This window comes from Musca autumnalis, unplaced genomic scaffold, assembly GCF_047663935.1.
Source record: "Musca autumnalis isolate F117 unplaced genomic scaffold, ASM4766393v1 scaffold_2, whole genome shotgun sequence".
NCBI lineage: Eukaryota > Metazoa > Arthropoda > Insecta > Diptera > Muscidae > Musca > Musca autumnalis.
In genome coordinates, this window is record NW_027411755.1 from 40,234,654 (window position 1) to 40,811,369 (window position 576,716).

A 576,716-nucleotide genomic window follows, 5' to 3' on the forward strand; every position below is an offset into this window, starting at 1 on the left:
CCCGATGAATGCAGAAAAGTTGGCAGCGGCAGCGTCCCGAAGAATACTGACTAGACTGGTTTTAACTCAAAGGGAAAAAATCGATGTCGGATTTTTTTTGCGGCACCCTCCTAAAATGTTTAGTTTTGTTAAAAATTAAGATTGACAAAGTTTGAGCTCAATCGGAATATGTTAACACGTACCACTGGGGCCTCAAAATTTCCATGGGCCCTTTATATGGCTAATATTAAAATCTGACCCGATTTTTAAAATTTTTTGTAGGGTTACTTTTTTAGCGGCACCCTCCTAAAATGTTTAGTTTTGTTAAAAATTAAGATTGCCAAAGTTTGAGCTCAAGCGGAATATGTTAACACGTACCACTGGGGCCTCAAAATTTCCATGGGCCCTTTATATGGCCAATATTAAAATCTGACCCGATTTTTAAAATTTTTTGTAGGGTTACTTTTTTAGCCACTACAAAGAACTGGTAAAATGTTTTCATCGATTGAACAATAAATGTGGTCTGTAGAGTGATTTTGTGAAAATTCGCCTTTGGTCCCATACAAATTCGCTTTTGGCCCCATGCAAATTTTAAAGAAATCGCTCTGCAGACCACATTTATTGTCCAATCGATGAAAACAGTTTACCAGTTCTTTGTAGTGGCTAAACAAGTAATATTAGCCATATAAAGAGCCCATGGACACTTTGAGTAAACAAGAAATAAATAAGACACTTCTTGTAGTCAAAAACGAGGCCACGACTTTTGATCGTTACACTATCTGAAGAGTGAAAGACAGAGTTACTCAAGGTGGGGTAATACCTCCCGAACTGTTTAACATCTATCACTCTGAAATCTCACACCCTCCGGACAGAATTGATATCGTAATGTATGCGGCTGATTTTACGATCCATAGCTTAGTGGTTTTCTGATAAATATGAATATTGTTATCGTAGAAAAAATGTGTAGATTCTTCTTGAAAAAAAAAAAAAAACACATTGCCAACAATTATCGGGTGAGAACCCTCATAAAGACAAAACTACTTGACGTATCAACAGCAAAATTCCAACAATTTTTAAAATTTTTATCGTCTCCCATCAATATATTTGTTCTGCGAGGTACTTGCTTTTGACCATTTGTCGCCGCTGTCGTGTCACTGTGCACCAGAACCGCAGCTGAACTATTCACATCATTTCAGCATGGGAGGAAAAAGACTGTATCCAACATGCAAGAAAAGCATCGTTATAAAGATACCAAAAAAAAAAAGACTTGACACAAATGGAGAGAAAAATCCCTGCTGAACTTCGTATTCAAGATACTAGCAGCTATAATACAATAAAGAATTCAAAGGCAGGTATAGAGCGTTCTGAAAGCTGGCTTTAGAACAAACAAGAACCTGTGTAGACCGGGCCCTACGCGTCATTATCTACTTTTCATTGTATTCAAGAAAATCAGACGAACCGATGTAGCCGAACCGATTGATCATCGATCATAACCTGCCTGAAATGAAGAGACGTATCTGTCCAAAATGTCAGTATCCTATCTCAATTTTGTGGTAGCTAAAGTTAACCACATACAGACCGGCGGAGGAATATGCATAAAAAACCAAAACATTAAAAAGTCTGAAAAACTCACATAATTTTCTTTTTGATAAACAGTCTTCTCTTGACTGTGAAAACAAGCGAACGTCAACGTTGTTCAGCGCTATTTTTCTGTGCATTTATCATGAATAACTCAAATAACTCAGCTATGTTCGAACTCGACAAAACAAAAATATTTAAAAACCTTACAATCGGTCCAAAATTTTTACTCATATCGAGAGTTAATAGCAATGAAACCTTAATAAACGTTTCCCCTTTCCTTATAAAGAAAGTAATTGACAATGTTTGTGGCGAAGTCGATACTTGCAAAAAATTACGCAACGGTGAAATACTAATAAAAACGAAAACCGCGACTCAAGCAACAATACTCATTCAGTTGATTGCTCTCTCTAAAGAAATAAAAGTGGAAATGAAAGAGCATGACATCCTCAACAACAGCAAAGGTGTTATTTATAGTAATGATCTGAGAGAATATCGGAAGAAGAAATTCTCAGTGAGTTAAAACCTCAAAATGTCACCCAAGTCCAGAAAATATTAAAAAAGGTTGACGACAATTTGGTAGAAACTGGCCTCATTATTCTCTCTTACAAACTTACCTGAGAAAATAAACATAGGGTACGAAAAAACAACCATACGTCCCTACATACCGCTACCCCTTAGATGTCGCCAATGTTTTCGCTATGGACACATCACAAAAGTGTGCAAAAACAACAAATTATGCATCAATTGTGGAGAAACAGAACACTTAAACGATAATGAGCTCTGTCAAAAAGACACTCAATGCATCAACTGCACTGAAGAGAACCAGAGTGACAACAAACACTCTGTTCTTAACAAAAAATGTCCAGTCTTTTTAAAATACAAAGAGATTCAAACTATCAAAACATTGGAAAAAGTAGATAAAAAAACGGCAATGGAGAAATACCAACAACGTCACCCAAATGATAAATCTCTCTCACAAACCATCCGTAGTGTTGTAAAATATGATGACCTAGCATCAACCAAAACAACCAACAAAAAGAAAGAAAAGAAAAAAGAAAAGAAAGAAAAAGAAAGAAGACCCCAAAACCAACAATTTACCAACAACAAGTGCTGGTTCGAAAAACCGACAACAGTAACAATTCTCCCGAAAAATACCTCAATCTCATAAAAATCCATAAACCTAGTGCAATTTGTTTACAAGAAACTCATTTTAAAACTACAAAAAATTTCCCAGTACCAATTAACTATTGTATATATTACTCCAAAAATTCTGCTATTCTAATTCACAATTCCATACAACATGATTATATTGGCAGTTTTGATAACAATTATTACAACATTATTTTCTGACAACAACCATATTAGTGAAGATCGTATGAAACCATTATTCAACACCAAAAAAGCTGACTGGGATCGCTACCGACTTTTATCAGAACAATTATGTGAAGAAAGACCATACAGTACTAATATTAACAAAGAAACTGCTAATATTCACAAAATCATTCTTAATTCTGCTAATAAATCAATACCCCAACATCAAAACCCACGTAATAAAAATGTTGTTCCTTGGTGGAATAATCAACTCAATGAACTCAAACGAAAAAGAAATCGACTTTTAAATAAATTTAGAAGAAATATTACAACAGAAAATCTCATAGAATACCGCAAAATCAATGCCCAATATAGAAGGGAATTAAAACTCTCAAAAAAATTATCCGTTGAAAGTTTTACTTCTAATATTAACAACCAAAGCTCAACAGAGAAAATCTGGAGTAATATACGCAGATTCTGCGGTATGAAAGTAAGAACTCATATTCACTGTATATCCGATGTTAACAGGGAACAGATTACCTCTCCAACAGAAATTGCGAATCGTTTTTGTGATTTCTGGTCTGATTTATCCCAAGACACTAATTTCCCAACAGAGTTTCAATCATCCAAAAACGTTTACATGAAAAACCCAACATCTTTAGCCCCGACTAAATATGCATGCTCTCTCGAGGATGATATAACTCTGTTTGAACTTAAACTCACTCTTAACCAACTTAGGGGTAAAACTCCAGGAATCGACCGAATCAACTATCAAATGATCCAGAATCTTGGGGATAGATCGAAGAAACGATTAGTCTCCCTTTACAATAATATTTTGAATACTTACATTCCCCAAGTTTTCAAAAATAGCCTTGTCATTCCCATTCCAAAGTCGAAATCCGATAAAACATCAGTAAATTCCTATCGGCCTATATCACTAAATCCATGTACTTCTAAAGTATTAGACAAAATCATTGCCAAAAGACTTTGGTGGTTTATCACAACAAACAAACTCTTGAGCCCGTATCAATTTGGTTTCAAAAAAGGCAAATCTATTACTGATCCACTTACCTTCTTGGATTACCATATCAACAGTTCTTTAAAATCTAACAAACACATTTCAATTGTATCTCTCGATTTTTCAAGGGCTTTCGATAAGATTGGCTTACATGTCATTCTTAACAACTCGAAGAATGGGGCATAGGACCCAAATTCACAATTTTGTTAGAAATTATATGATTAATAGAAAAATAAAAGTCAGAGTTAATTCATTTTTCTCGGAAACAAAAAACCTTTTTAATGGAATTCCACAAGGATCACCTCTCTCAGTTGTTCTGTTCTTAATTGCTTATAATAAACTAGCAAAAATACTTGAATCTCACAAAGAAATCAAATTCGTCTCATATGCTGACGACTTTGTACTAATAAAGAATTTATTCAACAAAAATCAACCAAGAACCAACATTGATAGCGTTTTAAACGATGTCGAAGATTGGTGTCTCTTTTCTGGCGCTCAGTTATCATTGGAAAAATGCAAACATCTTCAAATATGCAGTAAACGGAATTGTTCCCCTGACCTTATCGTTAATAGTAGCATTATTCCTCTAGTGGAAAAACTTAAAATTCTTGGCATAACAGTCAACAAAAAATACAAATGGAATTCTCACATCGATGAATTATGCATATCTCTTGATAACAAACTTAATATAATAAAGTGCTTATCTAACCGGAAGTTCCAGTGTAACACATATACACTAATTTCAATTATAAATTCCCTCATTGTTTCCAAAATAAACTATGGACTCTTCTTATATGGTTACGCACCGAAGTCTACCCTTAACAAGATTAAGACAACATTTAACTCTGCAGTGCGAATTGCTCTGGGAGCCCACCGCACCACAAGGGTTAATAACATGATATATGAAGCCAATCTAATGACTATTGAAGACTACCGAGACTTCTCCACTGGCAAACTATTTAAATCAATATTATTAAATGACTCTTCCCCTGTAATCGAATTACTTAAAAATGCATTAAACCGTATAATGAAATTTTAAAATCTCCTCTACATTTTCCAAGCCTTTCTGGAATTCAAACTCCCTTCCAATCGATACTTCTCTGCGGAAATACCGAAAGGAAAATACAATTCCTGAAATTTATGCTAATGAATTTTATAATCTGCAAGAGAAATACAGACATTACAAATTTATTTATACAGATGGATCGAAATCAGACAACTGTATTAGGTTACAGTATAGTAAATAATGATGAAATTATAATGTCATCACTTCTACCCGAATATTCATCAATCTTTTCTGCTAAAATTATAGCGATCTATATAGCTATTAAATATACCAACAACTTAAAGGGAAAAATTGCCATTGTATCTGATTCACTATCAGCTCTTGACTGCATTGCCAGTCATAATAATGACAACATATATGCCTCCCTAATTAGGGATATTATAAACCATAAAAAACATCTACTTGTATGGGTCCCAGGACATACTAATATAAAAGGAAACGAATTCGCTGATATGGTTGCAAAGGAAGCTTCCAGATGTCCTCTTATCACCACAGAAAATTTATCTTCAAATGATATCAAGAAATTAATCAGTAACGATTTTTCCAATAAAAAACTTTTAACATGGGAACAGTCATCTGACTGGTACAAATACATTAACAATAGCAAAACCAACATAAAAACTTATCTGCAAAACGAAAAATCTCTTTCCAGAACTGACCAAAAAAAAATTATTCGGTTGAGACTGGGACACTGTAGAGCTACTCATGATTGTATCATGAATAAAGCCCTAAAAAAAGAATGTAAATTTTGTAACTCAAATGTTTTTCACATGAATCATCTGTTAACAAGCTGCCAATACATTAAAAACTGTATTAATAAAAGTTTTCCTAACAACAACTTCATTGAAATTTTACAAAATCCACACAATATATCATTGAAACTTGAAATAATAAATTTTTTAAAACAATATAACCTATATAACTACATATAAAGAACCTTGTATCCAAAGTATATTTTCTTATTCAAAATATATTTATATTTATTTGTTAATATACCTATATTTGTATATCTAAAGTATCATTTTAGCTTAAGGCCTCAGTAGCCAGAGCTATTTCCTTATATTTGTAATTTACTTATAAATATAAATGTTAATAAATAAATAAATAAATAAACTGTTTAGCCTAGAACACTAGGAAAATCATTTTCCTGTTTCAATGTGTTTTTACACTTCAACCAATTTAATTTAGCCATTTGCTTACCGATTTAGAAATTATTAGCTTGTTCGAAAGATATTATTCGCCCCTTTGAAAAAAGAGTAATAGTAGTGTATTGTAAAAAAGTGATTTGAATTTGGATATCTAAAAAAAAAACGCTTTTCTCCGGGCCGACTATATGATACCTACCACACTGTGAATATGTAAAATATGTATGGAAGCTACATGTATTTAAATCTGAACCGATTTCTATATAATATAAATTTCTATATACATAATATAATTTGGCACATTCATTTCTGGACCAAATTTCGTCGCACATTCAAAATTTCATCGAAATTGGACAGATTAAAAGTGTTTGTTATATCACATACCGCAAATTGGCAGAATATATATGGGGGATATATCCAAATCTGAACCGATTTCTCCAAAATCCATAGGATTCTTCTAAGTTTAATAAAATGACATGCAGAAATCGACTTGGAAAGTGATTCTGTGTATATCCCTAAAAGGAATTATGGGTCTGTCTGGCTTCCTTATTCATGCTTCCTAATGTACTAATTCATAATACCGTTTACCACAGTGTGGTGTAGGGTATAAAAGCGGAATGACTCAAAGAAATCAAAGGTATTTTCGTTTTCCATGAACCCCAACAAGGCAGAAAACCCTTGAATAACTTTTTGGCCAACTTTTGTAACACAGCGCTATTCATGTATACATTTTCTCATTACATTAGGCGGTCGTTATTAACTCATTATTAAACTATAACTATGGAAGAAGACAAATATTAGTTTTAGACTTTACCATATTTACGCCAATTAAAACCGTTGCTAGGTACCTTGGCTAAACCTTTCAGTTACTTACCGATTCCTGCACCCATAGTTAAAATTTCAGTAATTTTCGTTTAATGTTGGTACTTGTTTTTATTGTATTCTTATTTGGTATGTTTGTCGATCACTTATGTTTTATACATTTTCAAATGCATGAATGCTATATTTTGTTTTTGTTGTTTTTTTTACATAACGTTTATTCAACATTTTTGAATTTTATTTAACATTTTCCTCTATATTCAAAATATTTTTTGTTTAATTTTTTTTTTGTCTTACAAATAAACAAGCGGTAGATTTCGTTTTATGATATAAGGGTATATGAGAATATATTTTTGCAGGAGTGGAGGGGATTTAAAATGAAATTAAAACGAAGATAAATATAAATAATTAAATTATTTGAAAATAAATATAGCAGAATTTTTATTTGAAATTAAATAAATTGATCGAGCTCGATTTTTTATTTTAATAAAAAATATTTGAAAAAGTTTTCTTTTTTTAAATTATACAAAAAAATATATTAAATTAATAAAAATAAATAGATAGCTAGAGGTCAGATTGACTATAGAGGAACAAAGTTGAATAACACTGTGCAACAAAATTCATATTTTTTTTTCAAAATGATTGGAAAAACAGTTTAGATTATGAAATAAGAGCTAAAAATTTGAGACACGTGTATCGGCGTTTTTATACCCTCCACCATAGGATGGGGGTATATTAAGTTTGTCACTACGTTTGTAACTACTCGAAATAACCATTGTAGACCCCACAAAGTATATATATTCTTGATCAGCGTGCAATTCTACATCGATATAGCCATGTCCGTCCGTCTGTCCGTCTGTCTGTCTGTCCGTCTGTCCGTCTGTGGAAATCACTCTAGCGTCCGAACGGATTGACGTAGGTTGATGAAATTTTGGGAAAATATCTTATATTTACGTAGGACTTTTGGTATTGAAAGCGGGCTATGTAGGTCCACGCTTTCGTATAGCCCCCATACAAAATGACGCGTGACGCGTCGTCGTTTTAAGGAATTTTTAAGATATTTGGCCCATTTTACCACCGAATTGGTTGTAATTTGGTACTTTGTGTCTTCAGAGGCCAGAAAATATTCCTACCAAAGTTGGGTTATATAGGTCCACGTTTTGGTATAGCCCCCACATAAGGCCCCTTATAAAGTACGCGTCATTTTAATATATTTTGAATGTATTAGACCAATTTGACCACAGAATTGTTTGTAATTTGGTACTTTGTGTCTCCAGAGGCCAACAAATATTCCTACCAAAGTTGGGTTATATAGGTCCACGTTTTGGTATAGCCCCCATATAAGGACCCATATAAAGTACGCGTCATTTTAATATATTTTGAATGTATTAGACCCATTTGACCACAGAACTGGTTGTAATTTGGTATTTTGTGTCTTCAGAGGCTAGAAAACATTCCTACCAAAGTTGGGTTATATAGGTTCACGTTTTGGTATAGCCCCCACATAAGGCCCCTTATAAAGTACGCGTCACTTTAATATATTTTGAATGTATTAGACCCAGTTGACCAAAGAATCGGTTGTAACTTTGTATTTTGTGTTTCCAGAGGCTAAGAAACAGTTCTACCATAAAATGTTTATATAGGCCCACGTGTTGATATAGCCCCCATAATACGATATCTCCCGATTTTCGATATTTTGAACGTTTTAGCCTCATTATCACACCGAGATGGCTGAAATTTGGTATTTAGTCTTCTTTAGGCGTATAAAACTTTCCGCCAGAAATTTGTAGGTATAGGTCCACGCCATCATATAGCCCCCATAGAACGGTACCTTCCGAATTTCGGTATTTTGAAGGTTGTGGCCACATTAATCCACCGAAATGGCTGAAATTTGTGGTGGAGGGTATAAAAAGTTCGGCCCGACCGAACTTAACGCTTTTCTTACTTGTTATAGTTTACATCGAAAAGTAACCAAAGTAGGCGGGGCAAGTTCCGCGCATTTCTAGTTTTTTTTTCAGAAAATTCGAGTGAAGATATCTTGGAATCCTTGCATTATAGGTATATAGTGTGTTTGGCAACTTTACAGAGGAGGATGTGGGGAATATTTTTGTTAAAAAATTCAACCATCATGCGGTCCACCAAAGGGGTCTTTTTGGTCCTTTTTTCGAAAATCGTTCAAAAACTGCTTTAAAAGGTGATCACATCAAATCTGAATATTCTACAAAATTGTTCGCCATAAAATTTTACTATAGGTCTCAGAATACACCAAAACTGTAAATCTTATCTAATAGCCAGGAATCTCTAAACATGAAAAAACACCTTTTAGGGTTAAAGTCGGATTTCATCTGAATTTATTCAAAATTCTCCCACAAAACATAAATTAATAGAGATGACAACATCAAAGACAAAAATATTCTTCGTCAGATTTCACTATGGATCGCCAAAGAAATGAAATGTCTATTTACATTATATATCATGAAAATATCAGTATCAATTAATATTTCCCAATTTTTTTATGAAATTTTTTTTCGTCTTTTTTCAATTTGGTTCATGAAAATAATATGAAACGTGTTTCTAGGTGAAAAGTGCCCAAAAAAGAATAATTCTACACAAAATTCCACTGTGAGTTTCAGAATAAGCCATATATCTAGGTATACTACTTCACTAAGAAAATTAGATTAGGATGAAATTATTTGTTTTTATTTTGTACTGTAAATTTTACATAATTCCATGCTGGATCAAAATCTCACAAAATCCTTAAATTTTTGGGTATATTGTTAAAAAAAGGAATGTTCCAAATCAAATTTCACTGTGAGTCTCTGAGTAAAAGAAACATTCTTATCAGCCCTTATTTTTGACATAGGGTGTAGGGCCATAATTTACTATAAATATCTTATTGATGGTTTTTCGTTCTGAATTCATACAGAAGATGTTGTGGACTCCATTAACAATGTTTTTAAAATATTCATTGTGAATATATATTTGAAAAATATAGAAAACTCCGATCGGACTTTGTAAAATTGCGTGCTTTTTAAGTTAAAAGTGCGCAATTTTACAAAGTCCGATCCGAGTTTCCGAGTCCTTCTGAACCGCATGAGGGTTAAAACTTTTAACAGAATTTTCCCCATATCCTCCTCAGTAATGTTCCCAAAAACACTATATACCTAAAATGCAAGGATTCCAAAATATCTTAATTCGAATATTTCAAAAAAAAAAAACTCGAAATGGACGGAACTTGCCACGGAAAGTTTTTAGGCTCAAAGAAGACTAAATACCAAATTTCCTATATTTGGGAACTTAAAAATACCGAAAATCAAGATGTAAGCTTCTATGGGGATATAGGAAGACGTGGACCTATACTGATAATACTCTTCTGGAATATTTTATAACTCTTGGAAGACGAAATAACGAATTTCAGCCATTTCGGTTGGATATTGACGTCACAATCTTCAGTATTACGAAAATCGGGAGGTACCGTTCTATCGGGGGCTATATCGAAACGTGGACCTATACCGACGAATTTTAGTCAGAAATGGGGCAATATGAAAGCGTGGACCTGTACAGACATATTTCTGGCGAACAGTTTTATATCACATTGAAGACTAAATACCAAATTTAAGCCACTTTGGTGGAATATTGAAGACACAACCTTCAAAATACGAAAAATCGGGAGGTACCTTTCCATGGAGGCTATATGAAGGCGTGGACCTATACCGATAAATTTAAAGGGGAAGTTTGAGTACCCCCAACGAAGTCTAAATACCAAATTTCAGCCATTTCGGTGGAATATTGAGGCCACAACGTTCAAAACACCGAAAATCGGGAGGTACCGTTCTATGGGGGCTATGCGAAGGTGTCGACCGATACCGACAAAGTTCTGGGGGAAAGGTTTATGCCACCAACGTAGACTAAGTACCAAATTTCAGCCATTTTGGTAGGATAATGAAGCTAAAACCTTCAAAATACCGAAAATCGGGAGGTACCGTTCTATGGGGGCTATATGAAGGTGTGGACCGATACCGACAAAATTCTGGGGGAAAGTTTTATACCCCTAAAGAAGACTACGTACCAAATTTCAGCCATTTTGGTAGGATAATGAAGCTAAAACCTTCAAAATACCGAAAATCGGGAGGTACCGTTATATGGGGGCTATATGAAGGTGTGGACCGATACCGACAAAATTCTTAGGGAACGTTTTATACCCCTAAAGAAGACTACGTACCAAATTTCAGCCATTTTGGTGGGATAATGAAACTAAAACCTTCAAAATACCGAAAATCGGGAGGTACCGTTCTATGGGGGCTATATGAAGGTGTTGACCGATACCGACAAAATTCTGGGGGAAAGTTTTATACCCCTAAAGAAGACTACGTACCAAATTTCAGCCATTTTGGTAGGATAATGAAGCTAAAACCTTAAAAATACCGAAAATCGGGAGGTACCGTTCTATGGGGGCTATGCGAAGGTGTGGACCGATACCGACAAAATTCTGGGGAACAGTTTTATACCCCTAAAGAAGACTACGTACCAAATGTCAGCCATTTTGGTAGGATAATGAAGCTAAAACCTTCAAAATACCGAAAATCGGGAGGTACCGTTCTATGGGGGCTATATGAAGGTGTGGACCGATACCGACAAAATTCTGGGGGAAAGTTTTATACCCCTAAAGAAGACTACGTACCAAATTTCAGCCATTTTTGTAGGATAATGAAGCTAAAACGTTAAAATACCGAAAATCGGGAGGTACCGTTCTATGGGGGCTATATCAAAACGTGGACCGATATATCCCATTTTCAATACCAACCATCCTGCAAGTAATAAAAACTTCTGTACCAAATTTTGACCCTCTATCTTTAAAATTGCGAGCTGTAGCTTGATTTCAACAGACAGACAGACGGACGGACAGACGGACATGGTCAAATCGACATAGAATTTTATGCTGATCAATTAAATATATACTTTATGGGGTCTCCGACGAATATTTCGATGTATTACAAACGGAATGACAAATTTATTTATACCCTCCATATCGTCGGTGTCATGCTTAAGTGTTCCATACGCCATTTTTGACTTTTTGAGATACAGGTGGTTTCTAGGGTTTTCCGCTATGCTCTTTCTGAATTTCTAGTCGGCTTTCTCCTATCTGCTCTAGTTTCCGAGATATCCACGCATCGATGCGAAAGCTTAAACTTTTTTCAGTTATGAAATTAATATTTTAAAAACTTACAAGTTTTTAAACACATTTCAAAAATCAGAATTTTAATTTTCCATTTAGAAGTTTTTAATTTATTGAGTCAAAAATTGAAAAATGTTTTGTCACTTTGTTCCATGTGATTTACAATATTTCACATTCGTGTCATAAGTATGGATATGGAACAAATCGACAAAAATTCTTTTTTTAAAAAAATCTCTATAACGTTTATATTCCAATACATACTCCTCTGTATTTTTGCCAATATGTTCTATATACTATTATCAATATTTCCAGTCAAAAATATAAATATTTTCTTTAGGCAGCTCCACGCAGTTGTGACGCAAAACATTAAAATGCGATTATCTCAAAACGGGAAAATGGCGTATGGAACACTTAAGCATGACACCGACGATATGGTGGAGGTTATAATCCACATGGTGGAGGGTATAAAAATGCCGATACACGTGCCTCATATTTTTAGCTCTACTTTTATAACACTGTGCAACATTTTTAAGGTGATCTTGTGCAAACAATTCGAACTGAGGATTTTTTGAAAGTACATGCCCAAAAGACAAGAAACCCTAGTTGTGTTTTGTTGTGTCAGATCCAGCTCGGATTTTATGGCCCCATCTAAACATAGCTAAATATTGAGTTTTTAAAGAAATTCGGGGCAATATCTATGAAACCAATGCGAATCTTCTTCTGACCTCTAAATCACATTTATAGATAAGGACAAGAATAACATATTTGGAGACATAATGATCTCGAAAAACTACATTTATTGCCTCAAATTTCAAAATATATGCAAAAATTCCAAAATTTTCATACATTTCGCACAGTATCTCCAAAACCGTTAATTTTTTCTGAATATTTGCTTTTGGAAAAATATTCCCTGGTATGTAATACACAACATGTCAATGTTGTAAAATGCCTCTACGCCTTTGTTTTCAGTACATTTTTCAACGACGATTTGATAAAAATGTCAATAATGTAGTGAATAAGCTGTTGCGAGAATAAACTGTTGGTGTGAACTGTATTTGAAATACGTGTTGTAAAAGATATGATGCAAAATACCGCTGAAACAACATGAAGTAAGCATTTTAGAGTTTCAGAATGTTCTAAAGAATTGTTGAGAACATTATTTGGAAGATTTTTGCAAAAGGTTACTTGGTTCAAATCCCAATAGTTAAGCCGATACTGACCAGAATTTCAGCAATTATGTAAAATGTTCTATATTTTATAGATTTTGATGCCCTAGATGGATTTTTTCTTATGTAGATTGCCTAAGACAGCAAGGCCTAAGACAGCAAGGCCAAATTCCTAATCGTTTCTGAGATAAAGGCCCGATAAATGCAAAAAAGTGCAGTTTTAGCCCGGTTTAGATGCGGCAATAAAATACGAACTGGATCTGACAGGACAAAACCCTACTAGGGATTTTGTAATCTAAATATGTACTATCCAAAAAAGCATACTAGAAGTTGTTTGCATTTTCAGTGTTGCATAGTGTTATGCTGAAAAAAACATGAAAATATTTCCCAATTTTTTTGATGAAAAATTTGTCCGTCTTTTTTCGGTTTGATGCATGAAAGTAACATGAAACTTGGTTCTAGGTGAAAAGTGTGAAAAGATGAAAATTTCTACACAAAATTCCACTGTGAGTTTCAAAATAAACTATATATCTAGGTATACCAATTCACCAAGAAAATTAGATTACAAATTTGTATATTTTAGTATGAAATTATTTGTTTTTATGTTGTACTGTGAATTTTACATAATTCCATGCTGGATCAAAATCTCACAAAATCCTTAAATTTTTAGGGATGTTGTTAAAAAAAGAAATGTTCCAAATCAAATTTCACTATGAGTCTCTGAGTAAAAGAAATCTGTAACCATAACATATAACATTCTTATCAGCCCTTATTTTTGACATAGGGTTTAAGGCCATAATTTACTATAAATATCTTATTGATGGTTTTTCGTTATGAATATTCATACAGAAGATGTTGTTGGCTCCATACAAACATTTTTTAAAATATTTATGTTGACTATATATTTGAAAAATATAGAAAACTCCGATCGGAATTTGTAAAATTGCGTATTTTTATAAGTTAAAATACGCAATTTTACAAAGTTCGATCCGATTTTGCCATATTATTCAAACACATATTCACCACAAAAAATTCAAAAAATGTTTATATGGAGCCCACATCATCTTCTGTATGAATTCATAACGAAAAACAATCAATAAGATATTTATAGTAAAATATGTCCCTAAACCCTATGTCAAAAATAAGGGCTGATAAGAATGTTATATGTTATGGTTACAGATTTCTTTTACTCAGAGACTCATAGTGAAATTTGATTTAGAACATTTCTTTTTTAAACAATTTCCCCAAAAAGTGAAGGATTTTGTGAGATTTTGATCCAGCATGAAATTATGAAAAATTAACAGTACAAAATTAAAACAAATAATTTCATCCTAAAATATACAAATTAGTAATCTAATTTTCTTACCTAGATACATATATGGCTTGTGCTGAAACTCATAGTGGAATTTTATGCAGAATTTTTTGTTTATTTGGACACTTTTCGTCTAGAAACAAGTTTCATATTACTTTCATGCATCAAATCGAAAAAAGACGGAAAATTTTTTCATCAAAAAATTGTGAAATATTTTCATGTTTTTTTTTTTAGCAAAATTGATACTGATGTTTTCATGATATATGTATAATGTAAATAGGCATTTCATTTCTTTGGTGACCCGCAGTGAAATCTGAATAGTTTTGCCTTTGATGTCATCTCTATAAATTTATGTTTTGTGGGACAATTTTGAATAAACTCAGGTGAAGCCCGACTTTAACCCTAAAGCGTGTTTTTCATTTTTAGAGATTCCTGGCGATTAAATAAGATTTACAAATTTGGTGTGTTCTGAGACCTATAATAAAATTGTATAAAGAATAATTTTGTAGAATATTGGATTTGATATGATCACAATTTAAAGGATTTTTTGAAAGATTTTCCAAAAAAGGACCAAAAAGACCCTTTTGATGAAACGCATCAGGGTTAAAACTTTTAACAGAATTTTCCCCATATCCTCCTCAGTAATATTGCCAAAAACACTATATACCTAAAATGCAAGGATTCCAAAATATCTTAACTCGAATATTTCAAAAAAAAAAAAAAAACTAGAAATGGGCGGAACTTGCCTCGCCTACTTTGGTTACTTTCCGATGTAAACTTTAACAAGTAAGAACGGAATTAAGTTCGGCCGGGCCGAACTTGTTTTACCCTCCACCACAAGTTGTATTGATGTAAAATGGATTAATTAGTTTACTTTCGTGTATGAAGAAGACTTAATACTAAATTTCGGTAAAACAATTTGAGGCACCATTCTATGGAGGCTATTTCAAAACGTCGATCTATACCGACAAATTTCTGACGGAAAGTTTTTAGGCTCAAAGAAGACTAAATACCAAATTTCCTATATTTGGGAACTTAAAAATACCGAAAATCAACAAGTACGCTTCTATGGGGATATAGGAAGACGTGGACCTATACTGGTAACACTCTTCTGAAATATTTTATAACTCTTGGAAGACGAAATAACGAATTTCAGCCATTTCGGTTGGATATTGACGTCACAATCTTCAGTATTAGAAAATCGGGAGGTACCGTTATATCGGGGGCTATATCGAAACGTGGACCTATACCGACGAATTTTAGTCAGAAATGGGGCAATATAAAAGCGTGGACCTCTACAGACATATTTCTGGTGAACAGTTTTATATCACATTGAAGACTAAATACCAAATTTAAGCCACTTTGGTGGAATATTGAAGACACAACCTTCAAAATACGAAAAATCGGGAGGTACCTTTCCATGGGGGCTATATGAAGGCGTGGACCTATACCGACAAATTTAAAGGGGATGTTTGAGTACCCCCAACAAAGTCTAAATACCAAATTTCAGCCATTTCGGTGGAATATTGAGGCCACAACGTTTAAAATACCGAAAATCGGGAGGTACCGTTCTATGGGGGCTATATGAAGGCATGGACCGATACCGACAAAGTTCTGGGGGAAAGTTGTATACTACCAACGTAGACTGAGTACCAAATTTCAGCCATGTGATAATGTATGATAATGTGTGATAATGAAGCTAAAACCTTCAAAATACCGAAAATCGGGAGGTACCGTTCTATGGGGGCTATGCGAAGGTGTGGACCGATACCGACAAAATTTTGGGGAACAGTTTTATACCCCTAAAGAAGCCATTTTGGTAGGATAATGAAGCTAAAACCTTCAAAATACCGAAAATTCGGAGGTACCGTTCTATGGGGGCTATATGAAGGTGTGGACCGATACCGACAAAATTCTTGGGAAACGTTTTATACCCCTAAAGAAGACTACGTACCAAATTTCAGCCATTTTGGTGGGATAATGAAGCTAAAACCTTCAAAATACCGAAAATCGGGAGGTACCGTTCTATGGGAGCTATATGAAGGCGTGGACTAATACCGACAAAATTCTGGGGGAAAGTTTTATACCCCTAAAGAAGACTACGTACCAAATTTCAGCCATTTTTGTAGGATAATGAAGCTAAAACCTTAGAAATACCGAAAATCGGGAGGTACCGTTCTATGGGGGCTATATCAAAACGTGGACCGATATATCCCATTTTCAATACCAACCACCCTGCAAGTAATAAAAACTTCTGTACCAAATTTTGACTCTCTATCTTTAAAATTGCGAGCTGTATCTTGATTTCAACAGACAGACAGACGGACGGACAGACGGACATGGTCAAATCGGCATAGAATTTTATGCTGATCAATAAAATATATACTTTATGGGGTCTCCGACGAATATTTCGATGTATTACAAACGGAATGACAAATTTAATTATACCCTCCATACCGTCGGTGTCATGCTTAAGTGTTCCATACGCCATTTTCGACTTTTTGAGATACAGGTGCTTTCTAGGGTTTTCCGGTATGCTCTTTCTGAATTTCTAGTCAGCTTTCTCCTATCTGCTCTAGTTTCCGAGATATCCACGCATCGATGCGAAAGCTTAATTTTTGTCAGTTTTGAAATTAATATTATAAAAACTTACAAGTTTTTAAACACATTTCAAAAATTAGAACTTTAATTTTCCATTTAGAAGTTTTTAATTTATTGAGTCAAAAATGGAAAAATGTTTTGTCACTTTGTTCCATGTGATTTACAATATTTCACATTCGTGTCATAAGTATGGATATGGAACAAATCGACAAAAATTATTTTTTTAAAAAAATCTTTATAACGTTTATATTCCAATACATACTCCTCTATATTTTTGCAAATATGTTCTATATACTATTATTAATATTTCAATATAAATATTTTCTTTAGTCAGCTCCACGCAGTTGTGACGCAAAACATTAAAATGCGATTTTCTCAAAACGGGAAAATGGCGTATGGAACACTTAAGCATGACACCGACGATATGGTGGAGGGTATAATCCACATGGTGGAGGGTATACAAATGCCGATACACGTGCCACATATTTTTAGCTCTACTTTTATAACACTGTGCAACATTTTTAAGGTGATCTTGTGCAAACAATTCGAACTGAGGATTTTTTGAAAGTACAGACCCAAACGACAAGAACCCCTAGTTGGGTTTTGTTGTGTCAGATCCAGCTCGGATTTTATGGCCCCATCTAAACATGGTTAAATATTGAGTTTTTAAAGAAATTCGGGGCTATATCTCTGAAACCAATGCGAATCTTCTTCTGACCTCTGAATCAAATTTGTAGATAAGGACATGAATAAAATATTTGGAGAAATACTGAACTCGAAAAACTACATTTATTGCCTCAAATTTCAAAATATATGCAAAAATTCCACAATTTTTATACATTTCGCACCGTATCTCCAATTTTTTCTGAATATATTCTTTTGGAAAAATATTCCCTGGAATGTAATACACAACTGTTCGGAACATGTCATTGTTGTAGAATGCCTCTATGCCGTTGTTTTCGGTACATTTTTCAACGACGATTTAATAAAAATGTCAATAATGTAGTGAAATCCGAAATGCGAGAATAAACTGTTGGTGTGAACTGTGTTTGAAATACGTGTTGTGAAAGATATGATGCAAAATACCGCTGAAACAACATGAAGTAAGCATTTTAGAGTTTCAGAATATTCTAAAGAATTGTTGAGAACTTTATTTGGAAGATTTTTGCAAAAGGTTACTTGGTTCAACTCCCAATAGTTTAGCCGATACTGACCAGAATTTCAGCTATTATGTGAAATTTTCAATATTTATAGATTTTGATGCCCTAGATGGAGTTTTTCTTATGTGGTTTTCTTAAAAGATAAGTTCTACTAGTTTAGGGCTACAATACTGCTAAGGACAGCAAGGCCAAATTCCTATTCGTTTCTGAGATAAAGGCCAGATAAATGCAAAAAAGTGTAGATTTAGCCCGGTTTAGATGAGGCCATAAAATCCGAACTGGATCTGACAGGACAAAACCCTACTAGGGTTTTTGTAGTCTAAATATGTACTTTCAAAAAATGCATACTAGAAGTTGTTTGCATTTTCAGTGTTGCATAGTGTAATCTACTCAGTTTTCCTTGTAATTTTTTTGTTGTTAAATTAATACATTTTTATTAATATTTAAATTAAAAGAAAAATTATTTTAATTTTGTTCATTTATTAAGCTTTGATTTTGATTTAAATAAATTAGTATTTTTATAAAATAAAATATTACCCAATATTCGAAAAAATATTAGCTAAATAAACATCTAGTACGTAGTAAACAACAAGATATAAAAACAAAATTAATATCTGAAATAAAATTTTATTTGAGCTTATATAACAGCATACATATATGTAATTAATAAATATTTAATCAAATATTAAATTCACTTTATTTTTATTTAAATAAAGAGTGACACAATAATAAACAAACTATTAGCAAATACATAAAATTAAAAATATTTTATAAAATATTTGAATATATTTTAAATGTAGACAAGTATTAAATTAATGAATATATATTTAACTTTGAATTAAAACAAAATAATTTTTAATTTTTTTTTTCATAAAGCTTTGATTTTTATTTTTCATTTTATGAAACTTATATACATACATTGCTTAAAACAAATAATAATATATTCCTTTTTATACCCTCCACCATAGGATGGGGGTATATTAAGTTTGTCACTACGTTTGTAACTACTCGAAATAATCATTGTAGACCCCACAAAGTATATATATTCTTGATCAGCGTGCAATTCTACATCGATATAGCCATGTCCGTCCGTCTGTCCGTCTGTCCGTCTGTCCGTCTGTGGAAATCACTCTAGCGTCCGAACGGATTGACGTAGGTTGATGAAATTTTGGGAAAATATGTTATATTTACGTAGGACTTTTGGTATTGAAAACGGGCTATGTAGGTCCACGCTTTCGTATAGCCCCCATACAAAATGACGCGTGACGCGTCGTCGTTTTAAGGAATTTTTAAGATATTTGGCCCATTTGACCAGCGAATTCATTGTAATTTAGTACTTTGTGTCTCCAGAGGCCAAAAAATATTCCTACCAAAGTTGGGTTATATAGGTCCACGTTTTGGTATAGCCCCCATATAAGGGCCCATATAAAGAACGCGTCATTTTAATATATTTTGAAGGTATTAGACCCATTTGACCACAGAATTGGTTGTAATTTGGTATTTTGTGTCTTCAGAGGTCAAAAAACATTCCTTCCAAAGATGGGTTATATAGGTCCACGTTTTGGTATAGCCCCCATATAAGGCCCCTTATAAAGTACGCGTCATTTTAATATATTTTGAATCTATTTGACCCATTTGACCAAATAATCGGTTGTAACTTTGTATTTTGTGTTTCCAGAGGCTAAGAAACATTTCTGCCATAAAATGTTTATATAGGCCCACGTGTTGATATAGCCCCCATAATACAGTATCTCCCGATTTTCGATATTTTGAACGTTTTAGCCTCATTATCACGCCGAGATGGCTGAAATTTGGTATTTAGTCTTTTTTAGGCGTATAAAACTTTCCCCCAGAAATTTGTAGGTATAGGTCCACGCCATCATATAGCCCCCATAGAACGGTACCTTCCGAATTTCGGTATTTTGAAGGTTGTGGCCACATTAATCCACCGAAATGGCTGAAATTTGTGGTGGAGGGTATAAAAAGTTCGGCCAGACCGAACTTAACGCTTTTCTTACTTGTTTTCTTTAAATAAATAACATTCAAAACGTCCAAAAAATATATGTATATTTTTTATTAATTTCTTTCTTGGGTTTTTTGTTGTTAAACATAATATGATATTTGTAAAGATATGCGCTTTTGTTTTATATTTCTATATATACCATTTGTTTTTGTTTTATTTTTAGCGTTAATACTACATATATAATATAATCAATATATGTACTATAATGGAGATATATGTATTTGATTTTCTGTAGTTGGTTTTTTAGCTTTATTTGTTTTTGTGTTTCTTCTATTTATTTTTTTTTTGGTAATGATTTAACAGCAATAAATGTATGTTTTTGTATATTTTTTTTGCATATCTATGCATTTGTTTTAATTTTCTAAATAGCAGGCCTTTTATAAATATTGGTTTTTATATTTAAAGTATGATTTTTGCATTTTGTTTGTTTTCGTTTCATCAATTTGTTTACTATATCAAGGTTTATTTACGAACTTAGATTGTATTTATTTTATTTATTTTTTTTTATTTTTTAATACAAAACTATTGATTTATTTACAAATCCCAAAAATAACATTTTACCAAGGATGACCAAATAGTTGTTTTAAAGTGATAAACCACACATTTATCTTATTTATTTACATTTATCTCAAGTTTATCAACAAAACTATAATCTAAAATAATAATAACATTGTACATTTATTTATCCTATTATTTGCTTAGTACTTTATTTACTAAGTTATTGGTTTTTGTTTTTTGAGTTTCTTCTCTATAATTTATGTTTACTTTTTGTTGTTAAATTTTGTCTTCGATGTCCAAATCCAATTTCCATCTTTTGCATAACTAAATGATGCTTCGTTAGAATTTCTAAGGAAATATATAAATTAAACATAATAAATATTTACACTTAAAATACGTAATGTATGAATGTGTGTGTGTGTTGTGCAAGTATTTTGCAAATTTATTTCAATTATAGCCTTACTTTGTTGAGCATATTTACACATTTGATAACATTTAATTAAAAAATCAACTTGAAATCCAGAGATTATTTAGTTTAGATTTCATATTCACCTTATATGTATTTGATTACTGTGTCAAGTGATAAAATAAATATTAAGGATATCTACTCGTATGAGTATCAATGTTAAAGGAAGGATATTTTATTTTTGCAAGATAAATGTTAAGGAAATATTAGCTTTTTTCTTAAATATTTGTTTAACATTTATATTCGAAAATTAAAAATGTTTAACATTTTATTATGGTGAGTGGAATGAAATGATATAACCAGCGTGATTTATTGTGGACTATTGACCCGGAAAATAATTTTAAGAACGACAATTTCTTACAGAATTCAGGTAGTGCTTATCGGACAATACTGTAAATTGGTACAGTAGATTAACACTAACAGTTCTCATGAACCGATGTTGGAACCAAGACTGCAAAAAGTTAAAAAAAATTGAAGATACAAATTTGATACGAAAAAATGTGCCTCATCGAAATATTGGTCCTGTATGTTTGTACGAAGTCTGAACAGCCTTTACACTGAACATATCGCTCATTTACTCAAAGAGTGGCATAACTCAAAAAATGCGTTTTCTGAGTTAGCAATTTCTATTTTTTCTACGACTTCTACTTTATATTGTGTCAAGTTTTCATGCTGATATCTCTAAAACTCGACGAGTTACAGCTCCTTTACTACGGGTTTCGGATAATTCAACACAAAAGTTTTTTGAATTTATGAAGCACTTAAACACTTCAAATCACACTTCATCTTGCACAGAAATTTAACACTGATATCTGGCTAGCTTTTTACAAAATATGGTCCAAGTACAGTTTGTCAAGTAATTGTTTTCGAACCAAGAAAACTAAAATTTTTCTGTATTAATTTATGAAAAATGACTGATAATTGTGATAAAAATTTCGGGTTTTTTGCAAAAAATAGTTGGTCGACTTATTCAAGACAAGATAGGATGAATAAATAAAAAAATAACCCACGTAGTCCAACAAAAAGTAACGAAAACCAATAACTACATGTAATGCAAGTTGTCAAATAAATGTTTTCGAAATGTAGTGAAGTTCCGAAATATCCCACATTTTTGGTAAATTCTTGAAAATCAGGACATTTTATGAATGTTATTCTTAAAAAGGGTTAACTACTAACAAGTATCAACAATATTAGACATAGAGTATCCCTACTAGGAGGGTTACCATATGGACCAAGGGAATACCAGGTCATATTACATGTAAACAGGGTCCTATAGGTCTTATACCGGGAATATCTGAAAACTAAGGCGTTTTATGAGTTTTTTAGTTCACGATGATGGACTGCCATCAATTACAATATATATTACCTACAGAATAATTAGATCAGGGGGGTTGTCAGATATAGTAAAAGGTGCCAGGTTATATAAACAGTAGACGAGGCCACCTGGATCCATAACCAGGGCTTAAAATTTGTTTATTTAACTCAAATTGAATTAAGGGATATGGGAATTCTCCAACGTAAACCAAAATATGACATAAAAGTACAAAAATCGCTTGGAAATGCATATATAAGATATTGTCAGTCCATGCTTATTTTTAATAGACCTCCGATTTCAACTGTTTATAGCCAGTTCAGAGAAATTCTCTAAGTTTTTTTGCTTCCATGCTAACACTGAAGCATTATTTACCCATCAACATAATTTTCCCCTTAAAAATGTACTACAATAGTACTGCAGAGTACGCGAAATGTGTCCAATAGGTCGGAGTATGCATTTCTGAAAATTTTCGAAACTTTTACCCTATACATTTCTAAGCAATATTGGTCTTCTACTGCGATATTTCCGATTGTTTATTGAAATACCATTATATCTTAATTAATTTTAAGTAAAAAAACAAACTTCGGTGCCCTGTTCTGGGGCCCAGGTGGCCTCGTTCACTGTTTATATAACCTGGTACCTTTTTAGTCGATCTGGCAACCCTTCTGATCTAATTATGCTGTAGGTAATATTTATTGTATTTGATGGCAGTCCATCATCGTGAACTAAAAAACTCATAAAACGCCTTAGTTTTCAGATATTCCCGGTATAAGACCTACAGGACCCTGTTTACATGTAATATGACCTGGTACTCCCTTGGTCCATATGGTAACCCTCCTAGTAGGGATATTCTATGCCTAATATTGTTGATACTTGTTAGTAGCTAACCCTTTTTAAGAATAACATTCATAAAATGTCATGATTTTCAAGAATTTACGAAAAATATGGGTTATTTTGGAACCTCCATTAAATTTCGAAAACATTAATTTGACAGTTTGAATTATATGTAGTTATGGGTTTTCGTTATTTTTTGTTGGAATACGTGGGTCAATTTTTTATTTCTATATCCCATATTGTCTTTAATAAGTCGACCAACTATTTTCTGCAAAAAACCCAACATTTTTATCCCAATTATCAGTCATTTTTCATAAATTAATATAGAAAAATTTTAGTTTTCTTGGTTCGAAAACATTTACTTGACAAACTGTAGTTATTTTAGTTTTTGTATAATAACCTTTTTAAGTTGTGAAGTCAAATTTCAATCACCAACTTAAAACGCGTTTTTCTCGAAAGTCGATTTTTTGAGATGTGTCACTCTTTGAGTAAATGAGTAAAATCAACGGCGTGACAGTAAAGGATCCAAAGCGACGCGCGTGTTATTTTAACCTGCAATTCATAGAGCACCCCCAGAGTGATAGGGAAGTGAAGTGTGCTATGCCGTATAAGAAGAGCCCTTCCAGTCGAGGAGGTACCACCACAATTTACGATGAGCGATGTTGCAGATGCCATCCCAAACGCGAAATCATCCAAAGCTTTGGGCCCACACCGAATATCAATGGTAATGCTGAAGCAACTGGATGAACTTGAAGCTGAGTATTTAACAAGTGTCCTCAACCTATTGTTAGCCACCCATATTATACCAGAAGCCGTGAAAGTTGGCAGGGTGGTCCCGCTACTGAAGCCTGGCAAGGATGCCAGCGGGGGTGAATCGTACAGGCCGATTTCACTCCTGTCGCCAGTAGCAAAGATCCTAGAGGCACTACTTCTCCCCACGATGAGAAGATGTTTTCCAGTTGCCCAACATCAACATGGATTTCGGAAAATACATAGTACTACAACAGCATTAGACGCCATATCCACACATATCAGTAGAGGACTGAACCAGGAAAGGCCGTGCGACCGAACAGTTGTGGTGGCGCTTGACCTATCGAAGGCTTTCGATACCGTCAACCATGCCAAGCTGTTCGATGATATAGAGAAGACTACTCTTCAGCCATATTTGAAACGTTGGGTAATCAACTATATGTGTGGACGCCAGTTGGTTGTGGAATTTAGAAAGTAGAAGTCCAAAACCCGTAGAGGGAAACAGGAGGGGGTGATATCTCCGGAACTTTTTAACCTCTACCTTTCTGAAATTCCACACCCTCCAGACGGCATTGAGCTCGTGATGTATGCGGATGATTGTACGATCTTGGCGTCGGGACCTGTCGTTGTTGTGATATATTACATGTCTACATAGCTGACCTAGTGCAGTTCTTCCATCTGAGGAATATGAAAATACCCGCCGCTAAATCCACTGCCATACTGTTCCCCACGGCTGAAATGAGGCTCCCACTGAACATATTGGTCGATGGTGCACTGATTCCGACTACTGATTGAACCGAAATACTGGGTGTAACGTTCGATACGATGTTTAAGTCATCCGCGCATGCCACAGCTATTTGCGATAAGATCGTAGATAGGAACAAGGTACTCAAATCGCTGGCCGGCAGCACTTGGGGAGCTGACAAAGAAACCTTGTTGACCACCTACAATGCAATAGGCCGGTCTGTGGTAAAATACGCGGCGCCAGCGTGGTCAGCAAAGTTTAGCGCTACGCAGTGGAAGAAGATTCAAAAACTGCCAGAATGCTGCCCTTAGGACTGCAACAGGGTGCCTAATCATGACACCAGTAGACCATCTTCATGAGGATGTTGTCGATGCAGTACCTGCTTGGGTGTTATCGCAGTGAGCATCCCTGTCACGATTTAATGGACAGGCTTCCTCCACCCAGGCACGTCAGGAGAGATCTTCGGTATAAAAGATAACCTCTAGACCAACGAGTCTATCAGGGAGGCTTGGAGAGCATTCACACAGATATGGTTGCGCAGGCAGTACAGAGATACAGTATGAATGCCGTACTTGGAGACCACCCCCATACATCGCAGCAGAAGAACGCCAGCTGTCAAGGCAAACACAAGTAGTTTTAGCCCAGTTAAGATCCGGACGATGCAACCGCCTCAATTCATATTGTGCCCGAATTGACGCCATGATACCGACCCAACGATACACTGCATTTGTTTAGCTGCCCAGCTAACCCCACTCACCTGTCGCCTGATTTCTTATGGACGCAACCAGTGCAGGTTGCAGAATTCTTGACTGGATACAGAGGAACCCGAACCTGATAACTGAAATAATACACGAACGAACATATTTGCGTTGCTACAACAACAACAACAACTACAAGCAGAAGAGTCGGGAATGGTTAGGTAACGGAGCGAACGAATCGCAAGTAGCGAATCCCCAACACCTTATTCCTCTGGGTTTACAACAGGAAATACTCTGAAGTCGTCAACATTCCTCTTAGTGATGGTAGTACAAATCAGGAATAGGTAACACTGTGCAACACGAAAATTATTAACCATATTCTGACACCGCAGTGTTATAGAACGCCAAAAATGAGAAGACACGTGTCTCGCCGTTTTTCCCTATCTCATCAACTTTCGCGGTTATATGCCTCCAAAGGTTTGAGGCTTTGATGTAGAAAGGGTCATTTAGTCAGGACTATATCTTCCAAACCGTTAGGAAATTTGAATTTATCTCGGAGGCAAAGTTGTAGCTCTTGTCTTAAAGAATAAAAAAAGTGAACACATATAATCCATCAAGCTTCATCTGCAAAGTCAAAATCGCCATGGTCAAATTTCTTTCAAAATTTTTTCTCAAGTTTTGTTATACAGCTTTCAAACCGATCAAATTTGAAGCAAACAACTGACTACAAAAATGTACTTCAGATCTCAATAAACATCTTTCTAGAATATACGAACCCTGAAGGAACAGTTCTTAATGGTCAAAATAGCAAAGCATTTGCGATTTTTATCCTCTTTTCTAGGATTCTGCTCCATAGATATTAAACCATTCAAAATTCAAGAAAACAATCAACCACAATAGCGTAGCAAAGGCATCAATAAACAACTTTCTGGAACATAAAAATTGGATTTTTCAAAAGATTTTTGCTATTTTTACTATTAAAAACCCTTCATTGACATTTCGCATGTTCCAGAAAGTTGTTTATTGATGCCTTTGCTACGTTATTGTGGTTGATTGTTTTCTTGAATTTTGAATGGTTTAATATCTATGGAGCAGAATCCTAGAAAATAGGATAAAAATCGCAAAAGTTTTGCTATTTTGACCATTAAGAACTGTTCCTTCAGGGTTCGTATATTCTAGAAAGATGTTTATTGAGATCTGAGGTACATTTTTGTAGTTAGTTGTTTGCTTCAAATTTGATCGGTTTGAAAGCTGTATAACAAAACTTGAGAAAAAATTTTTAAATAAATTTGACCATGGCGATTTTGACTTTGCAGATGAAACTTGATGGATTATATGTGTTCACAATTTTTATTCTTTAAGGCAAGAGCTACAACTTTGCCTCCGAGATAAATTCAAACTTCCTAACGGTTTGGGAGATATAGTCCTGACTAAATGACCCTTTTTACATCAAAGCATCAAACCTTTGGAGGCCTATAACCGCGACAGTTGATGAGATAGGGAAAAACGGCGAAACACGTGTCTTCTCATTTTTGGTGTTCTATCAGACTGTGGAGTCAGAATATGGTTAATAAAATATGACTCAAAAAATTACACACAGTGTAATACAAGTGATAGGTGTAATGTGTATGCTGTTGTTTTCTCTACTGCAGTAATGAAACTTTAGGGTGGGTAGGGTCATAATGTAGCTTTCACGTTACAACCTCCTGAAATTTCTCAACTCATCAGGGTGGATTTAAATGCCAGTATATTATAACGGAATACAATAATTACCCGAGTGCTGTGGTTTACAAAACGCGCTTTAAACATACTAATTGAGGGTATGAAGTTTATAGCCACCACGTTAACCAACAAACCAGAGTCAATCCCACGGCAGCGGGTACTTTCGTACCGGATTGACCCGGAACCACACAACATCCGTGTTGCTGCCATCGGCTGTCACTGTAGTGTATACATGTTTGTTTTTTTTTTTTATCTGTTTGTGTGTTGGGAGCACCACATCCCGGAATGCCCGATCCGAATTCTTTTGGCCCGTGCCCAAACGTAGAAAACCCAGAACCAATTTATATATGCTCGTTTTGTCACGTTTGCATTTGCCGCATTCCAGCTTCGGTGAGATGCAATTTATGTTGGGAGAGGGTGCATCTCAGAATTTCTTCTCGAATCGTCAATGCCAAGGACTACGACAGGAACTATGTTGCTGCATGCTTTGTAAACACAGCCTCTTTGAGTCGTCATCATCTGATTACGCAAATCCCACGCAGTCCCCCCAACAGCAACCACACACGCAGGACTTAACAACAGCCGTTATGTTCCAATCACTGAAAATGCATCCTTTTTGTAAATTAATTGCAATAGATTACGAGGTAAGATTGAGGAAATAGTGGATTTTATGAGTAGGAAGAATATCATGGTCGCGATGATGTAGAAAACCAGCTCAACAACACCTGCAGCTTACAGCGTTGTGATGGTTACAACGTACTAAGGAAGGATCGCACCAGAAGTGGAGGTGGGGGACTAAATTTCCTCTTGTTTATTACAGACCTATCTCGCTTGAGCCTGGCTCTAATGACATGTACATGGAATGTATATGGGTAGCAGTTAGGTGTGGAACTGTCGAGGTAGAGTTGTTGAACGTATACATCCCGCCGATAAATAGCTGTACTCTAGGTTATAGGCCTAGCCTTAGCCGTTTTTGGAAGGTCTTGGGGGGCTTTAATACTCATCATGAGTTGTGGCATTCGGTCCTCAAAAACGACCAGAGGTGTACAGCGCTGCCTGAGCAGAATGATAGCTCTACATTTTGCACGGTCAATGAGGACGCCTTAGAATTAACAAAGATCTGGCCCGGCAAATGACGTCTCCTGGCAACCCGTCATTTCTCTTGGATCATACCATCACCCCATAACTGTCTCCAATCATGGGAAGACTAATTGGTCGAATTTCAGAGAGTTCACTAATCACCGCTTCAGAGATCTGCCCAACCCATCTGATGTTCGGTTTGGACGTTCCGATATATCGTCACTGCTACAGGGGCTCAACAAAACTGCCAAAGTGAATCTAAAAATAGACACAAAGCACGGTGGACGATTGGTTGTTGTTATCTTTCGACAACTATCAAAATATGTATGTGCATTGTCTGCAATGTGGAGGCACATGACAGTGGGAGTTGTTAATTTGGTTTACAATGCGGCTACGAGAGTTTTTAGGTGTTTCGGTTGAATTAACTTAACTTAACTTAACTTACATACAAATAGTAAGTAAAACACACATCTCAACAAAACTGCCAAAGTGAATCTATAAAATATTTTCCTGTCGAGAATGCAACACCACAATTTACAACGGATGATGCTGCGAATGTCATCAGGAACGCTAAGTCATCCGTAGGGCGTTGGGACCTGATGTAATCTTCATGGTAATGCTAAAACTGCTGGATGTGCCGGGAGTCGAGTATTTCACTAAAGTTTTCAGTGTGTCGGTAGCCTCCCAAATCGTTCTCGAAGGGTGGTCCCACTACTGAAGCCAGGCAAGGATGGCAGCAAAGGTGAATCGTACTGGCCGATTTAACTTTTGTCGCCCTATAGCAAAAGCCGTTGAGGCTTTTGTTCTCTCTAGCTCAGTTAAAGAATTTTTACCCAAGGTTTTGGAAAATAATGAGCCTAAACCCTATGTCAAAAATAAGGGCTGATAAGAATGTTAAATATTATGGTTACAGATTTCTTTTACTCAGAGACTCATAGTGAAATTTGATTTGGAACATTTGTTTTTTTTTTAACAATATCCCCACAAATTAAAACACTTTGTGAGATTTTGATCCAGCATGGAATTATGTAAAATTAATTAATTACTTTCATGCATCAAATCGAAAAAATACGGAAAAAGTTTTTATCAAAAAATTGGGAAATATTTTCATGTTTTTTCAGCAAAATTGACACTGATAATTTCATGATATATAATGTAAATAGATATTCCATTTCTTTAGCAACCCATAGTGAAATCTGACGAATAATATTTTTGTCTTTGATGTCATCTCTCTAAATTTATGTTTTAAGGGACAGTTTTTAACAATCTCAGATAAAGTCCGACTTTAATCCTAGAACGTGTTTTTCATTTTTAGAGATTCCTGGCGATTAAATAAGATTTACATATTTGGTGCGTTCGGAGACCTATAGTAAAATTTTATGACGAATAATTTTGTAGAGTATTTGAATTTGATATGGTCACATTTTAAAGAAGTTTTTGAAAGATTTTCGAAAAAAGGGACAAAAAGACCCTTTTGATGAACCGAAGGGTTAAACTTTTAACAAAAATACTCCTTTTATCCTCTTCAGTAAAGGTGCCAAAGACACTACATAGCTAAAACGCAAGGATTCCAAGAAATCTTAACTCGAATATTTTGAAAAAAACTAGAAATGGGCGGAACTTGGCCCGCCTACTTTGGTTACTTTCCGACATAAACTTTAAAAACGCCGATATACATGTCTCATATTTTTAGCTCTACTTTCATCATCTACTCAGTTTTAATTGTCATTTTTTTGGATGTCGCACAGTGTTATGAAAGAGGCTTTGTTAGTCCTTAGGCATTCCAAGTCGTATTTGCATTTGGTATTCCCACAAAGCTCATACGGATTTTTTAAATGATATTAACTGACACCACGTCCTCAGTTTAAATATACCGGAAGGCAGAGGATCCGATGGAGTAAAGAATAGCAAGACGAGATTGAAGATAATGGGAAAGAAAAGTTATAAATAGAGAAGAGTTTGGTTTATAGGACAAATGTTCTGTAGTGAACCACGTAGGCAGGGAAGTGTAAATTTAAACGAACTATTGGAAATTGCATGGTATCTACGATATGGAAATATTCCACAACTTAAGGACAATCTGTTGCAATGTAGTGTCTAGCCAATATCTGAAGTATGATATGGTCATGTCGGATTATTATTATTATTATTATTTATTAATAGATTGATAATTTAACAATTATGTATAACAAACAATTGAATATCATTTCTTTAAAATCTATTTTTGGCATAGCATAATGCTGTTTGCCTATTATAAATATTTAGTTTTAAAAATTACATTAAAAGTTAAATTCATTCAATATTAATTTTCTATATTTAATACAGCATTCTAAATATAAATATAGAGCAGAAAAGTTCGTGCCATTTAATATACGTATGATTTCAATTTCATTGAGAGTAGTGCTTTTAAAATGGATTTTCCTGAATTCCTTATAAATTGGACATGTTCCAATAAAATGTAGAGTATTTTCAGGCTCATTCGTGTTGCAAATTGAGCAAATTCCATCAGTGAGATTTGAAAATGACCTGGAATTCAGATCAAGTAGACCGGCTCTAGCTTTGAAAATCAAACTTTTTGCACGTGCAGCAAGATTAGAAGTAAGTTCTGGGATCATATTATATTCTAGTTGTGGATATAAATCGTGGTACTGGGAACTTCTAGCAGACAGTTCTAAATCGGCTTTTTCTTTGATGTTTAGTGTATCAATAACATCGTTCCAATATAAACATAATGGAAGACTGTTGTCAACAGGATAAAAATTCAAATTTTGACACAATAATGACCATTCACCAGCCCATGACGTGTTCAACTCTAATATTTTCTCTGCTAAAATCCGAGGTAGTCGATTAGCATCGAGGTTTAAGACTTTATTGATGTAACATAAATGCATTTTTAGTGTATGGGAAAATAGGGACTTTAAACCAGTTTCTAGATACAACATATAATTTGGGGTATTGTTAGGGAGATACAGGATTTTCTTGATGAAAAAACGAAATAACTTCTCAACATCATCATATTTAGTATACCCCCAAACTTCCGAAGCATAACACATTACTGATTTCGCACAGGAATCAAATATCTTTAATTTGTTTGTTTGAGAGATTCTAGGATTTTTCATATAATTTGACCAATTAGAATTAATTGCCATTTTAGACATTGAAAGCTTGTTTTTTAAATGATTCTTAAAAGAAAGGTTAAATGAGATTTCAACACCAAGATATGTGTAGCTATTAACAATTTCAATGTCATGGTTATTGTATTTGAACTTTAGGTTAGAAGGTAATTTCGGACTTTTTCTAAAAACCATTACTTTAGATTTTGATAAATTTACTTTTAAGCTCCATAGAGAGCAGTAATCTTGTAGGACATTGATCATTCCTTGCAGTTCATTGGGCGATTCAGAAAGCAATACTATGTCATCGGCATATAGTAATAATTTAACATTGACGTCTGCAACATTTATACCACCCGGAAGGATGTTGGGCAAATCATTGACATATAAAGAAAATAGTATTGGGCTAAGGATACATCCTTGCTTTACACCGGAGCTTACGGTAAAATGTTCCGAGTAAGTATTGCCGTCCCATATTTTGCTTTTAGTATTGCTATACAGCAATTTTAGTATTGTGACGAATTTTGTTGATAGACCTAAGTCGCAGAGTTTATAAAATAAGCTATTTCTTGGTATCAAATCAAAAGCCGAAGAAAAATCAACAAAAAACGCATAAGTCGCTTTGGCTTTTAATTGGTTTAGGTTAACAATACTAACTAAATTGAAAATATTATCAATTGTTGAATAGTTCTTTCTAAAGCCCGCCTGGAATTCATTTAAAATATTATGAGTTGATAGCCAATTTGTTAATCTATTTAACAGTATTGAGTTGAATATTTTACATATGCAATCGATGAGAGACAAACCCCTATAGTTGCTTACGATATTTACATCACCTTTCTTATGTAATGGTATTAGTATAGATTCAGTGAAAGACGATGGGAATTCTTCCCTAAGAAATATTTTATTGAAAACGCTTATTAACTTTTGCAGGAAGGTACGGGGAGCATATTTATAAAATTCATAGGGAATACCATCCTGACCAGGAGATTTATTCAATTTTAGATTTTTTACAACATTGTGTAGTTCAATGAGCTCAAAAGGGGAGTCCAGAAAGGGGTCTGTAATAAGTGGTATACACCAATTTATGCTTTGAAATTCATCGGGGTTGTCTAAAAGCGAACTAAAATATTGCTTAAAGTCATCAGAATCTAGGTTTCCTTTACTGTTGTTTGTAGAGTTCTTCAAGGATTTACATAGATTCCACCAATCTTTGCTACTATTTACATGGTCTAATTTTTGTAGGTTACTGTTAAGATAATCATGTTTCTTTTTTATGCACAACTTACGAAAGCTGCTTTTCGCAGACTGATAAAGTGATCTGTTAATAGGGGAATTTTCTCTTTTACATAACTTTAGACGTTTAAGCATTGTTGATCTTTGACGATAGCAAGACCAGTCAAACCATTTTTGCCTTGGTTCAAAGAACTTTCTGTTCCTTTTTCGACTTTGGGCTGTTTTAATTGAATTAGTAATAAAATTCACCAACTCATCGATACTTGTATTATTGATAACACTTTGATCTAGAGAAATAGTGTTTAGGGCTTGAACATATTGTCCTTTATATTTGTTATTCCAATATAACCTTTCTAAACACTTTCCAGCTTTTTCGTTTATTGTAGGAGTGAATATTTTCAACTCAAGACATAGTGGCATGTGGTCTGAATATGATTTAAAAGGAATACTGAATTTATCTATATACTGTAAGAAAGAAGAGGAACAGATGCAATAATCTATTAAGGAATTACCCATTATACCAGAAAAACTATACTCTCCGTCAATGTCCCCATCTACTCTGCCATTAACAATAATGCCACCTATATTTTCGATCATGTTTAACAATTGTTTACCTCGCGAATTTTCGATTGAATCTTTAGAATGTCTATGAGTATAGATATGGGATATATTTTGCAGTATGTTGTTATCTAAGATCTGATTGTTTCCTACTCTCGCGTTCATGTCACCAAAAATGCAAAAGTTTGATGGAGCAAAACTCGACAAAAAGGCTTCAAACTGGTCAAAATCATTCATGGTCATGTCGGATTATCTGAACTAGTAAATGATAAATTTGAAAAAAAAAATATATCAATGGAGTAAATATAACAAGCTTATGATATGGTTGTGTAGGATAGGCAATGATGGGCATACATATATAAATATATTTACAATTGTTTAATCAGAAAAACATTTTCTTAAATTTAATTTTTTTTTGGTTTTTATTTTTAAACTTAATATTATATATTCTGATATAAATCTTAAATATGACTACGTGAGCGTGTATCAGCTTTTTGAGTTTTTTTGTTTTTGTTTTAGTTTTATAGTTTTCTTCATTTCTACGTTTGTTCTTTTTTATCTGTGGTATACATGTGGGCAGGTAATTATGGTCTAAGCAAAAGCATTTCATCTAAAATTCAAGAATATTTTGTGACACGGAGAGACTATTTGACCAAAGGCAGTTCGAAATTGGTAGTCTAATGTCCGTGAAATTAAAGTATTTGTGGTCGAGTGGTGGCTTGAGACTTTTAGTTCTGGGCAGTTTAAGAGAGAAAAAAAAATTTTAAATATTTGCACATTAATTTCCATTGCCATTCTTTTGATATTTGCGTCGCACCTGAATGGCAATTTCACTACATTCAATAAATAGAGAAAGCAACTGTCAAAGCGATTGTTGGTTTTTGAACTTATTTTATCTGTTGTCGTTGCATTGTTCTTCTCCTTCACTTGTCGCCTTACTTCATTGACTTCATCATCAATAAATTGTTGATTTCTTTTCTTCAACGCCTCATTGGCCATTGTCTTGCCAGTTAATGGCAATTTACCAACACTTCTCACGACATCCTTATCACACCTCACTACAACTGCAGCAACACCTTTGCGGGGGACGTTTAAGGTGCCACAACAATTGTTATCATCACAGCAGTACTCATCATTGGTGTCGTTGTTACCTTCCGTTTTCGCCTCATTGACACATGCTGCCTCGGGCGACATTTCCCTGTCATGCCACATTTTGAATTCATTTTTCATAACAAGATTTTTACGCATCGTCTCCTGATGCTGTTGTTGCGTATAATGGCCCACAAGCTGTTCATAATTTTCCTGTGGCTGTGTGGGGAAATTCTTCGACTGCTGTTTGAATGAAAATTCGAGCGAGCATAAGAGGGCGAAGCATTCATGAAGACAAAGAAATCTGACAATCTGACTTGAATATTGTTGCCAAAGATACTTTGGGTTTCCGTACACGTATTCCAGTGGACGTTTTATTGTTGTGTTTGCAGGTTTCCTTAATAATGCCAAGGCACCCCTTACACCACCCACAACTACTGCCACCACCATCACGATTGTCATTGAAAGTGAAAATATGGTGGTTTTTACAAGTGCTGTTGTAGTTGGCATTTCTCGTATTCCTTGTGCTGCTGCCTTATCGGATTTTGTTGGTTGGTTTGTTATTGTTACCACCATCTTGGTTCCTGTTATTGGACCACCGCCGTCGCCGCTCAGTGTTTGAATTAAATTCGTTAAACGCTTGTAAATCCCACATGATTGCATTTTAATCGCTTGAATTATTATGCCGACTGGATTATTTTGTGCCAGCCGGTTGGCCGAATTGTGAAAAGCATCGGGTGGATTACGCATGGGAGACTGATTGTTATCGCCGGAATTCCCTGCAAAGAGACAAAAGAAGAAATTGTAGAAAAAATATGAGAAAAGAAATTACAAAGAGGGTAACAGAAGAAACACACCAAAAATGGAAACAAAAATTAAAACGTTCGAGAGATTTTGGAAATTGATAGGAGTCTCGAAGTCTTCTGCAGACAGAAAATTTCTAGAGGTCTTCCACAGACACAGCAGACCTCTTAAGCGGTTTTACATACATAAACTAACATTTTAGGTCTTCTGTAAGCACAGGAGACGCCTTCAGGTCTTCTATAGACAAAGCCGACATCTTGATTTGTCCTAAGACCATAATATTTCTTGAGGCATTTTACAGACAGAAGCTGTCTATAGGTCTTTATAGGGCCCATACCTCTTGAGGTGTCCTAAGACACATAAGATTTCTTGCGGCATTCTACAGACAGAATACCTCCTTAGGTTTTTATAGGGTCCGTACCTCTGGAGCTCTACTATTACTTTCAACTTCTTCTCCTATTTGTTTTTATTTCATAGGACGTTTACTATTATTGTTAAAAAACTATTCTTTAGTGCAACCATTTGATTTATTTCCAGTAAAACACAAATATTTCCCTAGCAAAAAATTTCCAGCTAAACGTTTTATGTTTTGCTTAGGGGTTACAACCATATATCAAATCCAAACATTGTTGCCAACAAGACCACAATATTTTTTATAGCCCCAACACACATACATACATACGCTACTGTTGACCACTAAGTCAATCTGGCGAGTGTAGAAAAAAAAAACAACTGTATTTGAAACTAAAAACTACAATGGAAATGGTTTGTAAATTGTATTTGTAAACTTGTTAGGGTGCTGGTAAAAAATGGAGAGAGAGACCAACAACAACAGAAGTAACATTGCCAACAACACATTGCCTTAATTTATTATTTTTTTCTTTTTGCATTTAAAGCAATTTATCAAATTGCATTTCATCATTATTATCAACACGCTGACACAGAGGACGTTTTTGTTAGGGTTAGAGAAAAGACAAATGTGTTAATATGGGCTGTTTCACAAGAATTGTAAATCTTTAGGGAAGGCCTTCAAACAAGAGGGAAAACTTTTTGGCTTAAAATGCCAAATAATAAAAATCAAAAATATAAAATAGTTCAAATATAAAATATAGAATATAAAATATAAATTATAATATATAATATTTAAAATCTAAAATCTATATATATAAAATTGAAATTTGTTTGTCTGTTTGTTTGTTTGTGCCTTATAGACTCGAAAACCGCTGAACAGATCTTACTGAAATGTTTAGGGTACATTGCTACATGGCCTGGAATGAAAATAGGCTATATCATTTTTTGAAATTTCGTGTTGATCTGGAGATATAGCATCAAAACCGGATGTACCTCCAAAAATTTAGATTTTGTATGCAAATATCTTTAGAAGTATTACAGATACAATCTCCAAATTTTGTATGTGTGACGGAATTTGATGTAGAAATAAATTTACCAAATTATATTCAAATCGGTTCAGATTTGGATGCTATTATGTCCAATTTCGATGAAATTTGGAATGTATGACGGAACTTGGTCTGGAAATAAACGTGCTAATTTATATCAAAATCGGTTCAGATTTGGATATAGCTCCCATACACATATATTTTCGGCCGACTTCCTTATTTTATGCAACAAACACGCTATAAATGCCCAATTACGCTGAAATTTGGAGGGTCTGACGGAATTTGTTCTAGAAATAAACGTGCTAAATTATATAGATATCGGTTCAGATTTGAATATAGCTCCCATATATATTTTCGCCGATTTCCTGTATTTTATGCACCAAGCACGCTATATATGTCCCATTTCGCTGAAATTTGAAATGTGTAACGGAATTTGGTCTAGGCATAAATGTGCCGAATTATATCGAAAACGGTTCAGATTTGGATATAGCTCCAATATATATTTTCGGCCGATTTTCAACATTTTATGCAGCAAACACGCTACATACGTCCAATTTCGCTGAAATTTGGAATGTGTTACGGAATTTGATCCAGAAATAAATGTGCTAACTTATATAGAGATCGGTTCAGATTTGAGTATAGCTCCCATATATATTTTCGGCCGATTTTCTGTAGTTTATGCACCAAGCACGCTATATATGTCCAATTTCGCTGAAATTTGGAATGTGTTACAGAACTTGGTCTAGAAATAAATGTGCCAAATTATATCGAAATCGGTTCAGATTTGGGTATAGCTTCTGTATATATTTTCGGCCGATTTCCTGTATTTTATGAACCAAACTCGCTATTTATGTCCAATTTCTGTGAAATTTGGAATGCGTAACGGGATTTGGTCTAGACATAAATGTGCCAAACCATATCGAAATCGGTTCAGATTTGGATATTGCTCCTATCTATATTTTAGGCCGATTTTCTGTATTTGATGCTCTAAACACGCTATATGTGTCCAATGTCGCAGAAATTTGGGATGTCTGACGGAATTTGTTCTAAATATAAATGTGCCAAATTCTATCGAGACCGGTTCAGATTTAAACACACTACATATGTCCAATTTTACTGAAATTTGGAAAGCGTGACGCAATTCGTTCTAGAAATAAATGGGACAAATAATACCAAAATCGGTTCAGATTAGAATATAGCTCCCATATATATTTTCGGCTGATTTTCCGTATTTTATGCACAAAATGTGAATGTAAGACGGGAATTGGTCTAAAAATAAATATGACAAATTATATCGAGAGCGGTTCATATAGGAATATAGCTACCCATATATATTTTCGGTCGATTTAATGTTTTTGTTACGTATGTTCAATTTCAATGAAATTTTGAAGACTTAGCAGTCAGTAAAAGTCATCATTATTTACAGAAGTACTTATAGTTGGAATTGACCAACAGCCTTGGTATCATATCTTTGAAAGACTTCTTAAGATTTATGTTTTATTATGATATATCTAAATCATTAGGAATACTTATAGGCGGAAAGGCTTTCGAAGGAGTGTTACCTCCTGAAACTTAAAAAAATACCATAGTAGCTCCATAACAACCCTGAATAGCTATATAACTCCTTCATATCTCCTGTATTTATTCGTTAAAATATTAAAAACGTTAATATCATTATGGCATTCCATTATATTTTATCGTAGTCGGGGCAGCAAAGCGCGCCGGGTTCAGCTAGTTTTCAATATAAAATAGACAATATATAAAACATAAAATAGTTAAAATATAAAATAGTTAATATATAAAAAATACAATAGAAAATATAAAAATATATATCTATATAAATAAAAATCAAATGTCGTTCGTTGGTAATGGCATCAGATGAGAACGGCTGGGCCGATTTGGTTAATTCTTTCCGTAAATGTGCGCCATAACCGGACTTAGGTTTTTATGCAAAGAAAATTTAACCACGACCGCTTTTACGCCCACTACTTCTACTTCTCATCATCACCATCTACATTCACACTTCACCATATAGCCGCATCTATAATCACTTCATCAATAGCCCACTTAAACATCATCACATACAACACATATACTTCAATAGTCAGGATGATCACAATGGACCTCAAGGTCTCCGAGTGGAGTGGCTGCCAGCACGGCAGCTGCGCATCCTAAACCTAACCTAACCTAACCTACGCCCACTTCTCACAAATTTCAAATTTTATCTTTTCTACAAAAACTACTGAACCGATTTTCCTGAAATTGCCAGGGAATGTACATAGATGGCCCCCGGTTTAATAGGCTGCAAATTTAGTTGAATTTCGAAAGGGGTGGGGTACTTCCCCTATACCCTTTTTCTTTAAAAATGCTATATGTATATAAATAAAAGTCAAATGTCGTTCGTTGGTAGTGGTATCAGTTGCAATGAATGTAAACAAACAAAACGATTCCCGTAACAATCACACAACGCCAAAAACTTTTCAGCGTCTCTGAATCGTTTCATTCTCACAACCAAAACAAAACCAAAAACTTTTCAATGTAAAAAGATGAAAACCGTACGATTGCTCAAATGTACTTCGGCTATGCTTTGCCGAGTTGTTTCATTCACCACCGAAACAAATAGATTTTTTGGCAAACGTTTGCCGTGCGTTATGGTCAATGACACACACATACATGTGATTGCATAACAACCCTATAAACCAACACCAACATACCACAGTGAATATCTTATCATCCACCAAACGTTTTTGATTTATTCACATGTGTTTAGTACTATTTAGTTTTTTATCTGCTCTTGTGGAGTTGAGTACTTTTCGCAAATAGTTTTGTTCGCACTCGCGAATGTAAACAAAACGAAACTAAACAGCGAACTCCGCTAGCGTGGGTTATGTTTCGTTCTGTACTGTTCCTATGGAAAATACGAAACGATTAGAAATGTTATTTAAAGTATTTTTACGTACGCTGATCAGTTGAGAACGGCTCGACCGATTTGGACAATTCTTTTTTTTGAAATGTTCGTCATAACCTAACGGGTGACGTAGGGGATGGAAGATACCAAGGAACGGTCCTGACCGGTTTTAACATGGCAAAGCCCAGGATTTATCTTGGTCCCTCTTTCATCCCAAGTGGACACTGACCTCCCCGTGGTGTCACCTGGGGAACTGCCTTTAACACCCGTTAAAGGTAGTGAGCTAACATGTGCCGCGCGTTCACCCATAAGAACGTTAAAAACTTGGGTTTGGGCGTCGGGTTAGTAACCCTCCCCTAGAAAAAACAGCCTACTATGAAAAAACGAAAGAAAAGAAAAACAAACCCCTCTAAAGTTGACGAACCCCGCAAACGTTTTAAGGACCATGATCTGCGAATCTGCACCTGGAATGTTCGCACTCTTTATAGAGAAGGTGCAGTCTTCGCATTGGCAGACGTACTTGAAAAGTACAAGACCGATATTACTGCCATACAGGAAATACGATGGATTGGGAAAGGCGTCACAACAACACCTAAAGGTGACGCACTGTATTATAGCTGCCATGACGTAAAGCATGAGTTTGGTTGTGGATTCGTAGTTAGTCGGAGACTAAAACATCTTGTATCCAGCTTCACTCCAGTGAATGAAAGACTTGCTGCAATTCGAATAAAAGCTAAATTCTTCAACATCAGCTTTATTTGCGCTCATGCTCCCACTGAAGAAAAGGACGAACAGACCAAAGATATATTTTACGAGTGCTTAGAAGAAACATATGACCGTTGCCCTGCCCATGACATTAAAATCATTCTAGGCGATTTTAATGCCAAAATTGGAAAGGAGAATATCTTTGGCCCAACAGTCGGGAAATTCAGTCTCCACAGTGAAACATCTGACAATGGTATGAGACTGATAGACTTTGCAGCTGCAAAAAACATGGTAGTTAGCAGTACCAGATTTAATCATCTCGATATTCATAAGGGCACCTGGCTGTCTCCAGATCAGAAAACAAGAAACCAAATTGATCATGTTGTGATAGATGGAAGACATTCATCGAGCGTGTTGGATGTACGATCGTTCCGAGGCGCAAACATTGATTCGGACCACTACCTTGTTGCAGCAAAGGTACGCACCCGCTTAAACGTAGCAAACAAAGTACGAGCAGACACAACACGAAAGTTAGACATCGGTAAGCTGCAATCACAACAGATAGCCACAGCATATTCCACTCAACTAGCCCAATTGCTTAATCAAAGCCCTCCTCATCCCGATAACATATCAGCGCAATGGCAAAGCATTGCCCACTCCATGCAAACAGCCGCAAAATCCATACTTGGATACCAGAGACCTCCACCAAGGAATCCATGGTATGATGAGGAGTGTCGTGCTGCCACCGAAGAGAAAAATGCGGCATATAAGGCTACTTTACAATCCGTAGCAACGCGTAGCGCACGAGAGAGATACAGGGAGAAAAGGAGAGAGGAGAAACGTCTTTTCCGCAGGAAAAAGAGAGAGATGGAAAAGCGGGAGTGTGAAAAAATCGAGATGTACAGGAGCCAGAATGAAGTCCGAAAATTCTACCAAAGAGTCAAGCATCAAACTGATGGCTTTGGTACAGGCACATCCTCCTGTAGAGACCAGCAAGGTAATTTGGTAACTGATACAGATAGTATACTCAGGATATGGAAAGAACATTTTTCAAATCTGTTGGTATCCAATAGCAGCGAAGAAGACGAAGATACCACAGTCCCAATCCCAGAAGATGGTATTGAATGTATACTGCCCAGCCAAGATGAGGTAAAGACAGCAATAAATCGGCTGAAGAATAATAAGGCAGCAGGGGCCGATGGCTTACCAGCCGAGCTGTTCAAAACCGGAGGCGACACGCTGATAAGGTGTATTCATCAGCTAGTTAGCACCATCTGGCAGGAAGAACGAGTACCCGACGATTGGAACCTGAGTATCCTGTGCCCCGTCCACAAGAAGGGAGATAAGACTGTATGCTCTAACTATAGGGGCATAAGTCTACTCCCTATTGCCTACAAGATCGTGTCAGGGATATTGTGCGAACGACTAAAGCCAATGGTCAACGAGATTATTGGACCATACCAATGCGGCTTTAGACCTGGCAAGTCCACCATTGACCAGATATTTACCCTGCGGCAAATCCTGGAGAAGACCCAAGAGATGCAGATCGACACCTACCACCTTTTTGTCGATTATAAAGCAGCCTTCGACAGTCCGCTGCGCTCAAAGGTATTCCAAGCCATGTCTGAATTTGGTATTCCCGCAAAGCTCATCCGGCTTTGTAAAATGACTTTAACTGACACGAGGTCCTCAGTTAAAATAGGAAAGAACCTCTCCGAAGAGTTTGGTACCAAAAGAGGTTTCAGACAAGGAGACAGCCTTTCGTGTGACCTCTTCAACATCCTGCTAGAAAAGGTTATACGAGAGGCAAACGTCAAAAGAAGTGGCACAATCTACACCAATAGTCACATGTTACTTGCTTATGCTGATGATATAGACATCATGGGTCGATCAGTAAAAGAAGTAACTGATACCTTTATAAAGGTCGAAGGAGAATCTGCTAAAGTGGGTCTGGCGGTAAACGGTGAGAAGACCAAGTTGATGGTGTCGACGCGCAATGCGTCCATTGAGCTCGGACCGACTGTGGAAGTTGGTTCCTATAATATTGAGGTAGTAAAAGACTTCGTCTACCTCGGCACCTCCGTCAACACAACAAACGACATCAGTTGTGAAATAAAAAGAAGAATTGTATTGGCCAACAGATGCTACTTTGGATTAAGTAAGCAGTTTAAAAACAAAGCCACATCTCGTCAAACAAAAATAACGCTCTACAAAACACTGATACTACCCGTGCTGATGTATGGCTCCGAAGCATGGGTACTTGCGCAAGCAGACATGGCAGTGCTTGGTGTGTTTGAGAGGAAAATTCTTCGAAAGATCTACGGACCAATCTGCGTTGACGGTGAATATCGACGTCGCATGAACCACGAGCTGTATCTGCTATACAACGACATGAATATTGTTAAACGTATCGAGATGCAGCGATTGCGTTGGCTAGGCCATATCATAAGAATGAGCGATGATGAACCCGCTAAAAAGGCGTATGAATACATGCCACATGGCGGTGCACGCAGAATTGGCAGGCCAAGGAATAGATGGCGCAAACAAGTGGATGTTGAGATGAAAAGGCGCGGTATTCCAGAGAGCAAAGCAACAAATAGAGAGGAATGGAGATCTCTTCTTAGTTCGGCCTATAGAACAAATGTTCTGTAATGGGCCAGCTAAGTAAGTAAGTAAGTAAGTAAGTCATAACCTAACATAAGTTTTTATGCAAAGAAAATTTGACAACGCCACTTCGCGCACACTTTTTTAAATTTCCAATTTTAATCTTTTCTACAAAAGCTACTGAACTGATTTTCATGAAATTGTCAGGGAATGTATAGCGATGGCCCCCAGTGAAAATAGGGTAAATATTTTGTTGAATTTCGGAAGGGGCGGGGTATTACAATAATTACTATTTTTACAATAATTACGAAGGTATCGGTTTGGAAATTAATGTACGAGACAATTGGGGTTGTGTCTCCGCCTTTACCTAAGGGGGTGGAGTATCTCCCATATGCCACATTAAAAAAACATATATTTATCATATCGGGGCCTAAAGATCCGACCACGCCTACTTTTTTTAAATATGTTATGTCTCCAAAACTACTAAAATTTGCAAATGCTCAAGGTTTGCCGTGGTAATGTACATATATCTTATGAATTTCGGAGGAGGTGGGGTACGTTCCCCATATCTTTCTTTTGAACGCTATATGTATATTTGGGAGGCAATGGGTTGTGTCTCCGATCGAAGGGACATATTTGGAGCCAAAATCCCGGACGACTTTTTATATCCTCCACCATAGTATGGAGGGTATATTAAGTTTGTCATGCCGTTTGTAACACATCGAACTAATCATTTGCGACCCTATAAAGTATATATATTCTTGATCAGAATAAAATTCTAAGACGATCTAGCCACGTCCGTCTGTTGTAATCACTCTAGCGTCCGCAATAATTGAGATAGAGCGCTGAAATTGCACGCGAGGGTATTTTTTCCATAGGCAGGTCAAGTTCGAAGATGGGCTATATCGGTCCTCTCTTTGGTATAGCCCCCATATAACGGTACCTCCGGATTTTAGGTATTTTGACGTTCTTCGCCACATTTGCAGACCGAATTAGCTATAATTTGGCACTTAGGGTTCCTAGTGATCAACAAACTTATATCCGAAAGGATATGGGCATAGGTCCATGTTTTGGTATAGTCCTCCCGATTTTAGGTATTTTGAGAATTTTAGCCACAATTTGTAACCGAACTATCTGCAATTTAACATTTGAGATTCTCAGTTGTCATTAAATATCTCCACCAAACATCGTCAACATAGGTCCATGTTTTGGTATAGCCACCATATAACGGTACCTCCCGATTTTCGGTATTTTGAGAATTTTAGCCTCAATTTGTAACCGAACTATCTGCAATTTGACATTCGAGGTTCTCAGTTGTCATTAAATATCTCCACCAAACATCGTTAACATAGGTCCATGTTTTGGTATAGCCCCCATATATCGTTACCTCCCGATTTTCGGTTTTTTAGCCACAATTTGTAACCGAACTATCTGCAACTTCAAATTTTAGGTTCTCAGTTGTCACTAAACATCTCCACCAAACATCGTCAACATAGGTCCATGTTTTGGTATGGCCCCCTTATAACCGTACCTCCCGATTTTCGGTATTTTGAGAATTTTAGCTACAGTTTTTAACCGAAATAGCTGTAATTTGACATTTGAAGTTCTCAGTCCAACGAAACATCGTCAACATAGGTCCATGTTTTGGTATAGTCCCCATATAACGGTATCTCCCGATTTTCGGTATTTTGAGAATTTTAGCTGCAATTTTTAACCGTACTAGCTGTATTGATCGGTATTTTGAGAATTTTAGCTACAATTTTGTATATTCAAATATAATCGTCAATATAGGTCCATGTTTTGGTAAATCCCCCATATAACTGTACCTCCCGATTTTCGGGAATTTTCAGTGGTCACGAAATTTCTTCACTAAAATTCGTCAACATGGGTCCATTTTTGAGGGTCTACATTGTTTTGATGAAACTACCCTCAACTTGACTCTTGAAGTTCCCTGCAGCTATAAAACTTTTCCGCCAAAAAATTTAAAGATAGGTTGACTCTTTGTTATAGCCCCGTATCTTTCACCTAGCTGAACACATTTTTTTAGATAAGATTAGATAACACTGTGCAACAAAATGGAGGTGAAAGTCTGGGGCACGGAAAATTCCTCTTGGGGAAGAAAGGCCTTGGTGAGTATATTATGAACCCCGAAAGACAGATCCGCCGTGAGTCGAACTTCCGCGTTATGGCGTGATGAAATTTTTGTTAGAGACCCTGTGGGCCATCAGGAATTAGCGTTATATCTTTGTTCACTGTTGCTTAAGTGCTCTACAAAAACAACAAACAAAGGTATAATGCTAATTCATGATGGCTTACAGGGTCTCTTGCAAAAACTTCATCACGCCATAACACGGAAGTTCGACTCACGGTGCGTCTGTCCTTCGGGGTTTTTAATATACACACACCAATGCCTTTCATCTCCAAAAGGAATTATCTCTGCCCCAACATTTGTGTTCACAGTGTAATTTAAGCAATAGTGGGAGGCAGTAGGAGTCTATCCATTGTCGAAAAGTTTTTCCACCTAAAATTGTGAAAGGACCCTAATTATTCCATTTTAATTAAGACTATTTTACGGTGGAGGGTATAAAAAGTTCGGCCCGGCCGAACTTAACGACTTTTTACTTGTTTTAAATATGTTATATCTTGAAAAAACTGATGACCACGCCTACTCTTTTCAATATATTATTTCTCCAAAAATATCGAACCTAATTTCATGAAATTTTAAGAGAATGTTCAGGAATGTCCAGTGGTCAAAAATCCTATATATTTGTAGAATTTCGGGGGCATATCGTTTTATAATCGCTATATTTGCTAAACTCATGAGTGCATCGGCTTGCATATTAATTTTCGAGACAACGGTGGTTGTGCCTCCGTTCTTTCTTGATGCCTGAAGTCCCGACCACTTTTTAAGTACGTTATATCTCGAACTAACGAAACTGTTTTCATGAAATTCTGTGAAATGTGCCGTGGTACATGTAGTCATGAATTTCGGAGGCGGCGCGTCATCTCCCCTATTAAAAATTATATATATTTATAAATTTCCTTAATGTTGAGGTTCAACGGTCCATCAGCCATGAAAAACTAAAACAAGTAAAAAAGCATCAGTCGGCTTTGCCGACAGAATTGAAACTTTCTTCTATGGACAGATCGAATGTATTTAGGGTCTTTTCAGAATTGTGTGGACTTTTTTTGGACATTTGAACTTGCCGACGAAAATATGGATTAGGATTAAAGTTAAAAAGTGTTGCAGAGGAGGTGCTTAAAGGAATGGACCGTCATGGTACATTATGGAAGTGGATCTTATTTTGGGAGTCATATCTTTTCGGTAGATATCGCGCCCACTAGTCATTTCAGTAGATCATCGACTTATGGACCAGTATGCCAAGAAGCATGGACTTGTCCACGGAAAACATAATACCGTAAGCAGGACAACAACGAACAGCGTCGGCATATATTTCCGAAGGATCTTAGAACAGACCTTAAACTGCACTTAGAACCAAATCTTTAAATTTTGTGGAAGTTAAATTAATTTTGGGCAAAATATTAGGAGATCCAAATTTTGGACCAAATTTGTTCAAGAGATGTCGTGGCATTTTTTTAAATATTTGGGGGAACTACCGGAAGTTGTGATCCGGTATTGCCTATCTTCGAACTGAAAGTATGAAAAAATATCAGGAACGCCAAATTTTAGACCAAATCGGTTAGTTCGAGAGTTATCGTGATCTCCAGCCACTACATATGTTGCCATAGGGTTTTTTTTACAACTTTCGGGCTGTTTTCTCAAGAAGTATGGACTTGCCCTAAAAAAACTTTTCCGTCCTAATTGAGACAGCGAATGCAAGTTGCTTTAACAACAAAGTGATTGGAGAGCAGGTCTTAAAGTGAACTATTCCGTAATTTTGTGTGATATGTATCCAAAGGAGTGGACAAACATAGTCCATATTCGAACCTGATCTTTATCTGGTAGATATCTTAGTATGTGTAAAGTATGGACAAAATCGGTCACTCCCTTCAAGAATTATCGTGCACACAAATTGTCCGAATATGTTCGAACTTAAACTATGTGTGTACAAAATATTACGAAGGCCAATTTTTGGACCAAATCGGTTGATCCGTTCGAGAGTTATCTTGCGCTCCAACCACTACACACGGCGTCTCAGGGTTTTTTTGCATCTTTCAGGCTATTTTCTCAGGAAGTATGGACTTGCCCCTTATACGACATGCTCCGTCATAAGGTGTGGCAGAGAATACAAGTTGCTACAACAAAAACCAAAGAGACTCGAGAACAGGTCGTAAACTGAACTTTTCCCAAATTTTGTGTGGGAGGTACCCGAAGGAGTGGACCAATATAACCCGTCTTCGAACTTAAACTAAGTTTGGACAAAATATTACGAAAGCCAAATTTTGGACCAAATCGGTTCATCCGTTCGAGAGTTATCGTGCGCACCAGCCAGACAGACGGACGGACATTGCTAAATCGACTCCAAATTGTCTGAAACACATTTCGTCCAAACATACTTGGGGTCTAAAACCATTATTTCGATGAGGCACATTTTGTCCGTATGAAAGTGTATGTACCCTCGTTAGGATAAATGCTGAGGGTATAAAAATTTTCGATATTTCATAACACCGTTTTCATTATACCCTACACCACTATGTGGAAAGGGTATTATAAGTTTGTTTTGGTAAAAATTCATGTAACACCGCGAAATATTCGTCGGAGACCCCCAATGTGGTATACCAATCTTCATATCTCGGCGAGATAAAGCGATTTTGAGATGTGTGTCCGTCCGTCCGTCTGTCCACTATAAATTGTAATCAAACTCCAGGCCTCATTTATGGACCGATCGTCACGAAATTTGGAATGAAGGTCGGTTTCACATCAGAATAGATCGCTATTTTAATTGCTGATGATCGTGAAATATTTAGCGGGAGAAATGCTCTGTAGGTCGCAATAATAGTCCGATCGCCTCGAAATTTTAAATAAGGTAAGAGTATATGACAAAGAAGAAGCTTCCAATTTGAGATGGCGATCAGATAATATTTAGAGGGTTAAATGGACCACAACTTTTGTGTGAAAATTGTGAACATTTTTAATATACAGTTTATATATTAATTCCTGGAAGTGACATTCGGGAAAGTAAGCTATACTTGGAAGAGGAACGCTTGACCTTTCTATTGATTTCAATTGTGTTGGTGTACATGATAAGATAACAGTGTTGCAGCCTAATATACCTAGTTATTTGTTTGTAGTGTTATCATAAACACGCTAGAGTACGCAATTATAGCTCAATAGTCACGAAATTTTGCACGAGGTAAGACTTTAGGTCGAAGAAGATGCCTACAATTATGGATGGTGATCTGATATTATTTAGCGGGTGAAATGGACCAGTACTTTTGTATGAAAAATATAAACATTTTATAGTTGGTCCATATTTTAATTCCTGGAGGGCATATACCGCCAAAGTAGCCTACTTATGAAAAAAGAACGACTGACCTTTTCACTGATACAAATTGCAATAATGAGTTTGGTTGATAACGGGCTACTGCCTAATATAAAATGGGTTTTCTGTAGAGAACCACATTTTCCTCCCATGCTATAAATTGTCTCTATCATGACAGAAAAATTCCCAGTTTGTGCATTATTGCAAATTACGTAGAGCCCAAGCGTATTAATTGTCCAACTGGATTTTTTATATATATCGCATTTGTTCAACAAAAGGGTAGTTACTAACAATTTTAACTTTTTATTAAGAAGATTAGTTACCCTACTCACTGTAAAAATCCGGCATTACTTTGTCTATTCTTTCATCAAAAAATACCGGTATACCACTTTTCATGTCTTCATCACCACCTTTTTTAAATATGTACTCGGTGTCGCTACGTTAAAAGTTTTTTTTTTTAATATTAATTTTGGTGAATGTGAAGGCACCCACTAACCTCCTCCTGGCGTATAATTTTGGTATTTATACATACAAAAATTTGAAACTTCGAATTTGCTACCATAAAATACTTATTTTCATCGTAAACGTGTAATAACACTGACCTACGACAGTTCTGAATGCTCTATATTTACATTTTGATTCCAATTTGTTCTATTTTAGAGGATTTTCAAAATGTGTTTGTTTTTCCTGAGAACATTTTTAGAACGACCCCATTATTCAATATTTTCTTTGACATTAAATTTTCTATAACAAGAAGGTTGTTTTTGTAAATTTGTTAGTTGTTGTAATTCATGCATTTACCGTACATAAATACGCCTTGCTAATACCTATTTTAATTGATATTTAATTTCATTGAAGTTCGTATACCTTCAGTTCAAATTTCCAAAAAAATACTTTATCGCACCCCTACACATCAACAGTGACCCACATTTTAAATTTCAGTCCACGTTTAATAGGAGGATTTTGTCCACATTTTCCAACCGAAGTATCTGTAATTTCGGAATTTATGATATCAAAATGTAGATAACCTTTATTCAAAAAATGTTACTTAATTCGCTCGCTTTGACATGGCCCCTATATAACAGTTATTTTTTTACACATTTAAATGTAGGCCTTTTGAGATAAAAACCTTCTTGTAAAACAATAGTCGTATGGATCTAAGTTTTCAAATATACATACTTTCTAAAACGTTCAGAATAAAAAATACAATTTTTGATTTCAGTGCATTATTTAGAAACCGCCTTCGCGTTAACATGAAAGCAGTAGTACACTATTCAGTAAAATTTTAAAAATCCATGGTATTACCTATAGAAACATTCCATACATATTAAATGCGGATTTTCATAAGCATTCTCAATAATAGTGCTTCAACATTTAGTACTATTTAATACTTCTAGTATACTTATTGTAGTACCACCTCTAACTTTGAACCTGACAAATAAATAATAAATTAGAATTCCACTTTTATTCCTTAGCTCAATACCAAATTTATTGCACTTTCTTACTTTTCGCACAATAATTATATAATTCTAGCTTCACTCAACACCAAATTCAGTACTATCTTGTACTTTTTGTATTTCCAATACAAACTCAATAATTCAGTCCTTAGCGACCTCCATACCTAATTTCAGAATTTGTCCATCCAATTTATCCATATATGCAACATCAAAACGGTACCAAATTTCGTAGTGTATAAGTTTCAAAAATTACGTCGTTATAACCAAAACTATATCCCAACGGCTATACTTATTTACACCTTTATCTGAACAATTTGAACCAAATTTTGTGGCTTTTAGTAATTTTTGTTCAATTATGGTACGTATATAATACCAAATTTCAGAATTCCACCTTTATTCACATACCAAATTTGGTACCGTTTAACACTGTTCGTACGAAAGTACGAATTTCCATAACTATCTTAATCCACCACTCCAACAGATATCTTCAGTCTATATTTCCGGATTGTACCAAATTTAGTACCACTTAGTACTTTTTGTACCCATAAGTACGTATTTTAGAAAATCTGTCTTAATCCTCCACACAACGGTAATCATCATTCCAGATTTCACGATTCAGGCTCTATCCATTCACCACAATCCAAATTGTACCAAATTTAGTACCATTTAGTACTTTTCGTAGATATAAGTACGAATTTCCAAAACTACCTCAATCATATACTCCAACAGTAATCTTATTTCCAAATGTCAGAAAACAATTTCTATCCGTTCACTCAAATCCAAATAGTACCTTTTAAGTACGAATTTCCCAAAAAAAAACCTCATATCTCAATCCTACATTTCACAGTAATCCTTATTCCAAATTTTAGGTTTGCAGCTCTATTCGTTCACTTAATTCCAAATTGTTCCAAATTTCGTACCATTTAGTACTTTTCGTACACATAAGTACGAATTTCCCAAGCTACCTACATATCTCAATCCTACACGTCACAGTAATCCTAATTCCAAATTTCAGGTTTGCAGCTCTATCCGTTCACCCAAAACCAAATTGTACCAAATTTAGTACCGTTAATACATTTCGTATACAAAAGTACGAATTTCCAAAACTACCTCAATTCTATACTCCAGAGGTATTAATTATTCCAAATTTCATGATTCCGCTTCTATCTATTTATCCAAGTCCAAATTTAGTACCATTTAGTACTTTTCGTAGATCTAAGTAAGAATTTACAAAACTACCTCCATATATCAACCCTACCTTTCAGCTGTAATCCTATTTTCAAATTTCTGGTTTCCAGTTCTATCCGTTCACCCAAATCCAATCCATTGTACTCGTACTAAATATAGTACCATGTACAACTTTTCGTACACATGCGTACTAATTTCCAAAACCATTTCCTTTTATAAATAGCACTTTCCAATCTTGATTTCCATACCAAATTCCAAGATTCTAGCTATAACCTTTAAAAATATACAATTGATACTAAATTTGGTAACTTTTAGTACACGAATAGGTCGAATTTCCAAAAACCCTTTGGTACATCGTTCTAACACTCTATGAGGGACCCTCATTCTAATTTTCAGAACTCTTACTCTTCCCGTTTGCCAAATACGAAGGGTACCTTTAGTACCTTTTAGCACTCTTCGTACCCTTCCAGTTCGAATTTCCATTTTGATGAAATTTTGTGTGTAGAATCGTTAGGTGTGAGAATATGTTTTAGCTTTTTTTATATACCGAAAGTGGTGGGGCGGGGGACATTCCCCACATCAGGATTTAACAAACCGCGAAATCTCAGAGATTATTAGACGTATTAGTATACAATACAATATTAATTATATCATGTATCAATAATTGGTGTATTGGTAGCAGAATATCTTGCTCGCGTCCGATTTTTTAAGTTTCGTAATTAGAGATAACATTTCTAAATTTAGTAAGTGGGACTGCGAAAACGCCATGTATATTGATTCCAATGCTTGGACTAAATCGATGAAGGAAACATTTTTTAATACAGTAAAGTCCCGATAATTGCAATTTTCATTTAAAAGTCATTCTTTGTAAATTACTGAGGTTTTTATGTTAACGAGTTTAACATGCAATTTTGGTATTTTCTATCGTAAATCTGGAGATATGATTGCACGGTATTAGGTTAAAGGGCTTAGTTGTGCTAAATTCGGTGCGGAAATTTCGCTGAAAATTAAAAATAAATAAATTGCTAAAGTATCAATACTTGGACCCTTTTCAAAATAGAGGACATTTTTCAGGGAAATTTTGCATACCTACCTCTAGCAAAAGGCCAGTAATTTATGTGCAAGGACCGTACGCGGCTTTTTTCTTCAACGAGAACAATGCAAGAAGCAAGTAACTGCGTAATCATCCAGATAGAGTACCAAGGGAATGTATGATAAGAGTTGCATCTACATATAAAATAAATTCAACACCGGCATTGTCTGTGCTGGCCAGAATTTCACAGATTCGCCCTACCTTACGCGAAAGGTTTATAGACGATAAATGAAAGTAACCTCCAAACGTAGCCCGAATAAAGCTGTTCAAAGAATGGCAACACTCATGAAATAAGAGCATTCAAGGTAGATGGACATTTAAAATAATTCCACTTTGGTTCAGAAGGTCATAACACTCCTAAGATGTTTGATATTGAAAACGGGCTATAATGGACCACGTGTTGATATATCCTCCAAAAAAACTGTACTCACGATTTTCGATATTTTTAAGGTTTTAACCTCATTAAATGAAATTGAAATAATAATTAAATGAAATCGAAATTTGATATTAAGTCTTCATTTGGGATATTAAACTGTTCTCCAGAAAGTTATCAGTGGATATCCATGTTTCGATTTAAATGGTACCTCCAGATTTTTCGTATTTTAAAGGTTTTAGCAAAATAATTTAACCCAAATGGCTGAAGTTTTGTGTCTAGTCTCCGTTGGAGGTAGAAAACATTCTTGCCGAGAATTTCCATTAAAGGTCCATGCTTTCATATAGCCCTCATAAAAATATTCCCCCAGCCTTTGGGTATTTTCAAGGTTTTGGATACGTCTTCAACAGGAATGGCTGAAATTTTGTTTTTGTTCTTCGCTAAGGCCTCAAAATATTTCTTCAGAAAATTTTCGCTGAACCTCTTGATATAGGCCGCATCCAATCGATTTTAGGTATTTTGAAAGATTTAGCCACATATCGAACCGAAATAGCTTAAATTTGGTCTGAATAACAGTACCGTCCGATTCTAGGTATTTTTTGGTTTTCGATCAGATTTCGGACCGAATATGGGTATTACATATCAATTCGGAAAATTGTAAATATATGTATACATTAAATATAGTAGGGACACCGTATAACGACGCCGCCTTGTGTGAATTTATTTGATTTTGTGCTTCTTGCTATTTAGGGTTCTCAATGGGTAGAAAACTATCACATAGACAACGATCATTATAGGTTCATGTTTTGGTATATACTCATATTACTGTAATTACCGATTTAATGTATTTTAAATTTTGTTTCCCGTATACTCATTATGTAGAAAACATTGAGTTCTGTTATGAATTATGTAAAATTTGTATCTTAAATCTGCATGAGGTTATGCAAGAAATGTGGATTTTTGTCTATTCGGTTCGAAAATTCAACGGAAAAATCAAAATAAATAAAATCTGGAGGTATCGATACTTGGGCCTTCTTTAAATTGGGAACCATTTTTTAGGAAGGCCTTTGCAAACTAAAAGAGTTCCTTCTAGAGGTTTTCCACATGCTAAAAACCAGAAATGCTATGCTAAATAAGATTGAAAAATACCTTACTAAGGTTTACACGGACCCAAACCATGGGCCAGCAACGCAGACCAGGCCAGCTAGTATAAACTATAAAATATGTTTCTCACACAATACTTCTTCCACAAGAGTTGAAATTAAAGAGTACATATATTGATTTTTATTGTAAGCGTTTTCCTCCGATCTCCTTATTGAATGCATTGAAACTCTAAGTCATCTTTATTATCATTGCAGCATTTTACTGTAAACAGCTTCAAAACTTTTTAATTTATTGTGTATTTTTCATACAGAGAACGTAAAATCTTTTACTATTGAATTTCGCCATTAAATGTTAAGTTTCAATATAAAAATCGAACATCAATTGCAAATAGATCAAAAGGAAGCAGTACTTTTTTGTGCACAAACACTCTACACTGACACCAAGTTCATCGTTCATCGTTCATCTGCTACATTTACAATTCCCGCCTTCCTTCGTCTATTGACAACTGTCCAATGTAACGTACAATTCACATTTGATTGACACTGACATTGTTGCACAAACACAAACACAAAAACGAAAATAACACATAAACAGAAAAACTAAAACTGAAACTTTAACGTTCTATCCTGGCATTAAATAACGTCCAGATACCATCACGTAATGTCGTATTTTTTCAACTTCGAAAAACAGAAATGATTTTATGTTAACTGGTTTTTTTCATTGAATTACTTTTTGTCGTGTGATGTGGGCTGCGTGTGTTCGGTTAAAATGTAAATTTGATCAGATATCATTCACTAAGGATTGCGATGGATAGGCTGGAAGGGCGGCAGTTCGGTTGCCAAAAAACGGGGAGAAATGTTTCGTTATAATCAATGAATGTATGATTGGTTTATTTGAAAAAATAATAATAAATAAATTGAAATATGTCTCGGTGTGTGAATTTGTTTGGATTGCATTTTACACACATATGCATATTTATTTTTGAAAAAAAAAGAATATAAATTATATAAATATTACATTCATTTTAAAATTTGCACACTTTTATTTTGAAAATAAAGTACATTGAAATGTAACACGTCGTAGTAGGGAAAATATAAGGTAAAGGGTCGACAAAAATGAACACTTTTAACATAACATGTATGGTTGTGAATGACTTATAGAAATTGTTGGGAGAACAAATTATGCCAAAATATACCAAAAGCACTTTGAAAATATTACAATACTACTCGAAATATGGAATTATTATATTAAAGTTGGGTGATGTGTGCCCAAAATTAAAAGGTATTTGAAATCCTGTTTGATTGGATAGGAGCATTGTCCACGTACAGCACACTTTAATAAATGCTTTGGCTCAAGGACGAGATTTCTCGAGATCCAGACTTACAAGGTAAAAATGTTTTTACGCATACGGAATTAGCCAAGTAAAACGTGTGCCTATCTTTATAAATAACAAGTAAAAAAGTATCAGTCTGCATTGCCGACAGAGATATACCCTCAGCCTGTGCAAATTGAAACACTTTTTTTCACAAAAAACTTATGTATTTAGGGGGGTTTCAAAATTTTGGTCTCGTATGAACCGACACCGTGGTGCAATTGTATGCACACCCGCCTTGCACACATAAGGTCGTGGGTTCGATTCCCCGGCCAGACAACATCAAAACACTTTTCAACGGTGGCAAAATACCCCTCAGTAATGTTGGCGACATTTCCTGAGTATTTCAGCCATGTAAAACTTCTCTACAAAAGTGGTGTCTTAGACACGCCGTTCGGACTCGGCGATAAACTGTAGGTCCCATATCATTGAGCTAATATGAATCGGGGTGCACTCATTGATATGAGAGAAGTCTCCCTTGTCCCTATGGGATGTTGTGGAACAATTATATATGAACCGACAAAAATGTTGATTAGGATTAAAGTTCAAAAAATTTGCTGAAAAGGTACTTAAAGGAATGGACCGACATAGACCATGTGGGTGCCATAGGGGGTTTTTACACCCTTCGGGCTGTTTTCTCAAGATGTATGGACTTGCCCCTGAAACAACTTTTACCATCGTAATTGAGGCAGCGAATGTAAGTTGCTTCAACAAAAATCAAAGTGTTTCAATAGCAGGTCTTAAAGTGAACTTATCCAAAATGTTGTGTTGGAGGTACGGGATGGAGTGGACAAATATAGTCCATATTCGAACCTGATCTATATCTGGTAGATATTATGAGAATGTGTAAAGTATGGACCAAATCGGTCACTCCCATCAAGAGTTATCGTGCCCACAATTTTTCCGAATATTTTTGAACTTTTGTGGGGTAGGTACCTGAAGGAGTGGACCGATACGGCTTATCTACGAACTTAAACTTAAACTAAGTTTGGAAACAATATTATGAAGGCAAATTTTGGCCGGAACCGGCATTTGCGTTCGAGAATTATCTTGCGCTTCCACCCATAAACATGGTGTCGTAGGGTTTGTTTTTCAACTTTCAGGCTATTTTTTTCAGGAAGTATGGACTTGCCCCTGAGGAAACTTGTACCTCCGTATAGAGGACAGTGAATACAAGATGGTACAACAAAAACCAAGGCGATTCGAGAGCAGGTCCTAAACTGAACTTTTCCGAAATTTTGTGTGGGAGGTACTCGAAGGAGTTTACCGATTGAGTCCATATTGGAACCTCATCTAAGTCTGGTAGAAATTTCATAATGTGCAAAGTATGGAAAAATCGGTTATTCCCTACAAGAGTTATCGTGCGCACAAGTTTTGCGACAATTTTCGAACTTCTGTGGGGGAGGTACCGGAGGGAGTGGACCGATATAATCCATCTTTGAACTTGAACTAAGTTTGAACAAAATATTACGAAAGCCAAATTTTGGACCGAATCGGCAGATCCGTTCGAGAGTTATCTTACGCTCCAACCACTACACACGGTGTCATAGGGTTTTTTGTAACTTTCAGGCTATTTTCTCAGGAAGTATGGACTTGCCCCTAATGAAACTTACAGCGTCGTATAGAGGACAGCGAATACAACTTGCGTAAACAAAAATCAAAGCGATTCGAGACCAGGTCCTAAACTGAACTTTTCCGAAATTTTGTGTGGGAGGTACCCGAAGGAGTGGACCGATTGTGTCCATATTGGAATCTAACCTAAGTTTGGTAGAAATTACACTATGTGCAAAGTATGGACAAAATCGGTTATTCCCTACAAGAGTTAACGTGCGCACAAGTTTTGCGACAATTTTTGAACATTTGTGGGGGAGGTACCTGAAGGAGTGGACCTATATGGCCCATCTTCGAACTTAAATCGTATCTGGACAAAATATTTCGATACCCAAAATTTGAACCGAATCGATTGATCCGTTCAAGAGTTATCTTGCGCACCAGCCAGACAGACCGACAGACAGACAGACAGGCAGACGGACGGACATTGCTAGATCTACTCAAAATTATCTGAAACGGATATCATACAAACATACTTGGGGTATAAAACCATTATTTCGATGAGGCACATTTTTGGTCGTATCAAAGTGTAAATACCCTCTTTAGCCTAAATGCTGAGGGTATAAAAATCAAAGGTCGTACGTTAGTAATGGCATCAGTTGAGAACGGCCGGATCGATTTGGATAGTTTTGTTTTCAAATGTTCGTCATAGCCCAATTTAGGTTTATATGGAAACAAAATTTGACCACCCCAACATTTTATACCCTCCACCATAATACTGAGGGTATAATTAAATTTGTCATTCCGTTCGTAACACACCGAAATATTCATCGGAGACCCTATAAAGTATACATGTTCTTGATCAGGGTGAAATTCTACATCGATATAACCAAGTCCGTCTGCCCGTCCGTCCTTCCGTCTGTTGAAATCAAGATACAGCTCGCAATTTTTAAGATAGAGCTTTGTATTTTGTTATAGAAGTTTTCAATGCTCCAAGGATGTTTTTTTTACTGCAAATGGTCTATATCGGTCCCCGTTTTGATACAGCTCCCATAGAACGGTACCACCCGATTTTCGGTATTTTGAAGGGTTTATCCTCATTATCACACCGAAATGGTCGAAATTTGGCACTTAGTCTTCGCGGGAGGTATACAACTTTTCCCGAGAAATTTGTCGGCACAGGTTGACGCCTTGACTTAGCTCCCATAGAATGGTACGATTTTCGGTATTTTGAAGGTTGTGGCCTCAATATTCCACCGAAATGGCTGATATTTGGTATTTGGTCTTTCTTGGGGGTATTAAACCTTTCTCCAGAAATTCGTCGGTACAGGTCCTTCGTATAGCCCCCATAGAACAGTATCTCTCGATTAAAGGGAGGTAGCCTCAATATCCCACAGAAATGGCTCACATTTGGTATTTGGTCTTCGTTGATGGTATAAAATTTTCCACCTGCCATTTGTAGGTATGGGTCCACACCTTCATATAGCCCCCATAGAACGGTACCTTCCAATTTTCGTAGTTCTAAAGGTTTGACATCAATATGCCACCGAAATTACTAAAAATTGTTGTTTAGTCTTCCAGGCGTTTAGAAAATATTCCAGAAGAGAATTATTAGTATAGGTCCACTTCTTCCTATATCCCATAAAGAAGCGTACCTCTTGATTTTCAGTATTTTGAAGGCTTAAGCCGCATTATCTTACCGAAATATCGGAAATTTGGTATTTACTCTTCTTTGTGTCGGTACAGATCGACGTTTTGATATAGCCCCCATTAGAACGGTATCTCCCGAATTTCGGTATTTTGGAGTTTACCCACATTGATATGAGAAATCGCTGAAATGTGGTATTTAGTCTTCTTCATAAACGAAATGAAAGTAATTGTTCCATTTTACTTCAATACCACTCGTGGAGGAAGGCATAACAAGTTCGGCCCGCCGGAACTTAACGCCGTTCTTACTTGTTTAAATATGTTATACCTACAAAACTACTAAACCGATTTTCCTGAAATTTCAGGGAATGTATATGGTTGACTTCGATAAAATAGGCTACATATTTGTTTAATTCCGTTGGGGCGGGGTACCTCCCCTATGCAATATTTTATAAAATCTTTATATGTATTTGGGTGCCACCGCACATTGGTCGAAAGTCAATTTTTTGACATTCTTCTTTTGAATTTTTTTCTTCGCAATATTGAAGTAAATACAAAAACAATGATTGTTTATTCCAAATTTGCATTTACCGTTAGACGAGAAGGAGTCAATGTAGAGATTTGTTTACTGTGTTATTAATCGAGTTGAGTGCGCAGTATTTTGTGATAATTTGTGGGTTATAAAATCGAAATAAGTAAAAGGGTAAAGGTAAAACTCAAATATGGAGAAGAAAGAAGAATGTAAATAGAATCATTTTCCAAAAAGAACAGAAGAAAAATTCGGTCTAAGAACAAAGCTATCAACATATTTCTGGAACACTCTTAAATTCATACATTTTGTTTCAATGGTAAAATTGTTATGGACCGAAATAATTTTGATCGCTAGTGGTCGATGTTAGAAAAAAATCAAAAATACTTTGATGTGTATACTTTAATAAAAAAATCATTTCAAGGTGCGATTCGTTGCGATAAATGATGCACAATTTTTTCAGGCTACATCAAATTCCGAAATATTTCATATTCGGCTGGTACAAAATTAATTCTAAGAAACACAATTTTGAAGCGATTTTCCTGAAAATTTGGTATTTTTATTTTGAGAGTCCAGAGAATATTTCAACCAAAAATTGTCGACATAGGTCCATGCTGGGGGTACCCTTATATGGGGGCTATAAGGGTACCCCCAATTTTAGGTAATTTGACAATTTTAGCCATATTTTTAAGCCTTCGCACCAAAAATTATAAACATAGGTCAAAGTTTTAGTTTAGAGCCCATACAATGGGATCACCCTGTTTAATATATTTTAACGGTTTTTTGGAAATTCAGAGTGAAAATAATTCTGAATTCATATTTTGTGACAGTAATTATAAATAAAACTAAACATTAATAAAAAAGAGCGTACAAATAGTTTTGGCCAGAAAAATTGGATTTCGGACCAGTGTGCACCGTGTTGCTATGGTATGCACTCCCGCCTTGCACACTTAAGGTCGTGGGTTCGATTCCCCGGCCAGGCAACATCAAAACACTTTTCAACGGTGGCAAAATACCCCTCAGTAATGTTGGCGACATTTCCTGAGTAGACAAAAAAACAAAAACGGGTCTTAATTGAAAAATTGAAACACAAATTTTTTAAAATCTGTCTTGACAGGGTTAACGAGTACAAAATTCTACCTCACTAGCCAAAATAGCAACGTCGTATGTTGTTTACTTTTCGTGTAGCACAGTGTTAAAGTTGAACATATTTTTAAAATTTAAGAAACAGGTGAAAAGTATTACATTTTGCTGTTTTTTAAATCGCCATAACGTAGTTTTTGCTACATAAACTTGGCATTTTCAAAATGGATATTTCAAGCAGAGGTAATTCTTAATATTTTAGGAAAAAAAATGTACTGAAAAAGTCTTGTAGAAATGTGTTTAAAAAATTCCTCAAAATATGTCCAGATTTTGCATAATTTTGAAATGTATTGGAGTATAACAAAAAAGAGTGTCGAGAAGGTCGTGAGAATTTTTTTTGGAATTTTCTCTGGATTGTTGTCTTTGATATTGCGCAAACAAAACGTGCGTCTTGTTTGCGCATTTTGAGTTATGTCAAAAATGGTGGAAATAGCCTTGGGTCAAATTTTTGCATTTTGGGGTTTTTGTCTTCATTTTCCCTGTTATTGTTGTACATTATGTCGTGTTTTGGTTTAATGTCTGTGTTCACCCTACATAAGACAATGTGTGCAGGTCCACCATTATGTTATAGTTACTATATATAATGATATATATGAAATGATGGCGATGCACAAGTGCTGAAATCGCAAGAAAATGGAGATTAATTAAAGCAAATAAATTCGGTTTTTGGTATAACTGTCGTTACATGGTAATATGGTACAAACTTCTAAGTCTTTAACCAAAATGTCAAGATCATATATTGTTTACTTCTACAGTTACACTGTGATAAAAGTAAAGAATTTTTAATAATTTGAAGATCACCATAAAAAATTAATTTTTTGGTGTATAAAGAGTAATATTTTTTTACGCATCAAAAGTGGCAATTTTAGAATAGAACCGTGAACTTCAGGTATATATCTGAATCTTAGAAACATATATTTATGGCAAAAGAAGTTTAGGAACATATTAAAAATTAATTTAAAATGTATCCATTTTTCCCTATTTTTGAAAGTATTTAGAGTTAAAAAAGTAGCGGAATATTTTATATAGAGTTTATTCCAAAACGAGAATATATAGAGATGATGTTTGATAGAAATATTTTCAATCCCTTCAAAGTGCACAATTCACAATTTGAGACAGTTTAGTTGCAATACTCGTACATCCATAAAATATTCGAAAACCTCCAAATCTGACTGTACCTCTATATGGGGGCTATACAAAAATATTGACAAATTTTCACACTATGAATTCTTAGGCATTCAGAACTATAAATCCTAATTGGCAGATAAATGTACTAAAAATATGGTCGAGACCCTCGAAACACATAAAATCGGGAGATACCCTTTTATGGGAGCTACACTAAAATATTGACCTAACTTAATAATTTTTTGCCAAATATTAGCTTAACCAATAATTTATCATATTAGAAGATTTTAGATTCATCAAAAAATAAATGTAGGCAAAACCGTAGAAACACTTAAAAACACCATTTATGAGGGCTTCGAATATACCTCATCAATACCTCAATTTGCACCAAAACTGTGTTCCATTATACTTATTGAAGTGTAAACATTCGAAAAATATTAACATTAGATCACTCAAATGCTTCCCTGAATTAATACCCGTTTTTTGGAATCTTGCCCCAATGTGCGCCGTTCGGACTCGGCGATATACGGTAGGTCCCATATCATTGAGCTAATATGAATCGGGGTGCACTCATTGATATGAGAGAAGTCTCCCTTGTCCCTTATGGGATGTTTGTGGAACAATTATTATTATATGTATTTGCAAAAATTACGAATGTGTGTCTTCTACCTCACGTACAAGAAAACGCCAACTTTTTATATATGTTTCATCTACAAAAATACTGAACCTATGTTACATATTTTGTTGAATTTTGATGAAGGCACGATACCTCTCCTATGCAATATTTTTAAAACGCTATATTTGCCAAAAATTGCGAATGTATCGGTTTGAAAATATATTTGTAAGATAATGGTGATTGTATCTCCAAATTAATTATCGGTTCAGATTTGGATATAGGCTCCCTATATATTTTCGACCGATTTCACTTATTTGCTGTGCGAAACACTCTATAAACGTCCGAGTTCGGTAAAATTTGGAATGTGTGACTGATTTCGGTCTAAAAATAAATGCGACAAATTATATCGAAACCCCTCAGTCTTTGGAATTTTGGAGGATTTTACAACATTATTTAACCAACAGGCCTTATAGGGGTATTAAAGTCTAGGTGCCCGGACATACCTTCCACGGACATAACTCCCAAATGATGATGATAGATCAGGTTCCAATATGGTACATATCGATCCAAAATCTCGGTTACCTCCCGCACAAAATTTCGGAAAGTTCACTTTAAGACCTTCTCTCCAATCACTTTGAGTTTGTTGAAGCAACTTGCATTCGCTGCCTCAATTACGACGGTTAAAGTGTTTTCATGGTCAAGTCCATACCTCTTGATAAACCAGCCCGAAATGTGTAAAAACCCACCATTTGTGTTTAAGTGCAGTTTAGGGTCTGCTCGAAGATCCTTTGGAAATGTATATCGATGCTCTTCGTTGTGGTCCTGTATACAGCGATATTATGTTTGTGTGAACAATTCCACGCTTCCTGGCATACTGGTCCAAAAGTTATACGATGACCCGCTGAAATGTCTAGTGGGTGTGATATCTATCGAAAAAATATGACTCTCAAAATAAGATCCACTTCCATAATGGACTATGTCGGTCCATTCCTTTAAATACCTCCTACGCAACACTTTTGAACATTAATCCTAATCCACATTTTGATCGGCAAGTTCAAATGTCCAAAAAGGGCCACAAAATTCTGAAAGGACCCTAAATACATTCAATGTGTCCGTAGATTAAAGTTTCAAATCACACAGGCTGAGGGTGTATCGCTGTCGACAAAGTCGATTGAAACTTTTTACTCGTTAAATTTAGCATTCTTTTTTCAATTTTAATATTTTTTAGCACTATTTTAACTCTGATTTAGCTGTAACACATTTTTTATATCGTCACACTGTTTTCAAGAGTTCCCCTATGGTGAAAGCTTTCAGCAGTTTGGGTCTGCCGAACTTATAGTTTTTTCCTTAGTAGGTCTGTAGTTGGTGTGGACGAGTTGAGCAGCAAATATTAGCTTTTACTACCTTTAGTTTTTGTTAAAGGCAAATTTTGCACTTCATATGAAATATGGACCAAGCTGAGCTCTGTACTTTAGAGTTGTGCCAAATGAACTATATGGAACTATCTAGTTCACTACGCATTTCCAATGGCATACATCATTTGTGTGAAAAAACTGCGTATACCTAATATCAAACGTTAGGTTTTATGACGTTACTCATTCGTTTTGGAACTAATACAATGAACTAGGAACTATAATTGTTCCACAAACATCCCATACGGGACAAGGGAGACTTCTGTCATATCAATGAGCGCACCCCGATTCATATTAGCTCAATGATATGGGACCTACAGTTTATCGCCGAGTCCGAACGGCGTGTCCTAAGACACCACTTGTAGAGAAGTTTTACATGGCTGAAATACTCAGGAAATGTCGCCAACATTGTTGAGGGGTATTTTGCCAACGTTGAAAATTTTGATGTTTGACTGGCCGGGGAATCGAACCCACGACCTTCAGCGTGCAAGGCGGGTGTGCATACCATTGCACCACGTTGACACCCACGAACTAGGAACTAGATTGCCCAATTCTATCAAACTTCATCATCACAAAGTCAACCAAATTCGTTGCTTAGTATCTATCATCCCCTAAATAAACCATTGCCATGTAACTATTGTAGCGTTACCTAAATTACAATATTTTACTACTGATTTTGTATTTTTTTTTTATACCCTCCACCATAGGATGGGGGTATATTAAGTTTGTCACTACGTTTGTAACTACTCGAAATAATCATTGTAGACCCCACAAAGTATATATATTCTTGATCAGCGTGCAATTCTACATCGATATAGCCATGTCCGTCCGTCTGTCCGTCTGTCCGTCTGTGGAAATCACTCTAGCGTCCGAACGGATTGACGTAGGTTGATGAAATTTTGGGAAAATATGTTATATTTACGTAGGACTTTTGGTATTGAAAACGGGCTATGTAGGTCCACCCTTTCGTATAGCCCCCATACAAAATGACGCGTGACGCGTCGTCGTTTTAAGGAATTTTTAAGATATTTGGCCCATTTTACCACCGAATTGATTGTAATTTGGTACTTTGTGTCTCCAGAGGCCAAAAAATATTCCTACCAAAGTTGGGTTATATAGGTCCACGTTTTGGTATAGCCCCCATATAAGGCCCCATATAAAGTACGCGTCATTTTAATATATTTTGAATGTATTAGACCCATTTGACAACAGAATTGGTTGTAATTTGGTATTTTGTGTCTTCAGAGGTCAGAAAACATTCCTACCAAAGTTGGGTTATATAGGTCCACGTTTTGGTATAGTCCCCATATAACGCCCCAAATAAAGTACGCGTCATTTGAAAATATATTTTGAATGTATTTGACACATTTGACCACAGAATCGGTTGTAACTTCGTATTTTGTGTTTCCAGAGGCTAAGAAACATTTCTACCATAAAATGTTTATATAGGTCCACGTGTTGATATAGCCCCCATAATACAATATCTCCCGATTTTCGATATTTTGAACGTTTTAGCCTCATTATCACTCCGAGATGGCTGAAATTTGGTATTTAGTCTTCTTTAGGCGTATAAAACTTTCCCCCAAAAATGTGTAGGTATAGGTCCACGCCATCATATAGCCCCCATAGAACGGTACCTTCCGAATTTCGGTATTTTGAAGGTTGTGGCCACATTAATCCACCGAAATGGCTGAAATTTGTGGTGGAGGGTATAAAAAGTTCGGCCCGACCGAACTTAACGCTTTTCTTACTTGTTTAATTTCAGATAATAACATCCATGCACACATCTGCTGGTCATAATCATTTGCTATGGTGTTAAATGCAAATATTGATTTTAGAGCTCTATGGACTCTGTTTTTGTGTGAATTTATAATAAAATAATTGCATGTTATAGATACTAAATAAAATATTTAGCAACAACATATATCAAATACTAGGGGAAAATATTTTATATTTAGAATAGTTTTTTTGACTATGCATACAAATGTGTATTGTAATTTACTTAATTGATTGATGTACACCAATGTGTGTTTTGCAGGTGGTTTAAATTTTAAATAAAAATTGATTAAAAACTTAAACTATGGTTGGAAATTTGTTATTAAAGAGTTTCAGATTGAGTAAAAAAATAAAATAAAAAAATTTGGTTTGGAAAATTTTTGGAAATTTGATGTTTCAAAATTGATAAAATTATATTTAACTGTCCCAAATAGGATTATATTTTTTATTAAAACGTTCATGATTAGGTTTAGAATCAGTTCAGGTCCTCAGAAAAATTTATGGGTCTATTGGACTGGGCCAATCCTGGGTCCATTGGGTTATAAAATTTTATATTAGCAGGACATTTTTTTGTTATGATGGGCAATTTCATTGAAATACCCCCAAACATTTAAGCTTTTGTTAAACTCTTCCAATTTAATGCCATCCAAAATATCTCTAATTCGCTTCCTAAAACTTTCAACAATTTTATAATTCCTTCTTCTCCTTTCTTTTTGTTTTAAGGCCAAACAATAATTTGACTTTGTTTTTTCCGTTTATTTTATTCCCAACAAAAGTCCAAGAAATAAAATAATAAAACCAACTCACAACAACAGCAACAAAACCAAAATACACAACATAAATAATACTTACCGGCACCATCACGCCATTCTTCGACACCATAGTCCGGCAAAGAATTTGAGTCTAATTTATTTTTATTGCGGCGTTTGCCATCTACTTTTGTTTTATTTTTCAGTTCAGGAAGGGGCGGTGAGAATTACATTTGCAGTGATTCCAACATTTTTTATTTTTATTCATTGCAATTGGGTACAGATGTTATTTGTTTAAGTGAGTGGTGTATGTGTGTGTCCGTTCGTTTGTTGGTGTTTATTTAACATTATTTTGTTTGAGGATTGTTTAAATGGGAAACATGGAGGCATGGATGGATACAGGCGAGGTTACAGGACAGGCGTACAATTACATGGCGTATTGTAGACGTTACACAGGACGGACGATGGCCAGCCGAAAGAAGAAAAAAACAGATTTGTTTTTTTTTTCACCAAATATATTTAACACAAACACACACACATTCGTACAGCGTATAATAGAAGGATAAAATCAACGTTTATGTTGTTGTTTTGTTGTTAAGTGTCGTCGTCCATTGTCGGCAGCGAGTTGTAAAAATGCAAAAAAATGGTATTCGTTGATAGATGTTATTAGATTTTATAGTTGTTGGTATTGTTATTGTTGTTCAAGACCATTTTTCCCAGCATTTTATTTTGTTGTCGTAGTTTGTTAGCAAGGAATGTGTTCACAGCCATGTTTTTATGTAGTTTGTAGTTTGAGACAGCGATTATTATATTTGGAATAAAAAGAAACGAAAAGATTGGAAAAAACGAAATGTTAGAAGAAAAATAAAAATAATTATTTAGTAAAATAAAATAAAAGATAATTCAAACCTAAAGATTACGTTTAAGTTGTGGAGTATTTTAAAGAATATCAAATTTAAAAGTATGTTGTGCAAGTCGTGCCAAATGTGCAAATTAAAATAACAAAGAACTAGAATATGACTTTTTGAAAACTGCAAAGATCCGTAATAAATTTAAATATGTTGCTGAAAGGCCCAGGCATCTTCCCTACATTTCAGTTTGATTAACCAAGAAAATAGTCCTACGCGAAAGCCTAAAGTCGTTAAAATTCTAAAAAAAAAATACTCGTAGAAATGTTGCTTATAGGCGAGTATGGTTTCAAAATTTTGTTTCTACCCTCAGCCTATGCATACGTTCAAAAACGTGCACCAAAGTAATCCCAGCGAAATGTTCGATGCAAAGGATGCTATTGAATCATGGGTGCAAGTGATGTGGCATGTCATCTTTTTAGCATTTTCACTCATGAATTTTATATGAGCGTGACCACCATAAGATGAAATTCATTTTCGGATCTTAAGATGACATTCATTGTCGGAACCTAAGCATGTCATTTTCACCAACCCTTTGGCATGACATTTTCATGTCTTGTTTGGAAAACGGAAAATTCTGTATTGAAATATTATTCTCATGACAAACCAAACTCTTTATTAATTCAAACTAATTCATGAAATAACTAAAACTAATTTATCAGCATAAAGTTTACATCCAAAATTTCAATTTAATCACCGTCGCTGCACCGCAACAGAGTTTACTTCGTCCACTCTCAGCCACTGATTGTGTTTCATCTTACAAAAGCTTTTCTATTATCTTCTCATCACCAGTTCAGATTTCGACATGGACTCCAACAGCACTCCTTTAAGAATTTCTAGTTCGTGAACCTATATATAATTTGTAATTTTGTAATTTTATAACAAACATTTTGGAAATGTATACTCTTTTGTTTTGATGTCGCTACTTGTAGGGATGTACAAATCGACTTGTTTGTTTATAGTGATCTGTAAAAATGATTCAACTGCTGATGAACAGATCGGATCTTTCACGACTTCATTTGCATGGGTTTAAATGCTAATGAAAAAATCGGATCTTTCACGACTTGCTTTGAACCAATGCAAAATATGCCATGAAATCATGTCATCGCATAGAACCCCTTCCTTCAAATTTTGCTGGGAATGGTTTTAGATCCCATATAACCGTTCCAGGCAATTTGGAGTTGATTTACCTGATTTGATGGATTAATCAATTTTAATCACACATTGCGTAATTTATTAACTTTGAATATTATCTCAATTTTCGATTTCATATATTGTGAAGGAATCAGCTGTAATTTATCGTTTCAGGTTCTGTATGGAGTTAAAATTTCTGCACCAATAATAATAAAATGTTTAACCACCAACAGACGTAGACCACCAATATAACAGTAACTATCGATTTCAAGTACTTTGAAATTTCCATCCACTTGTTTTAACGTAATTAGCTATTCTCAAGTCCTCTATGGATAGGATAGCTCACTCGCATCTAACTTCCACAAAATTAATAATTGGATACAAAAAAAAAAAAAAAAAAAAAATAATAATAATAATAAAATAAAAATCCATGCTATGATCTGGAGAAGAAGCTGGTATACAGGACAACACGAGAGAGAGAGAGAGACTTCGGCAAGAACGAACTTTTTATATCCTCCACCATGAAATGTTCTCAACTAAGATATAATAACTAGTTTTATTTCTGTTACGAAATTACATATCGCACCTTTTCAAAATGTTTAAAATTTCATTTTTATTAAAGAACAAGTAAAAAAGTATCAGTCGGCTTTGACGACAGATATATACCCTCAGCCAATGTGAATTGAAACTTTCATCTACAGACAGATCGAATGTATTTAGGGTCTTTTTAGAATCTCTTGGATCTTTTTGGACATTTGAACTTGCCGACAAAAATGTGGATTAGGATTAAAGTTTAAAAGTGTTGCGGAGGAGGTAGGTAAAGGAATGGACCGACTTGGTCCATTATGGAAGTGGTTCTAATTTTGGGAGTATTTTTTCGACAGATATCGCCCCCACTAGTCATTTCAATGGATCATCGTAAAACTTTTGGAGCAGTATGCCAGGAAGCATGGACTTGTACAAGGAAAACATAATGTCGAAAACAAGACCACAACGGACAGCATCGGAATACATTTCCAGAGGATCTTCGAACAGACCCTAAACTGTATTTAGACACAAATGTTGAACTTTTGTGGGGGAGGTACCCTGAGGAGTTAAACTAAATTTGGACAAAATTGGTGTGGACCAGTTCGATAGGTATCGTGCTCTCCAGCGACTACATATGGTGCCATAGGGGTTTTTACAACTTTCGGGCGGTTCCCTCAAGAAGTATGGACTTGCCCCTGAAAAAACTTTTACCGTCGTTATTGAGGCAGCGAGTGCAAGAAATCAGAGTGATTTGAGAGCAGGTGAACTTATCCGAAATTTTGTATGGGAGGTGGGGCAACTCCGTGTGAGAGTTATGTTGCGCTCCAAACACCACACACAGTGTCACAGGGGTTTGTTGCAGCTTTCAGACTCTTTACTTAGGAGTATGTACTAGCCCCAGATAAAACTTGTAACGTCGTGTGGGGGGCGGTGAATAGAAGTTTTTGTACAAAAATCAAATCGATTCGATAGCAGGTCCTAAACTGAACTTTACGGAAATTTTGTGTGGGAGGTACCCGAAGGAGTATACCGATTGAAACCATATTGGAACTTCATCTAAGTCTTGCAGAAATTTTACGATGTGCAAAGTATGGACCAAATCAGTTACCCGCTTCAAGAGTTATCGTGCGCATAAATTTTCCGAATCTTTTCGAAGTTTTGTTGGGGGAGGTATCGGAACGAGTGGACCGAACTTAAACTAAGTTTGGACAAAATATTACGAAGCCAAATTTTGGACTGAATCGGTTGATCCGTTAGAGAGTTATCGTGCTCTCCAGCCAGCTAGACAGACAGACGGACGGACATGGCTAAATCAACTGCAAATTGTCTGAAACGGATTTAGTCCAAACATATTTGGGGTCTAAAACCATTATTTCGGCAAGGCACATTTTGCCCTTATGAAAGTGTATATACCCTCGTTAGCATAAATGCTGAGGGTATAACTATACATAATGCTCAACGGCACCCACAGTAAAAATCTCCCAATAATTTGGTACTCTTTCATAAAAAAATACCGTTATGCCACTCTTCGTGTATTCAGAGCTAATAATAATGTATCAACAGTTTTTGAGTCTACTGCAAAATAAAAAAAAAATTGATTTACTACCATTTTGTTGAAAAGGTGCGATAGGTCCATAAGTTACGTTGGGAAATTTTCTGACCGTTGGGAACACTAAATACCAAACTACAGCCAATGCGCTGGCATTTATTGTGGGAGAAGTTTTGTGACCACTGGAAAATTTAGCTAAAATCCTCAAAATATCGAAAATCGGGAGGTACCATTATATTGGGGCTTTACCAAAATATAGGCAATATCGTCGGTATCAGCAAGAGCATACGAGAAAACCTTAGAAACCACATATACATCAAAAAGTAAAAAATGGCACATGGAACACTTAAGCATGACATATATGTTGACCAATTTTTGAGGGAATAAGTTTCGTGACCTAGGGTATTGGATCTATGGGTATGAGCCCGAAATAAAACAGCAGTCGACTGTGTGGGTCTTCGAAGTCGAGCCAAACCCAATGAAAGTTGTTCATCCACTTCGAAGCAAATGGTCGCCTGTTTTGCAAAACTGGTCATGTGGCGACCAGAGATGGTCTATCTGCAATTATGACGTATCTGATATACATTTCTGACGTATATTACATACGTCGGAAACGTCGTAAACCTAGCCAAACAAAAAAGGTTTTTTTGACATAATAAACAAACGAATTTTATAACCTAAAAATCGATGTTTTTATACCCTCAGGATTTATGCTAACGAGGGTATATACAATTTGGACAATTTGGAGTTGATTTAGACATGCCCGTCCGTCTGTATGTCTGTTTGGGTGGTGCGCACGACTCTCGAACGGATTAACCGATTCGAACCAAACTTTGGGTATCGTAATATTTTGACTAAACTTAGTTTAAGTTCGAAGACGGGCCATATCGGTCCACTCCTTCCGGTACCTCCCTCACAAAAGATCGGAAATGTTCGGAAAATTGGTGTGCACGATAACTCATGAAGGTAGTAACCGATTTGGTCCAGACTTTAAACATCCTTATATATCTACCAGATATAAATCAGGTTCGAATATGGACTATATTTGTCCACTCCTTCGGGTACCTCCCACACAAAATTTTGGATAAATTCAATTTAAGACCTGCTCTCGAATCACTTTGATTTTTGTTGAAGCAACTGCATTCGCTGCCTCAATTACTACAGTAAAATTTTTTTCAGGGGCAAGTCCATACTTCTATAGAAAACAGCCCTAAAGTTGTAAAAAAAACCTATAGCACCATATGTAGTGGTCGGAGAGCTCGTACCGAATACTGCGTTCGTCCACACTTTGGATATTGTAATATTTCTTCGAATATTATATGAAATTTGAAGGTGGTGCTTATAGGTCCACCCCTTCCGGTACCTCCCCCACAAAATTTCGAAAATATTCGCTTAAATGGTACGCGCGATATCTCATAGACGTAGCAACCGATTTGGTCAAACTTTGGATATCTAAATATTGCCGAAACTTAGTTTATGTTCAAATTTGGGCCCTCTATGTCCAATCCGTGGGGTATCACCCACAAAATTGTTCAAGATTTTTGTGTTGTTAAGGGTATGTTCGAGGATCCTGTGGACATTTTACCGAACGTTTTCCTAGTGGCCCTGTTTACAGCGATATTATGTTTTTTTTTGGGCTAGTATGGTAGAAAAACACTATCAATATCCCCACAAATGTTTGAGCTTTAATTCCTACCATATTTTTGTCGGTTCATACACCCAAAATTTTGAAAAATAAGTATTTCAATCAACACAGGCTGAGGGTATATCTATGTTGGCAAAGTCGACTATTACATGTTTACTTGTTTTATCTGAGTTTTATTGACGATGCACTTAAATGCGTTTCAACAAAATTGACCAGTATTAATGAAGACATTCAGAGCATAGGCGCTAAGCTATCCCAATTTTAATATTTTGAATTTTACCAGTCAAAAGCTTATGTACAGGGGTAGTGGTGTAGGGTATCACATAGTCGGCCCCGACCCGACTAGAGCCTTGGCTCACTTGTTTAAAAATAATAATTTTCTCCAAAATTAGTCATGTTTGTAAGCGTTTTTCTCCTTAAGATGTTATTTTCTTTTTTTGGGTATGTTATGATATAATTGACCTAAAACTGTAAACTACTCCCTCCGGTACTTCCTCTACAAAAGTTCATATATTTAAGCATGTGTTTGCAGGGAATCATTTTGACGAAATATAATCGCAAATAATTAAAAAAATCATAAAATTGGCAGAAAACCCGGAATTTAATATATTCTACAGACGTCAATATTAAAAGACTTGTGTTTGCCTCTTTTCTTTTTGTTACAGATCGTTGGTGTATCTTTATTGACAAAACCAACTGATATATTTTTAATTGTTGTTTTATTGGCAACAAGAAACAGGTTGTTTACAACAAATAGTAATGATCCAACCAATATTTCCTGTTTTTCTTCATCGAAATGTCTCAAATCAAATCATGTAATATACATTCAGGTTTGGTTTATTTAATCATTTATAATTTCACTGGGGTAAATTATTTTATTTTTAACCTAATTTTTAAAATTATAAGATTTTAAAATTGTGCATGCGGCATCAAACAAAAATAACAAAATGTGCAAGGCTTTTATTGTAAGATGAACTGAAAGAACAAACATACTACGATACATACCATAGCTTCGATTTAACATTGCCATCTCTGACAAGATTGCTGTTGTTGGTGCTGGCATTTCTGAAGGAAAGAAACAAAATTATACAATAAGAAACATTAATAGAATTTGAAGTGGCGTTATTCCGAGAAAATCAAACTTATGATGGAATTTTTCAATTATAGAATTCAAATAGGAATATGAAGTTTCTGATCAAATTTTATTACTTTGTCGCCAAGTTATTTTTATGGCTTTTAATTTAAATTATTTTCATCGCGTGGCAAAACCTGCATAGATACGTACCATCTAACTTTATATTGCCATCAGTTTCTCCTAATGAATTTTTTGCCACGCATCGATAGGTACCAAAATCATTTGGACCAACATTGCGGATTTTCAATTTCATATGCTTCATATAGCCATTGACAATGGATGCGGTTTCGTATTTATCACCGGCACGTGAGGTGTCTGGAAAGAGATTTAAAATAAAAAGAAATGCAAATTAAACAAGTTAAAGTAGAGTATGAAATTGAGAATAAATTAGTAAGGTTAGTTGAATAAAACCTTATATGTAATTCAACTGACTATATTCAAGGGTTAATTGAAGGGCAGCTTAAGGATATTTTGGTTAGTTGTTCCCCCTTGAAAAACTAAACAACGCTTTAGGAGTGAACATGATTTGAGTATTTTGTTTGAAAATTAAAGTTTACACAACTTAACTCCCCTTCTCTGCCATCTACAAATTACCAATAAACGCACACCTTGGTAATGACTCAAACTTCGATTTGCTTGAAGAAAAGAAAAACCAAACACAAACTTCGACAACAAAGTTTAACCATTAATCAGTGTGATATCGACATTCAACCCATCCCCCTACTTTAGAGTAAAACGAAACTTTTTGCCAAATAAAGGTATTTTGAAAAATGATACCAGGATATTTCTGGCAATTATATTTAATATTGCCTTTAATTTCCTAAAATGAAAAAAAAAATCCTCGTAATTATATTTGAAAAATTATATCATAAAATGTTGGTTTGTTGTTGTTGTGGTTTATAAAATTTAATGAATTTATTTGAAACCAACCACCACCAAATATTTTTCACAATTGAAGAGAGAGAAAGACAGGAAAAAAATTTACCAACCAAATTAAATGCAACCGAAATTCAAATTATCAAAATCCGCTTAAAAACATCGATTGCAATTTTCCAATTTGTTCCGCTCGATTGTGAAAAATTATTAATTTGCACAAAGTCTGTACTGTGATTGTTATTTGTTGCGTGCGTGTGTGAATGTATGTAGCCATGATTGCTCGTGTGTTTGTGTGGTCAAATAACAAATTCTCATGCTGAACATAGCTTTAATTTGCTGCCCACAGAAATACTCGGATATTCGGGTGGATATGATATGGAATATGCATTTTTAAAAAGAGATTGCGAAAAATATTCTTCAAAAAATCAACATTTCCTATGAGCTGAAAAATATTCGTTAAAAAATCAACGTTTATTGTGGAGCTGGCCCTTAAAAAATATTCGTTAAAAATTAACGTTTATTGTGGAGCTGGCCCTAGAAAAATATTCGTTAAAAAATCAACGTTTATTGTGGAGCTGGCCCTTGAAAAATATTCTTTAAAAAATCCACGTTTATTATGGAGCTGGCCCTTGAAAAATATTCTTTAAAAAATTCACGTTTATTGAGAAAAATATTCTTTAAAAAATCAACGTTTATTGCGGAGCTGGCCTTAAAAATATTCGTTAAAAAATCCACGTTTATTGTGGAGCTGGCCCTTGAAAAATATTCTTTAATAAATCCACGTTTATTGTGGAGCTGGCCCTTGAAAAATATTCTTTAAAAAATCCACGTTTATTGTGGAGCTGGCCCTTGAAAAATATTCTTTAAAAAATCCACGTTTATTGTGGAGCTGGCCCTTGAAAAATATTCTTTAAAAAATCCACGTTTATTGTGGAGCTGGCCCTTGAAAAATATTCTTTAAAAAATCCACGTTTATTGTGGAGCTGGCCCTTGAAAAATATTCTTTAAAAAATCCACGTTTATTGTGGAGCTGGCGCTTGAAAAATATTCTTTAAAAAATCCACGTTTATTGTGGAGCTGGCGCTTGAAAAATATTCTTTAAAAAATCCACGTTTATTGTGGAGCTGGCCCTTGAAAAATATTCTTTAAAAAATCCACGTTTATTGTGGAGCTGGCCCTTGAAAAATATTCTTTAAAAAATCCACGTTTATTGTGGAGCTGGCCCTTGAAAAATATTCTTTAAAAAATCCACGTTTATTGTGGAGCTGGCCCTTGAAAAATATTCTTTAAAAAATCCACGTTTATTATGGAGCTGGCCCTTGAAAAATATTCTTTAAAAAATCCACGTTTATTGTGGAGCTGGCCCTTGAAAAATATTCTTTAAAAAATCCACGTTTATTGTGGAGCTGGCCCTTGAAAAATATTCTTTAAAAAATCCACGTTTATTGTGGAGCTGGCCCTTGAAAAATATTCTTTAAAAAATCCACGTTTATTGTGGAGCTGGCCCTTGAAAAATATTCTTTAAAAAATCCACGTTTATTGTGGAGCTGGCCCTTCAAAAATATTCTTTAAAAAATCCACGTTTATTGTGGAGCTGGCCCTTGAAAAATATTCTTTAAAAAATCCACGTTTATTGTGGAGCTAGCCCTTGAAAAATATTCTTTAAAAAATCCACGTTTAGTGTGGAGCTGGCCCTTGAAAAATATTCTTTAAAAAATCCACGTTTAGTGTGGAGCTGGCCCTTGAAAAATATTCTTTAAAAAATCCACGTTTATTGTAGAGCTGGCCCTTGAAAAATATTCTTTAAAAAATCCACGTTTATTGTGGAGCTGTCCCTTGAAAAATATTCTTTAAAAAATCCACGTTTATTGTGGAGCTGGCCCTTGAAAAATATTCTTTAAAAAATCCACGTTTATTGTGGAGCTGGCCCTTGAAAAATATTCTTTAAAAAATCCACGTTTATTGTGGAGCTGGCCCTTGAAAAATATTCTTTAAAAAATCCACGTTTATTGTTGGGCTGACCCTTGAAAAATATTCTTTAAAAAATCTGCGTTTATTGTGGACCTGACCCTTGAAAAATATTCTTTAAAAAATCCACGTTTATTGTGGAGCTGGCCCTTGAAAAATATTCTTTAAAAAATCCACGTTTATTGTGGAGCTGGCCCTTGAAAAATATTCTTTAAAAAATCCACGTTTATTGTGGAGCTGGTCCTTGAAAAATATTCTTTAAAAATTCCACGATTATTGTGGAGCTGGCCCTTGAAAAATATTCTTTGAAAAATCCACGTTTATTGTGGAGCTGGCCCTTGAAAAATATTCTTTAAAAAATCCAAGTTTATTGTGAAGCTGCCCTTGAAAAATATTCTTTAAAAAATCCACGATTATTGTGGAGCTGGCCCTTGAAAAATATTCTTTAAAAAATCCACGTTTATTGTGTAGCTAAGCCTTGAAAAATATTCTTTAAAAAATCCACGATTATTGTGGAGCTGGCCCTTGAAAAATATTCTTTAAAAAAACCCACGTTTATTGTGTAGCTAAGCCTTGAAAAATATTCTTTAAAAATCCACGTTTATTGTGTAGCTAAGCCTTGAAAAATATTCTTTAAAAATCCACGTTTATTGTGTAGCTAAGCCTTGAAAAATATTTTTTAAAAAATTCACGTTTATTGTGGAGTTGGCCCTTGAAAAATATTCTTTAAAAAATCCACGTTTATTGTGTAACTGGCCCTTGAAAAATATTCTTTAAAAAATCCACGTTTATTGTGGAGCTGGCCCTTGAAAAATATTCTTTAAAAAATCCACGTTTATTGTGGAGCTGGCCCTTGAAAAATATTCTTTAAAAATCCACGTTTATTGTGGAGCTGGCCCTTGAAAAATATTCTTTAAAAAATCCACGTTTATTGTGGTGCTGGCCCTTGAAAAATATTCTTTAAAAAATCCACGTTTATTGTGTGGCTAAGCCTTGAAAAATATTCTTTAAAAAATCCACGTTTATTGTGTGGCTAAGCCTTGAAAAATATTCTTTAAAAAATCCACGTTTATTGTGTGGCTAAGCCTTGAAAAATATTCTTTAAAAAATCCACGTTTATTGTGTGGCTAAGCCTTGAAAAATATTCTTTAAAAAATCCACGTTTATTGTGTGGCTAAGCCTTGAAAAATATTCTTTAAAAAATCCACGTTTATTGTGGAGCTGGCCCTTGAAAAATATTCTTTAAAAAATGCACGTTTATTGTGGAGCTGGCCCTTGAAAAATATTCTTTAAAAAATGCACGTTTATTGTGGAGCTGGCCCTTGAAAAATATTCTTTAAAAAATCAACGTTTAATGTATAGCTGGCCCTTGAAAAATATTCCTTAAAAAATCCACGTTTATTGTGGAGCTGGCCCTTGAAAAATATTCTTTAAAAAATCCACGTTTAATGTATAGCTGGCCCTTGAAAAATATTCCTTAAAAAATCCACGTTTATTGTGGAGCTGGCCCTTGAAAAATATTCTTTAAAAAATCCACGTTTAATGTATAGCTGGCCCTTGAAAAATATTCCTTAAAAAATCCACGTTTATTGTGGAGCTGGCCCTTGAAAAATATTCTTTAAAAAATCCACGTTTATTGTGGAGCTGGCCCTTGAAAAATATTCTTTAAAAAATCCACGTTTATTGTGGAGCTGGCCCTTGAAAAATATTCTTTAAAAAATCCACGTTTATTGTGGAGCTGGCCCTTGAAAAATATTCTTTAAAAAATCCACGTTTAATGTATAGCTGGCCCTTGAAAAATATTCCTTAAAAAATCCACGTTTATTGTGGAGCTGGCCCTTGAAAAATATTCTTTAAAAAATCCACGTTTAATGTATAGCTGGCCCTTGAAAAATATTCCTTAAAAAATCCACGTTTATTGTGGAGCTGGCCCTTGAAAAATATTCTTTAAAAAATCCACGTTTATTGTGGAGCTGGCCCTTGAAAAATATTCTTTAAAAAATCCACGTTTATTGTGGAGCTGGCCCTTGAAAAATATTCTTTAAAAAATCCACGTTTATTGTGGAGCTGGCCCTTCAAAAATATTCTTTAAAAAATCCACGTTTATTGTGGAGCTGGCCCTTGAAAAATATTCTTTAAAAAATCCACGTTTATTGTGGAGCTAGCCCTTGAAAAATATTCTTTAAAAAATCCACGTTTAGTGTGGAGCTGGCCCTTGAAAAATATTCTTTAAAAAATCCACGTTTAGTGTGGAGCTGGCCCTTGAAAGATATTCTTTAAAAAATCCACGTTTATTGTAGAGCTGGCCCTTGAAAAATATTCTTTAAAAAATCCACGTTTATTGTGGAGCTGTCCCTTGAAAAATATTCTTTAAAAAATCCACGTTTATTGTGGAGCTGGCCCTTGAAAAATATTCTTTAAAAAATCCACGTTTATTGTGGAGCTGGCCCTTGAAAAATATTCTTTAAAAAATCCACGTTTATTGTGGAGCTGGCCCTTGAAAAATATTCTTTAAAAAATCCACGTTTATTGTTGGGCTGACCCTTGAAAAATATTCTTTAAAAAATCTGCGTTTATTGTGGACCTGACCCTTGAAAAATATTCTTTAAAAAATCCACGTTTATTGTGGAGCTGGCCCTTGAAAAATATTCTTTAAAAAATCCACGTTTATTGTGGAGCTGGCCCTTGAAAAATATTCTTTAAAAAATCCACGTTTATTGTGGAGCTGGTCCTTGAAAAATATTCTTTAAAAATTCCACGATTATTGTGGAGCTGGCCCTTGAAAAATATTCTTTGAAAAATCCACGTTTATTGTGGAGCTGGCCCTTGAAAAATATTCTTTAAAAAATCCAAGTTTATTGTGAAGCTGCCCTTGAAAAATATTCTTTAAAAAATCCACGATTATTGTGGAGCTGGCCCTTGAAAAATATTCTTTAAAAAATCCACGTTTATTGTGTAGCTAAGCCTTGAAAAATATTCTTTAAAAATCCACGTTTATTGTGTAGCTAAGCCTTGAAAAATATTCTTTAAAAATCCACGTTTATTGTGTAGCTAAGCCTTGAAAAATATTTTTTAAAAAATTCACGTTTATTGTGGAGTTGGCCCTTGAAAAATATTCTTTAAAAAATCCACGTTTATTGTGTAACTGGCCCTTGAAAAATATTCTTTAAAAAATCCACGTTTATTGTGTAACTGGCCCTTGAAAAATATTCTTTAAAAAATCCACGTTTATTGTGGAGCTGGCCCTTGAAAAATATTCTTTAAAAAATCCACGTTTATTGTGGAGCTGGCCCTTGAAAAATATTCTTTAAAAAATCCACGTTTATTGTGGAGCTGGCCCTTGAAAAATATTCTTTAAAAAATCCACGTTTATTGTGTGGCTAAGCCTTGAAAAATATTCTTTAAAAAATCCACGTTTATTGTGTGGCTAAGCCTTGAAAAATATTCTTTAAAAAATCCACGTTTATTGTGTGGCTAAGCCTTGAAAAATATTCTTTAAAAAATCCACGTTTATTGTGTGGCTAAGCCTTGAAAAATATTCTTTAAAAAATCCACGTTTATTGTGTGGCTAAGCCTTGAAAAATATTCTTTAAAAAATCCACGTTTATTGTGTGGCTAAGCCTTGAAAAATATTCTTTAAAAAATCCACGTTTATTGTGGAGCTGGCCCTTGAAAAATATTCTTTAAAAAATCCACGTTTATTGTGGAGCTGGCCCTTGAAAAATATTCTTTAAAAAATGCACGTTTATTGTGGAGCTGGCCCTTGAAAAATATTCTTTAAAAAATGCACGTTTATTGTGGAGCTGGATTCTTTAAAAAATCCACGTTTATTGTGGAGCTGGCCCTTGAAAAATATTCTTTAAAAAATCCACGTTTATTGTGGAGCTGGCCCTTGAAAAATATTCTTTAAAAAATCCACGTTTATTGTGGAGCTGGCCCTTGAAAAATATTCTTTAAAAAATCCACGTTTATTGTGGAGCTGGCCCTTGAAAAATATTCTTTAAAAAATCCACGTTTATTGTGGAGCTGGCCCTTGAAAAATATTCTTTAAAAAATCCACGTTTATTGTGGAGCTGGCCCTTGAAAAATATTCTTTAAAAAATCCACGTTTATTGTGTGGCTAAGCCTTGAAAAATATTCTTTAAAAAATCCACGTTTATTGTGTGGCTAAGCCTTGAAAAATATTCTTTAAAAAATCCACGTTTATTGTGTGGCTAAGCCTTGAAAAATATTCTTTAAAAAATCCACGTTTATTGTGTGGCTAAGCCTTGAAAAATATTCTTTAAAAAATCCACGTTTATTGTGTGGCTAAGCCTTGAAAAATATTCTTTAAAAAATCCACGTTTATTGTGGAGCTGGCCCTTGAAAAATATTCTTTAAAAAATCCACGTTTATTGTGGAGCTGGCCCTTGAAAAATATTCTTTAAAAAATCCACGTTTATTGTGGAGCTGGCCCTTGAAAAATATTCTTTAAAAAATCAACGTTTAATGTATAGCTGGCCCTTGAAAAATATTCCTTAAAAAATCCACGTTTATTGTGGAGCTGGCCCTTGAAAAATATTCTTTAAAAAATCCACGTTTAATGTATAGCTGGCCCTTGAAAAATATTCCTTAAAAAATCCACGTTTATTGTGGAGCTGGCCCTTGAAAAATATTCTTTAAAAAATCAACGTTTAATGTATAGCTGGCCCTTGAAAAATATTCCTTAAAAAATCCACGTTTATTGTGGAGCTGGCCCTTGAAAAATATTCCTTAAAAATCCACGTTAATTGTGGAGCTGGCCCTTGAAAAATATTCTTTAAAAAATCCACGTTTATTGTGGAGCTGGCCCTAGAAAAATATTCTTTAAAAAATCCACGTTTATTGTGGAGCTGGCCCTTGAAAAATATTCTTTAAAAAATCCACGTTTATTGTGGAGCTGGCCCTTGAAAAATATTCTTTAAAAAATCCCCGTTTATTGTGAAGCTGGCCCTTGAAAAATATTCTTTAAAAATTCCACGTTTATTGTGGAGCTGGTCCTTGAAAAATATTTTTTAAAAATTCCACGATTATTATGGAGCTGGTCCTTGAAAAATATTCTTTAAAAATTCCACGATTATTGTGGAGCTGGGCCTTGAAAAATATTCTTTAAAAAATCCACGTTTATTGTTGGGCTGGCTCATGAAAAATATTCTTTAAAAAATCCACGTTTATTGTTGGGCTGGCTCTTGAAAAATATTCTTTAAAAAATCCACGTTTATTGTGGAGCTGGCCCTTGAAAAATATTCTTTAAAAAATCCACGTTTATTGTGGAGCTGGCCCTTGAAAAATATTCTTTAAAAATCCACGTTTATTGTGTAGCTAAGCCTTGAAAAATATTCTTTAAAATCCACGTTTATTGTGGAGCTGGCCCTTGAAAAATATTCTTTAAAAAATCCACGTTTATTGCGGAGCTGGCCCTTGAAAAATATTCTTTAAAAAATCCACGTTTATTGTGGAGCTGGCCCTTGAAAAATATTCTTTAAAAAATCCACGTTTATTGTGGAGCTGGCCCCTGAAAAATATTCTTTAAAAAATCCACGTTTATTGTGGAGCTGGCCCTTGAAAAATATTCTTTAAAAAATCCACGTTTATTGTGGAGCTGGCCCTTGAAAAATATTCTTTAAAAAATCCACGTTTATTGTGGAGCTGGCCCTTGAAAAATATTCTTTAAAAAATCCCCGTTTATTGTGAAGCTGGCCCTTGAAAAATATTCTTTAAAAATTCCACGTTTATTGTGGAGCTGGTCCTTGAAAAATATTTTTTAAAAATTCCACGATTATTATGGAGCTGGTCCTTGAAAAATATTCTTTAAAAATTCCACGATTATTGTGGAGCTGGGCCTTGAAAAATATTCTTTAAAAAAATCCACGTTTATTGTTGGGCTGGCTCTTGAAAAATATTCTTTAAAAAATCCACGTTTATTGTTGGGCTGGCTCTTGAAAAATATTCTTTAAAAAATCCACGTTTATTGTGGAGCTGGCCCTTGAAAAATATTCTTTAAAAAATCCACGTTTATTGTGGAGCTGGCCCTTGAAAAATATTCTTTAAAAATCCACGTTTATTGTGTAGCTAAGCCTTGAAAAATATTCTTTAAAATCCACGTTTATTGTGGAGCTGGCCCTTGAAAAATATTCGTTAAAAAATATTCTTTAAAAAATCCAAGTTTATTGCGGAGCTGGCCCTTGAAAAATATTCTTTAAAAAATCCACGTTTATTGTGGAGCTGGCCCTTGAAAAATATTCTTTAAAAAATCCACGTTTATTGTGGAGCTGGCCCCTGAAAAATATTCTTTAAAAAATCCACGTTTATTGTGGAGCTGGCCCTTGAAAAATATTCTTTAAAAAATCCACGTTTATTGTGGAGCTGGCCCTTGAAAAATATTCTTTAAAAAATCCACGTTTATTGTGGAGCTGGCCCTTGAAAAATATTCTTTAAAAAATCAACGTTTAATGTATAGCTGGCCCTTGAAAAATATTCCTTAAAAAATCCACGTTTATTGTGGAGCTGGCCCTTGAAAAATATTCTTTAAAAAATCCACGTTTAATGTATAGCTGGCCCTTGAAAAATATTCCTTAAAAAATCCACGTTTATTGTGGAGCTGGCCCTTGAAAAATATTCTTTAAAAAATCCACGTTTAATGTATAGCTGGCCCTTGAAAAATATTCCTTAAAAATCCACGTTAATTGTGGAGCTGGCCCTTGAAAAATATTCTTTAAAAAATCCACGTTTATTGTGGAGCTGGCCCTAGAAAAATATTCTTTAAAAAATCCACGTTTATTGTGGAGCTGGCCCTTGAAAAATATTCTTTAAAAAATCCCAGTTTATTGTGAAGCTGGCCCTTGAAAAATATTCTTTAAAAATTCCACGTTTATTGTGGAGCTGGTCCTTGAAAAATATTTTTTAAAAATTCCACGATTATTATGGAGCTGGTCCTTGAAAAATATTCTTTAAAAATTCCACGATTATTGTGCAGCTGGGCCTTGAAAAATATTCTTTAAAAAAATCCACGTTTATTGTTGGGCTGGCTCTTGAAAAATATTCTTTAAAAAATCCACGTTTATTGTTGGGCTGGCTCTTGAAAAATATTCTTTAAAAAATCCACGTTTATTGTGGAGCTGGTCCTTGAAAAATATTCTTTAAAAAATCCACGTTTATTGTGGAGCTGGCCCTTGAAAAATATTCTTTAAAAAATCCACGTTTATTGTGGAGCTGGCCCTTGAAAAATATTCTTTAAAAAATCCACGTTTATTGTGGAGCTGGCCCTTGAAAAATATTCTTTAAAAAATCCACGTTTATTGTGGAGCTGGCCCTTGAAAAATATTCTTTAAAAAATCAACGTTTAATGTATAGCTGGCCCTTGAAAAATATTCCTTAAAAAATCCACGTTTATTGTGGAGCTGGCCCTTGAAAAATATTCTTTAAAAAATCCACGTTTAATGTATAGCTGGCCCTTGAAAAATATTCCTTAAAAATCCACGTTAATTGTGGAGCTGGCCCTTGAAAAATATTCTTTAAAAAATCCACGTTTATTGTGGAGCTGGCCCTTGAAAAATATTCTTTAAAAAATCCACGTTTATTGTGGAGCTGGCCCTTGAAAAATATTCTTTAAAAAATCCCCGTTTATTGTGAAGCTGGCCCTTGAAAAATATTCTTTAAAAATTCCACGTTTATTGTGGAGCTGGTCCTTGAAAAATATTTTTTAAAAATTCCACGATTATTATGGAGCTGGTCCTTGAAAAATATTCTTTAAAAATTCCACGATTATTGTGCAGCTGGGCCTTGAAAAATATTCTTTAAAAAAATCCACGTTTATTGTTGGGCTGGCTCTTGAAAAATATTCTTTAAAAAATCCACGTTTATTGTTGGGCTGGCTCTTGAAAAATATTCTTTAAAAAATCCACGTTTATTGTGGAGCTGGTCCTTGAAAAATATTCTTTAAAAAATCCACGTTTATTGTGGAGCTGGCCCTTGAAAAATATTCTTTAAAAAATCCACGTTTATTGTGGAGCTGGCCCTTGAAAAATATTCTTTAAAAAATCCACGTTTATTGTGGAGCTGGCCCTTGAAAAATATTCTTTAAAAAATCCACGTTTATTGTGGAGCTGGCCCTTGAAAAATATTCTTTAAAAAATCAACGTTTAATGTATAGCTGGCCCTTGAAAAATATTCCTTAAAAAATCCACGTTTATTGTGGAGCTGGCCCTTGAAAAATATTCTTTAAAAAATCCACGTTTAATGTATAGCTGGCCCTTGAAAAATATTCCTTAAAAAATCCACGTTTATTGTGGAGCTGGCCCTTGAAAAATATTCTTTAAAAAATCCACGTTTAATGTATAGCTGGCCCTTGAAAAATATTCCTTAAAAATCCACGTTAATTGTGGAGCTGGCCCTTGAAAAATATTCTTTAAAAAATCCACGTTTATTGTGGAGCTGGCCCTAGAAAAATATTCTTTAAAAAATCCACGTTTATTGTGGAGCTGGCCCTTGAAAAATATTCTTTAAAAAATCCCCGTTTATTGTGAAGCTGGCCCTTGAAAAATATTCTTTAAAAATTCCACGTTTATTGTGGAGCTGGTCCTTGAAAAATATTTTTTAAAAATTCCACGATTATTATGGAGCTGGTCCTTGAAAAATATTCTTTAAAAATTCCACGATTATTGTGCAGCTGGGCCTTGAAAAATATTCTTTAAAAAAATCCACGTTTATTGTTGGGCTGGCTCTTGAAAAATATTCTTTAAAAAATCCACGTTTATTGTTGGGCTGGCTCTTGAAAAATATTCTTTAAAAAATCCACGTTTATTGTGGAGCTGGTCCTTGAAAAATATTCTTTAAAAAATCCACGTTTATTGTGGAGCTGGCCCTTGAAAAATATTCTTTAAAAAATCCACGTTTATTGTGGAGCTGGCCCTTGAAAAATATTCTTTAAAAAATCCACGTTTATTGTGGAGCTGGCCCTTGAAAAATATTCTTTAAAAAATCCACGTTTATTGTGGAGCTGACCCTTGAAAAATATTCTTTCAAAAATCCACGTTTATTGTTGGGCTGACCCTTGAAAAATATTCTTTAAAAAATCTGCGTTTATTGTTGAGCTGACCCTTGTAAAAAATATTCTTTAAAAAATCCACGATTATTGTTGAGCTGACCCTTGTAAAAAATATTCTTTAAAAAATCTACGTTTATTGTGGAGCTGGCCCTTGAAAAATATTCTTTAAAAAATCCACGTTTATTGTGGAGCTGGCCCTTGAAAAATATTCTTTAAAAAATCCACGTTTATTGTGGAGCTGGCCCTTGAAAAATATTCTTTAAAAAATCCACGTTTATTGTGGAGCTGGCCCTTGAAAAATATTCTTTAAAAAATCCACGTTTATTGTGGAGCTGGCCCTTGAAAAATATTCTTTAAAAAATCCACGTTTATTGTGGAGCTGGCCCTTGAAAAATATTCTTTAAAAAATCCACGTTTATTGTGGAGCTGGCCCATGAAAAATATTCTTTAAAAAATCCACGTTTATTGTGGAGCTGGCCCTTGAAAAATATTCTTTAAAAAATCCACGTTTATTGTAGAGCTGGCCCTTGAAAAATATTCTTTAAAAAATCCACGTTTATTGTGGAGCTGGCCCTTGAAAAATATTCTTTAAAAAATCCACGTTTATTGTGGAGCTGGCCCTTGAAAAATATTCTTTAAAAAATCCACGTTTATTGTGGAGCTGGCCCTTGAAAAATATTCTTTAAAAAATCCACGTTTATTGTGGAGCTGGCCCTTGAAAAATATTCTTTAAAAAATCCACGTTTATTGTGGAGCTGGCCCTTGAAAAATATTCTTTAAAAAATCCACGTTTATTGTGGAGCTGGCCCTTGAAAAATATTCTTTAAAAAATCCACGTTTATTGTGGAGCTGGCCCTTGAAAAATATTCTTTAAAAAATCCACGTTTATTGTGGAGCTGGCCCTTGAAAAATATTCTTTAAAAAATCCACGTTTATTGTGGAGCTGGCCCTTGAAAAATATTCTTTAAAAAATCCACGTTTATTGTGGAGCTGGCCCTTGAAAAATATTCTTTAAAAAATCCACGTTTATTGTGGAGCTGGCCCTTGAAAAATATTCTTTAAAAAATCCACGTTTATTGTGGAGCTGGCCCTTGAAAAATATTCTTTAAAAAATCCACGTTTATTGTGGAGCTGGCCCTTGAAAAATATTCTTTAAAAAATCCACGTTTATTGTGGAGCTGGCCCTTGAAAAATAGTCTTTAAAAAATCCACGTTTATTGTGGAGCTGGCCCTTGAAAAATATTCTTTAAAAAATCCACGTTTATTGTGGAGCTGGCCCTTGAAAAATATTCTTTAAAAAATCCACGTTTATTGTGGAGCTGGCCCTTGAAAAATATTCTTTAAAAAATCCACGTTTATTGTGGAGCTGGCCCTTGAAAAATATTCTTTAAAAAATCCACGTTTATTGTGGAGCTGGCCCTTGAAAAATATTCTTTAAAAAATCCACGTTTATTGTGGAGCTGGCCCTTGAAAAATATTCTTTAAAAAATCCACGTTTATTGTGGAGCTGGCCCTTGAAAAATATTCTTTAAAAAATCCACGTTTATTGTGGAGCTGGCCCTTGAAAAATATTCTTTAAAAAATCCACGTTTATTGTGGAGCTGGCCCTTGAAAAATATTCTTTAAAAAATCCACGTTTATTGTGGAGCTGGCCCTTGAAAAATATTCTTTAAAAAATCCACGTTTATTGTGGAGCTGGCCCTTGAAAAATATTCTTTAAAAAATCCACGTTTATTGTGGAGCTGGCCCTTGAAAAATATTCTTTAAAAAATCCACGTTTATTGTGGAGCTGGCCCTTGAAAAATATTCTTTAAAAAATCCACGTTTATTGTGGAGCTGGCCCTTGAAAAATATTCTTTAAAAATCCACGTTTATTGTGGAGCTGGCCCTTGAAAAATATTCTTTAAAAAATCCACGTTTATTGTGGAGCTGGCCCTTGAAAAATATTCTTTAAAAAATCCACGTTTATTGTGGAGCTGGCCCTTGAAAAATATTCTTTAAAAAATCCACGTTTATTGTGGAGCTGGCCCTTGAAAAATATTCTTTAAAAAATCCACGTTTATTGTGGAGCTGGCCCTTGAAAAATATTCTTTAAAAAATCCACGTTTATTGTGGAGCTGGCCCTTGAAAAATATTCTTTAAAAAATCCACGTTTATTGTGGAGCTGGCCCTTGAAAAATATTCTTTAAAAATCCACGTTTATTGTGGAGCTGGCCCTTGAAAAATATTCTTTAAAAAATCCACGTTTATTGTGGAGCTGGCCCTTGAAAAATATTCTTTAAAAAATCCACGTTTATTGTGGAGCTGGCCCTTGAAAAATATTCTTTAAAAAATCCACGTTTATTGTGGAGCGGGCCCTTGAAAAATATTCTTTAAAAAATCCACGTTTATTGTGGAGCTGGCCCTTGAAAAATATTCTTTAAAAAATCCACGTTTATTGTGGAGCTGGCCCTTGAAAAATATTCTTTAAAAAATCCACGTTTATTGTGGAGCTGGCCCTTGAAAAATATTCTTTAAAAAATCCACGTTTATTGTGGAGCTGGCCCTTGAAAAATATTCTTTAAAAAATCCACGTTTATTGTGGAGCTGGCCCTTGAAAAATATTCTTTAAAAAATCCACGTTTATTGTGGAGCTGGCCCTTGAAAAATATTCTTTAAAAAATCCACGTTTATTGTGGAGCTGGCCCTTGAAAAATATTCTTTAAAAAATCCACGTTTATTGTGGAGCTGGCCCTTGAAAAATATTCTTTAAAAAATCCAAGTTTATTGTGGAGTCGGCCCTTGAAAAGTATTCTTTAAAAAATCCACGTTTATTGTGGAGCTGGCCCTTGAAAAATATTCTTTAAAAAATCCACGTTTATTGTGGAGCTGGCCCTTGAAAAATATTCTTTAAAAAATCCACGTTTATTGTGGAGCTGGCCCTTGAAAAATATTCTTTAAAAAATCCACGTTTATTGTGGAGCTGGCCCTTGAAAAATATTCTTTAAAAAATCCACGTTTATTGTGGAGCTGGCCCTTGAAAAATATTCTTTAAAAAATCCACGTTTATTGTGGAGCTGGCCCTTGAAAAATATTCTTTAAAAAATCCACGTTTATTGTGGAGCTGGCCCTTGAAAAATATTCTTTAAAAAATCCACGTTTATTGTGGAGCTGGCCCTTGAAAAATATTCTTTAAAAAATCCACGTTTATTGTGGAGCTGGCCCTTGAAAAATATTCTTTAAAAAATCCACGTTTATTGTGGAGCTGGCCCTTGAAAAATATTCTTTAAAAAATCCACGTTTATTGTGGAGCTGGCCCTTGAAAAATATTCTTTAAAAAATCCACGTTTATTGTGGAGCTGGCCCTTGAAAAATATTCTTTAAAAAATCCACGTTTGTTGTGGAGCTGGCCCTTGAAAAATATTCTTTAAAAAATCCACGTTTATTGTGGAGCTGGCCCTTGAAAAATATTCTTTAAAAAATCCACGTTTATTGTGGAGCTGGCCCTTGAAAAATATTCTTTAAAAAATCCACGTTTATTGTGGAGCTGGCCCTTGAAAAATATTCTTTAAAAAATCCACGTTTATTGTGGAGCTGGCCCTTGAAAAATATTCTTTAAAAAATCCACGTTTATTGTGGAGCTGGCCCTTGAAAAATATTCTTTAAAAATCCACGTTTATTGTGGAGCTGGCCCTTGAAAAATATTCTTTAAAAAATCCACGTTTATTGTGGAGCTGGCCCTTGAAAAATATTCTTTAAAAAATCCACGTTTATTGTGGAGCTGGCCCTTGAAAAATATTCTTTAAAAAATCCACGTTTATTGTGGAGCTGGCCCTTGAAAAATATTCTTTAAAAAATCCACGTTTATTGTGGAGCTGGCCCTTGAAAAATATTCTTTAAAAAATCCACGTTTATTGTGGAGCTGGCCCTTGAAAAATATTCTTTAAAAATCCACGTTTATTGTGGAGCTGGCCCTTGAAAAATATTCTTTAAAAAATCCACGTTTATTGTGGAGCTGGCCCTTGAAAAATATTCTTTAAAAAATCCACGTTTATTGTGGAGCTGGCCCTTGAAAAATATTCTTTAAAAAATCCACGTTTATTGTGGAGCGGGCCCTTGAAAAATATTCTTTAAAAAATCCACGTTTATTGTGGAGCGGGCCCTTGAAAAATATTCTTTAAAAAATCCACGTTTATTGTGGAGCTGGCCCTTGAAAAATATTCTTTAAAAAATCCACGTTTATTGTGGAGCTGGCCCTTGAAAAATATTCTTTAAAAAATCCACGTTTATTGTGGAGCTGGCCCTTGAAAAATATTCTTTAAAAAATCCACGTTTATTGTGGAGCTGGCCCTTGAAAAATATTCTTTAAAAAATCCACGTTTATTGTGGAGCTGGCCCTTGAAAAATATTCTTTAAAAAATCCACGTTTATTGTGGAGCTGGCCCTTGAAAAATATTCTTTAAAAAATCCACGTTTATTGTGGAGCTGGCCCTTGAAAAATATTCTTTAAAAAATCCACGTTTATTGTGGAGCTGGCCCTTGAAAAATATTCTTTAAAAAATCCACGTTTATTGTGGAGCTGGCCCTTGAAAAATATTCTTTAAAAAATCCAAGTTTATTGTGGAGTCGGCCCTTGAAAAGTATTCTTTAAAAAATCCACGTTTATTGTGGAACTGGCCCTTGAAAAATATTCTTTAAAAAATCCACGTTTATTGTGGAACTGGCCCTTGAAAAATATTCTTTAAAAAATCCACGTTTATTGTGGAGCTGGCCCTTGAAAAGTATTCTTTAAAAAATCCACGTTTATTGTGAAGCTGACCCTTAAAATATTCTTTAAAAATCCACTTTAATTGTGGAGCTGACACTTGAAAAATATTCATTAAAAAATCAAAAATCGACCCTTGAAAAACATTCTTATGGAATTCCTTCGACCCTACCCAATCTATTGATATTCATACATGTGTGCACGTTTGCTATATATGTAGCAAATTATATAACATGCATAACAAAATTTCATTTTTGAATATTTTGTTGTTGTTCTGCAGCAATGTATTATTATGAATATGCGTAATCTACATGTACTTTATTTAATAGGCTAGCGGCACTATGTTGTTAGTAAAGTTGGTACGCACAACTACGCTGTTTAGGTATTTATGGAACTATGTCCATGTTCCTAGCCCCCTTTGTTCGATAGTTGTAGCTGTGATTATTTGAAACAATGAATTGCATTACATTTAATTATGTAATAATAGCGTACGAAATTGTGGTTTAAATACCAACGAACAATGAGGAGGCATGAAGCCACAACGACAACGATCACATTTTTTGTTCAATTTTTGTAATTTTAAATATAAAAGAGGAATATATGGTTACCAAACAAAGGACAAAGAAATGCAAATTATTTAAACCATTTATTAAATATACAAACTTTTACAGGTTTTTGTTAGTTTACTTTCAGATCCTGTTGCATCTCCAAAATGGCCATATTCTGAGGCAACACTGGTGAAACTGTTCGTTTTAAGAATTACAGATTTTGTTTTCAAATCTTGTCATATGGTAAATCGGAAATACATACATATATTTTAGTGATGGAATCAATCTCTCGAAAACTGAACATCAAAACCACCCAACTAGTTTCGCTCTAATAATTATGACAAATATATAAGAGCCAGGTATCAGAAAATGTGGCTAAATCCTTCAAGATTCATGAAATCTATAAGTATCTTTATATAAACCTCGCGTAATACACAAAGCAAATAAAAATTAGCATAAAAGAAAAAAAACGCGGCTCTGAATGTCAGAAGTAAATACTAATAAACACGAAAAACTAAATAAGCTGACAAAATGGACAAAAGGAGTAGGATCATAGGTCCGAAGAAATAAACGGAGCCGAAAGGTCGATACTGTATACGTCCAAAAATATCGAACGACTTTCTGAACTAATTATTGCCACAGCAAAGAAGTGCATCCAAAGAAGCTTTCGCGAAGACTATAGCCCATGCTGGAAAGAGGTCGATGAAAGATTCCACATTAATCAGGTGCAGAAATGACAGATGAGCTCAAAAAATGTATAGAGATACAAAAAAATATGTTTGGGTAAATTCCATGTCCAATCCAAATATGATTGCTGTCAATATGGTCAACCTATCCATAGACGACGTTGATAAAATCAACTCAAAATCGAAGGACTTATGCAGTCATATTACGAGGGCTGAGCGATAACTTTCTGGCCTAGGCAACACTGCGTATTTCCAGGCACCAATTTTTTTTATTTGGAAAGTTTGAAAGTTTTTAGCCTAAACGTGTTCAGGACAGTTTGACATGTGTTGTGTTGTTTACAGTGACTTTGCAAAAAATGGAATTTACTTTCGACGCGGATAATCACGACAAGAGTGCATCGATCAAATTAAATATTTGTATGTCGATAAAGGTCTTTCATGTAGCACTATGAAAACAGGTTTAATAAATTCCATGGTGACCGACACTCCCATAAAAACGAGAGTCGTCCAATAGCGGGAGTTGTGCCAGAAAAAACTAAGACGTACTTTCTTACTTAGCTGGCCCATTACAGAATATTTGTTCCATAGACCAAACTAAGAATAGATCTCCAATTCTCTCTGTTTAGTGCTTCGCTTTCTGGAATACCGCGCCTTGTCATCTCTTCATCCACTTGTTTGCGCCATCTATTCTTTGGCCTGCCAATTCTGCGTGCACCGCCATATGGCTCGAATATATACGCCTTTTTAGCGGGTTCATAATCGCTCATTCTTATTATATAGCCTAGCCAACGCAATCGCTGCATCTCGATACGTTTATCTATACTGATGTCGTTGTATAGCAGATACAACTCGTGGTTCATACCTACGACGTCGATATTCACCGTCAACGCAGATTGGTCCGTAGATCTTTCGAAGAATATTTCTCTCAAACACCAAGCACTGCCTTATCTGCTTGCGCAGGTACCCAGGCTTTGGAACCACACATCAGCACGGGTAGTATCAGTGTTTTGTAAAGCGTTATTTTTGTTTGACGAGTTGTGGCTTTGTTTTTGAAGTGTTTACTTAAGCCAAAGTAGCATCTGTTGGCCAATACAATTCTTCTTTTTATTTCACAACTGATGTCGTTTGTTGTGTTTACGGTGGTGCCGAGGTATTCGAAGTATTTGACCAACTTCAACAGTTGGTCCGATCTCAATGGACGCACTGCGCGTCGACAAAATCAATTTTGTCTTCTCGCTTTAGCAGATTCTCCTTCGACCTTCATAAAGTTTTCGGTTACTTCTTTTACTGATCGTCCCATGATGTCTATATCATCAGCATAGGCAAATAACATGTGGCTATTGGTGTCGATTGCGCCACTTCTTTTGACGTTTGCCTCTCGTATAACCTTTTCTAGCAGGATGTTGAAAAGATGACACAAAAGGTTGTCTCCTTGCCTGAAACCTCTTTTGGTACAAAACTCTTCGGAATTTTACAAAGCCAGATGAGCTTTGCGGGGATACCAAATTCAGACATGGCTTGGAATACCTTTGAACGTAGCGGGCTATCGAAGGCTGCTTTATAATCGACCAAAAGGTGGTAGGTGTCGATCTGAATCTCTTATGTCTTCTCCAGGATTTGCGGCAGGGTAAATATCTGGTCAATGGTGGACTTGCCAGGTCTAAAGCCGCATTGGTATGGTCCAATTATTTCGTTGACCATGGGCTTTAGTCGTTCGCACAATATCCCTGACACTATCTTGTAGGCATACAGTCTTATCTCCCTTCTTGTGGACGGGGCACAGGATACTCAGGTTCCAATCGTTGGGTACTGGTTCTTCCTGCCAGATGGTGCTAACTAGCTGATGAATACACCTTATCAGCGTGTCGCCTCCGGTTTTGAACAGCTCGGCAGGTAAGTAATCGGCCCCTGCTGCCTTATTATTCTTCAGCCGATTTATTGCTGTCCTTACCTCATCTTGGCTGGACGGTATACATTCAATACCATCTTCTGGGATTGGGACTGTGGTATCTTCGTCGTCTTCGCTGCTATTGGATACCAACAGATTTGAAAAATGTTCTTTCCATATCCTGAGTACACTATCTGTATCAGTTACCAAATTACCTAGCTGGTCTCTATAGGAGGATGTGCCTGTACCAAAGCCATCAGTTTGATGTACATATCGATTTTTTCACACTCCTGCTTTTCCGTCTCTCTCTTTTTCCTGCGGAAAAGACGTTTCTCCTCTCTCCTTTTCTCCCTGTATCTCTCTCGTGCGCTACGCGTTGCTACGGATTGTAAAGTAGCCCTATATGCCGCATTTTTCTCTTCGGTGGCAGCACGACACTCCTGATAATAGTTGAGTGGAATATGCTGTGGCTATCTGTTGTGATTGCAGCTTACCGATGTCTAACTTTCGTGTGGTGTCAGTTCGCACTTTGTGTGCTACGTTTAAGCGGGTGCGTACCTTTGCTGCAACAAGGTAGTGGTCCGAGTCTATGTTTGCGCATCGGAACGATGGTACATCCAACACGCTTGATGTATGTCTTCCATCTATCACAACGTGATCAATTTGATTTCTTGTTGTTTGATCTGGCGAAAGCCAGGTGCCCTTATGAATATCGAGATGCTTAAATCTACCATCTTTCTTGCAGCTGCAAAGTCTATCAGCCTCATATTATTGTCAGATGTATCACTGTGGAGACTGAATTTCCCGATTGTTGGGCCAATTTTGGCATTAAAATCGCCTAGAATAAGTTTATAAAGGTCATAAGTTTCTTTTAAGCGCTCGTAAAATATATCTTTGGTCTTTCGTCCTTTTCTTCATTAGGAGCATGAGCGCAAATAAAGCTGATGTTGAAGAATTTAGCTTTTAATCGAATTGCAGCGAGTCTTTCATTCACTGGGGTGAAGATGGAGACCAGATGTTTTAACCTCCGACCAACTACAAATCCGCAACGAAACTCATGCTTTGTGTCATGGCAGTACCTTGTAAGTACATCTGCCAATGCGTAAACTGCACCTTCTCTCCTTTGCGGGGTTCGTCAACTTTAGAGGGGTTTGTTGTTCTTTTCTTTCGTTTTTTTCATAGTAGGCTGTTTTTTCTAGGGGAGGGTTACTAAGCCGACGCCCAAACCCAAGTTTTTAACGTTCTTATGGGTGAACGCGCGGCACATGTTAGCTCACTACCTTTAACGGGTGTTAAAGGCACTTCTCCAGGTGACACCACGGTAAGGTCAGTGTCCACTTGAGATGAAAGAGTGACCAACATAAATCCTGGGATTTGCCGTGTTAAAGCCGGTCAGGACCGTTCCTTGGTATCTTCCATCCCCTAAGGCGTACATGAACGGATAATGCAGGATCGACATGTTAAAGGCATCCTTGGGCATATCTTCCACCAACTAAAATTTGCTATTGCATGAAAACCTAGCGGCAAAAATAGGGTTTTCTTGTTATATCCAGCACAATTCGAAAAAATTGCTCAAAAAAAAAGGGTTCTTGTCGATTGGTGCAAAGAATTTTTGAATAAATGTCATCGCGGTGCTTCATTCTACGCTAATAAGATCATCACAGACGACGTAACTCTGATCTGTATGATCCCGAAACAACATAACAATCGATCGTGAGGGTCTCTGAAGGCCAGCCAAATCCCATGAAAGTTTTTCATGAAAGAAGTACTCTCACGGTTTCTTTAGATCCACTTACTATCGCCTTAAGTCTTATGGCTTCGTGCTATGGTCCAACGTGGTGCATTGGTCCACCTTTTATGACCGGATTCGATTCACAGGCCAGTCAACATCACACTTTTAGCAATGTCAAAAAAGAACCCGCAGCGAAATTTTTGGAACCATTTTCTGATTATTTCAGCCACAAGTGGTGCCATTGGAACATGGTGCCCTGGTCGATGTGGACTACGGTTATGACTTTTTTAACGTTTTTTCTCAAATGTGATTTCTTGTTGCGAGAATGCATAAACTTTTGACTATTTATGCCAGAAACGACGTTGATTCCATTTTATTATAAAAAAGATCACACAAAAACCACTTTGAAAAAAAATTTAAAAAATATGAAATGAAATTTTTTTTCTGAAAAAATTATTTCCAGCTGCACGAATAGATGACCTTTTGCCTATTAATAAGTAATATAACTTTTATACCATTTAAATATTGAAAAAGGTCACGCACAAACCACTTTCAATTGATATGATATATGAAATAAAGTTATATATAATATAAATTATATGATATATGCATATATATGATATATGGAATAAAGTTATATATTATATAAATTATATATGTAATATTACGGTGATAAAATTAGTGAGAAACAAATGCGTATGTCATTTTGGTTATGCCGTGGGGCTTTAAATATTGTTTTGAGTTATATATGTGCTTAACGTGGCTCCAAAAATTTATCAAAAAAGCTCATATATAAAAACTTTAAAAGCATTTTTTTGTGTGTGAGCTTTTATCAAATCACCTTATAATCAAGTTTTTATCTAATCTTAGGTGAAAGCTCATCAAAATTTTGTACAGGGATATGAGGTTGTAAACAAGTCATAACCCTAGTGTGGACCTCATTGCACTGTAGATCCTAAACCAACACATTCTTTGAATTTTTGGTGCTGTTTTTTAATACAACAAAAAACACTACGAAAAAATCGTGGCTGTCCACCTGATTATTGCTGCGTACGTTAGTATAGATATAATTTCAATTTGTTAGTTCCTTGGTCTTTGGGTAGGGTCTATCCATTTAAGTTTCTTGTCCAGAACTCTTCCCAGATATTCAACTTTATTTGAAATACTGGCGGTCTTGTTCAGAAAAATTAGAAATGATCCACATTCGTTTTCGCGGTGAATCGGCATATTAATTTATTTATTTTTTGTGTGGTTCCATTATCAACTTTGTTTTTTATGGTTACGTCATGTAGCCCACAGTTTATTCGCCACATGAATTATGAAGGTTCTGATGACCTGAAACTCGTCTAAGGATTCTATACGCGTTTTCATACTAATGTTGTATTTGTCCCTTGGCCATTCAATATTCCACTATTTTCAATGACGTCCACCGTCAAATCCCCGCCCTATTTTTTTTTCATTACCATTTGGTAACTCTTACACTTTCATTTATTTTCGCTTGAAAACATTTTGGCCATATATCGAACATATATACCTGATAAATATTTCAACGTCAGATTTAACAATTTAAATGTTGTTGTTAATAACTACCTATGCCGTTGTTGCTGCGTTTGTTTTATTCAATTCCATTTATAAAAACAATTTTTAAATAGCAATGCTATGTGGTGTAAATGGTAGGAATTACAACAATGTTGTAATGCAACATGCAAGAAGGATAAAGGCATTTTAAGGATTAGTTAGAGGGCCTTTCGGCCAATTATAGTCCCGATAAATTATATCATTCAGAAATGGAACTTTTAAATACATCAGATTACGGTGGGGATATATTTTATTGAGAATTAGTTTTGTAAAATTATAGTATCATAAACAAAATCAACTCTGATAGTTTCCTTTATATTTGAGGCCTTTCTTTTTTATACCCTTTACATCTAATAAAAACCTCCACAACTTTCACAAATTCGTGCGTGATTTTAAACATTATGCATTTATGTCATCCATTTGGTAAATGTAAAATTGTCGGTTGTCGGCATGTGCGGAATGTGGCCCAATGCCACCATGCATGTATTCATTAATTTTAATAGTAAATGTTGTTAAATAGTCCAATATGCTAAATACCGTAACAACATGCGAATATGCATAAATGTTGCGATTATGTCTGTGCATTTTTAAACACACAAATCACTAGCTATGAAAAAAAGGAGAACCTAAAAGTGTGGTGTAATAATTAAGGGAAAACTACCAATTAAGTGGTGGTTCATGAAAAAATATTGTTAGAAAATCCGCTCTTCTAGGTCAGTTGATCAAAATTGGTCGTGTAAAAGATATTTTATTAAAGCCCACTACTAAAGGTCTGCCGAAAACAGTTTTCTTAAAAAATCCACGCTTCAAGTACTGTTGAAAAAATATATTTTCTAAATTCAAGCTTATAAGTTTGTCAAAAAAATGTTTTTTTTAAATAGTCCACGCTTCTAAGTTTGTTAAAAAATATTTTTCAAAAGGTCGACGCTTCAAAAATTTGAAGAAAGAAAATATTTTTTTTTTAAATGCACGCTTCATGACATTTTTTAAAAAAAAATCTCGCTTCTAAGACTGTTGAGAATTGTTTTTTAAAAAATTCATGCTTCAAGGGTTTTGAAAAAAATATTTTGTAAAGAAATCACGCCTCTAAGTCTTTTGAGCAAATATTTTTTTTAAATCCATGTTTCAAAGTCTGTTGAAAAAAAAAATAAAAAATCCATTCTTCAAGGTCTGTTGAAAAAATATTTTTTTTAAACATCCACGCATCAAAGATTGTCGAAAAAAACTTTTTTTTTTTTAAATCCACGCTTCAAAGTCTGTTGAAAAATATTTCTTTAAAAAATTCCACGCATCAAAGACCTCACCTTAAAATTTGTAGAAAAAAATATTTGTTTGTTTTGTTTTAGTTGAAGATTCAATCATATGATTGTCTAAGTCTGGAGTTTCCCCCATTGGCTTAACTTCATCACTTTCCTCTTTGCAGAGAAAAATGTTTACAAAACGCACTGACAGCTTGCAAAGTTTACTGATCGCTACCAATATCATGATTTCATCCCGGCGAAGGGAATTATCAATTGGCTTTTCAGTTTTTGAAACTCCAGACTTAGACAATCATATGATTGAATCTTCAACTAAAACAAAACAAACAAAAAACAGCGAAGGCTCGCGCAAAACGGAATTTTGTAAATAAAATTCCAACGACATACTCACAGGTAACTGTGTTGATGTTATTTCAACTTAACAGAAATCGATGATTTCTTAGTTGAATCGTGCTGTCAGCTTGCAAGTATTTTGTTCTGGTGTTTTTTGGGAAAGCCGAAAAGTGAGCATCATTCTCATTAACATGAGAATACTCGATGCTTAAAGAGTTCAGGTTTTCACTAAAAAAAAAATCATCATTTCAAAAACTGAAAAGCCAATTGATAATTCCCTTCGCCGGGATGAAATCATGATATTGGTAGCGATCAGTAAACTTTGCAAGCTGTCAGTGCGTTTTGTAAACATTTTTCTCTGCAAAGGAGAAAGTGATGAAGTTAAGCCAATGGGGGAAACTCCAGACTTAGACAATCGAAAAAAATATTTTTAAAAATCCACGCTTCAAAGACTGTTGAAAAATATTTCTTTAAAAAATTCCACACATCAAAGACCACACCTTAAAATGTGTAGAAAAAAATATTTTTTTTAAAAAAATCCACGCTTTAGAGTGTGTAGAAAAAAAAATTTTAAAAAATCTACGCTTCAAAGTGTGTAGAAAAAAAATATATATTTTAAAAAATCTACGCTTCAAAGTGTGTAGAAAAAAATATTTTTTTAAAAATTCCACGCTTTAAAGTGTGTAGCAAAAAAATGTTTCTACAAAATCCAAGCTTCAAAGTGTATAGAAAAAATACTTTTTAAAAAAATCCAAGCTTCTAAGTCTGTAGGAAAAATATTTTTTTTTAGTTGAAAAAATATTTAAAAAAAATACAGGCTTCAAAGTTTAAAAAAATACAGGCTTCAAAGTTCAAAAAAAATACAAACTTCAAAGTCTGTAGGAAAAGTATTTTAAAAAAAATCCACGATTCAAGGTTTGATGAAAAAATATATTTTTAAAAAATTCCACGCTCAAAAGGTTTGACCAAAAAAAAATATTTTTTAAAAATTCCACGCTTAAAAGGTTTGATGAAAAAAAAATATTTTTTTAAAAATTCCACGCTGAAAAGGTTTGATGAAAAAAAAATATTTTTTAAAAATTCCACGCTTAAAAGGTTTAATGAAAAAAATATTTTTTTTTTTTTTAAATCCACGCTTAAAGGTTATATGAATTTTTTTTTTTTTAAAAATCCACGCTTAAAGTTTATATGAAATTTTTTTTTTTAAAAATCCACGCCTAAAGGTTATATGAAATTTTTTTTTTAAAAAATCCACGCTTATAATGTTTAATGAAAAAAAATATTTTTTTTTAAAAATCAACGCTTAGGTTAGATGAAATTTTTTTTTAAAAAATCCACGCTTAATCGTTAGATGATTTTTTTTTTTAAAAATCCACGCTTAAAGGTTAGATGAAATTTTTTTTTTAAAAAATCCACGCTTAAAGGTTAGATGAATTTGTTTTTTAAAAAAATCCACGCTTAAATGTTAGATGAAATTTTTTTTAAAAAATCCACGCTTAAAAGGTTTAATGAAAGAAAAAAATATTTTTTTTTTAAATCCACGCTTAAAAGGTTTAATGAAAAAAAATATTTTTTTTAAAAATCCACGCTTAAAGGTTAGATGATTTTTTTTTTAAAAATCCACGCTTAAAAGGTTTAATCAAAAAAAATATTTTTTTTTAAAATCCACGCTTAAAGGTTAGATGATTTTTTTTAAAAATCCACGCTTAAAGGTTAGATGATTTTTTTTAAAAAAAATCCACGCTTAAAGGTTTTTTTTCAAAGTCTGTTGAAAAATATTTCTTTAAAAAATTCCACGCATCAAAGACCTCACCTTAAAATTTGTAGAAAAAAATATTTTTAAAAATCCACGCTTCAAAGACTGTTGAAAAATATTTCTTTAAAAAATTCCACACATCAAAGACCACACCTTAAAATGTGTAGAAAAAAATATTTTTTTAAAAAAATCCACGCTTTAGAGTGTGTAGAAAAAAATTTTTAAAAATCTACGCTTCAAAGTGTGTAGAAAAAATATTTTTTTAAAAATTCCACGCTTTAAAGTGTGTAGCAAAAAAATGTTTCTACAAAATCCAAGCTTCAAAGTGTATAGAAAAAATACTTTTAAAAAAATCTACGCTTCTAAGTCTGTAGGAAAAATACTTTTTTGGGTTGAAAAAATATTTAAAAAAAAATACAGGCTTCAAAGTTTAAAAAAATACAGGCTTCAAAGTTCAAAAAAATACAAACTTCAAAGTTTGTAGGAAAAGTATTTTAAAAAAAATCCACGCTTCAAGGTTTGATGAAAAAATATATTTTTAAAAAATTCCACGCTTAAAAGGTTTGACGAAAAAAAATATTTTTTAAAAATTCCACGCTTAAAAGGTTTGATGAAAAAAAAATATTTTTTAAAAATTCCACGCTTAAAAGGTTTGATGAAAAAAAAAATAGTTTTTAAAAATTCCACGCTTAAAAGGTTTAATGAAAAAAATATTTTTTTTTAAATCCACGATTAAAGTTTATATGAAGTTTTTTTTTTAAAAATCCACGCTTAAAATGTTTAATGAAAAAAAATATTTTTTTTTTAAAAATCCACGCTTAGGTTAGACGAATTTTTTTTTAAAAATCCACGCTTAGGTTAGATGAATTTTTTTTTTTAAAAATCCACGCTTAGGTTAGATGAAATTTTTTTTTAAAAAAATCCACGCTTAAAAGTTAGATGAAATTTTTTTAAAAAAAATTCACGCTTAAAGGTTAGATGACATTTTTTGTTAAAAAATCCACGCTTAGAAGGTTTGATGAAAAAAAAATATTTTTTAAAAATTCCACGCTTAAAAGGTTTGATGAAAAAAAATATTTTTTAAAAATTCCACGCTTAAAAGGTTTGATGAAAAAAAAATTTTTTTTAAAATTCCACGCTTAAAAGGTTTGATGAAAAAAAAATGTTTTTTTTTAATCCACGCTTAAAGGTTAGATGACATTTTTTTTTAAATCCACGCTTAAAGGTTAGATGAAATTTTTTTTAAAATCCACGCTTAAAGGTTAGATGAATTTTTTTTTTAATCCACGCTTAAAGGTTAGATGACATTTTTTTTTTAAAATCCACGCTTAAAGGTTAGATGAAATTTTTTTTAAAATCCACGCTTAAAGGTTAGATGAAATTTTTTTTAAAATCCACGCTTAAAGGTTAGATGAATTTATTTTTTAAAAAATCCACGCTTAAAGGTTGGGTGAATTTTTTTTTTTTTTAAATTCCACGCTTAAAGGTTGGATGAACATTTTTTTTAAAAAATCCACGCTTAAAGGTTAGATGAAATTTTTTTAAAAATCCACGCTTAAGGGCTATATGATTTTTTTTAAACCACGTCTCCAGTTTAAATGAAAAACATATTTTAAAAAAAAACACGCCTCCAGTTTAAATGAAAAAAAAAAAAATATTTTGTAAAAAACCACGCCATCAGTTTAAATGAAAAAAATATTTTTTAAAAAATCCACGCTTAAAGGTAAGATGATTTTTTTTTTTAACCACGCTTCCAGTTTTGGTGAAACAAATGTTTTTTTTTTTAAAAATCAACGCTTAAAGGTAAGATGAATTTTTTTTAAACCACGCTTCCAGTTTTGATGAAAAAATATTTTTTAAAAAACCATGCTTCCAGTTTTGATGAAAAAATATTTTTTAAAAAATCAACGCTTAAAGGTAATATGAATTTTTTTAAACCACGCTTCCAGTTTTGATGAAAAAATATTTTTTAAAAAACCATGCTTCCAATTTTGATGAAAAAATATTTTTTAAAAAATCCACATTTAAAGGTTATATGATTTTTTTTTTTTTTTTAAATCCACGCTTAAGATTTAGATGACATTTTTTTTTAAATCCACGCTTAAGATTTAGATGACATTTTTTTTAAAAAATCCACGCTTAAAGTTAGATGATTTTTTTTGTTAATTTAAAAAAAAACACGCCTCCAGTTTAAATGAAAAAAAAAAAAAAATATTTTGTAAAAAACCACGCCATCAGTTTAAATGAAAAAAATATTTTTTAAAAAATCCACGCTTAAAGGTAAGATGATTTTTTTTTTTAACCACGCTTCCAGTTTTGGTGAAACAAATGTTTTTTTTTTAAAAAATCAACGCTTAAAGGTAAGATGAATTTTTTTTAAACCACGCTTCCAGTTTTGATGAAAAAATATTTTTTAAAAAACCATGCTTCCAGTTTTGATGAAAAAATATTTTTTAAAAAATCAACGCTTAAAGGTAATATGAATTTTTTTAAACCACGCTTCCAGTTTTGATGAAAAAATATTTTTTAAAAAACCATGCTTCCAATTTTGATGAAAAAATATTTTTTAAAAAATCCACATTTAAAGGTTATATGAATTTTTTTTTTTTAAATCCACGCTTAAGATTTAGATGACATTTTTTTTTTAAATCCACGCTTAAGATTTAGATGACATTTTTTTTAAAAAATCCACGCTTCCAGTTTTGATGAATTTTTTTTTTAAACTACGCTTCGAGTTTTGATGAAAAAATATTTTTTAAAGAACCCACGCTTTAAAGGTTTGATGGAGAAAATACTTTTTAAAAAACCCACGCTTTAAAGGTTTGATGGAGAAAATATTTATTAAAAAATCCTCGCTTTAAAGTTGTGATAGAGAAACTAATTAAAAAAAAATCCACACTTTAAGGTTTTTATATTATATTTATAATATTTTTTTTTAAATTCACGCTTCAAGGTTTGGTAGAAAAGATAATTTTAAAAAAATCAGCACTTCAAGGTGTAATGGGATGAAAACATATTTTTATAAAAATCCACGCTTCAAGGTGTGATGAAAAAAATATTTTTTTAAAGCCACGCTTCAACTTGTAATGGAAAAAATATTTTTTAAAAAATTCACACTTCAAGGTATTATGAAAAAATATTTTTTTTTAAATTCTGCGCTTCAAGGTGTGATGCAAAAAATATTTTTTAAAAAATCGACGCTTTAAGGTGTGATGAAAAAAATATTTTTAAAAAATCCAAGCTTCCAGGTGCGATGAGTAAATATTTTTTAGAAAATACACTCTTCAAGGTGTTATAAAAAAAAATATTTAAAAAAAAATCCACGCCGTAAATGTTTGATGAAAAAATATTTTTTAAAAAATCCACGCTTCAAGGTGCGATGAATAAATATTTTTTAAAAAATCCACTCTTCAAGGTGTTATGAAATAAAATATTTTTAAAAAAATCCACTCTTCAAGGTGTTATGAAAAAAAAATATTTTTAAAAAATCCACGCTTTAAAGGTTTGACGAAAAAGTATTTTTTAAAAATCAACGCTTCAAGGTGTGACGAAAAAAATATTTTTTTAAATCCACGCTTCAAGGTGTGATGAAAAAAATATTTTTAAAAAAATACACGCTTCAAAAGTGTGATGAAAAAATATTTTAAAAAAAATCCAGGCTTCAAGGTGTGATGAAAGAAGTATTTAAAAAAAATACACGCTTCAAAAGTGTGATGAAAAAATATTTTTAAACAAAAATCCAGGCTTCAAAGGTGTGATGAAAAAATATTAAAAAAAATACACGCTTAAAGGTATGACGATTTTTTTTTAAATCCACGCTTCAAGTTGTGATAAAAAATATTTTATGTTTAAAATCCACGCCTCAAGGTATGATGAAAACAATATTTATTAAAAAATCCACGCTTCAAGGCGTGATTAAAAAACTATTTTTTTAAAAAATCCAAGCTTCAAGGTGTGAAAAATATTTTTAAAAAATTCAAGCTTTAAAGGGTTGAAGAAAAAAATATTTTTTAAAAATTCACACTTCTACGTGTGACGAAATAATTATTTTTAAAAAAATCCACGCAACATGGTGTGATAAAAATATTTTTTATAAAATCCACGCTTCAAGGTGTAATAAAAATATTTTTCAAAAACTTCACGCTTCAAGGTGTAATAAAAATATTTTTCAAAAACTTCACGCTTCAAGGTGTGACGACAAATATATTATTTTAAAAAAACCACGCTTCAGGTTGTGATGAAAAATATATTTTTTTTAAAAATCAACGCTTCAATGTGTGGTGAAAAAAATATTTTTTAAATCCACGCTTCTAGGTGTGATGAAAAAACAGTTTTTAAAAAATTCACGCTTCAAAGTGTGATGAAAAAAATATTTTTTTTAAAAAATCCACGCTTCAAGGTGTGATATAACAAAATATTCAACTATTCTAGATATGTTGGCTGTTGAACATTTTTAGATAGATTTATTTAGGTTTTTTCATATACCCCTAATTCATCGCATTACCTATCCCGTAAAAATTTAGCTTCATTTAAATGAAAATGGAAAATTATTTGCCAGTTGTTCTGATAACGATGCCACTGCTGCTGTTGATTTCCAACATTACGCATTTCCTAAACTAAAAGCATGTATTTGAATAAATAGTCAGATTCTGCAACCATTTAAATATATGTTGATGTTTAGTTTTGTCTGAATGTGGCACAAACAAATGCTGCAACATCATATCTATCATTTACATGCACAAACACACACACACGCTGCCAGCCTTCCACGCCTACACGCAAACATGGTTGATTATAATCAAAATAATTTCCGGTATATTTTGAATGTAGGTTTACATTTGCCAAACATTGGATTTTGGAGGTTGTCAAACCCACAATCAGTTCGTGTGTGTGTGTGTGTGCGTGTCTGTGTAACTGAAAAGAGAGTTGCTAGCTAACAAAGGTTAGCTCAGACTACAAGCAAATACCATGGCTTACATTTCTAATGTGGTTGGTAATGATGACGCTTATTTGCCAAAAGTTTGTGGAGGCGGAGTGGAAATGTGGGTGTGGAACACAGCAGCAGGCTTTTCATTTTTAAAACCTGTTTCAACAACTGTTTCGAAATGGATTTGTGATGTTTACCAGGCTATTATTATTTTTTTTTGTGGGAACAACGCATATAAGCTTTTCTGGGTTGGAGATGCTTTTGTTGTTTTTGTTTGGCTGGTAGGCTGTGTGCATCCAACCATCAGGATAATGCCTATACCACACACACACCTATGGAGAATGGCGTCTTTGATTAAATGAAAGTAATTTCATTTTGGCATGGCTTATTAGACGTAACGAATGGTTTTTAATTTTCAAACAAAAATGAGTGCATCACTGATAGTAATGGATTTGTTACCATTTCCATTGTTGTTGTTGCCTTTGTTGGAGTTGGAAATGATTTTTATGATGGCTGTGATTCTAGACTAGTTAATGGGAGTACTAAATGTACATTGTTGTGACATGTCCGTGATTGACATCAATTATAGGATTTATTTTTGAAACATAGTGGTGTAGGGTATAAAAGGGATATTCAAATGTAAATGTTATGGACGACATTGGTGGAAGCAAATGGGTATGATTAAAATGTGAACTAGGTAGTAATCATACGCACCAATGCCACCAAAAATGAAAAAAAAATTACATCAAAGTCTTGGGACAGGGGTTTATTAAATGATAAGCTTCCAATTGATAGTGTCAACCTGTAACGCCTTCCCCCATAAGAACAATAGATACCTTGACTGACCCGAAGTTAGTAACTTTTACAAAAATTTTACTACGAAAATAAAAAAAGAAATCTAATGCTTACCCTACGGATGAAGATTCCCGCAAGTGTTTTATCTACAGCATTTAATTGCACGATGTAGTGTTAAAGGTTAAGTTACAGGAAATATTTTGAAATCCAATCTATGGTCAGCGGAACAGTAGGATCGACCCTGTGGTAGCTATGAAAATAGTAGGGAACGATTTTAAGCCATCCCAGAAAAACTATAGCAATGAATTTCAGTTATAAAATCAGTCTAGCCTTATGAAATCAGAACCATCGCGATTTTGCGCGCACTGTCAGTCGGCAAACCTGATAAAACTAGTCTTACGATAAATGATACAGTTGCAGAAGGAATTTCGTCCACTAAATACGCCGAAAGAGTTTTCACTTGGAAATCGGAAGACAAAAAAACAGGAATATGGTCGGTACGAAACCCTCTTTCATTACGGTGCCATTGAGTAACTTAATATGTGTTAACCTCAAACTCTTTAGAAAGTTCGATATGAACCAATTTCCTTTAACCACATGGAATCCGGAGCTCAAAAGACTTTGGCTCCATTTAATGTTTACCCAAGGGAAGTTGCGTTCAGATGTAACAAAAATATAAGAATATGGTGCTAATTTTTAGCTCCATAGAGAGTTGGGAAGACTGAGTGTGCGATGAACTCAACTCTAACAGGTGTGGAATTTCTGCCAGTCTGAAAGGTTGTCACCACTAAGGGAGGCGAAAATGCCACAAAAGGCCAATGGTCCCAGTGGACCTTCGAGTGGTAGTCATTGACGTAACTGGTTCCGAGAGGAAAATCATCGATATTCGTTAGTCGAAAACCGAAGTAGGTGTCATTGAACCATGTAGCAGAGATTCCCTGTAGAAGAACTTTTTTACCCCTACAGACACCGCCTGACAGTACTATTCTGATAGTACCAGCAACTGGAAACATTTGTGTGCGTGGTACCACAATGATTGGACAGATAGGGCCCAAATTTGAACATAAACTAAGTTTCGACAATATTTAGAGATCCAAAGTTTGGACCAAATCGGTTTCTACGTTCATGAGAAATCGCGCGTACCATTTTAGGTAATATTTTCGGACTTTTGTGGGAGAGGTGCCGGAAGGAGTGGACCTATAAGCACCACCTTCGAATTTCATTTTATATTCGAAGAAATATTATAATATCCAAAGTGTGGACGAACGCAGTATTCGGTTCGAGCTCTCCAGCCACTACATATGTTGCCATAGGGGTTTTTTACAACATTGGGGCTGTTTTCTCAAGAAGTATGGACTTGCCCCTGAAAAAACTTTTACTGTCTTAATTAAGGCAGTGAATGCAAGTTGCTTCAATAAAAATCAAAGCGAATATAGAGCAGGCCCTAAATTGAACTTTTCCGAAATTTTCTGTGGGAGGTAACCGAAATAGTGGACAAATATAGTTCATGTTCGAACTTGATCTATATCTGGTAGATATATTAGGATGTGTAAAGTATGGACCAAATCGGTCACTCCCATCAACAACATCCCATCCAACCACTACACACGGTGTCATAGGGGATTTTTCTACATTTCAGGCTATTTTCTCAGAAAGTATGGACTTGCCCCTGATATAACTTATACCGTCGTATAGGGGGCAGTGAATACAAGTTGCTGCAACAAAAATCAAAGCGATTCGAGAGCAGGCCCTAAACTGAACTTTCCGAAATTTTGTGTGGGAGGTACCCGAAGGAGTTTACCGATTGAGTACATATTAGAACCTCATCTAAGTCTGGTAGAAGTGTCACGATGTGCAAAGTATGGACCAAATCGGTTACTCCCTTCAAGAGTTATCGTGCGCACAAATTTTCCGAACATTTTCAAACTTTTGTGGGGGATGTACCGGAAGGAGTGGACCGATATAATCCATCTTCGAACTTGAACTAAGTCTGGACAAAATATTTCGAAAGCCAACATTTGCGCTCCAGACAGGCAGACGGACGGACATGGCTACATCAACTCCAAATTGTCTGAAACGGATTTCGTCCAAACATACTTGGGGTCTAAAATCATTGTTTGGATGAGACACATTTTGCCCGTATGAATGTGTATATGAGAAAAAAAAAACATTTTTTTTAGTTTTCCATCGATAAAAAATAAAAAAAAAATTTAAGCTACATTAACGATTTTTGGTACATGGATTGAGAAAAATTTTCCGTTCTCAAATTTGTTCGAGATACTAATTTCTGTCATTGTGCGCAAAAGTTATGGCGGTTTCAATTCTAATAATAAGAAAAATTCTTAAAAAAACGCTACTCATGATATTGAGAAGTACTGTTATTTAATGACTTTCATCGTACTACATGATTACTGAGATCCCATAACTTTAGTAAAAAATTTGTAAACTTTCGCAATTTTCAACTTATTTTAATAAAATTCAAGCTGTACATAATCTAAACATTCCGAATATTCAAATACTCTATCAGCCTGTTCATGTATGTCGACCGAAAGGTTTTTTGAGCTTCGGAAGTGGAAAAAAATCATTTTCTGTTCATGTAAACGCCTTCGAAACGAAAATCTATGCGACCGACAAGCCATACGAAATAACACGTAAACCGTACACTTTTCCATTAAATTTGGGTTTATGTATTTCGAAAGGACTGTCTCTTATAGAAAGAGAATGTCAAAATCAGTCACTTGCTTTGTAGCTGCCGAGTAGAACGTAAACTCGCGAATAACACCGAAAATCTTAAAACTAATTTATGCAACACATTCTTGAAACAAAATAACAATTTTATAGACTCGTTTTAATGGCGGTTTCCTTCATTATTTTAAAGAAATCAATAAAATAATTCAAAATACCGACACATTTTATTTTTCAAACAAAACAAATCACACATATTCCAATGCTTGTATGTATATGTGGATTTTGTTTTCATTTCTCATTTGGCTCTCATTTATGGAACATAGTTGTACAAATGTACATTCAAATTAGTAGTATTTCGCATAGGATACGTAACGGCAGTCGCACGATAGTTTGCGAAATACATGAACGCATTTTTAGACGGAAGTGAGTGACTGCTTTCCTTTCGTACAGGTTTCCGTGCGACATACATGAACAGGCGGTATATAATAGCGGTTCGCATATTATAGCAAAAACCAAAAATATATTGAGCAAATTTAAAAAATGTTTGTAAGAAAAAATATTTCTTCAAATTTATTTCGTGAGTTAGTTGAAGATAATGTAGGAAAAATACGTCGGAGTTATTCATCTATTTTAGATAAATTTCACGAAAAAACGCACATTTATTATTGTAATCACTTCCCGAATACACGCTTACATCTTTTGGAAGATATGAAAGACTTTCAAATAAATTTTGAGTTGCTTTAAATGGGGAATAATTTTGAAGAAAAACTGTATCGGGTAATATACATTTTGAAATGCATGAAAATCACGAAATCATCAAAATCACTTGAAGCACATGCGGTTTCCCGATACAACGAATTGTGTTCTTTTCATTTGTATATATTTACAAAGATTTTCTTCGGCATATGATAGTTTACAGTTTAGTGTGCAAAAAACTGTATAACGCTTATAATTTTACAAATTGCATACCCTTTTTATGCGCATCCTTTTTCACTATCAATCATGAAAAAATACATCGATCTAAACCTATTTCGATAAAATCCATCAAGAACCGTGGATGTAGCATCACTCACTATTTTTGGCATAAATCGGATACAGGTCCCATGCCACTAAATAACTTAAACCGCTGTTTTCGTAAGAAGGCGAGGATTGTGTCCGTTTCTTCATTGAAAATTAAACTATCCGCAGAAAAAGCGAATAAATCCGCGATATTTTCAAAAAAAAAATTAGCACATTTTTTGATATTAGCAGTAGCCTTTGCCACCGTTCTATCCCACGGCAGCGGGTGCTTTGTACCGGATTGACCCGGAGCTACACAACATCATTGTTCCGGTCAGCATATGTTTGTATTTGTTTCGTTTTTCTGTGTTGGGAATAGCATATTCCGGAATGCCTGCTCCAAACCCTTTTGGTCCGTGCCGGGACGGAGGAAAACCCAGGACCAATATATTTGTGCTCGGTTTCTCACATCCGCATCTTCACCCACATCCAGCCTTCGGTGAGATGCAACAGATGTCAGGAGTGGGTGAATCTAAGGGGTTGCTCTGGACTTGTCCACGTGAGGACTACGACAGGGACTATGTTGCTGCATGCTGTGTGAATACAGTCCCCAGTGAGTCGTCATCGGATTACGAAACTCCCTCGTCGTCTGATTATGAGACTCCACCGCAGTCCCCTCGACAACAACCGCACATGCAGCCTTTAACACCAATCCAGGAAAATGCATCATTTTTGCAATTTAATTGCAATGGACTCCGAGGTAAGATCGAGGAAATAGTAGATTTCGTGAGTCGGAGAAATATTAAGGTCGCTGCGGAGCAAGAAACCAAGCTCAACAACAACTGTAGCTTACAACGTGCAAAGGAAGGATCGCACCAGAAGTGGAGGTGGGGGATAAGCTTTCCTTTTGCACCAGTCTTTCAAATACACCCCTATCTCGCTTGAGCCTGTCTCTAATGAGCTGTACGTGGAATGTATGGGGGTAGCAGTCAGGTGTGGAACTGCCGAGATAGAGTTGCTGAACGTATACATCCCGCCAAGATATAGTTGTATCTCAGATTACGTGTCTGACATTAGCCCTGGAAGGTCATAATCTGGTCCTGGGGGCCTTTAATGCGCATCATGAGATGTGGAATTCGGCCCTCGGAAACGATTAGAGAGGTACAGCGCTGACTGAGCAGATTGACAGCTCTACGTTTTGCACGGTCAATGAGGATGCCCCTACCAGAATTAGAGGAGAGTGTCACAGCTCGCCAGACATAACCATCGTGTCACCTGGTCTGAAGCAACTGGATGAGCCGGGAGTGGAGTATCTCACTAAAGTTCTCAATTTGTAGCTATCCACCCGCTTTGTTCCCTAGTCTGGAAAATGGGCAGGGTGGTCCCAATGCGGAAGCCCGGCACGGATGCCAGCAAAAGTGAATCGTACAGGCCGATTTCGCTTTTGTCGCTCGTAGCAAAGACCCTTGAGGCCTTAGTCCTCCCCAGTACAGAAATAGCTATCAAGTTGCCGATCATCAGAATGGATTCCGTAAGCGGCAAAGCACGACAACTGCGCTGCACGCCATTACACGCCACAAGGACTCAACCAGAGACGGCCGTGCGATAGAACAGTGATGGTGGCGCTTGACTTATCAAAAGCCTTTGACACAGTCAGGCACTCCACGCTGTTTGAGGACATTGAGCAGACAACCCTCCGGCCAAGCTTGTAACGTTGGATACTCAATTATATATGTGGACGCCAGTCGTACGTGGAATTCAGGAACAAGAAGTTCAAACCCCGTAGAGTGCAACAGGGAGTTCCCCACGGTGCGGTGATATCTCCGGAACTGTTTAACCTCTACTTCTCCTGTATTCCGGTCCCTCCAGACGGCATCGAGATCGTAACGTATGCGGATGATTGCACGATCCTGGTGTCGTGTACCTATTCTGATGACATCTGTGAGAGAATGAACAACTATTTAACCAATCTTACCACCTTTTTCCATTCGAGGAATAATCAGATTTCCGCCACAAAATCAACAGCCACACTGTTCACCAAATGGACAGCACAGTTTGGAAGAGAATTGAATGTCGTGGTCGACGTTAGCAGAATTCCGACCACAAACTGCCCCAAAATTTTAGGGGTCACATTCGACACTACTTTCACGCCATGCGCGCACGCAACAACTATCTGCGACAAACTGAAAAGTAGGAACAAGGTCCTCAAGTCCCTAGCCGGCAGCACTTGGGGTGCAGATAAAGAAACCTTGTTGACCACATATAATGCGATAGGTCGGCCTGTGGTAAGCTATGCGGAGCCAGTCTGGTCCCCGAGATTATGTGATACGAATTGGAAAAAGATTCAAACTTGCCAGAATGTCGTTAACAGGGTGCCTCCTCAAATCTTCAGTGGACCATCTACATGAAGAGGCAAAGATTCTTCCAGTAAAGCAACACAATGAGATGCTTTCGTTGCAGTACCTGCTTGGACCTCACAATCACCATTTTGTGGGTAGGCCTGACACATTCAGGCAGATCAGGAAGGATATTCATGCTCTAGAGAGGGAGGTCCAACAATATTGAATATAACCCCTAGATCAACAGGCATATCAAGCAGGTTTAAATAGTATTCACACGGATGCAGTTGCTAAGGCCATAAGCAAATATAGTGTGAATAAAGTCCTCGAAATACATCCCCCATCTATTGCAGCTGAGGAGCGTCAGCTGCCACCACAAACTAGAGTAGTTTTGGCTCAATTACGCTCTGGATATTGCAGTCGCCTAAATTCTTATAGGGCGGAAATCGACCGCGCCGTGCAAGACATCTGCCCAGTATGTGGCATGGGCCCGCATGACACAAAACACCTTTTCAACTGCCCAGCCAAACCTACTCATCTAACTCCAGTGGATCTGTGGTTACATCCCATCGAAGCAGCCACTTTCCTGGAACTGGAGATAGACCCATAGCCAGATTGAACAGAAGAACGAACATACAAACATAATAACAAACACTGTTACAACAAGAACAACCGTTCTAGTGGATGGATTTTCACGATCTATGATTTATATGATCTGGACCGTCAAAACACTAAACAATCTTGGGGTCCCAGTACAATCGAAAGAATATTGTGAAAAAATAGGTTTAACAAAATATCGCACAAATTTTTGGCGTTTGGCAGTAGATTTCTGTGATGCTGTATATACTACATAGTCAATATTCACATCAAATCGTGCATAATCGCTCGTTCTTTAATCCTACCATTGACTTTTTGAAATACCCGAATGCGCGAGTTACGTCCCAACCCTTCCCTCTTGTCTAAAATTAAATTAAATTCATTTATGTCTGCCTAATGTAGCGTTCCCACATTCACAGGCAGCCATTCACTGCAGCGTAAGCAAAAACCCTTCGCTACATTGAATGACATACTATTAAAAATATAATGTTTTAAGTTAATCTTAAGACCACCGCAAATAAATGAACACTTAAAATATTTAAAACGGAGTTTATTATTTTTGCATTTAACTCGCGCTGCCTTTAGATCAAAAATACAAAAAACACCTAAAATCTGGCTTCAAAATGCCAGCATCCATAAAAGGTGGATGTAGTAGAGATTTAGAAGTATTATCCCCATTTTGTATATCCGTAATTTAAACGGTTTGACCGACAATCGAATAACAACACAGAAAAACTAGCTTGCTTCAACTTGTTTTTACCTATTTTTATTCATTTACGCGGTCATAGCTTCAACACAAATTAATTCTTTTCACCAAATTTTTGAACTTTGTTCAAGAATACTTCACGTGGTCCAGCTTTAATCATATTTTTTGGTATGCTGCAATAGTAATAGTGCAAACCTTGGCTTCAACAATATTATTTTTTTCTTTTTTGACTTTCACTCATACATATTTTTAAAATTTAGGATCTGATCATTGTACTTTTAGTTGCGTTATTACTATAATTGTATTTTTTATACAGTCTCATGTGGAGGTTATTTTACTGTCGTTAAAGCGGTCTGATTCATTTTACAGATTGAAGAGAAGCTTAACATTTAAACTGTATTACAATTTCAGGCGATTCTGAATTATTGTACATCCAAGCGTATGATTTACGTATACAAAATTATTATTATTACGTATACTCCCCGCAGTATCTCTACATTGACTACACAAATTCTTCTTCTAAATTTAGCAACGCTTTAGTTTACATTTTCTATTAAATTCTTATTAAATTTGTTAAAATCATGTAATATTTCCATTTAATATTTCATTATTTATTTCAATAAAGAATTTTGTTTTGTTTTTTTTTTCTACCCCTCTGTCATATTTCTAAGGCCACGAAAGCAATATATCATTTGATTTTGCTGCTGCTACTGTTTGGTTGGTTGGGAGTTTCATGTCTCACGTGCCGATAGTTGAAATTTAAGCCATATGCCATTGCATGTTTATGCAACATATGCGAACATGCGACATGTTTGGTTAAATTTATTGACATTAAAAGAAGTTTCTGTTGCTGTTCTTTTTTTTTTTTGTTATTCTAGTCATGTGTGTATGTATGTATGTCATAAACGTTTTTGTTTTTTTTTTTTATTTTTATAAGATTTTTTTTGAGGGGAAAGATAAAACGTCAATATATTATTTTAAAACCTAATTTGTTAGGGAATATTTTCGATTTATAATGTTTGTTTCCGAGTTTCACTAGTTTTGTTGTAGGCTAAAAATTGTTTTATTTTTCTGTGGTTAAATATCTCATAGAACGATCCGATAGTGCAATAATTTACAGGTAGAATTAAGTGCCGGCTATTTCGATTCTCCTGTAATACTAGTGTCTAATTCCAAAAGCCATTTTCTATACATATTGCTTATTATGACGCCACATATGGGGGCGTTTCTTCAAAACAATTTCGTGAGGGATTTTTGCCACCGCCAATTTAACGCCCAAGATGGACTACACAGAAATATCCCCAATATCGATCATACACTTCGATCACGCATATTATGAACATATTTGTGTAATTTTTTTTTGTATGCTCAACTTAAGAGAATATTTTTTTTGCAGAACAGGGATTCTCTCTGTCATTTGTCTGACCATATATCAATCCAAAGGTAGCATATATTGCCCGACTTCGCTCTGGGCTAGTTAATCAATCTGGGCCCTATTCCACGAAACAACTTATCAACTTTTCATTTTGCACTTATCAATATTTTTGACAATGCTCAAAGTTAAGTGTTCCACAGAACCATTATTTTTTGATAAGTGATAAGTTGCTAATTATAAAGTGAGTTTGCTTACTTTTCAAAATAATGTAGTTCTTTTTTTTGATTTCTGTTCCACAAACGTTACTTCTGCTAAGTGAAAAGTTGTAACGGCAAAGCGTATTTTGCTAAGATTTTGCAAAAAAATTTGCTCTTTCCTTCCACAGAAAACTCTGCATTTTGATTTTGTAGATCAAATTTTGATAAGTTTGCCTTAAATTTACGAGGTAAACGTTCTCTTTGCCAATGTACATTGTTAAAGCGAGATTTTGTTCGGAAACACTGAAAACACGGTTATGACAAGAAATTGTAAAGATTTTTCCGAACTTCTACCCTCTGAATCAACCATCCTACTTCGAACTTTCACTATCCGAAATTCCACCCTACGAACAACCCCATTCCGAACATCCACCCTGCGAACAACCTCACAATCGATGTTTCTCGATTTTACATTTAGACTAAACTCTATTTGAGAGACTATTTTTATTTATTACTATACCCTCCACCATAATAATTCATTTGTAACTCATCGAAATAATCATTTGCGACCCTATAAGGTATATACATATATGTATTTTTGATCAGCGTAAAATTCTAAGTTGATTTAAACACATCCGTCCGTCTGTTGTAATCACGCTATCTTCCGAACGAGTTGAGATAGGGGGATGAAATGCTGTTCACACGTGTTTTAAATCGAGTTGGAAGTTGAGCTTTGTTATAGCCCCCATATAGCAGTGCCGTCGATTTCAGCTATTTTAAGGTTTTTAGCTACATTTTCAGAACGAATTAGTTTTTATATGCTTTCAAAACTTACCGACATAGGCCCATCTTTTATTATAGCCCCCATATACCGCCCTATTTCAGCTAATTTGTGGTTATTAACTACATTTCCAGGCCGAATTAGGTATAATTCAGTCAATAACCAAGAAACGTCTCCACAAAAAATTATGGATATAGGTCTACGTTTTTTTATAGCCTCCATATAGTAGTACCGTCCGATTTCGGCTATTAGTTATAATTTGACAAGTAACTTCTCCACCACTTTGTGGAGAAAGAAACATAATTACTCTATGATTTCGCTTGATTTTATTGTATTTTATTTTATTTGTATTTCCGTTCATTTTATTTTAGATTATTTTATTTCACTTAATTTTATTATTTTTTAACTTTATTTTATTTCAATTTACTTTACTTTATTTCACTTAATTTTATTTTATTTCACTTAATTTTATATTGTTTTATTTTTTATTTTATTTCATTTTATTTTTTATTTTATTTTACTTCATTTGGTTTATTTTGATCTTATTTTAATTTATTTCGTTTAATTATTTTTTAATCTGTATTAAAATTATTTTATTTTATTTTTATTTCATATTAATTTATTTTGTTTTATTTTATTTTATTTTATTTTATTTTATTTTATTTTATTTTATTTTATTTTATTTTATTTTATTTTATTTTATTTTATTTTATTTTATTTTATTTTATTTTATTTTATTTTATTTTATTTAAGTTTATTTAATTTAATTTTATTTTATTTCATTTCATTTCATTTCATTTTATTTTATTTTATTTTATTTTATTTTATTTTATTTTATTTTATTTTATTTTATTTTATTTTATTTTATTTTATTTTATTTTATTTTATTTTATTTTATTTTATTTTATTTTATTTTATTTTATTTTATTTTATTTTATTTTATTTTATTTTATTTTATTTTATTTTATTTTATTTTATTTTATTTTATTTTATTTTATTTTATTTTATTTTATTTTATTTTATTTTATTTTATTTTATTTTATTTTATTTTATTTTATTTTATTTTATTTTATTTTATTTACTTTTAATAATATCAGTTTCATTTCATTTTTTCGCTCGTCTCAATTTTACATGTCTTATTTATTATTGCCAAGTAAAAAATAATGCATGCTGTGGAACAAATATCATTCACACTTTGCAAGAGAACTGAGAGACTTATCAATATGGCGGAAAAATTGAGCAAGAGAGCACAACAACTGTGCTAAAAGAACAGTGATAGACAAATTTGCTAAGTCCCAATTTACATTGGGCGAGTTTACTTGCGGCATTTGTCATTTTGTAGGAGAGAGAGGTGAGGCATATGGTAACCCTTTGCCTCTCAGCACCCTCTCTCACCTACACACTGACAATTGCCGCAAGTAAACTCGCCCAATGTAAATTGGGACCAAGTGCAAGGGAAATTGAAAAGTAATTTTGTTGAACAAAAAAAGGTTATCACTTTTCAAAATAACTACTTTTTGATAAGTGCAAAATGAAAAGCGATAAGTTGTTTCGAGGAATAGGGCCCTGGTGTCAATTTAAGATATTGTTTGCAATATGTGATTCCGTTCAGAACAGATAATGTTTTTATTGTTTCGATGCGAAAAACTTTTTTTCGCGATGGAGAGAAGGTGGTACAAAATGTGTGTTATTTCAAATCTGGTAACTCATATGTCACACAGTTGCAGTTGACCAATAGAACTAAAACTTTGCAAATTTTCAGATTTGGGTGACAATACATGAATATGAAACCAAAACTAATATGGGCCAATTTCTTTCCTATAGCCCCCATATAACGGTACCACCCGATATCAAGCATTTTTATGTTTTATCTACATTTTCTGCTCAAATGTAATTTGGCATTTGGGGTTCTCAGTGGTCAAAAAAATCTATTTACTAAAAAGTTAAAAATAAAAAATGATTAAAACAAATAAGAAAAGCGTTAAGTTCGCCGGGCCGAACTTTTTATACCCTCCACCACGAACTGTATTGAAGTGAATAGGAACAATTAGTTTTATTTCGTTTATGAAATTATTAAACTCTTCCTTTTATTGCAAGAGCTGATAATACTCCCTTCAAAACACTTAATATGGGCGACATTTTTGTTCTTTCCAAAACATGGACCAATATTTACAATTTTCGGAATTGAGCGAAATACATAAAATTGGGCAAAACCGTTAACAACATCGGGAGTGCCGTTCTATGGAGGCTGTATAAAACGTTAACCTGTACCGATGAAATTCTGGAGGAAAGTTTCGTATCCCTAGCGAAGACTAAATACCAAATTTCAGTTATTCCCATTGAATATTGTGGCTAAAACGTTCAAAATACCGAAAATTGGGAGGGATCTTTCTATGGGGGGTATATAAAAACATGGAACAATACCTGAAATTTTCAGGTGGGAAGTTTTATACCACCAACGGGGATTAAATATTAAATTTCATCCGTTTCGATTGGATATTGATGACATAACCTTAAAATACCGAAAATCGGAAAGTACACTTCTATGAGGTTATTTGAAGAAAATGGCTTATACTGATAATTCTCTTCTGCAATATTTTATACGCTCATGTCAATTTAAATACTAAATTTAAGTAATTTCGGTGGTATATTGAGGCCACAACTTTCAAAATACCGCCAATCGGAAGGTACGGTCCTATGGGGGTATTTGAGGACGTGGACCTATACCGGCACATTTCGGCTGGAATGTTTCATACCTCTATCAAAAACTTAATACTAAATATCAGCTATTTTGGTGGAGAACGAGCTATATGTAGAAAATCGGGAGGTTCCGTTCTATGGGGGCTATATGAAGACATGGACCTATACCGACAAACTTCAGGTGGCAAGTTTTATACCCTCAACGAAGACTAAGTACCATCTTGCAGCCATTTCCGTGTTCTAATGAGGCTAAATCCTTCAATATACCGAAAATTGGGATATACCGTTCTATGGGGGTACCCTCAAAACATGCACATATACCGACAAATTTCTGTGGGAGATTTTTGTAGCCCAGAAAAAGACTAAATATCAAATTTCAGCCACTTCGGTGGAATAATGAGGCCACAACCTTCAAAATACCGAAAATCGGGAGGTGAAGGCGTGGACCTATACCTACAAATTTCCGGGGGAAAGTTTTATACACCCAACGAAGACTAAATACCATATTTCAGCCATTTCGCTGCGATAATGATGATAAAACGTTCAAAATACCGAAAATCGGGAGATATCGTCCTATGGGGTCTATATCAAAACCTTGACCTATATAAACATTTGATGTTAGAAAAATTTCTTAGCCTGTGTAAACACAAAATACAAACTTACAACCGATTCTGTGGTCAATTGGGACTAATACATTCAAAATATCTTAAAGTGACGCGTACTATATATGGGGCGTTATATAGGGGCTCTACCAAAACGTGGACCTATATAAACAAACTTTGGTAGAAATGTTTTTTAGCCCCTGGAGACACAAAATACCAAATTACCACCAATTCGGTGCTCAAATGGGACTAATACATTCAAAATATCTTAAAATGACGCGTACTATATATGGGGCGTTATATGGGTGCTATACCAAAACGTGGACCTATGTAAACATTTTATGGTAGATATGTTTCTTAGCCTCTTGAAACGCAAAATGGAAAGTTTTAACCGATTCTGTGGTCAAATGACGCGTACTATATATGGGGCCTTATATAGGGGCTATACCAAAACGTGGACCTATATAAACAAAATTTGGTAGAAATATTTTTTATCCCCTGGAGACACAAAATATCAAATTACAACCATTTCGGTAGTCAAATAAGACAAATATCCTTAAATTTCCTTAAAACGACGACGCGTCACGCGTCACTTTGTATGGGGGCTATACGAAAACGTGGACCTACATAGCCCGCTTTCAATACCAAAAGTCCTACATATATAATAGATTTAACCAAAATTTCATCCACCTACTTCAATCCGTTTGGAAGCTAGAGTGATTTCCACAGACGGACGGACATGGCTATATGGATGTAGAATCGCACGCTGATCAAGAATATATATAGTTTGTGGGGTCTACAATAATTATTTCGAGTAGTAACAAACGGAATGACAAACTTAATATACCCCTCATCCTATGGTGGATTAAGTTACAGTGTTTTATTTATAATTGCACTAAAATCTAGGAAATAATTATTCTTCATGATGGAATCTCTCAAATAAAACGCTTTCCGTTTAATATGGTCGCCATTTGTAATGTAAATGCAAGCGTTTTAGATTTCATTGAGAGATTCCATTATGAAGAAGAATTATTTCCTAGATTTTAGTGCAGTTATAAATAAAACACTGTAACTTAATTTTTTTAATTATTTGCTATTGATTTAAAAACAAGTAAGAAAAGTCTATAGTCGGACGAAGCCGACCATGGGATACCCTATACCACTATCCCTGGACAATCGCTCTCCCCGGAACTTCTTTTCAATGATTGTGAAAATTTAATTATCAAATATCAGAGATGTAATGTATAATACTTATGACCAAAACCAAAAAGTTATCTAGCATGATAAAGACATTTTTGTAGCAGGAAAGGAAAATTTATTTCACACAAACTAAAATGTAATGAAACCCACTTAGGTAGTACTACTACTTCCGTTGTTTAACCGCTACGTTATTGAAATTTTTACCAATTTCACACAAAAGTTTCAGTCCATTTAACCCGCTAAATATTACCTGATCTTCACGTTGGTTTGTACGCTTTTTCTTCATCATAAACTCAAACTTTGTTTAAAATTTTGCGGGTTATTATTTTGACCTACAGATCCGCTACAAAATTGGTTAAAATTTTGTTTTTGGTCCATTTCATTCCCTGAACATTTCACGATCATCAGCAAAAACTAATCATTTCTATTCTGTCCCGAACCCAACCTCCTTAAATAATTGCGACTTCTAGCGAGTATATTATTACACTACTAACGGAATATATTAGGCTGTAACTATGTTATCTGATCATGCACACCAACATAATTGCCATCAGTTGAAAGGTCAATCGTTCCACTTTCAAGTATATCTCAGTTGTCCGGAATGTCACTTCCAGGAATTAAGATATAAGCTGTATATTAAAAACTTTCACAATTTTCACACAAAAGTTTTGGTCCATTTAACCCTCTAAATATTATCCGATCGCCATCTCAAATTGCAAGCTTCTCCTTTGTGATATACTCTTACCTTATTTAAAATTTGGTCCATTTCACCCGCTAAATATTTCACGATCATCACCAATAAGAATAGGGATCTATATTCTGATCTAAACCCGACCTCCATACAAAATTTCGTGACGATCGGTCCATAATTGCGGCCTTGAGCGTGTTTACAATTTATAATGGACAGACGGACGGACGGACACACATCTCAAAATCGCTTTATCTCGTCGAGATATGAAGATTGGTATACCACATTGGGGGTCTCCGACGAATATTTCGCGGTGTCACATGAATTTTTACCAAAACAAACTTATAATACCCTTTTCCACATTGTGGTATAGGGTATAAATACTAATTCAGTATCGCAGTGAGAGTATCTCTATTGTATCTACCCAACAGTCCGCGTCCAATGAACACATTCAAAGTAGATGTTCGACCGGGTTCCATTAGCCATCTCCGAGTAGAACTCAGGGAGTTTGCCGATGTAGTAGCACATTGGGGATTAACTGACTCACCAGTTGGTAGATCGAGTGATTTAGAGCTACCTTGAGCTGGTTTATATGTATCATTAATATTATTAGAAGTGCTTGAACTTACATGTCTATTGGAGATATTGGATATTGTACCCTCAGCCTTAAGCTAACGATAAAAATGTACCTAATCGAAATAATGGTCTTAGACTTCTCATCTCTTTTGAGAAACCCACTTCAAACTATGTTGAGTCGATTTAGTCCAGTTTGTCCGTCTGTCTGGCTCGAGCGCATGGTGACTCCCGACCGGATTTGGTCCAAATTTTAGATCTCGCAATATTTTGTCCAAACTTTATGTCATACCAATCCACCCCTTCGGGCACTCCCCCAACAAGACTTCAAAATGTTTGGCTGAAATGGTGTTCACAAAATCTCTCGAAGGTCCAAATCGGTTCACTCCTTCAGGTACCTGCCACACAAAATTTCACATATCCGATTTCACTGAAACAACCTAAAATTACTTCCACACGTACATATATTAAGAGGGTCTATATTGGACAACATCTTCGGATGCCTGCCTCACAAAAGTTCAACATAAGTGCAGTTTAAGGACTGTTCGAGGATCCATTGAACATTTTGACCAGTGATACTGTTTTCAGTTTTGTTTACAGCGATGTTCTATTTTTCGTGGATAAGTCCATGATTTCTGACCCAAAAGCTCTAAATCTTAGGACTCGACATGATAACTATCAAAAGGAATGAATTTTAACATTAGGTCCGCTTTCCAAATGGACTATATCGGACCCTTCTTACAGGTATCTTCACCACAAAAGTGCAAAACTTTTGCACTTTTATCGAAGTTAAATGTTTGAGCACAACATAAGCACATTTATTCACAAGACCCACAATTGTGAAGTTATATACCCCAAATGTTTCGATATTTTTGTCGGTTCAAAAAAGGCCACTGAAACTCCCAGACTAAACATTTTTTAGGAAAAAGATGTGGTTATGTGTATATCTTTGTCGGCAAACTCGACTGATATATTTTTAATTGTTTTCCCGAAAACAAAAGTTATGATTTTTTATTTTGATAATCAAGCTCAACTTGAAATAGAAAATTAATAAGAATTATTATTATCTTCGCCTTAACAGGCAAAATTCCAAAATAAAAAACCAGATGAGCCATGACTTGGACTTGAACCCACATGATCGAAAAAAATTAATAATAAAGAAATAAAGAAAATTAATAAAAATTATGAATTTTTATAAGTTTGCCTTCGCTGTACCGACAAAAGTGATTAATCATTGAGCATAGTCCTTGCAATCGGTTTTAATGTCATCGAGTCCATAAACATCTACTCGTACAATTAAAATAGAAATAAGCCGGAACAACAACCATTGCGGTATTTGATGGAGTTTTTCGACTTAACCTATTTTGTCAGGACTTAGCTAAAATTTTGCCGAGCTTTTTACAGAGAGATTTTTTCGACCATGTTTTAGCAAAGCCCCAATATGGGTTTCGTAGTCTCAAACAGTACTGTGAGTAGGATTCGGAGTCTATGAGTCGTAGTTTGTATCGCCCGACTCCTGATAAAAATGTTTTCTTTTTTTCTTAATGTAATTTTCTGAATTTTTTAGTTGGCTTGCACGAACTCTATCTTTTAAAATATAATGTTTTGGTGTTTTTCTGACATAAAAGATTATTTGAATTAATTCTCATTATTAAGGCAAAAATAATAAAAGAATATTATTTTCTTACAATATCCAGCTTTGAAAAAGAAGCCGTAGATTATTTTTGATTGGAAATATTCGATGCAAGTCTAATCTCGTATTCTAGTTATTTTTCTTTTTGGAGGTATTTATTTCAATTAATTAATTGATGGTATACAATTAACATTAAACATTTTTTGAAATATATATTTTTTTGTCAGAATCAGTCCTCGTGGTCAAAAATAATCTCCATTGAAAATTTAATAATACAAAACTTTTTAAATGGGACTGAACTTAGTGTGTGATATCTGGATATGTACGTTAAAGAAGAAGCAGATGCATTATGTTCGGGTCGAACTGTTTATATCCTCCGCAACATTAAAACACTGTATATATCTGCTCGACATATTCGCGAATGCAATCCCTACATTCAAACGTGGAGCTATTTTGACCACTTTCTGCATGGAGGTTCTCCCACCAAAAGGATTACCTAAATCTATATTACAGACGATATTTTTAAAAATTCGAAATACTGAAAAACTTAAGATACCGATATATATTAACAATTCTCTGCTAAATAAAAGCTGATGTGATTGAAAATTCCGGGATACAACAAAACGTAAACCTATATGGGAAATATTCATTTGAAAGACTCCTACTGCCTCCCACTATTGCTTAAGTTACACTGTGAACACAAATGTTGGGACAGAGATAATTCCTTTTGGAGATGAAAGCCCTTGGTGTGTGTATATTAAAAACCCCGAAGGACAGATGGGCCGTGATTCGAACTTCCGCGTTATGCAAGAGACCCTGTAAGCCATCATGAATTAGCATTATATCTTTGTTTGTTGTTTTTGTAGAGCACTTAAGCAACAGTAAACAAAGATATAACTCTAATTCCTGATGGCCCACAGGGTCTCTAACAAAAATTGCATCATGCCATAAGGCGGAAGTTCGACTCACGGCGGATCTGTCCTTCGGGGTTCATAATATACTCACCAAGGCCTTTCTTCCCCAAGAGGAATTTTCCGTGCCCCAGGCTTTCACCTCCATTTTGTTGCACAGTGTTATCTGATCTAATCTAGAAAGGTACCACCTACGGGGCTATATCAAAGAGTCAACCTATCATTAAATTTTTTGGCGGAAAAGTTTTATAGCTGCAGGGAACTTCAAGAGTCAAATTGAGGGTAGTTTCATCAAAACAATGTAGACCCTCAAAAATGGACCCATGTTGACGAATTTTACTCCCAATTTACATTAGGCGAGTTTACTTGCGGCAATTGTCAGTTTGTTGGTGAGAGAGGGTGTTGAGAGGCAAAGGGTTACCATATGCCTCACCTCTCTCTCCATCAAACTGACAATTGCCGCAAGTAAACTCGCCTAATGTAAATTGGGACTTAGTGAAGAAATTTCGTGACCACTGAAAATTCCCGAAAATCGGGAGGTACAGTTATATGGGGGGATCTACCAAAACATGGACCTATATTGACGATTATTTTTGAATAGACAAAATTGTAGCTAAAATTCTCAAAATACCGATCATTACAGCTAGTTCGGTTAAAAATTGCAGCTAAAATTCTCAAAATACCGAAAATCGGGAGATACCGTTATATGGGGGCTATACCAAAACATGGACCTATGTTGACGATGTTTGGTGGAGATGTTTCATGACCACTGAGAACCTCAAATGTCAAATTGCAGATATTTCGGTTACAAATTGTTGCTAAAATTCTCAAAATACCGAAAATCGGGAGGTACCGTTATATGGGAGCTATACCAAAACATGAACCTATGTTGACGATGCTTGGTGGAGATATTTCATGATCACTGAGAACCTCAAATGGCAAATTACAGCTAGTTCGGTTAAAAATTTTAGCAAAAATTCTTAAAATACCGAAAATCGGGAGGTACCGTTGTATGGGGCCTATACCAAAACATGGACCTTTGTTGACTATGTTTGGTGGAGATGTTTCATGACCACTGAGAACCTCAAATGTCAAATTGCAGATATTTCGGTTACAAATTGTGGCTAAAATTCTCAAAATACCGAAAATCGGGAGGTACCGTTATATGGGAGCTATACCAAAACATGGACCTATGTTGACGATGCTTGGTGGAGATATTTCATGACCACTGAGAACCTCAAATGGCAAATTACAGCTAGTTCGGTTAAAAATTTTAGCTAAAATTCTCAAAAAACCGAAAATCGGGAGGTAACGTTATATGGGGGCTATACCAAAACATGGACCTATGTTGACGATGTTTCGTGAAGATATTTCATGACCACTGAGAACCTCAAATGTCAAATTGCAGATAGTTCGGTTAAAAATTGTGGCTAAAATTCTCAAAATACCGAAAATCGGGAGGTACCGTTATTTGGGGACTATACCAAAACATGGACCTATGCCCATATCCTGTGGTATATAAGTTTGTTGATCACTAGGAACCCTAAGTGCCAAATTATAGCTAATTCGGTCGGCAAATGTGGCGAAGAACGTCAAAATACCTCAATCCCGAGGTACCGTTATATGGGGGCTATACCAAAAAGTGGACCGATATAGCCCATCTTCGAACTTGACCTGCCTATGGAAAAAAGACCCTCGGGTGCAAAATTTCAGAACTCTATCTCAATTATTGCGGACGCTAGAGTGATTACAACAGACGGACAGACAGACGGACATGGCTAGATCGTCTTAGAATTTTATCCTGATCAAGAATATATATACTTTATAGGGTCGCAAATGATTAGTTCGATGTGTTACAAACAGAATGACAAACTTAATATACCCTCCATACTATGGTGGAGGGTATAAAAATCCATAGAGGGCATCAACATCGATAATATATAGAAGATTTTACATAATTGCTGAAATTCTGGTCAGTATCAGCCAAACTATTGGGAGTTGAACCAAGTAACCCTTACAAAAATCATCCAAATAAAGTTCTCAGCAATTCTTCAGAACATTCGGAAACTCTAAAATGTTTACTTCATGTTGTTTCAGCGGTATTTTGCATCATATCTTTTACAACACGTATTTCAAACACAGTTCACACCAACAGTTTATTCTCGCATTTCGGATTTCACTACATTATTGACATGTTTATTAAATCGTCGTTGAAAAATGTACTGAAAAACGTGATAGAGGAATACAACCTTGGCATGTTCTGAAGAGTTGTGTATTACATTCCAGCGAATATTTTCGCAAAAGAAAACATTGAGAAAAATATTAACAGTTTTGGAGATATGGAGCGAAATGTAAACAAATTATGGACATTTTCGATATATTTTAAAATTTGAGGCAATAAATGTAATTTTTCGAGTACATTATTTCTACAAATATTTTATCCTTGTCCTTATATAGAAATTTGCTTCAGAGGTGAGATGAACAAATGGGGCCCTAAATCCAAGCTGGATCTGACACAACAAAACTAGAGTTGGGCACTCTCGTTCAATTGAGCGATCCGGATCACTATCTCGTTCAATGGACACCGGTAATTTCTTTGACAAAACTGCGTATGCATAATTTTACACGATGGTTTTTATGACGTTACTCATTCATCTTTGAACGAGGACAGCGATCCGGATCGTTCACTTGAACGAGATTGCCCAACTCTAAACAAAACCCAACTAGGGTTTTTGTCGCTTGGGTCTGTACTTTCAAAAAATCCTCAGCTCAAATTGTTTGCACAAGATTCCCTTAAAACTTTTGCACAGTGCAATTAATACTATAGAAAAAGTTTCCTATGTCGGAGTGGTTTCGAACGGTTTAATATTCTTGAATCTCTTCCTTCCAGGAAAACAACAGTGGTTGAGGGAACATGTGGAATAATTTTGTATATCTAGACCTTCATATTGGGAGCCACTGTGGTACAGTGTTAAGCACGTTCGCCATGCGCTCAGAAGGTCTGCGGTTCAATCCCAGACCAGAACATCAAGATTTTCGTCGATGACAAATTCCCTCAGAAATGTTGGCTTACATTTCCTGAGTATTTCAGCCATGAACTATTTATCTACAAGTGCTGTCGTAAATCACGCCGTTCTGACTCGGCTATAAAAAGTCTATATGAATCGGCGTGCACTTACTGATATGAGATAAATTCCCTTGTCCCTTCGGTAATGTTGTGGAAGCATGTATATGTATATAGACATTCATATGATAGAATATTTTCTTCGATCTGTACTCGTTTCTTTCATGTTACACGCAAAACGATATGAACGACATTGTTCTAATATTCTTTGTATGAAATCTTTTTCTTCTTTTGGCCAAAGCCATCGAAAAACATGCAGGTAAACAGCCATAAAATAGGGGAGAAATTATTTCTTTTTAATGACTTATTGTCGTTACATGCATGTAACTTAAAACGTCAAAAGGAAAAGACGTATGCCATTCATTAAGGAGAAGAAGAAACAAAAAAGCAACAACGGCAAACAGTCATCAAAGAAATCAGGTTGGAACAGATATCGTTTATACACATATAGGAACACTAACTACATGGATATATGCCATAAAAAGACATAATTTGTGTTGGTCGTTATTTGTTTGAAAAAAAACTTGCGCTAGAGGAGGGTAGTGTGGGTAGTATCTAAAGAGACAGGGGAGTTGTTAGCAGCAATAATATTTTTTCAGTTACTTTGATTTCCATTTACTGCGTTTGTTGTTCTTTCTTTTTATTCCACTGTTTGCCTATTGGTTGACTAATGCTTCTTGAAAGTTAGTGTTTTTCTTGAACACGATGGAGGAGGACAACGATATATTTGTTTGTGTTTTTTCTTTATTTCGTAAATAGAAATGAGTTTTTAATTCATTTATATGTGCATGAGATATTTGCCTATACATTTCTACTCCTCCGCCGCTTGTGAGTAGAAGTAGCAACTACCATTATTGAACAAACAAACAATGGCTTGTGTTCCACGGGTCCTTTTTCTATTTCCAACTTTGTGTCTTCGACATATGCCACATATGAATGTTGTTTCTTTTTTTTTTTTTGTTATTAATGATGGCTTAAATATAACAACAAACAAAGACATAAATAAACACAAGTTAATGACGCATACTATATATTGAAGGCACAAAAAAAAAAACAGAAAAACATTTAACATAAATCACGCCAAGGCTTTACTGCAATAAAATATCAAAACAAAGTTTTTTGATTGTTTTCTATTTTAATGGCTGCTTCTGCTTCGCATCAGGTTTGGTGTACAGAAGTAGGGAGACAATTTTTCAATTAATGTGAAATTCATTAATTTTTTGTTGAGTTTCAGAAAATGTCTTTCAAAATGAAATAAACTTTAGAAATGAACTATATCGGCCTTCTGCCCCACAAAAAGTTATCAACTTTTGATAAAATGCGTTTTAGGCACTCTTCAAGGAATGTTTTGGAATTATTATCGGATGTAATCCTTGTGATCCCGGGGAAGTACATAATTCTTTAGGTAATGGACCAAATACACGAGAAACCCCTGTGGCAACCTTCTGCACCACAAAAGATCAAAATTTCACTTAAGTGCAGTTTCTGAGCAGATTAAAAATCGTGTTCAACCAAAAGTTGGTCATAATAATGTACATCGTAATATTTCTTCTAAACCTAAATCAAATTCAAAGAAGTACTACATCGCACAGTGGATCCACCCATTGCACTATAGGTAATTTGCCCCGTTTTTGAGACAAAAATTAACTACAGCGGAATTAAAGGATTTTTTAACTTTTTAAATTATTTATGTGTAAAAGTGAGATAAAACAAAGATTTTTACAGATAAATTCGGATATAAGGAACAACGGTTATAAGCAACTACGTATATAACGAACAAAGCTATTTTTTCTAATGTAATTTTCATTGGTTTTCTTATACACAAGAACCTGATGAAAACGATGACGGTAGTAAGTAACACAAATTTTGCCCCCGCGAGTAGATTTTCCAACGAATTGTTACTACAGTTTTATATATTTTTTGAATATACGTTAATAAAGACGAGTAAACCGTTATCAATGATTAATATGTAATAAAGAGATAAAATAAAGCTTACTACTGCCTCACCGTTTATAGAAAACCACGGATATACCGAACAATTTGTCGCCATTACTTATTTTACTTGCAATGAAATTGTAAGCAACAATATTTTTTACATTTATTATTTACTAGCAGACCCCGGTCCGCGTTGCTGGCCCGTCGTAATGAGTTTTAATGAAAACTTTTTTTCGACTTTATGCTTCAAAATTCAAAAATAGGTAGTTTCTACCTCACTTCTTCGGTCTGTTGTCAAACCGAGAAGGATTTTTTGTCTGTAACCTTTCTTTTCTCTTACGGACTTTGTCGGATTTTTCGCCAATTTATGCTTTTTAGGATTTATAATCGTCCATGTCCCTGTCTTTATCATAAAGCGATCTAATTTTAAAGGTTAAAAAGTGGTTAAATCGAATTCTCCCGCTTAATGAGACTTATATGTTTTAGCTTTTCATGGCTGATGGACCGTTGAACCTCACCATCCAAGTAAATTTGTAAATATATAGTTTTTCTTGATCGGGGGCGCAGCCACCGTTGTCTCGAAAACTAATAGGCAACCCGATGCACTCATAAGTTTAGCAAATATAGCGATTATAAAATAATAGGCCCCGAAATTCGTCTACAAATATATAGCATTTTGGACCACGGGACATACCTAAACTTTTTCTGAATATTTGGTTCAGTAGTTTTGGAAAAAAAATGTTTTGAAAAGAGTGGGCTGATGACCACAGTTTTCAAGATATAACATATTAAAAAAAAGTAGGCCTGGTCCGGTATCTTGGCTTCAAATATGTACCTAGGGTGCACACAACTTCATTGTCTACCAAACTGTATGCTGAAACCGATATAATCATACATTTGGCTTATATATAGCGTTTAACAGAAAGGCATGGGGAAGGTACCCCACCTCTTTCGAAATTCATAATATATACATAACAACGGCAAACATTGAGCTTTTGTCGCGAATTTTATGGAAATCCCTTCAGTAGAATTGCAGTTATGACATATTAAATAAAAACAGGCGTGGTCGGGCCTATAGGCCCTAAAGAAGTACCTAGATTGTAGATTAATCCGTAAATTTTTAATCCGATACATGCATAATTTTTGCAAATATAACGTTTTTTTAAAATATCACATAGGGGAGGTACCCCGCTCCCTCTGGAATTCAATAAAATATGTAACCTGTTTTCGGGGGGGCGTGGTAAATTTTTCTTTCCAAAAAACCTAAGTTGGGTTATGACAGCATTTGATTTTTATTCATAAAGGTAAGGGTTTTTTCAAATATACCCCTTCAAAATTCAAGAAAATATGACCGTACATTCCCTGACATTTTCCGGAAAATCGGTTCAGTAGTTTTGTAGATGTAACATATTTTAAAAAGTGGGTGTGGTTAAGTCATTGGATCCTAAAAAAGTGGGTAAGGTTTTCCGAAATAGATACATACGTAATTATTGTAAATATAACATTTTTAAAAAAGTAGGGTATAGGGGAAGAAGTATCCCGCCCCTTCCGATTCAACTGAATTTGTATCCTATTTTAAGCGGTGGCCATCCTTGTACATTCCCTGGCAATTTCAGGAAAATCGGTTCAGTAGTTTTTGTAGAAATGATAAAAATTTAAAATTGAAAAAAGTAGGTGTACATTTTCATTGCATAAAAAAATATCGAAATCGGTCCAGCCGTTCCCAACTGATGCCATGACCAACGAACGACATTTGATTTTTATTTTTAAAGATTTAAAAGTTTAGACAAATCGCGATTTCATTGAAAATCCCTTCAGTACTTTTGTAGATATAACCTAATTAGAAAGTGAGCGTGGTCGGATCTTAAGTCCCAAAATAAGTACATACGTAAGGTTGGAGACACAATCGCCATTGACTCGCAAATAAATTCCGAAACCGATACATTCGTATTTGTTGCAAATATTGCATTTTTACAAAATTAGGGCATTGGGGAAGTACCCGCCCGATCCGAAAGTTAAAAAATATGTAGCCTATTTTTATCGGGGACCAACCCTGTACATTCGCTGAAAGTTTCAGGAAAATCGATTCAGTAGTTTCGTAGATATAACTTATTTAAAAAAGTGGGCGTTGTCCAGTCTTAATGCCCCAAATAAGCACGTAAGGTCGGAGACACAATCGGCATTGACTCGGAAATTAATTTTCAACGCGATACATTTGTAATTGTTGCAAATATTGCATTTTTACAAAATTAGGGCATAGGGGAGGTACCCCGCCCGATCCGAAATTCAACCAAATGTGTAGCCTATTTCAACAGAGGGCCATCACTGTACGTTCCCTGAAAATTTCAGGAAAATCTGTTGAGTAGTTTCGTAGATATAACATATTTATAAAAGTGGGCGGAAAAGTGGGCGTGGCCAATTTTTCTTTGCATAAAAACCTAAGCTGGACTATGACTAACATTTCCACAAAAAATTATCCAAATCGCTCCAGCCGTTTTCAACTGATTCAATTACCAACAAACGACAATTGAGTTTTATATATAAAGATTTCCTCAAACCAAACTTCCACAATTTTAAGACTTTTTATTGAGAAGTAACCTAATAAAATCTCATAAATATCAAAAAACGGGCAAAATCGGGTTTTGAAACCTAGTAATACCAATGCAGAAGACTTTCAGTAATGTGTTCTAGGTGGCAAAATCACGGCCAAACTCGGCCAATTTAGTATAAGTCTATATGAAGTGAATTTAAGAAAAATAAAATATTTATTTCTGAATTTTTGTGTTTTTTGGTCGCTACCCAAAATGTTTAACCTATATTATATATTAAATAAATTCCTCTCGTAATTGCCAATCTATTCCATTTTACATATATTTATATTTGGCTTATTTTTCCGCGATTTTAAATACATTGAAATATGCCTTACAATATATATTTTTTTATTTCTTCTTCGAAATTCTCACTTTGACTGCAATTCAAACCGCGATAATGACGCTATTTTGAAAAATATCATTCATATTAATAAATTTTGACATGTTCTTTTTTCAATGCCAACTAAAAAATTATTATTATTAAAAGTTGCAAAATCGACTTTTTGCCTCAAAAACTGGGCAAATTACCTATAGTGCATTGGCCAAAAATAAAACAAGTAAGAAAAGCGTTAAGTTCGGTCGTGCCGAACTTTTTATACCCTCCACCACAAATTTCAGCCATTTCGGTGGATTAATGTGGCCACAACCTTCAAAATACCGAAATGCGGAAGGTACCGTTCTATGGGGGCTATATGATGGCGTGGACCTATATCTAAAAATTTCTGGGGGAAAGTTTTATACGCCTAAAGAAGACTAAATAATTTTTACACTCTTCATATTTTTGGCCACTTTCTCCATACAAGTGTGCGTCGGACAAATTCTTCTACACCTTTTTTGGGTTCAGAATTATTTGAGTTGTGATTAGTGACTTTTCATTTGTAATTCCAGAATTATACAATTGAAATGTTGTCGAATTTCATTAAGCGCAGAATAAGAGCTATTCGGGGACAGTTTTGAAATTGTTATGGTACCGATTAGTTCTTAGTTCTTATGGTACGGATTACGATATACATATAATTTTTTGCTTAGGCAAGTCTTTTTGAGATTTGCGCTCCGAAATGTCTTAAAACCTTTGCTTGAACCATATGAAATTGAGATTTTTAAGAATATAGGGAAATTAAAATACCGATCTAGCGTGCAGAAAATAAAAAAAGGACTTGAAAGAAACTATGAAACATTAATAAAAACCAAATTTCCTTTACAATTCCATTTGAAAAAAATTTTAAAAAAATTTTGCGAGCACAGCTACGGTTTTTGGTATCAAGGTTAAGGAAAAAATTCTGGTTTCAAATCTGTTCGCGTTCACAAAATTGGCCGATGCGCGCAAATCTTATAGCGGTTTCTATTCTCTTATAAAGAAAAAATATTTTAACATTTCTTACTTCTTGTCTTAAGAAAATGTATGCATATATCGGTAACAGCATTTGATATCCGTCCGCAGATGCACCATAATTTCTAAAATTTGTTTTTATTGTCGCGTAAAATCAAAGAAATTAAAAAAAGTCTGGGAACAAATCCAAATTATACTACCTCAGAGCCCGTATAAACCTCTTTAAAATAAATTAAAAAACCTACAGAATCTAGACAACGCACAGAGGGAACATGTGTGTTAAAAGTTGATTAAAACTCCTAACAAGCTCATTTGTGGTCCGATTGACGTAAAATTTGGCACAAATCATATTTTCGGTCTAAAGACTAGCTCTACAGAAAATAGTGAGAGTTGGTCCAGATTTAGATACAGCTCCCATATACATATATTGGCATCCGAGTTTAGATAAATCATACGCAAAAAGCGGTATATATACATTTGATAGAACCGGAAAGTTAAATAATGCATCCAAACTTAGACGATGTAAAAGTATGCTTAATTTCGTCCAAATCAGTCCAGATTTATTTGTAGTTAAGTCAATATAGAGTTTTTATTTCACATTTTGTTAAAGTTGCACAAAAGCCACAATATACCTTCGATCACGATTATATTTGATAAAATCTATCTTAAATTTTATGTTGATAGGATTTAGATCAAATAGGTTCAGATGTACATGCAGCATGCAGCTTCCATATATATTTTTTAAACAACAGACAAAAATATTGATTTTAAATTATTGTTTTTTCGAGTGGCAAAATTTGTGTTAGCCATTTTAGTCAAGATATATTCAATTATATTCTCCAACCTAGCACCTCATAAGCTGATGAAACTTGGTACATATATGATAGTATTAAAAATAAAGCAAATTTATTATGACTATTATAAATACATAAATATTTAAAATATGTATATAATTATGAAAATTAAATATACCAGTTGATGAGAGTTATTAAAGATGATCCTGTAATAACGACATAGCAGTTGCTGTAAAATGTTGACTATTTCTCTTGGAAACAGTACGTGTTGATGCTAAGAAAGGATCCGAGGTAAGAAGTAGCCCATTCAAAACATCTATATTAAAGTCAATTCCAGAAAATTTTCGTGTGTATTTTTGTCTATATAAACGAAAATGCTTGTTTATAGCCTCCGCGGCTTCTTCGGACAATTGTCCTATAGGAACAATAACATTGGATATCACTGCAGGAGAATGAATTAATATCTTTTGTAGAGTTGTGGACATCGGATGCCAGGATTACAAATCAACATACAATTTTCGGTTTCCATTCTGAAAGAACCAATTGTATCAATTTTGATTGGAAAGCCAGATGAAATTATTTCTATAATAATACTGAATATTGGAATTAATTCTAAATTAATGCCAGTAATTGCACCGGATATTTCACAATTCGAAAAAAAAAATTGCGTGATGTGTTCCCATCATTAGTATTTCCAAATCCTGCTTTGAGGAAATCGACAATTAGGCCTAACTTGTCCTTGACATGTTTTTGTATCTTTTTTTTCTTCTTTCTTCTTTGTCTTCCGACACCGTTCTTTGTTGCCACTTCTTCGTGAGAAGTTTATATGATGTACGTAATAAATGCTCAAAAAGTCGAATTCTTTTATGAAGGACTAGCAAAGTGCCCGCTACTTCGTATGCGGAAAGGGTATAAAAACAAATAACAATATATAATATGAAAATGGCGAATTTTAATCAATATTTATTTTAGTACTGTTCGTCCCTTTTTAGTTCGATTTTCAAAAAGATCAGCCTTATCTCACCTTTACACATTAACAGCGAGACAAACGTTGCAATACTCACTCTAACTCCAAACATACAGATTCCAGCACAGTCCCTACACCCAAGAAATTGAGTACACTTATAGCACGTTTTTCGACGACATGTCTCAATCCTACACTAACTTGAATACAAAATAAAAACAGTAATCGTAATTCTAAATCTCAAGATTCCAGGTGTATCCGTTCATCCAACTCCAAACTGTATCATTTCGTACTCTTCGTATCCATAAGTAAGGTTTTCGAAAACTAACTCAATTCTTCACTTAAACAGTAATCTTAATTCCACATTTCAGGATTTCAGCTCTATCCGTTCATACAAATCCAAATTGTAACAAATTTGGTACCATTTAATACTATACGTATCCAAAGTACGAATTTCTAATCCTACCTCTATCAACACTCCAACATCAATTTTAATTCCCAATTTCACGATTCCAAATCTATCAATGAAATCCAAATTGTACCATATTTAGTACCATTAAGTACTTATCCTACCCATAACTAAAAATTTCCACAACTTTATCAATTCTACACTCCAACAGTACTCCTTATTTCAAATCTCGGGATTTCTGCTATGTATATCCGTTCACTCAAATCCAAATTGTACCAAATATTTTACCTTAGTATTATTCGTACCCATAAGTACGAATTTCCACAATTACCTCAATCCTACACGCCAACAGTAATCTTAATTCCAAATTTCAGGATTACAGCTGCATCCAATCACAGCAATCCAAATTGTACCAAATTTGGTACCATTTAGTAATTTTCGTATCCAACGTATGAATTTCCAAACCTACTTCTATCAACACTCTAACAGTAATCGTAATTCCGAATTTCAGGATTCCAAATGTATCCGATCACCCAAATCCAAATTGTACCAGATTTGGTACCATTTAGAACTTTTCGTACTCATAAGTACAAATTTTCAAAACTACCTCAGTGCTAAGTTCAAACAATAAGCTTAATTCCGAATTTCAGGAGTCCAGATACATCCGATAACTCAAATCCAAATTTGGTACCATTTAGTAATATTAGTATCCAAAGTAAGAATTTCCAAACCTACCTCTATCAACACTCCAACATTAATTTAAAATCCGAATCTCACGATTCCAAATGTATCCTATCACTGAAATCCAAATTGTACCAAATTTAGTACCATTTCGTACTTTTCCCACTGATAACTAAAAATTTCCAAAACTTTATCAATCCAACACTTCAACAGTACTCCTTATTCCAAATCTCGGGATTCCAGCTATATCCGTTCACTCAAATCCAAATTGTACCAAATTTTGTACTATTCGTACCCATGAGTACGAATTTCCACAACTACCTCAATCCTACACGCCAACAGTAATCTTAATTCCAAATTTCAGGATTACAGCTGCATCCAATCACCGTAATCCAAATTGTACCAAATTTAGTACTTTTTGTTCCCATATGTCCGAATTTCCAAACCTACCTCTATCCAACAGTAATCTTAATTTCCAATTTCAGGATTCCAAATGTATCCGATCACCCCAATCCAAATTTGGTACCACAAGTATCCCAATCCCACACTCCAATAGTAATCATAATTTAAAATTTCACTATTCCTGCTCTATCCGATCACTTAAATTCATATTGTACCAAATTTGGTACCATTTAGTACTTTTCGTACCCAAAAGTACGAATTTCCCAAATACCTCTATCCTACACTCCGACAGTAATCCGTTCCCCCAAATCCAAATTGTCCTTATTTGGTACTACCCATATGTACGAATTTCGAAAACTACCTCCATATCTCAAACCTACACTTTAACAGTAATAGTAATTCCAAATTTCAGAATTCCAACTTTATCGGATCGCCCAAATTCACATTTTACCAAATTTAGTACTATTTAGTACAATTCGTACACATGAGTACACATTTTCAAAACCACCTCCTAATATCAACTTATCTTCTAAACCTTGATTTTCTTTCCAAATTTCACGATTTTAGCTCTGTCCGTTCACGTTATACCAAATGGTACTAAATTTAGTAACTTTTAGTACTTTTCGTACACTTATAGTTCGAATTTCCAAAAACCCTTTGGTACACCTTTCTAACTCTTCATCAGTGAACCTCATTCCAAATTTCAGAATTCTAGCTCTCCGCGTTTGCCTAATACTGAGGGTACCATATTTAGTACCTTTTAGTACTTTGCGTACTGTTCTAGTTCGAATTTCCAAAAACCGAGCCTTATCTGACCTATTCGGACCATGAGTGACCCTCACCCAAAATTTCAAGATTCTAGCTCCAGCCGTTTAGCCTGGGCGTTGATTATGAGCTAGTCAGTCAGTCAGTGAGTCATCATTACTGAACTGTTTTATAAGTATAGATATTTAACTTCAAAAGAGCCTCCGTGTATTTCATTTTAGGAGTTCCCAACGCATTTTTTATTTGCATTTGTTTTAATAAAGACAATTTTTTTATATTCCAATAACTTACCTGATATAATCATATCTCCCCTTTCTGTTGTCCAATAATTAATTGAAGCAGGATATGCTTCAGTATGACATTCCAATGTAACATCTTGACCAATATAGGCTCCTTCCAATTGATTGGGTATTGAGAGCATGGGAGGAACTGTAAATGAATTGCAGAAAACAAAAACCATTTTCAATACACACATTTCGACACTACATACACAAAACAATAACAACAAAAACCAACAAAAAGCCAAGTTGCAAAAACAAACTACTTTTAATTGAAAATATCTGTTTTCGTCATTTCATTACTGTGGGATTTTTTTCCTGCTACGTTTCAATTTTACCATTCGATTGTGACTTCACATAACTCCCCCTCTCACATTTTTGTTTGGCTATTAGAAACAATTAATAGTTTTGTGTTCTGTTCACTTTTTTGCTTAGTTTCATCTTTTTTCTTGTTGTTATTTGTATTCAATTCCTTTCAATTTGTGTAAATAAATTTCATTTGAAAACAAAAATAACTAATTCCATTAGAGTCTTAGTAGAGAAATGAAACAGCAGAGACAAAAACATACAAACGCACATATGAATTGGAATATAAAACTGTATCAATTGCTGCTGTCATTGCCAGACATTCAGACAATAACTGCCACAAGGAAAATAAAATCCAAGTCATATAGGAAACAATTGATTTGCATTAAATTGTCAGGGAAGAGAAAAATATGTGTTACTCGGACGTTGTTTTTGTGACTGAAGAAGATATGTAATATGAACTATACATTTATTGTTAAAGGCCTACATTTTATTGGCATAATTTAAGGAAATACGACAAATGCATTTGTAGCTCCACAAAATGGGGTTAAGATTTTGTTATGTATGTGCAGTGCTGCTTAAAACATTTGCAACTGGAATGACTAGATCATATATTGTATAGTTCTGAGGAAGTTTGTGGATTTTAAATGCAAATATGTTTGTAGATTTATTTGACCACCTTTAAAGATTTAAAAAGTAATTTGCAGAAATTGTACTTATTTTACAAAAATATACAAAACAATGGTCGAACTCACTTTTGGTTCTGCTCAAAACATTTGCAACTGAAAAAATTTAATTCAAAATCTTAGGAGATTATTTATGTTTTGATAATACTGTGTGTTATTTTCTGAGTCATGGTTTATTAACCATATTCTGACACTGCAGCGTGATAGAAGACCAAAAATAAAAAGACCTGATGCTTTGATGTCAAAAGGGATCAGTTTGTCAGGCACATATCTTCTAAGCCGCTAGGAATTTGGGTTTAAACGTAGAAGCAAAGTTGTAGATCTTGTCCTAAAAAATAATAACACATAAAATCCATTACTCTTCATCTGCTATGTGAAAATCGTCAAGGTCAAATTTCCATTATAATTTTTTTCTCGGATTTTAGATTAGATATTTATTTTTTTCTCCTATTCTGGTCCACAGTACCGAACCGCCCAAAAAGTTAGGATACAGTCAACTACAAAAATGTATCTAAGATAAATAAACAACTTTCTAGAACATATCGACGCCTCCAAACAATAGTATGCTAAGTCGACTTAGCATGTTTTCAAGTTCTTTACATTTTTACATTTTACGTCCTTTAACTTAAATTCTGTCAAATTTTGGTAATGATCGGTCAATCCGAACAGAAGTTATAAACAAATGTTTACTCAGAATAGTAGTGAAGGTCAAAGAAAACTGTAAGCTTTGAGAGCTTCTCCTGCAAAACTCACTTTTCAGACTTAGCATACTATTATTTGGAGGTGTCGATATAAAGACTCTAGGAACGATTCTTTAAGCTGAAATTCGCAAACAATAACATTATTTTTAATGTTTCTCCCTGCTCAGACCTGGAAATAACGAACTGTTCAAAACCCAAGGAAATTTAAAAGGTTTGTGCGATTCTCTAAAGATGAAAACACATCCAACGTTTGAGTAAAGTTTTGTGTTTGACGTTGAGAAAAAACAACAACAACAGAGCGACGCCGACACCAAAGTCCAGAGTTGATCTGCTTGGCGACATATATTTCAAATGAATCTGAATTTTTCGGCATCATGCCCAACAGTGTAAAAACGGCCAAAACGACACAAAACTTTATCCAAACGTTTTATGTGTTTTCAGCTTAACACATTTTTTGAGTTACCGACAAAAATCGGTAACATAAAAATGCTTATAATTTCGGTAATTAACGAAACATTTCGTTAAGTTAGCGACGAATAAAAAGTAGTCGTAAAGTTCTACCGATAGCAAGAGTGTTGTCAACTTTTATTTGATCTTTTCATTCATAACTTTACGTTTTAAAGTTACCGATTTTTGTCGGTAATTCAAACAAGTAAAAAAGTATCGGTCGGCTTTGCCGACAGAGATATATCCTCAGCCTGTGTGGACTAAAATACTTTTTTCCAAAAAAAAAAAAAAAACAAGTAAAAAAGTGTCAGTCGGCTTTGTCTACAGGGGTATTCCCTCAGCCAATGTGAATTAAAACTCTCATCTACGGACAGATAGAATGTATTTCGCGTCTCTTCAGAATTTTGTGGCCCTTTTTCAACATTTGAACTTGCCGACAAAAATGTGGATTAGGAATTAACACAAATGTTGAAATTTTGTCGGGGAGGTACCCTTAGGGAGGACCGATATGGGTTCAAAGTTTGGACCAAATTGGTTGCACCATTCAAGTGATATCGTCCTAACATTTTAGTGACATTTTTTAAATATTGGGGAGAAGTACCGGAAGTTGGAACCGGTAATGCCCCATGAAACTAAGTTTGGATAAAATATGACGAAGACCAAATGTTGCACCAAATCGGTAGAACAGTTCGAGAGCCACATATAGTGACATAGGGATTTTTACACCTTTCGTGATGTTTTCCCAAGAAATATGGGCCTGCCCCTGAAAAAACTTTTACCGTCGTAATGGAGGTAGCAATTGCAAATCGCTTCAACAAAAATCAAAGTGATTCGAGAGCAGGTCTTCAAGTGAACTCATCCGAAATTTTGTATCTGAGGTATCCAAAGGAGTGGACAAATATAGTCCATATTCGAACCTGATCTATGTCTTGTAGATATATTAGGATGTGCAGAGTACGGATTACATCAGTCACTCCCTTCAAGAGTTATCGTGCGCATATTTTTTCCGAAGATTTTTGAATTTTTGTGAGGGAGGTACCTGAAGGAGTGGACCGACATGGTTTATCTTCGAACTTAAACTATGTGTGGACAAAATATTACGAAGGCCAAATGTTGGACCGAATTGGCAGATCCGTTTGAGATTTATCTTGTGCTCCATCCACTAAACACGGTGTCATAGGGGTTTTTTGCACCTTTCAGGCTATTTCTCAGGAAGTATGGATTTGTCCCTTATGAAACTTGTACCGTCGTATGGGGGGCAGCGAATACAAGTTGTTAAAACAAAAATCAAAGCGATTCGAGAGCAGGTCCTAAACTGAACTTTTCCGAAATTTTGTGTGGGAGGTACCAGAAGGAGTGGACCGATTGAGTCCAAATTTAAACTTCATCTAAGTCAGGTAGAACTTTCACGATGTACAAAGTGTGGGCCAAATCGGCTACTCCCTTCAAGAGTTATCGTGCGCACAAATTTTCCGAGCATTTTCGAACTTTTGTGGGGGAGGCACCGGAAGGGGTGGACCGATATAACCCATCTTCGAACTTAAACTAAGTTTGGGCAAAATATTACGAAAGCCAAATTTTGAACCGAATCGGTTGCTCCGTTCGAGAGTTATCGTGCGCACCAGCCAGACAGACAGACGGACAGACAGACAGACGGACGGACGGACATGGCTAAATCAACTCCAAATTGCCTGAAACACATTTCGTCCAAACATACTTGGGGTCTAAAACCATTATTTCGATTGATTTCGATATTGCCCGTATGAAAGTGTATATACCCTCGTTAGCATAAATGCTGAGGGTATAATTATGTATTCAGGGGATTTCCAAAATTTTGGGCGTATGAACTGACAAAAGTATAGATAGGATTAAAACTCAAAAATTTGCGGGGATAACGATAGATAGGGCTTTTTTATCACGCTAGCCTATGAAAAACATAATATCGCTGTAAACAGGGCCACTAGGAAAACCTTCGGTAAAAATGTCCAAAGGATCCTCGAACAGACCCTTAACCACACGAAAATGTTGAACATTTGTGTGGGTGGTACCACAAGGATTGGGCAGATATGGCCCAAATTTGAACCTAAACTAAGTTTCGACAATATTTAGAGATCTAAAGTTTGGACCAAATCGGTTGCTACGTCTATGAGAAATCGCGCGTACCAATTTAGGAAATATTTTCGAATTTTTGTGGGGGAGGTATCGGAAGGAGTGGACCTATAAGCACCACCTTCGAAATTCATCTAATATTCGAAGAAATATTATAATATCTAAAGTGTGGACGAACGCAATATTCCGTTCGAGCACTCCAGCTACTACCCAGCAAAATGTTCGATGCCAAAGATGACATTCAATCATGGGTGCAAGTGATCTAGCATGTCATCTTTTTAGCATCTTCATCGATGAATTTTATATGAGCGTGGACCCCAAAAGATGACGTTCTTTTCTGGATCCTAAGCATGTCATTTTAACCAATGCGTTGACATGTCATTTCCACCAATGTTTTGGCATGTCATTTCCACCAATGATTTGACATGTCATTTTCACCAATGCTTTGACACGTCATTTTCACCCATGCTTTGACATGTCATTTTAACCAATGCTTTGGCATGAAATTTTCATGTCTTGTTTGGAAAATGGAAATGCTGTATTGAAATATGGTTTTCATGAAAAACAAAACTCTTTATTAATTCAAACGAATTCATGAAATAGCTACAATTAATTTATCAGTTTAGTTTTTTAAAAGTTTACATCCAAAATTGCAATGTAATCACCACCGCTGCAACGCAAAAGATTACTTCCTCCGTTCTCCGCAACTGATATTCTTTCATCTTACAAAAGGTTTTTTCAATTATCTTCCCATCACCAGTTCAGATTTCAACATGGACTCCAAATGCATTCCTTTAAGTATTTTTATTTTGTAAATTACTTTTATTTTATAATTTTGTTATTTTGTAACATTTTGGTAATTTATACTCTTTTGTTTAGTGACGGAAATATGTAGGGATCTACAACCCGGCTTGCTTTAGGGATCTCTAAGAACAAAATGTAACGAACGGGGAGGAGAGACTTTTTATGGAAAATACCATTTATGCTTAATTAATTTATTTTTAATTGTTTCTTTCCAAAAGTAGTTTCTTCTTTATTTTCAGATTATTGTTCCATTTCGTTTCGGACTTTGTTTTCAAATTCCAAGAAGCGAGATTTGATTGATTTCATTCTATGTCAGATTTTCTGAACAGACAAGGGAACTTTTAAAATAGCAATGTGTGCAGTCCGATTCTATTTTTAGCTCGATGGTTGGGACTTCATATAATACCAATTGTTTAGAAGTTTTAGTTGTTTGATATGCAGGAAATGTAAGACAACATCACGATGACAGTTCTAACAACTTTGGTCTGTTCCAGAAACTGCAAGAATCTACTTATTTTTACTACGATAACAATTTTTCGTTTATGTTATCGGAAAAAATAGTAAAAATAAACAGGTGTGTAAATAAAAACACAAACATCATCTCTATTGGATCGATGGAATGGGTACAAATGCTGATGAAAAGATCGGATCTTTCACGACTTCCTTCGCATTGGTTCAAATCCTAATGAAAAGATCGGATCTTTCACGACTTCCTTAGAACCAATGCAAAAGATGACATGAAATCACGTCATCGCAAAGAACCCCTTCCGTCAAATTTTGCTGGGTACATATTGTCATAGGAGTTTTTTACAACTTTGGGCTGTTTTATCAAGGAGTATGGACTTACCCCTGAAAAAACATTTACTGCCGTAATTGAGGCAGCGAATGCAAGTTGCTTCAACAAAAAACAAAGTGATTCGAGAGCTGGTCTTAAAGTGAATTTATCCAAAATTTTGTGGGGGAGGTACCTGAAGGAGTGGACCGATATGGCTTATCTTCGAACTTAAACTAAGTTTGCACAAAATATTACGAAGGCCACATTTTGGACCGAATCGGCATATCCGTTCGAGAGTTATCTTGCGCTCCAACCACTACACACGGTGTAATAGGGGTTTTTTGTACCTTTCAGGCTATTTTCTCAGGAAGTATGGACTTGCCCCTCATGAAACTTATACCGTCGTACGGGGGACAGTGAATACAAGTTGTCGAAGGTCGAAGGAGTGGACCGATTGAGTCCATATTGGAACCTCATTCTAAGTCTGGTAGATTTCACGATGTGCAAAGTACGGACCATATCGGTTAATTCCTTCAAAAGTTATGGTGTGCACAAATTTTCCGAACATTTGTGGGGGAAGTACCTGAAGGAGGACCAATATAACCCATCTTCGAACTTAAACTAAGTTTGGACAAAATATTAGGAAAGCCAAATGTTGGACCGAATCGGTTGATCCGTTCGAGAGTTATCGTGCGCTCCAGCCAGACAGACGGACATGGCTAAATAAACTCCAAATTGTCTGAGACACATTTCGTCCAAACATACTTGGGGTCTAAAAACATTATTTCGATGAGACACATTTTGCCAGTATGAAAGTTTATATACATAAATGCTTGTTAGCATATTTATAATAAATGCTTGTTAGCATAAATGCTGAGTGTATAAACATCCCTTGTCAAAATTAGATAGAATATGTCCAAGTTTTGGTATATTTCCATATAAGGCTAGCCCCTTTAAAGATTTTGGAAAATTTTTTGTCACATTTTCTACCGAATTGGTTGTTAGTTGGAATTTTGTGTTCGAAGAAGACAGAAAACTTACCCTCAAAAAAAACGATCCATATATATCAGGTTTGAACTTTGTAGTTTCAGTATCCGCAAAAACTTCCCAGGTGTAAGCACCTTCCATTTAAATTTGGTTCATGAGCACCGTGTATATCAATTCTAGTTCTTGTGTACGATTGTTTTATAACTAACTAATACTTTTAAGTACCCTCCCTCATAGCATATGTATAACATTCAGTCCTTACGCTCTCCAAAGATGTCACTAACTTCTCCTTCTACTATATAAAAATCAAGAAATTTCGTTATTTCCATAAAAATTAACCTTTTGGTTCTGTCTTTTTCTTTTTGTCCAGTAAAAATATCCATTAAATAAAAATTAAAATCACAATGATTTTCTCATTTTTATTACTTGCTGTTGCTGTTTTTGTTGCTACTCTTATACTTACATTGAACCCTCAAGTTGACCCGTTTGCTAATGGATGGTGGTACTCCATTCGATGCAACACACAAATATGCGGCCATATGAAGGCGACTCACTTTGGTAATGTGCAAATGTTCACCATCAACCACATTTACTGAAATGAAAGGAATGCAAGGACATCAGAGGGTGAATGATAATGGCTAAGATCATTAAATGATTGCAATTTAAAATTTGATGAACATAATGTTGTCGTTGTCGTGATATGTACAGAAGTCCGAGGTTACATTTTTATTTTAATTGAGGTTATGCTTACAATCAATGGACATCATGAACTACATATATATTTAAGAACTCATCAGAATAAATGTTTATGGTTACAAGGATAAGGTAGGTAATGAGGACATAAAGTAAAATACTTTTAAATGGTGGGTCAAAGTGGTAAAAATTATAATTAAGGTCGTCAAGAGTACAGCAGTTGGTGTTATTGCACTGAGAGTTTTCCTCCAATTCTTTCAACTTACCATGCTCACCACCGATTAACATTTCTTCACCATCCTCTCGCCGCCACATAACATATGGCTCAGGATATCCACGTGCCTTACATGTCAGTGTTACATTCAGTCCTTCTCTTGCCACAACATCATGACTCGTCATACCCTCGACTATCATGGGAGGTACTACAGGGGATAAATGTTTTATATTTGTTGTTTTTTTTCATGAGAATGGAATTCGTCATTACTTACCCACAACCTGTAGATAACCTTTTCTCGAACGCATTGGATCTGTATTCACCTGACACATGTACCAACCACGATCACTTTCATCCACCTCCTTGATATGCAGATACCATGAACGATGATCATTGTAGGTTAAACTGATGCGATTATTTTGTATTATAACATTGTGATGTATGGAAAGAATAGTCTGAGTGTCCACTCGTACCCAGGCAACCTGAAAAGTAATAATGTTTATAATATAAGTTTTTGTGATTTCTTCGACCTTATTTTTTTATTTAAAATTGTTGTTTTATGATATATTTTTGGCAATATATTTAAATTAATCTGATGTTTTGACTCTGGGTCACTAAGTTCCTAACTGAGAATCATCACAATCTTCTGACAAGCTAAAATATGAGGCTTCGAACCACAAGATTCCATCCATATTAAATTAAGGTAATTGTGTCGAAAAGTTGTCCGAATTTATAGTAAGAACTCAGAAGGGTTATAGGCTCTACAAAACATTTTTCTTAAGAATCCGCGACGCAATTAGGAAAGACTATATTAACAAAGCCAATAGAAACAATTTGTCTTACACTCTGTAGAAATTCACTTAAGACTTGAAGCTGTCATAAGACTTAAGGTTATGGGCAAGTGAATCAAAAGAAACTTACGGAGTATTAAGTACAGATACTTTAAACTCATATAAAATTAATAGAAACAGTGATATATTACCTTCAAAAGTTTTACAAGTATGCTTTTTTACTTTTTTACTTAGGTCACCCGATCCAGAATATTTGTTCCAGACTAAACCAAACTAAAACAAGTGAGCCAACACCACTACCCCTGTGCATAAGCTTTTGACTGGTAAAATTCAAAATATTAAAATTGGGATAGCTTAGCGCCTTTGCTCTGAATGTATTCATAAATACAGGTCAATTTTGTTGAAACTCATTTAAGTGCATCGTCAGTACAACTCAAATAAAAAAATGGAAAAGTGGGATGTACGTCAACCATCAATAGGCTTCATTCTCTGTGAAACTTCCATCAATCCCCAAAATTTCGTGAGGATACGATTAAACTCCGACCTGTAGTGTGATTACACAAAAATGGAAAAAGGGTTGCATTACCGACTATTGCGATATCTCTGTTGTTTGACAACCTACTTCACATCGTTGTAAAGGTGATATTTTCTACTTTCATTAGCAGGTTTTGCTTTTGATATACCCCTATAGAAGCAGAGATATTTGCTTTGAAATAAAACGTTGACTTTTTCTCCAAATAAGTTGTTTGCCCATTTCGACCCCTGAATATTATCCGACCATTACCAAAATCAATAGGCTTCTTCCTCTGTAAGACCCCCATTAACACCCAAAATTTCGTAACTATCCAATCAAAATTGAGACGTGTAGCGTATATGGCCACCTATGGCAATCTGCTTTACATCATTGTAAAGATGGAATTTTCTTCTTTCATAGTCAGACTTTGCTTTTGGAAAGTCCCCAACCAAAGCTGTGATATTCGTCATTATTATTACAATTGCAAAAATGAAAGTTGGGTTCTATTAGCGGCTATTGCGATATCTTCGTTGTTTGACCACCTACGACAATTTCCTTTACATCGTTAGAAAGGTGATATTTTCTACTTTCATCATTTGCTTTTGGTATACCCCTTATGGAAGCTGAGATACTTGCTTTAAAAAAAAAAAACGTTGACTTATTCTCCAAATAAATTTTTTGCCCATTCCGATCCCTAAATATTATCCGACCATTACCAAAATCAACAGGCTTCTTCCCCTCCGGAACCCTCATCAACACCCAAAATTTGGTGACGATCCGATCAAAATTGCGATCTGTAGCGTGATTACAAGGTTTAGATGGACAGACGGACGAACGGACCGACACCCATAGTCAGATCGACTCAGCTCGTCGAGAAATCATTTTGGTATATATAAGTATGGGTCTACTACCATTATTTCGATGCGTTACAAACTTTTTGGGCAAAACAAAACATAGTGGTGTAGGGTATAAATAGATTCCCAATCACTCCTATTTTGGGATGTAGTTTTCTAATTGTGAATATTAAGTTTTTATATATATTTTCGTTTGCTCTTTCCATCCTCCACAGGACCTTATTAGTAAGGGCATCACTAGTCACTCTCACGAACTATGCTGGTGTCGATGCAATCGTACGAAGCCGTCATTCACCGTCAAAATAGACCGACGTTTAGATCTTTCGAAAATAAATTCTCACACACGCTCCAGGTGTTGTTTTGCTATGTGCGCTAGTAGCTTTGCCTCGGAGCCACACAGAAAATATTATTTTTTTTATTGTTTTTCAAAGTATTATCCATTATGATTTATAAACTTTTAAATTCGCTTATACCATTTGTCGAAGCAATCCCAATGAGACACCTTCAAAATATGGTTTCTGATCTTCTGGCGACGAAAATCGTTGACCACGAATTTTTTTGTGATAGTCGCGAGTAAAAGAAATCATTGGGTTCCAAGCCAGGGCTGTACGGCGGATGGCCCATCAATTCCACGTTTTGTTCGGTCAAAAAGGTCGTCTTCTCTTTTTCGTTTTCCGAATTTCTCCGGAGGCTTCCGGCAAACAAATTGTGGATATATTGTGTGCTGTCTTATGTTGCTTAAGCGGAACGTTGTCATATGAACAGTTTTGCCGGAGAAACACTCGACCAGTTCCTTCGATGTGTTGCTTAAATGAACAACTTCCATTTGATTTGGCTCGTCTTTAAAGACCCTCATAGTCGATTGCGGTGTTGTTTCTGGCTCATACGCATAGATCCATGATTCGTCACTTGTGCCGATCTTTTGAAGCACGGGTATTTCTTCAACACGTTTTTAAGCGATTTTTATGGCAAGCAGTGCAATTCTGTAACACATTAGGTTTGTCCTCGTACTCGATAAGTGTTACTGAGACACATTTTTCATCAATTTTTCCATTATACAACTGTCAGTTTTAGACACATAATAATTATTACACATTATCGAGTACATGGAAAGGCATATTTTTTGGGTTCCGACAAAAATCGGTAAAATAAAAAGGAAAAATTATGAATGAAAAGTGTAAATAAAGGTTGACATCACTCTTGCAATCGGTACAGCTTAGCAACTACTTTATTTTCATCGCTAGCTTACCGAATAAAATCGGTAATATTAAAAGTCATTGACATTTAAAAATTTCCACTTACGGACAATTGTAGATAATTCTGTCGTTAACTAGTTACTGAGTCGCATTATAGGTGTTCACGCAGTATCAAATGTATGCTGGTGAAATAAATGCCCAAGGATGACTCTTTCTCACGGTATGTCACATGATGAACTTGCATTATCAGTTCACTCACGATATCAATGTTTTCTGGCACAACGGCCAATTTTGGATGAACTTCGCCGACGTCCTCGATTGAATTCGTTAAACCAAATTTTCACACTGTTTCATTGATTTACAAACTTTAAGTTCACCGATGCACTCTTGTCTTGCTGGACGTCGGTACTTGGATAGCTAACAAAGAAACCTTGTTAAACTCTTATAAAACAATAAAATTCCACCCTGAGGACTGCATCAGAGTGCATCCTCATGACACCAGTGGACTATTTTCGTGAGAATTCGAAGATTTTACCGGTTTATAAGTACAACAAGATCTTGTTAATTCAGTACCAGCTTCGGTTCGCATAGGCTTCCACCCAGGCACATCAAAAAAATCTACTTTCTGTAGAGAAAGATGTCCAAAGATATAATCGCGAACCTCTAGATCAACGTGCCTATCAGGTCGGCTTGAATAGATTCACACTGATGCAGTTACGCTGTTTTAGCAAAACTGAGATTCGGAAGGTGCAGCTGCCTCAATCCGTATAGGGTCCGAATTGATAGCATGGTAGCAAAAATTGACCGGGACCAAACACCGCTCTGCATTAGTTTAAAGGACCAGCGTAACAAACTCACCTGCCTCACAAGGTTTTATGGACGGAGTCTGAATTTGTGTATAACTGGAAGCTGACAACTTAACGAACAAATTTGCGTTTTTACTACAATAATACAGTTTTTTACGGTCTAATAAGTAAACGTTGTGTTTGTTTTTAAGCGACACACAAGACTATCTTCTTGTTTGGTATTGACAATGGGTCATATCGTTCCATGTTTTGTTATATCCCCCCGATTTTCGGTACTTTGAAGGTTGTGGCCTCAATATCCAACCGAATTGACTGAAATGTGCATTTAGTCTTCTTTGGGGTTATAACATTTTCCACCAGAAATTTCTCGGTAAGGTCCATGTCTTTATATAGGCTCCCATAGAACAGGGCCTACCGATTTTCGTTATTTTGAAGGTGTTGGCCACAATATCGCACCGAAATAGCTGAAATTTGCTAATAAGTCTTCGTTGCTAATAAGTCTTCTTCTTTCCAAAAGAAGTTTGTCGGTATATGTCTACGTCTTCATTTAGTTACCATATAACAGTCCCTCCCGGTTTTCGGTAATTTGAAGGTTTTAAGGTCATTATCAAACCAAAATGGATGAAATTTGGTATTTAATCTTCAATGGGATAATGGAATATTCCAGGATAGAGATATGAGTACATATCCAGGTTTTGGCCTTAATATCCAATCGAAATAGCTGAAATTTGGTATTAAGTCGTCAATGGATTAAGTCTTTTCATCTGAAATTATTCTGTATAAATCAACGATTTAATATATCCCCATAGAACGGTAACTCCCGATTTTTGGTATTTTGAAAGTTGTGGTCTCCATATAACATCAAAATGTCTGAAATTTGCTAATTGTTCTTCCAGAAGAACGTTATGAGTATAGGTCGGGGACGCTCTTCTTTGCTTGTTTGCCGTATTTAAGCCGTATTCAAGCAAAATCTCGAAACCCTAACAAAAAAAACCTAAAAATGTAAACTGAGCTTCTTTATCTCAAAAATGGTACAGCCTGAGAACATATCATAAACGTCAATCTTGTAGAAAGTTTTCACAGCTACAACATTTTCTTTAGCACCATTTCGATCGGATTTGCGGTTTCCAAGCAAAATCGTGAAAACCTAAAAAAACACCTAAAAATGTGAATTTTGACCGCGATTTATTTAAAAATCCCTACAGCGATTTTTTCTTGTTTTTGGATTTTTCTCATCTACGAACATTGCTGTTTCAGAATTCACAAAAACTTCCCCTGTGTAAGTGGTTTTCATTAAAAGTTAGTTAAGGCGCGCCCTTCACGACATTGTTTTATAAGTGGGCGATACAGTCTGTGCATTGTCCCAATTAGAACTTCAATATCTCAAAAATGGTAAAACCCAATCTTGTAGAGAATTTTGATAGCTACAGCATTTTCGTTAGTTTCATTCGGATAGGACTTGCAGTTTCCACGCACAATCGTGTTGTTTTTTTGATTTTGCTCTTCTATGAGCATTGTAGTTTCAAAATCCGCAAAAACTTCCCAGATGCAAGCACCTTCCATTTAAATTTGCTTCAAGAGCACCGTGCTTTATAATCACTATATTTGCTAAACTTATGAATGAATCGGGTTGCAAATTAATTTTCGAGATAATGGTGGTTGCGCCGCCGATCAAAAAAAACTATATATTTACAAATTTTATTAAATGGTGAGGTTCAACGGTCCATCAGCCATGAAAAACTAAAACATATAAGTCTCAATAAGCGGTAGAATTCGACTTAACCATTATTTTTAACTTTTATAATTAGATCGCTTTAGGATAAAGACAGGGACATGGACGATAATAAATCCTAAAAAGCATCAATTGGCGAAAAAATCCGACAAAGTCCGTAAGAGAAAAGAAAAGTTACATACAAAATCCGTTGATAAATTTAAAATCGTCCTAGGTTTCAATTGTCAAGCATAAAGTGAATAAAAAGTTGTCATTAAAACTCATTACGACGGGCGAGCAAACGCGGACCGGAGTCTGCTAATTATTAATTTGTATAAAGTGATTTTCATTAGTTAATATATTCTACTCCTCCAAGGACTTAGCTCTAACGTGGAGGAAGAGATTAGAAAGTAAACTAATTGTTCCTATTTACATCAATACAGTTCGTGGAACTTAGCGCCCTTCTTACTTTCTGTGTTGTTTTCTTTGCTACTTTGCTTTAACTAAATATGTCAAACTCAACTAAAATACTTTGTTATGCTCTCAGTACTATCGATTACTAAATATTAATATTTTTAGTTTTCCACTTTGGTGTTCCATATAAGATTTGTTTCTTCACAAACATAAAGCAATTTGACTCAATGATTTATTAGCCCTATTTACCACCTGTCAATTTAATATGAGCCTATTAACCACAGCCATTTACACAATATGCCACAATGCATTATGACTTCGGGAGATTTACATCCAATTCATATTTAGGCAACATTTGTGGGATACAAATGTATGTCATTCTAAATAGATGTGGATTGATGCATTTCATATTTCATAATTTAGAGAAATGCTGCCATACATACATTTGCATTTCAGAAATGTCCGTGGGATCCCACATCCAATAGAACCAACACATTTCATCGATAATCTTCAATTATTAACGACAATGGAGATATGTTCTAAGATGGATTTCTGTGAATGGTAATCCTTGCATGTGAGTTGTGCATTATTAAAGATGGCAACGAAAAGTTGGGTCGTTTATTTTTCTGGTACAAATATTTGTGTGTCATGGTAATTTTGAAAGAGATGAAGATGTAGTACTTAATGGGGTAAGCTAGAGTCTTTCAGGCATATCTAGTAGTGAAACTAATTTAGGTCATCACAAATATCCCCTCCAACTTCATATAGAATTTATAACTACTCCAATGGTAGTGCATGAAAGAACAAATTTCTCTTAGAATGTGTTTAAGTTATTGCAGTCTTTGAATAATTAATCCTGTTCATTTGAAAGTTTTCCATGCCGTTTCTCAATCTACATATTAGAATTTTTCTTAAGAGTTCTGTGGTTGAAATGGTTAGGTGGATTTTATACATTTTCTTCTATATTTACCTTGTAATTTTTAAGATTTTCAACCACACATGCCAGTAAAGCATCACGACCCAAGGAGACAGTAACATTGGCAACAGGTTCAGCAAATCTTGGCATATCATCATCTATTTGAAAATTTTTTGGGAATAGAGTGTTGATTGATTTGAATTGGTAAAATTAATAATTTATAGGAAATTGTGATTCAAATGCGGAGTAACTTACCTTCGACTGATGCCCGTGATTTGTCATTCGAATGTGAATGTTTGCCTGAAAGTAAAGAGAAAGTTGGAATCAATTAAAAAATTTACTTATCATGTGAATGTATTAGAAATTTGCAGCAAGTCAAAGCTACGTTAATATATTGCGGGACGAACATTGGGAATACACTGCTGCAAAATGACAATATTTCATCTATGGGCTACACAAAATCCAAAATCCTTTCCTCAAAAATTATGTATTTAGGGGGGAGTTTGTGGCCCTTTCGATTGCATCTGAAATGTGTTGCGGAGGAGGTACCTGAAGGAATAGACGGTATTGCCTACTTTGGAAGCGGATCTTAATTTGGGAGCCATTTATTTTCGACATATAGCGCATCCTCTATCCATTTCAGTTGGTCACCATGTAGTGGTTAATGTCAGGAAGCATGGACTTCGGTCCACGAAAAACATAATATCGCTGTAAACATGACCACAAGTAATAGATTTGGTATAATTTTCCAAAGGATCTTCGAAGAGATTCTAAACTGGACTTAAACAAAAATGTTGAACTTTTGTGCGGGAGTTACCGCAAGGAGAAGACTGATATGGACAATTTTGGAAGTTAATCTACACATGGATAAAATATTGGGAGATCCAAAGTTTGGACCATATCGGTAGATCAGTTCAACAGCGTTTTACGATTACCGTTTTATTGAATTTTTTAACATTGGGGGAGGTAACGGAAGGTGGGAGCAGCATTTCCAGAATGTCTGCTACAGATTCTTTTGGTCCGTGTCGTGACGGAGGAAAACCCAGGACCAATGTGGATGTGCTCGGTCAGATCCGCATCCACCACACTCAAGCTTCGGTGAGATGCAACAGATGCCGGGAGTGGTGCATGTCAGGGTTGCTCTAGGTCAGCAATCACAACAACAAAAATTTGAGCAAACACAATTGTCATTGTGTGAATGCATGTTTTTAACTGAGTTAAATTGTGTGAGTGGAGAGAGCAGCTCTCTTTGCTTGCTCGCGAACAAAGGGATGCGGACTGCTGCTTTAGACTCGTCCATGTGAGGCACAACGACATGCATGAACACAGTCCTCACTGAGCCGTCGTCATCAGAATACAAGACTCTCCCGCTGTCACCCACCAACAGCAATCGCACACGCAGCACATAAAACCAGTCTTTGCTGTTTCAATCCTTGAAAACGCGTCTTTTCTGCAATTTAATTGCAATGGATTCCGAGGTATGATCGAAGTAACGGCGGTGCAGAAAACCAAGATCAACAAGAACTGCAGCTTACAGCGTAGTGATGGTTACAACGTACTGAGGAAGCACATCACATCTTTTTTTCAAAGCGTTGATTTGTATACCCTCAGCCTTTAGGCTAGAAAGGATATATACATACATTTTGATACGACCAAAAATGGGCCTGATCGAAATAACGGTTTTAGACCCCAAGTATGTTTGGACGAAATTCGTTTCAGACAATGTCCGTCCGTCTGTCCGCCAGTCTGTCTGGCTGGTGCGCACGATAACTCACGAAAGGATCAACCTATTCGAACCAAATTTTGGGTATCGAAATATTTTGTCTAAACATAGTTTAAGTTCGAAGATGGGCCATATCGGTCCACTCCTTCGGGTACCGCCCCCGCAAAAGTTCAAATTTTGTCTATAAAATGGTGTGAACGATAACTCTCGAAGGAAGCAATCGATTTGGTCCAAACTTTGCACATCGTATTATTCCTTCCAGATATAGATCGGGTTCCAATATGGACTATATTGGTGCACTCCTTCGGATACCTCCCACACAAAATTCTTATAAAGTGAAGTTTAAGAACTCCTCTCGGATCGTTATGAAATTGCTTTCAGTAAGCTGTCCTTGCGGCTCCCTTTACGGCGGTACAATTTTTTTCGCGCAAGCCCATACTTCCTGAGATATTGCCCTAAATGTTCCAAGAAACCCTGGCGGCACCAACCAAAATGGCAAATACATAAGATTGGTGATTTATCTGATTGGTGCAGACTTTGCACATCATATTATTTCAACCAGTCATGTATGAAGTTGGAATATGGGCTATATCGGTCCACTTCTTCGGGTACCTCCCACACAAAATTTATTTTGTTTCTTTTTTCAGTATGTTGTTCTAGCGGCCTCATTTACGACGGTACAATCTTTTTGCGGAGTAAGTCAATACTCCCTGAGATAATGGTCCAAGCTCCAAAACCCTCCCGGCACATACCAAAATGGCTATTGAGCAATTTTTCTCCAAAACTGTTTTCAAAAGTTTCTTTCGAACTTAGTTTAACGTAATTTAATATTTCGAGTCCTTTATGAAGACGTTTGGTTAGCCCCACATTACGGTTCATACAGATTTTAAAGCAAATTCGTGGTACAAAGTCAATATATTTTATATACGGCATAATTATTGCGTTTGGTTTGGTCAGTGGCTGAGGGTATATCTCCGTCAGCACAGCTGACTGATACTTTTCTTACTACTTTAAAAAATGTTTTATGGACTATCCAAGGAAGATTTTTAAAAAGATTTTTTTAGGACAATCCAAGGAGGATTTTTAAAAATAATTTTTTAGGACTATCCAAGTTTGTATTTGAAAATAATGTTTTTTAGGACGTTCCGTCGTGGATTTAAAAAATGTTTTTAAGGATTTTATTTTTTTTAAATATTATTTCAAGAATTATCAAAGCCAGGATTTTTTAATAATATTTTTTTCAAGGATTAATAAAGCGCTAATGCGTGTCTTTTTTAAATATTTTATTCAAGGACTATCCTAACGTGTTTTTTTAAAAACATATTTCTCAAGCACTATCCAAATGTAAATGTTTTAAAATATTTCATTCAAGGACTATCTAGACGTGGCTACTTTAAAAATCTATCCAAACATGTAATTTTTAAACAAAGACTATCCTAACGCGTATTTTATAAAAATATTTTCTTCAAGGAATAACTAAACGTTTTTTTTTTGAAAACTATTTTTTAAGACAATCCAAACGAGGGTTTTTTTCAAAAATATTTTTAAAGACTATCCAAACGTGGATTATTTTAAAAATATTTTTTTAAAAGTTATGGATTTAAAAAAAATAAATATTTGTTAAAGACATTCCAAACGTGGATTTTTTGCAATAATATTTTGTAAAAACTTTCCAATCGTTGATTTTTTTTAAATAATCTTTTAAAGATATTCCAAAACGTAAATATTTTAACAAATATTTTTTTAAAGACAACGAGTGTATTTTTTTAATATTTTTTTTTAAGTTATTCCAAACCTTGAGTTTTTTACAAATAGTTGTTAAAGATATTCCAAGCGTAGGTTTTTTTTATATATTTTTTTAAAGACATTCCAAACGTAGATTTTTTTTTATATTTTTTAAAGACATTCCATAGTTGGATTTTCTTAAAAATAATCTTTTAAAGATATTCCCAAAGTAAATGTTTTTTAAAGACATTCAAAGCGTTGATTTTTGACAGATATTTTTTAATGACTTTCAAAGCGAGGATTTTTTTAAATATTTATTTAAAGGTATTCCAAACGTGGAGTTTTTTCACAAATATTTGTTAACGACATTTTTAAAAATATTTTTAAGGGTATTCCAAATGCGAATATTATAACAAATATTTTTTAAAGACATTCAAAGTGTCGAATTTTTTTCAAATATTTTTTAAAGATATTAAAGGCATCGACTTTTTTAAAAAAATTTTTAAAGGCATTCAAAGCGTGTTTTTTTTAATAATTTTTAATGTTGTTCCAAACGTGGATTTTTTTACAAATATTTGTTAAATTCATTCCAAGCGTGGGTTTTTTAAAAAATACAAACGTGGATTTTCTTAAAAATATTTTTAAAAGACATTACAGACGTGGATTTTTTTTAAATAATCTTTTAAAGATATTCCAAACGTAAATATTTTTTAAAGACATTCAAAACGTCGATTTTTTAAAAATATTTGTTAAAGACATTCAAAACGTCGATTTTTTTAAAATATTTTTTTTTAATTATTCCAAACGTGGAGTTTTTTTTTACAAATATTTGTTAAAGTCATTCCAACCGTGGCTTTTTTAAAAAATAATTTTTAAAGCGTGGGTTTTTTAAAAAATACAAACGTGGATTTTCTTAAAAATATTTTTTAAAGACATTACAGACGTGGATTCTTTTTAAATAATCTTTTAAAGATATTCCAAACGTAAATATTTTTTAAAGACATTCAAAACGTCGATTTTTTAAAAATATTTGTTAAAGACATTCAAAGCGAGGATTTTTTTAAAATATTTTTTTTAATTATTCCAAACGTGGAGTTTTTTTTTACAAATATTTGTTAAAGACATTCCAACCGTGGCTTTTTTAAAAAATATTTTTTAAAGACATTAAATAATCTTTTAAAGATATTCCAAAACGTAAATAATTTAACAAATATTTTTTTAAAGACATTCAAAGCCTCCATTTTTACAAATATTTTTTTTAAAGACATTAATTTTTTTAATATTTTTTAAAGTTATTCCAAACGTGGAGTTTTTTACAAATTTTTGTTAAAGACATTTTTAAAATGTGGATTTAAAAACAATACTTTTTAAAAACATTCCAAATGTTGATTTTTTTTTTAAAATATTTTTTAAAGATATTCCGGACGTGAATATTTTAACAAATATTTTTTTAAGACATTCAAAGCGTGTTTTTTTAATATTTTTAATGCTATTCCAATTAAGGAGATTTTTTTAACAAATATTTGTTAAAGACATTCCAAGCGTGGGTTTTTTAAAAAAATATTTTTAAACACATTCCAAAGGTCGATGTTTTAATAATATTTTTTTAAAGACATTCCAGACGTGATTTTTTTTAAATAATCTTTTAAAGAAATTCGAAACGTAAATATTTTTTAAAGACATTCAAAGCGTCCATTTTTTAACAAATGTTTCTTAAAGACATTCAAAGCGATGATTTTTTTTAAATATTTTTTCAAAGTTATTCCAAACGTGGAGTTTTTTTACAAATATTTGTTAACGACATTTTAAGAGTGGATTTTTTTAAAAGATATTTTTTAAAGACATTCCAAACGTAGATTTTTTTTAATATTGTTTTAAGGGTATTCCACACGTGAATATTTTAACAAATATTTTTTTAAAGACATTCAAAGCGTCGATGTTTTTACAAATATTATTTAAAGACATTCTAAGTGTGGACTTTTAAAGGGTAATTTTTTTTAAATATTTGTTTAAAGATATTCCATACGTTGGTTTTTTTACAAATATTTTTTTAAAGATCTTCAAAGCGTCAATTTTTTTAAATATTTTTCAAGACATTCTAAACGTGGATTTCTTTTAAAATATGTTCTGAAGTCATTCTAAACGTGGATTTATTTTAAAATATGTTTTGAAGTCTTTCTAAACGTGGATTTCTTTTAAAATATGTTTTGAAGTCATTCTAAACGTGGATTTATTTTAAAATACGTTTTGAAGTCATTTCAAATGTCGGTTTATTTTAAAATATATTTTGAAGTCGTTCCAATCGTGGATTTATTTAAAAATATTTTTCAGGTGACTCCACGAAGTGGTTATGGTCCTTTCTAGTTTAAATTGTGACTGAGATAAGTCCTGGAGTTTGCCATGTTAAAGTTGGTCAGTAGCGTTGTTTGGTATCATACGTCCCCTACGGCTCGCAGCAACGATATCCTACGTAGCTATAACCCAATCCCAATTTTATAAGGTAAAAACCTGTTAATGACCGGCCCACTAAATTAGCTAAGAAACGCCAAGCCAATAAAGGCCAACCAGATATGAAATATAGTCCAAAGGTCGAGTTCCTCTTGTTTTGGTATTCAAACTCGTTCAATATCATTGTTTACTGTGTAGCTTAATTTTTAAGCCGATTAAGGTTTAAGGGGTATTTCTGGGTATTAGGAGATGAAAATCATTAAAAATTATAACTGCAGGAAAAGTAGAATATAGCATTGCTCCAAAAAACTGCCGGAATTTAATGTAGCCTGCAATAAAATTCAATTGTAATCAATTAGAACAACTTTTGAAATTGTAAATTTGGGTTCTACATTACCTTGCAAGAATTGTGGGTTATCTTAATAAATCCTTTAGATGGAATTTATTTAATCCTTTAATTTGGAGTAATTGTTCGACCCTCCCCTCATCATCCATTCTTTTAGCTATAAACCAAATATTCACACTACACACACTCTTCATAAGTAAATCTTGTGGATCACCCCCAACCCCAAGAAACATAAAATTGTAACAAGAAATCCCTTAATTTCCCACGATCTCAAACATGGCATTTATTTCAAAGAAATTTCTCTAACAGATATTTGTGTTGCAAAAATTTCTTGGCTTTTGTCACTTCCCCCTTTCCACAAAAATTGTTCACACACAATTCCAACAAACTGTGTTTCTTGCACTAGAGCAAGCTATTGGATGCCTTTGTGCATTATTGTCAACACGAAAAGGCGCTCCATACATATTTACTATATACTCGGGCAGAGAAAAGCCAGTCACCACAGCCACATGCCAGCATTCACTTTGCACTTTGTTGCAGTAAAAGAAAAAATCTGGTATGTAAGCAAGCAGCTCATACATGGATGGCCTGGTGTTGAGGATGTGTTTAAGGATACAATGCACCAGGCATCATGAAAAATTCAAACCTTTAGCAAACATACTTTGGTTTTTGTCGAAGAGTTTGAAGGGGTCAGAGTGTATTTTGGGAGGTGGGGATTTATATTGGGTTGCATATTTTATGTGTAGGACGTTATGGAAGGTATGGATTGGTATGGCTTGTGCATGTGAGAGTATCTCTTGTTGGTATTGCCCTGAGGGCCATACAAAAATGCTAACATGACGTTATGGGAAATATGTTTTAAGCATCATGTAAAGCCTGAAATATGTTAACTTAAGTTTGGTTTCTTCGTGGTTAGTTCGGTGGTGTTGAAGGGTTTTTTTGGAAAAGTTTTTTTTTAATAAATTACTGTTACTGAGAAGCTATCAGGGAGATTTTATCGTTACCTTAATTTTTATAATGGTAACATGTTTTCTCTTGTCATATTTGGTGGTGAATTGGGGCAAGGTAAAATGGGGTTTAACAGGGAGTTTAGTTAACTGGAATAACATTCCTATAGAGGTTTTAATGCTTGTAAGGTAGATTTTGAAAAACCTATTTGATTTGCAGATTTGATTAGGTTCAACAGTATGACTTCATTTGATCATCACTTTATGTTACCTATTGCCTCACTTGACCACAAAGGTGGACTGTCAGTCCATTTATCATATAAATGACAAAGTAAATATTTAACAAAATCCTTCGAAGCGAAAAGAACCATTTCAAGTCTTCTTAACTTTAATCGCATATAAGTGTCAATGGACTTAAAGGCATTAAGTTGGCATCCAACAAGAGGGCAATCGAAAATTTCCCAGAAACCAAAAAGGAAAGTAGAAAAAACAAACCTGCCTCCGAAAACAATGTCTTTCATTCGTTTAGGTTTAGTTAGTAGCATGTCTAGCTTTTTCATCAGTGTGTGTGTGTAGGTATTGACGCAAACAAGTGAAATGAATCTTCAAATGAAATTTCCAACAAATTTGCGAAAGAAGCAGATGAAAATATTTTTTCTTCGTTAGACACAGACAAAAATAAAAGCCCACAAGACATACAAACAATCTTCTCATACGCATAAATATATTTTCTTTTTCTTCTTCTTCTTGTGTTTCATGGTAAATGTTTCCCTAAGACAAACTGTCGTAGAGATGAGACGTGTAAAGCAGTGGAAATTCTTATGAAATTGGCTTGAAAAAAAATGTTTTATATCTCAAAGATTTAATCACATAATTGTGGGGTTTAGCTTTAGTGCTGTTAAGTCGAGAGGTTGTTGCATGGCACATCAAGTGTCATCTAATTTTGCCAGATGAGTGATATTATCTCGTTGTCTAATACGATGAAGACCAATGAACAATTTTGTGTAAAGGGAGCTTGTGAAAATACACAAATGTTTCACTACAATGACCAAAAACTGCAAATAGGTCCATAAAGGAGTGAACCTAAATATCGGGTCATTTCGGGACCCATATGGTTGTAGTCATAATCAAACATAATCACTTACCTGCTTAGCTGCCCCATTACAGAACATTTGTTCCATAGACCGAACTAAGAAAAGATCTCCAATTCTCTTTGTTTAGTGCTTCGATTTCTGGAATATCGCGCCTTGTCATCTCTTCATCCACTTGTTTGCGCCACCTACTCATTGGCCTGCCAATACTGTGTGCACCGCCATGCGGCCCGAATTTATACGCCTTTTTAGCGGGTTCATCATAGCTCATTTTTATGATATGGCCTAGCCAACGCAATCGCTGCATCTCGATACGTTTAACTATATTGATGTCGTTGTACTATAGCTGATACAGCTCGTGGTTCATGAGACGTCGATATTCACCGTTAACGCAGATTGGTCCGTAAATCTTTTAAAGAGTTTTTCTCTAAAACACCCCAAGCACTGCCTTATCTGCTTGCGCAAATACCCAGGCTTTGAAACCATACATCAGCACGGGTAGTATCAGTGTTTTGTAAAGCGTTATTTTTGTTGTTGTTTTAACAGTGTTTTATTAATATGTTTGTATGTTCGTTCTCCTGTACAATCTGGCTCTGTGTCTATCTCCAGTTACAGGAAATTGGCTACTTCGATGGGATGTAACCACAGATCCACTGGAGTTAGATGAGTAGGTTTGGCGGGGCAGCGGAATAGGTGCTTAGTATCGTGCGGGCCCATGCCGCATACTGGGCAGATATCTTGCACGGTGCGATCGATTCCCGCCCAATAAGAATTTAGGCGACTGCAATATCCCGAGCGAAATTGAGCCAAAACTACTCTGGTTTGTCGTGGTAGCTGACGCTCTTCAGCTGCGATAGATGGGGGATGTACTCCGATGACTGCATTCACACAATAATTGCTTATGGCCTTAGCAACTGCGTCCGTGTGAATGCTGTTCAAACCTGCCTGATATGCCTGTTGATCTAAAGGTTCTCTCCTATATTGTTGGACCGCCATACTGCAATGATAGCATCTCATTATGTTGTCGTACTGGAAGAATATTTGACTCCTCATGTTGATGGTCCACTGTAGATTTGAGCAGGAACCCTGTTGTTGTTCTCAGGGCGGCGTTTTGGCAAATTTAAATCTTATCCCACTGCGTGTCACATAAATTCGGGGACCAAACTGGCGCCGCATAGCTTACCACCGACCGACCTATCGCTTTATACGTGCTGAACAAGGTTTCTTTATCTGCACCCCAAGTGCTGCCGGCTAGGGACTTGAGGACCTTGTTCCTACATTTCAGTTTATCGCAGATAGCTGTGCCATGCGAGGACGTCGTGAAAGTGGTGTCGAATGTGACCCCTAGAATTTTGGGGCAGTTTATGGTCGGAATTCTGCTACCATCGACCCTGATATTCAATTCTCTTCTATACTGCACCGTCCATGTGGTGAACAGAGTGACGCCAGGATCGTACAATCATCCGCATACGTTACGATCTCAATGCCGTCTGGAGGAGGTGGAATACAGGAAAGGTAGAGGTCAAACAGTTCCAGAGATATCACCCCTCCTTGGGGAATTCCCTGTTTCACTCTACGGGGCTTGGTTTTCTTGTTCCTGAATTCCACATACGACTGGCGACCACACATATAGTTGATTATCCAACTTTTCAGTCATGGCCGGAGGGTTGTCTGCTCGATGTCCTCGAACAGCGTGGAGTGCTTGACAGTATCAATGGCTTTCGGCCTGTATGATTCACCTTTGCTGGCATCCGTGCCTGGCTTCAGTAGCGGGACCACGCTTCCCATTATCCAGACTTCGGGAACAATAAGGGTGGCTAGCGACAGGTTGAAAACTTTAGTGAGATACTTCACTCCCGGTTCATCCAGCTGTTTCTACATTACCATGGAAATTCCGTCAGGGCCCAACGATTTGGATGATTTAGCGTTCCTGATGGCATTCGCAACATCATCCATTGTTTGACGAGTTGTGGCTTTGTTTTTAAAGTGCTTACTTAAGCCAAAGTAGCATCTGTTGGCCAATACAATTCTTCTTTTTATTTCACAACTGAAGTCGTTTGTTGTGTTTACGGCGGAGCCGAGGTATACGAAGTCTTTTACTACCTCAAAATTATAGGAACCAACTTCCACAGTTGGTCCGAGCTAAATGGACGCATTGCGCGTCGACACCATCAGCTTGTTCTTCTCTCCGTTTACCGCCAGCCCCACTTTAGCAGATTCTCCTTCGACCTTCATAAAGGTGTCGCTTACTTCTTTTACTGATCGTCCTATGATGTCTATATCATCAGCATAAGCAAGTAACATGTGGCTATTGGAGTAGATTGTGCCACTTCTTTTTATGTTTGCCTCTCGTATAACCTTTTCCAGCAGGATGTTGAAGAGATCACACGAAAGGTTGTCTCTTTGGCTGAAACCTCTTTTGGTACAAAACTATTCGGAGCGGTTCTTTCCTATTTTAACTGAAGATCTCGTGCCAGTTAGAGTCATTTTACAAAGCCGAATAAGCTTTGCGGGGATACCACAAATTCAGACATGGCTTGGAATAACTTTGAACGTAGCGGGCTGTCGACAAAAAGGTGGTAGGTGTCGATCTGCATCTCTTGGGTCTTCTCCAGGATTTGCCGCAGGGTAAATATCTGGTCAATGGTGGACTTGCCAGGTCTAAAGCCGCATTGGTAAAGTTCAGTTATTTCGTTGATCATGGGCTTAAGTCGTTCGCACAATATCCCTGACACTATTTGGTAGGCGATAGGGAGAAGACTTATGCGCCTATAGTTGGAGCATAACGTCTTATCTCCTTTCTTATGGACGGGACACTGGATGCTCAGGTTCTAATCGTCGGGTACTTGTTCTTTCTGTCAGATGGAGCTAACTAGCTGATGCATAAACCTTATCAGCGTGTCGCCTCCGGTTTTAAACAGCTCGGCTGGTAGGCCATCAGCTCCTGTTGCCTTATTATTCTTCAGCTGGGTGGTATACATTCAATACCATCTTCTGGGATTGGATCTGTGGTATCTTCGACGACTTCGCCACTATTGGATACCAACAGTTTGGCAAAATGCTCTTCCCATATCCTGAGCACAATATCTGTATCAGTTATCAACTTACCTTCCTGGTCTCTACAGGTGGATGTGCCAATGCCATCAGTTTGAGGTTTCACTCTTTGGTAGAATTTTCGACTTCATTCTGTCTCCTGTACATCTCGATTTGCCCACACTCCTGCTTTTCCATCTCTCTCACTTTTTCCTGCGGAAAAGACGTTTCTCCTCTCTCCTTTTCTCCCGATACCTCAAACGTGCGCCACGCGTTGCTACTGATTGTAAAGTATCCCTATATGCAGCATTTTTCTCTTTGATAGCAGCACGACACTGCTGGTCATGCCATTGATTATTTGGTGGAGGTCTCTGGTATCCAAATACTGATTTTGAGGCTGTTTGCATGAAGTGGGCAATACTTTGTCATTGCGCTGATATGTTATAGGGATGAGGAGTGCTTTGATTAAGCAATTGGGCTAGTTGAGTGGAATATGCTGTGGCTATCTGTTGTGATTGCAGCTTACCGATGTCTGACTTTCGTGTTGTGTCTGTTCGTACTTTGTCTGATACGTTTAACAGGGTGCGTACCTTTGCTGCAACTAGGTAGTGGTCCGAGTCTATGTTTGCTCCTCGGAAAGAGCGCACATCCAACACGCTCGATGAATGTCTTCCATCTATCACAACGTAATCAATTTGATTTCTTGTTCTTTGATCTGGCGACAGATGCTTAAATCTGGTACTGCTAACTACCATGTTTATTGCATTTGCAAAGTATATAAGTCTCATACCATTGTCAGATGTTTCACTGTGGAGACTGAATTTCCCGACTGTTGGGCCAAAGATATTCTCCTTTCCAATGTTGGCATTAAAATCGCCTAGAATAGTTTTAATGTCATGGTCTGTTCGTCCTTTTCTTCAATGGGAGCATGAGCGCAAATAAACCTGATGTTGGAGAATTTAGCTTTTATTCGAATTGCAGCGAGTCTTTCATTCACTGGGTTGAAGCTGGAGACCAGGTGTTTTAATCTCCGACCAACTACAAATCCGCAACCAAACTCATGCTTTGTGTCATGTCAGCTATAATGCAGTGCGTCACATTTAGGTGTTGTTGTGACGCCTTTCCCAATCCATCGTATTTCTTCTATGGCAGTAATATCGGCCTTGTACTTTTTAAGTACATCTGCCAATGCGTAAACTGCACCTTCTCTAAAGAGTGCGAACATTCCAGGTGCAGATTAGCAGATCATGGTCCTTAAAACGTTTGCGGACTTCGTCAACTTTAGAGGGATTTGTTTTTCTTTTCTTTGGTTTTTTCACAATAGGCTGCTTGTTTTCTAGGGAGGGTTACTAACCCGGCACCTAAACCCAAGTTTTTAACGTTCTTATGGGTGAACGCGCGGCACATTTTAGCTCACTACCTTTAACGGGTGTTAAAGGCAGCTACCCCAGGTGACACCACGGGGAGGTCTGCGTACACTTGAGATGAGAGAGGAACCAGGATAAATCCTGGACTTTGCCACGTTAAAGTCGGTCTCAACAAGATCTTCGAACATCCTTTGTAAGGGAACTACCCGAAGTTGTGGTCCATCTTCTTACTTAATTTAAGTTTCAGAGAAATTTTAAAGATGTGCAAAGGTTATATCAATGTCATTCACTTCTTTCGACTCCATGGGTCTTCTTAAAACTTTTGGACCCTTATGTCAGCAAGATTGGATTTACCTCCGAAAAAATATACCATCGTGATAGGGGCGGTACACAGTGGTTACGCCCATGGACAAAAATCGAAAAATTTATAGCGGCAAATTTGACTGTGAATTATCAACGCAAATAGGAATTTAGTTTTTTGGCGCTAGAAAACTTTTCTTCATAAATTTGTCGGTGCAGGTCAACATTTTGATATAGCCACCATAAAAGAGTATTTCCGCATTTTTCTTTTTTTAGGAATTAACCGCATTATCATACCCAAATAGCAAAAATTTGTCATTTGCCCTTTTTTGTGGATAGAGAGTTGCTCCGGGTTTTGATATAGCCACTATAGAACTGTACCTCCGAACTATGGGATTTTTAATGTTTTAATCTGTTTTTTAAGTAAGATTTGGTATTTGGTTTTGGTTGGTCCTCTTCAATTTGTTCTGTTTAGGTAAACGTTTTGTTATAGCTCCCATTGAATGGTACCCTTCCGATATTGGAAATTTTAAGGTTCTTGCCACATGATTCAACTGAAATAGCTGACATTTTGTATGTAGTCGTCGTTGGCAGATAATGGTCGGTGCACATTCACTGTTTGATGTAGCCCCAAGAGAATGGTTCCGCACGATTTTCGTATTGCTAAAGCATTTTGAGTGTCACCGTGTTGCAATGAAAAGCACGTCCACTTTCCACCTGTGGTTCGATTCCTTTCCCGGGCAAAAATCATAGTTTTCCAAGGCGACTTCTCTATAAGTGAAAGCTATCAATATCAATATTGCACTTTTGATCTTATTGGAATGTGGTGGCCTTAGTTGACGAACAGATGGTACATATCTTCTCTAGGATCTACACTATATGAAGATTTGTTCCACAGAAGATGTATCAGATCTGAAACCACCTTGATATGACCCGATTATATATTAACTATAGGTTTGAGCCGTTCACACTATACTGTTCAAAGCACTTTTTATTTCGATAGGTAGGAGATTCATGCCCTTGTAGCTGACAAAAACGGTCTAGCCTCCTTTTTGGGGACATTGAAGATTGAGGTTTCAATTGTTAAAGTACTCCTTCCAGATCCTCAGTTTGCATGAGATACCCGATTTCTTTCATCATCTTTGCAAGAGAATGTGTCTGTGCGGTAACCTTCAGTCTGGTATTTTACACTCTGGTAAAATGTCGGACTTCATTCTGACAACGTACAACTCGACTCTCTCACGCTCACGTTTTTGTTATTTCTTTTTATTCCTTCAGCATTTATGCTAACGAGGGTCTATACACTTTCATACGGGCAAAATGTGCCTCATCGAAATAATGGTTTTAGACCCCAAGTATGTTAGGACGAAATGTGTTTCAGACAATTTGGAGTTGATTTAGCAATGTCCGTCCGTCTGTCTGGCTGGCTGGTGCGCACGATAACTCTTGAATGGATCAACTGATTCGGTCCAAAATTTGGCTTTCGTAATATTTTGCCCAAACTTGGTTTAAGTTTGAAGATTGGCTATATCGGTCCACTCCTTCCGGTACCTCCCCCACAAAAGTTCGAAAATGTTGGGAAAATTTGTGCGCACGATAACTCTTAAAGGAAGTAACCGATTTGACCCATACTTTGCCCATCGTGACTTAGATAAGCTTCCAGTGTGGACCCAATCGGGCCACTCCTTCCGGTACCTCTCACACCAAATTTCGGAAAAGTTCAGTTTAGGACCTACTATCGAATCGTTTTGCTTTTTGTTGTAACAACTTGTATTTACTGCCCCCCCATAGGATTGTGTAAATTTCATCAGGGTCAAGTCCATACTTCCTGAGAAAATAGACTGAAAGGTGCAAAAAACCCGTATGAAACCGCGTGTAGTGGTAGGAGGGCAAGATAACTCCCGAACGGATCAACCAATGTGGTCCAAAATTTGACCTTCGTAATATTTTGTCCAAACTTAGTTTATTTTCGATGATAAGTCATATCGGTCGACTCCTTCACTACTACCTCTCCCACAAAAGTTCAAAAATGGTCGGAAAAATTGTTCGCACCATAACTCCTGAAGGGAGAGACCGATTTGGTCCATACTTTCCACATCCTAATATACGTACCAGATATAAATCAGATTCGAATATGGACAATTTTTATCCACTCCTTAGTCCCGGTCCACACTAGCGTGAATTTCATTAAAAAATTTCATGAAATTAGGTATTCTTAAATCGAATTCCCCACTACAGCAATTTTATGATTTTACTCTACCATGGAGGTCAATCTAGAGACGCATAATTTCATGCAATTTTTTCAATGAAATCACTTTATTGTGGACCGGGACTTAGGGTACCTATCACTCAAAATTTCGGATAAGTTCACTTTAAGACCTGCTCTCGAATTACTTTTGTTTTTGTTGAAGCAACTTGCATTCGCTGCCTTAATTACGACTGAAAATATTTTTCAGGGGCAAGTCCATACTTCTTGAGACAACAGCTCGAAGATTGTTAAATAACCCTATGGCACCATATGTAGTGGATGGAGAGCACCATAACTCTCGACCTGATCAACCGATTTTTCTCAATTACCCATACTTCTTGAGAAAACATCCCGAAAGGTGTAAAAAAACGCTATGGCACCATATGTTGTGGCTGTTGACTGCTGCTGTTAGTTGTGGTCCTGTTTACAGCGATATTATGTTTTTAGTGGACAAATCCATGCTTCCTGGCATACTGATCCAAAAGTTATACGATGACTCACTGAAATGACTAGTTGGCGCGATATCTATCGAAAAGATATGACTCCCAACATAATATCCACTTCCATAATGGACTATGTCGGTCCATTCCTTTAAGAACCTTCTTTGCAACACTTTTAAACTTTAATTCCATTTTTGTCGGCAAGTTCAAATGTCCAATCTGTCCGTATATGACATTTTCAATTCACAAGTAAACAAGTAAAAATACGCTTTTACTTTCTTCTCCTGATTTTTGGTCTTTCTTTCTTCTTCTTTTTTTTGGCTACAAAAAAATACATCCAATCTGTCCGTATATGACAGTTTCAATTCACAAGTTAACAAGTAAAAATACGCTTTTACTTTCTTCTCCTGATTCTTTCTTCTTTTTTTGTTTGTTCTCGTACCATGATCTTTTAGGTAATGGTTTTTGATATAAAAAGTAAAAATTTTGAGGGATTTTAAAGATATTGCGGCTCCACAGTATCGGGACAAGAAATGCAGTTTTACAACCTGTTGGTATGTTGAGCGTTCAACACTTTTGCTATCTGTACTGCTTACAGCTTCTCGACGAGTTCGTGCCATTGTTGCTTAAAAGAAATGGTCTGAATCGATTTTCGTTTTTCGAATCGAATGGGCGTTTAATTCACATGATCTATCTCGTTACTGGGAACCTCGAAATTTTGGTATTGAAAACTACCATATTTTTGCCGCTACAAAATCGAACAGCTTCATTCCTTTGTCAGTGGTCGTCTGCTCTATATCTCTAACCGCTCGTTGAATATACCCTTGGTCTGTTGATCCTACTATACGGTCTTAGGCGTGGGCGCAGATGAGACTGACGTTAAAGAACAGCGCTTTTAAACTGATTTTGGTAACATTTTAAACGGGTGCTAAAGGTAGTTTCTCAAAGGAGACTATAGGGAGGTCAGAGTCCACGTGGGATTGAAGAGGAATAAAGATCCGGGACTTTACCAGGTTAAAGAACGTTGATTGTTATCGTCACTCCTACAGTATAAGTTGTTTTCCTTACACTGAATCCATTAAAGTTACTTCTTTCCTTTCTCACTACCTTCCTTTAAGATACTTAGAAAACAATTGCAGGCAATTTTTGATCAATCGAGGGTTCTTAAAGCCAATAAACACGAATTTTGAGTGATTCAAGGATACTTAAAGTCAATTCACAATCCCTTATGGACATCTGGGATGTCTTAAAAAATCTGCTACCCTTAAATATGCTTCTAAAAGCCGAAAAAATATACACCCGTTATAGATACTTTTAGAGTTTCTATATTTCATGTAGGTTCTTCCAATCCCTTTAAGCAACCCATTATTGATCCCAAAATTCATTCTGGGTTATTTTAATATCCGGCCGTTTATCTCTTCAACATAAACATATTACCTTAAAGAGGAGTGCATAAGTAATCATCTTTCATATTGTTTGTTTTGTTCTGTTAGGCTTTACATTTTTTTCTATCATCTCCTCATAGCAAATTATTCCCATAAGACTGCAGGCAAAATTATTTTTCTTGTTACACAAATACAGAGACACTTATACAGCAGGCTGTGAAATTGTTTGTTAGATTTGCTTCTTTGCGGCTGTTGGTTATATTAGTCATTGTCATTTTGGGCAATTTTGTTAAATAGCCCCTGTGTATATATAGCTGGTTTTTTGTTTTGAGAATGGTCTGGTTGAATGGTGTATAACATAATAACGATTAATTATGTATGAACTTTGTCCTGTGGAGAATATGTTTATTTTTTTAATAAAATTATAAAAGCCTAAGAGGAAATTGAATGTGATAATTTTTAGGGTATGAATTTTGAAAGGAGATGGAATTCTTTAATTTAATGAATATGTTCACGGAGGTGCTATATGGCGTATGAAGAATTTTTATATTACATTAAAAAACGCATACGCTAGGGTGGCAATTAATTTATTTGGGGTGGCCTTGCAATTTAAATCGAATCAAATCAAAGAAATCGTATTAGGTAAATGGATCTCTAATTAGAAAAATATATTTGTGAAGATATCTTCTTGAGAAACCTTTACCGCCCATAAAATGGCTTGCTTCCCCTACAAAAAATGTTACTATCTTTCTATTATCGCCTCCATTCAATAAGCACCATCCTTACGAACTAGTAGTAATCTTACCAAAGCTACCAAAAATTTCCTTCACAAAATTCAATAAAACATTTCGGATTAGCAAATATTCAATGTTGAAAACGTGACAATCCTTTTGTGTTCCGCTCACTGACATTACTGTCAGACAGCAAATATGTTGCCATTCAGCTTTCTTTTTTTTTTTTTTTTTGAACGTACATAGTATCCAACCCAAAATCATCAACACCTCTACTTCCTACACGAGTACCACCACCATTTCTTCATAAATAATTACTTAGCATTCTGACAAATAAAGGCGTGCGAAGCAAAAAACGCCAAGTACCAAAAAAGGCAAAATTAAAGAGCAACGACGAAAACCCTCGTCTTCGCCGAAAAAAAACAGAGAGTGAAACATTTAAACTGCAATTTATGCACGTACGACAGCACCGCGTGCGATCTTTGTGTATTTTGATGAAGAAGGAAAAAGAAGAAACATCGCTAAAAGGAAACAAATTGACACAGGCTACACAGTGAAGTAAAACATTGAAGCCCAGAGGAACACGAAATGGATTTTTACTCGTAACCTAACCAATTGGAATGTTCAAAAGATACTAACACAACCTCAGTGAAAGAGGTATAGGCTACAGAGTAAAACTTAAGCAAAGAATTCACCTTGTAAAAAATCGAATTCTAACTTAACTTAATTAAAAATCCGAAATCAAATGTTTTAAACATTTAAGAAATTTATAATACATATTTGAGTTATTAATGTCCATTGTGTATTAAAATTTATTATTGATGAAATTATATTGATGAAATTTGGAACGTTTGACGGATTATGATTTAAAAAAAAATCCGATATATAATTTCACTGAATTAGGAATAGAAATATGTTTGCCAAATTATAGTTCGCGCATAAATTTGGACTAGAAATAAGTTAACCAAAATATTCTGAAATCGGTTCAGATTTATATATATTATATAAAAATATTTGGTGCACTAATTTCGCTATGTATGTCCAATTTTAATGAAATTCGAAATATGTGACGAAATTTGCATTTGAAAAATATTTTTCTAAATTATATTGAAATCGGTTCAGATTTGGATATAGCTCCCAAATACATATATGACCGCTCGATTTGAGGTATTTGGTGCACCAAACAAGCATTTTTTGATGAAATTTGGTCGCCATACTATTTTGAAAACGGTTCAGATACATAGCTCCCATATATATTTTCGGACGATTTGAAATAATATTAAAATGGTGATGATGTCATATAGTCGGCCCGCGTCTACGCTAAAATAAAATGATTGAAACTACAAAAAAGTAATTATGGCCAAACATTTCATAATTGGAACCATAGTGCAATTGCTTAAACAAACTATTGCCAACGAACTTCCGTTAAATGGGCGGTGAACATATCTCTCATATAAATAACTTCAGCCCAATTCTACAGTTGGCTCAATTATATCAGACCTTCTTTTTATCGGTGAGTTTGAACAGCCTAAAAGCATTTTTTGCACTGCTGAAAATACGCAGAATATATTCATTGATCTTTTTACCACTTTTCGCTTATGCTAACAACACATAGTAATTTCTTGGTTATTTCATACATAAGTTTTATTTGAAATGCAAGATACCGTGAAAATCTTCTTTACATCACAGCTTGTGATCAAACCAATCCACTTAAATATGGGAATATGATAGGTGGATCTAAAAGTAAACATATCACAATTAATCTCGCAATTAAAAAAGCAATTAATAGATAAATACTTTCAGCCTATGGCTAAAGAACCCTAATTTCACATTAAATATTTTTCCGTAGGTGGGAAAAGTATTTTAGGAAGTTTTTAGCATTAATTTGTAGGTGTTCGAGGGGTTAGTGTCATATTGAGTGGACTTAATTACTTCCCTGACAGACCCATTCAGAGTAGTCCTCCCACCACCCTCGTGACATAACTCCCATGGGCACTACTCCCAAAACGATTTCGGGACTTATGCCCGCAATCCAAAATTTTTGGGAGCTATGTCCGAGCTTATTGTTGATGTGTCGGGAAGTGGAAAAGCGCTCCTGGTGAAAATATGAAAAAAAAAACAAGTAAAAAGACAAAAGTATGGATAGGATTAAAGCTCAAAAATTTGCGGGATATCGATAGATAGAGCTTTTTTTATCACACTAGCCTACGAAAAAACATAATATCGCTGTAAAAAGGGCCACTTGGATACCTTCGGTAAACATTTCCAAAGGATCCACACAAAAATGTTGAACATTTGTGTGGGTGGTACCTCAAGGAGTGGACAGATAGGGCACAAATTTGAACATAAACTAAGTTTCGACAATATTTAGATATCCAAAGTTTGGACCAAATCGGTTGCTACGTCTATGAGAGATCGCGCGTACCATGTTAGCGAATATTTTCGAACTTTTGTGAAGGAGGTACCGGAAGGAGTGGACCTATAAGCACCACCTTTGAATTTCATCTAATATTCGAAGAAATATTACAATACCCATAGTGTGGACGAACGCAGTATTCGGTTCGAGCTCTCCAGCCACTACATATGGTGCCATTGGGGTTTTTTACAACTTTCGGGCTGTTTTCTCAAGAAGTATGGACTTGGCCCTGAAAAAACTTTTACTGTCGGAATTGAGGCAGCGAATGCAAGTTGCTTCAACAAAAATCAAAGTTAATCGAGAGCAGGTCTTAAAGTGAATTTATACAAAATTTTGTGTGGTAGGTACCCGAAGGAGTGGCCAACTATAGTCCATATTCGAACCTGATCTATATCTCGTATATATATTAGGATGTGTAAAGTATGGACCAAATCGGTCACTCCCATCAAGAGTTATCGTGCGCAAAATTTTTCCGAACATGTTTGAACTTTTGTGGGTGAGGTTCCTGAAGGAGTGGACCGATATTACGAAGGCCACCTTTTGGACCGAAACGGCAAATTCGAGAGTTATCTTGCGCTCCAACCACCTCACACGGTGTCATGGGGGTTTTTTGCAACTTTCAGGCTACTTACTCAGGAAGTGTGGACTTGCCCTTAATGAAACTTGTCCCGTCGTATGTGGGGCAGTGAATACAAGTTGCTAAAACAAAAATCAAAGCGATTCAAGAGCAGGCCCTAAACTAAACTTATCCCAAATTTTGTGTGGGAGGTACCCGAAGGAGTTGACCCATTGAGTCCATATTGGAGCCTCATCTAAGTCACGATTTGCAAAGTATGGACCAAATCGGTTACTCCCTTCAAGAGTTATCGTACGTACAAATTTTCCGAACATTTCCGAACTTTTGTGGGGGAGGTACCGGAAGGTATAACCCATCTTCGAACTTAAACTAGGTTTGGATCAAATATTACGAGAGCCAAATTTTGGACCGAATTGGTTGATCCATTCGAGAGTTATCGTGCGCTCCAGCCAGCCAGACAGACAGACGGACGGACGGACGGACATTGCTCAATCGACTCCAAATTGTCTGAAACACATTTCGTCCAAACATGAGGCATATTTTGCCCGTATGAAAGTGTATATACCCTCGTTAGCGTAAATGCTGATGGTATAAAAAATCAAAGCGATCCGTGAGCTGGTCCTAAAATGAAGTTTTCCGAAATTTTTTGTGGGATGTACCCGAAGGAGAGGACAGATTGAGTCCATATTGGAACCTCATCTAAGTCTGATAGAAATTTTACGATGTGCAAAGTATGGACTAAATCGGTTAATCCCTTCAAGAGTTATCGTGCGCACAAATTTTCCGAACATTTTCGTACTTTTGTGGGGGAGATACAGGAAGGAGTTGACTGATATGGCCCATTTTCGAACTTAAACTAAGTTTAGGCAAAATATTACGATACCCAAATTTTGGTTCGAATCGGTTGATCCGTTTGAGAGTTATCGTGCGCGCCAGCCAGCCAGCCAGACAGACGGACATTGCTAAATCGACTCCAAATTATCTTAAACGGACTTCGTTCAAACATACTTGGGGTCTAAAACCATTATTTCGGTGAGGCCCATTTTGCCCGTATGAAAGTGTATATACCCTCGTTAGCATAAATGCTGAGGGTATAAAAAATCAAGCGATTTTATTCAATAATATTTTCTTATTTTAAGAAAAGGCAAAGTTATTTTAGAAATGTGTATGTAATTACTAAATATGTATGTAAGCATGGAAAGGAAAAAATTGCGTAATATTTTATAAAAATATTTTCACTACTTAATAAAATAAAAAGGTTTTCCAAAAATATGCCTAAATTTTCGGTGAAAAGAAAAGTCCACAGGCGAACATTGTTGTGAAAGAAATTGAGCTATTTTTTTACAAAAACACTTTCACTATTTAACAAAATAGTAAGTTTTTGTAAAAAAAAAATGCGCTGCAGGCGAAAATATTTTTCTAAGAAATCGCGTGATTTTTTCAAAAATATTTTCAATACTTATTTGTAAAGTAAGCCAGCTTAATCGCAGATTTGTTGTTCTCAAATTGTGATTAAGCTGGTTTACTTTACAAATAAGAAGTAAACACACTTCACAACAAATCTGCCAAAGTGAATCTAAAATATTTTTGACATCTAAAGAAACACAATATATAAGTACTTTAAAAATCGATCGTTCTAAAATTAAGAAAAAAAGTCATATTTACATGGATATATTGAGAAATTTAAATATTTAATATTGTTACGAACGTAACTGATAGGTCAATGTTAATTTAGCTGAATCTACGTTAATTTGAAAGATTAAATTGTAACGTAAATTTTTATTTTGCAGTTACTTTATTTAAATTAGTTGTACAACAAGTACTGTCTATAATTTTCTCAATCATTCAGGTTCTTACTTTACATGTTTATTTTGTTATTCCATCATGCAATTATCGCATAGTGTAAATTTCCCTATTGTTTTTTTGTTGTACTTTCATTTATGTTTGTTTTGATAGTTCAATGACGTCATTGCTGTTTTCTGTATTTGTCACTCTCGTTCGTGTACGTATGTGTTGTTGTTCGGCTAGTGCTAGTGTGCGTCTGTGTGTTTATTGCACAGTTTCTTTCCACAGGTTACATCGATAACAAGAAGCGATTGGATATAAAAATATGTGGTAATTTTGAGGCAGCAGTCAGTTGTAAATTTACTCGCGAACTAGACTAGATTGAGACGGCAAACTGAACAGTCGGTTAAAGAAAAAGTAAAGAGGAAGCTGTGTGCTTAATATTAGAGGGAAAACTGTAGTAATTAAAGTCGGTTGTGAATACGTGTAATAAAGTAAATAAAGCATTATAGAAACGTAATCTAAAACGAACCCTGTTTTATTTGGTACAAATCGTATCTGGAAATAAAACAACAACACGGGATTAAGTTAAATCTAATTTCGTAAAATATCTGCAGGAGTAAGGCAAGGATGCGTATTATATCCGCATGATGATATATGCCTTTTGTCGCATCAGAATTCGAACATGCAGCACCAAATAAACCAAGTGCAAGAGTATGTTCAGAGAGCTGGCCGTCACATAAACCTATCTAAGACTAAATACATGCGCATTAATGCTGGGAACGCAACACCATTAACCTTGGACAACATCCCCTTTGGGAGCAGTAGAGGAATTTAATTATCTCGGCAGTATTTTAACGTCAACTGGAGGCTCTGAATAAGATATAAATAGCCGCATGCGAAATGCAAAACAGGCATTCGGAGCGCTTGAACAATAAGACGTAGTACAACTACTATTTAACTCAAATGTCAAATCAGTCTTATTGTTCTTATTGTACGGATGTGAAACATGGAACACGACTGCAAGAAACGCTGATAAACTCCAGGCATTCGTCAATAGATGCTTAAGAAAAATTTTAAGAATACATTGGCCCAATGTGATCAAGGAAATTAAACTAAGGAAATGGCGATAGACTGGTCATACACTGCGGAAACAAGACGGAAATATTGCCAAAGAAGCGCTTGAGTGGAACCCGCAAGGAAGCCGCCGTAGAGGTAGACCTGTGCTAACTTGGAGACAGCAAGTTTTAGATGTTTTTGGAACATTAGAACCATTTTCGGCAGAAGTATGGAGGGTAAAATTATAGCTTTGCGACAAAGACCATAAAGACTAACTACTAAAAACTTTAGAGCCAGAGGTGTATGCAAGAGTGACCGAAGGGGAGGGACCACAATATCTCAAGAAGTATTGGTTTCCTCTAGAAAGAAAACAAAATCGCAATGTTTTTCATGATCAGAACGATTTAAATCGCTTTTGAGTAATCTTTTCAGGAAGTATGACCACGAAAAAATGGTCTAATTTTAGTCAAAATCAAAAGGCTGTTTCCGATGAAAATATCAAAACAGTTCTCGTTAAGCCTTTAAACTACATTTAGCGACACATTTTGAATTTTTGTGAGTTGAAAAGTAGTTGTCCAATACGAGCCCTAACCACTATTAATTCGTACACATAGCATTTTTCAACAATGTGATATTGAAATATGCATATCTTCAGAACTATAATGACTACACAAACAAATTTTTATTATTCTTAAAGGTAATTTTATTCTCTTTAGACATGTATTAATAAAAATACATATAAAGAAAAGGTGCTTTTAAAAAACAAACAAAAACGAAAGTTCATTATTTTAAACAAAAATATTGTGACCACTATTAATTCGTACAGTCACCAATTACCACTGCTAGAATTATGTTAGGCCATCTTTGTTTTTTTAAGACGGTCGACGGCGTGGTACTGACTAGCTTTTGATAGTCTTTTGGGGTTATCGAGTCCCAAATTTTCTGAATTTTGGACTTTAACCAGTTACAGTTCGTTGGGGTTCATTTCGAAGCTTTCTTTTCATACTTGCCCACAAATTTTCTATTGGATTAAGGTCAGGAGAAGAGGATGGCCAATCCAGGACCTCGATTCCATTTTCTTCAAGCTACTTTTTAGTATTTTTAGCAGTACCGTAAAAAACACCATTCTTTTAGAATATGTATACCCACAGTCTGCTAATTTCGATACAGATGGTATCAGATTTTCTTCCAGGATTATTATATATTTTCTGCATTTACGATTCCATCTATGACCAACACCTTTTGAAGAAATACATCCCTATACCATAACGCTAGCTGAAAACTTCACTGTACGTTTTATTGTATGCCTCGGCGCTTTACGTACTACCCTTTTTCTTACATCACCAAAACATAGATATATCAAACTTAGATTCGTCGCTAAAGATAATGCTGTCCCATTGCCGTTGTAGTCAAAATCTTCTCTTTTTAGTCCGTAATAGGCGTTTATTTCATTTTAAGCGCTGTAAGCAATGGCTTTTCCTTGGCCCTAAAAATTATATAAAATATCAAGTTGATTTAATTTACTTTATATAAATTATAACCTTACCAATTGCTTCAGACCACTTTATGGCTATATCTCGAACAGAGCTTTTACGATATAGTTTAATGACATTTGCTGAAGCTCTTTTATCGCGAGGACTTATTTTGGAAGTCCGGCCTCGGTTTGAAACATTATTGCTGAAATTTCTTAATATTTTCACATTTTTCATATTTTCTTTTCTCATATTTACTTTGTATTGCAGATCTTGGAGTTTTAAGATTAGTCGAAGTCTGTCCATATGTCGTTCCAGATTTTAATTTATCGACGATAAAAATTCAAATTTCCTCCGAAATAGGCTTGCCACGTGTCATTTTTAGAAACGATGAAAATTAAAATAAAATAAAGTGAAAAATTTATCTTTTTTGATTCCTTTACATTCCTATTCTCTCATTGTAACGATAAGTTTAAATTTTTTGATTAAATTTTGCTTTTTCGTTTAGCTTGAGCTCAATTTTTAAACTGAACGAATAAATAGTGGTCAAATAATTTGCAGCAATAATTAAAGGCCTTTTTCTATACTTAATATGTTTAGCATTTTAACACTGAGTTTAGTATTATTTCTATGTCAGTTTAGAGGAAATAAAATGACCTTTCAGAAAAGTATAAATATGTCTGTGTTATTATATTAATTAAACCTTTATTCTGGCGTTTGATGTTAAAAAGCGAAAAAATACCTGGTGTACGAATTAATAATGGTTAGGGCTCGTATAGTCCATTGTCTGATCGAAAATTAAGCCCACTTGGCCTCTTCCTATAAATGTCCGTATCATCGAAGATGTTAAAAAATAATCAATTAATCAGTCGGATCGTAGTTTCACATTTATTCACTGTGCAAATTGTTATTCTCCTTACCCATTTCATGTAAATATGTAAATACATACATATGCACATACATATATTCACAGTAAAAAAAGAAACTTTAATTACTGACTGACTGAATTAAGATAATCAATGAAATAAACAATTAAGAAATTATCCAGGGAATAAAATGGGAATTGAAAAGACGAAGTGCACATACATATGTACATATTGATATGAATATGCATGGCATATTAATTCATCACCACATCCAAGAATTGATAAAGTAGAGATGTAATTTAAGACAGCTGATTATTTCAACGCTTTTGCCATATTTTTCATATTTTTTTTTTGTTTTATTTAAAATATTTTACTTATTTTTGTCGTGATAGAGAGAGAGAGAGAGTTACTCTAAACAAAATCGCTACTACATCATATTTAAATATGAAAATTCTTTTGAAATAACATCCTGTGATTTAAACTTCCACCACAAGTTTCCTATTTACTGGATTACAGGAAGAAGATAATAAAAAAGTTTGTTGCTACCACAACAACAAAAAAAAAAAAAAAAACAATAACAACAAAAAACTTAACATGCACGAAAGGTGCATTCTTTTCAGATATATACATGTTAATATATGGAAATGGGGTCGTCACATAACTAAGGATATATAAATAAAAGTTTGTGGGGTGTTTTATTAAAAAAAAACACAGAAACTAGGTAAAAGGCAAATGAACGAGGAAGCGTTGAAACAAGCATCCTGTTTTTTAGTTATTACTATTAGATAAAATGTAGATATGGTGATGGATGTCATAAAAAGGATGAGCATATAAAAAATAAAACAACGGCGAGACATTGTTTTAAGAAATGAGCAGGGTAAGTATTTCTAAGAAACCTGCCTTGCATCGTAATTTCTCCACAACTATTTAAAAGTTAAAAAAGTCCTCCCCATATATGAAAGTTCAACTTTTTTGCTATAATGCAGTTCAAGCGGATCATGTTGTCATAATATCGGGTAGTTCTTATTGTTGTGATTATAACATTACAACTTGTTGTCTGCGTCGATTGGACCTGTCGGTGGAAATTAGGCACAATATATGTCAGAAATATGTTTGGATCCAAACAAATATTTTTTGGGACTGGTTGGATCCAAACATAATTTGTTTGTGTCCAAACAAATATATGTTTACAACATTTTGTACCAACATATTTTTTATGTTAGAATAAATCTTTTATGGGTGGAGAGAGGATGTTTTTCAAAGGGAGTAACAAGAGGGCGCTCGCGGCTGCGGAATGCTGTTTTGTAATAAAGAGGTGTGTGTGTGGTGTAATAGAAGACGCAGCAGCTTTGGTGGTGTGTATGCGACCAGACACGTGTGTTTCGTGCATTGTTGTTGTTAAACAACATAGCTTGCGAAGAAAAGAAATTGTATTAATTTAATTATGTCGTTCTTTTCTCTTCACTTTTCTAAATACAATCGTTGAGTAAAGACGGAAAATTGAGTGAATAAATCAGTGTTTTGTGGTTTCTTTAAGAAAAGGTGCTTTTTAGTAAATTAAATGCCCAATATATTTTATAATTAAATCAAAAAGTTGAATGGAAATATTTTATTGGACAAGGAAGAAATCGCATTTAATATTGGTAATTACATCAATACATTTTTCATATACATACATACATACATACATACATACATATGTATATGGATGTACCTATTTATTACATTATATAATCATTTGATTTCAGATGCCGATTTCCCGCTGATGATTTAAACTTTGAGAAAAATGTGTTTCACAACTAAGGAGAAGCGTTCAACGATGTTTCTATATATTTTTTTATACCCTCCACCATAGGATGGGGGGTATATTAAGTTTGTCATTCCGTTTGCAACTACTCGAAATAATCATTGTAGACCCCGCAGACTATATATATTCTTGATCAGTGTGTACATCTACATCGATATAGCCATGTCCGTACGTCTGTGGAAATCACTCTAGCGTTCGAACGGATTGAAGTAGGTGGATGAAATTTTGGCAAAATCTATTATATGAATGTAGGACTTTTGGTATTGAAAGCGGGCTATGTAGGTCCACGTTTTCGTATAGCCCCTATACAAAGTGACACGAGACACGTCGTCGTTTTAAGGAAATTTTAGGATATTTGTCCCATTTGACCACCTAATTGTTTGTAATTTGGTATTTTGTGTCTCCAGAGGCTAAAAAATATTTCTACCAAATTTTGTTTATATAGGTCCACGTTTTGGTACAGCCCCCATATAACGCCCCATATATAGTACGCGTCTCTTTAAGTTATTTTGAATGTATTGGTCCCATTTGACCATAGAATCTGTTGTAAGTTTGTATTTTGTGTTTCCAGAGGCTAAAAAATATTTCTACCATAAAATGTTTAAATAGGTCCAGGTTTTGATATAGACCCCATAGGACGATATATTGGTAATTTGGAGGTTGTGGCTTCAATATTCCACCAAAATGGCTGAAATTTGGTGGTTAGTCTTCATTTGGGGTATAAAACAGGTCACACGCCCTCACATAATCCCTATAAGACGATATCTCCCAATTTTCGGTATTTTGGAGGTTTTACCTATACTATACTACCAAAATACCTGAAATGTGATATTTCGGTCTGTTTTGGGATGCAAAACTTTCGCCCAGAAACTTATCTGTATCGGTCCACGCTTTAATATAGACCCCAATTTTCGGTGTTTTGAAGGATTTAACCTCATTATAACACCGAAATGGCTAAAATTTGGTACTTAGTCTTCGTTGAGGGTATAAAACTTTCCACCTGAAATTTGTCGGTATAGGTCCATGTCTTCATATAGCCCCCATAGAACGGTACATCCCGATTTTCTACATATAGCTCGTTCTCCATCAAAATAGCTGATATTTGGTGTTAAGTTTTTGATAGAGGTATGAAACATTCCAGCCGAAATGTGCCGGTATAGGTCGACATCTTCAAATACCCCCATAGGACCGTACCTTCCGATTTACGGTATTTTGAAAGTTGTGGCCTCAATATACCACCGATATGACTGAAATTTAGTATTTAAATTGCACTTCCCGATTTTCGGTATTTTAAGGTTGTGTCATCAATATCCCATCGAAACGGATGAAAATTAATATTTAATCTCCGTTGGTGGTATAAAACTTCCCACCTGAAAATTTCCGGTATTGTTCCATGTTTTTATTGAGTTAAGAGATTTCATCATGGGAAAGAATAAACTTATTGGCGATAAGCGACAAATTATTTTCTAGTTTTAAGATCATTTATAAATAAAACACTGAAACTTATTTTTTTTTAATTTTAATTATACCCTCAGCCTTTAGGCTAAAGAGGGTATTTACACTTTGATACGACCAAAAATGTGCCTCATCGAAATAATGGTTTTAGACCCCAAGTATGTTTGTACGATATCCGTTTCAGACAATTTTGAGTAGATCTAGCAATGTCCGTCCGTCTGTCTGTCTGTCTGGCAGGCTGGTGCGCACGATAACTCTCGAACGGATCAATCGACTCGGTTCAAATTTTGGGTATCGAAATATTTTGTCCAGATTCGATTTAAGTTCGAAGATGGGTTATATAGGTCCACTCCCTCAGGTACCTCCCCCACAAATGTTCAAAAATTGTCGCAAAACTTGTGCGCACGATAACTCTTGTAGGGAATAACCGATTTGGTCCATACTTTGCACATCGTGTAATTTCTACCAAACTTAGATTAGGTTCCAGTATGGACTCAATCGGTTCACTCCTTCGGGTACCTCCCAGTTCAGTTTAGGACCTGGTCTCGAATCGCTTCGATTTTTGTTTACGCAAGTTGTATTCGCTGTCCTCCATACGACGCTGTAAGTTTCATCAGGGGCAAGTCCATACTTCCTGAAAAAATAGCTTGAAAGTTACAAAAAACCTATGACACCGTGTGTAGTGGTTGGAGCGCAATAGTCCAAAATTTGGCTTTCGTAATATTTTGTCCAACTAAGTTCAATTTCAAAGATGGATTATATCGGTCCACTCCTTCCGGTACCTCCCCCAAAAAAGTTCGAAAATGTTCGGAAAAGTTGTGCGTACGATAACTCTTGAAGGGTGTAACCGATTTGGTCCATACTTTGCACATTATGAAATTTCTACCAGACTTAGATTTGGTTTCAATATGGACTCAATCGCTAAACTCCTTCGAGTACCTCCCACACAAAATTTCGGAAAAGTTCAGTTTAGGACCTGCTCTCGAATCGCCTTGGTTTTTGTTGTAACATCTTGTATTCACTGTCCCCTATACGAAGGTACAAGTTTCCTCAGGGGCAAGTCCATATTTCCTGAAAAATAGCCTGAAAGTCGAAAAACAAACCCTATGACACCATGTTTATGGGTGGAAGCGCAAGATAATTCTCGAACGGAAATGCCGATTCCGGACAAAATTTGGCCTTAGTAATATTGTTTCCAAACTTAGTTTAAGTTCGTAGATAAGCCATATCGGTCCACTCCTTCAGGTACCTACCCCACAAAAGTGCAAAAATATTCGGAAAAATTGTACGCACGATAACTCTTGATAGGAGTGACCGATTAGGTCCATACTTTACACATTCTCATAATATCTACCAGATATAGGTTCGAATATGGACTATATTTGTCCACTCCATCCCGTACCTCCCACACAAAATTTTGGATAAGTTCACTTTTAGACCTGCTATTGAATCACTTTGATTTTTGTTGAAGCAACTTACATTCGCTGTAAAAACCCCATATGGCACCCCCATGGTCTATGTCGGTCCATTCCTTTAAGTACCTTTTCCGCAAAATTTTTGAACTTTAATCCTAATCAAAATTTTTGTAGGTTCATACGACCAAAATTTTGAAACCCCCTAAATACATAAGTTTTTTTGTGAAAAAAGTGTTTCAATTTACACAGGCTGAGGGTATATCTCTGTCGGCAAAGCCGACTGATACTTTTTTACTTCTTTTTATTAATTTTATTTTTATACCCTCAGCCTTTAGGCTAGAAAGGGTATATACACTTTCATACGCGCAAAATGTGCCTCATCGAAATAATGGTTTTAGACCCCAAGTATGTTTGGACGAAATGTGTTTCAGACAATTTGGAGTTGATTTAGCAATGTCCGTCCGTCTGTCTGTCTGTCCGTCTGTCTGTCTGTCTGGCTGGCTGGTGCGCACGATTCGGTTCATATTTTGGCTTTCGTAATATTTTGTCCAAACTTAGTTTAAGTTCGAAGATGAGCTACATCGGTCCACTCCTTCCGGTACCTCCCCCACAAAAATTCGGAAATGTTCGGAAAATTTGTGGCCACGATAACTCTTAAAGGGAGTAACCGATTTGGTCCATACTTTGCACATCGTAAAATTTCTGCCAGACTTCGATGAGGTTCCAATACGGACTCAATCGGCCCACTCCTTCGGGTACCTCCCACATAAAATTTCGGATAAGTTCAGTTTAGGAACTGCTCTCGAATCGCTTTGATTTTGCAGCAACTTGTATTCACTTCCCCCCATACGACGGTACAAGTTTCATCAGGGGCAAGTCCATACTTCCTGAGAAAATTGTGAAGTGGTTGGAGCGCAAGATAACTTTCGAACGGATCTGTCGATTCGGTCCAAAATGTGGCCTTCGTAATATTTTATCAAAACATAGTTAAAATTCTAAGATGGGCTATATCGGTCCACTACTTCAGGTACTTCACTTCCCTCCGTACGACGGTACAAGTTTCATCAGGGGCAAGTCCATACTTCCTGAGAAAATTGCCGGAAAGTTGCAAAAAGCCCCTATGACACCTTGTGAAGTGGTTGGAGCGCAAGATAACTTTCGAACGGATCTGTCGATTCGGTCCAAAATGTGGCCTTCGTAATATTTTATCAAAACATAGTTAAAATTCTAAGATGGGCTATATCGGTCCACTACTTCAGGTACCTCCCCCACAAAACTTCAAAAATGTTCGGAAAAGTTTTGCGCACGATAACTCTTGAAGGGAGTGACCGATGTAAAAAAATGTCACTAAAATTATATCACATGAATGGGGCAACCAATTTGGTCCAAACTTTGGATCTCCTAATATTTTATCAAAATTTAATATAACTTCTAAAATGGCCCATATCGGTCCTCCCTATGGGTACCTGCCCTACAAAAGTTCAACATTTGTGTCTTAGTGCAGTTAATTCTTAATCCACATTTTTGTCGGCAAGTTCAAATGTCCAAAAAGGGCCACAAAATTCTGAAGAGGTCTTAAATACATTCGATCTGTCCGGAGGTGAAAGTTTCGCTTCACATTGGCTGAGGGTATATATCTGTCGGCAAAGCCGACTGACACTTTTTTACTTGTTTTTTTTTTAATTTTAATTATTTTTTATTAAAATTGTGACTTTTTATTTCATTCAGTTTTTCTTTTATTAAAGTCTGTTATGTATTTCTTTTGAACTTTATGTACCTATGTAAGTGTCTGTTGTTGCTTTTGCGTTTGGTATTTCCATGCCTTTTAATAAACCACCACAATTTATAAATGTGTGTATATGTTAGAGATATCCAATGTGTTTTACATTGAAATTTACGCTCCCTTGCTTTCAGTAAGCGCCCACTGGTGCATGTGTTTGTTTTTGTTGTGGCTTTTGGGGTTGTATTTCTTTGCACCCAAACAAATTTTTGTTTGCACTCTAACATATAATTTGTTTGCTTCCAAACATATAATTTGTTTGCACCCAAAAATATATTTGTTCGCAGGACCCAAACCTTAGTTATATTTGGGCCTTTTTTTCTCCGTGTACAAATATTGATCTACAAATAACTATTCCACTCACAAGTGTCTAACACTTTAAGCTGGTAACTTCCAAATTTTGGACCGTATCTCCCCGAAATCCAATCTTTAATATTCTTCGAGTAAGGTCCTTAGCAAATTGGCATTTAAACCTCTTATATTAATATAAATTGATAAATAAACTTCATTTAAAATAATTAAGTCTTTATAAAACTTTTTACATTAATTTTCAATTTTATCACTATCATCTGATGACAAACCTTAGACAATTGACAATAGTTTTTAAGTAGAAACGCATTAAAAACTTTTTCGACTCTTTAATTGCCACAAATTGTAATTAAGAGAGTAAATCAAATCTTCCAAACAGATACAATCCAAGACTTTTCAACATCATACAAATAACAACAGCAATAAGAAAGAAAAATAAACAACTGCACTAAAAACTTGACTCAAGTCGATAAAATTAATTGTTTTGTAACACTTTCGAGCTGAACAGTAACGGCAGCGGATGCTGGATGGCGGAAAAAATCAATTATGAAAACAGGAACAACAGCAAAATAAGACAACTTTTCAAATTTCCTTATCGATATAAATGAGGGATAATTAACATTTCCGTCGTTTGTATGATTACAAAACTTCGGAAAGCAGACTTAAGTTGGAAAAGTGAGAAGAAGAAGCAAACTTTGCTTCTCTTTCGCCAAACACTTTTGAAAAGGGTTTACTTTTCCAAAAAGGAAATAAACAAATTAACTGCGCCAAAAGTTAACATTGATTTTAATGGTGTTGGATTGTGTGGAAGTGGCGGAGAGGGCGGAGGATTCATTTAAAATTGGTGTGGGGGTGTTGGGTGTTAAAGATAACTTAGGGAAAGTACTACAATAACAAAAGGATAATCTTACAAATATTTGTTAATTCAAAAGGGGTATTTTTTATTTCAGTGACATAATAATCGTAATTATTTTCCTTTAACTGTTATTTTTTGGAAATCGCCCTTTAGTCGACTGAAAAAAAAAACAATGTTTAGAAGTACATAGGGAAACCATAATCCTTTTTTGATAAACTAATTACTGGTATTATCTATTCAGATTACCATTTTTATTTTTTTTTTTTTGTGAAGTCAATTTGTTTCACTTCAGTGTTTTCTTTAATTTGGTGAAATATTAATAAAAGCTGCAGCTAATTAAAAAACGTGAAATAATGGTCACAAAAGAAATTGATTTCAACTCAAGATACAATTGAAAAGGGATGTCGCAAAAGGTCAAACGTGTGAAATGTTTTCCATGCTCTTTGATAGAAAAACAAGAAGAAAGGAATCCGTCAGTATTGATGACATCTAAATGCCGTCAGTCAAAAATGAAAGAAAACCCAATAAAAACAAGTAAAAAAGCATTAAGTTTGTCCGGGACGAACATTTTACACCCTTAACCATGAAATATTCAGATTTTTAGGGAATAATTAGTTTTCACAATTTTATGTGGAAATTTTTTTGTGCACCTGGAAGCCCAAATTCCTAATTTTAGTTAATTCGTTCAGATGAAATCGAACGCTACCGTTATATGACAGCTATTCCAAAACATGGACTTATGTTATCAATTTTTGGTGGACAAGTTTCCCGACTGAAGCGAAACTCAAATATCAAACAACAGGTAGTTCGGCAAAACATGTAGCTAAAACCTTCAAAATACCGAAAATCGGAAAATGCCGTTACATTGGGGCTATACCAAACCTAGGTTGACAATTTTTAATAACGAAGTTTTGTGACCAGTGGAATCCTTAAATGTCAAACAGCATGTAGTTCGGGTAAAAATTGTTGTAAATCCTCAAAATACCGTTATATGAAGCTTATACCTAAACATGCTCATATGCTGACAATTTTTGGTGGAGAAGTTTCGTAACTGCAGGGAACCTCAAATACAATTGAGTTAGTTCAGTCAACATTAAAATATTTACCTATTTTTAAATTTTTTATGAAGAAGTGTTTTGAGTATTTTCTTGTGAGAGTTAAGAACCTTAAATGTAAAATGTCTGCTAGTTCGGTCAAAATTTGTAGCTAAACCTTCAAAATACTGAAAATCGGGTGGTACAAATCTCTTATCGCTACGGTCCTGCGGACACCAGAGGTGTCAACATGGGAGATCTTAGAGTTACGGACACAATTTAGACTTATCGCGATGGTCCTGCGGTCACCAAAGGGTTAAACATGAGAGATCTTCGAGTTTCGGACACAACGTAGACTTATGCGACGGTCCTGCGGTCGCCGGGGGGTTAAACAAAGGACACCTAAAAGTTACGGACACAACTTAGGCTTATCGCGATGGTCTTGCGATCGCCAGAGGGTTAGACATGGGAAACCTTAGAGTTACGGGCACATCTTTGGCTTTTCGCGAAGGTCCTGCGGATACCTAAGAGTTACGGACACAAAGGAAACTTGGGAGACCTATGAATTACGGACACAACTTAGGCTTGTCGCGAAGTTTCCTGCGGTCACCAGAGGGTTAAACGACCTACTATTTATGGACATAACTAAGGCTCGCTACGGTAGCCCTTCCGAGACCTAAGAGTTACGGACACAGCTTGGGCTTGACACAGCGGGCCTGCGGTCACCATATCGTTAAATAAGGAAGACATAAGGGTTACGGACACAACATAGGCCAAACGAGACGGCTCTGCGGTCACAATAGGGTTTACTTAGGGAAACCTTAGAGTTGCGGACTTAACTTAAGTGAACGGGATATGTAAGATTTACGGACACTACTTAGGTTAACGCGAGGTCTTACGGTCGCAAGAGTGTTAACCAGGGCTCGTAAGAGTTACGAACACTACATAGTCTAACGCTTGGGGAGCCTAAGAGTTAGATACACAACTTAGGTTAATGCGGGTCTACAAAGAACTAAACACCAATCAGACTCACGTGGATTTCCTATGCCTTCATCACAGTGTATATCGCCCTTCTACTGTCATGCAAGAAGTCACATTCGAATAGGAAATCTCTTTACCCTTGACCGTGGATCCTGAGAAGATGGTATTCTTCACACGCACGCCTAGTGTGACTTGATTGCAGCCAACTTCGAGCCACAAGCCTGTTTAGAAGGTTATGGTCCGTCAGTCGTCTAGCCAAATGGCTTCTCGCAGCACAGCCTTCTCTCCTCCTTTCAGTTCCCATTTTCCAAGAATGTCTTGACTTGATATGACCTGAGGTCTTGCAATCACATGTGTACAAGTCCTCTGCAAATTCGGAGTTTCTGAACCCGCCCTTATGTTCGTGAGGTCTTAACGGTCACAATACTTTTCCACCTAAAATTGTCAACAAAGGTCCATGTTTAGGTCTGACTCTAAGGTCTCCCATGTTTAGTCCTCTGGTGACAGCAGGCCCGTTGCGATAAGCCTAAATTGTGTCCGTAACTCCTAGGTCTCCCTTGTTAAACCCTCTGGTGACTTCAAGACCGTCGCGATAAGTCTACGTTGTGTCCGTAACTCTAAGATCTCCCATGTTTAACCCTTTAACCCTCTGGTGACCGCAGGACTCTTAGGTCTCCCTTATTTAACAATCTGGAGACCGCAGTGCCGCAGTGATAGGTCTTAGTTGAGTCTGTAAATTTTTGGTCTCCACAGGACCGCCGTGACAAGCTTAAATTGTGATCTGTTCAACGTCAGCATAGAATCAGCTGGGTTAGCTGTGTTTTGGTGATGGCCAGCCACCACCAACGGGTATAATTGGAAGTTGCGAACAGACAATCGGGACAGTCATTTGTTGATGGCTGGTGTGCTAAGTGGGGTTTATAACGTTTCCTTGGCAAATTTGGAAGCAGTGTAGTAGTAGTTCTGTTGAGTTGAGTGCAGTGTCTAACGTTGCGTCGCAACAAGCACAAGTTGTGTCCGTAACTCCTATGTCTCCCTTGTTTAACCCCCTGGAGACCGCAGGGCAGCAGTGATAAGCCTTAGTTGTGTCCGTAAATCTTTGGTCTCCGCAGGACCGCCGGGACAAGCCTAAATTGCGCGCGTATGTTTTAGGTATCTCTTATTTAAACCTCCACTGACCGGTGATCTGTTCAATAGAAGGGAATACCCGTCCAGGTCCACATCAAAACCAGGAGAAGCGAACATCTCAACAAGGAGTCCCTTTTCAGGTATCAGTTGGAAAGTCAAGCTATCGTAGTACTTTTACAGGCCTCCTACGAAGACCAGGACCAACGAGAGGGCAACTATTATCCAGGTCGCCGTGAGAGTGTGGACTTAGATACTTTTCCTATACCTAGTTATTATGCGTACGTATTTAGCAATGCAGACTCAAACGAAGTTAAACACGATTAATCCAATAAAGCCACAATTTCAATTTCTTTCTCTCGGTTTTAAAAACTTTCTGTGGCCGACTCTGGCCCCGTGAGCTATAACTTTGTAGGTACAGTGGGATAGCTGAAAGCTACTGCAATTCTCTGCAGGGTTGCAGCCATAACATGGGTGTCACCTCCTGATTCGAATATGATATTGAAATTGCTCCGCAAGCAGAATCGCGGTTTCGGGCCAGTAGTTTGATATTGGTGAACTACTCCATGATGACTCTGTAAAGGCGAGAACGAGCCTAAAGTCGGTGTCCTTATGTGTATTATAAGTAAAAGGGGCAGTCTTTTTGGTTTGCTGGACATTCAATCTCTGCCACTATATATATTTTTTTCGTTCCCGCCTTTGTTCTTAAAAACCCTTTCTTTAATACCCTTTTCAATCAGTTCAAAAAACACATAAAAAATCAATTTATATGGCATATCATTCTGTTTTCATTTTGTTTTTCTATTCACCAAATTTACTTCAACATGTTATAAATCCGAATTTTATTAAGTGGAAACAAAAGACTTACGGCAACGAAGGAAAAAAATGCATGAACGAAAATGTATTCAATAAAGACTAAAAGAAAAATATTCCTAACGTTTAAGTTATGTCTTCATGCAATTAGCTGAATTTGAGTATTCTGCAATCCATATCAGTTTAACAATGGACCTTTTTCCAAAACTATAGATTATGAATTTAAAGCATAAGTTGCTGTTCCGTAAGCCTCAAAAGGAAAACAAACTGTTACATTTACTCAGTTATGAGAAGATTTTTTCTTCAAATTGTGTAGCTGTATGGATGTATGTATATTCAGTACAGATTTTCCTCAAATGACATGTGATAAAGATAATTAGTGTTGCCAACTTGCAATTTATCAGCTCACTGAAAAAAATCCATTGACATTTATAGAGCTAGATTTGAATGATATCTTTGTATCCAGATTTTATACGCCATAACCGATCCCAAGTAACGTTGAGAAAGGATGATGGGCATTGTCGCGAACAATAGGGGTGAATGTAAACCCACAGGAGATCTCTAGGACAAGCCACATATATTCACACTTTTAAGGTATTGGTGGAGTTGTGCTGGGAATCTGAATGTCCAGTGATTGAAGCAGCTTGTCCCTATTAACTCTTCTTCGAAACTGGGGTATGTTTCGTGTGTACTTATTTAGTCGCCTTCCTTTTAAAAGCCCTTCTCGGAACAACATATTGAAAAAATTGTCAAATAAAACCCAAGAGCAGAACTAATCAACTGCAGCCTAGCAATTTTCCTGAGAGTGGCCTATAAGCCTCCAGTCAATAACTTGTAGTTAGTCAACATTGCGTTATCACCATCAAAAACAGGTCTGACACACCTCTTTGCCCATCCCTAATTCAGCAACAGAAAACGAAAATTCCGTCTGACGTTCGTAAGGCTCTATATCAAAAGGCAATAGGTTTTCTTTTGTACTAAGGTGATCAGACGGACAATAAAGACGAAACTTACGATGCCGGGAAGCCGGTTGATAACATGCAGCTCGAAAAGCCAACTATTAATAACAATGATAGTTAAGGTTGTGCAGATTAATATGAAGCAAGTTTCAGATAACATGCAACATATTCTAATGGTGGAGAATCTTAACATCATATAAGAACCCCACGTTTTTAATATTGAAGTAAAATGTTTGAAAAACAGTAGTTGCAAGACGATATACATACATGCTTAGTTTGTGCCTATATGTTAATAGAGCAGACGGCACGAGCACGTTAACCTCCGCTGTCAATGCTGTCAGGATTGCATTACTTCATACATGGATAAGCTTTAAGAGTATGTACAAAAAAAGCTATAACCAGAGAAAAAACAATCCTGGTTTCAGGTTTCGTACTATCGGATAGCAAAAAGAACCACTAAAAAATATGGTCGACACAAAATCATCAAATTTTCTTGCGATTCTGATTATTTTTTTATGAATAGGGTTATTCTGTAGACACTGTTACTTCAAAAATAACCGTACACCGTACGAAATTTTAATTTTTCACCATTAGCTAGCGTTGTAAAATAGTTGAAAATTTTTAAGAAAAAATTGCATTTTTGTAACAAAATATTGAATTTGGGTACGCTGTGCAAGTTTAACGGCCTGAGGTTATGACATGAATGCTGTAAAAATATGTTGTTTCAGACAATTTGGAGTCGATTTAAAGGCTTTTCCAATCCTTTCAAAATGTTTACCATGAGATTCAGTTTAAAGGTTGTGATTTTTTCCTGGTCAAATCCACACTTCTTAAAATAACGAAACGAAACTGCCACCAACAAATTGACTGGTGACATAATACGCAATAACTAACATTATACCACTTCCGTTGCGAATTTGCAGGAAGTGGACACTTCTTGTCCCGATAATGTGAAAACGCAACGACAAAGAGTAACCCAATCTCTCCAAACTGCCGCAAATACCACTCACGAATATCAACAAGTAAAGACGTATCAGTCAGCTGTGCTGACGGAGAAATACCCTCAGCCACCGACCAAGAAAAAAACAACAAAACCAAACCAAACACAATAATTATGCCGTATATAAAATATATTGATTTATATGACGAATTTGCTTTATAATCTGTAGGTACCGTAACGTGGGCTTATACCAAATCATTGACATATACCAAACATTTTTGGCAACCAAACTTCCTCATAAAGGACTTAAAATATTAAATTGTGTTTAAATAAGCTTGAATAAAATTTTTGAAAAGGTTTTAGAGTTATCTTGCACAATATCCGACAGGGTTTTGAAGCTTTTGGGTCATTATCTTAGGAAGTATTGACTTACTCCGGAACAAAATGTACCATTGTAAATGAGGCCGCTCCAACAATCCACTGAAAAAGAGTCAAAACGATGCGAGAGGAGCTCCTAAACTTCACTTTATCCGAATTTTGTGTGGGAGTTACCCGAAGGAGTGGACCGATATAGTCTATATTTCAATCCCATACTGGACTGGATGAAATAATACGATGTACGAAGCCTGCATCAATCAAAAACTCCCTGCGAGTATTATCTTGCGGATTTGCCATTTTGGTTGGTGCCGTCAGGGTTTCTTGGAGCTTTTAGGCCAATATCTCAGGAATTATTGACTTAATCCGGCAAAAAATTGTACCGTCGTAAAGCAAGCCACAAAAAAAACTTACTGAAAAAAATTTTAAAACGATCCGTGAGGAGCTCTTAAACTTCACTTTATCCGAATTTTGTGTGGGAGGTACTCGAAGGAGTGGACCGATACAATCCATATTCCAACCTGATACATGACTGGATGAAATAATACGATGTGCAAAGCCTGCACCAATCAGAAATTCCCTGCGAGGATTATCTTGCGGATTTGCCATTTTGGTTGGTGCCGTCAGGGTTTCTTGGAGCTTTTAGGCCAATATCTCAGGAAGTATGGACTTTCGCAAGAAAAAAATTGTACCGTCATAAAGGGAGCCGCAAGGAAAACATACTGAAAAAAAATTACAAAACCATCCGAGAGCAGCCCTTAAACTTCACTTTATCAGAAGGAATAATACGATCTGGAAGGAATAATACGATGTGCAAAATTTTGACCAAATCGATTGCTCCCTTCGAGAGTTATCGTTCAGACCATTTTACAGAAAAAAGTTGAACTTTAGTGGGGGAGGTACCAGAAGGAGTGGACCGATATGGCCCATCTTCGAACTTAAACTAAATTTGGACAACATATCGAGCCCTTCCCGCGAAAAAGATGTAAGCGACATTTTTTCGATTTTCGTTTTTTTACGGAAATCTATGCAGAATATTCCAACACACCATCTCCCAAATTTTTAGAACTCAGCCATGTACCGTTACGAAATTAGAGCAAAAACAATTTTGATGTAAGCGCCATTTTTGCTTTTTGTGTACATTTGTTTGTGACAGCGAATTGTCGCTTACATCAAATTGCACATTTACATACCATACTATATTACAAGAAATACGTTTTAATCTTATAATTCTTCGAATAAATACTTGCTATAAAATTAGTGTGCCTTGTTTTTAAATTGTAGATAAGAATTACTCTAAAAATGATTTGTTTCAAATAATTTTTTTTGATGTAACCGCCACTTCTCAAAGTAAAAGCCAGATTGCGTGATAGCGAAAAAGATGTAAGCGACACAAACTACCGTTATATTGAAGATATTCCACAATTTTTTTATTTTTTCAGTAAATAGGATTTAATAACAGAACTATACCAAATTTGAATAAACAATTTTGTTTATATCAAAAGTTATTCAATAAAAACCGTCTCCTGTAAAATTAGCTTTTTGTCGCTTACACCTTTTTCGCGGGAAGGGCTCGATATTACGATACCCAAAAATTTGGTTCAAATCGGTTTTTTCGTATCAAAGTGTATATGGGCAATATTTTTGAAAATTTAACATAGTTGAAGCCAAGGTTTAGCCTTTAATAACTCGCGAAATGTAATTGAATATTATACAAATTAAATGCTTCCGAATAAAATGAAATGTTTTTAGATTTGGCAAAAAATATTGGCCTTAGAAGTTAATTTGTATTTGATTGCAAATTTTAGATTTTTACGTTGCGGATCTAATAAATCTTTACTCGTGAAATTCCATCTAATAAAACGCGAGATACGAGAAATTCCAAGGTAGTAAAATCACCTAAAATTGTTTTCGAAAATATCGCGCATTTTATCGCGTATTCTGGGGGCCGTTTCTACTGCAATGAAAAAATTAGTGCACCATCTTCGTTTTTGTGGAAACAGAGATTTAAAAACGTCACTGATAAGGGAGCTACATTAATTTTATCCCAAAATTTTGATTTCCCGTGGAGTCTTTATTAAAAACTGTTATTTTTTATTTATTTATTATATTTTCAAAAAATTCGGATTACATTTAAGATTTTGTCAATTTTTTGTAAATTCCGCGAAAGCTGAGTAACATTTTACAAATATTATGCAATCTACTGACGTAACTTCGTGACAAATTTTTAGTGACAGTTGGGCTCAATAAAATAATTAGCGTTTTTAAAAAAATGTTTTCTTAAAAGCAGAAATAAAACCGCGATAACATTTGTCCGCAACAACCAAAAATTTGCTCGCGAGCGGATTTGTACTGGGGAATGTTTTCTTAACCTATGTACCAAAAATCGTTAATGTAGCGCGAAAAGAAAAAAATCAATTATTTGGAAATGGAATATGAAATAATTGGCAACATTTCCCATATACCCTTCTAGCCTAAAGGCTGAGGGTATAAAAGCCAACCAACCATTCAAATCAGGACTGTCGAAAAGCTACTAAAGAGAAGAACACGACATACAGAACAAAGGTATAGGTTACTTTTTTCACCGATCTACCGACCCATGATGTCAGTGTCGTTGACATAAGCAAGTAATATGTGATTGCTTCCAATTCTTTTTTACTTTCGCATCTCGTATAACCTTTTTCAACAGGATATTGAAGAGATCACACGACAGGCCGTCTCTTTATCTGAAACCTATTTTGGTAGTAAACCCTTCGGAGGGGTTCTTTCCTATTTTAAGTGAGGAGCTTTGCGTGAATATCAAAATCAGACAGGGCTTGGAATACCTTTGAACATTAAGGGGATGTCGAAGGCTGCTTTATAATCGACATACTCGTAAATATGGTAGGCCGCCCTTTATCTGAAACCTATTTTGGTAGTAAACCCTTCGGAGGGGTTCTTTCCTATTTTAACTGAGGAGCTTTGCGTGAATATCAAAATCAGACATGGCTTGGAATACCTTTGAACATTAAGGGGATGTCGAAGGCTGCTTTATAATCGACATACTCGTAAATATGGTAATTGTCGATCTGCATTTCTTGGGTCCTTTCCGGGATTTGTTTTAAGGTAAATCAATCTGGTCAATCGTGGATTTGACCGGTCTAAAGCCGCACTGATATGGTCCAATTATTTCACTGACCATAGGCTTTAGGCGTTCACACAATATCCCACATATGAGAGCAGACTTTTGCCCCTGTAATTGGAGCCCACAGACTTATTTGTCTTCTTGTGGACTGGGCATAGGATGCTTATGAATTAAGTGATTTTTAGTAGATTTTGCCTCGAAGTTAGGGTTTTGGGTTTTCCCGGTTTTTATCATTCCCGGGAAACGGGAATCTCAAAATCGTCATTCCCGGGAATTTGGGATTTCCCGGGAAATTTTTAAATACGAGGGCTGATCAATGTTTCCGTGATTTTTCCATCATTCCATTGTTATGCAATACACGGTTCCATTTGTTAGAGACCCATAGCAAATTTTTCAGAGTTCCGTTCCGAAAAATGCCTGAGACGTTTTCGCTCTATCGAGTAAAAACGAAAAAATTATGGAAAATGGATGTATTAGATTTTTTGCCTCAGACACCACGTTGTCCGGATTTAGCCCACACTGACCATTTCCATTATTCAAAGCTAAGGATATCACACAATGGAAAGAGATTGGGCTCAAACAATGAACTAATTGATCACAAATTCCTCGGAAGACCTGGGAAGACTATAGTTTCGGCTCTCACCACAGATACACATCAGTTCCCTTGTTTCTTGTTTTTCAACAAGAAACTTTTTATACCCAAGTGTCAATTGCTCGCTCAAATCAGAGATCCGAAAATATAGTCTTCCCTGCCTTACCCATTGGTAAACATTGCAATTTTTCCCACTAACAAATTAAAGTTGTTTTAATAAAATATTAAAACAACGGCTATGGGATTAAGCCTGACTATTTTGAAAAACAAAACAGAAGTCGTCATCCCAAATAAAAAACGCCAACCCTCGCAAATGTAAATATATATTTCCCGATTTCTGCCATAGGTCAAACTTCTGAGTTATAGCGAAATGAATTCTTTCTTGACAAACTATACATACCCACGTGACAAAACCTAACGAAATTTGATCACGCCATAACTCAGATGTTTGACCTATGGTAGAACTGTCCTTCCGGATTCATCATATTATCTTTATCGCCATTCATTGCCAAAAAGAACTTTTCACCCCCAGCCTTTGATCTCCATATTTAAGCGTACTGATATTTTTCCTTAAAAACGGTTTAAGAAAACGGTTTTTTTGTTCTAGAACTGCAACTAGCAAAGTTTTCATAAGCGAATTAATTAAATTTGATTGACAACTCTATAAGCTTTTTTATGCTATACATATAAGTTTAATCGGTTACTTAAAACCGGTTCAAAAATCGGTTTTAATGTCGAAATATTCGGTTCAAAAATAGAGATAACCGGATCTATCCTCCAAGAAAATTAGTTATTAACGTATTCATCATTACAAGAGCTATTTGTGGAAAATATTTCAGAAGCACCCCAGATGTCTACATAATCAATAACCAATTGTTATGTCTACATACCAATAAATAACCAATGACGAGTATACAGAAAAACAAAACATAGTTTATTTCTGAACCAAAACCGATTAAATGTCAAAAAGGACAATGAAAACGGGACAAAATCGATTAGTTGTCAAAGAGAACCGTACCTAAAATCTTCTGAGCAAAATTTTTGTAGAATATTTGGATGCTGAAAAAATCTCATCTTGTGGTACTTTCACTACGGTTCAAGAAATAAAGGACGAAAAGGACATGAAAGGCATTGAGTTAGAAGAATGAGAGGTTCTACAAAAGGATTCGCTAATCGATTTGACTGAAGACATGTCACAGACAGAGATATGGAGCTATTTTCCCAAGTATTATAGGGAAAAAATCATCGCGAGATATCTCAGAAACTTGACCTATGGCGAAAATTTCCGTTGGGCTTTCAACTCCAGAAGAAAATTTCCACCCCTCCCCCCCAAAAATGCTGCTGCACAGTGTAATCTAAAGCGATAATCATATAAAAATTGGAAAATGTCGTTGATAATGTTAAAAGTTTTGGACGGGAATTTGATGGATGGGCTATAAATATAAAATTGTAGTATAATAAGGTGGCGTGAACTGGACATGGGCATAGTACCGTTATCAAGAAGTAAAAATTTAAATTTGATAACAAAATATAAGTTCTTAATATATCGTAGAGTAGATCTTTCGATTGCCACCTTGGCTCTTGATTTCCGATAATTGGACATCTCTTCCGAAGCGAAATGTGTAAAAACATTTTGCCCATCCCAAGATAACTATACTATAACTCGTTCAATTTTAATTTAATAGCGCCGAAGCTGCCCACATCCGAGACGAACCAGTCGGGCCCGAATCTAATCGCAGTAAGATAAGTACACGCAGAAAAATATAAGTTAAAAACTGCAGAAAACATATAATATGTTTGGATGCAAACATAAAATATGTTTGGATGCAAACATATGTTATGTTAGGGACTGTTTGCATCCAAACATATTATATGTTTGCTGCAGTTTTTAACATATATTTTTCTGTGTGTAGATTAAGATAGTGTAGAATATTTCTTCCTTTCTTTTACTCTTAGTCACTTCAGAATAAATTTTCTGTAGAAATCGCTTGTTAGCAACATTTTTCGTAGATTGAACCATAGTTGCGGCCTTTAGAGAATTTTCGTGAAAATGCACCTTTGGCTCCATACAAATTACTATAAAAACAAAGATCGCTCGGTTGGCACGGGTTAACGTCAACCGATCGCCGTAAAAGAGATAGGAGCTCCAAAATTAAAAAAAAAATGTTTTTTTTTGGGTCGCCCTAATATACATACTTTAATAACACCTTGTTGAATTTTGCTCTGTGTACGAATTAATAGTGGTTAGGGCTCGTACTTGTTGTACAAGTACAAGACTTCTGAAATAGCATTCTCCATATGGAACCGTGGTGCAATGGTTACCTAACTTAACTTGCAAACTGAATGAGCGTGGTCGAGTAGCATACAAGACAACATCACATTATAAATCTGTGTTAAAAATACCACTCATCGTAATGTAGGCAACATTTTGTGAGTATTTCAGCCATGTAATACCAGTTGGATGGCGTTTCAAGAAACGTCATTCTGATCGGCGATAAAAAATGGGTTCCATAATATGAAATAATTTACTTCTGATTGCTCCCAAAACCTCTTTCGTTACCTACGAAAAAGTCGCTCCATTTAAAATTAGGTAACTTATAATTTTTTTCTTTAAGTTAATTTCCGAACCTATTTTTATTATTTTTTCGTTCGAGTAGAGTCGCAATATCGAAGATATTTTTGTGAACGGACTGACACACCTACCGAAATCGATTTATATCGTCGAGACATGAATACGTTTATACTAAAAATAATAAGAATTTAAAATATTTCTCGACCAATATTGCTAACTTGTGTCAAACCTGGACAACCCTATTAGTCTAGTCTTTCTTCGTCCATATGTTGAAATACTTTGATAGACCGGTAATAATTATTATTTCCCTCTTCATAAAGGATATGGGAACAAAATCCTTCCCAACAAACAAAAAAGAACTTAAAGATAATAATAAAGTGTTCCCCCTTCAACGGCATGTAAGAGAATTCACATTCAACATTCATATCCATCTAAAGGAGTTTGAAGTATCATGCAAAAGGATTCAGTTTTCCAATCACTTTGATTGTATGAAGAAGTAGTACGACGTCTTTTTTTTGGTATTATAAGCTCTTTATCGTTAGTTTTTTTCCTGTTTTTTTCTTCAGTTGTATTTTTTCTGTTCTTGTCATGCTCTTCATTTCGTATTTCAGTATTCGAAATTTGGCAAAAAGCCAACAAATAAAACCATTGCACAATATTACACAAACAAATGTGAATGAAGAGATACACGGCATATGTATGTAGACAGTACGAATCCCCATATCCTTCTATGGAAATTGTTTGTGGCAGCTGAAACTACTTCTGCTGTTGTTGTTGTTCGTCGGTCTTTACATGCCACAACTATCTCTTTGGCTCTGTAAAAGCGGGATAAATTGTTTATGATTGCAACATTATTATTGAGCCTGAATGCTGAATTGTTTTGTTGGCCCAACATGTTGTCTGTTTTGTGGCAATAATGGCGAGACAGTTATGATGCGTCATGTGGTTGATGGTGGTGGTAAACCAATTCGTACGAACAGCTAGTCTGACAGCTATGCCAGTACATAGAATCTCCCTTGCTTTACCAAATCAACTTTACATGCAACAAACAGTCACTGCAAATTGAATGAATTTGAAAATGAACGATGAGCAATTGTTTTTTTTTTTGCAAATTATTCCGCTTGAAAACATCCTGCATGATTTAAAGAGGATTATAAATTGCCACATATTGTTGTTGGTAGAGGAGTTTGGAAGAGAGAAATTGCGAGAGAGGGAAGCAGATGCAGTAAGCTAGCCTAAAAGAGAGTTGGTTGGAAATGTAATAATACTTGAATGCAATTAAAAATCAGCTTCATATAATTGACTTTGGGTATTTATGTAATAAAATCATTACCACAAGCATGTGGTAATTGAATTGATCGTTTTCACTAGGTGAACATATGTGGATTTTAAATTAATTTTCATAATCAAATGGGGTTTTTTAAACCATGAAAAAGATTACAAAATTTCTTATTATTTGGCCCGTTCGTGTGGTTTAGGGGACAAGAGATTATTAATTTGTTTTCATTGTTGTATGGCATCTATATAAAATAAAATCAAATGTAGTTCGGTGGTAATTGCATCAGTTGAAAACGGCTATACGGATTTGGATAATTATTGTTTTTTAATGTTCCACATAGTCCAACATAGGTTTCTACGGATGGAAATCTGACCAAACCCACTTTTTCCATTTATCTAAAATTGGAGAAGGGTTACAGCGATATTCCTGAAATTTTGCAAAGAATGTACAGGGATGCATTATAACACCCAATATTTGCAAAACTTACGAATTTATCGGTTTGAAGATTAATTTGCGGGACAATGGTGGTTGTTTCTGCATCCTCACATATTTATTTGAAGCCTAAAGACCCGACCACGCCCACTTTGTCAAATATATTTTATTTCCAAACTACTGAACCGTATTTCCTGAAATTTGTAGAAAATGTTCAAGGTTTGCCCGTGGTTATGTATGTAAATTTGTATGAATTTCTGAGCAGGTGGGGTACCTTCGCTACGTCATATTTTAACGCTATATATGTGCAAAACTGATGATATCGTTTGACAACAAGTAAAAAAGTATCAGTCGGCTTTGCCGACAGAGATATACCCTCAGCCTGTGCAAATTGAAACACTTTTTTCACAAAAAATTTATTTATTTAGGGGGTTTCAAAATTTTGGTCGTATGAACCGACAAAAATGTTGATTAGGATTAAAGTTCAAAAATTTTGCGGAAAAGGTACTTAAAGGAATGGACCGACATAGACCATGGGGGTGCCATAGGGGGTTTTTACACCCTTCGTGCTGTTTTCTCAAGAAGTATGTACTTGCCCCTTGAAACAACTTTTAACATCGTAATTGAGGCAGCGAATGTAAGTTGCTTCAACAAAAATCAAAGTGATTCAATAGCAGGTCTTAAAGTGAACTTATCTAAAATTTTGTGTGGGAGGTACGGGGTGGAGAGGACAAATATAGTTCATATTCGAGCCTGATCTATATCTGGTAGATATTATGAGAATGTGTAAAGTATGGACCAAATCGGTCACTCCCATCAAGAGTTATCGTGCGCACAATTTTTCCGAATATTTTTGGAGTGGACCGATATGGCTTATCTACGAACTTAAACTAAGTTTGGAAACAATATTACGAAGGTCAAATTTTGGCCGGAATCGGCATTTCCGTTCGAGAATTATATTGCGCTTCCACCCATAAACATGGTGTCATAGGGTTTGTTTTTCAACTTTCAGGCTATTTTTTCAGGAAGTATGGACTTGCCTCTGAGGAAACTTGTACTTTCGTATAGGGGACAGTGAATACAATATGTTACAACAAAAATCAAGGCGATTCGGCTACTTTCAGGCTATTTTTTCAGGAAGTATGGACTTGCCTCTGAGGAAACTTGTACTTTCGTATAGGGGACAGTGAATACAATATGTTACAACAAAAATCAAGCAGGTCCTAAACTGAACTTTTCCGAAGTTTTGTGTGGGAGGTACACGAAGGAGTTTACCGATTGAGTCCATATTGGAACCTCATCTAAGTCTGGTAGAAATTTCATAATGTGCAAAGTATGGACCAAATCGGTTACTCCCTTCAAGAGTTATCGTACGCACAAATTTTCCGAACATTTTCGAACTTTTGAGGGGGAGGTACCGGAAGGAGTGAACCGATATAATCCATCTTTGAACTTGAACTAAGTTTGGACCCCCAAATTTTGGACCGAATCCGCCGATCCGTTCGAGAGTTATCTTGCGCTCCAACCACTATACACGGTGTCATAGGGGTTTTTGTAACTTTCAGGCTATTTTCTCCGGAAGTATGGACTTGCCCCTAATGAAACTTACAGCGTCGTATAGAGGCCAGCGAATACAACTTGCGTAAACAAAAATCAAAGCGGTTCGAGACCAGGTCCTAAACTGAACTTTTCCGAAATTTTGTGTGGGAGGTACCCGAAGGAGTGGACCGATTGAGTCCATATTGGAACCTCATCTAAGTTTGGTAGAAATTACACGATGTGCAAAGTATGGACCAAATCGGTTATTCCCTACAAGAGTTATCGCGCGCACAAGTTTTGCGACAATTTTTGCACATTTGGCCCATCTTCGAACTTAAATCGAATCTGGACAAAATATTTCGATACCCAAAATTTGAACCGAATCGATTGGTCCGTTCGAGAGTTATCGTGCGCACCAGCCAGACAGACCGACAGACAGACAGACGGACGGACATTGCTAGATCTACTCAAAATTGTCTGAAACGGATATCGTACAAACATACTTGGGGTCTAAAACCATTATTTCGATGAGGCACATTTTTAGTCGTATCAAAGTGTAAATACCCTCTTTAGCCTAAAGGCTGAGGGTATAATGAATTTTGAGAGACAATAGGGTTGTATCTCCGACCCTAGTAAAAACCCGACCACGCCCGGCTCTTAAATATGCTATATCTTGAAAACTGATAACTGTTCTACAACACTGCAAGAAATTTTCCAAAAAGAATCAGGAATATAAGCGGTAAAAATAGGTTGATGAATTTCGGACGGCTCTATTCCCTATTTGCTAAACTTATGAACAAATCAACATGCAAATTAATTTGCGAGACAACGGTGGCTATGTCCCGATCACGTCCACTTTCTAGATATGTTATACCTCGAAAACAAACCTCCAAATTTCATGCCTACGTGTCAATCGGTTACACGTAGGCATGAATTTTGGATGTGGCACGCTGGGTGCGTACAAAGTCCAATACATACAAGTGAAAAATTGAAATTAATGTGGGTTGAGGTAATTAGGATGGGGCGATTTGAACACCTTAAGGGGCGCTTCGCGTTTCTGATTCTTGGGATTGTACTGAGCAAAAAGTCCTCTAGGCCATACGTCTACGGTGAATATCCAGTTTCCACATTTTGACTTGCAGTTTTTTGTTTTTTTTTTTTTTTTTTTGGAAAATATAAAAATTTTAGGGATCATATTTCGTAAATTATGTAAAATTTTGATTTATTTTCAATAGTTGTAGCTATTGCCCCAGCAAAAAAATCGTTTTCATGTTCAAAACGTTGAAAATTCACCATTTTTTTGTCAAATTTTTATACCATCCACCATAATATGGAGGGTATAATTAAATTTGTCATTCCGTTTGTAACACATCAAAATATTCGTCTGATACCCTAAAGGATATATATCTATTCTTGATCAGCATAACCATGTCCGTCAGTCCGCCCGCCCGTGTGTTGTAATCAAGATACAGCTCGAAATTTTTAAGATAGAGTTTTAGAGCTTCTATTACTCCTACGATGTTTGGTACTGAATATGTGCTATATCGGTCAACCCATAGAAGAGTACATCCCGATTTTCGGCGTTTTTAACATTTTTTTAACCTCCCTCAAACCGAAATGGTTGAAAATTGGTATTTAGTCTTCGTTGGAGGTATAAAACTTTCTACTAGAAATTTGTTTGTATACCCAGCAAACACAATGTCGGACGGCCGACGCGTCTGCTCAAAGTCGGAAGTTTTTTCCGTAGCGTCTGACCGAATTCGGTCCGAACTCTGCCCTACTAGTCTGACGAATTTTTTCCCGTCCTCTCTCTCCCTCTCTGAAGAGAATTTTTCTATTTTCTCTTGTGGTACTGCTTTGGCAAAATTAGGTGTAAATAAGCAGAGAGAAAGGAATTGTACATGTTTCGCTCGCACATTGTAAATGTGTAATTGTTGATGTGCCGACGTTGATGCAGTACGAACGAAAAATTGATTGCTCGGGTTTTAATTTCAAACAACAAATTTTGTTTATTTTTGTTATGCGTGTTGATGCATGATAGTGTTCAAATGTTATTTATAGTGATCGGTTGCATACATACATATTTCTTTTTTTAATGAAAGTAAAGATTTTCTTCGTCAAACTTCAACACTATTCCGTGGAAAGTCATATGTTTTTTATTTGTATATGGTCAAAGTTAAGTTTCTTAACACTTTTATGTGCATAAAAATGTTTTGCATGTGACGACATGTATTTTTTCATATATTAATAACAATTGTTTTACATATTTCACAGATCGTGTTGACGAATTTGTTGTTCTCCACAGTTTGTTTTTCCACCAAGTCGCGCATTTAACACAGCATAAGATGATATTAAAACTTTTAATATCTTTATAGTAGATAAACTTTTATAGGTTTTGGATATTTCATGAATTAACTATGTATTTTCAACATCTTTTAATAATAAATGTTCTGTTCCAGAACATGCAAGAGGCTACTATTTTTTACTACGATAACATTTTTTCCTTTATGTTATCGGAAGAAATAGTAAAAATTAGTAGATTCTTACAGTTCTGGAACAGGCCAAAAAACAAATTCTGGTCGAATGCTGGCAACACTTTCGAATTTCATCAACGATAGTTCATCAACGAACCGAATTCGGTCCGAAAGTCGGCTAAAACATCCGATTTTCATCCGAATTTCGGTCAGAGAACACGTCAACCACGCCATGTGACTTTCGGTCCGAACTCTGATGTGTCTTCCGATTTTGGTTTGCTGGTTAGGTACACGCCTTCATATAGACCCATAGAACGGTACCTCCCGATTTTCGATATTTTGAAGGTTGTGGCCTCATTATCACTCCGAAATGTCTGGAGCTACAAAACTATCCACCTGAAATTGGTCGGTATAGGTCCACGGTTCATATAGCCCACATAGAACGGTACCTACCGATTTTCGGTATTGGATAGCGTCTGCAAAAATTTACGTAGAGCGCTTGATTTTTGCACCCGAGTATCTTTTTTCCATAGGCAGGTCAAGTTCGAAGTTGGGCTATGGAGAAGAAGCCTATTGAATTTGGTCGGGATGGGCAAAAAACTTATTTGGAGAAAAAGTCAACGTTTTTTTCCAAAGGGAATATCTCAGCTTTTATAAGGGGTACACAAAAGCACAACCTGACATTGAAATTAAAAAATATCACCTTTCTAACGATGTAAAACGTCAAAAGAAGTGACACAATCTACACCAATAGCCACATGTTACTTGCTTATGTTGATGATATAGACATCATGGGAAGGAGATTCGGCTAAAGTAAGTCTGGGCGGTAAACGGCGGGAAGTCCAAGTTGATGGTGTCGTAAACAGAAGAATTGTATTGACCAACAGATGATACTTTGGCTTAAGTAAGCAGTTTAAAAACAAAGCCACATCGCGTCAAACAAAAATAACGCTTTACAAAACACTGATACTACCCGTGCTGGTGTATGGTTCCGAAGCCTGGGTACTTGCGCAAGCAGACATGGCAGTGCTTGGTGTGTTTGGGAGAAAAATTCGTCGCAAGATCTAAGGACCAAACTGCGTTGACGGTGAATATCGACGTCGCATGAACACAAGCTGTATCTACTCTTCAACGACATCTATAGAGTTAAACGTATCGAAATGAAACGATTGCGTTGGCTAGGCTATATCATAATAAGGAGCGACGATGAACTCGCTTAAAAGGCGTATAAATATGGCGGTGCACGCAGGATTGGCAGGCCAAGGAATAGATGGCGCAAACAAGTGGATGAAGAGACGACAAGCCGCGGTATTCCAGAAAGCAAAGCAATAACCAGAGAGAGAAATGGAGAACATTTGTTCCATAAGCCGATGTAAAGTAGGTTGTCTTAGGTGGTCAAACAACGAAGATATCACAATAGTCGCAAATAAAACCAACATTTCATTTTTGCGATTTAATTATAATGACGAATATCACAGCTTTGGTTGGGGACTTTCTAAATACAAAGCCTGACTATGAGAGTAGAAAATTCTATCTTTACAATGATGCAAAGTAGGTTGGCGTAGGTGGCCAAATAACGGAGATATCGCAATAGATGGTAATATATCCAATTTTTAAATTTGTTTTGAAATCATGATACCGGTCGTAATTTTGATCGGATTGTCACGAAATTTTGGTGGTTTATGGGGGTCCCGGAGGGGAAGAAGACTACTGATTTTGGTGATGGCCGGATAATATTCAGGGGACGTAATGGGCAAAAAACTTATGTGGAAAACACTCAACATTTTATTCATATGTGAAAATCTCCAGCTAAATTAATTGGAAGTAGTGCAATGTAGACTAGTTATTTTACGGCATGTTTTGATGCAGTTCTAACGGAGTCGTGAAAAAGGCACTCCATTCCCCACATTGTATGCTCATTCAGATGCGATCCAACGAATGTGATAAATTTCTCACATTTTTAAGAGCATCCGGATGCAGTCCAAATGAAGTCGCGAAAAAGGCACCTCGTTCGTTACATTTTTTAGCAGTTGTTAGAGGTCCCTACAAGTACAGTTTGTACATCCCATGTTTTACCAGTTTTTGCTCGAAAAGTGTTCCTTTACTTGATGTAAGCATACAATTGTTATGAAAGCAGTTCACAGCTTTTGATAATTTTCGCAATTTTGATAGGATCGTCACGAAATTTTGGTGGTTAATAGGGCTCCAGAGAGGAAGAAGCATATTGAGTTTGGTGATGGTCGGATAATATTCAAGAGTCAGAATAGCCAAAAAAACTTATGTGGACAAAATATCAATGTTTTATTCTTATGCAATTTTCTCCGCTGTTAGTAGTCGTATTCCAAAAGAAAAGCCCGTCAATGGCTGAGGAAATTATCATTTTTATGGTGATGCAAATGGGTTGGCGCATATCCCTTTTTTTCTTGGAATTGTGCTGACGAGTATCTCACCTTTGGTTAGATGCATTGAAGACATTCTGAGCTTTAAAATGTTCCCAATTGCGTTACCAAATTTGGTGAAATGCTTGTGATGTTGAAAAAGACGCTGGGATATCCCATTTCCAATTTATGGACTTTTAGTTCCATGCCAGATATTTCTGCTTCAGTTGGACATATTTCAAGGAGAGAGCTTGATAATGAAAATGAACCATCTGAGCTTTAAATTAATTTCGGTATTTTGAGGGTTTTAGCTAAAATTTTTAACCGAACCAGCTGCAATTTGACATTTGAGGTTCGTCAACATGGAAGCATGTTTTGGTATACCCCTTTGTATGGGTTCCTCCCAATTTTCGGTACTTTGAGGATTTAAGCTGCAATTTTTAATCGAAATTTGATTTAATATGAAATTTGTAATTTGACATTTGGGGTTCCCAGTGGTCACGAAACTTCTCTATCCAAAATCGTCAACATAGTGGTCACGAAAACTCTCTACCAAAAATCGGTAATACTGGTCTACGTTTCGGTATAGTCGCCATATAACGGTACCTCCCGATTTTCGGTATTTTGAGTGTTTTAGCTACATTGTTTAACGAACTACCCGTCATTTGACATATTAGTTTTCATGCAGTCACAAAACTTTTCCACAAAAAATAATCAATATAGATCCACATTTTGATATAGCCCCCATATAAAGGTACCACCTGATTGAACACATTTTTTGGATTAGATTAGATTTCAGAAGCACCACAGACCAATAACGAATATACATAAAACAAAACATAGTTTTCTGAACAAAAACCGGGTAAATGTCAAAAAGGGCCATGAAAACGGGGAAATATAGATTGGTCATCAATGAGAACCGTACCTAAAATCTTCTTAACAACAATTTTCCCGAATATTTGGATGCTGTAAAATCTCGTCTTGTGGGACTTTTACTACGGTTCAAAAAATAAAGGACGAAAAGGACATGGAAGGAATTGAGTTAGAGGGATGAAATATTCTACAAAAAGATTCACCATTCGATGTAATCTCAAAATGAAGCTACAATAACGCTTAACAGAGATATAAAGCTATTTTCTCACAAATTAAGGGGCCAAAATTAAACCATTAATCACGCGATATCTTGAAAACTTGAACTACGGTGAAAATTTCCTTTTGGGTTCTTAGTACACTCACTAAGGGCTTTCATCTCCACAAGGAATTTTCCACCCACTGATTTTGAGTCCCATTTTGTAGCACAGTGTCATTTATCGATATTTTCCGAAAAATCTGCACTTTCTCGAGGCCATAACTACCTTAAGGAGCGTTCCAATGCTTTTGCGATGTACTAGAGAGTTCTTAACTATTGTCTTGGCTAAAATTGTTGTCTTTGTGTTGGATCGAAAATCTCAGTGGATTGGTTTGTATATGCCAAAACATCCAAAAATCCTTGAAAAAAAACTTCAAGTCAGAATCCGGAGGCTCGATTTTCAAAGTAGACATAGTTGACTTTTTTGCTCAGTATAATCCCAAGAATCAGAAACTCCAGGCGTCCGCTAACACTTTTTTCCTTCCATACAAATCGCCCCGGCCTAGTGTATACCTATGTTCTGTTACTCTCCAGTTTAACATACATACATATTAAAATATTTTCATAAAACATTTCTTTTATAAATCACCCTCACCTTTTGTAGCAAAGAAACTCAACTCCACATTTTGTTCACAATTGAAAGAAAGAAAAAATACCTTAAATGGGAGTCTTAGGGGACCTCATAAAAAAGCCACAGAAAAAAATTGTTGGTTACTAATTTGCCACCATAAACATTAATGAAAACAAGGTTTGGACAAGTTTGTTTTTTTCCTTCCCGTTTACCATGTTCGCATCATCATCAGCATTGTCATCATCCAGGACAAGAAGGTCCTTAGACGAGCTATTTGTCTTTGTGTTACATTTCCTTATTGCGGATGTTGTCCAGTGTTCACAGAAATGTATATTTGGGGTGTAAATATTATTTTATTTGCTATCGTTGTTGTTGTTGGTGTTTTAAAGACGACTTGGTTGTTTTTGTGGGTGTTTATATTAAAATGCATAAATATAAATTGCTGCATAATTTGTTGTTGTTGATACTCTTGTTTCATTTATCTTCTTTTTTCTTGGCATACTTTTTCGTCCCTTTTTATGGAGGTTGATGATTTTGGGGGCAGCAGCAATTGTGTTAGTGTTGCTTCCAGGGAAACATTACTTGTCCTGTGCTTCTGCATCCACCCCCCTTCCCTTATTTTCTAAAAGGAGTTTGTTTTTAATAGCGCTTTGTTCAGGCCCAGCCAACAACAAAGGCAAACCTTTCAATTAAGTGGTTGGGAAGAACCTAAGAGAGAAAAAGTTTAACCTATTTAAAGGGGGTAATATGTTTTATTTAAACATTTTGGCCAATTTCAATGTAACTTTTTCTTCTTTACTCCAAAGTCTTCAACTACGCCCAGAATTAAAGTTCGCCTTTTGTTGTGTGGCAGCAAAACGTGCAGACAAACAATAGAAGATGCTTACATTTATTCCCTCCTTTGGTGGTTCCTGAAAACTTTTCCATTTTGCTAAAACATCTTTAAATATTGAGTTCACTCGCTATTTTGTAGAAGTTTAACAAAAAAATATGTTCACATTTCTTTACTACTTTTCGCTTATTTGCAGCATTGTTATATTTTTGTTTTTCGTAGTTTGCTTTCTTTTTGTTTCGTCTCCTTTGTGTATTTAAACCCTAAATTAAAAATAACATAATTGTAAATTATGTTTGGGGGAATTTACAATAACTTATGGCTGATAATTTATTCTTTATTATTATTTAACTGTAACAGTGAGGAAGGGTGTTAAAGAAGGATTCAACTTTCAAATATATTGTTTTCTTTTTGTATTGGAGATAAAAATGAGTCGAGTACTTGTGAATTAATGTTAGAGAAGTAAAATCTATGCATTTCAGAATTTGCTATATATGTATCAAGATATTGGCTAAGCTTTAAGAACTCCTTATGGTAATGTTGTGTGATAGATGAGAAGTATTCAATTCTCCTCAAACTAAATAATTATAACTGAAATAATTAGACTACACTAATGAAGGTATACCAATAAACTTTAAAATATGCCAAAAATGTGATTGATCGAAATAGTGGTTTTCGACCCTACATATTTTAAGACCAAATGCGTTACGATCTTGCTTTTCCCGTTTGTCTGACTGGTCTAAACTTTGTGCATCATAATATTTGTTCCCAACTTAGATCAAGTTGCAAGATGGAGTACATCGGTTCACTCTTTCAGATACCTCCCCCAACAAAAGTTCTAACATTTCATGGTACTCTTGAACCAACTTGAAATGCAATGTACTTACACCTGGGAAGTTTTTGTGGATTCTGAAACTGCAATGTTCATAGATGAAAAAAATCAAAAAACAAAAAATTCGCCGAAGGGATTTTCAAATGAATCGCAATCAACGTTCACATTTTTATGATTTTTCGTTAGAGTTTCACGATTTTGCTTGGAAACCGCAAGTACTATCGAAATGGGATGCGAGGAAATATGTTGCAGTGAAAATTCTCTACCGGATTGACCTTTGCGATATTTTCGTAGGCCTTACCATTTTTGAGATATAGAAGTTCAAATTGGGACAATGTACTGACTTTATCGTCTCCTTATATGACTGCAATTTCCCAACTTTAACTTATATACCTCAGAACTGGTGCAACCTAGGAAATACTACATAAGCCATTCTTTTAGAGAATTTTCACAGCTGTAAGATTTTTTCAGGTCCATATCGATAAGACTTTCCGTATTCGTAAAATATATAACCGCAGTTAAATATGAATTCCTTTTGGGGATGATATTCCATAAAGACAATTTTATGAATAAGAAGGACAGAGATGTCATAAGTCACACTTCTGAGTTAAAGCTTTCATATCTTTTTTATGCACTAAACACGGTGCGCCTTAACTAACTTTAAATGAAAAGTGAAAATACAATACGCCAGTAGAAATTTCAAAAAAATCGAGGTCAAAATTCAAATTTTTAGGCCTTTTTTATACCCTCCACCATATGGAGGGTATAATTGAATTTGTCATTCCGTTTGTAATACATCGAAAAAACAAAAGTATGAATTTTTTTACTAACTCCGTTCATAATTTTTGTTGTCCATAATTTGAACGTACCTCTTTTAAAGTGAATGGACAAATTTTTTTACTCATGCACACAATACTCTTTTTGCAAAAGTATGCTTTTCTAAAATACAAAAATAAATTGCATAGTTTCTCCTACGTTAACCACTATTTTCTGGCAAAACCGGTTTTTGTGCTTTGCCTACAAAGATGTGGTGGATTTGCTTCTATTGTTTTTGTCTTTCCTCCCCTCCATCGTATCTACTCGCACATTGACTCCGTGTCAACAAAGCACAACAACCTAAACAACCACCACTACTCACCAGTACCACACTAACTAACCCCCATAGATTTCGTTTGTTGTCGGAAGACACTCACCATATCAATAGCATTAATTCGCAAATACAATTTTTGAATTACTTTAATATAAATGCAACATCTAAAAATTCAAGCTACTGCTGATGGACTCAATATGTATGTACGTATAGTTCACATTGTCCTGATTTACAAGATACGTAATTAATTAGGAAAATCAATTAGAAGATAACCATTTAAAGAACAGGAATTACAAAATTAAATAAAAAACAACTAATTTGAAAATAAAATAAAAAATAGTTTCAAGATAAAAAAAACAAGTAAGCAAAGGCTATAGTCGGACGGGGCCGACCATGTGATACCCTACACCACTACCTGTAGAAATTAGCTATGTGCAACCGCCTTGCACACTGAATGTCCGGGTTCGATTCCCATCAAATTAATATGAAAAGCCTCCCTTGTCCTTACTTGGATGTTTGCGGAAAATATATAAATTATACATTTCTAAAAAATATTCGAAAATTGGAAAATTCACATTGATTACCCCCTCATGTTCAATTACACACCAAAGAAGATAGTATAAGTCAGCTGCGCTAACGGTGATATACCTTCAGCCTCTAAAAATATATTTATTTTGTAACACGAGTTTGCTTCAAAATACGTGGAATCTGTAAGTATCGTAATATGGGGCTATACCAAATGAATTTTTGTAAGCTAAATTCTAAGTTTTGGAAATATTTGAGAATTATTTTTTCAGATTTGTAATTTTAGTTGGAGCCGGCATGGGTTTTTGGAACTTCTGGACGATTATCTCAGGAAGTATGACTCACCCCGGGAAAGGGACCAGAATACGGACCGTTAAAAGAACCTTCTTCAAAAAAAAAGAAGAAAATAATAATCAAATAGATCCGATACGGGTCCTCAAACTGCATTTTTCCCAAATTGTGTGTGGGAGGTACTCGAAGGACGGACCGATATAGTCCATATTCCGACCTGACACTTGACTGGATGAAATAATACGATGTGTAAAGTTTCGATCAATCAGAAAATCCCCTTGAGAGTTATTTGTGGATTTGCAGCGCAAGTACAATCTGCTGAAAAAATTCAAAACGATTCTAGAGGACTCTTAAATTTCCCTTTTCCGAATTTTGTGTGGGAGGTATTCTAAGGACCGATATAGTATTATCCGATCTATATCTGGAAGGAATAATAATATATGGAAAGTTTGGAGCAAATCGATTGCTCACTTTGCCAGTTATCGTTCACACAATTTTTCGAAAACAATTTTGAACTTTTTTTGGGGGAGGTGTGGACCAACATAGCCTACATTCGAACTTAAACAAAGTTTAGGCAAAATGTTTCGTTTTATAAAATTTGTTTCTAATCGGTAGATCCATTCGAGAGTTATCGTGCGCACCAGCCAGCTAGACATTAAGAGAGACAGATGAACGGATTGCGCTAAATAGACTCCAAATTGTCTGAAACGAATTTCGTCCAAATATACTTGGGGTCTAAAACCAATATTGCGATGAGACACATCTTTGGTCGTATTTTGTTTGTATCCCTTTTACCCTAAATCCATAGGTATAAAATAGGTGGCGAGGCGACCCCATGTTGCAATATTTGTATAAAAATCCAATTTGACAACTGAACTGACAATTTCTCTGTCATGATAGAGACAATTTGTAGCATGGGAGGAAATTGTGGTTCTCTACACAAAACACATTATATATCAGGCAGTAGGTGCGTTATCTAGCAGACACATTATTGCAATTTGCATCAGGTGAATGATCAGTAGTTATTTTTCCATATGTAGGCTAATTTGCCGGTATATGCCCTCCAGGACTGAAAATATGGACCAAAAATAAAATTTGTATATTTTTCATACAAAAGTAATGGCCTAAGTCAACCGCTAAATAATATCAGATAATCATGCAAAATTATAGGCACTTTCTTCAACCTAAACTCTTACTTCGTGCAAAATTTCGTGACTATTGAGCTATAATTGCGACCTCTAGCGGGTTTATGATTACACTACAAACAAAAAACTGGATATATTAGGCTGTAACTCTGTTATCTGATCACGTACATCAACATAATTGACATCAATTGAAAGGTCAAGAGATCGTCTTCCAAATATAACTCACGAGTGGGGAAGGTGACTTTCAGGAACAAAGATATAAGCTGTTTATTAAAAATTTTCACAATTTTCACACAAAAGTTATGGTCCATTTAACCCTCTAAATATTATCTGATCGCCATCTCAAATTGCAACCTTCCTCTTTGTCATATATTCTTACCTTATTTAAAATTTCGAGCCGATCGGACTATTATTGCGACCTACAGAGCAGCTGCAAAATCGTATAAAAATTATGTTTCTGGTCCATTTCACCCGCTAAATATTTCACGATCATCACCAATTAAAATAGCGATCTATTCTGATGTGAAACCGATCTCCATACCAAATTTCGTGACGATCGGTCCATAGTTGCGGTCTGGAGTTTGATTACAATTTATAATGGACAGACGGACACACGGACGGACGGACGGACACACATCTCAAAATCGCTTTATCTCGCCGAGATATGAAGATTGGTATACCACATTGGGGGTCTCCGACGAATATTTCGCGGTGTTACATGAATTTTTCCAAAAACAAACTTATAATACCCTTTCCACATAGTGGTGTAGGGTATAAAAACAAAATTTTGTATAGAAAAATATAAAAAGAGTTTTGGATTATAAGCAACTTTTTTTGCTTTATGGAAGATTATTTTGAAATGAATGAATTTGTTCATATTTTGCAAAATAGAATACATATATTACATGTTTATGATTCATTCAAAAAAGAAACCAGTATTTATTGCTTTATGAACTAGGTTCATAAAATACAAAAATCTGAACATTGGAAAAATTTTTTGAATACTATTCATATATTGAATGAATTTTTTTTCTGTGTGACTGATCAGCATAAAATTCTATGTCCATTTGACCATGTCCGTCTCCCCGTCCGTCCGTCCGTCTGTCTGTTGAAATCAATATACAGCTCGCAATTTTAAAGACAGAGAGTCAAAATTTGGTACAGAAGTTTTTATTACTTGCAGGATGGTTGGTATTGAAAATGGGATATATCGGTCCACGTTTTGATATAGCCCCCATAGAACGGTACCTCCCGATTTTCGGTATTTTTAAGGTTTTAGCTTCATTATCCTACCAAAAAGGCTGAAATTTGGTAGGTAGTCTTCTTTAGGGTTATAAAACTTTTCCCTATAATTTTGTCGGTATCGGTCCACACCTTCATATAGCGCCCATAGAACGGTACCTCGCGATTTTTTGTATTTTTAAAGTTTTAGTTTCATTATCCTACCAAAATGGCTGAAATATGGTACGTAGTCTTCTTTAGGGGTATAAAACTTTCCCCCAGAATTTTGTCGGTATCGGTCCACACCTTCATATAGCCCCCACAGAACGGTACCTCCCGATTTTCGGTATTTTGAAGGTTTTCGCTTCATTATCACACCGAAATGGCTGAAATTTGGTACTTAGTCTACGTTGGTGGTATACAACTTTCTCCCAGAACTTTGTCGGTATCGGTCCATGCCTTCATATAGCCCCCATAGAACGGTACCTCCCGATTTTCGGTATTTTGAACGTTGTGGCCTCAATATTCCACCGACATGGCTGAAATTTAGTATTTAGACTTCGTTCAAACTTCCCCTTTAAATTTGTCGGTATAGGTCCACGCCTTCATATAGCCCCCATGGAAAGGTACCTCCCGATTTTTCGTATTTTGAAGGTTGTGTCTTCAATATTCCACCAAAATGGCTGAAATTTGGTATTTAGTCTTCAATGTGATATAAAACTGTTCGCCAGAAATATGCCTGTAGGTCCACGCTTTCATATTGCCCTATTTCTGACTAAAACTCGTCGGTATAGGTCCACGTTTCGATATAGCCCCCATAGAACGGTACCTCCCGATTTTCGTAATACTGAAGATTGTGACGTCAATATCCAACCGAAATAGCTGAAATTCGTTATTTCGTCTTCCAAGAGTTATAAAATATTATCAGTATAGGTCCACGTCTTGCTATATCCCCATAGAAGCGTACTTCTTGATTTTATAGGTATAGGAAATTTGGTATTTAGTCTTCTTTGAGCCTAAAAACTTTCCGTCAGAAATTTGTTGGTATAGATCGACGTTTTGAAATAGCCCCCATAGAATGGTGCCTCACATTGTTTTACCGAAATTGCTGAAATTTAGTATTGAGTCTTCTTCATACACGAAAGGAAACTAATTATTCCATTTTACTTCAATACAACTTGTGGTGGAGGGTATAACAAGTTCGGCCCGGCCGAAGTTAACACCGTTCTTACTTGTTAGGTTTTCGCGATGGAAACCGCAAATCCTATCGAAACGGAATTGGAAAAATGTTGTGAAAATTCTCTAGAGGGATCTTTATGAATTGTTCCTAGGTTCTACCATATTCTATAATACACAGACTGTATTACCTCCGTATAAAACAATGTCATGTACGGTGCGCTTTAACTAACTTTAAATAAAAACCACTTTCACCTGGGAAGTTTTTACGGATTCAAAAAAATCGCGGTCAAATTTCAAACGGGGCTAAAGAAAATGTTGTAGCTGTGAAAATTCTCTGGAGGATTGAACTTTATGATTTGCCCCTAGGTTTTACCATTTTTGAGATATAGAAGTTCAAATCACATTTTTAGGCTTTTTGTTAGGTTTTTGAGATACATAAGTTAACGTTGGCAAATTGCAGTCATGACATTGTTTTATAAGGAGACGATGTGGTTAGTAAATTTCTCAATTTGAACTTCTATATCTCAAAAATTGTAAAACCTACCCAAATCACGATGGATAATCTTTTAGAGAATTTTCACTGCTACAACATTTTCCTTAGTTCCATTTTGGTAGGGCTTGCTGTTTCCAGCGTTTTTTATTTTGCTCATCTATGAACGCCTTAGTTTCAGAATCCGCAAAAACGTGCCATGTGTAAGCGCCTTATTTTTAAAGTTGGTTTAAGAGCACCGTAATTTTTGATTAAGGGCAGTTTAAGGCATATTGGAAAATCATTTAGTATTTACACCTAATGTGGTGTTTGTGGTCTTCATTACAACGATATAATAATGTTCTATGGCCAGACCATGCGTCCTGAAATGTCTCATAAACTCTATGTAATCTGGGGTCACCAAACAATATGACTTTTAAGCTTGGAGGAATCTTCGAATTTCATGAGAGTGGCAATATATTCAGGAATGACTTCTCACTCCCAACACTTTTCCTCATGTCGGGTGGACTATAGATCTGTTTCGTCTGTCAGCTGCGCATCCACCACGTGTCATCATCCATGTTGACATGTAATGGAACTACTCCAATATGAGTTACATTGCTGTTTGATACGCCAGAAAATATGTCAGCGGGTCTCCAACTTCTTGGTCCAATTCATCGCCGTAGTCTCCTCAACAAACGCCGGACCAGTTGTTGTTATTCGGGTAGGTGTTTTATTGCCAGATGGTGCTCAGTTGCTGATGCATACGCCTTATCAGCTTATCAACTCCGATTTTGAACCGATCGGCTGGTAAGCCATGGGTTCCTGCTGCCTTATTATTCTTCAGAGGGTATCTTGCTGTCTTTATCTCATCTTGGCCGGGCGGTAAACATTCAATACCATTTCATGACATTGGATCTGTCTGTCACCGTCTTGGCTTGTATTAGATACCAACAGTTTTAAAAAATACTCTTTCCATATGCTAAGCACAATATCTGTATACGTATTACCAAAGCCGTCAGTTTGATGTTTGGTAGAATTTGCGGACTTCATTCTGGCTCCTGTACATCTCGATTTTTATACCCTACACCACTATGTGGAAAGAGTATCATAAGTTTGTTTTGCTAAAAATTCATGTAACACCGCGAAATACTCGTCAGAGACCCCCAATGTGGTATACCAATCTTCATATCTCGACGAGATAAAGCGATTTTGAGATGTGTGTCCGTCTGTCCATTATAAATTGTAATCAAACTCCAGGCCGCAATTATGGACCGATCGTCACGAAATTTATTATGGAGTTCGGTTTCACATCAGAGTAGATCGCTATTTTAATTGGTGATGATCGTGAAATATTTTGCGGGTGAAATGGACCAAAAACATAATTTTTATCCGATATTGTAGCTGCACTGTAGGTCGCAATAATAGTCCGATCGCCTCGAAATTTTAAATAAGGTAAGAGAATATGACAAAGAAGAAGCTTTTTTTGAGATGGCGATCAGATAATATTTAGATGGTTGAATGGACCACAACTTTAGTGTGGAAATTGTGAAAAATTTTAATATACAGCTTTTATCTTTATTCCTGGAAGAAACATTCCGGACAAGTAAGCTATACTTGGAAGAGTAACGCTTGACCTTTCTATTGATGCCAATTGTGTTGGTGTACATGATAAGTAGACATCGGATTTTAGCATGTTTTTTATTTCTTATCCGATTGGACTCAAATTTTGGATCTAGGCGTTTTGAGGGTCAATTTTTCGATATTTGGGGTCATATCAAAAACATGCAAAAAATATGCAAAATATATGCAAAAAATATGCAAAATATATGCAAAAAATATGCAAAATATGCAAAAAATATGCTAAATATGCAAGTGTTTTTTGACGAAAATCGTCAATTAAATTTGGAAAATCATCAAAAAAAGCGCTCTATATTAAGTTTTCTGCCGTTTTGCAGATTATTATGTTATTGAGACTCTCCAAATATTCCGCCGCAGCTATAAATGTGGGCTAATAAGACTTAAATCAGTTTTCACAAGGTGAGAAAATGCCAAATAACCCAGCATTCCTATTACAACATAATTTGCTTCCTATACAAATGTAGGTGATGGAAAAATTTCAAAAACTCAATCAGAAATGTCAAAATCAACGTGTCCAAATATGGTGATAGTTTCTAATCGGCCAAAATTGTCTAGCAGAAAAACAAAAGAACTAGAGTTAGTCATTACAATTTTTGAGCCTATATGAATCGAAACTTTCATCTACGTACAGAATTTGTTGGCTCTTTTTGGACATTTTAACTTGCCGACAAAAATGTGGTTTAGGATTAAAGTTCAAAAGGTTGCGGATGAGGTACGTGAAGGAATGGACCGACATAGTCCATTATGTAAGCTGATTTTATTTTGGAGGTCATATCTTTTCGATTGATAAAGCTCCCACTAGGCACTTTAGTGGGTCATAGTATAACTTTTGGATCATTGAGTAGTCCACGGAAAACATAATCTCGCTGTAAACGGGACTACAACGAACGGCATCGGTATATATTTCCCAAGGATCTTCGAATAGATCCTAAACTGCACTTAGACATAAATGTTGAACTTTTGTGGGGGAGGTACCCTAAGGAGAGGACCGATATGGACCATTTTAAAAGTTAAACTAAATGTGGACAAAATATTAGGAGATCAAAAGTTTGGACCAAATTGGTTGCTCCGTTCAAGATATATCGTGCATACCATTTTAGTGACATGTTTTAAATATTGGGGGAAGTACCGATATTGTCCATCTTCGAACTGAAACTAAGTTTGGACAAAATATGACGAAGACCAAATTTTGGACCAAACCGGTTGATCCGTTCGAGAGTTATCTTGCGCTCCGACCACTACACACGGTGTCATAGGGGGTTTTTGCACCTTGCAGGCTATTTTCTCAAGAAGTATGGACTTGCCACTGAAAACACTCTTGCCGACGTAAAGGAGGCAGCGTATGCAAGTTGCTTCAACAGAAATCAATGTGATTCGGGGCGGGCCTTAAAGTGAATTTATCCGAAATTTTGTGTTGGAGGTAGCCGAAAAAGTGGACAAATATAGATCATATTCAAACCTGATCTATATCTGGTAGATATATTAGGATGCTTAAAGTATTGACCAAATCGGTCACTCCATGCAAGAGCTATCGTGCGCAAAATGTTTCCGAACATTTTTGAACTTTTTTGGGGGAGGTACCTGAAGGAGTGTACCGATGTAGCTTATCATGGATCTTAAATTAAGTTTAGACAAAATATTACGAAGGCCACATTTTGGACCACTACACACGGTGTCATAGGGCTTTTCAGAAAGTATGGACTAATAATTCTGGTAGAAATTTAACGATGTGCAAAATATGAACTAAATCGGTTACTCCGAGAGTTATCGTGCGCATCAGCCAGCAAAGGAACAAATAGGGCAATGCCAATAAAAAATTCCGGATTATCGTGTAGAAAATATCACTATTTTTACTTCTTTATTTTATTTAAAAGTTCGGAATTAGCAATTACAATTTAAAAAATATTATTATATTACTACCACGAGTGATTTAATCATAGAAAAATAATTTATTTTCTTTACTATTCGTTAATCCGGACAATTTGATAATTCGGACACCGCCGAAACATGTGTGTAGGGATTATCGAGATTTTACTGTATATATGGGAGCAATATCCAAATCTGAATCGATTCTTACGAAAATAAATAGGGATCGCCTTAGGGCCAAAAAATCTCCAATTTTTATGCGAATTGGTCTATAAATGTGACCTGTACATTGTTTTCAAAAAGACATGGCCAGATGGGTAAGTGCGAATCTATGCAGATAATCAAAAGGAAATCTGGGTCTATTTCGTTTCCTTTTGATTGTTGCAAACTCATTCACTAAGACATAATGCCCTTAGGGTATTAAATTATAGTTATCAGTGCAATCATGAATAAAAATTCCGTGCGGAATTTGTTTCCTTTCCCCAATTTCACAATTTTTTATTTCCATATTTATGCCCAAAAAGGGAATACTTTTGTCGAGTCGACTAGAATACGCCAGCGAATGTAGTAGTTTTCAACTTTGAACAAATTTTGATTTTAAAAGAATTTCACTTTTTAAAATTATTTTCCGTTTTATATATGTTTTTGTTTATATATTTTTAGTAAAATATTAAAGATTTTATGTAATATTCAATATTTTCTTAGTCTTAATTTCTAGCTCATTTGTTTTTCTGTCAGACAATTTTGGGCGATCAGAAACTATCAACATATTTGGATACGTTCTTTTTGACATTTTTGATTGAGTTTTTGAACAAATTTGTATATGAAAGCAACTTATGTTATAATAAGAAGGCTGGGTTATAGGAAATTTTCTAAGCCTTTCAGTCCAGATTTATTGCTGTGGCGGAATAATAATTAATAACATAATAATCTGCTAAGAAATTGACGTTTAACAGCAATAAACTTAATTTAGAACACTTTTGGATGATTTTCCAAATTAAATTTGACGATTTTCGTCAAAAAAATTAATTGCATATTTTGCATATTTTTTGCATATTTTGCATATTTTGTGCATATGCAAAATATGCAAATATGCAAAAAAATAAAAAATATGAGCCTGTCATTGCATTCAGTTTTCGTCAAAACGAATTTTGGTCCAATCAGAATTTTCGTATCTTTATTAATAAAAAATATGCAAATATGCAAAATCCGATGTCTAATGATAAGATAAAATGTTATTTCTTTGTAGTGTAATCATAAACACGATAGAGGTCGCAATTATAGTTCAATAATAACGAAATTTTGCACGAGGTAAGACTTTAGGTCGTAGTAGATGCTTACAATTTTGGATGATGCTCTGATAATATTTAGCGGGTAAAATGGATCATTACTTTTGTATGAAAAATACAAAACAAGTTTTTGGTCTATATTTTATTTCGCTGCGGACATATACCGGCAAAGTAAACTACATATGGAAATAGATCTACTGATCTTCCCCCTGATGCAAATTGCAATAACGTGTCTGCTAGATAAAGGGCCTACTGCTTAATATGTAATGGGTTTTGTGTAGAGAACCACATTTGCCCATTCTCAGTTTTTGCATTACTGCGAATTACATGGTGCCCTAACGTTTTAACTGTCCAATTGGATTTGTATACATACATACATTGCAGCATGAGTCGCTTTGCCACATTTGTTCAAAACGATTCCCCAACCAGGTTTACGACATTTTCTGAGTATTTCAGCCATGTAAAACTTCTCTAGAAGTGGTGTCTTAGGACACGCCTTTCGGACTCGGAGATAAGCTGTGAGTTCCATATCATTGAGCGAATATGAATCGGGGTACACTCACTCATTGATATGAGAGAAGACTCCCTTGTCCCTTCTAGTATGTTTGTGAAATAATTATTATATTATTATTTAAGCTTGGTGTGATACGGTACCAGAATCCACAAAGTTACTTCTTACAATAAGTTTATTTGTTCCATAAAGAAATTTTGATATTTGGAAAGCTAATTCCCAGGAGTAAAGGTGTAGGGTATTACATGGTCGGCCCCGTCCGACTATAGCCTCTTCTTACTTGTTTCACACTCCCGCTTTGCCATTTCTTTGTTTTTCCTGTGGAAAATACGTTTCTCCTCTCTCCTTTTCTCCTCATATCTCTCTTGTGCGCAACCAGTTGCTACTGATTAGAGAATATCCCTATATGCCACATTGTTGTTGTAGCAGCTCAGAAACCTATGTAGTAGCATAGGTTTGATGATGGGTTGGCAGCCGCTGGCCGAAACACTATGGTTTGTGGTCAATCCGGTACGAAAGAACCCGCTGCCGTGGGACTGTGGATGCTGGGTTCCTTGGTGTAGAACTCTGGTATCCAAGTATGAATTTTGCGGCTGTTTGCAGATATTTCGGTGGTTTTGTATGTCCATGACTGCGCTATAATTTCATCCTTTGTCTACATCGACAACGTCACCATCACAAATTTCTTCCGGGTGCGGAATCTAAAGTTATCTTCGCAAAGCCTACAGTGTCCTTATTCACTTCCTGAACGAGAGAAGTCCACACCACAGACGCAGCCACTTCAGATTTTATCCTGAGGACGTCCAAGACGTCATTCCATCGGAAAACAACCGACAACCGACTGAACACCATGCATCAACAGGCGGTCTCCGAAGTCATAAATGGCTACGTATGCAACTAAGACATAAACCAACATTTTCCATCAATTTTGGATAGTGAACGACTTTTTCCAACGCAAACTGGTTCTGTTACGGTAACATTCTGTGCGGGAGGTACCTGAAGGAATAGACCAATAAGGCCTGTGCACAGTGGTCCAACTTGTATGGAAAAGAGTGCCAAAAATAGTTCTAATCGAGCTACCGCCTCCAAATTTTAAACGTAGGTTTATAACAAGCCGAAAAGATAGAAAACCATTTTTGTGGATGTGGGTCCATATTTGGGTATTGCTTCCATAGAAAGGTACCGCCCGATTTTTGGTATTTTGACGATTTTGGCGAAATTTACCAACCGATTTGGATGTTATTTTTCATTTTGAGTTCTGAATGAATAAACCACCTCCTTGCAAAAAATATTCAATATAGGTCCACGTTTAGGTATAGCCCCCATATAACTGTACCCTCAGATTTTCGGTATTTTGACAATTTTAGCGAAAATTTCCAACTGATTTGGCTGTAATTTCGCATTTCTGAGTGAACCAAATACCTCCATGCAAAAAATGGTCAATATCGGTCTAGGATTAGGTAGAGCCCCCATATAAACGTACCTCCCGGTTTTCGAAATTTTGACGATTTTACCCACATTGTCCAACCGATTTGGCTGTAATTTTACATTTTGAGTTCCGAGTGACCAAAATACCTCCTTGCAAAAAATGTTCAGTATAGGTCCATGTTTAGGTATAGCTCCCATATATACGTACCTCCTGATTTTCGGAATGTTGACGATTTTACAGGCGTGGTATAAGAGGAATAACTTAGCGGGTCGCAGATGGGGGCAGCTGGACTCTTTAATCGTAAACTAGACAAATGCTCACAACTTTAGTAAAACTCAACATAAATTAATAGTAATTATATTAAAAGTAGCAGAAAAAGTCATGTCTAAAGAAATTATTTTAATGAAGTTAGAAAACGAATTATGAATTTGTTTTTTCGTTCAAACATTGTCAATGCCATCACCTATAAGTTTCATTTTGAAAATTGCACATTTACCTCTCCAATTTTTTTTATAATTCTAGTCATAACCAACGAATGCTTTGCGGATGTATTTTTCGTTTTTAAGGCCTCACATACAAATTACACAATCATCGATTTAACTTGGCATATAACCGCTGTAAATTTAGAAAAATAATGCTGGATGTTAAAAATTGTATATGTTTAGAGAATATTTATTTCAATCGCAATCAAATTTGTTGCCATCAATTTTTCGATTTTTGTCCACGGGCGGAACCATTGTGCTGTGTTCGAGCATAATATAACTTTGTACAAAATATAACGAGAAGCAAAGTTTGATCCAAATCGGTTGATCCATTCGAGACTTATCGTGTGGACCTGCTAGACAGACAGATGGACAGACATCATTAAATCGACTGTCGGAAACCGATTTCGTCCAAACGGATACCAAATTCAGACATGGCTCGGAATACCTTTGAACGTAGCTGGCTGTCAAAGGCTGCTTTATAATCGACAAAAAGGTGGTAGGTGTCGATCTGTATCTCTTGGGTCTCCTCCAGGATTTGCCGCAGGGTAAATATCTGGTCAATGGTGGACTTGCCAGGTCTAAAGCCGCATTGGTATGGTCCAATAATTTCGTTAACCATGGGCTTTAGTCGTTCGCACAATATCCCTGACACTATCTTGTACGCGATAGGGAGAAGACTTTGCCCCTATAGTTGGAGCAAAAAGTCTTATCTCCTTTCTTATGGACGGGACACAGGATGCTCAGGTTACAATCGTCGGGTACGCGTTCTTCCTGCCAGATGGAGCTAACTAGCTGATGCATACTCCTTATCAGCGTGTCGCCTCCGGTTTTAAACAGCTCGGCTGGTAGGCCATCAGCTCCTGCTGCCTTATTATTTTATTCTTCAGCCGGTTTATTACTGTCTTTACCTCATCTTGGCCGGGTGGTATAAATTCAACACCATCTTCTGGGATTAGATCTGTGGTATCTTCGTCGACTTCGCTACTATTGGATACCAACAGTTTGGAAAAATGTTCTTTCCATATCCTTAGCACACTATCTGTATCAGTTCCCAGATTACCAGCTCTACAGGAGGATGTTCCAGTTCCAAAGCCATCAGTTTGATGTTTGAAGAAAACTAAGGTTTTTAATTAAAAAGAGACAACTCTCAAGAAAACTAGATTTTTTACAAGTGGAAGAGGTTTGAATTGTTTTCGCAGACACTTTCGTCGGAGTTGTATGAGGTTGCCAAGGAAAAACTTCTCATTGAACTTTTTTCTTTGCTTACCTTTGTACTTCGAGCTGACGATTGATGTTTGGGTATAAAAAGTGTCTTGTTGAAGAAGTTATTGAAAAAGTTAAGTTATTGTGGAGAAGTTATTGTGGAGAATATCCACAAACAAGAAACAAGGGAACTGATGAGATCCAGTGGCGTGGATCGAAACTATAGTATTCCCTGCCTTACCCCTTGGCGAACAATGCCAAATCTTTTCCACTAATAAAATAGTTGTTTTAAAATATTAAAACAACAACAATGGGATTAAGCCAGACTATTTTGAAAAAACAAAATTGCAAACGCTATCCCAATAAAAAAACGCCACAATGCTTCGAAACAACATATATTTAGTTTTTTATTTTATTGAGATTAAAAACACGTTGGTTACATCTTCCTAAACTTTTAAACAACCTAATATGAATACAGCTGCACTTCATATCTTTATACAGAACTTCTATATGAAGTGACGTGTATATTCAACCATATTGCTCTTGAAAGATATAAGACTTTTATAATAAAGTGCACATCATATACGGATTTAGCTGTTGGCGTCTTGATTGCTTCCCCTATACAGGATTTGCAGTAAAAAATTTAATCATATCCGCATAATAAGATATAAAGGGTGTGGTATGTGGAGAGATTATGTTTGAGAAATGGTCTAAAGAATGTTATCTATTGATGAGAAACATGTTGAAGGGATATGGATACAGAGGTTGGCTCGTCCGAATTGCTAGTAGGGGGACAGTGAATCGATTTCTAAAAATAACAGCAAATATATCTTCGATCATTCAGCTCAACTCTGACGGGAAATTAATAAAAAATTAATAAATAAAATAAGTAAAAATAAAAAAACTTAAACTAAAAATTATCATCGCCATAACATGCAAAATTGCAAAACAAAGTGTCGAATTGTGATTGACACGCCACTCATTGATGCGATAAAAATCTTCTCAACTCTTCGGGGTTTTTTGTATCCCTTGATAAGTCCTCTGTAATTAAAGTTTCCATCATGCCATTTCAATATAAGCTTCGCCCCTACCATGTGACTATATACATTTGATTTCCTCCTTGTAAGAGTGTGTGAATTAAGTGTTTGCCTCTGTACGTCTCTGCATGCATGTTTGTCTTTCAGAGAGCATATTCTGCTTCCTTATAAATGTGAAAACATTGTAGGACAGACAGCAAACGAGAGAAAGAGGTTAAGATAAAATAGTGCTAGTAGCATTTTTTGTAGCTATGTGTAACTAGTTTTATGTCTGCTCTTATTATTATTGGTTTTGTTGTAGAGTTCCTCCTGGTGTGGCAAGTTTTACCAACACTTTATGGTTTATTGTTGATTGTTATTGTTGTTCCTTTTACACTTGTGGAGAAGAGGGATTTTAGCAATTTTTTTTTTTTGTTTTTATTTTCTCTGCATAAAAGGAAAACGGAAATTTCTAGTTAAACACTTTAACCTGACCTTAGGCTAAATACAAATGATTTACATACATATTAAGAAGGAGGGAAGGAAGGAAGGAAGGGTAAGACGACTATGAAGAAGGGCATAATACAATGTTATTTATGTGCAAAGCAGAAAATACATGAATTGTAATGAATATGTGTGGTTATAATATGCAAAGCGGAATTGGTTTTCATCAACCATAAAATGTGTTATTTGGAGGAGGTAGAATAGAATGAAGGGGAATTCAAATACTCTTTTGATATGAAGTTTCTAAAGCTAAAAAAACTAGTTGATGACATTTTATGGACTCATCTCATGCATTAGATTCTGACTGTCAAAATCTGTGTACGACCGGAAAAACAAAGCGGATTTGGATAAAATAATACACCCATATTTTTAATTCAACAAAATATTTTGAATACCACTAAAAGCCAAATCAAGACTCATTGATACCCAAACTGATCTCAAAACTGTTTAACCTATTTTCAGGATCAAACAAATATGACTGTAGTCTTAAGATGGGTAGAAATAAGAGCGTCAATACAGGCATAAATCGACTTTGTTTTTCAAGATGTATTTCAAAATATTGAGACCAGTTTTGCTAAGGTCGGAGCTTCACTGACGACCTTAGCAAAACTTAAAATTTTAATAAAAAAATTTAAAATTGTAATATATCCATTAAAATAAGATATTCGTTTAATGAAAATACCATTCCATTCAATATTTGTTGGTTTCCAAGGGTTTCAATAGCAATGTATGATTCTACATAATTCGTATATATTCCATAATACATAGTTATGTGTCGAAATTTATTGGGTTGGGTATGAGTTTCATCGTTGGTGAAAATGATGCCATTTTCATTCACTCTGTGATGAGTATTTTAATGAAACACTATCACCCGAGAGTATTAAATGCAGATACAGTTTTGTATTCAAATATTCAGATTTTTTTTTATGTTTCTTTTCGGGTTGCATATTAAGACACACACATACATACATATGTATTCATATTTATTTGTACTCTACTTTATTTACCCTTCACATTTTTCGCTGATTATTATGATTTTTGGTGATGTTGCTTTATTTCATATTCCAAATGAAGAGATGCTATTTAGCGCTGGCACTGAGTATTAAAGAGGAAATATAAGGGGTAGGGTCCATTGACTTTTTAGTGGTGCATTTAGTAAGTTTGTGTATCATATCACGTCGTAATATAGGGAATTAGAAAATATACAATTTTGTTCATTTCAACTTGTATCTGTTTATGAAATGTTGGGTTTCCCATTTAATTATTCTAATATGCTGTTCCTGATAGACATTCATCTTAGTGGTTTTTCCATTTTTTCGTAAAGTTTTGTGTTTTAAATTCATATTTAAATGATAATACAGTCGTCTATATCAAATGGAAAATGGGGTTTTGAAATATTAGTATCAATATTATTTGAATTGATTCATGAAATATTTTGGTGCATAAAGTAGGAATTATAAAGAAGAAGGAAACAATTTGTATACTCTCAGCCTTATGACTGATGGCCACATGTACATACATACATCGATACGATCAATAAGTGCGTCATCGAAGTAATGGTTGTAGATCCCACATATGTTATGACTAAATCAGTTTCCGCATCTCTCTAGCTTGTGCGTATTATAATCACAGAAAAAAGTAACCATTTTGGTCCAAACTGTTCATTCTCGAAACAATCGTTGATTGAGTTCGAAGAACTATATTCGATCCATTCCTACCCCCTAAGTTAACAACTTAAAACTGCGAGTTGATTTCAATATATGCTGAATACCACGGTATATCTTTTTGGAAGTTCAAAATTGCCAAAATATGGGACCAACATTTTTCAAATATCGTACAGCCACCAATCAAAGTTATTTTTTATTCGTGGTTGTGGACCCTATTTTCAATGTATAATAAAATTCACGGGAAATCAATACCAAAATACAAAATACAAAATGTGCCATACAAAATGTTTGTGGTATTTTCGTTTTCCCCATCGAAAAGTCGACTAATCGATTAGTCGAAAGTCGTACTAATGAAAGTTGAATTAATGCTAGGTTGTTTAGTGTAACTGTCTCTTTGGGCACACCATAATTGGTACTAAAGAAAATGTTGTAGCAGTGAAAATTCTGTACAAAATTAACCTGCATAATATTTTCATAGGTTTTGCCGTTTTTGAGATATTGAAGTTCAGATCAATCATTTAGATTTTTTTCTCAGGTCTTCTGGATATTGGTTAAAACCCGCAAGTCCTATCGAAATGGGGCTAAAGAATGTTGTAGCTGTGAAAATTCTCTGCAAGACTGGCTTGAGTATATTTTTCCTAGATTGTATCAGGTTTGAGATATATAAGTTTAATTTGGGAAATTGTAGTCATGACACTGTTTTATAAGGAGACAATACAGTCAGTGCATTGTCCCAATTTGAACTTCTATATCTCAAAAATGGTAAAACCTACGAAAATACCATAAAGGTCAATCATGTAGAGAATTTTCATAGCTACGGAATTTTCCTTTGTTTATTTCAATAGAACTTGCGGTTTCCCAGCAAAATCCTGAAAACCTGAAAAAAACCTAAAAATGTCATCATAAATCGCTCCGGCGATTTTTTTTTTGTTTTTTTGATTTTTCGCACCTATGAACATTTTGGTTTCAGAATCCGTAAAAATTTCACAGGTGTAAGCACCTTCCATTTAAAGTTGCTTCAAGAGAACCGTGAAAGTCTTTGTTGTGAACCCCGTAAAATCAGAATTGTACTATTCACCAGGAAAATAAATATATTGACTTCGTGGTGCCGCCAACACTGGATGGCATGCAACTACTGTACTATGAGGGCTATATTTAAACATGGACGGATATAACCCACTTTCAATACCAAACATCCTAGAAAAAATAGCAACTTTTGTACTAAATTTTAATATTCTGTCTTAAATATTGCGAGTTTTATCTTGATTTCTACAGACGGACAGATGATCATGGTTATATTAACATTGAAGCCTCCGACGAATATTTTTAATTATAGTCCCATCTTATGGTGGAAGGTATAAAAACGCGTTAAGTTCAGCCGAACGTTTCATTGCATTCACCATAGGAAAACTAGTAAGGAAATGATCAAAGTCGGGCGGGGCCGACTACATGATAACCTAAACCACAACGATTTCAATATAATTTAGAGCAATTTTTTCTAGACAAGATTGCGTCACATTTTCCAAATTTCATCAAAATGTATGTCCAATTAATGTTTGGTGCGGCAAATATATGAAATCGGGCGAAAATATACATATATATGGGAGCTATATCCAAATCTGAACAGATTTCAATATAAGTTGACAAACTTATTGCGAGTCCAAAATTGGTGACATTTTCCAAATTTCATCAAAATTGGACATACTTTGCGTGTTTCGTGAACCAAATAACTGATATCGGGCGAAAATATATATGGGAGCTATATCCGCCTCTGAACCGATTTCCATATAATTTGGCGAACTTTCTTCTAGTCTGAATTCGATGACATTTTCCACATTTCATAGAATGCAGGTATGTCGACTTAAGCGTTTTAATACCCTCCATCATAGTATGGAGTATATTAAGTTTGATTTCTGTTTGTAACACATCGAACTAATCATTTGCGACCATATAATGTATATATATTCTTGAGTAGGATAAAATTCTAAAGCAATCCGTCTGTCCTCCCGTCTGTTGTAATCACTCTAGCATCAGCAATAATTGAGATAGAACTCTGAAATTTTCGACCCGAGTGTCTTTTTTGCATAGGTAGCTCATGTTCGAAGAGAGGCTAAATAGGTCCACGTTTTGATATTGATCGGCTATAACGCTACCACCCGATTCATGGTATTTAAAGGATTTTAGCTACATTTTTTGACCGAATTAGCTGAAATTTGAAGTTCTCAGTGGTCCAGCCAAAAATAGTCCACATAGCTCAATTTTTTTGTGTAGACCCTATAGAACGGTACTCGCAATTTTCGGTATTGAGAATCTTAGCTACAATGTATAACCGAACTTGCTGTAGTTTGGCTTTTGAAGTTCTCAGAGGTCCCGAAACTCCTCTACCATATAAAGGTACCAACAGATTGCGGAAATTTTTAGATACATTTTTTTATTTTTTGATTTATCCGTGGTCGAACAATTTTTGCAACTAACATGAAACTAATTATTCAATTTTAGTTCAGAAAAATTGTTACGGTCGAGGGTATAAAGAGTTCGGACCGGCTGAAGTTTATGTTTACTTATTTTTTTTATGGAAATGTTTCTTGGCCCTTGGGAACCGTAAATGTCATTTACCTTCTAATTTGGTGACAAAATTTAGCAAAAAAAAACATAAAACTCCTATATTCCTAAAATACGAATTTGTTGGGATGCTGGAGTGATTGAAACATTCGGGATATTATCGAGACAAGTATGTATATAGAATAAAATTATAGGGTTGTGACAAAGACAAGAAAGACTAGAATCGAACGGTGTATGAACGAGTGGCCAAAAATATTGGGCCCAATAACCAAGAATGCAATAACTTCCCGGTATTAAATTTTTAACACGATCCGGGTATTGATCTTAAAGCATAGACTAGTCCACTATTAATTGTATCGTTGTAATCAGAACCGAAAGGATTAATTTCAATGAAAATTTCAAAACAATCCTCGAACAGGCCCTGCACTTATGCGAAATTTTGGGGACTTTTATGCAAAATGGCCGTTATCGTCCCTACCAACCATATTAGGTGGTCACAGTATGACCAGTTAGAGCTTTTGGGTTGTTATATCATGCTTCCTCAAAAAAGATGATATCGCTTAAGATAGAATCACAAGAAGAACCTTCAGTAAAAATTTCAAAACGATCCTCGAACAGCCCATAAACTGCACCTAAAGTGTTGTCTGATACAGAACTTCTTGGAACTCGATGTATCTTTGGAGAAAACTTAGTTTGGTTTCGGCCAAATAGTATAATCAATTCATATTGCTAGTTTTTCACTTTTTAAAAGCGTAAGCATACATATGTGTCGGAGCACTCAGAAATATTTTGCAGCCTTTTTTTGGGGAATGTACACGAATGAATGTACCGATATACTCGTAGCTAGTTTAGACTACGATCTGATCTGATCTATGTCTGGAAGAAATATTAAGATGTCCAGTGTTTGGACCAAATCGTTTGATCCTTTCGAGAGTTTATTTTGTCCGCACCATTCTCCCGATTTGTTTTTCTTTGGTGGGTAAGGTACCCATAGCAGTGGACCAATATGGTCCATCATTGAACTTGATTTAAGTGTGGACAATATTTTTCAAAATGCAAAATCTTGACCAAAATCCGTTGATCCATTCAGGAGTTTTCTTGTGCACTAACCAACCAGTCAGGCGGATGTAGCCCTATATATAGATTCCAAATTGTTTGAAATGGAGTTCGTCTAAACATTCTTTGGGTAGACAACCAATATTTCGATGTGACACATTTTTATGATCTCCACCATAGTATGGAGGGTATATTAAATTTGTTTTTCTGTTTGTAACACATAGAACTAACCACTTGCGACCATATAAAGTATATATATTCTTGATTAGTATAAAATTCTAAAACAATATAGCCATGTCCGTCCGTCTGTTGTAATCACCCTAGCGTTCGCAATAATTGAGTTAGAGCGCTATATTTTTGCACCCGAGTGTCTCTTTTCCATAGGCAGGTCAAGTTCGAAGACCACTTTTTGATAAAACCCCCATATAGCGGTACCTCCCGATTTTCAGTATTTTGGGGATTTTAGCTAAATTTTTTGCCCGAATTACCTGTAATTTCACGTCACAAAATATCTCAACTAAAAACCGTCAACATAGGTCCATGTTTTGGTATAGCCCCCATATAACGGTACCTCCAGATTTTCGGTATTTTGAGGATTTTAGCTCCAATTTTGGACGGAACAACCTGTAATATCTCCACTAAAAATCGTCAACATAGGTCCATGTTTTGGTATAGCCCCCATATAACGGTACCTTCCGATTTTTGGTATTTGAGGATTTTAGCTAAAATTTTTCACCGAACTACCTGGAATTTGACAGTTGAGGTTCCTAGTGATCACAAAACATCTCCAATAAAAACTGTTAACATAGGTCCATGTTTTGGTATAGCCCCCATATTGCGGTACCTCCCGATTTTCGGTAGTTTGAGGATTTTAGCTACAATTTTTAACCGAACTACCTGTAATTTAACATTTGAGGTTCCCAATAGTCATAACATATATCCTCCAAAAACTTTAAACATAGGTCCACTTTGTGGAACAGCCGCATAGGTCCATGTTTTGGTAGAACCCCCATATAACGGTACCTTCCGATTTCCGGTTTTTTGGTTTCTAGCTAAAATTTTTGACCCAAGTATCTGTCATTCTATATTTGATGTTCCCTGTGGTCACAAAACTTCTCCACCAAAAACAAAGGTCCACACTTTTATATAGCCCCATATAAGGTTTCCGACCGATTGAATACACTTTTTATACCCTCAGCATTTATGCTAACGAGGGTATATACCCTTTCATACGGGCAAAATGTGCCTCATCGAAATTATGGTCTTAGACCCCAAGTATGTTTGGACGAAATGTGTTTCGGAAAAATTGTTCGTACCGTAACTCTTGAAGGGAGTGGCCGAATTGGTCTGTACTTTACACATCCTAATATATCTACCAGATATAGAACAGGTTCAAATATGGACTATATTTGTCCACTCCATCCAGTACCTCCCAAACAAAACTTCGGATAAGTTCACTTTAAGACCTGCTATCGAATAACTTTGATTTTTGTTGAAGCAACTTGTGTTCGCTGCCTAAAAGTTTTTTAGGGGCAAGTCTATACTTCTTGAGCAAACAGCCCGAAGAGTGTAAAAACCGCCTATGGCACCATATGTTGTGGCTGGAGATCCACTTCCATAACGGTCAATGTCGATCCATTCCTTTTAGTATCTCCTCCGCAAAACTTTTGATCTTTAAGCCCAATCAACATTTTTGTCGGTTCAAACGCCCAAAATTTTTAAAACCACCTAAATACATACGTATTTTGGGAAAAAATTGTTTCAATATACACAGGCTGAGGGTTTATTATATCTCTGTCGGCAAAGCCGACTGATACTTTTTTACTTGTCTATGTTTTGTTTACCTTATTTAGGTATCAGTGATTACAAAATATCTCCGCCTAAAATTGTGAACAGGAAAGAAAATAATTATTCAGTTTTAGTTCAGAATATTTTATGGCGGAGAGTATAAAAAGGTCGGCCCGTCCGAACTTAACGCTTTTTTACTTGTTATTGCATCAAAGTGTATGTACCTTCGTTAACCTATGGACTCAGGACGTAAATATCTTATAAAGATATTAAGTATAAGACTCTCCTGAAGGGTTGTTTGTCTGCCATAAATAACGATGTAAGGTTTTTTGGCAAATTGTGCGATTCTTATATTTGTTGTTGAAATTTCAAAGCCACATGGCAAGCAAAAGACTGCGATTCTTATTTGTCTTTTCATCGGTTTTACAAATCTGACATGGATGGTTGATTGAAACTTCAGAAAAGGATCGACATTGTCAAACGGTTGTATAGATCGAAAAAAACATCACCTCCCTTTATCTGTGTTTATAACAAAATTTGCCTGAATACGGTTTTCTTTTGTCCGTGGTATAAAAATATGGCGACGAATCGAACTAATTTTGTCAATAAGCGGTCATTGAAGTAGCTGTAGTATTCCAAATTTGAACTAATTTAATTAATTGACCAATCATGAACTAAGGAGTGGTATTGAAAAACTATTTCAAGCGAAGTCACATATTTAACATAAATATATGCTACGATGGCTTCGCTGGTGATTGGAAAAAGCTAATCAAGCATGTTAGATAGACAGTAGCTAGGCAAAGATCGATTTTGGAGTTTATATATTTACACTTATGATATATTTATTGAATATTTCTATGTCCAAATTAGTCTGAAGTCTTTTCCTTCCAATTTTGAATTTCTGAGGTATAAACTTAAAGTTTCTCAATTAATATCTTCTTACCGGCATGTCCACATTTCTGATTTCCCATTCTACTTTTTACTACAAACGAAGTTCAGTGACCTCAAAAAGCAAACATGTCTGCATAAGGTGTTCATTTTAATTATTGAATATTCTTTTGTTCTTCATTTCAGTTCCTTCATTCTCATCAGTTTACATTTCCCTTTCTCTTACCTTTTATTCTTATCCTTTTGTCTTAAATAAACAATATAATTCAAGTGCAACAAATCTTTTTATTTGTCTGATGTAAAAAAAATTTTTAGTGTCTGTGATACGTTACCATTTCGGTGCAGAGAACAATGAGAATGAGCAGGAAGGGCATGGAGAAATAGTTGCTAAAATAACTAAATGACTGACGTCAAAATGGCAGCACAGACTGAAAGGTTATAAACCTAAATATACCCAAAAAAAAGAAATTAAATGGTCTATGGAAAGGAATGAGCAATGGGGGAAGCAAGAAGAAGAAAATCCAACAGAATCAACACAAAAATTGTAGTAATTCTTTTCAAACTTGATAATCTTAAGTAAAACAACTGCAGTATTTATTTAAGTGAGTATGTATGTGTGTGTGTGTCTCAGTAACACTAATGTAATGTCAATGTTTGTGTACAGTTTTCTTTTGTTTTCATTCAAATCTACAGTAAGTCGTGCATACACGAGAAAATTTACACTCCCATTGGCCCAGAAAGCCATAGATTTTTATACAGGAAACACACACACATAAACACATCCAAACGACACATAAACATATCAATCTTAATTAAGATTTCACTTTTCCTAGGTTAAGTAAAATGAACAGACGAAAAACTCTCACAGTCACACAAACTCGTGTAATCGTACACACACAAACACACAATAGCAAAATAACATAAATAAGATATTTACACAGAAACGTTCGTTCGTGTCTAGAATACTTCTATAGTATAAATATGAATGTGTGTACCATGTTGTTTTTGTTGTCGATGTTGTTGTTGTTTCTTATTGTACATTTGGGTTGAATTTTATTGTAGCAATTTTCTTCTTGAGGCAGGAAATGGGTTATGGGTTTGGCCTTTGGAGGTTTGGTACTTTATCAGAGATTAACACCAGATTTTCTTGAAGTCTTTTGTTAGTGTGTGTGTAAGGACGTTGTTTTGTTCTTTTGTTTTGGCACTGGGTGTCAAGTGTTTGTGCCCTCATCCTTCCTTTATTTAATTGATGGTTTGAGACGTTGGTATTTGGCGAATCTGTGTCAATGATGTTGGGCAAAAGGCGTTAAGAAGGACATCGACGTGGTATGGTTTAATCGCTTGTTCAAGGAGATCTTCATTTATTGATTGTGAATTAATTTGCAAGAGTCATATGGTGGTGTCAAGGGTGACGGGGGTAAGTATTTGGAAATGACCAGTGAAAGTGTCTTTTGATACATCTTCACTACTTACGGTCAAATGTGGTAAAGGAAAATGTAAGCGTAAGCAATTTGCGAAAACAAATGATAGTCATAATTTAAAATGTGTGATGTTAGGCAACTCTCAAATAGTTCAACCATTTTGGCACAAACGTATTCAAAAATTCAAAACTTTTCTCTAAAATGGCGATCACGATACCTCTCGAAAAAAAGTAACTGCTTTGGTTCAAATATAACACATCATAATAATTTTTCCAGGCATAGATCAGGTTCGAATATTGATATTATTCATCGTAAAATGCCTTCAAAATGTACATCAAGGTTGAACAAGGTCCATTCGGTCAACACCTTCGGGTACCTCTATCACAAGATTTCGCTATAATGCAGTTTAAGGGATGTTTGAGGAATGCTTTATAACTATTACCGAATGTACAAAATGTAGTCCTGTTTACACCGATTTAATGTTTTTCTTGGGCAAGCCCATGGCTCCTGTCATAATGGTTAAAAAGCTTTAAAAGATCCTTCGTTGAAAAAGAAACCTTTGCACATCGTAATAGTTTTCTCAAGCTTGTCGGTCCATTTCTTCAGGTACATCCACAGCAAAAATTTAACAGTTTTGGCCTTAAAACAAATTTATTAGCAAAACGTCCACATTTATTCGGAACGTTTATATGTTCAAAGAAAAGCCACAACATTCCGAAGACCCCCTAAATACAACATTTTTGGGGAAACCGATTTTTGTTGTGTAACCGGTATTCGATTTAAAAAGGCTTTCGGCAAAACCGACTGATACTTCTATTCTTGTTGTATTAGATGACGTAGTACACTAGCTAACTGTACTGAATATACAACTTTTTGTAAGACAAGCTTATTGTCAATACTTAAAGTATGAAGAACGCCCACTGGAACTTATTACCGTTTTAAGTAAAATGATTTGTGGTGCATAACAACCACTATTCAGCATATGAATATCATATTGAGAAACAATTTATTCCTTAATTCTTCTTAACCATTTCCCATAATTAACTTTTTTCGGTTTCGAACCAATATCTTACATTCCACGAAACGCTCATCACGCTCAGTTGGTTGTTCCGCCGCCTCGTGTATTTGTGGTTCATCTGTTACCTTTCGGGACTTCCTTTCTGCTACTCGAACATCCGAAGGATTGTTGGTTGGTGAACACTCAGAAACTGCGCCTATTAGATGAAAGTGCAAGATTCAGAGGTGGTGAAGTCGACGGTCAGCTAATACCAACGATTATATGAATATGCTCTGACCCAAAAGAAACAAACTGTAACCCTCTTCTCTAGTTCTGATAGGAGTGACATCATTTACAGTGCAAAAAGGTAGAGCTATCAATCTGCTCAGACGGTATACCTAGGACAGAGTGTCACAAGTCATGATCTATCTTAAATTCCCCTAAATCTTGATTTTGAAATCTTGTATTTTGACGTAGAATATGACGACTTAAGATGGGCCGAATTAACGTAGCATTCAACAACATTGTCCTTGTAATAGTCGCTCACATGGACGATTCCAGAGGAACCCTTGAGTTATACTCACTCCCGACATCCATTGCATTTCACCGAAATTTCAGTGTGGTGGATTCGGATGTGATAAACTGAGCACATCCATATTGGTCTAAAGTTTCATAGTTAGTATGAGACTTTAAAAGTTTTTACGAGCATTTTTGTAATTCCGTTTGTAACACATCGAAATATTCGTCGGAGACCCTATAAATTATATATATTCTTGATCAGCATAAAATTATAAGTCGATTTAACCATGCCCGTCTGTCCGTCCGTCTGTTGAAATCAAGATATAGATCGCAATGTTTAAGATAGAGCTTTGGTATAGTTGCTTCTATTACTCCTAGGATGTTTGGTGTTGAAAATGGGCCATATCGGTCCACGCCTTCATATAGCCCCAAAGAACGGTATTTCCCGATTTTCGGTACTTTGAAAATTTTAGACTCAATATCACACCGAAATGCCTGAAATTTTGTATTTAGTCTTTAAACTTTCCGCCTCAAATTTGTCGGTGTACATCCACTCCTTCATATAGCCCCAAAGAAGGGTATCTCCCGATTTTCGGTACTTTGAAAATTTTAGCCTCAATATCTCACCGAAATGCCTGAAATATTGTATTTAGTCTTCGCCTCAAATTTGTCGGTGTATATCCACGCCTTCATATAGCCCCCATAGGGCGCAATCTCCCGATTTTCGGTATTTTGAAGTTTGTGACCTCAATATAACACCAAAATGGCTTAAATTTGGTCATTAGTATTAGAACGATATCTCCCAATTTTAGGTATTTTTTAGGTTGTGACCTCCACTTGGTATTAAGTTTTCCATGGGGTATAAAATATTCCAGAAGAGAATTATCAGTATAGGTCCACATCTTCGTATAGCCCCCAAAGAAACGTACTTAGTCCACTTTGGGAAAAAACTTTCCGCTAGAAATTTGTCAGTATTGATCCACATTTTTATAGAGCCCTAATAGAACGGCACCTTCGGATTTTCGGTATTTTGAAGGGTGCAACCACATTTTCTTACCGAAATGTGTGAAATTTGATATTTAGTCTTTTTTGGGGCTAAAATAACTTTCCCACGGATGTTTGTCTGTAAAGGTCCACGTTTTGATATAGGCCACATATAACGGTACCTTCCTATTTTTGGTATTTTGAATGCTTTAGCCATATAACCTCATCGAAATGACTGACATTTGCTATTTAGTCTTTTTTGGGGATAAAAACTTCGGGGGCAGTGAACTTTTAGGTTTTGATATAGCCCCACAGCACGGTAACTTCCGATTTTCGGTATTATGAAGTTTTAGTCACCTTATCCTACAGGAATATGTAAAATTCGGAATGTTGTCTTCGTTGGGGATAAAGAGCATTTCTGCAAAAAAAATATTGGTAAAGACCAATGTTTTAATATGGCCCTTATAATATGTACATCCCGATTTACGGAATTTTTCAAGGTTTATGGCCACATTATTCCACAGAAATGGTTAAAATTCGGTATTTAGTCTTCGTTGGAGATATACAGCAATCATACCAAGCATGGTCGGTATAAGTCTACATTGTGATGCAACCCCATATATGCTACCTACCGATTTTCCGGATTTTGACATTTTAGGCACATTATCTAACCGAAGTGGCTGATTTGGTGGTAAAAAAATTTCTGTCTGAGAATGGCCGGTGAAGATTCCTGTTTGAATACAGCCTCCTAGAACGTACCACCCAATTTTTGTTATTTTCCTATCGAATTTGTTGAAATTTGGCATATAGTAATCTTCATGGGTATAATGCGTGCCTGCAGAGGATTGTGGGTAAAGAAATATGTTTTAATATAGCTGTAATTGAAGAAATATTACGGGTTCAAAAACATTGATAGAAAACCTTCACATAGAAAATTATGACTATAGGTCAATATTTTGGTATGTACCTCCTGATTTTACATATTTTCAATTTGTGTACGGATCTTCGAAATGTAATAACTGTAACATGGTATTTCCGAATCTGAATTGTTGTTTTAAGAAAAGAAAGATATACTCCGGTTAGTATATCTCACTTCTCCTAGGAATATGCCTTGACGTGGTGCAAAATTTAGTACTTTCATAAACGAAAGGAAACTTATTGTTCCATTTTACTTCCAAACAACTCATGGAGGAAGGTGAAAAAGGTCGGCCCGGCCGAAATTAACGCCGTTCTTACTTGTTTTTTTTTTAAACAATTTCAAAAAGCTTCACCTAAATCCTAGAAAACTCTTAAAATTTGCTGCTCGCGTTTAGTGGCACTATAGACAAAACATGTACTTCCTATAGGAATTCTTTTCTTTGAGAAGGCAAACGAAACAGAGATAGATATGAAAAACGTCATCAATGGCCTTATAAATCTCATGAAATGTACAATGAGAACATTTGGGTTCAATGGGCCCAGACATTTTTTGGATTATAGCCGTGACTTCCAAGATGGACTATGTCATTTCCTTCAGGTACCTCCTCAAAAAATGTTTGATTATGTTTATTGGCTTTTCGAGGGAGTTTGCGCCTAAATCCACTTCTTGGATAGAGCATTTTTGCAAATCACTTGTCAGATCGTGTTGAAAATTTTTTATAGTGAGTTGTCTTATTGAATTTGCTCCAACAGAATTTTTTTCTAGGGGAAATCAGTACTTCCCATGAGGTAGGGCCGAAACATCTCGGTATTTAGGTCTGTTTCGTTATACACTTATGGCACAGGGTTTCAGTGCAGTCTATAATGCCCTGAGAAATCCAAACATCCATTTCAGCTGGTGTTCTTGTAATATATAAAGGATTTTAGACTTCATTGGTATAGTCTGTGTTGATTGGATTTGTTTGTGGAATGATTTATACCAATGATTTAGACAGATTCTTTTTTATTCTTTAAATAACTTATATCGTCTGCTCCGTCGGAAAAGGTCGTAAGTCCACTTTTTTTTGGAAATCGCGTTTTTGTTACAAGATGATAGTACAAGTCAAAACACGTCGTATGATACAAAGAAAATGGTAGTATGTCGCGTTTTTCTATATGTTTTGTCCTTGTCGGAAAAGGTTGTAAGTCCACAAAACGTACAAATTTGAGTACAAAAAGGTCGTAAGTCCACAGGAAAATGTATATTTTAAAAGAATACTACAGCTAATGTAGTTCAGTTATATTGCTTAACGTCATCCATGGTTGGGGTACAATGTAAAGAACTAGCCTACACTTTTGGATGATAATCGGATGATATTTGGCGGAGCCTGTGGACCAAACTTTTGAACAAAAATGTGATAATTTCTATATTGCAACGAAAATTTACATTTGAAATCTATTTTCCCCTATAAGCGAACTGATTATGAAAGATGGACTTCTGGCCTTTTCATTGATACAAATTGGGATGCTGTATGTGTTCAAATACCTCATATATTCAAAAATTTAAAAAAAAAAAAAAATCCAAAAAATTTACTGTTTTTACTGTCGTATATTTTACTTAACTTTATCAACTGGTCATTTGTGGTTTCTCGAGGGACATTCATAGGACATAGGACATTCACATAACGAGATTAGTGTGTATTCTGAATTCAAGTAATACCTTCTAACGGACGGGTAAGTGCAATGTTTATATTATTCAATGATTCTATAATAATAATTGATTGAAATGTTATTAAACTAAGAAGTCATCATTGTTTTTACTAACAAAGAGCAGTATGAATTTGGAATGGAATTAGACGATGGTGTCATGGGTCTAGTTCCCTATGGTTTTCACGGTAATTCTGAAAGCTCTGATGATGTCAATACCAAACATCCAAGAAGTAATAGAAACTCTTAATTTCAAAAGACGGACAGACGGTCATGGTTACACCGACTTAGAATTTTACTCTGGTCGGATCTTATTGCTAAAATATGTACCCAGGATGGGAGAAACGGAATCGTTCGTAAATTTTATATATATATAGCGCATTTAAAAAATAGGGCACCGTTTTAACCCGCTCCTCCGAAATTCAACAAAATATATAGCCTACTTCCACCAAGGGATATTCCTGTGCATAATCTGAAAATTACATGGAACTTAGGGTCGGAGATTCAGCAACCGTTGCCTCGCAAATTAATTTTCTGGCCGATACTTCCATAACTTTTGCAAAAAAACGTTTTTTAAAAAATATGGCCTGCCCCCGCCCCCTCCGAAATTCAAAAACTATAAAGCCTATTTTCACCTCGGTTGTTCCTTGCATATTCTCTGAAATTTTCAAAAAAAAAAATGGTTCAGCCGTTTTTGAGTCTATGCGGAACATACAAACATACACACATTGTCTTTTATATATAAGATTTCACACAAAAGTTTTGGTCCATTAAACCCGCTAATAATTATCTCATCGCCATGTTAAATTGCAAGCTTATTCTTCGTCTTAAACTGAAATCATTCTTAAAATTTCGCTCCGATCGGAATATTACTGCGATCTACAGGACAGCTACAAAGTCGGGTAAAAATTGTGGGTTTGGTCCATTTCACACATTTCGATCATAACCAACATCTAATGGGGTCACTTCTGGTCGGAACCCGACCTCTCCACAAAATTTCGTGACGATCGGTCCAAATTTGAGGCCTGGAGCTTTATTACAATTGTTAATGGATAGACGGACACACATAGCTAGATCGCTTTATGTCATCAAGATATGAAAAAATGGCAAGGGGAGGGGGTCTACGACGAATACTTCGCGATGTTACACGAATATTGGACAAAACAAACTTATAATACCCTTTCCACATTGTTTTGTAAAGTATAAATATTTTATTTTAAAAACGTCCGTAAATTGTAGGAAAAGGTCGTAAGTCCCTACAAAAATACAAAACTGTACAAGGAAAAGGTCGTAAGTCCAAGACTTCCAATTATCTCCCAAACGCGATGGAATTTTATCAAACAAAGTACAGCTATTGAAGCGGAATAAATAAACGAAAAATACTGCCTTTACCACCATAATAAAATCTTTAATACAGAAAGCGCTGGAATGTTTTTTCTTCCTCCTGAAAAATTTATTGAGAGGGACTTACGACCTTTTCCGACGGAGCAGACGATATTCGTTTTAAACTAATTGTAAACTTTTACATTTCCAAAAATATTAAAGTCAGCATTTTATTATTTCAATCGATACTATACATTAATAGCCTTCCAATGGTACTCATGTATTCCGGCATGATTATCCTTGTCCCCGTTGTAGTCTAGAAATTTGTCCTAGCACGATAATTTCCCCAAAAATTGTCAAATACCTCAAAATCTTTCTAGACCTAACGACATTTAGACGTTAGCCTATGGTAGATTTCATAAGCGTGTAGCCATGTTTTCTCGAGAGAAGTATCCTTGTGGACGATGTAGTATGTCTTGAGTTCATATTAACTGTAGCCAAAAATAAACAGAGGTGGATCAGTTTTGATACAAGTATTTATTAGATTGCAGTGACGAGGACAAAAAACAGGTAAGGTCGGTCCACGTTTTGATGTAACCCCCAAAAACTGTACCGGCAGCTATTCGATATTATAAATGGAATATTTTAGGCACATTATCCAACCGAACTTAGTGAAATGTTGTATTTAGTCTTGTTGGTATTAGTTAACGTTTTAATATATCCTCCCTGGAACGGTAACTCCCGATTTTCGGCATTTTTAATGTATTTCTTACCGTAATGGTTAACTTTCGGTACTAGTATTAAGTATCCGACATGGGTGTAAAACATGTTTTAGTGTAGCCCACATATAAGAGGTACACCCGATTTTTGTAATCTTGAAGCTTTTAGCCACATTATCCATAAGATGTGAGGTACATTAAATTTGTCATGACGTTTGCAATACTGACAATCCATAAAATAAACGATACTATCGGTATTTTAAGGTGTTAACCCCATTTTCTAATTGAATTAGCTATAATTTCACATTTAAAGTTCCTTGAGATCAAAAAACTCTCACCTAATGGTACATCGCGATTTTTACTATTTTGAGGATCTTAGCTTATTTTTCAGACAACAGTGGGTGTAATCTGACATTTAAGGTTCCAATAGGGCACGCTTCGTTATAACTCTCATATCACGGTACCTCACGATTTTATCTACTTTGTTTACTTAGCTATGGTTTTCGACCGAAGTACACTTATTTACTTAAATTACAGACATAAGCCCACATTTTGTTATACGAGGACTGCAAGATAAGTTTCTGTCCTAATAATGAAAATGCGAAAAATATTTTTTTATGTTTTTTTTTTTTTTTGTATTTTGAAGGTTGTGGCGACAATAATATAAAAATAATATAAAACATTACATATGAAATTTGTCGGTATAGGTTCATGCCTTCAAGTAGCCCCCATAGAACGGTATCTTATGATTTTCGTAATTCTGAAGGTTGTGGCGTCAATATCCCACCGAAATGACTGAAATTTGTGAATTATCAGTATAGGCCTAAGTCTTCCTATATCCGCCATAGAAGCCTACCTCTTGATTTTCGGAATTATGAACGATTTAGTCACATTATCTTACCGAATTATCGGAAATTTGGTATTTAGCCTTCTTCGAGTCTACAAACTTTCCGTCAGGAAATTATCGATATAGATCGATGTTTAGATATAGCCCCCATAGAACGGTACCTCCCAAATTTCGGTATTTTCAGGGTTAGCCACATTGTTTTACAGAAATTGCTAAAATTTGTCCAAGGATGCCTCTATCTTATGGTATGTCATACAACGATCGATATCAGTTCACGCACAACACCAATGTTCTCTGTCACAATCGCCGTTTTTGGATGTCTTCGCCGCGACTGAATTCATTAAGTCACAATGCTTTAGGGTGGTGCTTCATAACAATACAAAGATATAAGTTGATTTAAGGTGTACTCTTGTCGTTAAAATCCACGTCGAAAGTTGTGAACAACGATCCCAAAAATATGTTCAAGAGTTCCATTCCATTTTTTTTTTTGAAAATTAATTTTAAATCACTTTAAACAACTCAACACGAGGTCATAGGTCAAACCGTGCTAAGTACAATTATACTAAAAAATGTCAAGCTATCCAATGGATATATCAGATGACGCCCAGCAATATTTATTGTTGCTTAGGCCAGAAATTTATATACAAACGCATTTTAATTATCACCTTTTGCTTACCAAACATATTAACTACATTTTTCCATATACCATTCTTACCTAAAAAGAAAGAAAATGAGAACAAAATTAAATTCTAAATTTAGTATTACAGAGGAAAAGAAATGATAATATATTAAATAAAATTTAGTCTTAATAACTACGACCACTGTGCCATTTGTTGCTAGAGTTAAAACAGCAATGACATCAAATCTAATTTTGCCATTAGACATTAGGACATATGAAGCTGAACACTAAAAGCAGCAACAAAAAAGTAAAAATAGAACAAGAAATCGTTGGTAAAAGGAAATTTTATCACCCAATATGTTACAAAGTGTGAGGGTATGTGTGTGTGCTTTCTGTTCGAAGTAATGTTATTATATCTCCGTTATGTGTCCGGTTATCCAGGGTCCTTAGTTATTCCATAAAACAGAAGGTTGTTCGTGCGTTTGTGTGTTACTGTTGCTATTGTTGTTGTTCTTGTTGCTATTCAACATTGACTATTTTATAGTATTTGCAACACTATTTGTGTCATGCAACAATGTAATTGCCACTGTCGTTGTAATTTCCGTTTGGTCACGACATAACACGAAAGAAACTACTTCCCCTCCCTTCCTTCCTTCTCTTCCCTTGCAATGCCTATAGTTAAGGGTTTAGGTAGGAATTGGATAAGGAAACAAAAACCATACTCCATACATACATAGATTGCCATAAAAACCATAGCTGCTTGTTTTTGTTGTTAACATAACAAGACCCAGTTGGATAGCTGGATGGTAGTTGTAGCTATGGTTAAAAATTGTGTGGTAAAAACGTTTTAGCGTAACATTCACCAAGGCAAACATACGCACACACATCCACACAAGTCAGCTAGCCTTTTTGCCTTTGCCGAGTTTGTGCTGTGCCATACCACATAACACGCGACCATTGCAAATATAGACCATTTTGCAAAAAGGAAGTCGTTAGACAAAATGTCGGTTAAATAACCCCCGCACCTGTCTAACCCCCTGCTATTGTTCACCTAATAGTTTGCCATTCAAATCTAACAAAAACCAAACCACAGCTTTTTGTGAACATTTCTAAACATAACAAAGAATAATTGTGGCTACATGGCCGCCGATGGCTAAACAAAATATAACAACAACAGCTAAATTAATCTAAACTTTGATCTGTTTGAGGGAGCAGCGGTGGGGAGGGGGTGGTTGTCAAAGGGGAAATATTTTATGTTATACATTGATTGTTAATTTGATAATGGCACAGACCAAAATAATAAAAAATAAATAAAATGAGAAAAAAACAAGTAAAATAAAATATTCTGAACTAAAATGGAATAATTAGTTTTCATTTCTGTCCCCAACTTTAAGTGGGTACGTTAAAATGTCAGATAATGTACATAAAATGCTTCATTCGGGAGGCCCTTTTTTATGGAGCCTATATCAACTATGTACCGTATGTACTATATTGGGAGGTACCGTTATATAGGGGTTATAATAAAACATGGACCTATGTTGACAGTTTTTGATGGGAGCCTTTAATGTCAAATACCTCCTAATTCGGTTAAAAATTGCAGCTAGAATCCTCAAAATACCGAAAATCGGTATATAACGTGGGAACTTCAAATGTCATTAACAGCTAGTTCGGAGGTATGTGGGCTATACGAAAATATGAACTTAAATGAACAATTTTTGTTGCAGAATTTTTGTTGACTTTTAAATTTCAAATTACAGAAAGTTCGTCCAAAAAATAAAGCTTAGGTACGGAAAATCGGGAGGTTTGTTTTGGGGCTATACCAACACATGGACCTACGTTCGGTTAAACATTTTGAGTAAAATCCTCAAAGTACCGAAAATCGGGAAGTATCGTTATATTGGGGCTATGTTGAAAATTGTTGATGCAGATGTGTGGTGACCACTACAACCTTCAAATGTCAAATTACAGTTAGTTCGGTAAAAATTGTAGCTAAAATTGCCAAATTACTGAAAATTGGGAGGTACCGTTATATGGGTGCTATATCCGAACATGGACCTATGTTGACAATTTTTGATGGAGAGGTGTTGTGACCACTAAGAACTTCAAATGTCAAATTACTGCTAGTTCGGTTTAGTATTGTAGCTAAAATCATCAAATTAATGAAAATCGGGAGGTATCGTTATATGGGGGTTTATCAATACATCGACCTTTCTCGACAATTTTTAGTGGAGAGGTGACCACTAAGAATTTCAAATGTCAAATGTTCAAATTACAGTTAATTCGGTTAAAACTTGTAGGTAAAATTCTCAAAATACCGAAAATCGGGAGGTACCGTTATATGGGGCTATACCAAAACATGGACCTATATTCATAATTTTTTCGAATACAAGTTTTTTGGTCACTAAGAACCTTAAAAATCAAATTATAGCTAATTCGGTCTAGAAATGTGACTTAAAACGTCAAAATACCCGAAAAATGGGGGGTACCGTTATATGGGGGCTATAGCAAAACGTGGACCTATGTCCACAACTTTTGTTATATGAGTTTATTGACACTTAAGAACCCTTAATGTCAAATTATTGCTACATCGGTCTGAAAATGTAGCTAAAAACGTCAAAATACCGTAAATCGGGGGGTAGCGTTATATGGGGGCTATACCAAAACGTGGACCTATGTCCACAACTTTTGTTATATAAGTTTTTTGACACCTAAGAATCCTAAATGTCAAATTATAGCTAAATCGGTCTGAAAATGTAGCTAAAAACGGCAAAATACCGTAAATCGGGGGGTACCGTTATATGGGGGCTATACCAAAACGTGGAACTTGACCTGCCTGCAAACAAATGACGCATTTTCCCAAAATTTCAGCGTTCTATCTCCATTTTTGTGGATGCTAGAGTGATTACCACAGACGGACGGACGGACGGACGGACGTGGACAGATCGACTCAGAATTTTACCCTGATCAAGAATATATACTTTATAGGGTCGCAAATGAGTATTTCAATGCGTTACAAACGGAAAAACAAACTTAATATACCCTCCATACTATGGTGGAGGGTATAATTTAAGGAGTTAAAATAGATTAGTTGGATAATTTTACTTATTATATTAATAATCCATGTTTATTGCTGTGCTGACCCTTGAAAAATATTTTTGAAAAAATCCAAATTTATTGTGGCACTGACCCTCCAAATCCACGTTTATTATTGTGCTAACCCTTGAAAAATACTATTAAAAATCCAGGTTTATTGTGGCACTGACCCTTGAAAAATATTCTTTAAAACATGTACGTTTATTGTTGTGCAGACCCTTAAAAAATATTCTTTAAAAAATCCATGTTTATTGTTGTGTTATATTATTTAAAAATTGTTTTGCTGACCCTATAAAAATATTATTTTAAAAATCAACGTTTATTGTTGTGCTGACCCTTTAAAAATATTATTTAAAAATCCACGTTTATTGTTGTGCTGAAAAATATTCACACAAATGATTGGAAAATTTTATCCTTGTGTAGAGTACATCGAATTTTCACTTTCTATACCCCCTCAGTTGGCAAAATGGAAATAAATTTTCAAATTATGAACGCTCGCTTATCTCGCAAAACCACATTTGCTGAAAATGTCCCGTTGATGTAATTAATTTGAAATTCATTTCATACATGGGCAAATCTGCACTGCGTATGAGCAATTTTAAAATTGGCCATACATATCGCTTATACGCCAGCCAGCCACCCCAATAACTGTCAACAGTTTTCAGTACACACATGAAAATGTGTGAACAGTTGATATATTTTTATCTACAATCTCTATGTCGTTTTAATGTGGTTATAAATTTTCCATGTTTCATTCTTTAAAATATTTCCCTCTAACGCCCATTGACCGACAACAACAACAATTTACCATTCCCCTTTCAGTTTGTTGGTTAATGATCATCGTGGTGGTTATATGCATGATGTGATAGTATTTGTGTGCAGACAAAAGAACCCGACAACACACAAAAGGAATGCGACACAACTAATGAAGCCTTTACCACAATGTGATAGTGTCGGTCATTAATTGTGGCAATTAAAAGCTCACTTCGATGCTTGTACAATTTGATTGCCCTGCCACAATAGAATAACCAAACGGCAAAACAGCAAACACCAGCAACAACAATAATATCAATAGCAACAATCAGCAGGACACTACACTCATGCAGCGGGGTCTAGTTAAACACATTCAAACATGGATACAAATAAAGGCAATGAATGACTTTTACATAAAAGACAATAAACGGAAGACATAAAGACATGCCAATGTAATCAGCTGGACAAATACAAAATAAACGACAACAGAAACTCACACAGTTACAACAACCTTGGTTGCAATAAAATGACAACACGCAGTTTGATGATGGTCAAACAAACTAGACAATAAATGTAAATAAGAACAATGTTTGAATAGCAAATGAGTGGAAGCGAATAGAGAAGATCAAACAAAAATTAAGTTTCCTTTAATTAGCTTCAATAGTTTAAAGGCAACACAAACAAATGTGTCCTCTTAAAATTTAAAAACGAAAAAAATTATTTCTTGAAGGGGGCTAGAAGTCTTTAAAATCCTGGCCTAGTGGCATTCCCATAGATGTCCTCCTAAAAATGCAAAAAAAAATATTCTAAGGGTGCTGCTAAAAGTCTTTAAAAACTTCTCGCCTAGTGGGGACCTCCTAAAAATACTAAAATAAATATTCCAAGCATGCTGCTAAAAGCCTTTAAAAAATCCAGGCCTATTGGCATCTATGGGACCTCCTAAAAATACTAAAAAATATTGCATGGGTGGTGCTATAAATCTTTAAAAAATCCACGTCTAGTGGCATCTATGGTGACCTCCTAAAAAATTATTCCAATGGTGCTGCTAAAAGTCTTTAAAAAGCCCACGCCTAGTGGCATTTATGGGGACCTCCTAAGATTACCAAAAAATTATTCCAAGGTGGCTGCTAAAGACTTAAAAAATCCATGCCTTGTGGCATCAATATGAACCTCCTAAAAATACTAAAAAATTATTCCAAGCATGCTGCTAAATGTCTGTAGAAAATCCAGGCCTAGCGAGATCTATGGGGACTTCCTAAAAATATTAAAAATTATTCCAAACATGCTGCTTAAAGTCTTTAAAAAATACAAGCCTAGTGGCATCGAATTTTTACCTGCTAAAAATATTAAAAAAATATTCCAAGCATGCTGCAAAAAGTCTTTAAAAAACCACGCCTAGTGGCATTTATGGGGACTTCCGAAAAATACAAAAAATTTATTACAAGGGGGCTGCTAAATGTCTTTAAAAAAACCACGCCCAGTGGCATTTATGGGGAGCTCATAAAAATATTAAAAAATTAATCCAAAGGTGCTTTTAAAAGTCTTTAAAAATCCACGCTTGGTGGCATCTATGGGGACCTCCTAAAAGTACTAGAAAATTATTCCAAACATGCTGCTAAAAATCTTTGAATAATCCACACCTAGTCGCATCAATGGGGACTTCCTAAACATACAAAATAAAAATTTTTCCAAGGGGGCTACTAAAGGTCTTTAAAAAATACACACCTAGTGACATCTATGTGGACCTCCAAAAAATACAGAAAAATTATTCCAAGCATGCTGCTAAATGTCTTTAAAAAATCCAGGGCTAGCGAGATCTATGGGAACTTCCTAAAAATATTAAAAATTATTCCAAGCATGCTGCTAAATGTCCTTAAAAATCCAGGCCTAGTGAGATATATGGGGACCTCCTAGAAATACTAACAAATTATTCCAAGACTGCTGCTAAAAGTCTTTAAAAAATCCACGCCTAGCGGCATCTATAGGGACCTCCTAAAAATACTAAAAAAGTATTCCAAGATTGCTGCTAAAAGTCTTTAAAAAATCCACGCCTTGTGGCATTTATGGGGACCTACTAAAAATACTAAAAAATTATTCCAAGGGTGCTGCTTAAAGTCTTTAAAAAATCCACGCCTTGTGGCATTTATGGGGACCTCCTAAAAATACTAAAAAATTATTCCAAGGGTGCTGCTAAAAGTCTTTAAAAAATCCACGCCTTGTGGCATTTATGGGGACCTCCTAAAAATACTAAAAAATTATTCCAAGGGTGCTGCTAAAAGTCTTTAAAAAATCCACGCCTTGTGGCATTTATGAGGACCTCCTAAAAATAATAAAAAATATTGCAAGGATGGTGCTATAAATCTTTAAAAAAATCCACGCATATTGGCATCTACGGGGACCTCCTAAAAATACTAAAAATTTATTCCAAGCATGCTGCTAAAAGTCTTTAAAAAATCCACGCCTAGTGGCATCTAGGGGAACCTCCTAAAAATACTAAAAAATTGTTCCAAGGGGGCTGCTAAAAGTCTTTAAAAAATCCACGCCTAGTGGCATCTAGGGGAACCTCCTAAAAATAATAAAAAAAATGTTCCAAGGGGGCTGCTGAAAGTCTTTAAAAAATCCACTCCTAGTGGCATCTAGGGGAACCTCCTAAAAATAATAAAAAAATGTTCCAAGGGGGCTGCTGAAAGTCTTTAAAAAATCCACACCTGCTAAAAATATTAAAAAAATATTCCAAGCATGCTGCAAAAAGTCTTTAAAAAACCACGCCTAGTGGCATTTATGGGGACTTCCGAAAAATACAAAAAATTTATTACAAGGGGGCTGCTAAATGTCTTTAAAAAAACCACGCCCAGTGGCATTTATGGGGAGCTCATAAAAATATTAAAAAATTAATCCAAAGGTGCTTTTAAAAGTCTTTAAAAATCCACGCTTGGTGGCATCTATGGGGACCTCCTAAAAGTACTAGAAAATTATTCCAAACATGCTGCTAAAAATCTTTGAATAATCCACACCTAGTCGCATCAATGGGGACTTCCTAAACATACAAAATAAAAATTTTTCCAAGGGGGCTACTAAAGGTCTTTAAAAAATACACACCTAGTGACATCTATGTGGACCTCCAAAAAATACAGAAAAATTATTCCAAGCATGCTGCTAAATGTCTTTAAAAAATCCAGGGCTAGCGAGATCTATGGGAACTTCCTAAAAATATTAAAAATTATTCCAAGCATGCTGCTAAATGTCCTTAAAAATCCAGGCCTAGTGAGATATATGGGGACCTCCTAGAAATACTAACAAATTATTCCAAGACTGCTGCTAAAAGTCTTTAAAAAATCCACGCCTAGCGGCATCTATAGGGACCTCCTAAAAATACTAAAAAAGTATTCCAAGATTGCTGCTAAAAGTCTTTAAAAAATCCACGCCTTGTGGCATTTATGGGGACCTACTAAAAATACTAAAAAATTATTCCAAGGGTGCTGCTTAAAGTCTTTAAAAAATCCACGCCTTGTGGCATTTATGGGGACCTCCTAAAAATACTAAAAAATTATTCCAAGGGTGCTGCTAAAAGTCTTTAAAAAATCCACGCCTTGTGGCATTTATGGGGACCTCCTAAAAATACTAAAAAATTATTCCAAGGGTGCTGCTAAAAGTCTTTAAAAAATCCACGCCTTGTGGCATTTATGAGGACCTCCTAAAAATAATAAAAAATATTGCAAGGATGGTGCTATAAATCTTTAAAAAAATCCACGCATATTGGCATCTACGGGGACCTCCTAAAAATACTAAAAATTTATTCCAAGCATGCTGCTAAAAGTCTTTAAAAAATCCACGCCTAGTGGCATCTAGGGGAACCTCCTAAAAATACTAAAAAATTGTTCCAAGGGGGCTGCTAAAAGTCTTTAAAAAATCCACGCCTAGTGGCATCTAGGGGAACCTCCTAAAAATAATAAAAAAAATGTTCCAAGGGGGCTGCTGAAAGTCTTTAAAAAATCCACTCCTAGTGGCATCTAGGGGAACCTCCTAAAAATAATAAAAAAATGTTCCAAGGGGGCTGCTGAAAGTCTTTAAAAAATCCACACTTTATGAAATCTAAGGGGACTTCTTAAAAATACTAAAAAAATGTTCCAATGGTGCTGCTAACAGTCCTTAAAAAGTCCACGCCTAGTGGCATTTATGGGGACCCCCTAAAAATACTAAAAAAGTATTCCAAGGGTGCATCTATGTGGACCTCCTTAAAATACAAAAAATTTATTCCAAGGGTGCTGCTAAAAGTGTTTTTAAAATACAAGCCTTGTGGCTTCTATGGGGACCTCCTAAAAATACAAAAAAAATATTCAAAAATGCTGCCGCCTAGTGGCATATATGGGGACCTCCTAAACATACTAAAAAAATTATTCCAAGCATGCTGCTAAAAGTCTTTAAAAATCCACTCCTAGTGGCATCTATGGGGACCTCCTAAAAATAATAAAAACTATTCCAAGCATGCTGCTCAAAGTCTTTAAAAATCCACGCCTTGTGGCATTTATGGGAACCTCCTAAAAATACTAAAAGAATATTCCAAGGGGGCTGCTAAAAGTCTTTATAAAATCCACGCCTAGTGGCATCTAGGGGAACCTCCTAAAAATACTAAAAAATTGTTCCAAGGGGGCTGCTAAAAGTCTTTAAAAAATCCACGCCTAGTGGCATCTAGGGGAACCTCCTAAAAATACTAAAAAATTGTTCCAAGGGGGTTGCTAAAAGTCTTTAAAAAATCCACGCCTAGTGACATCTAGGGGAACCTCCTAAAAATACTAAAAAATTGTTCCAAGGGGGCTGCTAAAAGTCTTTATAAAATCCACGCCTAGTGGCATCTAGGGGAACCTCCTAAAAATACTAAAAAATTGTTCCAAGGGGGCTGCTAAAAGTCTTTAAAAAATCCACGCATCTAGGGGAACCTCCTAAAAATACTAAAAAATTGTTCCAAGGGGGTTGCTAAAAGTCTTTAAAAAATCCACGCCTAGTGGCATCTAGGGGAACCTCCTAAAAATACTAAAAAATTGTTCCAAGGGGGCTGCTAAAAGTCTTTAAAAAATCCACGCCTAGTTGCATCTTTGGGAACCTCCTAAAAGTACTAAAAAATTGTTCCAAGGGGGCTGCTAAAAGTCTTTAAAAAATCCACGTCTAGTGGCATTTATGGGGACCTCCTAAAAATACTAAAAAATTATTACAAGGGTGCTGCTAAAAGTCTTTGAAAAATCCACGCCTAGTCGCATTTATGGGGACCTCCTAAAAATACTGAAAAATTATTCCAAGAGTGCTGCTAAAAGTCTTTAAAAAATCCACGCCTATTGGCATATATCGGGACCTCCTAAAAATTCTAACAAATTATTCCAAGGATGCTGCTAAAAGTCGTTAAAAAAGACACGTCTAGTGGCATCTACGGGGACCTCCTAAAAATACTAAAAAAATATTCCAAGGGTGTTGCTAAAAGTCTTTAAGAAATCCACGCCTAGTGGCATCTATGGGGACCTCCTAAAAATACTAAAAAGTATTCCAAGGGTGTTGCTAATGGCATCTATGGGGACCTCCTAAAATACTAGAAAATGATTCCAACCATGCTGCTAAAAGTCTTTAAAAAATCCACGCCTAGTTGCAACTATGGGGACCTCCTAAAAATAATAAAAAAAATATTCCAAGCATGCTGCTAAATGTCTTTAAAAAATCCAGGCCTCGTGAGATCTATGTGGGCCTCCTACAAATACTAAAAATTATTCCAACCATGCTGCTAAAAGTCTTTAAAAAATCCACAGCTTGTGGCATCTATGGGGACCTCCTAAAAATACTAAACAATTATTCCAAGCATGCTGTTGAAAGTCTTTAAAAAGTCCACGCATAGTGGCATCTATGGGGACCTCCTAAAAATACCAAAAAAAAAAAAAATATTCCAAGGGTGCTGCTAGTGGCATCCCCCGTAAAAATACTAGAAAATCTTTAAAAATCCACGCTTAGTGGAATCTTTGGGTCTTACGAAAAATATTTAAAATTTATTTTAAGGGTGCTGCTAAAAGTCTTAAAAAATCCACGCCTAGTGTCATCAATGGGTCCATCCTAGAAATACTAGAAAATATATCCAAGCATGCTGCTAAAAGTCTCTCCTAAATATACTAAAAAAATTATTCCAAGCCTGCTGCTAAAAGCCTTTAAAATAACATTAAATTAAAATACTAATGAACATTCCAAGCTTGTTGCCTTGGTCCTCCTAAAATATTGAAAAATGGACGTCTACTATTTTAATGGGTTTTACTGGTAGTCCTGGTCTATAAAAAAATTCACATCTACCGTGATTTTAAGGTACACCTAACAAATCTTTAAAAAATCAGCTTTTATCGTCGTCCTTAGGTCTTCTAGTCACCTCTCTTCTACCTTGTTGTCCATTATTAAGTTATAACACAATTTAACAAATGAAACTTCCCCAAAAAATGGCAGTTGCTTAGAAAACCGTGTAAAACAAGCAATAAATATTCCACAAGTTAGTGTAAACAGTATTGTTGTGTAAACACTTGGGCAAAAAAGAAAACAAAAGGAAAGCACATAAATGAACATTAAAAGCAACCACAAAATAAATTACAACAAAGTCATAATTAAGAAATAAATTTAAGGACGTTTTTCCTGGATTTCCTTTTTCTTCTCAAGAAAAACTCATTAAATGTAGCCAATAAAATTGTTTGTTTTAGACTTCATTAGCAGAGGGATGGTATGGTCGTTAGTTAAATAGTCTGCGTAGTGATGAGGGTGATAAAAGGTATTTTAAATAAAGACAATTGGGTCTATTTAAAAAATAATTGATGTTGGGAAAATAAATGATTGCAACATTATAGAAATTTTAGATGCCACTCCTCAAGGTCGATATGATTTCTGTTTGAAAATATATAAGACTAAAAGAAGTTAGAATAGTTAGGTTCATTTATCAATATTTTTATATATTGACAGTTGTGAATTTCTTATGATTTCCTTAATTAAATTAGCATGATACTTTCAAAGCTTATTATCATTATTGTTGTCATTGCTGTTTTTTATCCTTATAATTATCCATTCTAAAAACAATTCAGCATCGCATACTTAGACTACACCCAACCCGCTAACCTACCTATTTGCCTTTCTAACCCCCAATAAACTTCATTTATTTTTAAATTGTACCCTACCCCTATATTAAATGCAAAACGCTTCCCCTTTTTATTTCCTCAAACCATTTAGAATGTAAAAAATTGTTCATTTCCGTTTTTTGCACAAATGATATTAATAATATTTTCCTATAATTAAACACGAATAGAAATCACCGACACCAAACAACCGGCCACCGACATTACCACCTTAATGACTTCAATTAGGTTAACGTCATAGCAGACGGAAGCACAACGCCAAACCGCACATCAATTTATTATGACTGCACACAGACACACACTCAACTCATTGGTAAGACAATAAAAAAGTGCTTACATGTCGACGCCTCCAAACAATAGTATGCTAAGTCGACTTAGCATGTTTTCAAGTTCTTTACATTTTTACATTTTACGTCCTTTAACTTAAATTCTGTCAAATTTTGGTAATGATCGGTCAATCCGAACAGAAGTTATAAACAAATGTTTACTCAGAATTGTAGTGAAGGTCAAAGAAAACTGTAAACTTTGAGAGCTTCTCCTGCAAAACTCACTTTTCAGACTTAGCATACTATTATTTGGAGGTGTCGATGTAATAAAATTGTTTGGTGGTCCCACACCACACAATTGCAGTGAAAGGTGAAAAATATGGCATTTTAAATTAAAATAAAAAAAACATAAAATATTACATATAAAATATACAACATATAATATAAAATTTAAAATATTAAATATAAAATGTAAAATATAAAATTATAAAATATAAAATAAAAAATACAAAATAAAAAAATTAAAAAAAAAAAAACAAAAAAGTAAAATATAAAATTTAAAATATAAAATGTAAACTATAAAATATGGAATATAAAATATGAAAATATTAAATAAATAATATATATAATGTAAAATTTAGAATATAAAATATCTATATATAAAATAGAAAAATGTTTGTACGTTTTTTTTTTTTGCTTTAATAACTCAAAAACCGCTGAACGGATTTTCCCCAAATTTTGAGAGCATATTACAACCAGGGTTTCGGAGTCGAGGTATTTTTGGCTCGACTCCGACTCCAGACGATTTTTTTTCACGACTCCGGCTCCGACTCCGACTCCGGGTCGACTCCGAGAGTGACTCCCTATACCACTAAAAATGAATAAAATGTGCACAAATTTTCAAATTTTTCCTATATTTGGGCCTATATAGGCTAATGTGTTAGTTTTTCCTTACATATTCGTTAGAAAGGGCATTCGTTCGAATACATTCGAAGTTATCAATATTGTTTCTGCCGAATCTTACATTGAAAAATAGCAAAGTTAGAAAGTTTTTGTCGGTTTTCTTTTTTTTTTTTTTGCACGAGTATATTCTGGACGGAATTCTTCCGTGTTAGAAAATCTTTATCAGCCTGTTTCTGTATGTCGAAACGAAAATGTGTGCGAATGAAACACACCCAAACTTTAGTTTTCGAAATATTATTACCTTTGCTTCAAAACAAAATAAAATTTTAAAACACACACCCAAGTTTGGTAGTATTTCATTCGCACACACGGTGCTCTTGAAACAATTTTAAATGGAAGGTGCTTACACCTTGGAATTTTTTGCGTATTCTGAAACTACAATGTTCATAGATGACAAAAATCAAAAAACAAAAAAATCGCCGGAGCGCTTTTTAAATAAATCGCGATTTAAGTTGACATTTTTAGGGGTTGCCTAGGTTTTCACGATTTTGCTTAGAAACCGCAAGTGTCATCAAAATGGAACTGAAGAAAATGTTGTAGCTATGAAAATTCTCTACAAGATCGGCCTTTACTGTATTTTCGTAGGTTTTACAATTTTTGAGATATAGAAGTTCAAATTGGGACAATGCACTGACTGTATCGCCCCCTATAGAACAATGCCATGAAGGGTGCGCCTTAACTAACTTTTGATGAAAACCCCTTACACAAGGGAAGTTTTTGTGAATTCTGAAACAGCAATTTTCATAGATGAGAAAAATCCAAAAACAAGAAAAAATCGCTGTAGGGATTTTTAAATAAATCGCGCTCAAAATTCACAGTTTTAGGTGTATTTTAGGTTTTCACGATTTTGCTTGGAAACCGCAAGTCCAATCGAAATGGAGCTAAAGAAAATGTTGTAGCTGTAAAAATTCTCAACAGGATTGACGTTTATCATTTTTTCCCAGCCTGTACCATTTTTGAGATAAAGAAGCTCAATTTACATATTTAGGTTTTTTGTTAGGGTTTCGCGATTTTGCTTGAATTCGGTAAGTTTTATCGATATGGGACCTGAGAAAATCTTAAAGCTATGAAAATTCTCTAAAAGACTGGCTTAAGTAACTTAGCCTAATTTGTACCATTTTTTTAGATATATAAGTTTAAGTTGGGAATTTTCAGTCATGACATTGTTTTATAAGAGGGCGATACAGAATTGAATTGAATTTGAATTGTCCCAATTTGAACTTCTATATCTCAAAGACGGTAAAACCAACGAGAATACCATCTTGTAGAGAATTTTCATAGCTACAATATTTTGTTAAGTCCCATTTTGATAGGACTTGCGGTTTCTAAGCAAATTCGTAAAAACCTAAACAAACCCTAAAAATGTCAACTTAAATCGCGATTAATTTAAAAAGCGCTCCGACGATTTTTTTTTGTTTTTCGATTTTTCTCATCTATGAACATTGTAGTTTCAGAATCCGCAAAAATTTCCCAGGTGTAAGCACCTTCCATTTAAAATAGTTTCAAGAGCACCGTGCACACATTTTCGTTTCGACATACAGAAACAGGCTGTATGTTTTTAAAATATGAGAAAATGAAGGGGAAATACAAATCATAAGGACTACATGCAATAAAAATTATAAGCAATTCATGACCAAGTTTCAAATTGGATGTAAGCCAATATTTTAGTGCACTTAGTTTTAAAAGAAGACCCCCAGTTGCAAAGCTCAGTAATGATTTCTTTTCGAGAAAACTACTTAACTTTTTGGCAGATTTTTCTTCATATGAAAGAGAAAAAAATACGAAGTTTTGTGGCCGTCTACGAAACATTGTTTTTATTAAAGCATTTTACGCTGCCAACTCTAGCTCGAAAACTGATAAACCAATTGCCATATTTTTTGTGGCCGATTTCGAGAAAAACACAGTTTATATGCTGCATACAAAATAAAATAAATTGTTCCCATCCAACGCTCATACTAAGGCAATATCGTTCCGATCGACTTAAAAATTTGACCACATATTCTATGCTATTCATACTTTCTACTTTTTTCTGAAATTTATAAGTAGGGATCACACGATGAGATTTCGTGCATGAAAATATTCTACAAAAATGTTGCTATAAAAAATTATGTAGGGTCGGTCCACTAGGATAAGAAATCGATATTGTCATGTTTTCATTGTCCTTTATCACTTTCACCCGATCCTTTAGTATGATGATTATATATTTGATTGTGTATTTCATTGAATTTCGTATATGATATTGATTGTGTAGAAAACTCTGATACACATGAACTATATCTGTTCCTGGCGGACAGATCCGGTTATTTGAATGTCTACATCTAAAGTCATCATTGCGTATATAATGAATCCTAGAAGAAAGATTCGCCGTTTGGCAGACTTCTGAGTTATTGCGAAATGAATCTATCGTTGAGCAACAACGAATTCAGAAGCGTAATCATTCGAATTTCACATATAATTAATAGATTATGCGAAATTTAGAATATATTGTATTTGTATTAACATATAATTAATTTAACATTATGTATAATTTTGCTTTATATAGCGTCAATTTAGGTAACAATTCTATGTAATCATTTTGGCCTTAACCGGCTTTTGGATTATAATTGGTAAATAAATGAAATGAAATGAAATGAAATTTACCGAAATACATAAACATACGGTTTATTTGAGAAAGTAACGAGTAAAACTGATAAAGGACAATGAAAACGTGACAATATCGATTTCTTGGATATAGGAAACCTACATATAATTTTCGGTGGAACATTTTTGTAGAAAATTTAATTTTGTTTTAGTTTTCGAGTTCAATAACAAAAAGGACATGGAAGGGACTGAGCTAGAAGGACAGCATATCCGATAGGAAGGTTCCTCATTCTATTTAACTGGAAACATGTCATCTAAAAATGATGAAACAATATCTCCAAAGAGAAATATAAAGCTATTTTTTGAATGGCTGATGTGTGCCACAGTGTATTCAGTAATATTTCACATAGAGACCACAATGTCTTTAATAGAACACAAGGATGTCTTCTCATAAGAAACAAGATGAGAATACCAATAGACCAATTGGATCAACAAAATAGGGATAAATAGACTACACTTCAGAGGACAGTAAATATCCTGTGAATTGTCCTTTAACGTACCATTTGCATACATGTTTTCTTATACCTTTATTTTAAAATAATGATTTTTTTAAAAAATGTTTTTGTTCCAATTTCTATAACGTGGAAAATATTTCTATAACGTGGAAAAAATTTCGCCCGGAGTCGGAGTCGAGTTATTTTTTTCGACTCAGACTCCGACTCCGACTCCACCAAATTGCTCGACTCCGACTCGTAGACTCCGACTCCGAAACCCTGATTACAACATCGCCTAAAACTAACATAGGCTATAACAATTTTTGAAATACCTTCACCAATTTTTTTCAAAATAATCGGGAAGTAAGTACACGTCATCTCTTACGAAATAAGCGTGGTGAGGTCAGGGGAGAGATTTTGATATAGCTCCCATATATACTTTCGGCCGATTTCATATATGTATGTATTTTATGCACCAAACACGCTATGTATTTACCTGTATTTTACTTATGGCATATCTTAATCATTTTTGGAGTTAAAATTATCAAAACAAGTGGGAGTTTTCCCATAGGTAATTTAAGGTGTCCAAATTGGTTAGAAGAAATAAGTGTCATGAATTAAATAAATTACAAGTTTCATCAAAACGTATGGTACTAAAACTTAGTGTTGTTCCTAATTTAATTCTCTCTTTTAAAGGGGAATATAAACTCAGGAGTGTAAGAGTATATTACTTACTTACTTAGCTGTCTCATTACAGAACATTTGTTCCGTAGACCGAACTAAGAAAAGATCTCCAATTCTCACTATTTTTCGTTTCGCTTTCTGGTTCATTCGACGTCGATATTCACCGTCAACGCAAATCGGGCCGTAGATCTTTCGAAGATTTTTCCTCTCAAACACACAAAGCACTCACTGCCTTATCTGCTTGCGCAAGTACCCATGCTTCGGAGCCATACATTAGCACGGGTAGTATCAGCGTTTTTTATAGTGTTATTTTTGTTTAACGAGATGTGGCTTTGTTTTTTAAATTGCTTACTTTCCATACTTTACTTAAACCATAGTAGCATCTGTTGGCCAATACAATTCTTCTTCTTATTTTACAACTGATGTTGTTTGTTGTGTTTATGGCAGTGCCGAGGTAGAAGAAGTCTTTAACTACCTCAAAATTATAGGTACCAACTTCCACAGTTGGTCCGAGTTCGATGGACGCTTTGCGCGTCGAAATTATCAATTTGGTCTTTTCGCCGTTTACCGCCAGACCCACTTTCGCAGATTCTGCTTCGACCTTCCTAAAGGTATCAGTTACTTCCTTTACTGATCGTCCCATGATGTCTATGTCATCAGCATAAGCAAGTAACATGTGGCTATTGGCGTAAATTGTGCCATTTCTTTTGACATTTGCATCTCGTATTACCTTTCCAGCAAAATGTTGAATAGGTCACACGAAAGGCTGTCTCCTTGTCTGAAACCTCTATTGGTACAAAACTCTTCGGAGAGGTTCTTTCCAATTTTAACTGAGGACCTAATATCAGTTAAAGTCATCTTACAAAGCCGGATGAGCTTTGCGGGGAGACCAACTTCAGACATTGCACGAAATACCTTTGATTGGAGGGGACTGTCGAATGCTGCTTTATAATCGACAAAAAGGTGATATGTGTCGATCTGCATCTCTTGGGTCTTCTCCAGGATTTGCCGGAGGGTAAATATCTGGTCAATGGTGGACTTGCCAGGTCTAAAGCCACATTGGTATGGTCAAATTATTTCTTTGACCATTGGCTTTTGTCGTTCGCACAATATCCCTGACACTATATTATAGGCAAAAGGGAGAAGACTTATGCCCCTATAGTTTGAGCATACAGTCTTATCGCCTTTCTTGTGGACGGGACACAGGATGCTCAGGTTCCAATCGTCGGGTACTCGTTCTTCCTGCCAGATGGTGCTAACTTCCTGATACATACACCTTATCAGTGCGTCGCCTCCGGTTTTAAACAGCTCGGCTGGTAAGCCATCGGCTCCTGCTGCTTTATTAGTCTTCAGCCGGTTGATTGTTGTTTTTACCTCATCTTGGCCGGGCGGTATACATTCTATACCATCTTTTGGGATTGAATCTGTGGTATCATGGTCTTCGCTACTATCTGATACCAGCAGATTGGAGAAATGTTCCTTCCATATCCTGAGCACGCTATCTGTATCTGTTACCATATTACCTTGCTGGTCTCTACAAGAGGATGTTCCTGTACCAAAGGCACCTGTTTGATGTTTGACTCTTTGGTAGAATTTTCGCACTTCATTCTGGCTCCTGTACATTTGATTTTTTCACACTCCCGCTGTTCCATTTCTCTCTTTTTCTTGCGGAAAAGACGTTTCTCTTCTCTCCTTTTCTCCCGATATCTCTCTCGTGCGCTACGCGTTGCTACTGTTTGTAAAGTAGCTCTATATGCCGCATTTTTCTCTTCGGTAGCAGCATGACACACCTGGTCATACCACGAATTCCTTTGTGGAGGTCTCTGGTATCCAAGTATGGATTTTGCGGCTGTTTGCATGGAGTGGGCAATATTTTACCATTGGGTTGTTATGTTATCGGGACAAGGAATGCTCTCATTAAGCAATTGGGCTAGTTGAGTGGAATATGCTAAGGGTATCTGTTGTGTTTGCAGCCTGTCGATGTCCAACTTCCTCGTTGTTCGTGCTTTATTTGCAATGTTTAGACGGGTACGTACCTTTGCTGCACCAAGGTAGTGGTCCGAATCAATGTTTGCGCCTCGGAACGATCGTACATCCAACACGCTGTCTTCCATCTATCACAACATGATCAATTTGATTACTTGTTCTTTGATCTGGAGACAGCCAGGTGCCCTTATAAATATCGAGATGATTAAATCTGGTACTGCTAACTACCATGTTTTTTGCAGTTTCAAAGTCTATCAGCCTCATACCATTGTCAGATGTTTCACTGTGGAGACTGAAATTCCCGACTGTTGGGCCAAAGATATTCTCCTTTCCAATTTTGGCATTAAAATCGCCTAGAATAATTTTAATGTCATGGGCAGGGCAACGGTCATATATTTCTTCTAAGCGCTCGTAAAATATATCTTTGGTCTGTTCGTCCTTTTCTTCAGTGGGAGCATGAGCGCAAATAAATGTTGAAGAATTTTGCTTTTATTCGAATTGCAGCAAGTCTTTCATTCACTGGGGTGAAGCTGGATACCAGATGTTTAAGTCTCCGACTAACTACAAATCCGCAACCAAACTAATGCTTTACGTCATGGCAGCTATAATACATTACGTTTCCTTTAGGGGTTGTTGTGACGCCTTTCCCAATCCATCGTATTTCCTGTATGGCAGTAATATCGGTCTTGTACTTTTCAAGTACCAATGCGAAGACTGCACCTTATCCATAAAGAGTGCGAAGATTCCAGATGCAGATTCGCAGATCATGGTCCTTAAAACGTTTGCGGGGTTCGTCATCTTTAGAGGGGTTTGTTTTTCTTTTTTTTTCGTTTTTTCATAGTAGGCCGTTTTTTCTAGGGGAGGGTTACTAACCCGACGCCCAAACCCAAGTTTTTAACGTTATTATGGGTGAACGCGCGGCACATGTTAGCTCACTACCTTTAACGGGTGTTAAAGCAGTTCCCCAGATGACACCACGGGGAGGTCAGTGTCCACTTAAGATGAAAGAGGGACCAAGATAAATCCTGGGCTTTGCCATGTTAAAACCGGTCAGGACCGTTCCTTGGTTTCTTCCATCCCCTACGCCACCCCGTCTTCAAGAACTGGCTTTCTAATATAGCACGTTATTAGGTTAGAGTGTTTCCACTTTTTGCTAATAACCCTTTAAAAGTTCCAGTTCCTATATCACCCTATTTTTTGGCCACAACTATTATTGGCCTGTTGTTGTTGCATTTTACAGATAATGGAGCAATTCTATGATTTATTAACAAGACATAACAAATGTCAACGCTTTGATAATTTTGCGGTCTTACCTCATGCCATGCCTATTGTGAATACCACTGAACTGACATTGAAACACACAAATAGAAAGACTTTGATACATACAAATGCTATTGACTTTCAACTAGACTCATTTATTCTTTGCTATCATTAGTAGTCTATGCCGGTATGGTCATGTGTGTTTGGGGTTCCTTTTCAGGCCTGCCTTTACCGTATATTCAAAGTGTCAAAGTTGTTGTTGAACTTGTTTGAAAATTAATAATTAATTAACAGTAATTACGAAGTGATAGCTGCTTGGACAATGTTCTGATTTTATGTATTCATTAATAATTGATTTTTATGTATGTAAGACAAAGGGAATAAAAGAACAACAATTGCCTTGAGATATAAAAATTAGGTTTTGTTGATAATTAAATTTACTTTTAATGAAATTTAATGGTTAATAGAAGGAACAATAAATATAAACATTTTGGCGGTAGAATGGGGTTATTGACATTGCAGCTTTAATGTGTAAAGATTAATTTTAATTGTTGTCAATTGACTCAAATTATTAATAATAAAATAATAGCTCATTTAATAGTGTTAATATACATTAGGAACATTATCTGGCTTATGAGAATATTTTAAATATTTTATAGCTATAAAATATGTGTTTCCTTAAATCTTTTAAAATTCCCATACCCTCCTTACCCATTATCATTTATATTTCAATAGTTTCTGTGTGTGCTGTTGTTCTATTCGTTTATTTTGCACTTGTGCAAAAAGTCACCACAAAACTATTCCAACAATTATCAAAGGTATTTTAAATTATTCAGTTGCTTCTTCTTCCCTCCCATCCCATTCAATTCTTTCTACTGCTTTGGAAACCTAACAAGGTAGGGTTGTATGGCCGCCAACCAACCAAAGTTACAAATATTTGTGGACGAAAACTTTTGTGAGTTTTTGTTCAGTTCCTTACTTAGGTTTTTGTTTTACATTTCTTGTCACACCCAGAGGTTAGGTGCAAACAACGACTATTGTTATTGCCTGGAATTCATGTGTGGGCATGTGAAAACTTTGCTAACTTTATCACATAACTATTTTGTTTAGAGGGAAAAGTTGTAGTTTTAGGAGGATTTTTTTCGTACTAAGAATATATCTCGTACATCGTTTGTATGTTTGCTTCGAGGCCAAGCAAAGGTGTTGAATAGCTAAATTGGAAAATGTTGAAAGAAAAGAAAGAAAAAAACTAACAACTAAACACAACGGAATTCCAAAATGTATTTCTTAATTTTTGAGAAACAAGATGGGTTTTAAATTATTTATGCAATTTTATATGTTTTTTATACTTTACATTTCATATTTAATATTTTATAAGTTATGTTTTATATTTTATATTATATATTTTATGTTTTCTATGAAGACCAGAGACACTAGGCTGACTTGATAGTAAAAAGGCTTCAAAAATACTTAAAAACTGCAATAAGTTTAGTATATATACAAGTTTTCAAACTCAACCTTTGTCTACCACCACATCAAAATATGCCTGATGAGCTGAAATAAACCACCAGCGGAATCGATCGTAGCATATAGGACATGATAGCTCAATTAATTCAATTAGATACAACTCTCACAAATAAATGATATTCGTCCTAATACATTAATTAATAAGACAACAATTAAATAAAAATATTTTATATTTTATATTTAAATTTTATACTATATATTTTATATTTTATACTTTATATTTTATTTTTTATACCCTACACCACTATGTGGAAAGGGTATTATAAGTTTGTTTTGGGGATTATTCATGTAACACCGCGAAATATTCGTCGGAGACGAAAGCGATTTTGAGATGTGTGTCCGTCCGTCCGTCCGTGTGTCCGTCTGTCCATTATAAATTGTAATCAAACTCCAGGCCGCAATTACGAACCGATCGTCACGAAATTTGGTATGGAGGTCGGTTTCACATCAGAATAGATCGCTATTTTAATTGGTGATGATCGTGAAATATTTAGCAGGTGAAATGGACCAAAAACATAATTTTTATCCGATTTTGTAGCTGCTCTGTAGGTCGCAGTAATAGTCCGATCGCCTCGAAATTTTAAATAAGGTAAGAGTATATGACGAAGAAGAAGCTTGCAATTTGAGATGGCGATCGGATAATATTTAGAGGGTTAAATGGACCAGAACTTTTGTGTGAAAATTGTGAAAATTTTTAATTAACAGCTTATATCTTTGTTCCTGAAAGACACATTCCCCACTCGTGAGCTATATTTGGAAAGCGATCTCTTAACCTTTCAATTGATGTCAATTATGTTGATGTACGTGATCAGATAACAGAGTTACAGCCTAATATATCCAGGTTTTTGTTTGTAGTGTAATCATAAACCCGCTAGAGGTCGCAATTATAGCTCAATTGTCACGAAATTTCGCACGAGGTAAGAGTTTAGGTTGAAGAAAATGCCTATAATTCTGCATGATGATCTGATGCTATTTAGCGGTTGACATAGACCATTACTTTCGTATGAAAAATATACAAATTTTATTTTTGGTCCATATTTTCATTCCTGGAGGGCATATACCGACAAAATAGCCTACATATGGAAAAATAACTACTGATCTTTCCCCTTATGCAAATTGCAATAATGTGTCTTCTAGATACTTCTTGCCTGTTATATAATGTGTTTTGTGTAGAGAACCATAACTTCCTCCCATGTCACAAATTATCTCTATCATGACAGAGAAATTTTCAGTTCAGTTGTTAAATTGGATTTTTATACAAATATTGCAACATGGGGTCGCCTCGCCACATATTTTATACCTCAGGATTTAGGGTAAAGGGGATACAAACAAAATAGGACCAAAGATGTGTCTCATCGAAATATTGGTTTAGACCCCAAGTATATTTGGATAAAATTCGTTTCAGACAATTTGGAGTCGATTTAGCCCTGTCCGTTCATCTGTCTCTCTTAATGTCTAGCTGGCTGGTGCGCACGATAACTCTCGAACGGATCTACCGATTAGAACCAAATTTCATAAAACGTAGTATTTTGCCCAAACTTTGTTTTAGTTCGAATGTAGGCTATGTCGATCCACACCTCCTCCAAAAAAGTTCAAAATTGTTTTCGAAAAATTGTGTGAACGATAACTGGCGATGTAAGCAATCGATATGCTCCAAACTTTCTATATATCATTATTCCTTCCAGATATAGATCGGATAAGACTAAATCGGTTCACACCTTAGGGTACCTCCCACACAAAATTAGGAAAGGGAAATTTAAGAGTCCTCTCGAATCGTTTTGAATTTTTTTTCAGCAGATTGTTCTTGTGCCACAAATCCGCAAGATAACTCTCAAGGGGTTTTACTATTTGTCGAAACTTTACACATCGTATAATTTTATCCAGTCATGTGTCCGGTCGGAATATGGACTATATCGGTCCATCCTTCGAGTACCTCCTACACAAAATTTGGGATTTTTTTTTTTTTTTTTTTTTTGAAGAAGGTTTTTTTACGGTCCCTTTCTGGTCCCTTTCCCGTGGTAAGTCATACTTCCTGCGATAATAGTCCAGAAGTTCCAAAAACCCCTGCCGGCTCCAACTAAAATTACAAATCTGAAAAAATAATTCTCAAATATTTCCAAAACTCAGAATTCGGCTTACTAAAATTGATTTGGTATAGCCCCATATTACGATACCTATAGATTTCACGTATTTTGAACCGAACCCGGACATTCCGCGTGCAAGGCGGTTGCACATAGCTAATTCCTACAGGTTGTGGTGTAGGGTATCACATGGTCGGCCCCGTCCGACTATAGCCTTTGCTTACTTGTTTTATATTTTAATTTTTATATTTTAACTTTTTGATTTTATATTTATATTTATATTTTTGATTTTATATTTATATTGTGGCGAGGGTATTATAAGTTGGTTTTGGCAAAAAAAGTTTGTAATGCATCGAAATAATGGTCGTAGACCCATACTTATATATACCAAAATGAATGTCTCGACGAGCTAAAGGTTCTCATAGGTGATCAAACAACGAAGATATCTCAATAGTCGCAAATAAAACACAAAATTTCATTTTTCCGATTTTAATTATAATGACGAATATCTCAGCTTTGGTTGGGGACTTTCCAAAAGCAAAGCCTGACTATGAAAGTAGAAGATTCCATCTTTACAATGATGTAAAACTAGGTCGCCGTAGGTGACCAAATAACGAAGATATCGCAATAGTCGGTAATACATCCCATTTATCCATTTTTTTGGAAATCACGCTATATGTCGCAATTTTGATCGGATCGTCACGAAATTTTGAGGAGACGTTTTTTGACCACTAAGAACTCCAAATAGCAAATCACAACCAATTCGAACCGAAAATGTAGATAAAAACCTCAAAATAACTGAAAAAGGGAGGTACAGTAATATGAGGGCTATACCGAAACCTGGACCTAAGACCACAATTTTTGGCGCAGAAGGTTTTTGATCATTTAGAACTCCAAATGGCAAATTCCAACCAATTCGGGCCGAAAATGTTGATAAAATCTTCAAAAATACCTGAAATCGGGAGGTACCGTAATATGGGAGCTATACAGAAATCTGGACCTAAGACCACAATTTTTTGTGCAGAGTGTTTTTGACCATACCAAAGTGCAGCCAATTAGGGCCGAAAATATAGATAAAAGCTTCAAAATACCTGAAATCGGTTGGTACCGATGGGGGCTATAGGAAAAACTGGGGGCTATAGGAAAAACTGGACCCATATTGATGATTTTTTGGCTAAAGTATTTTGTACTTATTTTTAACATATACTGAAAAATGAGATCGATCGTGATCGATGAAATCACGCTACAGGTCGTAATTTTGATCGGATGGTCACGAAACGTTGGTTGCTCATGGGGGTCCCAGAGAGGAAGAGGCATATTATGTTTGGTGGTAGTCGGATTATATTCCCTAAAAGAAATGTTTACCAGCTTATGCACAGGGGTATTGGTGTAGGGTATCACATGGTCGAACCCGTCCCGACTATAGCCTTTGCTCATTTGTTTTTTTTTCTAATTTTTCTAATCAAACAAAAAAATATATTTGGGATAATACTTTAACAATAAGTTTTTTTCTCTTTTGTTGTTGCTATAGTATGCAATTTATATACCCAATCTCTAGAAATTCGGTTTCATACGTTTCTATGCATTGTCTAGATTCTGTAGATATTTTTATACCCTCCACCATAGTATGGAGGGTATATTAAGTTTGTTTTTCCGTTTGTAACTCATTGAAATACTCATTTGCGACCCTATAAAGTATATATATTCTTGATCAGGGTAAAATTCTAAGTCGATCTGAGCACGTCCGTCCGTCTGTGGTAATCACTCTAGCATCCACAAAAATGGAGATAGGACGCTGAAATTTTGGGGAAATGCGTCTTTTGTTTGCAGGCAGGTCAAGTTCAATGATGGGCTATATCGGTCCACGTTTTGGTATAGCCCCCATATAACGGTACCCCCCGATTTACGGTATTTTGACGTTTTTAGCTACATTTTCAGACCGATTTGGCTATAATTTGACATTTAGGGTTCTTAAGTATAAATAAACATATATAACAAAACTTGTGGACATAGGTCCACGTTTTGGTATAGCCGCCATATAACGGTACCCCCCGATTTGCGGTATTTTGACGTTTTTAGCTACATTTTTAAACCGATCTAGCTATAATTTAACATTTAGGGTTCTTAAGTATCAATAAACTTATATAACAAAAGTTGTGGACATAGGTCCACGTTTTGGTATAGCCCCCATATAACGGTACCCCCAGATATACGGTATTTTGACGTTTTTAGCTACATTATCAGACCGATGTAGCTATAATTTGACATTTAGGGTTCTTAAGTGTTAATAAACATATATAACAAAACTTGTGGACATAGATCCACGTTTTGGTATAGCCCCCATATAACGGTACCCCCCGATTTGCGGTATTTTGACGTTTTTAGCTACATGTTCAGACCGATTTGGCTATAATTTGACATTTAGGGTTCTTAAGTATCAATAAACTTATATAACAAAAGTTGTGGACATAGGTCCACGTTTTGGTATAGCCCCCATATAACGGTACCCCCAGATATACGGTATTTTGACGTTTTTAGCTACATTATCAGACCGATGTAGCTATAATTTGACATTTAGGGTTCTTAAGTGTTAATAAACTTATATAACAAAAGTTGTGGACATAGGTCCACGTTTTGGTATAGCCCCCATATAACGGTACCCCCCGATTTGCGGTATTTTGACGTTTTTAGCTACATGTTCAGACCGATTTGGCTATAATTTGACATTTAGGGTTCTTAAGTGTCAATAAACATATATAACAAAACTTGTGGACATAGGTCCACGTTTTCTTATAGCCCCCATATAACGGTACCCCCCGATTTGCGGTATTTTGACGTTTTTAGCAACATTTTTAGACCGATTTAGCTATAATTTGACATTTAGGGTTCTTAAGTACCAATAAACATATATAACAAAAGTTGTAGACATAAGTCCACGTTTTGGTATAGCCCCCATATAACGGTACCCCCCGATATACGGTATTTTGACGTTTTTAGCTACATTATCAGACCGATGTAGCTATAATTTGACATTTAGGGTTCTTAGGTGTTAATAAACTTATATAACAAAAGTTGTGGACATAGGTCCACGTTTTGGTATAGCCCCCATATAACGGTACCCCCCGATTTGCGGTATTTTGACGTTTTTAGCTACATTTTCAGACCGATGTAGCTATAATTTGACATTTAGGGTTCTTAAATGACAATAAACTTATATAACAAAAGTTGTGGACATAGGTCCAAGTTTTGGTATAGCCCCCATATAACGGTACCCCCCGATTTGCGGTATTTTGACGTTTGTAGCTACATTTTCATACCGATTTAGTTATAATTTGACATTTAGGGTTCTTAAGTGTCAATAAAATTATATAACAAAATTTGTGGACATAGGTCCACGTTTTGGTATAGCCCCCATATAACGGTAGGCCCCGATTTACGGTATTTTGACGTTTTTAGCTACATTTTCAGACCGATTTAGCTATAATTTGACATTTAGGGTTCTTAAGTATCAATAAACTTATATAACAAAAGTTGTGGACATAGGTCCACGTTTTGGTATAGCCCCCATATAACGGTACCCCCCGATTTACGGTATTTTGACGGTTTTAGCTACATTTTCAGACCGATTTAGCTATAATTTGACATTTAGGGTTCTTAAGTATCAATAAACTTATATAACAAAAGTTGTGGACATAGGTCCACGTTTTGGTATAGCCCCCATATAACGGTACCCCCCGATTTACGGTATTTTGACGTTTTTAGCTACATTTTCAGACCGATGAAGCTATAATTTGACATTTGAAGTTCTTAAGTGTAACTAAACTTATATAACAAAAGTTGTGGACCTAGGTCCACGTGTTGGTATAACCCCCATATAACGGTACCCCCGATTTACGACATTTTGACGTTTTTATCTACATTTTCAGACCGATATAGCTATAATTTGACATTTAGGGTTCTTAAATGTCAATAAACTTATATAACTAGTGGACATAGGTCCATGTTTTGGAATAGCCCCCATATAACGTTACCGCCCGATTTCAGGTATTTTGAGAATTTTACCAACAAGTTTTAACCGAATTATCTGTAATTTGAACATTTGACACCACACCTCTCCACCAAAAATTGTCAAGAAAGCCCCCATATAACGGTACCTCCCGATTTTCAGTAATTTGATGATTTTAGCTACAATATTAAACCGAACTAGCAGTAATTTGACATTTGAAGTTCTTAGTGGTCACAACACCTCTCAATCAAAAATTGTCAACATAGGTCCATGTTCGGATATAGCTCCCATGTAACGGTACCTCCCAATTTTCAGTAATTTGGCCATTTTAGCTACAATTTTTAACAGAACTAACTGTAATTTGACATTTGAAGGTTGTAGTGGTCACCACGCATCTGCATCAACAATTTTCAACATAGCCCCAATATAACGATACTTCCCGAGGATTCTAGCTAAATTTTTTAACCGAATTAGGAGTTATTTGACATTAAAGGCTCCCATCAAAAACTCTAAACATAGACCCATGTTTTATTATAACCCCTATATAACAGTACCTCCCAATTTCTAGCCCACCAAAAATTTTCAACAGTTAGATATAGGCACCATAAAAAAGGGCCTCCCGAATGAAGCATTTTATGTACATTATCTGACATTTTAACGTACTCACTTAAAGTTGGGGACAGGAATGAATATTTTATGGTGGAGGGTATGAAAAGTTCGGCCCGGCCGAACTTAATGCTTTTTTACTTGTTAATTTATGTTTTAGAGGTTTATACGGACTCTGATGTAGAATAATTTAGATTTGTTTCAAGATTTTTTTTTGATTTTCCGCGAAAATAAAAACAAATCTTAGAAATTATGGTGAATCTACGGATGGATATCAAATGTTGTTACTCATATATGCTTACATTTTCTCAATACAACAAATAAAAAAATTTTAAATATTTTTTCTTTATAAGAAGATAAAAACCGCTAAGACTTTTGCGCGCATCGGCCAATTTCGAGCAGATTTGGAACCAGATTTTTTTGCTTAACCTCTATACCAAAAATCGGAGATGTGCTCGCAAAAAGCTTTTTTAATTTTTTTCAAATGAAATTGCAAAGAAATGTTGGTTTTTGCCATATATACATACACTTTGATATGACCAAAAATGTGTCTCATCGAAATAACGGTCTTAGACTCCAAGTATGTTTGGACGATATTTGTTTAAGACAATTTGGAGTCGATTTAGCCGTGTCCGTCCGTCTGTCTGGCTGGCTGGTGCGCACGATAACTCTCGAAGGTATCAACCAATCTTCATATCTCGGCGAGATAAAGCGAGTTTGAGATGTGTGTCCGTCCGTCCGTGTGTCCGTCTGTCTATTATAAATTGTAATCAAACTCCAGGCCGCAATTAAGGACCGATCATCACGAAATTTGGTATGGAGGTCGGTTTCACATCAGAATAGATCGCTATTTTAATTGGTGATGATAGTGAAATGTTTAGCGGGTGAAATGGACCAAAAACATAATTTTTATCCGATTTTGTAGCTGCTCTGTAGGTCGCAATAATAGTCCGATCGCCATGAAATTTTAAACAAGATAAGAGTATATAACCAAAAAGAAGCATGCAATTTGAGGTGGCGATCAGATAATATTTAGAGGGTTAAATGGACCACAGCTTTTGTGTGAAAATTTTTAATATACAGCTTATATCTTTTTTTCCTGGAAGAGATATTCCGGGCAAGTAAGCTATACTTGGAAGAGGGACGCTTGACCTTTCTATTGATTTCAATTGTGTTGGTGTACATGATAAAATAATAGAGTTGCAGCCTAATATACCCAGTTATTTGTTTGTAGTGTTATCATAAACACGCTAGAGTTCGCAATTATAGCTTAACAATCACGAAATTTTGTACAAGGTAAAAGTTTAGGTAGAAGAAAATGCTTACAATTTTGGATGATGATCTGATATTGTTTAGCGGATGAAATGGACCATTACTTTTGTATGAAAAATACAAAAACATATGTTTGGTCTATATTTTATTTCCTGGAGGGCATATGCCGGCAAAGTAGACTACATATGGAAATAAAACTACTGATCTTCCCCCTGATGCAAATTGCAATCACTTGTCTGCTAGATAACGGGCCTACTGCTTAATATATAATGTGTTTTGTGTAGAGAACCACATTTTCCTCCCATCTTACAAATTGTCCCTATCATGACCGAAGTCCAGTTTTTGCATTATTGCAAATTTTGTGAAGCCATAGCGTATTAATTGTCCAATTGGTTTTTTTATACATATATTGCAGCATGGGGTCGCTTCGACACCTTTTTGTCAAAATGTTCTCGATGTCGATACCGTTAAAGTTTTTTTGAAGTACTACTTTTGGTGAAGGCACCGTGGATGTACCGTGGATGTACACTCACAACCAATTTTTGGGATAAATCGGATACAGCTTCCATACCGCTAAACTTTTTACAACTCTAATCTGCGATATTTTCAAAAACATTTTTCGCAATTTTTTAATTTTTGCTGTAGCCGTTTCCGCTGTTCTAGTGGATGGATTTTCACTCTGTGATTGATTTATATGATCCGGAACTAAAATATCGCGGGGTACCAGCACACTCAAAAGAATATTGTAAATACTCTACCCAAAGATACTGCACTAAATGTTGGCTTTAGCAGTAAATTACTGTGATGCGGTGTGGACTACATAGTCAATATATATATATATCAAATTATGGGTAATCGAGAGTACTTTAATCCTATTACTCGTTTTTTGAAATACCCGACGTAATTTATGCATTTACGCGGTCATAACTTCCACGCAAATAAAATTTTGTTGTCAACTTTTTGAGCTTTGTTCAAAAACACTTAATTTGATCAAGCAATAGTCATAGTTACTGGTAAATTACAATAGTTTGCGTATTATAATAGTGCAAACCTTGGCTTCATGGAAACTAAATTTTTTGTCTTTCACTCATATATAAGTTTATATCACAATGATATCACCCTGAAAAGCATGGCACAAGTGCACAATTTTTGGATGACAGATCTTCAATAATTTCACAATTTTCCCTTTTACAATTTTTATATAACATTTGTAGTGTTCAACAAGTAAAAAGTCGTTAAGTTCGGCCGGGCCGAACTTTTTATACCCTCCACCATAAAATAGTCTTAATTAAAATGGAATAATTAGGGTCCTTTCACAATTTTGGAGATGAAATCCCTTGGTGTGTGTATATTAAAAACCCCGAAGGACAGATGCTCCGTGAGTCGAACTTCCGCGTTATGGCGTGATGAAGTTTTTGCAAGAGACCCTGTAAGCCATCATGAATTAGCATTATATCTTGTTTGTTGTTTTTGTAGAGCACTTAAGCAACAGTGAACAAATATATAACGCTAATTCCTGATGTCCCACAGGGTCTCTAACAAAAATTTCATCACGCCATAACGCGGAAGTTCGACTCACTGCGCATCTGTCCTTCGGGGTTCATAATATACTCACCAAGGCCTTTCTTCCCCAAGAGGAATTTTCCCAGACTTTCACCTCCATTTTATTGCACAGTGTTATCTAATGTAGCTACAGGGAACTTCAAGAGTCAAATTGAGGGTAGCTTCATCAAAACAATGTATACCCTCAAAAATGGACCTATGTTGACGAATTTTAGTGAAGAAATTTCGTGACCACTGAAAATTCCCGAAAATCGGGTGGTACAGTTATATGGGGGGATATACCAAAACATGGACCTATATTGACAATTATTTTTGAATAGACATAATTGTAGCTAAAATTCTCAAAATACCGATCCAGTTCGGTTAAAAATTGCAGCTAAAATTCTCAAAATACCGAACATCGGGAGATACCGTCATATGGGGGCTATACCAAAACATGGACCTATGTTGACGATGTTTCGTGGAGATGTTTCATGGCCACTGAGAACCTCAAATGTCAAATTACAGGTAGTTCGGTTAAAAATTGAAACTAAAATGCTCAAAATACCGAAAATCGGGAGGTACTCTTATAAGGGGGCCATACCAAAACATGGACATATGTTGACGATGTTTGGTGTAGATGTTTTATGACCACTGAGAGCCTCAAATGTCAAATTGCAGATAGTTCGGTTACAAATTGTGGCTAAAATTCTCAAAATACCGAAAATCGGGAGGTACCGTTATATGGGGGCTATACCAAAACATGGACCTATGTTGACGATGTTTGGTGGAGATGTTTCATGACCACTGGGAACCTCAAATGTCAAATTGCAGATAGTTCGGTTACAAATTGTGGCTAAAATTCTCAAAATACCGAAAATCGGGAGGTACCGTTATTTGGGGGCTATACCAAAACATGGACCTATGTTGACGATGTTTGGTAGAGATATTTCATGACCACTGAGAACCTGAAATGGCAAATTACAGCTAGTTCGGTTAAAAATTGTAGCTAAAATTCTCAAAATACCGAAAATCGGGAGGTACCTATATATGGGGGCTATACCAAAAAATGGACCTATGCTGACGATGTTTTGTGGAGATGTTTCATGACCACTGAGAACCTCAAATGTCAAATTGCAGATTGTTCGGTTAAAAATTGTGGCTAAAATTCTCAAAATACCGAATATTGGGAGGTACCGTTATATGGGGACTATACCAAAACATGGACCTATGCCCATTTCCTCTGGGATATAAGTTTGTTGATCACTAGGAACCTAAAGTGCCAAATTATAGCTAATTCGGTCTGCAAATGTGGCGAAGAACGTCAAAATACCTCAAATCCGGCGGTACCGTTATATGGGGGCTATACCAAAGAGTGGACCGATATAGCCCATCTTCGGACTTGACCTGCCTATGGAAAAAATACCCTCGGGTGCAAAATTTCAGCACTCTATCTCAATTATTGCGGACGCTAGAGTGATTACAACAGACGGACAGACGGACGGACAGACGGACATGGCTAGATCGTCTTAGAATTTTATCCTGATCAAGAATATATATACTTTATAGGGTCGCAAATGATTAGTTCGATGTGTTACAAACGGAATGACAAACTTAATATACCCTCCATACCATGGTGGAGGGTATAATAAATTGGAGGAGTGTCATTTTAACTGGGAATATTTGTACTCCAAAAAGGAACCTTATGTTCAAAGAAAATTGCACAAACATTTCCTGGCCAGGCAACATAAATTTTTCAACCCCTCAGTAATGTTGTCGACATTTTCGGAGTACTTCAGTCATTCCTCTGCAAGTGGTATCTTAGGACACGCCGTTAGTATTTGGCCATAAATTGTAGGTCCCATATCATTGAACCAATATAAATCGGGCTGCACTCATTGATACGAGAGAAGAGAATTTGTTCCATAAAGGAATTTTGATTTGTTGAAACCTAATTCCCAGGGGCTGTGGTGTAGGGTATCACATGGTCGGCCACGTCCGACTATAGCCTTTACTTACTTGTTTTTTTCTGTAAAATGGTTGTGAACGATAACTCTCGAAGGGAACAATCGATTTGGTCCAAACTTTGCACATTGCATTATTCCTTCCAGACATAGATAGGGTTCGAATATACCTTCCACACAAATTTCGAGAAAAGCTAAGTTTAATATCTTCTTGGATCGTTTTGATTCTTTTTTCAGTAGGCTGTCCTATTGACCCCATTTACAACGGTACAATATTTTCCGGAGTAAGTCCATCAGCACAGCAGACTTGTACTTTCTTACTTGTTGTTCATAGGTTTAACAATTTATAAAATAACAATTAATTGAAGCTGACAGTTCAATACAAAAAGTTTGTTTTCCCAAAATTGCAGAATTCCAATAACTTTTATTCTATGACACAATTTAATTGCCACAATTAATTTCACCTCTCGGTCCTTCATCGGCAATTGATTGCCTCTATTATTTATACAAAATTTTCTTATTCAAATGTTTTGCCACAGCAAAAAAACGAAAAGAAACACATTACAATTTATCATATTTATCCCAGCGTGTGTTTCTGTCATTTCCTATTTGCAACATTAACATTTTTTGTGTTATGTTTTGCTCATTTTATGCCGAAAAGTTTTGTACGACCATATGTGTTCCGACATGGAAATGTTATATTCAGGAGTGATTTAAAATTGCAACAACGACGTCGAGAGGAAGAGTTTTGAAAAACAAATTCATTTTCTAAGAATGATGCTTACAAATACCATAGGAAGCAGACGTATGTTATAAACACACACACACACATTACATTTACAAAATGTTATATGTGTGTGCCTTTTTAATGTGTTGTAAGTATATAGGAATTAATGTATAAGCAAATATGTAGTTCTTGCAAAAAATATGTTTATAGTCTATGAATATTGTTTTCAGAGAATATTTTGCATGAAAGCTTTCCTGGATGGACAGATGAGACTCAAAAAACACGAAAAGCAATACTTTGACATAATCTGAATAACTAAAGACAGATTTCATATCCTCTTATGTATATATTACAATTTTAATCATAACTGGACCTCGAACTTTAGCTCGGGTTGTGGAAATTTATTATAGTTAACTGCTGTGTTTCTAGAGGTCGATCTACTTCATGCAACAATGTTTTCAAATTCTTTATTTGGTTTCATACGTAGATTTTGGAAAATGTTAGTCTTCGTTTGTTGAATATGATAACTGTTGGTAATATCCCTTTCATTGTTTGCATTTTTATTACCGTTATGAATAATCTGAAGTTCAACATTTAACACCAATGTTATGTAAATTATTTCCCCAAAACAACAAATGTGAATAGACTGATGATATAAGGTACAGATAAGGTTAACAAGTTACAAGTTTTGTTATTATTATATCACCGTTAAAGAAAAAATAATCGTTGATTATTTTAAGAATATTTTTCTCTAAAGAAAAAGTAATCGTGATTTTTTAAAAAATATTTTTTTCGAAGAAACAAATATCTTAGATTTTTTAAAGAATATTTTTTCCAAAGAAAAAATTATTGTGGATTTTGAAAGAATACCTTTTACAAAGAAAAAATAATTGTGGATTTTTTAAAGAATATTTAAAAAAAAAAATAAATAAATAAATAAATAAATAAAAATAATAATCCTTAAATTTTTAAAGAATATTTTTCTCCAATGAAAAAATAATATTAAATAATCGTGGATTAAAAAAAAAATAAATTTTTTTAAAGAATATAAAGAATATCCTGGATTTCTTAAAGAATATTTTTTTCAAAGAAAAAATAATCCTGGATTTTTTAAAGAATATTTTTCTCAAAGAAAAAATAATCGTGGATTTTTTAAGAATATTTTTTTCCAAAGAAAAAGTAATCGAGGATTTTTTACAGAATATTTTTTCCAAAGAAAAAATAATCGAGGATCTTCTACAGAATATTTTTCCAAAGACAAAATTATCGTGGATTTTTGAAAAAAATATTTTTTCCAATGAAAAAATAATCGTTGATTTTTTAAAGAATATTTTCTCCAAAGAATAAATAATCGTGGATTTTTTAAAGAATATTTTTCTCCAAAGAAAAAATAATCGTGGATTTTTTAAAGAAAAATTTTCTCCAAAGAAAAATTAATCGTGGATTTTTTAAAGAATATTTTTTCCAAAGAAAAAATAATCGTGGATTTTTTAAAGAATATTTTTTCCAAAGAAAAAATAATCGTGGATTTTTTAAAGAATATTTTTTCCAAAGAAAAAATAATCGTGGATTTTTTAAAGAATATTTTTTCCAAAGAAAAGATAATCGTGGATTTTTTAAAGAATATTTTTGCCAAAGAAAAAATAATCGTGGATTTTTTAAAGAATATTTTTGCCAAAGAAAAAATAATCGTGGATTTTTTAAAGAATATTTTTTCCAAAGAAAAAATAATCGTATATTTTTGAAAGAATTTTTTTTCCAAAGAAAAAATAATCGTGGATTTTTTAAAGAATTTTTTTTCCAAAGAAAAAATAATCGTGGATTTTTTAAAGAATATTTTTTCCAAAGACAAAATAATCGTGGATTTTTTAAAGAATATTTTTTCCAAAGAAAAAATAATCGTGGATTTTTTAAAGAATAGTTTTTCCAAAGAAAAAATAATCGTGGATTTTTTAAAGAATATTTTTTCCAAAGAAAAAATAATCGTGGATTTTTTAAAGAATATTTTTTCCAAAGAAAAAATAATCGTGGATTTTTTAAAGAATATTTTTTCCAAAGAAAAAATAATCGTGGATTTTTTAAAGAATATTTTTTTCCAAAGAAAAAATAATCGTGGATTTTTTAAAGAATATTTTTTCCAAAGAAAAAATAATCGTGGATTTTTTAAAGAATATTTTTTCCAAAGAAAAAATAATCGTGGATTTTTTAAAGAATATTTTTTCCAAAGAAAAAATAATCGTGGATTTTTTAAAGAATATTTTTTCCAAAGAAAAAATAATCGTGGATTTTTTAAAGAATATTTTTTCCAAAGAAAATATAATCGTGGATTTTTTAAAGAATATTTTTTCCAAAGAAAATATAATCGTGGATTTTTTAAAGAATATTTTTTCCAAAGAAAATATAATCGTGGATTTTTTAAAGAATATTTTTTCCAAAGAAAATATAATCGTGGATTTTTTAAAGAATATTTTTTCCAAAGAAAATATAATCGTGGATTTTTTAAAGAATATTTTTTCCAAAGAAAATATAATCGTGGATTTTTTAAAGAATATTTTTTCCAAAGAAAATATAATCGTGGATTTTTTAAAGAATATTTTTTCCAAAGAAAATATAATCGTGGATTTTTTAAAGAATATTTTTTCCAAAGAAAATATAATCGTGGATTTTTTAAAGAATATTTTTTCCAAAAAAAATATAATCGTGGATTTTTTAAAGAATATTTTTTCCAAACAAAATATAATCGTGGATTTTTTAAAGAATATTTTTTCCAAACAAAATATAATCGTGGATTTTTTAAAGAATATTTTTTCCAAAAAAAATATAATCGTGGATTTTTTAAAGAATAATCTAATAATAATCTTATATTTCTCAAAGAATTTTTTTTTCCAAAGAAAAAATAATCCTGGATTTTTTTAAAGAATTTTTTTCCCAAGGAAAAATAAGGATATTTTTTTCATATTTTTTTCCAAAGAAAAAATAATTTTTGAGCTTTTAAAGAATATTTTTTCCAATGAAAAATAGTCGTGGATTTTTTAAAGAATATTTTTTCCAAAGAAAAAATAATCGTGGATTTTTTAAAGAATATTTTTTCCAAAGAAAAAATAATCGTGGATTTTTTAAAGAATATTTTTTCCAAAGAAAAAATAATCGTGGATTTTTTAAAGAATTTTTTTTCCAAAGAAAAAATAATCGTGGATTTTTTAAAGAATATTTTTTCCAAAGAAAAAATAATCGTGGATTTTTTAAAGAATATTTTTTCCAAAGAAAAAATAATCGTGGATTTTTTAAAGAATATTTTTTCCAAAGAAAAAATAATCGTGGATTTTTTAAAGAATATTTTTTCCAAAGAAAAAATAATCGTGGATTTTTTAAAGAATATTTTTTCCAAAGAAAAAATAATCGTGGATTTTTTAAAGAATATTTTTTCCAAAGAAAAAATAATCGTGGATTTTTTAAAGAATATTTTTTCCAAAGAAAAAATAATCGTGGATTTTTTAAAGAATATTTTTTCCAAAGAAAAAATAATCGTGGATTTTTTAAAGAATATTTTTTCCAAAGAAAAAATAATCGTGGATTTTTTAAAGAATATTTTTTCCAAAGAAAAAATAATCGTGGATTTTTTAAAGAATATTTTTTCCAAAGAAAAAATAATCGTGGATTTTTTAAAGAATATTTTTTCCAAAGAAAAAATAATCGTGGATTTTTTAAAGAATATTTTTTCCAAAGAAAAAATAATCGTGGATTTTTTAAAGAATATTTTTTCCAAAGAAAAAATAATCGTGGATTTTTTAAAGAATATTTTTCCAAAGAAAAAATAATCGTGGATTTTTTAAAGAATATTTTTTCCAAAGAAAAAATAATCGTGGATTTTTTAAAGAATATTTTTTCCAAAGAAAAAATAATCGTGGATTTTTTAAAGAATATTTTTTCCAAAGAAAAAATAATCGTGGATTTTTTAAAGAATATTTTTTCCAAAGAAAAAATAATCGTGGATTTTTTAAAGAATATTTTTTCCAAAGAAAAAATAATCGTGGATTTTTTAAAGAATATTTTTTCCAAAGAAGAAATAATCGTGGATTTTTTAAAGAATATTTTTTCCAAAGAAAAAATAATCGTGGATTTTTTAAAGAATATTTTTTCCAAAGAAAAAATAATCGTGGATTTTTTAAAGAATATTTTTTCCAAAGAAAAAATAATCGTGGATTTTTTAAAGAATATTTTTTCCAAAGAAAAAATAATCGTGGATTTTTTAAAGAATATTTTTTCCAAAGAAAAAATAATCGTGGATTTTTTAAAGAATATTTTTTCGAAAGAAAAAATAATCGTGGATTTTTTAAAGAATATTTTTTCCAAAGAAAAAATTATTGTGGATTTAGAAAAAAATTCAAACTATTTTTGTAAAATTTTGAGTAAAAATTTGAGTTTAAAAATTCAATTGGTACCCACCTATTGACACCTAATGCAAACTATCACCTTTAATGGCATTTTAATGTCATTATAACCAAGTTTTACTGTATATACCAATTTTTAAATATACCTTGTTGAGAAAACTAATGAATTTTTTAATAAGAGTGTAACAGCTACAACAACCTGTCGTAGTAAGAACAGGGTTGTTGTATGCATGACATTAGCAGCTAATGGTAAAGGTCAGTGTTTCTCTTTTGCTATTCTCAGGTACAGTAATATGTATGTATGTACTTGGTGGGTAGACACCCTAACAACAACAACATCAACAGAAAGCTATAACAATGCACATAAATAAAAAATTTTGCTCACATGAAAATTAAAACAGCAACAATCTAATTTAAAATGCAAATGAACTATATTTAATCGAAATAATCGATCAAACGATACAGGGTGTGATACTTTGTTGCAAACAAGCTTGCAGTTTTTATAGTTGAACATTATTAAAAATATATAATTATAAGGAAATTATTTGTAATATACGTGAGAAAAATACCTTAAATTCGTAATAGTTTTGCTTCACCCTGTATGAAACCGTATGACCATATTTAGTTAATTCATACATCATCCAGTCTCTATTGTATTTTATTTTAACTTAATTTCATATAAGGTAATAAACTTCTATATTACATGCAAGGGAACAAACACTTTGTACAAAATACTTCAGTGGAAAAATGAAAAGGGAACTTTTGGAAGCACTTATAGGTCGGCTAACTCGCGATAATTCTTGAATTGTCCAAATTCTTCATGTTTGTGCAAATGAGCGTATTACCGGTGCTTCTCCCACTCATATTGGGCGTTATGGCTGTTTTTCCAAAACATGGACCAATACTTAAAATTTTCCGAATTCAAATATTGTATCCTTTGACAACACGCAAAACCAAATTACAGCAATGTCGGTTGACCCGAAATACACAAAATTGTGTCATACCGGTGCATGGGGGCTAGACTCCAAACTGCATATATATGGATTGTTTTTTGCGAGAAAGTTTTCTTTCTTCTCAGAAAACAAAATTCCAATTAACAAACAATTCGATAGAGAAATTTGACTAAAATCCTCAAGCATCTTTAGTCTGGTGGTACCCTTATATGGGGGCTATACCAAACGTGGACCTTAATGTCTGATTTTTTTCGAAGTGCTGTTTTGTATCAGTTATAATTTTTTTGTACCTTTAGCGAAGACTAAATACCAAGTTCCAGTCATTTTGGTTAAAAATTTTCAAAATACCGAAAATGGGGAATACATTGGGGTTTGTGGACCTATGTATATGTACAAGTTTTTGGTGGAAAGTTGTATATCCTGAAAGAAGTCTAAATACCAAATTTCAGCAATTTCGGTGCGATATTGAGGCAAAACCTTCAAATTGCCGAAAATCGGGAAGTACTGTTCAATGGGGTTATATAAAACCGTAAACATATACCAACAATTCTTTTCTGGAATGTTTTATACCCCCATCGAAGAATAAATAAAAATTTCAGCCATTTCGGTTTAATAATGACGCTACAACCTTCAAACTACCCAAACTGAGGAGGGATCGTTGTGTGGGACTTTACGAAGACGTGGACTTATACCGTCTAAATTCAAGTGAAAAGTTTTATACCTCAAACGAATACTTAATTCCAAATCTCAAAAAAATATCAAATATCAAATTCTCTTTTGAGATATAGAAGTTCAAAGTGGGACAATGTACTGACTGTATCGCCTCCTTATAAAACAAAGTCATGAAGGGTGCACCTTCACTAACTTTTAATGGATTTAGTTTGGAAACGGCAAGTTCTATCGAAATGGGACTAAAGAAAGTGTTGTAGAGAATATTCACTGCTACAACATTTTCTTTAGTCCCATTTCGATACGACATGTCGCTTCCAAGAAAAATCAAGAAAACCTAAAATAAACCTAACTTTGACCGCGATTTATTTGAAAATTCCTCCAGTGATTTTTTTCTTGTTTTTTGGATTTTTCTCATCCATTAACATTTCTATTTAAGAATCCGCAAAAACTCAGCAGGCGAAAGCGGTTTTCATTGAAAGTTAGTTAAGGTGCAGCCTGCATGACATTGATTTAAAAGGAGGCGATACAGTCAGTACATTGTGCCAATTTGAACTTCTATATTTCAAAAGAGAATTTTCAATACTACAACAGATTCTCTGATCTTATTTCGATAGAGCTTGCGGTTTCCAAACAAAATCGTGAAAACGTAAAAAAGCCCTACAAATTTGAACTTTGACCGCGATTTATTTGAAAATACCTCGAAGGATTTTTTTTGTTTTTTGATTTTTCTAATCTATGAACATTGTAGTTTCAGAATCCGCAAAATTTTCGCAGGTGTAAGTACCTTTCATTTAAAATTAGTTAATGCGCACCGTGCCTGGAGATACCGTTCTATGGGGGCAATATGAAGACGTGGACTTATACCGAAAATTTTTTTGTGGAAAGTTTAATAACCTCAAGGAAAACTAATTGCTTCTGAAAATGCTTGATTCTCAAGCACAACCCGATGCAACGAATTCCATGCCGATCTGACCTAAACTGAACTTGTGCCAACAATTTTGAAAATGTATTTGGAAGGTACCATGTGGACCGATTTAGTCCATATTCAAACTTGATCTATGTATGGAGGAAAAATTACCACGGGCGAAGTTTAGAGATCAACCCAGAGTTCACAATAATTGGCGCCGTTCAGACTCAGACTGCCCTCTTCTCTTGTATGAGGCTCAATCGAACAGGTTTGAAAAAGCAATAGGCAAGCAACAAAACAACTTTGCAGGATGCTAACAAAAGGATTATTTACACAGATCTCCTGAGGAGCAGAACACGGCAAAGCAAAAGGTAAAGTGTATAAATATCAACTTCAGACCACCAAGAAAATGGTCAATAACAATATTTTGGAATATCTTCTGCAGTGGGGATCCAATTAAATGTATCAGCAGTTCAATTGTGGTGGTCTAATTTGCCCGACATGAAAACATTGCGTTGTAAAATATATTGTCGGCAGCATAGGAAAGCAGTAAATTCAACCTGGTGAGAAGATATCAAGTTCGAGATGGAAAACATGCTCAAAGACTGTGTAAGGAGGAGGAACAAGAAGAAGGTAATTTCCTTGTGGTAGAAATAGAAATTTCTGTAGAAAATCCACGCCTTTGGCCTTTTGAGGTCTCCAGAAATTTCTGTAGAAAATCCACGCCTTTGACCTTTTGAGGTCTCTAGAAATTTCTGTAGAAAATCCACGCCTTTGACCTTTTGAGGTCTCTAGAAATTTCTTTAAAATATCCTTTTCTCCTTTTGAGGTCTCTAGAAATTTCTTAAAAAATCCACGCCTTTGGCCTTTAGAGGTCTTTAGAAATTTCTTTAGAACATCCACGCCTTTGGCCTTTTGAGGTCTCTAGAAATTTCTTTAAAAAATCCACGCCTTTGGCCTTTTGAGGTCTTTAGAAATTTCTTTAGAACATCCACGCCTTTGGCCTTTTGAGATCTCTAGAAATTTCTTTAGAAAATCCACGCCCTTGGCCTTTTGAAATTTCCTTAGAAATCCACGTCTTTGGCCTTTTGAGGTCTCTGGCATTTTTTTTAGAAAATCCACGCCCTTGGCCTTTTGAAATTTCCTTAGAAATCCACGTCTTTGGCCTTTTGAGGTCTCTGGCATTTTTTTTAGAAAATCCACGCCTTTGGCTTTTTGAGGTCTCTGGCAATTTCTTCATGGCCAGTCTGACAAAGACTTTAAGTTGGTCCTACTTTGTAGAGTTGGGAAAATCGGAACCATAAAATGTCAATTTTTCCGTCCTTCTAAATGCTCCCCAGATCGATATAATTAAATGAATCTTTAAATTCACCACTCTTTTGTGGTTTTACGCGTTTTCCATATTCTGATCTTCGGAGTTAATACATAAAAAATATAGTTTTTTGGTGGAGGAACAAGGTAGTTTCGGTACTACCCAAGTCTATGTTTCAAGCACTGTTCGCTTCAAAACAGAAAAGGAGAGGACGAGGAAGTAAACCGGAAAATAGAGAAGCAATTAACTCCAAGTGGCAAAAAAGAGGGAGCGATTTTGACATTGGAGACTCTTAAGAAGCCAATTTACTGAATGACAAATAATCGAGGTGATCCAGATAAACATCCATCGTAACGAGACGCAACCGTGGTTCTGATAGAGCAAGTTAACATCGATATTATGCATATTTATTTTATTCAGTTATCTTGGACTATTCAGAATAAAGTGTCATTAGATGTACAGATAATATCGTATGTAGGATATGCGCAGAAGATGACGATATGTTAAAAACTAGATTTGCCAATGATTTGTCAGTTTTGCAAATAGAAGATACCAATTTTTTCGGTACGACATCATTCCATATCTTCATCAAAAATAAAACAAACATTGGGACAGAAGAGGTATTTTATTAAGGAAAAATAATTTCTAAATTTTGAAGAAAGGGACTGTATTCCTTTCTTCAAAATTTAGTCAAGAGAGCACAACAAGCTTACAGTAGGCCTAGGTGTATGTCTAACAGCACATATGGAAATTATCGCTTCCTTTTCTACCTAACCTAATCTAATTCTTGTTATCGTGAGAACTATATTATAAATGTCTTCTTAGGGAAGTCCATGCTTCACGAGATATGAGCTTAAGCTATTTCCAAAACCTCTTAGTTCAAGAAATTTGAGTCGCAAATCACCACTGCAGAAATTAATAAAAATTGTTACCTTTATCTGCAGTTGTTATTTACTTCTCCACACATCACTGTTTGTTAAATTCAGGCTAAAATAATAATAATTGTTCCACAAATATCCCAGAAAGCACAAGGGAGACTTCTCTCATATCAATGAGTGCACCCCGATTCATATTAACTCAATGATATGGCACTTACTGTTTATCGCCGAGTCCGCACGACGTGCCTTACGACACCACTTGTAGAGAAGTTTTACATGGTTGAAATACTCAGGAAATGTCGCCAATATTACTAAGGGGCAATTTGCCACCGTTAAAAATTGGATGTTGCCTGGCCTGAGAATGGAACTGCAGACCTTCTGAGTGCAAGGCGGGTGTGCATACCACTGTGGCACCCGGTGGCCAAAATATCTCGCATTTGCTTAGTATTGAAATATGAAATATGTATGTACATCTCTATGATGCTGTTATATTCGCGACTTCCTTTCAGATAAGGACATACAATGGAGTGCCTATTATTACTACTATTTTTACCTATTATTAGATAACGGGATTATTAGGTTAAGGGATATACCCTCAGTCTGTGGGAATAGAAAAACTTCCTTTCAAAAAAAAAAATACGTTTGTAACTAAGGGGTCTACAGAATTTTGGGCATATGAACTTGCCGACAAAGATATGGACTAGGATAAAAAGGCGAAAGTTTTGCGGGAGGGGTACCTAAAGGAACGGACCGACATAGCCTTTTTGGAAGTGGGTCTTATTTTCGGAGTCATTCCTCTCCATAGGACCATTATATCAGGAAACATGGACTTGTCCACATCATATCGCTGTAAACAGGGCTAGTAGGAGTACCTTCGGTAAAAATTGCCAAAGTATTCTCGCACAGACCCTTAACCGAACTTAAAGAAAAATATTGACCATTTGTGTGGGTGGTACCCTAAGAACTGGACCGATAGGGCCCACTTTTGAACACTAAGCTTGGACAAAATATTTCGAGATCTAAACTCTTTCTGGTGAAGGTACCGAAAGGAGTGGACCTATAAAAAAAATCTTCGAATTTCAACTAATATTCGAAGAAATATTACGATATGCAAAGTGTGGGCCCACCCAGTATTCGGATCGGGAGTTGTCGTGTACCCAGCCCCTACTTATGCTGGCCGTAGGTGTTTTTTTTACAGTTTTCGGGTCATTTTCTCATGAAGTATGGACTTGCCACTGACAAAACTTGTACCATCGTAATAGGGGCCTTCAGTGCAATTTGTTACAAGAAAAATCAAAACGATTCGAGAGGAGGTCCTAACCGAACCACTTTTCCGCAATTTGGAGATATCCGTAGAAGTGGTCATGTGTAGTCCATGTTCTGACCTGATCTATGTGTCGATGTGCAAAGTATGGACCAAATCGGTTACTGCCTTCAAAAGATATCGTGCGCGTCATTTTGCGAAAAGTTTTGAAAGGTGAGATACAAAGGAGTGGACCAATAATGCCCATATTAGAACTTGATTTAACTTTGGGCAAAATATTACGATTGCCAAATTTTGGATCGAATCGGTTTATCCGTTATTCGACCACAACACATATGCCATAGCGGGTTTTTACAACTTTCAGGTCATTTTCTCAGGAAGTATGGACTTGCCCCTGAAAAAGTTTACACCATCGTACGGAGGCGACGAATACAAGTTGTTACAAAAAAATCAAAAGGATTCGAGAGGAGGTCTTAAACTGCACTTTTCCGTAATTTTGTGTGTTAGGTATCCGAAGGAGTTAGCCGAAATGGTCGATATTCGAACTTTATCTAAATCTTGTAGAAATATTACCATGTGCAAGGTATGGAGCAAGACGTTTAGTCCCTTCGTGAGTTATCGTGCACATAACTTTTGCGAAAAAATTTGAACTTTTGTGGGGAGGTACCCGAAGAAGTGGACCGATATGGCCCATCTTCGAACTTAAACTAAGTTTGGACAAAATATTACGAAAGCTAAATTTTGGACCAAATCGGTTAATCCGTTCGAGAGTTATCGTGCGCTCCAGCCAGACAAACGGACGGATATTGTTTAATCAACTCCAAATTGTCTGAAACGGATTTCGTCCAAACATACTTGGGGTCTAAAGCCGTTATTTCGATGAGGAACAATTCGTCCGTATGAAAGTGTATATACCCTCCTTAGCATAAATGCCCAGGGTATAATGAAATAAAAATATCAGAATTTTTCTATTTGAGTTTTTGAAAAATTTAGAAATTCCGCTGTCTACTTATAACTCATGTATTTAGCATTTACTTTCGGATATACGGATTCTGATCATTCGAATCACGATTATACAAGCAAGCAAAAATTATACCGATATTCATCATATAGTACCGGTACTATCGGTACTTACTTCACTGTCACTATCAAAAAGCCTCATTTGCATCTAACAGGTTTTAAAACACATGCGTTGTTTATGTTATTACTTCCATAAAATATCTGTCAAATAAATGACGTATTTGCCTTAAATACTGGATTTAGGTGAAAGTGTATAATCAGTGTTCCGCAAACATCCCAGAAGGGACAAGGGAGACTGCTCTCAATTCGCATGTGTAAAGTAAGTTAAATATTCTATTTACGGTTTTTATTTATCAACAACCGGTTCTTAATTCTCCCGCTAAATGCACACAATTTGCACAGCTGTAACTTACCATAGAATCTCAAGTGGTTTGGATTGTCACAATGGGCAGTAAACATTAAAAAAACAATAATAGCAAAAAACCTGCTTGTGGAAGATTCGTGATCTGTTATCGAAGTAAATACAAGCTAGTAAGCAAAAAGTGACTACGACCACACCACAAATTGTTTTTGTTTTTTCATCATAACAAGCTGTCAAACATTGCAATGGCAAACCCAACAACAACAACAATAGGAACCCCAGCAAAAAAGCTGTCAGACAAGAATTTCCATAATATGCTCTCGTCCATTTAATATTGGTGCAGGTAAAATGTTGTTTTACGCTCAGTTAACAACGTTTAATTTTCAATTATAGACAACAAGAAACTGAAAATGCTTAAATATAAGTTAAATGTTTTGAATAGAAATGATTTTATAAACAAAACAACGTTGCTGGTGTCAATAACTAAAAAAGGAAAAATTTCGCGCCAAACAAAATCCCAACTGCAGCGGAATAATATACCCACCAGCAAACAACCACAATAATGCAGTTCTCCGATGGTAACAAACAAACACGACCATCAACATCATCATCTTCATCTGGTGATGCAGTTGATAATGCCATGATTAGTGGTCATCATCATCAGCGGCAAGGAGAAGGCATGTCCGGACAATCATCAGATAACAACTATGCAGCTGCAAGTTTTATTGCTCTTGAACCAAAAGGTTCTTCGCAACCAAGTGCATGGGATTATAATGAAATATTAAATATTTTGGGTATGGTAATAACTTCAGAAGATGGCAAAGACCCACTTTCATTATATTTTGCTTTTGTTTGTGTTCTCTTTTAAGGTTTTGGTAAATTCAATTGGCTGATGCTGCTCAACAGCGGTTTACTCACAGTCACCTCAATGGCAGCTCAATTAGCTGTGGGAATTATTGGTATTTCTTCACAATGTGAATTTAATATGACCCAGGGAGAAAAGGGTGTCATGATGGCGGCGTGTGTAACAGGTAAGTGGGTAATTAAAGACGTGAAGACGGTGAAATACCAGAAAAAATGTGAAAGAAAATTGTATGAAATACGTGCGCTATAAAGAAGTGATGAAACATATAACATATTATAGAGAAATAATTAAGAAAATTTAGGTAAAATTGGAGTTGAAAACTTGGCAAGGGAACACATGATTAGACCGGACTGTGCCATGTCTGGTTCACAAAAAAAGCATATGAGCCAGTATATTTATTTTCCATAAGTAACTTCTGCATCGCATACAAAATTGAATACACGGAGCTGTCTGAATGGTCAGAGAAATAATTGCAAGATATCAATGCAGCCTTAGATTTGGCAAATTCACCATCGAAATTATATTTCGATCTAGCCGTGTCTTCAGCCTGTCCGTTGAAATATATGTAGTTTAATTAGGCGTGCATTTATCTATTTGTGTAATGAAAATCCCGAAAAGAACAATTTTTTAAATTGAAAAATGAAAGTGAAGTACACAAGCGGATTATAACATATCATTAATTCAGGAGCACTTCTAACGTGGAGAAGTATAAGGAATTCTGGACAAAGAAACTTCTACAGTTTTAAGCGTAATCAAGAAGAGGCAACGTGCTAACTGTTGAAGCACCACTGAGTGATACGAGTCGTATGCGCCTGAAGATACATGTCATTCTACGCTTTGAATTTCTTCAGTCCACTGCCAAAGGACGGACAAAAAGAATCGCTCTAATTGATATACAGCTTAAAGCCCTGTGGAGTAAAGTAGTGAACTTCCCGCATATATCGGACCAATCCATTCAGGAACAAGTGAGCAAAGGCTATAGTCGGGACGGCGCCGACCATGTGATACCCTACACCACTACCCCTGTGCATAAGATTTTCACTGGTAAACATTTCTTTTAGGGAATATAATCCGACTACCACCAAAAATAATATGCCTCTTTCTCTCTGGGACCCCCATAAGCAACCAAACTTTCGTGACCATCCGATCAAAATTACGACCTGTAGCTTGATTGTAAAAAATGGAAGAATTGGATGCATTACCGACTATTGTGGTATCTCCCTTGGTTGACCACCTTCGCCAACCTGCTTTACACCAATGTAAAGGTAATATCTTCTTCTTCAATTGACAGATTTTGCCGTTGGAATACCCCTACTAGAAGCCAATATATTCACAAAGAATAAAACTTTGAATTAGTCTCCAAATGAGTTTTTCCCCATTCCGACCCCTAAATATTATCCGACTATCACCAAAATCAATAGGCTTCTTCCTCTGTGGGACCCGCATCAACTCCCAAAATATACGTGACGATCCGATCAAAATTGCGACCTGCAGCGTGATTACAAACAAATCGGAAAATGGGATGCATTATCGAATATTGCCATATCTCTACTATTTGACCACCTACGACAACCTAATGTCCATCGCTGGAAAGGTGATATTTTCTACTTTCCTTGCCAGGTTTTGCTTTTGATATACCTCTTAAAGAAACAGAGATATTGGCTTTGAAATAAAATGTTGACTTTTCTCCAAATAAGTGTTTGCCTATTCCGACCCCTAAATATTATCCGACCATCACCAAAATCAATAGGCTTCTTCACCTGTGAGACCCCCATTAACCCTCAAATTTACGTGACGATCCGATCAAAATTGCGACCTGTAGCGTGATTTCCAAAAAAATAGAAAAATGGGATGTATTACCGACTATTGCGATATCTCCGTCATTTGGTTACCCACGCCGACCTAGTTTGCATCATTGTACAGACGGGATCTTTTACTTTCATAGTCAGGCTTTGCTTTTGGAAAAATTTCAACCAAAGCTGTGATATTCGTCAATATAATTAAAATCGCAAAAATGAAAATTGGGGTTTTATTTGCTACTATTGTGATATCTTCGTTGTTTGATCACCTACGAGCACCTACTTTACATCATTGGAAAGGTGATATTTTTTGCTTTCATAGTCAGGTTTTGCTTTTGGTATACTCCATATAGAAGCTGAGATATTCGCTTTGGAAAAAAACGTTGTCTTTTTATCCACCTAAGTTTTTTGCCCTTTCCGACCCCAAAATATTATCCGACCATCACCAAAATCAATAGGCTTCTTCCCCTCCGGAACCCCCATCAACATCCAAAATTTCGTGACGATCCGATCAAAATTGCGACCTGTAGCGTGATTACAAGGTTTAGATGGACAGACGGACGGACTGACGGACGGACACACATAGCCAGATCGACTCAGCTCGTCGAGACATTCATTTTGGTATATACAAGTATGGGTCTACGACCATTATTTCGATGCGTTACAAATTTTTTGGCCAAAACCAACTTATAATACCCTCCCCACATAGTGGTGTAGGGTATAAAAACTAACAACACTTCTACTACGAGCGCTGTAGAAAAAACGTTGATATTCCAACGGTAAAACTGCTGGTGCCAATACCATTCACCCACCCGTGCGAAAGAGGGTGTCCACACTTACCAGCTCAGCAATACCAGACTGTTTCGTACGTAGATCGTCGACAGCAGAGAATTTCAATGTCGTCAGTGGAAAGCTGCTTGGGCATCGTTGCTGTTTTATTGTGCAACAGCTCTGAGCTTGTAGCAAGGGGTCATGCAATACCTGTTGGGTATAGCAGCATTTTGATCTTTGATGATGTATTTCCATACTTCAAAGCATTGAGTGAACTATCAAGGACTCATCAAAGAGCAAACGGCAGCATAACCCAACAGGCATTGCATATAGCCTTGTTACAATCTCAAAGATGTTGTCCAATAAAGCAGTAAAGATGTTCCAGCAGCTTTCTGCAGAAGGCATTAAAATCCCAACCTCATGCCAGTCAGCAATCCACAGGACTATATACAGGAAAACCCCTTTGTTAAAGGACTAGTACGCTTTATCTGCAGAAGTGGTGCAGGCACTTTGACAGCAAACGCCATGAGAGCTTTGAATATCCGCCCATGGTCCTCAAAAATCAATCTAGAAAAATTAGGTTGACTGCGCCCAAATTGAACTCACACAGAAGGTCTCCAGAATGTTTTAGATGAGTTCAGCCTCTGGGGGATCAATTGTGATGATTGATGGCGACATAATTAGCGTGAAATCCGGCAACAAGATAACACTTGTTGTTCGACTGCTGCAAATGTTCGAAGAGAAAGTTACACCGCACTTAAGTTCATCAGTTGCCAGCACCATGAGCTGGATCGCGTTTTTCGGGCTGTCATGGGCGATGAACTACATGTGTCGACTAAATCACCAAACATAAAGTACTTCTTTATGCGGGATTTGAGAGAAATTCTGATCAATTGAAAGCATCATTCAGCATTGGTAAAACTGACGGCTAGTCGGAACCCCAACCAACCAACTTGACAACCTGTCTTAAATTGCAGACAGGCGTTTTATTAAATTTTTTTAATAGATAGAAAGTAAGCTCAGCTGACAGAGTATGAGAGCAGATGACGCTTCAGTGGCAATTGCGGCTCTGTATTCCTTATTTAACTCTCTGCCCTTATTCAACAGTCGGAAGGTGAGGCGTTTATTGGAGGAGACCTTAGGGAGAAATGCAAGAGAAAGAGCACTGATGGCTTTCCTTATTTTCTTCGGATGTCGGTACTAGGCCTAACGGTCCATCCAAATCATACATAGATTTGTTTTGGCGATCCCTATGACACCATCTGGTGGGTCACAGTCTATGACTATCAGTCTGATTACAGGTCCATAGAAGCGGATTAGAAACGTGAGAGAGAGGAGATAGACACTACAGCCACTGGTCTGGAATCAGTCTTCAGAACTGCGATCGACGCGTTTGTTTTCCAAAACAAAAATGCAAACTAATTTTCCTAAGAAAAATAGAAAAATTAGCATGACGAGTCCCTACCCTAAAAACAGATATGCGGAATCTTGACCACATATTATTCCCATACTTGACCGAGAGAGGTATTAACCCTTCCTCGAGGGAATCACTGTAGACAACAGATCCTTTGGGCAGGTCATGACAATAAGTTAAAAATCAAAGCTTTGGACGACCATATGTCCTGGATCTATTAAGGCGCCGACCGACCATTGTTTCTTTACCTTGGTTAACCAAGATATCGAGGGGATGAATGATCGGTTTCATTTGAGAAACTTTGGTAGACGGTTCAGTGCTGTCTGCATTTGGCAAAACTCTATCAGTATTAGAATTCTGTAACTCATTTTTCGATTCACCGACAAAAATCGGTAAAATTAAAATACTTATAATTCGATAAACAACGAAATGTTTCGGTAAGTTAACAACCAAAATAAAGTTGTAGCTAATTCCTACCGCCAGCAGTAGTGTTGTCAAATTTTACTAATACTTTTCATTTACACTTTTGCGTTTTAATTTTAGCGATTTTTGTCGGTAACTCAAAAAATCAGAGAATTCCACTACTGTCCTTCATTTTGAAACTTCAAAGTGCTCTTGTCGAAGGCGAGAGAATCCTAAAAGACTGTGAATTTGAGTTCAGGACGGGTCACTTGACGTTATATGCTCTTTCGGTCTTCTCATCCATCGTGGTAAGTGGATTTCATAGGAGGCTAAGAACGATCGCAGCGGCTCTGTACCTTGCCAGAGCGTTCGACTCGGACTCGCACGACAGCATACTTTTTAAACTAAAAAGTTTTGGTTTCGATGTTTAAACATGCAGACTAGCAAGCATGCATTCTCAGGGTAAGGAGCTTTAAGTTTAAAGTCGGAGACTTGCTCCCGAATGAACGACTAGTTAGTGCAGGGGTCCCCAATGATCTCTCCTAGGTCCCATGCTCTATAGTATCTGATCCGCCAAATGGAGGATAGCAGATACTGTATGCGAATGACATCATCCTGGCCTTGTCGCCTCAACGTTCACTTCGAGATCCTACAAAGATATTTCTCCAAGTGGGTTCTAAGGTTGAATGTGAGCAAATGTATTAAGTAGGAAAGCACTGCTTGTATACCCTAATTTTAAATCCTACCGTTCAGTCCTTAAAATTGATCACTGTTTATAATAGGCTGTTACCATGTTATTTGACCACCTACATCAGTATAATTGACAGCAATGGAAAGGTCAAGACTTCCTCTTCTAAATATTACTTACGGGTGTGGAACCCATCTTCCAGGAATGAAGATATAATCATTATACTATAACCTTTACCAATTTTCTCACAAAAGTTTTAGTTCATCTCGCCTGATAAATATTATCTGATCATCATCTTATGTAAATTGAAAGCTTGCTCGTTGTTGTAAAGCCAAACCATACTTAAAATTTCGCGTCGATCAGATCATCATTGCGACATACAGAGTAGCTACAAAATCGATTAAAAATTTTATTTTTGGTCTATTTTACCCGGTAAATATTTCGCGATCATAACAAATAGCAATAGGTGTCTATTCTGGTCTGAAGCCCACTTCCATTCAAAAGTTCGTGACGATCGGTCCATAAGTTGGAGTTAGAATACAATTTATAATGGACAGCGGGACACTCGGACGGACACACATCGCTTTATCGAGATATTAAAAAATGGTATACCACATTGAGGGTCTATGACGATTATTTCGCGTTTTACATGAATTTTCGGAAAAACAAACTGTATTATAAGTTTCCATATTGTGGTGTAGGGTATAATAATTATGCCGTATATAAATATATTTTGTATTACGAGTTTGCTCCAAAATACGTGGAATCTGCAGGTAACAGATACCAAATAATTGACATATATCAAAAATTTGACATGTATCAAAAATGGGGAACTCGAAATATTAAAATACGTTAAACAAAGTTTGGAAAAAAATTTTGAAAAGTTTGATAGTTAACGTGCGTTCTAGTCTTTTTAGTATATGTCTGCAGGGTTTTTGAACTTTTGGGCTATTATCTCCGGAAGTATGGACCGTTGTAATAGGGACCGCGAAAACAACCTTTTTTCAAATAGATTTCATATAGATTCTAGACAAGTCCTGAAACTGCACTTTTCCCAAATTTTGTACAGGAAGTACACGATGCACGGTACCAGCCAGAAACTCCCTAAGAGAGTTATCTTGCGGATTTCCTACCTTAGTTGGTGTCGTCAGTTATTGTTACCGTCGTAAAGGGGGCCACGAGGACAACATGCTTAAAAGTAATTTCAAAATTATCCGAGAGAATTTCCTAAACTTCACTTTTTTCGAATTTTGTGTGGTAGGTACCCGAAGTGGTAGACTGATATAGTCCATATTTGAACCCGATCTATATCTAGAAGAAATAATAGCACGTGCAAACTTTGGACCAAATCGATTGCTCTCTTCAAGAGTTATAGCTCACATCATTTTACAGGAAAATATTACGATACCAAAAATTTGGTTCGAAACAATTGATTCGTTCGAGAGTTATCGTGCACACCAGCCAGACGGCAATTGCTAAATCGACTCCAAATTTTCTGAAACTAATTTCGTCCAAACATACTTGGGGTCTAAATACATTATTTCGATAAGGCACATTTTTCGTCGTGTTTTTTCCTCGTTAGCCTAAAGGCTGAGGATATAATAAATCAAGGAATGCTTATTGTGATTTAAACAAATATGTATATTGGCAGAAAATCGTTAATTTAAATTTAATATATTTAAAAAACGTTAGTAATACAAGATTATGTAGAGAAAATTGTCCATGCTCGGTTAGTTCATTTCAAAGACAGGGGGTTTCTATCTTTTCGACAAAGCCGTCTCATATTTGTGTCCACTACCATTATTTAGTTATGTTACACACTTTTGTACCAAACCCAACTTATAATACTACTCAACAAAATTTAGTTTCGTAAAATAACAACCAATTTTTGTCTTCAGTAGTGCAAGTTACCGACAAAAAAATTAAATAAAATTAAAACGTAATATTATGAATGAAAAGTTCAAACTAACCGTAGTACCTTACCACTACTTTTTTGGTCGCTCATTTTGTTGGTAAATTAAAAAAATGAGTAAGAGAATCACATAACAGAAATATGCCAAAACCGTGCCTCTGAATTACACAGTTCAACATTTTCAAGGTTTTTTGTGCGAACAACTTCTACTGCGGATTATATGAGAGTGCAGACCCAAACGACAAAAACCCTATTTGGGTTTTCTATTGTTAGATCGGGTTTAGATTTTATGGCCTCATCTAAACATGGCTAAATATTGAGCCAAATCGAGCCAATATCTGTGAAGCCAATTCGAATCTTGTTAAGACCTCTGAAGCAAATTTCTAGATAAGAGCATGAAGAAAATATTTCGAGAAATAATCACATCGAAACACTGCACTTGTTGCCTAAAATTCATAATATATCTAAAAATTTCTTTATTTCGTATATCGGCGCACCATACCTCCAAAACTGTTTAATTTTTTGTTGACTTTTCTTTGAAAGAAATATCCGCTGGAGTGTAATTCACAGCTATTTATAACATTCCATTCATGTAAAATGCCTCTATCAAGCTATTTCTAGCACATTTTCAAAGGGCATTTGACAAACATCACTGTGTGTAATTGGAGTCATGTTTTATTAACCATATTCTGATACCGCAGTGTGATAGATGAACAAACACGAGAAGAGACGTGTCTCGCCGTTTCCCTATCTCACCAACTTTCGCAGTTATAGGTCCCCAAATGTTTGAGGCTTTGATATCAAACGGCATCATTTTGTCAGGATCATATACCCCCAACCGTTAAGAAATTTTATTAACTTTTAGAGGCAAAGTTATAACCCTTGTCTTAAAGACAATCGGAGAAAAAAGTATAAAAATCGGATATTTTCTAAAGTGTTTTCGCCGACAGTTCGTATACTCCAGAAAGTTGTTTACTAACATCGTTGCTACATTTATGGTTACTAAACTAAACCAAAGCAAACTAGATACAAATTACATTTGCTTTACTATTTTGAATTTTAAGAACCATTTATACATAGTTCGTATGTTCTAAAAATATGTTTATTGATATTCAAGGTACATTTTTGTCGTTGGTTGTTAGTTCATATTTACAGTTTGTTGATGTGAGAGGGTGCTGAGTGGCAAATGGTTACCATATGCCTCACCTCTCTCTCATTCAAATTGACAATTGCCGCCAGGAAAGTTGCCTAATATAAATATGGACTTTGCCTCAATTTTGATCGCTTTGATATCTGTAGACCAAACCTCGAGAAAAAAATATTAAAATGAAATGGCATCTTGACAATTATGACCTAAAAGATGATTGATTGAGTTTATGTGTTCAAAAATTTTCTTCTTTTTGAGTTGTGATACAACTTTGCCTCCTTCCACCTTTTACATTAACGCCTCAAATTTTTGAAGCCCTGTAACCGTGAAAGTTAATAAGATAGGAAATACGCCGAGACACATGTCTTCTGTTTTTTTGGTCTTCTGTCACGCTGCGGTGTCAGAATAGGGTTAATAATTTTCGTGTTGCATAGTGTATATGAACACTGCATTGAAATTCCAAATATGAAATCAAGCAGGTATTGTGAACGTAGTTTGAAATATTTTTTTAGAAAGAATAATATGAGTTTCAGAATGTTCTGAAGAATTGTTTAGGAAATGTTTGCGAAAGTTTATTTGGTTTAAATCCTAATAGTTTAACTGCTAATTTCATAAATTATGTACATCGCGCTAAGTGCAGTTTTACCTAGTTCATCTGTTTAACACATAATTTCTTCTACTTTAGGGCTACAATATTGCTGAAGACCGCGGAATAAAATGTTTATTAGTTTCTTAGTTAAATACCCGATCAGTGGAAAAAAGCGTCGTTTTAGCCCGGTCTAGATGAGGCTATAAATGTACTTTCAGAAAATGTCCGTTAGAAGTTGTTTGCATTTTCAGTGTTGCACTGTGTTATTTTTCATAATCAAATCTCATCTGAATGAAAACTGTAATGGCAAAAATTGGGATTTTGATCAGTAACAAGTAAAACAGTATCAGTCGGCGTTGCTGACAAAGATATACCCTCAGCCCATGTGAATTGAAACTTTCATCTACGGATAGAGCGGATGTACATATTTAGGATCTTTTCCCTTTTCGGACATTTGAACTTGCCGACAAAAATGTGGATTACGATTAAAGTTCGAAAGTGTTGCGGAGGAGGTTCTTAAAGGAATGAACCGAGTTATATATTTTTAATATACATCGCGCTCACTAGTCGTTTCAGTGGGTCTTCGAACTGAAACTAAATTTGGACAAAATATGACGTAGGCCAAATTTTTGACCAAATCGGTTGATCAGTTCGAGAGTTATTGTGCTCTCTAGCCATTACATGTGGTACCATATGGGTTTTTACAACCTTCGAGCTGTTTTCTCTAAAAGTATGGACTTGCCCCTGTAAAAACTTTCACCGTCGTAATTGAGGCAGCGAATGCGAGTGGCTTTTAATGTGAACTTATCCGAAATTTTGTGTGGGAGGTATACAAAGGAAAGCACAAATATAGTCCATATTCGAACCGGATCTATATCTGGTAAAGTATGGACCAAATCGGTCACTCCCTTCAAGTGTTATGGTGCACACAATTTTTCCGAATATTTTCAAACTTCTGTGGGGGAGGTGCCTGAAGCAGTCTACTGATATGGTTCATCTTCGAACTGAAACTAAGTTTGGACAAAATATGACGAAGCCTTATTTTGGACCAAATCGGCAGATCTGTTCGGTAGTTATCTTGTGCTCCAACCACTACACACGGAGTCATAGGGTTTTTTTTTGCACCTTTCATGCTATTTTCTCCGGAAGTATGGCCTTGCCCCTGATGAAACTTGTACCGTCGTATGTGGGGCAGTAAATGCAAGTTCTTGCAACAAAAATCAAAGCGATTCGAAAGCAGGTCCTAAGCTGAACTTTTTCGAATTTTGTTTGGGAAGTACCCGAAGGGGTAGACTGATATAGTCCACATTTAAAACCAATCTATATATCGAAAGAATAATACGATATGCAAAGTTTGGACCAAATCGATCTCGAGAGTTATCGTTCACATTAATTCACAGAAAAATGTTGATCTGTCCTGGGTGAGGTACCCGTAGAACATTATATTTGTTCCACAAACATCCCAGATGGGACAAGGGAGACTTCTCTCATATCAATGAGTGCACCCCGATTCATATTAGCTCAATGATATGGGACCTACTGTTTATTGCCGAGTCTGAACGGCGTGTCCTAAGACACCACTTGTAGAGAAGTTTTACATTGCTGAAATACTCAGGAAATGTCGCCAACATCACTGAGGGGTATTTTGCCACCGTTGAAAATTTGATGTTACCTGGCCTGGGAATTGAACCCATGACCTTTAGCGTGCAAGGCGGGTGTGTACCACGAGCTAACATGGCCTAAGGAGTTTTGTATTGAAAAATTAATTCTAGAAAAATACCACACACTCAACCATTACGCTACGATCGTTTCGCCTGGTGGTTTTAAGCCAGGCTCATCAGGCGTATTTTGATGTTAATGGCTAGAAGACAAAGGCTGATTTTGATAACTTCTATTTATACAAACATTTTTACAAATTTGTAATTATGAAATGTTTATTTATGTTGTAACAACGAAAAAGTGAAACAAACCACAGCAACGCTGGCGTGCGAGAAAGCCCATCTATGATTGGTGCCGATACCTGCTGTAAAGTATAAACAATTATGTTTTCTAAACACCGACAAATCGGCGATATTAAAGAGAAAAATTATGAATTATGAATCAAATTAAAGTTGAAAGTACTCTCGCTATCGGTTGAACTTCGCGGCCTAATTTTGTCGGCTCAAAAAATGAGTTAGAGAATCACACCACAGGAATATGACAAGCCCATACCTTTGAATAATTTGTCATAATATGTCTTTAATCAAATGAATAACAGAACGAGAGCCAAACATAATATGACACTAACCTCTTAAAAACAAATTCTACAAGGTGGAGTTGCCCACAAGGTTTAAGTCAAAAAGCTGAAGGCTGAATTTGTACATAAAGAGATGGTTTAAAAACCTTACATCTATAATTAAACATTTAATGCAACACATACATTTGTACATAGTTTATACTAAGGTAATAAATGGAGAAGGAAAATATGACAAAAACCTTCAATAAAATATATTTCAATTACACTGTGCAACATTTTTAAGGTGATCTTGTGCAAACAATTCAAACTGAGGATTTTTGAAAGTACAGACCCAAACGACAAGAAACCCTAGTTGGGTTTTGTTGTGTCAGATCCAGCTCGGAATTTATGGCCCCATCTGGTTAAATATTGAGTTTTGAAAGAAATTCAGGGCTATACCTCTGAAACCAATGCGAATCTTCTTCTGACCTCTGAAGCAAATTTGTAGATAAGAACAAGAATAAAATATTTGGAGAAATAATGAACTCGAAAAACTACATTTATTGCCTCAAATTTCAAAATATATACAAAAATTCCACAATTTGTATACATTTCACACCGTATCTCCAAAACCGTTAATTTTTTCTGAATATTTTCTTTTGCAAAAATATTCCTTGGAATGTAATACACAACTCTTAAGAATATGTCATTGTTGTAAAATGCCTCTATGCCTCTATTTTCAGTACATTTTTCAACGACTATATAATAAAAATGTCAATAATGTAGTGAAATCCGAAATGCGAGAATAAACTGTTGGTGTGAACTGTGTTTGAAATACGCGTTGTAAAAGATATGATACAAAATACTGCTGAAACAACATGAAGTAAGCATTTTAGAGTTTCAGAATGTTCTAAAGAATTGTTGAGAACATTGTTTGGAAGATTTTTGCAAAAGGTTACTTGGTTCAACTCCCAATAGTTTATCCGATACTGACCAGAATATCAGCAATTATGTAAAATTTTCTATATTCTATAAATTTTAATGCCCTAGATGGAGTTTTTCCTATATGGTCTGTTCAAAGGATAAGTTCTGCTAGTTCAGGGCTACAATATTGCCTAAGACAGCAAGGCCAAATTCTTAATCGTTTCTGAGATAAAGGCCCGATAAATGCAAAAAAGTGTAATTTTAGCCCGGTTTAGATGCGGCTATAAAATACGAACTGGATCTGACAGGACAAAACCCTACTAGGGTTTTTGTGGTCTAAATATGTACTATAAAAAAATGCACACTAGAAGTTGTTTGCATTTTCAGTGTTGCATAGTGTTATAATAACATTTTTATTACATATTAGATAACTTTAATGGTCAATTCTAGGAAATTATTGCACCATAAATAACAAGTTCTGCAACGAGCTAGTATTTGAAATATGCATGTTTCTCCGTATAAAATAACATTGCTTTCTAAACAAGTTTCTTAACACCTGCCAAAGAGTACATAACAGTGAATGGCATTCGATAATTGTTTTCTTAATGACGTGTAAATGGTTATGAATTAATTGCAATGAATTAGAATAGACAAAAAGCATCAATAAATCTAATTCGATTAAAAAGCTTAAACAAATATTGTGAGTGCATTTGAAATAATAAGTATTCCAATAACGTGCTGAAAATTGTTCTATAGAAGGTAAACTAAAAGTGGTAAAAACCGATTTGTAAGATATTTTAAAGAACTGGGAACTGTTGGTACACAGAACTAGCAAAGAATCTATAACACATCGATGCTATGTGTCTAGGCTAGACTGTCGCCCTGCAATTAACGATTTTGTTAACTACAAATTATCAGAAAAAAATAAAAACACCGTCTGTGGAAATGGATGTTGTACGACTAAAAGCCCCAAAATATAAAAATTTGATTTTTTCACCACTTTCATTTGTCTATTTTCTCCCCTTGATGCTACAGCAAACTATTTATATCTAAGGTATTCACTTCCATCTAACATCAGCTAATTTATGATGAAATTCTAAAACATAATATGTTATTTTTTCTCTTTTACAGGCATTGTCCTTTCCACCTATCTATGTGGCTATGTATGTGATATTTTAGGACGCCGCACGGTGCTAATGTGGGCCATGTTCATAACAAATATTCTACAATTTATATCAATGTTTGTCTCCAACATATGGGTATATAATTTTATAAATTTCCTTATGGGCATCAGGTAAGTGGCAGTGATAAATTTTGCATGACTTACAGAGAAAAAAAAAAGAAACAGGGAAACACAGAAAAAGAGACAAAGAATGATAAAAACTCACAGAACAAAAAAGAGACAAAAAAAAAACCGAGGAAAATAATTTATTATCTCCGTTTTATTTTATAGTTTGGGTGGTGTCTCCTCTGGGCTGTACCCTTACTTGGGCGAATTTACCAGTAACAAATATCGAGCAGTGGCCATAAATTATTCCACAATGTTTGTAAGCGTAACGGCCATTTATGTACCCGGTAAGCAAGAAATAAAACATGATGAAAAAAAAAGAAAGGATAACCAAAAATGAAATGGAATTTAATAAATGTTATTGGTATGTGTCCCTTTGTGGAAATTCCTCTTTTCTTCTAGCAATTTCATGGTGGGTATTGTCTGCTGATTGGTCTTGGGAAATCTCCTCTGCGCTGACCTTTCGTCCATGGCGTTTAATTATATTGCTAAGTATGTTACCGGGATTTATTGCCGCTTTAATGTTGGTGGTTTTTCCAGAAAGTCCTCTCTTTCTAATGGCCCAGGGACGGCATGATGATGCAGTAAAAGCTTTGAATTATGTTTCGAAATTAAATACCGGTTTGGAATTGGAAATGGTGTTGAAAACACCAAATGTCATTTTGAAGCCAGAGGAAATTTCCGATGCTGCCTTGGTGGCTGGTGCCGGAGGTTGTAGTTTTATATCGAATATATGGAAGGCCACGCTGCCCTTGTTTCACAAACCCCATGGCATAAATGTTACCTTGGCAGTATTTGCCATGTTTGGCATGTTGTTCTCTTCGAATGGTATGCAAATTTGGTTTCCAGAAATAGTAAATCGTTCGGCAGGTGGAGCCCAAAATGTCAGTTCCACAATATGTGCCAAGTTGGAGGACTCCTATGCCAGGGATCATATGGCGGCTTTGAATGCCACAAATACGGGAGATACGGTAAGTTAGTATGAAAAATTCGCTAATTTAGGATAATTTTTGATTTTTATTTATATAATGTTACTTATAAATTTCCCTGAGTTGAGTTAAATTCTTACCGGATAGTAGACGTATAATCCTGAGGCTCCACAAGTTTTTCGCACAAGTGGCAGTAATTGGCGTGTATCACAAAATAATCATTGAAACTCACAATTTTCATTGAACGGCCATCGGGAAATATTAAAACACAACAATAATAACCCCGCGCTGTGTCATAAAATCAATTTTAAAATCACTTTTGCAAAAATTAATACACTGGAAAGTAATTTATTTACAAATAACTCAAACGATAAAAGAGTTGGTCAGACTAAAAATAAAAAACAGCTGTGCCTATTCACTCTCGCAAATATTGGTTTTGCACAACGTTACCATATCGCCAAGTTTGAAGCGTTCCTACACAGAAGTTAACAATCATCAGAGGAAGAAGAAGAAGAATTTCCGTAAATCCTAAAAGTATGCTATGTCACAACTCATAATATTTTTTACATTAACATATACAAAACAGCACATTTCAATATAAAAAATTCACTCAACCTCTTGTAAGCAATTGCAATAACAAATACACATACTGCTTACCACACACCGAAAGCAAAGGCTTCACTTTTGTCAAAGAGAGATTTTCAAACTACGTAACAAACTATTCTAATTCATACAAATCAAACGTCATAAGCGCCTAAAAGGATGTCTGCACCGCCTGCTAGCTCGCCTTCACATTGACCGGTACAGTGGCTCCATGTGAACAAAAGGTGAAACGCAAACTTTTGGAAACATCACCCGATAACTCTGCCGTGGTGGGGAATATGACCACTAGGGATCTTATGATTTTGATGCACGAGTCAATGTCAACCCTTTTGGATGAGAAACTGCAGAATCTACCCACAAAAACGGATCTTCTAGACATTAAAAGTAACGTCGATGCTGCAAAAGAGGACATTAAACGTTTAAAGGCAGAAAACGATGAACTCAGAAAAGAAATGACATTATTAAGAGATGAAAGGGAAGAAGAAAGTATAAGATTACAAAGGTTAGAGGACCAATTGAACCGATGCAAGCTGATAATACGAGGACTCCCAACCCAGAAGTCCTTGTATGGAGCGGTAAATAAACTATTCAGATCAAATCTAAAAATGGAAAATGATCCAGAAATTGAAAATATTAAAAAGCTGCATGAAACCAATAATAAAATGACTGTATCAGTGGAATTGAAATCGGAAAGGACTGTATCGGATGTTTTTAAATCTACAAAGCTTTTGGCTGGTACTTCTATATTTATAGAAAGAGATCTAAGTGGTCTTCGTCTTCAGAGGAAAAAGGTGATGCTGCTATTGAAAAAGGAATTACAGAGAGTCAATAAAGATATCAGGGTAGGAGTCCGTGGCGAACAACTTTTTACGGAGGGCAGAACTTTGCATTGGAATAGTGAAAATAAACTGGTGTGCGGTCAAAGCTGTGGAATAGACGTATTAACCAATATTTTTGGGGAAGATATCCAAAATGTAAATATAAATTATAAACATTTTGTTGCAAAGTTGATATCAAAAAACTAATAAAATCTAATAATAAGATCGCTAACAATCCTCATAAAAATAATAACATTAGTACAAAAATTATCGAACAAATTGTTAATGATCCATTAAGAATAATAGCCTATAATATAAATGGTTTGGGCAACAAAAATCTTCATCATCTTTTCTTTCAATACTTAAATAGTTTTGATATTTTTATCCTCACGGAAACTCACGTCGAATTGAAGAATCAAGCTTATTATTCCAAAAAATTTCAAAACTTCAATACTTACTGGATTTCGGCTACCAGAACTAATACTAGAGGCAGAGGAATCGGCGGACTATTATACGGCATAAGCAGGCAATTAGAGAGTAGAGGGTTTAAGCATGTTTTCGCCCAGAAAGATAATCAAAATGTTCTCCAATGTGAATTTAACGCAACGAAATTCGAAATTCTACCTGTTTATCTAAGAGGAGCGAATTGGAACGAAGATTTCGACAAATTAAAGAGGGGTATCGAGAATTCCGAATGTAACAAAATTGTAATTGGCGATCTCAATTGTCGAATTGGTGAAGAACAAGAACTTCCAGAAGAAATTCTTAGAAATTGTTTTAGCAACAGAAGATCATGCGATACGACTATTAACACAAATGGTAGAAGATTTATAGACATGTGTAATAATAACGGCCTAGTTATTTTAAATGGTCGGTGCCCTGGAGACATTGACGGAACTTATACTTTTTCAAATAAAAACGGAAGCTCAGTAATCGATTTTTGTGCTACATCAATCGAAATACTTCGATATGTAACTACATTCCAAGTAGACAATCAGATATGGTCGGATCATTTCCCAATAATATTAACGTTATCAATTCCATACTCACACAAGGAAATAGCGAGAAAAACCAATATTGCTCCCAAACTTAAATGGAACGAAAGGCATAAACTTGTATACCAAACCAATATAAATAGAAACCTACACAGACTTACATCTATTTCACGACTTAATGACCTATCCACAATAATTAAAGAGTCATACCCAACCCAAAATAACAAAAAACAACAGTTTAAAAGTAAATGGTTCGATACTGAATGTTTAAAAGGCAGAAGGAAAGCTATGAAAAAACTGAATAAATTTAGAAAATCGGGGAGTACAAACGATAGACTTTTATATATAGAACAAAAGAAACAGTATGCTTGGTTATGCAAACGCAAAAAGTCTGAGTATTATCAACAATTGGGACAAAAGTTGGATACAGTGTCAGATAGTAAAACTTGGTGGTCGCTGGCAAAGGAGATTCGACAAGTTGATAACGGAAACAATTGTAGTATCCCCGCAGAAGAGCTAAGAGTATATTTTGAACGACTGCTTAACCCCACTTGTAATACGGAACCGATTTATTATGTTCCTAACAATGTGTCAGATGATCTTTTAGATAGAGAATTCACGATTACAGAAATAAAGAATCAATTAAAGTGTGTGAAAGTAAATAAAGCACCAGGAGAGGATTGTATACCATATGAATTTTTCATTAACGCCACTGATGAATTCTTAAAATCACTTTGCGCTGTGTATACAGGCATTTTGAATGGGAGTGACGATTTTGAATTATTTCGTTCATCCATAATATTCCCAATTCACAAAAAAGGTGATGTAACAGATGTCAATAATTATAGAGGTATTTCTTTTATGAATTGCATTGTGAAATTGATGATCGGAATGGTAAATCTTAGAATATCAGAATGGATAAACAGATACCAAGTACTGAACGAATATCAAGCGGGCTTTCGCAAGGGGTATTCTACAGTAGACAACCTATTTAACCTGGCTGCAGTGGTAAATCTAAAAAGGAATGAAAACAAGAAGGTTTATGCCTTCTTCGTCGATTTTAAGGCAGCCTTCGATAGGGTGCCAAGAAACCTCTTAGTCTATAAACTTCACGAAATAGGTCTATCATCGAGAATAGTGTGGTTTGTTGAAAAAATGTACCAAGACACGAAATCTGCAGTATGGTCTGGAAATGTGATGTCAGAATACTTTAAAACATACACTGGAGTAAAGCAAGGGTGTTTGCTGTCACCTATTTTGTTTGCAATATATTTGAATGATTTGCACGATAATCTTGATGGTGGTTTGTATGTAGAAGAAACCAATATTCGTCTTTTAATGTATGCGGACGACATTGTTTTATTGGCTGATAGTCCGAAGATTCTACAAAGTATGATTGATAATCTAGAATCTTATTGTAATAAATGGGGTATGGAAGTAAATCAAATGAAGTCAGAGATTATGGTTTTCCGAAAAGGAGGCAAACTGTCGGAAAATGAAAAATGGACGTATAATGGCAAATCAATAAAAATTGTAAATGAATATAAATATCTGGGAATGATCTTAACGCCTAAATTATCTTTCACAAAACATTTACACAAAAAAGAAGAAACCACAAAAATGGCAATAAACTCAACGTGGAAGAGTTTTATATCTAAACCTACAGTAACCCTAACGGCAAAATGGAAAATGTTCCTGGCTGTTTGTCGTTCCATACATAGTTATGGGGCGCAAGTATGGGGAAACGCATATTTTAATGAAGTTGATAAACTATATAAGTACTTTATAAAAAGAATTTTGAAATTACCAGAATCAACACCGAATTACGTACTTTCTCTGGAAACGGGATACGAACCTGGTTTCATCTACACATACTCACTCCATATAAAATATTTGTCTAAGGTTTTATTTGACCTAGATTATCAACGCTTGCCTCACACACTCGCTGTAAAACTAGCAAATAAAAACTTAGCCTGGTTTAAAGACTTTATGTCAAAACTTGATGAATACGACATTAACAATATGAATGTCAAAACAGATAAGAAACGTTGGATGGAGGCAGGATATAACTTGATAATGGCATTAAAAGCAAAAGCGTTTGACACATATGTGCAAAAATCGCAAGAAAGCGAGCGCAGAATATACAAATTCCTTAATCATAATGTTGGTCCCTTATACTGCAATGAAACTTTAACACAAGATCAAATCACTCTTATAATCAAAGCTAGAGGAGACTTGTTGTGGCTTAATTACAACAAATATGGAAATGCAGATACTCAAAGATGCTCGTTGTGTAATTTTGGTGAAGCGGAAACGATAATACATTTTATTGGTCGATGTCCAATATTGAGACACATACGGGTTAAATACTTTTATTCCACCCTATTAACTGCAAATGATATTATAAACGTACTAAATGGTGATGAAGATTTTTGTTGGGCTAATTTATGCAATTTTCTAAAGGAGGCCTTAAGATATAGAACTATGCTAATAAACGAATTCAACTATTAAGAAGACGTAAATAAAATTCAAATTAAAACTCAATTTTCCAGCACACGGTTAGAATATAAACCATGCTGATATATTCTTTATAAGTCATAAGATTTAATATTTTATTTATAATAATTTTATAACGTAATTTGAAAATAAAGAACATTGAATTGAATTGAAAAAAAAAATTTCCCTGCAGGTTTGTGATGACACCATAGCCACCAAGACCTATGTTGACAACATTATTGTGGGTTTGGCCTTTTTTGTGGGCTTTTCAATCCAGGGTGCTTTACTCAATCCCTTGGGTAGAAAAAATGTTCTGCTGGCTGCTTTGACAGTGGGTGCCGTATGTGGTTTATTGTTACATGTGGTGACAAATACCACCGGCCTCTTGATTCTGTTTTGTTTATATATTTTACTACCAGGCTTGTCCATGTCTATAATGTGTGGAGCCCTGGTGGATTTGGTGCCAACTCATTTGAAGTTAGTCAAAGTTTTTATTGTTTTGTGGAGCTATTTCATTTGTAGAAAATCTTTTTTAGGGGTAAAACTGTAAGCCTTGGCTTGACTATGGGTCGTGTCGGTATTATTGTGGCCTCGAATTTAATAGCTGCCATGCTGGAGCCATACTGCAATGGCATATTTGCCATTATAACATTGGTGATTATAGGTGAGTAAAGATAAAAAAGAAATTATTTGAACAATATTTAGCAACCTTTTTCTTGCTCTTCTTACAGCTTGCGGTGGTCTGGTCTTCACGTTGCCCATATAACATATTTGAAAAATAAAATAATAGAATGTTTTCAGGATAAGTATTATTGATGTTTGTACAAATATAAAGTTTTTACACTGTTTTAAAACAACATACTTGTTTTCATAACAATGATTACATTATCCCTGTTCCAGAACCTGTAAATTTGACCATTTTTGCTTTGACAATTTAAAAGTTTTAAAGGTTTTGCGTACACTTCACCCGTCTTCTTGTAATTAAGCTTTCAACAACGCTACAGAAAAAAATTACTTTTTGTAGTGGTGACAAAAATCATCTCAACTTAATGAAGAAGACATTTTCTGACATTTTCCGCAGCGATTTTGAGAGCTTTTGGACAACTTGGGTCTGTTCTAAGAATTTCAAAATGATTCGGTTTCATCATTAAACTTGATCTAAGTTTGGTCAAAACATTACGAATTGCAAAGTTTGTACAAAATCGATTGATCCGTTCAAGAGTTATAGGGCGCACCAGCCAGCCATACAGATGTTGGATGAGAATGTTTATTTGTAGTATATGTGTTCCCTCTCCCATCCCGGTAGGAAATTGAATCTGCGCTGACCATTTCATCAACGAAAAAATTCAAAATTGTCTTTAAACAAGACAGTGTCACCAAATTTGTCACTCTTCCATGTGCGATGTGTGACATTCTGAACGAAAATGTCTTGCAATGTGCCTTGGTACAAGTTATAATGTTCATTCTATGGTCCATGAAGACAACTTCGCTTACCTTGTCGCTCAACTTATCGTGCACGAGGTTTGCGACATTTGTGTGAAAATGTCGTCGATGATCGCAAAGGATTGGAGACAAGAGCGAGAAAAAAATAACTTTTTATGGCACAGAGAGATTTTCTGCTACAACAATGTGCTGTGTCGTTGCTATGTTTGTGTGGCGTTTAGTTTATCTATCTTCTTGTTGCCCCGGCGAATGCTTGTATGTATAATAAAACTTTGGTTTGTTGTTTTTAGGAACCTAACAAAAGAAGAGGGAAAGAAAAAAATGTTTTGTTCGCAAGAAGCATTTATTTTTTAATCAACAGTTAGGTGGCAATTTGTTTAAGACTTTTGCTGTGATCAGATTGAAAAGTGTGGAAATAAATCAGTGTTTATGTGTAAATAATGGTGCTTATACATTTTATGAGGAACCAAATTTTGTAATGTAATGCAAAAATCGGAAATAAACGGTAATACTATTTTATATATTTGAAGTATGATGCACCTATTTATTACATTTTATTCCAGAAGCAGATGAGAATTTGTTTTATTTCACAACTAACGAGAAGCGTTCAACGAGATTCCTATATTTTATATTTAAAAGTGTTTTATTTATTTTCTTTCATTTAAATTCAAGTGTGACGCAAAATTATTACTTTTGTTATAATTTTTTTTTTTCATTACGTTTTTCTTTCATTTATTTCTTTTATGATTTATAATTGTGTATGTACCTAGCGTCTGTTGTTGTTTTGCATTTGGCATTCCATACATTTCAATAAAAAAGCAACCACCACCATTTATAAATGTGTGTGTATGTATCTATCTTTTTGTGGCTTTTGGGTTTGTATTTAACAAAAAAATCAACAAAATTGTAAAATTGTAAAATTGTAAATATGAACATATTTTTATCGATATTTACTTTAATATTTAACAAACCTTATTGTATATGTGACAATTTTTTTATCAAAGAAAAATTAAAAAATCGATAAACCAGTTTGTTAATATGAAAATATTTTATCGCTTGAAAAAAATAAAATTCAACAAAATTCTTTGTTAATATGAGAATTGCTTTATCAAAATAATTTCTAATGAAAACAACAAATTTTTTTATCGACGATTGTCAATATGAACATTACTTTTATCGGCAAAAAATCAATTAAACATTAATCAGATTTTTGAATTTTTTTATCAAATGCTTACAATTTTTTTTCTGTGTACCTTGTAAACTTTTAAAATCCTCAAAGTAAAAATCGTCAATGTGAAATTTCTTTATAATTTTTTTCGGGGTTTCGTCTACAGTATGTACCTTAGATATTAGTGAACAACTTTCTAGAACATTACTTTTTTCTGATTTTGGTCCAAAGATACTAAACTTTTCAAAATTCAGTAGGACACCCATCTACAATAATGTCCCAGCAAAATAAATTGGAAGTAGTGCAATGTGGACTAGTTCTGTCACGGCATGTTTTGATGCAGTTCAACCGGAGTCGTGAAAAAGGCACTCACATTTTAACCGCATTTTGGATGCAATCCAAAGAATCACATCCACTTGTCACATTTTAACAACATCCGGATGCAGTTCAACGGAGTCGTGAGAAAGGCACTCCAATTCCTCACAATTTAACAGCATCCGGATCCAGTCCAAACGGAGTCGTGAAAGAGGCACTCCGTTCGCTACATTTTATTAGAAGTTGTTAGAGATCCCTACATGTACATAAATCAGATTGTACATCTCTACAGGCAGCGGCATACATTTTCCAAAAAGATGTTAACATTTCCAAACATTTGTTAATACAAAGTAAATAATATTAAATATTTAAATAATATTTAATTTGTGAACATTTTTCCGGCAACTCACGAGTAGAAAATTTCCGAATGGAGTGCTGTTGGAGTACATGTCGAAATCTTAACCGGTGATGGGAAGACAACCCATTTAGCAAATGAAGCAAAAACAGTTCAGCTTGGAACAAATGCAAGCGGAGGAAACACACATGTTTGCGATTGAATTCAATGGAGAATTTTCATAATTTGTGTTAATGTAATAAAGTTGGTAATATTTTTGTTTTACATAAATAATAAATGCATTTTATTTGTTCTGGCATATTTTGTAATGGCTTGCACAACTTCCGCAGAATGCCTGTATCAAAACACGTGCTTTGGACTGCCTCCTATTCTACCCCAAAGGGTTAGTTAAAATGCAATGCCAAAGGGTCAGTTAAAATGCAGTGCCAAAGAGTCAGTGCAATGGAGTGCGCTTTTCCGTAGTCACGCTCTTGTAAAAATCATGAGTGAAAATGCATAATTTGATGCACTTCCATATCACTTGTACATATCATTTAACTGCCTCTTTGGAGGCAAACTTTTTGCTGGGGTAGCAAAGATTTCAGTAAACAATGGATGCCCCCCTCTAGACCCTTCAAAAAAGTTTTGAAAAATTATACTGTTATACAAAAGTTGAAAAAAAATTTATAACGGCAAATGGGCGACTAATATCTTTCGAATAAGCTACATTTTTTAAAAGCGGTTAACAAACTGTTAGGTTATAGTGGTTGAAGTGTAAAAACGCATTAAAAAAGGGAAAATGATTTTCCTCGTGCTCTAGGCTGCTAAGAAAATGCCAAACAGTATAATTTATTTCTTATTTTATAATATTTAATTTATTATTTGTAAGTAAGCTTTCGAATATTGGAAAAACCAATGAATTCGGTTGAAAAATATATGAGATATATATCTTATACCCTTCACCATAGTATGGAAGTTATATTAAGTTGGGGTTTCCGTTTGTAACGCATTGAAATACTTATTTGCAACGCTATAAAGTATACATATTTTTAGTCATGTCAGTCAATCTGTCAAGTCAAGGTACAAATTTAAATTTTTAAGATAGAGCTTTATAATTTGGTATAGAGGTGTTTATTATATATGTCCAAACTTAGTTCATGTTCGAAGAGGGCCATATCGGTCCGCCTCTTAATTATTTGTGATGTCAAAATGTGTTGTGCCAGTTTTAAATAGATATTTTAGTTTAATCATTGAAGACTGTTTTATTCAAGAACGCATAGATGGAATTCTTTAAAGAATGTTTGGACGATCTATATATAAAACATGTATCGTAGAAATATTGCGATGTGCAAAGTATGGACCAGAGTTGTCGTGCGAGCCATGTTAGCGAAAAGTTTTGAAGGCTTATGTGAGAGGTACCTGAAGGAGTGGAACAATTTGGCTCATCTTCGAACTTAAACTAAGTTTGGACAAAATATTACAAAATATTACCGAATCGGTTGATCCGTTCGAGAGTTATTGTGCGTCCAGCCAGCCAGACGGAAGGAGGTGGCTAAAGCGAATCCAAATTGTCTGAAACAAATTTCGTCCAAACATAATTGGGGTCTAAAGTAGTTATGTCGATAAGCACATTTTGGTCGTATGAATGTGTATATAACCTCTTTAGCCTAAAGGCTGAGAGTATGAAAATTCCATACTATAAAGCTGACCTGTGTTCGCAATTTTGACCACCTTGAACTTAGAATGCCAAATTCAGCCAATTTAAGCCGAAAATGTAGGTAATAACTTCCAAATACCTTAACCCTAAATTCAAAATTAAAGCAAATATATGTAGATAAAATCCTGAAAATAACTGAAATCGGGCGGTACCGTTAAATGGAAGGTACTTACACCTGGGAAGTTTTTTGCGGATTCTGAAACTACAATGTTCATAGACGAGAAAAATAAAAAAATAAATAAATCGCCGGAGCGTTTTTTAAATAAATCGCGATTCAGGTCGGTATTTTTAACCTTTTTTTTTTTTTAGTTTTTACGATTTTGCTTGGAAGCCGCAAGTCCTATCGAAATGGGACTAAAGAAAATGAAATCACCTTCAATTTAAATTTGCTTAAAGAGCATCGTGTATGTCCATAATTTTTGGTGCAGGTTTTATCACCCTAAATGCCAAATGTCCTGTCTCACTTTTGTGGATGATCAATTTTACCATAGTATGGAGAGTATAACCGGCACGATTTTTTGTTTATTAAATACTTTGTAGGTTAATTAGGACCCACTGATGTCAAAAATCTATTCAAAAAATTCCAATCTTTTGTTTTCCTGCAAAATGGTGTTCGAAATTTCGAAAACTGGTGCGAACACTATATGTGCACGGTGCTCTTGAGTCAAATTTGAATGGAAGGTGCTTACACCTGAGAAGTTTTTGCGGATTCTGAAACTACAATGTTCATAGATGAGAAAAATAAAAAAACTAAAAAAATCGCCGGAGCGCTTTTTAAATAAATCGCGATTCAAGTTGACATTTTTAGGGGTTGTTTAGGTTTTAACGATTTTGCTTAGAAAACGCAAGTCCTACCAAAAAGAGATTGAAGAAAATGAAAGCTATGAAAATTCTCTGGGTGACGTAGGGGATGGAAGATACCAAGGAACGGTCCTGACCGGTTTTAACATGGCAAAGCCCAGGATTTATCTTGGTCCCTCTTTCATCTCAAGTGGACACTGACCTCCCCGTGGTGTCACCTGGGGAACTGCCTTTAACACCCGTTAAAGGTAGTGAGCTAACATGTGCCGCGCGTTCACCCATAAGAACGTTAAAAACTTGGGTTTGGGCGACGGGTTAGTAACCCTCCCCTAGAAAAAAACAGCCTACTATGAAAAAACGAAAGAAAAGAAAAACAAACCCCTCTAAAGTTGACGAACCCCGCAAACGTTTTAAGGACCATGATCTGCGAATCTGCACCTGGAATGTTCGCACTCTTTATAGAGAAGGTGCAGTCTTCGCATTGGCAGACGTACTTGAAAAGTACAAGGCCGATATTACTGCCATACAGGAAATACGATGGATTGGGAAAGGCGTCACAACAACACCTAAAGGTGACGCACTGTATTATAGCTGCCATGACATAAAGCATGAGTTTGGTTGCGGATTCGTAGTTAGTCGGAGACTAAAACATCTGGTATCCAGCTTCACCCCAGTGAATGAAAGACTTGCTGCAATTCGAATAAAAGCTAAATTCTTCAACATCAGCTTTATTTGCGCTCATGCTCCCACTGAAGAAAAGGACGAACAGACCAAAGATATATTTTACGAGCGCTTAGAAGAAACATATGACCGTTGCCCTGCCCATGACATTAAAATCATTCTAGGCGATTTTAATGCCAAAATTGGAAAGGAGAATATCTTTGGCCCAACAGTCGGGAAATTCAGTCTCCACAGTGAAACATCTGACAATGGTATGAGGCTGATAGACTTTGCAGCTGCAAAAAACTGGTAGTTAGCAGTACCAGATTTAATCATCTCGATATTCATAAGGGCACCTGGCTGTCCCCAGATCAAAGAGCAAGTAGTGAAATTGATCATGGTGTGATAGATGGAAGACATTCATCCAGCGTGTTGGATGTACGATCGTTCCGAGGCGCAAACATTGATTCGGACCACTATCTTGTTGCAGCAAAGGTACGTACCCGTCTAAACGTTGCAAATAAAGCACGAACAGACACAACGCGGAAGTTGGACATCGATAGGCTGCAAACACAACAGATAGCCACAGCATATTCCACTCAACTAGCCCAATTGCTTAACGCGAGCACTCCTTGTCCCGATAACATAACAACACAATGGCAAAATATTGCCCACTCCATGCAAACAGCCGCAAAATCCATACTTGGATTCCAGAGACCTCCACAAAGGAATTCATGGTATGACCAGGAGTGTCGTGCTGCTACCGAAGATAAAAATGCGGCATATAGAGCTACTTTACAATCAGTAGCAACGCGTAGCGCACGAGAGAGATATCGGGAGAAAAGGAGAGAAGAGAAACGTCTTTTCCGCAAGAAAAAGAGAGAAATGGAAAAGCGGGAGTGTGAAAAAATCGAGATGTACAGGAGCCAGAATGAAGTCCGAAAATTCTACCAAAGAGTGAAACATCAAACAGATGGCTTTGGTACAGGCACATCCTCCTGTAGAGACCAGCAAGGTAATCTGGTAACAGATACAGATAGCGTGCTCAGGATATGGAAGGAACATTTCTCCAATCTGCTGGTATCCAATAGTGGCGAAGACGATGATCCAATCCCAGAAGATGGTATAGAATGTATACCACCCGGCCAAGATGAGGTAAAAACAGCAATCAACCGGCTGAAGAATAATAAAGCAGCAGGAGCCGATGGCTTACCAGCCGAGCTGTTTAAAACCGGAGGCGACGCGCTGATAAGGTGTATGCATCAGCTAGTTAGCACCATCTGGCAGGAAGAACGCGTACCCGACGAATGGAACCTGAGCATCCTATGTCCCGTCCACAAAAAAGGAGATAAGACTGTATGCTCCAACTATAGGGGCATAAGTCTACTCCCTATTGCCTATAAGATAGTGTCAGGGATACTGTGCGAACGAATAAAGCCTATGGTCAACGAGATGATTGGACCATACCAATGTGGCTTTAGTCCACCATTGACCAGATATTTACCCTGCGGCAAATCCTAGAGAAGACCCAAGAGATGTAGATCGACACATTTCATCTTTTTGTCGATTATAAAGCAGCATTCGACAGTCCCCTCCGATCAAAGGTATTCCATGCAATGTCTGAATTTGGTATTCCCGCAAAGCTCATCCGGCTTTGTAAGATGACTCTAACTGATACTAGGTCCTCAGTTAAAATTGGAAAGAACCTCTCCGAAGAATTTTGTACCAAAAGAGGTTTCAGACAAGGAGACAGCCTTTCGTGTGACCTATTCAACATTTTGCTGGAAAAGGTAATACGAGATGCAAATGTCAAAAGAAATGGCACAATTTACACCAATAGCCACATGTTACTTGCCTATGCTGATGACATAGACATCATGGGACGATCAGTAAAGGAAGTAACTGATACCTTTAGGAAGGTCGAAGCAGAATCTGCGAAAGTGGGTCTGGCGGTAAACGGCGAAAAGACCAAATTGATGGTGTCGACGCGCAAAGCGTCCATAGAGCTCGGACCAACCGTAGAAGTTGGTACCTACAATTTTGAGGTAGTTAAAGACTTCGTCTACCTCGGCACTGCCATAAACACAACAAACAACACCAGTTGTGAAATAAGAAGAAGAATTGTATTGGCCAACAGATGCTACTATGGATTAAGTAAGCAATTAAAAAACAAAGCCACATCTCGTCAAACAAAAATAACACTATACAAATCGCTGATACTACCCGTGCTAATGTATGGCTCCGAAGCATGGGTACTTGCGCAAGCAGATAAGGCAGTGCTTGGTGTGTTTAAGAGGAAAATTCTTCGAAAGATCTACGGGCCGATTTGCGACGGTGAATATCGACGTCGTATGAACCACGAGCTATATAAGCTATAAACAACGCAACGATTGCGTTGGCTAGGCCATATCATGAGAATGAGCGATGATGAACCCGCTAAAAAGGCGTATGAATACATGCCACATGGCGGTGCACGCAGAATCGGCAGGCCTAAGCTTCGATGGAGCACACAAGTGGATGAAGAAATGGAAAGGCGCGGTATTCCAAAAAGTCAAGCGAAAAACAGAGAGGAATGGAGATCTTTTCTTAGTTCGGTCTATGGAACAAATGTTATGTAATGGGCCAACTAAGTAAGTAAGTAAGTAAGTAAGTATGAAAATTCTCTACAAGATTGACCTTTACGGTATTTTTGTAGGTTTTACCATTTTTGAGAAATTGAAGTTGAAATTGGGACAATGCACTGGCTGTATAGCCCCCTTACAAAACAATGTCATGAAGGGTGCGCTTAACTAACTTTTAATGAAAACCGCTTACACAGGGGATGTTTTTGCGGATTCTGAAACAACAATGTTCATAGATGAGAAAAATCCAAAAACAAGAAAAAATCGCTGAAGGGATTTTTAAATAAATCGCGGTCAAAATTCACATTTTTAGGTGTTTTTTAGGTTTTCACGATTTTGCTTAGAAACCGCAAGTCCAATCGAAATGGAGCTAAAGAAAATGTTGTAGCTGTGAAAATTCTCTACAGGATTGGCGTTTATGATTTGTTCTCAGGCTGTACCATTTTAGAGATAAAGAAGATCAGTTTACATTTTTAGGTTTTTTTGTCAGGGTTTCGCGATTTTGCTTGAATACGGCAAGTCTTATCGGCATGAGACCTGAGAAAATCTTATAGCTGTGAAAATTCTCTACAAGAATGGCTTATGTAATTTTTCCTAGGTTGTACCATTTTTTTAGATATATAAGTTTAAGTTGGGATATTGCAGTCATGACATTGTTTTATAAGGAGACGATACAGAATTGAATTGAATTTGAATTGTCCCAATTTCAACTTCTATATCTCAAAAGTTGTAATACCTACGAAAATATCATTAAGGTCAATCAATTTTTTTTTTACTATTTTGACAGCACTTGCGGCTTCTAAGCAAAATTGCAAAAACCTAGACAACCCCCAAAAATGTCAACTTGAATCGCGATTTATTTAAAAAGCGCTCCGGCGATTTTTTTAGTTTTTTGATTTTTCTCATCTATGAACATTGTAGTTTCAGAATCCGCAAAAACTTCCCAGGTGTAAGCATCTTCCATTTAAATTTGATTCAAGAGCACCGAGTGTGTAGAAGTAAACAATTTTGATTTATTTGCTGCTTTAATGATTTATTTTATTATTTTTGAAAGAAAAAATGATTGAAGAGTAGTATTGAGTCCCACAAAACTTTTCCCCGGAAATGTGTCAGTACTGGTTCACGTTTTGGTTTACCCCCCCATAGAACGGTACCGCCCGATTTTCGGGGTTTTGCAGGGGTTTAGCTGCATTATCCTATAGAAATTGTTGTTATTTAATACATATTTAGTCTTCTTTGGGGCTACTAAACTTCCCTCTAGAAATGTGTCAGCACTGGTCCATGTTTTATATAGCCTCAGTAGAACAGTACCTCCAGATTTTAGTGGTTTTCAGGCTTTTAGCCGTACTATCCTACACAAATGTCTGAAATGTAGTATTTAATCTTAAAAATCGTCTTCCTTATATTTTGCGAAACGGTTACATATATTGGTAATAATTCACCATGGTTACTTTTTAAATTTCATTTTTTTTAACTTTTTAAAATTCATTTAAAAATATAGGTTTCAAAAATTACCCCTACCATCGAGAAGGCGAGGGAGTTTTCAAGGAAAATTTGGTCCAAAATTTGCACATCGTATTATTTCATCCAGATCCGGATATTATCCATATCAATCCCGTCCTTCGGGTACTTATCATTCAAAATTTTTATTTACATTTTTCTCTCTCACATAATTCGAATTTTTCAAGGTTATCTCTGGAGCCGTTGGTCAAAAAAAATCTGAAAATATACTGAAATGGTTTGCTGATGAGCAGCATCCCAAGTCCTATATAACGGTACCACCAGATTTTAGGTAATTTAAAGTTTGAACCTAAATTTTCAGACCGATTTAAATATCATAGTGTTCCTAGTAGTCAAAGAATTTATCTATAAAAAATAAAATCATCGGCACAGACCCACGTTGTCGTATATCCCCATATAACGGTACGGCCGATTTCAAGAATTTTTAAAATGTTAGCTGACCGAATTATCTGACATTAGGTATTTGGGGTTTCCAGTGGTTAAACACTTCTTCACCTAACTCGAAAATTTTACCCCCTGCTTTTGTAATAATTTTTATTCTTCTCACACGAATTTTCAAATTTTGTGGATCGATTTACTTGCCTTAGCGCAAATGATTTTTAAGTGAGTAATTCTTATTTATGTATATGTGGAACTCATCTACGAAAAATGAAGTCTGTTTGCCATCTGTGGGCTGAGTTATGGATGCCTTGCTTATTACGTATATAGACGAACGAACAAAAATAAGTTACAAAAACAGGGGGGAAACTCGATAACGAATGTTGTCATACAAACTTTGAGTAATCGGTTCAAAACTACTCTAAACCATAAGTAGGCCCAAGATTTTTAAACAGAAATTCATCTAAAATAACTTAAGTCCACCCAGTGCGGGCTACACCAAAACTTAAACCTATCACGAAATTGGGTGAGGTGGTTAGAATGTTATTTTAAAAAATAAAGTTCAAAACCACAAAATAAAAAAAAATATTTTTTCATGCAATTTTGAGTTTTTATACAAATAGTTTAAATATCACCAAATAAATATATTTTAACAAAAATTGAAAATATAAAAATAAACAAGTAAAATCGTTAAGTTCGGCCGGGCCGAACTTTTTATACCCTCCACCATAAAATACATATTATTTAGTTTTCTTTCCCGTCCACAATATTAAGTGGAGATAAGTAAGGTTAGAAAATGTATCAACTAAGTTCTTCAATCGGGCGCCACCTTTATATGGGGGCTATATCAAAGTGTGGACGCAGGTTGACAATTTTTGGTGGAGAAATTGTGTGACCACTGGGAACCTCAAATGTCAAATTACAGATACTTCAGTCAACACATGTAGCTAAACTCCTGACAATTGAGAATTTTTTTGGAAAAGTTTTATGATAAAAAATATTGACAATTTTTAGTAGATAGGTGTTGTGATTGGCAACTGCTAGGAACCTTAAATAGCAAATTACGACAAGTTTGGTTAAAAATTGTAGCTAAAATCCTCAAAATAACGAAAATTGGGAGGTACTGTTTTAGCAAAACATTGACCTATGTTGAAAATTTTTGGTGGAGGTGATTCGTGATCTATGGGAACATCAAACGTCAAATTTCAGATAGTTCGATCAAAAAATGTTATTACAACACTCAAAATACCGAAAAACGGGAGGTACCGTTTTATGAGGGCTATACTGAAACATGGACCCAGGTTAAAAAATTTTGGTAGAGGAGTTTTGTGACAACTGGAACCCTCAAACGTCAAATTGCAGGTACTTCTGTCGAAAAAGGTAGTTAACATCCTCAAAATATCGAAAATCGGGAGGTACCGTTATATGGGGGCTATACCAAAAAAATGGACCTATGTTCACAACTTTTGGTGGAGATATTTTGTTGCCTCTGGGAACCTCATAATTTGTCAAATAACAGTTAGTTCGGTCAAAAAATTTTGCTAAAACCCTCAAAATACCGAAAATCGGGACGTGCCGTTATATGGAGGCTATACCGAAACATGGACCTATGTTCACAAGTTTTGGTGGGGATATTTTGTTGAATCTGAGGAACTCAAACGTCAAATAACAGGTAGTTAGGTAAAAAAAATTAGCTAAAATCTTCCAAATATCGAAAATCGGGTGGTACCGTTATATGGGCGCTATGCCGAAACATGAACCTATGTTAACGGCTTTTGGTGGAAATATTTTGTGACCTCTAAGAACCTCAAAAGCTAAATTACAAAAAGCTAAAATCTAAAATCCTCAAAATACGGAGGATCGGGAGGTACCGTTCTATGGGTGCTATACTAAAACATGGAGCTATGTTGACGATTTTTGGTGAAGAAGTTTCGTGGCCACTGACAACATCAAATATCAAATTACAGCTAGATCGGTTAACAATTTTAGCTAAAATCCTCAAAATACCGAAAATCGGGAGGTACCGTTATATGGAGGCTATACCAAAACATAGACCTATGCCCATAACTTTTGGAATATATGTTTGTTGATTACTAGGAACCCTAAATGTCAAATTTTAGCTAATTCGGTTTGAAAATATGACTAAAAACGTCAAAATACCTGAAATCGGGCGGTACCGTTATATGGGGGCTATAACAAAACGTGGAGCGATATACACTAATACCTCGATTTGGGTTAATAATTGGTTCCAACGCAAATCAAGACACATGTTTTGAAAAATCTCTTCACAAAATTCAAAGCCACAAATATTAGTTTTTAATAACGCAAATCGATTCAGAAGCGCAAATGGAAAAAATCAATTATTTTTTGCTTAACAAACATCGAATCAACGCAGATCGAGGCAACGCAAATCGAGGTATTAGTGTAGCCCATCATCGAACTTGACCTGCCTGCAAACAAAAGACGCACCTTCCCAAAATTTCAGCGTCCTATCTCCATTTTTGTGGATGCTAGATTGATTACCACAGACGGACGGACATGCATAGGTCGACTCAGAATTTTACCATGATCAAGAATTTATATACTTTATAGTGTCGCAAATGATTATTTCAATACGTTACAAACGGAAAAACAAACTTAATATACCCTCCATATTATGGTGGAGGATATAAAAACCGACACTAAACTGCAAACATCAAAAAATTTTTTTAGAAAGGCAAACATCATCGCTACTGCTTCCACAGATACAATCAATAATATCACAAATAGTCTTAATCGAACAAATCTTGTCAAGCGTACAATCGTCGTAGGTTAGGATATACCCAATAATTTTTGACACAGCTGTTTTATTGACGATAACTAAAACCGACTGCACAAAAAAAAAAACACACACACACAAAATGGTTTTACTGCAAGGGTGTCGAATCTCCATTAATTTAAATGTAAATGGAATTAATATTTTAATAATTTATTCTGGATGATATTTAAAAAAAAACCGGTTCTTAAATTTTTCGCTAAAGATGTGTCATTGATAAAGTGCGAGTAAATGCAGGCAATTTGTGCAATTGTTGAAGCTCCGAATTGCTTAGACTTGTGACAATAGGCAGTGTATATTAGAGTGTTCCCAGTAATAATTGTATTTTGTATTTCTTTGTTATTTCTCATTCGTGTTGTGTTGTGAATCGGAGATATTTTTGCAAATGATGTTATTAGAAAATTTATTTTTTTGTAATTCATTAAACGTTTGTGGGATTGAAATAAAAACATCGATCTCAAATTGGGCATATTGTATCGTTAATTAAAAAATACTTGATATTTTCAGCTTTTGTAGATTTTATAGCTTCTTTAGCACCTCACTATGCAACCATTGATCCATTTTGTTGTGATTGCCTCATGGGACACCCTAAAAATCTATCATATTAATGTGTAATTTGTGTACGATTTGCATTTTAAGATTAATTAGAAATTGACTTAGGGGGCATGACAAACATTCGAATAACAGCAACAACAATGAAAACAGTAAGAGAATAATATATATTACGCTCTTTTCGCCGCTAATATCAAAGCCGCCTAAATGGTTTTAGCGTTCAGTTAATAACGTTTCACATTCAATTATATACTATATGTAAAAATTGCTTAAATATAAGTAAATGTTTTAAATAAAAATGAGTTTATAAACAAAACAGCTTTACTCGTGTCAGTAACTAGAAAAAACAATTCCGCGCCTAATCGAATCCCACAGGCATCATATGAAAATATTAATTAATTAATGCAGTTTTAATCATCATCGTCGCCGTCAAGGAGAACTAGAAGTAATGTCCGTGGAATCACTAGATAATAATAATGCAGCTCCTTATTTCATTGCTCTCGAGCAAAATAGTGCAACACCGAAACCATGGGATTATAATGAAATTTTAAATATTTTGGGTAAAATAAGAATTTGTAGAAAGATAACTATTTTAAGTGTGTTTTGTTCTTTTGTTTCAAGGTTTTGGCAAATTCAATTGGCTATTGCTCCTGTGCAGCGGTTTACTTACCGTCACCTCAATGGCAGCCCAAATAGCTGTGGGTATTATTGGCATATCTTCGCAATGTGATTTTAATATGACCCAGGGAGAGAAGGGTGTCATGATGGCGTCATGTGTAACAGGTAAGTTTTATTTGTAAAATCTATATAACAGTTATCGATAATACTTCCAACGAAACTTTTCACCAGATTTGGTATTGAGTGAAATTGTCAACAGAGAGCAATTAAGATTATTTTATAGACATATAATTTAATTGATCCACGTTGGGTGAATGGGAGACGGGAATACGAAGCCTCTATTATTTAACCGTAAACATTCACCTTGACAAAGCACACTTTGTTGTTAACACATAAGACAATGACTGAGTATCAGGTTATTAAACGTCGCACGTGTAATGATATCCCAAAAAATAGAGATTAATAATGGGAAGCATTTGGGTGAGCTGTAGTGCGATAACACTGTGCAACATTTTTAAGGTGATCTTGTGCAAACACACAACTGAGGATTTTTTGAAAGCAGAGACCCAAACGACAAGAAACCCTAGTGGGTTTTGTTGTGTCAGATCCAGCTCGGATTTTATGGCCCCATCTAAACATGGCTAAATATTGAGTTTTTAAAGAAATTCGGGGCTATATCTCTGAAACCAATGAGAATCTTCTTCTGACCTCTAAAGCAAATTTGTAGATAAGGACAAGAATAAAATATTTGGAGAAATAATGAACTCGAAAAACTACATTTATTGCCTCAAATTTCAAAATATATGCAAAAAGTCCAAAATTTTTTTACATTTCGCACATTTCGTATCTCCAAAACCGTTAATTTTTTCTATATATTTTCTTTTGGAAAAATATTCCCTGGAATGTAATACACAACTCTTCAGAACATGTTATTGTTGTAAAATGCCTCTACGCCGTTGTTTTCAGTACATTTTTCAACGACGATTTAATAAAAATGTCAATAATGTAATGAAATCCAAAATGCGAGAATAAACTGCTGGTGTGAACTGTGTTTGAAATACGTGTTGTAAAAAATATGATGCAAAATACCGCTGAAACAATATGAAGTAAGCATTTTAGAGTTTCAGAATGTTCTAAAGAATTGTTGAGAACTTTATTTGGAAGGTTTTTGCAAAAGGTTACTTGGTTCAACTCCCAATAGTTTAGCCGATACTGACAAGAATTTCAGCAATTATGTAAAATTTTCTATATTTTATAGATTTTGATGCCCTAGATGGAGTTTTTCTTATGTGGTTTCTTCAAAAGACAAGTTCTACTAGTTTAGGTCTACAATATTGCTAAAGACAGCAAGGCCAAATTCCAATTCGTTTCTGAGATAAAGGCCTGATAAATGCAAAAAAGTGAAGATTTAGCCCGGTTTAGATGAGACCATAAAATCCGAACTGGATCTGACAAGACAAAACCCAACTAGGGTTTTTGTAGTCTAAATATGTACTTTCAAAAAATCCATGCTAGAAGTTGTTTGCATTTTCAGTGTTGCATAGTGTAATCAAACTTATTACCGACAAACATTGGTAACATTAAAACGCAAAATAATGAATAAAAAGTTCAAATAAAAGTTGAAAACACTGTTGCTATCGGTAGAACTTTCACGCTGCTCTTGAACCAACTTTAAATGAAAGGAGCTTACACCTGGGAAGTTTTTGTGGATTTTGAAACTACAAAGTTTATCGATGAGAAAAATCAAAAAAACAAAAACAAGTAAGCAAAGGCTATAGTCGGGACGGGCCGACTATGTGATACCCTACACCAGTACCCTTGTGCATAAGATTTTCACTGATAAACATTTCTTTTACGGAATGTTATCTGACTACCACCAAAATGATTATGCTTATTCCTCTCTGGGTCCCCCATTAACCAACAAAATTCCCTGACGATCCGATCTAAATTGCGACCTGTAGCGTGACTACAAAAATGGAAAAATTGGATGCATTACCGACTATTGTGATAGCTCCCTTGTGTGACCACCTTCGCCTTCTTATTTTACTTTAATGTAAAAGTGATATTTTCTTCATCCATTGACAGGCTTTGCCGTTGGAATACTCCTACTAGAAGCTGATATATTCGGATAAGAATAAGACGTTGAACTTCCTCAACATAAGTTTTTTGACCATTCCGACCCCTGAATTTCGAAATTTCGTGACGATCCGATCAAAACTGTGACCTGTAGTGTGATTACAAAAAAATGGAAAAATGGGATGCATTACCGACTATTGCGATATCTCCGTTGCTTGATCTTCTACGAAAACCTACTAAATATCTTTGTAAAGGTGTATTTTCTTCTTCCATTGCCAGGTTTTTTTTGGTATACCCCTATGAGGAGATATTCGCTTTGTTAAAAAAGTTGACTTTTTCTCCAAATAAGTTTTCTTTGCCCATTCCGACCCCTGAATATTATCTGGCCATCACCAAAATCACAGTGGTGTGAGGGTATAAAAACTTCCTTATAGAGAAATATTCGCTATAGCGAAGTTCGCTATAGAGAGGTTAAAATGGGTGAAAATGTGTAGGAAAAAGTTGTGTTTTCAATTATTATTCGTTATACCTCAATTATTATAAGTCTTCTTTTGTTAGAGTTTGGATTTACCGAACAGATTTATAGCGTTCCGGTTTACTTAAAGTTAAAAGTGACGATTGGCATTAACTTTGAATGTAATAATTATATTTTTAATGCCTCTAAATTGGTTTATTTTGCGTTTTCTAATCCATCAGATAGTAAAAGAACACATATAATAATGACCCATAGAGTTATAAGTTCAACTGTACATGATTCCTTTTCGCAGGCATCTATTATTTAAGATTCGGTGAGGTATTGTATATGTCATTATACGCCCAGAACTTACTTACTTAGCTGGTCCATTACAGAACATTTGTTCCATAGACCGAACTAAGAAAAGATCTCCAATTCGCTATGTTTAGTGCTTCGCTTTCTGGAATACCGCGCCTTGTCATATCTTTATCCACTTGTTTGCGCCATCTATTCTTTGGCCTGCCAATTCTGCGTGCACCGCCATGCGGCCCGAATTTATACGCCTTTTTAGCGGGTTCATTATCGCTCATTCTTATGATATGGCCTAGCCAACGCAATCGCTGCATCTCGATACGTTTATCTATACTGATGTCGTTTTATAGCTGATACAGCTCGTGGTTCATGCGAAGTCGATATTCACCGTTAACGCAGATTGGTCCGTAGATCTTTCAAAGCATGTTTCTCTCAAACACGCCAAGCACTGCCTTATCTGCATGCGCAAGTACCCAGGCTTCGGAACCATACATCAGCACGGGTAGTATCAGTGTTTTGTAATGCGTTATTTTTGTTTGACGAGTTGTGTATTTGTTTTTAAAGTGCTTACTTAAGCCAAAGTAGCATCTGTTGGCCAATTCAATTCTTCTTTTTATTTCACAACTGATGTCGTTTGTTGTGTTTACGGCGTTGCCGAGGTATACGAAGTCTTTTACTACCTCAAAATTAAAGGAATCAACTTCAACAGCTGGTCCGAGCTCAATGGACGCATGGCGCGTCGACACCATCAACTTGGTCTTCTCGCCGTTTACCGCCAGACCCACTTTAGCAGATTCTCCTTCGACCTTCATAAAGGTATCGGTCACTTCTTTTACTGATCGTCCCATGATGTCTATATCATCAGCATAAGCAAGTAACATGTGGCTATTGGTGTAGTTTGTGCCACTTCTTTTGAGAGGTTATTTCCTATTTTAACTGAAGATCTTGTGTCAGTTAGAGTCACTTTAGAAAGCCGAATGAGCTTTGTGGGGATACCAAATTCAGACATGGCTTGGAATACCTTTGAACGTAGCGGGCAGTCGAAGGCTGCTTTGTAATCGACAAAAAGGTCGATCTGCATCTCTTGGGTCTTCTCCATGATTTGCCGCAGGGTAAATATATGGTCGATTGGTAAGGTCCGCATTGGTAAGGTCCAATTATTTCGTTTAGCATAGGCATTAGTCGTTCGCACAATATCCCTGACACTATCTTATAGGCGATAGGAAGAAGACTTATGCCCCTATAGTTGGAGCATAAAGTCTTATCTCCTTTCTTATGGACGGGACACAGGATACTCAGGTTCCAATCGTCGGGTATGCGTTCTTCCTGCCAGATGGAGCTAACTAGCTGATGCATACACCTTATCAGAGTATCGCCTCCGGTTTTAAACAGCTCGGCTGGTAGGCCATCAGCTCCTGCTGCCTTATTATTTTTCAGTCGGTTTATTGCTATCTTTACCTCATCTTCGTCGGATGGTATACATTCAATACCATCTTCTGGGATTGGATCTGTTGTATCTTCATCGACATCGCTACTATTGGATACCAACAATTTGGAAAAATGCTCTTTCCATAGCCTTAGCACACTATATGTATCAGTTACCAAATAACCTTGCTGGTATCTACAGGAGGATGTGCCAGTTACAAAGCCATCAGTTTTATGTTTCACTCTTTGGTAGAATTTTCGGACGTCATTCTGTCCTGCGGAAAATACGTTTCTCCTCTCTCCTTTCCACAAGATATCTCTCTCGCGCGCTACGCGTTGCTACTGATTGTAAAGTAGCCCTATATGCCGCATTTTTCCCTTTGGTAGCAGCACGACATTCCTGGTCACACCATGGATTCCTAGGTGGAGGTCTCTGGTATCCAAGTAATGATTTTGTGGCTGTTTGCATGGAGTGGGTAATGTTTTGCCATTGTCCTGATAGACAATGTGTTTTGATTGAGCAATTGGGCCAGTTGAGTGGAATATGCTGTATCTATCTGTTGTGGTATTGGTCCGAGTGTATGCTTGCATCTCGAAATGATCGTACATCCAACACGCTCGATGCGTGTCTTCAATCTATCACAACGTGATCAATTTGATTTCATGTTCTTTGATCTGGTGACAGCCAGGTGCACTTATGAATATCGAGATGCTTAAGTCTGGTTCTGGTAACCACCATATTTTTGCAGCTGCAAAGTCTCTCAGCCTCATACCATTGTCAGATGTTTCGCTGTGGAGACTGAATTTCCCGACTTTTGGGCCAAAGATATTCTCCTTTCCAATTTTGGCATTAAAATTGCCTAGTATAATTTTAATGTCATGGGCAGGGCAACGGTCATAATATTTTTCTAAGCGCTCGTAAAATATATCATTGGTCTGTACGTCCTTGTCTTCAGTGGGAGCATGAGCGCAAAGAAAGCTGATGTTGAAGAATTTAGCTTTTAATCGAATTGCAGCAAGTCTTTCATTTACTGGGGTGAAGCTGGAGACCAGATGTTTTAACCTCCGACCACCTACAAATCCGCAACCAACCTCATGCTTTGTGTCATGGCTGCTATAATACAGTGCCTCACCTTTAGGTGTTGTTGTGACGCTTTCCAAATACATCGTATTTCCCGTATGGCAGTAATGTCGGCCTTGTACTTTTAAAATACATCTTCAAATGCGTAAACTGCACCTTCTGTATAAAGAGTGCGACCATTCCAGGAGCAGATTCGCAGATCATGGTCCTTAAAATGTTTGCGGGGTTCTTCAACTTTAGAGGGATTTGTATTTCTTTTCTTTCGTTTATTCATAGTAGGCTGATTGTTTCTAGGGGAGGGTTACTAAACTGGCGCCCAAACCCAAGTTTTTCAAGTTCTTATAGGCACATTTTAGCTCACTACCTTTAACGGGTGTTAAAGGCAGCTACCCCAGGTGACACCACGGGGAGGTCAGTGTCTACTTGAGATGAGATAGGGACCAAGATAAATCCTGAACTTTGCCATTTTAAAGCCGGTCCGGACGGTTCCTTGTTATCTTTCAACCCCTATGTCACCGCAGGACACCAATATAAATTTTTCAATGTCTGCAGGAGGTTCTGTATTTCCCCATCAATGCTGACAGTAAATCCATTATACTTAATGTTCCGTCTAACATCATTTCTCTTTTTTTTACATTTAATAATATATATATGTAGAAAGAATTGTCCCGTACGGGACAAGGGGACTTCTCTCATACCAATGAGTGCACCCCGATTCATATTAGCTCAATGATAAGGGACCTACTGTTTATTGCCGAGTCCGAACGGCATGTCCTAAGACAACACTTGTAGAAAAGATTTACATGGCTGACATATTCAGGAAGTGTCGCCAACATTACTGAGGGGTAGTTTGCCACCGTTGAATTTTTTGATGTTGCCTGACCGGGGAATCGAACCCACGACCTTTAGTGTGCAAGGCGGGTGTGCATACCATTGCACCACGGTGGCACCCCATAATATAATATATGTATATTAGGGATATAACTTTTTGCACTTTTTTGCAAATATCAAAAATACCACCACATAGCCGTGTAGAGCATGAAAAACTATAATGAAATACGGTGTCAATTTTTCTCTACCGCGAAAAAAGTTTCCGCACCAAATGCATTGAAGTTCTGTAATGCATTTTTTAATTTTATCTGTCATAACAACATATTTGCTTTTCATTAAAATTTTTATTTTTTTGTAATCTAATTTAAAATCATTATCAAAGCTGTTTTTGTTGACTTTGCCTGTGAGAATTGTATTTTTTTCCATAAATATTTATTCAAACAAAGCAAATTTAAAATTATAAGTAGAAAAAGCATCAAAAGGGTTTTAGTAATCAAAGTTGGTGCGGAGACTTTTTTCGCCGAATCGATCTTAGAAACGCGTTTTCATTATTAGGACAAAATTCCCCACATGGTACTGGTGTTGTATTTTAGTAGAAAACAAATACGATTCTCACAAGCAAGGTCAACAAAAACTGCCTGCAACTTTCGCGAATTCGTTTCAAATGACCCCATATTCCATGGTCCGATAGGTTAAAAAAATATAAACATAAAATTCACGAGTTTATAAAGAAAACCCAAAAATTGCAATAGTGTCAAAAAATCCTAATATGGTCCGAAATGGCGCGATTTTAGAACAAATTGGTCCAGAACGCTTTGATAATGATTTTAAATTAGATTACAAAAAAATAAAAATTTTAATGAAAAGCAAATATGTTGTTATGACAGATAAAATTAAAAAATGCATTACAGAACTTCAATGCATTTGGTGCGGAAACTTTTTTCGCGGTAGAGAAAAATTGACACCGCATTTCATAATAGTTTTTCATGCTCTACACGGCTATGTGGTGGTATTTTTTTGGTTATAGCCCTAACGTATATGTAATATATGTAATTCCCTTTTTTCTCTCACTTTCAGGCATTGTCATTTCAACTTATATATGTGGCTATATATGTGATATTTTAGGACGACGAACAGTGCTAATCTGGACCATGTTCATAACAAATATTCTACAAGTTATATCGATGTTTGTCACCAATATATGGGTATATAATTTTATAAATTTTCTCATGGGCATAAGGTAAGTGGTCCAGAAATAAATTTTCATAAAAATCGAACAAAGAACGATAAACTTTCCTAGGAAAAGTGAAAAAAATATTTATTTTTCGTTATAGTTTGGGTGGTATCTCCGCTGCAATCTATCCTTTTGTGGGCGAGTTTACCAGTAACAAATATCGAGCTGTGGTTATAAATTATTCTGCAATGTTTGTAAGCGTAACGGCCATTTATGTTCCCGGTAAGAACAAAAATATAATTTAAATCATATAATCAATTCGCTGCCCCCATTTTATTGGTATTTATCTTGGCTTACTTTTAGCTATTTCTTGGTGGATATTGTCTGCGGATTGGTCTTGGGAAATATCGTCGGCACTGACATTTCGTCCATGGCGTTTAATTATTTTGTTATTGACGTTACCGGGATTTATTGCTGCTTCAATATTGTTGGTATTTCCGGAAACACCGTTATTTCTAATGGCCCAAGAGAGGAATGATGAGGCAATTAAAGCTTTAAATTTCATTTCCAAATTGAATACCGGCTTAAAATTGGAAGTTGTGTTGAAAACAGAAAACGTCATATTAAAACCTGAGGAAATTTCGGATGCTGCTTTAGTGGCTGGTGCTGGAGGTTGTAGTTTTATATCGAATATATGGAAAGCCACACTGCCCTTGTTTCACAAACCCCATCGCAAAAATGTTATCTTAGCTGTATGGGCCATGTTCGGCATGCTGTTCTCATCGAATGGTATGCAAATCTGGTTTCCCGAAATTGTTAATCGTTCGGCAGGTGGAGCCCAAAATGTTAGCTCTACAATTTGTGCCAAGGTGGAGGACTCTTATGCTAGGGATCGCATGACGAATGTGAATATCACAAATGTTGGAGATAAGGTAACTTCGTTTACACTCTACTACAAAATGTTTACTTTAATTTTTGAAACTTTTAAGGTATGTGATGACCACATAGCCACCAAGACCTTTGTTGATAACATCGTAGTGGGCTTGGCATTTTTCGTAGGCTTTGCAATCCAGGGTGCCATACTAAATCCCTTGGGTAGAAAAAATGTCCTGCTAGCCGCCTTGACTGTGGCTGCCGTGTGCGGTTTATTGTTACATGTGGTGACAAATACTACCGCCCTCTTGGTCCTATTTTGTTTATATATTTTACTGCCAGGACTGTCAATGTCTATTATGCTTGGAGCCCTAGTTGATTTGGTGCCAACACATTTTAAGTAAGTCGTAAATTTTATAGGTGGGGTTTTCCGTGATTTAATGTTTTCACTTTCAGAGGTAAAACTGTAAGCCTTGGTTTGACCATGGGTCGTTTTGGCACGATTATTGCTTCAAATGTAATAGCCGCCATGTTGGAGCCACATTGCGATGCCATGTTCGGCATAATAACGCTTGTGATCATAGGTAACTAAAGACAATGAACACATTTTTTTAAATTTATGTATTAACAAAAAATTATTTTTTCGCTCTTTTGCAGCATGCGGAGCTTTGGTGTTTACATTACCAATTTAGGAGAATTTTGAAAGAAGTGTTTTAATGTTTGTTCCAATAAGTGTGTTTTTTTAATTTTTTAAATAAATTCCCCAATGACAATCAAAGAATGTTCATCAATATTAAAATCAAAACAATTCCAATTCGATTTTCCCGCCAATTATATACCACCAGCTTGAGTGAATGGGAACCAGCATCTATGGACACACCAAATACCGGTTAAACATCCTTTTCACCAAAATGTATGTATTTAGGGAATTTTCAACATTTTGTAGCCATTTCAGAAGTATGAACATCTAGAACTTCTGAGGTATTTATCTTAACGATTACGAAACTTCTCTTCAAAATGCGTCAAATCAGTAGGGATCGCTATATGACACTTTAATCTATGCCAAATATTCTTATTAATTGTCAAATTACACCTAATTCAGATAGAACATGTGAATAAATAATTCAAAATACCTGAAATCCGAAGTTACCTAGGCATGAAAATGATCCAATGCATGCCCTTAAACTTAATTTGTTTCGAAAATTTAGACATTTTGTGTAGGGGTACCCGAAAAAGGGGATCGATACATTCCATATTGATCCTGATCCGTGTCTGGAAACGGTATTACGGTCCATATTTGAACTTGATCCGTCTCTAGAAGAAAATATTACTTTGTGCAAAGCTTGGACCAAATCGGAATAACGGACTTCTAAATGAGTATACAATTCTACGTTTATCACGGTGCTCTTGAAGCAACTTTAAATGGAAGGTGTTTTCACCTCGGAAGTTTTTGCGGATTCTGAAACTACAATGTTTATAGATGAGAAAAATCAAAAAACAAAAAAAAATCGCCGGAGTGCTTTTTAAATAAATCGCGATTTAAGTTGACATTTTTAGGGGTTGTTTAGGTTTTCACGATTTTGCTTAGAAACCACAACTCCTATCAAATTGGGACTGAAGAAAATGTTGTAGCTATGAAAATTGTCTACAAGATTGGCCTTTATGGTAATCTCGTCGGCTTTACGGTTTTTGAGATATAGAAGTTCAAATTGGGACAATTCAAATTCAATTCAATTCTGTATCGCCCCCTTATAAAACAATGTCATGACTGCAAATTCCCAACTTAAACTTGTATATCTAAAAAATGTTACAACTTAGGATAAGTTACTTAAGCCAGTCTTGTAGAGAATTTTCACAGCTTTAAGATTTTCTCAGGTCCCATATCGATAAGACTTACCGTATTCAAGAAAAATCGCGAAAACCTAACAAAAAAACCTAAAAATGTAAACTGAGCTTCTTTATCTCAAAACTGATATAGGCTGGGAACAAATGATAAAGTCAATCGTCTAGAGAATTTTCACAGCTACAACATTCTCTTCAGCTCCATTTCGATTGGATTTGTGGTTTCCAAGCAAAATCGTGAAAACCTAAAAAACACCTAAAAATGTGAATTTTGACCGCGGTTTATTTAAAAATCCCTCCAGCGATTTTTTCTTGTTTTTGGATTTTTCTCACCTATGAACACTGCTGTTTCAGAATTCACAAAAACTTTCCCTGTGTAAGCGGTTTTCATCAAAAGTTAGTTAAGGCGCACCCTTCATGACATTGTTTTATAAGGGGGCGATACAGTCAGTGCATTGTCCCAATTTGAACTTCTATATCTCAAAAATGGTAAAAACTACGAAAAAAACAAAGGTCGATCTTGTAGAGAATTTTCATAGCTAAAAAACTTTCTTTAGTCCCATTTTGATAGAGCTTGCGGTTTCTAAGCAAAATCGTGAAAACCTAAACAACCCCTAAAAATGTCAACTTAAATCGCGATTTATTTAAAAAGCGCTCGGGCGATTTTGTTTTTTGATTTTTCTCATCTATGAACATTGTAGTTTCAGAATCCACAAAAACTTGCAAGGTGTAAGCACCTTCCATTTAAAATTGTTTCAAGAGCACCGTGGTCCCTTAAAGGGGTCTTCTATTCTATTGTAGGCCCATAAAAGGGTCTTCTATTATATAGAAGGCCCATAAAGGGGTCTTCTAGTTTATAGTAGGTCTCTAAAGGAGTCTATAGAAGACATCTTCTATTGCATAAAAAACGGCCTTAAAAGATATCTTATGTTCTATAGAAAAACACTAAGAAAACCTTTAAAGGGATCTTCTTTTCTACGGAAATCTGGGGAGGGTGCTTTTTATCAATACAAAACTCTTACATGGATCTTCTATTCTGTGGAAAATGTCTAAATAGGTATTTTTTTCTGTACAAAACCATTTTCTATTCTATTTAAAACTTTCAAATATATTTTCGTACGATTATCTATAGAAGACCAATTTTCTATTCTAGATAAGGCTCCAAAGGAGGGTTAACACTGGAGACTACTAACTAGGGGCCTTCGTTAGTAGTCTCCAGTGCCTTCTATTTTATACACGTGCCTTCTTTTTTATATAGGGTGGTCCTGTCGGCTTGATCGGGTTGATATAATCTCTTCGACGATATTCGGGTTACAGTCATGTGATTGATGTCAGAACGATCACCAGTATTGGTGTGATCGTTCGATGACAATCTTACTCTTGCTATCGACTCGACAGTAGCGGGTTAACGCTGTGGTCTTGATGGTGATTGGGTTGATATAATCGGCTCGACGAGTTAATGCTGTCCGGTGCACGGTAATCGGATGTAGGGCTAGGCTCTGTGCTATTTGGGTGATTGTCGGCTCGGCAGTCATCGGGTTCCGTGGGTTACGTGGTATTTGGAGCATTGAGCACAATGTGAGTGTTGAACTTGCTGTTAGCTTGGGGTGTGCTAAGCGTAGGGAGCTTTCTATGTGCTTGGAGCGGGCTAAGCGCAGAGAGCTTGTTAAGAGTTTGGAGCGTGCTAAACAGTGAGATTGCTAAGAGCTAGGAGCGTGCTAGGCGCTAGATGTAATTGTGGCTAACTAGGTATTCAGACTGCGAACTGGCCACACGTCATCGTACTTTGTCGGCTGCTGTTCGGCGAGGAAAACCAGAATACATATTTGGGCTGGAACGCCTAGTAAAGGACAATTATAGTGAACAAGTAATTGTTGTTAATTACATTGTAGTTAAATTTGTTAACTATGCCGATATGCCGGTCACGTTACAAGTTTTCCAATTAACACAACTTTCCTCAGCCTTGCATCACTTTCGATTTTTAAACAAAAATAACACTATGCAACACGAAAATTATTAACCATATTCTGACACCGCAGCGTGATAGAAGACCAAAAATAAGAAGACACGCGTCCCGGCGTTTTTCCCTAACACTTCCACTTTCGCGGTTATGGGCCCCAAAGACCTGAGGCCTTGATGCCAAAAGGGATCATTTTATCAGGCTCATATCTTCTACACCGCTGAGAATTTGAGTTTACTCGTTGAAGCAAAGTTGTAGCTCTCGACTTAAAGAATAATAAATGTGCACACATAAAATCCATTCAACCTCATCTTCAAGGTCAAAATCGTCAAGGTCAAATTTCCCCTATAATTTTTTCTAGGATTTTAGGCTACATTTATCAAACCGATCAGAATAGAAGCAAACAACCATGTGCCTTAAGTCTCAATAAACAACTTTCTCAAATATACGAACTCTGTAGAAACGGTTCTTAATGGCCAAAATAGCAATACACTTGCGATTTTTATCCTCTTTTAGCAGTTTCTGCTCCATATATGTATACTAACTAAACCGTTGAAAATTCTAGAAAAGAATTAACCACATTAATGTAGCAAAAATATCAGTTAACACCTTTCTGGAACATACAAACTGTCTATGAACGCTCCTTAATGGTGAAAATAGCGAAAAAAAAAACGTTTGAAAATATTCGATTATTGTATTTTTTTCTCAGATTATGGTCCATAGATACCAAACCGTCCAATATTTGAGAATACCGTCAACTACAAAAATTTACCTAAGATTACAGTGAACAACTTTTTAGAACATAAGAATCATTCTAGGAATGCTTGTTTAATCTGAAATTCACAAACAATTGAATTATTTTTAACGTTTCCCCCTGCTCAGTTCTGGAAATAACAAACTGCACAAAACTCAAGGAAATTTGAAAAGTTTGTTATTTACGGACCTGAACAGGAAAGAATGATTTAAAATGATCGAATTTTGAGCTTGAAGGACCGTTCCTGGAATATTCATATGTTTTAGAAAGTTTTTATTAAGATCTTAGGTACATTTTTGTAGTTGATTTTTGGGCGGTTCGCTATCTGTGGACCAGAATCGGAGAAAAAAGTATAAAAATCGAATATTTTTAAAAGTTTTCCGCTATTTTCGCAAATATGGAGCGTTCATAGACAGTTCGTATGTCTTAGAAAATTGTTTACTGATATTTTTGCTACATTAATATGGTTAATTATTTTCTTTAATTTTCAACGGTTAAGTATCTATGGAGCAGAATCAGCAATTTTATTGCTGATTTGGCCATTAAGAACCGTTTCTACAGAGTTCGTATTTTCTAGAAAGTTGTTTATTGAGACCTAAGGTACATTTTTGTAGGTGGTTGTTTGCTTCAATTCTGATCGGTTTGGTATCTGTAGCCTAAACTCCGAGAAAAAATTATAAGGGATATTTGACCTTGACGATTTTGACCTTGAAGATGATGTTGAATAGATTTTATGTGTTCACAATTATTATTCTCTACAACTTTACTTCCACGAGTAAACCCAAATTCTCAGCGATTTAGAAGATATGAGCCTGATAAAATGATCCCTTTTGACATCAATACCTCACACTTTTGTGGGCCCATAACCGTGAAAGTTGAAGTGAAAGGGGACACGTGCCTTCTTATTTTTGGTCTTCTATCAAGCTGCGGTGTCAGAGTATGGTTAATAAATCATGACTCAAAAAATGACACACAGTGTAATTTAACAGTCTATTCTGTTTACTCATCAACATAAACAAGATAAATATCTGCCTTGACGATCATAATGTGCCACAATGGAATAATTATTTTTGATCTAAGGTATGTGGATGTAATAATTTTCAGACAGTTTATAGTAGAGTTAGCCCTGTCCGCCTGACTGTAAATGACTGCTAAGAGGAACAACCAATTTTTCCAAAGTTAGATCAAGGTCGAAGAAGGGCCATATTGTTCCACTCCTTCGGATACCTTCCCCACAAACGTTTTCGGTGAAATGGTTTCAATATTTCGTCCAGAAATATATCAGGTTCGAATATGGAATATATTGGCCCATTCATTCACCTTCTTTCAGATAAATGCAGTTTAAGAACAGGTCTCACAAAAAGTCTTCCTACCAGAAACTATTGCCATCCATAGGTCAATGTTTTATTATAGCCCCCTTATAACGGTACTTGGCAATTGCACGACGTTTGATGGATTTATCCGCGTTTTCCAACCGAATAAGCGGTATATTGGGCAATATTTGTATGCAGCCCCAAACTAGAAATAAGTAATCTGTACACACGACATATCCCTAGAACATTTATTCGCAACGTTCACAATTCTCAAGGTAAAAAATACACAAACTTCTGAAAGCTTCTGAATTATATTTGGGAGAAATTGATTTATGTTCTACAGTAAGTCTCAGCTTCTGGCCTACGAAAATTGGAATATTATTTCCACAAAATGCAAATGTCAGTAACTCATGATTATCCATTTTCGGACGATGTCTATAAAAATGATGTAATGTTAATGGGTAATATTTTGAAAATAAATTAGGCCGAGAGAAATGTTGTGTGAATATGTTTTTCAAATTTAATGTCGAACAAAGACTTTTAAAACTTAAATTCGGACTGCGTTATTTTTTATGCGGGGCTCTTCACCATTCTTAAAATTGGAAATATTGATACATATAACTTAAGTCAGGCGATTGCGAGAGGTTAGTTGCTGTGTCGACGGGTGCCACTGTGGTAGAAGGTCGTGGGTTCGATTCCCCGGCTAGGCAACATCAAATTTTCAACGGTGGAAAAAAACCCTCAGTAATGTTGGCGACATTTCCTGAGTATTTCAGTCATGTAAAACTTCTTTACAAGTGGTGTCTTAAGACACGCCGTTCGGACTCGGCAATAAACAGTAGGTCCCATATCATTGAGCTAATATGAATCTGGGTGCACTCATTGATATGAAAGAAGTCTCGTTTGTCCCGTATGGGATAATTGTGGAACAATTATTATTATTATTTGCTGTGTCCACAGTCAAACGGACCTAAAATTGCTTAATTTTAAATATAATGAAAAAAAAAAAAATTGAAATCGTCTCTAAATCTAATGCCTCTGACATTAAAATATTACATTAACCTTTGTTTCTGTTTCAAAAAATTACACTCACACATGTACGTCCTTAAATATTTCACTTCAAGTCAACAGATTTTTGTTCTTCCATAAAATATTCATGTGCAGTAGCAGAGCAACAGTTTTCAGCTTTTTTCCAAACAGTAACAAAATTTAATCTCTTCTCGTTTACGAATCCATGGAGAATTGAGACGAAAAAATGATAGCATAAGAAAACGAAAAAGAAATCACTTTACAAAATCCATATGTGTTATTCCCAATGCATACATTTTCTTTTTGACTTCGTAAAAAGATGTTAACATAAGTTTTTCAATATGTGTCAAACGACAGTAAGGAGAACAATATTACATAAAATATTAATATAAAGTTTAGTTATTTTTTATTTGATTCACATAACAAATTTTAAAGGGGCTGTTGAATGAGGAAAATTTTTGAAATGGTACGAATTTTCTGGGGATTGATATTAGCAGACGAAACAAAATGTTTTCTTAAGTGCGAAGAATTTATGTTCGAAAGAAGAACGTATGCAAGAATTCAAGACTTCTGGAAAAAATGTCAAGGTTATAAAATATAATAGTGGATTTTAACTCACTTAGTGCCAAGAACTTTTTTGCGTGAAAACATAAAAATTCTATTTTTGAGGATTTTTAAGCATTATTAATAAATAATTTTTTTCTCTAAAACGTAAAGCTTTCCTATCATCGGGCCTTCCTTTAAAAATGCCGAAAACTTTGAAGGGTAATATCTGTGTATTCTTACATGGCAATCCATTGGTTTTTGATGAAGAAAATACTCTTACTATATTCCTAACAAATCCTTGACTTTATATGAATGCAAACAATTTTTGTGGCGTTTAAACGACCAGTGGTTTTAAGTGGGTTAATCCCGACTGCTCTTTTCAAATAAATATGTCTCTTAATATTTTTTCAATGGAATATTATCATATTATCCTTCCCTCTTCTAACCCATGTAGTCATTCATTATAGGCTGTTTGCATTACACGTGATCTCATGACCCATAAATGTTATTGTGACCACATCGAACATCATTAAAAACAAAAAAACCTTTTTCTTGTTAATTACAAAAGCAAATATCGCTCCCCCTTATACATATATCGAAATAAACTTATTTTATCTTCCCTAACAAAAACTTACATTTTATATTGGCATCCTTATTTATTTTTATCAAGTGATATGCAAATAAATAGATACAAACATGTAGATATGTGTGTATGCATGACAAACACCCACCCTCAGTTATATTGAAAAAATAAATATTATCATTGTTTGCAATATTGTTTTTATTACCCTCCGGTAATACATCTGTTCAGAGCTTTTTTTGTTGTGTTTGTTTTTTTTTAATTTATTTTAACTTCCATTTTTTAGATAATGTTTTTGTGCAACTTGTTCGCAGATATTCGAAGTTGTCTGTTTGCTATATAAATTGAGGGACATACATGTTTGTTTATTTCTCGATTAAAGCTGTGGTTCCCGTATTAAACAAGTAAAAAAGTATCAGTCGACATTGCCGACAGAGATATACCCCCAGCCTGTGTGGGTTGAAATACTTGTTTTTCCAAAAAAACTTACGTTTTCAAAAATTTGGTGGATATCAATAGATAGGGCTTTTTTACACTCCTTCCACCTTCGAATTTCGAAGAAATATTACGATATCCAAAGTGTGGACGAACGCAGTATTCGGTTCGAGCTCTCCAGTCACTACATATGGTGCCATAGGGCGTTTTTTTTTTACAACTTTCGGGCTATTCGAATTTGACCTATATAATAATAATTGTTCCAGAAACATCCCAGGCGGGATAGGGGAGACTTCTCTCATACCAATGAGTGCACCCCGATTCATATTAGCTCAATGATATGGGCCTACTGTTTATCGCCGAGTCCGAACGGCGTGTCTAACACACCACTTGTAGAGAAGTTGTACAAGGCTGAAATACTCAGAAAATGTCGCCAACATTACTGAGGGGTATTTTGCCAGCGTCGAAAAGTGTTTGATGTTGACTGGCCGGGGAATCGAACTCCCGACCTTTAAGGTGCAAGGCGGGTGTGCATACCACTGTACCACGGTGGCCCCCAACCTGACCTTTACCTGGTAGATATATCAGGATGTGTAAAGTATGGACCAAATCTGTCACTCCCATCAAGAGTTATCGTGCGCACAATTTTTCCGAACATTTTTGAACTTTTGTGGGGGAGGTACCTGAAGGAATGGACCGATATGGCTTATCTTCGAACTTAAACTATGTTTGCACAAAATATTACGAAGGCCACATTTTGGACCGAAACGATCCGTTCGAGAGTTATCTTACGCTCCAACCTAGACACGGTGTCATAGGGGTTTTTCACCTTTCAGGCTATTTTCTCAGGAAGTATGGACTTGCCCCTGATGAAACTTGTACCGTCGTATGAGGGGCAGTGAATATAAGTTTCTACAACAAAAATCAAAGCGATTCGAGAGCAGGCCCCAAACTGAACTTTTCCGAAATTTTGTGTGGGAGGTACCCGAAGGATTAGACCGATTGAGTCCGTATTGAAACCTTATCTAAGTCTGGTGCACTTTTCACGATGTGCAAAGTATGGACCAAATCGGTTACTCCGTTCAAGAGTTATCGTGCGCACAAATTGTCCGAACATTTTCGAACTTTTGTGGGGGAGGTACCTGAAGGAGTAGACCGATATGGCCCATCTTCGAACTTAAACTAAGTTTGGACTAAATATTACGATAACCAAATTTTGGCCTAATCGGCTCATCCGTTTGAGAGTTATAGTGCGCACCAGCCAGCCAGACAGACAGACGGATGGACATTGCTAAATCGACTCCAAATTGTCTGAAACACATTTCGTCCAAACAAACTTGGGGTCTAAAACCATTATTTCGATGAGGCACATTTTGCCCGTATGAAAATGTATATACCCTTTCTAGCCTAAGGCTGAGGGTATTATTGTTCCGAACTTCGGAACAACCTCCTCCGGACCTCCGACCACCCTCCTCTGAACTTCGGAACAACCTGCTCTGGAACTCCAACCACCCTCTTCAAACTTCGGAACAACCTCCTCTGGACCTCCGACCACCCTCTTCTGAACTTCGGAACAACCTCCTCTGGACCTCCGACCGCCTTCTCCGAACTTCGGAACAACCACCTCTGGACCTCCGACCAATCTCTCCGAACTTCGGAACAACCTCCTCTGGACCTCCGATCACCCTCCTCAGAACTTCGGAACAACCTCCTCTGGACCACCGACCACCCTCTCCGAACTTCGGAACAACCTCCTCTGGACCTCCGAACAACTTTGCTCTTTCCATATTCAGTCCACAGGAACATCAAAACCTGTTCGCTACTACACACGCAACAACAAAAACAGCAAACAGCGATTTTACTCTTGGAGCAAACTCGTATTCTATTTCGAGCATTTTCACTCCCACTCGTTTTTTCTTGCAAAACTCGTACTCTTCATGTACTCGTACTCGCAAACGCTTTTCACTCGCGGGTAAAAACGAACAAGTCTGAAATATGCTTCGCGATTTATTTTTTCTACCCCCGCTCGAATTCACTCGAATTTCACTCGCGAGTAGAATTCGAGCGAGTATTTCGGAGCTCTGCAGTTAAGCAATACCATTTCTCTCTAACACATAAATTACGGACTCAGCTACTCATTCTACTGGATGTTTTCAGGATCGGTAACTTAGACCAAAGTATCATGGGTTGACTTTTGTTTTTAAAAACACATATATTGTTTGTTGTATTAATAGCAAAATCGAGGGGTCTGAAGTTCACAACTACCTCAAAATTGCCATTTTCAACTTGGTCTTATCATCGTTTACTGTCAGACCCTTTCGGTAGACCCTTTCTCAATCTTTATGCCCTACACCACAATGTGGAAATGGTATTATAAGTTTATCTTTCCGAAAATTCATGTAATATCGCGAAATATTCGTCGTAGACCCCCCATGTGGTATAACAAAACTCATATTTCGACGAGATAAAGCGATTTTCAGATGTGAGTCCGCCCGTCAATTAAAAATTGTAATCAAACTCCAGCCCTCAATTATGGACCAATCGTCACGAAATTATATAATTATATAAAGGGTTTAACCACGTTATAGAATGAGTGTGCAATCGGAGGTAACATTTTGCTTTACATTAGCGACCCGTTTCCTTAGACCAGTTCTTTGTTAAAATGTTTGGATAGGCGCTTTTTATTGAATTCCATTCTTGTGGTCCAGTCTACAACAGTATTACGTGTTTTGTGCACAATTCCTTGCTTCCTGGCATAATGGTCCAAAGGCTCTTAACCCATTTCGTTTCGAGACCAATTTTGTATTTATTAAAAAAAAACTGTTTAGGATAATTAGAATCCACTAATGTCAAAAATGCATTAAAAAAAATTGAGAAGATCTGCAGAAGGCATTTTACCTATAAACCTTTAAGTAATGGTAGATAACAATGCCTTAACACCTTTCCTTTTGTTTTTTATATAATGCGGACCATTCACTGTGGGTACGCAGGACAGCATTTGTACTAGCATTGTTATATTTTGAAGAATTTTGAATACAAAACAAAACAATTTTGTTTTTGGAAATTAAATCCTTTATATCCGATGAGTTTTTACAGGGTCTTATTAAACTTGCTTTGTTGTATGTCCGTTTAGTTCAAATCTAACAGCGTGTAGTGTTTGGATCGCAGATTTGGTCCAAAATTTGGCCTTTGTAAAATTTTGTCCAAACTTAGTTTAAGTTCGAAAATAAGCCATATCGGTCCACTCCTTCAGGTCCTTTCCCATAAAAGTTCAAACGATAACTCCTGAAGGGATTGACCGATTTGGTCTATACTTTACACGTCCTAATATATCTACCAGATATATATCAGGTTCGAATATGGACTATATGTGTACACTCCTTCGGGTACCTCCCACTTCGGATAAGTTCACTTTAAGACCTGCTCTCGAATCACTTCGATTTTTGTTGCAGCAACTTGTATTCGCCGACGATACGACAGCAAAAGTTTTTCAGGGGTATTAAGAAAGAAAACTTACCAAACGTATTTAGTGACTTTATCCGATTCGACCAATGAAAGAGATCAATATTTATAATCAATTAGTTGAACCCAGTGCGCTTTGCTACCCCGACTAAGATAAAATATAATGGAATGCTATAATTAAATTAACTTTTTTAATATTTTAACGTATTAATATAGGAGATCTGAAGGCGTTCTCTACCCATTCAGGGCTGTTATGGAGCTACTATGTTATTTTTGTATGTTTCAGGGGGTAACATTCCTCCTAAAGCCTTTTCGACTATAAGTATTTCTACGTAGGATATATAATCTCACACCATTAATTTCTCATTATTTCTACAGATTGTATTTAGATCTTAAATTAAGAATAGAACCTGGTTTGAGAACTTTAAGTTTGAGGATAGTTGTAATTTATTTTATACATTGGAATTATTTTTTCCAGAAGTCTCTCAAAGATATGATATTTAATAGCTGTAGCCTTGGTCAATTCCTTCCCAACTGTAAGTACTTTTTTTATATAATAATGACTCTACTGACTTCTAAGTCTCTTCAAAATTTCACTGAAATTGGACATACTTAACATAAACATGAAATCGACCGAAAATATATTGGGAACTTTTTGCCGATATGAACCGATCTCGATATAATTTGGCACATTTATTTCTAGACCAAGTTCTGTAACACATTCCAAATTTCAGCGAAATTGGACATATATAGCGTGCTTGGTGCATAAAATACAGGAAATCGGCCGAAAATATATATGGTAGCTATATTCATATCTGAACCGATCTCGATATAATTTAGCACATTTATTTCTAGAACAAATTCCGTCAGACCCTCCAAATTTCAGCGAAATTGGATATATATAGCGTGTTTGGTGCATCAAATGCGGAAACTCGGCCGAAAATATACATGGGAGCTATATCCAAATCTGAACCAATCTCGATATAATTTGGCACATTTATTTCTAGAACAAATTCCGCCACACATTCAAAATTTCAGCGAAATTGGACATATATAGCGTGTTCGGTGCATAAAATAAGGAAGTCGGCCGAAAATATATGTGTATGGGAGCTATATCCAAATCTGAACCGATTTTGATATAATTTGGCACGTTTATTTCCAGACCAAGTTCCGTCACACATTCCAAATTTCATTGAAATTGGACATAAATAGCATGTTTGGTACATAAAATAAAGAAATCAGCCGAAAATATATGTATGTTGGAGCTATATCCAAATATCAACCGATTTGAATATAATTTGGTACATTTATTTCTACATCAAATCCCGTCACACATACAAAATTTGAAGATTGTATCTGTAATAGTTCGAAAGATATTTGCATACAAAATCTAAATTTTTTGGAGGTACCTCCGGTTTTGATGCTATATCTCCAGATCAACGCGAAATTTCAAAAAATGATATGGCCTATTTTCATTCCGTGCCATGTAGCAATGTACCCTAGAAATTTCGGTAAGATCTGTTCAGCAGTTTTCGGGTCTATAAGGTACAAACAAACAAACCAACAAACGTACAAACAAATTTCAAATTTATATATGTACATATATAGATACTTCTAATCAAACATATCAAAAAAACTTCAAAACCCCGTACAGCATCGTATATTGAATTTTGTAGACTGAAAGGTAAACGTAGTTCTTTATAAACAAACCAAAATTATAAAGGAAAACACACTTATATGTCACGGTGCGCCTGAACCAACTTTAAATGGGAGATGCTTACACCTAGGATGTTTTTGCGGATTCTGAAAATACAAAGTTCATAGATGAGAAAAATGAAAAAACAAAAAAAAAAAAAATTCGCCGGAACGCTATTCAAATTAATCGCGAACAAAGTTCACATTTATAGTGTTTTTTTAGATTTTCACGATTTTGCTCGGAATGGGATTAGTGCAAATATTGTAGCTGTGAAAATTCTCTACAAGATCGAGCTTTATGATATTTTCGTAGATTTTACCATTTTTGAGATATAGAAGTTTAAATTGGGACAATGAACTGACTGTATCGCCTCCTTACAAAACAATGCACTGGCTGTTTCGCCTCCTTACAAAACAATATCATGCACGGTGCGCCTAAACTAACTTTAACTGGGAGGTGCTTACACCTGGGAAGTTTTTGCAGATTCTGAATCTACAATGTTCATAGATGAGAAAAATTAAAAAAAAAGAAATCGCGGCCACAGGTCACATTTTAAGGTTTTTAGGATTTTGCTTGGAAACCGGAAGTCCTATCGACGTAGGACTAAAGCATTTAATCTAAATCTAATCTAAACATTTTGTAGCAGTGACAATTTTCTACAACATTTTTTTAATCCAATTTCCATAGGGCTTGCGGTTTCCAGGCAAAATCTTTTAAACCTATAAAACCCTAAAAATGTGAACTTTAACCGCGATTTATTTAAAAATCCCTTCAGCGATTTTTTTGGATTTTTCTCATCTATGAACATTGCCGTTTCAGAATCCGCAAAAATTTCCCAGGTGAAAGCGGTTTTTATTTAAAGTAAGTTAAGGCGCACCGTACATGACTTTTTATACCCTACACCACTATGTGGGGAGGGTATTATAAGTTGGTTTTGGCCAAAAAGTTTGTAACGCATCGAAATAATGGTCGTAGACCCATACTTATATATACCAAAATTAATGTCTCGACGAGCTGAGTCGATGTGGCTATGTGTGTCCGTCCGTCAGTCCGTCCGTCTGTCCATCTAAACCTTGTAATCACGCTACAGGTCGCAATTTTGATCGGATCGTCACGAAATTTTGGGTGTTGATGGGGGTCCCGGAGGCGAAGAAGCCTATTGATTTTGGTGATGGTCGGATAATATTTAGGTGCCGGAATGGGCAAAAAACTTATGTGGATAAAAAGACAACGTTTTTTTCCAAAGCGAATATCTCAGCTTCTATACGGGGTATACCAAAAGCAGAACCTGGCCATGAAAGTAGAAAATATCGCCTTCCTAATGATGTAAAGTAGGTTCTCGTAGGCGATCAACCAACGAATATATCACAATAGTCGCAAATAAAACCCAAATTTTCATTTTTGCGATTTTAATTATAATGACGAATATCACAGCTTTGGTAGGGGACTTTCCAAAAGCAAAGCCTGGCTATGAAAGTAGAAGATCCCATCTTTACAATGATGTAAACTATGTTGGCGTAGGTGACCAAATAACGGAGATATCGCAATAGTCGGTAATACATCCCATTTTTCCACTTTTTTGGAAATCACGCTACAGGTCGCAATTTTGATCGGATCGTCACGAAATTTTGGGGGCTAATGGGGATCCTACAGAGAAAGAAGCCTATTGATTTTGGTGATGGTCGGATAATATTCAGGGGTCGGAATGGGCAAAAAACTTATTTGGAGAAAAAGTCAACGTGTTATTTCAAAGCGAATATCTCCGATTCCAAAAGGGGTATATCAAAAGCAAAACCTGCTAATGAAAGTCAAAATATCACCTTTGCAACGATGTTACGTAGGTTGTCGTAGGTGGTCAAACAACGAAGATATCACAAAAGCCGCTAATAGAACACAACTTTTCATTTTTGCGATTTTAATAATAATGACGAATATCACAGCTTTGGTTCGGGACCTTCCAAAAGCAAAGTCTGACAATGAAAGTAAAAAATCCCATCATTACAATGATGTAAAACAGGTTGGCGTAGGTATCCAAATAACGGAGATATCGCAATAGTCGTTAATTCATCCCATTTTTCCACTTTTTTGGAAATCACGCTATAGGTCGCAATTTTAATTGGATCGTCACGAAATTTTGGGTGTTATTGGGGGTCCCACAGAGGAAAAAACCTTTTGATTCTTGATAATGGTCGGATAATATTCAGGGGTCGGAATGTGACAAAAAAAATATTTGGAAAAAAGACCAACATTTTATTTCAAAGTTAATATCTCCATTCTGTAGGGGGTATATCGAAAGCAAAACCTGGCAAGGAAAGTAGAAAATATCACCTTTACAACGATGTGAAGTAGGTTGTCATAGGTGGTCAAACAACAGAGATATCGCAATAGTCGGTAATGCATCCCTTTTTCCATTTTTGTGCAATCACACTACGAAATTTTGATCGGATCCTCACGAAATTTTGGGGGTTGATGGGGGTCTAACAGAGAAAGAAGCCTATTGATGGTTGGCTTACATCCCACTTTTCCATTTTTTATTTGGGTTGTACTGTCGATGCACTTAAATGCGTTTCAAAAAAATTGACCTGTGAATGAAGACATTCAGAGCAAAGGCGCTAAGCTATCCCAATTTTAATATTTTGAATTTTATTAGTCAAAAGCTTATGAACAGGGGTAGTGGTGTAGGGTATCACATAGTCGGTCCCGACCCGACTATAGCCTTGGCTCACATGTTTTGTTATAGTTTGGATTTTCCGAACAGATTTATAGCGTCCCGGTTGACTTAAAGCTAAAAGAGATCATTAAATTTCAAGGAGGACTTTTTGTAATTAATTTTCAATGTCAAAATTATATTATTAATGCCTCTAAATTGCTTTATTTTGCATTTTAAATTCCATCCAATACTAAAAAGGAAACATGCAATAATGGCCCATAATATGGTATAGAGGACATACAAGGAATAAGCCGGTTTAGTAGACAATTCCCTCCAATTCATTTAAAAATAGAATTTTTTACACAGAATTTTATAAAAAAAAATAAACAATAAATAATAAATATAAATAATAATAAATATAAACAATAGAAGTAGAAAACCTTCTTTAGCTTCTTTATACATGTATGGAAAATCTTAATTAACATCCTTAGAAGGCGTTCTATATTATCCCTTCTATAGACAGGAGGCCTTTTATAGACATTGTTTATTGTTACATGATCTGTAATAGGGGGTCATTTTTCTATAGGCACCGACTAGCTTTGTCGCCTCTCTGGGTGTGGTCCCAACCCATCAACCCCTACTCCTGACATGCAGCAATCATTTAATGAAGACTACAAAATTTAATAAGACCTTCTGATAGAAAACTTAAAAAAAAACTTCCCTTCGTCTTGTAGGCAATGGTAAAAATATAATTTTAAAAACATACAAATAACTTTTTCGTAAACTTACCTTTAGAAGGAATCTCAGGTGTTGCCGTTACCGAAACAGTGGATAGTAAAATAATGCAACTGATGATGACAATAAAATGCAAAAAGCCAACCGACATGTTGCGGCGTCCGCTTGCGGCCATAATAATGGTAATAATGTTCATTTTCATTGTTACTTTCTTTGTTGAATAATAATGACGATGAAGGCGATGACGTTGTTATTGTAGTTGTAATGTTGCTGTAATTGTTGTTGCTGCAGGTTTATTGGTTGTGTATTTCTTTTTGCCTTTATGTCTTCACCTGAAATGCCTTAATAATTGCAACACTTCCGTAATGCTAATTACAATGTGCACGATATTCACTTTTAAAGTTCAGCATGAAATTCACGAATCACGCACACACACAAACAGACACAAACATTTAATTGTTGTTTTATGCATTTTTCTTGCGAACATTAAAATAATGAAAATATGCTGTATTTTTTGGGAAAATAAGTTTTTAAGTCTTATTTCAGAGTAAGTTGTTGTTTCATATTTTGCTTTTAGTTTTGATGAGTTTTCTGAAAAGAAAAGGAGAAGACAAATAAAGTATTATTATTATTTTTTGGGGAGACATGATTGCATCGATATCGGGTGTAAAAATCGAGGATTTTTACTACAATTTGGAATATAGTACTGGATTTTACAAATAGTTTAGCAAATATTTCCGTGCATAAATTTTTTCAATTTTAATTTTGTGACAAATTTGTGATGGAAAATTTCAAAATTTCAAAGATAGTAGACTTTTCCAGGTTCTGGGACAGAGGAAAATTCTGCCCCGTTTTTTCATTAAGGAAACTAATTGTAATAATTTTTGCATTATCCCAACAATCACCACAACTAATACCTGTTAAAGTGTGAATGTACTAGCCCTTCTCTTCAGCCTCCTCCTTTACCTCTCCCGCTGAATAAAACATTTATCCACTACAACACCACCCAATCCTTGGCAACAACACACACACCATAATTAAACAATAAATTAATCTAACATTTCCCCCCAAAGGAATGTGCCAAATCAATTTCACCAATCTTCCCCCTCGCAAATTCGCAACATATCAACACAATCTACCCAAGGCCTTAGTAATAATGTCAAAAATTTGTTAACAAGCCACAAATCATTAAATACCTTGCAGGCCTACAAGTAGGGTGCCAACCAAACCATAACGTTAAGCAACAACACCCCACCATGACGTTGCTAGTGGTGGTGGCGGTGTCGTTGATGTTGACAATGACGGAAATGTTGTGATTTTAAGGTGAAAATTATTCACCGTAACTGTGAATAACGAACATGAAACAAACAAGAACCGGAAAAAGGAAATACAAAATTTTAACACAACCAAATTGCACAAAGTCTAATTTTCAAGGGGGAAGGGGCTTAAAATGAAAATTGGCAAACAAAAGTATATATTTACAACAACAATGAACAATAACAATAATTTTAATACAAATTGACTTTTATAATAGGCAATAGGTGTCGGATGTGCCTTAAGTTACTGACAGATAGCAAATGTGTAGCAAAACTTAGGCAAATTTGAAAGGATTTGCTCCAAAAAATTGTGAGCTATTCAGTTAATCTACTGACTCTCAGCAAGAGCAAACATGTTTCTTCAGTCTTGGATATAGCAGCTTCCTACGACATACCATTTCATTAAATCTTAAAGGAAACTCGATACTACACCAGTTTCACATGTATTTCGAAGAATTTTAGTTATAATTCGAAACCTTGCATTGTAATTTGATAATTTCAATTTGAAATTTTCCATTTGTGATTCGAATTTCTCAATTTAAAATAAGAAATATTATATTTAAAATTCGATTTATTGCAATTAAAATTCGAATTATTCCATTTGTAATTCGAAAAATTTTATTTGTAATTAAAAAAAAAAAAAAACACAAATATAAAACCAACCCAGCAAAATTTGACGGAAGGGGTTCTTTGTGATGACGTGATTTCATGTCATCTTTTGCATTGGTTCAAAGGAAGTCGTGAAAGATCCGATCTTTTCATTAGGATTTGAACCAATGCAAAGGAAGTCGTGAAAGATCCGATCTTTTCATCAGCATTTGTACCCATTCCATCGATCCAATAGAGATGATGTTTGTGTTTTTATTTACACACCTGTTTATTTTCATTTTGGTATGTTCCAGTACTGCAAAAATCTACTAATTTTTACTATTTTTTCCGATAACATAAAGGAAAAATTGTTATCGTAGTAAAAATAAGTAGATTCTTGCAGTTTCTGGAACAGACCAAAATTGTTAGAACTGTCGTCGTGATGTTGTCTTACATTTCCTGCATATCAAACAACTAAAACTTCTAAACAGTTGGTATTATATGAAGTCCCAACCATCGAGCTAAAAATAGAATCGGACTGCACACATTGCAATTTTAAAAGTTTCCTTGTCTGTTCCAAATCTGACATAGAATGAAATCAATCAAATCTCGCTTCTTGGAATTTGAAAAAAAGTCCGAAACGAAAAGGAACAAGAATCTGAAAATAAAGAAGAAACTACTTTTGGAAAAAAACAATTAAAAATAAATTAATTAAGCATAAATGGTATTTTCCATAAAAAGTCTCTCCTCCCCGTTCGTTACATTTTGTTCTTAGAGATCCCTAAAGCAAGCCGGGTTGTAGATCCCTACATATTTCCGTCACTAAACAAAAGTGTATAAATTACCAAAATATTGTTATAAAATAACAAAAATATAAAATAAAAGTAATTTACGAAATAAAAATACTTAAAGGAGTGCATTTGGAGTCCATGTTGAAATCTGAACTGGTGATGGGAAGATAATTGAAAAAACCTTTTGTAAGATGAAAGAATATCAGTTGCGGAGAACGGAGGAAGTAATCTTTTGCCTTGCAGTGGTGGTGATTACATTGCAATTTTGGATGTGAACTTTTGAAAAACTAAACTGATAAATTAATTGTAGTTATTTCATGAATTCATTTGAATTAATAAAGAGTTTTGTTTTTCATGAAAACCATATTTCAATACAGCATTTCCATTTTCCAAACAAGACATGAAAATTTCATGCCAAGGGGTTGGTGAAAATGACATGCCAAAGCATTGGTTAAAATGACATGTCAAAGCATGGGTGAAAATGACGTGTCAAAGCATTGGTGAAAATGACATGTCAAATCATTGGTGGAAATGACATGCCAAAGAATTGGTGGAAATGACATGTCAACGCATAGGTTAAAATGACATGCTTAGGATCCAGAAAAGAACGTCATCTTTTGGGGTCCACGCTCATATAAAATTCATCGATGAAGATGCTAAAAAGATGACATGCTAGATCACTTGCACCCATGATTGAATGTCATCTTTGGCATCGAACATTTTGCTGGGAATGCAAACTGTTGTATTTTTTGTTTCAAATTTCAAATGGAATAACTCAAAATACATATGTAATAATCCGAATTTAAAAAATAAATAGAATTACAAATTGAAAAATTCGAATTTTAAATGAAATAATTCGATTTTCAATTGGAATTCTTAAATACGATTGAAATAATTCGAAATTCAATTGAAATTCTCAATTTTCAAATGAAATAATAAAATTACAACTGAAATTCTTCGCATTAAGTTACACGGTGTTCTTGAACCAAATTTAAATGGAAGGTGCTTACACCTGGGAAGTTTTTGCGGATTCTAAAACTACAATGTTAATAGATGAGAAAAATCAAAAAACAAAATCGACGAAGCGCTTTTTAAATAAATTGCGGTTCAAATTGACATTTTTAAGGGTTTTTAGGTTTTCACGATTTTGCTTGGAAACCGCAAGGCCTATCGAAATAAGACTAAAGAAAATGTTGTAGCTATGACAATTTTCTAAAAGATTGATTTTCAAGATATATTCGTAGTTTTTACCGTTATTGAGATATATATATTTTTAAATTAGGACAATGGATTGACTGTATCGCCTCCTTATATAACAATGTTACGCACTTTGCACCTTACGAGGGCGGTTCGGAAACTTCTTAGCCTATCATTGAAAGATAATAGTTAGTTTTTCAAAAATATTTTTATTTTTCAATATAATCTCCTGAAACTTCAATACACTTAGTCCAACGCTTTTCTAGCAATTCTATCCCTTCATTAAAATAGTTTTCCTCAAGGTCTTCAAAATAGTGGTTTACAACTGTAATTGCATCTTTATTTGAGGTAAAACGCTTGCCAGTAAGCATTTTTTTAGATTTGGGAACAAGTAAAAGTCACTGGGAGCTAAATCAGGAGAATAAGGCGGGTGGTCAAGCAACTCGTACTTTAATTCGTTGATTTTAGCCATTTTTAAAACACTCTTGTGTTTTAAAGTGTTGTCTTGATGAAAAATTATTTTTTTGTGTTGTAAGACAGAACGTTTTTCTCGAATTTGTACATTTAATTGATCCAAAAGGTTGCAATAGTACTCTGAATTTATTGTTTTACCCTTTTGCAGATAGTCAATCAATAAAATAACTTTGAAGTCCCAAAAAACCGTTGCCATAACCTTACCAGCTTCCTCCAGCTTCAGTCCATTGTTTGGATTGTTCTTTTGTCTCTGGAGTATAGTGGTGGATCCATGCCTCATCAACAGTTATGAAACGACGCTTAAAATCAATTTTATTTCGCTTAAAACATTCCAAACAAGCTTGAGAAATGTTCATTCTTATGCGTTTTTGATCGACTGTTAACAAATGCGGCACCCATCTTGCAGAAAGCTTTTTCATCTGTAGTTCTTCATGCAAAATTAAATGGACTCGATTATTTGAGATGCCCATGATATTAGCAATTTCACGCACTTTTATTCGTCGATCATTTAATACCATATCATGCACTTTGGCTACAATTTCTGTTGTTGTTTTTGGAAGTCCACTACGTGGTTCATCTTCAATGCTTGTACGACCACGTTTAAATTCAGCAACTCAATTTTTTACTGTTGCATATGAAGGAGCACTTTCACCTAACACATTCACCATATCATTATGAATTTCTTGTCCCGATAAACCTTTTTTATGTAAATATTTAATGACAGCACGCATTTATAATTTTTCCATTGTAAAAAAATTGCGGATGCGTCTTTTTTGAACACCTGTTTCTATATGAAGGAGTTGCCAGATCGAAACAAAATTTAACATGGGTTCATAACAGAGATGGAAGTTTCCAAAACACTCAACTTTTTTCTGTTTATACCGTGCTTTTTGTGCTAGGCTAAGAAGTTTCCGAACTGCCCTCGTTACTAGCTTTAAATGAAAACCGCTTACACCAGGGAAGTTTTTGCGGATTCTGAAACAGCAATGTTTAAAGATGAGAAAATCCAAAAACAAGAAAAAAATCTCGGGATGGATTTTTTTATAAATCGCGATCAAAGTTCACAAGTCCTATCGAAATGGGACTCAAGAAAATGTTGTAGCAGTGAAAATTCTGTACAAGATGGGTTGATTTAAATTTTCCTAGATTTTACCATATGTGAGATATAGAGGTTCAGATCAAACTTTCAGATTTGTTTCTTAGGTCTTCACGATTTAGCTTGAAAACTGCAAATCCTTTCAAAATGGGACTAAAAAAATATTGTAGCTGTAAAAATTCTCTACAAGATTGGCCTTAGTCATTTTTTCCTAGGTTGTACCATTTTTGAGATATATAAATTTAAGTTGGGAAATTGCAGTCATGACATTGTTTTATAAGGAGGCGATACAGTCAATCCATTGTCCTAATTTGAACTTCTATATCTTTAATATGTCAACTTGAATCGCGATTTATTTAAAAAGCGCTCCGGCGATTTTTTTTTTTGTTTTTTGATTTGTTTCATCTATGAACATTGTAGTTTCAGAATCCGCAAAAACTTCCCAGGTGTAAGCACATTCCATTTAAATTTGGTTCAAGAGCACCGTGGTTAACAAAGAAAATACATAATAATGCTATATGTATAAGAAGCTTACTCGGTTAAAACGCATATATATGAATTGACCTTATGATAATCTATGAATAAATTATTCCGTCAAAAATTTCCATTAAAAATCGCAGCAAACATCTTTGGAAATTCTTGATAATTGCACCTTATAGCCTTATATGTTAAAAGAAGAAGAAGATCCAGAAGATCTGATCTATAAATGGTAACCTTTTGATTAGAAAGCTAACTAAAATCAACAGACTTGTATGGTAAATAAAACATCCCGCTGAAAGTCAACTTAGACGTTGCTTGTTGTTTATGAATTAGTTACGCTGAGATCCCCATGTTGTCACCTAATGCTGGATGATTGTGTTAAACCACAGCCTTGCTATTTCCTTATTGAACTAATCAACAAACTCTGTGATAATGTCGTAAGGACTTTGCATAAGGTACCCAGGTGCAGGGTATAGTCAATGTTGCTGGTAAGGTCTGAACGCAAATATAAACCTACTCTCGCTGAGTATAGGAGTAATAAGAGGCCGCTAGAACAACGTTCTGAGGCCGCTAGAACAACATACTGAAAAAAGAATTTAAACGATGTGAGAGGAGCTCTTAAACTTTACTTTATCCGAATTTTGCGTGGGAGGTACCCGAAGGAGTGGACCAATATAGTCCATATTCCAACCTGATACATGACTGGATTATATAATATGATGTGCCAAGTCTGTATCAATCAGAAACGCCCTGCAAGAATTATCTTGCGGATTTGCCATTTTGGGTGGCGCCGTCAGGGTTTCTTGGAACTTTTAAGAGATGCGGCAACTCTGCGCGGCTGAATGTGTGCTGAAACACGATTTTTGTAAGCTATGACTTTTGACTTAAAGCCGGAAGAACATGCAACTTAATGAATTAAGCCAGAAATCCTCTTATGTGACGAGGCCTTTAGACCAACATCTCAGGAAGTATGGATTTGCACAAGTTGTACCATCGTAAAGGGAGCCGCAAGGGCAACTTACTGAAACAAATTTCAAAACGATCCGATAGGAGCTCTTAAACTTCACTTTATCCGAATTTTGTGTGGGAGGTACCCGAAGGAGTGGACCAATATAGTCCATATTCGAAACCAATCTATATTTGGAAGGAATAATACGATGTGCAAAGTTTGGGCTAAATCGATTGCTCCCTGCAAGAGTTATCGTTCACACCATTTTGCGGATAAATTGTGAACTTTTGTGGGGAAGTACCCAAACGAGTGGTCCGATATGGCCCATCTTCGAACTTAAACTAAGTTTGGGCAAAATATTACGATACCCAAAATTTGGATCGAATCGGTTAATCCGTTCGAGAGTTATCGTGCGCACCAGCCAGACAGACGGGCGGTCATGGCTAAATTGACTCCAAATTGTCTGAAATTTCGTCCAAACATACTTGGGGTCTAAAACCGTTATTTCGATGGAGCATATTTTTGGTCGTATGAAGGTGTATATACCATTTCCCGTCTAAAGGCTGAGGGTATAAATAGTTATGTTGTAGTCAAGGCCAAACGGTCCATCTTCGAACTTGATATAAGTTTAAGGGAAATCATACGATGTGCAAAGATTGGTCCTATGCCAGCCTTCTTAAAATTTGATGGACGAGGATCACTAAAAACCTTCTGGCCTAGGCAACATGCAGAGTCGCCAGGCGTCATTTGACATTTTTTTGGAAAGTTTAACAGTTTTTAGCTCATACGCATAGTTTTATAATTCGTCCACCTCATCAATGTCCAGGGATACCATTGTCAAACTTTCTAAAACTGTCAAACTTTCCATAAAATGTCAAATGACGCCTGGTGATATTGCCTGTTGCCTAGGCCAGAAGGTTTTTAGTGGCCCTCGCATGCTCGGAACAAATTTCACAATGTGCAAAGTTCCGACTAATACCCTAGACAGACGGCAGCGTTAATTTGTGCGTTATCCACATTCTTAATGCACAAAATCAAAGGGAATTTAAACTGAATTTAGCAACTTCAATATGGCAATGATGTTGAAAATCAATTGTATTTTGTCAAATTTACATGTTTAAGAAAATAAAAAGGGAAAGCAAGTCAGCAATTTTCGCGTTTCTTCAAAATAAACAGTGGTGTTACGCAAGTAGAATAACAGCTAATCGTTTTCAAGCCTTCTAACAAATCTCTTTTTAAAATGTTTATTTTCACAAAAATTTTCATTACCCACCATACCAATTCTATCGAAATTTATATCTTCTTCAAATGTTTTTTAAAGTTTTTATTATATTAAAAAGACTCAAAAATATCGCGAATAAATTAAATTTATTTTTGCTTCATCGTGGTGAAAAGGTCAACGATAGAAAGTGTATTTGTTTCGCATATTTTGGCGAACTTTTGTAAAGCTTTATGAAATGGTCTGCTGGGTACAAACAAACAACGCAAAAAGCTGTTTCATAAATGCAGAAACTATCGTCTGTCAGGGTGAAAAATTAATTCAAATTAGGACATTTTTAATGCAAATTAACTCTGTCTAGGGTATAAATCAGTCATTTACTTGGTGCCGGCGGTGTTTTGTAGAGCTCTGGAAGTATGGACTTATAACCGAAACAAGTCAAAAAGTATCAGTCGGCTTTCCCAACTGAGATATACCCTCAGTCAGTGGAATTTAAACTTTCACCTTTTGACAATATCGAATCGAATACAGGCTATGCAACCGAAGTCTATTTTCCAATATTTATTTTCGACGTATGAACTTGCGGACAAAAAAATATATTTAGATTAAAGCTCAAAGGTGTTGCGGAGGAGGTACCTGAAAAAAACCATCGGCATTGTCTATTTTGGAAATGGATCTTATTTTAGAAGTCATTTCTTTTCGATAGATAGCGCGTCCTCCATCCATTCCATTGGTCACCGTATAACATAGAGGTTGTGGACAACAGGAAGAAGGACGAAAAACATAATATCACTGTAAACTTGACCGCAAGGAGTAACATCGTATACATTTCCAAAGGATCCTCGAACAGACCCTAAAATGCACATAAACAAAAATGTTGGACTTTTGTGTAGGAGGTACTCTAAGGAGTGAACAGATATAGTTCATAATCGAAATTTATTTAAGATTCGCGGATATATTACTATCTGCAAAGTATGGACCAACTGGGTTACTACCTTCGAGAGTTATCGTTATCGGACTTTTGTGGGGGAGGTACCTGAAGGAGAGTACCGATATGGTTCATCTCCGAACTTAAACTAAGTTTGGACCAAATATTACCAAGGCCAATGTTTGGACCAAGTCGGTTCATTCCTTCGAGAGTTATGTGCGTTCCAGCTACTACACATGGTGCCATAAGGTTCTTTACAACTATAGGGTGTTTCCTCAAGAAGTATGGACTTGTACCGTCATGATAGGGCCAGCGAATAAAAGTTGTTACTACACAAAACAAAGCAAACTACACGAGATCAGGTCTTAAACTGCACTTTTCCGAAATTTTGTGTGGGACGTTACCGAAGGAGTGGACCGATATAGTACATATTCGAACTTGATCTTTGTCTTGTAGAAATATTACAATGTACAAAGTATGGACTAGATCGGTTACTGACTTCGAGAGTTATCGTACACATCATTTTAGCGAAAAGTTTTGAACCTTTATGGGGGAGGTACCCGAAGGAGTGGACCGATATGACCCATCTTCAAAGTTTGGAAAAGGTTACGTCGGCCAAATTTTGGGTTTAAAACCATTATTTCGATGAGGCGCATTTTTGTCGTATGAAAGTGTGTATACCCTCGTTAGTCTAAGGACTGAGGTAGAAAAAATAATAAAGGGTCGTAACAGTCCTTTAAGTGATTTAAAGAATTTTTGATAAATGTAGAACATATTCTTGTCTGGAGTCGGAGTCGAGCTTTTTCACGACTCCGGCTTCGTCCCCGACTCCAACACCATCTCCGTAACCCTGGTAAGAACAGCCTGCTACAATGATTTAAAAATGATCCAATACATGTCCTTAAACTGCACTTTTGCGAAAAATTTTGAAATTTTTAGTGGGTTGAATTTTTGTTTAGTCCATACTGGAAGCTGATCTATTGTATCAAAGAAATATTACCTTGCGTAAAGTGATGACCGAATTGATTGTTCCGCACATTTTTGGGCGCACATTTTTAGCAAAAAAATTTAAACTTTAGTGAGGGCCATGTCTAGAGAATGAGCGATGATGAGCCCACTAAAAAAGCGTTTAAATATGGGTCACATTGGTTTCTAGGATTAATTTTCTGTAGGGGGCCATCTAAGTAAGTAACTAAGATCTACACCGATCGTGCCACACTTACACTCATGTCTAGCCATACTTACATTTAGTTGTATTTCTATAGGGTTACGATCCGCCTATTTATAAAATGTTTTCTAAATTTCTTCGACCAGCTTTAAATATTTCACATTATAACGGGTTTTTATTTCGTTGTTTGTTTATTCTTCCGAGAAAATGTTTTTTTTCCTCACATTTACTGAAACTTTCCCTCTTCTTTCTTCTAGAAGAACTCCCTTGTACTAAACCTTCCAACGTTTCAAGAAACATTTATCCTCTACACTTTGTAAATCATTAATCCTTCGCACAAAAAAGGAAAGAACTCACACAAACCCACACACCTTGTGGAAATCTAAACCAAACACAAAAATCGATTTATTTTCTCTTCGCTTATTGTATACCCGCTTATTAACTCCTACACACTGTTGTGTTTAGGGGAAACTTCTAAATGGGCGGTGGTTAAATTGAACCAAAGGTACCAATTTTCACCATCAACATCGATTAACTTTCTAAGCAGTGATTTTTGACTCTTTTGAAATGTTTGTTGGTTAGTCGCTGGCAGTTGCCACAGTTCCTACATATCGTTGATGTTGTTATGATATTACGCTTGTGTTATGCCTTTTTGGCCTTTCAACGACGACGTCGTCGTGTAGTCATCGTCGTCGTTTTGGGATTTACACTGTGATTATAGGGGTTTTACCATTAAACGGTGTGTATTTTAGGCGCACGTAAAGTGTTTTAGATGAGTATGAATGATGATTGGGCGTGTTCGTAACTGTAAATGTGCGTGTATCGTGTTGTTGTATGTAATTTTCTAAGGAATTTTTAAACAACTTGTGACTTTTGTAAGTCTATAACGTGGTGGGGTTGTGAGCATTTCTGAGTGTTTGAGGTTATAAGTGGCGTTTAATATTTTCATTCAAATTCAATTCGTATACAAATTTTCTAACATAAAGAGGTTTTATTTGGAGGAGGTATTTTTATAGTGTAGAGAGAGAGCGAGAGGAGGAATATGGTAATGTTGTTATTTGAAGCTTATAATGTCGTCATATTTGTTCTTACTTGGTGTTGTTGTTATTCAAAGGAATTTTGTTGTTAATTTGACTTAATAGGGTTAAATTGTTTGTATGTTTGTCGTGTAGGGATTAATTGATATAAAAGGGGAAGTATAAAGTTACAAAATGAAAAAAAATGCAAACGACTATATTGTGGAATATAAATTTAAAAGTCATTTTGAAAACACTATTATAGGAGGGTTACACTGGTATTATTGGAAGAAAATAGAAAGTCATTATGGGAAAAGTAAAAAGCTTCATTCCGAACAATGCAATATAAAACTTTGACAATGAAACGCAACTTATTTCCCCGCCATTCACTTGGCCTTGCAGGGTCAGTTGATATAATATATCATCCTGATCAATGCTCGAGGGTACCTCTATGCTCGAAAAAACAACCTAGGGGACATTCAAACGATAACTGAATTACTCGTAAGGATAGCGGTTTTAAGTTGGATTCAAATAACTGATGAAGACTACAGCAAAAATGCAGCAATCCGCTTACAGCCCACTCTGTATGCTCCACACAGGAGGGGAAGTTACTTCAATGACTCTTAAAACCGAGATTGAAAATGCCTATTTATGGTAGAGAAGCTCTATCAAGCAGACAACACGGGATTACACAAGACAGACCTACGTTTGGTATCCAGGGAGCGGTTTCTCAGGCTTTAGAACATGCGCAATCGAAAAATTTTCTTAGCAGATCATTGATATTACTAGTCACTTTCGATGTCAACACGTCATCAACATTCTCAGATGAGAGACGTGCTAGAAGTACTGTAATGGAAATTCAATGTACTTACTTACCTGAAGCACCTGATTATCTAAACAACAGGGAACTGATTTACAACACAACAGCAGAAGCATCACAAAATTCCCTTCTCGGCCCAGATCTAAGGCACGTTAGTTATGACTACATACTGAAGATTGATATACCCCATGGTACGTTCGTTTTCGGCTACTATGACCACATAACCTCAATCTTAAGCGACAGAGATATTGTGGAAGCAGAAAATAAGTAAAGGCAAGTCATGATCAGAGCACAAAGGCAGTAAGACACACACGATCTCAGCATTGATGTACATAAAACGGAGGTACTCACTCTTACAAGACTGCATATAACAACCGAGATAGTTTTTAACCCAATCCCTGCCGGAGATTTTGGAACAAAATTTCAAATTTTCACTTTGTCGTGCTATTAAGGCAATAGAATGACCGAAACAGAGGAACAAATCGACAGCGGGATTCCGTTAGAGTTAGAAAAATACTAATATTAATCAAAATATGTTCAATTTGTGAATTTGTTATTCTTTAGAGTAAACTACTACAAGCCTCACAAGTGGTACCATATGGAACCACAGCAGTGGTTTAGTTAACCCAACGACGACGACCCCATATTGTTTTACCAATCAAAGTGTAAATAATCTAGGTATAAGGTTAGACTCCACGATGAAAGCTCGACGATCATTTCAAGTTCCAAGAAAATCATAGGACATCACTTTCGGTTAACACACTCACAAAAGTTCAAAATTTTAGATTAAGTGCAGAGTAAGGGCTGTTCGAGGTTCTATTTGAATTTTTACTCTACTCTATGTGGTCTTGTTTAAAATGGTATAATGTTATAAAAATCCAATTGTGATCAACTAAAATAATAATATTTCTATCAGAATTAAATCAATTTCCAAGAAGGTCCTTCGAGTATCTCCATTACAAAGGAAGGTAAATACCGAACAACTACGTCAGTTCAACTTTTTCGTTTCTGGGCGAACTATGGACTATTTAAGGATCGTTTTAAAATTTTAATTGAATCCCCCTATAACGAAGGTGAAAACTTTTACATAGGCAAGTTCAATCTTGACAAAATGACCCCAAAGCTAAAAAACCCCTAAGTCCACAATTTTAGTTGCTGGTGAGATAGCACGACAACTTCCGAACAGAGTAATATGATTATCAGGCATAGGAGGGAAGAGACAGAAAAACTCTAGGGGAGTACAATCTTAACCCAACCATCAGGAACAGGTAATGGCTCAGACTCCGAATCCGATAGCAATAGCCACACAAACACAGCCATCGTCATCATTAAAGGGAATTGTCATCAAATTGTTGACAAAGTGAACTTTGCCGTTCTTGGGGAAATGATTAGCAAATATTTCAATTCCTTGGAAGTTGGGAACCGCATTGCATATTTGTATATGCATTTAACGGGGTAATCACTGAAATAGCTAATCTAATCACAGGTACAGGTTGAAGAGGCCCTCAGCCACTGGATAAGCCACATACTAGGGAATATGTGGATAAGCTGCGTGCTACTTGACGTAGCCATAGGAGACAAAGTTGGTAAGGAACGCCACAGAGGTGATTCTCGCATCTCTCTAAAGAAGTACTACCATTACTAGTCTATTAAGAGCATGAACCAATGAAGGATTTGAACCATTCTACAGGTAACGTTATAAAATTTCTATGGGAAAAGATTCCAACTTTACTCTGCAGAAGAATTGAAGCGGCTTCAAAAATCTCATACAATTGGACTACGCCGAATTGGGTCTAAACGTTAAACGGAAAAAAGGATATGTGTCTTCAAATGGATAACGAAAGTCAGACTTTCGGATAATTATCGCGAAAAATAATAGTTCTGCAATATAAGCCGCAGTAAACATTTCAAAACTTTTTGGGTCTCTGCACGTACTACCAAATTCGTCCCAAATTTTGCCAGCGTCGCCGTCAGCCTCCACCGATTAACGCAAGAGGCATTTAGAAAACTAAAAGATCTGCTATGCACAGCCCCGCTTTTGGCTTACCCTATTGCCGGCGGAAAATTTGTTCTGGATACGGACGCTAGTGTTTATGGTATTGGTGGTGTACTATCGCATCGAAATAATGGGTTTAGACCCCAAGAATGTTTGGACGAAATGTGTGTTCAGACAATTTGGAGTTGATTTAGCCATGTCCGTCCGTCTGTCTGGCTGGCTGGAGCGCACGATAACTCTCGAACGGATCAATCGATTCGATCCAAAATTTGGCTTTCGTAATATTGTGTCCAAACTTAGTTTAAGTTCGAAGATGGGTTATAACGGTCCAATCCTAGAAGGGAGTAACCGATTTGGTCCATACTTTGAAAATCGTGAAATGTCTACCAGACTTAGATGAGTTTCCAATATGGACTCAATCGGTCCACTCCTCCGGGTACCTCCCACACAAAATGTGCGATAAGTTCAGTTTAGGACATGCTCTCGAATCGCTTTGATTTTTGTTGTAACAACTTGCATTCACTCCCCCTCATACCTAGGTACAAGTTTCATCAGGGGCAAGTCAATACTTCCCGAGAAAATAGCCTTAAATGTGCAAAAAACCCTATGACACCGTGTGTAGTGGTAGGAGCGCAAGATAATTCTAGAACGGATATGCCGATTCGCTCCAAAATTTGTCTTTCCTAATATTTTGTTCAAACTTAGAGTAAGTTCGAAGAAAAGCCATATCGGTCAACTCCTTCAGGTACCTCCCCCACTAAAGTTCAAAAATGTTCGGAAAATTGTCCGCGCGATAACTCTTGAAGGGAGTGACCGTTTTGTTCTATACCTTGCACATCCTAATATACATATCTACCAGATATAGATCAGGTTCGAATATGGACTATATTTGTCCACCCCTTCGAGTACCTCCCGCACGACATTTCGGATAAATTCACTTTAAGACCTGCTCTCGAATCAATTTGATTTTTGTTTACGTAACTTGCATTCTCTGTCTCAATTACGACAGTAAAAATTTTTGTCAGGGGCAAGTCCATACTTCTTGAGAGAACAGCACGAAACGTGTAAAAACCACTATACCACCACACGTAGGGGCTGAAGAGCTCGAACCGAATACTGAGTTCTTCCACACTTTGGATATCGTAATATTCTTCGAATATTAGACGAAACTCGAAGGTGGTGCTTATAAGTCCACTCCTTCCGGTACCTTCCCACAATAGTTCGAAAATTTTCGCTAAAATGGTACGCGTGATATCTCATAAAAGCAGCAACCGATTTGGACCAAACGTTGGATCTCTAAATATTTTGTCCAAACTTTGGGTTTTATTTGGGCCCTATCGGTCAATCCTTGGGGTACCACCAACACAAATTTTCAACATTTTTGTGTGGCTAAGGGTCTGTTCGAGTATCCTTTGGAAATTTTTACCAAAGGTCTTCTTAGTAGCCCTGTTTACAGCGATATTATTTATGTTTTTCTTGGCAAGTTTGGTACAAAGCCCTAAATATACATATCCCCAGCAAATTTTTGAGCTTTAATCCAATCCATATTTTTGTCGTTTCATACGCCCAAAATTTTGGAAACCTCAATAAATACATACGTTTTTTTTTTTTTTTTGAAAAAGTGTTTCACTCCACGCAGGCTGAGGGTATATGTATCTCTGACTCCGACTATCTCCGACTGATGCTTTTTTACTTGTTATCATTTGTATTGTTTTGAAAACCGTTTACATCGTAGTTTTTCTTACAGCCTCGAATTATATCCGATTATTGACTACAACAGACCACTCTTTCGGGTACCCCCCACACAAATTTGGGAAAGAGTGCAGGTGCAAAAGCTCAGACGTTTGGTTTTTTTTTTGGATGAGGGTATATCTCTGTCGGCACAGCTGACTGATACTTTCTTACTTGTGTGAATTTTAAGTTGATTTAAATTTAAGAGAAAAATTACCATGCGCAATTGTTCCCACCAGGCATTTTAGTTGGTTACCATGTGATTTTTTAGAGCTTTCCCAGGAAAACATTATATCGCTGTAAACAGGACCACAAAGAGTACCTTCGGTAAAAATTTTGGAGCTTTCGGGCCATTATTTCAGGAAGTATCGACTTGCTCCCGAAATTGTACCGTCGTGTTAGGGACAACCTGTTACAACAAATTTAAAAATGATCCTACAGCTAGGCTTAAGATGCACTTTTGCGAACATACTTGAAATTTTATCTACGAGGTATTTCAATCTGATCTATGTAAATCGGCAACACATATCAAAAGTTTTTGTGTGCACAATTTTAGTAGAAATTGTTTAACGTTTGTGGGAAAGATGTCTGAAGGAGTGAATCAATATGGCACATTTATTGAACCTTAAATTAAATTTGGACACAATATTACGAGCTACGAAATTTGGTCAAAATCTATTGAGTGCTACACCAACAACTTTTTTATTATTTAAAATATAAATAAAATATTCTAAGAAAATCCTCTAAAATAGAACGGATTTGAATCAGAATCCAGAACTGTTGTAGGGTCCTCTTTATTACTCATTTAGGAACTTTAAATTTTAAATTTACCCTATTAAATTCTAAAAAAATAATTTACAAGAAAAGGAAAAATACAGCTGATTGTCATTTATACCTTCATTATTATACATTGATCCGATCCAATAAAATCGTTCAAAGTTATGGAACCTTTGAGGGACAATAATCGATTATAAAAGTAGGGTACTTACAGAAGAAAATTTAAAACGCTTAACTAATTTCAAAACCCCCTATCCATAGTCCTACGCTTTCCCCACATCAAACCTTTCAAACATAAGCAGTTACGACCACAACACGGAAAACAAAGCACGCAGAAACACACACAAACACAAATTTAACATTCAAAATGAATTTTACCGGGAATGACTGGCTGTCAGCCAGGCAGTCTGTTCACGTTGCTTGTTTGCATGTCCATGTCAATATGCTGGGGTTTTGTTGGCTGGTTGTAAAATACTGGACAAGGAGTTGGTATGAGTATTGTGGTCACATAGCTGCCGCCATAAATGTGGCCATGCATTTGTGTGTGTGTGTGTTTGTGCTGTATTATTAAATTGTGTCAGTTGTTCATCGTTGTCGTTGTAATTGTTTTTGTTGCTGCTGCTGTTGTAACTTTTGCTGCCGCTGTCACTGGTGTTATTGTGTTAATAATGATTGAATGGATATTTTAATTTGCCTTAATGTCATGTTTTTGTTTTTTTATTGGTGGCGGTGTTGGTGTTATTTTTGTTGTTGTTGGTAGTGATGTTTGGTTGCTGATGTGTTGGTCGTCGTCATCATCGTCGTTGTAGCTTTGCATTTGGTGTCAAAAATAAGTGTTAATTGAATTTAAACGTTGTCACTCTGTTGTTATTATTGCTGCTGGTGCTGTTGTTGTTATTGTTTATATGTGTAATATTATTTTTGTCGCCATCAGTTGGATTTTGTTGGTATAATTGTTGTTGTAGTGTCCGTCACTTTGATGTTATAATTATTGATTTTATTTATTTATTTTAATCTTATGTGATTAACAGAGTTCTTTTGTTTGTGTGTGTGTGTGGATGTTTGTGTCCGTGCGTGTTTGTGTAAAAGGTTAATGTTATGTTTGTCCTTATTTAACAATTCAATTGTGAACATAATTAAAATACAATTAAAATGATAAAAGGCGTTGTATGCGTTCGTGGGGGGCTGGGGCGTATAGACAATGAGCACATCATATATTATGTTGCAAAGTGTTATAATACTTGTATTAAATTGTTTGTGATTTAATCACCAACGAATATTTACTTAATGAGATCGACATTTTTACTGTCCTAATCTTCCCTATGTCAAAACTATTCCTTAGTATTCTAAGTGAAACAATTTACAAAAATTACAGTATTTGTGTTTTGTTTAATTTGAAATGTTTATCAAGTTTCATTTTAATTATTTCAAGGATGTAATAATTTCTGGGGTGACGTAGGGGATGGAAGATACCAAGCAACGGTCCTGACCGGTTTTAACATGGCAAAGCCCAGGATTTATCTTGGTCCCTCTTTCATTCCAAGTGGACACTGACCTCCCCGTGGTGTCACCTGGGGAACTGCCTTTAACAATCGTTAAAGGTAGTGAGCTAACATGTGCCGCGCGTTCACCCATAAGAACGTTAAAAACTTGGGTTTGGACTTCGGGTTAGTAACCCACCCCTAGAAAAAACAGCCTACTATGAAGAAACAAAAGAAAAGAAAAACAAACCCCTCTAATGTTGACGAACCCCGCAAACGTTTTAAGGACCATGATCTGCGAACCTGCACCTGGAATGTTCGCACACTTTAAGGTGACGCACTGTATTATAGCTGCCATGACGTAAGGCATGAGTTTGGTTGTGGATTCGTAGTTAGTCGGAGACTAAAACATCTGATATCCTGCTTCACCCCAGTGAATGAAAGACTTGCTGCAATTCGAATAAAAGCTAAATTCTTCAACATCAGCTTTATTTACGCTCATGCTCCCACTGAAGAAAAGGACGAACAGACCAAAGATATATTTTACGAGCGCTTAGAAGAAACATATGACCGTTGCCCTGCCCATGACATTAAAATCATTCTAGGCGATTTTAATGCCAAAATTGGAAAGAAGAATATCTTTGGCCCAACAGTCGGGAAATTCAGTCTCCACAGTGAAACGTCTGACAATGGTATGAGGCTGATAGACTTTGCAGCTGCAAAAAACATGGTAGTTAGTAGTACCAGATTTAATCATCACCTGACTGTCTCCAGATCAGAAAACAAGAAACCAAATTGATCATGTTGTGATAGATGGAAGACATTCATCGAGCGTGTTGGATGTACGACCGTTCCGAGGCGCAAACATTGATTCGGACCACTACCTTGTTGCAGCAAAGGTACATACCCGCTTAAACGTAGCAAACAAAGTACGAACAGACACAACACGAAAGTTAGACATCGGTAAGCTGCAATCACAACAGATAGCCACAGCATATTCCACTCAACTAGCCCAATTGCTTAATCAAAGCACTCCTCCTCCCGATAACATATCAGCGCAATGGCAAAGCATTGCCCACTCCATGCAAACAGCCGCAAAATCCATACTTGGATACCAGAGACCTCCACCACGGTATGATCAGGAGTGTGGTGCTGCCACCGAAGAGAAAAATGCGGCATTTAGGGCACGAGAGAGATACAGGGAGAAAAGGAGAGAGGAGAAACGTCTTTTCCGCAAGAAAAAGAGAGAGATGGAAAAGCGGGAGTGCGAAAAAATCGAGATGTACAGGAGCCAGAATAAAGTCCGAAAATTCTACCAAAGAGTCAAGCATCAAACTGCTGGCTTTGGTACAGGCACATCCTCCTGTAGATACCAGCAAGGTAATTTGGTAACTGATACAGATAGTGTACTCAGGATATGGAAACAACATTTTTCAAATCTGTTGGTATCCAATAGCAGCGAAGACGACGAAGATACCACAGTCCCAATGCCAGAAGATGGTATTGAATGTATACCGCCCAGCCAAGATGAGGTAAAGACAGCAATAAATCGGCTGAAGAATAACAAGGCAGCAGGGGCCGATGGCTTACCAGCCGAGCTGTTCAAAACCGGAGGCGACACGCTGATAAGGTGTATACAGCATATTCCACTCAACTAGCCCAATTGCTTAATCAAATCACTCCTCCTCCCGATAACATATCAGCGCAATGGCAAAGCATTGCCCACTCCATGCAAACAGCCGCAAAATCCATACTTGGATACCAGAGACCTCCACCAAGGAATCCACGGTATGATCAGGAGTGTGGTGCTGCCACCGAAGAGAAAAATGCGGCATTTAGGGCACGAGAGAGATACAGGGAGAAAAGAAGAGAGGAGAATCGTCTTTTCCGCAAGAAAAAGAGAGAGATGGAAAAGCGGGAGTGCGAAAAAATCGAGATGTACAGGAGCCAGAATAAAGTCCGAAAATTCTACCAAAGAGTCAAGCATTAAACTGATGGCTTTGGTACAGGCACATCCTCCTGTAGATACCAGAAAGGTAATTTGGTAACTGATACAGATAGTGTACTCAGGATATGGAAAGAACATTTTTCAAATCTGTTGGTATCCAATAGCAGCGAAGACGACGAAGATACCACAGGTCCAATCCCAGAAGATGGTATTGAATGTATACCGCCCAGCCAAGATGAGGTAAAGACAGCAATAAATCGGCTGAAGAATAACAAGGCAGCAGGGGCCGATGGCTTACCAGCCGAGCTGTTCAAAACCGGAGGCGACACGCTGATAAGGTGTATTCATCAGCTAGTTAGCACCATCTGGCAGGAAGAACGAGTACCCGACGATTTGAACCTGAGTATCCTGTGCTCCGTCCACAAGAAGGGAGATAAGACTGTATGCTCTAACTATAGGGGCATAAGTCTACTCCCTATTTTCTACAAGATCGTGTCAAGGATATTGTGCGAACGACTAAAGCCTATGGTCAACGAGATAATTGGACCATACCAATGGGGCTTTAGACCTGGCAAGTCCACCATTGACCAGATATTTACCCTCCGGCAACTCCTGGAGAAGACCCAAGAGATGCAGATCGACACCTACCACCTTTTTGTCGATTATAAAGCAGCCTTCGACAGCCCGCTGCGTTCAAAGGTATTCAAAGCCATGTCTAGATTTGGTATCCCCGCAAAGCTCATCTGGCTTTGTAAAATGACTTTAACTGACACGAGGTCCTCAGTTAAAATAGGAAAGAACCTCTCCGAAGAGTTTGGTACCAAAAGAGGTTTCAGACAAGGAGACAGCCTTTCGTGTGACCTCTTCAACATCCTGCTAGAAAAGGTTATACGAGAGGCAAACGTCAAAAGTAGTGGCACAATCTACACCAATAGTCACATGTTACTTGCTTATGCTGATGATATAGACATCATTGGCCGATCAGTAAAAGAAGTAACTGATACCTTTATAAAGGTCGAAGGAGAATCTGCTAAAGTGGGTCTGGCGGTAAACGGTGAGAAGACCAAGTTGACGGTGTCGACGCGCAATGCGTCCATTGAACTCGGACCGACTGTGGAAGTTGGTTCCTATAATATTGAGGTAGTAAAAGACTTCGTCTACCTCGGCACCTCCGTAAACACAACAAACGACATCAGTTGTGAAATAAAAAGAAGAATTGTATTGGCCAACAGATGCTACTTTGGTTTAAGTAAGCAGTTTAAAAACAAAGCCACATCTCGTCAAACAAAAATAACGCTCTACAAAACACTGATACTACCCGTGCTGATGTATGGCTCCGAAGCCTGGGTACTTGCGCAAGCAGACATGGCAGTGCTTGGTGTGTTTGAGAGAAAAATTCTTCGAAAGGTCTACGGACCAATCTGCGTTGACGGTGAATATCGACGTCGCATGAACCACGAGCTGTATCTGCTGTACAACGACATCAATATTGTTAAACGCATCGAGATGCAGCGATTGCGTTGGCTAGGCCATATCATAAGAACGAGCGATGACGAACCCGCTAAAAAGGCGTATAAATACGGCCCCCTTGGCGGAATAGATGGCGCAAACAAGTGGATGATGAGATGAAAAGGCGCGGTATTCCAGAGTGCGAAGCAACAAATAGAGAGGAATGGAGATCTCTTCTTAGTTCGGCCTATAGAACAAATGTTCTGTAATTGGCCAGCTAAGTAAGTAGGTAAGTAATAATTTCTGAGTATCCCCTTCACGCGCCACTCTCAATGGCTATCATTTATAAAATATTCACACCGGGTTCATTCGACCGTATACATGCCGCATCTATAGTTAATAAATATTATACATACGCCACAAAATCTATGTTATTATTATTTATGTACAAGTCTATAAATGTTTGCCAATAGAGTCTGTATGTAATAATAGTATGTGTGTGTTTGTCATTGTCCTTTAATAACTTCAATTAATGAAAAAAAAATCATAACAAAAATAAACAAATATTTTAATTTAGGATATCGTTTTGTTTATTTAAATAACAATGAATTCTAAATAACCTTCAATTTGTTACTGTAAGTAAATATAATAAAAATGTATTTTTTATTTTGTTATTGCAATTAAATAACAATGTGAAAAAAAACATTTTTATGCATTAACGTTTATTTTAAATTATTTATTGTTTAAATAAAAAATTACTGAGTTTAAGCAATACATTTCATTTAAATTCATAGCACGCAATGTTCAGATAAAAAAATAGTTGAAATGAAAAATATTGGAAACAAAAACAAGTAGAGATAAAATAACATACCCTATAATTATAACATTAGCCCTATGACCACGGATGGCATATACACTAGACTGGTTTTAAGTCAAAGGGAAAAAATCGATGTCGAATTTTTTTATGCGGCACAATACTAAAATGTTTAGTTTTGTTTAAAATTAAGATTGCCAAAGTATGAGCTCAATCGGAATATGTAAACACGTGCCACTGGGGCCTCAAAGTTTCCATGGCCCCTATATAGCTAATATTAAAATCTGACCCGATTTTCAAATTTTTTTGTAGGATTACTACAAAGAACTGGTAAACTGCTTTCATCGATTGGACAATAAATGTGGTATGTAGAGTGAAATTGTGAAAATTCGCTTTTTGCAACATACAAATTTTAAAAAACGAATCCATCCACTAAAACCGCAGATATAGATACCTTGGAAATAGGAAAATCAGCAAAAGTATATTTTGACAAATCCGCGTACTAAACCCCGATTTTCGTTAAAATGTTTACATAAATGGAACCCCTTATACGCAGTTATAATATTTGCGAAAACGCGTGTCATAAATTACAGAGATACTCGAGTAATATGGGTCTTTTACGCTAAATAGAATGTGGAAGCATATCCACGGTTTTTGAAAAATCTATTTGAAATAGGTGTATATTTACGTATTTTTTTTTATAATGAAAACTGATGCGCATCAAAATCGTATGCACATTGCGCGACTTCTACCCACCTTAATACCCTAGACAGACGGCAGCGTTAATTTGCATTAACTGCCTTAATTCAAATTAATTAGTGCATTATCCACATTCTTAATGCACAAAATCAAACTGAATTTAAAGAGCATTTAGGTATTTCAATATGGTAATACCGTAAAAGAGAACCCATATTCATGTAGGAGCGAGAGCATATTCACGCTCTGAGACACTGGGAAAACAACAAATTGTAGGGCAAACAACAACAAAACAGTTGTCTACCAGCAATCAGCTGTTTCGTAAATGTAGAAACTGTCGTCTGTCAGGCAAAAATTAAATGCAGATCTTAATGCAAATTAACGCTGCCGTCTGTCTAGGGTATAAGGTTTCTTGCATTGTCCGATGCAATTGGCGGCACACATTGGCCGCTGAGTGAAACCTCGCAATATGTATAGATACTGAAAGGGAATGATTCGCTGTATCCAAAATCGGATGCGCATCAACAAACTTTAACTAATTCGCTAATAAAAGGCTTTTTAATTTTCATATTTTTTGAATGATTGCAATTTCAATATTACTCTTAATTTCCTATCCTTATAAGTTATCACCGTAAGCAACTAAGCTTTCGCTATAATAAACCATATTTCTTGTTGAACTTTTAGAAGTACACATTAATTATTGTATGGGATTTTAGCGAAATAGTTGGAAAACTCCCAAATATTTTTATACCCTCAGCATTTATGCTAACGAGGGTATATACACTAGCGGTCATCTGAATAGGTTTGAATTTTTTTCTTTTTATATGTTAAGGTATCTTCCGATGTGTTCGTATTACAGATCCATACTATTTAGTTTTTGAGAGTCCTATCCTATGCTAACATTCCCAAGAAAAAACTTGACGGTGTTGCCATATTTTCGGAAAATATCCCAATCGATCATCAGAATAGGTTTGAATCAAATAAAATTGAAAAATTGTACTACCCATGCAAATATTGCGCAATTTTTTGGTTTAGTTTAGTAAAATGGAACATTCTGATAAATCCTACAAAAAATTTGACCCGCTTTATTAGGAACGTGGGTTCAATTCTCAACATGGAAAAGTTACCAAGAACTTTCAGATAAAATCAAGAAATATTCCAACAAAAACGTTTTATAAACTTGCTTTAAATGACTTTTTGATTTCGTAAGATCTCTTCTGAGCTTCGAAAATTGTCTGAAAGCAAATACCAAGTGTAGCCATATTATTAGGATCGATAAATTGGAAAGGTCATTGAAAATAGTTGGTATTTTAGTTCAAGTTTCATTTTTTAACTATCCTTGCAGTACAAATTTAAGTATTATCATGCTCACAAATCCACCATAGTTGACCACATGTATCACTAATGTTCGAAAATTGGTCTGGAAGAATGTTTCTTCGACGACAATAAAGTAGAAAATTGTAATTCAAATTTAACTCAAAGCGGCATGATATCGCCGACTTTTATAGTGAAACAAAATTTCGGAAAAGTTCAGTTCAGGAGCTGCTCTCCAATCATTTTGATTTTTGCTGTAGCAACTTGTATTCACTGCTATGGTAAAAGTTTCATCAGGGGCAAGTCCATACTTCCTGAGAAAATAGCCTGAAAGGTGCAAACAGCCCCTGTGGCACTGTGTGTAGGGGTTGGAGCGCAAGATAACTCTTGAACGGATTTGCCGATTCTGTCCAAAATTTGGCCTTCCTAATATTTTGTTCAAACTTAGTTAAGTTCGAAGATAAGCCATATCGGTCCACTCCTTCAGGTACCTCCCCCACAAAAATTCAAAAATGTTCGGAAAAAATTTGGCCACGATAACTCTTGAAGGGAGTTACCGATTTGGTTCATACTTAATACATCCTAATATATTTACCAGATATACGAGATCGTAGATCAGGTTTCAATATGGACTATATTTGTACACTTCTTCGTGTACCTCCCACATAAAATTTCGGATAAGTTCACTTTAAGACCTGCTCTCGAATCACTTTGATTTTTGTTGAAGCGATTTGCATTCGCTTCCTCCATTACGACGGTAAAAGTTTTTTCAGGGGCAAGTCCATATTTCTTAGGAAAACAGCCCGAAAGGTGTAAAAAAATCCCTATGTCACCATATGTGGCGGTCGGAGAGCACGATAACTCTCGAACTGTTCAACCGTCCAACATTTGGTCTTCGTCATATTATATCCAAACTAGGCTTCACTTCTCCCCAATATTTAAAAAATGTCACTAAAATGCTAGGACGATATCACTTGAATGGGGCAAACAATTTGGTCCAAACTTTGTTTTGTCAAAATTTAGTTTAACTTCTAACTTCGGTCCTCCCTAAGGGAAGCTCCCCCACAAAAGTTCAACATTTGTGTCTTAATGCAGTTTATTCCTAACTCACATGTTTGTCGGCAAGTTCAAATGTCCAAAAAGGGCCACAACATTCTGAAGAAAACTTAAATGCATTCGATCTGTCTGTAGGTGAAAGTTTCACTTCACATTGGCTGAGGGTATATATCTGTCGGCAAAGCCGACTGACACTTTTTTACTTGTTGTATTGCATTCTCGTAGTTATGTTTCTTTTTGATTTCGTCGACGAGATGAAGTCATTTGGTCATGTTCATAGAGATCGCTAAATATTCCCCAAGTCATAAACTGTTGGAGGAAATGAAAAACAGATCTCTTAACCTACACATTCAAAAAGCTATACAAAGCGAACATAGAATATACAGAGTTCTTGATCTAAATATCGGTCGCCTTTATTGCAAAAACTACAGTAAAGAAAACATTACGCTCATATTGAAAGCTAGAGAAGACCTACTGTACTTAAACCAGGGTTTCGGAGTCGGAGTCGAGCAATTTTGCTGGAGTCGGAGTCGAAAAAAATAACTCGACTCCGACTCCGGGCAAATTTTTTCCCACATTATTGAAGTATAACATAAAATTTGGAACAAGAACATTTTTTTAAAAATAATTTTTTATTTTAAAAGAAATGTTTAAGAAAACATATATGCAAACGGTATATTATACTAAGTTAAGGGACGATTCACAGGATATTTACTATCCTCTGAAGCGTAGTCTATTCATCCCTATTTTGTTGATCCAATTGATTCTTTACATTTTTGCAAACAAAAGTAATGCTCTATGACAATCGAATTAAGATTGGACCTGTAACCTCTTTCGTCAGAAGTCTTACTGCTCTTCTCACAAAGGTCTATTGGTATTCTCATCCAGTTTTTTATGTGAAGTCATCCTTGTCTTCTATTAAAGACAGTGTGGTCTCTACGGGAAATCTTACTGAGTACCATGTGACACAAAATGGAAGTTAAGATCTAGGGGTGGAAAATTCATTTTCGGAATGAAAGCCCCAATTGAGAACCCCAAAGGATCCCACAGCTGAAATTTCTGACTTATGACATAATAAATGTTTTCATTGACCCCCATCCATCATTAAAAAAATAGCTTTATATCTCAGTTTGCAAACATAGTTTCATCATTTTTAGATGGCATGTATTCAGTGAGGAACCTTTCATTCTATATACTCGATGAGGGCTTTAGATGTAGACATTCAAATAACCGGATCTATCCGCCAGGACCAGATATAGTTCATGTGTATCCGAGTTTTCTACACAATCACATACGAAATTCAATGAAATATATAATCATAGTTTTCATGAGAAAGGATCGGTTGAAAGTGATAAAGAAGTGAAAACTTGGCAATATCGATTTCTTGTCCTAGTGGACCGACCCTACATAAAATTTTCCTAGCAACATTTTTGTAGAATATTTTCATGCACGAAATCTCATCGTGTGCTACTTTGTCAGTTCCCGAAAACTTCCATCTGCCTACGTGCTGGGTAGAATACACACTATACAAAAAGTAGAATGGTAGTCAAATTTTTAAGTCGTTCGGAACAATATTGCCTTAGTGTGAGCGTTGGATTGGAACAATTTATTTTATTTTGTTTGCAGCATAAACTGTTTTTTTTCTCGAAATCGGCCACAAAAATATATGACAATTGGTTTATTAGTTTTCGAGCTAAAGTTGGCACCCCACAATGATTTAATAAAAACAGGGTTTCGTAGACGGCCTCAAAACTTCGTAATATTTTTCTCTTTCAGATGAAGAAAACGAAACTGCCAAAAAGTTACGCAGTTTTCTCGGAAAAAAATCAAGAAAAACAAGTGAGAAAAGGCTATAGTCGGTACGGGGCCGACTATGTGATACCCTACACCACTACCACTACCTCGAAAACATTTCTTTTATGGAGATACGAAAGTTTTCACCTATCTGGCCCTTAAAGCAAATGACTTAAGGCAAACTGAACGAAAATAATTAATATTTAATTTTATATTTGACTACTGTCGACATCACCAACATCATCAATAGGCTTCTATCTCTGTGAGAAAATTTCGTGATGATCCGATCAAAATTCCGACCTATAGTGTGATTGCGGAAAAAGTGGAAAAAAGGGATGCATTAACGACTATTGCGATATCTCTATTATTTGACTACATACGCAAACCTACTTTGCATAATTTCAAAGATGGGATTTTCTACTTTCTAAGTCAGGCTTTGCTTTTAGAAGGTCCCCAACCAAAGGTGTGATATCCGTCATTATTATTAAAATCGCAAAAATGAGAAGTTGGGTTTTATTAGTGGCTATTGCGATATCTTCGTTGTTAGACTACCTACGACAACCTACGTTACATTGTTGTAAAGGTGATATTTTATATATATTGACTTTTTCTCCAAATAAAGTTTTTGCTCATTCCGACCCCTAAATATTATCCCACCATCATCAAAATCAATAGGCTTCTTCCTCTGTGAGACCCTCATTAACCCTCGAAATTTCGTGACGATCCGATCAAAATTGCCCCCAGTAGCGTGATTTCCAAAAAAATGGAAAAGTGAGATGAATTACCGACTATTGTGATATCTTCGCTATTTGGTCACCTACGCCGACATAGTTTGCATCATTGTAAAGGTGGAATCTTCTACTTTCATAGTCAGGCTTTGCTTTTGGAAAGTCCCCAGCCAAAGCTGTGATATTCGTCATTATAACTAAAATCGCAAACATGAAAATTTGGGGTTTATTTGCGACTATTGTGATATCTTCGTTGTTTGATCACCTACAGGAACCTACTTTACATCGTTAGAAAGTTGATATTTTCTACTTTCATTGTCAGGTTTTGCTTTTGCTATACCCCTTATAGAAGCTGAGATATTAGCTTTGGAAAAAAACGTTGACTTTTTATCCAAATAAGTTTTTTGCCCATTCCGACCCCTAAATATTATTCGACCCTCACCAAAATCAATAGGCATCTTCCTCTTTGAGATCCCCATTAACTCTCAAAATTTCGTGACGATCCGATCAAAATTGCGGCCTGTAGCGTGATTTCCAAAAAAATGGAAAAGTGGGATGAATTACCGACTATTGTGATATCTCCGCTATTTGGTCACCTAGGCCGACCTAGTTTACATCATTGTAAAGATAGGATCTTCTACTTTCATAACCAGGCTTTGCTTTTGGAAAGTCCCCAACCAAAGCTGTGATATTCGTCACTATAATTAAAATCGCAAAAATTAAAATTTGGGTTTTATTTGGGAATATTGTCATATCTTCGTTGTTTGATCACCTACGAGAACCTACTTTACATCATTAGAAAGGTGATATTTTCGACTTTTATTGTCAGGTTTTGCTTTTGGTATACCCCATAAAGAAGCTGAGATATTCGCTTTGGAAAAAAGTTGTATTTTTAACAACCTAAGTTTTTTGCCCTTTCCGACCCCTAAATATTATCCGACCATCACCAAAATCAATAGGCTTCTTCCCCTCCGGGACCCCCATCAACATGCAAAATTTCGTGACAATGCGATCAAAATTGCGACCTGTAGCGTGATTACAAAGTTTAGATGGACAGACGGACGGACAGACGGACGGACTGACGGACGGACACACATAGCCAGATCGACTCAGCTCGTCGAGACATTCATTTTGATATATATATAAGTATGGGTCTACGACCATTATTTCGATGCGTTACAAACTTTTTGGCCAAAACCAACTTATAATACCCTCCCCACATAGTAGTGTAGGGTATAATTACTGTTATTGAGCTTTACAAACGGGGGTCTCATTTTGAGGCTAAGCACACTAAAATGTTGGCTTACATCCAGTTTGATATTTGGTCATGAATCTATATATATAAAAATGGTGTAAAAAATGTATAGTAATTCATAAAATGAGAACGGCTAGGCTGATTTCTGTAAATTTTTTTGCCAGTTATTCGCATTTTCGAGGAGAAGGTCTTTACGGAAGAAAATTTTCGAAAATCCCTCTGGAAAAGTCGGAAAATTGAGTTTTTGTATGAAATTTTATTCCTTAATAGCGAGACGAAGTTCGCCGGGTCCGCTAGTTGCCTATAATTGTTTTGCATGTAGTCCTTATGATTTGTATTGCTCCTTCATTTTCACAAAATATACTCGTGCAAAAAAGGAAAACCGACAAAAACGTTCTAACTTTGCTACTTTTCAAAGTAAGATTCGGCAGAAACAATATTGATATGGCCTATATAGGCCAAAATATAGGAAAAAGTTAACAATTTGTGCAAATTTTATTCATTTTTAGTGGTATAGGATTTTACTCTCGGAGTCGACCCGGAGTCGGAGCCGGAGTCGTGAAAAAAACTCGTCTGGAGTCGGAGTCGGAGTCGAGCCAAAAAAACCCTGACTTAAACTCTAATAAATACAAATCTGGAGAAGACGGGTATGTTCTCTATGTAATATGGGAGAAGATGAAACACTGGTTCATTTCATTGGTCGCTGTCCAATATTGAAAAACATACGGTTCAAATACTTCCACAAATTTGACAAATTTGAATGAATTAATCACAATTTTAAATGGTGGCGAAGATTTTTGTTGGGTTAACTTATGCAAATTCTTAAAAGAAGCTCAAAGCTATAGATATACTTTAATAAAAGAATTTAATTACTGAATAATCAGAAAACAAAAATATAATGTCAACATAAATCACTCGAATTCCACCCGACGGAAGGGAAATCATCGGCGGTGAGATTTTCTTTATTTCTTGGACCTATAGATGTCCACAGCCAACGAAACTGGGTGGAACCCATCGATTTGCATTCACTTTCCTGAGATAAAACATCAATTTTTGGATTTCCTCTGTTTCGGACTTATAAACCTATCAAATGTGACTTTTCTGTAATTTTATTGTAGTCTAAAAAATTTTGAACATAATTCAGTATAAAATTTTGACTTTACAAATTATTTCAACCCATTTCTTCATAAGAATATTTTTGGAGCTCTAAGCATCGATTTTCATCAAATTCCAAGACCCTTACACACATTTCTTGCACAATATTTGTTGGCAGTCAACACTCACGGCCTTTATTAATATATATAAATAGTTTTTTGTAAAAGTTTACCACATCTGACAAAGGATTTGTGTAAATTTTATGGTGGTTCTATCCTGGTGAACCATTGAAACATGCTAGTATTTTGGCATTTTTTCATAAAGCGAGTAAAAAGTACCGTTATAACCCATATGTGAAAAATGTCAGGTATTGAAAATATTGGCTACTAAATACTCTACATATCCACAAAAATATAATTTACAATTCCTCTCCTATCGTCAGATATAACGGTAATTGCAGGTACATTTTGGTTAGTTCTATTGAACCGGAGTGTATGTATGTACATGGGTTGCGAAGTTTATATCCGTAAAAAAACTATGATAAATATACACAAGTTGTCGAGAGGTTTTAGATAACAAAAGTAATCAGCAAATGTTATATAAATTACGCTGGAGGAATATAAGACGTAAATTTGGTAGCCAGGGAAGCTGCTTCCGGTCTTAGTATTTGCTTAATATGAATTTGTTTACCTTATGTGTCAGGTTATTATCTAGTAAAAGTCCATTACTAATGATTTAAACGTACAAAATATATGGTGTCCGGATTATCGAGATTATACTGTATTGTTATTTTGTAATTATTTTATTAAATTCCCGGTGTTTTGTCTACAACTCATCTTATGGAACAGTATAACTATCCATTAATCTCAGGTGTGGTTTCCTTTTTTTCTTATTGTTATTTCAAATCTGCAGTTAAATAAACTTCCTGAGAACAGTTAAACGGCGTATATACAAATCCCTATGCGGAAACAGTAAATGTTTGCCTACGAGCGAGGTTATTAATTAATTTAAGAAAAATCTTAATTGAATTGTGGCTGATGATTCCTCTGTATCTGGCATTTAACACCACTAACAACCCCACACGGGGTGGTACCGTGGTATGCACTCCCGATCGTGGGTAAGATTCTTCGGCAAGGTAACAGCAAATTTTCAACGGTGGCAAAATACCCCATAGTAATGTTGGCGACATTTCCTGAGTATTTCAGTATTAGAACACACCGTTCGGACTCGGCGATAAACTGTAGGTGTTGTGTTAATGTGAATCGGGGTGCGCTCATTGATATTAGAGAAGTCTTTCTTGTCCCGTATGGGATGTTTTTGGAACAATTATTATAATTAGAAGTAAGAACGGAGTTTTTGTCGGCCAGGCCGAACTTGTTAAACCCTCCAACACGAGTTGTATTAAAGTAAAATGGAACAGACGACTAAATACCAAATTTAAGCAAGTTCGGTAAAACAGTCTGACTAACCTTCAAAATACCGAAATTCGGGAGGTACCGTTCCATGGGGGTTGTATCAAAACGTCGATCTATTAATACAAATTTCTGGCGGAAAGTTTTTATACCCTCAGCATTTATGCTAACGAGGGTATTCACACTTTCATACGGGCAAAATGTGCCTCATCGAAATAATGGTTTTATAACCCAAGTATGTTTGGACGAAATGTGTTTCAGACAATTGGGAGTTGATTTAGCAATGTCCGTCTGTCTGGCTTGTACGCACGATAACTCTCAAACGGAGCAACCTATTCGGTTCAAAATTTGGCTTTCGTAATATTTTGCCCAAACTTAGTTTAAGTTGGAAGATGGGTTATATCGGTCCACTCCTTCCGGTACCTCCCCCACAAAAGTTCGAAAATGTTCGGAAAATTTGTGCGCACGATAACTCTTGAAGGGCCCACACTTTGTACATCGTGAAAGTTCTACCAGACTTAGATGAAGTTTAAATATGGACTCAATCAGTCCACTCCTTCGGGTACCTCCCACACAAAATTTCGGAAAAGTTCATTTTAGGACCTGCTCTCGAATCGCTTTGATTTTTATTGTAGCAACTTGTGTTCACTGCCCCCCAAACGACGGTACAAGTTTCATCAGGGGCAAGTTCATACTTCCTGAGAAAATAGGCTGAATGGTTCAAAAACCCCTGTGACACAGTGTGTAGTGGTTGGAGCGCAAAATAACTCTCAAACGGATCTGCCGATTCGTTCCAAGTATGGCCTTCGTAATATTTTGTGCAAACTTAGTTTAAGTTCGAAGATAAGCCATATCGGCCCACTCTTCGGGTACCTCCCTCACAAAAGTTCAAAAATGTTCGGAAAAACTGTGCACACGATAACCCTTGATGGGAGTCATAGATTTGGTCCATACTATACACATCCTAAGATATCTACCAGATATAGATAAGGTTCGAATATGGACTATATTTGTCCACTCCTTCGGGTACCTCCCACACAAAATTTTGGATAAATTCACTTTAAGACCTGCTCTCGAATCACTTTGATTTTTGTGAGAGCAACTTGCATTCGCTGCCCCAATTACGACAGTGAAAGTTTTTTCAGGGGCAAGTCCATACTTCTTGAGAAAACAGCCCGAAAGGTTTAAAAACCCCTATGGCACCACATGTTGTGGCTGGAGAGATCGAACCGAATACTGCGTTCGCCAACACTTTGGATATTGTAATATTCCTTCGAATATTAGATGAAATTCGTAGGTGGTTCTTATAGGTCCACTTCTTCCGGTACCTCCCCTACAAAAGTTCGAAAATATTCGCTAAAATGGTACGCGCGGATTCTCATAGGCGTAACAATCGATTTGGTCCAAACTTTGGATCTCTAAATATTGTCGAAAGTTAGTTTATAGTCAAATTTGGTCCCTATCTGTCCGATCCGTGTGGTACCACCCACACAAATGTTCAACATTTTTGTGTGGTTCGAGGATCCTTTGGACATTTTTACCGAAGGTTTTCCTAGTGGCCCTGTTTACAGCGGTATTATGTTTTTCGTATGCTAGTGTGCTAAAAGAGCCCTATATATCGATATCCCCGCAAATTGCTTGAAAACATCCCTGAATACATACGTTCTTTTGGGGAAAAAGTATTTCAATCCACACAGGCTGTGGGTATATCTCTGTCGGCAAGGCCGACTGATACTTTTTTACTTGTTAGACTCAATGAAGACTAAATGCCAAATTTCCGACATTTCGGTAAAACCTTCAAAATGCCGAAAATCAGGACCTATACCGACGGACTTCAGTCTGAAAGACTAAAATACCAAATTTCAGCCATTTCGGTGGGTAGCTGTGGTCACAACCTTCAAAATACCGAAAATCGGGATGTACCGTTCTATGGGGGCTATATGAAGGCGTCGACCTAAACCGAAAAATTTCTGGGTGAAAGTTTTATATCCCCAACGAAGACTAAGTACCAAATTTCAGGCATTTCGGTGTGATAACTAGGTTAAAAACTTCAAAATACCGAAAATCTGGTTGTACCGTTCTATGGTGGCTATACCAAAACGTGGACCGATATAGGCCATTTGCAATACCAAACATCCTAGGAGTAATATAAACTTCTATATCAAATTACAAAACTCTATCTTAAAAATTGCGAGCTGTATCTTGATTTCAACAGACGGACATTGTTATATCGACTTAGAATTTTACCCTGATCAAGAATATATATACTTTATAGGGTCTCCGATGTATATTTCGATGTGTTACAAACGAAATGACAAATATAATTATATCCTCCATATTATGGTGGAGGGTATAACAATATCTACTCTGAAGGTACACTGGAAAATTTGTTTCTAAAACTTTTAGTAATTTTCCTGAATAGGGAAGAATAGTACTCCAATGTGGATTACAGAACATTTTACAAATTAAATTATGGATTTCATATTGTATGACAAATTAAAGTTAATTCTAATGCTTCTATATACGAAAAATAACATGTTCTACCCTTCACTTGTACTACGATGTAGCTTAACAACAGTTTTCAACACTATAATAAATTCTATAAAAATTAAAACTTTGTTGTGATAAAATTTTAATTTCATATAAATGAAGTTAAATTGTTACAGCTACATTAAAATTTTTCTCGTTTGTGCTGTTATTAACTGCACTGCACACAGACACAGACGGGGGAATAGCAAAAGACAGTGAAACATGTCACCTTGCTACATGTTCCACTGTCTTTTGCTATCCGCCGTCTGTGTGCAGTGCACTTAATAACAGCACAAACAGGAAACACAAATGCACTTACATTGATTGATATCAACATTTTTATGTGATAAAGGAAAACATTAACTCTTCTTAAAGAATCATTCAATTTTCATTTAACAAATACAAAATTTGAAAATTTATTTTATTTTAAATAGTTCTTAATTAAAATCCAAAAAAAGTTTTTCTCAATTTGTTAACACATCAAATACAAAATCCAAAATTTAAAACTTGTTTCGGAAAAATATGTCAAATAATGCAAGTGATTACTGTACAAACAGATTTTGCAAAAGGTAAGTGCACGTACATACATGCATGAAAGTCCTTTTTTTCTCTCTGCATGCAAGTGTATAACTTTTTGTCCCCAAACAAACTAATATTGTTTCCCTCTAGTTTTTTTTTCAAACAACGTTAACAAATATAATATAAATATAGTTATTCATTTTTATGAAAGTGTAGTACAAAAGAAAAAAATTAACTTTTTTGTTAACCTTAGTTGGCATTTTTCTCAGTTCTCGTTGCTGTTGTTGCTCCTGTTAATTTATTTCATTGTTGTTGCGTGTTACTTTTCCACTTTAAAGTTTTGTTGTACAATTTTTTTTAGTTTTTTCGCTCGTTTTTTTTTGTGTTCTGTATTGCATTCTACTTTTGCTCTTTTACCCTTTCATTTGATGTCAACAAATAAGTTGACATAAACAGTTGTTAAATGTTTCCTAACACATAGACAAAGAAAGAGAGAGAAGGGGCAGATTTGTAAAAAGTGCATGGTTAATGGCTTTTTAAAATTACACTGAGCAGAGATTTAAGTGAAAGTTCATAAATATAGTTGATGAAATATAAGGAGAGTTTTTGAATTTTTAATTATTTTTGTTAGGGATTGAGAGAGAACAATGGCACGTGAATAGACGTATATTTTATCGCTCGTGAAGAAAAGTAAAATTTCTTAAGAAATAACCGATATAAATGTGAAGAAAGTGTACTACTAACATTCAATACTGATACGGTTTTTATGCTATGGAAAAAATATGAAATGTGCTGCAAAATTTTGAAAAAATAGTTATTTAATATGAAATGAGTGTAATTTAAACAATTGTTAAATTTGTGAGAGCAAACATTCATCGGAAAGTGAGAACAAGAGCAACGAACCGATTAATACCGAAATACGTACATACATACATGTATGAACACCAGCATTATTTATTGAGTGAAGTCTCTCTTAAAACCCAAATTGGAACAAATCTCTTAAGTAACTGTAACCTATCTGAGTAAAGAAACTGTGTTCAAATGAGGAAAGAGAATCAAAAATCAGAACAAGAAAATTAAAAAGAAAGAATAACTTGATTACTAAAAGCAAACGGATTACATTGCTGTGCGGGCGATCCATAAACAAAACAAAAAAAGTAAACATCAATATTATCATTGACAAAACATACATTAAAAATATTCAAAAGAAAAGCAATGAATTGTAAGAAGTGCAAAAAAGACTGCTCCCGTAGCAACGTCGAATGTAAATTTTGCAAACATTTATTTCATGTGCATTGTGCTGCTGATGGTATTCCTCATATGAAAGTCGAAATGGTTGAGATGATAAAGAAGAGCAAAGGGGCTATGCTATTTCGATGTGCGGATTGCTTAGACAACCAAGGGCAAATTACTGATGATGCCAATGTAGCCAGTGGATCACAAAAATTGTCAGGCGTTAACAAGAAATTAGACAATTTGGAATCTAAGATAGAAAATATATCTAAACTCCTCAGCGAAAGTGTTTTACAACAGCTGTCATCAATTAGAAGTGATATTACTAGTTGTGTTACTCGAGTTGAGAAGATGGAAGAAGCTACTAATGCGAAAATGGAGAAACTCATCAAAGACAACAACAACTTGCAGAAACAACTTAATAGAGCAGATATTTTAATAAGTGGCCTACCCGGTACCCTGTCTAACAACGAATTGTATGATATAGTTCGAAAGATATGTGAGGTTTTAGAAGTCGGTATTGAGCCATATGACATAAATTTTTGCGTCTGGATTAAAAACAAAAAGAATGTGTTGGTGAAATTCAATTCTGTAAAGAAGCGAGATGATATAATGAGCAATTACTTTAAAACAAAAAATCTGCAGTTAAATCAGGTCTTAGATACGGATATAACGTCTAGAATATATATAAATGATCACGCTACTCCACTTGTTGCTAAAATGCAGTTTTTGTGCAGAAGATTACTAAAAGATAAAACAATAACAAAATTTCGCATTATGTACAAGTCCATTCCCGAGGTAAAATTGTCATTCCCGGATGGATCAGAAAAAATAGTTAACTATGAAAAAATAAATGATTTTAATAAATAGATTTTGATTTTAAGTTGAATATGTATTTTGTTTATCAATTGTTTTTTTTTTTTATTCTTTGTCAAATTGCTATTGCTAAATTGCTCAAAATTGTTGTACTTTAATTGATACAGTAAATATGTAGTCAGCATAAAAACTTAGATGTTCTATTTTGGATTTATAAATGGATGTAGTATCAGACTGTTATTATTATATTTTATTTTTTATTTACGAGCAATAAACATTTTTAAAATGAAAATAAATCTCCAAAAAATAATATTTAGATTTAGATATATATTTTTAAATAAATCATGGGTATGGTCTGCATTTCTTTATAAATGTTATGAATGACAATTTAGGATCCATTATCAACAAAGATGAGATTCGAAAATTAAACCTTAGTTCAGTGAACCTGAATATTGTACATATGAATGCACAAAGCATTGCACCAAGGTCAGCTTCTTCTAAATTGGATGAAATGCGGGAACTATTTGATGATGGGATTTTTGACATTATAGGAGTCTCAGAAACCTGGCTAAATAGTACAACTTTGGATAGCGCGGTAATGATTAATGGTTATAGATTATTGAGGAATGACAGACTTGTAAGAAGAGGTGGGGGTGTATGTTTGTACATAAAAAGTAAGTTGAAATTTAAGGTTGTTCATGAGGTTATGAAGGAAGGGTTGGTGGAAGGGCTTTTCGTTGAAATTGATTTAGTAGAAAATGGCAAATTGCTGGTAGGAGTTGTATACTTGCCGCATGGGGGAATACAGAGTTGTGAAAGTGCACTTTCTGAATTAGCCGGACGATATGAAAATGTAGTCATTATGGGCGATTTTAATATAGACTTATTCGAAAACAGCGCTCTAATGAGGGAAGTCTGCAGTAAGTTAGCTTTAAAAATTGTGCATAATTGCCTTCCAACACATTTTAATTTCTGTTCGGATAGAACCTCTTTATTGGATTTCTTTATGGTTTCCAATAATAATGTAGTTATAAACAGCAAACAATTTCAATTTCCAGTATTAAATTCACACCATGCCTTAATATATGTTGCTCTTGGCATACGAAGTGTTTCAGAACAAAATGTGCAGTACATCAGGGACTATAATGCGTTTAATTATGATGCATGTGCCATGGACGTGAATACAATAGACTTTAGCGGCCTCTACTATACGTCTGATGTAAACAATAAGGTTAATTTATTTAATTCGATAGTTCTTGAGCTTTTTGAGAGACATGTTCCACGTAAACGATTGGTAAATCGTAGAAGCACACCATGGATGAAAGAAACATGTATAATGCAAGCCAGAGAAAAAAGAGATATGGCATACAAGGCATTTACTGAAAATAGGTGTCAAGAACGATGGAAGACATTTTGTAAATATAGAAATAAACTTAAATCACTTATGAGAAAACGCAGAAATGCATATTTCCAAACCCGTTTCGGATCATCATTGCAATCTGGGAAATGGAAGGAATTTAGGAATATAGGTGTAGTGGACAATGTTCTCGAATTAGGCGAACATCCGGATGTGAATGAACTAAACAATTACTTCATTCTGCCTCCACCTACCAATGTCCCAGATGTGATTTTTCGAAACTCGGATCATGAAAATGTGCCAAATGAGTTTGAATTTCAATCTGTGGATGATTTTGATGTACACATGGCTTTGTGTGGCATTAAATCCAACGCTATTGGTGTTGACGGGGTATCATCTAAGTTTATTAAACTTGTATACCCGCTTATTTCTCGGCACTTGCTGCACATATATAACTATATTCTTATGACATCCACGTATCCTGATTCGTGGAAAATAGCTAGGGTGGTTCCAGTTCCCAAAAAGCAGAAGCCTCATAATTGTTCGGATTTCAGACCTATAAGTATTTTACCCGTGTACTCAAAAGTTTTGGAAGCTATTATGAATAAGCAAATAGTGTCTAGTGAGAATGTTTCTGGCAAAATATCGGAGTTCCAATCGGGGTTTAGGAAAAATTTTAATACCACTACATTACTCACAGGGTTGACTGATGAGATTAGGTCTAATATTGATAACAAAAACATATCAATTCTTATCACACTAGATCTTAGCAGGGCATTTGAGTCTGTTTGTCATGAGTTGTTTTTGAATAAATTGTTTTCTGAATTTAAATTTTCTAAAACATCATGTGCACTTATAGCGTCTTTTTTATTTGGGAGGAAACAGTTTGTGAAGATTGGGAACTCTGTATCTGGAGTCATGTCAGTGGGCACGGGTGTCCCACAGGGGTCTATTTTAGGACCATTATTTTTTAGTTTGTATATAAACGACATTTTTGAAAGCATGTCAGAAGTCATTAGCCATTTGTATGCTGATGATTTGCAAATACTTGTTTCATCGCCTAAAGATGATGTGCATGGGTTGGTAGCTGATATCCAAACACATTTGTGTAATGTTGAAAACTGGTGCTCACTAAATTTCATATCTCTAAATATTGTTAAATCCAAAGCAATAGTTTTTAATGCAGATGTTTCAGAGGTGCCATGTATATATGTAGGTGGCAGTTTGATAGAATATGTAGATTGCATTAAGATTTTAGGTATATATGTTGACCAACAATTGAATTTTGATTTCCACATAAATTACATCTTATCTAGAGTAACCTTTGGATTACGACGTATGCATGGAGTTTCTTGTAGTTTATCTACTAAAATGAGGAAAGTTTTAGCTTGGGCTTTTTTAATGCCAATTATACTGTATGGGCTTGAGGTATACACCGGAACAACAGGTACGAATATCACGTCTTTGACACGATGTTTCAACAGAATAATTAGATACGTATATGGGTTACGTATCAATGACCACGTTACACAGCATGTGTATGATTTCTTAGGGTGTTCATTTGATACATTTATAAAAACAAGGTTGCTCACAATGTTCTACAAGGCATTCAAAAATGGTTCTCCACAATACATAACATCAATTTTTTCATTTGGCCCTTCCGTGCGACAATACGCATTGGTTTGTCCAATATTTACTTCCCTGATAAAGCAACACTCGTTTGAAGTTAGGGTATGTAGGCTTTGGAATACTTTTATACCATACCATGAAAGACATTTTTCTCACACCATTTCTTCCTTTAGAAGCAAAATAATCCTTTATCTTGTATAGTTAAAACATCATTGTTGGTAGTGGATTTTTGTTTATTTTGTTTATTTTATATATTTTTTTAAGGAAATGCTCCATACCCATGATGTATAGATTATTTTTAGTTTTAAGTAGTTAGTATATGTATGTATGTATATACGCCATTAAAACGTGATTTAACTATGTAATTAAATAGGCCTTTAGGCTTAATTATTATGAATAAATTGAATTGAAATTGAATTGAATTGAATTGAAAAAAGACTAAAATATTTATATCCATCAAGGAACTAATAAATCCATTAGAATCGGGATTCGCCCATGTAAAGAACTACACTGTCCATGTCGACCATAAATTGTATCCCATCAGTAGAAGGTTAGTGTGTTTTGCATTGGGACAATTTATTAACCCCTAAAAATCTTTAGGGATTGAACGAAAAAAGACTAAAATATTTATATCCATCAAGGAACTAATAAATCCATTAGAATCGGGATTCGCCCATGTAAAGAACTACACTGTCCATGTCGACCATAAATTGTATCACATCAGTAGAAGGTTAGTGTGTTTTGCATTGGGACAATTTATTAAGAAAATGTGTCAAGACAATATCCACGCCTATTGTCCTCTTTGGACCGTCATAAAAAATCTTTAAAAATTCACGCCTATTGTCACTTTGGACCGTCTTAAAAATCTTTAAAAATTCACGCCTTTTGTGCTCTTTGGACCGTCCTAAAAATCTTTAAAAATCCACGTCTATTGTCCTCTTTGGACCGTCCTAAAAAATTGTTAAAAATTCACGCCTATTGTCCTCTTTGGACCGTCCTAAAAATCTTTAAAAATCCATGCCTGAGGACAATCATTAGACCGTCCTAAAAAATCTTTAAAAATAGGGACCCCTTTTGTTCTTTTTGAGTCATCATAAAAAATCTTTAAAAATCCACCCCTTTTGTCCTTTTTGAGTCATCATAAAAAATCTTTAAAAATCCACGCCTATTGTCCTCGTTGAGTCGTCCTAAAAAATCTTTAAAAGTCCACCCCTTTTGTCCTTTTTGAGTCATCATAAAAAATCTTTAAAAATCCAAGCCTATTGTCCTCTTTGAGTCGTCCTAAAAAATCTTTAAAAATCCACGCCTATTATCCTCTTTGGTAGCCCCTAAAAAAATCTTTAAAAATACACTCCTATTGTTCTCTTTGGTAACCCCTAAAAATCTTTAAAACTCCACGCTTATTGTCCTCTTTGAGTCGTCCTAAAAAATCTTTAAAAATCCGCCCCTTTTGTTCTTTTTAAGTCATCATAAAAAATCTTTAAAAATCCACGCCTATTGTCCTCTTTGAGTCGTCCTAAAAAATCTTTAAAAGTCCACCCCTTTTGTCCTTTTTGAGTCATCATAAAAAATTTTTAAAAATCCACGCCTATTGTCCTCGTTGAGTCGTCCTAAAAAATCTTTAAAAGTCCACCCCTTTTGTCCTTTTTGAGTCATCATAAAAAATCTTTAAAAATCCACGCCTATTGTCCTCTATGAGTCGTCCTAACAAATCTTTAAAAATCCACGCCTATTATCCTCTTTGGTAGCCCCTAAAAAAATCTTTAAAAATACACTCCTATTGTTCTCTTTGGTAACCCCTAAAAATCTTTAAAACTCCACGCTTATTGTCCTCTTTGGTAGCTCATAAAATTTGTTTTAAAATCCACGCCTATTGTCCTCTTTGGTAGCCCCTAAAATCTTTAAGAATCCACGCATATTGTCCTCGTGGTAGCCCCTAAAAATCTATAAAAATCCACGCCAATTGTCCTCTTTTTTAGCCCCTAGAAAATCCTGAAAAATCCTCGCCAATTGCCCCTGTGGAAATCTTTAAAAAATCCATACCAATTGTCTTCTTTGTTAGCCCCTAGGAAATCCCTAAAAATCCATAACATTTGGATCTTTGGATCTTTGTTAGCCCCTAGAACATCTTTAAAAATCCCCGCCTATTGTCATCTTTGGGCAGTACTAAAAAATCTTTAAAAATCCACGCCTATTGTCCTCTTTAGGCCGTCCAAAAAAATCTTTAAATTTTTAAAAAAATCCACACCAATTTTCTTCTTTGTTAGCCCCTAGAAAATCCCTAAACATTCATAAGAAAATTTTTTTCATAGAACATCTTTAAAAATCCCCGCCTATTGTCATCTTTGGGCAGTTTTAAAAAATCTTTAAAAATCCAAGCCTATTGTCCTCTTAAGGCCGTCCACAAAAATCTTAAAAAATCCAAGCCTAATGTCCTCTTTGGATCATCCTAAAAATCTTTAAAGTCCAAGGCTATTGTCCTCTTTGGGCCGTCCTAAAAAAATTTTAAAAATCCACGCCTATTGTCCTCTTCTGTAGCCCATAAAATATCCTTACAATTGACTTCAATTGTCCACTTTGGACCGTCCTAAAAAATCTTTAAAAATCCACGTCGATTGTACTCGTTGGGCCGTCCTAAAAAATCTTTAAATAGGCGTGGATATTTTGGTAGCTTCATTTTGGTAGCTCATAAAATTTGTTTTAAAATCCACGCCTATTGTCCTCTTTGGTAGCCCCTAAAATCTTTAAAAATCCACGCATATTGTCCTCGTGGTAGCCCCTAAAAATCTTTAAAAATCCACGCGTATTGTCCTCTTTGGTCCGTCCTAAAATATCTTTAAAAATCCACGCCTATTGTCCTCTTTGGGCCGTCCCAAAAAAACCTTTAAAAATCCACGACTGCTGTCCTCTTTAAAAATCCGCGATTATTGTCCTCTTTAATATCCACGCCTATTGTCGTCTTTGGGCCGTCCTATAAATTTTTAAAAATCCACGGATATTTTCTTCTTTGGGCCAATTCCAAGCTTATTATCCTCTTTGGCAGCCCCTAAACATCTTGAAAATCCGCGTCTATTGTCCTCTTTGGTAGCCCATAAAATTCTTGAAAAATTCAAGCCTATTGTCCTCATTGGTAGCCCCTAAAAATCTTTAAATATTCACGCCTATTGTCCTCTTTGGGCCGTCCTAAAATATCTTAAAAAATCCACGCCTACTGTCCTCTTTGCTTCGTCCTAAAAAATTATTAAATATTCACGCCTATTGTCCTCTTTGGGCCGTCCTAAAATATCTTAAAAAATTCACGCCTACTGTCCTCTTTGCTTCGTCCTAAAAAATCTTAAAAAATTCACGCCTACTGTCCTCTTTGCTTCGTCCTAAAAAATCTTTAAAAATCCACGCATACTGCCCTCTTCGCTTCGTCCTAAAAAATCTTTAAAAATCCACGCCTCCTGTCCTCTTTGCTTCGTCTTAAAAAATTTTTAAAAATCCACGCCTATTGTCCTCTTTGCTTCGTCTTAAAAAATCTTTAAAAATCCACGCCTATTGTCCTCTTTGCTTCGTCTTAAAAAATCTTTAAAAATCCACGCCTATTGTCCTCTTTGCTTCGTCTTAAAAAATCTTTAAAAATCCACGCCTATTGTCCTCTTTGCTTCGTCTTAAAAAATCCATGCCTATTGTCCTCTTTGCTTCGTCTTAAAAAATCTTTAAAAATCCACGCCTATTGTCCTCTTTGCTTCGTCTTAAAAAATCCATGCCTATTGTCCTCTTTGCTTCGTCTTAAAAAATCTTTAAAAATCCACGCCTATTGTCCTCTTTGCTTCGTCTTAAAAAATCTTTAAAAATCCACGCCTATTGTACTCATTGCTTCGTCCTAAAAAATCATTAAAAATCCACGCCTAGTGTCCTCTTCGCTTCGTCCTAAGAAATCTTTAAAAATCCAAGCCTACTGTCCTCTTCGCTTCGTCCTAAAAAATCATTAAAAATCCACGCCTGCTGTCCTCTTTGCTTCGACCTAAAACATCTTTAAAAATCAAAGACTACTTTCCTCTTTGCTTCGTCTTGAAAAATCTGTAAAAATCCACACCTAGTGTCCTCATCGCTTCGTCCTAAGAAATCTTTAAAAATCCAAGTCTACTGTCCTCTTCGCTTCGTCCTAAAAAATCATTAAAAATCCACGCCTGCTGTCCTCTCTGCTTCGACCTAAAGCATCTTTAAAAATCAAAGCCTACTTTCCTCTTTGCTTCGTCTTGAAAAATCTGTAAAAATCCACGCCTATTGTACTCTTTGCGTCGTCCTCTTTGCTTCGTATGAACAAATTTCTAAAAATCCACGCCTATTGTCCTCTTTGTGCCGTCCTAAAATATCTTTAAAAATTCACTCCTATTGTCCTCTGTGGGCCCTCCTAAAATATCTTTAAAAATCCACGCCAATTGTCCTCTTTGCTTCGTATTAAAAAAATTCCCAAAAAATCCAAGTCCATTGTCCTTTTTGGGCCGTCTTAAAATATCTTTAAAAATCCACGCCCATTGTCCTCTTTGGGTCGTCTTAAAAAATCTTTAAAAAATCACGTCTATTGTCCTCTTTGTGTCGTCTTAAAAAATCTTTAAAAAATCACGCATATTGTCCTCTTTGGGTCGTCTTAAAAAAAATCTTTAAAAATCCACGACAATTGTCCTCTTTAAAATCCAAGCCAATTGTCCTCTTTGGGTCGTTTTAAAAAAATCTTTAAAAATCCGCGCCAATTGTCCTCTTTGGGCAGTCTTAAAATATCTTTAAAAATCCAAGTCCATTGTCCTCTTTGGTAGCCCCTTAAAACATCTTTAAAAATCACGCCTATTGTCCTCTTTGGGCCATCCTAAAAAAATCTTTAAAAATCCACGTATATTGACCTCTTTGGGTCGTCCTAAAAATCTTTAAAAATCCACGCATATTGTCCTCTTTGGTCCGTCCTAAAATATCTTTAAAAATCCACGCCTATTGTCCTCCTTGGGCCGTCCCAAAAAAAACTTTAAAAATCCACGACTACTGTCCTCTTTAAAAATCCGCGATTATTGTCCTCTTTAATATCCACGCCTATTGTCGTCTTTGGGCCGTCCTATAAATTTTTAAAAATCCACGGATATTTTCTTCTTTGGGCCAATTCCAAGCTTATTATCCTCTTTGGCAGCCCCTAAACATCTTGAAAATCCGCGTCTATTGTCCTCTTTGGTAGCCCATAAAATTCTTGAAAAATTCAAGCCTATTGTCCTCATTGGTAGCCCCTAAAAATCTTTAAATATCCACGCCTATTGTCCTCTTTGGGCCGTCCTAAAATATCTTAAAAAATCCACGCCTACTGTCCTCTTTGCTTCGTCCTAAAAAATCTTTAAAAATCCACGCATACTGTCCTCTTCGCTTCGTCCTAAAAAATCTTTAAAAATCCACGCCTACTGCCCTCTTTGCTTCGTCTTAAAAAAATCTTTAAAAATCCACGCCTCCTGTCCTCTTTGCTTCGTCTTAAAAAAATCTTAAAAAATCCACGCCTATTGTCCTCTTTGCTTCGTCTTAAAAAATCTTTAAAAATCCACGCCTATTGTCCTCTTTGCTTCGTCTTAAAAAATCTTTAAAAATCCTCTATTGCTACCAAATTATAAATATATTTGAAGCCTTTAAACGTTGTAGGAGACTCTGTGACTCGTTTGCTGAAAATTTCTATCTGCGTACAGAAAAACAACAGAAAAAACAAAAAATCCAAGTCCATTGTCCTTTTTGGGCCGTCCTAAAATATCTTTAAAAATCCACGCCCATTGTCCTCTTTGGGTCGTCTTAAAAAATCTTTAAAAAATCACGTCTATTGTCCTCTTTGTGTCGTCTTAAAAAATCTTTAAAAAATCACGCATATTGTCCTCTTTGGGTCGTCTTAAAAAAATCTTTAAAAATCCACGACAATTGTCCTCTTTAAAATCCAAGCCAATTGTCCTCTTTGGGTCGTTTTAAAAAAATCTTTAAAAATCCGCGCCAATTGTCCTCTTTGGGCAGTCTTAAAATATCTTTAAAAATCCAAGTCCATTGTCCTCTTTGGTAGCCCCTTAAAACATCTTTAAAAATCACGCCTATTGTCCTCTTTGGGCCATCCTAAAAAAATCTTTAAAAATCCACGTATATTGACCTCTTTGGGTCGTCCTAAAAATCTTTAAAAATCCACGCATATTGTCCTCTTTGGTCCGTCCTAAAATATCTTTAAAAATCCACGCCTATTGTCCTCCTTGGCCGTCCCAAAAAAACCTTTAAAAATCCACGACTACTGTCCTCTTTAAAAATCCGCGATTATTGTCCTCTTTAATATCCACGCCTATTGTCGTCTTTGGGCCGTCCTATAAATTTTTAAAAATCCACGGATATTTTCTTCTTTGGGCCAATTCCAAGCTTATTATCCTCTTTGGCAGCCCCTAAACATCTTGAAAATCCGCGTCTATTGTCCTCTTTGGTAGCCCATAAAATTCTTGAAAAATTCAAGCCTATTGTCCTCATTGGTAGCCCCTAAAAATCTTTAAATATCCACGCCTATTGTCCTCTTTGGGCCGTCCTAAAATATCTTAAAAAATCCACGCCTACTGTCCTCTTTGCTTCGTCCTAAAAAATCTTTAAAAATCCACGCATACTGTCCTCTTCGCTTCGTCCTAAAAAATCTTTAAAAATCCACGCCTACTGCCCTCTTTGCTTCGTCTTAAAAAAATCTTTAAAAATCCACGCCTCCTGTCCTCTTTGCTTCGTCTTAAAAAAATCTTAAAAAATCCACGCCTATTGTCCTCTTTGCTTCGTCTTAAAAAATCTTTAAAAATCCACGCCTATTGTCCTCTTTGCTTCGTCTTAAAAAATCTTTAAAAATCCTCTATTGCTACCAAATTATAAATATATTTGAAGCCTTTAAACGTTGTAGGAGACTCTGTGACTCGTTTGCTGAAAATTTCTATCTGCGTACAGAAAAACAACAGAACATGATGACTATAACAGTTAGTCAAGTTCAGGTTGCACTGGAAAAAAATAACAACGGAGTTGTCAGTGTTTTCAGCAATTTTTGTTTTTTAATATTTTCCTCTTTTATGTTTATTTACACGCAGCCGAAAATTTTGTTATGAACAATGTCAGGACAGCAGACGACCACAACAAATGCATTAATAACCTTAAAATGCAGCAACAACTATACATCGGAGAAAAACACAAAGTGGAGCTGATAGCAGCAATAACAAAATGCATATATGTATTTATGTACATATGTATGTATCTTCCGACATGAACTTCATTGCATTTCCACTGCTACCACCCATTAGTGGCAATTCTATTAACTGTTTTCCCCTCCGACCATACATACAACCAACAGGCAATCACTGGTATAAAAGCCAACTTATTTCCACAAGAACACCAATGAATACCAACCATGATATAAAGGTGGTTAATGCAATGCTGCAGTCCGTATAGGCGCCAACATTAAAATGCATTATAATTTTAATATAAAAGAAGCGAACTATAAAACAAACAAACAAACTAGATTGTACATTCATGTGGATACACTGCTCGTTTTGGATGGAAGGAAGGTGAATTAAGAAGAAAGCACGTGGTTTGTTTTTTATAGCTATGCTGAAAGGATTGCAACTAATATAAACATAATCTGTTAGTTAATCAAAGTTTACTATGAAAATTATAGGAACCAAATAACGGGTCTGACTGACTTTAACATGGTAGGGATCTATTATTTCCTGAAGTGGAAAATACGATAATAATTATAATAGTTATATTTTCTGAGCGAATTAACTTTAATTTGGTATTTGTTGGACATTTATTGTTCCCAGTAGTCAGAAAACATATCACCCATAAATTTTGGGTTTTAAGTCCACGTTACATGATAGTCTTAAAATGAAAGCATCGCCCTTTTATAAATATTTCGAAGATTTTAGCTACATGTTCCAAAAGAAATAAGTGTATGTTGACAATAATTATACCCTACACCACTATGTGGGGAGGGTATTATAGGTTGGTTTTGGCCAAAACGTTTGTAACGCATCGATATAGTGGTCGTAAACCCATATTTATATATACCAAAATTAATGTCTCGACGAGCTCAGCTGATCTGGCTATGTATGACCGTCCCTCCGTTTGTGGTTAATGGTTAATGGGTTCCCGAAGGGGAAGAAGACTACTAATTTTAGTGATGGCCGGATAATATTCAGGAGTCGAAATTTGCAAAAAACTTATTACGAGAAAAAGTCGAGGTTTTATTCCAATGCCATTTTTCCCATTTTTTATAATCACACTACAGGTCGCAATTTTGATAGGATCGTCAATTTCGTGGTTAATTTTGGTGGTTAATAGAATTCCCAGAGTGGATGAAGCATATTGAGTTTGGTTATGTTCGAATAATATTCAAGAGTCGGAATGGACAAAAATTCAATATTTTATTCTGATGCAAATACATATGTATGTCCGCTTTTAGTAATCGTATTCCAAAAGGAACCCCGTCTATGGACGAGGAAAATACCACCTTTGTTGTGATACAAAATAGGTTGGCGCACATCCCACTTAGCCATTTTTTTAAATTGAATTGTACTGAAGAGTATCTCAGCTTTGGTTGGATGCGTTTCAACAATGAAGACATTCTGACCTTTAAAATGTTCCCATGTGATGTTGAAAAAGACTCTGGGATATCCCAATTTCCAATTTATAAAATTTTATTTCCATGTCAGATATTTGTGCTTCTATTTTTTGAAATTTTGCCTGTTAAGGCGAAGATCACTTTTTTAATTATTTTTATTAATTTTCTCGTGCAAGTGAAAAAGGAAAGCCAAGGACTCGAACCCACACAGTCACCAAATTACGTGACCTGGTTTCGCTGTTAGTTGAGCAGCTCTTCAGACGTATCGACTGTGGGATGGCTTCTCTGTTCTAGAACTTTTGGTTTTTCAAATGCAAAAAAATGTTGTCACGGCGTGTTAGCGTTCAAAGCCAAACTCATAACTTCAAAGGCAGCGCAAAAAAGGTTGTATAAAAACACATTTGCATTTGAAAAACCAAAAGTTCTAGGGCACAGAAGTCATGTCACTGTCGATACGTCTGAAGAGCTGCTCAACTAAGAGCTCCCGACGAGCTCAGCTGATCTGGCTATGTATGTCCGTCCCTCCGTCTGTGGTTAATGGTTAATGGGTTCCCGAAGGGGAAGAAGACTACTAATTTTAGTGATGGCCGGATAATATTCAGGAGTCGAAATGTGCAAAAAACTTATTACGAGAAAAAGTCGAGGTTTTATTCCAATGCCATTTTTCCATTTTTTATAATCATACTACAGGTCGCAGTTTTGATAGGTTCGTCAATTTCGTGGTTAATTTTGGTGGTTAATAGAATTCCCAGAGTGGATGAAGCATATTGAGTTTGGTTATGGTCGGATAACATTCAAGTGTCGGAATGGGCAAAAATTCAATATTTTATTCTGATGCAAATATGTCCGCTTTTAGTAATCGTATTCCAAAAGGAACCCCGTCTATGGACGAGGAAAATACCACCTTTGTTGTGATACAAAATAGGTTGGCGCACATCCCACTTAGCCATTTTTTTAATTTGAATTGTACTGAAGAGTATCTCAGCTTTGGTTGGATGCGTTTCAACAATGAAGACATTCTGACCTTTAAAATGTTCCCATGTGATGTTGAAAAAGACTCTGGGATATCCCAATTTCCAATTTATAAAATTTTATTTCCATGTCAGATATTTGTGCTTCTATTTTTTGAAATTTTGCCTGTTAAGGCGAAGATCACTTTTTTAATTATTTTTATTAATTTTCTCGTGCAAGTGAAAAAGGAAAGCCAAGGACTCGAACCCACACAGTCACCAAATTACGTGACCTGGTTTCGCTGTTAGTTGAGCAGCTCTTCAGACGTATCGACTGTGGGATGGCTTCTCTGTTCTAGAACTTTTGGTTTTTCAAATGCAAAAAAATGTTGTCACGGCGTGTTAGCGTTCAAAGCCAAACTCATAACTTCAAAGGCAGCGCAAAAAAGGTTGTATAAAAACACATTTGCATTTGAAAAACCAAAAGTTCTAGGGCACAGAAGTCATGTCACTGTCGATACGTCTGAAGAGCTGCTCAACTAAGAGCTCCCGACGAGCTCAGCTGATCTGGCTATGTATGTCCGTCCCTCCGTCTGTGGTTAATGGTTAATGGGTTCCCGAAGGGGAAGAAGACTACTAATTTTAGTGATGGCCGGATAATATTCAGGAGTCGAAATGTGCAAAAAACTTATTACGAGAAAAAGTCGAGGTTTTATTCCAATGCCATTTTTCCATTTTTTATAATCACACTACAGGTCGCAATTTTGATAGGATCGTCAATTTCGTGGTTAATTTTGGTGGTTAATAGAATTCCAAGAGTGGATGAAGCATATTGAGTTTGGTTATGTTCGAATAATATTCAAGAGTCGGAATGGGCAAAAATTCAATATTTTATTCTTATGCAAATATGTCGGCTTTTAGTAATCGTATTCCAAAAGGAACCCCGTCTATGGATGAGGAAAATACCACCTTTGTCGTGATACAAAATAGGTTGGCGCACATCCCACTTAGCCATTTTTTATACCCACAGCATTTATGCTAACGAGGGTATATGGTAAATTTCAAATTTCCTTTTCAATACCATTGAAAAAAAATTAAATTTTTTTTGCGAGCACTTCCTCGATTTTTTGTACTTGGGTTAAGAAAAAAATTGTGGTTTCAAATATGTTCGCATTCACAAAATTGGATGCTGCACCCAAAAGTCAAGGGGGCTTTGCTCCCTTGTAAAGAAAAAATATTTAAAAATTCCCTTTGGGTTTTAATAAGAAAATATATGGTTAAATCGTTAACAGAAAGTTATATCCGCTAATGTTAAAATATTTCTAAATTTGTTTTTAATTTCGCGCAAAATCAACAAATAATGAAAAAATCTTAGAGTAAAATTAAATTTATTCTAACTCAGAGTCCATATAAATCTCAAAAAAATAAATTTAAAATCTCTACAGAATCTAGACAATGCCCAGAAAAATGTGAGACCAAAATTTTAAAGATTGTTTTTTTAACTGCATATTGCAGCAACAACAAAAGACAAAAACTTATTGTTGGAATATTATTTCAAAAATATATTTTTTGGTTTAATACGAAAAATTGGAGAAACAGTTTTAGGAGTTATTCTACTATTTCGCTAAATTTCCGTACAAAGCCTGAAGCATTTTTCTAAAACTTGTTCAAGGAAAATAGTTTGTCATCGTGAAATTATATTTGCTTAGTGTGACTAGCAATAAAACTAAGAAGTACAGAGTAATATTGAAATTACAATCAGAGAAAAAATATGGAATTTAAAAACCGTATAATTCGCGAATCCGTTTAAATCAGTTCAGGTGCATGTGCTTTTCGGATACGGGGAGTCCATGTCTATCAATATGCATGGATTATCCCATGTTTCATTCAGCGGCCAAAGTGTGCCATCCGTTGCATCTTATTATTGAAAAAACCTTCAAGTGGGCAAAAATTACGCGATGTGCATATGATTATAAGGTGCATCCGTTTTCAATGGCCGCCTATTTTGAGATAAATAGGGATATTACTCCCGAATCTTTGTAATTTGTGACACACCTTTTTGGCAAATATTATAATCGCGTATAAAGGATTACATTTATGTAAAAATAATCAATGAAAATCGCGGTTCAATTCGTGGAATTGTCAAAATATATTTTTGCAGATTTTCCTACTTTTAAGGTATCTATATCCGGCGTTTTAGTGGATGGATTCGAACGCGAAAGGGCTTATTAGATCCGGCACGTAAAAAAACTAAAATCACGCGGGGTTCAGGGGTACCTGCACGACAGTTGTAAATTTTAAAGCCAAAAAATTGTTTTTTTTCAGAAAATTTACGCACCAAATTTTCGCCTTTGGACTCCTATTACTAGGAAGCTGTACGGAGCACACTCATGAGATATACATCGAACGACGTGATATACATCTACAATCCTATAACTAGTTTGGATTATTAAATAGTTGCACCCTCTAATAATAAGAAAAATTCGAAAAACACTGAAATCAAAACTTCAAAATGTCAGCATCGATTTTAGGGGATGCAGTGTATATATCGAAAAGTCATACACTAGAATCATGTTGCCCAAGGGGTATTCTTTAGTTTTTTCTTTGAGCACAGGTTTGAAATTTACGTGGTTTGGCCAGAAATCAAGAAAGAACACAAATAAACTTGTTTACTTCAACACATGTTTCCCATTTTTATACCCTCAGCCTTTAGGCTAAAGAGGGTATTTACACTTTGATACGACCAAAAATGTGCCTCATCGAAATAATGGTTTTAGACCCCAAGTATGTTTGTACGATATCCGTTTCAGACAATTTTGAGTAGATCTAGCAATGTCCGTCCGTCTGTCTGTCTGTCCGTCTGTCTGTCTGTCTGTCTGGCAGGCTGGTGCGCACGATAACTCTCGAACGGATCAATCGATTCGGTTCAAATTTTGGGTATCGAAATATTTTGTCCAGATTCGATTTAAGTTCGAAGATGGGCCATATAGGTCCACTCCTTCAGGTACCTCCCCCACAAATGTTCAAAAATTGTCGCAAAACTTGTGCGCGCGATAACTCTTGTAGGGAATAACCGATTTGGTCCATACTTTGCACATCGTATAATTTCTACCAAACTTAGATGAGGTTCCAATATGGACTCAATCGGTCCACTCCTTCGGGTACCTCCCACACAAAATTTCGGAAAAGTTCAGTTTAGGACCTGGTCTCGAATCGCTTTGATTTTTGTTTACGCAAGTTGTATTCGCTGTCCTCTATACGACGCTGTAAGTTTTATTAGGGGCAAGTCCATACTTCCTGAGAAAATAGCCTGAAAGTTACAACAAACCCTATGACACCGTGTGTAGTGGTTGGAGCGCAAGATAACTTTCGAACGGATCTGCCGATTCGGTCTAAAATTTGGCTTTCGTAATATTTTGTCCAAACTTAGTTCAAGTTCAAAGATGGATTATATCGGTCCACTCCTTCCGGTACCTCCCCCACAAAAGTTCGAAAATGTTCGGAAAATTTGTGCGTACGATAACTCTTGAAGGGAGTTACCGATTTGGTCCATCCTTTGCACATTATGAAATTTCTACCAGAATTAGATGAGGTTCCAATATGGACTCAATAGGTAAACTCCTTCGAGTACCTCCCACACAAAATTTCGGAAAAGTTCAGTTTAGGACCTGCTCTCGAATCGCCTTGGTTTTTGTTGTAACATCTTGTATTCACTGTTCCGTATACGATGGTACAAGTTTCATCAGGGGCAAGTCCATACTTCCCGAGAAAATGGCCGGAAAGTTGCAAAAAGCACCTACGACACCTTGTGTAGTGATAGGAGCGCAAGATAACTCTCGAACGGATCTGTCGATTCGGTCCAAAATTTGGCCTTCGTAATATTTTACCAAAACATAGTTTAAATTCGAAGATGGGCTATATCGGTCCACTCCTTCAGGTACCTCCCCCACAGAACGTCAGAAATGTTCGGAAAAATTTTGCGCACGATAACTCTTGAAGGGAGTGACCGATGTAATCCATACTATCTACCGGATATAGATCAGGTTCGAATATGGACTAAATTTGTCTACTCCTTCTGGTACCTCTCACACAAAATTTCGGATAAGTTCACTTTAAGACCTGCTATCGAATCACTTGCATTTTTGTTGAAGCTATTTGCATACGCTACCACCATTACGACGGTAAAAGTTTTTTCAGTGGTAAGTCCATATTTCTTGCGAAAACAGCCCGAAAGGTGTAAAAAACCCCTATGTCACCATATGTGGCGGTCGAAGAACACGATAACTCTCGAACTGTTCAACCGATTTGGTCCAACATTTGGTCTTCGTCATATTATATCTAAACTTAGTCACATGGGCAATACCGGTCCACAACTTTCGGTACTTCTCCCCAATATTTAAAATATATCACTTTGGATCTCCTAATATTTTATCAAAATTTAGTTAAACTTCTAAAATGGCCAATATAGGTCCTCCCTAAGAGTACCTGCCCTACAAAAGTTCAACATTTGTGTCTTAGCGCAGTTAATTCCTATTCCACATTATTGTCGGCAAGTTCAAATGTCCAAAAAGGGCCAAATTCTGAAGATACCTGAAATACATTCTATCTGTCCAGAGGTAAAAGTTTCGCTTCACTTTGGCTGAGGGTATATATCTGTCGGCAAAGCCGACTGACACTTTTTTACTTGTTTTATATTACCACCAACGCAGCTTCCACGAAAATTATTTGTTATGGTCCATATTATGAGATCGTGGCTAAAACACTTCAATTAATATAAATATATTCATATTTTATAAAATATATTAACAGTTCGCGACTTATTAAATGGTAAACCTCAACTTCAACGATTGTAAAACTTTTTTGAATATTACCATATACACTTTCATACGGGAAAAATGTGCCTCATCGAAATAATGGTTTTAGACCCCAAGTATGTTTGGACGAAATGTGTTTCAGACAATTTGGAGTCGATTTAGCCATGTCCGTCGGTCTGTCTGGCTGGAGCGAACGATAACTCTCGAACGGATCAACCGATTCGGTCCAAAATTTGGATTTCGCAATATTTTGCCCAAACTTAATTTAAGTTCGAAGATGGGTTATATCGGTCCACTACTTCCGGTACCTCCCCCACAAAAGTTCGAAAATATTCGGAAAATTTGTGCGCACGATAACTCTTGAAGGGAGTAACCGATTTTGTTCATACTTTCCACATCTGAAATTTCTACCAGACTTAGAGGGGGTTCTAATATGGACACAATCGGTCCACTCCTTCGGGTACCTCCCACACAAAATTTCGGAAAAGTTCAGTTTAGGACCTGCTCTTGAATCGCTTTGATGTTTGTGGTAGCAACTTGTATTCACTGCCCCCATACGACGGTACAAGTTTCATCAGGGTCAAGTCCATACTTTCTGCGAAAATAGCCCGAAAGTTGCAAAAACCCCTATGACACCGTGTGAGGTGGTTGGAGCGCAAGATAACTCTCGAACGGATCTGCCGATTCGGTCCAAAATTTGGCCTTAGTAATATTTTGTCCAAATATAATTTAAGTTTGAAGATAAGCAATATCGGTCCACTTCTTCAGGTACCTCCCCCACAAAAGTTCAAAAATTTTCGAAAAAATTGTTCGCACGGTAACTCTTGAAGGGAGTGGCCGAATTGGTCTATACTTTACAGATCCTAACATATCTACCAGATATAGATCAGGGTCAACTATGGACTATATTGGTCCACTCCATCCGGTACCTCCCACACAAAATTTCGGATAAGTTAACTTTAAGACATATGGAATTACTTCGATTTTTGTTGAAGCAACTTGCATTCGCTGCCTCAATTACGATGGTAAAAGTTTTTTTAGGGGCAAGTCCATACTTTTTGAGCAAACAGCCCGAAGAGTGTAAAAACCCCCTATGGCACCATATGTTGTGGCTGGAGATCCACTTCCATAATGGTCAATGTCGATCCATTTCTTTAAGTTTTTTCTCCGCAAAAATTTTGCTCTTTAATCCTAATCAACATTTTTGTCGTTTCATACGACCAAAATTTTTAAAACCCTCTAAATACATACGTTTTTGGATAATTTTTTCAATATACACAGGCTGAGGGTATATCTCTGTCGGCCAAGCCGACCGATACTTTTTTACTTGTTTTCATACAGTTGTATATTTTTCACCCGCTAAATACTATCAGATCATCATGCAAAATTATAGGCATTTTCTTCAACCTAAACTCTTACCTCCAGCAAAATTTCCCGACTATTGAGCTGTAATTAATACCTCTAGCGTGTTTATGATAACACTACAAACAAAAAACTGGATATATTAGGCTGTAACTCTGTTATCTGATCACGTACATCAACATAATTGAAATCAATGGAAAGGTCAAAAGATCGTGTTCCAAGTATAACTTACTTGCCTTGAATGTTTTTTTTCCAGGAATAAAGATATAAGCTGTATATTACAAATTTTCGCAGTTTTCACACAAAAGTTATGGTCCATTTAACCCTCTCTATATTATCTGATCGCCATCTCATATAGCAAGCTTCTTCTTTGTTATATACTCTTACCTTATTCAAATTTCGCGTTGATCGGACAATTATTGCGACCTACAGAGCCGTTACAAAATTGGATAAATATTATGTTTTTGGTCCATTTCACCCGCTTAAATATAAATATGGATCTATTCTGATCTGATTCCGACCTCCATACCAAATTTCGTGACAATCGGTCCATAATTGCGGCCCTGAAATTGATTACAATTTATAATGGACAGACGGATGGACGGACGGGCGGACACACATCTCAAAATCGCTTTATCTAGTCGAGATATGAAGATTGGTACACCACATTGGGGGTCTCCGACGAATATTTCTCGGTTTTACATGAATTTTTACCAAAACAAACTTATAATACCCTTTCCACATAGTGGTGTAGGGTATAAATATCTCCTGGCTCAATCAATTAAAATGTATGCTTGAAACAATTCTCATTTCTTCATCAAGTTCTAAACATCGATTGCCTCTTATAATACCTCCCACATGAAGGACCTTTGGTCTCAGATATTTTTTTAAAATATTTTCTTCAAATCGGCTTCTTTTTTCTGAGGAAGTTCTCAAAACAAAGTATTTGTAACACATTAATATATGGATTTTCGACATTATAAAATTTTAAATATGTAAAAATATGTATTGTTAGGATAACCATATAGTTGGTGTCAAACGACATAATGACAAAAATATTTGGTTGTTTCAAAAATATGTTCACAACCTTACAATATCCTATTTTGCTCTCAGAATATATTTACATCAACAATATTCCCACTTTGCATACATAGAGATTTGTGAAACAATCAATCAATGCATGTCGGTCCCTTCCAGGACATCCCTGAACATGTTCTAACACTTCCTTTTTAAAAAGTATCAAAAACATATACAAATGCATTTCATGCGTCTTTTTTGCCATGATCAAATATTTAACAGTTAATGGCAGCAAAATTGCAACAACACAAAATGTGTTGATTGTGACTAAAAAATGCAAAAATAACACATCATAATGGACACTGCAAAAAAACACGACAAACATACATTCAATTACACCGGAAGTCGGCAACATGGCAATTTTCAAATGCGAACAGCAACTGTGGGTAGTCAGGAAAAAATTGTCAACACAAAACATAACAAGCACTTGAACAGTATAGCACTATTTCCGTTTTATAAATTGGCGCGATATTTCTTTATATGGTTTTTTTCACACCACTTTTATTGGCTTTTTTATTTTTGCATACAGAATGGGATTCTACTGGGAAAACTTTTTAAGCTTACTTTTTTGGTGGACAATTTTATGATTAATTTTTTCTTTTAAATAATTTAATTTCTTGTTAATTATTATTTTTCACGGAAATCTTCTTTAATATTTATGCAGCGATTTCTTGCTTGGCATTCACTCTAATTTCCTTCAGAGATTTCTTTCATTTTCACTTTATGACCAACGTTAAGTGTAGTGACGCGCATTCATTTATTACACGACCGTCCATAGCAAATACCGACACAAGACTAAATTCAAACGATTGGTGGAAATTCCGTATTTCCCTCGTTTTTCCACAGCCACAGGAAAAGTGTTGATACAATAGTGAATGTGAGTGTGTGTATTTTTCTGGCCTGCCATTCGTTTGTAGGTTGTTCACAAACAGCACAACAGAGTTTTAGACGAAAACGAGGACTAGCACAAACCATGTGTTTCGGTTGGTGTTTTCGAAATTCGAACATTAAAGAGGGGTGCTGCCAATAAGAGAAAGCGCAAACAGTATAAACGAATAACTCTCTTAACAGAAATGTTTTGATTAGTGGTGAGTTTCTCGACTCTCTTTTTTACAACTTCATACGCCACCCAGTACTACTGGCCGTAGTTGTTTGCTAATGGTGAATTTGTCGTGTGTTATTCGAAATATTTTTGTTGTCTTTTAGCCTTTATTGTTATGGTGCTCATTGCTCTGGTTTATCCTTTCATCTTCCTTTTTTTAAATTGGGATTTTAAAAATGGGTTTGTGTCACACGTTTTATGGTAGGTCAAGTTTATCATACGCATATGGAGATATTGTGTTTTTTTCGTAAGGAAAGTTATTTTGGAGTTTTTTTTTTTATCGTGGAAGGAGTAAAAAAGTATCGATTGGAGATTGCTATTATCATTTAGAGGTTAATGGCCTTTGAATGTGGAGTCAATATTTTACATTTTTAATTGTTGGGGGCTGTTGTGTTTTTTTTTTTTTGTGAATTTGAAGAGATGACTTGCATTTTAAATTCGCAATCCAGAGTTGAGAATAACTGTTGAAATTTGTAATATGTAAAATTGACCATCTTGGTTAATAAAACTCTTGATATATTTGTTCCTCATATTGGGAACTGACATTGGACCCAAGAGCAAAACAATGCCAACAGCGATTTAGAATTCGTTTTCCAGACCAAAAAAAAAAGGGATTTTTTTAATTTTACGTAAAAATTCGTAATTTTAGTAAATTTCTGGAGAAATAAACAATAGTAATTTTCGGAAATTAATGTAGATATGCGATTTATTTTTTCCGTACTTAGTAGGTAGGGTTCATGTCATTACACAAGATTAACTATTTTATTTTTCCTGAGGTGCAATTTTTTAGTAAAATTCAATGCATAATGGACTAGAACTTTATAGGCATAGAAAGACGTGAGGTGATATTTCCACAGAGTGATAACTGAGTGTCTCTTTCAACCCACCTATACTTTATTAACACTAACACTTTTTTTTTAACTTTCCGGAGACATTGATTTTCTTTCGTTTATGAAAGTACTAATTTCTTCCTCTACGTTAAGTCTTATTCGTTGGAGCAGTAGAATATCTAAATGAGATTCCATAATACCAAGTTACATCCACTTAGAAAAGGTCCCATAGGGCGTCATCGTTGTTCATTCCAAAAACATGGACCAATATTTAAAATATTCAATTAAGCTGTTGTATTCTTTGACAAAACGCAATACCAATGATCTGTTCCAGTACTGCAAGAATCTACTAAGTTTTACTATTTTTTCAGATAACATAAAGGAAAAAATTGTATCGTAGTAAAAAAATAGTAGCTTCTTGCAGGTTCTGGAACAGAGCACAAATTACAGCAAATTCGTTTCGAAATATTGAAAAAAAAAGAAAACATCGAAAAACATAAAATTGTACAAAAACCTTCTTGCAACTCAAAATTCCAATTAACAAACAATTCAGTAGAAAAAATGTGACTTAAATATTCAAGACATCTTAAATTTGGTGATACCCTTATATGGGGGCTATACAAATTTTGTACTCCAAGCAAAGACTAAATGGGAAGTTTCAGTTATTTCAGTTTGAGTTATAAATGTGGCTAAAACTTTCAAAATACCGAAAATCGTGAGTACCGTTTTTTGGGGGCTGTATCATGCGTGGACCTGTTCCGAGAAAATTCTAGAGGAAAGTTTTGCAACTCCAACTAAGACAAAATACTAAATTTCAGCCAAAATTTTCAGGACAAAGTTCTGGTGAAAAATTTTGTATATATCCCTTAACCAAGAGGAAATATCAAATTTCACCCATTTCGGTGGAATATTTAAGCCGCACTCTTCAAATTTCTGAATATCGGGAGGTACCACTTTATGGGGGCTATATGAAAATGTGGATCTATACCGACAAATTTCAGGTAAGGTTTCAGTTTTATACCCCTAACGAAGATTAAATACCAAATTTCAGTCATTTCGGTTGAATAATATAGCCACAACCTTGAAAATACCGAAAAGAGAAGGTAAACTTCTATGGAGTCTATATGAAAACGTGGGCCTGTACCGACGACCTTAAGGTGAAAAGTTGTATATCCCCATTTGGTCAAATATTGAGACCACAACCTTCAAAATACCGAAAATCAGGAGGTAAAGTTCTGCTATATGAAAACGTAGACCTATAACAACAATACTCTTCTGCAATGTTTGATACCTCCATCGAAGAGTAAATACAAGATTCCATCCAGTTTGGTTCGATAATGATTCTGAAACTTTCAAATTTCAGGTGGAAAGTGGTATACCCACAACGCCTGTAAGCCAAACTTTAACCATTTCGGTTAAATATTGAGGCCACATATATCAAAATGTGGACCTATATTGGCAAAGGACAAAAGGAGAGTTTTGTAGCACCAAAAAATATCAAATACCAATATTTCTGACATTTCAGAAAGTTTGGTAGCCCCATAAAAGACCAAATACCAAATTTCTTACATTTCAGTAAGATAATTCGGCTAAACCCTCAAAATTCCGAATATCGGGATGTACCGTTCTATGGGGGCTACATCAAAATACAAGGGCAAATACAAAATACATATACTGATAGATTTCTGGGAGAAAGTTTTCTGACTCGAAAGCAGACTAACAGCTAAGTGTCTGCTATTACGGTGAGATAATTTGACTAAGCCCATCAAAATACCGAAAATAGGGAGATACCTATGGCACCGTCCTATGGGATCTACATCAAATTGGAACTCCTAACCCCTACATTTTTTCCATTTGACCCAAAAACCTTATATATGAAATTTTATGGATCATATAAAAAAATTAGGGGTTGGAAGTTTAAATTTTTGTGGACATCCTAATATCAGAACGTGCACCGATGTGGCCCATTTTCATCCCAATAGGAGTAGTAAAAACTTCTGTACATGGAGAAAAAATGCAGCAAACAAATAATATGTTTAGTTCCAAACATTTTACTTGTTTGCAACAGTCCCTAACATAACATATGTTTGGATCCAAACACAGGTTGTTACTTAGTAAAAAGAAGCAAACACAGTATAGGTTGTTTTTTCCAAAATATCAGTTTCATAATAAATACTGCGAGAACTATCCGAAATAAAATTTAAAATTTACCCTTAAACTTGTAGTTATCAGGTATTTTGTGGCTAGGTGCCGAAAGAAGTGAACAGATATAGTTCATCTTCGAATTTGATATACAGTTAGTCAACTATATTATTGCAAACGATGAATTTTTAAAAATTTAGATGTTTATTTAGGAATTACTACAAGAAATTCATCCAATTATGTTGGACTTTTTGCAAATATCTGTTGATTTACTTGTTAATGACAACATCAAGCCAACAAATTCAGAAATTGGTCGGAAATAACAAAAACAACTGGCAAAAAGGATAGGTACCTGGTTTTTGTGGTGTCAACTAAATAATTGCAAAATTAATGAATGTGCAATAAAATCGTGGAATTTTCCACGCGATTTTTTCCAATTAAGGATTTTTATGGTATGTGGACATGTAGATCCACAATTTTGGATCATAAATTATTTTTTTTGTGTGTGTGACATAGACAGTATAATCAGAAAAAGAGAAAGTCAGGTAAACGGTTTCGGAAATATGCTACATTTGGTCCATTCCAATTATAATAATGGTAAATCCGAAAGAGAAATCCTTAAAGTCACCTCCCGTAAGCTGAGAAGTGTATACAACATCATTAGACTGCGGATTCATATGCAAATGCATATATGGTTAGGATGGTCGTAGAGAAAATCTGATTAGACAGAAACTCGTTTTATTACAAAATAAAACGACCTAGGCCCAGAAATTTTTGCATATTTTGCATATCGTGCATATTTTTACATATCTGCATAAAATGAGCATATGCAAAACCATATGCAAAAATATATTCAAGGATTTGTGGTCTAAATATCCCACCGAAATGGCTGAAATTTGGGATTAAGTCTTCGTTAGGGGTATGCAACTTTACAACTGAAATCTGTCCGCATAGGTCCACGTCTTCATATAGCCCCCATAGAACGGTACCTACCGATATTCGGTATTTTGAAAATTGTAGCCTCAATATCCCACCGAAATGACTGAAAATTGGTATTTAGTCTTCGTTGGGGGCATAAAACATTCCACCTGAAATTTGTCGGCATAGGTCCACGTCTTCATATAGCCCCCATAGAACGGTACCTCCGGATTTCTGGTATTTTGAAGGTTGTGCCCTCAATATCCCACCGAAATGACTGAAATTTGGCATTTTGTCTTCGTTGTGGGTATAAAACTTTTCACCTGAAATTTGCTGGTACAGGTCCACGTCTTCATATAGCCACCAAAGAACGGTACCTCCGGATTTCTGGTATTTTGAAGGTTGTGCCCTCAATATCCCTCCGAAATGGCTGAAATTTGGTATTAAGTTTTCCTTGGGGGGTAAAAAAATTTCCACCTAAAATTTGTGGGTTTAGGTTCAGGCCCTCATATAGCCCCCATAGAACGATACCTCCCGATTTTCGTTATTTTGAAGGTTGTGGCTGAGGTTATACATTTCTCTATTTTATTGACTTGTCCAAAGTACCACCAAAATTGCACATGGAAGAGTCAGAAAAGTGCTACATAATAACAAAGCACTCATCACGAGTGACTAGGTAAAAACCATTGCCCTCCCACAGCACAATATATAGAAACTATTCAGACTTGTTACAGACAACTTTTCACGCCATCTTTAGTATCGACATGACGTTATATTTTCTGATGAGACTAAAATTATGTTGTGCTATCACGATAGGTCTCAAAAAGTGTTGCGAAAACCCCTTACAGCCATGAAAAACCAGAATTTAATACATACCGTAAAATTCGGAAAACGGTCATTTATGGTATGGGATTGTATACCAAGCAGTAACGTCCAGATTTTGGAGGAAATAATGACAGAAGAAGTTTATATAGATGTTTCAAAGCATGATTTAACCTAAAGCGTCAAGAAATTTAGGCCTGTTGGCCCTGAAAATTCGAACACATCGGAATATAAATACTACCAAGACAACGCCCCTAAACATAAATCTAATTTATATGGGACTTGGATGTTATACAACTGTACCAAAGTCATTTACACCAAGTTCCAATGTATAGGTATTAACCGCATCGACAATTCATGGGTACACCTGAAGGAAAAAGTTGGAAATAGGCCGTCCACTAACCTGGGGGACTAAATAAAATGCAATAAAGAAGAATGGCAAAAAAATACCATTGGAATATGACATTCCGAAACTTATTTATTAAATTCAGATACGTTTACGAGCTGTTTTTGATGTCAAAGTTGGGCATACGAAATATTAGAACCTACTTTTCGAAAAATACCGTGAAAGACTGAAAAGTAGTGAATTTTGCAATTCTTTAGTTGACAGTGGAAATCATGAGTTGCTATCAATTTTAAGTAAATGTTTAGTGAAATTTAGCTACTTTTTATTTTTTTATATTAATAAACATATGTAAGAATTATACTGTTAACAAAAATATTAAAAATAATATTTATTTATACCAATAAAATTATGTTTTATTTTAAATTTTGTAATAATTTTGGTTTTGCAATAATTAAGTTGACTAACTGTATGTTTGAAAGAACATTTACGATGTGCAAAATCTGGAGCAAATCCAGGACTGCATTTAAAAGACACTGTACGAGGGAAACTAGATAGTTTCTGGCCTAAGCAACACTATGTGTTGTTAGACGCCATATGACATTTCCATGGGAAACTTTGACCGTTGTGCCAGAAAACAGATGCACTGCGTAAGCTGATAATGCAAGATCGTCATGTGACATTCCGTGAGATAGAGGCACTTCTTCCACCAGCATATATTCGTTATTGCAAGAACACCTGTCCGTGAAAAGGTTTGTTCTCGTTCGAACCAGCACAACTAGACAATCGCTCAAGAAAGGCTTGTGCCGAATGGTGCAAAGACTCTCTTTAACATGCCAAAGCCCATGACGTATTTTGTCCCTATCTCATCTCAAGTGGACACGGACCTCCGCTTGGTGTCCCCTAGGGAACTGCTTTTAACACCCGTTGAAGGTAGTGAGCCATCACGTGTCGCGCGTTCTCCCATAACAACCATAAGAAATTGGGTTTAGGCGTCGAGTTAGTAACCCTACCCTAGAAAAAACATCCTACCATTAAAAAACGACGGAAAATAACAACTAACCACTCTAAAGATGACGACCCTTGCAAACGTTTTAAGGACTTTTCATCTGGAATGTTCGGACTCTTTGTAGAGAAGGTACAGTCGACCCACTGTCGAATGTACTTGTAAAGTAAAATAATGATATTACTGCTATACTGGACATACGATGGATTTGGAAAGGCATCACAACCACACCTAATAGTGACGCCCACTATTATATGTAGCTGTCATGATATAAAGCACGAATTTTCTTGCGGAATTATAGTTAGACGGAGGTTAAAACATGTGGTCTTCAGCTTCATCCCGTTGGATGAAAGACTTGCCCTAATTCACATAAAACCTAAATTTTGCAATATCAGTCTTAGAAAAAACATATGACCGTTGTCCTGCCCACGACATTTAAAATTATTCATACTATTTTAACGCCAAAATTGGAAAGGAGAATATTTTGGTCCAATAGTCGAAAAACTTACTCTCCATAATGTAACATCTGACAAAGGAATGAGGCTGATGGACTTCGCTGCAGCAAAAATCTGGTGACAGCCAGGTACATTTAAGAATATCGAGATGCAAATGCTGCTAACTAGCAGGTGCCTTTATTAATATAGAGAATCTGCTAGCATTTGCAGCTTGATGTCCATAAAGGCACCTGGCTGTCACCATATCAGACCAAATGGCTTAACAGCCGAGCTGTTTAAGACTGGAGGTGGCACGCTGTAAAGATGTATGCATCAGCTACTCAGCAATATCTTTTTGTCGATTATAAAGCAGCCCTCGAGAGCCCTATACGTTCAAAGGTATTCCAAGCCATATCTGATTTTGGTAAAATCACAAAGCTCATTGGGCTTTGTAAGATGACATTAACTCGGTTCACAGTTGAAATAGGAAAGAACATCTCCGAACAGTTTACTACAAAAAAATTTCGACAAGGAAGCGGCCAGTCGATAATGATTTTAGTTTTTTCGTGTTGATTATTTCTCCAAATATTTACTTCTGCCTCATATCTACAAGTTGGTTGAAGTGGTCAAGACAAGATTCGTATTAGGTTCAGAGATATAGCCCAGATTTGTTTTAAAAATTCCATATTTTGTCATGTTTAAATGAGACTATAAAATCGGAACTGAATCTGCCCATTTGGGTCTCTACTTTCCTAAAATGCTCGTTATAAGTAGTAGTAAGAAAAAATTCGGCCGTGCGTGAAAGGATAATGCAATATCGCCATGTAGTATACCTTAAGATATAGCGGCATTTATTCCACCAACTTACATTTGATATTGCATAAATATCTGACCGCAAACATGAATTTTTCTCGTTAGATCCAGCAAAATTGGACAATCGCTCAAAAAGAGGCTCTTGTGGATTGATGCATTGAAATTGTGAATAAAAATGGTCTTTGTGCTTCAAACAACGTTTATAAGATCGTCAAAGACTACGAATCTTAGATCTATGCTCAGGAGCGCGAAAAAAAAACAGGTATCGAGCCAACCAAGTCAAATCTAACGAAAGTTGTTCATGGAAAAAGCACTTCGAAGCAAATGGTCGTCTATTTCTTCGACAAAACTGACCATGTGGCGATTATACGGCTTCAGAAATGTAGGACGGTTAATTACAAACGAACAACAGAAGACTAATCATTTTGCATGATGACAATGCGAGCTCTCACACATCGATTCAAACCAGCGCCTGTTTGACCGCACAACACGTGGAATTTATGGGTCATCCGCCGTATAGCCCTGACTGGAGATCCAATAACTTTATTAGATTCCAGCATATCAAGAAACAAGTAAGCAAAGGCTATAGTCGGACGGGCCGACCATGTGATACCCTACACCACAACCTCTAGGAATTAGCTATGTGCAACCGCCTTGCTCCCTGAATGTCCAGGTTCGATTCCCAGGTATGGCCACATCAAATTTTCAATGGTGGCAAAATACCCCTTAGTAATGTTGGCGATATTTCTTGAGCATTTCAGCCATGAAAAACGTCTCTACAAGTGGCAACTTAGGACACACCGTTCGGGCTCGGCGTTAAAAACTAGGTCACATATCAATAACATAATATGAATCGATAGATACAAGAGAAGCCTCCATTGTACCTACTGGGATGTTTGTGGAACATTATATAAATTATACATTTCTAAACAATATTCGAAAATTCTCATTGATAAGCCCCTTCTCGTACATCTTCAAATTGTCTTTGAATATCAGGTTCCTTTTTGGAATAACCTAAAATAAATAATTGTATATACAATGCAATTTGCTATATCTCTGATATTTGATATTTCGGAAAAATTGTACATCACATAAGCTTGATAATGCACGCAGTTTTGTGCTTTTCAGTGTATTTGGAAAACATTTCACTGTGGGTACATATTGTGATATATGATACTAATAATGAATAAAAATTCAAATAATTTGCATGCAAACAAATTTATAAATCCCAAAATTATTCATATTAAATTACACACCAAAGAAGATAGTATAAGTCCGCTGCGCTAATGCTGATATGCCCCCTAACCAAAAAAGAAACAAACACAATAATTATGCCGTATAAAAATATATTGAGTTTGTATCACGAGTTTGCTTCAAAATACTTGGAATCTGTAGGTATCGTAATTTGGGGCAATACCAAATCAATTTTAGTAAGCTAACATCTGATTTTTGAAAAAGTTTGAGAATTATTTTTCGGATTTGTAATTTTAGTTGGAGCCGGCAGGAACTTTTGGACCATTATCTCAGGAAGTATGGACTTATCCCGGAAAAATTGTACCGTTGTAATAGGGACCGTGAAAAGAACCTTCTTCAAAAAAATTCTGATTGATCCGATACGAGTCCTCAAACTACACTTTTCCCAAATTTTGTGTGGGAGGTACTCGAAGGACGGGCCCGATATTGTCCATATACCAACTTGATGAATGACCGGATGAAACAATACGATGTGAAAAGTTTGGACCAATCAGAAAATCCCTCTAAGAGTTATCGTGCGGAGTTTTTTTAAGTTTGTTGTTTATTTTTCAGGGTTTCTTGGGGCTTTTCGGCCATATTCTCAGGAAGTATGGACTTGCTATTGCAATTGTACCATCGTAAAGGAGACCGCAAGGACAACCTGCTTAAAAAATTCAAAACGATTCGAGAGGACTCTTAAATTAAACTTTTCCTAATTTTGTGAGTGTACCCGAAGGTGTAGACCGATATAGTCTTACCCGGTCTATCGATCAATTGCTCACTTCGCCAGTTATCGTTCACACAATTTTTCGAAAAAAAATTGTAACTTTTGTGTGGGAGGTGTGGACCTATATAGCCTATATTCGAACTTAAACAATGTTTGGGCAACATACTACGAAGTATAAAATTTGGTTCGAGTAAATCCGTTCGACAGTTATCGTGCGCACCAGCCAGCTAGACAGTAAGAGAGACAGATGAACGGACAGGGCTAAATCGACTCCAAATTGTGTGAAATGAATTTCGTCCAAACATACTTAGTGTCTTAAACCATTATGTCGATGAGACACATCTTTGGTCGTATTTTGTTTGTATCCCTTTTACCCTAAATCCTGAGGTATAAAATAGGTGGCGAACTGGAAATTTCTCTGTCATGATAGGGACAATTTGTAGTATGGGAGGAAATTGTGGTTCTCTACACAAAACACATTATATATTAGGCAGTAGGCCGGTTATCTAGCAGACACATTATTGCAATTTGCATCAGGGGAAACGTGAGTAGTTCTTATTCCATATGTAGGCTACTTTGCCGGTATATGCCCTCCAGGAATTAAAATATGGACCAAAAATAAAATTTGTATATTTTTCATACGTAATGGTCTATGTCACCCGCTAAATAATATTAGATCATCATGCAAAATTATAGGGATTTTCTTCTACCTAAACTCTTACCTCGTGCAAAATTTCGTGACTATTGAGCTATAATTACGCCCTCTAGAGTGTTAATTACTACACTACAAACAAAAAACTGGATATATTAGGCTGTAGCTCTGTTATCTGATCACGTACATCAACGTAATCGACATCAGTGCAAAGGTCAAGAGATCGTCTTCCAAATATAACTCAAGAGGGAAGTGTCTTTCAGGAACAAAGGAACACAATAGTTCTGATCCATTTAACCCTCTAAATATTATCTACTTCTTTGTCATATACTCTTACCATATTTAAAATTTCGCGTTGATCAGACTGTTATTGCGACCTACAGAGCCGCTACAAAATTGGATACAAATTATGTTTTTGGCCCATTTCACCCGCTAAATATTTCGCTATCATCTCCATAGGGATCTATTCTCGTCTGAACCCGACCTACATGCAAAATTTTGTGACGATCGGTCTATAATTGCGGCCTGGAGTTTGATTACAATTTATAATGGACAGACGGACGGACACACATCTCAAAATCGCTTTATCTCGTCGAAATATGAAGATTGGTATACCACATCGGGGGTCTCCGACGAATATTTCGCGGTGTTACATGACTTTTTACCTAAACAAACTTATAATACCCTTTCCACATAGTGGTGTAGGGTATAAATACGCTTTTCCTCTCTCCTTTTTTCCCAATATTTTTCTTTCGCCCTTTGTGTTACTACTGAATGCAGGGTTGCTCTGTATGCCGCGTTATTTTCTTCAGTAGCCTTACGACACTCCTGATCGTATCATAGATTTTTAGTTGTTGGTGTTTTGCACCCAAGCACAGATTTTGCGGCAGTTTGAAGTGAGTGGGCTATTCTTTGCCACTGCGCTTCCACATTATCGGGACAAGCAATGCCGTCTTTCAGCATGTGAGTCAGTTGAGCGGAATAGGCTTGTGGTATCTGTTGTGTTTGCAGCTTCTCGCAATCCAGCTTCCGCCCTGTGTTAGATCGCACTTTTGACGCAACAATAAGACGAGTGCATACCTTTGCTGCTACAAGGAAATGGTCCGAATCGATGTTCGTTCCTCGAATCGATCTGACATCGAACACACTGGACGAGTGTCTTTCGTCTATCACAATATGATCAATCTGGTTTCTTGTTGTCCCATCTGGGGATATCCACGTGGCCTTGTGTATGTCGAGCTGTTGGAACCTGGTACTGCTCACTACCATGTTTTTTGCCGCTACAAAATCTATCAGCCTCATTCCGTTGTCGGATGTTACCTCATGAAGGCTGAACTTTCCGACCGTGGGACCGAAGATAATTTCCAATTTTAGCATTAAAATCTCCTAGAACAATCTTAATGTCATGGCCAGGGCAGCGGTCATATGTTCTCTCTACGCGCTCGTAGAATATATCCTTGGTCTGTTCATCTTTCTCTTCGGTCGGGGCATGGACGCAGATGAGACTGATGTTAAAAAACTTAGCTTTTATACGGATTGTGGCAATTCTCTCATCAACCGGAGTGAAGCTAGAGACGAGATTTTTAAACCTCCGATTAACCATAAATCCAACACCTAGCTCATTTTTCGTTTCATGGCAGCTATAATACAGTGCGTAATCGGTCGTTATTTTTACGTCTGCTCGGTTCCATCGCACTTCCTGTAAGACGATAATATCAGCATTGTACTTACCATGTACATCCGCCAGTGCGCAAACTGCACCTGCTCTGTAGGGAGTCCTGACATTCCAGGTGCAGATTCGCAGATCATGGTCCTTAAAACGTTTGCGTGGTTCTTCAAGTTTAAAGGGGTTTGTTTTTTTCTTTGTTTTTTCTTAGCAGGCGGTGTTTTGTCGGGGTGAGTTACTAGCCCAACGCTCAACCCAAGGTTTTAGCGTTCTTATGGGCACATGTTAGCTCACTACCTTTAACGGATGTTAAAGGCAGCTCCCTAGGTGACACCACGGGGAGGTCAGTGTCCACTTGAGATGAAAGAGGGACCAAGATAAATCTTGGGCTTTGCCATTTTAAAGCCGATCAAGACCGTTACTTGGTATCCTTCATCCCCTACGTCATGTGCATACCATTGTACTATAGTGGCAGCCCCCAATATAACCTTAATGATATTCCACCTCATTTTCATGCAGCTATTGAAATTTTCAAAATTCTAACTCCAATCTACATTTTATCGATCTGCTTTCATGGCCAACACATATACCCAGCGATTGCATTCAATTTGGATTGCATTCAATATTCAACTAATAAACTATTATGACACAATAATATATTGTGATTATTGATAATTGGTACTGATGCTGCTGCTAAAAATAACAAAATAAAATTCAAATATTATAATTGGCTATAAATTTTCGAATTATAACGATAGGCAATTGAAAAACAAAGCAGAACAAAATAATAATCATTAAATCTAGATCTAAATTCTAGACGTTTGCGATTGACCATTGTTGCATAGACGGAAACAAATTAGAAACATAAACAACAAATAAACATTTAATTGTTACCATAGCAACAACAACAATAAGGGGACATTTCCAATAACAACAGCAACACAAGGACAAACTAATAGGGTCATACCTACAAATAATATTGGTTGTCATGATTATCATGACCCACATCATATGGGATCTCATGTGTTGAAATTTGTTTGTGTGCCACAATTTCAATTGGCTATTTTTTTTTGCTGCTGCCTTTATCTCTTACCTAACGACAACAATGGACAACGGCAAATGACCATTGATACATTTTTATGATTGGTTATTATTTTGATGTTGTTATTTGTAACAATGTTTCCGTTGTTGTTACTTTTATAGGTAAGCTTGTTATTTTGTCATCATTATCCATCATTAGAATTGTTCATGATGTTATTGTTGTTATTTTGATTTGAAACGATTTCATTGAAATGTAGCAATACATAATTGTAGAAAGCTGTAAAGTTTTCATACAGCAATCAATCATAAAATAAAGTTATAAGGACATCCTATACACTTTATACGAACAACGACTTAAGGTCTTTAATTTGATAGGGTCATATGGGTGCCACCGTGGTGCAATGATATGCACATCCGCCAGGTATTCAGAAGGTCTGAGGTTCGATTCCCAGGCCAGGCAACTTCAACTCTTAAACGATGTAAAAATATCCATGTGAAACTTCTCTACAAGTGGTGTCATAAGACGCGCCGTTCGGACTCGGCTATGAACAGCAGGTCCCATATAATTGAACTAATATGAATGGCGGGAGCACTCTGGGATGTTTGTGGAACAATTATTCATGGGGATTTCTGAGTGAAATCCGACACTTTTTTTACAACGAGGTTTTTGATTTCCTTTGTTTTTTGCTTTGGTGATGCTGCTCATATACAAAACATTTTAGTATTTTTTAAGATTTTTTTTACTAAAGGTTTCAGAGATATCGCACCTTGAAAAGTAAAATTCTGAAAAAACTATATGTATCGAAAAAATTCATAACTTCTTTAATATTGGTCCAACTATAGACGGCGTAAGACGCGCCGTTCGGACTCGACTATAAACAGTAGGTCCCAGGGACGTACGCAGGATTTCATTTCGGGGGGGCCCAACTTCACCAAAAATCATGAAAATTAAAAATGTTATGTATCGTTACGTAAAGCTATTTTAATGGGTTTTTTATGATTTTATGTATGAGGGGCACTAAAAACCTTCTGGCCTAGGCAACACGCAGTGTCGCCAGACGTCATTTGATATAAGCATACACAGGACAGTTTGACATACGACCATGTGTTGTGTTGTTGAGGCTATTAGCATAATTTTTAAAAATTTGGATTTTGGAAATCCTTTTGGTGGAAGAACTTCCATGAAAAAAGTGTGAATATGTGGAATAGATATATACAGTGTTTGGAGGATATAAACAGTTCGACCCGAACATAACGCCGTTTATTCTTTAAAGTACATATGGTAAATTTCAAATTTCTTTTGCAATTCCATTGGAAGAAATTTTAAAAATTTTTTGCGAGCACATCCGCAATTTTTGGAACATAGATTAAGAAAACATGTCGTGGTTTCAAACCTTTTCGCTTTCACAAAATTGGATGATGCGCTCCAAAGTTATGGGGGGGTTTTATTCCCTTATAAAGAACAAATATTTAAAAATTCAATTTTTGCTGTAATAAGAAAATGTATATATAAAAAGTTAACAGCATTTAATATCTTTCCGTAGATGCCTAAATATTTACTAAATTTATTTCTATTTTCGCGGAGAATCAAGAAATACTGAAAAAATCTTGGAGTAAATTTAATTTATTCTAATTTAGAGTCCAAATAAAACTCAAAAAAAATAAATTAAAAATACGTACAGATTCTAGACAACGCGTAGAAAAATATGAGACCGAAATTTTAACGATAGGATTTATAACTGCCATATTACAGCAACAACAAAAGACGAAAACTTATTGTTGGAATATTATTTCAAAAATATATTTTTTGTTTAATACGAAAAATAGAAAAAACATTTTTGGGAGTTATTCTACTATTTCGCTAAATTTCGATGCAAGGACTGACGGACTTCGCTGCAACTTCTTCAGAGAAAATCCGATGACAAACCCGAAAGTGTATTTGCTTACTTTGATAAACAATAGGATAATGAAATAGAAAGTAATATTGAAATTACAACCAAAGAAAAAACATAAAAGTTAACAAGTAAAAAGTCGTTAAGTTCGGCCGGGCCGGACTTTTTATACCCTCCACCATAAAATAGTCTTAATTAAAATGGAATAATTAGGGTCCTTTTACAATTTTAGGTGGAACAACTTTTCGACAATCGATAGACTCCTACTGCCTCCCACTATTGCTTAAATTACACTGTGAACACAAATGTTGGGGCAGAGATAATTCCTTTTGGAGATGAAAGCCCTTGGTGTGTGTATATTAAAACCCCGAAGGACAGATGCGCCGTGAGTCGAACTTCCGCGTTATGGCGTGATGAAGTTTTTTCAAGAGACCCTGTAAGCCATCATGAATTAGCATTATATCTTTGTTTGTTGTTTTTGTAGAGCACTTAAGCAACAGTGAACAAAGATATAACGCTAATTCCTGATGGCCCACAGGGTCTCTAACAAAAATTTCATCACGCCATAACGCGGAAGTTCGGGGTTCATAATATACTCATCAAGGCCTTTCTTCCCCTAGAGGAATTTTCCGTGCCCCAGACTTTCACCTCCATTTCGTTGCACAGTGTTATCTAATCTAATCTAAAAATATGTGCTCAGCTAGGTGAAAGGTACCACCCACGGCGCTATATCAAAGAGTCAACCTATCTTTAAATTTTTTGGCGGAAAATTTTATAGCTGCAGGGAACTTCAAGAGTCAAATTGAGGGTAGTTTCATCAAAACAATGTAGACCCTCAAAAATGGACCCTTGTTGACGAATTTTAGTGAAGAAATTTCGTGACCACTGAAAATTCCCGAAAATCGGGAGGTACAGTTATATAGGGGGATATACCAAAACATGGACCTATATTGACGATTATTTTTGAATAGACAAAATAGCTAAAATTCTCAAAATACCAATCATTACAGCTAGTTCGGTTAAAAATTGCAGCTAAAATTCTCAAAATACCGAAAATCGGGAGATACCGTTATATGGGGGCTATACCAAAACATGGAGCTATGTTGACGATGTTTGGTGGGGATGTTTCATGGCCACTGAGAACCTCAAATGGCAAATTACAGCTAGTTCGGTTAAAAATTGTAGCTAAAATTCTCAAAATACCGAAAATCGGGAGGTACCGTTATATGGGGGCTATACCAAAACATGGACTTATGTTGACGATGTTTGGTGGGAATGTTTCATGGCCACTGAGAACCTCAAATGGCAAATTACAGCTAGTTCGGTTAAAAATTGTAGCTAAAATTCTCAAAATACCGAAAATCGGGAGGTACCGTTATATGGGGGCTATACCAAAACATGGACCTATGTTGACGATGTTTCGTGGAGATGTATGTATGTATAACGGTACCTCCGGATTTGCGGTATTTTGACGTTCTTCGCCACATTTGCAGACCGAATTAGCTATAATTTGGCAATTAGGGTTCCTAGTGATCAACAAACTTATATCCCAAAGGATATGGGCATAGGTCCATATTTTGGTATAGTCCCCATATACGGTACCTCCCGATTTTCGGTATTTTGAGAATTTTAGCCACAATTTTTAACCGAACTATCTGCAATTTGACATTTGAGGTTCTCAGTGGTCATGAACACTGAGAACCTCAAATGTCAAATTGCAGATAGTTCGGTTAAAAATTGTGGCTAAAATTCTCAAAATACCGAAAATCGGGAGGTACCGTATATGGGGACTATACCAAAATATGGACCTATGCCCATATCCTTTGGGATATAAGTTTGTTGATCACTAGGAACCCTAATTGCCAAATTATAGCTAATTCGGTCTGCAAATGTGGCGAAGAACGTCAAAATACCGCAAATCCGGAGGTACCGTTATATGGGGGCTATACCAAAAAGTGGACCGATATAGCCCATCTTCGAACTTGACCTGCCTATGGAAAAAAGACCCTCGGGTGCAAAATTTCAGCACTCTATCTCAATTATTGCGGACGCTAGAGTGATTACAACAGACGGACAGACAGACGGACAGATCGTCTTAGAATTTTATCCTGATCAAGAATATATATACTTTATAGGGTCGCAAATGATTAGTTCGATGCGTTACAAGCAGAATGGCAAACTTAATATACCCTCCATACTATGGTGGAGGGTATAAAAAACGTATAATTCGCGAATTCGTTAAAATTAATTAAGGCGCATGCGCTTTTCAGATACAGCGAGTGCATCTCTATCAATATGTTGCGATTTACCACTTTTCATTCAGCGGCAAAAGTGTGCGGTCAGCTGCATCTTACTGTTCAAAAAACCTTAATTGCGCGATGTACATAAGATTATAAGGCGCATCCGATTTCAGTGACCGCCTATAAAAAATACGTCATTATAACAAATTTTAAACAAATTCGTCAAGAACCGCGGATGTGCTACCAAATTCTATTTTATACGAAATACGAATATTACTCCAGAATCTCGGTAATTTATGCCACACGGTTTTGGAAAATAATGTAATCGCGTATAAAGGATTACATTTATGTAAAAATAACCAAAGAAAATAGAGGTTCAATGCGCGGAATCATCAAAATATAATTTTGCAGAATTTCCTACTTTCAAGGTATCTATAACCGCCGTTTTAGTGGATGGATTTGAAAGCGGGAGGATTCGTTAGATCTGGCGCGTAAAAAAACTAAAATCACGTGGGGTTCAAGGGTACCTGTGTCACAGTTGTAAATTTTGTAGCCAAAAAATAGGTTTTTAAAGAAAATTTACGCACCAAAATTTCGACTTTGGAATCCTATTACTAGGGAACTGTATGAAGCACACTCATGAGATATACATCAAACGACGTGGAATCACGAGTTCTACAATCCAGTAAATAGTTTAAATAGGTATGCGCCCTCCAATTATAAGAAAAATTCAAAAAATCCACATTTCAAAACTTCAAAATGTCAGCATCGATTTTAGGGGGAACCTTGTTGCACAAGGGGTATTCTTCAATTCTTTCTTTGATCTCAGGTCTGAATATTCCGTGGTTTGACCAGAAATCAAGAAAGAACACAACAAAATTGTAAACTTCAACACATTTTTACCCATTTTTTAATATTACCACCAACACAGCTTCCACATAAATTATTTGTTATGGTTCATTTTATGCGACCCCAGCTAAAACACTTCAATTAATATAAATATATTCATATTGTATAAAATATAATGACAGTTCGCGACTTATTAAATGGTGAACCTCAACTTCAACGATTGTAAAACATTTTTGAATATTACCATATATAACACACTAATTTCAGTGCCATTAAAAACGTTTTGTATCATTGTAAGAAAATAACATTCTTTAAGTGCATAAAAACACCAAAGCTTTACTATTTTACCAGAAGTGATAGAGTCAATGAAATCCAAATAAACATTCAGAAAGTTACATTAAAAAAAATTATCAGGAGCTGGGCGATGCAATCTACGACTCATTGACTCCGAACCCAACTCGTAGTACTGTTTGAAACTTTGCAAAATCATTTTAGCTAAATCCTGAAAAAATACGATGAGTTGAGACTTTTACGAGTATATATAGACAGATCGAATACGGGATACATAGCCAATTTTTGTTCTGTAAATTGTATACCCAGGAAGTTTCAGAATTTCGTCTCCTTTCTTGGACGTGTAAACTTTCCGACAATAACTTCGAAATATTTGGGGTGTACAACTTCTCGATTGTTGGCGTTCTGATCAAAAATGTGACTTCGATGAATGCGCAAAAGTTTTGATTTTTTGTACAGACGATACCTGAAAGAATCGACTGATATCGTTCACTTTGGAAGTGGGCCTAATTTTAATTTGGTCGGCGTAAGATTTACAGCTTTTGGACCAATACTGATATAACCATTGACTGAACCACAAAAAATACAATATCGCTGTAAACAAGCCCTCAAGTGAATCGATCCATATTCGAAATTACTCTAGGTCTCGAAAAAATCGAATTGGACTTTTAGGGAAACATTTTGAAGTCTGGCTGGGGAAGTGTCCAAAGGAAGTTTGAACAAAATATTGCGAGATAAAAATTTTGGACAAAATCTTTTGATCTGTTCGAGAGTTATAATGCGCTCGAGCCATACAGACTGACGGACGGACGAACTGGGATAAATCGACTCCAAATTGTAACGCGGGTTACATTTTTATCATTAGCCTAACAGCTGAGGGTACAATATCACGAAGTTCTTGAACCAACGTTAAACCGGGAAGTTCTTCCGGATTCTGAAACAGCAATATTCATAGACGAGAAAATCCAAAAACAAAAAAAATCGCTGGAGGGATTTTTAAATAAATCGCGGTCAAAATTCACATTTTTAGGTTTTCGCGACCTTGCTTGGAAACTGCAAGTCCTATCGAAATGGGGCTAAGGAAAATGGTGTAGCTTTGAAAATTGGCTCCTCGGTTGTACCATTTTTGAGATATATAAGTTTAAGTTGGGAATTTGTTACTGATAGGAAAAAATTCAGATGGGCATGCTATTTATAGCAGATATCATCACTTTATGATGCACAACAATAAATTTTTCTCCATTATTTTCTCCCACTATTTAGCAATAAGTTAATATAAAATAGGTTAATATAAAATTGCTAATTGGTTTTCGAGATATACTCCACGGAAACCCCTTGATATGTCTTACATATTGTCCAATAGGCACTTCATTTTATGTACTTCTAATCCGCACAATAATGAATTTGTAATCTTTTGAATACGAATTCCAAAACACAGCCATGGCATAAGGGAGGAATTCAGTTTTACTGGAAGTTTCTTTCAAAGAGCGTATTCAAACGAAAAAATTCAATATTTCTTCAGACAACTTGTTGATAAGGACATTTTCAGTACAGAACCTTCAGAACAATATCAGATTTCATTTGAAATTTCAAATACAAAAATAATTTTAGAGAAAAAATCGTAATAATTTGTTAAAGTAGTTCAAAAAATTTTGTCGGACCAAACCATTTTTTACTAAAGGTACCAGAGATATCGCGCCTTGAAAAAGTCAAATTCTGTAAGAACTTTATGTATCGACAAAATTCATAACTTCTTTAATATTGGTCCAACAAAAAAAAAAAACCTTTTTTGTAGCTATCTAATAAAAAATAGAAAGACAAATTTGCACAGTGGGCTTGGATGCAATTTTCGCGATTTAATAATAACAAGTGAGCAAAGGCTATATTCGCGACCAAATATGTAAGACCCTACACCACTACCCCTGTGCATAAGCTTTTCACTCGTAAACATTTCTTTTAGGGAGATACTAATGTTTTCACCTATCTGGCTTTTATGCCAAATTTTATATTTGACTACTGCCGACATCTACTTGGTACTGATTGAAAGCTTTGCTGATATCAGTTAGTATTCAAAAAAATCCATCAGTTCTTATAAAAACTTCCATCAGATCGCCGATAAAGGTTCTCATTACTCATATACAAGGAGAACTGTCACTCTATTTTGAAGATTTCCTTTTGCTCGTCTCTCTTTCCCTCTGTATTCACTCCGATAAAAATGAGCCGGTACATAATTCGGAAGGTAAGGGAGCCACAATTACTCTGGTGCTCAGTTCTTGTACAACATAAATTGGCTCTGGATTAACCCAGTGGGTGACAAAATCTGGACGAAGGCGTTATGTACATTCTAACGGCTACTGCTTTTCAGTTATAGACGCTTCACCGAATTTCTTCGGGCCCCATTGAACTCCAAATGGAAAAAGTAACATTTGGATTAAAGTATTTAACCAAAGTCGGTAGCAGAACACCTAGTTCCCGAAGCTAGCAGCATGACAGGGTGATCCCGCTGCAGAAACCTGGAAAAGATGAGGGTGACAAACTGCCGATCACGAACATTGGTTCCGGAAGCAGCATAATACAACGACTTCCCTTTACGTCACCACCACATAGGTACGCAGAAGATCAACCAAAACAAGCAATGCGACGCTACGGTTATCGTGGTACTAGATTTGTCGGAGGTATTCGTAACGGCCAGTCATGCCATCTTGTTTGATGACATTAATGCCGCAAACATCCAACCGAGTTCGAAAGGTTGGATCCTAAGCAGAATGTGCGGTCACCAGTATTATGTCTAGTTCAGGAAAGCTGAGTAAATGTCCCGCAGAGTGAAATAGGAAGTTCGACAAGGGGTCACATTTGAAAGCATGCCACAGCTACCAGCGATAAGCTAAATACCAGGGAAAAGGTTCTCAAGTTCCTTGGGATGCTTATAAGGAAACCTGATTGACAACATACAAACGAGGTCTGATCAAAAAATAGACGTTATAACCTGATCAAAAATAACAGTATTTATTTATTCATCCATAACTATCTTGTCCCCCTTAAAGTAATCCCCCAACTGCAACAGCTATCACTATAAAAAACGCCACCAATGTTCTATTCCCTTTGAGAAGAAGAGGAAAAAGTCAGCGGGGGCCAAGTCGGGCGAATATACTTGTTGAGGGATGATAACGGTTTTGTTTTTGGCCAAAAACTCACGCACAAGCATCGATGTGTGATTGGGTTTTCCACCATTCTTTGCGTTTCTGACGAATTATTTCGCGAAAACAGCGCATAACTTATAGGTATTATTCCTCATTGGCCATTCGACCACGCCATTGCAGTCGAAGAAAACCGTGAACAAAACCTTCTTCTTTTTCGATCCATTTTTGAAATAACGGTTATTTTCAGATCAGACTTTGTACAACGTGATAGGCCTGGGTATTATTTTCATGTCGCCTTCTACTCATTTACATTTACATGAGCAGGCCAAGGTCATTTCCGTGCATCGACACAATAAAATGTTACTGATGCTGTTTCTGCTTGTGTTATTGACCTATTCATTCATGCCAACAACTTTTGGACAGAGACCCTTCGTCCTGGTAGTTAAGTCGAGGTATTTATGAACAATAGATAGATCTAAGTAAGGCGAGTTCTTCATGACCTTGAAAAAGGTTCATGATCCAAGAGAGATTCTATGGATCATCAAGTAAATACCGCAGGAGTAAATTCTATTAACACAGAAGCAATATCAATAATATTCTGTCAGTCAATCCATCGCATCTAAATAATAACAACCCCCATGACAGACAAGAGTGGTATGCACTCTGAATACGCCCATTCTTATAGGGATACTAGCAAAATGCCCGCTACTTCGTAAGCAGAAAAGGAATAATATACAAATAAAGAATATTTAATATGGAGAACACTGAAAATTTTGATGTACTAATACCTATTTGAATTGATATTTAATTTCTTTCAAGTACTGCTCGTACACGTTTTGTTCGAGTTTCAAAAAAAGACCTCTACACTTCAACAGCGGCCTACATTTTAAATTCCTGACCATGTTTTATTAGAACGGTATGGGTATTTAATTTTTTTTTATTTTATCCACATTTTCCAACCGAATTTTGGAATTTGCGATATCAAAATGTAGAAAACCATTATTCAGAAGATGTTACCCTATATAACAGTTAATTTTTGAGACATTTTATTTTAGGCCCTTTTTTCTCAGGATGTAAAAACCTTCTTGTGAAACATTAGCCGCATAGATCTACCTTTTCAAATGAACTTACTATAACGTTTAGAATAGACAACAAAGATAAAAAAATTTTGTTGAAAAGGTACGTTTGACTTTTTGATTTCAGTACATTATTTAGAAACCGAATTCGTGTTAACCTAGAAACAGTAGTACATTATTCATTACAATTTTTAAATTCTAGGACCTTAGCTCAAATGTTACAGTTTTAGCTCTACTTGTTCACCCAATGCCAATGGTATTACATGTAGAAACCTTTCATACATTTAAAGGCGGATTTATATAAACATTCTGATCCAATCTCAACAGTTATCCTCAAAACAAATTTCATTTATCGATTCACCCAATACCAGTGCTTCAATATTTATTATTATTTAATACTTCTAGTACACTTATTGTACGACCACCTCCTGACAAATCAATAATATATCAGAATTTCACTTCTATTCCTTAGCCCAATACCAAATTTATTGCAATTTTGTACTTTTCACGCACTAATGATATATGTAATTCCATCTTCATTGCTACACCCAAGGACAATTTTAATAATTTAGTACATTTCGTATTTCTCAATAAATCATCCAGCCCTTAGCCTATCTAAACACCAACACAATCCCTCATACAAAAATTCGAAATTCCACCTAACATAAATTGTACCATATTTAGTACCATTTAGTACTTTCCGTACCCATAAGTACGAATTTCCAAGACTAAGTCAATCCTACAGTCCAACAGCAATCTTAATTCCAAATTTCAGGTTTCCAGCTCTATTCGTTCCCAAAAATCCAAATTGTAAGAAATTTAGTACCTATCGTACCCAGGGTTTAAAAGCCAGCATCTGAAAACATTAGCATTAGCTGTACACTTCAACTGCTACACAATATTCACACACACGGCTAAAGAAGCAACCGAACGCATATTTATTTTTGTACATTTTTGCTTATTTCGTTTTTTACGCCTAATCTTTTTTGCGTTAGGCATAATCAACAACCACGCTACATATTTAGCAGTCGGCTGACCATTCGTTAGAACGAATTAGCATCCCAGGGTGGTTTTTTTAATAGAGTTGCCAACGCAGTAGTAAAAAAGGTGTCATTTAATGTCAAAATGCCTCCATCATATGGTAGAACCTAAAGAATACTAATTATTATTGTTTAAAAATAAAAAAAATATATATTGAACAGCTTCACTAAAAATTCACATGTCCTTTGAACGAAAAAGTGGAATTAATTATATCGTGATTTTTAATGCATTACACTGGTAACCCTGATCTCAAAAACAATTGCTTGCTGAAAACATGGCTAAGCCGCTGAAACTTTGTTGCTTATTCTCTTTTCTGATATGCGTTGATCATGTGTGCTGCAAAATATGAGTATGCGTGTGCGAAGCTTTTTTATGAAAGCGACAATATCAAATAGTATCAGCATCGCTAGCAATATTTTTGTGAAATTTGTTGCTACATGTTGCCGTTGTTCATTGTTGCTAAACATATTTCGAAGAAATTTTAGCAGGAAAAGCTGCAAATATTCGGTGCTTTTGCTAATATGGCGTTAGCATTTTAAACCCTGATCGTACCCATAAATACGAATTTCCAAAACTTCCTTAATCCTACACTCCAACAGTAACCTTAATTCGAAATTTCAGTATACCAACTCTATCCGTTCACCCAAATATAAATTGTACCAAAGTTAGTACAATTTATTACTTTTTGTACCCATAAGTACGAATTACCAAAACTTCCTCTATCCCACACTCCAACAGTAACCTTAACTCGAAATTTCAGGATTCCAGCTGCATCCGTTCACCCAAAAATATAAACTGTACCAAATTTAGTATCATTTAGTACTTTTCGTACCCATAAGTACGCATTTACAAAACTACTTCAATCCTACCCTCCATAAATAATCGTAATTATAAATTGCAGGATTCCAGCTCCATCTGTTCACCCAAATCCAAAATGTACCAAACTTAGTATCATTTAGTACTTTCCGTACCCATAAGTACGAATTTCCGAAACTACCTCAATCCTAAAGTCCAACAGTAATCTTAATTCCAAATTTCAGGATCCCAGCTCTATTCGGTCCCCCAAATCCAAATTGTAACAAATTTAGTATTTTTCGTACCCATAAGTACGAATTTCCAAAACTTCCTCAATCCTACACTCCTACAGTAACCTTAATTCGAAATTTCAGGATTCCAACTCTATCCGTTCACCCAAATATAAATTGTACTAAATTTAGTACATTTAGTGCTTTCCGTACACATAAGTATGAATTTCCAAAATTACCTCAATCCTACACTCCATCAGTAATCTTAATTCCAATTTTCAGGATTCAAACTCTATCCGTTCACCCAAATATAAACTGTACCAAATTTAGTACATTTAGTACTTCCCGTACCCATAAGTATGAATTTCCAAAACTACCTCAATCCTATACTACATCAGTAACCTTAATTCGAAATTTCAGGATTCCAACTCTATCCGTTCAACTAAATTTAAATTGTACCAAATTTAGTACCATTTAGTACTTTCTGTACCCATAAGCACGAATTTCCAAGACTAACTCAATCTTACACTCCAAAAGTAATAAAATCCAAATTTCAGGATTCCAGCTCTATCTGATCAACCAAATCCAATTTGTACCAAATTTAGTACCGTTTACTACTTTTCGTACCCATAAGTAAGAATTTCCAAAACTACCTCAATCCTTCACTCCATCAGTAATCTTAATTCCAAATTTCAGGTTTCCATGTCTATCTAAATCCAAATTGTACCAAATTTGGTACCATTTAGTACTTTTCGTACACATAAGTATGAATTTACAAAACTACCCCCATATCTCAATCGTACACTTCAAAGGTAATCTAAATTCCAAATTTCAGGTTTTCAGCTCTATCCGTTCACCCACATCCAAATTGTACCAAATTTAGTACCATTTAGTACTACTCGTACATATAAGTACGAACTTCCAAAATCATTTCCTTATATCAACACCACTTCCCAGCCTTGATTCCCATACCAAATATGAAGATTGTAGCTATATCCGCTCAAAATATACAATTGGTACCAAATTTAGTAACTTTTCGTACACTTATAGGTCGAATTTCCTTTGGTACATCTTTCTAACTCTCCATCAGTTACCCTCGTTCCAAATTTCAGAAATCTAGATATTCCCGTTTGCGTAATACAAAGGGCCATATTTAGTACCTTTTGGTACTTTTCGTACCCTTCTAGGTCGAATTTCTAAAAACCCTGCCTTATCTCATCCCTACACACCGACATCAACCCACAGTCAAAATTTCAGCTTTCTGGCTTCAGCGGTTTCGTCTGGGCGATGATATGTCAGTCACTCACTCACTCACTAAGCTCTTTTATATACAAGGTGGCGCAAAAGTAATCTTCCGATGTTTTTTGGCTGTAATTTAAAAAAAAGGTGAAAAAGTTTGATTCTTCTTGTGGATTATTTTTATTTGTCTTTTAATTTTTTTTACATCAAGTCGAGAATATGATATCAGATAAATGGCCCCTTTTTATGGCATTTTACATCACTTTGGCCAAAACTTCCGGCGATAGGTCCTAACATTCTTGGCGGGTATTGTCTTTAAAAGCTGAAAGAGTCTGAGGCTTGTTGACATAAACCAGCGACTTCAAAAAGCCCCACAAAAAGAAGTCTGGAGCGCCTCATCACTCATGTTTATTTTTGATGAAAAATAATCTTCCTCTTGGTGGTGATTAAGGATGGATTGATCATATGTTAGACGCGATTGGCGGTCAGCATTTAACAGCTGATGCACCGTCTGGACTTTGTACGGAAACATCTTCAATTATTGTACCAAAATTCGCTGTAAATACCTCAACTGATACCCATTTGCGTGGCACGTCGTCTGGTCTATGTCGACGGCGCTTCCGTGGCATCCTCGGCTACAGCAGCAATATTCTCTGCAGAACGGATACTCCGGGGTCTGCCATGCCTGGCAGCATCTCGTGTTGTGCCAGTCTCTTCGAAGCGAGCGGCTAAACGTCTGTGACGAAATTCACGTTGTGCCAAAGTCACCGACCGATTATTGGTCAATTAAATAGGCACCAATATTCCGCGTTCTGGAGCGGTGTAGCATAACATTGTTTATTAACGTGTATTTCTCATGTTTTTACTACACAAATGTCAAAACAGAACTGACATTAGGGGCCAATCGCAAAAATTATAGTATTTTCTGATAGGAGGATTACTTTTGCGCCACCATGTAGATTGCTCATAGATGAGAAATATCAAGAAACAAAAAAAAAAAAAAATCGCGGGAGGAATTTCCAAATAAATCGCGATTTAAGTTCACATTTTTAGGGTTTATTTAGGTTTTCACGATTTTGCTTGGAAACCGCAAGTCGTATCGAAATGATTCTAAAAAAAATGTTGTAGCTGTGAAAATTCTCTACAAGACTGACCTTTAGGTTTTTTCGTAGGTTTTACCATTTTTGGGATATAGGGGTTCAGTTCAAATTTTTAGGTTTTTATCTTAAGTCTTCAAGATTTTGCTTGGAAACCGCAAGTCATATCAAAATAAGATTAAATAAAATGTTGAAGCTGTGAAAATTCTCTACAAGATTGGATGATTTATTTTTTCCTAGGTTATACCATTTTCAAGATATATATGTTTAGTTTGGGAAATTGCAGTAATGACATTGTTTTATAAGGAGGCGATACAGTCAGTGCATTGTCTCAATTCGAGCTTCTCAAAAACGGTAAAACCTACGAAAATATCATAAAGGTCAATCTTGTGGAGAATTTTCACAGCTACAATATTATCTTTAGGTCCATTTAAACCTAAAGAGCCGCTAAAAATGTTTAAGTTCACATTTATTTGAAAATCCCTCCGGCGTTTTTTTTTTTTTTTTTTGTTTCTTGATATTTCTCATCTATGAGCATTGTAGTTTCAGAATCTGCAAACACTTCCCAAGTGTAAGCACCTTCCATATATCAAAACATATATCCAAGATATGCCAATATTTTTACCAAAAATAATATATGAAAATACTTTAACGGTGTCGATATCAGAACATTTTGAACAAAAACGTGGCGAAGGCTCTCCATGTTACCATAATTGATAATACTATACAAAACACCCAATGTGTGCAAACGTGCCACACGATACGCTACACGCTCTTCCACTGCCCAGCAGTTCCCACTAATCTGAACGTCAGGTATCTATGAACATGCCCGGTTAAGCATGCATCCTTGCTTAAACTGTTAAAAAAATAGAAATAATTAGTTGTTAGGTCTTAAAAATAGTTACTACAAATTCGGCCACAACAAGCAACATTATTTAGTGACATGTTGCGTATACTATTAAAAATCAGGCTGATAGGTATACGCGGTATGACTTTTCGACATCTTTTCTCACAAACGATTTCCTGTAGCATGGATGAATGAACTTTTGCCTATTAATCACTAGAATAACGTTTGTTCCATTGAAGTAAAAAAGTTCACGCACAAATCGATTTTAAAAAATATTTTAATTTTTATGAAACGAAAAAAATCTCAAAAATTATTTCGTGTTACGAAAGAATAAACTTAAGTCTACTAATAACTGAAATACCTTTTATTCCATTCAAATATTTAAAAAGGTCATGCACCAACCATTATGAAAAAATTTTGATTTTGTTTTTAAAAAATTATATACATACATGTATGTATTGTATATGGCGAATAACAAAATTCCTTTACAATTCCATTTGAAAAAAATTAAAAATTTTTTTTACGAGCACATCTACAATTTTTGGTACAGAGGTAAAGGAAAAAAATCCGGTTTCAAATCTGCTCGCGTTCACGAAATTGGCCAATGCGCGCAAAAGTTATAGCGGTTTTTATTCTCATATAAAGAAAAAATATTTAAAAATATCTTTTTTGTTGTTATGAGAAAATGTATGCATAAATCGTTAACAGCAGTCCATATCTATTCGTAGATGTTTAAATAGTTATTAAATTTATTATTATTTTCGCGGAAAGTCAACAAATAATAAAAAAAATTTGAAGTAAATCCAAATTATCCTGTCCAAGAATCCGTACAAACCCTCAAAAAATAAATTAAAGAACATATGCGGAATCTAGACAATGCGTAGAAAAATATGATACCAAATTTATAGAGATTGGGTACGTAAATTGCATATTATAGCAACAACAAAAGAGAAAAACTTATTGTTGGAAAATATTGTGGCAAATATTTTTTTGGTTTGATTCTAAAAATTAGAAAAAAATATTTGGGAGTTCTCCAACTATTTCGCTAAAATCCCATAGAATAATGAATGTATACAGTTAAAACTTCATCAAAACATATGGTTTACCATCGCGAGAGTTTAACTGATTACTGTGATAACTTATAAGGGTAGGAAATTAAGAGTAATATTGAAATTACAATCATTCAATTAATATTATAATTAAAAAGCCTGTTATTCGCGAATTAATTAAAGTCGGTTGATGCGCATCCGTTTTTGGATACAGCGAATCAATCTCTGTCAAAATTTATGCATATTTCGATGTTTCACTCAGGGGCTATTGTGTGCCACCAGTTGCATCATACACTGCAAAAAACCTTAAAGTTGGTAAAAGTCGCGCAATGTGCATACGATTTTGATGCGCATCCGGTTTCGTCAGCGCCTATAAAAAATACGTCCAAATATACCAATTTTAATTAGATTCTTCAAGAACCGCGGATGTGCCTCCACATTCTATTTTTGGTGAAAAAATCATATTACACGCGAGTCTCTGTAATTTATGACACGCGTTTTCGCAAATATTATAATCGCGTATAAAGGATTCCATTTACGTAAAAAAATTTCAAGAAAATCGCGGTTTAGTACGCGGATTTGTCGAAATAATTTTTTGCTGCTTTTCCTATTTTCAGGGTATCTATATCCGCGGTTTTAGTGGATGGATTCGATCGCGGAAGGTCTCATTAAATCCATCGCGTAAAAAAACTAAATTCACGCGGGGTACAAAGGAAATTGAATGGCACTTGTAAATTTTAAACGCAAAAAATAGGTTTTTTTAAAAAAATCACGCATCAAATATTGGCCTTTAGACTCCAATTACTAGGATGCTGTAAGGAGCACACTCATGAGATATGCATTAAACGACGTAGAATCACGAGTTTTATAATCCTAATGTGAGTTTTGAATATTATCTTGTTGCGCGTCCGAATTATTAAAACAATTCAAAAAACCCCGAAATTCCGGCTTCAAAAAGTCAGCATCAATTTTAGGTAGATGCAGTGGATATATCGAAAAATTATACACTAGTATCATATTGCCCATGAAGTATTCGTTGAGTCTTTCTTTGGGCATATGTCTAAAATCGGAAGGGAGCATAAAAAAACTTGTTGGTTTCAACCCATTTTTACCTATTTTTGTACATTGATGCCAACACAGCTTCCACGTAAATTAATTTTAATGGTCGACCTTATGGGATTCCTCCTAAAACACTTCAGTTTGGGCATATGCCTAAAATCGGAAGGGAGCATAAAAAAACTTGTTGGTTTCAACCCATTTTTACCTATTTTTGTACATTGATGCCAACACAGCTTCCACGTAAATTAATTTTAATGGTCGACCTTATGGGATTCCTCCTAAAACACTTCAGTTTAAAGAATGTATATGAAAACACCAAGTTTGAACGCGTTGGCTGTTTTCCTGTAGAAAGTGAAAACCTTAGAACCCGAACCAAAGAAATATTGTTGGAAACACAATATTTCTCCCAGATTGGATTGCGTGAAATAGAAAAGAAAAACACAGGAGGAATCAAAATGTGATTTGGAACAGAATATTGCTCTTTTTATTGAAAACAATAGAAATTAAGTTTGTGGGAAATCGATGCTTACCGAATGGATGGTTGATTAGCAAGTAAGTTATGATTGAACAAAAGGAAAGTATGAAAGTCCGAGAAAGCACAGACGACATGCATACATATAAAAACAGGTGAGAGTTATGTGCGAAGGAAAATTAATAGATAGAGTACGAAAAAAGCCTGTGTTGCCAGAAGTCAACAAGGACCTCCATAACCCAGGACTTTGACGTTAACAGTATATCATACTATATAGAATATGTTAACAGTTCGCGAATTCTGAAAGGGTGAAACTCGGATTCATCGATTGTAAAAAATTTTTGTTTTTCGCCATATGTATTTGAAAAAAGCGTTTACGACATTTTTATGATTCTCAGAATGAAAGAAAATTAGTGAGACATAAATGTTATTTCAATGTGGTTATCTCGTGTGGATCTAAAGTTTATTTTCAATTATATATCTGCATACAGTGACTTCGAAAAATTGTCCATAATTCTGATAAATTCAAAATTTAAAATAATTTTATGCGTGAGGTTTTTTCACCGAATTACCTTATAATTAACTTTTTATGTAATCTTATGTAGAAACTCATCACGCTATGACAAGGGATACGAGGTTATAAAAAAGTTATAACCCTAGAGTTAACCCTTCGAACCCCGAATTTTTTTGGTTGGGATAAAAATATTATTTGTATTTATTATGATTCGTAGTCGCAAACACAAGACTTTTTTTGGAAAAAATATGCTTTATATTGTTTTCAAACTCTATTACTGATTAAATTGCCCATCGTCTAATAGATACAATTGCCTTATAACTTACAAAATCCCTAGCATGTGGTATGTACATATATTGTACTAAAAAAGTGTCAATCTCCTCTAAATTAAAGTCCAATCGACAAATCTTCTTATATATAAAAGGCAATGTGTGTATGTTAGTATGTTTGTATGTTAGTATGCTTGTATGTTCGTATAGACTCAAAAACTGCTTAACCGATTTTCTTGAAAATTTCAGAGAATTTACAGGGAACACCGGTGATGAAAATAGGCCATATATTTTTTGCATTTCGGAACGTATCGGAGAGAAAATTAATTTTCGAGACAATGGTTGTTGTGTCTCCGACCCTAGGTACTGGTTTGGGACCCAAAGACCCGACCAGGCCCACTTTTTAAATAGCTTATATATTAAAAACTACTTAACCGATTTTCCTGAAAATTTCAGATAATCTACTGGGAGGACCCGTGATGAAAATAGGGTATATATTTTGCTGATTTTCGGAGGCGCCCACTTTTTTTAATCTTCTAATATATAAAAGACAATGTGTGTATGTTTGTTTGTATGTTCCGTATAGACCAGTGTTAATCACCACTGGGCTCGCGAGCCGTGTCTGTGTGAACACACACAATCTAAATTGTGGTGAGTTTCTACGTTACTCTCACCACCGATCATCTTCTTTGTTTTAGCAATAAATTAAGGAACACGATGTTTATCTTGAGAGGGAAAGATAATGTCGGGTGTGTGCCCAACACAAACGCAGCGGTTGAATTTGTTGTTGCTGGTGAACACTGGTATAGACTCAAAAACGGCTGAACCGATTTTCTTGAAAATTTCAGAGAATGTACAGGAAACACCCGTGGTGAAAATAGGCTATATATTTTTCGGAATTTCGGAGGGGGCGTGGTACCTCCCCCATGCCCTACTTTTTACATATCCAAAACTACTGAACCGATTTTCCTGAAAATTTCAGAGAATGTACAGGGAGTACCCGTGGTAGAAATAGGCAATGCATTTTTTTTTGAATTTCGGTGGGGCGGGTACCTCCCCCATACCCCACTTTTATATAAACCCTATTTTAACACGTCCACTTTTTAAATATGTTACATATCCAAAACTACTGAACTGATTTTCCTGAAACAATGTACAGGGAGGACCCGAGTTTAAAATAGGCTACAAATTTTGTTGAATTTCGGAGGGGCGGGGTACCTCCTCTATGTCTAATTTAATAACAAGTAAAAAGTCGATAAGTTCGGCCGGGCCGAACTTTTTAATTAAAATGGAATAATTAGGGTCCTTTCACAATTTTAGGTGGAACAACTTTTCGACAATGGATAGACTCCTACTGCCTCCCACTATAACGCTAATTCCTGATGGCCCACAGGGTCGCTAACAAAAATTTCATCACGCCATAACGCGAAATTTCTACTCACGGCGGATCTGTCCTTCGGGGTTCATAATATACTCACCAAGGCCTTTCTTCCCCTAGAGACATTTTCCGTGCCCCAGACTTTCACCTCCATTTTATTGCACAGTGTTATCTAATCTAAAAAAATGTGTTCAGCTAGGTGAAAGAGTCAACCTATCTTTAAATTTTTGGCGGAAAAGTTTTATAGCTGCAGGGAACTTCAAGAGTCAAATTGAGGGTAGTTTCATCAAAACAATGTAGACCCTCAAAAATGGACCTATGTTGACGAATTTTAGTGAAGAAATTTCGTGACCACTGAGAATTCCCGAAAATCGGGAGGGACAGTTATATGGGGGGTATACCAAAACAGGGATATATATTGACGATTATTTTTGAATAGACAAAATTGTAGCTAAAATGCTCAAAATACCGATTATTACAGCTAGTTCAGTTAAAAATCGTAGCTAAAATTCTCAAAATACCGAAAATCGGGAGGTACCGATATATGGGGGCTATACCAAAACATGGATCTATGTTGACGATGTTTCGTGGAGATGTTTCATGACCACTGAGAACCTCAAATGTCAAATTGCAGATAGTTCGTTTAAAAATTGTGGCTAAAATTCTCAAAATACCGAAAATCGGTATATGGGGGCTATACCAAAACAAGGACCTATGTTGACGATGTTTGTGGAGATGTTTCATCACCACTGAGAACCTCAAATGCCAAATTGCAGCTAGTTCGGTTAAAAATTGTAACTAAAATGCTCAAAATACCCAAAATCGGGAGGTACGGTTATAAGGGGGACATACCAAAACATGGACCTATGTTGACGATGTTTGGTGGAGATGTTTCGTGACCACTGAGAACCTCAAATGTCAAATTGCAGATAGTTCGGTTACAAATTGTGGCTAAAATTCTCAAAATACCGAAAACCGGGAAGTACCGTTATATGGGGGCTATTCCAAAACATGGACCTATGTTGACGATGTTTGGTGGAGATATTCCATGACCACTGAGAACTTCAAATGGCAAATTACAGCTAGTTCAGTTAAAAATTGTAGCTAAAATTCTCAAAATACCGAAAATCGGGAGGTACCGATATATGGGGACTATACCAAAACATGGACCTATGTTGACGATGTTTCGTGGAGATGTTTCATGACCACTGAGAATTTCAAATGTCAAATTGAGATAGTTCGTTTAAAAATTGTGGCTAAAATTCTCAAAATACCGAAAATCGGGAGGTACCGTTGTATGGGGACTATACCAAAACATGGACCTATGCCCATATCCTTTGGGATATAAGTTTGTTGATCACTAGGAACCCTAAGTGCCAAATTATAGTTAATCGGTCTGCAAATGTGGCGAAGAACGTCAAAATACCTCAAATCCGGAGGTACCGTTATATGGGGGCTATACCAAAGAGTGGACCGATATAGCCCATCTTCGAACTTGACCTGCCTCGGGTGCAAAATTTCAGCACTCTATCTCAATTATTGCGGACGCTAGAGTGATTACAACAGACGGACAGACAGACGGACATGGCTAGATCGTCTTAGAATTTTATCCTGAGCAAGAATATATATACTTTATAGGGTCGCAAATGATTAGTTCGATGTGTTACAAACGGAATGACAAACTTAATATACCCTCCATACTATACCCTCCACGCTATTTGAGCTAAACTGAAATGAACGATTGAATTAATTCTTCAGAACTATTACCCTCTGAACCACCGCGCTCCGAACCACCCTGCTGCGGACTTGCACCCTCCGAACCACCCCGCTCCGAACTTCCACCCTCCGAACCTCCCCGCCCCGAACTTCTACCTTCCGATCTTCCCCGCTCCGATCTTCCCCGCTCCGAACCACACTGCTCCGAACTTCCACCCTCCGAACCAGCCTGCTGTGGACTCCTACCCTCCGATTCACCATGTTTCGAACTTCCACCTTCCATTGAAAGGTGGCAGACTAAAGCTGGTGAGGAAAGGCGAAATTCCTCATCTGACCAAAGCGTAGGTGTACGTGAAGGGATACGGCTGCAACCTCGAGACGGAACGCATACTCGAAGTCCTTGGTGTCCAAAATGAGACATTGGAAGTGATGAGGTGGGAGGTCTTCCACAGGGAGGAGAAATAAGACGACACTCTCCTTGTGGTGGAGATCGACGACCTCTCACTTGCCGGGCTCGCCAAGACTAAGGAAAATACGTATTTCGTCTCGAACTCAGTCTAATTCAAGACTGGAAAGGCAAGAGTGGGCGATGAAGAGAATGCCAAAACCACCACCCAGGAGGTCAAACCACCAAAAGCTACTAAGGAGGGATGAGCAGCGACTCCCAGGACGCCAACCTACTGGAGGACCAATGATTGAGGTCATCCAGGTCAACCTCCATCGGAGAGAGACGGCAACACTAGCCGTGATAGAAAAAATAAATAAAGGTAATATCTATATAAATAAAAAACAAATGTCGTTCGTTGGTAATGGCATCAGTTGAGAACGGCTGGACCGATTTCGATAATAAATGTGCGTCATAATCCGACTTGGGTTTTTATGCAATGAAATTTTGACCACGCCCACTTTTTTGAATTTTTTTTTTTCATTTCTACAAGAACTACTGAACCGATTTGCCTTAAATTGCCAGGGAATGAACAGCGATGGTCCCCGGTTAAAATAGGCTACAAATTTTGTTGAATTTCGGAAGGGGCGGGGTACTTCCCTATACCCTATGTCTTTAAAAATGATATCTAATATATAAAAGACAATGTGTGTATGCTTGTATGTTCCGTATAGACTCAAAAACGGCTGAACCGATTTTCTTCAAAATTTCAGGGAATGTACATGAAACACCCGTGGTGAAAATAGGCTATATATTTTTTAATTTCGGAGAAGGCGGGGTACCTCTCACATGCCCTATTTAAATACGCCTACTTTTTAAATACGTTACATACCCAAAACTACTAAACCGATTTTCCTGAAAATTTCAGAGAATGTACAGGGAGGACCCGTGGTTTAAATAGGCTATACATTGGGTTGAATTTCGGAGGGGTTTGGTACCTCCACTATGCCTGATTTAATAAAACCGCTATTTTAGCAAAAATGAAACGAGTGATTGAATTAATTCTTCTTCTGAACCACCCCGTTCCGAACAACCCTTCTGCGGACTTGCACTCTCCGAACCACCCCGCTCCGAACTTCCACCAACCGAACCACTCCGCCCCGAACTGCTGCTTCGACCTTTCACCCTGCTGCGGACTTCCACCCTTCGATTCACCATGTTTCGAACTTCCACCCTCCGAACCAACCCGCACTGAACTTCCACCCTACGATCCACCCCGCTCGGAATTTCCACCCTCCGAACCACACCCTCCCATCCACCCCGCTCCGACCTTCTACATATCGAAAAACTCTGCAACGAACCACCCTGCTCCGAACTTCCACCCTTCGATTCTCCGACCCTAGGTACTCATTTTGGGACCTTAACACCCGACCACGCCCAATTTCTATCTCTGAAACTCCTGAGCCGATATTCCTACAAATTTTAGGGAATGTACCGGGATAATCCTGGTGAAAATAGGCTGCATATACATATGTCCCCTGGTTCTGCGTGAAAATAAACTATATATTTTATAGAATTTCGGCGGAGCGTGGTTTGAAAATTAATTCAATAGACAATGGTGGTTGTGTCTCCGACCCGAGGGACTTATTTGTGGCTTTAAGACCCGGCCACGCCCACTGTTTTAAATGTGTTATATCTTCAAAACTTCTAAACCGATTTCCATGTAATTTTCACATGATGTACAGGGATGGTCCTTGGTGGAAAAATGCTATAAATTTTGTTAAATTTCGGAGGTGCGGGATATACCCAGTGTCCTATTTATACCCTATACCACAATGTGGAAAAGGGTATTATAAGTTTGTTTTGGTAAAAATTCATGTAACACCGCGAAATATTCGTCGGAGACCCCCAATGTGGTATACCAATCTTCATATCTCGACGAGATTTTGCAATTATAAATTGTAAACACGCTCCAGGCCGCAATTATGGACCGATCGTCACGAAATTTTGTATGGAGGTCGGGTTCAGATCAGAATAGATCCCTATTCTTATTGGTGATGATCGTGAAATATTTAGCGAGTGAAATGGACCAAAAACATAATATTTATCCAATTTTGTAGCGGCTCTGTAGGTCTCAATAATAGTCCGATAAACGCGTAATTTTAAATAAGGTAAGAGTATATCACAAAGGAGAAGCTTGCAATTTGAGATGGCGATCGGATAATATTTAGAGGGTTAAATGGACCAAAACTTTTGTGTGAAAATTGTGAATATTTTTAATATACAGATTATATCTTAATTCCTGGAAGTGACATTCCGGACAAGTGAGATATACTTGAAAGTGGAACGCTTGACCTTTCAATTGATGCCAATTATGTTGGTGTGCATGATCTGTTATCTGATAGTTACAGCCTAATATATCCCGTTATTTGTTTGTAGTGTAATAATAAACTCGCTAGAAGTCGCTATTATACATCAATAGTCACGAAATTTTGCACCGGGTAAGAGTATAGGTCGAAAAAGATGCCTACAATTTTGAATGATGATCTGATATTCTTTAGCGGGTGAAATGGACCATTACTTTTGTATGAAAAATATAAAAATTTTATTTTTGGTCGATATTTTAATTCCTTGAGGACATATATACATATTTCGCAAAGTAGTCTACATATGGGAAAAAACTACTGACCTTTCCGCTGATGTAAATTGCAATAAAGTGTTTGCTAGATAACGGGCCTACTGCCTAATATACAATGAGTTCTGTGTGGAGAATCACATTTTTATCCAAAAGTTTATGTAACACCACGAAATATTCGTCCTAGACACCTTATTTGGTATGCCAAAATTCATATCTCGACGAGATAAAGCGATTTAGCGATGTGTGTCCGTCCATTAAAAATTTTAAACAAGCTTAAGGCCGCAATTTTTTAATAAAGTTGAGTTCGGGACAGAATAGAAATGATTAGTTTTTGCTGATGATCGTGAAATGTTCAGAGAATGAAATGGACCAAAAACAAAATTTTAACCAATTTTATAGCGGCTCTGTAGGTCAAAATAATAAACAAAGTTTGAGTTTATGATGAAGTAGAAGCGTACTTTTTGGTTTTGGTCATAAGTATTATACATTACATCTCTGATATTTGGTAATTAAATTTTCACAATCATTGAAAAGAAGTTCCGTGGAGAGCGATTGTCCAGGGATAGTGGTATAGGGTATCCCATGGTCGGCTCCGTCCGACTATAGACTTTTCTTACTTGTTTTTAAATGCGCTATATATGTAGAATGTACAAACCATAAGACCCGACCCCTCATACTTTCTTAAATATGTTACAAATCAATGGAAATACCAGATGCTATGAATAGCGAAGCTTTGGTCTTATTGGAAAGCAAGTATTTAAATTAGAAGGTAACATATCGATAGCTATAGCTTCATCAGGTATATAAGATGTACATTATAAGAAGGTGGAAGGACGACACAGTTGGCCCTTAAGCCACTGAACATTCATGTGAATATGCAATATTTAATATAAGTTATCACCTGGAACGAATTTACAATGGCACATAATAATTTAAGAAGCAATTCACCTTTAGATTTCACATAAACACTTCCAATTATACTATTCCAGCAGATGAAATAAATGCATGCCTCAAGTCATCAGCTTTTTTGCGGTATGTTTAAATTGCATATCGATACAAACAAATCTGAAGATTTTTTATTTATAGTCACTTGCAGATCCCGACTAATTAGCGATGCAAGAAAACTACAATTGCTGACTTAAGGTAACATAAAACTGTTTCAAGGGCCAGCAACGTGGACGGGTCCGCTAGTATTAATATAAATACAACATTTTCCACAAGCCCGAATATCCGGATTTCCCTTTTGTACTTAATTGAATACCACTAAACAGTAAATTCCTCGTCCACTAATGTAACCACTTTATTACCACAATGGCCCAATGTTGCCTACAGTCAAGTTTCAAATATAAAAAAATACCACTACTAATTGAAAATGTTTTTTTTTTTCATTTTTATTAGATCAACATCTCAGTAAGATTTTTCAAAAAGTGCAGGTTTAAAATATTGAATTCATTTGATATTTAACGGCATTACTTGCCTTCTTATAATTAAACAATCATAACTTCACCAATCAAGCTATCTCTTTAGAAGTACTTTTCAGTTTTATTCTGCTGAAGTCAACCTATTAATACCCACTTAGTACATATAAATATCTGTAACGTTATGGGAAATTTGCATCCACAAGCATGCAAAATTGTCCACGGCCAATGTCGGGTCATAAAGGCTTAAACTAATTTCACGCTACATAAATTGATCAACATATTGAATCTTAATGTTTTCGATGCCTTCTCACCTAGTTGTGCTTTAAAAATGTTAATAAACGAATACATAGCCAACAGATCAATGTGTAAATATGTAATAGCATATACTATGAAATGTATAACCAAGGAACTTATTATCTACATCCTCAACCACTAATTCCCCAACCTTATTAAGAAGCCCACAAAATTTATTGAAATGAAACAAAAACCATATCTTAATAACAACAATTTAATCAGTAATATCAAAAAATACTCATCTCAAGTACCTGTGGTATTTTAGTATATTGTGTCATCAATAGTACATATAAGGCGTACATGCTGTGGCATACACCCCACATCATTAGAGATATCATCATCACAGAATCGACACAATCATCTTCACTACAAATGTATCAGAATCTTTACCTTTTGTTCGAGTGGAAATTCGATTTAAATATCATTTCATGGAACACTTACTATTGGATAACCCAGTGAACAATGTTAAAGGTCAGGAGAATATTGAAACATTTTGGAAAGCACGGATTCCTTGTGGCGTGAATGCAAAGGAACTATTTGGAAAAGGAGTGGGTTCCAGTTAATAATTTTGTAAATTCAATATAAGTCTCAGTAGTTCGGTCAGCAATTAATTATCACCTAAACCATTGTATGGAAAACTTTCATCAAGCTACGTTTCATATATCTAACCAATATATTACGAACGTTTCTAAGTTGCTAGGTAAAGACCAACTTTTGGGAAATTATTGAGTAAGTAGCTCTTCTGTCTGAACAAATTCGGTCTTTGTATCCACATAGCATGATTTTCCCATTATCTTCTCCGAAATGATTCTTTAAGAAAATCTTCACGGGGAACTAACCACGTATACATTTGTTTCCATTCATTGTTAAGATTGTACATATTTGTGTATGACAATAATGGCAAACGCTGTATGTAGTAGTAAATATGTCAACATACGTTATGCTATTTAAGCTCATAAATTGAAGGCTCATTTAGGCTACAATCAGATAAAAAGAAATAAAAACACAATAGATGTGTGATGCCAAGGAGAGACTCTATAATGCCGAGGTATCAAATTAGAAATTGGAATGAAGTTCCAATACTCTTGGTTTGTTTCTGTTATTGTTGTTCTGATGAATGTCACACAGTTTTATGAGAAAAATAGTCAACAGTATTAGTGAGATTTTACAGAGAGGTAGCTAAAGAAAAACAAGTAAGTATGTACGTATCAGTCAGCTGTGCTGACGGAGAAATACCCTCCCAGCGAGGATTATCTTGCGGATTTGCTATTTCGGTTGGTGCCGTCAGGGTTTCTTGGAGCTTTTAGGCCAATATCTCAGGAAGTATGGACTTCCGCAAAAAAAAAATGGAACCGTCATAAAGGCAGCCGCAAGGAAAACTTACTGAAAAAAATTGCAAAACCATCCGAGAGGAGCCCTTAAACTTCACTTTATCCGAACTTTGTGTGAGAGGTATACATATTCGAACCAGATCTATATCTGGAAGGAATAATACGATGTGCAAAGTTTTGACCAAATCGATTGCTCCCTTCGAGTGTTATCGTTCACACCATTTTACAGAAACATTTTCAACTTTTGTGGGGGAGGTACTAAAAGGAGTAGACCGATATGGCCCATATTCGAACTTAAACTAAGTTTGGACAAAATATTACGATACCCAAAATTTGGTTCGAATCGGTTGCACTGTTCGAGAGTTATTGTGCGCACAAGCCAGACAGACAGACATTTTTCGTATCAAAGTGTATATACTAGGCCGGGGCGATTTGAAAACCTTAATGGGTCCTTCGCGTTTCTGATTCCTGGCATTGAACTGAGCAAAAAGTCTACTGGACCATATGTCTACGATGAAAACCGAGCCTCCCGATTGTGACTTTAAGTTTTTTATCTACGTTTTTTTGACATCTTGGCATATAACAGCCAAACTTGAGAAGGTGCAAACTTTTCGGAAAATGTCGATAAATGGCACTGTGCTACAAAATTTGACCAGAAAAATATTCAAGGTATTCGGTTAACAAATGGCTAAGTTATAGTGGTTTAAGTCTGAAAACCCCCACAAAAAACCAATAACTGAATTTCTCATAATTTTCAAAAATATAATGTTTTTTTGTTTTGTTTAATATTTATTTTGAAAATTATGAGAAATTCAGTTATAGTTTTTTTGTTGCTCGATTTTCATCGTAGACATATGTCCAGTAGACTTTTTTGCTCAGTTCAATCCCAGGAATCAGAAGCGCGAAGGGCCAATTAAGGTTTTTTTCCTTCCACACATATCGCCCCGGCCTAGTATATACCTTTCTAGCCTAAAGGCTGAGGGTATAACAAGTAAAAACGGCGTTAAGTTTGGCCGGGCCGAACTTTATACCCTCCTACACGAACTTTTTTGAAGTAAAGTATTCCTCTTATTCCTTGCAGGAGCAGAATATATTGACTGATGGTGATCCCGTTAAATGAGCTCATATGAGACGTCATCGTTGTTCTTTCTGAAACATGAGCAGAATGTAAATTTTTCCGAATTGAGCTTTTGTATGACCTAAAAACACACAAAATTAAATAACAGTAATCTCGTTTCGAAAATTTCACAAAAAAACACTCGAAATTCCTAAAATTGGCCAATACCGGTTCATGGGGGCTAGACAAAAACCTGAATATATGGAACGTTTTTTGCGATTAAATTTTCTATTTTATAATACAAAATTCCTATAAACAAACAATTCGGTGGAAAAATGTGAATAGAATTTTTTAATCTCTTACATGCGCCTTACCCTTATATGGGGGCTATACCAAGAAGGGGACATATACTTTCTGAATTTTTGGAATGGGTGTTTTATACCTGTAGTAATGTTTTGTACCTTTAGCGAAGACTAAATACCAAATAATGCGGCCAAAACTTTCAATAAAACGAAAATTGGAAGTGAATTCCAATTGCTTTCTTAATTTTTGGAAAATAAAATTAAAGTTCTATGACAATCGAATTAAAATTGGACATTTAATTTATTTTATATGAGTCCTTCAAGTCTTCTGTCAGAAGACTAGTGGTCCTTTACAAAGGTCTACTGGTCTTCTCACCTTGAGGTGTGACAAGGCTCTGGAAACACTCTAAAATGTTGGCTTACATACAGTCATGAATGGTATGATTTGCTAATAATTTTCATCGCATGTAGTTGTTATGAACTGTATTGCCCCTTCATTTTCACATATTTTGAAAGCTTAAAGATTTTTTACGGGACAGAGTTCCTCTAAGAATATACTTGGCAAAAACGGCAAAACCGACAAAAACTTTCTAACATGTATTTTGTTGCTATTTTTCAATGTAAGATTCAGTGGAAGCAATAATTATATAAATTTTACTTCATATTTATGTTCTGTTGTTGGGTATTATATTCGAACAAGTGCCCTTACTAAGAATATGTTAAGAAAAAACCAACAGATTAGCCCATATAGGTCCAAATATAGGAAATAGTTTAACATTTGTGCACATTTTATTAATTTTTAGTGGTATAGGAATTTACCCTCAGCGTCGGCTTCGGAGCCGGATTCGTGAAAAAAACTGGTCTTGATTCGGAGTCGAGACGAAAATACCTCGATTCCGAAGTCCTGGCTAAAACATTAAAAAAAAACGAACATCTGGCGGTACCTATTTATGGGGGCTATATGAAGACGTGGGGGAAGTTTAATGCCCGGTGGGATATTAAAGCCAAAACTTTCAAAATTCTGAATATTGGGAAAGACCGTTCTATAGCAATGCCTGCAAATTTCTTGTTGGAGGCTATATGAAGATGTCGACATATACTGATAATTCTCTTCTGGTACAGTTTATTCCCCCATGGAAGACTTAATACCAAATTTCATCCATTTCGGTGTGATAATGACGCTGAAACCTTAAAAAATACCGAAAATCGGGAAGGCCGTTCTATGGGGCTATATGAAGCCATGGACCCACACTGAAAAATTTCAGGGGGGAAATTGTATACCCCCAACGAACACTAATACAAATGTCAGCCTTTTCGGTGGAATATTCAGGCAACAACATTCAAAATACAGAAAATCGGGAGGTACCGTTCTATGAGACACCACTTGTAGAGAAGTTTTACATGACTGAAATACTCAGGAAATGTCGCCAATATTACTGAGGGGTATTTTGCCACCGTTGAAATTTTTGATGTTGCCTTGCGATTCCCCTAACCCACGACCATTAGAGTGCAAGGCGGATGTGCATACCATTGCACCACGGTGGCACCCTCGCTGCATCTCTACGCGGGTGAATTTGTGCTGAAACACGATTTTCGTATGCTTTGACTTTTAACTTAACGCCGGACGAACATGCAACTTAATGAATTAAGACAGAAATTCTCTTATGTGAGGAGGCCTCTATGTAAGTATCATGGCACAATTACCAAGGTAGTGGTGTCTTAAAATTTTGAATATGTTATGTCAAAACTATCTTTATTTTAGCTGTGTCTTTTTACGTGATAATTAGTAATAATTATTACTAATGTTGCAGATTTTGACAGTTGTATAAAGGAAAAGTTGCTGAAAAAAATGTTACAGCAACATTTAGTAAGTAAAAAGACACACTTTTTGTTGGGGAAATTAAAACAAAAATTATTTTTTATAAAGGGATTTGACACTTCATATTCGAACAGCTGGTGTCATATCACCACCTTGATAATTGTATGTAGGGCGGTTTCAAAATTTTGGGCGTTTGAATTTTCCGACAAAAATGTGGATTTGGATGTAAGCTCTAAAATTTTGCGGCGAATTATGGACTTGCCACTCAAATAACTTGTACCATCGTAATAGGTGCTTTGAGTGCATCCTGCAATTTTCCGAAATTTAATGTGGGAGCTACCCGAAGAAGTTGGCATATACAGTCCAGTCTAGATTTCGTAGAAATATTACGATTTGCAAAGTATGGACCTAATCGGTTACCTCCTTCGAGAGTTATCGTTCACCCAATTTTAGCGAAAAGTTTTGAACTTTTGTGGGGGTGGTACCCAAAGGAGTGGACCGATATGATCCATCTTAAAAATTGATTTATGTTCGAGCAAAATATTCTCAGGAAGTATGGACTAGCCTTTAAAAAGCTAGCACAGCCATAATGGCGGCAGCAAATACAAGTTGTTACAACAAATATCAAAATGATTCGATAGGAGGTCTTTAACTGCACTTTTCCAAAATTTTGTGTGGGAGGTATCTGAAGGACTGGACCGATATAGTCCATATTCGAACTTGATATATATCTGGTAGAAATATTAAGAAGTGCAAAGTATGGACCAAATTCGTTAATCCCGTCGAGAGTTATCGTGCGAATATTTTCTGCCGAAAAAATTAAAATCTAAAACCATTATTTCGATTAGGCACATTTTGCCCCCGTTATCTGAGGGTATACAAATTACCTTATGAAATACATAAATCTGAGCTAAAAGCAAAGTTCGATTCAGGGACAATATTTCAAATTAGGAGGAAAACAACATGAGCAACCGCGAAGACATGCAATCCAAAGGACTGAACCGAGCCTTCTGACTCCAACCTGTACATGAAGAATCTTCAAAAGCCATGTCATCCGAAGGATGATTCTGAAACCAAGCAGGACGCCCGCTGTGATTAATCGTACATACCAGGAAAATATTTCGCCAGTTCGGAAGATTCTTGAACCACTAGTCCTCCTCATAATGAGAAGCTGTTTCCAAGTTCCTAACATCAGCAAGGACGAAAGTCAAAGTTCCAGGATAGGGTGTTACCGTTGGGATTGTATAAAGTCTATCTTTTTGAAATTTCACAACCTATGTACGGCGTATTATATGCGGATAGCATCACTGCTTGGAGTCCTTGCGTTGATGACATATATCTTTGATAGGTTACATATATACATAGCTGACTTAGGGCAGTTCTCTTATCTGATGAATATGAAAACATCCACCACTACATCTACTGTCATAATGTCCCCCCAATTGAACTGCTGCAATTAGGCTACCCTAAACATTTTGGTCGATTGTTCCTGATTCAGGTCACCATCAAAGTATTCGTTTGAGAGCTTGCTTATGTCGTCCGCACAAGCCACTCATTTTATGGAAATGAAGAAAGCTTTCAAGTCACTGGCTGGCAGGGAGGCTGGTCTGTTATATAATATGCGGCGTCAGTGGGGAATGTAAACGTTAGCGATATGATATGATAAAGTACTCAAACATGCAAACTATTCAGTGGCAGAATATTGAAACCTGCAAAAATGGTGCTCTGGCGAAGATTTAACCTATTCATCAACTTTAAAAGTTATTGTATATGCTTGTGCGTTATCGCCAGGGCGGGGTTCCCTTAACCAACACCATTTGAGAGATCCTTACGATCTAGAGGGAGAGAGGACAAAAGTATAAATTGAACCTCCAGATCAAAATTGTTGATATGTTTTGGTAGATTTTCAACCCTGCCAGGATGATCGTCTGAGGAATGAGACAGGGTGGCGATGATTTTACACGTTCACCAACTTAACAAGATATTGTCGATGTATTAACATTATCCGCCATGAAGATAGCTGCCACATGACAGGATTTTACCAACCCGCACGCTTGGGGTGATCTTCATGATAAAAAAGAGAGAGAGAGTACAATGTTATAAATTTAAACTTAAGATCAATAAGCCTATCACGCAGCTTTGAATTGCAAAAAAACTGAAAGTGCTGTGAACATGTAAAAGGCATGCATAAAACTAAATAGCATAATCGATCAATCCGGCCACATATCTCAATAATAGTCGATAGCATTAGATGTTAGTGTTATTTATATCCTATACCACAATGTGGAAAAGGGTATTATAAGTTTGTTTTGGTAAAAATTTATGTAACACCGCGAAATATTCGCCGGAGACACCCAATGTGGTATACCAATCTTCATATCTCGACGAGATAAAGCGATTTTGAGATGTGTGTCCGTCCGTCCGTCCGTCCGTCTGTCCATTATAAATTGTAAACACGCTCCAGGCCGCAATTATGGACCGATCGTCACGAAATTTTGTATGGAGGTCGGGTTCAGATCAGAATAGATCCCTATTCTTATTGGTGATGATCGTGACATATTTAGGGGGTGAAATGGACCAAAAACATAATATTTATCCAATTTTCTAGCGACTCTGTAGGTCTCAATAATAGTCCTATCAACGCGTAATTTTAAATAAGGTAAGAGTATATCACAAAGGAGAAGCTTGCAATTTGAGATGGCGATCGGATAATATTTAGAGGGTTAAATGGACCAAAACTATTGTGTGAAAATTGTGAAAATTTTTAATATACAGCATATATTTAATTCCTGGAAGTGACATTCCTGACAAGTGAGATGTACTTGAAAGTGGAACGCTTGACCTTTCAACTGATGCCAATTATGTTGGTGTGCATGATCAGATAACAGAGTTACAGCCTAATATATTCCGTTATTTGTTTGTAGTGTAATAATAAACTCACTAGAAGTCGCAATTATACATCAATAGTCACGAAATTTTGCACCGGGTAAGACTATATGTCGAAAAAGATGCCTACAATTTTGAATGGTGATTTGATATTCTTTAGCGGGTGAAATGGACCATTACTTTTGTATGAAAAATATAAAAATTTTATTTTTGGTCGATATTTTAATTCCTTGAGGAGATATATATTTCGCAAAGTAGCCTACATATGGAAAAAAACTACTGACCTTTCCTCTGATCTAAATTGCAATAAAGGTTTTGCTAGATAACGGGCCTACTGCCTAATATATAATGGGTTCTGTGTAGAGAACCACATTTTTATCCCATGCTACATATTGTCTCTCCAAAAGTTTATGTCACACCACGAAATATTCGTCCTAGACCCCTTATTTGGGACGAGATAAAGCGATTTAGCGATGTGTATCCGTCCATTAAAAATTGTAAACAAGCTTAAGGCCGCAATTACGGACCGATTGTAACGAACTTTTTAAGGAGGTTGGGTTCGGGCCAGAATAGAAATGATTAGTTTTTGGTGATGATCGTGAAATGTTCAGCGGCTCTGTAGGTCAAAATAATAACCCGCAAAATTTTAAGCAAAGTTTGAGTTTATGATGAAGAAGAAGCGTACAAACCAACGTGAAGAACAGATTATACTTAGCGGTTTAAATGGACTGAAACTTTTGTGTGAAATTGGTAAAAATTTCAATAACGTAGCGGTTAAACAACGGAAGTAGTAGTACTACATAAGTGGGTTTCATTACATTTTACGTGAACTAAATTTTCCTTTCCTGCTACAAAAATGTCTTTGTCATGCTAGATAACTTTTTGGTTTTGGTCATAAGTATTATACATTATATCTCTGATATTTGATAATTAAATGTTCACAATCATTGAAAAGAAGCTCCGTGGAGAGCGATTGTCCAGGGATAGTGGTATAGGGTATCCCATGGTCGGCTCCGTCCGACTATAGACTTTTCTTACTTGTTTTTAAATAATTTTATTGTAATTTTTTATTACAATAAATATTTGAAATAAATAAATAAAATCTCAATAAATATTGTCTTCCCCAGAAACAGCACATTCGGTAAACATTTCAAAGCAGTCCACGGACTGCCCTTTAACTGCACTCAATCGAACATTTCGAAACCCTGTATAGTACAACTTCAAATTAATTAATTAAATAGTTTCAATAGTTATCGTGTCCATTACGCCAGGATGTTCATGCATCATGCATTGACCAAGAAAAACATGCTGAGGCTATAAACGGGATCACAAGGTGTACCTTGGGTAAACATTTGAAAACGATCCTCGAACAACTCTTAGCAATACGAATATTTTATGAGGGAGGTATTCAAAGGTATTACCCATATGAACCTTACTGATATACGTTTTGAAGAATATTTTCGATAACTAACATTTCGGGCATATCATTTATTGTACTGATCAGTCACTTTAGTTGATGCCGAAAGCTTTTGAGGTTATTATCGCAAAAAGTATGGACTTGTTCCCGAAAAAATTGTTGTACCGTTGCAAACAACTTTAAAACGACCGATGTGTGTACCGATATAGTCCATATTCGACCCAGATATATGTCTGGAAATATATTACGATGTAGAAAGTTTGGACCAAATCGGTTACTCCCTTCGAGAAGTACTGCGCGCACCATTTTAGCAAAAAAAAAAGAGTTTTTGAGGACCGAGGCATAGTGGGAAAAAATACCGATATAGCGTGAAGAAAATCGAAAAATGGAATTCACAGAAGCTATGAAACTATAGTACAGTATTAAACTAGAGGGTTGACTGTACTTAACGGCATATACAATAATTGGAATTGACTAGTTGGAATGGAATAACGGTACATTTAACATAGATATTTGTTACAATGTTCACGATGATGTTTTTTAGTTGTAAAATTGCGATAGGCGTGTGCTGTCTGTGAACATATTATTGCCGATTTTTTTGTATTTTTGATTTATCGTAAAGCTGTTTAACTAAATTAAACAGGTTTATAAGCCATAAGTTATGTTAATTTAGATGTTACTGACTTTTTGCGATTATTGACTTTTTGCCATTTGTAAGGAAATATGCCAATTTAGCGCAGAATGATTTTTAAAGTTTAATGTAACTGGAAAAATAATTATATAAAATTTCATATATCACTTGGAATTGGCCACAGCATAGCAAATAAGAAACTAAAAATTGAAACCGTCGGTCCTACGTTTCCCAGGAAATGGGGGGAAGTACGAAAATGAAAGTAGTAAAGATTGGAGACTCTAATAAAACTAGTAAAAAAAAAAAAAATATTATTACTAAAAGAAACACGATGGGATGATTTTGAACTCTTATTATACCCTCCACTACAAATTACGTATATTCAAACCAGATTTCCGCCCTTTTGGTTGAATTATGTGGCTGAAACTTTAAAAAATTACGAAAATCGGGCGATATCGTTCTATGGGGGCTATGTCAAAACGTGGACCTGTACCGGAAATTCTCTGTCGGAATAATTTGTTCTCCCAACTAAGACTACATACCAAATTTTAGCCATTTCGGTTGGGTAATATGACAGTAATCTTCAAAATACCGAAAATCGGGAGGTACTGTTCCATCGGAGCTATACCAGAAGAGTATAAAAAGTATATAAAAATGCACGCTAGATATGTATTTTTTCCCACTTTGCGAGGAAAGGTTGTCATTCCATTTGTAACAGATCGAAACATTTATCGGAGACCTATAAAGTATGTATTTTCTTGATCAGGGTAAAATTCTAAGTCGATATAACCATAACGTCCGTCCGTGTCCACGCCTTCATATAGCCCTCTAGAACGGCACCTCTCGATTTTCAGTATTTTGAAGGTTTTGGCCTCAATATTCCTCCGAAATGGCAGAAATTTTTATTATTCTTCATTGGTGGCATAAAGCTTTCTTTCCCCCAGAAATGTGTCGGTACAGGTCCACGCCTTAATTTAGCCCCCATAGAACGGTACCTCCTGACATCGGTATTTTCAAGGTTATGGCCACAATCATCCATCGAAATGGCTGACATTTGGTATTTAGTCTTCGTTGGGGGTATTGATCTTTCCCCTCTAAATATGTCGATATAGGTCCACGCCTTCATATAGCCCCCATAGAACGGCACATCCCATTTTCGGTATTTTGAGATTGGTGCCCCAATATGCCACCTAAATGGCATTTGGTATTTAGTCTTCGTTTGGGGTTCAAAACTTTCCACCTGAAATTTTTAGGTATAGGACCAGGCCTTCATATTGCCTGCATAGAACTGTACCTCCCGATATTCGGTATTTTGAAGGTTGTGGCTTCAATATTCCATCGAAGTGGCTGAAATTTGGTAATTATTCTTCATTGGGGGTATTCAACTTTCCCCTCTAAATTTGTCGGTATAGCCCACGCCTTCATATAGCGCCCATAGAACGATACATCCCGAGTTTCAGTATTTTGCTTGAATTTGGTATTTAGTCTTCTTCATAAACGAAAGGAAACTAATTGTTAAGTTATATTTTAATGCAATATCGTGGTGGAGGGTATAAAAAATTCGGCCGGGAAGAACTTAACGCCATTCTTACTTGTCAAACTTGATCTAAGATTAGGCAAAATATTACGAGATCTAAATTTTGGACCAATTCCTTTGATTTGTTTGAGAGTTATAAAGCGCACAGGTGGACGGTTAGGGATAAATCGATCCCACATTATCTGAAACAGATTTCTACCTAGAACACTTGGGCGCCCGAGACCATACTCGAAATGTTTCAACAACAGTAACCAAGCGTTCTCCATTATGAAATTTTATAAACATCCCTTTATCCTGTCACTGCCTCTGTTTATTGCTGTTACTACATTTATTTCATCTTCCGAGCATATTTATCACAAATTCTTTGTCATTTGTATTGTTAGTGGAACATTTTATGTTCTTACGCCACAACTAGTGGAAATCATGTTCTCTGTGTGCTTGTTGGCTAGATGCCTTCAACCAATTTCTCGTCTGATCTTTGTTGTTAGGCCACCTATGCCGTATTGTGTGACTGTTCCTCTTAGTTGTTCTTGTTGTTATTTTTTCATTGGTAACATTTTAAGCCATTTATTTTTATTTCACATCCTTGCTTTCGGTTTCCTGGCATTATCCCAATGCTGCTTTGGTTGTTTGTTTGCTTTTCAGCAAAATCTAACGTGAGTATATTTATAGGGATCTGTGCAAGTGATTTTCAAAGGATTTCAATAATAGGGGTGCTCAAGAGGGGATTGGAAAATCCTTTTATTTGGGATGAACGAATTTTAGGATAAACATACAAAGATGTCCGTTCACAAACATATCAAATGGGGACTTGGTGGAACTTCCCTCTAATGTTAAGAAGTTGATGCTGATTCAATTTTTGACAAAATTATATGGAGTATATAACTTTTCGCTGAGTAAGCCGAATTACTCCGAAATATGCCATCCAGATGAGGTGTTTAGAAGGTATAATATATTTTTAGAAATAATAATCGCAAGACTGACATTGCTTGCTGACAGACGATTAAAGCTTCGACTTTGATAAATGCAGTAAAGCGATCGATAATCACCTAAAAATCCTTATCGTTTTTTTTTTGGTTCTCCACATTTTATCAACTTAAAAAAATGAGGAGCCATATCATCGAGTCAAAAGATCTATGCCGGAATATCCCATTATTTGTCGATACTGCAATCTCATCAGAATTCCCCTAATATTGTTTCCATCGATTGCCAGAGGGTCGTTAGAGAATTGTATCTTCACTTTACCATCGTTTTTTTCGTATTTTATAAATTGTATTTTTGCTCCTCCATTGTGAAGAATGTTATTTCCATTGTTATTGTTCTTGTACTGGCAATTGTTATTGTTGGCATCGTTGTTGTTACTGCTGCTGTTGTTGTTATTCTTATGTGATTTATGTTAAGATGATTACATAGTCGTTTTCCAGCAAATACAACACAATTGTTCTTTGATAGATGTTGCCTGAAGAGCGGTTAAATGTTGGGGCAAACCAACATTTCGGCACCAACCACTTTCAGTTCAAACACTTCAACCAACGGCGGCAGCCAGCAACAATCAAGGATACTGTCCCCTTAGGCATGCGACACACACTCAAACACACATGGAGACTCAAGTTGCAGATAACAAGGGCGTAAAGCCAAAACAGCTAAACAGTCAAGATTTCAGCCATCTCCACAAAGCTAACATTTATTCATAGTAAGGATGAGAGGAAAGACGGACAAACTGACATATGTGAAAAGCTATTGTAGTAAATTGTCTTTGATTTTGTCTTTCTTTCCTGATCTATGACAATTTCCCCTTGTGATACGTAAATACATACATATACAAATAAACACATATTATGTTATGGATTATTGCTTCATTTTGTGCTGTAGATTGCGAGAATGTGAGAGAGTGAGTTGGGGTCTATTACGAAATGTAATTTATGCATAAGAAAATAATTTCGCTGATTTCAAAACAATTGACATAATTTTCGGAGAAATTGGATTGAGGCAATGAGGATGAACCATACACACATAATTTAGATACCTATCAGATTTTTTATTATTATTTAATAGTCTAAGGAAGTGGATTGGCTAATGGGGGAGGAGGTGTTAAACGAAAACAACAAAAGTTATGGCATAAAATATATTCAATGCGACACGTTTATCCAGATACGTATACATAGAAACTGTCCTGTAATATAACCTTTGAGTTCGGGTAGAGAAAAAGTGATATCAATAATGTGTAAAAAAGTATCAGAAGGCTTTGCCGACAGAGATATACCCTCAGCCTATGTGAATTTAAACTCGTTATCGTTTTCTCCAGCCACCACATATGGTAAATTAGGGGTTTTTTAACATTTTGGGCTGTTTTCTCAAGAAGTATGGGCTTGCCACTGAAAAATACTTTCACCATCGCAATTGTAGAAGCTTTTGCAAGTTGCTTCAAGAAAAATTAAAGTGATTCGAGAGCAGGCCTTAAAGTGAATTTATCCAAAATTTTGTGTAGGTACCCGAAGGAGTGGACAAATATAGTCCATATTCGAACCTGATATCTGGTAGATAAATTAGGATGTGTAAAGCATGAACCACATAGTTATCGTGCGCACAAATTTTCCGAAAATTTTTGAACTTTTGTGGGCGAGGTACCTGAAGAAGTGGACCGATATGGCTTATCTTCAAACTTAAATTAAGTTTGCACAAAATATTACGAAGGCCACATTTTGGATCGAATCGGTAGATCCGTTCACGGTGTTGTAGAGATTTTTTGCACCTTCGTGCTATTTTCTCAGGAAGTATGGACTTGCCCTTGATGAAACTTGTACCGTCGTATGGGGGGCAGTGAATGCAAGTTGTTACAACAAAATTCAGAGCGATTTGAGAGCTGGTCCTAAACTGAACGAATCCGGAATTTTGTGTGGGAGGTACCCGAAAGAGTGGACCGTTTGAGTCCATGCTGGAACCACATCTATGTCTGATAAAAAATTCCTCCCTTGCGGTCAATTTTTCCGAACATTTTTGAACTTTTGTGGGGGAGGTACCCGAAGGTGTGGACCGATATGGCCCATCTTCGAACTTAAACTAAATTTAGGTAAAATTTGGTTTGAATCGGTTGATCTGTTCGATAGTTATCGTGCGCATCAGCCAGCCAGACAGACGGACGGACATTACTAAATCGAATCCAAATTGTCTGAAACGGATTTCGTCCAAACATACTTTATTTCGATGAGTATGAAAATGTAATACCCTCGTTAGCATAAATGCTGACTTAACCTTAATTCAAATTATAAATTCCAATAAAAGTCATCCGTATTATGAAAATAAATTAGAAATTTGCATGTTAACATATCTTTATTCCGTGCACTGTAGTGCTTACCTGTGTTTTAATTTGGAACCCATTAGGCGTATGATTATGATGATTGAGGAAAAATTATACGCCACCCATGATCCAACGTTAAAATTCTTAAACCACTGGTCCAGATAAAACTCCGACTGCAAGAATAAAATCCAAATTCCAAACTAAAGGAATAAATCGTTTTAGGGCACCACATATTTCCCAGACCCAAAGTACATACCCTGTAGAAAATGAAATAGTGAACCTATACTGCCTTTACTTCTGACATTGTCAACAAACTGACAAACTGTATACAACTCATGTAGTTTCCTAAAGACATTTTGTATGAACGTGTCATTCGAAAGTCAGTGGTGACATTGGAACTAGTATTTCAGTAGTAAGTTAGTAATTGCTGAGGGACCAATTACTGAGATCTTAGGTACATTTTTTTAGTTGACTATATTCTCAAATTTTGGGCGGTTTGGGACCTTTGGACCAGAATCGGAGAAAAAAGTAGAAAAATCGATTATTTTTTTAAATGTTTTGCTATTTTGACCTTTAAGAACCTTTCACTGACAGTTCGTATGACCCAAAAAGATTGTTTCCCTTAATATTGAACGGTTAAGTATCTGTGGACCAGAACCAGAGCAAACTAGATAAAAGTCACATTTGTTTTGCTATTTTGACCTTTAAAAACAGTTACTACAGAGTTCGTATGCTCTGTTGTTGAGATCTAAGGTAAATTTTTGTAGTTGGTTGTTTGCTTCAACTTTGATCGGTTCGACTCCAGTCCAACTTTTTTCACGACTCCGACTCTAACTCCGGAGTCGACTCCGAAAATAAATTCCACCACTCAAAATGTTGTAAATGTTTACTAATCCGTTAGGTTAACTTCGATGTTATCTGCCCAGTGATAATACAAAATTCAACATCTGGAGGTATATCAAAACATGGTCCTATATTGTTCGTTTTCGTTTCTTCGCGGAGGTTTTCTATGCTTTGGGAATCCAAAATACAAAGTCACACTCAGTATGAACATGCAGCAAACCCAAACTAACTAATTGTAATTGTAATTTTAGATGCATGGAAAATATGTTAGAATACGGTTATTCTAACACCGCAGCGTTAGAAGACCAAAAGAGAAGACACATGTCCTGGCATATTTCCCCATCACATACACTTTGCGGTTATGGACCCCCAAAAGACTTGGGCCTAGATGTCAAAAGGGATCATTTTTTGCAAACCGTTAAGAATTAATTACTCCTGGAGGCAAAGTTGTGGCTCTTCATCTTCACGGTCAAATAGAAGGACAAATACTATTTCTTTATCTTTTTTTAATACAGTTCAAAATTGAAGAAAATTCGACAATTCTTTGCAGGAATGTTTTATACCCCTAGCGAAGACAATATAACAAATGTAAGGCATTTATGTACAGTTCCATGGGGTTATATCAAAACGTGGGCCGATATAACCTATTTTGAATTTCAAACACATTAAGGCAAACAGATGGACTGATAGACAGACATCTTTATACTTTATAGAGGTTCCGACGAATATTTCGATGTGTTACAAACAGAATGGCAAAGTTAGTATATTATGGTGGACACTGTCGTTTGTCTATCACCTCAAAAATAATACATATAAAACCAGTGTTAAGTTCGGCTAGGCCAAACAGACAATCGAAAATGATTAAATAGACATAGAAATTAATATAACCACCATTTTGTGGGGATAGTGCCCATAAATAAACGTAGATTTGTTCAAAATTCTTCCTTTGGGTCATTTCAATTATAACTCTATTATAAAACATATATTTGCGCCTTTCTCAGCATATATCTATTGCCAAAATTACGTCACACTTCTGATATGGGCATTACATTTAATCAAAAATTCATTTCATCTCTTCTTATCGAAGAACAAAAGGATTTCTCATAGTAGGTCCTTTCATGGAGGGACGAAATGTCAATTAGGTTTTCTTACAAATGACTGCATGCTCTTCTGTTTTAAAAAGACAGACCTCCTCATAAAAGACTTGGTTCATCAAAAGTCCTACAAAAGACCAAAATTTCCTCATAGCATACGAATAGGATGCCCATAAAAAATGACAGGAAGATAATTTTAAGGAAGACTCTAACTTTTCTCATACAAATTCAGCAAGAAGTCTAGTAGGATCAATATCACTTCTATTAAAGTCCAGTTGGTCTTCAGTACTATTTCTTTAAAAGTACCACAAAGCTCTTCTTGGAAGTTCAAAATGTGCTTTCGCATAAGACATTAATGACTTCTAATAGAAAACAAGATGAGAAGACCAGAGAGTCTTCTATGAATCTTCTAGATGATCTTCCCCAAGAATATGTTGCATATGGAACCATTATTCCATGTGTAAACAATCAATTGACCCAAAAATCAACATAGAGATTGAATGTTGTACACGGGCTGAACAATAACTATCTTGTCTAACAATGAAAACGCGAATATTTACCATCAAACGGTTTTAATGTTTTCTTAAGTAGTCTCCAGCATGATTTATACACTCAAACCTATTGGCGAAGCACTTGTTGCACTCCGAATGAGACACCTCCAAAACATGGTTTTTGAACGCTTTTACATCATCTTCAGGCAACAAAAATCTTTAAACACGCCTTTTTTCTTGATTTGCTGGAATCAAATAAAGTCATTGGATCCCTAGTCAAGGCTGTACGGCGGATAAGCCATCAATTCCACGTTTTTTGGTCAAACAGGCGCTGTTTTGAATCGTTGCGTGAAAGCCCACATTGTCATGATGCAGAATGAATTGTCTTCTCTGGTTCAATTTTCGAATTTCTCAGGAGACTTCAGGCAAACAAATTATAGTGTACCACTCAGAATTAACCGTCCTATATTTCTCAAGCAGTGTTTCTTAAGAAATTGACAACATTTTGCTTCGAAGTGCAGCTTACATGAACAACTTTCGTTTGATTTGGCTCGCTTTCGAATACCCGAACGACAGATTTTTGCTGTTGTTAAAGGGTCCTAAGCATTGAACCTAGATTCGTCGTCTGTGACGATCTCATTAACGTCGTTTGAAGCACCGCTATCGATCTTATGTACAATTTCTTTGAACCAATTCACAGGAGCCTTTTTTGAGCGATTATCCAATTTTGCTGGATCTAACGAGAAAAATCCATTTTTGCGGCCAGGTGTTTATGCAATAGCAAATGTTAGTTGGTGGAAAGAATGCCCAAGGATGCCTCTATCAAACGGTATTTAACATGGCGATCTCGCATTATCCGTTCAGGCATGGCATATTTTTTTCTGGCGCAACGACCGATTTTGGGCGACCCTCACAACCTTCGTTGTTTGGAGAGTGCCGACCACGTTTGAATTCATTGAACCAGTTTTTCATAGTCCTATAGGATGGTCCTTTATTGGCATACAAAGATTTAATTTGATCGATACACTCTTGCGGTCAGGGACGTACGCAGGATTTCATTTCGGGGGGGGGCACAACTTGACCAAAAATCATGAAAAATTCAAATGTTGTGTAGCGTTACGTAAAGCTATTTTAAGGGGTTATGGCCACTTTTAAGCATGAGAAAAGCCATTTTCATGCATTTTTTATAAAAAATCTATTAAACCTTAAGTTACCTTCTAATTTTTTTTTTTTTTTTTTTTTTTTTTTTTTGAAAAATCTTACATTAAAATGCCCGCTTATAAAGCACTGTTTTTGCTAAAGCAGTTTGCGGTACCCGCTGTAGTTTGAAAAAGAATAAACCGATCAGCATATATTTTTTTGGGATCATTACGAACCTAATAATCTTGTCCATTATTGAAAAGGAATTAAAAAAATCAATTTTTAAAAATTTTGAACAGTTAAAATCAAAATTTCGATTTTAACAAAAACAAAACACCGTACAAAATTGATATTTTTTCTGACTCCGTCAGCAGTTTTTTAAAGACTCTCTCGGTTAAGCACATGATTTATGTGTACAATAGTCCCACAAAAACATACAAAGTGCCACTACGAGGAAAAGACGTTTTTAGTTTCTATGCTACATACAAAACACAGTAAATGTTTCCCTTCGAAAGCTCATATCTCGGTAAATTTTTGTCCGATGGACTGGAAATTTTGGCACATATTCTATTCTATATTCTATTCTATATTTTATATGAAATAATGGTACAAAGTATATAAATTCAATAGAAAGAATTCATAATATTTAGTCCCAATTTACATTAGGCGAGTTTACTTGCGGCAAGTCTCAGTTTGTAGGAGAGACACGTAAGGGGTATGGAAGTGGAAAAAAATTGCTCGTACCGGCAATTTTCAGGCAATTCCTTTTATATTTTTCGTTTTTGACATTATTTTCATTGTTTTGAAAACAAAACTTGCAGAAACAGAATAGCCTGTATAAACGCAAGAGGCAAGTTTAAAAGAGAACGAGAAAAATTGCCGCAAGAAAAATCGTTTAATGTAAATTGGGACTAAGGATACAATTTTAAATTAGAAACATTGTGGCGTTTTTTTATTGGGATAGCGTTTGCAATTTTGTTTTTTCAAAGTAGTCTGGCTTAATCCCATTGTTGTTGTTTTAACATTTTAAAACAACTAGTTTATTAGTGGAAAAGATTTGGCATTGTTAAATATTTCCAGAAACATTAAGAAAAAATTAACAGTTTTGGAGATATGGTGCGAAATGTTTACAAATTATGGAATTTTTAGATATATTATAATTTTTTTTTTTCATTTCTCCAAATATTTTATTTTGGCCCTTATCTACAAATTTGCTGCAAAGGTCAGAAGAAGATTTGCATTGGTTTCAGAGATATAGCCCCGAGTTGTTTAAAAAGTCGACATTTAATAATGTTTAGATGGGGCCATAAAATCCAAGCTGTATCTGACTCAACAAATCGGAACTAGGGCTTTTTTACTTTGGGTCTGCACTTTCAGAAAATCCTCACTTCAAATTATTTGCACAAGATTACCATAAAAATTTTGCACAGTGTTATTTACCGAAAGATATAGTTTCTGATACCAGGATTATTTTTACTTTTAATATTATGTTACAAAAGAAGCGTTATAATTTGTTTTCTTAATTGTACGGTTAGAAGTTTTTGGACTCGATGACAAACACTTTGATGGACTTAGTTCTATATAGTTTTGACAAATAACAATCGATCCTTATTGAACCCCACATAATTATTCACTAATAATTATTTGAGAGACACTCCTCTCGATAGTTTCCGCGCCCATAAGCCTTTTAGTTGGCCATGGTAGTGTTTAGAGCTTTGTCAGGAAGCATAAACTTGTCCACGAAAAGTAGGATATCGCTGTAAACAAGACTACAAAATGTCCAAAGAATCATCGAACAGTCTTTAAACTGCAGTTATGTTAGACTTGTATAAGAGATCTGAAGACGTTGTCCAAACATATTCTCTTGGACCTTGATGTACTTTTGGAAGTAATCTTGCGAACCATATTAGGTTCGATTTTAGACCGAATCGGTTAGTCCCTTTTACCATTTTAGTGAACATTTTAGAACTTTTATGGCGGAGGTACCGATATGACTTAAATGTAATTTAGACAAAACATTACGAGATCCATAACTTGGACCGAGAGTTATCATGAGTTCCAACCTGCCAGACAAACAGAGATACAGACGGACGGACTGTGGTAACTACTTTCATCTTGGCTGAAACGAATATCGTCCAAACATATGTGAAGTCTTAAATCATTATTTTTGATGAAATCTATACAATCCTAGTGTATATAATCTCGTAATCTAAAGTCTGAGGTTACAATTATACTTCGGTAATGATAAGTAAAAATCAAGAGACGCACAAAAATTCATTTGTCTTCATTATTTTCTCATACTGTTTAGCAGCAAATTTGTGTAAAACAGAATAACAAAATTTTGGCGATGGCAGTAAAACAAATTTCTAATTGGCTTTCAATATGTAGTCCACGAAGGACCGACCCTTCATACATTTTATTCAATAGATTTTTTTATATACATATTTCCATTCCCATAATACTGAACTCGTTATTTTTGTTATAACCGGATAAGTTTTAAGCCTCGAGAGCTCTATACAGTTCGAATAAATAATAGACATGGGGTATATTCATTAAGGAATTAGCTTTTGATAGTGGTATGATATGACATGAAGAAGTAATTCAGATTTTATTGGAAGTTTCTCTCAAAAACAGCTTACACACAAAAATTTTTAAAATATTTTCTTACAAAACTTGTTAATGATGTACATTTTCTGTTCAGAAACTTAAGAAAATATAAGTTTTCATTTGAAATCTTCATATATACAAAAATTTTTATGAGAAAAAAACAATAACTAGTTACAGTAGCTTAAACAATTTTGTTCGACCAAACCATTTCGGGGGGGGGCCCGGGCCCCCCGTGCCCCCCCCCCCCCCCCCCCTGCGTACGTCCCTGCTTGCGGTGATTATCCACGTGGAAAATTTAAAAAAAAAGTATCGGATCAAAATGTTCACAAGTAAATTCTATATGACAAACTGTCCTGAGTACATATAGGCCAAAAACTGTCAAACTTTCCAAACACAAATTTCAAATGGAGACTGGCAACACGCGGTGTTACCTAGGCCAGATAGTTTTCGTGCAGCCCTCGTATGCCTGGTGAACGGACTTAACCACCCGTGGAACGTAGTATAATAAATGTGTTGGACTTTGGTGAACTCAAAATTTTTCAATGCACCCCTTAGGTCATAACAGCTCATCTTGAAAAGAGAATTAGTTCAAATTAAACAAAGTCTTTGAGGTTATAACTCGAAATAATTTCATCTACACACCGTAATCGTATCATACGAGTGTGAACATTATTTGTAATAAATACAACAACATTTTCAAAGGCTAATTTTTATACCCTCCACCATAGCACTATAGGTAATTTGCCCTGTTTTTGAGACAAAAATTAATAACAGCGGAATTAAAGGATCTTTTAACTTTTTAAATTATTTATGTGTAAAAGTGAGATAAAACAAAGATTTTTACAGATAAATTCGGATATAAGGAACAACGGTTATAAGCAACTACGTATATAACGAACAAAGCTATTTTTTCCAATGTCATTTTCATTAGTTTTCTTATGCAGAACAAACTGTTGAAAACGATCACGGTAGTAAGTAACACAAATGTTGTCCCCGCGAGTAGATTTTCCAACGAATTGTTACTATAGTTTTGTATATTTTTTGAATATACGTTAATAAAGACGAGTTTAGTACTCCCTTAAACCGTATCAATGATTAATATGTAATAGAGAGATAAAATAAAGCTTACTACTGCCGCACCGTTTATAGAAAACCACGGATATACCGAACAATTTGACGCCATTACTTATTTTACTGCAATGAAATTGTAAACAACAATATTTTTATATTTATTGTTTATTTCCTCAAACCAAACTTCCACAATTTTAGAACGTTTTATTAAGAAGTAACCTAATAAAATCTCATAAATATCAAAAAACGGGCAAAATCGGGTTTTGAAACCTAGTAATACCAATGCAGAAGACTTTCAGTAATGTGTTCTAGGTGGCAAAATCACGGCCAAACACGGCCAATTTAGTATAAGTCTATATGAAGTGAGTTTAAGAAAAATAAAATATTTATTTCTGACTTTTTGTGTTTTTTGGTCGCTACCCAAAATGTTTAAGCTATATTATATATGAAATAAATTCCTCTCGCAATTGCCAATCTATTCCATTTTACATATATTTATATTTGGTTTATTTTTCCGCGGTTTTAAGTACATTGAAATATGCCTTAGAATATATATTTTTTAGTTATTCTTCGAAATTCTCACTTTGACTGCAATTTAAACCGCGATAATGACGCTATTTTGAAAAATGTCATTCATATTAATAAATTTTGACTTGTTCTTTTTTCAATGCCAACTAAAAAATTATTATTATTAAAAGTTGCAAAATCGACTTTTTGCCTCAAAAACAGGGCAAATTACCTATAGTGCATAGTATGGAGGGTATATTAAGTTTGTTTTTCCGTTTGTAACGCATTGAAATACTCATTTGCGACCCTATAAAGTATATATATTCTTGATCAGGGTAAAATTCTGAGTCGATCTGTGCACGTCCGTCCGCCCGTCTTTGGTAATCACTCTAGCATCCACAAAAATGGAGATAGAACGCTGAAATTTTGGGAAAATGCGTCTTTTGTTTGCAGGCAGGTCAAGTTCGATGATGGGCTAAATCGGTCCACGTTTTGGTATAGCCCCCATATAACGGTACCCCCCGATTTACGGTATTTTGCCGTTTTTAGCTAAATTTTCAGACCGATGTAGCTATAATTTGACACTTAGGGTTTCTAAGTGTCAATAAACTTATATAACAAAAGTTGTGGACATAGGTCCACGTTTTGGTATAGCCCCCATATAACGGTACCCCCCGATTTACGGTATTTTGCCGTTTTTAGCTACATTTTCACACCGATTTAGCTATAATTTGACATTTAGGGTTCTTAAGTGTCAAGAAACTTATATAACAAATGTTATGGACATAGGTCCACGTTTTGGTATGACCCCCATATAACGGTACCCCCCGATTTACGGTATTTTGACGTTTTTAGCTACATTTTCAGACCGATTTAGCTATAATTTGACATTTAGGGCTCTTAAGCGTCACTAAACTTATATAGCAAAAGTTGTGGACATAGGTCCACGTTTTGGTATAGCCCCCATATAACGGTACCCTCCGATTTACGGTATTTTGACGTTTTTAGCTACATTTTCATGTCGATTAAGCATTTAGAAATCTTATATAACAAAAGTTGTGGACATAGGTCCATGTTTTGGTATAGCTCCCATATAACGGTACCCCCGATTTATGGCATTTTGACGTTTTTGGTTACATTTTCAGACCAATTTAGCTATAAATTGACATTTAGGGTTCTTAAATGTCAATAAACTTATATAACTAGTGGACATAGGTCCATGTTTTGGAATAGCCCCCATATAACGTTACAGCCCGATTTCAGGTATTTTGACGTTTAAATTCATATCTCTAGACCGAATTAGCTATAATTTGATATTTTGTGTTCTTAGTGACCAAAAAACATATATTCGAAATAATTATGAACGTAGGTCCATGTTTTGGTATAGCCCCATATAACGATACCTCGGTATAATGGATTTCGGTATCCCCATATAACGGATTTTCGGTATTTTGAGAATTTTACCTACAAGTTTTAACCGAATTATCTGTAATTTCAACATTTGACATTTGAAATTCCTCTCCACCAAAAATTTTCAAGAAAGGTCGATGTATTCATAAAGCTCCCATATAAAAGTACCTCCCGATTTTAAGTAATTTGATGATTTTAGCTACAATATTCAATCGAACTAGCAGTAATTTGACATTTGAAGTTCTTAGTGGTCACAACACATCTCCATAAAAAAATTGTCAACATAGGTCCATGTTCGGATATAGCTCCCATATAACGGTACCTCCCAATTTTTAGTAATTGGCAATTTTAGCTACAATTTTTAACCGAACTAACTGTAATTTGACATTTGAAGGTTGTTGTGGTTACCACACAACTGCATCAACAATTTTCAACATAGCGCCAATATAACGATACTTCCCGATTTTTGGTACTTTGAGGATTTTACTTAATATGTTTAACCACGTAGGTCCATGTTTTGGTATAGCCCCAAAACAAACCTCCCGATTTTCCGTACCTTAGCTTTATTTCTTGGACGAACATTCTGTAATTTGAAATTTAAAAGCCAACAAAAATTCTGAAACAAAAATTTTCATTTAAGTTCATATTTTCTTATAGCCCACATACATATGTACCTCCGAACTAGCTGTTAATGACATTTGAAGTTCCCACGTTATGTACCGATTTTCGGTATTTTGAGGATTCTAGCTAAAATTTTTAACCGAATTAGGAGTTATCTGACATTAAAGGCTCCCATCAAAAACTGTCAACATAGGTCCATGTTTTATTATAACCCCTATATAACGGTACCCCCCAATTTCTCGCCCACCAAAAATTGTCAACATACATAGTTAGATATAGGCACCATAAAAAAGGGCCTCCCGAATGAAGCATTTTATATTATCTGACATTTTAACGTACCCACTTAAAGTTGGGGACAGGAATGAAAACTAATTATTCCATTTTTGTTCAGAATATTTTATGGTGGAGGGTATGAAAAGTTCGGCCCGGCCGAACTTAACGCTTTTTTACTTGTTATTATATAATAAAGTTGAATTACAGTATTTATACATTAGGTATTCTTCACATACTTCCTCGATATATTCAGGTGACCAGAATAAATAGTTTGAAATTATTAAAGCCTATGTAAAGTGCTTTTGACTTTAATATATTCAAAATATAACAATATTTTTTGTACCAAACATTTATTTTAACAGTTCGAGTTATACGTTACAGACTTTTTGACTATCATCCCTTATAAGTACACCTATTCGACTTACCATAGGCATAATAAAAACCGCAACAAAACTTTTAAATATTACATGATTTCAATATAAATTGGTCCAAATAAATAATTCACTTGAAATGTCTGTGGAGTTGTTTGGGAAAAGTTTAACTTTCCATTGAAATTAGACGGCAAACGTCATGACTGTCAGTCACGAGTTTTGATGGAATGACTGGCCTGGACAAGTTGTATTGACACGAAATGAAATTGTAAAGTTGTACATTGTTGTGTCTGGGGCTATAAATATACCACATATGTATGTAGATTCATGTGTGTGTATCTATGTCACAAACAAATTTTCGTACATCTTTGTTTGTCACATACAAATGATGTGGTGGAAGGATATTTGCATATATGCAAACATGTGTGCGTGTGTGTGAGTTTGGAAGATGTTAATTTTAATTGATTTGGCTTTTGTTTAATTAACTCTGGTATTTGATAAAGAGAACACAAAGTCACTGACAATATGCACACAAATACAATACATGTACATACATATATCACATTCACAAAACATGATGACATATTCACTTGCTTTTGCTCATGTTGACAAACTATTGTCTGTTGTTCTGGCTGGTATCATTCTTAAAGACCAAATGATGGACAATTGTGACAGATGAACATTTTCGGGTGAAAGGGTTATAAATTAAGGTCGAAATTAATAGATGTTAGGCAGTCTGCTAGAAATAGAAGAAGATTATGTGGTCTTCTAGAGATAGAAGACCTTTATCTAGTCTTCAACAAATAGAACCCCTTCTTGGTATTTAATATATAGAAAACCTTTTTGTTGTCTTCTGGAGTTAGAAGATTTGGGCTTTCGGAGTTAGAAGAAGTTTAGGTGGCCTTCTCGACTTAGAAGAGATAGAATCTCTTTATGTGGTATTCTATATAAAAAGCCCTTAGATATAGAGTTAGAAGACCCTTACGACCTTTAGGTTAGGTTTAAGGATGGATGAATGGCTGTGCAACCTAATAGTATAGGTAGCTTGTTCACCAGCAGACCATTGGTCTATTGCGTTCATCCTGAGTAAATTGAAGATGGTGAGATAACGTTAATGAACGAGTTTTACGAGTTATTGCTTGGTGAATCTAAGATGAAGAATGAGATGAGGTTGTGTTGATGAGTTGTTCATATTCCTTGCTGGGTTGTTCTGGAAACAAATAGAAGGAAGGTTAGGTTTAGGGAAGTGCAGCCTGTAGTGCAGTTTGTAACTGTGTCACTCGGATACCTTCCGGTCCATTGTGATCATCCAAAGAAAGTAAGAGGAGAGTACTGTAAAGAAAAAATATGATAGAAAAAGAGAAGAGAAGCAAAATAAAAACGGAAGTAATGAAAAAGCATATAAAGTAATTAAGTAAAATCGAGAAAGGGAAGTAGTTTTAAGAGAGAAAAAGTTTGGGTATTGATGGTTGGAAGAAATTCGGTTCACGTGTTCAGGTTGCGCTGCACTTCAGATTTCTGATGCTGTTGTAGATTAGAGAAGGTTCCACAGTTGAATAGAAGGTTTGACATGGTGGAAAGTGAACACCCACAAATCTATGCCGCCTGAAAACCAGAGCTGGATATCGAGACAGGAAGTGCTCGATCGGCTCCGTTTCCTCCTCATCCTCACAGAGTCTGCAGTAGTCAGTAACGTCATCGTCCCATTTGATGGTAAAGGCCCTGATATAGCAGTGTCCAGTAATAACTCCCCTCATTACTCTAACTTCAGCTTTACTCAGATTCAACAGAGAGTTCGTTCTTTTGGCTGACGGAGTTGGCCAGATGGATCTTGATACAAGGCACCAAGGTTCATTATGCCATAATTCACTGGCTCTTTAGTCAGAGAACATATCAATATTTTGGAAAAAGTGACAAATTGATGGAGTCAGCGATTGCTAGATCTGTAGACTGCGATCCTCATCTAGCTAATTCCTCTGTTTTTTCATTACCCATAAAATCGCAATGTCCTGGTACCAAGCATAGTCGATAGCTGTTAGTTAGCGTTTCCAAGGCTGTTCTACACTTGAGGACAACCTCAGACTTGATGCTACAGGATTTGATGGCTCTAAGAGCCGCTTGACTATCTAAAAAGATAGTCACCGGTTCAAAGGTTTCTGTTTCCAGACTTTTTATCAATTCCGCCTTACAAATCGCGAAGATTTTAGCCTGGAAAACACTACAGTTGCTATTTAACCTGTAAGTGTACTCAAAACCCAACCTTTCACAGTAGACGTCAGCCCCAGTACCTTCTTACATCTTGGAACCGTCTTTATAAAAAGCCAGACCGTTCAGAGGGGGGTTACTGCGGTTCCAGCCGTCTCTACTAGGGATAGCGACATCTATATCGTCAAATCTCAGGACTGGTGATATACAGTCGCTTAGTTTTCAACGTTGGTCCACATTGATACCTGATTCATTCAGGATACATTCTTGCCCATAGGCACAATCGGGCCAGAGATTCTGTTCATGCAGCCTTAGGGCACCACGTGTTGCCTGACACTTACTGCTGAGGCTTAGAGACCTTAATTTCAGCATTGCGTTCAGAGCAGCTTGGGTTGTGCTCCTGGTTGCTCCAGTTATCGAGAATCGAGGCAGCTCTTTGCACCTTGTCTATTTTGCTGAATGTTGATTTTTGGCGCAGAGAGTGCCACCAGACAAGAGATCCATAGGATAAGATGGGCCTCATCACGATGTTATACAACCAGTGTATAATCGATGGATTTAGACCCCAACTTTTTCCAATGAAACGTTTGCATCAATTAAGTGCAACTAACCCTCTCTACGCCCTCTCCTCAACATTCCTATTTCATCGTAATTGACAGTCCAGGATTGTACCAAGGTATTTTGATTCGGGCAAGAGCTGCAGCTGCACTCCGTCCAGTATTGGAGGAACCAAGACGCCGAGCTTACACTTCCTAGTGAACATTACCAGTTCTGTCTGAGTTGGATTTAAATTTGGGCAATCTAGTTTCTGGAGCGGATCGATCTTTCGAGTTCCTTTTGCCAAAAGGAACTAGTTCCTTAATATAGTCCCATAGTTCCGAGAGCGATATAGTTCAGTGAATCTTTCTCTTGCATCGTTCTTTCTATTTCCTTCGTTCCACATAGTTCCAAAACCGATATAGTTCAATGAATCTTTCTCTTTCGTCGTACTTTTTATTTCCTTCGTTCCACAGCAACGATGAGAGCACTCCACCCTGGAGGTTGCCTCCAGTTACTGTTATCCTAATTTTTGTCTCCCCGATATTGGAATGTATAATTCTGCTTTTTAGCATATTATTTATCCAACAGGTGTGCTAACTATTTTAAGTGATAGGTCAATGGATTCATTGTTGAAAGCAACGTTAGTTTGAGTTTTCCATGTTCCTTTCAATATGCAAAGCAGATTCCACAGATTTTCCTTTGATATAGGCATGCTGTGAGTTGCTTAAAGATGCGGTGTCTATATGACTCTTAATCTCCAGATCGATCAATCTTTCGTCAGTCTTAAGGAGAAACCACCGTCCTTACGAGAAAATCTCACGATTTCCTGTTCAGACAGTTAATCACCTTGACACCCCTTCGCAAGAAGGCGCTGTCAAACTGACTATCCCCCTGATCTTCCGATCCAGATACAATGGCTGACCAAAGACCGATTTCAAAGAGCAACCAGTGACTGTAGCTGATTCTCCCATTTGGGTCAGCTCTGTCGATGATTGTCACTTGGCCGGTTTGTCGTATGGCTTTCCAAGTGCGTCTTGGAGTTAACTTTTCCAGAGGAGGTAGATGCCTTCCATCTCCTTGGTCATCGTCGTGCATCGAGAAGTCATCGTCTTCTAAGGTGAGGGCTGTGGACCATCGGAGGGGCGAATGCGCTTCACAGATTTATATTGTGGAGCATTATTCCTTCCTCCAGAAGACGATGTTTCCTTGGCTGACTTTTGCGAAGAATCTGCCTTTGAGGCAGAGTCCTTCGCCGGTCGATCACCCTTATGGGCGTCCGTTGGTTTGGGGGTGCACTCCATAGGATTTTCCAGTACCTTTTGGCTCGGGTTAGGCTTCGGAACAGATTTCGGCACAGCACCTTTGCCAGAGGCAGTGGGCTTTGCCGGCTCTACTACTTTATCCAGGAGGAAGATCCGTTCCACCTGGAGCTCGCGATGAAACTCACGTTGGTAAGTTCTTTCGAACTTCCTTATGAATTTCAGCTTGCCCCTGATGAGGTAGACCTTCCTGTCCGAATGCAGGTTCGCATTTCGCCCTACGAACTTGCGAAGATAAGATACGGCACGTTTATAGTGACTCGCATAAGATGCTTCTCGGGCAGGTGCAACCTTTGAGTCGCTGCCTGTTGTCGGGGTCTCGTTAGATTCCCAGTCGTCGGACATCGTTTCAGTTGAAGTAGGCCTTTGAAGCTTATTGTCGACATGTGCCGACACAGGACCAGTCGGAATCAGACTTGCCTTCGGTTGGGCATCAAGATCCAAACCCTTTTTGTTAAAGCCACACCAGTCTTCCTGAGTAGACTTGGCCGAAATCACGGTGGTGTCCAGCTCATCATCAGTTAGGGTCAGATTGTGTACCAATCACTCAGGGAGTATGTCCCCACTATGTTCATCCGGGACAAGCCTCTCCAGCTAGTCGGGGAGTTCCCTACCTTACCTTTCTAGACTGTCGTGAATAGTTTTCGCCTACAACTACGGTCCGGTCTGCCGTGGACTGGTTTTCACCAGTCCTGGCTAGATCGTGTTCCATTTGAATTGCGGTGTCGTCATCTATTTTTGGGGTTAAAATTGATGCTCTTGTAACGGGCACATCTGTTGGTGCCAAGGCATCCACACCTAAAACAGCCGGAAGGAAAGTTTAGTAGTTATATAACATTGCTAAGATGCTTGGCAAAGTAAGGAAGGATAATGGAATCTATGATTGATAGGATGGTGAGAGTATCTATGTCATATCTACTTTGTTGACGGTATTTTCTTTTCTGGAACAAGGGCCACCTAAAATGTAGATGTTTGACAGTCTATATTTCTTCTGCACAGTATTCAATGCATTCTCATCCCATTTTGAAGTAAGAGATCTCACCCTGCAGTTACCCGTGATAAGTCCCACAGTGATTTTTATTCCAAACTTGTCGAGTGATAGAAGGTTGGCGGTTCTCCGAAGAGAGGCCAGATTTCTTTGACTCTCCTGCATTCAGGGGAGTGATCTTCGATGTGCTTTCTCCATGTAGTTTGCCGATTTAGTTTCACATTGGTGGCCGGACAATTTCAAGCAAAGTTTACCAATATTGAATATATCGTGCAGAGCTTTAATGCAATCAAGGATAGCTGGAGAAGTAATGCTCCGGCCACTTGACTATCGACATATATAGTCACCAGTCCTGTAGAAATGCCTTAAATGCCTTTCACAAATTCTGTTGCTTTGAAAGCAAGAATCCCTGACTCTCGAAGCCTGAAACTGCATTAGAATAGTCCTTTGCACACTTGATAGCTTGGAAAGTAATGCTTTGCAAAACGGTGGTCCAAGATTGTACCGAGGTATTTTGCTTCCGGAGAAAGTGTCAGTCGATGGAACTCTGTCCAAAACTGGAGGCTGGAAATCCATAAATTTTGCCTTTCCTTGAGAATAGTACAAGTTCCGTTTTCTCTGGGTTAATGCCACTTATCAGCACTACCACATCATTCGCCTAGGCCACTACCTTAGTTTTTAGTCGGTCGAAACATATAAGAATTTCATTTGTCAGCGTGCGGCGTGTTCCTGTTAACAGTTTTCCTCACTAGCTGATGATTCTACTTTTCATCAACCATCAATCCGTACCACTAGGTTAGAGAAAATTTCTTTGTTGGATGGATTCAAGCTTCACATTATTGAAGGCCCCTCTATATCAAGAAAATCCGCCAAGGCGGTGTCTAAAAGAAACCACCACATGCAAGGCGGTTTCCACTGCTTTGCCCTTGAAGTAGATATAATGATCTGTTTGGAATCTAATTGTCGCCTAATTTCCAGATCTTTAAAGAAAAGGAAAAAAACTAATTGATCTAGAGCCTACCTATGGATTTGGGATCCTTGCTTAACCTAACCCTTTCATTAACTAATTGGTCTACAGCCTACCAATGGATTTGGGATCCTTGCGTAACCTAGCCCTTTCATTAACTCCTTCTATAGACTCACTACAACTCACTCAAGAGCTCCGTTTATCTCTCCAAATTTCAGTCTTACTGAAATGCCTACAAGTCTCCAAAGCCCAACTGAGTTTCATTTTACTGGCAAGATTGGATAAATGTTTACTCCACCATATTGGTTGGGATTTCTTCCCAAGATAAGTGACTGGGCAAGATTCAACGAATCAACGACTCACTCGATTGTGTTAATGCTATTGCTTCCGAAAAATTTTGAAGCCGTCAGCCCTCTGAATTTTTCCCAGTCCGTTCTCCTGGATTTCTTTAGAGACTCTGTATTACTCCATTTATAGAGTTTTGTGCACCGAGAAGGAAGACTTTTTAGATACCCTCAAATTATATGAGAGTTGTTCATGTTAATGAGGGTTGTATCGGCCACTTCCACCCTAAATCTGTTTTGAAATGTTGAAGTTTTACCCCTGTCTATATTGACTTACATCGGATATTAGTTTTACTGCTTTTCCAGTGGAAGTAGGGAGCATTTTCATCGCATTCAAAGATTACCTAGCCTATGCTCCACCGCTCGTCCAGCAACTTATGCGTGACCTTGCCTGATGGAACGTAGTCCCAGTGCGGCAAGTGTATCGAGGACTGCTTCACCCTTCTTCCAACCGTATTTTTGTTATATCACCTCTACTGTAATTAGACAGAAAAATTAGGTTAAGATTCTTTTAAGCGACTATATCCCATTCGAGGCGGAGAACACCGTATAGTTCTTGCCGCACGGTAAGCTCACCAACTTTTATACAAATAAGGTTCCTGGACTAGGGCTTTGTCGATGTCTAAGATCGCAGCAGCTTTGTAATGATTCAGATTTATCTGAACAAAGATAAGCGTTTGCTGATTCTTCCTCTTATTGGATTTTTGATTAAAAAATTTTGAAGGGATTTGGAAGCAAAACTTTCCTAGCCCTAAGTTTAGCACTCCCCATTGACTTTGTAGATAGTCCTCTCTTGACTTATCGGTGAAAAACTTGATGACACGTCCATGATTCTTCTGAAAGCAGTAAATAATCCTCCTCTTTTACAGCTGAAGACCGACTTTCTGTTTCCAAACTAACTTTAATATTCGTTGCAACTCAATTGAAGGAGGAGGAACCCATTCTGAAGTCACCATCCCATATGATATGTCAGTGACAGGTACAGCTGCCGATTTACTGTCTTCCCAAAGCGAGCCAATATTCTTAACTGCCTGAATAAGAAAGTCTAAAAAAAAACAAAAACATTGTTCCACAACATCCCATACGGGACAAGGGAGACTTCTCTCATATCAATGAGTGCACCCCGATTCATATTTAAGCTCAATGATATGGGACCTACTGTTTATCGCCGAGTCCGAACGGCGTGTCCTAAGACACCACTTGTAGAGAAGTTTTTCAAGGCTGAAATACTCAGGAAATGTCGCCAACATTACTGAGGGGTATTTTGCCACCGTTGAAAAATGTTTGGTGTTGCCTGGCCGGGGAATCGAACCACCGACCTTCTGCGTGCAAGGCGGGCGTGCATACCATTGCACCACGGTGGCATCCGAATAAGAAAGTCTACTGATTCCTTATTCTCGCTCCATGGTCTAGCCGTACATTGTCCTGATCAACCACCAATGAAAATTGTTGATGCGCCCATTGCAATCAACATTGTCTATGATTGCTAGCCAGAGATCACCTGGGACAATTCTTCTCACAGTATTGTCATAATGCTTCGGATTATATGAGAATGGTTTCTGCGAAGAGCTGAGCTTCACGTTATTCATGTTCGCCTTCTCAGACAAGCAGGGCTTAGACGAAGATGCCCTGATTGAAGAGATTTTGGTTTTTCCTGTATTTATCTTCTCACTACCTATCTCGCCACCGAGTCATACCACGCAGACGAATGGACCAACTGTGATGTGTCAACTTCTTTGCGGCAGGAGGCTGTTCCTCGGACAACCTATTCACATCCACTGGTTGTCATTTTGGATTGGTCGACTGAGGACCGGCTGCCTTTAAACAATTGCCGATGTTACAATCCCGTTTGCTCGCGTTTGCACTTAAGCCGAATGGTTTTGTTGAAGTGGGAATTTCGCAGACAAGAAGTTCTCTCGCAGTTGTACGATAATAGTTTCTTTCTAACTTGAAGTTAAATCTTTTCAACTGAAATTGCCTTACGTGGATAGTGTTTGCAACCAATTGCAATATGTGACTGCCCTTCAGAATAGTTTCTTGTCCATTGTTTGATTGTCATTTTTGAGGTCTGCTGTATCAGTGAATCATCCCTTTATTGATGGATGATTCTCCGTTACCACTATCCTTATCCAGTGTTTTTTATCTGTGAACAAAGATTCGGCCCAGTTCGGTTCAAAAACCATTCCAACGCATCGGAATACAGTATCATGACTGGAGGTGAGGGCATGCCTCACTGTCATGTCCACAGCTTCAGTCTCCTCTGTTAGTGATAAATTCTCCCAAATATCGTCCAGGATGCTCTCCTCCTTAGGGATTATATGGATGGTTTCCTCAGTTATATTGGGGAGAACCTGTAACGTGGTTTTAGGTTAAGTAAGATTGGGAACGATGATGTTGATTCATGTTTCGGTGTCGACGATGTTCGTTAATGACGAACTGCGTTGATGATCGGGAACGACGAGCCTGATTGACAATCGGGTTCTGCGCTGATTGTGGAGACGAAGCTGGTTTGCATTCCGGTTCTACGATATAACGATGATCGGGAACGTTTGACGACGACATGATGGAATTCGGAAACTCGGCTAACGATGATCGTGAACTCGGCTGATGAACGACGATGATCGATGACAGCTGTCGATGAACGATAATCGGGAACGTGTTGATTGATGATTTTGGGAGGTCGGCTGATGACGATTCGGTGCGACGATGTGATAACTAGCTAACGCTACAATAGTTACTGCTACGATCTCGTACAAGCTACTACGTATCTATATAAACAGGGAACCGACGTTCATGTGGAGGACAGAGTACTGAAGAACCTGTGTGGAACGGAAACCGAAGCTTCCATGTGGGACAGAAGGCCGAAGTCTCTGTATGGGACGGAAGGCCGAGGCTTCCGTGTGGGACAGAAAGCCGAAGTCTCTGCGTGGGTCGGAAAGCCAAAGTCTCTGTGTGCGACGGAAAGCCGAAGCTTCCGTGTGGGTCAGAAAGCCGAAATCTCTGTGTGGGACAGGAAACCGAAGTCTCTGTGCGGAACAGAAAACCGAAATCTCTGTGAGGGACAGTAAACAAGAATTCACTGTGTGAAATGTATTAATGGGACAGCCACAATGGGTAGTCCCTTCCAAAATTTGCAAACGCAACTCGCCACCAAAGATTACCTTGGTGGATAGCAAGCCCTAGCAGTAGCAAGCTGACTTCAACCACGAAAACTGAAATACTTAAGGTTCAGCTGGTATGAAGGGTATGAGAATTATTCTGCATTGATGACAGCAAGCGAATGACTTCAATGAATGACAGGGGTAGATGAAGGTGCCGTTGATTGCTTGCATTCACTGCTACTATGAAGGCAGGGGTGACCGTAGGTGTTGTTGTATGTATGTGACATTTGTCACGTTACAAACCCTGTTTTATTTTCAGTTTTTTTTTTGTTTTTGTGAAATTTCGTATAGCCACGAAAAATTGATTAGTCTCCTCATAGCCTCCTTACAACGACAAAGACATGAAAACTAAGTCTAATACTCGTAGATGTGCCCAAGAATCAACGAAACTCCGTTCAAATACAGTTGATACCCCATTAGGTCGGAGATCACAATTTAGGGTAGGAGATCACTATCTGATATATATTGTTACGGAATTGGGTTTAACTAATCTCAGTGTAGACGTTCTTTTATTCCCCAGTACGATTTGTACCAAATAAAACAGGGTTCGTTTTAGATTACGCTTCTACAATGCTTTATTTACTCTATTACACTTTTTCGGAACCGACTTTAATTACTAAGCACACAGTTTGTCTCTAGTTGGCACGCAGCTTCCTTTTCTTCCTTTCCTTCATTTTTAAGCCTAAAAAACAACTAACTCACCGTTGCTGATCCCACCTGTATTTATCCCAAAATCTCCTTGTTCGGGAATTCTCCAAAAAAAATCTGGTAACACACAGACGCACATTCGCACTAAGCGAACAACCACACTCACATACGTGGGCGAAGATCAATGCAAGTGGACAAGCACACTTATGACGTAATTACAATAACAAACATAAAGAAAGTACAACAAATGGTAACAAATACTAAAGATAGCTAACTAAGCGATAATTGCATGGTTATGGCAAAGTAAATGAAAACAAAAGCACATCAATAACATGTAAAGTAAGAACTGGAATGATTAAGAAAATTCTACATGGTAGTTATTACTGCTTAAATAAAATAACTGTGTAATAAAACTTAAATTAACTTAAACCTAACACTTACATTCGTAACAATATGTTGCTCATCCCAGAGGTAAACTGTGGAATAGCTAATTCACCGAATTTGCTCGCGACAATCCCTCCCTCCCTCAATTTCAACGGGATTTGGGACCGGCTTCAACGGAGTTTAGAAGACCCTTATTTGGTAGATATGGAAGAACACCCTTATATGGTCTCCCAGAAATAGAAGGCCCTCAGTGATGCTCTAGGGTTAGAAAACCCTTTACTTGGACCCTTCTAGTGATAGAAGATCCTAATGTGGATCCTTGGAAATAGACCACATAATATTGCCTTGTCTTCTACAGGTAGAAGCAGACCCTATGCCGTTTTCTCTATAACCCTTTTCACATAATTAAAGTTTGCTATCTCTATCATTGCCTTTTGTATGTATGTGTATTGTAACTGTTGATTATGCCTTAGTTAATTTACAAATACATTGTTAATCCTAATGATAAATATTAGTCTTACAATTTTAAATTTTGAATTATTTACTTGTAATGAAATTTTCTTCTTTTGAATACAAATGATGAAAACTAAACACACATACACATTGTGTGTGACCATATGTTTATCACATATTGTGTGTTCGTACATAGATTTGTTTATTGTGGCTTCTTTTAATTAAATACTTTTATTATGTTGGCTTATAAATGTATTTAATTTAGCAAATAATACTTTCATGATATTAACTTATAATGGGTATTAAGAGTATCATTATAAGTATTAAGAAGTCAGGACTTTTGAGAGAATTAGAAATATTTAATTTGCTGTATTTAACACTTTATTAGAATTACAAATGTTGAGTTATTAATGTGAGGTAGTTAGTAAATGGAGTAGAATATGCTTCGAGCAGAAACTTCGGTGAGATGTAGTATATGTCGGGAGTGGCTGCATCTCAGGGGTTTCTCTGGACCCTTCCATGAGTGAACACAGCCCCCATTGAGTCGTCGTCGTCATCAGAATGCCCCATTCCGCCGCAATACCCCCAGCAGCACTTGCACCTGCACACGCAGCACTTTCTTCTTCTTTATTTTCTAATTCGTTTTCCGAATGTTAGCGACCAATACAATACAAATATTTTTTTATAAATACATATGGATACAATATTTGTAATATTTTTGTTTATATATTGCTTAGTATATCTGCAAACGCCTCTCTATCTCTAGCCTTAAACAATAGGGTTGTAATGTCTCGGATGCCAGTCCATTCTGTGATGTTATCGATCCATGTTGTCTCCTTTCTACCTCTAACAGGCCTTCCTTCTATCCTTGTGCGGATTACAATTTGCAGTAATTTATATTTTTGATTTCGCATAATATGTCCCAAATACGCTGTCTTTCGTCTTTTTATAACTGAGATAAGTTCTCTTTCGCAGTGCATCCTTCTTAGAACATCGGCATTTGTCACATGGGCTGTCCAAGGAATTTTCAGAACTCTCCTATAAATCCACATTTCAAAAGCTTCAAGTCTTTTTATATCAGCAGTTTTTATGGTCCATACTTCCATTGCGTACAATAGCACTGACCAGACATAGGTTTTGATAAAACGAATCTTTGTTTCAAGATTAATGTCATGACTCGTAAACACTCGTCTGTATTTTGAAAATGCTTCTCTGGCCGCAGCACTTAACGCCAGCAATTGTTGTTCCAACCCCTGAAAATGCATCCTTTTTGTAATTTAAATGCAATGGATTCCGAGGTAAGATAGAAGAAATTGTGGATTTCATGAGTCGGAAAATATCAACAGATCGGTGGTGCAGAAAAACAAACCAGCAAAAATCCGTCGGATTCGTTATTCATTACATAGCCCATTACAAGGTAATGTAAACAAATATAACTACTTATATTACTACGACTACAAATCTTAGGGTTGTGTGTCCAACGGTCACCGTCGCCAAGCGAGCTTTTTTGACAAAATAAAGAACAGATGGTGGTGCACATGTTAGCGTTTAACGTGGCCGAATGTGTAGTGTGTTCGGCTACAAATCAGAAGTTCGCATGATCAAGTACAGCAGAAAGCGAAATAAAATAAAAAATATATATAGTGTGTTGAAATTGAAAACATATTTCACCTTCACTGTTCTAAAAATATAATTGTTATACCCTCCACCATAGTATGGAGGGTATATTAAGTTTGTTTTTCCGTTTTTAATGCATTAGAATAATCATTTGCGACCCCATAAAGTATATATGTACATTAGGGCTATAACCAAAAAAATACCACCACATAGCCGTGTAGAGCATGGAAAACTATTATGTAATACGGCGTCAATTTTTCTCTATCGCGAAAAAAGTTTCCGCACCAAATGCATTGAAGTTCAGTAATGCATTTTTTAATTTTAGCTGTTATGACAACATATTTGCATTTAATTAAAATTTGTATTTTTTTGTAATCTAATTTAAAATCATTATCAAAGCGTTCTGGACCAATTTGTTCTCAAATCGCGCCATTTCGGAGCATATTAGGAACTTTTGATACTATTGCAATTTTTGCTTTTTATACCCTACACCACTATGTGGGGAGGGTATTATAAGTTGGTTTTGCCCAAAAAGTTTGTAACGCATCGAAATAATGGTCGTAGACCCATACTTATATATACAAAAATGAATGTCTCGACCAGCTGAGTCCGTCCGTCTGTCCATCTAAACCTTGTAATCACGCTACAGGTCACAATTTAGATCGGATCGTCACGAAATTTTGCATGTTGATGGGGGTCCCGGAGGGGATTTTGATGATGGTCGGATAATATTTAGAGGTCGGAAAGGGCAAAAAAACTTAGGTGGATAAAAAGACAACGTTTTTTTCCAAAGCGAATATCTCAGCTTCTATATGGGGTATACCAAAAGCAAAATCTGACAACTAAAGTAGAAAATATCACCTTTCTAATGATGTAAAGTAGGTGCTCGTAGGTGATCAAACAACGAAGATATCACAATAGTAGCAAATAAAACACCAATTTTCATTTTTGCGATTTTAATTATATTGACGAATATCACAGCTTAAGTTGTAAACTTTCCAAAAGCAAAGCCTGACTATGAAAGTAGAAGATCCCGTCTTTACAATGATGCAAACTAGGTCGGCGTAGGTAACCAAATGACGGAGATATCGCAATAGTCGTTAATACATCCCATTTATCCATTTTTTTGGAAATCACGCTACAGGTCGCAATTTTGATCGGATCGTCACGAAATTTTGGGGGTTAATGGGGGTCCCACAGAGGAAGAAGCCTACTGATTTTACTGATGGTCGGATAATATTCAGGGGTCAGAATGGGCAAAAACTTATTTGGAGAAAAGGTCTACGTTTTATATCAAAGCCAATATCTCTGTTTCTTTAAGAGGTATATCAAGGAAAGTAGAAAATATCACCTTTATAACGATGTACAGTAGGCTGTCGTAGGTGGTCAAACAACAGAGATATCGCAATAGTCGGTAATGCATCCCATTTTCCGATTTTTTTGTAATCACGCTACAGGTCGCAATTTTGATCGGATCGTCACGAATTTGGGAGTTGATGCGAGTCCCACATAGGAAGAAGCCTATAAAGTTTGGTGATGGTCGGATAATATTCAGGAGTCGGAATAAGCAAAAAGCTTATGTGGAGAAAAGTCAACGTTTTTTCTTATGCGAATATTTCCGCTTCTGTTAGGAGTATTCCAAAAAGAAAGCCCGCCAATGGTAGAAGAAAAGATATCCTTTATATTGATACAAAGTATGTTGGCGTAAGTGGGCAAACAACCGAGATATCGCAAAAGTCACTAATATATCCAATTTTTTTAATTTTTTGTAATCACGCTACCGGTTGGAATTTTGATCGGATAGTCACGAAATTTTGGGGGTAGATGCGAGCCCCACAGAGGAAGAAGCCTATTGATTGTGGAGATAGTCGGATAACATTTAGGGGTCGGAATGGGGAAAAGCTCATGTGGAGACAAATTCAAAGTTTTATTCTTTGTGAATATATTAACTTCTAGTATGGGTATTCCAACGGCAAAGCCTGTCAATAGAAGAAGAAAATATTGTAAATTGGTGTAAAGTAGGTTGGAGAAGGTGGCCAAACAAGGGATATACCACAATAGTCGGTAATGCACCCAATTCTTCCATTTTTTCCAATCAAGCTACAGGTCGTAATTTTGATCGGATGGTGACGAAATTTTGGTTGCTTATGGGGGTCCCAGAGAGAAAGAGGCATATTATTTTTGGTGGAAGTCGGATTATATTCCCAAAAGAAATGTTTACCAGTGAAAAGCTTATGCACAGGTGTAGTGGTGTAGGGTATCACATGGTCGGCCCCATCCCGACTATAGCCTTTGCTCACTTGTTCTTTATAAACTCGTGAATTTTATGTTTATATTTTTTGTACCTACCGGACAAAAGAATATGGGGTCATTTGCAACGAAGTCGCGAAAGTTACAGACTGTTTTTTTTGACTTTGCCTGTGAGAATCGTATATATTTTTTACAAAAATACAACACCAGTACCACGAGGGAAATTTGGTCCTAATAATGAAAACACGTTTCTATTATCGATTCGATGAAACAATTTTCCGCGCCGACTGTAATTAGTAAAACCCTTTTGATATTTTTTCTACTTATAATTTAAAATTTGCTTTGTTTGAATAAATATTCATAGAAAACAAGTAAAAAAGTATCAGTCAGGCTTTGCCGACAGTATCAGTATCAAAGTATCAGTCAGCCTGTGCAAATTGAAACACTTTTTTCACAAAAAACTTATGTATTTAGGGTGTTTCAAAATTTTGGTCGTATGAACCCACAAAAATGTTGATTAGGATTAAAGTTCAAAAATTTTGCGGAAAAGGTACTTAAAGGAATGGACCGACATAGACAATGGGGGTGCAATAGGGGGTTTTTACACCCTTCGGGCTATTTTTTCAGGAAGTGTGGACTTGCCCCTGAGGAAACTTGTACCTTCGTATAGGGGACAGTGAATACAAGATGTTACAACAAAAACCAAGGCGATTCGAGAGCAGGTCCTAAACTGAACTTTTCCGAAATTTTGTGTGGGAGGTACTCGAAGGGGTTTACCGATTGACTCCATATTGTAACCTCATCTAAGTCTGGTAGAAATTTCATAATGTGCAAAGTATGGACCAAATCGGTTACTTCCTTCAAGAGTTATCGTACTCACAAATTTTCCGAACATTTTCGAACTTTTGTGGGGGAGGTACCGGAAGGAGTGGACCGATATAATCCATCTTTGAACTTGAACTATGTTTGGGCAAAATATTACGAAAGCCAAATTTTGGACCGAATCGGCAGATCTGTTCGAGAGTTGTCTTGCGCTCCAACCTCTACACACGGTGTTATAGGGTTTTTTGTAACTTTCAGGCTATTTTCTCAGGAAGTATGGACTTGCCCCTAATGAAACTTACAGCGTCGTATAGAGGACAGCGAATACAACTTGCGTAAACAAAAATCAAAGCGATTCGAGACCAGGTCCTAAACTGAACTTTTCCGAAATTTTTTGTGGGAGGTACCCGAAGTAGTGGACCGATTGAGTCCATATTGGAACCTCATCTAAGTTTGGTAGAAATTACACGATGTGCAAAGTATGGACCAAATCGGTTATTCCCTACAAGAGTTTTCGTGCGTACAAGTTTTGCGAACATTTTTTAACATTTGTGGGGGAGGTACCTGAAGGAGTGGACCTATATGGCCCATCTTCGAACTTAAATCGAATCTGGACAAAATATTTCGATACCCAAAATTTGAACCGAATCGATTGATCCGTTCGAGAGTTATCGTGCGCACCAGCCAGCCAGACAGACAGACAGACGGACAGACAGACGGACGGACATTGCTAGATCTACTCAAAATTGTCTGAAACGGATATCGTACAAACATACTTGGGGTCTAAAACCATTATTTCGATGAGGCACATTTTTGGTCGTATCAAAGTGTAAATACCCTCTTTAGCCTAAAGGCTGAGGGTATAAAAATACAATTCTCACAGGCAAAGTCATTAAAAACTGTCTGTAACTTTCGCGAATTTGTTGCAAATGACACCATATTCTCTTGTCCAATAGGTACAATAAATATAAACATAAAATTCGCGAGTTTATAAAGAAAAAACAAAAATTGCAATAGTGTCAAAAATTCCTAAAATGCTCCGAAATGGCGCGATTTGAGAACAAATTGGTCCAGAACGCTTTGATAATGATTTTAAATTAGATTACAAAAAAATACAAATTTTAATTAAAAGCAAATATGTTGTCATAACAGCTAAAATTAAAAAATGCATTAGTGAACTTCAATGCATTTGGTGCGGAAACTTTTTTCGCGATAGAGAAAAATTGACGCCGTATTTCATAATAGTTTTCCATGCTCTACACGGCTATGTGGTGGTATTTTTGATATTTGCAAAAAAGTGCAAAAAGTTATAACCCTAATGTACATATGACGAAAAGTCAAACATATTAAACTTTGATGAAGCCATGGTTTGCACTGTTATAATTCGCGAAATATTGCAGTGTGCCACGAAATATGACCACAAATGGATTAAAGGAAGTGTTTTTAATAAAAGCTCATAAATGTGGCTAAAAAAGTTAATTTGCGCGGAAGCTATGACCGCGGAAACGAATAAAAATAGGTAAAAACACGTCGAAGCAAACGAGTTTTTTTACGTTGTTATTGGAATGGCGGTTAAACCGTTTAAATAACAGATATCTGTCCAAAGTAAAAGTAGAAGAATATAAAATGAAGATTACACTTCTAAGGTATCACATTTCAAAATCTCCAATACATCCACCATTTATGGATGCTGACATTTTCAAGCCAGATTTTAGGTGTTTTTTGTATTTTTGATCTAACTGCGACGCGCATTCGGGTATTTCAAAAAAAACATATAATAGTATCAAAGTACTCGCGATTACGCATAATTTGATATGTATATAGACTATGTTGCCAAGACAGCATCACAGTAATCCACTGCCAAAGGCCAAAATTTAGTGCGATATTTTTTTCGAAAAACCATATTTTTTGGGTACAGTATTTACAATATCATATAAATCATAGATCGTGAAAATCCATCCACTAAAACGGCGAAAACGGCAACTGCAAAAACCGAAAAATGTTTTTGAAAATATCGCGGATTTAATCGCGTTTTCTGTGGATCGTTTTTTTTTTCAATGAAGAAACTGACACACTTTTTGCGAAAACAGCGGTCTAAAAAATTAGTGGTATGGGAGTTGTATCCGATTTATCCCAAAAATACTGTGTGATGCTACATACACGGTTCTTGATGGATTTTATCGAAATAGGTTTAGATCGATGTATTTTTTCGTGGATGATAGTGAAACCGGATGCGCATAAAAAGTGTATGCACTTTGTGCAAATTATAAGCGTTATACAGTTTGTTGCATACTAAACTGCAGGCGATGCTACATCTTAGCGGCCAAAGTAAATCCTGCAAATGTGTTCGAATTAAAAGAGACAAATTCGCTGTATTGGTAAACCGCATGCGCATCAAGCGAATTTGAGGATTTCGCGATTTACACGCATTTCAAAATTAACATTACACGATATAAATTTATTTCAAGATTATACTCCATTTAAAGGAACCCAAAATTTATTTGAACGATACCCATATCTTCCGCTAGATGTTAGCATGTATTCGTGAAGTGATTAGAATAAAAAATTTGATTGTTTTGCGTGAAATTTAACTAAAATAGAAGAATAACTCTGACCTATTTTTCCTACACTTTCTTCAACTAACTCACAAAATAAATTTTAATAAATATTTTCTCTTACAAACATTTTATAAATTTCCTCAATATATTTGTTTGTTTTTGCTATAATATGCAAACCACTTAACGGATTTTTATAGTTTTGGTTTCATTTGAATCTTCGCGATGTTTAGATTACGTACATATTTTTTATATATTTTTCAAATGCATAAACAGCTTGAATTTTATTAAAACAAGTTGCAAACTACCAATTGTTTTGAATTCTTTCCTATTTTCCGCGAAAATTTACAACTTTTTCACTAAAATCATGGGACCACAGTAAACATATAGTATGTAGGAAGCCATTAATTAACAATGTTTCTCGATATAATGAATAGCGTTTTTATAAGATTTTTTCTAATAATCAGAATTAAAACCGCCATAACTTTTGTGGGCAATATCCGAAATTAGTATCTCGAACAGATTTGAGAATGGGAATTTTTTCTCAAGCCATGTACCCAAAATCATTCATGTAGCGTCAAAAAAATTCTTGATCAGGGTAAAATTCTGAGTCGATGTTTGCCTGTCCGTCCATCCGTCTGTGGTAATCATTCTAGCATCCACAAAAATGGAGAAGATGCGTCTTTTGCTAGCAGGTCAAGTTCGATGATGGACTATATCGGTCCACGTTTAGGTATAATCCCCATATAACGGTACCGCCCGATTTCAGGTATTTTGACGTTTTTAGTCACATTTGCAAACGGAACTAGCCATAATTTGACACTTAGGGTTCCTAGTGATCATCAAACTTATATTCCAAAAATGGTGGGTACCTCCCGATTTTCGGTATATTGAGGATTTTAGCTAAAATTTTTAACCGAACAAGCTGTAATTTATCATTTGAAGTTCTCAGTGCTCACCAAACTTCTCCAGTAAAAATCGTCAACATAGGTCTAGGTTTTGGTATAGCCCCCATATAACGGTACCTTCCGATTTTCGGTATTTTAAGGATTTTTGCCACAATTTTTAATCGAACTAGCTGTAATTTGACATTTGGGATTCCTGGTGGCCACGAAACTTCTTCGCCGAAAAATGTCAATATAGGTCTATGTTTTGGTATAGCCCCCATATAACGGTACCTCCCGATTTTCGGTATGTTGAGGATTTTATCTACAATTTTTAACCGAACTAGCTGTAATTTGACAGTTGAGGTTCTGAGTGTTCACGAAACTTCTCTAGTAAAAATCGTCAACATAGGTCTAGATTTTGGTATAGCCCCCATATAATGGCACCTCCCGATTTTCGGTATTGTGAAGATTTTCGCTACAATTTTTAACCGGACTATCTGTAATTTGACATTTGAGGTTCTCATCTCCAGTAAAAATCGTCAACATATGTCTACGTTTTGGTATAGCTCCCATACAACGGTACCACCTGATTTTGGGTATTTTGAGTATCTAAGCTACGTTGTTTGACGGAACTACCCGTTATTTGAATTTTAGATTTTTGCCACAAATTTTGTTGGCCACGAAACTTCTCCGCCGAAAAATGTCAATATAGGTCCATGTTTTGGTATAGCCCCCATATAAAGGATACCTCCCGAATTTCGGTATTTTGAGGATTTTTGCTACAATTTTTAACCGAACTAGCTGTAATTTGACATTTGAGGTTCTGAGGGTCCAAAAATTTCTCTAGTAAAAATCGTCAACATAGGTCCAAATTTTGGTATAGCCCCCATATAACGGTACCTCCCGATTTTCGACATTTTGAGGAGTTTAGCTAAAATTTTTAACCGAACTAGCTGTAATTTGACATTTGAATTGTCAGTGGTCACGAAACTTCTTCACTAAAATCGTCAACATAGGTCAATGTTTTGGTATAGCTCCCATACAACGGTACCACCCGATTTTGGGTATTTTGAGAATCTAAGCTACATTGTTTGACGAAACTACCCGTTATTTTAATTTTGAGGTTCCCTGCAGTTATAAAAATTTTCCACCAGCAATTGTAAAGATGGGTCAATTTTTTGATATAGCCCTGCAGGTTTTACTATACACCTGGCTGAGCACATTTTTAGATTATATTAGATAATTTAGGCATTTGGGGTATCCATGGTCGAAAAATTTGTCCATCTAAAATTGTGAAAGGAAACTAATTATTTAATTTTATTTTTTCTGCCCGGCCGAACTTAACGATTTTTAAATTTTTTATTTATTGTCGTCTTATTAGGACGAAGGTAATTATTTTTGAAAGTTTTTTATTTGAATTAATCAAGCTAACATGACCTAAGGAGTTTTGTATTGAAAAAGTTAATTCTAAGGAAGTTCCACACACTCTACCAATATGCTACGATTGTTTCGCTGGTGGTTTAATTCAGCTCACCAGGCATATCGCATATAATTTTGCTTGCTTATTTTTTAACTTCTAGTGGCCTCAAAATCACTAGTTATTTTAGTGGTCATAGAATAACTAGTAATTCAGTGGGCCATGTCCCTGTAAAAATAATGGGTTAGTAGGGGGTATTGCAAGTAGTTACGACTACCAAAAATTACTATAAAAACGTATTATTTGGTAAGGATTTTTGGCTGGGAAGCTCAATAACAACTGCAGCTTACAGCGTTGTGATGGTTGCAGCGTACTGAGGAAGAATGGCACCATAAGTGAAGGTGTGGGATAAGCTTTCCTATTGCACCAGTCTGTTCAATACAGACCTATCTCGAGCCTGGCTCTAATGACCCGTACATGAAATGTATGGGGGAAGTTATTATGTGTGGCACTGCAGAGGTAGAGTTGCTGAACGGATACATCCCGCCGATAAATAGCGGTGCTCCAGGTTATTCGTCCAATATTAGCCCGCTTTTGCAAGGTCATAACCGTCTGTTCTTGGGGGACTTTAATACTCATCATGAGTTGTGGTATTCTGTCCTCAGAAACGACCACGGCGGTAAAGTGCTGCCTGAGCATATTTATAGCTCTATGTGTTGAACGATCAATAAGGACGCCGCTATGAGAATTAGCGGAAAGTGTCACAATTCGCCAACCATAACCATCTTGTCACCTGGCCTGACAAATGACGTCACCTTGCAACCCATCGTTTCTCTTGGATCAGATCATCTACACATAATTGTGTCCATCAGCAAACCGCCTGACTTCGTCACCTCTGAATGGCACACTTTTAGCAATCATGGGAAAGTTAATTAAAGAGTTCACTAATCACCGCTTCAGAGATCTGTTCAGCCCTTTTGATGTTCGGTTAGCAGAGATTACGTTCCGAGACATCATCACTGCTGCAGCCGCCCGCCATATACCAGCTGGTCGAAGTGAGACCAAATTTCCCAGCAGTGGTGACGGGATTAGCAACTGAGCGTGGTGAGCATCGTCGTGTCCACCCCAGTGACTACAGAGTCAGGGAGCTGTAACTGTAGGGTTGGTCGGTGAGCATAAGCAGAACAAGTGGTTAAATCATCTCAAGGGTTGCAACATTGTAGCCCGAATATGCGAATTGTAGGCAACGGTTAAGTCATTCTCGAACCCTGCAAAGAAGGAAGATAGGACGTCTGGCGACGTAACGCTGACTGGCCCGAAGAGTTGTGCAAGTTATTTTAACCGATAGTTTGTAGAGCACACTAGGAGTGACAGAGCGAAAAAGAGAGTACTAACTTGCACTACATATTTTCCTGCCGAAGATGAACCAACACACAGGAACGCTAAATCATCCAAAGAGGTGAGGCATGATGGAATCTCCATGGTTATGCTGAAACAGCTGGAGACTCTGGGAATAGAGTAACTCACTAAATGCCGCAACCCATTGCTAGCTACTCACATCGTTCCCAAAGTCTGGAAAATAGGAAGGTGTCGTGTACCCCGGAATTGACAGAACGAAGATAAAACTATTTACAATGGATGATGTTAAAAATACCATCTACAACACTTAATCATCCAAAGCGTTGGGCCCTGATGGAATTTTCATGATTTTGTTGAATCAGCTGGATGTGAGGGGAGTCGAGTATCTTACAAGGTGTTTCCGCTACTAAAGCCAGGCAAGGATGCCAGCAAAGGTCAACCGTATAGACCTATTTCGCTTCTGTCGGCCGTTGCCAAGACCCTTGAGGATTTAGTCCTCTCCAGCGTCAGCAATAGTTATCTAGTTGCCGATCATCAGCATCGGTTCCGTAAACCTCTCCTATAATCCTCCACTCCAGACGTCATTGAGATCGTAGGAGCTTTCCCTGATGTCATTTGTGAAAGGCTGAACTGATGATCTGACTGATCTTACCACCCTGTTCCACGCAAGGAATACGAACATAACCGCCACTAAATCTGGGGCCACTCTGTTCACCACATGTACGTGGGAGAGGTGAGAAGAGAGTGGAATGTCATGATCGATTGTAGCTGAATTCCGACCACAAATAAACCCAAAATTCTAGGGGTCACATTCTATCTGCGAAGAGTTGAGATGTTGTTGACCACATATAACGCAATAGATCGATCGAAGCAGGTTTAAATAGCATTCACGCAGCTGATGAGCGTTGCCCACGACAAACCAGAGTAGTTTTAGTTCAACTACGCTCAGGATGGTGAAGCCGTTTGAATTCTTATAGGGCAAGGATCGATAACATCGTGCAAAACATCTACCCAGCATGGGGCACAGGCCCGTACGACACATTAAACATTTTCCACTGTCCTGCCAAACCTTCCACATTTCTAGAACTGGAGATAGACTTCGAGTCATGTTAAGCAGAAAAACGAACATACAAACATATCAAAAACTGTTACAACAACAACGATACAAAGGATGCCAATTTTGGGCAGTATAACTTTCAACTAAGACCAATGGTAATTGGGGAACCACTTTATTGGAAATGATAACGATAGTATTTTTTTCTGAAAAATTTTCTGAAGTAAAAGGGGAAGCCTATCGGGTACATTGTTAAACAATAGACGGCGGAATTTTATGCAACCCCTATTTTTGGTCCGATTCATGTCAAATTTAGGCTTTTGGGAAAATTTGTGCATTTTAGTGTGTTAGTGTGTAAAATTTTTCCGTTTAAAATTCTCTTCAGACAAGTCAATGAAATAGATAAATGTATAAGACTAAATATCAACTTTCAGTCATTTCGATAGGGTATTGAGGCCACAACTTTTAAAATACCGAAAATCGGGAGGTACCGTTCTATGGGGGCTACATGAAGACGTGGATCTATGCGGATACATTTTAGGTTTAAAGTCTCATACCCCCAACGAAGACTTAATACCGAATTTCAGCCATTTCGGTGGGATATTCGGGCCACAAATCCTTGCTTATATTTTTGCACATGGTTTTGTATATGCTTATTTTATGCAAATATGTCAAAAAAGCAAAAGATGGAAAAATTCTGGGCCTAATTCTTTTTATTTTGTGATAAAACGAGTTTCTTTCTAATCAGATTTTCTCTACGACCATCCTTACCATATAATTCTAGGCAATGGACGGTATCTCCAATATAATACGACATCAATTTGTTTACACTTTTACACAGCTATACACACAGCTCAGGGTGCGAATATGAACATACATTCAGGGTTTTCTCATCACCGAGTAATGTTATTTTCTGTGCTGATCATGCATTGCTATTGTCCCAGGACCTCTTTATTAAAGCTAGTTTTTGGACTTCAATTGGGCGCCATAACAGTTTCTGACAAAATATTGTGTAATGTTATTGTCGCGCTCTAGGCAGGTAATGTGTTCACAAGTATATATCTTTATTCCGTAGAATCTGATTAAGCTGTTTAAGCTCTATGTAGCCGAATAATTTTCAGAAATTTTATAAACTCTACAGAATTCCCCACGTCTTGTCTCTTTGATATAAGTTTATGCCCAGCTTTAAAACAAAATTTCTTTCCTTTAATATTTAACACACATCGTATTAAGAAAATCCCCAAAATTTATTTTATTATACCACAAATGTCCGACAAACATAACCACTTCGCCCATTTACAACAATTGACCACAATGCTACAGGAAGTTAAATCAATATCCACATATTAATTTGTACACTTATGGAAGCTATCTTCTTCTTTACACACACACACACACACTCGCACACACCCCAACACATGTCTCTATTTATGTTTCCCCATAATATAATATTTCCTCTCTCAAGTGGCTTTCAATTGGTATAACATTCTTGCATTCATATGCCCGTTTGCATTGTCTGCAAAATTCTCCATTGTCCAAGGAAAGGTATTTATCTATTCAGGTTGTGTAACTTACTCCAGTTCGGGAAGCAAGAGAGAGAAAGAGAGATGAAGAGAAAGCCAGATCTGTACACAGGAATATACACAAGGCAAATCAATTCGCATTGTTATCCCATAATTGGATATTATTGAATTTATTTGCATTTGAGGTAGACAGATAGATGTCTTGGTCTTGGGTCCATATATCAGATACAGATACGTACTTATGTGTCTACTGAACAATGGAAACCATAATTGTAGTGTGTCTGTGTACGTGTGTATAGTTTTAAGAAATTTATTGTTGGCTAAAATTGTGGTATGTTAACAAGGGATTATGAGTGTCTATATATCGAATAGATAAGGCAAATGATATATTTAATACTTGCAATATAATTGTATAGGATGCTATTAAATATGTGGTATATGGTTTGGTTTTCCTTAGAAGAACACACGCTCAGATGTATAATAGATATCTTGCAAAATAAGCTCAAGTAGTTTTAGTATGATTTGAAGATATCCATGAAATTGTCATAAGCAGGCATTAGAGATAGAAGAGTAGCAGTGGCAAAATTGTCACTTCCACTGGTGAAGTCACCACGTTAAAAATATCATAGACAGTCTGGTGAGACCATCAGGTCTATTTCATCCGACTATTTGGCTTTCTTCTACCTATTAACCCCGCAATCGTAAACTTACCACTCATGTAGCGTATGTGCATTAGATTGACCCTAAAAGCAAAATAAAAACCAATAACCTTATATATAATATTTTATGGCGATCGGTTAAATTTAGCCCGTGCCAACCTAGCGATCTTTTTTTTTCATAAAAATTTGCATGGGGCTAAAGGTGCCCCAATGGCAGTAATTATGGCAGTAATTATGGTCCAATCGAAAAAACTTTACCAGTTCATTGTTTTGGCTACAAAAATGTATGACGATCGGTAAACGATAACCCAGGCCGATCTTTATTTCCATAGTACATTGTATGGGGGCCAAAGGCGAACTTTCAGAAAATCGATGTACAGTTGACAACTATTTTCTAACCAATGAAAAAAAAAAAACGAATCCTACAAAAATTTATGAAAATCTGCTCGGATTTTAATATTAGGTATATTATAGAGCCCAAACTGCTACATACATGCCCGTAAATACTCAAAATCAGAATAAATTTCCCAGCAGATGCGACGGGACTAGCAAATGAGCATGATGAGTTTCGTCGTAAAAACCCTGAAGAACCAAAAGTTGGTGAATTTACACTTGAAGTCATATGTATACATACATATGCACCCATATACATCCCTGAAAGGACAAGGGCGACTTCTCGCATGTAAACGAGTGTACACCGTTTTTTATTGGCTCAATGATATGTAGACAGCGGAATCCTATGCAAATGCATATATAGTTAGGATGGTCGTAGAGAAAATCTGATCAGACAGAAACTCGTATTATCACAAAATAAAACGAACTAGGTTCAGAAATTTTTGCATATTTTAACATATTTGCAAAAAAAGGAGCATATGCAAAACCATATTCAAGGACATGTGGCCTAAGTATTCCACCGAAATGTCTGAAATTTGGGATTAAATCTTCCTTGAGGATATAAAAAAATCCATCCGAAATTTGTCGGTATGGGTCTACGTCTTCTTATAGCCCCCATACAACGGTACCTCCCGATTTCCGGTATTTTGATGGTTGTGGCCTCAATATCCCTCCGAAATGGCTGAAATTTTGGTATTAAGTCTTCCTTGAGGGTATAAAACAATCCATCTGAAATTTGTCGGTATATGTCTACGTCTTCATATAGCCCACATAGAACGGTACCTCCCTATATCCGGTATTTTGAAGGTTGTGGCTGTGGTTTAAATTTTATCTATTTTATTGACTTGTCTGAAGAGAATTTTAAACAGAAAAATTTTACACACAAACATTTTTGTACCTTTATTTTGCATAATTTTTTGATTGCAATTTAATCAGAAACCGAAAATATGTCCAGTCCTAAAATTTGACATGAATCGGACCAAAACTAGGGGTTGCATAAAATTCAGCTGTCTAATGATATGGGACCTATCTTTTGTCGCCGAGTCCGAACAGCATGTGTAACAACACCACTTATAGAGAAGTTTTACATGGCTGGAGTACTCACGAAATATTACCTGCATTACTTTGAGGGATATTTTGCCACCGTTGGAGAGTGTAGCGTTTTCTGCACGGACTGAGAATCGAATCCAAAATGGAAGGCGGACGTGCTTACCATTGCACCACGGTGGCATAAAGGCCTTGCGTTCGAGAAATTTTTGTGGTTATTGAACTATCGAAGGTTTTCGATACCGGCTACCATTCCAAGCTGCGAAACGTTGGATAATCAACTATATGCGTAGTTGTTAGTTGTTTGGGGAATTTATTGAAACTGTTCATTCCACAAGGCGGGGTGATATTTCCGGAACTGTCTAACCTCTTCCTTTCTGTAATTCTACACCCTTCAGACGGTATAGAGAACAAGCATTATTCTGCACAATGTTGGCACAATCTTATAGTTGATGACATACATACATGCATACATACATACATACATACATACATATATACATACATACATACATACATACATACATACATACATACATACATACATAATATGTAAATATCTGGCTTACAACAGTACTTCCATCTGAGGAATATAAAAAATATCCGCCGCTAATCGAACCCCGACAAAAAGTGCAAGACGAACGCGCTTAATATTGCACCACGATGGCACAACAGCATTACATGCCTAAAGGCCTCGTGGTTGAACATCAAACTGCATTTTATTTTCCAAATTTTTTGTTTGAGGTACCCGAAGAAAGGGACCGATATAATCCATATTCCACCCTGATACATGACTGGATGTAATAATACAATGTGCAAAGTTTGAACTGACGAAAAGGGGGCGCAAGGACATCCTGCTGAAATAAATGTCAAAGCGATCCGATAGGATATTTGAACCCGATCTATACCTGGAAGTAGTATTACCATATGCAAAGCTATGAACAATTCGGTTACTCCCTTCGAGAGTTATCGTCAACACAATTTTACGGAAAATTTTCGAACTTTTGTGGGGGAGGTACCCGAAGGAGTGGACCTATATGGCCCATCTTCGAACTTAAACTATGTTTGGACAAAATATACCCAAATTTTGGTTCAAATCGGTTGATCCGTTCGAGAGTTATCGTGCGCACCAGCCAGACAGACAGATATGCAGACGAACGGACATGGCTAAATCGAGCACGATAACTCTCGAAAAAAGCACCCGATCGGGTCAAATTCGTAATATTTTGTCCAAACTTAGTTGAAGTTCGATGTTGGGCCATATCTTTCTTCTCCTTAGAGTACCTTCCCCCAATAAGTTCACAATTTTCCGCTTAAATGGTGCGCACGATAACTATCGAAGGGAGAAACCTAATTGGTCATAACTTCGCCTATGGTAATAATACTTCCAGGCATATATCGGTTTTGAATATATACTATATCGATCCACTCCTACGGCTACCACTCACACAAATAAGAGGAAGTTTAATAATTCCTCTCGGATCGTTCTGAATTTTTTTCAGTAGGTTGTCCTTGCGGCCCCGCTTTACGACGCTTAGTGGTTCAGGAATCGATTTCCATGGCCGAAACGCCTATAATGAAATATCTCTGTCCGTTCAGAAGTTACAGAGTTTTTACCAGGAAAAAACGATTCTGAACCACTGCGCGGCTGTTCAATTTTTTTCTGAAACCCTGACAGTAGCAACTTATATGGGAAATTCGCAAGATAACTATCGCAGGGAGTATCTGATTGGTCCAAACTTTGCACATCGTATTATTCAATCTACTCATGTATCAGGCTGGAATATGGACTATGTCGGACCCGTCCTTTGGGTTACTCCCTAAGAAAAAGTGAAGTTTAAGATCTCCTCTAGCATCGTTTTGATTCTTTTTTCAGTAGGTTATCCTAGCGACCTCATTTACAATGGTACAATTTTTTCTGGGCCTGAGATAATGGCCCAAAAGCTCCAAAACCCTGCCGGCACATACTAAAATGGCTATTGTGCAAGATAGCTGTAAAAATAATTTAATATTTTGAGTCCTTTATGAAGAAGTTTGGTTACTAAAAATGTTTGATATATGTCAATGATTTGGTATAGCTCCACATTACGGTACCTGCAGATTTTAAAGCAATCTCGTGATACAAAATCAATATATTTCATATACGGCATTATTATTGTGTTTGGATTGGTTTTGTTGTTGTTGTTTTTTGTCAGTGGCTAAGGGTATATCTACGTCAGCACAGCTGACTGATACTTTTTTACGTGTTTTTAGCGTTTTTGTTTTTTTGTTCAGGAATGATGGACTTGCCCACGAAAAAATTATATCGTTTTAAAGGAGTACCTCCGATGAAATGTTCAAAATAATCCTCGATCAGCACTTATACTGCACTTAAGCAAGAATGTTTAACCAACCTTAGCTGTTGTCCGATATAGACCCTGTTTAAACTTGATAGACGTTTAGAAGAAATTTCACTATGTCTTAAGTTCTCGTGCTCGTCAGCCATCCACGTCGTAATAGCTGCAGAGCAAACTTAAAAAATCAAAACGAACCAATACATGCATTTAAAAGGTACCCGAATGAGTGCACCGATTTAGTACATATCCGAACATGGTATATGGGTGAAAGAAATATTACGATGGGCTAAGTTTAAACGATGTCGGTGACTCCCTTTTAGAGTTATTACGGGCCATTTTAGCAAAAAGTTTTATACTTTTGTAGTTGAGGTACACGAGAGAGTGGACAGATATGTCAAGTGTGGACCGCATCTGTTTTTCGGTCAGGAAGTTAGGTGTACACCAGCCACCAAGACATACAGACGGAATAGCGGAGTAAAATTTACTCCAAATAGTCGGAAACGAGTTCAAAACCATTATTCAGATGAGGTACATTATTGACCATATTAGTGTATATCGTCACCATAAATGCCAGAAGTCGTATCTCCAAAAAAATTAAAATTTGTTTTTTGATTGAATCTAATACATAAGATTAAAACACATGCTCTTGCAAAATTTAAAGGTTCTACGTTAAAAAATAATGACCCTATTCAAGAAAAGGCATTTCGGAAAATGTAGTAACATTGCAGATTTTGTTGTAATGACGGATCGCAAAACTAAGCGTTTCCGAGGTTTTGGTTTCATTACTTACTCCCAATCGTATATTATTGATAATATCCCATATACTCGCCTTCATAAGATTAATATATATGTATATCCCGAAACATTTCTAAAATTGTCGTTTTCCATTTCAAAAAATAAAAAAAAATTTGATGCTACATCAATGATTTTTGGTACATAGGTTAAGAAAAAAATCGTCAATCCAAATCTGCTTTTGTAACGAACTTTGATCGTTGCGCGCAAAAAATATAGGCTTTTTACCCTCAGCAAAATGTGCCTCATCGAAATAATGGTTTTAGACCCCAAGTATGTTTGGACGAAATCCGTTGCAGACAATTTGGAGTTGATTTAGACATGTCCGTATGTCTGTCTGTCTGGCTGGCTGGAGCGCACGATAACTCTCGAACGGATTAACCGATTCGGTCCAAAATTTGGATTTCGTTATATTTTGTCCAAACTTAGTTTAAGTTCGAAGATGGGTTATATGGCTCCACTCCTTCGGGTACTCCCCCTCCCCCCACATATGTTCAAAAATGTTCGGAAAATTTGTGCGCACAATAACTCTTGAAGGGAATAACCGATTTGGTCCATACTTTGCACACCGTGAAATTTCTACCAGACTAAGATGAGATTCCAATGTGGACTCAATCGGTCCACTCCTTCGGGTATCTCCCACACAAAAGTTCGGAAAAGTTTAGCAGGTCCTAACTCTCGATTCGCTTTGATTTTTGTTGTAACAACTTGTATTCACCGCCCCTCATACGACGGTACAAGTATCATCTGGCGCAAGTCCATACTTCCTGAGCAAACAGCCTGAAAGGTGCAAAAAAACCCTATGACACCGTGTGTAGTGGTTGTAACCATTGCTCGGATCTGCCGATTCAGTCCAAAATTTGGCCTTCTTAATATTTTGTCCAAACTTAGTATAAGTTTGAAGATAAGCCATATCGATCCACTCCTTCAGGTACCTGCCCCACAAAAGTTCAAAAATATTCGGAAAAATTGTGCGCACGATAACTCTTGAAGGGAGTGACCGATTTGGTCCATACTTTACACATTCTAATATATCTAACATATGTATATCAGGTTTGAATATGGACTATATTTGTCCACTCCTTCGGGTACGTCCCACACAAAATTTTGGATAGGTTCACTTTAAGACCTGCTCTCGAAACACTCTGATTTCTGTAGAAGCAACTTCCATTAGCTGCCTCAATTACGACGGTAAATGCTTTTTCAGGGGCAAGTCCATACTTCTTGAGAAAACCGCCCAAAAGGTGTCCAAAGTTAGTTTCAGTTCGAAGATTGGCGACAACTTCCTGTACTACCCTCCAATTTTTAAAACATTTTACTAAAATGGTATGCACGATATCCCTTGAACGGAGAAGCCAAATTGGTCCAAACGTTGGATCTCCTAATATTTTGTCAAAATTTAGTTAAACTTCTAAAATGGACGATATCGATCTTCTTTTTATGGGACCTCCCCAAAAAAAGGTCAACAATTGTGTCGATCTGTCCGTAGATGAAAGTTTCAATTCTTTTTCTCTGTCGGCAAAGCCGACTGATACTTTTTATACCCTACACCACTATGTGGAAAGGGTATTATAAGTTTGTTTTGGTAAAAATTCATGTAACACCGCGAAATATTCGTCGGAGACTCCCAATGTGGTATAACAATCTTCATATCTCGACGAGATAAAGCGATTTTGAGATGTGTGTCCGTCCGTCTGTCCATTATAAATTGTAATCAAACTCCAGGCCGCAATTATGGACCGATCATCACGAAATTTTTTTATGGAGGTAGGGTTTAGACCAGAATAGATCCCTATTTTTATTGGTGATGATCGTGAAGTATTTAGTGGGTGAAATGGACCAAAAACATAATATTTATCCAATTTTGTTGCGGTTCTGTAAGTCGCAATTATAGTCCGATCAACGCGGAATTTTAAATAAGGTAAGGGTATATTCCGAAGAAAAAGCTTGCAATTTGAGATGATGATCAGCTAATATTTAGAGGGCTAAATGGACCACAACTTTTGTGTGAAAATTATTAATATACAGCTTATATCTTTATTCTTGGATAACATATTCTGGGTAAGTAAGCTATACTTGGAAAATAACCTTTTGACCTTTCTATTGATGCCAATTGTGTTCATGGTGTACATGATCAGATAACAGAGTTACAGCCTCCCAGCAAAATAAATTGGAAGTAGTGCAATGTGGACTAGTTCTGTCACGGCATGTTTTGATGCAGTTCAAACGGAGTCGTGAAAAAGGCACTTCAGTCCTCACATTTTAACTGCATTTGGATGCAATCCAAAGAATCACATCCACTTGTCACATTTTAACAACATCCGGATGCAGTTCAGCGAAGTCGTGAAAAAGGCACTCCAATTCCTCACAATTTAACAGCATCCGGATGCAGTCCAAACGAAGTCGTGAAATAGGCACTCCGTTCGCTACATTTTATTAGCAGTTGTTAGAGATCCCTACATGTACATAAATCAGTTTGTACATCTCTACAGGAAGCGGTATACATTTTACAAAAAGAGATAAGCGTGTTAACATTTCCAAACATTTGTTAATACAAACTAAATAATATTTAATTCGTGAACATTTTTCCGGTAACTCACGAAAAGAAAATTTCCGAATGGAGTGCTGTTGGAGTACATGTCGAAAACTTAACTGGTGATGGGAAGACAACCCATTTAGCAGATGAAACAAAAACAGTTCAGCTTGGATTAAATGGAGAGCGGAGGAAACACGCATATTTGCGATTGAATTTAATGGAGAATTTTCATAATTTGTGTTAATGTAATAAAGATCTTAATATTTTTGTTTTACACAAATAATAAATGCATTTTATTTGTTCTGGGATATTTTGTAATGGATTGCACAATTTCCGCAGAATGTCTGTATAAAAACACGTGCTTTGGACCGCCTCCTATTCTACCCCAAAGGGTTAGTTAAAATGCAATGCCAAAGAGTCAGTTAAAATGCAGTGCCAGAGGGTCAGTTAAAATGCAGTGCCAAAGGGTCAGTTAAAATGCAGTGCAATGGAGTGCCTCTTTCAGTAGTCACGCTCTTGTAAAAATCATGAGTGAAAATGCATAATTTGATGCACTTCCAGATCACTTGTACATATCATTTAACTGCCTCTTTGGAGGCAAACTTTTTGCTGTGTTTTTATGCATAGTTAAAAGCTTACATAAATGTATATATTTATTTGGTTTTAAATTTATTCACACCCCATATTGTTTTCTTACCCCTTGGATTAGTTTTAACTATTCATACAAATTGTCATGAATTTATGCAGTAACAAAATAGAATATTTGATTAAATAATTCAGGATATTTCACAAGAATTTTCTATTCACATGTGACCATATGAATAAATTTCAAAATATTTTAGAGATGACAGGGAAAGGCGGTTTGGAGCAAAAGATGACAGGAGAAGGGGGTTTGGAGCACGATAAATTGGATAAGGCATCAATATCGAAAGCAAACAGTTAAACGCATGGGATAATGGTAGCAAATCTTTAATTGTAATAGGACATCACGTTTTTGCTATAATACAGAGATTCAAAGACTATATATGGGAGTAAAACTTTGCCTCAAGTGAAAAGTTATTCACAACTGAAAGTTTTGATAAGATAGTTTTGATATTATAATATGTAACTATTTTCTAGCATATTTATTGATCAAAAACAATATGTCTTCTAAGAAACTAAAATTATTATGGCAAATTTATAATTTATCTTCCACACCTTGACCTCTAAATACTAGATCTGGAAAACGAAGGCATGGTGTTTGCAGGTATCTTTGAAGTCAATTTGGAATTTATTAATATAGTATTTATTTGTATAAATTAATTCCTCATTAAATGTCCATCTGAACAAACCACTTTAAAATTCAGCAAACAAGTTTAATTATTGTTTTCTCGCCTGCGGCGTATAAACTATATTAATGTTATATATAGCCTTGAACGACGTCCGAACACAGCCATTTACAAACTATCAAAAGTTAATAAATTTATAATGAATTATGTCGTGACTTTTTCACCAAAGCAGTTTTGACATTAATAAACACCCCAAAGTGGAGGAGGGCGACTAAAAGTGGCGGCAAGTACCATAATAACGAGCAGAATGTTGTCAAAGCGACAATGGCGTTGGAGAAGAAATAAGCCAAAAATTATTACAATATTTTTGTGTAAAGAAGACACAGCAAAAATAGTGGCGGACAAGGAAAGTGGTAAAAGAAAAAAAGTATTAAAAGTTTCACGACATCAAAAGCCATGGTTAAAGAAACAGAAACAGATGCAATGGATGTAGAGGCAGAGACGGGACGGACATAAATGGGGCCAGGCTTATATATGTAATTTGGGAAGAGCTATCCTTATCACAACAAGGCAAAGATTGAGGATATTTTAATAAAAAAAGAAAGATATCCCGTCGCAGCCAAAATTTATTTTGCGTTATTTAAACCTCTGAGAATTCCTGTCAGAGTATATCCACTTCTGAATAAGTGGTGTAATACGCTCTACAGACGCTGGGCTTTTAAGAGAGTCTGTGAGGTAAAGACCAAGCTAGACATATTGGCATGCTAGAAGTTCTTCCTGTGCCTTCTAGATTATTCGTCGCAACAATTTATGCTCGTGCCGTTTGCTCAGTAATTGCAGAAACAAAACATGTATCCCAAACAATTAAATTTCTAGCATTTCAAAAATTCCCTTACCCCAAAATTCCATTAAATAGAAGACAAATTGAAATCAAAATATTTTATTTCCATAATTATATTCACACAGTGCGTAAATAAAACCCCAATGCCAACCGTAATTTGATAAACTTAAATGGAATTTTCCCCCCAGATACAAATGTCAACAGTACGAATTATGAGCACTGAAACTGTCAAAGTTCCTTCTTTAATATATTTACCTCCACCCTTAATCTTATCATTCACTCATTTCTTAACAAAATGATTTCTTTCTTTTCTTTACCCACAAAAACAAAAAGCTTATTAAGTTCATCATAAGTCTTAATAATAATGAAAATGATAGTGTTAATAATACCACACCACTCACCCGACAGCTATCATAGCTGATGAATGGAAAAGTTCAAAAGTGATTGTTGGTGGGAAGGGTGTGCTTGGGCGCGGGACAGATGCTATTTGTCAACCTTACACCATACCACAAACAACTTTCTCGCAGGAAACTAACTAAAACTGTCAAAGCAACAATTAATCATTGTTCTTCGTGGGTCATTATGATTTATTAGATAAAGCAGTGATAAATGAGGAAGGAGAAAGACAAAAATATTTCAACTTATTAATAGCCTGACCAAAATATCGATAATAATGTCAATTTTTAATTTTAATGAAGTTCAGTCGAAATTGTAACAATTTCACACAAATCATAAATAACAATAATGTTTCATTTGGGGATTTAAAGTCAATTCAGTAATTACCGAATGCTTTGTCTTTATTACAAAAGATAAATTGTATTGAAATTGGGTGAAGCGATAGGGTAGTCAACTATGTACCATACAATATTTTAAGACGAATGGGGAATTTTATTTGTTTTTTTTTTTTTTTCTTTTTTTAACTTAAAATTTCTTTACTGGCACTTTAAAAGCATTCGCCAGATGCAGATACTTAAATTGCTTTAAATATTTATAGCAGTATTATTGCTATGTTCGTACAAAGCAGTTCCGCACTGCTATTATTTTGCACGGTATTGTAAATGCGGATTAAATGGAGAAGTTTCCTGACTGCAGGTATCCTCAAATGTCAATCTCACGGCAGAGGGTTCTCTCGTACCGGATTTACCCGGAACCACACACGCACCACGTCAGTGTTCCGGCATTATTATTGCTATGTTCGTACAAAGCAGTTCCGCACTGCTATTATTTTGCACGGTATTGTAAATGCGGATTAAATGGAGAAGTTTCCTGACTGCAGGTATCCTCAAATGTCAATCTCACGGCAGCGGGTTCTCTCGTACCGGATTTACCCGGAACCACACACGCACCACGTCAGTGTTCCGGCTAGCGACTGCCACCTTATTGTACATATCGCTCATTTACTCAAAGAGTGACATAACTCAAAAAATGTGTTTTCTGAGTTAGCAATTTCTATTTTTTTTTACGACTTCTTCCTTATTTTGTGTCAAATTTTCATGTCGATATCTCTAAAACTCACCGAGTTACAGGTTATTTACTAGGAGTTTGACATAAATCAACAAAAAAGTTTTCGAAGTTTATGAAGCACTAAAACACTTCAAATCATGCTTGATCGTGCCCAGAAATTTAGCACTGATATATGGCTACCTCTTCACAAAAGATGGTCCAAGTAGCTATTTTATTTTTTGTTTAGTAGTCTTTTTAAGTTGGGATGTCAAATTTCAATCGGCAACTTATAATGCGGTTTTCTCGAAACTTGATTTTTTGAAATGTGTCACTCTTTGAGTAAATGAGCGATATGTTTGCTTGTATCACATTTCTGTGTTGAAAGCACCATATTCCGGAATGCCTGCTCTGGATTCTTTTGGTTCGTGCCGGGACGGAGGAAAACCAAGGAACAATATATTTGTGCTCGGTTTGTCACATCCGCATCTCCACCCATATCCAATAGATGTCAGGAGTGGGTGCATCTAAGGGGTTGCTCAAAACTAGTCCATGTGAGGGACTACGGCAGGGACTATGTCTCTTCAAAACACATATATCTCGCTGCATCCGCGCTCTAATAACCCGTTCATGGAATGTATGGCGGTAGCTGTCAGGTGCAGAACTGCCGGAGAGTATTACAGTTCGCCAGATATAACCATCGTGACGCCTGGACTGACAAATGACGTCACGTAGAAACCAGTCGTTTCTCTTGAATCAGACCATCTCTCCATAATTATCTCCGTCAGCAGACCGCCCGATTTCATCACCTCTGAACGCCGCACATTCTTCAATCATGGGAAAGCTAATTGGTCGAGTTTCAGAGAGTTCATTAATCACCGCTTCGGAGACCTGACCAACCCTTCTGACGTTCAAGTAGCAAAAAGGACGTTTCGGGACAACATCACTTCTGCCTTCGCTCGCCATACACCTGCTGGAATACCCGAAGAGCGACCAAAATTCCCAGCAGATGTGACGGGATTAGCAAATGAGAGTGATTCATTGTAACAACCCCACTGATCCCGGAGTCAAAGAATTGACACTGGAAGTGAACGGGTTGGTGGTAAAGTCATCTGAAGAGTGGCAAGTTGCAACATTGGCGCCGGAATAAGTGAATTGTGGGCAACGGTGAAGTCATTCTCGAATCCTGAAAAGAAGGAAGAAAGGATATCAGTCACGTTTGGCGACATTACGCTGACTGACCCGAAAAGGTGCGAGATTATTTCAATCGACAGTTTGTCGAGCACCCCAGAAGTGATACGTCGCATTAGATTTCTTCCTGCCAAAGACGAACTACGACAATTTATAATGGATTATGTTGCGAATGTAGTCAGGAACGCTAAATCATTCAAATCGTTGGACCTAATGGAATTTCCATGGTAATTCTAAAACAGCTGGATGAGCCGGGAGTCGTCTGAAAAATGGATAGGATGGTCTCGCTACAGTATCTAGCATCCTTGCCAGCAAATGTGAATCGTACAGACCGATTTCGGTTTTGTCACACGTAGCAAAGACGCTTGGCTTTAGTCCTCCCCAGAGTCAAAAATATTTATCCAATTGCCGATCATCAGCTTGGGTTCCATAAACAGGACAGCACGAACACAGCGCTGCACGCTATCTTCACAGAGTATTCAACCAGAGCAAGACGTGTGATAGAACAGTGATGGTGGTCAAGCACTTCATGCTGTTTGAGGACATTGAGCAGACAACCCTCCGCCCAAGTTTGAAACGTATGGTCCGCGAATATAAGTGCAACACGATGGAAGAATATCCAAACCTGTCACAATACCGCCCTGAGAACTGCAACAGGGTGCCTCCTCATGTCTTCAGAGGACCATATACATGATGGGACAAAGATTCCTCCAGTACAGCAACACAATGGCATGCTTTCGTTGCGGTACTTCCCCGTGTTTTATCGTGAGAGCCATCATAATCACCATATGCTGGATATTTCAACTACGCTCGGGTTGGTGCAGCAGTCTAAATTCCTCTTCCCAGCATGCGACACAGGACCGCTGTGCACATTACACCTTTTGAACTACCCTGACAAATCTAGTCATTTAACTCCAGTATATCTGTGGTTACCTTCCATCGAAACAGCCACATTCCTAGAATTGGAGATCGACCAGAAACAGATTAAGCAAAAAAAAAACACACACACACAAACATATAAAGTCAAGTCCGAACGGCGGGTCTTACAACTTCACATATAGAGCATTTTTACACGGCTGGAATACTCAGGAATTGTTGCCAACATTGCGTTGAAGGGTATTTTACCACAGTTGGCAAATATGCTATTTTTGACCGGCCTTCACTAGTACTATGTCACTTGGCATTTCATCAGAGCTAGTAGGTGTTCGGCACGATGCGAGGTGGCTGTTGCCTTTGTCCTACTGCCTTGGTGTGATGGAGAATCCTATTCATCACGAACCATAGTGCAGTTTTGCCTCAAGTTTCCGTAAATAAAACCAACCCTTTTTCAGGGGCAAGTGCATACTTCCGGAAAAATGGCCGGAAAGGTATGCAAAACTCATATGGTGTAGTAGATGGAACTCAAGATAAATCTCGAGCGGATCAGCCGATTGGGTCCAAAATTTTGCCTTCGTAATATTTTGACCAACCATGGTATAAGTTCGAAGATGGACCATATCGGTCCACTCCTTCGAAAATATGTGAATATGTAAAATTCTAAGTCGATATAACCATGTCCGTCTGTCCGCCTGTTGAAGTCAAGATACAGCTCGCAATTTTTAAGATATTTGGTATAGAATTTTCCATAACTCCTAGGATGTTTGCTATTGCATATGGGCTATATCGGTTCAGGTTTTGATATAGCCCCATAGAATGGTACCACCCGATTTTTGGTATTTTGAAGTTTGTAGCCTCATTATCACACCGAAATGGCTGAAATTTGGTAGATACTCTCCGTTGGCGGTATGAAATTTTCTACCATAAATTTGTCGGTATAGGCCCACGCCTTCATATAGCCCCATAGAACGGTACCTCTCGATTTTCGGTATTTTAAAGGTTGTGGCCTCAATATTCCACCGAAATAGCCGAAATTTGGTATTTAGTCTTCATTTGGAAACTTTCGCCCAGAATTTTGTTGGTATAGGTCCATGCCTTCATTTAGCCCCCACAGAACGGTACCTCCCGATTGTCGGTATTTTGAAGGTTGTGGGCTCAATATTCCTCCGAAATGGCTAAAACTTGATATTTAGTTTTCGTTGGGGGTATTCAACTTTCCCCTCTAATTCTGTCGGTATAGGTCCACGCCTTCATATAGCCCCAATTGAACGGTACCTCCCGATTTCCGGTATTTTGAAGGATGTGGCCTCAATATTCCTCCGAACTGGCTGAAATTTGGTGTTTAGTCAACATTTGGGGTATACAATTTTCCATATGAAATTTTTCGGTATAGGTGCTTGCCTCTCTATAGCCCCCATAGAACAATACCTCCCGATTTTCGTAATTCTAAAGGTTGTGACGCAATATCCCACCGAAATGTCTGGTTTTTATACCCTCCACCATAGGATGTGGGTATATTAAGTTTGTCACTACGTTTGTAACTACTCGAAATAATCATTGTAGACCCCACAAACTTTATATGTTCTTGATCAGCGTGCAATTCTACATCGATATAGCCATGTTCGTCCGTCTGTCCGTCTGTGGAAATCACTCTAGCGTCCGAACGGATTGACGTAGGTGGATGAAATTTTGGGAAAATCTATTATATGTACGTAGGACTTTTGGTATTGAAAGCGGGCAAATGTAGGCCACGCTTTCGTATAGCCCCCATACAAAATGACGCGTGACGCGTGGCCGTTTAAAGGAATTTTTAAGATATTTGTCCCATTTTACCACCAAATTGGTTGTAATTGGTATTTTGTGTCTCCAGAGGCCAAAAAACATTCCTACCAAAGTTGGTTTATATAGGTCCACGTTTTGGTATTACCCCCATATAACGCCCCATATAAAGTACGCGTCATTTTAATATATTTTGAATGTATTAGTCCCATTTGACAACAGAATCGGTTGTAACTTTGTATTTTGCATTTCCAGAGGCTAAGAAACATTTCTACCATAAAATGTTTATATAGGTCCACGTTTTGATATAGCCCCCATAGGACGAAATCTGCCGATTTTCGGTATTTTGAAGGTTTTGGCCTCATTATCGCACCGAGATGGCTGAAATTTGGTATTTAGTCTTCGTTTGGGGTATAAAACTTTCCCCCAGAAATACGTAGGTATAGGTCCACGCCATCATATAGCCCCCATAGAACAGTACCTTCCGATTTTCGGTATTTTGAAGGTTGTGGCCACATTAATCCGCCGAAATGACTGAAATTTGTGGTGGAGGGTATAAAAAGTTCGGCCCGACCGAACTTAACGCTTTTCCTACTTGTTTTATTTAGTCTTCCAAGGGGATATAGAGTATAATTATAAGTATATGTCCACGTCTTCCTTTATCCCCCATAGAAGCATACCTCTTAGTTTTTGGTATTTTTCGGGTTCTAGCCTCATTATCTTAACGAAATATCGGTGCCGTGACATAACTCCCAACGGACATAACTCCCAAAACGATTTTGAGAGCTATGTCCGACCCCCCTTAGCGGACATAAGTCCCAATGGGAGTTATGTCCGTTTTTAAAATTTAAGTGATTTTTATTTAAATACAATGAACTTTAAATTCATATGCATTTTTCATTTAATAAAAGATTTATAATTGATTCAAAATTTTTAAGAAAATTAAGAACAAAATAAGTGGTAGCCATCTCAAATCGAACCATATTCAAAATTTGCCTTCAAACCTATTTTAAACGAAAAATGCTGCATACAGGAAAGTAAAAAAATTTTGTTAAAATTCACAAATACTTTCTGAAAAAAAATCGTGCGATTTTTTACAAAAATATTTTCACAATTTGAGAAGATAAAAAGTTTTTGTAAACATATTAAAATGCATTCTGAAAAAAGAAAAGCGCCGCAGGCGAAAAAAATATTGAAAAAAAATCGCGCGATATTTTACAAAAATATTTTCACAATTTGAGAAGATAAAAATTTTTATAAAATATTCAAATACATTCTGAAAAACTAAAAGCGCCGCAGTCGAAAATATTTTTGAAAAAATCGCACGATTTTTTACAAAAATATTTTCACAATTTAAGAAGATAAAAAGTTTTTGTAAAAAATATTCAAATACTTTCTGCAAAAAGAAAAGCGCCGCAGGCGAAAATATTTTTGAAAAAAATTGCGCGATTTTTTACAAAAATATTTTCACAATTTAAGAAAATAAAAGGTTTTTGTAAAAATATTCAAATACTTTCTAAAAACGAAAAGCGCCACAGGCGAAAATATTTTTGAAAAAAAATCGCGCGATTTTTTTACAAAAATATTTTCACAATTTAAGAAGATAAAAAGTTTTTTAAATAATATTCGCGATTTTTTACAAAAATATTTTCACTATTTAAGAAAATAAAAAGTTTTTGTAAAAGTGTTCAAAAATATGTTCACAATTAAAGGAGATAAAAAGTCGAAAATATTTTTGAAAACAAAAATCTCGAGATTTTTTACAAATATTCAAATAATTTCTGAAAAACGAAAATATTTTTGAAAAAATAGCGCGATTTTCTTAACAAATGTTTTTACAATTTAAAACTTCTCCTAACTGCTACTTACATAATTTCGGGCACAATTTCGTTTTTAAATAATTTTATGAAATCAGGAGGATTTTGTGGATACTTCGGTAGTGGTTGGCACTTAGGCCTTCTCAAATGTATAATTCCGCTTACATTCTAACTTCTACTCTAAAATTTATAACTATAAATTTCAAAATTAAGCAAAGAAATAATTTGTAAATTGAGAAAAAAATCGCTGGGAGTTATGTCCGCCATTTTTTTGGGTGTTATGTCCGCTTTGCTTCACGGACATAACTCCCGACTAATTTTGGGAGTTATGTCCGCAAAGGGCAACGGACATAACGCCCAAAATCATTTTGGGAGTTATGTCCGTGGGAGTTATGTCCGGGCACCGGGTATAACGCCGTTCTTAATGGTTTTTTTTAACTATATGAAAAGGTATTCGCATAGAAGAAAACTAGAAGGCTATCCTATAGAAGACCAGTAGCTCTTCCTTCAGCAAACAGTGAACTGTGATCCAAACTCTTGCCTGCTCTCATGGCAGCCGTAATACAATGCTTCACTTTTAAAAATTGTGTCTTTTTTCCAATCTATGGCATTTTCTCCATAGGCCACTTCGAAAACTGCGCCTTTTCTACAAAGAGTATGGATATTCCAGGTGCGGTCCGTACCTAAAGTGGGTTCTACAACATTACAGACATTTGATTTTGAGCAGCGCCAAAGATTCTCTCCGTCAATGCAGAGATATGATCTATAAAGAATTTTCATCATTGTCAAATTCTAAAGAGAAAAACTTATTTAAAATTAATTTTTTATAAAATCATCACTTCATCAAATTATTGTAAACGAAAAATTAAACGTTCCTTTGTATCTTATTTAAATTTGATTTCTTTTAGAAAGGCATCACTTCATTAAATTGTTGTAAACGAAAATAAAAATTTCCTTTGTGTCTGCTGATTTGATGTTGATTTGATTTCCGTATTACATTTGAAGCTTTAAATAGGCATCCGTTTGCGACCTAACAACGGCAATGACAAAGAATCGACAAGAAAAATGGCCACTTATTATCTCACGCAAATGTTATTATCTTGTCTATTGTGTTAGGCTAATTTTATTGCCAACTTGTTTTATGTCGGCCAAGCATACTTTGTTGGCATTCCAACATTTGACCGCTTTTGACCATGTACTACACAGGACGACGATGTACTAACACGTATGGGTCATTTAAAACGTGACTAAATATGTTTTGTATTATTTTGTCTTTTGTAATGCCATTTGAATTGTTTTATCCAATTTGGTGTTTCTGTTAAAAGTCGCAAGGAGGCGGTTTTGTTACGACTTGCACGACTTTTCAAAGTCATATAGGTTTTTCGTTTCTGTTCTTTGTTGATTGGTATTATAATAATGGAAAATGTCTACTTTAGGTAAAGGGCAGTTAGGGATGTATTAAGTACGTTATGTTACTTTGGAAGGTAATTTTGTGTGTTAAATTAAGAGGTATTGAATGAAATATATACACATCCATATATATATATATATATATATATATATATATATATATATATATATAAATGTAGAACGTTTGCCTTCCCTTGGGGGGACAAAAGATGACCGAAGTGCACAAAACTCTTATGGAAATATATATGAATTGGAAATATCCTAAGCAAAACACAGTGACCCACTCAGAGCTGGATGACACAGAGAAGATGAAATATAGTCAGCATACAAACCCACATTTATTCCACTTTTTTAATATCCTCTTCGTTATGCAACACCACCTATTTTTCTCACACACTCACCTGTCATATTTTTAAACCCGCAATTACATATCTCCATGTTTATAATATTTCAATTATATTTTCAGCAAGAGAAACAAAACAACTGCCCTATGGCACCAATATTTCTCCATTAAGCAAAAAACGACATAAACCAAACCAAAAACAAAACGAACCCTGTATCCTTTACTTGTGAACCTTTGCCAGGACAACTTGTACAATAACATAATTACTATACTTACCACAAAACGTGCAATGGCACCTTGAATTGTCTCTGCAGCAATTCGGAAATTGTTGGTTACCCGCACGCACACCTCAATAAAATACAAGCAATTTGTCCTTCTTCTTGTTGTTTTTGTTGCTGTTGTTGGCGTTGTCATCCTCTATTAAATTGTTGTCGTACATGAAAGTATGTGCCACACTTAAGGCCATTATGGTTTTTGGTAATATGCCACACAAAAACTTTCACAACACACACACACACGCACGTATGTTTGTGTGTATATTCGTGTGATAGTTGTATTGTGGCACATAGTGCACGTGCCACATACAATAACGTTTTTGATATAGTATTTTGTTAGTTGTATATTTGCTCTCTTCTGTTTATCATAAATTCTTTTTTTTAACAGATGCTAATCAGCCAAAATAGCAATTTTACATTTTCAGCAATACAATTGCATACAAATTTTGTTTTGTTTTTATATTCTTTTTCGCATTTTGGTTTTGTTTATGCCGTAAGGATAATGGATGATTTGTTTAGTAGGTATTTCGAAATTTATATGTGTATGAAGAGAACTGACAGTCTGAATTGCAGGCGCTTAAAATAATAATAACATCTTAATATCTAACATCGGATTCTGACATGAGGCACAGGCCTTCCTCAAGTCCCCATATAATAGCTTGACTGTGTAGTTCTTAACAGTATTTCTACTGTTTGGCGATCTTAAAATACCATCATCAGCAAATTGATACTGCACAAGAGGTTACATCGATTCTACCACAGGCCATTCCCCAACTTACAATCAGTCAAAGCAGCACAACACACTACAACTTCAATTAAAGTCAAAACCATTCAGAATTGAATTTACAATAAATCGCTTTTGTTACTTACGGTTTGTAGATCCTTAAATCGACCCTGGCAACGGCTGGGTTAACCTCCATGATAAAAACACTCGTTGTAAATGGTGTCAAAGCTGGGACCTGACAAAAGAACGAGCTACGCAAAATCAGACCATGCAGCCACCGAGGATTTGTGGCCTTTGCGGAAAATGTTTTGAGATTCAGAAATAAAAGAATCCCTGTGTTCAGAGTTTCATAGTAGGATATAACTATTAACCGAGAGCATTTGGTAGAACAGTGCCAAAGGTAGGCGTTAGGACGGTCACTTACCTCCGGTAACTGCTCAGCAAGCATATGAGGGTAAGAACGGCGATAAGTTCGGCCGGGTCTAACTTGTTACAGCCTCCACCACGAAGTGTAACAAAGTAAAATGGAACAATTAGTTTCCTTTTGTTTATGAAGAAGACTAAATACCAATTTTTAGCAATTTCGGTAAAACAATGTGGCTAGCCTTCGGGAGAAACAGTTCTACGGGGGCTATATCAAAACGTCGATCTATACCTACAAATTTCTGACGGAAAGTTTTTAGACTCAAAGAAGGCTACATACCTTCTGATAATGTGACTAAAACCTTCAAAATACCGAAAATCAAGAAGTACGCTTCATGGCACAGTGGTCGCTGCCAAAATTAAAAAATTAAAGTCCAATTTTTGTATCCAAATGTGTTCATATCTACTCCTAACATGTTAAATTTCTCTAAAATAAATTTGTTTTGGATTACTTCTTACTGTACTCTTTGAGAATAGCAGCAGAAAAGAAAAATTTTAACAACATTTTTGGATTTCGATTTTTGCATTCAGTGCAAAAGTTAGGTGAAAGTAAAATATTAATATCAAACTAAATGAACTCTATATTGACCAAATTTAATTTGAATACATATTGAAAAACAATATATTAACTTAATTTTTATACGGTTTTGTGTGTGTTAGTTTTTGGGATTCATTATTGAATACGCGTGTTGGCTGAAGGACTTTTGTAATGTCACTTCTTCAGTATAATTAAATTTCATGTAAAGTTTTAGTTATGTTCCACTCTTTCCCTCCAACGAAATTTTTTTTAAAAGATCAGTAGTAGTCTAAATATTATATTTTCACACTATCAGCTGCATCTTTCTGCGACTTTAGAAATGGTACCCAAACACTGAGGGCACATTTAAGGGTGTTTTTGTAATTTTTTTCAAATGTGCATGTGATACATTTCAGCTTTTCAAATATGTAGAAGAGACATTGTGCGGTTAAGTTGTATGAGGGATAAGTCAAAATGTGGTCCTCAATGTAAAATTTGGAAAATGCAGCCATTTTGATTACGGCTAGAACCCTAAAAATACCGAATATTGGGCGGTACCGAATTATGGGGACAACATCAAAGGGGGGACCTACATTAATCGACAATTTTCTGGGGGTAATCTACCTGCAGCAAAGATTAAGTGGCATTTCGAATTAATGACTTATATAAAACCTTCAAACTTCCGAAAATCGAACGGTACCATTATATGGGTACGCTATCAAAACGCTGAGAGAAGCAAATACAAAAACTACTATGAGGGTTAACGCAATATACTCTCATTGCAAATCAGATGTTTATCTGACTGTATTATTTGTTATGGAAGATGTTATTGAAAAACATCCTCTTCCCGAATTGAGAAAACTGATTGACTACCCAAAAACGTTGTGAAATATTTTAAACACTCGGAGCTAAACAACAAATTGTCGAAAATGTTAAAACAAAATATAAGAACTCGTTGGAATTCAACATATATACTGGAGAGCATATACCAAGTCCAGAGTCAGATTAACAGCCTGTTTCTGTATATCGAAAGAAGAATGTGTGCGAATGAAACACGCCCAAACTTTAGTTTTCGAAATAATTTTACTTTTGCTTAATTTTGCTTTTGCTTCAAAACAAAAAAAAAATTGAAAAACACACAAGAGTTTGGACGTGTTTCATTCGCACACATTCTTCTTTCGACATACAGAAACTGGCTGTAAGAGTATTTTGCTACAAAAGCATGAGTTTGATCGTATATCTGACATAAAGTTTTAATTGCTAGAACTTCTATTGGGTTTTCATAAAATATTCTCGGAAAAGTACCCTACTATGCACATTTTTGCCCTTTGGTCTAAAAAACTTTTGAAAGTCAGCTCAATTGAAAGATTTGAAAGCTAAAACTAAACAATCATTGCTTAAACGCTTTGTACCAACAATGACACATCTTATAGGGTAGAGCTGGCAAACCATCGATATTTCCAACATTAGATATTTTCGATATAATATTTTAAAATATCGATTGCTATCGATATTATCGTTAAGTTCTCAACAACATTAATTTGGAGATGAAAATGGCGGAAATGTCAATGTTGTAACGTGACAATATGTTCACGTACATAATACAACAACTATTACCAAGGAACACCCCTACATACATCGCTTCGACAACACTTGTCTACCTGACACTAGTGGCATCACAGGTCACACACTGCTAAATTTAACTCCAGTGTATTTTTGCAACCATCGTAATTTATACTTGGGACGAATAATTCTCATTCGCTTCATACTCATAGTTATTAAAGTAGTTCAGTTTTGGAGGCCAATGGTGAGCTGGCTACTGCAGGGAGTTAGCTACACGGGTTGGAACTAAATATTGTTCTAAATCCGCCAACGTACACTTTGGTGTTACCGAGTTGGGAATACTTTTGGAAGCTACCCATTAAATTGTGGTAGCTAATAAATTGCACTGGACCTTCGGGTTTTTCAGTTCTACAGGGCCTTCGAGTCATCTGTTCCATTCGGCACTGGACCTTCGGGTTTTTCAGTTCTACAGGGCCTTCGGGTCATCTGTTCCATTCGGCACTGGACCTTCGGGTTTTTCAGTTCTACAGGGCCTTCGGGTCATCTGTTCCATTCGGCACTGGATCTTCGGGTTTTTCAGTTCTACAGGGCTTCCGAGTCATCTGTTCTATTCGGCACTGGACCTTCGGGTTTTCAGTTCTACAGGGCCTTCGGGTCATCTGTTCCACTGTTTGAGTAATAGTAGTAGACTGTAGAAACTAGACCGTAATCCTAGACTAACACCCGAGCGACGAATTTATCGCGTCAATATCCGAACGCCGTACATATCGTCTTCCCGAACACCGATACCCGAGCGTCAACACCCGAAGCCGTGTTCCCGAACATCAACCGCCGAACCCATCGTGTTCCCGAACATTAACAGCCGAACATAACTTCTTCCCGAGCAGCCGAACACCGAATACATCGTATTCCCGATCATCTGCAGCCGAACACCAAATACATCGTCTTCCCGATCATCTGCAGCCGAACACCGAATTCATCATCTGCAGCCGAACACCGAATTCATCGTCTACCGATCATCTGCAGCCGAAAACCGAATACATCGTCTTCCCGATCATCTGCGGCCGAACACCGAATTCATCATCTTCCCGATCATCTGCAGCCGAACACCGAATTCATCGTCTCCCGACCATCTGCAGCCGAAAACCGAATACATCGTCTTCCCGATCATCTACAGCCGAACACCGAATACATCATTCACACCCGAACACAAACAACACCATTTTCCCCGAAGAATAACCCGCTAATTCAACACGAGCTCCTCAACTGCCAAACCCCAGCGAGTCTGCATAATACTTACGCAAACTATTAATCCAAATATATACCCATTGAATTCATTCTTATCGCATTTAAACACAAGTAGATTGTAAATTAGTATTTAATCAATAAATCCCCGATTTAGCCCCCAGGAAAGGGAGAATACTAGTCTTTTCATTTCGTAAGGTTTAGTGGGTCCTTATGGAGACCCTGGACGCGACTGAAGTTACCCCAGCCGACGAGAAAACCACGTTACATGATGAACAGGAAAATAAAAGTCAAAGTCAACTCTCATCTCTCAGAAACCAGAAATCTTTACAATGGTATACCCCAAGGTTCCCCACTTTCAGTGGTTTTATTCTTAATTTCTTACAATAAACTCACTCAAATACTACAGTCCCACAAAGAAATCAAGTTCGTTTCATATGCCGATGATTTCGTAATATTAAAAAATCTAAGTAACAAGAAACACACATCTGTCAATCTGGGCAATATTTTGCCTGAAATCGATAGATGGTGTCAATTTTCTGGTGCTCAACTTTCTTTGGGAAAGTGCAAACATTTACATATCTGCCAAAAACGCAATTGTTCCCCCGACCTCATTTGTAATGGTACAATACCTTCTGTAAATAAATTAAAAATTCTTGGTATAACAATAAACAATAAATACACATCGACGAATTGTTAATCTCTCTTCAAAGTAAACTTAACGTAATTAAATGTTTATCCAATAACAAGTTTCAATGTAACACAGTTACTCTAATTTCAATAATTTCTTCCCTAATTATCTCAAAAATAAACTACGGAATTTTTTTATATGGATATACTGCAAACTCCAATTTAAACAGAGTTAAAACAATTTATAACTCCGCTGTGCGAATTGCTTTATGTGCCCATCGCACAACAAGATTAAATAACATGTTATTTGAAGCCAACCTCATGACAATAGAAAACTATAGGGAAATCTCTACAGCAAAACTCTCGAAAACATTATTGGTAAATGATGATTCTCCAGTTGTCGAATTACTAAAACAATCAATTAAAACAAAAAAGTTTCTCAAATTCGATTCTGCTTTAAAACGCATAAAAAATTACTGTGATAAGTTTAGCATCCCTCAAAGTCGTTGTGTGCCACTAACAAAAACCCCTTTTTGGATATCAAACTCATTTCCAATAGACACTTCTCTTCGTAAATATCACAAATACAACTGCAGAAATTTATGTACAGGAATTTCGCAATATCCAAGAAAAGTACAATAATTTCAATTTTTTTATACAGATGGATCAAAATCCAACAATGGTATACGCTATAGTGTTGTAATCGACGATGGGATCCTTAAATCATCTCTTTTACCAGAATACTCATCAATTTTTTCAGCTGAAATAATAGCCATTTATGAAGCTATAAAATTGACCAAACACTTAAGAATGAAATTCGTAATTATAACTGATTCATTGTGAGCGTTAGACTGCATTAACAATCTTAATAATAATAACATTTACGCATCCTTGATTAGAGAGAACCTTAACAATAAAAAACACATATTACTATGGGTTCCAGGACACTCTAACATAAAGGGAAATGAGTTCGCAGATTTAGTCGCAAAAGAAGCTTTTAATTATCCTCTTACATGCACAGAAAATATATTTTGGAATGATATTAAAAAATTTATCCTCAAAGAATTTTCCTATGATAAAGTTTGCATGTGGAACAATACATCTGACTGGTACAAATTAATAAATAACAACAAAATTAATATAAAAAACTATCTTCAAAAAGATAACAGCCTTCCAAGAAACGATCAGATAAAAATTATTCGTTAAAGACTAGGACATTGCCGTGCAACGCACGACCATGTCATAAATAAAGACATAAAAAAGGAATGCCAGTTTTGTAAATCTAACATTTTTGACATGAAAAACTATATATTTAACTGCCAATATATAAAAAGATTTACAAACTCGTTTTCCCCAACAATAATATACTGGATATTATACGAAACCCAGAAAATACTACTCAAAAACAAGATATAATAAGACTGTTAAAATCATGTAACCTTTACAATTCCATATGAAATATTATGTTATAGATTAAACTTGAAATTTTATTTGTTTATAAACGTGTTATAATAAGACTGTTAAAATGTAATATTTACAATTCCATACAAACTTGAATATTAATTCAACTTGAAAACTTGTACACTTACACATCGACACCTCCAAATAATACTAGTATGCTAAGTCTAAAAAGTGAGTTTTGCAGGAGAAGCTCTCAAAGTGTGGAAATTTTTTTGAACTTCAGTACTATGCTAAGTCAATATTTGTTTATAACTTCTGTTCGGATTGTCCGATCATTACCAAAATTAGACAGAATTTAAGTTAAAGGACGTTCGACACCTCCAAATAATAGTTTGCTAATTCTGAAAAGCGAGTTTTGCAGGACAAGCTCTAAAAGTTTGGAAATTTCTTTGACCTTCAGTACTATGCTAAGGAAATATTTGTTTATAACTTCTGTTCGGATTGTCCGATCATTACCAAAATTTGACTGAATTTAAGTTAAAGGACGTTAAATATAAAAATGTAAAGAACTTGAAAACATGCTAAGTCGACTTAGCATACTATTGTTTGGAGGCGTCGACATGTTCCTAAAAATAAGTTGTTAAATTGTAGCATAATATTGTATTCATACTTTATTTAGCTTAAGGCCTTAGTAGCCAGAGCTTACCTTCTTATATTTATAATTTACTTATAAATATAATTGCAAATAAATAAATAAAATAAAAAACACTTTTTACTTTTCAGAAAAATGTGTACGTGTGACTACGGGCATACTTTCTCACACACACAAAACCGAAAAACAGCGAAATTTCTATTTATTTCAATGAATTTTAGATTGGGGGTTTTTGTTTCGGTAATATCGATAGGCAAAACTATCTATCGATATTTATTTTTTAAAAAATAATCAATTTTATCGATAGTTCCATCGATTGTTTGCCAGCTCTATTATAGGGGCGTTTTTATTTCCGCCGTTTAACTGCTCATTTAGACTAGCCATAAATCCTCATCTGGATTTAATAAATCCAGTACAAATCTCATTGCATTTAGATATACCTTTTCGAGGATTTAAATTTCAGTCAGCTGATTTTTGTTCATAGCAAAATTACCAAGGTAGATGCATCAGCCCATCCGATGGAATTGAAACGTCAGAAGAAGTTGTTGCAAATTGAACTCGTCTCAAAAAACATACGGCAAATTACAAATTTATTGTTTAATATTGAAAATGTTAGCTTATTATGATATTAATGCTAAATAATGAGCAAATAAAGAATTATTTTATCGTTTAAACATTGCAAATATTTGTCTTGGTATCAAATCAAATTTATTTTTTTCGTATCGTTTACAAATTTTGACATTTCAAATTATTTTTGTAATGGCAATTCACCGATGAATCTACCTTGTTTCTTGTCCCAGCTTGCAACTTTTTGTATTTTCTAGCAACATGTTGCAAAAAACAGAGTTGTATACGAGGATTTATGCCGGATGTAAAATTGAAACCTGATAATGCACTAAATCCGGCTTATGAAGTCATATCTAAATGACCTATAAGAAGATGATTTTTCGTTAGCTAATGTAAAAGCAATGTTACCCAGCAAAATGTTCAATGCCAAAGATGCCATTTTTAGCATCTTCACCGATGAATTTTATATGAACGTGGACCCCAAAAGATTCTATTCGTTTTTGGATCCAAAGCATGTCATTTACACCAATGCTTTGACATGTCATTTCCCCCAATGCTTTGGCATGTCATTTTCACCAACCCTTTACAATGACATTATCATTACGACAAGAGTTTTAACAACGTTGGTTGTGATTTCAAGTCTCCGAATTGTAAATAATTACTCTTATATATTTAGAACAAGTGAGCAAAGGCTATAGTCGGGATGGGGCCGACCATGTGATACCCTACACCACTACCCCTTTGCATAAGCTTTTCACTGCTAAACATTTCTTTTAGGGAATATAATCCGACTACCACCAAAAATAATATGCCTCTTTCTCTCTGGGACCCCTATAAGCAACCAAAATTTCGTGACCATCCGATCAAAATTACGACCTGTAGCTTGATTGCAAAAAATTGAAGAATTCAATGCATTATCGACTATTGTTGTATCTCCCTTGTTTGACTACCTTCGCCAACCTACTTTACACCAATGTAAACGTAATATCTTCTTCTTCCATTTACAGGCTTTGCCGTTGGAATACCACTACTAGAAGCCGATATATTCACAAAGAATAAAACTTTGAATTTGTCTCCAAATGAGTTTTTCCCCATTCCGACCCCTAAATATTATCCGACTATCGCCAAAATCAATAGGCTTCTTCATCTGTGGGCCCCCATCTACCCCCAAAATTTCGTCACCATCCGATCAAAATTCCAACTTGTAGCGTGATTACAAAAAATGGAAAAATTGGGTTTATTAATGAATTTTGCAATATCTCGGTTTGCTCACTTACGCCAACATACTTTGCATCAATATAAACGAGATCTTTTCTTCTTCCATTGACGGGTATTCCTGTTGGAATACTCCAACCAGAAGCGGAGATATTCGCATAAGAAAAAAAACTTTGACTTTCCTCCACATAAACTTTTCGCTTATTCCGACTCCTGAATATTATCCGACCATCACCAAACTAAATTGGCTTCTTCCTCTGTGGGACCCGCATCCACTCCCAAAAAACTCGTGACGATCTGATCAAAATTGCGACCTGTAGCGTGACTACAAGCAAATCAGAAAATGGGATGCATTACCGACTATTGCGATATCTCTGTTGTTTGAGCAGCTATGGCAACCTACTTTACATCGTTGTAAAGGTGATATTTTCTACTTTCCTTGCCAGGTTTTGCTTTTGATATACCTCTTAAAAAACAGAGATATTGGATTTGAAATAAAACGTAGACCTTTTCTCGAAATAAGTTTTTGCCCATTCCGACCCCTGAATATTATCCGACCATCATTAAATTCAGTAGGCTTCTTCCTCTGTGGGACTCCCATTAACCCCCAAAATTTCGTGACGATCCGATCAAAATTGCGACCTGTAGCGTGATTACAAAAAAATAGGAAAATGGGATGCATTATCGACTATTGCGATATCTCCGTCATTTGGTTACCTACGCCGACCTAGTTTGCATCATTGTAAAGACGGGATCTTCTACTTTCATAGTCAGGCTTTGCTTTTGGAAATTTTACAACTAAAGCTGTGATATTCGTCAATATAATTAAAATAGCAACAATGAAAATTGGGGTTTTATTTGCTACTATTGTGATATCTTCGTTGTTTGATCACCTACGAGCACCTACTTTACATCATTAGAAAGGTGATATTTTCTACTTTAATTATCAGGTTTTGCTTTTGGTATACCCCATATAGATGCTGAGATATTCGCTTTGGAAAAAAACGTTGTCTTTTTATCCACCTAAGTTTTTTGCCCTTTCCGACCCTAAATATTATCCGACCATCACCAAAATCAATAGGCTTCTTCCCCTCCGGCACCCCCATCAACATGCAAAATTTCGTGAAGATCCGATCAAAATTGCGACCTGTAGCGTGATTACAAGGTTTAGATGGACAGACGGACAGACAGACAGACGGACGGACGGACGGACGGACGGACTGACGGACGGACACACATAGCCAGATCGACTCAGCTCGTCGAGACATTCATTTTGGTATATATAAGTATGGGTCTACGACCATTATTTCGATGCGTTACAAACTTTTTGGCCAAAACCAACTTATAATACCCTCCCCACATAGTGGTGTAGGGTATAAAAATGTGTATAAATAAAAACACAAAATTCATCTCTATTGGATCGATGGAATGAGTTCAAATGCTGATGAAAAGATCGGATCTTCCACGTCTTCCTTTGCATGTGTTCAAATGCTGATGAAATGATCGGATCTTTTACGACTTCTTTGCAATGGTTCAAATGCTAATGAAAAGATCGGATCTTTCACGACATCGTTTGAACCAATGCAAAAGATGCCATGGAATCACGTCATCGCATACAAAGTGATGAGCATGATGAGCAGGAAATTACAATGCCACATTTACACTAATTATCAGAGTTTTTAGATCAAAATGCAAAAATACGAAAAATGAAAAAGTTGATACAGAAATTGATACATATTATCGAGTGCCGTATCTAGCCCGACTGATGTTTTATACTTTTAGAAACAGCCTAATCTAAAATATTTAGAACAATTAGCCAGGAAATTTTTGGCTATACCCGTCAGCTCAGCAACGAGCGAGATATTTTTTCCACATCTGGAAATATTCTCAATGAAAGGCGTACTAGACTTTTGAGTTCTAACTTGGACAAAATAATGGGTTTTAAATAAGAATAGAAAAATTAGAAGTACATTTGAATATTTCTTAAAAACAAATGTACACCTATATCGATTTCTCCTTTTTATACCCTACACCATCTTGTGGTAAGGGGTATTATGTCTTTGTGCATTAGTTTGTAACATGCAAAAGGAAACGAGATAGACCCATAGTTCCTTTTAGGGATATACATAGCATCACTTTTTAAGTCGATTTACGCATGTCCGTCTGTCCATGTATTTTTGTAAACAAAGTACAGGTCGCATTTATTGTCCGATTTGCATGAAAATTGGGGAAGATTGTTTTTTGGCAAAAGGACGAACGCTATTTATTTTGGTATAAATCGGTTCAGATTTGGATATAGCCCTCATATATCTTCGCCCGATTTAAGGCATTTGGTGCAAGAAAAACGCTATATATGTCCGATTTCAATAAAATTTGGAATGTGCTACAGAATTTAGTCTAGAAATAAGTGTGCCAAATTATATAGAAATCGGTTCAGATTTGGATATAGACCCCATAAATATATAAGCCCGATTTAAGTCATTTGATGCACGAAACGCGCTATATATGTACGATTTCAATAACATTTGGAATGTTTACCGGGATTTGGCCTAGAAATAAGTGTGCTAAATTATATAGATATCGATTCAGATTTGGATATACCTCCCATATATATTCTCGTCCGATTTTAGGTATTTGATGCACCAAACGCGCTATATATGTCCGATTTCATTAAATTTTGAATGTTTGCCGGGGCTTGGCCTAGTGTGTCAAGTGTGCCAAATTATATCGAAATCGGTTCAAATTTGAATATAACTCTCATATATTAGTTAGGCAGATTTGAGGTGCACGATACACGCTATATTTGTCCGATTTTGATGAAATTTGGACTATCTGACGGAATTTGGTCTACAAATAAATGTGAAAAATTATATCGAAATCTGTTCTGATTGGATTTAGCCCCCATACATATTTTACATATTCACAGTGGTGTAGGGTATTATATAGTCGGCCCCGCCCGACTTTGATCCTTTCCTTACTGGTTTTGTAATTTCGTGCGTGAGTGTGCGTGTTCGTGCCTTCTCGAAAAACGCCGTGTTTGTGCGTGAATGTGCATAAAAATTTTGGTCCGTGTTCGTGCATGTTCGTGCCTAATTTTTTAGGCACACGCCCATCTCTAGTACCGTTCTATGGGGGCTATATCGAAACGTGGACCTATACCGACGAATTTCAGTCTGAAAGGTTTTTACCTCCTACGTAGACCAATACCAAATTTCAGCTATCGGGATGTACCGTACTATACGGGCTTTATGAAGGCGTGGACCCATACCTAAAAATTTCAGGTGGAAAGTTTTGTTCCCCCCAACGAAGACTTAATACCGTTCTATGGGGGCTATATGAAGGCGTCGACCTATACTGACAAATTTCATATGGAAAGTTTTATACTCCCAACGAAGACTAAATACCAAATTTTAGCCATTTCGGTGGATTATTGTGGCCACAACCTTCAAAATACAGAAAATCGGGAGGTACCGTTCTGTGGGGGCTATACGAACGCGTGGACCTATACCAAAAATGTCTGGGGAAAAGTTTTATACCCCCAACGAAGACTAAATACCATATTTCAGGAGGAATATTCAGGCCACAACCTTCAAAATACCAACAATCGAGAGGTATTGTTCTATGGGGGCTATATGAAGGCGCGGACCTATGCCGACAAATTTGGAACCTTTTGTACCCCCAACGAAGGCTAAATACCAAATTTTAGCCATTTCGGTGGACTATTGTGGCCACATCCTTCAAAATACCGAAATCGGGATGTATCGTTCTATGGGAGCTATACGAACGCGTGGACCTATACCGACAAAATTTCTGGGGGAAAGTTGTATCCATTTCGGTGTTATAATGAAGCATAAACCTTCAAAATGCCGAAAATCGGGATGTACCGTTCTATGTGGGCTATACGAACGCGTGGACCTACACCAAAAAATTTCTGGGGGAAAGAAGACTAAATACCAAATTTAAGCCATTTCGGAGGAATATTAAGGCCACAACCTGCAAAATACCGAAAATCGGGAGGTACCGTTCTATAGGGGCTATACGAAGGCGAGGACCTATACCGAAAACATTTTGGGGGAAAGTCGTATGCCCCCAACGAAGACCAAGTACCAAATTTCAGCGATTTCGGTGTGAGTAATGAGCTAAAACCTTCAAAATACCGAAAATCTATTCTATTCTATTTCAAAACGTTGACCGATATAGCCCATTTGCAATACGAAACATCCTAGGAGTAATAGAAACTTCTATATCAAATTACAAAGCTCTATGTTAAAAATTGCGAGCTGTATCTTGATTGTAACAGACAAACGGACGGACGCACATGGTTATATCGAATTAGAATTTTACCGTGATCAAGAATTTATATACTTTATAGGGTCTCCGATGAATATTTCGATGTGCTACAAACGGAATGACATATTTAATTATACCCCCCACCATAAATACAAGCAACAGCAGCAGCTTCGAAATAAGGGGACAATAGTATTGAACTTAATACGAAGTTTGGAACCAAAGTCTCCGACGAAGTAAACAAGTGGAAGATGAGATCAAAAATTTAAAAATTTCACCTTAAGTAAGTTATCCACTTTCAATGCCAGAATTGCTGCCACCAGAATTGCACTACGGTAAGCCATTTTCCCACGGACACCGGCAAAGGAAAAAGGTGAGACCTCTTTCATATCAATAAGTTCATTCTGAGACGTAGATCAATACTATCGGATCCCCTTCTTATCGTCGAATTCCAATGGCAAGCTGAACGCAATATGGCAGCACTTATCAACATTTTGTATCTATTTGTTTGTAGGTGTGTGTATGAATCAAATATGTATTTATCGGTTTAACAATTTTGGAACATTTTTGATAATCGAATAAAACAGTATAACCAAAATTATCCCCTTAGTGGTCCAGGTTTAAAAATGTTAATTTGAGGAACAATTCGTTGAAAAAATATATATTTACTAGCAAAGTGCCCGCTACTTGGTTAGCGAAACGTTAACATATATAAAAAAGAGGATGAAGATAGAATTTTTATTTATCCCGTTAGTATTTAGACCATTTAGAATTCACAAAGTAAAATTTGAAAAAAGTTATTCAATTTTCAGAATTCGCATCCTGATCTTCGCATATAAATGAAATTCAAGAAGCATAAAAATGCTAACCTATTACACCTGGTGATCATCTAATAATTTTGTACAATTTAGTACTTTTTACACATATAGTAGGCAGTTTCCAGATTTCGATTCTACACTCTAACAGTAATCTTAATTCAAAATTTTAAACTTTACTAAATTTAGTACCTTTTAATACACATAACAAAGCAATCTCAATAATCGTAATTGCAAATTTCAGTACTTTAGCTCTATCGGATCACCCAAATCAAAATTGTACCAAATTTCGTACCATTTAGTTATTTAAAAAACTACCTCCATATCTAAATTAGGGTTATGACTGTTGATTTTTTACATAAGATTACATAAAATCTTTATTATAAAGTGGTTCGATAAAAAAGCTTCTGCACAAAAAACTTTTAATGTTTTGATTTATCAGAACTTTTGACAATTTCTTGAAGTCACTATAAGCATATATTTAATAGAAAACAAAGTATAGGGGCATACGACATAACCGTTACTTTCTCACTATTTTAAATCAAATTATTGCTTATATTATATATTATTTCATATATCATAAAAATTAAAAGTGGTTTGTGCTTAACCTTTTTTCAATATTTATATGAAATAAAAATTATTTTAGTCATTAATAGGCAAAAGGTCATTCATTATTGCAACAGGAAATTATTTTTTGAGAAAACATTTTTTCATTTCATACGAGTAGTATGTTTTCAAAAAAAAAAAAAAAAATCAAAGTGATTTGTGCGGAACCTTTTTGATAATTAAATGGAGTGAAAGGTATTATAGGCATTTGTAGGCAAAAGTTCATTCATTCTCACTACAGGAAATAATTTTTGAGAAAAAATTTGAACAGATTGAAGGATTCAAGCTATATCCGATCCTCGAAATTCAAATTGTACTAAATTTAGTAGACATCAGTACGAATTTCGAAAAGTACCTCCATAAATCAATCCTACACTCCCACAGTAAGCTTAATTCAAAGCTTCTGGATTCCTTCTTATCGGTTCACCCAAATCAAAATTATACCAAATTTAGTATCATTTAATTATTTTCGTACACCTAAGTTCAAATTGCCAGAACTACCTCCATATCCCAATCCTGCACTTAAACAGTAATCTTAATTCCAAATTGCAGGATTTCATCTCACTCCGATCACCCAAATCCAAATTGCACCAAATTTAGTACCATTTATTACTTTTCGTACTAATAAGTACGAATTTCCAAAACCATTTCATTATATAAACACCACTTCCCAACCTAGATTCAAATGATTCAAATTTAGTACTTTTCGTACACTTATAGTTCGAATTTCTAAAAACCTATCAATCCTACACTCCACCACCAGAGGGTGTTTGTCAGTTCTCCTACCGGGCGCGTCCCCACCGGCGGATAGGGGGAGGTGGATGGTCGGGCTACTCTATCATTTACGAGGGAAATCACTTGTGACATGACCCGTCTAGGGTGGAGTGGCACGTCCACCTACCTCTGGAACCTCTGAGGTTCCCGCGGACAAAAAACTGACTACGGGGGTGTTCCCCTAAAACAAAAAACAAACATGGAGGACAAAGAAGGAATCAAAGTTACGGTGCAGGGCCTAAATAACCCAGTACCGGCGGGGAATAGTGATCTGCCTGCGAGTCACACCTCGTCGTCATCAAGCGATCGTGAGCAAACATCTCCCACAGATGTGGGTGCCTTGGCATCTGTGGTCGACGGTACTGCTACAAGCACGCAACCGAAAGGTAAAAAAGATGAAGAGAAAGGGAAGCGAAGGGAGAGTTTAATCTGGACCCAGCCATCCGAGGATGGGAGCGACCCTGACTCCGAATCAGACAGCAGTTGCAAAATCAACACCACCGTTGTGGAGAAGCCCGTTAACGAGGAGGTCCACAAGATGGTAGAAGAGGTAAGCGAAAGCATATCTAAACTTACAACGGAGAAAAAAGTTCGGTGGACTGGAGCCCAGAGACGTAGGTACCAGAGGATCCAGGCACAGCTAAACAAAAAACAGCGGGCCGCACCAAAAGAGATCAACAATCCCTCCACTTCCTCGGAAGCGGCGAAGAGGATTAGATTTCCAGAGGAAGAAAATACCGTCAAACCAAGTAAGAAGAAAATGAGCTTCCCACCATCAAATGCCCCAAGCAATTCCTCTCAAAACCCACGCGAAGGAGACTGCCCAAAGAACCCTTCGACGGAGGGCGAAAAGGAGTGCTCGGGCACGAAGAAGGTGAGCGCGACCGCGGAATCCTCTGGAAGTACCAAGGGCTCTGATAAGAAGCCCAGGGCCTTCCAGAAGAGGAAGATGGGCGCAGAGACTGGCTCGGAGCCGCCATCTACTTACGCCAAGGTGGCCAGGAAGAACTACAGGGACGAGAGGTGCTATGCAGTGATCGATACCAGTAGAGGGTCCGGCAGATTACCTAAAGAACATCAGCAGGCCATCGAGAATATGGTCAGCGATAAAATACTGGAACACATTCTAAAGAGTGGGCCAATAAAAATAGTCAGCAGCGAGCTCAAAGGGGACCTCTTAGTGTACCACTTGGGACCGCACGCGAACCCGGCCGCTCTCGAGGAAGTCATCAACAGTGTGACAACTCTTTGGGAAGGCGGCAAATTGAAGCTGGTGAGGAAGGACGAGATACCTCATCTGACTAAAGCGACGGTTTACGTCAAAGGGTATGGCTGCAAGTTCGAGACAGAACGCATGCTCGAGGTCTTTGGCAAGCAGAATGAGACCTTGGAAGTGAAGAGGTGGGAAGTCTTCCACAGGGAGGAGAAAGAGGACCAGACCAGATTTTCCCAGCCTTACTTCAAAGGGAAGTGGACTATATTTCGTCCAATCTGGTCGAGATTTTCAATGCTTGCTTAAACGTTGCGTATACTCCATTGGCCTGGCAAGAGGCAAGGGTAGTATTCATTCCCAAGCCCGGCAAGTCAAGTTATGCAATACCAAAATCTTATCGTCCGATAAGTTTAACTTTATTCTTACTCAAAACAATGGAACGGACGGTCGACACCATGATAAAGAGTAACATCCCTAACGATATGCTCAAGTACAAACAACATGCATGCGTAAAAGGTAGATCAGTGGAAACCGCATTACATGAGGTAGTACACCACATAGAGAGAACCTTCGAGATGAAGTTGTATACTCTCGCAGTTTGCATCGACATCGAAGGAGCGTTCAACAACGTCAGCACCGAAACGCTAATCCACTCCTTAGACGAGTTTCAGGTAAACCGGGCCTTGAGGCACTGGATAGACCACATGCTAAGGAATAGATGGATAAGCTGCGCGCTACAAGACGTAACAAAAAGAGACAAAGTTGGTCAGGGGACGCCACAGGGAGGAATACTATCGCCTCTCCTATGGGTTACCACCATAAATAGTCTACTAAGGATCTTAACTGACGAAGGATTTGAACCCATCTGCTATGCAGACGACGTTATAATACTTCTTAGGGGAAAGAATCCAAATATACTCTGTAGAAGGGCCGAAACGGCTCTAAAAATAGCATACAACTGGGCTAGACCGAGAGGTCTAAATGTCAACCCGGAAAAAACAGAATTATGTCTATTCACTAGGAAAACGAAAATAGGAGCTTACGAAGAACCCGTTTTCCTAGATAAGATGATAAACATTTCTCCAACAATTAAGTACCTGGGAGTAATTCTAGACAGGAAACTTAAATGGAGAGACCATATTCAGGAAAGGGCTAATAAAGCCCACAGATGTTGGTCAACCTGCAGAAGAGCTATAGGCTCAAAATGAGGTTTCAATCCTAGGATGTCACACTGGTTATAAAGAAGCGTAATTAGACCGATTCTAACTTACGCTTCTGTGGTATGGTGGACAGCTACGGACAAGAAATGCAACGTAAAAGTACTGCAAAAAGTCCAAAGAACGTGCTGCTTAAGTATTAGCGGGGCAATGAGGACTACACCAACTAGGGCTTTAGAGACAATTTTATTTGTCCACCCAATAGAAATTCAGGTAAGGTATGAGGCAGCCATCGCAGCTATAAGATTTAAGTCGATGAGCGAGTGGATCGTAAGAGACCACCAAACATACCACCAAAGCATATTACCAATGAACGGAAACAAACAAAACGATTCCCGTACCAATCACACAAAGCCACAAACTTTTCAGCTTCTCTGAATCGTTTCATTCTCACAACCAAAACAAAAACACAAACTTTTCAATGTAAAAAGATGGAAACCGTACGATTGCTGAAAAGTAACTTCGGCTATGCTTTGCTGAGTTGTTTCATTCACCACCGAAACGACAAGTATTTTTGGGAAACGTTTGCCGTGCCTATTGTCAATGACACACTCAGACACACACACACACATGTGATTGCTTAACAACCCTATAAGTTAGCATCAGCATACCACAGTGAATTTTATCAACCACCAAACGTTTTTGATTTATTCACATGTGTTTAGTACTATTCCGTTTTCTATCTGCTCTTGTGGAGTTGAGTACTTTTCGCTTTTCGTTTTGTTCGTACTCACGAATGTAAACAAAACAAAACAAAACAGCGAGCTCTGCCAACGTGGGTTATGTTTCGTTTTGTATTGTTCCTATGGAAAATACGAAACGAAACGATTGGAAATGTTATTTAAAGTATTTTTACGTACGCTGCATATTACAGGTTACAACGGGTGAGTCAATAGATCATATTGTATTAGACCGTATACCTGAAACAATTGAATCCGCCTTGTGTGAAATTTTAATATCAGACAGGGACATGTGGATCGATGGAACCCTGGAACGGATGCCAACTGAAAGCTGTTGTTTCACAGGGGCCGTTCTAGGGGGGAGAACGGGTCTGGGTCTATATATCGAAGACCAGGAAAGTAGAATCTCCCTTCGACTGCCGGATCATAATACGATCCTACAGGCCGAAATCCGAGCGATCACAGAGTGTCTGAACTGGTTTAAAGCTAACACAAGGCCAATCACTGTAAACATCCTAACGGACAGTAAAGCAGCAATTAAAGCAATAACAAACAAGACGGTGAAATAAAAAACTGTCCTGCAGTGTAAAAAATCAATCAACGACTACTCCCACCATGGTTCTGTTAACATTATATGGGTACCAGGACATAAAGGGATTAGGGGTAACGAGATAGCCAACTCCTTGGCAAGGCAAGCCAGAGAGCAAGCTACGATAAGCCTAGATAATGCTAAGCCTTTAAAAGCGGCGCGTCTAGAGTTAAAAGCATGGGCAGAAAACGCCCATACATCCCTCTGGAATACTGAAGAGAAAGGGAAAAATACAAAAATCCTCTGGGGAAACCCAGACGAGGATAAAACAAAGGAACTCCTTCAAATGAGTAAAAAAGACATTAGTAGACTGACAGGCATCCTTACAGGACACCTAGGGCTACAAGCACACCTGCACAAAATCGGTTGTGCAGAAAGCAGCGAATGCAGAGCATGCGGAGAGGACGACGAAACGTTGGAACACTATCTCTGTCATTGCCCAGCCTTCGCGACGCTAAGAAACCAATTTCTAGGAAATAACACTATACCAGAACTCCACCAAATTAGGGCAAGCGAGTTCAAAAACTTAAGAGATTATGTCAATGGCACAGAATTTCTTAACTGATAAATTTATTTTCTTTTTAATAAATTAAGCAATAAAAAAATTTATTCCCCTTAGGCTTCCGAAATTAGAGCGCACAACAGGCCTATACTGGCTTAAGTGTATGCCCCATACGGGCATGTGGCGATTCTTATATTCGCCCCTCTTTTCAACCTAACCTAACCTACACTCCACCAGTGACCGTCAGTCAAAATGTCAGAATTCTAGCTCTACCGGCTCACCCAACAAAAATGGTTATTTGACACCTTCATACCAAGAGTAACACTCACCCAAAATTTCAAGTTTCTAGCTTCAGCCGTTTGGTCTGGGCGTTGATGAATCAAATCTTATAGAGTTCAAATAACAATACCAAAACGTGGGCCTTTTTTGACAATTTTTGGAAGTGAAAATTCTAATGGAAATTCAAAATTCTAATTTACAATCGATTTTATTGGAAATATGGCTAAAACGCCTAAAAAACCGAAACATTATCTGACGATTTTTAAAAATATTTACTTATTGATTTACAGCAATAACTGTGTAGTGTTCCCAAAACACATTTGTACTATACATATATGATGTCCCTTCCAAACTGCGAAACAAATACATTTATCTCGTCATGAAATTATTTTATAACAATACAATTTTTATAAACATCCCTAGCGAAACAATCCGAAATACACACAAAAATGATACCAAGTTTGAGCTAAAACTATTTTAATTATCCAACAACTGTTAGTGACCATCCGGGAACTAAGAGAAGCTCTAGAATAAAAAATGAATGCACACAACAGTAGTGTTAGGCAAAAAAAAAGAAGATGTAGAAAATCCAACGAATAATTAATCTTTGTGGAATAATTAGTTTTAATGGTCATGAGCATGATAACCAAGAAGTATACTGGCCAGGCCATATATTAAAAAAAGAATAGATTTAAAATGGTAGAAATAAAGTGAGAATGAAATGTGGAGAATTTTTAGTAGAATATTAAAGTAATGTGTTTATTTTATTGCTAGGGTGCAATAGTTATGTACAACAGCCGTCGAAACCTTAGTGGGACCTGGTAGTTTTGGATATCCTTTAATTGTGTAGCACTTACGGCTGCATCCAACACTGCAGCATAGGGTGCTACAGACCGATATGTGGCGTTAAGGTCAACAAGGTGTCTTTATCTGCTTTCACATCTATAACGTTTGAAAACTGTTTTCCTGCCAACATCACCTGTGCAGAGTCAAAGCCTCCCTATGGTAAAGTGGAAAAATATTTATATTTAATAGTACAATAGTACAAACCTCCAACTCGATTTGCTCTGAACTAATTTATTGAAAATATTCCAATGTTAAAAAAATAGTTTCATTGATACAGTCTCTATAAACAGATACCCAAATAGAGAAGTACATTAGCTAATGTAGCAAATATTCTATGGATGTACTCTGAAAATATATTCATACACAAGAAATACATTTGGCCCAAGAAAGAAAATATTTGTTAACAAGAAATTGAACAAAATGCCAACTAACAACAGACTCAAATGTGTTTTTGTCCCTCAAAATGAAACTGCAACCAAAACAAAGTGGCCTCGGTATTCTAGGCAAATAAGCATGTTCCATAAGAGGGGAGGCCACAATTTTGAGACAAGAACATAATATCGAGACCACACTTTGCCTACATTTATTTGAATGTCCTTTGCACACGTTCGTATGTATGTAGGTATTTGGTCATAAAATTGCTGATAGTCACTACAGCAGCAGCAGCAGTGCCATACACATCATCAAAGATATTTGCCTATTAGCATTGAACATGCAAATGCAAATAAATAAAGAAAGAAGGAACGAACGAACCAAAAATAAAAAAACATGTTCCAAATATTTTTGTTATTTATTTTGTAAATGGAAATATTTTTGTTTCGTTTCGTTTTTATTTTTTTGTCTGATAAAAACATTCTGTGGTATTCTCTCTTGTAAAAGATTTCCTGAGTGACACAGTTTGCAATAAAATGTCCTTTAGGTTATATTTTGATAGTGACTACATATATTTGTATTTGTTCCTATTTCGGTAGTTTTTGTTGTGTTTTGTATTTTTGTTCCAATGCTTGCCAAATACTAACTAAAAACTTGCTGTCCCGATTGTCTTTCAATTGTTTAGTTTATTGATGAATTGAAAGCTATAAATTTAGTTCAATTGTTTGAAGACAATTTCTATCAATTAATTTTACACAATTTGATATTAATTGCTGGAATTTTTGAAACGAAGTCTTTCATGTGAATCAGGTCAAGGAAAATTATTGTATTGTAAAATGCCTTTGGAAGCCGAATATGTCATAGAGATTTTGTTGGCGACCCAAAAGGAAAACAGGCGTTGAATTCCTAAAGGATTAAAGAATATTTCTTTAGAAGAATATTTTTTCATCCATCATCACAACAATAAACGTGGATTTTTAAAGAATATTTTTTCATCCACCATCACAACAATAAGCGTGGATTTTTAAAGAATATTTTTTCATCCACCATCACAACAATAAGCGTGGATTTTTAAAGAATATTTTTTCATCCACCATCACAACAATAAGCGTGGATTTTTAAAGAATATTTTTTCATCCACCATCACAACAATAAGCGTGGATTTTTAAAGAATATTTTTTCATCCACCATCACAACAATAAGCGTGGATTTTTAAAGAATATTTTTTCATCCACCATCACAACAATAAGCGTGGATTTTTGAAGAATATTTTTTCATCCACCATCACAACAATAAGCGTGGATTTTTAAAGAATATTTTTTCATCCACCATCACAACAATAAGCGTGGATTTTTAAAGAATATTTTTTCATCCACCATCACAACAATAAGCGTGGATTTTTAAAGAATATTTTTTCATCCACCATCACAACAATAAGCGTGGATTTTTAAAGAATATTTTTTCATCCACCATCACAACAATAAGCGTGGATTTTTAAAGAATATTTTTTCATCCACCATCACAACAATAAGCGTGGATTTTTAAAGAATATTTTTTCATCCACCATCACAACAATAAGCGTGGATTTTTAAAGAATATTTTTTCATCCACCATCACAACAATAAGCGTGGATTTTTAAAGAATATTTTTTCATCCACCATCACAACAATAAGCGTGGATTTTTAAAGAATATTTTTTCATCCACCATCACAACAATAAGCGTGGATTTTTAAAGAATATTTTTTCATCCATCAATAAGCGTGGATTTTTAAAGAATATTTTTTCATCCACCATCACAACAATAAGCGTGGATTTTTAAAGAATATTTTTTCATCCACCATCACAACAATAAGCGTGGATTTTTAAAGAATATTTTTTCATCCATCAATAAGCGTGGATTTTTAAAGAATATTTTTTCATCCACCATCACAACAATAAGCGTGGATTTTTAAAGAATATTTTTTCATCCACCATCACAACAATAAGCGTGGATTTTTAAAGAATATTTTTTCATCCACCATCACAACAATAAGCGTGGATTTTTAAAGAATATTTTTTCATCCACCATCACAACAATAAGCGTGGATTTTTAAAGAATATTTTTTCATCCACCATCACAACAATAAGCGTGGATTTTTAAAGAATATTTTTTCATCCACCATCACAACAATAAGCGTGGATTTTTAAAGAATATTTTTTCATCCACCATCACAACAATAAGCGTGGATTTTTAAAGAATATTTTTTCATCCACCATCACAACAATAAGCGTGGATTTTTAAAGAATATTTTTTCATCCACCATCACAACAATAAGCGTGGATTTTTAAAGAATATTTTTTCATCCACCATCACAACAATAAGCGTGGATTTTTAAAGAATATTTTTTCATCCACCATCACAACAATAAGCGTGGATTTTTAAAGAATATTTTTTCATCCACCATCACAACAATAAGCGTGGATTTTTAAAGAATATTTTTTCATCCACCATCACAACAATAAGCGTGGATTTTTAAAGAATATTTTTTCATCCACCATCACAACAATAAGCGTGGATTTTTAAAGAATATTTTTTCATCCACCATCACAACAATAAGCGTGGATTTTTAAAGAATATTTTTTCATCCACCATCACAACAATAAGCGTGGATTTTTAAAGAATATTTTTTCATCCACCATCACAACAATAAGCGTGGATTTTTAAAGAATATTTTTTCATCCACCATCACAACAATAAGCGTGGATTTTTAAAGAATATTTTTTCATCCACCATCACAACAATAAGCGTGGATTTTTAAAGAATATTTTTTCATCCACCATCACAACAATAAGCGTGGATTTTTAAAGAATATTTTTTCATCCACCATCACAACAATAAGCGTGGATTTTTAAAGAATATTTTTTCATCCACCATCACAACAATAAGCGTGGATTTTTAAAGAATATTTTTTCATCCACCATCACAACAATAAGCGTGGATTTTTAAAGAATATTTTTTCATCCACCATCACAACAATAAGCGTGGATTTTTAAAGAATATTTTTTCATCCACCATCACAACAATAAGCGTGGATTTTTAAAGAATATTTTTTCATCCACCATCACAACAATAAGCGTGGATTTTTAAAGAATATTTTTTCATCCACCATCACAACAATAAGCGTGGATTTTTAAAGAATATTTTTTCATCCACCATCACAACAATAAGCGTGGATTTTTAAAGAATATTTTTTCATCCACCATCACAACAATAAGCGTGGATTTTTAAAGAATATTTTTTCATCCACCATCACAACAATAAGCGTGGATTTTTAAAGAATATTTTTTCATCCACCATCACAACAATAAGCGTGGATTTTTAAAGAATATTTTTTCATCCACCATCACAACAATAAGCGTGGATTTTTAAAGAATATTTTTTCATCCACCATCACAACAATAAGCGTGGATTTTTAAAGAATATTTTTTCATCCACCATCACAACAATAAGCGTGGATTTTTAAAGAATATTTTTTCATCCACCATCACAACAATAAGCGTGGATTTTTAAAGAATATTTTTTCATCCACCATCACAACAATAAGCGTGGATTTTTAAAGAATATTTTTTCATCCACCATCACAACAATAAGCGTGGATTTTTAAAGAATATTTTTTCATCCACCATCACAACAATAAGCGTGGATTTTTAAAGAATATTTTTTCATCCACCATCACAACAATAAGCGTGGATTTTTAAAGAATATTTTTTCATCCACCATCACAACAATAAGCGTGGATTTTTAAAGAATATTTTTTCATCCACCATCACAACAATAAGCGTGGATTTTTAAAGAATATTTTTTCATCCACCATCACAACAATAAGCGTGGATTTTTAAAGAATATTTTTTCATCCACCATCACAACAATAAGCGTGGATTTTTAAAGAATATTTTTTCATCCACCATCACAACAATAAGCGTGGATTTTTAAAGAATATTTTTTCATCCACCATCACAACAATAAGCGTGGATTTTTAAAGAATATTTTTTCATCCACCATCACAACAATAAGCGTGGATTTTTAAAGAATATTTTTTCATCCACCATCACAACAATAAGCGTGGATTTTTAAAGAATATTTTTTCATCCACCATCACAACAATAAGCGTGGATTTTTAAAGAATATTTTTTCATCCACCATCACAACAATAAGCGTGGATTTTTAAAGAATATTTTTTCATCCACCATCACAACAATAAGCGTGGATTTTTAAAGAATATTTTTTCATCCACCATCACAACAATAAGCGTGGATTTTTAAAGAATATTTTTTCATCCACCATCACAACAATAAGCGTGGATTTTTAAAGAATATTTTTTCATCCACCATCACAACAATAAGCGTGGATTTTTAAAGAATATTTTTTCATCCACCATCACAACAATAAGCGTGGATTTTTAAAGAATATTTTTTCATCCACCATCACAACAATAAGCGTGGATTTTTAAAGAATATTTTTTCATCCACCATCACAACAATAAGCGTGGATTTTTAAAGAATATTTTTTCATCCACCATCACAACAATAAGCGTGGATTTTTAAAGAATATTTTTTCATCCACCATCACAACAATAAGCGTGGATTTTTAAAGAATATTTTTTCATCCACCATCACAACAATAAGCGTGGATTTTTAAAGAATATTTTTTCATCCACCATCACAACAATAAGCGTGGATTTTTAAAGAATATTTTTTCATCCACCATCACAACAATAAGCGTGGATTTTTAAAGAATATTTTTTCATCCACCATCACAACAATAAGCGTGGATTTTTAAAGAATATTTTTTCATCCACCATCACAACAATAAGCGTGGATTTTTAAAGAATATTTTTTCATCCACCATCACAACAATAAGCGTGGATTTTTAAAGAATATTTTTTCATCCACCATCACAACAATAAGCGTGGATTTTTAAAGAATATTTTTTCATCCACCATCACAACAATAAGCGTGGATTTTTAAAGAATATTTTTTCATCCACCATCACAACAATAAGCGTGGATTTTTAAAGAATATTTTTTCATCCACCATCACAACAATAAGCGTGGATTTTTAAAGAATATTTTTTCATCCACCATCACAACAATAAGCGTGGATTTTTAAAGAATATTTTTTCATCCACCATCACAACAATAAGCGTGGATTTTTAAAGAATATTTTTTCATCCACCATCACAACAATAAGCGTGGATTTTTAAAGAATATTTTTTCATCCACCATCACAACAATAAGCGTGGATTTTTAAAGAATATTTTTTCATCCACCATCACAACAATAAGCGTGGATTTTTAAAGAATATTTTTTCATCCACCATCACAACAATAAGCGTGGATTTTTAAAGAATATTTTTTCATCCACCATCACAACAATAAGCGTGGATTTTTAAAGAATATTTTTTCATCCACCATCACAACAATAAGCGTGGATTTTTAAAGAATATTTTTTCATCCACCATCACAACAATAAGCGTGGATTTTTAAAGAATATTTTTTCATCCACCATCACAACAATAAGCGTGGATTTTTAAAGAATATTTTTTCATCCACCATCACAACAATAAGCGTGGATTTTTAAAGAATATTTTTTCATCCACCATCACAACAATAAGCGTGGATTTTTAAAGAATATTTTTTCATCCACCATCACAACAATAAGCGTGGATTTTTAAAGAATATTTTTTCATCCACCATCACAACAATAAGCGTGGATTTTTAAAGAATATTTTTTCATCCACCATCACAACAATAAGCGTGGATTTTTAAAGAATATTTTTTCATCCACCATCACAACAATAAGCGTGGATTTTTAAAGAATATTTTTTCATCCACCATCACAACAATAAGCGTGGATTTTTAAAGAATATTTTTTCATCCACCATCACAACAATAAGCGTGGATTTTTAAAGAATATTTTTTCATCCACCATCACAACAATAAGCGTGGATTTTTAAAGAATATTTTTTCATCCACCATCACAACAATAAGCGTGGATTTTTAAAGAATATTTTTTCATCCACCATCACAACAATAAGCGTGGATTTTTAAAGAATATTTTTTCATCCACCATCACAACAATAAGCGTGGATTTTTAAAGAATATTTTTTCATCCACCATCACAACAATAAGCGTGGATTTTTAAAGAATATTTTTTCATCCACCATCACAACAATAAGCGTGGATTTTTAAAGAATATTTTTTCATCCACCATCACAACAATAAGCGTGGATTTTTAAAGAATATTTTTTCATCCACCATCACAACAATAAGCGTGGATTTTTAAAGAATATTTTTTCATCCACCATCACAACAATAAGCGTGGATTTTTAAAGAATATTTTTTCATCCACCATCACAACAATAAGCGTGGATTTTTAAAGAATATTTTTTCATCCACCATCACAACAATAAGCGTGGATTTTTAAAGAATATTTTTTCATCCACCATCACAACAATAAGCGTGGATTTTTAAAGAATATTTTTTCATCCACCATCACAACAATAAGCGTGGATTTTTAAAGAATATTTTTTCATCCACCATCACAACAATAAGCGTGGATTTTTAAAGAATATTTTTTCATCCACCATCACAACAATAAGCGTGGATTTTTAAAGAATATTTTTTCATCCACCATCACAACAATAAGCGTGGATTTTTAAAATATTTTTTCATCCACCATCACAACAATAAGCGTGGATTTGTAAGGAATATTTTTTCATCCACCATCACAACAATAAACGCGGTTTTTTAAAGAATATTTTTTTCATCCACCATCACAACAATAAACGTGGATTTTTAAAGAATATTTTTTCATCCACCATCACAACAATAAACGTGGATTTTTAAAGAATATTTTTTCATCCACCATCACAACAATAAACGTGGATTTTTAAAGAATATTTTTTCATCCACCATCACAACAATAAACGTGGATTTTTAAAGAATATTTTTTCATCCACCATCACAACAATAAACGTGGATTTTTAAAGAATATTTTTTCATCCACCATCACAACAATAAACGTGGATTTTTAAAGAATATTTTTTCATCCACCATCACAACAATAAACGTGGATTTTTAAAGAATATTTTTTCATCCACCATCACAACAATAAACGTGGATTTTTAAAGAATATTTTTTCATCCACCATCACAACAATAAACGTGGATTTTTAAAGAATATTTTTTCATCCACCATCACAACAATAAACGTGGATTTTTAAAGAATATTTTTTCATCCACCATCACAACAATAAACGTGGATTTTTAAAGAATATTTTTTCATCCACCATCACAACAATAAACGTGGATTTTTAAAGAATATTTTTTCATCCACCATCACAACAATAAACGTGGATTTTTAAAGAATATTTTTTCATCCACCATCACAACAATAAACGTGGATTTTTAAAGAATATTTTTTCATCCACCATCACAACAATAAACGTGGATTTTTAAAGAATATTTTTTCATCCACCATCACAACAATAAACGTGGATTTTTAAAGAATATTTTTTCATCCACCATCACAACAATAAACGTGGATTTTTAAAGAATATTTTTTCATCCATCATCATAACAATAAACGTGGATTTTTGAAGAATATTTTTTCATCCACCATCACAACAATAAACGTGGATTTTTAAAGAATATTTTTTCATCCACCATCACAACAATAAACGTGGATTTTTAAAGAATATTTTTTCATCCACCATCACAACAATAAACATGGATTTTTAAAGAATATTTTTTCATCCACCATCACAACAATAAACGTGGATTTTTAAAGAATATTTTTTCATCCACCATCACAACAATAAACGTGGATTTTTAAAGAATATTTTTTCATCCACCATCACAACAATAAACGTGGATTTTTAAAGAATATTTTTTCATCCACCATCACAACAATAAACATGGATTTATAAAGAATATTTTTTCATCCACCATCACAACAATAAACGTGGATTTTTAAAGAATATTTTTTCATCCACCATCACAACAATAAACGTGGATTTTTAAAGAATATTTTTTCATCCACCATCACAACAATAAACGTGGATTTTTAAAGAATATTTTTTCATCCACCATCACAACAATAAACGTGGATTTTTAAAGAATATTTTTTCATCCACCATCACAACAATAAACGTGGATTTTTAAAGAATATTTTTTCATCCACCATCACAACAATAAACATGGATTTTTAAAGAATATTTTTTCATCCACCATCACAACAATAAACGTGGATTTTTAAAGAATATTTTTTCATCCACCATCACAACAATAAACGTGGATTTTTAAAGAATATTTTTTCATCCACCATCACAACAATAAACGTGGATTTTTAAAGAATATTTTTTCATCCACCATCACAACAATAAACTTGGATTTTTAAAGAATATTTTTTCATCCACCATCACAACAATAAACGTGGATTTTTAAAGAATATTTTTTCATCCACCATCACAACAATAAACGTGGATTTTTAAAGAATATTTTTTCATCCACCATCACAAAAATAAACGTGGATTTTTAAAGATTATTTTTTCATCCACCATCACAACAATAAACGTGGATTTTTAAAGAATATTTTTTCATCCACCATCACAACAATAAACGTGGATTTTTAAAGAATATTTTTTCATCCACCATCACAACAATAAACGTGGATTTTTAAAGAATATTTTTTCATCCACCATCACAACAATAAACGTGGATTTTTAAAGAATATTTTTTCATCCACCATCACAACAATAAACGTGGATTTTTAAAGAATATTTTTTCATCCACCATCACAACAATAAACGTGGATTTTTAAAGAATATTTTTTCATCCACCATCACAACAATAAACGTGGATTTTTAAAGAATATTTTTTCATCCACCATCACAACAATAAACGTGGATTTTTAAAGAATATTTTTTCATCCACCATCACAACAATAAACGTGGATTTTTAAAGAATATTTTTTCATCCACCATCACAACAATAAGCGTGGATTTTTAAAGAATATTTTTTCATCCACCATCACAACAATAAACGTGGATTTTTAAAGAATATTTTTTCATCCACCATCACAACAATAAACATGGATTTTTAAAGAATATTTTTTCATCCACCATCACAACAATAAACGTGGATTTTTAAAGAATATTTTTTCATCCACCATCACAACAATAAACGTGGATTTTTAAAGAATATTTTTTCATCCACCATCACAACAATAAACGTGGATTATTAAAGAATATTTTTTCATCCACCATCACAACAATAAACGTGGATTTTTAAAGAATATTTTTTCATCCACCATCACAACAATAAACGTGGATTTTTAAAGAATATTTTTTCATCCACCATCACAACAATAAACGTGGATTTTCAAAGAATATTTTTTCATCCACCATCACAACAATAAACGTGGATTTTTAAAGAATATTTTTTCATCCACCATCACAACAATAAACGTGGATTTTTAAAGAATATTTTTTCATCCACCATCACAACAATAAACGTGGATTTTTAAAGAATATTTTTTCATCCACCATCACAACAATAAACGTGGATTTTTAAAGAATATTTTTTCATCCACCATCACAACAATAAACGTGGATTTTCAAAGAATATTTTTTCATCCACCATCACAACAATAAACGTGGATTTTTAAAGAATATTTTTTCATCCACCATCACAACAATAAACGTGGATTTTTAAAGAATATTTTTTCATCCACCATCACAACAATAAACGTGGATTTTTAAAGAATATTTTTTCATCCACCATCACAACAATAAACGTGGATTTTTAAAGAATATTTTTTCATCCACCATCACAACAATAAACGTGGATTTTTAAAGAATATTTTTTCATCCACCATCACAACAATAAACGTGGATTTTTAAAGAATATTTTTTCATCCACCATCACAACAATAAACGTGGATTTTCAAAGAATATTTTTTCATCCACCATCACAACAATAAACGTGGATTTTTAAAGAATATTTTTCATCCACCATCACAACAATAAACGTGGATTTTTAAAGAATATTTTTTCATCCACCATCACAACAATAAACGTGGATTTTTAAAGAATATTTTTTCATCCACCATCACAACAATAAACGTGGATTTTTAAAGAATATTTTTTCATCCACCATCACAACAATAAACATGGATTTTTAAAGAATATTTTTTCATCCACCATCACAACAATAAACGTGGATTTTTAAAGAATATTTTTTCATCCACCATCACAACAATAAACGTGGATTTTTAAAGAATATTTTTTCATCCACCATCACAACAATAAACGTGGATTTTTAAAGAATATTTTTTCATCCACCATCACAACAATAAACATGGATTTTTAAAGAATATTTTTTCATCCACCATCACAACAATAAACGTGGATTTTTAAAGAATATTTTTTCATCCACCATCACAACAATAAACGTGGATTTTTAAAGAATATTTTTTCATCCACCATCACAACAATAAACGTGGATTTTTAAAGAATATTTTTTCATCCACCATCACAACAATAAACATGGATTTTTAAAGAATATTTTTTCATCCACCATCACAACAATAAACGTGGATTTTTAAAGAATATTTTTTCATCCACCATCACAACAATAAACATGGATTTTTAAAGAATATTTTTTCATCCACCATCACAACAATAAACGTGGATTTGTAAAGAATATTTTTTCATCCACCATCACAACAATAAACGTGGATTTTTAAAGAATATTTTTTCATCCACCATCACAACAATAAACATGGATTTTTAAAGAATATTTTTTCATCCACCATCACAACAATAAACGTGGATTTTTAAAGAATATTATTTCATCCACCATCACAACAATAAACGTGGATTTTTAAAGAATATTTTTTCATCCACCATCACAACAATAAACGTGGATTTTTAAAGAATATTTTTTCATCCACCATCACAACAATAAACATGGATTTTTAAAGAATATTTTTTCATCCACCATCCCAACAATAAACGTGGCTTTTTAAAGAATATTTTTTCATCCATCATCATAACAATAAACGTGGATTTTTGAAGAATATTTTTTCATCCACCATCACAACAATAAACGTGGATTTTTAAAGAATATTTTTTCATCCACCATCACAACAATAAACGTGGATTTTTAAAGAATATTTTTTCACCAACCATCACAACAATAAACGTGGATTTTTGAAGAATATTTTTTCATCCACCATCACAACAATAAACGTGGATTTTTAAAGAATATTTTTTCATCCACCATCCCAACAATAAACGTGGCTTTTTAAAGAATATGTTTTCATTCACCATGCCAACAATAAACGTGGCTTTTTAAAGAATATTTTTTCATCCACCATCCCAACAATAAACGTGGATTTTTAAAGAATATTTTTTCATCCACCATCCCAACAATAAACGTGGCTTTTTAAAGAATATTTTTTCATTCACCATGCCAACAATAAACGTGGATTTTTAAAGAATATTTTTTCATCCACCATCACAACAATAAACGTGGATTTTTTAAGAATATTTTTTCATCCACCATCACAACAATAAACGTGGATTTTTTAAGAATATTTTTTCATCCACCATCACAACAATAAACGTGGATTTTTTAAGAATATTTTTTCATCCACCATCACAACAATAAACGTGGATTTTTAAAGAATATAAACGTGGATTTTTAAAGAATATTTTTTCATCCACCATCACAACAATAAACGTGGATTTTTAAAGAATATTTTTTCATCCACCGTCACAACAATAAACGTGGATTTTTAAAGAATATTTTTTCATCCACCATCACAACAATAAACGTGGATTTTTAAAGAATATTTTTTCATCCACCATCACAACAATAAACGTGGATTTTTAAAGAATATTTTTTCATCCACCATCACAACAATAAACGTGGATTTTTAAAGAATATTTTTTCATCCACCATCACAACAATAAACGTGGATTTTTAAAGAATATTTTTTCATCCACCATCACAACAATAAACGTGGATTTTTAAAGAATATTTTTTCATCCACCATCACAACAATAAACGTGGATTTTTAAAGAATATTTTTTCATCCACCATCACAACAATAAACGTGGATTTTTAAAGAATATTTTTTCATCCACCATCACAACAATAAACGTGGATTTTTAAAGAATATTTTTTCATCCACCATCACAACAATAAACGTGGATTTTTAAAGAATATTTTTTCATCCACCATCACAACAATAAACGTGGATTTTTAAAGAATATTTTTTCATCCACCATCACAACAATAAACGTGGATTTTTAAAGAATATTTTTTCATCCACCATCACAACAATAAACGTGGATTTTTAAAGAATATTTTTTCATCCACCATCACAACAATAAACGTGGATTTTTAAAGAATATTTTTTCATCCACCATCACAACAATAAACGTGGATTTTTAAAGAATATTTTTTCATCCACCATCACAACAATAAACGTGGATTTTTAAAGAATATTTTTTCATCCACCATCACAACAATAAACGTGGATTTTTAAAGAATATTTTTTCATCCACCATCACAACAATAAACGTGGATTTTTAAAGAATATTTTTTCATCCACCATCACAACAATAAACGTGGATTTTTAAAGAATATTTTTTCATCCACCATCACAACAATAAACGTGGATTTTTAAAGAATATTTTTTCATCCACCATCACAACAATAAACGTGGATTTTTAAAGAATATTTCTTCATCCACCATCACAACAATAAACGTGGATTTTTAAAGAATATTTTTTCATCCACCATCACAACAATAAACGTGGATTTTTAAAGAATATTTTTTCATCCACCATCACAACAATAAACGTGGATTTTTAAAGAATATTTTTTCATCCACCATCACAACAATAAACGTGGATTTTTAAAGAATATTTTTTCATCCACCATCACAACAATAAACGTGGATTTTTAAAGAATATTTTTTCATCCACCATCACAACAATAAACGTGGATTTTTAAAGAATATTTTTTCATCCACCATCACAACAATAAACGTGGATTTTTAAAGAATATTTTTTCATCCACCATCACAACAATAAACGTGGATTTTTAAAGAATATTTTTTCATCCACCATCACAACAATAAACGTGGATTTTTAAAGAATATTTTTTCATCCACCATCACAACAATAAACGTGGATTTTTAAAGAATATTTTTTCATCCACCATCACAACAATAAACGTGGATTTTTAAAGAATATTTTTTCATCCACCATCACAACAATAAACGTGGATTTTTAAAGAATATTTTTTCATCCACCATCACAACAATAAACGTGGATTTTTAAAGAATATTTTTTCATCCACCATCACAACAATAAACGTGGATTTTTAAAGAATATTTTTTCATCCACCATCACAACAATAAACGTGGATTTTTAAAGAATATTTTTTCATCCACCATCACAACAATAAACGTGGATTTTTAAAGAATATTTTTTCATCCACCATCACAACAATAAACGTGGATTTTTAAAGAATATTTTTTCATCCACCATCACAACAATAAACGTGGATTTTTAAAGAATATTTTTTCATCCACCATCACAACAATAAACGTGGATTTTTAAAGAATATTTTTTCATCCACCATCACAACAATAAACGTGGATTTTTAAAGAATATTTTTTCATCCACCATCACAACAATAAACGTGGATTTTTAAAGAATATTTTTTCATCCACCATCACAACAATAAACGTGGATTTTTAAAGAATATTTTTTCATCCACCATCACAACAATAAACGTGGATTTTTAAAGAATATTTTTTCATCCACCATCACAACAATAAACGTGGATTTTTAAAGAATATTTTTTCATCCACCATCACAACAATAAACGTGGATTTTTAAAGAATATTTTTTCATCCACCATCACAACAATAAACGTGGATTTTTAAAGAATATTTTTTCATCCACCATCACAACAATAAACGTGGATTTTTAAAGAATATTGTTTCATCCACCATCACAACAATAAACGTGGATTTTTAAAGAATATTTTTTCATCCACCATCACAACAATAAACGTGGATTTTTAAAGAATATTTTTTCATCCACCATCACAACAATAAACGTGGATTTTTAAAGAATATTTTTTCATCCACCATCACAACAATAAACGTGGATTTTTAAAGAATATTTTTTCATCCACCATCACAACAATAAACGTGGATTTTTAAAGAATATTTTTTTATCCACCATCACAACAATAAACGTGGATTTTTAAAGAATATTTTTTCATCCACCATCACAACAATAAACGTGGATTTTTAAAGAATATTTTTTCATCCACCATCACAACAATAAACGTGGATTTTTAAAGAATATTTTTTCATCCACCATCACAACAATAAACGTGGATTTTTAAAGAATATTTTTTTATCCACCATCACAACAATAAACGTGGATTTTTAAAGAATATTTTTTTATCCACCATCACAACAATAAACGTGGATTTTTAAAGAATATTTTTTCATCCACCATCCATTAAAGAATATTTTTTCATCCACCATCACAACAATAAACGTGGATTTTTAAAGAATATTTTTTCATCCACCATCACAACAATAAACGTGGATTTTTAAAAAATATTTTTTCATCCACCATCACAACAATAAACGTGGATTTTTAAAGAATATTTGTTCATCCATCATCATAACAATAAACGTGGATTTTTGAAGAATATTTTTTCATCCACCATCACAACAATAAACGTGGATTTTTAAAGAATATTTTTTCATCCACCATCACAACAATAAACGTGGATTTTTAAAGAATATGTTTTCACCAACCATCACAACAATAAACGTGGATTTTTGAAGAATATTTTTTCATCCACCATCACAACAATAAACACGGATTTTTAACGAATATTTTTTCATCCACCATCACAACAATAAACGTGGATTTTTAAAGAATATTTTTTCATCCACCATCACAACAATAAACGTGGATTTTTAAAGAATATTTTTTCATCCACCATCCCAACAATAAACGTGGCTTTTTAAAGAATATTTTTTCATTCACCATGCCAACAATAAACGTGGATTTTTAAAGAATAATTTTTCATCCACCATCCCAACAATAAACGTGGATTTTTAAAGAATATTTTTTCATCCACCATCCCAACAATAAACGTGGAATTTTAAAGAATATTTTTTCATCCGCCATCCCAACAATAAACGTAGATTTTTAAAGAATATTTTTTCATCCACCATCACAACAATAAGCGTGGATTTTTAAAGAATATTTTTTCATCCACCATCACAACAATAAGCGTGGATTTTTAAAGAATATTTTTTCATCCACCATCACAACAATAAACGTGGATTTTTAAAGAATATTTTTTCACCAACCATCACAACAATAAACGTGGATTTTTGAAGAATATTTTTTCATCCACCATCACAACAATAAACACGGATTTTTAACGAATATTTTTTCATCCACCATCACAACAATAAACGTGGATTTTTAAAGAATATTTTTTCATCCACCATCACAACAATAAACGTGGATTTTTAAAGAATATTTTTTCATCCACCATCCCAACAATAAACGTGGCTTTTTAAAGAATATTTTTTCATTCACCATGCCAACAATAAACGTGGATTTTTAAAGAATAATTTTTCATCCACCATCCCAACAATAAACGTGGATTTTTAAAGAATATTTTTTCATCCACCATCCCAACAATAAACGTGGAATTTTAAAGAATATTTTTTCATACGCCATCCCAACAATAAACGTGGATTTTTAAAGAATATTTTTTCATCCACCATCACAACAATAAGCGTGGATTTTTAAAGAATATTTTTTCATCCACCATCACAACAATAAGCGTGGATTTTTAAAGAATATTTTTTCATCCACCATCACAACAATAAGCGTGGATTTGTAAGGAATACTTTTTCATCCACCATCACAACAATAAGCGTGGATTTTTAAAGAATATTTTTTTTTTATCCACCATCACAACAATAAGCGTGGATTTTTAAAGAATATCTTTTTAATCCACCATCACAACAATAAGCGTGGATTTTTAAAGAATATTTTTTTTTTATCCACCATCACAACAATAAGCGTGGATTTTTAAAGAATATCTTTTTAATCCACCATCACAACAATAAGCGTGGATTTTTAAAGAATATTTTTTCATCCACCATCACAACAATAAGCGTGGATTTTTAAAGAATATTTTTTCATCCACCATCACAACAATAAGCGTGGATTTTTAAAGAATATTTTTTCATCCACCATCACAACAATAAGCGTGGATTTTTAAAGAATATTTTTTCATCCACCATCACAACAATAAGCGTGGATTTTTAAAGAATATTTTTTCATCCACCATCACAACAATAAGCGTGGATTTTTAAAGAATATTTTTTCATCCACCATCACAACAATAAGCGTGGATTTTTAAAGAATATTTTTTCATCCACCATCACAACAATAAGCGTGGATTTTTAAAGAATATTTTTTCATCCACCATCACAACAATAAGCGTGGATTTTTAAAGAATATTTTTTCATCCACCATCACAACAATAAGCGTGGATTTTTAAAGAATATTTTTTCATCCACCATCACAACAATAAGCGTGGATTTTTAAAGAATATTTTTTCATCCACCATCACAACAATAAGCGTGGATTTTTAAAGAATATTTTTTCATCCACCATCACAACAATAAGCGTGGATTTTTAAAGAATATTTTTTCATCCACCATCACAACAATAAGCGTGGATTTTTAAAGAATATTTTTTCATCCACCATCACAACAATAAGCGTGGATTTTTAAAGAATATTTTTTCATCCACCATCACAACAATAAGCGTGGATTTTTAAAGAATATTTTTTCATCCACCATCACAACAATAAGCGTGGATTTTTAAAGAATATTTTTTCATCCACCATCACAACAATAAGCGTGGATTTTTAAAGAATATTTTTTCATCCACCATCACAACAATAAGCGTGGATTTTTAAAGAATATTTTTTCATCCACCATCACAACAATAAGCGTGGATTTTTAAAGAATATTTTTTCATCCACCATCACAACAATAAGCGTGGATTTTTAAAGAATATTTTTTCATCCACCATCACAACAATAAGCGTGGATTTTTAAAGAATATTTTTTCATCCACCATCACAACAATAAGCGTGGATTTTTAAAGAATATTTTTTCATCCACCATCACAACAATAAGCGTGGATTTTTAAAGAATATTTTTTCATCCACCATCACAACAATAAGCGTGGATTTTTAAAGAATATTTTTTCATCCACCATCACAACAATAAGCGTGGATTTTTAAAGAATATTTTTTCATCCACCATCACAACAATAAGCGTGGATATTTAAAGAATATTTTTTCATCCACCATCACAACAATAAGCGTGGATTTTTAAAGAATATTTTTTCATCCACCATCACAACAATAAGCGTGGATTTTTAAAGAATATTTTTTCATCCACCATCACAACAATAAGCGTGGATTTTTAAAGAATATTTTTTCATCCACCATCACAACAATAAGCGTGGATTTTTAAAGAATATTTTTTCATCCACCATCACAACAATAAGCGTGGATTTTTAAAGAATATTTTTTCATCCACCATCACAACAATAATTTGACCATTTAACCCAATCACTTAAAGCACTTAATTTTAATTGACCCTTAGACCTAATCATCAGCCTTTTTATTAAACGGTTTTTTATTGTTAGCATTATTATTACTCTGCGTTTGGTGTTGGTGGTGTTGTCGTGGGTGGTTTGTTACTTGTTCCTCAGCAAGTGATTCCTTTGACTTTCATGTGCCAAAACAAACACAGGCGTTCGTTGTTTTTTTCTTGTTGTTTCCACCCACTTTAACACAAATCACCGCGCTGTGACTTTAACTTAATTTTTATGAGGTAATTATACCAGAACATTTATGTTTGCTGGCTTTTAAAACGCCTACAATATGTATTTTAAGGCGGTGCTTTAATACGCTTTGATGAAAATGTTATACTGTGAAATTTTCGCAGGAACTTGAGTGATGAATAAAGGATACCCTACGAGATATTTTTAGGTGGTAATATTTGGTAGAGCATGAGTAATGAAAGGAATACATAGATAAACCTCAGAGCAGAAATATGACTGTAGTAACAATACCCTAGTTTTACTTACCACATAGCTTCACAAAGAACTCCTCATTACCTTATCCTGTTTGTAAAAATATTCTTATTTTTGTGAAGAAGTATAGTGCTTCTATCTTAAAATTTTCTTCCTTAAGGCATCCCAACATTCGTCACATACCCACCCATGTTCACACAGCTGTTGCTCATTACTAATTCAACGCCGTGTATAATTATGATGCGATGAAGGCAAAGAGAGTTTATTCAAGTGTCTGATTCTTAATTCTTAATCATAATAATTTGCATTAATTACACGGTAATAGCTGGCGTACCACACACAAAAATACACATTTAATTGGCTGTTTCCTTATGCCATTTATTTTATCGTAATTTTGTTGTTTTTGTTGTATGACAGGCAAAAATTAAAGATTTTCTTTTGAGGGTGGTTGGTTATATTTAACTTTACCTTCAAGACAGCCAAATTACTTTTAGCATATTTCCCATCCCCCTAGCCGCATGCTCAACTTAAAACCACTAATTCCACAAAATGTTAACAGTTCAAATCTTTTCACGGTTGAGAAAATCCTAAATATGTTGGATGCCGCCTACCTTCTACAGACACATGAAATATTAGAAAAGTAAATTTATTCTGTTGGGTATATCATGAAGTCAAATAGTATGTATTTCATTTACTTGCCGAGAGGTTTATTAGTGAGCGCATGGAGTAGATTTCTGAAGCCTTATTAGAATGTTAATAAAGATATTAAGAGACTAACAATAAAGTCTTGTAGTAGAGTAGATTTGGTTAACTGCACATAGAATACATTATTGAGCATAGAAAATAGGTATTAATGTGTTTAGGGATTCTAAATAAGTTGGCCGAAAAATCAATCAGACCTAGAAATGGTAACACCAGAAAGGATATCACACAAAGGAACAATCCATCTTAGGTCAATTCCGACTTTGCCTTAGCCCATGGTTGGCTATCCAAAAAAAGTATCGGTGGTGGACCTAAATTTACCAAGGACAGATCCCTAATTTTAAACAAACGAAGAAGAAGTGGAATTATGCAGTATATATTTTTAGGCGCTTGTGGGGAACGTTTCATAAGCGTAATTGTTCCACTCACAGACAGAATCAGCACAGACTACACCGAAAAAAACATAATCCTTCTTTTATTGCAAGAACACCACCTGAGCAGGGTTTTTTGAACATTCCGTATATTACACAGTTTTTATACCCTATACCACAATGTGGAAAAGGGTATTATAAGTTTGTTTTGGTAAAAATTCATGTAACACCGCGAAATATTCGTCGGAGACCCCCAATGTGGTATACCAATCTTCATATCTCGAAGAGATAAAGCGATTTTGAGATGTGTGTCAGTCCGTCCGTCCGTCCGTCCGTCCGTCCGTCCGTCTGTCCATTATAAATTGTAAACACGCTCCAGGCCGCAATTATGGACCGATCATCACGAAATTTTGTATGGAGGTCGGGTTCAGATCAGAATAGATCCCTGTTCTTATTGGTGATGATCGTTAAATATTTAGCGGGTGAAATGGACCAAAAACAAAATATTTATCCAATTTTCTAGCGGCTCTGTAGGTCTCAATAATAGTCCGATCAACGCGTAATTTTAAATAAGGTAAGAATATATCACAAAGGAGAAGCTTGCAATTTGAGATGGCGATCGGATAATATTTAGAGGGTTAAATGGACCAAAACTTTTGTGTGAAAATTGTGAAAATTTTAAATATACAGCTTATGTCTTAATTCTTGGAAGTGACATTCCGGACAAGTGAGATATACTTGAAAGTGGAACGCTTGACCTTTCAATTGATGTCAATTATATTGGTGTGCATGATCAGATAACAGAGTTACAGCCTAATATATTCCGTTATTTGTTTGTAGTGTAATAATAAACTCGCTAGAAGTCGCAATTATACATCAATAGTCACGAAATTTTGCACCAGGTAAGAGTATAGGTCGAAAAAGATGCCTACAATTTTGAATGATGATCTGATATTCTTTAGCGGGTGAAATGGACCATTACTTTTGTAAGAAATATAACAATTTTATTTTTGGTCGATATTTTAATTCCTTGAGGACATATCGCTCATTTACTCAAAGAGTGGCATAACTCAAAAAATGCGTTTTCAGAGTTAGCAATTTCTGTTGTTTCTACGACTTCTACGTTATCTTGTGCCAAATTTTCATGTTGATATCTCTAAAACTGGAAGAGTTACAGCACATTTACTACGAGATTCGCATAATTCAACACAAAAGTTTTTTTGAGTTTATGAAGCACTAAAATACTTCAGCTCATGTTCGATCCTACACAGAAATTTAGCACTAACATCTGGCTAGCTGATTGCAAAATACGGTCGAAGTAGTTATTTTAGTTTTTGTGTAATATTTTTTTAATTTGGGAAGTCAAATTGCAATCGCCAACTTAAAACGCGTTTTTCTCGAAAATGGATTTTTTGAGATGTGTCACTCTTTGAGTAAATGAGCGATATATATTTCGCAAAATAGCCTACATATGGGAAAAAACTACTGACCTATCCTCTGATGCAAATTGCAATAAAGTGTTTGCTAGATAAGGGGCCTACTGCCTAATATATAATGGGTTCTGTGTAGAGAACCACATTTTTATCCCATGCTACATATTGTCTCTCCAAAAGTTTATGTAACAACATGAAATATTCATCCTAGACCCCATATTTGGTATGCCAAAATTCATATCTCGACGAGATAAAGCGATTTAGCGATGTGTGTCCGTCCATTAAAAATTGTAAACAAACTTAAGGCCGCAATTATGGACCGATTGTAACGATTTTTTTAAGGAGGTTGGGTTCGGGCCAGAATAGAAATGATTAGTTTTTGGTGATGATCGTGAAATGTTCAGGGGATGAAATGGACCAAACATAAAATTTTAACCAATTTTGTAGCGGCTCTGTAGGTCAAAATAATAACCCGCAAAATTTTGAACAAAGTTTGAGTTTATGATGAAGAAGAAGCGTACAAACCAACGTGAAGATTAGAGAATACTTAGCGGGTTAAATGGACTGAAACTTTTGTGTGAAATTGGTAAAAATTTCAATAAAGTAGCGGTTAAACAACGGAAGTAGTAGTACTACATAAGTGGGTTTCATTACATTTTAGTTTGTGTGAACTAAATTTTCCTTTCCTGCTACAAAAATGTCTTTGTCATGCTAGATAACTTTTTGGTTTTGGTCATAAGTATTATACATTACATCTGTGGTATTTGATAATTAAATTTTCACAATCATTGACAATAAGTTCCGTGGAGAGCGATTGTCCAGGGATAGTGGTATAGGGTATCCCATGGTCGGCTCCGTCCGCCTATAGACTTTTCTTACTTGTTTTTAATTCTTTATTTGCAATCTATTAAAATAAAAAATAATAAGCAAATTGGTTAATACATAAAATAATGACATAATTGTTAAAATCCATTGATGTTAACAAATATACAAATTTTAATTTATTTACAGTTGTATTGATTGTATAACTACATAGTTGTTTTTATCTTATAAACGGAAGATCTAATATGTGATTTCTTTTTAATCGAATAACTTCGTTACTATCATCTAACAGTGATATGGCAAAAGCATTTGAATGATTGCTTAATCTATTGAGGTAGTTGTTGCTGTGCCTTCTTATTTCAACCTTTACTTTACTGACGCCAAGATCATTGTGAATACAATTGTTGTTCACAAACCAAGAAGCATTTGATAATAATCGTAGGGTCTTTGACTGATATCGTTGGAGAATTTCAATGTTCGAGTTGCTCGCAGTTCCCCATAATTCTATACCGTATGACCATACAGGTTTTAAAATTGTTTTGTAAAGTCTGACCTTATTCTCCAAACTTAGCTGTGATTTTGGACCCATTAACCAACACATCTTCTTTGTTTTAACATCAATTTCCGTTGCAACTTCATTATAAGTAGACAGCGGAATTTTATGCAACCCCTATTTTTGGTCCGATTCATGTCAAATTTTGGGACTGGGCATATTTTTGGCTTCTGATTACATTGCAATCGAAACATATGACATATGCAAAATTATGCAAAATGCATAAAAATTTGCATATGCAAAATTTATGCATTTGACATATTTTCGTATGCAACAAATATTTCAATAATAGATACAAAAAATGTTTGTGTGTAAAATGTTTCTGTTTAAAACTCTCTTAAGACAAATCAATAAAATAGAGAAATGTATGATTTAACTGAAAATACATATGATATTTAGTTTCTAATCCAAATATATGGGAAATAATTTTAAAACTAAAGGATTTTAAAAATCCATCTAGCTTCAATTTAAATAATTCAAACCTAGTTTAAATTTAAATAAAGGCAGTTATTATTTATTCATTAAAATACTATGAAATATAATTGATATTGCAGTATGTAACAAGGATCATTTCCAAATTGTCTACGGTAAAATTTCGCCGTTTTTCTGAAAATATCATTTGCAAGCCGAAAAGCTTCGTTCGACGTCTCAAGAAGTCATTGGTGCAAATTTGTATTTCATGATATTTTCCTTGTTTACATCTTCAAAATCAGCCAATGCAATATAGTTGTTGTTTATAATTTTGATAAGATGTTTAATTGTTTGAAAATCGGGATTTCTTTCCAATATCTCACTTAATGTACGCAGTGCATCACCCAAATCACCGGGTATTGTTTCTATAACATGTTCAGTATCATTAAATAGCTTAAAATATTCATTTAATGGCATGCCCTTTTCTTTCATAGGTTTAATAATAAAATAAAGCTGTTCGAAAGTATTTTTAATAAAAACTAAGTCGTTAAACAGCTGATTATTTTCCAATAAATTTTGTGTAGATTTTATTGAAGCGGCTTCATCAGGGTCTAGTGATTCAATTACCTAAAACTATAGAGGATTACTTGATTATTGACAATTTAACGTTTTATAATCGGCTACTTACACTTTTTATGCCATTATAATTATCAGAATAGAATGCTGTCGCTTTAAGAAGCTCCATCACTCACAAACAAGTGAACTTTTTCTTCATTCTTATCGCGCCATAACAATCGGAGTCCACTGTTTACAAATCTTGTTATTGAACCACTGTTAACCTCGTGCAACTCTTAACAAGATAAAAAATAATGGCTAGTAGACAACCCATCAAGTTTTCCAACAATTAAGTTTGCTATAGAGCGACCTGACTTGTCTGTGGTCTGATCAACTGATATCCAGATGCAATGGCTTTTTACTCTCTTCGAATTTTATTTAATTCAATATCATAACATTTGGTAAGATATGATTTTCGTATTGCACTTTTATCAAGGATATTTTTCTTTGTATATTTCGTTAAAAAGGATTTAAATGTGTTGTTATTAAGGGCCCTCCATGGAATGTTGGCTCCTACTAAGGCTTTGCAGAGATCAAAGTGGTATCTATACATTCAATATCTGTTATTGAATGTTTTAACAGTTGTATAAGTGAATGTATTTAATGAAGAAATAATAATAATCTGTTCTTGATGTTCCTTAATTTACTTTATTTTTCAAACACAAATGTTGTCTACAAATATTTCATAATGCAAACGATAATTTTTATACCCTATACCACAATGTGGAAAAGGGTATTATAAGTTTGTTTTGGTAAAAATTCATGTAACACCGCGAAATATTCGTCGGAGACCCCGAATGTGGTATACCAATCTTCATATCTCGACGAGATAAAGCGATTTTGAGATGTGTGTCCGTCCGTCAGTCCGTCCGTCCGTCCGTCCGTCTGTCCATTATAAATTGTAAACACGCTCCAGGCCGCAATTATGGACCGATCGTCACGAAATTTTGTATGGAGGTCGGGTTCAGATCAGAATAGATCCCTATTCTTATTGGTGATGATCGTGAAATATTTAGCGGGTGAAATGGACCAAACACATAATATTTATACAATATTCTAGCGGCTTGTAGATCTCAATAATAGTCCGATCAACGCGTAATTTTAAATAAGGTAAGAGTATATCACAAAGGTGAAGCTTGCAATTTGAGATGGCGATCGGATAATATTTAGAGGGTTAAATGGACCAAAACTTTTGTGTGAAAATTGTGAAAATTTTTAATATACAGCTTATATCTTAATTCCTGGAAGTAACATTCCGGACAAGTGAGATATACTTGAAAGTGGAACGCTTGACCTTTCAATTGATGCCAATTATGTTGGTGTGCATGATCAGATAACAGAGTTACAGCCTAATATGTTCCGTTATTTGTTTGTAGTGTAATAATAAACTCGCTAGAAGTCGCAATTATACATCAAAAGTCACGAAATTTTGCACCGGGTAAGAGTATAGGTCGAAAAAGATGCCTACAATTTTGAATGATGATCTGATATTCTTTAGCGGGTGAAATGGACCATTACTTTTGTATGAAAAATATAAAAATTTTATTTTTGGTCGATATTTTTATTCCTTGAGTATTTATATATTTCGCAAAGTAGCCTGCATATGGAAAAAACTACTGACCTTTCCTCTGATGTAAATTGCAATAAAGTGTTTGCTAGATAACGGGCCTACTGCCTAATATATAATGGGTTCTGTGTACAGAACCACATTTTTATCCCATGCTACATATTATCTCTCCAAAAGTTTATGTAACATCACGAAATATTCGTCCTAGACCTCTTATTTGGTATGCCAAAATTCATATCTCGACGAGATAAAGCGATTTAGCGTGTCCGTCCATTAAAAATTGTAAACAAGCTTAAGGCCGCAATTATGGACCGATTGTAACGAATTTTTTAAGGATGTTGGATTCGGGCCAGAATAGAAATGATTAGTTTTTGGTGATGATCGTGAAATGTTCAGGGGATGAAATAGACCAAAAACAAAATTTTAACCAATTTTGTAGCGGCTCTGTAAGTCAAAATAATAACCCGCAAAATTTTAAACAAAGTTTGAGTTTATGATGAAGTAGAAGCGTACAAACCAACGTTTGTGTGAACTAAATTTTTCTCTCCGGCTACAAAAATGTCTTTGTCATGCTAGATAACTTTTGGTTTTGGTCATAAGTATTAAACATTACATCTCTGATATTTGATAATTAAATTTTCACAATCATTGAAAAGAAGTTCTGTGGAGAGCGATTGTTCAGGGATAGTGGTATAGGGTATCCCATGGTCGGCTCCGTCCGACTGTAGACTTTTCTTACTTGTTTTCACTTTTATTTATTTTCTGATTTGCTTTATGAAAAATATTTAGACTACATTTATGTTTTTAAGAAATTAAAGTTATGAAGCATCAAGAACAAATTATTATTATATTGATTCTCCATTAAATACTATCCTTTATCATTTTCCTCAGCATTGGTTTACGCACGTACTTCTTCTTAAACCATTCTGTCTACCCGTTTTGTTTTTTCACTGATTCTCATTCTCATTACTTGTTCTTGTTTGAAAATAAGTTAACAATAATTGCTCTGTTCCAGAACATCAAAAGATCTACTAGTTTTACCTTTCTTCGATAATATACAGGAAAAAATTGTTATCGTAGCTATAAAATTGTAGATTATTCAAGTTTCTGGAATAACAATAGTATAAATTAATAAAAACGTACTCTTCGAAGGCGTCAAAATGTGGGCGAGAATCACGGATATTTTCGAATATTTTTGATTCGTTTTTTAAAGTAATATATTGTTTCGTCTTTTATTTTGGCCAATAGCTTTATGTATTTCGTCCGTATTTTAATCAACTTACAACAAACTACATTTTACCTTTCGATTTGGTTTAAAGTAAATATAACGATAAAAGTTATTTTCATATGAATGCAGGATTTTTTTTAGAGAAAGTCCCGATTCAGGGAAAACTATACTTTATAGAGGAAAAAGTTATTTGGTAAACATGCTTAGAAAGAGCACAAAAATTAAATTTTCATAAAGAAAATTAAGTTTTCTAAAAAGGCTCAGAAAAATTTTGCATACGGTTTTGCATATGCTAATTTTATGCAGATATGTCAAAATATGCACGATATGCAAAATATGCAAAAATTTCTGGGCCTAATTCGTTTTATTCTGTGATGAATCGAATTTCTGTCTAATCAGATTTTCTCTACAACCATCCTAACCAAATATGCATTTGCACAGTCTAATTATAAGTAAATGGTTTTTTGGGAGATACATTTGACAGGGAATATCAAGAAAGTCGCAAATCATTTCTCTATCATCCAAGCTACATAATGAAAAAGGTATAAACGTGTCTTCAAGATATGTTTTATATGATTCGGCTATTACACTATCCGATTTGCACCATGATCCACTTGTATTCTTTATAGGAATATTTCTTTTCTGAGGTCTTTTTAAATATTTAGTACAATTGTATAAGTTGTATTCATTGTTTTTCAAAGGACTTAGTTCTGAAAGATACTTCCCTGTAGCTTCATCCTTCATATCCTGCAGTCGTTTCTTTAAATATTGAGCTGCTCTGTTAAAGTTCCTTTTATCTTCCGGGTGGCGAGATCTTTGCCATACTTTTCTCAACCGTCTTTTAGATTGAATGAGGTTTCTTATTTCCAATGAAATATGTAAGTTTGAAGAAACTCGTACTTCTTCTTCCTCTGGCGTAGATTGATAAGCAGCTTCGTGAATCAACATCACAAAGTTCTCAACAGCATCATCTATTTCGTTACCAGTTTTAAGCGATATATTAAGATTAATTCTAGCATTAATCCAATCTTGGTATCTTTCAATATTTGTTTTTGACGAGAAAAGTGGTTTAATTTTTCGTTTTGTACATACATGTGCCTTATAATTTAACAATATAGGCGTATGGTCAGAGCTTAAATCATCACAATGGTGAATATCAAGAAAATGCTGTGGTATTCCTGAGCATATAAAAAAGTCCAGTAAATCTTGAATTTTGCCAGGATCTGTGGGCCAATACGAGTAAGTAGGGTTTCCGGTGGAATGTGTCGTAAAGTTATTATTGATAATACACTTATATAGCTGCCTTCCTTATATTACACAGTGAACCAAAATTTTGGAGCATAGATAATTCCTTTTGGGGATGAAAGCCCTTGGTGAGTATATTAAGAATCCCGAAGGACAGATCCGCCGTGAGTCGAACTTCCGAGTTATGGCGTGATAAACTTTCTACTGAAGGCCCTGTAAGCCATCTGAAATTAGCGTTATATCTTTGTTAACTGTTGTTTGAGGTGACATGTCTTCAGTCGAATCGAAGGAGGATTATTATACCCTCAGCCTTTAGGCAAAAGAGGGTATATACACTTTGATACGACCAAAAATGTGCCTCATCGAAATAATGGTTTTAGACCCCAAGTATGTTTGTATGATATTTCGTCTGTCTGGCTGGCTGGTGCCCACGATAACTCTCGAACGGATCAATCGATTCGATTCAAATTTTGGGTATCGAAATATTTTGTCCAGATTTAAGTTCGAAGATGGACATATAGGTCCACCCCTTCAGGTACCTCCCCCACAAATGTTCAAAAATTGTCGCAAGACTTTTGCGCACTATAACTCTCGAAGGGAGTAACCGAATTGAACCAAACTTTTCGTATGGTAATATTACCTCTAGGCATACATCAGGTTCGAAGATGGATTATATCGGTCCACTCCTTCAGGTACCTCCCACACAAAATTTGAAATAAGTGCAGTTTAGTGACACCTCACGAATCGTTATGAAATTTTGTAACAGGACGTTCGTGCGGCTCCCGTTACGTCATTGATATTTTTTTCGAGGGCAAGTCCATAGTTCCCGAGATAAAGGCGCATAACCTAAAAATGAATTTTGGTATAAATACTTATAGTTCACTGACAACGTCGAGATCAAAAAATTTGGAAGGTCGGGATAACATACACTTTCATACGGACAATATGTGCCTCATCGAAATAATGGCTTTAGACCCCAAGTATGATTGGACGAAATCCGTTTCAGACAATTTGGAGTTGATTTAGCCATGCCCGTCTGTCTGGCTGCCTGGAGCGCACAATAACTCTCGAACGAATCAGCCGATTCGGTCCAAAATTTGGCTTTGGTAATATGTTGTCCTAACTTAGTTTAAGTTCGAAGACCTCCCCCACAAAAGTTCGGAAATGTTCGGAAAATTTGTGCGCACGATAACTCTTGAAGGGAGTAGCCGATTTGGTCCATACTTTGCACATCGTGAAATTTCTACCAGACTTAGATAAGGTTCTAATATGGGTTCAATCGTTCTACTTCTTCCGGTACTTGCCACACAAAAATTGGGAAAAGTTCAGTTAGGACCTGCAATCGTTTTGATTTTTGTTGTAGCAATTTGTATTCACCGCTCCAATATGACGGTCAAGTTTCATTTGAGGCAATGCCATACTTCTTGAGAAAATAGCCTGAAAGGTGCAAAGAAACCCAATGGTTGGAGCTCAAGATAACTCTCGAACGGATCTGCCGATTCGGTCCAAAATTTGGCCATCGTATTATTATATCCAAACTTTGTTTAAGTTCGAAGATTAGACATGTCGGTGCACTCCTTCAGGTACCTCCCCCACCAAAGTTCAAAAATGTTGGGAAAAATTGTGCGCACTACAACTCTTGAAGGAAGTGACCAAGTTGGTCCATACTTTACACATCCTAATATATCTACCAGATGTATATCAAGTTTGAATATGGACTATATTTGTCCACTCCTTAGGGTACCTCCTACACAAAATTTCGGATAAGTCAACTTTAACCCCCTGTTTTTGTAAACAATTATATTCTTCTCACACGAATTGTCAAATTTTGCAGGTCTATTTACTCGCCTTAGCGCAAATGTAGAGCGCTGATTTTTAAATGAGGAATTCTTAACCAAATATGGAACTCGTCCACAAAAAATTAGGTCTGTATGTCATCACTAGGTAGAGCTATGGATGCCTAAAATATTACGAATATGAACGAACGAGCAAAAATTAGTTACAAAAACAGGGGGTAAGACCTGCTCTCGAATCACTTCGATTTCTGTTGAAGCAACTTGCCTTGGCTGCCTCAATTACGACTGTAAATGTTTTTTCGGGGACTAGTCCATACTTCTTGGGAAAACAGCCCAAAAGGTGAAAAAAATCCTATGGTACCATATGTAGTCGCTGGGGAGCACTATAACTGATTTGGTCCAAAATTTGGCTTTCGTCATATTTCGTCCAAACTTAGTTTCAGTTCGAAGATGGGCAACAATTGCGGGTACTTCCCTCAAATATTTAACAAAATGTCAATAAAATGGTATGCACGATAACTCTTGAACGGGGCAATAATTTTGGTCCAAACTTCGGATATCTTAATATATAGTCCAAATTTAGTTTAACTTCTAAAATGGCCGATATCGATTTTCTCATTGTGTCGATCTGCCCGTAGATGAAAGTTTCAATTCACATAGGCTGAGGGTATATCTCTGTCGGCAAAGCCGACTGATACTTTTTTTATTTGTTTCCGTAGAGCATTTCGACCTCCTAACTCGCTTCCTTCAATGTCCTTTTCGTCGAAATGTTCTGCAAAAATGTCGCTCAGAAAATTTAAGGTTCGGCTCTCGTTGACAACTAATCGATTTTGTCTCGTTTTCATGGTCCTTTTGTGCATTTATCCGGTTTTTGTTTAATTTGGCAAGTTTTTTTTCTAAATTTCATTTCATCCATGGTTTAATAAGAAAGGTTAGCCAAAGCTTTATGTCAATTTAAATTTTTTCATTCGAGTATGCCTAAAACTTCAAAACAAACTGTGTATGTGTGTGTGGTGTTTGAATAATATGCCAAACAATTTTAAAAACAATCGAATTCAATGATTTTTAAAATTGTTTTTTGACCATTTGTATGGAAGAAATTGGTGAGATTTGCATTGAAACAATCATTTTATTATATTCACAACTCGATTATGTGGAGAAAACTTAACACTTCATTCATGTTTCGCGTTTTTAATAAAATGCTCAGAAAAATGCTTTGTAAACAAACCCACTTGTTGCTTTTATTTTGAAGTTTTAGGAATTCAAGAAAAACAAGGGTTCTATAGATTTTTTTCATTTAAATCTACCTCTTTACTTATACCATGATTTCATCAAAATTGGACATATATAGCGTGACTGGTGCACCAAATACCTAAAATCGAGTGAAAACGAACTATGGGCTTATCTCGCTTCCTTTTGTATGTTGCATACAAATGCAGAAAGACATAATACCCCTTACCACAGTGTGGTGTAGGGTATAAAAATACAGAATGGCAACAATTATTGTATTCGAAGCCTCATCACGGTGCTCTTGAAACCATTTTAAATGGAAGGTGCTTACACCTTGGAAGTTTTTGCGAATTCTGAAACTACAATGTTCATAGATGAGAAAAATCGAAAAACAAAAAAAAAAAACGCCGGAGCGCTTTTTAAATAAATCGCGATTTAAGTTGACATTTTTAGGTGTTGTTTAGGTTTTCACAATTTTGCTTAGAAACCGCAAGTCCTATCAAAATGGGACTTAAGAAAATATTGTAGCTATGAAAATTCTCTAAAAGATTGACCTCTATGGTATTCTCGGTCGGTTTTACCGTTTTTGAGATATAGAAGTTCAAATTGGGACAATTCAAATTCAATCCAATTCTGTATCGCCCCCTTATAAAACAATGTCATGAAGGGTGCGCCTTAACTAACTTTTGATGAAAACCGCTTACACAGGGGAAGTTTTTGTGAATTCTGAAACAGCAATGTTCACAGATGAGAAAAATCCAAAAACAAGAAAAAATCGCTGTAGGGATTTTTAAATAAATCGCGGTCAAAATTCACATTTTTAGGTGTATTTTAGGTTTTCACGATTTTGCTTGGAAACCGCAAGTCCAATCGAAATGGAGCTAAAGAAAATGTTGTAGATGTGAAAATTTTCTACGGGATTGACGTTTATCATTTGTTCCCAGCCTGTACCATTTTTGAGATAAAGAAGCTCAGTTTACATTTTTAGGTTTTTTTGTTAGGGTTTCGCGATTTTGCTTGAATACGGTAAGTTTTATTGATATGGGACCTGAGAAAATCTTAAAGCTGTGAAAATTCTCTACAAGACTGGCTTAAGTAACTTATCCTAAGTTGTACCATTTTTTTAGATATATAAGTTTAATTTGGTAATTTGCAGTCATGACATTGTTTTATAAGGGGACGATACAGAATTGAATTGAATTTGAATTGTCCCAATTTGAACTTCTATATCTCAAAAACGGAAAAACCGGTGTGAATAACTTAGAGGTCAATCTCGTAGAGAATTTTCATATCTACAATATTTTTTAAGTCCCATTTTGATAGGACTTGCGGTTTCTAAGCAAAATCGTGAAAACCTAAACAACCCTTAAAAATGTCAACTTAAATCGCGATTTATTTAAAAAGCGCTCCGGCGATTTTTTTTTGTTTTTGGATTTTTCTCATCTATAAACATTGTAGTTTCAGAATCCGCAAAAACTTCCGAGGTGTAAGCACCTTCCATTTAAAATTGTTTCAAGAGCACCGTGTCATATAGACAAAACTACTTGACATATCAATGCCACAATTCAAACTGAAGTGTTTTTTTTTTTTTTTTTTTTTTTTTTTTTTGTATAAATTCCCATCAAGGCAAATTTATATAAGGTATATCAGGAAAAATGTCTAAAATTGTCTTTTCCATTTCAAAAAAATCAAAAAAATATTTTGATACTACATCAATGATTTTTGGTACATAGATTAAGAAAAAAATCAACATTCCAAACCTGTTTTCGTTACTAACTTTGATCGTTGCGCGCAAAAGATATGACCGTTTTAATTATGATAATTAGAAAAAATTCTAAAAGAATCGCACCTTATTATAGTTAGCTGTTATATCCTATTATCGTTAACTGAATTCGTACCCTTTGCGATGATGCAAAAAATAATCGCAAAGTCTCAATGGATTCGCGAAAAATCAAATTTGTTAAATAATTTCACGTATTTACAAACATATTTTTGAAACAATAGCGCTCGTAGTTACGAAAAATATATACAAAAAATTATAACAGCATCTAGACATTTTGAGGAATAAAATGATACCTATGTTGGGAAGTTTGGAGCTGTAGTATTCATGTTATTTGCAAAAATACGAAGAAAATATTACAAAAAAATTAAAGTCATATTATTCTAATTTTATTTTTTTAGGGTTTTATAGGAAAAGTTGGAGAAAAAATGTTTGAGTACTTCGGCATTTTCGTCAAAATTTCACGCAATAATGATGATATTCCGTTGTAACAAATTTTTCGCTTATAGTTTTCCTATTGGATAATATTATTAGAACCTTATATTAAATCACAAGGAATTCCAATTGTTGCATAACATTAAATAAATGTTATATTGAATATTACAACATTTGAGACGCATATAAACCGCGTAATTATGAGAATGACATGATGCGCATCCGATTTTCCCACACAGCAAATCAATCCATTTTATTTGATGTACAGTTTGTCAAATTCTATTTGGCGGCCACGATGTAGCATCTGCTGCATTTAAGGGTGCAAAATACAGTAAAATGTTCATAATTTCCGTGAAGTTCATTTACATTTTATGCGCATCCGATTTTAATAATCACCATTAAAAAATACATCCTTCTATGCCGTTTCAATGCGATCCATCAAGAACCGTGGATGTAGCATCGCACTTAATTTTTAGAAAAAATCTATTATATCTCTGGATTAGCGATAGTTTTGAAATATCTGTTTTCGCGCAGTTTAAACACGCGTATCGATCTATTTATTTAAGTAGAACTGACACATCCAAAACGCGTTTTAATATGCGATATTTTCAAAATAATTTATTGCAAATTTTCGAAATTTGAGGGGTATCATATCCGCCGATCTAGTGGGTGGATTTTTACGCGTCGTGGCTTGTTAGATTCAGAACGTGAAAAAACTAAATTTACGCGGGTTTCCACGGAAATCGAATAACGTTTGTAAATTTTAAACCAAAAGAATAGGTTTTTGAGAAAAATTTACGCACAAAAATTTCGTGTTTATGCGCAGATTACTGTCATCCTGTGAGTGCTACACCCTCATGTTATACATTAAAAAATGCGAAATCGCGAGTAATACAATCCAATAATAAGCTTTTAGGGAAATCCAGCTGCGCGTCCCCATTAGAGCAAAAATTCAAAAAACCCCATTTTTCAGGTTTCAAAATGTCAGCATCCGTTTGAGGTAGATACAGTGGATATATTAAAAAATCATACATTAGAAACTTCAACTCTGAAGTGTGCTCTTTAACTTCTCCTTTGAGCATTAAGCTCTACATTGTGTTGTAAAATCATTAATTGGAAAATAACATAATGAAACTCGTTTATTTCAACGATTTTTTCCGATTTTTTTACATTAGTACGACCACAGCTTCCGCTCAAATTATTATTTTAAGAAACCCCTCGGTGAATCGGGCTCAAACAGTTTATTTTGCCGAAATGAGGTAAAAAGTTATAGTATAGTAAAACTGATCGCGAGTTACAATACCCCATACCTCAGTTTCAACATAAGTTAATTTTCTACAAAAAGCTTGATATGCATGAATTACAACAACTAACAAATTTACAAAAACAACATTGTTGTTATTGAAAAGTAATTGTCATTTTTTTTTCAGGAAAACATAAATACATTTTGAAAATCCTCTAAAATAGAACAAATTTGAATCAAAATGTAAATATAACGCATTCAGAACTCTCGTAGGTAATTTTTATTCCAGGTTTAGGATGAAAAGCAGTATTTTATGGTAACAAATTTCGAAGTTTCAAATTTCATGAGGAGACTCCATTACATTTTGAAAACTAAATTTACAAAAAAAGTAAGAATACAGCTGATTGCACTTCTACCTTATGCCTTGATTCCCATCAATAAATTTGTATACGGTTGTACTTGGTTTTAATCATTTTTGGCCACGATCGTGACACTGTGCGGCGTCTAAAACAGATAACAAAACGTCTTATAATACAATTTCCTTTGCATCCAATGACGTGTTTTCAGTTGCACTATCATTTTGAAACAAAATCTTAAATCTTACTCAAAATCTCTCTACACTACATCTATCTATATGTTCAAACAGCCAGCTGTAATTTTTTCCCATACACATATGTACATTGCGATGGTTATTATTTTACTTAAAATATCAGCATAAACTCTATTTTGCGTTCGCTTACAAAAAAGAATACACTTTCTTATCAATTCGAGAACTTAACATAAATGTACAAAAACAACAATAACTTTTCATACCGATTCTTCCCCTTTGGCGTACCAAGCATCCCAACGCTTGTGCAAAATTTACATGTAATTGTTATTGTTTGTTTTATTATAAGACAATATTTCCATTATATACCTCTTATCAGTTGTTGTTGTTGTTTTTAACACTTTGTGGTTTTTCCACAGAAGCTCATATGAATTAGCTCGATCAGTCTAGAATTAGCATTGCATTTGTAAACAATGCATCTATATTTTATGTTTTGTTAAATAAACAATTTTCTAAAATGAATTTGTATCGTTTAATTTGTGTATTCCTCTTCATGGTAACCGTAGTGACAGCAAAAACATTTCCAAGAATTCGTTTACCGAAAAATTGCCGTAAACCACCATGTCCCGGCGGCAGCTATAATATAGATTACAAGAAAAGTTACTGTTAATACGATAAGATTTTTGGTGATAAAATAAAAAATTAAAATAAATTTGTTGTAAAAAGTAAAGTTGTTTTATTGACATGACAACATGGAAATATGAGCAGATAAATATAGCGAGGATAATACATTTTCGGTTTTATTCAAAAGGATGATGTAATTTGGTGACATGCGTATTAACGGTTAATTAAAACTCGCATTAATACATTTGTTTTTTGCATTTGCAGGAATAATTTTCACTCTTCAACGATATGAAATCTATAGCAAATGATGAAAATCGTTTTAAATTTGGAATACCTCCAGAATATACAAGGTGGCGCAAAAGTAATCTTCCTATCAGAAAATGTTATAATTTTTGCGATTGGCCCCAAATGTCAGTTCTGTTTTGACATTTGTGTAGTAAACACATGTAAAATACACGTTAATAAACAATGTTACGCTACACTGCTCCAGAACGCGGAATATTGGTGACTATTTATTTGGCCAATAATCGGTCGGTGACTTTGGCACAACGTGAATTTCGTCGCAGACGTTTAGCCGCTCGCCTCGAAGAGACTGGCACAACACATGATGCTGCCATGCATGGCAGACCCCGGAGTATCCGTTCTGCAGAGAATATTGCTGCTGTAGCCGAGGATGTCATGGAAGCGCCGTCGACATAGGCCAGACGACGTGCCACGCAAATGGGTATCAGTTGACGGTCTTTACAGCGAATTTTGGTACAATATTGGAAAACAATATCCGACAAGAATGTGAGGACCTATCGCCGGAAGTTTTGGCCAAAGTGATGGAAAATGGCATAAAAAGGGCTCAAAAGACAATAAACTGTGGCGGCGGCCATTTATCTGAAATCATATTCTCGACTTGATGTAAAAAAATTAAAAGACCATACAAAAATAATCCACAAGAAAAATTAAAGTTGTTCATTTTTTTTTAAATTACAGCCAAAAAACTTCGGAAGATTACTTTTGCGCCACCTTGTATAGTCATCCGATTCTAATAAAATAATGTAGGAAAAATCCTCCTCCTTTCAAAAGTGTTCTGATTACCTATAGGGCGAGGAGGAAGTATCACGACAGAACAGTGTAGGCAATATTGCCCTGACAACAAAACTTCAATATGGATTTATGTGTTCGACAAACGAATGCTTCCGTACCGAAAGCGATTTCTAAAATACTTTGAATATGTTTATACTCTACGTCACAATGTGGAAAGGGTATCATAAGTTTCGCTTCCTCTAAATGCATATAATAATTACAGTCGAAATCGCTTATAACGTCGTCGTTTATAACGTCATATCGCTTATAACGACGAAATCCAAAAGTCCCGAATTTCTGCCCTTTATATTCCACACAAATAAATATCGCTTATAACGTCATCGTTTATAACGTCATATCGGTTGTAACGTCGGTTTTTTTGTGAAATATTTGAATTTGGCTATCGGTTATAACGTCGAAACATACGAAGAAGGAAATTTTCTCTCAATATGTATATATATATTTTTTCAAACTCAAACAACAACAAAATACCAAACTTATGCACAACATTTTCGAAGATAGTCAATTAAGCTTGAATTTTTGTACCCAATGTCACATCTGTTTTACAACCCATGGATCAAGGTGGAATAAAATCATTAAAATCGTATTGCCGGAATGGCAAATATCCACTATCCTGGCAAGAATAGAAAAGTATCAAAGTACGAAATTAAATGTGTTGGATGCCGTGTTATTTTTAGATGACTCATGGAAAAATGTTACGTCTTCTGTCATTGGAAATTGTTTTCATTATGCGGGATTGTTAATGGCGCTTTGAACGATTCTGAAGAAATTTAACTTCATTCTAATTTCTCCCAACAGGTAGAAGATATTGACTAATTAGTTGCCATCGATGACAAAGTTTTCACATCTGACATATATAATGACGACGATATAATGTTGGAAGTTTTAGATGGAGGCAAGTGTGACGAAGAAATTTCGGATACTAGAGAGACAGAATTTCAAATGCCGTCAGTGTCAGAGGCGGGTCTAGCTGTAGAAACCCTTTAAAAATTTATTTACTCACAAGATGTTACAAACAAAAATGTGTTTTGGAAACCCCTTCAAAATCTGAGTTAAATTTAAAACTTATGTCGGAATTCAAAAGCACAAACTAGCATAACAGACTATTAGAATTAGAACCATATCCTATTTTAAGGTGATATATCTGCTGAAGAATGAATTTAATATCGTTATTTTCTATTATTTTGCTTTTAGTCATTTATACTTAGGTATATAGAAAGAAAAAGTAAACAATTGACTTCATTTTATTAATTCACTTAATAAAACACCGTATTTATACCCAAAAGTCACTATACATAATATAACTTTACCTCTTTTATAAAAATCGTTTATAACGACTATCGCTTATAGCGTCCGATTTTGACCGGTCCACGGTGGTCGAAAGCACTGATCTAGCGGCGCGAAAGTAATAACTTGCAAACGAATTGAGATACGTCACTGAAATTTTGCACAACCTTAGATTGTACCTGTGTGTAATAATGGGCAAAATATGAACAATATCGGCTAATGTTTTGGTGTAGCCCCCATATAACGCTACCTTCCGATTTTCGGTATTTTGAGGATTTAAGCCACAATTTCGTAGCAAATTAGCTGTAATTTGGTACCTTGGGTTCCTAGTGGTCACAAAATATTTCCACCAAAAATTATGAACATAGGTCCACGTTTTGATATAGCCCCCATGTAACCGTACCTCCCAATTTAAAGTATTTTGAATATCATGACCACATTTTTAATTCAACTTGGTTGTAATTTTGCATTCCGTGTTCTCACTGCGTATAAAATCTTCTTGCAAAACATTTTCAATACGGATTTATGTTTAGATGTAGCCCCTTTTATGGTACCCCCGATTCGTTGAATTTTTACTTGTTATCCCATATTTAATAGCATATTTAGCTATAATATGGTATTATAGTGTCTCCGGGGGTAGAACTCCTCCATGCAAACATTTCTCAAGATAGGTCCATATTTTGATTTAGCTCCCATACAAATGCGCAGCTAAATTTGTATGAATTTCATGCAAAATCCCTTATTTTAAAAGTGAAGTCATTAAAAGATTTGCAAATATTTGCAGCCCGAATGTGGTTATTCTGTATCCAGAGAGTCCAATTTCATTCCCCAAAAAGTAATCGGACCTAAGTTCGGCCAAGTTTACAAGATGCACTCTATAGAACAAGCGCGTACAACCCATAAAAACACTAAAAAATTTAATTTTTTGAAAATTTATTGCTATATAACTAAGTACCTCCAGACCCCAAACTAATTTTTATAATTTAACTCATACCCTCTGCTATTGATTAAAAATAAATTTTGTCCAGTTTCATTACGAATTTATTAATTATTTAAACAAATATGAAGTTAATTTTTTTGCAACAATTTTTTAAAATCTGATGCAACAAAAACTCTTGTATTTGATAGTGAATAACTGAGTGAATATTTACAACAACAAAAATTAAAAAACGAAATCTTTGTCTGTAAAGTGTCTGCAATCGATACAATGGAAAATATTTTGCAATTTTATAGTTCGATTTCTTGACATTCGCGCCGCTAGATCAATGGTTTCGACCAGTGTGCGGTCCCTTGACCGACGTTATAAGCGATTTCGACTGTACTAGCAAAATGTCCGCTACTTCGTATGCGGAAAAGGAATAATATACAAATAAACAATATTTAATATGATGAACACTGAAAATTTTGATGTACTTATACCTATTTGAATTGATATTTAATTTCATTTAAGTACAGTACGTGCACGTTTTGTTCGCATTTCAAAAAAAACACCTCTATCTTTCAACAGCGGCCTACATTTTAAATTATACTCCATGTTTTATTAGAACGGTGATATCAAAATGTACAAAAACTTTATTCAAAAGATGTTACCCTATATAACAGTTAATTTTTGAGATATTTTATTAAAGGCCTTTTTATTCTCAGGGTGTAAAAACCTTCTTGTAAAACATTAGCCGCATAAATCTACCCTTTCAAACGAACTTACTATAACGTTGAGAATAGACAACAAAAATAAAAATATTTTTTTTTTTTAAAGATACCTTTGACTTTTTGATTTAATTACAGTATTTAGAATCCGAATTCGTGTTAACATAAAAACAATAGTACACTATTCAGTACAAATTTTAAAATTAAGGGCATTACGTCAAATTTTACAGTTTTAGCTCTACTTGTTCACCCAATGCAAACGGTATTACATGTAGAAATCTTTTATATATTTAAAGGCGTATTTTAATAAACATTCTGATTCAATCGCAACAGTAATCTTTATAAAAAATTTCATTTATCGATTCAGCCAATACCAGTGCTTCAATAATTCATATTATTTAATACTTCTAGTACACTTATTGTACTACCAACTCTAGCAATGAACCTGACAAATACATAATAAATCAGAATTCCACTTCAATTTCTTAGCCCAATACCAAATTCATTGCAACTTTGTACTTTTCACACACATATTATATAAGTCCAGCTTCATTGCTACACTCGACGTCAAATTTAATACCATTTAGTACATTAGGGAAGAGGTATTAGATATAACAATATGTTCCGAAAATCTTATAAACGATGTGCAGAATTGGAGGGTCTCGAAAGAGCACTCCTTCTCAGATCATCGGTATATAAGATTTGAACTAACTCGGCCACCGCCGAAACCTATAAGTTTCCGAAATAAATCCAAAATCCAAAATTTGGAAAACTAATAAAAGAAAGGCTAAGGCACGATAGCTATGAATGCTCAAGCACGGAAGATATAGACAGAAATGTCAACATTATAACGGAGGTCTTAGTAAAGTCATTCGAAGAAAGTTTTCCCCTTCGTAACAAAGGCAAAGAGGTCCGAAGGCTTTACAACAGAGCTCGACGTAAAAAATTAGCTGTATCCTGGGATAACTATCACACAAAACTTAAAGAATACAACAAAATGACTAGAACAGCAAAGCGCAATTCCTGGAAACTCTTTTGTGAACAGGTAGACAGCGTAAATGATGTATCTAAAATAAAAAAGTTTCTATCGAAAACCCATACACAAACCGAGATTATGGTGAATGATATGGGAAATAAGATGGAAACAATCGAGGACACGCTGGGGCTTTTGATGAATACGCATTTCCCGCCGAGCACTACGGCAAATGTAGGGATATCGGCAGTTGGGGAAAATGCTACGGACGAGGCACCAAACATTGATGAAACAATGGTTAAAGATGCCATCAACAGTTTCAAACCTTTTAAAGCAGCGGGACCAGACCAGGTCTTTCCGGCCTTACTCCAAAAGGAAGTGCGTATACCCCTAAAGCCTGGCAGGAGGCGAGGGTAGTGTTTATCCCCAAACCTGGAAAGGCTAGCTACGCAATTCCTAAGTCTAACTTCTTTCTTACTCAAAACCATGGAACGTATAGTCGATACCATGACTAGGAGCAAGATCCCAAACGATATGCTTAAATATAAACAACATGCATACGTTAAAGGCAGATCAGTGGAAACCGCTTTACATGAGGTAGTACACCACATCGAAAACACCTTCGACAAGAAGATGTATACACTGGCAGTATGCATTGACATCGAGGGTGCTTTCAATAACGTCAGCACTGAAACCCTTATCCAATCCTTAGATAATTTTTATGTGGACCGGGTCCTTAGGAAGTGGGTAAGCAATATGCTAAGGAATAGATGGATAAGTTGCGGGCTACACGACGTAACGAAACGAGATAAAGTTGGTCAGGGAACGCCACAAGGGGGGATTTTGTCACCTCTCCTGTGGGTTACTACCATAAAGAGCCTACTGAGGACTTTAACCAAAGAAGGATTTGAACCAGTCTGTTATGCAGACGACGTTTTAATACTTCTGAGGGGAAAGAACCCTAATTTGTTATGCAGAAGGGCCGAATCGGCTCTAAAACATGCATATAACTGGGCTAGACCAAGAGGTCTAACCGTAAACCCGGAAAAACAGAAATATGTCTTTTCACTAGGAAAACAAAACTGGGTCACATCAAGGAACCTGTTTTCCTTAACAAGACTATTAAGATTTTCAATAAGGTCAAATATCTGGGAGTAATCCTGGATAGGAAACTTAAATGGAAGGATCATATCCAAGAACGAGCCAAGAAAGCATACAGATGTTGGTCAACCTGTAGAAGGGCCATAGGCTCTAAATGGGGTCTCAATCCAAAGATGACACACTGGCTATACAAAAGCGTAGTTAGACCCATCCTAATATACGCGTCAGTAGTCTGGTGGACAGCGATGGATAAAAAATTTAATGTAAAAATTGTACAAAAAGTCCAAAGAATGTGCTGCCTAGGAGTAAGTGGTGCTATGAGGACAACATCAACGGGGGCACTAGAAACTATTCTATACGTACACCCAATAGAAATTCAGATAAGGTATGAAGCAGCCGTCGCAGCCATAAGGCTGAAGGCGACAGACGAGTGAATCGAAAAGGACCACGTAACATACCATCGAAAAATTCTACAGTTAACAACGGGGGAGTCAATGGATAACGTTAATTCGGACCGTATACCTGAAACAATTGTAGTTGCCTCGTGTGAAACATTAATACCTGACAGAGACTCGTGGATCGGCGGGACCCTAGCTGAAAAGCCTCCAGGAAACTGCTGTTATACAGACGGCTCGATGTTAGGGGGAGGACGGGACTGGGACTTTTTATTGAAGAACCAGAGACCGAAATCTCTCTTCGGTTGCCGGATCACAATACGGTCCTTCAAGCGGAGGTCAAGGCGATCACAGAGTGTCTGAACTGGTTTAATGCTAACTCGAGACCAACTACCGTTAACGTCCTTACGGACAGTAAAATGGCAATCAATGCAATAACATCCAATACAGTAAAATCGAAAACTGTACTGGGCTGCATAAATACTATAAACAATTATTCCCAGCAAGGAACAGTGCGCATTATATGGGTACTAGGTCATGCGGGGATTAAAGGTAATGAAAGAGCAAATTCTCTGGCAAAAAATGGCAAGGAATTAGCAACAATAAACTTAGACAGCGCAAAGCCTCTAAATGCGTCACGTCTAAAGTTAAAAAATTGGGCAAAACAGGCCAAAATATCCCTATGGAATACAGAGGAGATAGGGAAAACCACTAAGATTCTCTGGGGAGACCCAACCGAGGATAAAACTAAACACTTACTATTATTAGGTAAGGCAGACATTAGTAGGCTAACAGGTATCCTTACTGGTCACTTGGGCCTACAAGCACATCTGCATAAAATTAAATGCGCAGATAACAGCTTATGCAGGGCATGCGGAGAGTACGACGAAACGTTGGAACACTTTCTTTGCCAATGCCCAGCTTTCGCAAATATCAGGTCCCAGTCTTTAGGGACCGACACCATACCGGGACTTAATCAGATAACGGTAAAAGATGTTAAACAGTTAAGGGATTTTGTTAAGGGCACAGAATTTCTAAAATAATAAAGAGACCAAATACGACCCTTTCTTCAATTAGTCTAGAGCGCACAATAGGCCTATTCTGGCTTAAGTGTATGTCCATTGGACATGTGGCGACTTGCGCCCCTCTTTTCAACCTAACCTAACCTAGTACATTTCGTATTTCTCAATATATCAGCCAGCCCTCAGCCTAATTTCAGAATTTGTATGCATTTCAAAACATCCCCAACACAAACCCTCATAAAACAATTCGAAATTCCACCTATTTCCCTTATATCCAAAACTATAAAACAACAGCGATTTAGTATTTTTCGTATACATAAGTACGAATTTTCAAAACTTCCTCTCTATTTCCACTCTAAACGCCAACTGATATACTTATAGCGAATTTCAAAATTTCAGCTCTACCCCTTTACACAATAACAATTTAAACCAAATTCTGTGCCATTTAGTAACTTCCGTACATTTATTGTACGTATGTCCACAACCTTATCCATACTCGACGCTACACACCAACAGCGATTATAATACCAAATTTCCGAATTCCACCTCTATTCACAATACCATTAATACTTTTCGTATGCAAATACGAATTTCAATAACTATGTCCAATAGTAATTCCGAATTTCAGGATTCTACCTCTATCCGTTCACCAAAATCTAAATTGTACCAAATTTAGTACCATTTACTACTTTTCGTAACCATAAGTACGAACTACCAAAACTATCTCAGACCTACACTCCAACAGTAATCTAAATTCCAAATTCCAGTAATTCCGAATTTCAGGATTACTGCTCTCTCCGATCACCCAAATCCAAAATATACCATATTTAGTACCATTAAGTACTTTTCGCACACATAGGTACGAATTTCCAAAAACCACCTCAAACCTACAATCCAACAGTCATCTTAATTTGAAATATCAGGATTGAAGCTCTATCCTTTCACCCAAATCCAAATTGAACCAAATTTAGTACCATTTAGTACTTTTCGTACACATGAGAACGAAATTCACAAAACATTTCCTTTTATTAACACCACTTCCCAACCTTCATTTCCATACCAAATTCCAACTTTATAGCAAAATCCGTTCAAAAAATACAATTGGTACTAAATGTAGTACTTTTCGTACACTTAAACGTCGAATTTCCAAAAACCCTTTGGTACATCTTTCTAACTCTCTATCAGCTACCCTCATTCCAAATTTCAGAATTCTAGCTCTTCCCGTTTGCCTATAAAAGAGCACAATATTTAGTACCTTTAGTACTTTTCGTACCCTTCCAGGTCGAATTTTAAAAAACCCAGCCTTATCTCACTCCTGCACACCGACAGCAACCCGGATAAGGGTGAGATAAGGCTGGGTGTTTGGAAATTCGACCTAGAAAGGTACGAAAAGTACTAAATATGGTACCCTTTGTATTAGGTAAACGGGATGAGCTGAAATTTGGAATGAGGGTCACTGATGGAGAGTTAGAAAAATGTTCTAAAGGATTTTGAACGTATATAGCTAGAATCTTGGAATTTGGTACGAAAATCAAAGTGAAGTGGTGCTTCTAAGGGAAATAGTTTGCGATTTTAATAATAATGACGAATATCACAGCTTTGTTTTGGGACCTTCCAATTATTAGTTGGTTATGTATTAGAAGTTTTTAACATTTCAAAATGATGGTGCCACCTTTCCAATATGAGTTTTTTTATCTGTTGCACTATATCTGCCATTTTTTCCTCCGTGTATATAGTATATATATATTCTAGCAAAATGCCCGCTACTTCATATGCGGAAATGGTGAACACTGAAAATATTGATGTACTTACTAATACCTATTTTAAATGATATTTAATTTTAGTTAAGTACTGTTCCTACACCTTTAGTTCGAATTTGCAAAAAAAAAATAGTACCATTTAGTACTCCAAAAATGTCTCCTCCACTCCACACTCCGTTCACCAAAATCCAAATTATACCAAATTTAGTACCACATAAGTACGAATTTCCAAAACTACCCCTATATCCTATACTCCGTCAGTAATCTTAATTCCAAATTTC

General features: G+C 35.6%; 3 protein-coding genes across 9 annotated transcripts; 2 read left to right on the plus strand and 1 right to left on the minus strand.

Moving 5' to 3' along the window:
• Positions 1-33,916: 33,916 nt before the first annotated feature.
• DIP-kappa (Dpr-interacting protein kappa) lies at positions 33,917-404,144 on the minus strand. 7 transcript variants are annotated; one of them, XM_073967606.1, is made up of 12 exons: positions 403,912-404,144; positions 346,902-347,438; positions 150,953-150,997; positions 150,752-150,855; positions 143,770-143,977; positions 143,548-143,703; positions 143,052-143,180; positions 135,787-135,924; positions 72,508-72,672; positions 72,228-72,287; positions 65,562-65,642; positions 33,917-35,240 (listed from the first exon to the last, which is right to left on the minus strand). In XM_073967606.1, the coding sequence occupies exons 2-12, from the start codon at positions 347,047-347,049 to the stop codon at positions 33,979-33,981; spliced, it is 2,496 nt and encodes an 831-aa protein (XP_073823707.1). In that variant the 5' UTR covers positions 347,050-347,438; positions 403,912-404,144; the 3' UTR covers positions 33,917-33,978. The 7 variants fall into 7 exon arrangements, with proteins under 7 accessions (XP_073823707.1, XP_073823705.1, XP_073823706.1 ...); XM_073967604.1 differs by having other exon boundaries at positions 65,562-65,645; XM_073967605.1 differs by having other exon boundaries at positions 403,675-404,144.
• LOC141393954 (synaptic vesicle glycoprotein 2A-like) lies at positions 287,262-307,533 on the plus strand. Its single transcript, XM_073967610.1, has 8 exons — positions 287,262-287,615; positions 287,691-287,852; positions 300,679-300,841; positions 301,001-301,122; positions 301,238-301,806; positions 306,870-307,153; positions 307,213-307,340; positions 307,408-307,533. The coding sequence occupies exons 1-8, from the start codon at positions 287,384-287,386 to the stop codon at positions 307,440-307,442; spliced, it is 1,695 nt and encodes a 564-aa protein (XP_073823711.1). The 5' UTR covers positions 287,262-287,383; the 3' UTR covers positions 307,443-307,533.
• On the plus strand, positions 320,437-330,623 carry LOC141393955 (synaptic vesicle glycoprotein 2A-like). The gene is made up of 8 exons (XM_073967611.1): positions 320,437-321,561; positions 321,623-321,784; positions 328,876-329,038; positions 329,133-329,254; positions 329,336-329,904; positions 329,962-330,245; positions 330,302-330,429; positions 330,503-330,623. The coding sequence occupies exons 1-8, from the start codon at positions 321,450-321,452 to the stop codon at positions 330,535-330,537; spliced, it is 1,575 nt and encodes a 524-aa protein (XP_073823712.1). The 5' UTR covers positions 320,437-321,449; the 3' UTR covers positions 330,538-330,623.
• Positions 404,145-576,716: the final 172,572 nt, after the last annotated feature.

Bases quoted from the DNA above. Each gene is read 5' to 3' on its own strand.
- LOC141393954 (XM_073967610.1), top strand. From the start codon at position 287,384: ATGCAGTTCTCCGATGGTAACAAACAAACACGACCATCAACATCATCA. The intron at 287,853-300,678 runs GTAAGTGGGTAA...TCTCTTTTACAG, and splicing joins GATGGCGGCGTGTGTAACAG to GCATTGTCCTTTCCACCTAT. The intron at 300,842-301,000 runs GTAAGTGGCAGT...TTTATTTTATAG, and splicing joins AATTTCCTTATGGGCATCAG to TTTGGGTGGTGTCTCCTCTG.
- LOC141393955 (XM_073967611.1), top strand. From the start codon at position 321,450: ATGTCCGTGGAATCACTAGATAATAATAATGCAGCTCCTTATTTCATT. The intron at 329,255-329,335 runs GTAAGAACAAAA...GCTTACTTTTAG, and splicing joins AACGGCCATTTATGTTCCCG to CTATTTCTTGGTGGATATTG. The intron at 329,905-329,961 runs GTAACTTCGTTT...GAAACTTTTAAG, and splicing joins TCACAAATGTTGGAGATAAG to GTATGTGATGACCACATAGC.
- DIP-kappa (XM_073967604.1), bottom strand. From the start codon at position 347,049: ATGAAAATGAACATTATTACCATTATTATGGCCGCAAGCGGACGCCGC. The intron at 150,856-150,952 runs GTAAGTTACTCC...ATTTTCAAATAG, and splicing joins ATCACGGGCATCAGTCGAAG to ATGATGATATGCCAAGATTT. The intron at 72,288-72,507 runs GTACGTATCTAT...TCTTTCCTTCAG, and splicing joins TGGCAATATAAAGTTAGATG to AAATGCCAGCACCAACAACA.